Source organism: Pan paniscus, chromosome 6 (genome assembly GCF_029289425.2).
Source record: "Pan paniscus chromosome 6, NHGRI_mPanPan1-v2.0_pri, whole genome shotgun sequence".
NCBI classification, from domain to species: Eukaryota; Metazoa; Chordata; class Mammalia; order Primates; family Hominidae; genus Pan; species Pan paniscus.
The window spans coordinates 70,311,092-70,887,807 of NC_073255.2; positions in this window are offsets into that span (position 1 = coordinate 70,311,092).

Sequence of the window (576,716 nt, forward strand, 5' to 3'; positions counted from 1 at the left end):
GGAATGGCAGGTTATGGAATCAACCCGAGTGGTATGGAATGGAATGGAATGGAATCAACCCGAATGGTATGGAATGGAATGGAAAGGAATGGAATCAATCGGAATGGTATGGAATGGAATGGAATGGAATGGAATCAACCCGAATGAAATGGAATGGAATGGATTGGAATGGAATGGAATGGAATCAACACGAATGGAATGGAATGGAATGGAATGGAATGGAATGGAATGGAATGGAATGGCATCAAGGCGAATGCAATGGAATGGAATGGAATGGAATGGAATGGAATGGCATAGAATGGAATCAACCCGAATGGTATGGAATGGAATGGAATGGAATGGAATGGAATGGAATGGAATGGAATCAATCGGAATGGAATGGAATGGAATGGAATGGAATGGAATGGAATCAACCCGAATGAACTGGAATGGAATGGAATGGAATGGAATGGAATGGAATGGAATGGAATCAACTCAAATGGAATGGAATGGAATGGAATGGAATGGAATGGAATGGAATGGAATGGAATGGAATGGAATAAACCCGAATGGAATGGAATGGAACGGAATGGAAAGGAATGGAATGCAATGGAATGGAATGGAATGGAATCAACCTGAATGGAATGGGATGGAATGGAATGGAATGCAATCAACACGAATGGAATGGAATGGAATGGAATCAAACGGAATGGAATGCAATGGAATGAAATGAAATGGAATGGAATCAACTGGAATGGAATGGAATGGAATCAACCCAAATGGAATGGAATGGAATGGAATGGAATCGAATGGATTGGAATGGAATGGAATGGAATGCAATCAACCCGAATGGAATGGAATGGAATGGAATGGAATGGAATGGAATGGAATGGAATGAAATCAACTCGAAAGGAATGGAATGGAATGAAATGGAATGGAATGGAATGGAATGGAATGGAATGGAATGGAATGGAATGGAATGGCAGGTTATGGAATCAACCCGAGTGGTATGTAATCGAATGAAATGGAATGGAATGGAATGGAATAAACCCGAATGGAATGGAATGGAATGAAATGGAATGGAATGGAATGGAATGGAATGGAATGGAATGGAATGGAATGGAATGGAAAGGAATAAACCGGAATGGAATGGAATGGAATGGAATGGAATGGAATGGAATGGAATGGAATGGAATGGAATGGAATCAACCCGAATGGAATGGAATAGAATGGAATGGAATGGAATCAACCGGAATGGAATGGAGTGGAATGGAATGGAATGGAATGCAATCAACCCAAATGGAATGGAATGGAATGGAATGGAATGGAATCAACCGGAATGGAATGGAGTGGAATGGAATGGAATGGAATGCAATCAACCCGAATGGAAGGGAATGGAATGGAATGGAATGGAATGGAATGAAATCAACCCGAAAGGAATGGAATGGAATGAAGTGGAATGGAATGTAATGGAATGGAATGGAATGGAATGGCAGGTTATGTAATCAACCAGAGTGGTATGGAATGGAGTGGAATGGAATGGAATGGAATGCAATGGAATCAAGTCGAATGGAATGGAACGGAATGAAGTGGAATGCAATGGAATGGAATGGAATGGAATGGAATGGAATGGAATGAAATGGAATCAACCCGAATGGAATGGAATGGAATGGAATGGAATGGAATGGAATGGAATCAACCCGAATGGAATGGAATGGAATGAAATGGAATGGAAGCGAATGGAATGGAATGGAAGGGAATCAACCCGAATGGAATGGAATGGAATGGAATGGAATGGAATGGAATGGCATAGAATGGAATCAACCCGAATGGTATGGAATGGAATGGAATGGAATGGAATCAATCAGAATGGAATGGAATGGAATGGAATGGAATGGAATGGAATGGAATCAACCCGAATGAAATGGAATGGAATGGATTGGAATGGAATGGAATGGAATGGAATGGAATAGAATCAACCCGAATGGAATGGAAACGAATGAAATGGAATGGAATGGAATCAAGGCGAATGCAATGGAATGGAATGGAATGGAATAGATTGGAATGGAATGGAATGGAAAGGAACGGAATGGAATCAACCCGAATGGAATGGAATGGAATGGAATGGAATGGAATGGAATCCACTGGAATGGAATGGAATGAAATGGAATTGATTGGAATGGAATGGAATGTAATGGAATGAACCGGAATGGAATGGAATGGAATCAACTGGAATGGAATGGAATGGAATGGAAAGGACTGCAATGGAATCAACCCGAATGGAATGGAATGGAATGAAATGGAACGGAATGGAATCAACCGGAATGGAGTTAAATGGAATGGAATGCAATGGAATGGAATAGAATCAAACAGAACAGAATGGAATGGAGTGGAATAGAGTGGAATCAGCCAGAATGCAATGGAATGTAATGGAATGGAATGGAACGGAATGGATTGGAATGGAACGGAATCAACCCGAATGGAATGGAATTGAATGGATTGGAATGGAATGGAATGGTATGGAATAGAATCAACCCGAATGGAATGGAATGGAATGGAATGGAATGGAATGGAATCAACCCGAATGCAATGGAATGGAATGGAATGGAATGGAATGCAACGCAAGGGAATGGAATGGAATGGAAAGCAATCAACACGAATGGAATGGAATGGAATGGAATCAAACCGAATGGAATGCAATGGAATGAAATGGAATGGAATGGAATCAACTGGAATGGAATGGAATGGAATCGAATGGATTGGAATGGAATGGAATGGAATGCAATGCAATCAACCCGAATGGAATGGAATGGAATGGAATGGAATGGAATGAAATCAACCCGAATGGAATGGAATGGAATGAAATGGAATGGAATGGAATGGAATGGAATGGAATGGAATGGCAGGTTATGGAATCAACCCGAGTGGTATGGAATGGAATGGAATGGAATGGAATGGAATGGAATCAACCCGAATGGAATGGAATGGAATGAAATGGAATGGAATGGAATGGAATGGAATGGAATGGAAAGGAATCAACCCGAAGGGAATGGAATGCAATGGAATGGAATGGAATGGAATGGCATAGAATGGAATCAACCCGAATGGTATGGAATATAATGGAATGGAATGGAATGGAATGGAATGGAATGGAATGGAATCAAACGGAATGGAATGGAATGGAATGGAATGGAATGGAATCAACCCGAATGAACTGGAATGGAATGGAATGGAATGGAATGGAATGGAATGGAATGGAATCAACTCAAATGGAATGGAATGGAATGGAATGGAATGGAATGGAATGGAATGGAATGGAATGGAATGGAATGGAATAAACCCGAATGGAATGGAATGGAACGGAATGGAAAGGAATGCAATGCAATGGAATGGAATGGAATGGAATCAACCCGAAAGGAAAAGAATGGAATGGAATGGAATGGAATGGAATGGAATGGAATCAAACCGAATGTAATGTAATGGAATGGAATTGAATGGAATCAACTGGAATGTAATGGAATGGAATGGAATGGAATGGAATGCAATCAAAACGAATGGAATGGAATGGAATGGAATCAAACGGAATGGAATGCAATGGAATGAAATAAAATGGAATGGAATCAACTGGAATGGAATGGAATGGAATGGAATGGAATGGAATGGAATGAAATCAACTCGAAAGGAATGGAATGGAATGAAATGGAATGTAATGTAATGGAATGGAATGGAATGGCAGGTTATGGAATCAACCCGAGTGGTATGGAATCGAATGAAATGGAATGGAATGGAATGGAATAAACCCGAATGGAATGAAATGGAATGAAATGGAATGGAATGGAATGGAAAGGAATAAACCCGAATGGAATGGAATGGAATGGAATGGAATGGCATAGAATGGAATCAACCCGAATCGTATGGAATGGAATGGAATGGAATGGAATGGAATGGAATGGAATGAAATGGAATGGAATCAATCAGAATGGAATGGAATGGAATGGAATGGAATGGAATGGAATGGAATGGAATCAACCCGAATGGAACGGAATGGAAAGGAATGCAATGCAATGGAATGGAATGGAATGGAATCAACCCGAAAGGAAAAGAATGGAATGGAATGGAATGGAATGGAATGGAATCAAACCGAATGTAATGTAATGGAATGGAATGGAATGGAATCAACTGGAATGTAATGGAATGGAATGGAATGGAATGGAACGGAATCAAACTGAATGGAATGGAATGGAATGGAATGGAAAGCAATCAACACGAATGGAATGGAATGGAATGGAATCAAACGGAATGGAATGCAATGGAATGAAATGAAATGAAATGGAATCAAATGGAATGGAATGGAATGGAATGGAATGGAATGGAATGAAATCAACTCGAAAGGAATGGAATGGAATGAAATGGAATGGAATGGAATGGAATGGAATGGAATGGAATGGCAGGTTATGGAATCAACCCGAGTGGTATGGAATCGAATGAAAAGGAATGGAATGGAATGGAATAAACCCGAATGGAATGGAATGGAATGAAATGGAATGGAATGGAATGGAATGGAAAGGAATAAACCCGAATGGAATGGAATGGAATGGAATGGAATGGAATGGAATGGCATAGAATGGAATCAACCCGAATCGTATGGAATGGAATGGAATGGAATGGAATGGAATGGAGTGGAATGGAATGGAATCAATCAGAATGGAATGGAATGGAATGGAATGGAATGGAATGGAATGGAATGAAATCAACCCGAATGGAATGGAATGGATTGCAATGGAATCAACACGAATGGAATGGAATGGAATGGAATGGAATGGAATGGAATGGAATCAAACCAAATGGAATGGAATGCAATGGAATGGAATTGAATGGAATGGAATGGAATGGAATGGAATGGAATGGAATAAACCCGAATGGAATGGAATGGAACGGAATGGCAGGAATGGAATGGAATGGAATGGAATGGAATGGAATGGAATGGAATCAACCCGAAAGGAAAAGAATGGAATGGAATGGAATCGAACGGAATGGAATGTAATGGAATGAAATGAAATGGAATGGAATTAACTTGAATGGAATGGAATGGAATGGAATGGAATGGAATGGAATGAAATCAACTCGAAAGGAATGGAATGGAATGAAATGGAATGGAATGGAATGGAATGGAATGGAATGAAATGGAATGGAATGGAATGGAATGGAATGGAATGGCAGGTTATGGAATCAACCCGAGTGGTATGGAATCGAATGAAATGGAATGGAATGGAATGGAATAAAGCCGAATGGAATGGAATGGAATGAAATGGAATGGAATGGAATGGAAAGGAATAAACCCGAATGGAATGGAATGGAATGGCATAGAATGGAATCAACCCGAATCGTATGGAATGGAATGGAATGGAATGGAATGGAATGGAATCAATCAGAATGGAATGGAATGGAATGGAATGGAACGGAATCAACCGGAATGGAATGGAATTGAATGGATTGGAAAGGAATGGAATGGTATCGAATAGAATCAACCCGAATGGAATGGAATGGAATGGAATGGAATGGAATCAACCCGAATGCAATGGAATGGAATGGAATGGAATGGAATGCAACGCAATGGAATGGAATGGAATGGAATCAACCAGAATATAATGGAATGGAATGGAATGGAATGGAATGGAATCAACTGGAATGTAATGTAATGGAATGGAATGGAATGGAATGGAATGGAATGGAATGCAATCAACACGAATGGAATGGAATGGAATGGAATCAAACCGAATGGAATGCAATGGAATGAAATGGAATGGAATCGAATAAACTGGAATGGAATGGAATGGAATCGAATGCATCGGAATGGAATGGAATGGAACGGAATGCAATCAACCCGAATGGAATGGAATGGAATGGAATGGAATGGAATAAAATCAACCCGAAAGGAAAGGAATGGAATGAAATGGAATGGAATGGAATGGAATGGAAAGGAATGGAAAGGAATGGAATGGAATGGAATGGAATGGAATGGAATGGAATGGAATCAACCTGAAAGAAAAAGAAAAAGAATGGAATGGAATGGAATGGAATGGAATGGAATGGAATGGAATCACACCGAATGGAATGGAATGGAATGGAATCAACTGGAATGTAATGGAATGGAATGGAATGGAATGGAATGGAATGGAATGGAACAGAATCAACCCGAATGGAATGGAATGGAATGGAATGCAATGCAATCAACACGAATGGAATGGAATGGAATGGAATAAAACCGAATGGAATGCAATGGAAAGAAATGGAATGGAAAGGAATCAACTGGAATGGAATGGAATGGAATCGAATGGATTGGAATGGAATGGAATGCAATCAACCCGAATGGAATGGAATGGAATGGAATGCAATGGAATGGAATGAAATCAACACGAAAGGAATGGAATGGAATGGAATGGAATGGAATGGAATGGCAGGTTATGGAATCAACCCGAGTGGTATGGAATGGAATGGAATGGAATGGAATGGAATGGAATGGAATGCAATGGAATCAACTCGAATGGAATGGAATGAAATGAAATGGAATGGAATGGAATGGAATGGAATGGAATGGAATGGAATCAACACAAATGGAATGGAATGCAATCAACACGAATGGAATGGAATGGAATGGAATGGAATGGAATGGAATGGAATGGAATTAACACGAATGGACTGGAATGGAATGGAATGGACTGCAATGGAATCATCCCGAAAGGAATGGAATGGAATGAAATGGAACGCAATGGAATCAACCGGAATGGAGTGAAATGGAATGACACGGAATGGAATGGAATAGAATCAAACAGAATGGAATGGAATGGAATGGAATAGAATGGAATCAACCCGAACACAATGGAAAGGAATGGAATGGAATTGAATTGAATCAACCTGAACGCAATGGAAAAAATGGAATGGAATGGAATGGAATGGAATGCAATGCAATGGAATGGAATCAACCCGAATGCAATGGAATGGAACGGAATGGAATGGAAAGGAATCAACCGAAATGGAATGGAATGGAATGGAATGGAATGGAATGGAATGGAATGGAATAAACCCGAATGGAATGGAATGGAATAGAATGGAGTGGATTGGAATGGAATCAATCAGAATGGAATGTAATGGAATGAAATGGAAAGGAATGGAATTAACCGTAATGGAATGGAATGGAATGGAATGCAATGGAATGGAATGGAATCAATCCGAATGGAATGGAATGGAATGGAGTGGAGTTGAATGGAATGGAATAAACCAGAATGGAATGGAATGGAATGAAATGGAATGGAATGGAATCAACCAGAAAGGAATGGAATGGTATGGAACTGAATCAAACCAAATGGAATGGAATGGAATTGAATGGAATGGAATGGAATGGAATGGAATAGAATCAACCCGAATGGAATGGAAACGATTGGAATGGAATGGAATGGAATCAAGGCGAATGCAATGGAATGTAATGGAATGGAATAGATTGGAATGGAATGGAATGGAAAGGAACGGAATGGAATCAACCCGAATGGAATGGAATGGAATGGAATGGAATGGAATGGAATGGAATCCACTGGAATGGAATGGAATGAAATGGAATTGATTGGAATGGAATGGAATGTAATGGAATCAACCGGAATGGAATGGAATGCAATCAACTGGAATGGAATGGAATGGAATGGACTGCAATGGAATCAACCCGAATGGAATGGAATGGAATGAAATGGAACGGAATGGAATCAACCGGAATGGAGTTAAATGGAATGGAATGCAATGGAATGGAATTGAATCAAACAGAACAGAATGGAATGGAGTGGAATAGAATGGAATCAACCAGAATGCAATGGAATGTAATGGAATGGAATGGAACGGAATGGATTGGAATGGAACGGAATCAACCCGAATGGAATGGAATTGAATGGATTGGAATGGAATGGAATGGTATGGAATAGAATCAACCCGAATGGAATGGAATGGAATGGAATGGAATGGAATCAACCCGAATGCAATGGAATGGAATGGAATGGAATGCAATGGAATGGAATGGAATGGAATGGAATGGAATCAACTGGAATGAAATGTAATGTAATGTAATGGAATGGAATGGAATGGAATGGAATGCAATCAACACGAATGGAATGGAATGGAATGGAATCAAACCGAATGGAATGCAATGGAATGAAATGGAATGGAATCGAATCAACTGAAATGGAATGGAATGGAATCGAATGCATCGGAATGGAATGGAATGGAACGGAATGCAATCAACCCGAATGGAATGGAATGGAATGGAATGGAATGGAATGAAATCAACCCGAAAGGAAAGGAATGGAATGAAATGGAATGAAATAGAATGGAATGGAATGGAATTGCAGGTTACGGTATCAACCCGAGTGGTATGGAATGGAATGGAATGGAATGGAATGGAATGGAATGGAATGCAATCAACCCGAATGGAATGGAATGGAATGAAATGGAATGGAATGGAATGGAATGGAATGGAATGGAAAGGAATCAACCCGAATGGAATGGAATGGAATGCAATGGAATGGAATGGAATGGTATGGAATGGAATGGAATGGAATGGAATGGAATGGCAGGTTATGTAATCAACCCGAGTGGTATGGAATGGAATGGAATGGAATGGAATGCAATGGAATCAAGTCGAATGGAATGGAATGGAATGAAATGGAATGGAATGGAATGGAATGGAATGAAATCAACACGAATGCAATGAAATGGAATGGAATGGAATAGAATGGAAGGGAATGGAATGGAATGGAATGGAATCAACCCGAATGGAATGGAATGGAATGGAATGGAATGGAATGGAATGTAATGGAATGGAATGGAATGGAATGGAACGGAATCAACCGGAATGGAATGGAATGGAATGTAATGGAATTCAATCAACACGAATGGAATGGAATGGAATGGAATCAACACGAATGGAATGCAATGGAATGAAATGGAATTGAATGGAATCAACTGAAATGGAATGGAATGGAATCGAATGGACTTGAATGGAATGGAATGGAATGCAATCAACCCGAATGGAATGGAATGGAATGGAATGGAATGGAATCAACCCCAATGGAATGGAATGGAATGAAATGGAATGGAATGGAATGAAATGGAATGGAATGGAATGAAATGGAATGGAATGGAATGGAATGGAATGGAATGGCATGTTATGGAATCAACCCGAGTGGTATGGAATGGAATGGAATGGAATGGAATGGAATGCAATCAACCCCAATGGAATGGAATGGAATGAAATGGAATGGAATGGAATGAAATGGAATGGAATGGAATGGAATGGAATGGAATGGAATGGAATGGCAGGTTATGGAATCAACCCGAGTGGTATGGAATGGAATGGAATGGAATGGAATGGAATGCAATCAACCCGAATGGAATGGAATGGAATGAAATGGAATGGAATGGAATGGAATGGAATGGAAAGGAATCAAATCGAATGGAATGGAATGGAATGGAATGGAATGGAATGGCATAGTATGGAATCAACCCGAATGGTATGGAATGGAATGGAATGGAATGGAATGGAATGGCAGGTTATGGAATCAACCCGAGTGGTATGGAATGGAATGGAATGGAATGGAATGGAATGCAATCAACCCGAATGGAATGGAATGGAATGAAATGGAATGGAATGGAATGGAATGGAATGGAATGGAATGGAATGGAATCAATCGGAATGGAATGGAATGGAATGGAATGGAATGGAATCAACCCGAATGGAATGGAATGGAATGGAATGGAATCAACACGAATGGAATGGAATGGAATGGAATGGAATGGAATGGAATGGAATGGAATTGAATGGAATCAACCCGAATGGAATGGAATGGAATGGAATGGAATGGAATGGAATGGAATGGAATGGAATGGAATGTAATGGAATGGAATGGAATGGAATGGAATGGAAACAACACAAAAGGACTGGAATGGAATGGAATGGAGTAGAATCAACCCGAATGGAATAGAATGGAATGGAATGGAATGGCATGGAATCAACCCGTATGAAATGGAATGGAATGGATTGGAATGGAATGGAATGGAAAGGAATGATATGGAATCAACCCGAATGGAATGGAAAGGAATGGAATGCAATGGAATGGATTGGAATGGAATGGAATGGAATGGAGTCAACCCCAATGGAATGGAATGGAATGGAATGGAATGGAATCAACCAGAAAGGAATGGAATGGTATGGAACTGAATCAAACCAAATGGAATGGAATGGAATTGAATGGAATGGAATGGAATGGAATGGAATAGAATCAACCCGAATGGAATGGAAACGAATGGAATCGAATGGAATGGAATCAAGGCGAATGCAATGGAATGGAATGGAATGGAATAGATTGGAATGGAATGGAATGGAAAGGAACGGAATGGAATCAACCCGAATGGAATGGAATGGAATGGAATGGAATGGAATGGAATCCACTGGAATGGAATGGAATGAAATGGAATTGATTGGAATGGAATGGAATGTAATGGAATCAACCGGAATGGAATGGAATGCAATCAACTGGAATGGAATGGAATGGAATGGACTGCAATGGAATCAACCCGAATGGAATGGAATGGAATGAAATGGAACGGAATGGAATCAACCGGAATGGAGTTAAATGGAATGGAATGCAATGGAATGGAATTGAATCAAACAGAACAGAATGGAATGGAGTGGAATAGAATGGAATCAACCAGAATGCAATGGAATGTAATGGAATGGAATGGAACGGAATGGATTGGAATGGAACGGAATCAACCGGAATGGAATGGAATTGAATGGATTGGAATGGAATGGAATGGTATGGAATAGAATCAACCCGAATGGAATGGAATGGAATGGAATGGAATGGAATCAACCCGAATGCAATGGAATGGAATGGAATGGAATGGAATGCAACGCAATGGAATGGAATGGAATGGAATCAACCAGAATGGAATGGAATGGAATGGAATGGAATGGAATGGAATGGAATCAACTGGAATGTAATGTAATGTAATGGAATGGAATGGAATGGAATGGAATGGAATGCAATCAACACGAATGGAATGGAATGGAATGGAATCAAACCGAATGGAATGCAATGGAATGAAATGGAATGGAATCGAATCAACTGGAATGGAATGGAATGGAATCGAATGCATCGGAATGGAATGGAATGGAACGGAATGCAATCAACCCGAATGGAATGGAATGGAATGGAATGGAATGGAATGAAATCAACCCGAAAGGAAAGGAATGGAATGAAATGGAATGAAATAGAATGGAATGGAATGGAATTGCAGGTTACGGTATCAACCCGAGTTGTATGGAATGGAATGGAATGGAATGGAATGGAATGGAATGCAATCAACCCGAATGGAATGGAATGGAATGAAATGGAATGGAATGGAATGGAATGGAATGGAAAGGAATCAACCCGAATGGAATGGAATGGAATGCAATGGAATGGAATGGAATGGCATAGAATGGAATCAACCCGTATGGTATGGAATGGAATGGAATGGAATGGAATGGAATCAATCGGAATGGAAAGGAATGGAAAGGAATCAACCCGAATGGAATGGAATGGAATGGAATCAACACGAATGGAATGGAATGGAATGGAATGGAATGGAATGGAATGGAATCAACCCAAGTGGAATGGAATGGAATGGAATGGAATGGAATGGAATGGAATGGAATAAACCCGAATGGAATGGAATGGAAAGGAATGGAAAGGAATGGAATGGAATGGAATGGAATGGAATGGAATGGAATGGAATCAACCTGAAAGAAAAAGAATGGAATGGAATGGAATGGAAAGGAATGGAATCAAACCGAATGTAATGTAATGGAATGGAATGGAATGGAATCAACTGAAATGTAATGGAATGGAATGGAATGGAATGGAATGGAATGGAACAGAATCAACCCGAATGGAATGGAATGGAATGGAATGCAATGCAATCAACACGAATGGAATGGAATGGAATGGAATAAAACAGAATGGAATGCAATGGAATGAAATGGAATGGAATGGAATCAACTGGAATGGAATGGAATGGAATCGAATGGATTGGAATGGAATGGAATGCAATGGAATGCAATCAACCCGAATGGAATGGAATGGAATGGAATGCAATGGAATGGAATGAAATCAACACGAAAGTAATGGAATGGAATGGAATGGAATGGAATGGAATGGAATGGAATGGAATGCAAGTGCAGGTTATGGAATCAACCCGAGTGGTATGGAATGGAATGGAATGGAATGGAATGCAATGGAATCAAGTCGAATGGAATGGAATGGAATGAAATGGAATGGAATGGAATGGAATGGAATGGAATGGAATCAACCTGAAAGGAAAAGAATGGAATGGAATGGAATGGAATGGAATGGAATGGAATCACCCCGAATGGAATGGAATGGAATGGAATGGAATGGAATGGAAAGCAATCAACCCGAATGGAATGGAATGGAATGGAATGGAATGGAATGGAATGGAATGGAATGAAATCAACCCGAAAGGAATGGAATGGAATGAAATGGAATGGAATGGAATGGAATGGAATGGAATGGAATGGAATGGAATGGAATGGCAGGTTATGTAATCAACCCGAGTGGTATGGAATGGAATGGAATGGAATGGAATGCAATGGAATCAAGTCGAATGGAATGGAATGGAATGAAATGGAATGGAATGGAATGAAATGGAATGGAATGCAATCAACCCGAATGGAATGGAATGGAATGGAATGGAATGGAATGAAATCAACCCGAAAGTAATGTAATGGAATGAAGTGGAATGGAATGGAATGGAATGGAATGGAATGGCAGGTTATGTAATCAACCCAAGTGGTATGGAATGGAATGGAATGGAATGGAATGGAATGCAATGGAATCAAGTCGAATGGAATGGAATGGAATGAAATGGAATGGAATGGAATGGAATGGAATGGAATGGAATGGAATCAACCCGAAAGGAAAAGAATGGAATGGAATGGAATGGAATGGAATGGAATGGAATGGAATCAACCCGAATGGAATGGAATGGAATGGAATGGAATGGAATGGAAAGCAATCAACCCGAATGGAATGGAATGGAATGGAATGGAATGGAATGGAATGAAATCAACCCGAAAGGAATGGAATGGAATGAAATGGAATGGAATGGAATGGAATGGAATGGAATGGAATGGAATGGAATGGCAGGTTATGTAATCAACCCGAGTGGTATGGAATGGAATGGAATGGAATGGAATGCAATGGAATCAAGTCGAATGGAATGGAATGGAATGGAATGAAATGGAATGGAATGGAATGAAATGGAATGGAATGGAATGGAATGGAATGAGATCAACACGAATGCAATGGAATGGAATGGAATGGAATGGAATGGAACGGAATGGAATGGAAAGGAATGGAATCAACCCGAATGGAACGGAATGGAATGGAATGGAATGGAATGGAATGGAATCAACTGGAATGTAATGTAATGGAATGGAATGGAATGCAATGGAACGGAATCAACCGGAATGGAATGGAATGGAATGTAATGGAATTCAATCAACACGAATGGAATGGAATGGAATGGAATCAACACGAATGGAATGCAATGGAATGAAATGGAATGGAATGGAATCAACTGAAATGGTATGGAATGGAATCGAATGGACTTGAATGGAATGGAATGGAATGCAATCAACCCGAATGCAATGGAATGGAATGGAATGGAATGGAATGGAATCAACCCCAATGGAATGGAATGGAATGAAATGGAATGGAATGGAATGAAATGGAATGGAATGGAATGGAATGGAATGGAATGGCAGGTTATGGAATCAACCCGAGTGGTATGGAATGGAATGGAATGGAATGGAATGGAATGCAATCAACCCCAATGGAATGGAATGGAATGAAATGGAATGGAATGGAATGAAATGGAATGGAATGGAATGGAATGGAATGGAATGGCAGGTTATGGAATCAACCCGAGTGGTATGAAATGGAATGGAATGGAATGGAATGGAATGCAATCAACCCGAATGGAATGGAATGGAATGAAATGGAATGGAATGGAATGGAATGGAATGGAAAGGAATCAAATCGAATGGAATGGAATGGAATGGAATGGAATGGAATGGAATGGCATAGTATGAAATCAACCTGAATGGTATGGAATGGAATGGAATGGAATGGAATGGAATGGAATGGAATGGAATCAATCGGAATGGAATGGAATGGAATGGAATGGAATGGAATCAACCCGAATGGAATGGAATGGAATGGAATGGAATCAACACGAATGGAATGGAATGGAATGGAATGGAATGGAATGGAATGGAATGGCAGGTTATTGAATCAACCCGAGTGGTATGGAATGGAATGGAATGGAATGGAATGGAATGGAATCAACCCGAATGGAATGGAATGGAATGGAATGGAATGGAATGGAATGGAATGGAAAGGAATCAACCCGAATGGAATGGAATGCAATGGAATGGAATGGAATGGAATGGAATGGCATAGAATGGAATCAACCCGAATGATATGGAATGGAATGGAATGGAATGGAATGGAATGGAATGGAATGGAATGGAATGGAATCAATCGGAATGGAATGGAAAGGAATGGAATGGAATCAAACCGAATGAAATGGAATGGAATGTAATGGAATCAACACGAATGGAATGGAATGGAATGGAATGGAATCAACCCAAATGGAATGGAATGGAATGGAATGGAATGGAATGGAATGGAATGGAATGGAATGGAATAAACCCGAATGGAATGGAATGGAACGGAATGGAAAGGAATGGAATGCAATGGAATGGTATCAACCCGAATGTAATGTAATGTAATGGAATGGAATGGAATCAACTGGAATGTAATGGAATGGAATGGAATGGAATGGAACGGAATCAACCTGAATGGAATGGAATGGAATGGAATGGAATGCAATCAACACGAATGGAATGGAATGGAATGGAATCAAACTGAATGGAATGCAATGGAATGAAATGAAATGGAATGGAATCAACTGGAATGGAATGGAATGGAATGGAATGGAATCAACCCAAATGGAATGGAATGGAATGGAATGGAATCGAATGGATTGGAATGGAATGGAATGGAATGCAATCAATCCGAATGGAATGGAATGGAATGGAATGGAATGGAATGGAATGGAATGAAATCAACTCGAAAGGATTGGAATGGAATGAAATGTAATGTAATGTAATGTAATGTAAAGTAATGTAATGGAATGGAATGGAATGGAATGGAATAGAATGGAATGGAATGGCAGGTTATGGAATCAAGCCGAGTGGTATGTAATCGAATGAAATGGAATGGAATGGAATGGAATAAACCCGAATGGAATGGAATGGAATGAAATGGAATGGAATGGAATGGAATGGAATGGAATGGAATGGAAAGGACTAAACCCGAATGGAATGGAATGGAATGGAATGGAATGGAATGGCATAGAATGGAGTCAACCCGAATGGTATGGAATGGAATGGAATGGAATTGAATGGAATGCAATGGAATCAACTCGAATGGAATGGAATGGAATGAAATGGAATGGAATGGAATGGAATGGAATGGAATGAACCCGAAAGGAAAAGAATGGAATGGAATGGAATGGAATGGAATGGAATGGAATCAACCCGAATGGAATGGAATGGAATGGAATGGAATGGAATCAACCGGAATGGAATGGAGTGGAATGGAATGGAATGGAATGCAATCAACCCGAATGGAAGGGAATGGAATGGAATGGAATGGAATGGAATGAAATCAACCCGAAAGGAATGGAATGGAATGAAGTGGAATGGAATGGAATGGAGTGGAATGGAATGGCAGGTTATGTAATCAACCAGAGTGGTATGGAATGGAGTGGAATGGAATGGAATGGAATGCAATGGAATCAAGTCGAATGGAATGGAATGGAATGAAGTGGAATGCAATGGAATGGAATGGAATGGAATGGAATGGAATGGAATGCAATGGAATGGAATGGAATGGAATGGAATGGAATCAACCCGAAAGGAAAAGAATGGAATGGAATGGAATGGAATGGAATGAAATGGAATCAACCCGAATGGAATGGAATGGAATGGAATGGAATGGACTGGAATGGAAAGCTATCAACCCGAATGGAATGGAATGGAATGAAATGGAATGGAAGCGAATGGAATGGAATGGAAGGGAACAACCCGAATGGAATGGAATGGAATGGAATGGAATGGAATGGCATAGAATGGAATCAACCCGAATGGTATGGAATGGAATGGAATGGAATGGAATCAATCAGAATGGAATGGAATGGAATGGAATGGAATCAATCAGAATGGAATGGAATGGAATGGAATGGAATGGAATGGAATCAACTGGAATGGAATGGAATGGAATCGAATGGATTGGAATGGAATGGAATGCAATGGAATGCAATCAACCCGAATGGAATGGAATGGAATGGAATGCAATGGAATGGAATGAAATCAACACGAAAGTAATGGCATGGAATGGAATGGAATGGAATGGAATGGAATGCAATGGCAGGTTATGGAATCATCCCGAGTGGTATGGAATGGAATGGAATGGAATGGAATGCAATTGAATCAAGTCGAATGGAATGGAATGGAATGAAATGGAATGGAATGGAATGGAATGGAATGGAATGGAATGGAATCAACCCGAAAGGAAAAGAATGGAATGGAATGGAATGGAATGGAATGGAATGGAATGGAATCACCCCGAATGGAATGGAATGGAATGGAATGGAATGGAATGGAAAGCAATCAACCCGAATGGAATGGAATGGAATGGAATGGAATGGAAAGGAATGGAATGAAATCAACCCGAAAGGAATGGAATGGAATGAAATGGAATGGAATGGAATGGAATGGAATGGAATGGAATGGAATGGAATGGAATGGAATGGCAGGTTATGTAATCAACCCGAGTGGTATGGAATGGAATGGAATGGAATGGAATGCAATGGAATCAAGTCGAATGGAATGGAATGGAATGAAATGGAATGGAATGGAATGAAATGGAATGGAATGCAATCAACCCGAATGGAATGGAATGGAATGGAATGGAATGGAATGGAATGGAATGAAATCAACCCGAAAGTAATGGAATGGAATGAAGTGGAATGGAATGGAATGGAATGGAATGGAATGGCAGGTTATGTAATCAACCCAAGTGGTATGGAATGGAATGGAATGGAATGCAATGGAATCAAGTCGAATGGAATGGAAGGGAATGAAATGGAATGGAATGGAATGGAATGGAATGGAATGGAATGGAATCAACCCGAAAGGAAAAGAATGGAATGGAATGGAATGGAATGGAATGGAATGGAATGGAATCAACCCGAATGGAATGGAATGGAATGGAATGGAATGGAAAGCAATCAACCCGAATGGAATGGAATGGAATGGAATGGAATGGAATGGAATGAAATCAACCCGAAAGGAATGGAATGGAATGAAATGGAATGGAATGGAATGGAATGGAATGGAATGGAATGGAATGGCAGGTTATGTAATCAACCCGAGTGGTATGGAATGGAATGGAATGGAATGGAATGCAATGGAATCAAGTCGAATGGAATGGAATGGAATGAAATGGAATGGAATGGAATGAAATGGAATGGAATGGAATGGAATGGAATGAGATCAACACGAATGCAATGGAATGGAATGGAATGGAATGGAATGGAACGGAATGGAATGGAAAGGAATGGAATCAACCCGAATGGAATGGAATGGAATGGAATGGAATGGAATGGAATGGAATGGAATCAACTGGAATGTAATGTAATGGAATGGAATGGAATGCAATGGAACGGAATCAACCGGAATGGAATGGAATGGAATGTAATGGAATTCAATCAACACGAATGGAATGGAATGGAATGGAATCAACACGAATGGAATGCAATGGAATGAAATGGAATGGAATGGAATCAACTGAAATGGAGTGGAATGGAATCGAATGGACTTGAATGGAATGGAATGGAATGCAATCAACCCGAATGGAATGGAATGGAATGGAATGGAATGGAATCAACCCCAATGGAATGGAATGGAATGAAATGGAATGGAATGGAATGAAATGGAATGGAATGGAATGGAATGGAATGGAATGGAATGGCAGGTTATGGAATCAACCCGAGTGGTATGGAATGGAATGGAATGGAATGGAATGGAATGCAATCAACCCCAATGGAATGGAATGGAATGAAATGGAATGGAATGGAATGAAATGGAATGGAATGGAATGGAATGGCAGGTTATGGAATCAACCCGAGTGGTATGAAATGGAATGGAATGGAATGGAATGGAATGCAATCAACCCGAATGGAATGGAATGGAATGAAATGGAATGGAATGGAATGGAAAGGAATCAAATCGAATGGAATGGAATGGAATGGAATGGAATGGAATGGAATGGAATGGAATGGAATGGCATAGTATGAAATCAACCTGAATGGTATGGAATGGAATGGAATGGAATGGAATGGAATGGAATGGAATCAATCGGAATGGAATGGAATGGAATGGAATGGAATGGAATCAACCCGAATGGAATGGAATGGAATGGAATGGAATCAACACGAATGGAATGGAATGGAATGGAATGGAACGGAATGGAATGGAATGGCAGGTTATTGAATCAACCCGAGTGGTATGGAATGGAATGGAATGGAATGGAATGGAATGGAATGGAATCAACCCGAATGGAATGGAATGGAATGGAATGGAATGGAATGGAATGGAAAGGAATCAACCCGAATGGAATGGAATGCAATGGAATGGAATGGAATGGAATGGCATAGAATGGAATCAACCCGAATGATATGGAATGGAATGGAATGGAATGGAATGGAATGGAATGGAATGGAATCAATCGGAATGGAATGGAAAGGAATGGAATGGAATCAAACCGAATGAAATGGAATGGAATGTAATGGAATCAACACGAATGGAATGGAATGGAATGGAATGGAATGGAATGGAATGGAATCAACCCAAATGGAATGGAATGGAATGGAATGGAATGGAATGGAATGGAATAAACCCGAATGGAATGGAATGGAACGGAATGGAAAGGAATGGAATGCAATGGAATGCAATGGAATGGTATCAACCCGAATGTAATGTAATGTAATGGAATGGAATGGAATCAACTGGAATGTAATGGAATGGAATGGAATGGAATGGAATGGAACGGAATCAACCTGAATGGAATGGAATGGAATGGAATGGAATGCAATCAACACGAATGGAATGGAATGGAATGGAATCAAACTGAATGGAATGCAATGGAATGAAATGAAATGGAATGGAATCAACTGGAATGGAATGGAATGGAATGGAATGGAATCAACCCAAATGGAATGGAATGGAATGGCATAGAATGGAGTCAACCCGAATGGTATGGAATGGAATGGAATGGAATTGAATGGAATGCAATGGAATCAACTCGAATGGAATGGAATGGAATGAAATGGAATGGAATGGAATGGAATGGAATGGAATGAACCCGAAAGGAAAAGAATGGAATGGAATGGAATGGAATGGAATGGAATGGAATGGAATGGAATCAACCCGAATGGAATGGAATGGAATGGAATGGAATCAACCGGAATGGAATGGAGTGGAATGGAATGGAATGGAATGCAATCAACCCGAATGGAAGGGAATGGAATGGAATGGAATGGAATGGAATGAAATCAACCCGAAAGGAATGGAATGGAATGAAGTGGAATGGAATGGAATGGAGTGGAATGGAATGGCAGGTTATGTAATCAACCAGAGTGGTATGGAATGGAGTGGAATGGAATGGAATGGAATGCAATGGAATCAAGTCGAATGGAATGGAATGGAATGAAGTGGAATGCAATGGAATGGAATGGAATGGAATGGAATGCAATGCAATGGAATGGAATGGAATGGAATGGAATGGAATGGAATGGAATGGAATGGAATCAACCCGAAAGGAAAAGAATGGAATGGAATGGAATGGAATGGAATGAAATGGAATCAACCCGAATGGAATGGAATGGAATGGAATGGAAAGCAATCAACCCGAATGGAATGGAATGGAATGAAATGGAATGGAAGCGAATGGAATGGAATGGAAGGGAAACAACCCGAATGGAATGGAATGGAATGGAATGGAATGGAATGGCATAGAATGGAATCAACCCGAATGGTATGGAATGGAATGGAATGGAATGGAATCAATCAGAATGGAATGGAATGGAATGGAATGGAATCAATCAGAATGGAATGGAATGGAATGGAATGGAATCAACTGGAATGGAATGGAATGGAATGGAATGCAATGGAATGGAATGAAATCAACACGAAAGTAATGGAATGGAATGGAATGGAATGGAATGGAATGGAATGGAATGGAATGCAATGGCAGGTTATGGAATCAACCCGAGTGGTATGGAATGGAATGGAATGGAATGGAATGCAATGGAATCAAGTCGAATGGAATGGAATGGAATGAAATGGAATGGAATGGAATGGAATGGAATCAACCCGAAAGGAAAAGAATGGAATGGAATGGAATGGAATGGAATGGAATGGAATGGAATCACCCCGAATGGAATGGAATGGAATGGAATGGAATGGAATGGAAAGCAATCAACCCGAATGGAATGGAATGGAATGGAATGGAATGGAATGGAATGGAATGAAATCAACCCGAAAGGAATGGAATGGAATGAAATGGAATGGAATGGAATGGAATGGAATGGAATGGAATGGAATGGAATGGAATGGAATGGCAGGTTATGTAATCAACCCGAGTGGTATGGAATGGAATGCAATGGTATGGAATAGAATCAACCCGAATGGAATGGAATGGAATGGAATGGAATGGAATCAACCCGAATGCAATGGAATGGAATGGAATGGAATGGAATGGAATGCAACCCAATGGAATGGAATGGAATGGAATCAACCAGAATGGAATGGAATGGAATGGAATGGAATGGAATGGAATCAACTGGAATGTAATGTAATGTAATGGAATGGAATGGAATGGAATGCAATCAACACGAATGGAATGGAATGGAATGGAATCAAACCGAATGGAATGCAATGGAATGAAATGGAATGGAATCGAATCAACTGAAATGGAATGGAATGGAATCGAATGCATCGGAATGGAATGGAATGGAACGGAATGCAATCATCCCGAATGGAATGGAATGGAATGGATTGGAATGGAATGAAATCAACCCGAAAGGAAAGGAATGGAAAGAAATGGAATGGAATGGAATGGAATGGAATGGAATGGAATGGCAGGTTATGGAATCAACCCGAGTGGTATGGAATGGAATGGAATGGAATGGAATGGAATGGAATGCAATCAACCCGAATGGAATGGAATGGAATGAAATGGAATGGAATGGAATGGAATGGAATGGAATGGAAAGGAATCAACCCGAATGGAATGGAATGGAATGGAACGGAATGGAATGGAATAGAATGGAATCAACCCGAATGGTGTGGAATGGAATGGAATGGAATGGAATGGAATGGAATGCAATGGAATCAATCGGAATGGAATGGAATGGAATGGAATGGAATGGAATCAACCCGAATGGAATGGAATGGAATGGAATGGAATCAACCCGAATGGAATGGAATGGAATGGAATGGAATGGAATGGAATGGAATGGAATGGAATCAACCGGAATGGAATGGAGTGGAATGGAATGGAATGGAATGCAATCAACCCGAATGGAATGGAATGGAATGGAATGGAATGGAATGAAATCAACCCGAAAGGAATGGAATGGAATGAAGTGGAATGGAATGGAATGGAATGGAAAGGAATGGCAGGTTATGAAATCAACCCGAGTGGTATTGAATGGAATGGAATGGAATGGAATGGAATGGAATGGAATCAAGTCGAATGGAATGGAATGGAATGAAATGGAATGGAATGGAATGGAATGGAATGGAATGAAATGGAATGGAATGGAATGGAATGGAATGAAATGGAATGGAATGGAATGGAATGGCAGGTTATGGAATCAACCCGAGTGGTATGGAATGGAATGGAATGGAATCAACCCGAATGGAATGGAATGGAATGGAATGGCATAGAATGGAATCAACCCGAATGGTATGGAATGGAATGGAAAGGAATGGAATCAATCGGAATGGTATGGAATGGAATGGAATGGAATGGAATCAACCCGAATGAAATGGAATGGAATGGATTGGAATGGAATGGAATGGAATCAACACGAATGGAATGGAATGGAATGGAATGGAATGGAATGGAATGGAATGGAATGGAATGGAATGGAATGGCATCAAGGCGAATGCAATGGAATGGAATGGAATGGAATGGAATGGAATGGCATAGAATGGAATCAACCCGAATGGTATGGAATGGAATGGAATGGAATGGAATGGAATGGAATGGAATGGAATCAATCGGAATGGAATGGAATGGAATGGAATGGAATGGAATCAACCCGAATGAACTGGAATGGAATGGAATGGAATGGAATGGAATGGAATGGAATCAACTCAAATGGAATGGAATGGAATGGAATGGAATGGAATGGAATGGAATGGAATGGAATGGAATGGAATAAACCCGAATGGAATGGAATGGAACGGAATGGAAAGGAATGGAATGCAATGGAATGGAATGGAATGGAATCAACCTGAATGGAATGGGATGGAATGGAATGGAATGCAATCAACACGAATGGAATGGAATGGAATGGAATCAAACGGAATGGAATGCAATGGAATGAAATGAAATGGAATGGAATCAACTGGAATGGAATGGAATGGAATCAACCCAAATGGAATGGAATGGAATGGAATGGAATCGAATGGATTGGAATGGAATGGAATGGAATGCAATCAACCCGAATGGAATGGAATGGAATGGAATGGAATGGAATGGAATGGAATGGAATGAAATCAACTCGAAAGGAATGGAATGGAATGAAATGGAATGGAATGGAATGGAATGGAATGGAATGGAATGGAATGGAATGGAATGGCAGGTTATGGAATCAACCCGAGTGGTATGTAATCGAATGAAATGGAATGGAATGGAATGGAATAAACCCGAATGGAATGGAATGGAATGAAATGGAATGGAATGGAATGGAATGGAATGGAATGGAATGGAATGGAAAGGAATAAACCGGAATGGAATGGAATGGAATGGAATGGAATGGAATGGAATGGAATGGAATGGAATGGAATGGAATGGAATCAACCCGAATGGAATGGAATAGAATGGAATGGAATGGAATCAACCGGAATGGAATGGAGTGGAATGGAATGGAATGGAATGCAATCAACCCAAATGGAATGGAATGGAATGGAATGGAATGGAATCAACCGGAATGGAATGGAGTGGAATGGAATGGAATGGAATGCAATCAACCCGAATGGAAGGGAATGGAATGGAATGGAATGGAATGGAATGAAATCAACCCGAAAGGAATGGAATGGAATGAAGTGGAATGGAATGTAATGGAATGGAATGGAATGGAATGGCAGGTTATGTAATCAACCAGAGTGGTATGGAATGGAGTGGAATGGAATGGAATGGAATGCAATGGAATCAAGTCGAATGGAATGGAACGGAATGAAGTGGAATGCAATGGAATGGAATGGAATGGAATGGAATGGAATGGAATGGAATGAAATGGAATCAACCCGAATGGAATGGAATGGAATGGAATGGAATGGAATTGAATGGAATCAACCCGAATTTAATGGAATGGAATGAAATGGAATGGAAGCGAATGGAATGGAATGGAAGGGAATCAACCCGAATGGAATGGAATGGAATGGAATGGAATGGAATGGCATAGAATGGAATCAACCCGAATGGTATGGAATGGAATGGAATGGAATGGAATCAATCAGAATGGAATGGAATGGAATGGAATGGAATGGAATGGAATGGAATCAACCCGAATGAAATGGAATGGAATGGATTGGAATGGAATGGAATGGAATGGAATGGAATAGAATCAACCCGAATGGAATGGAAACGAATGAAATGGAATGGAATGGAATCAAGGCGAATGCAATGGAATGGAATGGAATGGAATAGATTGGAATGGAATGGAATGGAAAGGAACGGAATGGAATCAACCCGAATGGAATGGAATGGAATGGAATGGAATGGAATGGAATCCACTGGAATGGAATGGAATGAAATGGAATTGATTGGAATGGAATGGAATGTAATGGAATGAACCGGAATGGAATGGAATGGAATCAACTGGAATGGAATGGAATGGAATGGAATGGACTGCAATGGAATCAACCCGAATGGAATGGAATGGAATGAAATGGAACGGAATGGAATCAACCGGAATGGAGTTAAATGGAATGGAATGCAATGGAATGGAATAGAATCAAACAGAACAGAATGGAATGGAGTGGAATAGAGTGGAATCAGCCAGAATGCAATGGAATGTAATGGAATGGAATGGAACGGAATGGATTGGAATGGAACGGAATCAACCCGAATGGAATGGAATTGAATGGATTGGAATGGAATGGAATGGTATGGAATAGAATCAACCCGAATGGAATGGAATGGAATGGAATGGAATGGAATGGAATCAACCCGAATGCAATGGAATGGAATGGAATGGAATGGAATGCAACGCAAGGGAATGGAATGGAATGGAAAGCAATCAACACGAATGGAATGGAATGGAATGGAATCAAACCGAATGGAATGCAATGGAATGAAATGGAATGGAATGGAATCAACTGGAATGGAATGGAATGGAATCGAATGGATTGGAATGGAATGGAATGGAATGCAATGCAATCAACCCGAATGGAATGGAATGGAATGGAATGGAATGGAATGAAATCAACCAGAATGGAATGGAATGGAATGAAATGGAATGGAATGGAATGGAATGGAATGGAATGGAATGGCAGGTTATGGAATCAACCCGAGTGGTATGGAATGGAATGGAATGGAATGGAATGGAATGGAATCAACCCGAATGGAATGGAATGGAATGAAATGGAATGGAATGGAATGGAATGGAATGGAATGGAAAGGAATCAACCCGAAGGGAATGGAATGCAATGGAATGGAATGGAATGGAATGGCATAGAATGGAATCAACCCGAATGGTATGGAATATAATGGAATGGAATGGAATGGAATGGAATGGAATGGAATGGAATGGAATGGAATGGAATGGAATAAAACGGAATGGAATGGAATGGAATGGAATGGAATGGAATCAACCCGAATGAACTGGAATGGAATGGAATGGAATGGAATGGAATGGAATGGAATGGAATCAACTCAAATGGAATGGAATGGAATGGAATGGAATGGAATGGAATGGAATGGAATGGAATGGAATAAACCCGAATGGAATGGAATGGAACGGAATGGAAAGGAATGCAATGCAATGGAATGGAATGGAATGGAATCAACCCGAAAGGAAAAGAATGGAATGGAATGGAATGGAATGGAATGGAATGGAATCAAACCGAATGTAATGTAATGGAATGGAATGGAATGGAATCAACTGGAATGTAATGGAATGGAATGCAATGGAATGGAATGCAATCAAAACGAATGGAATGGAATGGAATGGAATCAAACGGAATGGAATGCAATGGAATGAAATAAAATGGAATGGAATCAACTGGAATGGAATGGAATGGAATGGAATGGAATGGAATGAAATCAACTCGAAAGGAATGGAATGGAATGAAATGGAATGTAATGTAATGGAATGGAATGGAATGGCAGGTTATGGAATCAACCCGAGTGGTATGGAATCGAATGAAATGGAATGGAATGGAATGGAATAAACCCGAATGGAATGGAATGGAATGAAATGGAATGGAATGGAATGGAAAGGAATAACCCCGAATGGAATGGAATGGAATGGAATGGCATGGAATGGAATCAACCCGAATGTAATGTAATGGAATGGAATGGACTGGAATCAACTGAAAAGTAATGGAAAGGAATGGAATGAAATGGAATGGAAAGGAATCAACCCGAATGGAATGGAATGGAATGGAATGGAATGGAAAGCAATCAACAAGAATGGAATGGAATGGCATGGAATCAAACCGAATGGAATGCAATGGAATGAAATGGAATGGAATGGAATCAACTGGAATGGAATGGAATGGAATCGAATGGATTGGAATGGAATGGAATGGAATGGAATGCAATCAACCCGAATGGAATGGAATGGAATGGAATGGAATGGAATGGAATGGAATGCAATCAACCCGAATGGAATGGAATGGAATGGAATGGAATGGAATGGAATGGAAAGGAATCAACCCGAATGGAATGGAATGCAATGGAATGGAATGGAATAGAATGGCATAGAATGGAATCAACCCGAATGGTATGGAATATAATGGAATGGAATGGAATGGAATGGAATGGAATGGAATCAAACGGAATGGAATGGAATGGAATGGAATGGAATCAACCCGAATGAAATGGAATGGAATGGAATGGAATGGAATGGAATGGAATGGAATGGAATCAACCCAAAAGGAATGGAATGGAATGGAATGGAATGGAATGGAATGGAATGGAATGGAATGGAATAAACCCGAATGGAATGGAATGGAACGGAATGGAAAGGAATGCAATGCAATGGAATGGAATGGAATGGAATCAACCCGAAAGGAAAAGAATGGAATGGAATGGAATGGAATGGAATGGAATGGAATCAAACCGAATGTAATGTAATGGAATGGAATTGAATGGAATCAACTGGAATGTAATGGAATGGAATGGAATGGAATGGAATGCAATCAAAACGAATGGAATGGAATGGAATGGAATCAAACGGAATGGAATGCAATGGAATGAAATAAAATGGAATGGAATCAACTGGAATGGAATGGAATGGAATGGAATGGAATGGAATGGAATGAAATCAACTCGAAAGGAATGGAATGGAATGAAATGGAATGTAATGTAATGGAATGGAATGGAATGGCAGGTTATGGAATCAACCCGAGTGGTATGGAATCGAATGAAATGGAATGGAATGGAATGGAATAAACCCGAATGGAATGAAATGGAATGAAATGGAATGGAATGGAATGGAAAGGAATAAACCCGAATGGAATGGAATGGAATGGAATGGAATGGTATAGAATGGAATCAACCCGAATCGTATGGAATGGAATGGAATGGAATGGAATGGAATGGAATGGAATGAAATGGAATGGAATCAATCAGAATGGAATGGAATGGAATGGAATGGAATGGAATGGAATGGAATGGAATCAACCCGAATGGAACGGAATGGAAAGGAATGCAATGCAATGGAATGGAATGGAATGGAATCAACCCGAAAGGAAAAGAATGGAATGGAATGGAATGGAATGGAATGGAATCAAACCGAATGTAATGTAATGGAATGGAATGGAATGGAATCAACTGGAATGTAATGGAATGGAATGGAATGGAATGGAACGGAATCAAACTGAATGGAATGGAATGGAATGGAATGGAAAGCAATCAACACGAATGGAATGGAATGGAATGGAATCAAACGGAATGGAATGCAATGGAATGAAATGAAATGAAATGGAATCAAATGGAATGGAATGGAATGGAATGGAATGGAATGGAATGAAATCAACTCGAAAGGAATGGAATGGAATGAAATGGAATGGAATGGAATGGAATGGAATGGAATGGAATGGAATGGAATGGAATGGCATAGAATGGAATCAACCCGAATCGTATGGAATGGAATGGAATGGAATGGAATGGAATGGAGTGGAATGGAATGGAATCAATCAGAATGGAATGGAATGGAATGGAATGGAATGGAATGGAATGGAATGAAATCAACCCGAATGGAATGGAATGGATTGCTATGGAATCAACACGAATGGAATGGAATGGAATGGAATGGAATGGAATGGAATGGAATCAAACCAAATGGAATGGAATGCAATGGAATGGAATTGAATGGAATGGAATGGAATGGAATGGAATGGAATGGAATAAACCCGAATGGAATGGAATGGAACGGAATGGAAGGAATGGAATGGAATGGAATGGAATGGAATGGAATGGAATGGAATCAACCCGAAAGGAAAAGAATGGAATGGAATGGAATCGAACGGAATGGAATGTAATGGAATGAAATGAAATGGAATGGAATTAACTTGAATGGAATGGAATGGAATGGAATGGAATGGAATGGAATGAAATCAACTCGAAAGGAATGGAATGGAATGAAATGGAATGGAATGGAATGGAATGGAATGGAATGAAATGGAATGGAATGGAATGGAATGGAATGGAATGGCAGGTTATGGAATCAACCCGAGTGGTATGGAATCGAATGAAATGGAATGGAATGGAATGGAATAAAGCCGAATGGAATGGAATGGAATGAAATGGAATGGAATGGAATGGAAAGGAATAAACCCGAATGGAATGGAATGGAATGGCATAGAATGGAATCAACCCGAATCGTATGGAATGGAATGGAATGGAATGGAATGGAATGGAATGGAATCAATCAGAATGGAATGGAATGGAATGGAATGGAATGGAATCAACCCGAATGGAATGGAATGGATTGCAATGGAATCAACACGAATGGAATGGAATGGAATGGAATGGAATGGAATGGAATGGAATGGAATGGAATCAAACCAAATGGAATGGAATGCAATGGAATGGAATGGAATGGAATGGAATGGAATGGAATGGAATGGAATAAACCCGAATGGAATGGAATGGAACGGAATAGAATGGAATGGAATGGAATGGAATGGAATGGAATGGAATGGAATGGAATGGAATGGAATCAACCCGAAAGGAAAATAATGGAATGGAATGGAATGGAATGGAATGGAATGGAATGGAATGGAATGGAATCAACCCGAATGGAATGGAATGGAATGGAATGGAATCAACCGGAATGAAAGGGAATGGAATGGAATGGAATAGAATGGAATGGAATCAACCCGAATGGAATGGAATGTAATGGAATGGAATGGAATAGAATCAACTGGAATGGAATGGAATGAAATGGAATGGATTGGAATGGAATGGAATGGAATGGAATCAACCAGAATGGAATGGAATGGAATGGAATGGAACGGAATCAACCGGAATGGAATGGAATTGAATGGATTGGAAAGGAATGGAATGGTATCGAATAGAATCAACCCGAATGGAATGGAATGGAATGGAATGGAATGGAATCAACCCGAATGCAATGGAATGGAATGGAATGGAATGGAATGCAACGCAATGGAATGGAATGGAATGGAATCAACCAGAATATAATGGAATGGAATGGAATGGAATGGAATGGAATCAACTGGAATGTAATGTAATGGAATGGAATGGAATGGAATGGAATGGAATGGAATGCAATCAACACGAATGGAATGGAATGGAATGGAATCAAACCGAATGGAATGCAATGGAATGAAATGGAATGGAATCGAATAAACTGGAATGGAATGGAATGGAATCGAATGCATAGGAATGGAATGGAATGGAACGGAATGCAATCAACCCGAATGGAATAGAATGGAATGGAATGGAATGGAATAAAATCAACCCGAAAGGAAAGGAATGGAATGAAATGGAATGGAATGGAATGGAATGGAAAGGAATGGAAAGGAATGGAATGGAATGGAATGGAATGGAATGGAATGGAATGGAATCAACCTGAAAGAAAAAGAAAAAGAATGGAATGGAATGGAATGGAATGGAATGGAATGGAATGGAATCACACCGAATGGAATGGAATGGAATGGAATCAACTGGAATGTAATGGAATGGAATGGAATGGAATGGAATGGAATGGAATGGAACAGAATCAACCCGAATGGAATGGAATGGAATGGAATGCAATGCAATCAACACGAATGGAATGGAATGGAATGGAATAAAACCGAATGGAATGCAATGGAAAGAAATGGAATGGAATGGAATCAACTGGAATGGAATGGAATGGAATCGAATGGATTGGAATGGAATGGAATGCAATCAACCCGAATGGAATGGAATGGAATGGAATGCAATGGAATGGAATGAAATCAACACGAAAGGAATGGAATGGAATGGAATGGAATGGAATGGAATGGCAGGTTGTGGAATCAACCCGAGTGGTATGGAATGGAATGGAATGGAATGGAATGGAATGGAATGGAATGCAATGGAATCAACTCGAATGGAATGGAATGAAATGAAATGGAATGGAATGGAATGGAATGGAATGGAATGGAATCAACACAAATGGAATGGAATGCAATCAACACGAATGGAATGGAATGGAATGGAATGGAATGGAATGGAATGGAATGGAATTAACACGAATGGACTGGAATGGAATGGAATGGACTGCAATGGAATCATCCCGAAAGGAATGGAATGGAATGAAATGGAACGCAATGGAATCAACCGGAATGGAGTGGAATGGAATGACACGGAATGGAATGGAATAGAATCAAACAGAATGGAATGGAATGGAATGGAATAGAATGGAATCAACCCGAACACAATGGAAAGGAATGGAATGGAATTGAATTGAATCAACCTGAACGCAATGGAAAAAATGGAATGGAATGGAATGGAATGGAATGCAATGCAATGGAATGGAATCAACCCGAATGCAATGGAATGGAACGGAATGGAATGGAAAGGAATCAACCGAAATGGAATGGAATGGAATGGAATGGAATGGAATGGAATGGAATGGAATAAACTCGAATGGAATGGAATGGAATAGAATGGAGTGGATTGGAATGGAATCAATCAGAATGGAATGTAATGGAATGAAATGGAAAGGAATGGAATTAACCGTAATGGAATGGAATGGAATGGAATGCAATGGAATGGAATGGAATCAATCCGAATGGAATGGAATGGAATGGAGTGGAGTTGAATGGAATGGAATAAACCAGAATGGAATGGAATGGAATGAAATGGAATGGAATGGAATCAACCAGAAAGGAATGGAATGGTATGGAACTGAATCAAACCAAATGGAATGGAATGGAATTGAATGGAATGGAATGGAATGGAATGGAATAGAATCAACCCGAATGGAATGGAAACGATTGGAATGGAATGGAATGGAATCAAGGCGAATGCAATGGAATGTAATGGAATGGAATAGATTGGAATGGAATGAAATGGAAAGGAACGGAATGGAATCAACCCGAATGGAATGGAATGGAATGGAATGGAATGGAATGGAATGGAATCCACTGGAATGGAATGGAATGAAATGGAATTGATTGGAATGGAATGGAATGTAATGGAATCAACCGGAATGGAATGGAATGCAATCAACTGGAATGGAATGGAATGGAATGGACTGCAATGGAATCAACCCGAATGGAATGGAATGGAATGAAATGGAACGGAATGGAATCAACCGGAATGGAGTTAAATGGAATGGAATGCAATGGAATGGAATTGAATCAAACAGAACAGAATGGAATGGAGTGGAATAGAATGGAATCAACCAGAATGCAATGGAATGTAATGGAATGGAATGGAACGGAATGGATTGGAATGGAACGGAATCAACCCGAATGGAATGGAATTGAATGGATTGGAATGGAATGGAATGGTATGGAATAGAATCAACCCGAATGGAATGGAATGGAATGGAATGGAATGGAATCAACCTGAATGCAATGGAATGGAATGGAATGGAATGCAATGGAATGGAATGGAATGGAATGGAATGGAATCAACTGGAATGAAATGTAATGTAATGGAATGGAATGGAATGGAATGGAATGGAATGCAATCAACACGAATGGAATGGAATGGAATGGAATCAAACCGAATGGAATGCAATGGAATGAAATGGAATGGAATCGAATCAACTGAAATGGAATGGAATGGAATCGAATGCATCGGAATGGAATGGAATGGAACGGAATGCAATTAACCCGAATGGAATGGAAAGGAATGGAATGGAATGGAATGAAATCAACCCGAAAGGAAAGGAATGGAATGAAATGGAATGAAATAGAATGGAATGGAATGGAATTGCAGGTTACGGTATCAACCCGAGTGGTATGGAATGGAATGGAATGGAATGGAATGGAATGGAATGGAATGCAATCAACCCGAATGGAATGGAATGGAATGAAATGGAATGGAATGGAATGGAATGGAATGGAATGGAAAGGAATCAACCCGAATGGAATGGAATGGAATGCAATGGAATGGAATGGAATGGAATGGAATCAACCCGAATGGAATGGAATGGAATGGAATGGAATGGAATGGAATGTAATGGAATGGAATGGAATGGAATGGAACGGAATCAACCGGAATGGAATGGAATGGAATGTAATGGAATTCAATCAACACGAATGGAATGGAATGGAATGGAATCAACACGAATGGAATGCAATGGAATGAAATGGAATTGAATGGAATCAACTGAAATGGAATGGAATGGAATCGAATGGACTTGAATGGAATGGAATGGAATGCAATCAACCCGAATGGAATGGAATGGAATGGAATGGAATGGAATCAACCCCAATGGAATGGAATGGAATGAAATGGAATGGAATGGAATGAAATGGAATGGAATGGAATGAAATGGAATGGAATGGAATGGAATGGAATGGAATGGCATGTTATGGAATCAACCCGAGTGGTATGGAATGGAATGGAATGGAATGGAATGGAATGCAATCAACCCCAATGGAATGGAATGGAATGAAATGGAATGGAATGGAATGAAATGGAATGGAATGGAATGGAATGGAATGGAATGGAATGGCAGGTTATGGAATCAACCCGAGTGGTATGGAATGGAATGGAATGGAATGGAATGGAATGCAATCAACCCGAATGGAATGGAATGGAATGAAATGGAATGGAATGGAATGGAATGGAATGGAAAGGAATCAAATCGAATGGAATGGAATGGAATGGAATGGAATGGAATGGCATAGTATGGAATCAACCCGAATGGTATGGAATGGAATGGAATGGAATGGAATGGAATGGCAGGTTATGGAATCAACCCGAGTGGTATGGAATGGAATGGAATGGAATGGAATGGAATGCAATCAACCCGAATGGAATGGAATGGAATGAAATGGAATGGAATGGAATGGAATGGAATGGAATGGAATGAAATGGAATGGAATGGAATGGAATGGAATGGAATGGCATGTTATGGAATCAACCCGAGTGGTATGGAATGGAATGGAATGGAATGGAATGGAATGCAATCAACCCCAATGGAATGGAATGGAATGAAATGGAATGGAATGGAATGAAATGGAATGGAATGGAATGGAATGGAATGGAATGGAATGGCAGGTTATGGAATCAACCCGAGTGGTATGGAATGGAATGGAATGGAATGCAATGGAATGGAATGGAATGGAATGCAATGGAATCAACTCGAATGGAATGGAATGGAATGAAATGGAATGGAATGGAATGGAATGGAATGAAATGGAATGGAATGGAATGGAATCAACCCGAAAGGAAAAGAATGGAATGGAATGGAATGGAATGGAATGGAATGGAATCAACCCGAATGGAATGGAATGGAATGGAATGGAATGGAATGGAATGGAATGGAATGAAATCAACCCGAAAGGAATGGAATGGAATGAAATGGAATGGAATGGAATGGAATGGAATGGAATGGAATGGAATGGAATGGAATGGCAGGTTATTGAATCAACCCGATTGGAATGGAATGGAATGGAATGGAATGGAATGGAATGGAATCAACCCGAATGGAATGGAATGGAATGGAATGGAATGGAATGGAATGGAATGGAAGGGAATGGAATGGAATGGAAAGGAATCAACCCGAATGGAATGGAATGCAATGGAATGGAATGATATGGAATGGCATAGAATGGAATCAACCCGAATGGTATGAAATGGAATGGAATGGAATGGAATGGAATCAATCGGAATGGAATGGAAAGGAATGGAATGGAATCAACCCGAATGAAATGGAATGGAATGTAATGGAATCAACACGAATGGAATGGAATGGAATGGAATGGAATGGAATGGAATGGAATCAACCCAAATGGAATGGAATGGAACGGAATGGAATGGAATGGAATGGAATGGAATGGAATGGAATGGAATAAACCCGAATGGAATTGAATGGAACGGAATGGAAAGGAATGGAATGCAATGGAATGGAATGGAATGGAATCAACCCGAAAGGAAAATAATGGAATCGAATGGAATGGAATGGAATGGAATCAACCCGAATGTAATGGAATGAAATGGAATGGAATGGAATCAACTGGAATGTAATGTAATGGAATGGAATGGAATGGAATGGAATGGAACGGAATCAACCTGAATGGAATGGAATGGAATGGAATGGAATGCAATCAACACGAATGGAATGGAATGGAATGGAATCAAACGGAATGGAATGCAATGGAATGAAATGAAATGGAATGGAATCAACTGGAATGGAATGGAATGGAATGGAATGGAATCAACCCAAATGGAATGGAATGGAATGGAGTGGAATCGAATGGATTGGAATGGAATGGAATGGAATGCAATCAACCCGAATGGAATGGAATGGAATGGAATGGAATGGAATGGAATGGAATGGAATGGAATGAAATCAACTCGAAAGGATTGGAATGGAATGAAATGTAATGTAATGTAATGTAATGGAATGGAATGGAATGGAATGGAATTGAATGGAATGGAATGGCAGGTTATGGAATCAACCCGAGTGGTATGTAATCGAATGAAATGGAATGGAATGGAATGGAATAAACCCGAATGGAATGGAATGGAATGAAATGAATGGAATGGAATGGAATGGAATGGAATGGAATGGAATGGAAAGGACTAAACCCGAATGGAATGGAATGGAATGGAATGGAATGGAATGGAATGGAATGGCATAGAATGGAGTCAACCCGAATGGTATGGAATGGAATGGAATGGAATTGAATGGAATGCAATGGAATCAACTCGAATGGAATGGAATGGAATGAAATGGAATGGAATGGAATGGAATGGAATGGAATAAACCCGAAAGGAAAAGAATGGAATGGAATGGAATGGAATGGAATGGAATGGAATGGAATCAACCCGAATGGAATGGAATGGAATGGAATGGAATCAACCGGAATGGAATGGAGTGGAATGGAATGGAATGGAATGCAATCAACCCGAATGGAAGGGAATGGAATGGAATGGAATGGAATGGAATGAAATCAACCCGAAAGGAATGGAATGGAATGAAGTGGAATGGAATGGAATGGAATGGAATGGCAGGTTATGTAATCAACCAGAGTGGTATGGAATGGAGTGGAATGGAATGGAATGGAATGCAATGGAATCAAGTCGAATGGAATGGAATGGAATGAAGTGGAATGGAATGGAATGGAATGGAATGGAATGGAATGGAATGGAATCAACCCGAAAGGAAAAGAATGGAATGGAATGGAATGGAATGGAATGAAATGGAATCAACCCGAATGGAATGGAATGGAATGGAATGGAATGGAATGGAATGGAATGGAATGGAATCAACCCGAATGGAATGGAATGGAATGAAATGGAATGGAAGCGAATGGAATGGAATGGAAGGGAATCAACCCGAATGGAATGGAATGGAATGGAATGGAATGGAATGGAATGGCATAGAATGGAATCAACCCGAATGGTATGGAATGGAATGGAATGGAATGGAATCAATCAGAATGGAATGGAATGGAATGGAATGGAATCAATCAGAATGGAATGGAATGGAATGGAATGGAATGGAATCAACTCGAAAGAAATGGAATGGAATGGATTGGAATGGAATGGAATGGAATGGAATGGAATAGAATCAACCCGAATGGAATGGAAACGAATGGAATGGAATGGAATGGAATCAAGGCGAATGCAATGAAATGGAATGGAATGGAATAGATTGGAATGGAATGGAATGGAAAGGAACGGAATGGAATCAAACCGAATGGAATGGAATGGAATGGAATGGAATGGAATGGAATGGAATGGAATGGAATGGAATCCACTGGAATGGAATGGAATGAAATGGAATTGATTGGAATGGAATGGAATGTAATGGAATCAACCGGAATGGAATGGAATGGAATCAACTGGAATGGAATGGAATGGAATGGAATGGACTGCAATGGAATCAACCCGAATGGAGTGGAATGGAATGAAATGGAACGGAATGGAATCAACCGGAATGGAGTTAAATGGAATGGAATGCAATGGAATGGAATAGAATCAAACAGAACAGAATGGAATAGAGTGGAATAGAGTGGAATCAACCAGAATGCAATGGAATGTAATGGAATGGAATGGAACGGAATGGATTGGAATGGAACGGAATCAACCCGAATGGAATGGAATTGAATGGATTGGAATGGAATGCAATGGTATGGAATAGAATCAACCCGAATGGAAGGGAATGGAATGGAATGGAATGGAATCAACCCGAATGCAATGGAATGGAATGGAATGCAACCCAATGGAATGGAATGGAATGGAATCAACCAGAATGAAATGGAATGGAATGGAATGGAATGGAATGGAATCAACTGGAATGTAATGTAATGTAATGGAATGGAATGGAATGGAATGCAATCAACACGAATGGAATGGAATGGAATGGAATCAAACCGAATGGAATGCAATGGAATGAAATGGAATGGAATCGAATCAACTGAAATGGAATGGAATGGAATCGAATGCATCGGAATGGAATGGAATGGAACGGAATGCAATCAACCCGAATGGAATGGAATGGAATGGATTGGAATGGAATGAAATCAACCCGAAAGGAAAGGAATGGAAAGAAATGGAATGGAATGGAATGGAATGGAATGGAATGGAATGGCAGGTTATGGAATCAACCCGAGTGGTATGGAATGGAATGGAATGGAATGGAATGGAATGCAATCAACCCGAATGGAATGGAATGGAATGAAATGGAATGGAATGGAATGGAATGGAATGGAATGGAAAGGAATGAACCCGAATGGAATGGAATGGAATGGAACGGAATGGAATGGAATAGAATGGAATCAACCCGAATGGTATGGAATGGAATGGAATGGAATGCAATGGAATCAATCGGAATGGAATGGAATGGAATGGAATGTAATGGAATCAACCCGAATGGAATTGAATGGAATGGAATGGAATCAACCCGAATGGAATGGAATGGAATGGAATGGAATGGAATGGAATGGAATGGAATGGAATGGAATCAACCGGAATGGAATGGAGTGGAATGGAATGGAATGGAATGCAATCAACCCGAATGGAATGGAATGGAATGGAATGGAATGGAATGGAATGGAATGAAATCAACCCGAAAGGAATGGAATGGAATGAAGTGGAATGGAATGGAATGGAAAGGAATGGCAGGTTATGAAATCAACCCGAGTGGTATGGAATGGAATGGAATGGAATGGAATGGAATGGAATGGAATCAAGTCGAATGGAATGGAATGGAATGAAATGGAATGGAATGGAATGGAATGGAATGGAATGAAATGGAATGGAATGGAATGGAATGGAATGGAATGAAATGGAATGGAATGGAATGGAATGAAATGGAATGGAATGGAATGGAATGGCAGGTTATGGAATCAACCCGAGTGGTATGGAATGGAATGGAATGGAATCAACCCGAATGGAATGGAATGGAACGGAATGGCATAGAATGGAATCAACCCGAATGGTATGGAATTGAATGGAAAGGAATGGAATCAATCGGAATGGTATGGAATGGAATGGAATGGAATGGAATCAACCCGAATGAAATGGAATGGAATGGATTGGAATGGAATGGAATGGAATCAACACGAATGGAATGGAATGGAATGGAATGGAATGGAATGGAATGGAATGGCATCAAGGCGAATGCAATGGAATGGAATGGAATGGATTGGAATTGAATGGAATGGAAAGGAATGGAATGCAATCAACCCGAGTGGAATGGAATGGAATGGAATGGAATGGAATGGAATGGAATGGAATGTAATCAAACCGAATGGAATGGAATGGAATGGAATGGAATGGAATGGAATGGAATCCACTGGAATGGAATGGAATGAAATGAAATGGAATTGATTGGAATGCAATGGAATGTAATGGAATCAACTGGATAGGAATGGAATGGAATGGAATGGAATCAACTGGAATGGAATGAAACGGAACGGAATGGAATCAACCGGAATGGAGTTAAATGGAATGTAATGCAATGGAATGGAATAGAATCAAACAGAACAGAATGGAATGGAGTGGAATAGAATGGAATCAACCAGAATGCAATGGAATGTAATGGAATGTAATGGAATGGAATGGATTGGAATGGAACGGAATCAACCCGAATGGAATGGAATTGAATGGATTGGAATGGAATGGAATGGTATGGAATAGAATCAACCCGAATGCAATGGAATGGAATGGAATGGAATGGAATGGAATTGAATGGAACGGAATGGAATGGAATGGAATGGAATCAACCCGAATGTAATGGAATGGAATGGAATGGAATGGAATGGAATCAACTGAAATGTAATGGAATGGAATGGAATGGAAGGGAATGGAACGGAATCAACCCGAATGCAATGCAATGGAATGGAATGGAATGCAATCAACACGAATGGAATGGAATGGAATGGAATCAAACCGAAAGGAATGCAATGGAATGAAATGGAATGGAATGCAATCAACCCGAATGGAATGGAATGGAATGGAATGGAATGGAATGAAAACAAACCGAAAGGAATGGAATGGAATGAAATGGAATGGAATGGAATGGAATGGAATGGCAGGTTATTGAATCAACCCGAGTGGTATGGAATGGAATGGAATGGAATGGAATGGAATGGAATCAACCCGAATGGAATGGAATGGAATGAAATGGAATGGAATGGAATGGAATGGAATGGAATGGAATGGAATGGAAAGGAATCAACCCGAATGCAATGGAATGCAATGGAATGGAATGGAATGGAATGGCATAGAATGGAATCAACCCGAAAGGTATGGAATGGAATGGAATGGAATGGAATGGAATGGAATGGAATGGAATCAATCGGAATGGAATGGAATGGAATCGAATGGAATCAACCCGAATGAAATGGAATGGAATGTAATGGAATCAACACGAATGGAATGGAATGGAATGGAATGGAATGGAATGGAATGGAATCGAATCAACCCAAATGGAATGGAATGGAATGGAATGGAATGGAATGGAATGGAATGGAATAAACCCGAATGGAATGGAATGGAACGGAATGGAAAGGAATGGAATGCAATGGAATGGAATGGAATGGAATCAACCCGAAAGGAAAAGAATGGAATGGAATGGAATGGAATCAACCCGAATGTAATGTAATGTAATGTAATGGAATGGAATGAACTGGAATGTAATGGAATGGAATGGAATGGAATGGAATGGAACGGAATCAACCTGAATGGAATGGGATGGAATGGAATGGAATGCAATCAACACGAATGGAATGGAATGGAATGGAATCAAACGGAATGGAATGCAATGGAATGAAATGAAATGGAATGGAATCAACTGGAATGGAATGGAATGGAATGGAATGGAATCAACCTAAATGGAATGGAATGGAATGGAATGGAATCGAATGGATTGGAATGAAATGGAATGGAATGCAATCAACCCGAATGGAATGGAATGGAATGGAATGGAATGGAATCAACCGGAATGGAATGGAGTGGAATGGAATGGAATGGAATGCAATCAACCCGAATGGAAGGGAATGGAATGGAATGTAATGGAATGGAATGGAATGAAATCAACCCGAAAGGAATGGAATGGAATGAAGTGGAATGGAATGGAATGGAATGGAATGGAACGGAATGGAATGGCAGGTTATGTAATCAACCAGAGTGGTATGGAATGGAGTGGAATGGAATGGAATGGAATGCAATGGAATCAAGTCGAATTGAATGGAACGGAATGAAGTGGAATGCAATGGAATGGAATGGAATGGAATGGAATGGAATGGAATGAAATGGAATCAACCCGAATGGAATGGAATGGAATGGAATGGAATGGAATTGAATGCAATCAACCCGAATGGAATGGAATGGAATGAAATGGAATGGAAGCGAATGGAATGGAATGGAAGGGAATCAACCCGAATGGAATGGAATGGAATGGAATGGAATGGCATAGAATGGAATCAACCCGAATGGTATGGAATGGAATGGAATGGAATGGAATCAATCAGAATGGAATGGAATGGAATGGAATGGAATGGAATGGAATGGAATGGAATGGAATGGAATCAACCCGAATGAAATGGAATGGAATGGATTGGAATGGAATGGAATGGAATGGAATAGAATCAACCCGAATGGAATGGAAACGAATGGAATGGAATGGAATCAAGGTGAATGCAATGGAATGGAATGGAATGGAATAGATTGGAATGGAATGGAATGGAAAGGAACGGAATGGAATCAACCCGAATGGAATGGAATGGAATGGAATGGAATGGAATGGAATGGAATCCACTGGAATGGAATGGAATGAAATGGAATTGATTGGAATGGAATGGAATGTAATGGAATGAACCGGAATGGAATGGAATGGAATCAACTGGAATGGAATGGAATGGAATGGAATGGACTGCAATGGAATCAACCCGAATGGAATGGAATGGAATGAAATGGAACGGAATGGAATCAACCGGAATGGAGTTAAATGGAATGGAATGCAATGGAATGGAATAGAATCAAACAGAACAGAATGGAATGGAGTGGAATAGAGTGGAATCAGCCAGAATGCAATGGAATGTAATGGAATGGAATGGAACGGAATGGATTGGAATGGAACGGAATCAACCCGAATGGAATGGAATTGAATGGATTGGAATGGAATGGAATGGTATGGAATAGAATCAACCCGAATGGAATGGAATGGAAAGGAATGGAATGGAATCAACCCGAATGCAATGGAATGGAATGGAATGGAATGGAATGCAACGCAAGGGAATGGAATGGAATGGAAAGCAATCAACACGAATGGAATGGAATGGAATGGAATCAAACCGAATGGAATGCAATGGAATGAAATGGAATGGAATGGAATCAACTGGAATGGAATGGAATGGAATCGAATGGATTGGAATGGAATGGAATGGAATGCAATGCAATCAACCCGAATGGAATGGAATGGAATGGAATGGAATGGAATGGAATGGAATGAAATCAACCCGAATGGAATGGAATGGAATGAAATGGAATGGAATGGAATGGAATGGAATGGAATGGAATGGAATGGAATGGCAGGTTATGGAATCAACCCGAGTGGTATGGAATGGAATGGAATGGAATGGAATGGAATGGAATGGAATCAACCCGAATGGAATGGAATGGAATGAAATGGAATGGAATGGAATGGAATGGAATGGAACGGAAAGGAATCAACCCGAAGGGAATGGAATGCAATGGAATGGAATGGAATGGAATGGCATAGAATGGAATCAACCCGAATGGTATGGAATATAATGGAATGGAATGGAATGGAATGGAATGGAATGGAATGGAATGGAATCAAACGGAATGGAATGGAATGGAATGGAATGGAATCAACCCGAATGAAATGGAATGGAATGGAATGGAATGGAATGGAATGGAATGGAATGGAATGGAATCAACCCAAATGGAATGGAATGGAATGGAATGGAATGGAATGGAATGGAATGGAATGGAATGGAATAAACCCGAATGGAATGGAATGGAACGGAATGGAAAGGAATGCAATGCAATGGAATGGAATGGAATGGAATCAACCCGAAAGGAAAAGAATGGAATGGAATGGAATGGAATGGAATGGAATCAAACCGAATGTAATGTAATGGAATGGAATGGAATGGAATCAACTGGAATGTAATGGAATGGAATGCAATGGAATGGAATGCAATCAAAACGAATGGAATGGAATGGAATGGAATCAAACGGAATGGAATGCAATGGAATGAAATAAAATGGAATGGAATCAACTGGAATGGAATGGAATGGAATGGAATGGAATGGAATGAAATCAACTCGAAAGGAATGGAATGGAATGAAATGGAATGTAATGTAATGGAATGGAATGGAATGGCAGGTTATGGAATCAACCCGAGTGGTATGGAATCGAATGAAATGGAATGGAATGGAATGGAATAAACCCGAATGGAATGGAATGGAATGAAATGGAATGGAATGGAATGGAAAGGAATAAACCCGAATGGAATGGAATGGAATGGAATGGCATGGAATGGAATCAACCCGAATGTAATGTAATGGAATGGAATGGAATGGAATCAACTGAAAAGTAATGGAAAGGAATGGAATGAAATGGAATGGAAAGGAATCAACCCGAATGGAATGGAATAGAATGGAATGGAATGGAAAGCAATCAACACGAATGGAATGGAATGGCATGGAATCAAACCGAATGGAATGCAATGGAATGAAATGGAATGGAATGGAATCAACTGGAATGGAATGGAATGGAATCGAATGGATTGGAATGGAATGGAATGGAATGGAATGAAATCAACCGAATGGAATGGAATGGAATGGAATGGAATGGAATGGAATGGAATGGATTGCAATCAACCCGAATGGAATGGAATGGAATGGAATGGAATGGAATGGAAAGGAATCAACCCGAATGGAATGGAATGCAATGGAATGGAATGGAATAGAATGGCATAGAATGGAATCAACCCGAATGGTATGGAATATAATGGAATGGAATGGAATGGAAAGGAATGGAATGGAATCAAACGGAATGGAATGGAATGGAATGGAATGGAATCAACCCGAATGAAATGGAATGGAATGGAATGGAATGGAATGGAATGGAATGGAATCAACCCAAAAGGAATGGAATGGAATGGAATGGAATGGAATGGAATGGAATGGAATAAACCCGAATGGAATGGAATGGAACGGAATGGAAAGGAATGCAATGCAATGGAATGGAATGGAATGGAATCAACCCGAAAGGAAAAGAATGGAATGGAATGGAATGGAATGGAATGGAATGGAATGGAATCAAACCGAATGTAATGTAATGGAATGGAATTGAATGGAATCAACTGGAATGTAATGGAATGGAATGGAATGGAATGGAATGCAATCAAAACGAATGGAATGGAATGGAATGGAATCAAACGGAATGGAATGCAATGGAATGAAATAAAATGGAATGGAATCAACTGGAATGGAATGGAATGGAATGGAATGGAATGGAATGAAATCAACTCGAAAGGAATGGAATGGAATGAAATGTAATGTAATGTAATGGAATGGAATGGAATGGCAGGTTATGGAATCAACCCGAGTGGTATGGAATCGAATGAAATGGAATGGAATGGAATGGAATAAACCCGAATGGAATGAAATGGAATGAAATGGAATGGAATGGAATGGAATGGAATGGAATCAACCCGAATGGAACGGAATGGAAAGGAATGCAATGGAATGGAATGGAATGGAATGGAATCAACCCGAAAGGAAAAGAATGGAATGGAATGGAATGGAATGGAATGGAATGGAATCAAACCGAATGTAATGTAATGGAATGGAATGGAATGGAATCAACTGGAATGTAATGGAATGGAATGGAATGGAATGGAACGGAATCAAACTGAATGGAATGGAATGGAATGGAATGGAATGCAATCAACACGAATGGAATGGAATGGAATGGAATCAAACGGAATGGAATGCAATGGAATGAAATGAAATGAAATGGAATCAACTGGAATGGAATGGAATGGAATGGAATGGAATGGAATGAAATCAACTCGAAAGGAATGGAATGGAATGAAATGGAATGGAATGGAATGGAATGGAATGGAATGGAATGGAATGGAATGGCAGGTTATGGAATCAACCCGAGTGGTATGGAATCGAATGAAAAGGAATGGAATGGAATGGAATAAACCCGAATGGAATGGAATGGAATGGAATGGAATGGAATGGAATGGAATGGAAAGGAATAAACCCGAATGGAATGGAATGGAATGGAATGGAATGGAATGGAATGGCATAGAATGGAATCAACCCGAATCGTATGGAATGGAATGGAATGGAATGGAATGGAATGGAGTGGAATGGAATGGAATCAATCAGAATGGAATGGAATGGAATGGAATGGAATGGAATGGAATGGAATGAAATCAACCCGAATGGAATGGAATGGATTGCAATGGAATCAACACGAATGGAATGGAATGGAATGGAATGGAATGGAATGGAATGGAATCAAACCAAATGGAATGGAATGCAATGGAATGGAATTGAATGGAATGGAATGGAATGGAATGGAATGGAATGGAATAATCCCGAATGGAATGGAATGGAACGGAATGGAAGGAATGGAATGGAATGGAATGGAATGGAATGGAATGGAATGGAATGGAATGGAATCAACCCGAAAGGAAAAGAATGGAATGGAATGGAATCGAACGGAATGGAATGTAATGGAATGAAATGAAATGGAATGGAATTAACTTGAATGGAATGGAATGGAATGGAATGGAATGGAATGAAATCAACTCGAAAGGAATGGAATGGAATGAAATGGAATGGAATGGAATGGAATGGAATGGAATGAAATGGAATGGAATGGAATGGAATGGAATGGAATGGCAGGTTATGGAATCAACCCGAGTGGTATGGAATCGAATGAAATGGAATGGAATGGAATGGAATAAACCCGAATGGAATGGAATGGAATGAAATGGAATGGAATGGAATGGAAAGGAATAAACCCGAATGGAATGGAATGGAATGGCATAGAATGGAATCAACCCGAATCGTATGGAATGGAATGGAATGGAATGGAATGGAATGGAATGGAATCAATCAGAATGGAATGGAATGGAATGGAATGGAATGGAATCAACCCGAATGGAATGGAATGGATTGCAATGGAATCAACACGAATGGAATGGAATGGAATGGAATGGAATGGAATGGAATGGAATGGAATCAAACCAAATGGAATGGAATGCAATGGAATGGAATGGAATGGAATGGAATGGAATGGAATGGAATGGAATAAACCCGAATGGAATGGAATGGAACGGAATGGAATGGAATGGAATGGAATGGAATGGAATGGAATCAACCCGAAAGGAAAATAATGGAATGAAATGGAATGGAATGGAATGGAATGGAATGGAATCAACCCGAATGGAATGGAATGGAATGGAATGGAATCAACCGGAATGAAAGGGAATGGAATGGAATGGAATAGAATGGAATGGAATCAACCCGAATGGAATGGAATGGAATGGAATGGAATGGAATGGAATCAACTGGAATGGAATGGAATGAAATGGAATGGATTGGAATGGAATGGAATGGAATGGAATCAACCAGAATGGAATGGAATGGAATGGAATGGAACTGAATCAACCGGAATGGAATGGAATTGAATGGATTGGAAAGGAATGGAATGGTATCGAATAGAATCAACCCGAATGGAATGGAATGGAATGGAATGGAATGGAATCAACCCGAATGCAATGGAATGGAATGGAATGGAATGGAATGCAACGCAATGGAATGGAATGGAATGGAATCAACCAGAATATAATGGAATGGAATGGAATGGAATGGAATGGAATCAACTGGAATGTAATGTAATGGAATGGAATGGAATGGAATGGAATGGAATGGAATGCAATCAACACGAATGGAATGGAATGGAATGGAATCTAACCGAATGGAATGCAATGGAATGAAATGGAATGGAATCGAATCAACTGGAATGGAATGGAATGGAATCGAATGCATCGGAATGGAATGGAATGGAACGGAATGCAATCAACCCGAATGGAATGGAATGGAATGGAATGGAATGGAATAAAATCAACCCGAAAGGAAAGGAATGGAATGAAATGGAATGGAATGGAATGGAATGGAAAGGAATGGAAAGGAATGGAATGGAATGGAATGGAATGGAATGGAATGGAATCAACCTGAAAGAAAAAGAAAAAGAATGGAATGGAATGGAATGGAATGGAATGGAATCACACCGAATGGAATGGAATGGAATGGAATGGAATGGAATCAACTGGAATGTAATGGAATGGAATGTAATGGAATGGAATGGAATGGAATGGAACAGAATCAACCCGAATGGAATGGAATGGAATGGAATGAAATGCAATCAACACGAATGGAATGGAATGGAATGGAATAAAACCGAATGGAATGCAATGGAAAGAAATGGAATGGAATGGAATCAACTGGAATGGAATGGAATGGAATCGAATGGATTGGAATGGAATGGAATGCAATCAACCCGAATGGAATGGAATGGAATGGAATGCAATGGAATGGAATGAAATCAACACGAAAGGAATGGAATGGAATGGAATGGAATGGAATGGAATGGCAGGTTATGGAATCAACCCGAGTGGTATGGAATGGAATGGAATGGAATGGAATGGAATGGAATGGAATGGAATGCAATGGAATCAACTCGAATGGAATGGAATGAAATGAAATGGAATGGAATGGAATGGAATGGAATGGAATGGAATCAACACAAATGGAATGGAATGCAATCAACACGAATGGAATGGAATGGAATGGAATGGAATGGAATGGAATGGAATGGAATTAACACGAATGGACTGGAATGGAATGGAATGGACTGCAATGGAATCATCCCGAAAGGAATGGAATGGAATGAAATGGAACGCAATGGAATCAACCGGAATGGAGTGGAATGGAATGACACGGAATGGAATGGAATAGAATCAAACAGAATGGAATGGAATGGAATGGAATAGAATGGAATCAACCCGAACACAATGGAAAGGAATGGAATGGAATTGAATTGAATCAACCTGAACGCAATGGAAAAAATGGAATGGAATGGAATGGAATGGAATGGAATGCAATGCAATGGAATGGAATCAACCCGAATGCAATGGAATGGAACGGAATGGAATGGAAAGGAATCAACCGAAATGGAATGGAATGGAATGGAATGGAATGGAATGGAATGGAATGGAATGGAATGGAATGGAATAAACCCGAATGGAATGGAATGGAATAGAATGGAGTGGATTGGAATGGAATCAATCAGAATGGAATGTAATGGAATGAAATGGAAAGGAATGGAATTAACCGTAATGGAATGGAATGGAATGGAATGCAATGGAATGGAATGGAATCAATCCGAATGGAATGGAATGGAATGGAGTGGAGTTGAATGGAATGGAATAAACCAGAATGGAATGGAATGGAATGAAATGGAATGGAATGGAATCAACCAGAAAGGAATGGAATGGTATGGAACTGAATCAAACCAAATGGAATGGAATGGAATGGAATGGAATGGAATGGAATGGAATGGAATAGAATCAACCCGAATGGAATGGAAACGATTGGAATGGAATGGAATGGAATCAAGGCGAATGCAATGGAATGTAATGGAATGGAATAGATTGGAATGGAATGGAATGGAAAGGAACGGAATGGAATCAACCCGAATGGAATGGAATGGAATGGAATGGAATGGAATGGAATGGAATCCACTGGAATGGAATGGAATGAAATGGAATTGATTGGAATGGAATGGAATGTAATGGAATCAACCGGAATGGAATGGAATGCAATCAACTGGAATGGAATGGAATGGAATGGACTGCAATGGAATCAACCCGAATGGAATGGAATGGAATGAAATGGAACGGAATGGAATCAACCGGAATGGAGTTAAATGGAATGGAATGCAATGGAATGGAATTGAATCAAACAGAACAGAATGGAATGGAGTGGAATAGAATGGAATCAACCAGAATGCAATGGAATGTAATGGAATGGAATGGAACGGAATGGATTGGAATGGAACGGAATCAACCGGAATGGAATGGAATTGAATGGATTGGAATGGAATGGAATGGTATGGAATAGAATCAACCCGAATGGAATGGAATGGAATGGAATGGAATGGAATCAACCCGAATGCAATGGAATGGAATGTAATGTAATGGAATGGAATGGAATGGAATGGAATGGAATGGAATCAACTGGAATGAAATGTAATGTAATGGAATGGAATGGAATGGAATGGAATGGAATGCAATCAACACGAATGGAATGGAATGGAATGGAATCAAACCGAATGGAATGCAATGGAATGAAATGGAATGGAATCGAATCAACTGGAATGGAATGGAATGGAATCGAATGCATCGGAATGGAATGGAATGGAACGGAATGCAATCAACCCGAATGGAATGGAATGGAATGGAATGGAATGGAATGAAATCAACCCGAAAGGAAAGGAATGGAATGAAATGGAATGAAATAGAATGGAATGGAATGGAATTGCAGGTTACGGTATCAACCCGAGTGGTATGGAATGGAATGGAATGGAATGGAATGGAATGGAATGCAATCAACCCGAATGGAATGGAATGGAATGAAATGGAATGGAATGGAATGGAATGGAATGGAATGGAAAGGAATCAACCCGAATGGAATGGAATGGAATGCAATGGAATGGAATGGAATGGCATAGAATGGAATCAACCCGAATGGTATGGAATGGAATGGAATGGAATGGAATGGAATCAATCGGAATGGAATGGAATGGAATGGAATCAACCCGAATGGAATGGAATGGAATGGAATCAACACGAATGGAATGGAATGGAATGGAATGGAATGGAATGGAATGGAATCAACCCAAATGGAATGGAATAGAATGGAATGGAATGGAATGGAATGGAATGGAATGGAATGGAATGGAATAAACCCGAATGGAATGGAATGGAAAGGAATGGAAAGGAATGGAATGGAATGGAATGGAATGGAATGGAATGGAATGGAATCAACCTGAAAGAAAAAGAATGGAATGGAATGGAATGGAATGGAATGGAAAGGAATCAAACCGAATGTAATGTAATGGAATGGAATGGAATGGAATCAACTGGAATGTAATGGAATGGAATGGAATGGAATGGAATGGAATGGAACAGAATCAACCCGAATGGAATGGAATGGAATGGAATGCAATGCAATCAACACGAATGGAATGGAATGGAAAGGAATAAAACCGAATGGAATGCAATGGAATGAAATGGAATGGAATGGAATCAACTGGAATGGAATGGAATGGAATCGAATGGATTGGAATGGAATGGAATGGAATGGAATGCAATGGAATGGAATGAAATCAACACAAAAGGAATGGAATGGAATGGAATGGAATGGAATGGAATGGAATGGAATGGAATGGAATGGAATGCAATGGCAGGTTATTGAATCAACCCGAGTGGTATGGAATGGAATGGAATGGAATGGAATGGAATGGAATGGAATGCAATGGAATCAACTCGAATGGAATGGAATGGAATGAAATGGAATGGAAAGGAATGGAATGGAAAGGAATGGAATCAACCCGAAAGGAAAAGAATTAAATGGAATGGAATGGAATGGAATGGAATGGAATCAACCCGAATGGAATGGAATGGAATGGAATGGAATCAACCGGAATGAAAGGGAATGGAATGGAATGGAATAGAATGGAATGGAATCAACCCGAATGGAATGGAATGTAATGGAATGGAATGGAATGGAATCAACTGGAATGGAATGGAATGAAATGGAATGGATTGGAATGGAATGGAATGGAATGGAATCAACCAGAATGGAATGGAATGGAATGGAATGGAACTGAATCAACCGGAATGGAATGGAATTGAATGGATTGGAAAGGAATGGAATGGTATCGAATAGAATCAACCCGAATGGAATGGAATGGAATGGAATGGAATGGAATCAACCCGAATGCAATGGAATGGAATGGAATGGAATGGAATGCAACGCAATGGAATGGAATGGAATGGAATCAACCAGAATATAATGGAATGGAATGGAATGGAATGGAATGGAATGGAATCAACTGGAATGTAATGTAATGGAATGGAATGGAATGGAATGGAATGGAATGGAATGCAATCAACACGAATGGAATGGAATGGAATGGAATCAAACCGAATGGAATGCAATGGAATGAAATGGAATGGAATCGAATCAACTGGAATGGAATGGAATGGAATCGAATGCATCGGAATGGAATGGAATGGAACGGAATGCAATCAACCCGAATGGAATGGAATGGAATGGAATGGAATGGAATAAAATCAACCCGAAAGGAAAGGAATGGAATGAAATGGAATGGAATGGAATGGAATGGAAAGGAATGGAAAGGAATGGAATGGAATGGAATGGAATGGAATGGAATGGAATCAACCTGAAAGAAAAAGAAAAAGAATGGAATGGAATGGAATGGAATGGAATGGAATGGAATGGAATCACACCGAATGGAATGGAATGGAATGGAATGGAATGGAATCAACTGGAATGTAATGGAATGGAATGGAATGGAATGGAATGGAATGGAATGGAACAGAATCAACCCGAATGGAATGGAATGGAATGGAATGCAATGCAATCAACACGAATGGAATGGAATGGAATGGAATAAAACCGAATGGAATGCAATGGAAAGAAATGGAATGGAATGGAATCAACTGGAATGGAATGGAATGGAATCGAATGGATTGGAATGGAATGGAATGCAATCAACCCGAATGGAATGGAATGGAATGGAATGCAATGGAATGGAATGAAATCAACACGAAAGGAATGGAATGGAATGGAATGGAATGGAATGGAATGGCAGGTTATGGAATCAACCCGAGTGGTATGGAATGGAATGGAATGGAATGGAATGGAATGGAATGGAATGGAATGCAATGGAATCAACTCGAATGGAATGGAATGAAATGAAATGGAATGGAATGGAATGGAATGGAATGGAATGGAATCAACACAAATGGAATGGAATGCAATCAACACGAATGGAATGGAATGGAATGGAATGGAATGGAATGGAATGGAATGGAATTAACACGAATGGACTGGAATGGAATGGAATGGACTGCAATGGAATCATCCCGAAAGGAATGGAATGGAATGAAATGGAACGCAATGGAATCAACCGGAATGGAGTGGAATGGAATGACACGGAATGGAATGGAATAGAATCAAACAGAATGGAATGGAATGGAATGGAATAGAATGGAATCAACCCGAACACAATGGAAAGGAATGGAATGGAATTGAATTGAATCAACCTGAACGCAATGGAAAAAATGGAATGGAATGGAATGGAATGGAATGGAATGCAATGCAATGGAATGGAATCAACCCGAATGCAATGGAATGGAACGGAATGGAATGGAAAGGAATCAACCGAAATGGAATGGAATGGAATGGAATGGAATGGAATGGAATGGAATGGAATGGAATGGAATGGAATAAACCCGAATGGAATGGAATGGAATAGAATGGAGTGGATTGGAATGGAATCAATCAGAATGGAATGTAATGGAATGAAATGGAAAGGAATGGAATTAACCGTAATGGAATGGAATGGAATGGAATGCAATGGAATGGAATGGAATCAATCCGAATGGAATGGAATGGAATGGAGTGGAGTTGAATGGAATGGAATAAACCAGAATGGAATGGAATGGAATGAAATGGAATGGAATGGAATCAACCAGAAAGGAATGGAATGGTATGGAACTGAATCAAACCAAATGGAATGGAATGGAATGGAATGGAATGGAATGGAATGGAATGGAATAGAATCAACCCGAATGGAATGGAAACGATTGGAATGGAATGGAATGGAATCAAGGCGAATGCAATGGAATGTAATGGAATGGAATAGATTGGAATGGAATGGAATGGAAAGGAACGGAATGGAATCAACCCGAATGGAATGGAATGGAATGGAATGGAATGGAATGGAATGGAATCCACTGGAATGGAATGGAATGAAATGGAATTGATTGGAATGGAATGGAATGTAATGGAATCAACCGGAATGGAATGGAATGCAATCAACTGGAATGGAATGGAATGGAATGGACTGCAATGGAATCAACCCGAATGGAATGGAATGGAATGAAATGGAACGGAATGGAATCAACCGGAATGGAGTTAAATGGAATGGAATGCAATGGAATGGAATTGAATCAAACAGAACAGAATGGAATGGAGTGGAATAGAATGGAATCAACCAGAATGCAATGGAATGTAATGGAATGGAATGGAACGGAATGGATTGGAATGGAACGGAATCAACCAGAATGGAATGGAATTGAATGGATTGGAATGGAATGGAATGGTATGGAATAGAATCAACCCGAATGGAATGGAATGGAATGGAATGGAATGGAATCAACCCGAATGCAATGGAATGGAATGTAATGTAATGGAATGGAATGGAATGGAATGGAATGGAATGGAATCAACTGGAATGAAATGTAATGTAATGGAATGGAATGGAATGGAATGGAATGGAATGCAATCAACACGAATGGAATGGAATGGAATGGAATCAAACCGAATGGAATGCAATGGAATGAAATGGAATGGAATCGAATCAACTGGAATGGAATGGAATGGAATCGAATGCATCGGAATGGAATGGAATGGAACGGAATGCAATCAACCCGAATGGAATGGAATGGAATGGAATGGAATGGAATGAAATCAACCCGAAAGGAAAGGAATGGAATGAAATGGAATGAAATAGAATGGAATGGAATGGAATTGCAGGTTACGGTATCAACCCGAGTGGTATGGAATGGAATGGAATGGAATGGAATGGAATGGAATGCAATCAACCCGAATGGAATGGAATGGAATGAAATGGAATGGAATGGAATGGAATGGAATGGAATGGAAAGGAATCAACCCGAATGGAATGGAATGGAATGCAATGGAATGGAATGGAATGGCATAGAATGGAATCAACCCGAATGGTATGGAATGGAATGGAATGGAATGGAATGGAATCAATCGGAATGGAATGGAATGGAATGGAATCAACCCGAATGGAATGGAATGGAATGGAATCAACACGAATGGAATGGAATGGAATGGAATGGAATGGAATGGAATGGAATCAACCCAAATGGAATGGAATAGAATGGAATGGAATGGAATGGAATGGAATGGAATGGAATGGAATGGAATAAACCCGAATGGAATGGAATGGAAAGGAATGGAAAGGAATGGAATGGAATGGAATGGAATGGAACGGAATGGAATGGAATCAACCTGAAAGAAAAAGAATGGAATGGAATGGAATGGAATGGAATGGAAAGGAATCAAACCGAATGTAATGTAATGGAATGGAATGGAATGGAATCAACTGGAATGTAATGGAATGGAATGGAATGGAATGGAATGGAATGGAACAGAATCAACCCGAATGGAATGGAATGGAATGGAATGCAATGCAATCAACACGAATGGAATGGAATGGAAAGGAATAAAACCGAATGGAATGCAATGGAATGAAATGGAATGGAATGGAATCAACTGGAATGGAATGGAATGGAATCGAATGGATTGGAATGGAATGGAATGGAATGGAATGCAATGGAATGGAATGAAATCAACACAAAAGGAATGGAATGGAATGGAATGGAATGGAATGGAATGGAATGGAATGGAATGCAATGGCAGGTATTGAATCAACCCGAGTGGTATGGAATGGAATGGAATGGAATGGAATGGAATGGAATGGAATGCAATGGAATCAACTCGAATGGAATGGAATGGAATGAAATGGAATGGAAAGGAATGGAATGGAAAGGAATGGAATCAACCCGAAAGGAAAAGAATTAAATGGAATGGAATGGAATGGAATGGAATGGAATCAACCCGAATGGAATGGAATGGAATGGAATGGAATGGAATGGAATGGAATCAACCGGAATGGAATTGAGTGGAATGGAATGGAATGGAATGCAATCAACCCGAATGGAATGGAATGGAATGGAATGGAATGGAATGAAATCAACCCGAAAGTAATGGAATGGAATGAAGTGGAATGGAATGGAATGGAATGGAATGGAATGGCAGGTTATGTAATCAACCCAAGTGGTATGGAATGGAATGGAATGGAATGGAATGCAATGGAATCAAGTCGAATGGAATGGAATGGAATGAAATGGAATGGAATGGAATGGAATGGAATGGAATGGAATGGAATCAACCCGAAAGGAAAAGAATGGAATGGAATGGAATGGAATGGAATGGAATCAACCCGAATGGAATGGAATGGAATGGAATGGAATGGAATGGAATGGAATGGAAAGCAATCAACCCGAATGGAATGGAATGGAATGGAATGGAATGAAATCAACCCGAAAGGAATGGAATGGAATGAAATGGAATGGAATGGAATGGAATGGAATGGAATGGAATGGAATGGAATGGAATGGAATGGCAGGTTATGTAATCAACCCGAGTGGTATGGAATGGAATGGAATGGAATGGAATGCAATGGAATCAAGTCGAATGGAATGGAATGGAATGAAATGGAATGGAATGGAATGGAATGGAATGAAATCAACACGAATGCAATGGAATGGAATGGAATGGAATGGAATGGAACGGAATGGAATGGAATGGAATGGAATCAACCCGAATGGAATGGAATGGAATGGAATGGAATGGAATGGAATGGAATCAACTGGAATGTAATGTAATGGAATGGAATGGAATGGAATGGAACGGAATCAACCGGAATGGAATGGAATGGAATGGAATGGAACGGAATCAACACGAATGGAATGGAATGGAATGGAATCAACACGAATGGAATGCAATGGAATGAAATGGAATTGAATGGAATCAACTGAAATGGAATGGAATGGAATCGAATGGACTTGAACGGAATGGAATGGAATGCAATCAACCCGAATGGAATGGAATGGAATGAAATGGAATGGAATGGAATGGAATGGAATGGAATGGAATGGAATGGAAAGGAATCAACCCGAATGGAATGGAATGGAATGCAATGGAATGGAATGGAATGGAATGGAATGGAATGGAATGGAATGGAATGGAATCAACTGGAATGAAATGTAATGTAATGGAATGGAATGGAATGGAATGGAATGGAATGCAATCAACACGAATGGAATGGAATGGAATGGAATCAAACCGAATGGAATGCAATGGAATGAAATGGATTGGAATCGAATCAACTGGAATGGAATGGAATGGAATCGAATGCATCGGAATGGAATGGAATGGAACGGAATGCAATCAACCCGAATGGAATGGAATGGAATGGAATGAAATGGAATGGAATGAAATCAACCCGAAAGGAAAGGAATGGAATGAAATGGAATGAAATAGAATGGAATGGAATGGAATTGCAGGTTACAGTATCAACCCGAGTGGTATGGAATGGAATGGAATGGAATGGAATGGAATGGAATGCAATCAACCCGAATGGAATGGAATGGAATGAAATGGAATGGAATGGAATGGAATGGAATGGAAAGGAATCAACCCGAATGGAATGGAATGGAATGCAATGGAATGGAATGGAATGGCATAGAATGGAATCAACCCGAATGGTATGGAATGCAATGGAATGGAATGGAATGGAATCAATCGGAATGGAATGGAATGGAATGGAATCAACCCGAATGGAATGGAATGGAATGGAATCAACACGAATGGAATGGAATGGAATGGAATGGAATGGAATGGAATGGAATGGAATCAACACAAATGGAATGGAATGGAATGGAATGGAATGGAATGGAATGGAATGGAATGGAATAAACCCGAATGGAATGGAATGGAATGGAATGGAATGGAATGGAATGGAATCAACACAAATGGAATGGAATGCAATCAACACAAATGGAATGGAATGGAATGGAATGGAATGGAATGGAATTAACACGAATGGACTGGAATGGAATGGAAAGGACTGCAATGGAATCAACCCGAAAGGAATGGAATGGAATGAAATGGAACGCAATGGAATCAACCGGAATGGAGTGGAATGGAATGACACGGAATGGAACGGAATAGAATCAAACAGAATGGAATGGAATGGAATGGAATGGAATGGAATGGAATATAATGGAATCAACCCGAACACAATGGAAAGGAATGGAATGGAATTGAATGGAATCAACCTGAACGCAATGGAAAAAATGGAATGGAATGAAATGGAATGGAATGCAATGCAATGGAATGGAATCAACCCGAATGCAATGGAATGGAACGGAATGGAATGGAAAGGAATCAACAGAAATGGAATGGAATGGAATGGAATGGAATGGAATGGAATGGAATAAACCCGAATGGAATGGAATGGAATAGAATGGAGTGGATTGGAATGGAATCAATCAGAATGGAATGTAATGGAATGAAATGGAACGGAATGGAATTAACCGTAATGGAATGGAATGGAATGGAATGCAATGGAATGGAATGGAATCAATCCGAATGGAATGGAATGGAATGGAATGGAATGGAATGGAATAAACCCGAATGGAATGGAATGGAAAGGAATGGAAAGGAATGGAATGGAATGGAATGGAATGGAATGGAATGGAATGGAATGGAATAAACCCGAATGTAATGTAATGGAATGGAATGGAATGGAATGGAATGGAATCAAACCGAATGTAATGTAATGGAATGGAATGGAATGGAATCAACTGGAATGTAATGTAATGTAATGGAATGGAATGGAATGGAATGGAATCAACCCGAATGGAATGGAATGGAATGGAATGGAGTGGAATGGAATGGAATCAACCGGAATGGAATTGAGTGGAATGGAATGGAATGGAATGCAATCAACCCGAATGGAATGGAATGGAATGGAATGGAATGGAATGCAATGGAATCAAGTCGAATGGAATGGAATGGAATGAAATGGAATGGAATGGAATGAAATGGAATGGAATGGAATGGAATGGAATGAAATCAACACGAATGCAATGGAATGGAATGGAATGGAATGGAATGGAACGGAATGGAATGGAAAGGAATGGAATGGAATGGCAGGTTATGGAATCAACCCGAGTGGTATGGAATGGAATGGAATGGAATGGAATGGAATGCAATCAACCCCAATGGAATGGAATGGAATGAAATGGAATGGAATGGAATGAAATGGAATGGAATGGAATGGAATGGAATGGAATGGCAGGTTATGGAATCAACCCGAGTGGTATGGAATGGAATGGAATGGAATGGAATGGAATGCATTCAACCCGAATGGAATGGAATGGAATGAAATGGAATGGAATGGAATGGAATGGAATGGAATGGAATGGAATGGAATGGCATAGTATGGAGTCAACCCGAATGGTATGGAATGGAATCAATGGAATGGAATGGAATGGAATGGAATCAATCGGAATGGAATGGAATGGAATGGAAACAACCCGAATGGAATGGAATGGAATGGAATGGAATCAACACGAATGGAATGGAATGGAATGGAATGGAATGGAATGGAATGGAATCAACCCGAATGGAATGGAATGGAATGGAATGGAATGGAATGGAATGGAATGGAAACAACACAAAAGGACTGGAATGGAATGGAATGGAATGGAGTAGAATCAACCCGAATGGAATAGAATGGAATGGAATGGAATGGCATGGAATCAACCCGTATGAAATGGAATGGAATGGATTGGAATGGAATGGAATGGAAAGGAATGACATGGAATCAACCCGAATGGAATGGAAAGGAATGGAATGCAATGGAATGGATTGGAATGGAATGGAATGGAATGGAATCAACCACAATGGAATGGAATGGAATGGAATGGAATGGAATCAAACCAAAAGGAATGGAATGAAATGGAATGGAATGGAATGAAATGGAATCAACCAGAATGGAATGGAATGGAATGGAATGGATTGGAAGGGAATCAACATGAATGGAATGGAATGGAATGGAATGGAATGGAGTGGAATTGAATCAACCCGAATGGAATGGAATGGAATGGAATCAACCCAAATGTCATGGAATGGAATGAAATGGAACGGAATGGAATCAACCGGAATGGAATGTAATGGAATGGAATGGAATCAACCCGAATGGAAAGGAATGGAATGGAATGGAATGGCATGGAATGGAATCAACACGAATGGCATGGAATGGAATGGAATGGAATGGAATGGAATGGAATGGAATGGAATGGAATCAACACAAATGGAATGGAATGCAATCAACACGAATGGAATGCAATGGAATGGAATGGAATGGAATGGAATGGAATGGAATGGAATTAACACGAATGGACTGGAATGGAATGGAATGGACTGCAATGGAATCAACCCGAAAGGAATGGAATGGAATGAAATGGAACGCAATGGAATCAACCGGAATGGAGTGGAATGGAATGACACGGAATGGAATGGAATAGAATCAAACAGAATGGAATGGAATGGAATGGAATAGAATGGAATCAACCCGAACACAATAGAAAGGAATGGAATGGAATTGAATGGAATCAACCTGAACGCAATGGAAAAAATGGAATGGAATGAAATGGAATGGAATGCAATGCAATGGAATGGAATCAACCCGAATGCAATGGAATGGAACGGAATGGAATGGAAAGGAATCAACCGAAATGGAATGGAATGGAATGGAATGGAATGGAATGGAATGGAATGGAATGGAATGGAATAAACCCGAATGGAATGGAATGGAATAGAATGGAGTGGATTGGAATGGAATCAATCAGAATGGAATGTAATGGAATGAATTGGAACGGAATGGAATTAACCGTAATGGAATGGAATGGAATGGAAGGCAATGGAATGGAATGGAATGGAATGCAATGGAATGGAATGGAATCAATCCGAATGGAATGGAATGGAATGGAGTTGAGTTGAATGGAATGGAATCAACCAGAATGGAATGGAATGGAATGAAATGGAATGGAATGGAATCAACCAGAAAGGAATGGAATGGTATGGAACTGAATCAAACCAAATGGAATGGAATGGAATTGAATGGAATGGAATGGAATGGAATGAAATAGAATCAACCCGAATGGAATGGAAACGAATGGAATGGAATGGAATGGAATCAAGGCGAATGCAATGGAATGGAATGGAATGGAATAGAATGGAATGGAATGGAATGGAAAGGAACGGAATGGAATCAACCCGAATGAAATGGAATGGAATGGAATGGAATGGAATTGAATGGAATCCACTGGAATGGAATGGAATGAAATGGAATTGATTGGAATGGAATGGAATGTAATGGAATCAACCGGAATGGAATGGAATGCAATCAACTGGAATGGAATGGAATGGAATGGACTGCAATGGAATCAACCCGAATGGAATGGAATGGAATGAAATGGAACGGAATGGAATCAACCGGAATGGAGTTAAATGGAATGGAATGCAATGGAATGGAATTGAATCAAAAAGAACAGAATGGAATGGAGTGGAATAGAATGGAATCAACCAGAATGCAATGGAATGTAATGGAATGGAATGGAACGGAATGGATTGGAATGGAACGGAATCAACCCGAATGGAATGGAATTGAATGGATTGGAATGGAATGGAATGGTATGGAATAGAATCAACCCGAATGGAATGGAATGGAATGGAATGGAATGGAATCAACCCGAATGCAATGGAATGGAATGGAATGGAATGGAATGCAACGCAATGGAATGGAATGGAATGGAATCAAGCAGAATGTAATGGAATGGAATGGAATGGAATGGAATGGAATGGAATGGAATCAACTGGAATGTAATGTAATGGAATGGAATGGAATGGAATGGAATGGAATGGAATGGAATGGAATCAACACGAATGGAATGGAATGGAATGGAATCAAACCGAATGGAATGCAATGGAATGAAATGGAATGGAATCGAATCAACTGGAATGGAATGGAATGGAATCGAATGCATCGGAATGGAATGGAATGGAACGGAATGCAATCAACCCGAATGGAATGGAATGGAATGGAATGGAATGGAATGAAATCAACCCTAAAGGAAATGAATGGAATGAAATGGAATGAAATATAATGGAATGGAATGGAATGGCAGGTTACGGTATCAACCCGAGTGGTGTGGAATGGAATGGAATGGAATGGAATGGAATGGAATGCAATCAACCCGAATGGAATGGAATGGAATGAAATGGAATGGAATGGAATGGAATGGAATGGAATGGAATGGAAAGGAATCAACCCGAATGGAATGGAATGGAATGCAATGGAATGGAATGGAATGGCATAGAATGGAATCAACCCGAATGGTATGGAATGGAATGGAATGGAATGGAATGGAATCAATCGGAATGGAATGGAATGGAATGGAATCAACCCGAATGGAATGGAATGGAATGGAATCAACACGAATGGAATGGAATGGAATGGAATGGAATGGAATGGAATGGAATGGAATCAACGCAAATGGAATGGAATGGAATGGAATGGAATGGAATGGAATGGAATGGAATGGAATGGAATGGAATAAACCCGAATGGAATGGAATGGAAAGGAATGGAAAGGAATGGAATGGAATGGAATGGAATGGAATGGAATGGAATGGAATGGAATAAACCCGAATGTAATGTAATGGAATGGAATGGAATGGAATGGAATGGAATCAAACCGAATGTAATGTAATGGAATGGAATGGAATGGAATCAACTGGAATGTAATGTAATGGAATGGAATGGAATGGAATGGAATGGAATGGAATCAACCCGAATGGAATGGAATGGAATGGAATGGAATGGAATGGAATGGAATCAACCGGAATGGAATTGAGTGGAATGGAATGGAATGGAATGCAATCAACCCGAATGGAATGGAATGGAATGGAATGGAATGGAATGAAATCAACCCGAAAGTAATGGAATGGAATGAAGAGGAATGGAATGGAATGGAATGGAATGGAATGGAATGGAATGGAATGGCAGGTTATGTAATCAACCCGAGTGGTATGGAATGGAATGGAATGGAATGGAATGGAATGCAATGGAATCAACTCGAATGGAATGGAATGGAATGAAATGGAATGGAATGGAATGGAATGGAATGGAATGGAATGGAATCAACCCGAAAGGAAAAGAATGGAATGGAATGGAATGGAATGGAATCAACCCGAATGGAATGGAATGGAATGGAATGGAATGGAATGGAATGGAATGGAAAGCAATCAACCGAATGGAATGGAATGGAATGGAATGGAATGGAATGGAATGAAATCAACCCGAAAGGAATGGAATGGAATGAAATGGAATGGAATGGAATGGAATGGAATGGCAGGTTATGTAATCAACCCGAGTGGTATGGAATGGAATGGAATGGAATGCAATGGAATGGAATGCAATGGAATCAAGTCGAGTGGAATGTAATGGAATGAAATGGAATGGAATGGAATGGAATGGAATGAAATCAACAAGAATGCAATGGAATGGAATGGAAAGGAATGGAATGGAACGGAATGGAATGGAATGGAATCAACCCGAATGGAATGGAATGGAATGGAATGGAATGGAATGGAATGGAATCAACTGGAATGTAATGTAATATAATGGAATGGAATGGAATGGAACGGAATCAACCGGAATGGAATGGAATGGAATGGAATGGAATTCAATCAACACGAATGGAATGGAATGGAATAGAATCAACACGAATGGAATGCAATGGAATGAAATGGAATGGAATGGAATCAACTGAAATGGAATGGAATGCAATCGAATGGACTTGAATGGAATGGAATGGAATGCAATCAACCCGAATGGAATGGAATGGAATGGAATGGAATGGAATGGAATGGAATCAACCCCAATGGAATGGAATGGAATGAAATGGAATGGAATGGCATGGAATGAAATGGAATGGAATGGAATGGAATGGCAGGTTATGGAATCAACCCGAGTGGTATGGAATGGAACGGAATGGAATGGAATGGAATGGAATGGAATGGAATGGAATCAACCCGAATGGAATGGAATGGAATGAAATGGAATGGAAGCGAATGGAATGGAATGGAAGGGAATCAACCCAAATGGAATGGAAGCGAATGGAATGGAATGGAAGGGAATCAACCCGAATGGAATGGAATGGAATGGAATGGAATGGAATGGAATGGAATGGAATGGCATAGAATGGAATCAACCCGAATGGTATGGAATGGAATGGAATGGAATGGAATCAATCAGAATGGAATGGAATGGAATGGAATGGAATGGAATCAAGGCGAATGCAATGGAATGGAATGGAATGGAATGGAATGGAATGGAATGGAATGGAATCAAGTCGAATGGAATGGAATGGAATGAAATGGAATGGAATGGAATGGAATGGAATGGAATGGAATGAAATGGAATGGAATGGAATGGAATGGCAGGTTATGGAATCAACCCGAGTGGTATGGAATGGAATGGATTGGAATGGAATGGAATGGAATGGAATGGAATGGAATGGAATGGAATGGCATAGAATGGAATCAACCCGAATGGTATGGAATGGAATGGAATGGAATGGAATCAATCGGAATGGAATGGAAAGGAATGGAATGCAATCAACCCGAGTGAAATGGAATGGAATGGAATGAAATGGAATGGAATGGAATCAAACCGAATGGAATGGAATGGAATGGAATGGAATGGAATGGAATGGAATGGAATCCACTGGAATGGAATGGAATGAAATGAAATGGAATTGATTGGAATGCAATGGAATGTAATGGAATCAACTGGATAGGAATGGAATGGAATGGAATGGAATCAACTGGAATGGAATGAAACGGAACGGAATGGAATCAACCGGAATGGAGTTAAATGGAATGGAATGCAATGGAATGGAATAGAACCAAACAGAACAGAATGGAATGGAGTGGAATAGAATGGAATCAACCAGAATGCAATGGAATGTAATGGAATGGAATGGAACGGAATGGATTGGAATGGAACGGAATCAACCCGAATGAAATCGAATTGAATGGATTGGAATGGAATGGAATGGTATGGAATAGAATCAACCCGAATGCAATGGAATGGAATGGAATGGAATGGAATGGAATGGAATGGAATGGAATGGAATTGAATGGAACGGAATGGAATGGAATGGAATGGAATCAACCCGAATGTAATGGAATGGAATGGAATGGAATGGAATGGAATCACCTGAAATGTAATGGAATGGAAGGGAATGGAACGGAATCAACCCGAATGCAATGCAATGGAATGGAATGGAATGCAATCAACACGAATGGAATGTAATGGAATGGAATCAAACCGAAAGGAATGCAATGGAATGAAATGGAATGGAATGGAATCAACTGGAATGGAATGGAATGGAATCAAATGCATTGGAATGGAATGGAATGGAATGGAATGGAATGGAATGGAATGGAATGAAATCAACCCGAAAGGAATGGAATGGAATGAAATGGAATGGAATGGAATGGAATGGAATGGAATGGCAGGTTATTGAATCAACCCGAGTGGTATGGAATGGAATGGAATGGAATGGAATCAACCCGAATGGAATGGAATGGAATGAAATGGAATGGAATGGAATGGAATGGAATGGAATGGAAAGGAATCAACCCGAATGGAATGGAATGGAATGGAATGGCAGGTTATGGAATCAACACGAGTGGTATGGAATGGAATGGAATGGAATGGAATGGAATGGAATGCAATGGAATAAACTCGAATGGAATGGAATGGAATTAAATGGAATGGAATGGAATGGAATGGAATGGAATGGAATGGAATGGAATCAACCCGAAAGGAAAAGAATGGAATGGAATGGAATGGAATGGAATGGAATCAACCCGAATGGAATGGAATGGAATGGAATGGAATGGAATGGAATGGAATGGAATGGAATAAACCGGAATGGAATGGAGTGGAATGGAATGGAATGGAATGCAATCAACCCGAATGGAATGGAATGGAATGGAATGGAATGGAATGGAATGAAATCAACCCGAAAGGAATGGAATGTAATGAAGTGGAATGGAATGGAATGGAATGGAAAGGAATGGCAGGTTATGTAATCAACCCGAGTGGTATGGAATGGAATGGAATGGAATGGAATGGTATGGAATGGAATCAAGTCGAATGGAATGGAATGGAATGAAATGGAATGGAATGGAATGGAATGGAATGGAATGAAATGGAATGGAATGGAATGGAATGGAATGAAATGGAATGGAATGGAATGGAATGGCAGGTTATGGAATCAACCCGAGTGGTATGGAATGGAATGGATTGGAATGGAATGGAATGGAATGGAATGGAATGGAATGGAATGGCATAGAATGGAATCAACTGGAATGGTATGGAATGGAATGGAATGGAATGGAATCAATCGGAATGGAATGGAAAGGAATGGAATGCAATCAACCCGAGTGGAATGGAATGGAATGGAATGAGATGGAATGGAATGGAATCAAACCGAATGGAATGGAATGGAATGGAATGGAATGGAATGGAATGGAATTGAATGGAATGGAATGGAATCCACTGGAATGGAATGGAATGAAATGAAATGGAATTGATTGGAATGCAATGGAATGTAATGGAATCAACTGGATAGGAATGGAATGGAATGGAATGGAATCAACTGGAATGGAATGAAACGGAACGGAATGGAATCAACCGGAATGGAGTTAAATGGAATGGAATGCAATGGAATGGAATAGAATCAAACAGAACAGAATGGAATGGAGTGGAATAGAATGGAATCAACCAGAATGCAATGGAATGTAATGGAATGGAATGGAACGGAATGGATTGGAATGGAACGGAATCAACCCGAATGGAATGGAATTAATTGGATTGGAATTGAATGGAATGGTATGGAATAGAATCAACCCGAATGCAATGGAATGGAATGGAATGGAATGGAATGGAATGGAATGGAACGGAATGGAATGGAATGGAATGGAATCAACCCGAATGTAATGGAATGGAATGGAATGGAATGGCATGGAATCAACTGAAATGTAATGGAATGGAAGGGAATGGAACGGAATCAACCCGAATGCAATGCAATGGAATGGAATGGAATGCAATCAACACGAATGGAATGGAATGGAATGGAATCAAACCGAAAGGAATGCAATGGAATGAAATGGAATGGAATGGAATCAACTGGAATGGAATGGAATGGAATCGAATGGATTGGAATGGAATGGAATGCAATCAACCCGAATGGAATGGAATTGAATGGAATGGAATGGAATGAAATCAACCCGAAAGGAATGGAATGGAATGAAATGGAATGGAATGGAATGGAATGGAATGGAATGGCAGGTTATTGAATCAACCCGAGTGGTAAGGAATGGAATGGAATGGAATGGAATGGAATGGATTGGAATCAACCCGAATGGAATGGAATGGAATGAAATGGAATGGAATGGAATGGAATGGAATGGAATGGAATGGAATGGAATGGAATGGAATGGAATGGAATGGAATGGAAAGGAATCAACCCGAATGGAATGGAATGGAATGGAATAGAATGGAATGGAATGGCATAGAATGGAATCAAGCCGAATGGTATGGAATGGAATGGAATGGAATGGAATCAATCGGAATGGAGTGGAATGGAATGGAATGGAATGGAATCAACCCGAATGAAATGGAATGGAATGGATTGGAGTGGAATGGAATGGAATCAACACGAATGGAATGGAATGGAATGGAATGGAATGGAATGGAATGGAATGGCATCAAGGCGAATGCAATGGAATGGAATGGAATGGAATGGATTGAAATTGAATGGAATGGAAAGGAATGGAATGCAATCAACCCGAGTGGAATGGAATGGAATGGAATGGAATGGAATGGAATGGAATCAAACCGAATGGAATGGAATGGAATGGAATGGAATGGAATGGAATGGAATGGAATCCACTGGAATGGAATGGAATGAAATGAAATGGAATTGATTGGAATGCAATGGAATGTAATGGAATCAACTGGATAGGAATGGAATGGAATGGAATGGAATGGAATGGAATCAACTGGAATGGAATGAAACGGAACGGAATGGAATCAACCGGAATGGAGTTAAATGGAATGGAATGCAATGGAATGGAATAGAATCAAACAGAACAGAATGGAATGGAGTGGAAAAGAATGGAATCAACCAGAATGCAATGGAATGTAATGGAATGGAATGGAACGGAATGGATTGGAATGGAACGGAATCAACCCGAATGGAATGGAATTGAATGGATTGGAATGGAATGGAATGGTATGGAATAGAATCAACCCGAATGCAATGGAATGGAATGGAATGGAATGGAATCAACCCGAATGGAATGGAATGGAATGGAATGGAATGGAATGGAATGGAATGGAATGGAAGCAATCAACCCGAATGGAATGGAATGGAATGGAATGGAATGAAATCAACCCGAAAGGAATGGAATGGAATGAAATGGAATGGAATGGAATGGAATGGAATGGAATGGAATGGAATGGAATGGAATGGCAGGTTATGTAATCAACCCGAGTGGTATGGAATGGAATGGAATGGAATGGAATGCAATGGAATCAAGTCGAATGGAATGGAATGGAATGAAATGGAATGGAATGGAATGGAATGGAATGAAATCAACACGAATGCAATGGAATGGAATGGAATGGAATGGAATGGAACGGAATGGAATGGAATGGAATAGAATCAACCCGAATGGAATGGAATGGAATGGAATGGAATGGAATGGAATGGAATCAACTGGAATGTAATGTAATGGAATGGAATGGAATGGAATGGAACGGAATCAACTGGAATGGAATGGAATGGAATGTAATGGAATTCAATCAACACGAATGGAATGGAATGGAATGGAATCAACACGAATGGAATGCAATGGAATGAAATGGAATTGAATGGAATCAACTGAAATGGAATGGAATGGAATCGAATGGACTTGAATGGAATGGAATGGAATGCAATCAACCCGAATGGAATGGAATGGAATGGAATGGAATGGAATCAACCCCAATGGAATGGAATGGAATGAAATGGAATGGAATGGAATGAAATGGAATGGAATGGAATGAAATGGAATGGAATGGAATGGAATGGAATGGAATGGCATGTTATGGAATCAACCCGAGTGGTATGGAATGGAATGGAATGGAATGGAATGGAATGGAATGCAATCAACCCCAATGGAATGGAATGGAATGAAATGGAATGGAATGGAATGAAATGGAATGGAATGGAATGGAATGGAATGGAATGGAATGGCAGGTTATGGAATCAACCCGAGTGGTATGGAATGGAATGGAATGGAATGCAATCAACCCGAATGGAATGGAATGGAATGAAATGGAATGGAATGGAATGGAATGGAATGGAAAGGAATCAAATCGAATGGAATGGAATGGAATTGAATGGAATGGAATGGAATGGCATAGTATGGAATCAAACCGAATGGTATGGAATGGAATGGAATGGAATGGAATGGAATGGCAGGTTATGGAATCAACCCGAGTGGTATGGAATGGAATGGAATGGAATGGAATGGAATGCAATCAACCCGAATGGAATGGAATGGAATGAAATGCACTGGAATGGAATGGAATGGAATTGTATGGAATGGAATGGAATCAATCGGAATGGAATGGAATGGAATGGAATGGAATGGAATCAACCCGAATGGAATGGAATGGAATGGAATGGAATCAACACGAATGGAATGGAATGGAATGCAATCAACACGAATGGAATGTAATGGAATGGAATCAAACCGAAAGGAATGCAATGGAATGAAATGGAATGGAATGGAATCAACTGGAATGGAATGGAATGGAATCGAATGCATTGGAATGGAATGGAATGGAATGGAATGGAATGGAATGGAACGGAATGGAATGGAATGGAATGGAATCAACCCGAATGTAATGGAATGGAATGGAATGGAATGGCATGGAATCAACTGAAATGTAATGGAATGGAAGGGAATGGAACGGAATCAACCCGAATGCAATGCAATGGAATGGAATGGAATGCAATCAACACGAATGGAATGGAATGGAATGGAATCAAACCGAAAGGAATGCAATGGAATGAAATGGAATGGAATGGAATCAACTGGAATGGAATGGAATGGAATCGAATGGATTGGAATGGAATGGAATGCAATCAACCCGAATGGAATGGAATTGAATGGAATGGAATGGAATGAAATCAACCCGAAAGGAATGGAATGGAATGAAATGGAATGGAATGGAATGGAATGGAATGGAATGGCAGGTTATTGAATCAACCCGAGTGGTAAGGAATGGAATGGAATGGAATGGAATGGAATGGATTGGAATCAACCCGAATGGAATGGAATGGAATGAAATGGAATGGAATGGAATGGAATGGAATGGAATGGAATGGAATGGAATGGAAAGGAATCAACCCGAATGGAATGGAATGGAATGGAATAGAATGGAATGGAATGGCATAGAATGGAATCAAGCCGAATGGTATGGAATGGAATGGAATGGAATGGAATCAATCGGAATGGAGTGGAATGGAATGGAATGGAATGGAATCAACCCGAATGAAATGGAATGGAATGGATTGGAGTGGAATGGAATGGAATCAACACGAATGGAATGGAATGGAATGGAATGGAATGGAATGGAATGGAATGGCATCAAGGCGAATGCAATGGAATGGAATGGAATGGAATGGATTGAAATTGAATGGAATGGAAAGGAATGGAATGCAATCAACCCGAGTGGAATGGAATGGAATGGAATGGAATGGAATGGAATGGAATCAAACCGAATGGAATGGAATGGAATGGAATGGAATGGAATGGAATGGAATGGAATCCACTGGAATGGAATGGAATGAAATGAAATGGAATTGATTGGAATGCAATGGAATGTAATGGAATCAACTGGATAGGAATGGAATGGAATGGAATGGAATGGAATGGAATCAACTGGAATGGAATGAAACGGAACGGAATGGAATCAACCGGAATGGAGTTAAATGGAATGGAATGCAATGGAATGGAATAGAATCAAACAGAACAGAATGGAATGGAGTGGAAAAGAATGGAATCAACCAGAATGCAATGGAATGTAATGGAATGGAATGGAACGGAATGGATTGGAATGGAACGGAATCAACCCGAATGGAATGGAATTGAATGGATTGGAATGGAATGGAATGGTATGGAATAGAATCAACCCGAATGCAATGGAATGGAATGGAATGGAATGGAATCAACCCGAATGGAATGGAATGGAATGGAATGGAATGGAATGGAATGGAATGGAATGGAAGCAATCAACCCGAATGGAATGGAATGGAATGGAATGGAATGAAATCAACCCGAAAGGAATGGAATGGAATGAAATGGAATGGAATGGAATGGAATGGAATGGAATGGAATGGAATGGAATGGAATGGCAGGTTATGTAATCAACCCGAGTGGTATGGAATGGAATGGAATGGAATGGAATGCAATGGAATCAAGTCGAATGGAATGGAATGGAATGAAATGGAATGGAATGGAATGGAATGGAATGAAATCAACACGAATGCAATGGAATGGAATGGAATGGAATGGAATGGAACGGAATGGAATGGAATGGAATAGAATCAACCCGAATGGAATGGAATGGAATGGAATGGAATGGAATGGAATGGAATCAACTGGAATGTAATGTAATGGAATGGAATGGAATGGAATGGAACGGAATCAACTGGAATGGAATGGAATGGAATGTAATGGAATTCAATCAACACGAATGGAATGGAATGGAATGGAATCAACACGAATGGAATGCAATGGAATGAAATGGAATTGAATGGAATCAACTGAAATGGAATGGAATGGAATCGAATGGACTTGAATGGAATGGAATGGAATGCAATCAACCCGAATGGAATGGAATGGAATGGAATGGAATGGAATCAACCCCAATGGAATGGAATGGAATGAAATGGAATGGAATGGAATGAAATGGAATGGAATGGAATGAAATGGAATGGAATGGAATGGAATGGAATGGAATGGAATGGCATGTTATGGAATCAACCCGAGTGGTATGGAATGGAATGGAATGGAATGGAATGGAATGGAATGCAATCAACCCCAATGGAATGGAATGGAATGAAATGGAATGGAATGGAATGAAATGGAATGGAATGGAATGGAATGGAATGGAATGGAATGGCAGGTTATGGAATCAACCCGAGTGGTATGGAATGGAATGGAATGGAATGCAATCAACCCGAATGGAATGGAATGGAATGAAATGGAATGGAATGGAATGGAATGGAATGGAAAGGAATCAAATCGAATGGAATGGAATGGAATGGAATGGAATGGAATGGAATGGCATAGTATGGAATCAAACCGAATGGTATGGAATGGAATGGAATGGAATGGAATGGAATGGCAGGTTATGGAATCAACCCGAGTGGTATGGAATGGAATGGAATGGAATGGAATGGAATGCAATCAACCCGAATGGAATGGAATGGAATGAAATGCACTGGAATGGAATGGAATGGAATTGTATGGAATGGAATGGAATCAATCGGAATGGAATGGAATGGAATGGAATGGAATGGAATCAACCCGAATGGAATGGAATGGAATGGAATGGAATCAACACGAATGGAATGGAATGGAATGCAATCAACACGAATGGAATGTAATGGAATGGAATCAAACCGAAAGGAATGCAATGGAATGAAATGGAATGGAATGGAATCAACTGGAATGGAATGGAATGGAATCGAATGCATTGGAATGGAATGGAATGGAATGGAATGGAATGGAATGGAATGGAATGAAATGAAATCAACCCTAAAGGAATGGAATGGAATGAAATGGAATGGAATGGAATGGAATGGAATGGAATGGCAGGTTATTGAATCAACCCGAGTGCTATGGAATGGAATGGAATGGAATGGAATGGAATGGAATCAACCCGAATGGAATGGAATGGAATGAAATGGAATGGAATGGAATGGAATGGAATGGAATGGAAAGGAATCAACCCGAATGGAATGGAATGGAATGGAATGGCAGGTTATGGAATCAACCCGAGTGGTATGGAATGGAATGGAATGGAATGGAATGGAATGCAATGGAATAAACTCGAATGGAATGGAATGGAATTAAATGGAATGGAATGGAATGGAATGGAATGGAATGGAATGGAATGGAATGGAATCAACCCGAAAGGAAAAGAATGGAATGGAATGGAATGGAATGGAATGGAATCAACCCGAATGGAATGGAATGGAATGGAATGGAATGGAATGGAATGGAATGGAATGGAATGGAATCAACCGGAATGGAATGGAGTGGAATGGAATGGAATGGAATGCAATCAACCCGAATGGAATGGAATGGAATGGAATGGAATGGAATGGAATGGAATGGAAAGCAATCAACCCGAATGGAATGGAATGGAATGGAATGGAATGGAATGGAATGAAATCAACCCGAAAGGAATGGAATGGAATGAAATGGAATGGAATGGAATGGAATGGAATGGAATGGAATGGAATGGCAGGTTATGTAATCAACCCGAGTGGTATGGAATGGAATGGAATGGAATGCAATGCAATGGAATCAAGTCGAATGGAATGGAATGGAATGAAATGGAATGGAATGGAATGGAATGGAATGGAATGAAATCAACACGAATGCAATGGAATGGAATGGAATGGAATGGAATGGAACGGAATGGAATGGAATGGAATGGAATCAACCCGAATGGAATGGAATGGAATGGAATGGAATGGAATGGAATGGAATCAACTGGAATGTAATGTAATGGAATGGAATGGAATGGAATGGAACGGAATCAACCGGAATGGAATGGAATGGAATGTAATGGAATTCAATCAACACGAATGGAATGGAATGGAATGGAATCAACACGAATGGAATGCAATGGAATGAAATGGAATTGAATGGAATCAACTGAAATGGAATGGAATGGAATCGAATGGACTTGAATGGAATGGAATGGAATGCAATCAACCCGAATGGAATGGAATGGAATGGAATGGAATGGAATCAACCCCAATGGAATGGAATGGAATGAAATGGAATGGAATGGAATGAAATGGAATGGAATGGAATGAAGTGGAATGGAATGGAATGGAATGGAATGGAATGGCATGTTATGGAATCAACCCGAGTGGTATGGAATGGAATGGAATGGAATGGAATGGAATGGAATGCAATCAACCCCAATGGAATGGAATGGAATGAAATGGAATGGAATGGAATGAAATGGAATGGAATGGAATGGAATGGAATGGAATGGAATGGCAGGTTATGGAATCAACCCGAGTGGTATGGAATGGAATGGAATGGAATGGAATGGAATGCAATCAACCCGAATGGAATGGAATGGAATGAAATGGAATGGAATGGAATGGAATGGAATGGAATGGAAAGGAATCAAATCGAATGGAATGGAATGGAATGGAATGGAATGGAATGGCATAGTATGGAATCAACCCCAATGGTATGGAATGGAATGGAATGGAATGGAATGGAATGGCAGGTTATGGAATCAACCCGAGTGGTATGGAATGGAATGGAATGGAATGGAATGGAATGGAATGCAATCAACCCGAATGGAATGGAATGGAATGAAATGGAATGGAATGGAATGGAATGGAATGGTATGGAATGGAATGGAATCAATCGGAATGGAATGGAATGGAATGGAATGGAATGGAATCAACCCGAATGGAATGGAATGGAATGGAATGGAATCAACACGAATGGAATGGAATGGAATGCAATCAACACGAATGGAATGTAATGGAATGGAATCAAACCGAAAGGAATGCAATGGAATGAAATGGAATGGAATGGAATCAACTGGAATGGAATGGAATGGAATCGAATGCATTGGAATGGAATGGAATGGAATGGAATGGAATGGAATGGAATGAAATCAACCCGAAAGGAATGGAATGGAATGAAATGGAATGGAATGGAATGGAATGGAATGGAATGGAATGGCAGGTTATTGAATCAACCCGAGTGGTATGGAATGGAATGGAATGGAATGGAATGGAATGGAATGGAATCAACCCGAATGGAATGGAATGGAATGAAATGGAATGGAATGGAATGGAATGGAATGGAATGGAATGGAAAGGAATCAACCCGAATGGAATGGAATGGAATGGAATGGCAGGTTATGGAATCAACCCGAGTGGTATGGAATGGAATGGAATGGAATGGAATGGAATGGAATGCAATGGAATAAACTCGAATGGAATGGAATGGAATTAAATGGAATGGAATGGAATGGAATGGAATGGAATGGAATGGAATGGAATGGAATCAACCCGAAAGGAAAAGAATGGAATGGAATGGAATGGAATGGAATGGAATCAACCCGAATGGAATGGAATGGAATGGAATGGAATGGAATGGAATGGAATGGAATGGAATCAACCGGAATGGAATGGAGTGGAATGGAATGGAATGGAATGCAATCAACCCGAATGGAATGGAATGGAATGGAATGGAATGGAATGGAATGAAATCAACCCGAAAGGAATGGAATGTAATGAAGTGGAATGGAATGGAATGGAATGGAAAGGAATGGCAGGTTATGTAATCAACCCGAGTGGTATGGAATGGAATGGAATGGAATGGAATGGTATGGAATGGAATCAAGTCGAATGGAATGGAATGGAATGGAATGGAATGGAATGGAATGAAATGGAATGGAATGGAATAGAATGGAATGAAATGGAATGGAATGGAATGGAATGGCAGGTTATGGAATCAACCCGAGTGGTATGGAATGGAATGGATTGGAATGGAATGGAATGGAATGGAATGGAATGGAATGGAATGGAATGGCATAGAATGGAATCAACTGGAATGGTATGGAATGGAATGGAATGGAATGGAATCAATCGGAATGGAATGGAAAGGAATGGAATGCAATCAACCCGAGTGGAATGGAATGGAATGGAATGAGATGGAATGGAATGGAATCAAACCGAATGGAATGGAATGGAATGGAATGGAATGGAATGGAATGGAATGGAATTGAATGGAATGGAATGGAATCCACTGGAATGGAATGGAATGAAATGAAATGGAATTGATTGGAATGCAATGGAATGTAATGGAATCAACTGGATAGGAATGGAATGGAATGGAATGGAATCAACTGGAATGGAATGAAACGGAACGGAATGGAATCAACCGGAATGGAGTTAAATGGAATGGAATGCAATGGAATGGAATAGAATCAAACAGAACAGAATGGAATGGAGTGGAATAGAATGGAATCAACCAGAATGCAATGGAATGTAATGGAATGGAATGGAACGGAATGGATTGGAATGGAACGGAATCAACCCGAATGGAATGGAATTAATTGGATTGGAATGGAATGGAATGGTATGGAATAGAATCAACCCGAATGCAATGGAATGGAATGGAATGGAATGGAATGGAATGGAATGGAACGGAATGGAATGGAATGGAATGGAATCAACCCGAATGTAATGGAATGGAATGGAATGGAATGGCATGGAATCAACTGAAATGTAATGGAATGGAAGGGAATGGAACGGAATCAACCCGAATGCAATGCAATGGAATGGAATGGAATGCAATCAACACGAATGGAATGGAATGGAATGGAATCAAACCGAAAGGAATGCAATGGAATGAAATGGAATGGAATGGAATCAACTGGAATGGAATGGAATGGAATCGAATGGATTGGAATGGAATGGAATGCAATCAACCCGAATGGAATGGAATGGAATTGAATGGAATGGAAAGGAATGAAATCAACCCGAAAGGAATGGAATGGAATGAAATGGAATGGAATGGAATGGAATGGAATGGAATGGCAGGTTATTGAATCAACCCGAGTGGTAAGGAATGGAATGGAATGGAATGGAATGGAATGGATTGGAATCAACCCGAATGGAATGGAATGGAATGAAATGGAATGGAATGGAATGGAATGGAATGGAATGGAATGGAAAGGAATCAACCCGAATGGAATGGAATGGAATGGAATGGAATGGAATGGAATGGCATAGAATGGAATCAAGCCGAATGGTATGGAATGGAATGGAATGGAATGGAATCAATCGGAATGGAGTGGAATGGAATGGAATGGAATGGAATCAACCCGAATGAAATGGAATGGAATGGATTGGAGTGGAATGGAATGGAATCAACACGAATGGAATGGAATGGAATGGCATCAAGGCGAATGCAATGGAATGGAATGGAATGGAATGGATTGAAATTGAATGGAATGGAAAGGAATGGAATGCAATCAACCCGAGTGGAATGGAATGGAATGGAATGGAATGGAATGGAATGGAATCAAACCGAATGGAATGGAATGGAATGGAATGGAATGGAATGGAATGGAATCCACTGGAATGGAATGGAATGAAATGAAATGGAATTGATTGGAATGCAATGGAATGTAATGGAATCAACTGGATAGGAATGGAATGGAATGGAATGGAATGGAATGGAATCAACTGGAATGGAATGAAACGGAACGGAATGGAATCAACCGGAATGGAGTTAAATGGAATGGAATGCAATGGAATGGAATAGAATCAAACAGAACAGAATGGAATGGAGTGGAATAGAATGGAATCAACCAGAATGCAATGGAATGTAATGGAATGGAATGGAACGGAATGGATTGGAATGGAACGGAATCAACCCGAATGGAATGGAATTGAATGGATTGGAATGGAATGGAATGGTATGGAATAGAATCAACCCGAATGCAATGGAATGGAATGGAATGGAATGGAATGGAATGGAATCAACCCGAAAGGAAAAGAATGGAATGGAATGGAATGGAATGGAATGGAATGGAATCAACCCGAATGGAATGGAATGGAATGGAATGGAATGGAATGGAATGGAAAGCAATCAACCCGAATGGAATGGAATGGAATGGAATGGAATGGAATGGAATGAAATCAACCCGAAAGGAATGGAATGGAATGAAATGGAATGGAATGGAATGGAATGGAATGGAATGGAATGGAATGGAATGGCAGGTTATGTAATCAACCCGAGTGGTATGGAATGGAATGGAATGGAATGGAATGCAATGGAATCAAGTCGAATGGAATGGAATGGAATGGAATGGAATGGAATGGAATGGAATGGAATGAAATCAACACGAATGCAATGGAATGGAATGGAATGGAATGGAATGGAACGGAATGGAATGGAATGGAATGGAATCAACCCGAATGGAATGGAATGGAATGGAATGGAATGGAATGGAATGGAATCAACTGGAATGTAATGTAATGGAATGGAATGGAATGGAATGGAACGGAATCAACCGGAATGGAATGGAATGGAATGTAATGGAATTCAATCAACACGAATGGAATGGAATGGAATGGAATCAACACGAATGGAATGCAATGGAATGAAATGGAATTGAATGGAATCAACTGAAATGGAATGGAATGGAATCGAATGGACTTGAATGGAATGGAATGGAATGCAATCAACCCGAATGGAATGGAATGGAATGGAATGGAATGGAATCAACCCCAATGGAATGGAATGGAATGAAATGGAATGGAATGGAATTAACACGAATGGACTGGAATGGAATGGAAAGGACTGCAATGGAATCAACAAGAAAGGAATGGAATGGAATGAAATGGAACGCAATGGAATCAACCGGAATGGAGTGGAATGGAATGACACGGAATGGAATGGAATAGAATCAAACAGAATGGAATGGAATGGAATGGAATGGAATGGAATATAATGGAATCAACCCGAACACAATGGAAAGGAATGGAATGGAATTGAATGGAATCAACCTGAACGCAATGGAAAAAATGGAATGGAATGAAATGGAATGGAATGCAATGCAATGGAATGGAATCAACCCGAATGCAATGGAATGGAACGGAATGGAATGGAAAGGAATCAACCGAAATGGAATGGAATGGAATGGAATGGAATGGAATGGAATGGAATAAACCCGAATGGAATGGAATGGAATAGAATGGAGTGGATTGGAATGGAATCAATCAGAATGGAATGTAATGGAATGAAATGGAACGGAATGGAATTAACCGTAATGGAATGGAATGGAATGGAATGCAATGGAATGGAATGGAATCAATCCGAATGGAATGGAATGGAATGGAATGGAATGGAATGGAATAAACCCGAATGGAATGGAATGGAAAGGAATGGAAAGGAATGGAATGGAATGGAATGGAATGGAATGGAATGGAATGGAATGGAATAAACCCGAATGTAATGGAATGGAATGGAATGGAATGGAATGGAATAAACCCGAATGGAATGGAATGGAAAGGAATGGAAAGGAATGGAATGGAATGGAATGGAATGGAATGGAATGGAATGGAATGGAATGGAATGGAATAAACCCGAATGTAATGTAATGGAATGGAATGGAATGGAATGGAATGGAATCAAACCGAATGTAATGGAATGGAATGGAATGGAATGGAATCAACTGGAATGTAATGTAATGGAATGGAATGGAATGGAATGGAATGGAATCAACCCGAATGGAATGGAATGGAATGGAATGGAGTGGAATGGAATGGAATCAACCGGAATGGAATTGAGTGGAATGGAATGGAATGGAATGCAATCAACCCGAATGGAATGGAATGGAATGGAATGGAATGGAATGCAATGGAATCAAGTCGAATGGAATGGAATGGAATGAAATGGAATGGAATGGAATGAAATGGAATGGAATGGAATGGAATGGAATGAAATCAACACGAATGCAATGGAATGGAATGGAATGGAATGGAATGGAACGGAATGGAATGGAAAGGAATGGAATGGAATGGCAGGTTATGGAATCAACCCGAGTGGTATGGAATGGAATGGAATGGAATGGAATGGAATGCAATCAACCCCAATGGAATGGAATGGAATGAAATGGAATGGAATGGAATGAAATGGAATGGAATGGAATGGAATGGAATGGAATGGCAGGTTATGGAATCAACCCGATTGGTATGGAATGGAATGGAATGGAATGGAATGGAATGCATTCAACCCGAATGGAATGGAATGGAATGAAATGGAATGGAATGGAATGGAATGGAATGGAATGGAATGGAATGGAATGGAATGGCATAGTATGGAGTCAACCCGAATGGTATGGAATGGAATGGAATGGAATGGAATGGAATGGAATCAATCGGAATGGAATGGAATGGAATGGAATCAACCCGAATGGAATGGAATGGAATGGAATGGAATCAACACGAATGGAATGGAATGGAATGGAATGGAATGGAATGGAATGGAATGGAATGGAATGGAATGGAATCAACCCGAATGGAATGGAATGGAATGGAATGGAATGGAATGGAATGGAATCAACCCGAATGGAATGGAATGGAATGGAATGGAATGGAATGGAATGGAATGGAATGGAATGGAATGGAATGGAATCAACCCGAATGGAATGGAATGGAATGGAATGGAATGGAATGGAATGGAAACAACACAAAAGGACTGGAATGGAATGGAATGGAATGGAGTAGAATCAACCCGAATGGAATAGAATGGAATGGAATGGAATGGCGTGGAATCAACCCGTATGAAATGGAATGGAATGGATTGGAATGGAATGGAATGGAAAGGAATGACATGGAATCAACCCGAATGGAATGGAAAGGAATGGAATGCAATGGAATGGATTGGAATGGAATGGAATGGAATGGAATCAACCCCAATGGAATGGAATGGAATGGAATGGAATGGAATCAACCCAAAAGGAATGGAATGAAATGGAATGGAATGGAATGGAATGGAATGGAATCAACCAGAATGGAATGGAATGGAATGGAATGGATTGGAAGGGAATCAACATGAATGGAATGGAATGGAATGGAATGGAATGGAGTGGAATTGAATCAACCCGAATGGAATGGAATGGAATGGAATCAACCCAAATGTCATGGAATGGAATGAAAGGGAACGGAATGGAATCAACAGGAATGGAATGTAATGGAATGGAATGGAATCAACCCGAATGGAAAGGAATGGAATGGAATGGAATGGCATGGAATGGAATCAACACGAATGGCATGGAATGGAATGGAATGGAATGGAATGGAATGGAATGGAATGGAATCAACACAAATGGAATGGAATGCAATCAACACGAATGGAATGCAATGGAATGGAATGGAATGGAATGGAATGGAATGGAATGGAATTAACACGAATGGACTGGAATGGAATGGAATGGACTGCAATGGAATCAACCCGAAAGGAATGGAATGGAATGAAATGGAACGCAATGGAATCAACCGGAATGGAGTGGAATGGAATGACACGGAATGGAATGGAATAGAATCAAACAGAATGGAATGGAATGGAATGGAATAGAATGGAATCAACCCGAACACAATGGAAAGGAATGGAATGGAATTGAATGGAATCAACCTGAACGCAATGGAAAAAATGGAATGGAATGAAATGGAATGGAATGCAATGCAATGGAATGGAATCAACCCGAATGCAATGGAATGGAACGGAATGGAATGGAAAGGAATCAACCGAAATGGAATGGAATGGAATGGAATGGAATGGAATGGAATGGAATGGAATGGAATAAACCCGAATGGAATGGAATGGAATAGAATGGAGTGGATTGGAATGGAATCAATCAGAATGGAATGTAATGGAATGAAATGGAACGGAATGGAATTAACCGTAATGGAATGGAATGGAATGGAAGGCAATGGAATGGAATGGAATGGAATGCAATGGAATGGAATGGAATCAATCCGAATGGAATGGAATGGAATGGAGTTGAGTTGAATGGAATGGAATCAACCAGAATGGAATGGAATGGAATCAAATGGAATGGAATGGAATCAACCAGAAAGGAATGGAATGGTATGGAACTGAATCAAACCAAATGGAATGGAATGGAATTGAATGGAATGGAATGGAATGGAATGAAATAGAATCAACCCGAATGGAATGGAAACGAATGGAATGGAATGGAATGGAATCAAGGCGAATGCAATGGAATGGAATGGAATGGAATAGAATGGAATGGAATGGAATGGAAAGGAACGGAATGGAATCAACCCGAATGGAATGGAATGGAATGGAATGGAATGGAATTGAATGGAATCCACTGGAATGGAATGGAATGAAATGGAATTGATTGGAATGGAATGGAATGTAATGGAATCAACCGGAATGGAATGGAATGCAATCAACTGGAATGGAATGGAATGGAATGGACTGCAATGGAATCAACCCGAATGGAATGGAATGGAATGAAATGGAACGGAATGGAATCAACCGGAATGGAGTTAAATGGAATGGAATGCAATGGAATGGAATTGAATCAAACAGAACAGAATGGAATGGAGTGGAATAGAATGGAATCAACCAGAATGCAATGGAATGTAATGGAATGGAATGGAACGGAATGGATTGGAATGGAACGGAATCAACCCGAATGGAATGGAATTGAATGGATTGGAATGGAATGGAATGGTATGGAATAGAATCAACCCGAATGGAATGGAATGGAATGGAATGGAATGGAATCAACCCGAATGCAATGGAATGGAATGGAATGGAATGGAATGCAACGCAATGGAATGGAATGGAATGGAATCAAGCAGAATGTAATGGAATGGAATGGAATGGAATGGAATGGAATGGAATGGAATCAACTGGAATGTAATGGAATGGAATGGAATGGAATGGAATGGAATGGAATGGAATGGAATGCAATCAACACGAATGGAATGGAATGGAATGGAATCAAACCGAATGGAATGCAATGGAATGAAATGGAATGGAATCGAATCAACTGGAATGGAATGGAATGGAATCGAATGCATCGGAATGGAATGGAATGGAACGGAATGCAATCAACCCGAATGGAATGAAATGGAATGGAATGGAATGGAATGAAATCAACCCTAAAGGAAATGAATGGAATGAAATGGAATGAAATATAATGGAATGGAATGGAATGGCAGGTTACGGTATCAACCCGAGTGGTGTGGAATGGAATGGAATGGAATGGAATGGAATGGAATGCAATCAACCCGAATGGAATGGAATGGAATGAAATGGAATGGAATGGAATGGAATGGAATGGAATGGAATGGAAAGGAATCAACCCGAATGGAATGGAATGGAATGCAATGGAATGGAATGGAATGGCATAGAATGGAATCAACCCGAATGATATGGAATGGAATGGAATGGAATGGAATGGAATCAATCGGAATGGAATGGAATGGAATGGAATCAACCCGAATGGAATGGAATGGAATGGAATCAACACGAATGGAATGGAATGGAATGGAATGGAATGGAATGGAATGGAATGGAATCAACGCAAATGGAATGGAATGGAATGGAATGGAATGGAATGGAATGGAATGGAATGGAATGGAATAAACCCGAATGGAATGGAATGGAAAGGAATGGAAAGGAATGGAATGGAATGGAATGGAATGGAATGGAATGGAATGGAATGGAATAAACCCGAATGTAATGTAATGGAATGGAATGGAATGGAATGGAATGGAATCAAACCGAATGTAATGTAATGGAATGGAATGGAATGGAATCAACTGGAATGTAATGTAATGGAATGGAATGGAATGGAATGGAATGGAATCAACCCGAATGGAATGGAATGGAATGGAATGGAATGGAATGGAATGGAATGGAATGGAATGGAATGGAATCAACCGGAATGGAATTGAGTGGAATGGAATGGAATGGAATGCAATCAACCCGAATGGAATGGAATGGAATGGAATGGAATGGAATGAAATCAACCCGAAAGTAATGGAATGGAATGAAGAGGAATGGAATGGAATGGAATGGAATGGAATGGAATGGCAGGTTATGTAATCAACCCGAGTGGTATGGAATGGAATGGAATGGAATGGAATGGAATGCAATGGAATCAAGTCGAATGGAATGGAATGGAATGAAATGGAATGGAATGGAATGGAATGGAATGGAATGGAATGGAATGGAATCAACCCGAAAGGAAAAGAATGGAATGGAATGGAATGGAATGGAATCAACCCGAATGGAATGGAATGGAATGGAATGGAATGGAATGGAAAGCAATCAACCCGAATGGAATGGAATGGAATGGAATGGAATGGAATGGAATGAAATCAACCCGAAAGGAATGGAATGGAATGAAATGGAATGGAATGGAATGGAATGGAATGGCAGGTTATGTAATCAACCCGAGTGGTATGGAATGGAATGGAATGGAATGGAATGGAATGGAATGCAATGGAATCAAGTCGAGTGGAATGTAATGGAATGAAATGGAATGGAATGGAATGGAATGGAATGAAATCAACAAGAATGCAATGGAATGGAATGGAAAGGAATGGAATGGAACGGAATGGAATGGAATGGAATCAACCCGAATGGAATGGAATGGAATGGAATGGAATGGAATGGAATGGAATGGAATGGAATCAACTGGAATGTAATGTAATGGAATGGAATGGAATGGAATGGAACGGAATCAACCGGAATGGAATGGAATGGAATGGAATGGAATTCAATCAACACGAATGGAATGGAATGGAATAGAATCAACACGAATGGAATGCAATGGAATGAAATGGAATGGAATGGAATCAACTGAAATGGAATGGAATGCAATCGAATGGACTTGAATGGAATGGAATGGAATGCAATCAACCCGAATGGAATGGAATGGAATGGAATGGAATGGAATGGAATGGAATCAACCCCAATGGAATGGAATGGAATGAAATGGAATGGAATGGAATGGAATGAAATGGAATGGAATGGAATGGAATGGCAGGTTATGGAATCAACCCGAGTGGTATGGAATGGAACGGAATGGAATGGAATGGAATGGAATGGAATGGAATGGAATCAACCCGAATGGAATGGAATGGAATGAAATGGAATGGAAGCGAATGGAATGGAATGGAAGGGAATCAACCCGAATGGAATGGAATGGAATGGAATCAATCAGAATGGAATGGAATGGAATGGAATGGAATGGAATCAAGGCGAATGCAATGGAATGGAATGGAATGGAATGGAATGGAATGGAATGGAATCAAGTCGAATGGAATGGAATGGAATGAAATGGAATGGAATGGAATGGAATGGAATGGAATGGAATGAAATGGAATGGAATGGAATGGAATGGCAGGTTATGGAATCAACCCGAGTGGTATGGAATGGAATGGATTGGAATGGAATGGAATGGAATGGAATGGAATGGAATGGAATGGCATAGAATGGAATCAACCCGAGTGGTATGGAATGGAATGGAATGGAATGGAATCAATCGGAATGGAATGGAAAGGAATGGAATGCAATCAACCCGAGTGGAATGGAATGGAATGGAATGAAATGGAATGGAATGGAATCAAACCGAATGGAATGGAATGGAATGGAATGGAATGGAATGGAATGGAATGGAATCCACTGGAATGGAATGGAATGAAATGAAATGGAATTGATTGGAATGCAATGGAATGTTTTGGAATCAACTGGATAGGAATGGAATGGAATGGAATGGAATCAACTGGAATGGAATGAAACGGAACGGAATGGAATCAACCGGAATGGAGTTAAATGGAATGGAATGCAATGGAATGGAATAGAACCAAACAGAACAGAATGGAATGGAGTGGAATAGAATGGAATCAACCAGAATGCAATGGAATGTAATGGAATGGAATGGAACGGAATGGATTGGAATGGAACGGAATCAACCCGAATGGAATCGAATTGAATGGATTGGAATGGAATGGAATGGTATGGAATAGAATCAACCCGAATGCAATGGAATGGAATGGAATGGAATGGAATGGAATGGAATGGAATGGAATGGAATTGAATGGAACGGAATGGAATGGAATGGAATGGAATCAACCCGAATGTAATGGAATGGAATGGAATGTAATGGAATGGAATCACCTGAAATGTAATGGAATGGAAGGGAAAGAACGGAATCAACCCGAATGCAATGCAATGGAATGGAATGGAATGCAATCAACACGAATGGAATGTAATGGAATGGAATCAAACCGAAAGGAATGCAATGGAATGAAATGGAATGGAATGGAATCAACTGGAATGGAATGGAATGGAATCGAATGCATTGGAATGGAATGGATTGGAATGGAATGGAATGGAATGGAATGGAATGAAATCAACCCGAAAGGAATGGAATGGAATGAAATGGAATGGAATGGAATGGAATGGAATGGAATGGCAGGTTATTGAATCAACCCGAGTGGTATGGAATGGAATGGAATGGAATGGAATGGAATGGAATCAACCCGAATGGAATGGAATGGAATGAAATGGAATGGAATGGAATGGAATGGAATGGAATGGAAAGGAATCAACCCGAATGGAATGGAATGGAATGGAATGGCAGGTTATGGAATCAACCCGAGTGGTATGGAATGGAATGGAATGGAATGGAATGGAATGCAATGGAATAAACTCGAATGGAATGGAATGGAATTAAATGGAATGGAATGGAATGGAATGGAATGGAATGGAATGGAATGGAATCAACCCGAAAGGAAAAGAATGGAATGGAATGGAATGGAATGGAATGGAATCAACCCGAATGGAATGGAATGGAATGGAATGGAATGGAATGGAATGGAATGGAATGGAATGGAATGGAATCAACCGGAATGGAATGGAGTGGAATGGAATGGAATGGAATGCAATCAACCCGAATGGAATGGAATGGAATGGAATGGAATGGAATGGAATGAAATCAACCCGAAAGGAATGGAATGTAATGAAGTGGAATGGAATGGAATGGAATGGAAAGGAATGGCAGGTTATGTAATCAACCCGAGTGGTATGGAATGGAATGGAATGGAATTAAATCAACCAGAAAGGAATGGAATGTAATGAAGTGGAATGGAATGGAATGGAATGGAAAGGAATGGCAGGTTATGTAATCAACCCGAGTGGTATGGAATGGAATGGAATGGAATGGAATGGTATGGAATGGAATCAAGTCGAATGGAATGGAATGGAATGAAATGGAATGGAATGGAATGGAATGGAATGGAATGAAATGGAATGGAATGGAATGGAATGGAATGAAATGGAATGGAATGGAATGGAATGGCAGGTTATGGAATCAACCCGAGTGGTATGGAATGGAATGGATTGGAATGGAATGGAATGGAATGGAATGGAATGGAATGGAATGGCATAGAATGGAATCAACTGGAATGGTATGGAATGGAATGGAATGGAATGGAATCAATCGGAATGGAATGGAAAGGAATGGAATGCAATCAACCCGAGTGGAATGGAATGGAATGGAATGAGATGGAATGGAATGGAATCAAACCGAATGGAATGGAATGGAATGGAATGGAATGGAATGGAATGGAATGGAATTGAATGGAATGGAATGGAATCCACTGGAATGGAATGGAATGAAATGAAATGGAATTGATTGGAATGCAATGGAATGTAATGGAATCAACTGGATAGGAATGGAATGGAATGGAATGGAATCAACTGGAATGGAATGAAACGGAACGGAATGGAATCAACCGGAATGGAGTTAAATGGAATGGAATGCAATGGAATGGAATAGAATCAAACAGAACAGAATGGAATGGAGTGGAATAGAATGGAATCAACCAGAATGCAATGGAATGTAATGGAATGGAATGGAACGGAATGGATTGGAATGGAACGGAATCAACCCGAATGGAATGGAATTAATTGGATTGGAATGGAATGGAATGGTATGGAATAGAATCAACCCGAATGCAATGGAATGGAATGGAATGGAATGGAATGGAATGGAATGGAATGGAACGGAATGGAATGGAATGGAATGGAATCAACCCGAATGTAATGGAATGGAATGGAATGTAATGGCATGGAATCAACTGAAATGTAATGGAATGGAAGGGAATGGAACGGAATCAACCCGAATGCAATGCAATGGAATGGAATGGAATGCAATCAACACGAATGGAATGGAATGGAATGGAATCAAACCGAAAGGAATGCAATGGAATGAAATGGAATGGAATGGAATCAACTGGAATGGAATGGAATGGAATCGAATGGATTGGAATGGAATGGAATGCAATCAACCCGAATGGAATGGAATGGAATTGAATGGAATGGAATGGAATAAAATCAACCCGAAAGGAATGGAATGGAATGAAATGGAATGGAATGGAATGGAATGGAATGGAATGGCAGGTTATTGAATCAACCCGAGTGGTAAGGAATGGAATGGAATGGAATGGAATGGAATGGATTGGAATCAACCCGAATGGAATGGAATGGAATGAAATGGAATGGAATGGAATGGAATGGAATGGAATGGAATGGAATGGAATGGAATGGAATGGAATGGAAAGGAATCAACCCGAATGGAATGGAATGGAATGGAATAGAATGGAATGGAATGGCATAGAATGGAATCAAGCCGAATGGTATGGAATGGAATGGAATGGAATGGAATCAATCGGAATGGAGTGGAATGGAATGGAATGGAATGGAATCAACCCGAATGAAATGGAATGGAATGGATTGGAGTGGAATTGAATGGAATCAACACGAATGGAATGGAATGGAATGGAATGGAATGGAATGGAATGGCATCAAGGCGAATGCAATGGAATGGAATGGAATGGAATGGATTGAAATTGAATGGAATGGAAAGGAATGGAATGCAATCAACCCGAGTGGAATGGAATGGAATGGAATGCAATGGAATGGAATGGAATCAATCCGAATGGAATGGAATGGAATGGAATGGAATGGAATGGAATAAACCCGAATGGAATGGAATGGAAAGGAATGGAAAGGAATGGAATGGAATGGAATGGAATGGAATGGAATGGAATGGAATGGAATGGAATAAACCCGAATGTAATGGAATGGAATGGAATGGAATGGAATGGAATAAACCCGAATGGAATGGAATGGAAAGGAATGGAAAGGAATGGAATGGAATGGAATGGAATGGAATGGAATGGAATGGAATGGAATGGAATAAACCCGAATGTAATGGAATGGAATGGAATGGAATGGAATGGAATCAAACCGAATGTAATGGAATGGAATGGAATGGAATGGAATCAACTGGAATGTAATGTAATGGAATGGAATGGAATGGAATGGAATGGAATCAACCCGAATGGAATGGAATGGAATGGAATGGAGTGGAATGGAATGGAATCAACCGGAATGGAATTGAGTGGAATGGAATGGAATGGAATGCAATCAACCCGAATGGAATGGAATGGAATGGAATGGAATGGAATGCAATGGAATCAAGTCGAATGGAATGGAATGGAATGAAATGGAATGGAATGGAATGAAATGGAATGGAATGGAATGGAATGGAATGAAATCAACACGAATGCAATGGAATGGAATGGAATGGAATGGAATGGAACGGAATGGAATGGAAAGGAATGGAATGGAATGGCAGGTTATGGAATCAACCCGAGTGGTATGGAATGGAATGGAATGGAATGGAATGGAATGCAATCAACCCCAATGGAATGGAATGGAATGAAATGGAATGGAATGGAATGAAATGGAATGGAATGGAATGGAATGGAATGGAATGGCAGGTTATGGAATCAACCCGATTGGTATGGAATGGAATGGAATGGAATGGAATGGAATGCATTCAACCCGAATGGAATGGAATGGAATGAAATGGAATGGAATGGAATGGAATGGAATGGAATGGAATGGAATGGAATGGAATGGCATAGTATGGAGTCAACCCGAATGGTATGGAATGGAATGGAATGGAATGGAATGGAATGGAATCAATCGGAATGGAATGGAATGGAATGGAATCAACCCGAATGGAATGGAATGGAATGGAATGGAATCAACACGAATGGAATGGAATGGAATGGAATGGAATGGAATGGAATGGAATGGAATGGAATGGAATGGAATCAACCCGAATGGAATGGAATGGAATGGAATGGAATGGAATGGAATGGAATCAACCCGAATGGAATGGAATGGAATGGAATGGAATGGAATGGAATGGAATGGAATGGAATGGAATGGAATGGAATGGAATCAACCCGAATGGAATGGAATGGAATGGAATGGAATGGAATGGAATGGAAACAACACAAAAGGACTGGAATGGAATGGAATGGAATGGAGTAGAATCAACCCGAATGGAATAGAATGGAATGGAATGGAATGGCGTGGAATCAACCCGTATGAAATGGAATGGAATGGATTGGAATGGAATGGAATGGAAAGGAATGACATGGAATCAACCCGAATGGAATGGAAAGGAATGGAATGCAATGGAATGGATTGGAATGGAATGGAATGGAATGGAATCAACCCCAATGGAATGGAATGGAATGGAATGGAATGGAATCAACCCAAAAGGAATGGAATGAAATGGAATGGAATGGAATGGAATGGAATGGAATCAACCAGAATGGAATGGAATGGAATGGAATGGATTGGAAGGGAATCAACATGAATGGAATGGAATGGAATGGAATGGAATGGAGTGGAATTGAATCAACCCGAATGGAATGGAATGGAATGGAATCAACCCAAATGTCATGGAATGGAATGAAAGGGAACGGAATGGAATCAACAGGAATGGAATGTAATGGAATGGAATGGAATCAACCCGAATGGAAAGGAATGGAATGGAATGGAATGGCATGGAATGGAATCAACACGAATGGCATGGAATGGAATGGAATGGAATGGAATGGAATGGAATGGAATGGAATCAACACAAATGGAATGGAATGCAATCAACACGAATGGAATGCAATGGAATGGAATGGAATGGAATGGAATGGAATGGAATGGAATTAACACGAATGGACTGGAATGGAATGGAATGGACTGCAATGGAATCAACCCGAAAGGAATGGAATGGAATGAAATGGAACGCAATGGAATCAACCGGAATGGAGTGGAATGGAATGACACGGAATGGAATGGAATAGAATCAAACAGAATGGAATGGAATGGAATGGAATAGAATGGAATCAACCCGAACACAATGGAAAGGAATGGAATGGAATTGAATGGAATCAACCTGAACGCAATGGAAAAAATGGAATGGAATGAAATGGAATGGAATGCAATGCAATGGAATGGAATCAACCCGAATGCAATGGAATGGAACGGAATGGAATGGAAAGGAATCAACCGAAATGGAATGGAATGGAATGGAATGGAATGGAATGGAATGGAATGGAATGGAATAAACCCGAATGGAATGGAATGGAATAGAATGGAGTGGATTGGAATGGAATCAATCAGAATGGAATGTAATGGAATGAAATGGAACGGAATGGAATTAACCGTAATGGAATGGAATGGAATGGAAGGCAATGGAATGGAATGGAATGGAATGCAATGGAATGGAATGGAATCAATCCGAATGGAATGGAATGGAATGGAGTTGAGTTGAATGGAATGGAATCAACCAGAATGGAATGGAATGGAATCAAATGGAATGGAATGGAATCAACCAGAAAGGAATGGAATGGTATGGAACTGAATCAAACCAAATGGAATGGAATGGAATTGAATGGAATGGAATGGAATGGAATGAAATAGAATCAACCCGAATGGAATGGAAACGAATGGAATGGAATGGAATGGAATCAAGGCGAATGCAATGGAATGGAATGGAATGGAATAGAATGGAATGGAATGGAATGGAAAGGAACGGAATGGAATCAACCCGAATGGAATGGAATGGAATGGAATGGAATGGAATTGAATGGAATCCACTGGAATGGAATGGAATGAAATGGAATTGATTGGAATGGAATGGAATGTAATGGAATCAACCGGAATGGAATGGAATGCAATCAACTGGAATGGAATGGAATGGAATGGACTGCAATGGAATCAACCCGAATGGAATGGAATGGAATGAAATGGAACGGAATGGAATCAACCGGAATGGAGTTAAATGGAATGGAATGCAATGGAATGGAATTGAATCAAACAGAACAGAATGGAATGGAGTGGAATAGAATGGAATCAACCAGAATGCAATGGAATGTAATGGAATGGAATGGAACGGAATGGATTGGAATGGAACGGAATCAACCCGAATGGAATGGAATTGAATGGATTGGAATGGAATGGAATGGTATGGAATAGAATCAACCCGAATGGAATGGAATGGAATGGAATGGAATGGAATCAACCCGAATGCAATGGAATGGAATGGAATGGAATGGAATGCAACGCAATGGAATGGAATGGAATGGAATCAAGCAGAATGTAATGGAATGGAATGGAATGGAATGGAATGGAATGGAATGGAATCAACTGGAATGTAATGGAATGGAATGGAATGGAATGGAATGGAATGGAATGGAATGGAATGCAATCAACACGAATGGAATGGAATGGAATGGAATCAAACCGAATGGAATGCAATGGAATGAAATGGAATGGAATCGAATCAACTGGAATGGAATGGAATGGAATCGAATGCATCGGAATGGAATGGAATGGAACGGAATGCAATCAACCCGAATGGAATGAAATGGAATGGAATGGAATGGAATGAAATCAACCCTAAAGGAAATGAATGGAATGAAATGGAATGAAATATAATGGAATGGAATGGAATGGCAGGTTACGGTATCAACCCGAGTGGTGTGGAATGGAATGGAATGGAATGGAATGGAATGGAATGCAATCAACCCGAATGGAATGGAATGGAATGAAATGGAATGGAATGGAATGGAATGGAATGGAATGGAATGGAAAGGAATCAACCCGAATGGAATGGAATGGAATGCAATGGAATGGAATGGAATGGCATAGAATGGAATCAACCCGAATGATATGGAATGGAATGGAATGGAATGGAATGGAATCAATCGGAATGGAATGGAATGGAATGGAATCAACCCGAATGGAATGGAATGGAATGGAATCAACACGAATGGAATGGAATGGAATGGAATGGAATGGAATGGAATGGAATGGAATCAACGCAAATGGAATGGAATGGAATGGAATGGAATGGAATGGAATGGAATGGAATGGAATGGAATAAACCCGAATGGAATGGAATGGAAAGGAATGGAATGGAATGGAATGGAATGGAATGGAATGGAATGGAATGGAATAAACCCGAATGTAATGTAATGGAATGGAATGGAATGGAATGGAATGGAATCAAACCGAATGTAATGTAATGGAATGGAATGGAATGGAATCAACTGGAATGTAATGTAATGGAATGGAATGGAATGGAATGGAATGGAATCAACCCGAATGGAATGGAATGGAATGGAATGGAATGGAATGGAATGGAATGGAATGGAATGGAATGGAATCAACCGGAATGGAATTGAGTGGAATGGAATGGAATGGAATGCAATCAACCCGAATGGAATGGAATGGAATGGAATGGAATGGAATGAAATCAACCCGAAAGTAATGGAATGGAATGAAGAGGAATGGAATGGAATGGAATGGAATGGAATGGAATGGAAAGCAATCAACCCGAATGGAATGGAATGGAATGGAATGGAATGGAATGGAATGAAATCAACCCGAAAGGAATGGAATGGAATGAAATGGAATGGAATGGAATGGAATGGAATGGAATGGCAGGTTATGTAATCAACCCGAGTGGTATGGAATGGAATGGAATGGAATGGAATGGAATGGAATGCAATGGAATCAAGTCGAGTGGAATGTAATGGAATGAAATGGAATGGAATGGAATGGAATGGAATGAAATCAACAAGAATGCAATGGAATGGAATGGAAAGGAATGGAATGGAACGGAATGGAATGGAATGGAATCAACCCGAATGGAATGGAATGGAATGGAATGGAATGGAATGGAATGGAATGGAATGGAATGGAATCAACTGGAATGTAATGTAATGTAATGGAATGGAATGGAATGGAACGGAATCAACCGGAATGGAATGGAATGGAATGGAATGGAATTCAATCAACACGAATGGAATGGAATGGAATAGAATCAACACGAATGGAATGCAATGGAATGAAATGGAATGGAATGGAATCAACTGAAATGGAATGGAATGCAATCGAATGGACTTGAATGGAATGGAATGGAATGCAATCAACCCGAATGGAATGGAATGGAATGGAATGGAATGGAATGGAATGGAATCAACCCCAATGGAATGGAATGGAATGAAATGGAATGGAATGGAATGGAATGAAATGGAATGGAATGGAATGGAATGGCAGGTTATGGAATCAACCCGAGTGGTATGGAATGGAACGGAATGGAATGGAATGGAATGGAATGGAATGGAATGGAATCAACCCGAATGGAATGGAATGGAATGAAATGGAATGGAAGCGAATGGAATGGAATGGAAGGGAATCAACCCGAATGGAATGGAATGGAATGGAATCAATCAGAATGGAATGGAATGGAATGGAATGGAATGGAATCAAGGCGAATGCAATGGAATGGAATGGAATGGAATGGAATGGAATGGAATGGAATCAAGTCGAATGGAATGGAATGGAATGAAATGGAATGGAATGGAATGGAATGGAATGGAATGGAATGAAATGGAATGGAATGGAATGGAATGGCAGGTTATGGAATCAACCCGAGTGGTATGGAATGGAATGGATTGGAATGGAATGGAATGGAATGGAATGGAATGGAATGGAATGGCATAGAATGGAATCAACCCGAGTGGTATGGAATGGAATGGAATGGAATGGAATCAATCGGAATGGAATGGAAAGGAATGGAATGCAATCAACCCGAGTGGAATGGAATGGAATGGAATGAAATGGAATGGAATGGAATCAAACCGAATGGAATGGAATGGAATGGAATGGAATGGAATGGAATGGAATGGAATCCACTGGAATGGAATGGAATGAAATGAAATGGAATTGATTGGAATGCAATGGAATGTAATGGAATCAACTGGATAGGAATGGAATGGAATGGAATGGAATCAACTGGAATGGAATGAAACGGAACGGAATGGAATCAACCGGAATGGAGTTAAATGGAATGGAATGCAATGGAATGGAATAGAACCAAACAGAACAGAATGGAATGGAGTGGAATAGAATGGAATCAACCAGAATGCAATGGAATGTAATGGAATGGAATGGAACGGAATGGATTGGAATGGAACGGAATCAACCCGAATGGAATCGAATTGAATGGATTGGAATGGAATGGAATGGTATGGAATAGAATCAACCCGAATGCAATGGAATGGAATGGAATGGAATGGAATGGAATGGAATGGAATGGAATGGAATTGAATGGAACGGAATGGAATGGAATGGAATGGAATCAACCCGAATGTAATGGAATGGAATGGAATGTAATGGAATGGAATCACCTGAAATGTAATGGAATGGAAGGGAAAGAACGGAATCAACCCGAATGCAATGCAATGGAATGGAATGGAATGCAATCAACACGAATGGAATGTAATGGAATGGAATCAAACCGAAAGGAATGCAATGGAATGAAATGGAATGGAATGGAATCAACTGGAATGGAATGGAATGGAATCGAATGCATTGGAATGGAATGGATTGGAATGGAATGGAATGGAATGGAATGGAATGAAATCAACCCGAAAGGAATGGAATGGAATGAAATGGAATGGAATGGAATGGAATGGAATGGAATGGCAGGTTATTGAATCAACCCGAGTGGTATGGAATGGAATGGAATGGAATGGAATGGAATGGAATCAACCCGAATGGAATGGAATGGAATGAAATGGAATGGAATGGAATGGAATGGAATGGAATGGAAAGGAATCAACCCGAATGGAATGGAATGGAATGGAATGGCAGGTTATGGAATCAACCCGAGTGGTATGGAATGGAATGGAATGGAATGGAATGGAATGCAATGGAATAAACTCGAATGGAATGGAATGGAATTAAATGGAATGGAATGGAATGGAATGGAATGGAATGGAATGGAATGGAATCAACCCGAAAGGAAAAGAATGGAATGGAATGGAATGGAATGGAATGGAATCAACCCGAATGGAATGGAATGGAATGGAATGGAATGGAATGGAATGGAATGGAATGGAATGGAATGGAATCAACCGGAATGGAATGGAGTGGAATGGAATGGAATGGAATGCAATCAACCCGAATGGAATGGAATGGAATGGAATGGAATGGAATGGAATGAAATCAACCCGAAAGGAATGGAATGTAATGAAGTGGAATGGAATGGAATGGAATGGAAAGGAATGGCAGGTTATGTAATCAACCCGAGTGGTATGGAATGGAATGGAATGGAATGGAATGGTATGGAATGGAATCAAGTCGAATGGAATGGAATGGAATGAAATGGAATGGAATGGAATGGAATGGAATGGAATGAAATGGAATGGAATGGAATGGAATGGAATGAAATGGAATGGAATGGAATGGAATGGCAGGTTATGGAATCAACCCGAGTGGTATGGAATGGAATGGATTGGAATGGAATGGAATGGAATGGAATGGAATGGAATGGAATGGCATAGAATGGAATCAACTGGAATGGTATGGAATGGAATGGAATGGAATGGAATCAATCGGAATGGAATGGAAAGGAATGGAATGCAATCAACCCGAGTGGAATGGAATGGAATGGAATGAGATGGAATGGAATGGAATCAAACCGAATGGAATGGAATGGAATGGAATGGAATGGAATGGAATGGAATGGAATTGAATGGAATGGAATGGAATCCACTGGAATGGAATGGAATGAAATGAAATGGAATTGATTGGAATGCAATGGAATGTAATGGAATCAACTGGATAGGAATGGAATGGAATGGAATGGAATCAACTGGAATGGAATGAAACGGAACGGAATGGAATCAACCGGAATGGAGTTAAATGGAATGGAATGCAATGGAATGGAATAGAATCAAACAGAACAGAATGGAATGGAGTGGAATAGAATGGAATCAACCAGAATGCAATGGAATGTAATGGAATGGAATGGAACGGAATGGATTGGAATGGAACGGAATCAACCCGAATGGAATGGAATTAATTGGATTGGAATGGAATGGAATGGTATGGAATAGAATCAACCCGAATGCAATGGAATGGAATGGAATGGAATGGAATGGAATGGAATGGAACGGAATGGAATGGAATGGAATGGAATCAACCCGAATGTAATGGAATGGAATGGAATGTAATGGCATGGAATCAACTGAAATGTAATGGAATGGAAGGGAATGGAACGGAATCAACCCGAATGCAATGCAATGGAATGGAATGGAATGCAATCAACACGAATGGAATGGAATGGAATGGAATCAAACCGAAAGGAATGCAATGGAATGAAATGGAATGGAATGGAATCAACTGGAATGGAATGGAATGGAATCGAATGGATTGGAATGGAATGGAATGCAATCAACCCGAATGGAATGGAATGGAATTGAATGGAATGGAATGGAATAAAATCAACCCGAAAGGAATGGAATGGAATGAAATGGAATGGAATGGAATGGAATGGAATGGAATGGCAGGTTATTGAATCAACCCGAGTGGTAAGGAATGGAATGGAATGGAATGGAATGGAATGGATTGGAATCAACCCGAATGGAATGGAATGGAATGAAATGGAATGGAATGGAATGGAATGGAATGGAATGGAATGGAATGGAAAGGAATCAACCCGAATGGAATGGAATGGAATGGAATAGAATGGAATGGAATGGCATAGAATGGAATCAAGCCGAATGGTATGGAATGGAATGGAATGGAATGGAATCAATCGGAATGGAGTGGAATGGAATGGAATGGAATGGAATCAACCCGAATGAAATGGAATGGAATGGATTGGAGTGGAATGGAATGGAATCAACACGAATGGAATGGAATGGAATGGAATGGAATGGAATGGAATGGAATGGCATCAAGGCGAATGCAATGGAATGGAATGGAATGGAATGGATTGAAATTGAATGGAATGGAAAGGAATGGAATGCAATCAACCCGAGTGGAATGGAATGGAATGGAATGGAATGGAATGGAATGGAATCAAACCGAATGGAATGGAATGGAATGGAATGGAATGGAATGGAATGGAATGGAATCCACTGGAATGGAATGGAATGAAATGAAATGGAATTGATTGGAATGCAATGGAATGTAATGGAATCAACTGGATAGGAATGGAATGGAATGGAATGGAATGGAATGGAATCAACTGGAATGGAATGAAACGGAACGGAATGGAATCAACCGGAATGGAGTTAAATGGAATGGAATGCAATGGAATGGAATAGAATCAAACAGAACAGAATGGAATGGAGTGGAAAAGAATGGAATCAACCAGAATGCAATGGAATGTAATGGAATGGAATGGAACGGAATGGATTGGAATGGAACGGAATCAACCCGAATGGAATGGAATTGAATGGATTGGAATGGAATGGAATGGTATGGAATAGAATCAACCCGAATGCAATGGAATGGAATGGAATGGAATGGAATGGAATGGAATGGAATCAACCCGAAAGGAAAAGAATGGAATGGAATGGAATGGAATGGAATGGAATGGAATCAACCCGAATGGAATGGAATGGAATGGAATGGAATGGAATTGAATGGAATGGAATGGAATGGAAAGCAATCAACCCGAATGGAATGGAATGGAATGGAATGGAATGGAATGGAATGAAATCAACCCGAAAGGAATGGAATGGAATGAAATGGAATGGAATGGAATGGAATGGAATGGAATGGAATGGAATGGAATGGCAGGTTATGTAATCAACCCGAGTGGTATGGAATGGAATGGAATGGAATGGAATGGCAGGTTATGTAATCAACCCGAGTGGTATGGAATGGAATGGAATGGAATGGAATGGAATGCAATGGAATCAAGTCGAATGGAATGGAATGGAATGAAATGGAATGGAATGGAATGGAATGGAATGGAATGGAATGGAATGGAATCAACCCGAAAGGAAAAGAATGGAATGGAATGGAATGGAATGGAATCAACCCGAATGGAATGGAATGGAATGGAATGGAATGGAATGGAAAGCAATCAACCCGAATGGAATGGAATGGAATGGAATGGAATGGAATGGAATGAAATCAACCCGAAAGGAATGGAATGGAATGAAATGGAATGGAATGGAATGGAATGGAATGGCAGGTTATGTAATCAACCCGAGTGGTATGGAATGGAATGGAATGGAATGGAATGGAATGGAATGCAATGGAATCAAGTCGAGTGGAATGTAATGGAATGAAATGGAATGGAATGGAATGGAATGGAATGAAATCAACAAGAATGCAATGGAATGGAATGGAAAGGAATGGAATGGAACGGAATGGAATGGAATGGAATCAACCCGAATGGAATGGAATGGAATGGAATGGAATGGAATGGAATGGAATGGAATGGAATCAACTGGAATGTAATGTAATGTAATGGAATGGAATGGAATGGAACGGAATCAACCGGAATGGAATGGAATGGAATGGAATGGAATTCAATCAACACGAATGGAATGGAATGGAATAGAATCAACACGAATGGAATGCAATGGAATGAAATGGAATGGAATGGAATCAACTGAAATGGAATGGAATGCAATCGAATGGACTTGAATGGAATGGAATGGAATGCAATCAACCCGAATGGAATGGAATGGAATGGAATGGAATGGAATGGAATGGAATCAACCCCAATGGAATGGAATGGAATGAAATGGAATGGAATGGAATGGAATGAAATGGAATGGAATGGAATGGAATGGCAGGTTATGGAATCAACCCGAGTGGTATGGAATGGAACGGAATGGAATGGAATGGAATGGAATGGAATGGAATGGAATCAACCCGAATGGAATGGAATGGAATGAAATGGAATGGAAGCGAATGGAATGGAATGGAAGGGAATCAACCCGAATGGAATGGAATGGAATGGAATCAATCAGAATGGAATGGAATGGAATGGAATGGAATGGAATCAAGGCGAATGCAATGGAATGGAATGGAATGGAATGGAATGGAATGGAATGGAATCAAGTCGAATGGAATGGAATGGAATGAAATGGAATGGAATGGAATGGAATGGAATGGAATGGAATGAAATGGAATGGAATGGAATGGAATGGCAGGTTATGGAATCAACCCGAGTGGTATGGAATGGAATGGATTGGAATGGAATGGAATGGAATGGAATGGAATGGAATGGAATGGCATAGAATGGAATCAACCCGAGTGGTATGGAATGGAATGGAATGGAATGGAATCAATCGGAATGGAATGGAAAGGAATGGAATGCAATCAACCCGAGTGGAATGGAATGGAATGGAATGAAATGGAATGGAATGGAATCAAACCGAATGGAATGGAATGGAATGGAATGGAATGGAATGGAATGGAATGGAATCCACTGGAATGGAATGGAATGAAATGAAATGGAATTGATTGGAATGCAATGGAATGTAATGGAATCAACTGGATAGGAATGGAATGGAATGGAATGGAATCAACTGGAATGGAATGAAACGGAACGGAATGGAATCAACCGGAATGGAGTTAAATGGAATGGAATGCAATGGAATGGAATAGAACCAAACAGAACAGAATGGAATGGAGTGGAATAGAATGGAATCAACCAGAATGCAATGGAATGTAATGGAATGGAATGGAACGGAATGGATTGGAATGGAACGGAATCAACCCGAATGGAATCGAATTGAATGGATTGGAATGGAATGGAATGGTATGGAATAGAATCAACCCGAATGCAATGGAATGGAATGGAATGGAATGGAATGGAATGGAATGGAATGGAATGGAATTGAATGGAACGGAATGGAATGGAATGGAATGGAATCAACCCGAATGTAATGGAATGGAATGGAATGTAATGGAATGGAATCACCTGAAATGTAATGGAATGGAAGGGAAAGAACGGAATCAACCCGAATGCAATGCAATGGAATGGAATGGAATGCAATCAACACGAATGGAATGTAATGGAATGGAATCAAACCGAAAGGAATGCAATGGAATGAAATGGAATGGAATGGAATCAACTGGAATGGAATGGAATGGAATCGAATGCATTGGAATGGAATGGATTGGAATGGAATGGAATGGAATGGAATGGAATGAAATCAACCCGAAAGGAATGGAATGGAATGAAATGGAATGGAATGGAATGGAATGGAATGGAATGGCAGGTTATTGAATCAACCCGAGTGGTATGGAATGGAATGGAATGGAATGGAATGGAATGGAATCAACCCGAATGGAATGGAATGGAATGAAATGGAATGGAATGGAATGGAATGGAATGGAATGGAAAGGAATCAACCCGAATGGAATGGAATGGAATGGAATGGCAGGTTATGGAATCAACCCGAGTGGTATGGAATGGAATGGAATGGAATGGAATGGAATGCAATGGAATAAACTCGAATGGAATGGAATGGAATTAAATGGAATGGAATGGAATGGAATGGAATGGAATGGAATGGAATGGAATCAACCCGAAAGGAAAAGAATGGAATGGAATGGAATGGAATGGAATGGAATCAACCCGAATGGAATGGAATGGAATGGAATGGAATGGAATGGAATGGAATGGAATGGAATGGAATGGAATGGAATCAACCGGAATGGAATGGAGTGGAATGGAATGGAATGGAATGCAATCAACCCGAATGGAATGGAATGGAATGGAATGGAATGGAATGGAATGAAATCAACCCGAAAGGAATGGAATGTAATGAAGTGGAATGGAATGGAATGGAATGGAAAGGAATGGCAGGTTATGTAATCAACCCGAGTGGTATGGAATGGAATGGAATGGAATGGAATGGTATGGAATGGAATCAAGTCGAATGGAATGGAATGGAATGAAATGGAATGGAATGGAATGGAATGGAATGGAATGAAATGGAATGGAATGGAATGGAATGGAATGAAATGGAATGGAATGGAATGGAATGGCAGGTTATGGAATCAACCCGAGTGGTATGGAATGGAATGGATTGGAATGGAATGGAATGGAATGGAATGGAATGGAATGGAATGGCATAGAATGGAATCAACTGGAATGGTATGGAATGGAATGGAATGGAATGGAATCAATCGGAATGGAATGGAAAGGAATGGAATGCAATCAACCCGAGTGGAATGGAATGGAATGGAATGAGATGGAATGGAATGGAATCAAACCGAATGGAATGGAATGGAATGGAATGGAATGGAATGGAATGGAATGGAATTGAATGGAATGGAATGGAATCCACTGGAATGGAATGGAATGAAATGAAATGGAATTGATTGGAATGCAATGGAATGTAATGGAATCAACTGGATAGGAATGGAATGGAATGGAATGGAATCAACTGGAATGGAATGAAACGGAACGGAATGGAATCAACCGGAATGGAGTTAAATGGAATGGAATGCAATGGAATGGAATAGAATCAAACAGAACAGAATGGAATGGAGTGGAATAGAATGGAATCAACCAGAATGCAATGGAATGTAATGGAATGGAATGGAACGGAATGGATTGGAATGGAACGGAATCAACCCGAATGGAATGGAATTAATTGGATTGGAATGGAATGGAATGGTATGGAATAGAATCAACCCGAATGCAATGGAATGGAATGGAATGGAATGGAATGGAATGGAATGGAACGGAATGGAATGGAATGGAATGGAATCAACCCGAATGTAATGGAATGGAATGGAATGTAATGGCATGGAATCAACTGAAATGTAATGGAATGGAAGGGAATGGAACGGAATCAACCCGAATGCAATGCAATGGAATGGAATGGAATGCAATCAACACGAATGGAATGGAATGGAATGGAATCAAACCGAAAGGAATGCAATGGAATGAAATGGAATGGAATGGAATCAACTGGAATGGAATGGAATGGAATCGAATGGATTGGAATGGAATGGAATGCAATCAACCCGAATGGAATGGAATGGAATTGAATGGAATGGAATGGAATAAAATCAACCCGAAAGGAATGGAATGGAATGAAATGGAATGGAATGGAATGGAATGGAATGGAATGGCAGGTTATTGAATCAACCCGAGTGGTAAGGAATGGAATGGAATGGAATGGAATGGAATGGATTGGAATCAACCCGAATGGAATGGAATGGAATGAAATGGAATGGAATGGAATGGAATGGAATGGAATGGAATGGAATGGAAAGGAATCAACCCGAATGGAATGGAATGGAATGGAATAGAATGGAATGGAATGGCATAGAATGGAATCAAGCCGAATGGTATGGAATGGAATGGAATGGAATGGAATCAATCGGAATGGAGTGGAATGGAATGGAATGGAATGGAATCAACCCGAATGAAATGGAATGGAATGGATTGGAGTGGAATTGAATGGAATCAACACGAATGGAATGGAATGGAATGGAATGGAATGGAATGGAATGGCATCAAGGCGAATGCAATGGAATGGAATGGAATGGAATGGATTGAAATTGAATGGAATGGAAAGGAATGGAATGCAATCAACCCGAGTGGAATGGAATGGAATGGAATGGAATGGAATGGAATGGAATCAAACCGAATGGAATGGAATGGAATGGAATGGAATGGAATGGAATGGAATGGAATCCACTGGAATGGAATGGAATGAAATGAAATGGAATTGATTGGAATGCAATGGAATGTAATGGAATCAACTGGATAGGAATGGAATGGAATGGAATGGAATGGAATGGAATCAACTGGAATGGAATGAAACGGAACGGAATGGAATCAACCGGAATGGAGTTAAATGGAATGGAATGCAATGGAATGGAATAGAATCAAACAGAACAGAATGGAATGGAGTGGAAAAGAATGGAATCAACCAGAATGCAATGGAATGTAATGGAATGGAATGGAACGGAATGGATTGGAATGGAACGGAATCAACCCGAATGGAATGGAATTGAATGGATTGGAATGGAATGGAATGGTATGGAATAGAATCAACCCGAATGCAATGGAATGGAATGGAATGGAATGGAATGGAATGGAATGGAATCAACCCGAAAGGAAAAGAATGGAATGGAATGGAATGGAATGGAATGGAATGGAATCAACCCGAATGGAATGGAATGGAATGGAATGGAATGGAATTGAATGGAATGGAATGGAATGGAAAGCAATCAACCCGAATGGAATGGAATGGAATGGAATGGAATGGAATGGAATGAAATCAACCCGAAAGGAATGGAATGGAATGAAATGGAATGGAATGGAATGGAATGGAATGGAATGGAATGGAATGGAATGGCAGGTTATGTAATCAACCCGAGTGGTATGGAATGGAATGGAATGGAATGGAATGCAATGGAATCAAGTCGAATGGAATGGAATGGAATGAAATGGAATGGAATGGAATGGAATGGAATGAAATCAACACGAATGCAATGGAATGGAATGGAATGGAATGGAATGGAACGGAATGGAATGGAATGGAATGGAATCAACCCGAATGGAATGGAATGGAATGGAATGGAATGGAATGGAATGGAATCAACTGGAATGTAATGTAATGGAATGGAATGGAATGGAATGGAACGGAATCAACCGGAATGGAATGGAATGGAATGTAATGGAATTCAATCAACACGAATGGAATGGAATGGAATGGAATCAACACGAATGGAATGCAATGGAATGAAATGGAATTGAATGGAATCAACTGAAATGGAATGGAATGGAATCGAATGGACTTGAATGGAATGGAATGGAATGCAATCAACCCGAATGGAATGGAATGGAATGGAATGGAATGGAATCAACCCCAATGGAATGGAATGGAATGAAATGGAATGGAATGGAATGAAATGGAATGGAATGGAATGAAATGGAATGGAATGGAATGGAATGGAATGGAATGGCAGGTTATGGAATCAACCCGAGTGGTATGGAATGGAATGGAATGGAATGGAATGGAATGCAATCAACCCGAATGGAATGGAATGGAATGAAATGGAATGGAATGGAATGGAATGGAATGGAAAGGAATCAAATCGAATGGAATGGAATGGAATGGAATGGAATGGAATGGCATAGTATGGAATCAAACCGAATGGTATGGAATGGAATGGAATGGAATGGAATGGAATGGAATGGAATGGCAGGTTATGGAATCAACCCGAGTGGTATGGAATGGAATGGAATGGAATGGAATGGAATGCAATCAACCCGAATGGAATGGAATGGAATGAAATGGAATGGAATGGAATGGAATGGAATGGTATGGAATGGAATGGAATCAATCGGAATGGAATGGAATGGAATGGAATGGAATGGAATCAACCCGAATGGAATGGAATGGAATGGAATGGAATCAACACGAATGGAATGGAATGGAATGCAATCAACACGAATGGAATGTAATGGAATGGAATCAAACCGAAAGGAATGCAATGGAATGAAATGGAATGGAATGGAATCAACTGGAATGGAATGGAATGGAATCGAATGCATTGGAATGGAATGGAATGGAATGGAATGGAATGGAATGGAATGAAATCAACCCGAAAGGAATGGAATGGAATGAAATGGAATGGAATGGAATGGAATGGAATGGAATGGCAGGTTATTGAATCAACCCGAGTGCTATGGAATGGAATGGAATGGAATGGAATGGAATGGAATCAACCCGAATGGAATGGAATGGAATGAAATGGAATGGAATGGAATGGAATGGAATGGAATGGAAAGGAATCAACCCGAATGGAATGGAATGGAATGGAATGGCAGGTTATGGAATCAACCCGAGTGGTATGGAATGGAATGGAATGGAATGGAATGGAATGCAATGGAATAAACTCGAATGGAATGGAATGGAATTAAATGGAATGGAATGGAATGGAATGGAATGGAATGGAATGGAATGGAATCAACCCGAAAGGAAAAGAATGGAATGGAATGGAATGGAATGGAATGGAATCAACCCGAATGGAATGGAATGGAATGGAATGGAATGGAATGGAATGGAATGGAATGGAATCAACCGGAATGGAATGGAGTGGAATGGAATGGAATGGAATGCAATCAACCCGAATGGAATGGAATGGAATGGAATGGAATGGAATGGAATGGAATGGAATGGAAAGCAATCAACCCGAATGGAATGGAATGGAATGGAATGGAATGGAATGGAATGAAATCAACCCGAAAGGAATGGAATGGAATGAAATGGAATGGAATGGAATGGAATGGAATGGAATGGAATGGAATGGAATGGCAGGTTATGTAATCAACCCGAGTGGTATGGAATGGAATGGAATGGAATGGAATGCAATGGAATCAAGTCGAATGGAATGGAATGGAATGAAATGGAATGGAATGGAATGGAATGGAATGAAATCAACACGAATGCAATGGAATGGAATGGAATGGAATGGAATGGAACGGAATGGAATGGAATGGAATGGAATCAACCCGAATGGAATGGAATGGAATGGAATGGAATGGAATGGAATGGAATCAACTGGAATGTAATGTAATGGAATGGAATGGAATGGAATGGAACGGAATCAACCGGAATGGAATGGAATGGAATGTAATGGAATTCAATCAACACGAATGGAATGGAATGGAATGGAATCAACACGAATGGAATGCAATGGAATGAAATGGAATTGAATGGAATCAACTGAAATGGAATGGAATGGAATCGAATGGACTTGAATGGAATAAAATGGAATGCAATCAACCCGAATGGAATGGAATGGAATGGAATGGAATGGAATCAACCCCAATGGAATGGAATGGAATGAAATGGAATGGAATGGAATGAAATGGAATGGAATGGAATGAAATGGAATGGAATGGAATGGAATGGAATGGAATGGCATGTTATGGAATCAACCCGAGTGGTATGGAATGGAATGGAATGGAATGGAATGGAATGGAATGCAATCAACCCCAATGGAATGGAATGGAATGAAATGGAATGGAATGGAATGAAATGGAATGGAATGGAATGGAATGGAATGGAATGGAATGGCAGGTTATGGAATCAACCCGAGTGGTATGGAATGGAATGGAATGGAATGGAATGGAATGCAATCAACCCGAATGGAATGGAATGGAATGAAATGGAATGGAATGGAATGGAATGGAATGGAAAGGAATCAAATCGAATGGAATGGAATGGAATGGAATGGAATGGAATGGCATAGTATGGAATCAAACCGAATGGTATGGAATGGAATGGAATGGAATGGAATGGAATGGCAGGTTATGGAATCAACCCGAGTGGTATGGAATGGAATGGAATGGAATGGAATGGAATGCAATCAACCCGAATGGAATGGAATGGAATGAAATGGAATGGAATGGAATGGAATGGAATGGTATGGAATGGAATGGAATCAATCGGAATGGAATGGAATGGAATGGAATGGAATGGAATCAACCCGAATGGAATGGAATGGAATGGAATGGAATCAACACGAATGGAATGGAATGGAATGCAATCAACACGAATGGAATGTAATGGAATGGAATCAAACCGAAAGGAATGCAATGGAATGAAATGGAATGGAATGGAATCAACTGGAATGGAATGGAATGGAATCGAATGCATTGGAATGGAATGGAATGGAATGGAATGGAATGGAATGGAATGGAATGAAATCAACCCGAAAGGAATGGAATGGAATGAAATGGAATGGAATGGAATGGAATGGAATGGAATGGCAGGTTATTGAATCAACCCGAGTGGTATGGAATGGAATGGAATGGAATGGAATGGAATGGAATGGAATCAACCCGAATGGAATGGAATGGAATGAAATGGAATGGAATGGAATGGAATGGAATGGAATGGAAAGGAATCAACCCGAATGGAATGGAATGGAATGGAATGGCAGGTTATGGAATCAACCCGAGTGGTATGGAATGGAATGGAATGGAATGGAATGGAATGCAATGGAATAAACTCGAATGGAATGGAATGGAATTAAATGGAATGGAATGGAATGGAATGGAATGGAATGGAATGGAATGGAATCAACCCGAAAGGAAAAGAATGGAATGGAATGGAATGGAATGGAATGGAATCAACCCGAATGGAATGGAATGGAATGGAATGGAATGGAATGGAATGGAATGGAATGGAATGGAATCAACCGGAATGGAATGGAGTGGAATGGAATGAAATGGAATGCAATCAACCCGAATGGAATGGAATGGAATGGAATGGAATGGAATGGAATTAAATCAACCCGAAAGAATGGAATGTAATGAAGTGGAATGGAATGGAATGGAATGGAAAGGAATGGCAGGTTATGTAATCAACCCGAGTGGTATGGAATGGAATGGAATGGAATGGAATGGTATGGAATGGAATCAAGTCGAATGGAATGGAATGGAATGAAATGGAATGGCAGGTTATGGAATCAACCCGAGTGGTATGGAATGGAATGGATTGGAATGGAATGGAATGGAATGGAATGGAATGGAATGGAATGGAATGGCATAGAATGGAATCAACTGGAATGGTATGGAATGGAATGGAATGGAATGGAATCAATCGGAATGGAATGGAAAGGAATGGAATGCAATCAACCCGAGTGGAATAGAATGGAATGGAATGAGATGGAATGGAATGGAATCAAACGGAATGGAATGGAATGGAATGGAATGGAATGGAATGGAATCCCCTGGAATGGAATGGAATGAAATGAAATGGAATTGATTGGAATGCAATGGAATGTAATGGAATCAACTGGATAGGAATGGAATGGAATGGAATGGAATCAACTGGAATGGAATGAAACGGAACGGAATGGAATCAACCGGAATGGAGTTAAATGGAATGGAATGCAATGGAATGGAATAGAATCAAACAGAACAGAATGGAATGGAGTGGAATAGAATGGAATCAACCAGAATGCAATGGAATGTAATGGAATGGAATGGAACGGAATGGATTGGAATGGAACGGAATCAACCCGAATGGAATGGAATTAATTGGATTGGAATGGAATGGAATGGTATGGAATAGAATCAACCCGAATGCAATGGAATGGAATGGAATGGAATGGAATGGAATGGAATGGAACGGAATGGAATGGAATGGAATGGAATCAACCCGAATGTAATGGAATGGAATGGAATGTAATGGCATGGAATCAACTGAAATGTAATGGAATGGAAGGGAATGGAACGGAATCAACCCGAATGCAATGCAATGCAATGGAATGGAATGCAATCAACACGAATGGAATGGAATGGAATGGAATCAAACCGAAAGGAATGCAATGGAATGAAATGGAATGGAATGGAATCAACTGGAATGGAATGGAATGGAATCGAATGGATTGGAATGGAATGGAATGCAATCAACCCGAATGGAATGGAATGGAATTGAATGGAATGGAATGGAATGAAATCAACCCGAAAGGAATGGAATGGAATGAAATGGAATGGAATGGAATGGAATGGAATGGAATGGAATGGCAGGTTATTGAATCAACCCGAGTGGTAAGGAATGGAATGGAATGGAATGGAATGGATTGGAATCAACCCGAATGGAATGGAATGGAATGAAATGGAATGGAATGGAATGGAATGGAATGGAATGGAATGGAAAGGAATCAACCCGAATGGAATGGAATGGAATGGAATGGAATGGCATAGAATGGAATCAAGCCGAATGGTATGGAATGGAATGGAATGGAATGGAATCAATCGGAATGGAGTGGAATGGAATGGAATGGAATGGAATCAACACGAATGAAATGGAATGGAATGGATTGGAGTGGAATGGAATGGAATCAACACGAATGGAATGGAATGGAATGGAATGGAATGGAATGGAATGGAATGGCATCAAGGCGAATGCAATGGAATGGAATGGAATGGAATGGAATGGAATGGAATCAACCCGAAAGGAAAAGAATGGAATGGAATGGAATGGAATCAACCCGAATGGAATGGAATGGAATGGAATGGAATGGAATGGAATGGAATGGAATGGAAAGCAATCAACCCGAATGGAATGGAATGGAATGGAATGGAATGGAATGGAATGAAATCAACCCGAAAGGAATGGAATGGAATGAAATGGAAGGGAATGGAATGGAATGGAATGGAATGGAATGGAATGGAATGGAATGGCAGGTTATGTAATCAACCCGAGTGGTATGGAATGGAATGGAATGGAATGGAATGCAATGGAATCAAGTCGAATGGAATGGAATGGAATGAAATGGAATGGAATGGAATGGAATGGAATGGAATGAAATCAACACGAATGCAATGGAATGGAATGGAATGGAATGGAATGGAACGGAATGGAATGGAATGGAATGGAATCAACCCGAATGGAATGGAATGGAATGGAATGGAATGGAATGGAATGGAATCAACTGGAATGTAATGTAATGGAATGGAATGGAATGGAATGGAACGGAATCAACCGGAATGGAATGGAATGGAATGGAATGGAATTCAATCAACACGAATGGAATGGAATGGAATGGAATCAACACGAATGGAATGCAATGGAATGAAATGGAATTGAATGGAATCAACTGAAATGGAATGGAATGGAATCGAATGGACTTGAATGGAATGGAATGGAATGCAATCAACCCGAATGGAATGGAATGGAATGGAATGGAATGGAATCAACCCCAATGGAATGGAATGGAATGAAATGGAATGGAATGGAATGAAATGGAATGGAATGAAATGAAATGGAATGGAATGGAATGGAATGGAATGGAATGGCATGTTATGGAATCAACCCGAGTGGTATGGAATGGAATGGAATGGAATGCAATCAACCCCAATGGAATGGAATGGAATGAAATGGAATGGAATGGAATGAAATGGAATGGAATGGAATGGAATGGAATGGAATGGAATGGAATGGAATGGCAGGTTATGGAATCAACCCGAGTGGTATGGAATGGAATGGAATGGAATGGAATGGAATGCAATCAACCCGAATGGAATGGAATGGAATGAAATGGAATGGAATGGAATGGAATGGAATGGAAAGGAATCAAATCGAATGGAATGGAATGGAAAGGAATGGAATGGAATGGCATAGTATGGAATCAACCCGAATGGTATGGAATGGAATGGAATGGAATGGAATGGAATGGCAGGTTATGGAATCAACCCGAGTGGTATGGAATGGAATGAAATGGAATGGAATGGAATGGAATGCAATCAACCCGAATGGAATGGAATGGAATGAAATGGAATGGAATGGAATGGAATGGAATGGTATGGAATGGAATGGAATCAATCGGAATGGAATGGAATGGAATGGAATGGAATGGAATGGATTCAACCCGAATGGAATGGAATGGAATGGAATGGAATCAACACGAATGGAATGGAATGGAATGCAATCAACACGAATGGAATGTAATGGAATGGAATCAAACCGAAAGGAATGCAATGGAATGAAATGGAATGGAATGGAATCAACTGGAATGGAATGGAATGGAATCGAATGCATTGGAATGGAATGGAATGGAATGGAATGGAATGGAATGGAATGGAATGAAATCAACCCGAAAGGAATGGAATGGAATGAAATGGAATGGAATGGAATGGAATGGAATGGAATGGCAGGTTATTGAATCAACCCGAGTGGTATGGAATGGAATGGAATGGAATGGAATGGAATGGAATCAACCCGAATGGAATGGAATGGAATGAAATGGAATGGAATGGAATGGAATGGAATGGAATGGAAAGGAATCAACCCGAATGGAATGGAATGGAATGGAATGGCAGGTTATGGAATCAACCCTAGTGGTATGGAATGGAATGGAATGGAATGGAATGGAATGCAATGGAATAAACTCGAATGGAATGGAATGGAATTAAATGGAATGGAATGGAATGGAATGGAATGGAATGGAATGGAATGGAATGGAATCAACCCGAAAGGAAAAGAATGGAATGGAATGGAATGGAATGGAATGGAATCAACCCGAATGGAATGGAATGGAATGGAATGGAATGGAATGGAATGGAATGGAATGGAATCAACCGGAATGGAATGGAGTGGAATGGAATGGAATGGAATGCAATCAACCCGAATGGAATGGAATGGAATGGAATGGAATGGAATGGAATGAAATCAACCCGAAAGGAATGGAATGTAATGAAGTGGAATGGAATGGAATGGAATGGAAAGGAATGGCAGGTTATGTAATCAACCCGAGTGGTATGGAATGGAATGGAATGGAATGGAATGGTATGGAATGGAATCAAGTCGAATGGAATGGAATGGAATGAAATGGAATGGAATGGAATGGAATGGAATGGAATGAAATGGAATGGAATGGAATAGAATGGAATGAAATGGAATGGAATGGAATGGAATGGCAGGTTATGGAATCAACCCGAGTGGTATGGAATGGAATGGATTGGAATGGAATGGAATGGAATGGAATGGAATGGAATGGAATGGAATGGAATGGCATAGAATGGAATCAACTGGAATGGTATGGAATGGAATGGAATGGAATGGAATCAATCGGAATGGAATGGAAAGGAATGGAATGCAATCAACCCGAGTGGAATAGAATGGAATGGAATGAGATGGAATGGAATGGAATCAAACCGAATGGAATGGAATGGAATGGAATGGAATGGAATGGAATGGAATGGAATTGAATGGAATGGAATGGAATCCACTGGAATGGAATGGAATGAAATGAAATGGAATTGATTGGAATGCAATGGAATGTAATGGAATCAACTGGATAGGAATGGAATGGAATGGAATGGAATCAACTGGAATGGAATGAAACGGAACGGAATGGAATCAACCGGAATGGAGTTAAATGGAATGGAATGCAATGGAATGGAATAGAATCAAACAGAACAGAATGGAATGGAGTGGAATAGAATGGAATCAACCAGAATGCAATGGAATGTAATGGAATGGAATGGAACGGAATGGATTGGAATGGAACGGAATCAACCGGAATGGAATGGAATTGAATGGATTGGAATGGAATGGAATGGTATGGAATAGAATCAACCCGAATGGAATGGAATGGAATGGAATGGAATGGAATCAACCCGAATGCAATGGAATGGAATGGAATGGAATGGAATGCAACGCAATGGAATGGAATGGAATGGAATCAACCAGAATGGAATGGAATGGAATGGAATGGAATGGAATGGAATGGAATCAACTGGAATGTAATGTAATGTAATGGAAAGGAATGGAATGGAATGGAATGGAATGCAATCAACACGAATGGAATGGAATGGAATGGAATCAAACCGAATGGAATGCAATGGAATGAAATGGAATGGAATCGAATCAACTGGAATGGAATGGAATGGAATCGAATGCATCGGAATGGAATGGAATGGAACGGAATGCAATCAACCCGAATGGAATGGAATGGAATGAAATGGAATGAAATAGAATGGAATGGAATGGAATGGCAGGTTACGGTATCAACCCGAGTGGTATGGAATGGAATGGAATGGAATGGAATGGAATGGAATGCAATCAAACCGAATGGAATGGAATGGAATGAAATGGAATGGAATGGAATGGAATGGAATGGAATGGAATGGAAAGGAATCAACCCGAATGGAATTGAATGGAATGCAATGGAATGGAATGGAATGGAATGGAATGGAATGGAATGGAATGGAATCAACTGGAATGAAATGTAATGTAATGGAATGGAATGGAATGGAATGGAATGGAATGGAATCAACACGAATGGAATGGAATGGAATGGAATCAAACCGAATGGAATGCAATGGAATGAAATGGAATGGAATCGAATCAACTGGAATGGAATGGGAATCGAATGCATCGGAATGGAATGGAATGGAACGGAATGCAATCAACACGAATGGAATGGAATGGAATGGAATGGAATGGAATGGAATGAAATCAACCCGAAAGGAAAGGAATGGAATGAAATGGAATGAAATAGAATGGAATGGAATGGAATTGCAGGTTACAGTATCAACCCGAGTGGTATGGAATGGAATGGAATGGAATGGAATGGAATGGAATGCAATCAACCCGAATGGAATGGAATGGAATGAAATGGAATGGAATGGAATGGAATGGAATGGAAAGGAATCAACCCGAATGGAATGGAATGGAATGCAATGGAATGGAATGGAATGGCATAGAATGGAATCAACCCGAATGGTATGGAATGCAATGGAATGGAATGGAATGGAATCAATCGGAATGGAATGGAATGGAATGGAATCAACCCGAATGGAATGGAATGGAATGGAATCAACACGAATGGAATGGAATGGAATGGAATGGAATGGAATGGAATGGAATGGAATCAACACAAATGGAATGGAATGGAATGGAATGGAATGGAATGGAATGGAATGGAATGGAATAAACCCGAATGGAATGGAATGGAAAGGAATGGAAAGGAATGGAATGGAATGGAATTGAATGGAATGGAATGGAATGGAATCAACCTGAAAGAAAAAGAATGGAATGGAATGGAATGGAATGGAATGGAATCAAACCGAATGTAATGTAATGGAATGGAATGGAATGGAATCACCTGGAATGTAATGGAATGGAATGGAATGGAATGGAATGGAATAGAACAGAATCAACCCGAATGGAATGGAATGGAATGGAATGCAATGCAATCAACACGAATGGAATGGAATGGAATGGAATAAAACCGAATGGAATGCAATGGAATGAAATGGAATGGAATGGAATCAACTGGAATGGAATGGAATGGAATCGAATGGATTGGAATGGAATGGAATGGAATGGAATGCAATCAACCCGAATGGAATGGAATGGAATGGAATGCAATGGAATGGAATGAAATCAACACGAAAGTATTGGAATGGAATGGAATGGAATGGAATGGAATGGAATGGAATGGAATGCAATGGCAGGTTATGGAATCAACCCGAGTGGTATGGAATGGAATGGAATGGAATGGAATGGAATGCAATGGAATCAAGTCGAATGGAATGGAATGGAATGAAATGGAATGGAATGGAATGGAATGGAATGGAATGGAATGGAATCAACCCGAAAGGAAAAGAATGGAATGGAATGGAATGGAATGGAATGGAATGGAATCAACCCGAATGGAATGGAATGGAATGGAATGGAATGGAAAGCAATCAACCCGAATGGAATGGAATGGAATGGAATGGAATGGAATGGAATGGAATGAAATCAACCCGAAAGGAATGGAATGGAATGAAATGGAATGGAATGGAATGGAATGGAATGGAATGGAATGGAATGGAATGGAATGGAATGGAATGGAATGGCAGGTTATGTAATCAACCCGAGTGGTATGGAATGGAATGGAATGGAGTGGAATGCAATGGAATCAAGTCGAATGGAATGGAATGGAATGAAATGGAATGGAATGGAATGAAATGGAATGGAATGCAATCAACCCGAATGGAATGGAATGGAATGGAATGGAATGGAATGAAATCAACCCGAAATTAATGGAATGGAATGAAGTGGAATGGAATGGAATGGAATGGAATGGAATGGCAGGTTAGGTAATCAACCCAAGTGGTATGGAATGGAATGGAATGGAATGGAATGGAATGGAATGCAATGGAATCAAGTCGAATGGAATGGAATGGAATGAAATGGAATGGAATGGAATGGAATGGAATGGAATGGAATGGAATGGAATGGAATGGAATCAACCCGAAAGGAAAAGAATGGAATGGAATGGAATGGAATGGAATGGAATGGAATGGAATCAACCCGAATGGAATGGAATGGAATGGAATGGAATGGAATGGAAAGCAGTCAACCCGAATGGAATGGAATGGAATGGAATGGAATGGAATGGAATGGAATGAAATCAACCCAAAAGGAATGGAATGGAATGAAATGGAATGGAATGGAATGGAATGGAATGGAATAGAATGGAATGGAATGGCAGATTATGTAATCAACCCGAGTGGTATGGAATAGAATGGAATGGAATGGAATGCAATGGAATCAAGTCGAATGGAATGGAATGGAATGAAATGGAATGGAATGGAATGAAATGGAATGGAATGGAATGGAATGGAATGAAATCAACACGAATGCAATGGAATGGAATGGAATGGAATGGAATGGAACTGAATGGAATGGAAAGGAATGGAATCAACCCGAATGGAATGGAATGGAATGGAATGGAATGGAATGGAATGGAATCAACTGGAATGTAATGTAATGTAATGTAATGTAATGGAATGGAATGGAATCAACCGGAATGGAATGGAATGGAATGTAATGGAATTCAATCAACACGAATGGAATGGAATGGAATGGAATCAACACGAATGGAATGCAGTGAAATGAAATGGAATGGAATGGAATCAACTGAAATGGAATGGAATGGAATCGAATGGACTTGAATGGAATGGAATGGAATGCAATCAACCCGAATGGAATGGAATGGAATGGAATGGAATGGAATGGAATCAACCCCAATGGAATGGAATGGAATGAAATGGAATGGAATGGAATGAAATGGAATGAAATGGAATGGAATGGAATGGAATGGAATGGCAGGTTATGGAATCAACCCGAGTGGTATGGAATGGAATGGAATAGAATGGAATGCAATCAACCTGAATGGAATGGAATGGAATGAAATGGAATGGAATGGAATGGAATGGAATGGAAAGGAGTCAAATCGAATGGAATGGAATGGAATGGAATGGAATGGAATGGAATGGCATAGTATGGAATCAACCCGAATGGTATGGAATGGAATGGAATGGAATGGAATGGAATGGAATGGAATCAATCGGAATGGAATGGAATGGAATGGAATGGAATGGAATCAACCCGAATGGCATGGAATGGAATGGAATGGAATCAACACGAATGGAATGGAATGGAATGGAATGGAATGGAATGGAATGGAATGGAATCAACCCGAATGGAATGGAATGGAATGGAATGGAATGGAATGGAATGGAAACAACACAAAAGGACTGGAATGGAATGGAATGGAGTAGAATCAACCCGAATGGAATAGAATGGAATGGAATGGAATGGCATGGAATCAACCCGTATGAAATGGAATGGAATGGATTGGAATGGAATGGAATGGAAAGGAATGATATGGAATCAACCCGAATGGAATGGAAAGGAATGGAATGCAATGGAATGGATTGGAATGGAATGGAATGGAATGGAATCAACCCCAATGGAATGGAATGGAATGGAATGGAATGGAATCAACCCAAAAGGAATGGAATGAAATGGAATGGAATGGAATGGAATGGAATGGAATCAACCAGAATGGAATGGAATGGAATGGAATGGATTGGAAGGGAATCAACATGAATGGAATGGAATGGAATGGAATGGAGTGGAATTGAATAAACCCGAATGGAATGGAATGGAATGGAATGGAATCAACCCAAATGGCATGGAATGGAATGAAATGGAATGGAATGGAATCAACCGGAATGGAATGGAATGGAATGGAATCAACCCGAATGGAAAGGAATGGAATGGAATGGAATGGCATGGAATGGAATCAACACGAATGGCATGGAATGGAATGGAATGGAATGGAATGGAATGGAATGGAATGGAATCAACACAAATGGAATGGAATGCAATCAACACGAATGGAATGGAATGGAATGGAATGGAATGGAATGGAATGGAATTAACACGAATGGACTGGAATTGAATGGAATGGACTGCAATGGAATCAACCCGAAAGGAATGGAATGGAATGAAATGGAACGCAATGGAATCAACCGGAATGGAGTGGAATGGAATGACACGGAATGGAATGGAATAGAATCAAACAGAATGGAATGGAATGGAATGGAATAGAATGGAATCAACCCGAACACAATGGAAAGGAATGGAATGGAATTGAATGGAATCAACCTGAACGCAATGGAAAAAATGGAATGGAATGAAATGGAATGGAATGCAATGCAATGGAATGGAATCAACCCGAATGCAATGAAATGGAACGGAATGGAATGGAAAGGAATCAACCGAAATGGAATGGAATGGAATGGAATGGAATGGAATGGAATGGAATGGAATAAACCCGAATGGAATGGAATGGAATAGAATGGAGTGGATTGGAATGGAATCAATCAGAATGGAATGTAATGGAATGAAATGGAACGGAATGGAATTAACCGTAATGGAATGGAATGGAATGGAATGCAATGGAATGGAATGGAATCAATCCGAATGGAATGGAATGGAATGGAGTGGAGTTGAATGGAATGGAATCAACCAGAATGGAATGGAATGGAATGAAATGGAATGGAATGGAATCAACCAGAAAGGAATGGAATGGTATGGAACTGAATCAAACCAAATGGAATGGAATGGAATTGAATGGAATGGAATGGAATGGAATGGAATAGAATCAACCCGAATGGAATGGAAACGAATGGAATGGAATGGAATGGAATCAAGGCGAATGCAATGGAATGGAATGGAATGGAATAGATTGGAATGGAATGGAATGGAAAGGAACGGAATGGAATCAACCCGAATGGAATGGAATGGAATGGAATGGAATGGAATGGAATGGAATCCACTGGAATGGAATGGAATGAAATGGAATTGATTGGAATGGAATGGAATGTAATGGAATCAACCGGAAAGGAATGGAATGCAATCAACTGGAATGGAATGGAATGGAATGGACTGCAATGGAATCAACCCGAATGGAATGGAATGGAATGAAATGGAACGGAATGGAATCAACCGGAATGGAGTTAAATGGAATGGAATGCAATGGAATGGAATTGAATCATGCAGAACAGAATGGAATGGAGTGGAATAGAATGGAATCAACCAGAATGCAATGGAATGTAATGGAATGGAATGGAACGGAATGGATTGGAATGGAACGGAATCAACCGGAATGGAATGGAATTGAATGGATTGGAATGGAATGGAATGGTATGGAATAGAATCAACCCGAATGGAATGGAATGGAATGGAATGGAATGGAATCAACCCGAATGCAATGGAATGGAATGGAATGGAATGGAATGCAACGCAATGGAATGGAATGGAATCAACCAGAATGGAATGGAATGGAATGGAATGGAATGGAATGGAATGGAATGGAATCAACTGGAATGTAATGTAATGTAATGGAATGGAATGGAATGGAATGGAATGGAATGGAATGGAATGCAATCAACACGAATGGAATGGAATGGAATGGAATCAACACGAATGGAATGCAATGGAATGAAATGGAATGGAATGGAATCAACTGAAATGGAGTGGAATGGAATCGAATGGACTTGAATGGAATGGAATGGAATGCAATCAACCCGAATGGAATGGAATGGAATGGAATGGAATGGAATCAACCCCAATGGAATGGAATGGAATGAAATGGAATGGAATGGAATGAAATGGAATGGAATGGAATGGAATGGAATGGAATGGAATGGCAGGTTATGGAATCAACCCGAGTGGTATGGAATGGAATGGAATGGAATGGAATGGAATGCAATCAACCCCAATGGAATGGAATGGAATGAAATGGAATGGAATGGAATGAAATGGAATGGAATGGAATGGAATGGAATGGAATGGAATGGCAGGTTATGGAATCAACCCGAGTGGTATGAAATGGAATGGAATGGAATGGAATGGAATGCAATCAACCCGAATGGAATGGAATGGAATGAAATGGAATGGAATGGAATGGAATGGAATGGAAAGGAATCAAATCGAATGGAATGGAATGGAATGGAATGGAATGGAATGGAATGGAATGGAATGGCATAGTATGAAATCAACCTGAATGGTATGGAATGGAATGGAATGGAATGGAATGGAATGGAATGGAATCAATCGGAATGGAATGGAATGGAATGGAATGGAATCAACCCGAATGGAATGGAATGGAATGGAATGGAATCAACACGAATGGAATGGAATGGAATGGAATGGAATGGAATGGAATGGAATGGCAGGTTATTGAATCAACCCGAGTGGTATGGAATGGAATGGAATGGAATGGAATGGAATGGAATCAACCCGAATGAAATGGAATGGAATGGAATGGAATGGAAAGGAATCAACCCGAATGGAATGGAATGCAATGGAATGGAATGGAATGGAATGGCATAGAATGGAATCAACCCGAATGATATGGAATGGAATGGAATGGAATGGAATGGAATGGAATGGAATGGAATGGAATGGAATCAATCGGAATGGAATGGAAAGGAATGGAATGGAATCAAACCGAATGAAATGGAATGGAATGTAATGGAATCAACACGAATGGAATGGAATGGAATGGAATGGAATGGAATGGAATGGAATCAACCCAAATGGAATGGAATGGAATGGAATGGAATGGAATGGAATGGAATGGAATGGAATGGAATAAACCCGAATGGAATGGAATGGAACGGAATGGAAAGGAATGGAATGCAATGGAATGCAATGGAATGGTATCAACCCGAATGTAATGTAATGTAATGGAATGGAATGGAATCAACTGGAATGTAATGGAATGGAATGGAATGGAATGGAATGGAACGGAATCAACCTGAATGGAATGGAATGGAATGGAATGGAATGCAATCAACACGAATGGAATGGAATGGAATGGAATCAAACTGAATGGAATGCAATGGAATGAAATGAAATGGAATGGAAACAACTGGAATGGAATGGAATGGAATGGAATGGAATCAACCCAAATGGAATGGAATGGAATGGAATGGAATCGAATGGATTGGAATGGAATGGAATGGAATGCAATCAACCCGAATGGAATGGAATGGAATGGAATGGAATGGAATGGAATGGAATGGAATGAAATCAACTCGAAAGGATTGGAATGGAATGAAATGTAATGTAATGTAATGTAATGTAATGGAATGGAATGGAATGGAATGGAATTGAATGGAATGGAATGGCAGGTTATGGAATCAAGCCGAGTGGAATGTAATCGAATGAAATGGAAAGGAATGGAATGGAATAAACCCGAATGGAATGGAATGGAATGGAATGAAATGGAATGGAATGGAATGGAATGGAATGGAATGGAATGGAATGGAATGGAATGGAATGGAATGGAATGGAAAGGACTAAACCCGAATGGAATGGAATGGAATGGAATGGAATGGAATGGAATGGCATAGAATGGAGTCAACCCGAATGGTATGGAATGGAATGGAATGGAATTGAATGGAATGCAATGGAATCAACTCGAATGGAATGGAATGGAATGAAATGGAATGGAATGGAATGGAATGGAATGGAATGAACCCGAAAGGAAAAGAATGGAATGGAATGGAATGGAATGGAATGGAATGGAATTGAATGGAATGGAATGGAATGGAATCAACCCGAATGGAATGGAATGGAATGGAATGGAATCAACCGGAATGGAATGGAGTGGAATGGAATGGAATGGAATGCAATCAACCCGAATGGAAGGGAATGGAATGGAATGGAATGGAATGGAATGAAATCAACCCGAAAGGAATGGAATGGAATGAAGTGGAATGGAATGGAATGGAGTGGAATGGAATGGCATGTTATGTAATCAACCAGAGTGGTATGGAATGGAGTGGAATGGAATGGAATGGAATGCAATGGAATCAAGTCGAATGGAATGGAATGGAATGAAGTGGAATGCAATGGAATGGAATGGAATGGAATGGAATGGAATGCAATGGAATGCAATGGAATGGAATGGAATGGAATGGAATCAACCCGAAAGGAAAAGAATGGAATGGAATGGAATGGAATGGAATGAAATGGAATCAACCCGAATGGAATGGAATGGAATGGAATGGAATGGAATGGAATGGAATGGAAAGCAATCAACCCGAATGGAATGGAATGGAATGAAATGGAATGGAAGCGAATGGAATGGAATGGAAGGGAAACAACCTGAATGGAATGGAATGGAATGGAATGGAATGGAATGGCATAGAATGGAATCAACCCGAATGGTATGGAATGGAATGGAATGGAATGGAATCAATCAGAATGGAATGGAATGGAATGGAATGGAATCAATCAGAATGGAATGGAATGGAATGGAATGGAATGGAATCAACTCGAGTGAAATGGAATGGAATGGATTGGAATGGAATGGAATGGAATGGAATGGAATAGAATCAACCCGAATGGAATGGAAACGAATGGAATGGAATGGAATGGAATCAAGGCGAATGCAATGGAATGGAATGGAATGGAATAGATTGGAATGGAATGGAATGGAAAGGAACGGAATGGAATCAACCCGAATGGAATGGAATGGAATGGAATGGAATGGAATGGAATGGAATGGAATCCACTGGAATGGAATGGAATGAAATGGAATTGATTGGAATGGAATGGAATGTAATGGAATCAACCGGAATGGAATGGAATGGAATCAACTGGAATGGAATGGAATGGACTGCAATGGAATCAACCCGAATGGAATGGAATGGAATGAAATGGAACGGAATGGAATCAACCGGAATGGAGTTAAATGTAATGGAATGCAATGGAATGGAATAGAATCAAACAGAACAGAATGGAATAGAGTGGAATAGAGTGGAATCAACCAGAATGCAATGGAATGTAATGGAATGGAATGGAACGGAATGGATTGGAATGGAACGGAATCAAACCGAATGGAATGGAATTGAATGGATTGGAATGGAATGGAATGGTATGGAATAGAATCAACCCGAATGGAATGGAATGGAATGGAATGGAATGGAAAGGAATGGCAGGTTATGTAATCAACCCGAGTGGTATGGAATGGAATGGAATGGAATGGAATGGAATGCAATGGAATGGAATCAAGTCGAATGGAATGGAATGGAATGAAATGGAATGGAATGGAATGGAATGGAATGGAATGAAATGGAATGGAATGGAATGGAATGGAATGGAATGGAATGGAATGAAATGGAATGGAATGGAATGGAATGGAATGGAATGGAATGGAATGAAATGGAATGGAATGGAATGGAATGGAATGAAATGGAATGGAATGGAATGGAATGGAATGGAATGAAATGGAATGGAATGGAATGGAATGGCAGGTTATGGAATCAACCCGAGTGGTATGGAATGGAATGGATTGGAATGGAATGGAATGGAATGGAATGGAATGGCATAGAATGGAATCAACCCGAATGGTATGGAATGGAATGGAATGGAATGGAATCAATCGGAATGGAATGGAATGGAATGGAATGGAATGGAATGGAATCAACCCGAATGAAATGGAATGGAATGGATTGGAATGGAATGGAATGGAATCAACACGAATGGAATGGAATGGAATGGAATGGAATGGAATGGCATCAAGGCGAATGCAATGGAATGGAATGGAATGGAATGGATTGGAATTGATTGGAATGGAAAGGAATGGAATGCAATCAACCCGAGTGGAATGGAATGGAATGGAATGGAATGGAATGGAATCAAACCGAATGGAATGGAATGGAATGGAATGGAATGGAATGGAATGGAATGGAATCCACTGGAATGGAATGGAATGAAATGAAATGGAATTGATTGGAATGCAATGGAATGTAATGGAATCAACTGGATAGGAATGGAATGGAATGGAATGGAATGGAATCAACTGGAATGGAATGAAACGGAACGGAATGGAATCAACCGGAATGGAGTTAAATGGAATGGAATGCAATGGAATGGAATAGAATCAAACAGAACAGAATGGAATGGAGTGGAATAGAATGGAATCAACCAGAATGCAATGGAATGTAATGGAATGGAATGGAACGGAATGGATTGGAATGGAACGGAATCAACCCGAATGGAATGGAATTGAATGGATTGGAAAGGAATGGAATGGTATGGAATAGAATCAACCCGAATGCAATGGAATGGAATGGAATGGAATGGAATGGAATGGAATGGAATTGAATGGAACGGAATGGAATGGAATGGAATGGAATCAACCCGAATGGAATGGAATGGAATGGAATGGAATGGAATGGAATGGAATCAACTGAAATGTAATGGAATGGAATGGAATGGAAGGGAATGGAACGGAATCAACCCGAATGCAATGCAATGGAATGGAATGGAATGGAATCAACACGAATGGAATGGAATGGAATGGAATCAAACAGAAAGGAATGCAATGGAATGAAATGGAATGGAATGGAATCAACTGGAATGGAATGGAATGGAATCGAATGGATTGGAATGGAATGGAATGCAATCAACCCGAATGGAATGGAATGGAATGGAATGGAATGAAATCAACCCGAATGGAATGGAATGGAATGGAATGGAATGGAATGGAATGGAATGGAATGGAATGGAAAGGAATCAACCCGAATGGCATGGAAGGCAGTGGAATGGAATGGAATGGAATGGCATAGAATGGAATCAACCCGAATGGTATGGAATGGAATGGAATGGAATGGAATGGAATGGAATGGAATGGAATCAATCGGAATGGAATGGAAAGGAATGGAATGGAATCAACCCGAATGAAATGGAATGGAATGTAATGGAATCAACACGAATGGAATGGAATGGAATGGAATGGAATGGAATGGAATGGAATCAACCCAAATGGAATGGAATGGAATGGAATGGTATGGAATGGAATGGAATGGAATGGAATAAACCCGAATGGCATGGAATGGAACGGAATGGAAAGGAATGGAATGCAATGGAATGGAATGGAATGGAATCAACCCGAAAGGAAAAGAATGGAATCGAATGGAATGGAATGGAATGGAATCAACCCGAATGTAATGTAATGGAATGTAATGGAATGGAATGGAATCAACTGGAATGGAATGGAATGGAATGGAATGGAATGGAATCAACCCAAATGGAATGGAATGGAATGGAATGGAATCGAATGGATTGGAATGGAATGGAATGGAATGCAATCAACCCGAATGGAATGGAATGGAATGGAATGGAATGACATCAACTCGAAAGGATTGGAATGGAATGAAATGTAATGGAATGTAATGGAATGTAATGGAATGGAATGGAATGGAATGGAATGGAATGGAATTGAATGGAATGGAATGGCAGGTTATGGAATCAACCCGAGTGGTATGTAATCGAATGAAATGGAATGGAATGGAATGGAATAAACCCGAATGGAATGGAATGGAATGAAATGGAATGGAATGGAATGGAATGGAATGGAATGGAAAGGACTAAACCCGAATGGAATGGAATGGAATGGAATGGAATGGAATGGAATGGAATGGCATAGAATGGAGTCAACCCGAATGGTATGGAATGGAATGGAATGGAATTGAATGGAATGCAATGGAATCAACTCGAATGGAATGGAATGGAATGAAATGGAATTGAATGGAATGGAATGGAATGGAATGGAATAAACCCGAAAGGAAATAATGGAATGGAATGGAATGGAATGGAATGGAATGGAATCAACCCGAATGGAATGGAATGGAATGGAATGGAATCAACCGGAATGGAATGGAGTGGAATGGAATGGAATGGAATGCAATCAACCCGAATGGAATGGAATGGAATGGAATGGAATGGAATGGAATGGAATGGAATGGAAAGGAATCAACCCGAATGGCATGGAATGCAGTGGAATGGAATGGAATGGAATGGCATAGAATGGAATCAACCCGAATGGTATGGAATGGAATGGAATGGAATGGAATGGAATGGAATGGAATGGAATGGAATCAATCGGAATGGAATGGAAAGGAATGGAATGGAATCAACCCGAATGAAATGGAATGGAATGTAATGGAATCAACACGAATGGAATGGAATGGAATGGAATGGAATGGAATGGAATGGAATGGAATCAACCCAAATGGAATGGAATGGAATGGAATGGTATGGAATGGAATGGAATGGAATGGAATAAACCCGAATGGAATGGAATGGAACGGAATGGAAAGGAATGGAATGCAATGGAATGGAATGGAATGGAATCAACCCGAAAGGAAAAGAATGGAATCGAATGGAATGGAATGGAATGGAATCAACCCGAATGTAATGTAATGGAATGTAATGGAATGGAATGGAATCAACTGGAATGGAATGGAATGGAATGGAATGGAATCAACCCAAATGGAATGGAATGGAATGGAATGGAATCGAATGGATAGGAATGGAATGGAATGGAATGCAATCAACCCGAATGGAATGGAATGGAATGGAATGGAATGACATCAACTCGAAAGGATTGGAATGGAATGAAATGTAATGGAATGTAATGGAATGGAATGGAATGGAATGGAATGGAATGGAATGGAATGGAATGGAATTGAATGGAATGGAATGGCAGGTTATGGAATCAACCCGAGTGGTATGTAATCGAATGAAATGGAATGGAATGGAATGGAATAAACCCGAATGGAATGGAATGGAATGAAATGGAATGGAATGGAATGGAATGGAATGGAATGGAAAGGACTAAACCCGAATGGAATGGAATGGAATGGAATGGAATGGAATGGAATGGAATGGAATGGCATAGAATGGAGTCAACCCGAATGGTATGGAATGGAATGGAATGGAATTGAATGGAATGCAATGGAATCAACTCGAATGGAATGGAATGGAATGAAATGGAATGGAATGGAATGGAATGGAATGGAATGGAATAAACCCGAAAGGAAATAATGGAATGGAATGGAATGGAATGGAATGGAATGGAATCAACCCGAATGGAATGGAATGGAATGGAATGGAATCAACCGGAATGGAATGGAGTGGAATGGAATGGAATGGAATGCAATCAACCCGAATGGAAGGGAATGGAATGGAATGGAATGGAATGGAATGGAATGAAATCAACCCGAAAGGAATGGAATGGAATGAAGTGGAATGGAATGGAATGGAATGGAATGGAATGGCAGGTTATGTAATCAATCAGAGTGGTATGGAATGGAGTGGAATGGAATGGAATGGAATGCAATGGAATCAAGTCGAATGGAATGGAATGGAATGAAGTGGAATGCAATGGAATGGAATGGAATGGAATGGAATGGAATGGAATCAACCCGAAAGGAAAAGAATGGAATGGAATGGAATGGAATGGAATGAAATGGAATCAACCCGAATGGAATGGAATGGAATGGAATGGAATGGAATGGAATGGAATCAACCCGAATGGAATGGAATGGAATGAAATGGAATGGAAGCGAATGGAATGGAATGGAAGGGAATCAACCCGAATGGAATGGAATGGAATGGAATGGAATGGAATGGCATAGAATGGAATCAACCCGAATGGTATGGAATGGAATGGAATGGAATGGAATCAATCAGAATGGAATGGAATGGAATGGAATGGAATCAATCAGAATGGAATGGAATGGAATGGAATGGAATGGAATGGAATCAACTCGAAAGAAATGGAATGGAATGGATTGGAATGGAATGGAATGGAATGGAATGGAATGGAATAGAATCAACCCGAATGGAACGGAAACGAATGGAATGGAATGGAATGGAATCAAGGCGAATGCAATGGAATGGAATGGAATGGAATAGATTGGAATGGAATGGAATGGAAAGGAACGGAATGGAATCAACCCGAATGGAATGGAATGGAATGGAATGGAATGGAATGGAATGGAATGGAATCCACTGGAATGGAATGGAATGAAATGGAATTGATTGGAATGGAATGGAATGTAATGGAATCAACCGGAATGGAATGGAATGGAATCAACTGGAATGGAATGGAATGGAATGGAATGGACTGCAATGGAATCAACCCGAATGGAATGGAATGGAATGAAATGGAACGGAATGGAATCAACCGGAATGGAGTTAAATGGAATGGAATGCAATGGAATGGAAAAGAATCAAACAGAACAGAATGGAATAGAGTGGAATAGAGTGGAATCAACCAGAATGAAATGGAATGTAATGGAATGGAATGGAACGGAATGGATTGGAATGGAACGGAATCAACCCGAATGGAATGGAATTGAATGGATTGGAATGGAATGGAATGGTATGGAATAGAATCAACACGAATGGAATGGAATGGAATGGAATGGAATGGAATCAACCCGAATGCAATGGAATGGAATGGAATGGAATGGAATGCAACGCAATGGAATGGAATGGAATGGAATCAACCAGAATGTAATGTAATGGAATGGAATGGAATGGAATGGAATGGAATCAACTGGAATGTAATGTAATGTAATGGAATGGAATGGAATGGAATGGAATGGAATGGAATGGAATGGAATGGAATGCAATCAACACGAATGGAATGGAATGGAATGGAATCAAACCGAATGGAATGCAATGGAATGAAATGGAATGGAATCGAATCAACTGAAATGGAATGGAATCGAATCGAATGCATCGGAATGGAATGGAATGGAACGGAATGCAATCAACCCGAATGGAATGGATTGGAATGGAATGAAATCAACCCGAAAGGAAAGGAATGGAATGAAATGGAATGTAATGGAATGGAATGGAATGGAATGGAATGGCAGGTTATGGAATCAACCCGAGTGGTATGGAATGGAATGGAATGGAATGGAATGGAATGGAATGCAATCAACCCGAATGGAATGGAATGGAATGAAATGGAATGGAATGGAATGGAATGGAATGGAATGGAATGGAAAGGAATCAACCCGAATGGAATGGAATGGAATGGAACGGAATGGAATGGAATAGAATGGAATCAACCCGAATGGTATGGAATGGAATGGAATGGAATGGAATGGAATGCAATGGAATCAATCGGAATGGAATGGAATGGAATGGAATGGAATCAACCCGAATGGAAAGAATGGAATGGAATCAACACGAATGGAATGGAATGGAATGGAATGGAATGGAATGGAATGGAATGGAATGGAATCAACCCAAATGGAATGGAATGGAATGGAATGGAATGGAATGGAAAGGAATAAACCCGAATGGAATGGAATGGAAAGGAATGGAAAGGAATGGAATGGAAAGGAATGGAATGGAATGGAATGGAATCAACCTGAAAGAAAAAGAATGGAATGGAATGGAATGGAATGGAATGGAATGGAATCAAACTGAGTGTAATGGAATGGAATGGAATGTAATGGAATCAACTGGAATGTAATGGAATGGAATGGAATGGAATGGAATGGAATGGAACAGAATCAACCCGAATGGAATGGAATGGAATGGAATGCAATGCAATCAACACGAATGGAATGGAATGGAATGGAATAAAACCGAATGGAATGCAATGGAATGAAATGGAATGGAATGGAATCAACTGGAATGGAATGGAATGGAATCGAATGGATTTGAATGGAATGGAATGCAATCAACCCGAATGGAATGGAATGGAATGGAATGCAATGGAATGGAATGAAGTCAACACGAAAGGAATGGAATGGAATGGAATGGAATGGAATGGAATGGAATGGCAGGTTATGGAATCAACCCGAGTGGTATGGAATGGAATGGAATGGAATGCAATGGAATGGAATGGAATGGAATGCAATGGAATCAACTCGAATGGAATGGAATGGAATGAAATGGAATGGAATGGAATGGAATGGAATGGAATGGAATGGAATGGAATCAACCCGAAAGGAAAAGAATGGAATGGAATGGAATGGAATGGAATGGAATGGAATCAACCGGAATGGAATGTAATGGAATGGAATGGAATGGAATGGAATGGAATGGAATGAAATCAACCCGAAAGGAATGGAATGGAATGAAATGGAATGGAATGGAATGGAATGGAATGGAATGGAATGGAATGGAATGGCAGGTTATTGAATCAACCCGAGTGGAATGGAATGGAATGGAATGGAATGGAATGGAATGGAATCAACCCGAATGGAATGGAATGGAATGGAATGGAATGGAATGGAATGGAATGGAAGGGAATGGAATGGAATGGAAAGGAATCAACCCGAATGGAATGGAATGCAATGGAATGGAATGATATGGAATGGCATAGAATGGAATCAACCCGAATGGTATGAAATGGAATGGAATGGAATGGAATGGAATCAATCGGAATGGAATGGAAAGGAATGGAATGGAATCAACCCGAATGAAATGGAATGGAATGTAATGGAATCAACACGAATGGAATGGAATGGAATGGAATGGAATGGAATGGAATGGAATCAACCCAAATGGAATGGAATGGAACGGAATGGAATGGAATGGAATGGAATGGAATGGAATAAACCCGAATGGAATTGAATGGAACGGAATGGAAAGGAATGGAATGCAATGGAATGGAATGGAATGGAATCAACCCGAAAGGAAAATAATGGAATCGAATGGAATGGAATGGAATGGAATCAACCCGAATGTAATGGAATGAAATGGAATGGAATGGAATCAACTGGAATGTAATGTAATGGAATGGAATGGAATGGAATGGAATGGAACGGAATCAACCTGAATGGAATGGAATGGAATGGAATGGAATGCAATCAACACGAATGGAATGGAATGGAATGGAATCAAACGGAATGGAATGCAATGGAATGAAATGAAATGGAATGGAATCAACTGGAATGGAATGGAATGGAATGGAATGGAATCAACCCAAATGGAATGGAATGGAATGGAGTGGAATCGAATGGATTGGAATGGAATGGAATGGAATGCAATCAACCCGAATGGAATGGAATGGAATGGAATGGAATGGAATGGAATGGAATGGAATGGAATGGAATGAAATCAACTCGAAAGGATTGGAATGGAATGAAATGTAATGTAATGTAATGTAATGTAATGGAATGGAATGGAATGGAATTGAATGGAATGGAATGGCAGGTTATGGAATCAACCCGAGTGGTATGTAATCGAATGAAATGGAATGGAATGGAATGGAATAAACCCGAATGGAATGGAATGGAATGAAATGAATGGAATGGAATGGAATGGAATGGAATGGAATGGAATGGAAAGGACTAAACCCGAATGGAATGGAATGGAATGGAATGGAATGGAATGGAATGGAATGGCATAGAATGGAGTCAACCCGAATGGTATGGAATGGAATGGAATGGAATTGAATGGAATGCAATGGAATCAACTCGAATGGAATGGAATGGAATGAAATGGAATGGAATGGAATGGAATGGAATGGAATAAACCCGAAAGGAAAAGAATGGAATGGAATGGAATGGAATGGAATGGAATGGAATGGAATCAACCCGAATGGAATGGAATGGAATGGAATGGAATCAACCGGAATGGAATGGAGTGGAATGGAATGGAATGGAATGCAATCAACCCGAATGGAAGGGAATGGAATGGAATGGAATGGAATGGAATGAAATCAACCCGAAAGGAATGGAATGGAATGAAGTGGAATGGAATGGAATGGAATGGAATGGCAGGTTATGTAATCAACCAGAGTGGTATGGAATGGAGTGGAATGGAATGGAATGGAATGCAATGGAATCAAGTCGAATGGAATGGAATGGAATGAAGTGGAATGGAATGGAATGGAATGGAATGGAATGGAATGGAATGGAATCAACCCGAAAGGAAAAGAATGGAATGGAATGGAATGGAATGGAATGAAATGGAATCAACCCGAATGGAATGGAATGGAATGGAATGGAATGGAATGGAATGGAATGGAATCAACCCGAATGGAATGGAATGGAATGAAATGGAATGGAAGCGAATGGAATGGAATGGAAGGGAATCAACCCGAATGGAATGGAATGGAATGGAATGGAATGGAATGGAATGGCATAGAATGGAATCAACCCGAATGGTATGGAATGGAATGGAATGGAATGGAATCAATCAGAATGGAATGGAATGGAATGGAATGGAATCAATCAGAATGGAATGGAATGGAATGGAATGGAATGGAATGGAATCAACTCGAAAGAAATGGAATGGAATGGATTGGAATGGAATGGAATGGAATGGAATGGAATAGAATCAACCCGAATGGAATGGAAACGAATGGAATGGAATGGAATGGAATCAAGGCGAATGCAATGGAATGGAATGGAATGGAATAGATTGGAATGGAATGGAATGGAAAGGAACGGAATGGAATCAAACCGAATGGAATGGAATGGAATGGAATGGAATGGAATGGAATGGAATGGAATGGAATGGAATCCACTGGAATGGAATGGAATGAAATGGAATTGATTGGAATGGAATGGAATGTAATGGAATCAACCGGAATGGAATGGAATGGAATCAACTGGAATGGAATGGAATGGAATGGAATGGACTGCAATGGAATCAACCCGAATGGAGTGGAATGGAATGAAATGGAACGGAATGGAATCAACCGGAATGGAGTTAAATGGAATGGAATGCAATGGAATGGAATAGAATCAAACAGAACAGAATGGAATAGAGTGGAATAGAGTGGAATCAACCAGAATGCAATGGAATGTAATGGAATGGAATGGAACGGAATGGATTGGAATGGAACGGAATCAACCCGAATGGAATGGAATTGAATGGATTGGAATGGAATGCAATGGTATGGAATAGAATCAACCCGAATGGAAGGGAATGGAATGGAATGGAATGGAATCAACCCGAATGCAATGGAATGGAATGGAATGCAACCCAATGGAATGGAATGGAATGGAATCAACCAGAATGAAATGGAATGGAATGGAATGGAATGGAATGGAATGGAATCAACTGGAATGTAATGTAATGTAATGGAATGGAATGGAATGGAATGCAATCAACACGAATGGAATGGAATGGAATGGAATCAAACCGAATGGAATGCAATGGAATGAAATGGAATGGAATCGAATCAACTGAAATGGAATGGAATGGAATCGAATGCATCGGAATGGAATGGAATGGAACGGAATGCAATCAACCCGAATGGAATGGAATGGAATGGATTGGAATGGAATGAAATCAACCCGAAAGGAAAGGAATGGAAAGAAATGGAATGGAATGGAATGGAATGGAATGGAATGGAATGGCAGGTTATGGAATCAACCCGAGTGGTATGGAATGGAATGGAATGGAATGGAATGGAATGGAATGCAATCAACCCGAATGGAATGGAATGGAATGAAATGGAATGGAATGGAATGGAATGGAATGGAATGGAAAGGAATGAACCCGAATGGAATGGAATGGAATGGAACGGAATGGAATGGAATAGAATGGAATCAACCCGAATGGTATGGAATGGAATGGAATGGAATGCAATGGAATCAATCGGAATGGAATGGAATGGAATGGAATGTAATGGAATCAACCCGAATGGAATTGAATGGAATGGAATGGAATCAACCCGAATGGAATGGAATGGAATGGAATGGAATGGAATGGAATGGAATGGAATGGAATGGAATCAACCGGAATGGAATGGAGTGGAATGGAATGGAATGGAATGCAATCAACCCGAATGGAATGGAATGGAATGGAATGGAATGGAATGGAATGGAATGAAATCAACCCGAAAGGAATGGAATGGAATGAAGTGGAATGGAATGGAATGGAATGGAAAGGAATGGCAGGTTATGAAATCAACCCGAGTGGTATGGAATGGAATGGAATGGAATGGAATGGAATGGAATGGAATCAAGTCGAATGGAATGGAATGGAATGAAATGGAATGGAATGGAATGGAATGGAATGGAATGAAATGGAATGGAATGGAATGGAATGGAATGGAATGAAATGGAATGGAATGGAATGGAATGGAATGGAATGAAATGGAATGGAATGGAATGGAATGGCAGGTTATGGAATCAACCCGAGTGGTATGGAATGGAATGGAATGGAATCAACCCGAATGGAATGGAATGGAACGGAATGGCATAGAATGGAATCAACCCGAATGGTATGGAATTGAATGGAAAGGAATGGAATCAATCGGAATGGTATGGAATGGAATGGAATGGAATGGAATCAACCCGAATGAAATGGAATGGAATGGATTGGAATGGAATGGAATGGAATCAACACGAATGGAATGGAATGGAATGGAATGGAATGGAATGGAATGGCATCAAGGCGAATGCAATGGAATGGAATGGAATGGATTGGAATTGAATGGAATGGAAAGGAATGGAATGCAATCAACCCGAGTGGAATGGAATGGAATGGAATGGAATGGAATGGAATGGAATGGAATGTAATCAAACCGAATGGAATGGAATGGAATGGAATGGAATGGAATGGAATGGAATCCACTGGAATGGAATGGAATGAAATGAAATGGAATTGATTGGAATGCAATGGAATGTAATGGAATCAACTGGATAGGAATGGAATGGAATGGAATGGAATCAACTGGAATGGAATGAAACGGAACGGAATGGAATCAACCGGAATGGAGTTAAATGGAATGTAATGCAATGGAATGGAATAGAATCAAACAGAACAGAATGGAATGGAGTGGAATAGAATGGAATCAACCAGAATGCAATGGAATGTAATGGAATGGAATGGAATGGAATGGATTGGAATGGAACGGAATCAACCCGAATGGAATGGAATTGAATGGATTGGAATGGAATGGAATGGTATGGAATAGAATCAACCCGAATGCAATGGAATGGAATGGAATGGAATGGAATGGAATTGAATGGAACGGAATGGAATGGAATGGAATGGAATCAACCCGAATGTAATGGAATGGAATGGAATGGAATGGAATGGAATCAACTGAAATGTAATGGAATGGAATGGAATGGAAGGGAATGGAACGGAATCAACCCGAATGCAATGCAATGGAATGGAATGGAATGCAATCAACACGAATGGAATGGAATGGAATGGAATCAAACCGAAAGGAATGCAATGGAATGAAATGGAATGGAATGCAATCAACCCGAATGGAATGGAATGGAATGGAATGGAATGGAATGAAAACAAACCGAAAGGAATGGAATGGAATGAAATGGAATGGAATGGAATGGAATGGAATGGCAGGTTATTGAATCAACCCGAGTGGTATGGAATGGAATGGAATGGAATGGAATGGAATGGAATCAACCCGAATGGAATGGAATGGAATGAAATGGAATGGAATGGAATGGAATGGAATGGAATGGAATGGAATGGAAAGGAATCAACCCGAATGCAATGGAATGCAATGGAATGGAATGGAATGGAATGGCATAGAATGGAATCAACCCGAAAGGTATGGAATGGAATGGAATGGAATGGAATGGAATGGAATGGAATGGAATCAATCGGAATGGAATGGAATGGAATCGAATGGAATCAACCCGAATGAAATGGAATGGAATGTAATGGAATCAACACGAATGGAATGGAATGGAATGGAATGGAATGGAATGGAATGGAATCGAATCAACCCAAATGGAATGGAATGGAATGGAATGGAATGGAATGGAATGGAATGGAATAAACCCGAATGGAATGGAATGGAACGGAATGGAAAGGAATGGAATGCAATGGAATGGAATGGAATGGAATCAACCCGAAAGGAAAAGAATGGAATGGAATGGAATGGAATCAACCCGAATGTAATGTAATGTAATGTAATGGAATGGAATGAACTGGAATGTAATGGAATGGAATGGAATGGAATGGAATGGAACGGAATCAACCTGAATGGAATGGGATGGAATGGAATGGAATGCAATCAACACGAATGGAATGGAATGGAATGGAATCAAACGGAATGGAATGCAATGGAATGAAATGAAATGGAATGGAATCAACTGGAATGGAATGGAATGGAATGGAATGGAATCAACCTAAATGGAATGGAATGGAATGGAATGGAATCGAATGGATTGGAATGAAATGGAATGGAATGCAATCAACCCGAATGGAATGGAATGGAATGGAATGGAATGGAATCAACCGGAATGGAATGGAGTGGAATGGAATGGAATGGAATGCAATCAACCCGAATGGAAGGGAATGGAATGGAATGTAATGGAATGGAATGGAATGAAATCAACCCGAAAGGAATGGAATGGAATGAAGTGGAATGGAATGGAATGGAATGGAATGGAACGGAATGGAATGGCAGGTTATGTAATCAACCAGAGTGGTATGGAATGGAGTGGAATGGAATGGAATGGAATGCAATGGAATCAAGTCGAATTGAATGGAACGGAATGAAGTGGAATGCAATGGAATGGAATGGAATGGAATGGAATGGAATGGAATGAAATGGAATCAACCCGAATGGAATGGAATGGAATGGAATGGAATGGAATTGAATGGAATCAACCCGAATGGAATGGAATGGAATGAAATGGAATGGAAGCGAATGGAATGGAATGGAAGGGAATCAACCCGAATGGAATGGAATGGAATGGAATGGAATGGCATAGAATGGAATCAACCCGAATGGTATGGAATGGAATGGAATGGAATGGAATCAATCAGAATGGAATGGAATGGAATGGAATGGAATGGAATGGAATGGAATGGAATGGAATGGAATCAACCCGAATGAAATGGAATGGAATGGATTGGAATGGAATGGAATGGAATGGAATAGAATCAACCCGAATGGAATGGAAACGAATGGAATGGAATGGAATCAAGGTGAATGCAATGGAATGGAATGGAATGGAATAGATTGGAATGGAATGGAATGGAAAGGAACGGAATGGAATCAACCCGAATGGAATGGAATGGAATGGAATGGAATGGAATGGAATGGAATCCACTGGAATGGAATGGAATGAAATGGAATTGATTGGAATGGAATGGAATGTAATGGAATGAACCGGAATGGAATGGAATGGAATCAACTGGAATGGAATGGAATGGAATGGAATGGACTGCAATGGAATCAACCCGAATGGAATGGAATGGAATGAAATGGAACGGAATGGAATCAACCGGAATGGAGTTAAATGGAATGGAATGCAATGGAATGGAATAGAATCAAACAGAACAGAATGGAATGGAGTGGAATAGAGTGGAATCAGCCAGAATGCAATGGAATGTAATGGAATGGAATGGAACGGAATGGATTGGAATGGAACGGAATCAACCCGAATGGAATGGAATTGAATGGATTGGAATGGAATGGAATGGTATGGAATAGAATCAACCCGAATGGAATGGAATGGAAAGGAATGGAATGGAATCAACCCGAATGCAATGGAATGGAATGGAATGGAATGGAATGCAACGCAAGGGAATGGAATGGAATGGAAAGCAATCAACACGAATGGAATGGAATGGAATGGAATCAAACCGAATGGAATGCAATGGAATGAAATGGAATGGAATGGAATCAACTGCAATGGAATGGAATGGAATCGAATGGATTGGAATGGAATGGAATGGAATGCAATGCAATCAACCCGAATGGAATGGAATGGAATGGAATGGAATGGAATGGAATGGAATGAAATCAACCCGAATGGAATGGAATGGAATGAAATGGAATGGAATGGAATGGAATGGAATGGCAGGTTATGGAATCAACCCGAGTGGTATGGAATGGAATGGAATGGAATGGAATGGAATGGAATGGAATGGAATCAACCCGAATGGAATGGAATGGAATGAAATGGAATGGAATGGAATGGAATGGAATGGAACGGAAAGGAATCAACCCGAAGGGAATGGAATGCAATGGAATGGAATGGAATGGAATGGCATAGAATGGAATCAACCCGAATGGTATGGAATATAATGGAATGGAATGGAATGGAATGGAATGGAATGGAATGGAATGGAATCAAACGGAATGGAATGGAATGGAATGGAATGGAATCAACCCGAATGAAATGGAATGGAATGGAATGGAATGGAATGGAATGGAATGGAATGGAATGGAATCAACCCAAATGGAATGGAATGGAATGGAATGGAATGGAATGGAATGGAATGGAATGGAATAAACCCGAATGGAATGGAATGGAACGGAATGGAAAGGAATGCAATGCAATGGAATGGAATGGAATGGAATCAACCCGAAAGGAAAAGAATGGAATGGAATGGAATGGAATGGAATCAAACCGAATGTAATGTAATGGAATGGAATGGAATGGAATCAACTGGAATGTAATGGAATGGAATGCAATGGAATGGAATGCAATCAAAACGAATGGAATGGAATGGAATGGAATCAAACGGAATGGAATGCAATGGAATGAAATAAAATGGAATGGAATCAACTGGAATGGAATGGAATGGAATGGAATGGAATGGAATGAAATCAACTCGAAAGGAATGGAATGGAATGAAATGGAATGTAATGTAATGGAATGGAATGGAATGGCAGGTTATGGAATCAACCCGAGTGGTATGAAATCGAATGAAATGGAATGGAATGGAATGGAATAAACCCGAATGGAATGGAATGGAATGAAATGGAATGGAATGGAATGGAAAGGAATAAACCCGAATGGAATGGAATGGAATGGAATGGCATGGAATGGAATCAACCCGAATGTAATGTAATGGAATGGAATGGAATGGAATCAACTGAAAAGTAATGGAAAGGAATGGAATGAAATGGAATGGAAAGGAATCAACCCGAATGGAATGGAATAGAATGGAATGGAATGGAAAGCAATCAACACGAATGGAATGGAATGGCATGGAATCAAACCGAATGGAATGCAATGGAATGAAATGGAATGGAATGGAATCAACTGGAATGGAATGGAATGGAATCGAATGGATTGGAATGGAATGGAATGGAATGGAATGAAATCAACCGAATGGAATGGAATGGAATGGAATGGAATGGAATGGAATGGATTGCAATCAACCCGAATGGAATGGAATGGAATGGAATGGAATGGAATGGAAAGGAATCAACCCGAATGGAATGGAATGCAATGGAATGGAATGGAATAGAATGGCATAGAATGGAATCAACCCGAATGGTATGGAATATAATGGAATGGAATGGAATGGAAAGGAATGGAATGGAATCAAACGGAATGGAATGGAATGGAATGGAATGGAATCAACCCGAATGAAATGGAATGGAATGGAATGGAATGGAATGGAATGGAATGGAATCAACCCAAAAGGAATGGAATGGAATGGAATGGAATGGAATGGAATGGAATGGAATGGAATGGAATAAACCCGAATGGAATGGAATGGAACGGAATGGAAAGGAATGCAATGCAATGGAATGGAATGGAATGGAATCAACCCGAAAGGAAAAGAATGGAATGGAATGGAATGGAATGGAATGGAATGGAATGGAATCAAACCGAATGTAATGTAATGGAATGGAATTGAATGGAATCAACTGGAATGTAATGGAATGGAATGGAATGGAATGGAATGCAATCAAAACGAATGGAATGGAATGGAATGGAATCAAACGGAATGGAATGCAATGGAATGAAATAAAATGGAATGGAATCAACTGGAATGGAATGGAATGGAATGGAATGGAATGGAATGGAATGAAATCAACTCGAAAGGAATGGAATGGAATGTAATGTAATGTAATGTAATGGAATGGAATGGAATGGCAGGTTATGGAATCAACCCGAGTGGTATGGAATCGAATGAAATGGAATGGAATGGAATGGAATAAACCCGAATGGAATGAAATGGAATGAAATGGAATGGAATGGAATGGAATGGAAAGGAATAAACCCGAATGGAATGGAATGGAATGGAATGGAATGGAATGGAATGGCATAGAATGGAATCAACCCGAATCGTATGGAATGGAATGGAATGGAATGGAATGGAATGGAATGAAATGGAATGGAATCAATCAGAATGGAATGGAATGGAATGGAATGGAATGGAATGGAATGGAATGGAATCAACCCGAATGGAACGGAATGGAAAGGAATGCAATGCAATGGAATGGAATGGAATGGAATCAACCCGAAAGGAAAAGAATGGAATGGAATGGAATGGAATGGAATGGAATGGAATCAAACCGAATGTAATGTAATGGAATGGAATGGAATGGAATCAACTGGAATGTAATGGAATGGAATGGAATGGAATGGAACGGAATCAAACTGAATGGAATGGAATGGAATGGAATGGAATGCAATCAACACGAATGGAATGGAATGGAATGGAATCAAACGGAATGGAATGCAATGGAATGAAATGAAATGAAATGGAATCAACTGGAATGGAATGGAATGGAATGGAATGGAATGGAATGAAATCAACTCGAAAGGAATGGAATGGAATGAAATGGAATGGAATGGAATGGAATGGAATGGAATGGAATGGAATGGAATGGCAGGTTATGGAATCAACCCGAGTGGTATGGAATCGAATGAAAAGGAATGGAATGGAATGGAATAAACCCGAATGGAATGGAATGGAATGAAATGGAATGGAATGGAATGGAATGGAAAGGAATAAACCCGAATGGAATGGAATGGAATGGAATGGAATGGAATGGAATGGCATAGAATGGAATCAACCCGAATCGTATGGAATGGAATGGAATGGAATGGAATGGAATGGAGTGGAATGGAATGGAATCAATCAGAATGGAATGGAATGGAATGGAATGGAATGGAATGGAATGGAATGAAATCAACCCGAATGGAATGGAATGGATTGCAATGGAATCAACACGAATGGAATGGAATGGAATGGAATGGAATGGAATGGAATGGAATCAAACCAAATGGAATGGAATGCAATGGAATGGAATTGAATGGAATGGAATGGAATGGAATGGAATGGAATGGAATAAACCCGAATGGAATGGAATGGAACGGAATGGAAGGAATGGAATGGAATGGAATGGAATGGAATGGAATGGAATGGAATGGAATGGAATCAACCCGAAAGGAAAAGAATGGAATGGAATGGAATCGAACGGAATGGAATGTAATGGAATGAAATGAAATGGAATGGAATTAACTTGAATGGAATGGAATGGAATGGAATGGAATGGAATGAAATCAACTCGAAAGGAATGGAATGGAATGAAATGGAATGGAATGGAATGGAATGGAATGGAATGAAATGGAATGGAATGGAATGGAATGGAATGGAATGGCAGGTTATGGAATCAACCCGAGTGGTATGGAATCGAATGAAATGGAATGGAATGGAATGGAATAAACCCGAATGGAATGGAATGGAATGAAATGGAATGGAATGGAATGGAAAGGAATAAACCCGAATGGAATGGAATGGAATGGCATAGAATGGAATCAACCCGAATCGTATGGAATGGAATGGAATGGAATGGAATGGAATGGAATGGAATCAATCAGAATGGAATGGAATGGAATGGAATGGAATGGAATCAACCCGAATGGAATGGAATGGATTGCAATGGAATCAACACGAATGGAATGGAATGGAATGGAATGGAATGGAATGGAATGGAATGGAATGGAATCAAACCAAATGGAATGGAATGCAATGGAATGGAATGGAATGGAATGGAATGGAATGGAATGGAATGGAATAAACCCGAATGGAATGGAATGGAACGGAATGGAATGGAATGGAATGGAATGGAATGGAATGGAATGGAATGGAATGGAATCAACCCGAAAGGAAAATAATGGAATGAAATGGAATGGAATGGAATGGAATGGAATGGAATCAACCCGAATGGAATGGAATGGAATGGAATGGAATCAACCGGAATGAAAGGGAATGGAATGGAATGGAATAGAATGGAATGGAATCAACCCGAATGGAATGGAATGTAATGGAATGGAATGGAATGGAATCAACTGGAATGGAATGGAATGAAATGGAATGGATTGGAATGGAATGGAATGGAATGGAATCAACCAGAATGGAATGGAATGGAATGGAATGGAACTGAATCAACCGGAATGGAATGGAATTGAATGGATTGGAAAGGAATGGAATGGTATCGAATAGAATCAACCCGAATGGAATGGAATGGAATGGAATGGAATGGAATCAACCCGAATGCAATGGAATGGAATGGAATGGAATGGAATGCAACGCAATGGAATGGAATGGAATGGAATCAACCAGAATATAATGGAATGGAATGGAATGGAATGGAATGGAATCAACTGGAATGTAATGTAATGGAATGGAATGGAATGGAATGGAATGGAATGGAATGCAATCAACACGAATGGAATGGAATGGAATGGAATCTAACCGAATGGAATGCAATGGAATGAAATGGAATGGAATCGAATCAACTGGAATGGAATGGAATGGAATCGAATGCATCGGAATGGAATGGAATGGAACGGAATGCAATCAACCCGAATGGAATGGAATGGAATGGAATGGAATGGAATAAAATCAACCCGAAAGGAAAGGAATGGAATGAAATGGAATGGAATGGAATGGAATGGAAAGGAATGGAAAGGAATGGAATGGAATGGAATGGAATGGAATGGAATGGAATCAACCTGAAAGAAAAAGAAAAAGAATGGAATGGAATGGAATGGAATGGAATGGAATGGAATGGAATCACACCGAATGGAATGGAATGGAATGGAATGGAATGGAATCAACTGGAATGTAATGGAATGGAATGGAATGGAATGGAATGGAATGGAATGGAACAGAATCAACCCGAATGGAATGGAATGGAATGGAATGCAATGCAATCAACACGAATGGAATGGAATGGAATGGAATAAAACCGAATGGAATGCAATGGAAAGAAATGGAATGGAATGGAATCAACTGGAATGGAATGGAATGGAATCGAATGGATTGGAATGGAATGGAATGCAATCAACCCGAATGGAATGGAATGGAATGGAATGCAATGGAATGGAATGAAATCAACACGAAAGGAATGGAATGGAATGGAATGGAATGGAATGGAATGGCAGGTTATGGAATCAACCCGAGTGGTATGGAATGGAATGGAATGGAATGGAATGGAATGGAATGGAATGCAATGGAATCAACTCGAATGGAATGGAATGAAATGAAATGGAATGGAATGGAATGGAATGGAATGGAATGGAATCAACACAAATGGAATGGAATGCAATCAACACGAATGGAATGGAATGGAATGGAATGGAATGGAATGGAATGGAATGGAATTAACACGAATGGACTGGAATGGAATGGAATGGACTGCAATGGAATCATCCCGAAAGGAATGGAATGGAATGAAATGGAACGCAATGGAATCAACCGGAATGGAGTGGAATGGAATGACACGGAATGGAATGGAATAGAATCAAACAGAATGGAATGGAATGGAATGGAATAGAATGGAATCAACCCGAACACAATGGAAAGGAATGGAATGGAATTGAATTGAATCAACCTGAACGCAATGGAAAAAATGGAATGGAATGGAATGGAATGGAATGGAATGCAATGCAATGGAATGGAATCAACCCGAATGCAATGGAATGGAACGGAATGGAATGGAAAGGAATCAACCGAAATGGAATGGAATGGAATGGAATGGAATGGAATGGAATGGAATGGAATGGAATGGAATGGAATGGAATAAACCCGAATGGAATGGAATGGAATAGAATGGAGTGGATTGGAATGGAATCAATCAGAATGGAATGTAATGGAATGAAATGGAAAGGAATGGAATTAACCGTAATGGAATGGAATGGAATGGAATGCAATGGAATGGAATGGAATCAATCCGAATGGAATGGAATGGAATGGAGTGGAGTTGAATGGAATGGAATAAACCAGAATGGAATGGAATGGAATGAAATGGAATGGAATGGAATCAACCAGAAAGGAATGGAATGGTATGGAACTGAATCAAACCAAATGGAATGGAATGGAATGGAATGGAATGGAATGGAATGGAATGGAATAGAATCAACCCGAATGGAATGGAAACGATTGGAATGGAATGGAATGGAATCAAGGCGAATGCAATGGAATGTAATGGAATGGAATAGATTGGAATGGAATGGAATGGAAAGGAACGGAATGGAATCAACCCGAATGGAATGGAATGGAATGGAATGGAATGGAATGGAATGGAATCCACTGGAATGGAATGGAATGAAATGGAATTGATTGGAATGGAATGGAATGTAATGGAATCAACCGGAATGGAATGGAATGCAATCAACTGGAATGGAATGGAATGGAATGGACTGCAATGGAATCAACCCGAATGGAATGGAATGGAATGAAATGGAACGGAATGGAATCAACCGGAATGGAGTTAAATGGAATGGAATGCAATGGAATGGAATTGAATCAAACAGAACAGAATGGAATGGAGTGGAATAGAATGGAATCAACCAGAATGCAATGGAATGTAATGGAATGGAATGGAACGGAATGGATTGGAATGGAACGGAATCAACCGGAATGGAATGGAATTGAATGGATTGGAATGGAATGGAATGGTATGGAATAGAATCAACCCGAATGGAATGGAATGGAATGGAATGGAATGGAATCAACCCGAATGCAATGGAATGGAATGTAATGTAATGGAATGGAATGGAATGGAATGGAATGGAATGGAATCAACTGGAATGAAATGTAATGTAATGGAATGGAATGGAATGGAATGGAATGGAATGCAATCAACACGAATGGAATGGAATGGAATGGAATCAAACCGAATGGAATGCAATGGAATGAAATGGAATGGAATCGAATCAACTGGAATGGAATGGAATGGAATCGAATGCATCGGAATGGAATGGAATGGAACGGAATGCAATCAACCCGAATGGAATGGAATGGAATGGAATGGAATGGAATGAAATCAACCCGAAAGGAAAGGAATGGAATGAAATGGAATGAAATAGAATGGAATGGAATGGAATTGCAGGTTACGGTATCAACCCGAGTGGTATGGAATGGAATGGAATGGAATGGAATGGAATGGAATGCAATCAACCCGAATGGAATGGAATGGAATGAAATGGAATGGAATGGAATGGAATGGAATGGAATGGAAAGGAATCAACCCGAATGGAATGGAATGGAATGCAATGGAATGGAATGGAATGGCATAGAATGGAATCAACCCGAATGGTATGGAATGGAATGGAATGGAATGGAATGGAATCAATCGGAATGGAATGGAATGGAATGGAATCAACCCGAATGGAATGGAATGGAATGGAATCAACACGAATGGAATGGAATGGAATGGAATGGAATGGAATGGAATGGAATCAACCCAAATGGAATGGAATAGAATGGAATGGAATGGAATGGAATGGAATGGAATGGAATGGAATGGAATAAACCCGCATGGAATGGAATGGAAAGGAATGGAAAGGAATGGAATGGAATGGAATGGAATGGAATGGAATGGAATGGAATGGAATCAACCTGAAAGAAAAAGAATGGAATGGAATGGAATGGAATGGAATGGAAAGGAATCAAACCGAATGTAATGTAATGGAATGGAATGGAATGGAATCAACTGGAATGTAATGGAATGGAATGGAATGGAATGGAATGGAATGGAACAGAATCAACCCGAATGGAATGGAATGGAATGGAATGCAATGCAATCAACACGAATGGAATGGAATGGAAAGGAATAAAACCGAATGGAATGCAATGGAATGAAATGGAATGGAATGGAATCAACTGGAATGGAATGGAATGGAATCGAATGGATTGGAATGGAATGGAATGGAATGGAATGCAATGGAATGGAATGAAATCAACACAAAAGGAATGGAATGGAATGGAATGGAATGGAATGGAATGGAATGGAATGGAATGCAATGGCAGGTTATTGAATCAACCCGAGTGGTATGGAATGGAATGGAATGGAATGGAATGGAATGGAATGGAATGCAATGGAATCAACTCGAATGGAATGGAATGGAATGAAATGGAATGGAAAGGAATGGAATGGAAAGGAATGGAATCAACCCGAAAGGAAAAGAATTAAATGGAATGGAATGGAATGGAATGGAATGGAATCAACCCGAATGGAATGGAATGGAATGGAATGGAATCAACCGGAATGAAAGGGAATGGAATGGAATGGAATAGAATGGAATGGAATCAACCCGAATGGAATGGAATGTAATGGAATGGAATGGAATGGAATCAACTGGAATGGAATGGAATGAAATGGAATGGATTGGAATGGAATGGAATGGAATGGAATCAACCAGAATGGAATGGAATGGAATGGAATGGAACTGAATCAACCGGAATGGAATGGAATTGAATGGATTGGAAAGGAATGGAATGGTATCGAATAGAATCAACCCGAATGGAATGGAATGGAATGGAATGGAATGGAATCAACCCGAATGCAATGGAATGGAATGGAATGGAATGGAATGCAACGCAATGGAATGGAATGGAATGGAATCAACCAGAATATAATGGAATGGAATGGAATGGAATGGAATGGAATCAACTGGAATGTAATGTAATGGAATGGAATGGAATGGAATGGAATGGAATGGAATGCAATCAACACGAATGGAATGGAATGGAATGGAATCAAACCGAATGGAATGCAATGGAATGAAATGGAATGGAATCGAATCAACTGGAATGGAATGGAATGGAATCGAATGCATCGGAATGGAATGGAATGGAACGGAATGCAATCAACCCGAATGGAATGGAATGGAATGGAATGGAATGGAATAAAATCAACCCGAAAGGAAAGGAATGGAATGAAATGGAATGGAATGGAATGGAATGGAAAGGAATGGAAAGGAATGGAATGGAATGGAATGGAATGGAATGGAATGGAATCAACCTGAAAGAAAAAGAAAAAGAATGGAATGGAATGGAATGGAATGGAATGGAATGGAATGGAATCACACCGAATGGAATGGAATGGAATGGAATGGAATGGAATCAACTGGAATGTAATGGAATGGAATGGAATGGAATGGAATGGAATGGAATGGAACAGAATCAACCCGAATGGAATGGAATGGAATGGAATGCAATGCAATCAACACGAATGGAATGGAATGGAATGGAATAAAACCGAATGGAATGCAATGGAAAGAAATGGAATGGAATGGAATCAACTGGAATGGAATGGAATGGAATCGAATGGATTGGAATGGAATGGAATGCAATCAACCCGAATGGAATGGAATGGAATGGAATGCAATGGAATGGAATGAAATCAACACGAAAGGAATGGAATGGAATGGAATGGAATGGAATGGAATGGCAGGTTATGGAATCAACCCGAGTGGTATGGAATGGAATGGAATGGAATGGAATGGAATGGAATGGAATGGAATGCAATGGAATCAACTCGAATGGAATGGAATGAAATGAAATGGAATGGAATGGAATGGAATGGAATGGAATGGAATGGAATCAACACAAATGGAATGGAATGCAATCAACACGAATGGAATGGAATGGAATGGAATGGAATGGAATGGAATGGAATGGAATTAACACGAATGGACTGGAATGGAATGGAATGGACTGCAATGGAATCATCCCGAAAGGAATGGAATGGAATGAAATGGAACGCAATGGAATCAACCGGAATGGAGTGGAATGGAATGACACGGAATGGAATGGAATAGAATCAAACAGAATGGAATGGAATGGAATGGAATAGAATGGAATCAACCCGAACACAATGGAAAGGAATGGAATGGAATTGAATTGAATCAACCTGAACGCAATGGAAAAAATGGAATGGAATGGAATGGAATGGAATGGAATGCAATGCAATGGAATGGAATCAACCCGAATGCAATGGAATGGAACGGAATGGAATGGAAAGGAATCAACCGAAATGGAATGGAATGGAATGGAATGGAATGGAATGGAATGGAATGGAATGGAATGGAATGGAATGGAATGGAATGGAATAAACCCGAATGGAATGGAATGGAATAGAATGGAGTGGATTGGAATGGAATCAATCAGAATGGAATGTAATGGAATGAAATGGAAAGGAATGGAATTAACCGTAATGGAATGGAATGGAATGGAATGCAATGGAATGGAATGGAATCAATCCGAATGGAATGGAATGGAATGGAGTGGAGTTGAATGGAATGGAATAAACCAGAATGGAATGGAATGGAATGAAATGGAATGGAATGGAATCAACCAGAAAGGAATGGAATGGTATGGAACTGAATCAAACCAAATGGAATGGAATGGAATGGAATGGAATGGAATGGAATGGAATGGAATAGAATCAACCCGAATGGAATGGAAACGATTGGAATGGAATGGAATGGAATCAAGGCGAATGCAATGGAATGTAATGGAATGGAATAGATTGGAATGGAATGGAATGGAAAGGAACGGAATGGAATCAACCCGAATGGAATGGAATGGAATGGAATGGAATGGAATGGAATGGAATCCACTGGAATGGAATGGAATGAAATGGAATTGATTGGAATGGAATGGAATGTAATGGAATCAACCGGAATGGAATGGAATGCAATCAACTGGAATGGAATGGAATGGAATGGACTGCAATGGAATCAACCCGAATGGAATGGAATGGAATGAAATGGAACGGAATGGAATCAACCGGAATGGAGTTAAATGGAATGGAATGCAATGGAATGGAATTGAATCAAACAGAACAGAATGGAATGGAGTGGAATAGAATGGAATCAACCAGAATGCAATGGAATGTAATGGAATGGAATGGAACGGAATGGATTGGAATGGAACGGAATCAACCGGAATGGAATGGAATTGAATGGATTGGAATGGAATGGAATGGTATGGAATAGAATCAACCCGAATGGAATGGAATGGAATGGAATGGAATGGAATCAACCCGAATGCAATGGAATGGAATGTAATGTAATGGAATGGAATGGAATGGAATGGAATGGAATGGAATCAACTGGAATGAAATGTAATGTAATGGAATGGAATGGAATGGAATGGAATGGAATGCAATCAACACGAATGGAATGGAATGGAATGGAATCAAACCGAATGGAATGCAATGGAATGAAATGGAATGGAATCGAATCAACTGGAATGGAATGGAATGGAATCGAATGCATCGGAATGGAATGGAATGGAACGGAATGCAATCAACCCGAATGGAATGGAATGGAATGGAATGGAATGGAATGAAATCAACCCGAAAGGAAAGGAATGGAATGAAATGGAATGAAATAGAATGGAATGGAATGGAATTGCAGGTTACGGTATCAACCCGAGTGGTATGGAATGGAATGGAATGGAATGGAATGGAATGGAATGCAATCAACCCGAATGGAATGGAATGGAATGAAATGGAATGGAATGGAATGGAATGGAATGGAATGGAAAGGAATCAACCCGAATGGAATGGAATGGAATGCAATGGAATGGAATGGAATGGCATAGAATGGAATCAACCCGAATGGTATGGAATGGAATGGAATGGAATGGAATGGAATCAATCGGAATGGAATGGAATGGAATGGAATCAACCCGAATGGAATGGAATGGAATGGAATCAACACGAATGGAATGGAATGGAATGGAATGGAATGGAATGGAATGGAATCAACCCAAATGGAATGGAATACAATGGAATGGAATGGAATGGAATGGAATGGAATGGAATGGAATGGAATAAACCCGAATGGAATGGAATGGAAAGGAATGGAAAGGAATGGAATGGAATGGAATGGAATGGAATGGAATGGAATGGAATGGAATGGAATCAACCTGAAAGAAAAAGAATGGAATGGAATGGAATGGAATGGAATGGAAAGGAATCAAACCGAATGTAATGTAATGGAATGGAATGGAATGGAATCAACTGGAATGTAATGGAATGGAATGGAATGGAATGGAATGGAATGGAACAGAATCAACCCGAATGGAATGGAATGGAATGGAATGCAATGCAATCAACACGAATGGAATGGAATGGAAAGGAATAAAACCGAATGGAATGCAATGGAATGAAATGGAATGGAATGGAATCAACTGGAATGGAATGGAATGGAATCGAATGGATTGGAATGGAATGGAATGGAATGGAATGCAATGGAATGGAATGAAATCAACACAAAAGGAATGGAATGGAATGGAATGGAATGGAATGGAATGGAATGGAATGGAATGCAATGGCAGGTTATTGAATCAACCCGAGTGGTATGGAATGGAATGGAATGGAATGGAATGGAATGGAATGGAATGCAATGGAATCAACTCGAATGGAATGGAATGGAATGAAATGGAATGGAAAGGAATGGAATGGAAAGGAATGGAATCAACCCGAAAGGAAAAGAATTAAATGGAATGGAATGGAATGGAATGGAATGGAATCAACCCGAATGGAATGGAATGGAATGGAATGGAATGGAATCAACCGGAATGGAATTGAGTGGAATGGAATGGAATGGAATGCAATCAACCCGAATGGAATGGAATGGAATGGAATGGAATGGAATGAAATCAACCCGAAAGTAATGGAATGGAATGAAGTGGAATGGAATGGAATGGAATGGAATGGAATGGCAGGTTATGTAATCAACCCAAGTGGTATGGAATGGAATGGAATGGAATGGAATGCAATGGAATCAAGTCGAATGGAATGGAATGGAATGAAATGGAATGGAATGGAATGGAATGGAATGGAATGGAATGGAATCAACCCGAAAGGAAAAGAATGGAATGGAATGGAATGGAATGGAATGGAATGGAATCAACCCGAATGGAATGGAATGGAATGGAATGGAATGGAATGGAATGGAATGGAAAGCAATCAACCCGAATGGAATGGAATGGAATGGAATGGAATGAAATCAACCCGAAAGGAATGGAATGGAATGAAATGGAATGGAATGGAATGGAATGGAATGGAATGGAATGGAATGGAATGGCAGGTTATGTAATCAACCCGAGTGGTATGGAATGGAATGGAATGGAATGGAATGCAATGGAATCAAGTCGAATGGAATGGAATGGAATGAAATGGAATGGAATGGAATGGAATGGAATGAAATCAACACGAATGCAATGGAATGGAATGGAATGGAATGGAATGGAACGGAATGGAATGGAATGGAATGGAATCAACCCGAATGGAATGGAATGGAATGGAATGGAATGGAATGGAATGGAATCAACTGGAATGTAATGTAATGGAATGGAATGGAATGGAATGGAACGGAATCAACCGGAATGTAATGGAATGGAATGTAATGGAATTCAATCAACACGAATGCAATGGAATGGAATGGAATCAACACGAATGGAATGCAATGGAATGAAATGGAATTGAATGGAATCAACTGAAATGGAATGGAATGGAATCGAATGGACTTGAACGGAATGGAATGGAATGCAATCAACCCGAATGGAATGGAATGGAATGAAATGGAATGGAATGGAATGGAATGGAATGGAATGGAATGGAATGGAAAGGAATCAACCCGAATGGAATGGAATGGAATGCAATGGAATGGAATGGAATGGAATGGAATGGAATGGAATGGAATGGAATCAACTGGAATGAAATGTAATGTAATGGAATGGAATGGAATGGAATGGAATGGAATGCAATCAACACGAATGGAATGGAATGGAATGGAATCAAACCGAATGGAATGCAATGGAATGAAATGGAATGGAATCGAATCAACTGGAATGGAATGGAATGGAATCGAATGCATCGGAATGGAATGGAATGGAACGGAATGCAATCAACCCGAATGGAATGGAATGGAATGGAATGAAATGGAATGGAATGAAATCAACCCGAAAGGAAAGGAATGGAATGAAATGGAATGAAATAGAATGGAATGGAATGGAATTGCAGGTTACAGTATCAACCCGAGTGGTATGGAATGGAATGGAATGGAATGGAATGGAATGGAATGCAATCAACCCGAATGGAATGGAATGGAATGAAATGGAATGGAATGGAATGGAATGGAATGGAAAGGAATCAACCCGAATGGAATGGAATGGAATGCAATGGAATGGAATGGAATGGCATAGAATGGAATCAACCCGAATGGTATGGAATGCAATGGAATGGAATGGAATGGAATCAATCGGAATGGAATGGAATGGAATGGAATCAACCCGAATGGAATGGAATGGAATGGAATCAACACGAATGGAATGGAATGGAATGGAATGGAATGGAATGGAATGGAATGGAATCAACACAAATGGAATGGAATGGAATGGAATGGAATGGAATGGAATGGAATGGAATGGAATAAACCCGAATGGAATGGAATGGAATGGAATGGAATGGAATGGAATGGAATCAACACAAATGGAATGGAATGCAATCAACACAAATGGAATGGAATGGAATGGAATGGAATGGAATTAACACGAATGGACTGGAATGGAATGGAAAGGACTGCAATGGAATCAACCCGAAAGGAATGGAATGGAATGAAATGGAACGCAATGGAATCAACCGGAATGGAGTGGAATGGAATGACACGGAATGGAACGGAATAGAATCAAACAGAATGGAATGGAATGGAATGGAATGGAATGGAATGGAATATAATGGAATCAACCCGAACACAATGGAAAGGAATGGAATGGAATTGAATGGAATCAACCTGAACGCAATGGAAAAAATGGAATGGAATGAAATGGAATGGAATGCAATGCAATGGAATGGAATCAACCCGAATGCAATGGAATGGAACGGAATGGAATGGAAAGGAATCAACAGAAATGGAATGGAATGGAATGGAATGGAATGGAATGGAATGGAATGGAATAAACCCGAATGGAATGGAATGGAATAGAATGGAGTGGATTGGAATGGAATCAATCAGAATGGAATGTAATGGAATGAAATGGAACGGAATGGAATTAACCGTAATGGAATGGAATGGAATGGAATGCAATGGAATGGAATGGAATCAATCCGAATGGAATGGAATGGAATGGAATGGAATGGAATGGAATAAACCCGAATGGAATGGAATGGAAAGGAATGGAAAGGAATGGAATGGAATGGAATGGAATGGAATGGAATGGAATGGAATAAACCCGAATGTAATGTAATGGAATGGAATGGAATGGAATGGAATGGAATCAAACCGAATGTAATGTAATGGAATGGAATGGAATGGAATCAACTGGAATGTAATGTAATGTAATGGAATGGAATGGAATGGAATGGAATCAACCCGAATGGAATGGAATGGAATGGAATGGAGTGGAATGGAATGGAATCAACCGGAATGGAATTGAGTGGAATGGAATGGAATGGAATGCAATCAACCCGAATGGAATGGAATGGAATGGAATGGAATGGAATGCAATGGAATCAAGTCGAATGGAATGGAATGGAATGAAATGGAATGGAATGGAATGAAATGGAATGGAATGGAATGGAATGGAATGAAATCAACACGAATGCAATGGAATGGAATGGAATGGAATGGAATGGAACGGAATGGAATGGAAAGGAATGGAATGGAATGGCAGGTTATGGAATCAACCCGAGTGGTATGGAATGGAATGGAATGGAATGGAATGGAATGCAATCAACCCCAATGGAATGGAATGGAATGAAATGGAATGGAATGGAATGAAATGGAATGGAATGGAATGGAATGGAATGGAATGGCAGGTTATGGAATCAACCCGAGTGGTATGGAATGGAATGGAATGGAATGGAATGGAATGCATTCAACCCGAATGGAATGGAATGGAATGAAATGGAATGGAATGGAATGGAATGGAATGGAATGGAATGGAATGGAATGGCATAGTATGGAGTCAACCCGAATGGTATGGAATGGAATGGAATGGAATGGAATGGAATGGAATGGAATCAATCGGAATGGAATGGAATGGAATGGAATCAACCCGAATGGAATGGAATGGAATGGAATGGAATCAACACGAATGGAATGGAATGGAATGGAATGGAATGGAATGGAATGGAATCAACCCGAATGGAATGGAATGGCATGGAATGGAATGGAATGGAATGGAATGGAAACAACACAAAAGGACTGGAATGGAATGGAATGGAATGGAGTAGAATCAACCCGAATGGAATAGAATGGAATGGAATGGAATGGCATGGAATCAACCCGTATGAAATGGAATGGAATGGATTGGAATGGAATGGAATGGAAAGGAATGACATGGAATCAACCCGAATGGAATGGAAAGGAATGGAATGCAATGGAATGGATTGGAATGGAATGGAATGGAATGGAATCAACCACAATGGAATGGAATGGAATGGAATGGAATGGAATCAAACCAAAAGGAATGGAATGAAATGGAATGGAATGGAATGGAATGGAATCAACCAGAATGGAATGGAATGGAATGGAATGGATTGGAAGGGAATCAACATGAATGGAATGGAATGGAATGGAATGGAATGGAGTGGAATTGAATCAACCCGAATGGAATGGAATGGAATGGAATCAACCCAAATGTCATGGAATGGAATGAAATGGAACGGAATGGAATCAACCGGAATGGAATGTAATGGAATGGAATGGAATCAACCCGAATGGAAAGGAATGGAATGGAATGGAATGGCATGGAATGGAATCAACACGAATGGCATGGAATGGAATGGAATGGAATGGAATGGAATGGAATGGAATGGAATGGAATGGAATCAACACAAATGGAATGGAATGCAATCAACACGAATGGAATGCAATGGAATGGAATGGAATGGAATGGAATGGAATGGAATGGAATTAACACGAATGGACTGGAATGGAATGGAATGGACTGCAATGGAATCAACCCGAAAGGAATGGAATGGAATGAAATGGAACGCAATGGAATCAACCGGAATGGAGTGGAATGGAATGACACGGAATGGAATGGAATAGAATCAAACAGAATGGAATGGAATGGAATGGAATAGAATGGAATCAACCCGAACACAATAGAAAGGAATGGAATGGAATTGAATGGAATCAACCTGAACGCAATGGAAAAAATGGAATGGAATGAAATGGAATGGAATGCAATGCAATGGAATGGAATCAACCCGAATGCAATGGAATGGAACGGAATGGAATGGAAAGGAATCAACCGAAATGGAATGGAATGGAATGGAATGGAATGGAATGGAATGGAATGGAATGGAATGGAATAAACCCGAATGGAATGGAATGGAATAGAATGGAGTGGATTGGAATGGAATCAATCAGAATGGAATGTAATGGAATGAATTGGAACGGAATGGAATTAACCGTAATGGAATGGAATGGAATGGAAGGCAATGGAATGGAATGGAATGGAATGCAATGGAATGGAATGGAATCAATCCGAATGGAATGGAATGGAATGGAGTTGAGTTGAATGGAATGGAATCAACCAGAATGGAATGGAATGGAATGAAATGGAATGGAATGGAATCAACCAGAAAGGAATGGAATGGTATGGAACTGAATCAAACCAAATGGAATGGAATGGAATTGAATGGAATGGAATGGAATGGAATGAAATAGAATCAACCCGAATGGAATGGAAACGAATGGAATGGAATGGAATGGAATCAAGGCGAATGCAATGGAATGGAATGTAATGGAATAGAATGGAATGGAATGGAATGGAAAGGAACGGAATGGAATCAACCCGAATGGAATGGAATGGAATGGAATGGAATGGAATTGAATGGAATCCACTGGAATGGAATGGAATGAAATGGAATTGATTGGAATGGAATGGAATGTAATGGAATCAACCGGAATGGAATGGAATGCAATCAACTGGAATGGAATGGAATGGAATGGACTGCAATGGAATCAACCCGAATGGAATGGAATGGAATGAAATGGAACGGAATGGAATCAACCGGAATGGAGTTAAATGGAATGGAATGCAATGGAATGGAATTGAATCAAAAAGAACAGAATGGAATGGAGTGGAATAGAATGGAATCAACCAGAATGCAATGGAATGTAATGGAATGGAATGGAACGGAATGGATTGGAATGGAACGGAATCAACCCGAATGGAATGGAATTGAATGGATTGGAATGGAATGGAATGGTATGGAATAGAATCAACCCGAATGGAATGGAATGGAATGGAATGGAATGGAATCAACCCGAATGCAATAGAATGGAATGGAATGGAATGGAATGCAACGCAATGGAATGGAATGGAATGGAATCAAGCAGAATGTAATGGAATGGAATGGAATGGAATGGAATGGAATGGAATGGAATCAACTGGAATGTAATGTAATGTAATGGAATGGAATGGAATGGAATGGAATGGAATGGAATGCAATCAACACGAATGGAATGGAATGGAATGGAATCAAACCGAATGGAATGCAATGGAATGAAATGGAATGGAATCGAATCAACTGGAATGGAATGGAATGGAATCGAATGCATCGGAATGGAATGGAATGGAACGGAATGCAATCAACCCGAATGGAATGGAATGGAATGGAATGGAATGGAATGAAATCAACCCTAAAGGAAATGAATGGAATGAAATGGAATGAAATATAATGGAATGGAATGGAATGGCAGGTTACGGTATCAACCCGAGTGGTGTGGAATGGAATGGAATGGAATGGAATGGAATGGAATGCAATCAACCCGAATGGAATGGAATGGAATGAAATGGAATGGAATGGAATGGAATGGAATGGAATGGAAAGGAATCAACCCGAATGGAATGGAATGGAATGCAATGGAATGGAATGGAATGGCATAGAATGGAATCAACCCGAATGGTATGGAATGGAATGGAATGGAATGGAATGGAATCAATCGGAATGGAATGGAATGGAATGGAATCAACCCGAATGGAATGGAATGGAATGGAATCAACACGAATGGAATGGAATGGAATGGAATGGAATGGAATGGAATGGAATGGAATGGAATCAACGCAAATGGAATGGAATGGAATGGAATGGAATGGAATGGAATGGAATGGAATGGAATAAACCCGAATGGAATGGAATGGAAAGGAATGGAAAGGAATGGAATGGAATGGAATGGAATGGAATGGAATGGAATGGAATGGAATAAACCCGAATGTAATGTAATGGAATGGAATGGAATGGAATGGAATGGAATCAAACCGAATGTAATGTAATGGAATGGAATGGAATGGAATCAACTGGAATGTAATGTAATGGAATGGAATGGAATGGAATGGAATGGAATGGAATCAACCCGAATGGAATGGAATGGAATGGAATGGAATGGAATGGAATCAACCGGAATGGAATTGAGTGGAATGGAATGGAATGGAATGCAATCAACCCGAATGGAATGGAATGGAATGGAATGGAATGGAATGAAATCAACCCGAAAGTAATGGAATGGAATGAAAAGGAATGGAATGGAATGGAATGGAATGGAATGGAATGGAATGGAATGGCAGGTTATGTAATCAACCCGAGTGGTATGGAATGGAATGGAATGGAATGGAATGGAATGCAATGGAATCAACTCGAATGGAATGGAATGGAATGAAATGGAATGGAATGGAATGGAATGGAATGGAATGGAATGGAATGGAATCAACCCGAAAGGAAAAGAATGGAATGGAATGGAATGGAATGGAATCAACCCGAATGGAATGGAATGGAATGGAATGGAATGGAATGGAATGGAATGGAAAGCAATCAACCCGAATGGAATGGAATGGAATGGAATGGAATGGAATGGAATGAAATCAACCCGAAAGGAATGGAATGGAATGAAATGGAATGGAATGGAATGGAATGGAATGGCAGGTTATGTAATCAACCCGAGTGGTATGGAATGGAATGGAATGGAATGCAATGGAATGGAATGCAATGGAATCAAGTCGAGTGGAATGTAATGGAATGAAATGGAATGGAATGGAATGGAATGGAATGAAATCAACAAGAATGCAATGGAATGGAATGGAAAGGAATGGAATGGAACGGAATGGAATGGAATGGAATCAACCCGAATGGAATGGAATGGAATGGAATGGAATGGAATGGAATGGAATCAACTGGAATGTAATGTAATATAATGGAATGGAATGGAATGGAACGGAATCAACCGGAATGGAATGGAATGGAATGGAATGGAATTCAATCAACACGAATGGAATGGAATGGAATAGAATCAACACGAATGGAATGCAATGGAATGAAATGGAATGGAATGGAATCAACTGAAATGGAATGGAATGCAATCGAATGGACTTGAATGGAATGGAATGGAATGCAATCAACCCGAATGGAATGGAATGGAATGGAATGGAATGGAATGGAATGGAATCAACCCCAATGGAATGGAATGGAATGAAATGGAATGGAATGGAATGGAATGAAATGGAATGGAATGGAATGGAATGGCAGGTTATGGAATCAACCCGAGTGGTATGGAATGGAACGGAATGGAATGGAATGGAATGGAATGGAATGGAATGGAATCAACCCGAATGGAATGGAATGGAATGAAATGGAATGGAAGCGAATGGAATGGAATGGAAGGGAATCAACCCAAATGGAATGGAAGCGAATGGAATGGAATGGAAGGGAATCAACCCGAATGGAATGGAATGGAATGGAATGGAATGGAATGGAATGGAATGGAATGGCATAGAATGGAATCAACCCGAATGGTATGGAATGGAATGGAATGGAATGGAATCAATCAGAATGGAATGGAATGGAATGGAATGGAATCAAGGCGAATGCAATGGAATGGAATGGAATGGAATGGAATGGAATGGAATGGAATGGAATGGAATCAAGTCGAATGGAATGGAATGGAATGAAATGGAATGGAATGGAATGGAATGGAATGGAATGGAATGAAATGGAATGGAATGGAATGGAATGGCAGGTTATGGAATCAACCCGAGTGGTATGGAATGGAATGGATTGGAATGGAATGGAATGGAATGGAATGGAATGGAATGGAATGGAATGGAATGGAATGGCATAGAATGGAATCAACCCGAATGGTATGGAATGGAATGGAATGGAATGGAATCAATCGGAATGGAATGGAAAGGAATGGAATGCAATCAACCCGAGTGAAATGGAATGGAATGGAATGAAATGGAATGGAATGGAATCAAACCGAATGGAATGGAATGGAATGGAATGGAATGGAATGGAATGGAATGGAATCCACTGGAATGGAATGGAATGAAATGAAATGGAATTGATTGGAATGCAATGGAATGTAATGGAATCAACTGGATAGGAATGGAATGGAATGGAATGGAATCAACTGGAATGGAATGAAACGGAACGGAATGGAATCAACCGGAATGGAGTTAAATGGAATGGAATGCAATGGAATGGAATAGAACCAAACAGAACAGAATGGAATGGAGTGGAATAGAATGGAATCAACCAGAATGCAATGGAATGTAATGGAATGGAATGGAACGGAATGGATTGGAATGGAAAGGAATCAACCCGAATGGAATCGAATTGAATGGATTGGAATGGAATGGAATGGTATGGAATAGAATCAACCCGAATGCAATGGAATGGAATGGAATGGAATGGAATGGAATGGAATGGAATGGAATGGAATTGAATGGAACGGAATGGAATGGAATGGAATGGAATCAACCCGAATGTAATGGAATGGAATGGAATGGAATGGAATGGAATCACCTGAAATGTAATGGAATGGAAGGGAATGGAACGGAATCAACCCGAATGCAATGCAATGGAATGGAATGGAATGCAATCAACACGAATGGAATGTAATGGAATGGAATCAAACCGAAAGGAATGCAATGGAATGAAATGGAATGGAATGGAATCAACTGGAATGGAATGGAATGGAATCAAATGCATTGGAATGGAATGGAATGGAATGGAATGGAATGGAATGGAATGGAATGAAATCAACCCGAAAGGAATGGAATGGAATGAAATGGAATGGAATGGAATGGAATGGAATGGAATGGCAGGTTATTGAATCAACCCGAGTGGTATGGAATGGAATGGAATGGAATGGAATCAACCCGAATGGAATGGAATGGAATGAAATGGAATGGAATGGAATGGAATGGAATGGAATGGAAAGGAATCAACCCGAATGGAATGGAATGGAATGGAATGGCAGGTTATGGAATCAACACGAGTGGTATGGAATGGAATGGAATGGAATGGAATGGAATGCAATGGAATAAACTCGAATGGAATGGAATGGAATTAAATGGAATGGAATGGAATGGAATGGAATGGAATGGAATGGAATGGAATCAACCCGAAAGGAAAAGAATGGAATGGAATGGAATGGAATGGAATGGAATCAACCCGAATGGAATGGAATGGAATGGAATGGAATGGAATGGAATGGAATGGAATGGAATGGAATAAACCGGAATGGAATGGAGTGGAATGGAATGGAATGGAATGCAATCAACCCGAATGGAATGGAATGGAATGGAATGGAATGGAATGGAATGAAATCAACCCGAAAGGAATGGAATGTAATGAAGTGGAATGGAATGGAATGGAATGGAAAGGAATGGCAGGTTATGTAATCAACCCGAGTGGTATGGAATGGAATGGAATGGAATGGAATGGTATGGAATGGAATCAAGTCGAATGGAATGGAATGGAATGAAATGGAATGGAATGGAATGGAATGGAATGGAATGAAATGGAATGGAATGGAATGGAATGGAATGAAATGGAATGGAATGGAATGGAATGGCAGGTTATGGAATCAACCCGAGTGGTATGGAATGGAATGGATTGGAATGGAATGGAATGGAATGGAATGGAATGGAATGGAATGGCATAGAATGGAATCAACTGGAATGGTATGGAATGGAATGGAATGGAATGGAATCAATCGGAATGGAATGGAAAGGAATGGAATGCAATCAACCCGAGTGGAATGGAATGGAATGGAATGAGATGGAATGGAATGGAATCAAACCGAATGGAATGGAATGGAATGGAATGGAATGGAATGGAATGGAATTGAATGGAATGGAATGGAATCCACTGGAATGGAATGGAATGAAATGAAATGGAATTGATTGGAATGCAATGGAATGTAATGGAATCAACTGGATAGGAATGGAATGGAATGGAATGGAATCAACTGGAATGGAATGAAACGGAACGGAATGGAATCAACCGGAATGGAGTTAAATGGAATGGAATGCAATGGAATGGAATAGAATCAAACAGAACAGAATGGAATGGAGTGGAATAGAATGGAATCAACCAGAATGCAATGGAATGTAATGGAATGGAATGGAACGGAATGGATTGGAATGGAACGGAATCAACCCGAATGGAATGGAATTAATTGGATTGGAATTGAATGGAATGGTATGGAATAGAATCAACCCGAATGCAATGGAATGGAATGGAATGGAATGGAATGGAATGGAATGGAACGGAATGGAATGGAATGGAATGGAATCAACCCGAATGTAATGGAATGGAATGGAATGTAATGGCATGGAATCAACTGAAATGTAATGGAATGGAAGGGAATGGAACGGAATCAACCCGAATGCAATGCAATGGAATGGAATGGAATGCAATCAACACGAATGGAATGGAATGGAATGGAATCAAACCGAAAGGAATGCAATGGAATGAAATGGAATGGAATGGAATCAACTGGAATGGAATGGAATGGAATCGAATGGATTGGAATGGAATGGAATGCAATCAACCCGAATGGAATGGAATTGAATGGAATGGAATGGAATGAAATCAACCCGAAAGGAATGGAATGGAATGAAATGGAATGGAATGGAATGGAATGGAATGGAATGGCAGGTTATTGAATCAACCCGAGTGGTAAGGAATGGAATGGAATGGAATGGAATGGAATGGATTGGAATCAACCCGAATGGAATGGAATGGAATGAAATGGAATGGAATGGAATGGAATGGAATGGAATGGAATGGAAAGGAATCAACCCGAATGGAATGGAATGGAATGGAATAGAATGGAATGGAATGGCATAGAATGGAATCAAGCCGAATGGTATGGAATGGAATGGAATGGAATGGAATCAATCGGAATGGAGTGGAATGGAATGGAATGGAATGGAATCAACCCGAATGAAATGGAATGGAATGGATTGGAGTGGAATGGAATGGAATCAACACGAATGGAATGGAATGGAATGGAATGGAATGGAATGGAATGGAATGGCATCAAGGCGAATGCAATGGTATGGAATGGAATGGAATGGATTGAAATTGAATGGAATGGAAAGGAATGGAATGCAATCAACCCGAGTGGAATGGAATGGAATGGAATGGAATGGAATGGAATGGAATCAAACCGAATGGAATGGAATGGAATGGAATGGAATGGAATGGAATGGAATGGAATCCACTGGAATGGAATGGAATGAAATGAAATGGAATTGATTGGAATGCAATGGAATGTAATGGAATCAACTGGATAGGAATGGAATGGAATGGAATGGAATGGAATGGAATCAACTGGAATGGAATGAAACGGAACGGAATGGAATCAACCGGAATGGAGTTAAATGGAATGGAATGCAATGGAATGGAATAGAATCAAACAGAACAGAATGGAATGGAGTGGAAAAGAATGGAATCAACCAGAATGCAATGGAATGTAATGGAATGGAATGGAACGGAATGGATTGGAATGGAACGGAATCAACCCGAATGGAATGGAATTGAATGGATTGGAATGGAATGGAATGGTATGGAATAGAATCAACCCGAATGCAATGGAATGGAATGGAATGGAATGGAATCAACCCGAATGGAATGGAATGGAATGGAATGGAATGGAATGGAATGGAATGGAATGGAATGGAATGGAAGCAATCAACCCGAATGGAATGGAATGGAATGGAATGGAATGAAATCAACCCGAAAGGAATGGAATGGAATGAAATGGAATGGAATGGAATGGAATGGAATGGAATGGAATGGAATGGAATGGCAGGTTATGTAATCAACCCGAGTGGTATGGAATGGAATGGAATGGAATGGAATGCAATGGAATCAAGTCGAATGGAATGGAATGGAATGAAATGGAATGGAATGGAATGGAATGGAATGAAATCAACACGAATGCAATGGAATGGAATGGAATGGAATGGAATGGAACGGAATGGAATGGAATGGAATAGAATCAACCCGAATGGAATGGAATGGAATGGAATGGAATGGAATGGAATGGAATCAACTGGAATGTAATGGAATGGAATGGAATGGAATGGAATGGAACGGAATCAACCGGAATGGAATGGAATGGAATGTAATGGAATTCAATCAACACGAATGGAATGGAATGGAATGGAATCAACACGAATGGAATGCAATGGAATGAAATGGAATTGAATGGAATCAACTGAAATGGAATGGAATGGAATCGAATGGACTTGAATGGAATGGAATGGAATGCAATCAACCCGAATGGAATGGAATGGAATGGAATGGAATGGAATCAACCCCAATGGAATGGAATGGAATGAAATGGAATGGAATGGAATGAAATGGAATGGAATGGAATGAAATGGAATGGAATGGAATGGAATGGAATGGAATGGAATGGCATGTTATGGAATCAACCCGAGTGGTATGGAATGGAATGGAATGGAATGGAATGGAATGGAATGCAATCAACCCCAATGGAATGGAATGGAATGAAATGGAATGGAATGGAATGAAATGGAATGGAATGGAATGGAATGGAATGGAATGGAATGGCAGGTTATGGAATCAACCCGAGTGGTATGGAATGGAATGGAATGGAATGCAATCAACCCGAATGGAATGGAATGGAATGAAATGGAATGGAATGGAATGGAATGGAATGGAAAGGAATCAAATCGAATGGAATGGAATGGAATGGAATGGAATGGAATGGCATAGTATGGAATCAAACCGAATGGTATGGAATGGAATGGAATGGAATGGAATGGAATGGCAGGTTATGGAATCAACCCGAGTGGTATGGAATGGAATGGAATGGAATGGAATGGAATGCAATCAACCCGAATGGAATGGAATGGAATGAAATGCACTGGAATGGAATGGAATGGAATTGTATGGAATGGAATGGAATCAATCGGAATGGAATGGAATGGAATGGAATGGAATGGAATCAACCCGAATGGAATGGAATGGAATGGAATGGAATCAACACGAATGGAATGGAATGGAATGCAATCAACACGAATGGAATGTAATGGAATGGAATCAAACCGAAAGGAATGCAATGGAATGAAATGGAATGGAATGGAATCAACTGGAATGGAATGGAATGGAATCGAATGCATTGGAATGGAATGGAATGGAATGGAATGGAATGGAATGGAATGAAATGAAATCAACCCTAAAGGAATGGAATGGAATGAAATGGAATGGAATGGAATGGAATGGAATGGAATGGCAGGTTATTGAATCAACCCGAGTGCTATGGAATGGAATGGAATGGAATGGAATGGAATGGAATCAACCCGAATGGAATGGAATGGAATGAAATGGAATGGAATGGAATGGAATGGAATGGAATGGAAAGGAATCAACCCGAATGGAATGGAATGGAATGGAATGGCAGGTTATGGAATCAACCCGAGTGGTATGGAATGGAATGGAATGGAATGGAATGGAATGGAATGCAATGGAATAAACTCGAATGGAATGGAATGGAATTAAATGGAATGGAATGGAATGGAATGGAATGGAATGGAATGGAATGGAATGGAATCAACCCGAAAGGAAAAGAATGGAATGGAATGGAATGGAATGGAATGGAATCAACCCGAATGGAATGGAATGGAATGGAATGGAATGGAATGGAATGGAATGGAATGGAATCAACCGGAATGGAATGGAGTGGAATGGAATGGAATGGAATGCAATCAACCCGAATGGAATGGAATGGAATGGAATGGAATGGAATGGAATGGAATGGAAAGCAATCAACCCGAATGGAATGGAATGGAATGGAATGGAATGGAATGGAATGAAATCAACCCGAAAGGAATGGAATGGAATGAAATGGAAAGGAATGGAATGGAATGGAATGGAATGGAATGGAATGGCAGGTTATGTAATCAACCCGAGTGGTATGGAATGGAATGGAATGGAATGCAATGCAATGGAATCAAGTCGAATGGAATGGAATGGAATGAAATGGAATGGAATGGAATGGAATGGAATGGAATGAAATCAACACGAATGCAATGGAATGGAATGGAATGGAATGGAATGGAACGGAATGGAATGGAATGGAATGGAATCAACCCGAATGGAATGGAATGGAATGGAATGGAATGGAATGGAATGGAATCAACTGGAATGTAATGTAATGGAATGGAATGGAATGGAATGGAACGGAATCAACCGGAATGGAATGGAATGGAATGTAATGGAATTCAATCAACACGAATGGAATGGAATGGAATGGAATCAACACGAATGGAATGCAATGGAATGAAATGGAATTGAATGGAATCAACTGAAATGGAATGGAATGGAATCGAATGGACTTGAATGGAATGGAATGGAATGCAATCAACCCGAATGGAATGGAATGGAATGGAATGGAATGGAATCAACCCCAATGGAATGGAATGGAATGAAATGGAATGGAATGGAATGAAATGGAATGGAATGGAATGAAGTGGAATGGAATGGAATGGAATGGAATGGAATGGCATGTTATGGAATCAACCCGAGTGGAATGGAATGGAATGGAATGGAATGGAATGGAATGGAATGCAATCAACCCCAATGGAATGGAATGGAATGAAATGGAATGGAATGGAATGAAATGGAATGGAATGGAATGGAATGGAATGGAATGGAATGGCAGGTTATGGAATCAACCCGAGTGGTATGGAATGGAATGGAATGGAATGGAATGGAATGCAATCAACCCGAATGGAATGGAATGGAATGAAATGGAATGGAATGGAATGGAATGGAATGGAATGGAAAGGAATCAAATCGAATGGAATGGAATGGAATGGAATGGAATGGAATGGCATAGTATGGAATCAACCCGAATGGTATGGAATGGAATGGAATGGAATGGAATGGAATGGCAGGTTATGGAATCAACCCGAATGGTATGGAATGGAATGGAATGGAATGGAATGGAATGGAATGCAATCAACCCGAATGGAATGGAATGGAATGAAATGGAATGGAATGGAATGGAATGGAATGGTATGGAATGGAATGGAATCAATCGGAATGGAATGGAATGGAATGGAATGGAATGGAATCAACCCGAATGGAATGGAATGGAATGGAATGGAATCAACACGAATGGAATGGAATGGAATGCAATCAACACGAATGGAATGTAATGGAATGGAATCAAACCGAAAGGAATGCAATGGAATGAAATGGAATGGAATGGAATCAACTGGAATGGAATGGAATGGAATCGAATGCATTGGAATGGAATGGAATGGAATGGAATGGAATGGAATGGAATGGAATGAAATCAACCCGAAAGGAATGGAATGGAATGAAATGGAATGGAATGGAATGGAATGGAATGGAATGGCAGGTTATTGAATCAACCCGAGTGGTATGGAATGGAATGGAATGGAATGGAATGGAATGGAATGGAATCAACCCGAATGGAATGGAATGGAATGAAATGGAATGGAATGGAATGGAATGGAATGGAATGGAAAGGAATCAACCCGAATGGAATGGAATGGAATGGAATGGCAGGTTATGGAATCAACCCGAGTGGTATGGAATGGAATGGAATGGAATGGAATGGAATGCAATGGAATAAACTCGAATGGAATGGAATGGAATTAAATGGAATGGAATGGAATGGAATGGAATGGAATGGAATGGAATGGAATGGAATCAACCCGAAAGGAAAAGAATGGAATGGAATGGAATGGAATGGAATGGAATCAACCCGAATGGAATGGAATGGAATGGAATGGAATGGAATGGAATGGAATGGAATGGAATCAACCGGAATGGAATGGAGTGGAATGGAATGGAATGGAATGCAATCAACCCGAATGGAATGGAATGGAATGGAATGGAATGGAATGGAATGAAATCAACCCGAAAGGAATGGAATGTAATGAAGTGGAATGGAATGGAATGGAATGGAAAGGAATGGCAGGTTATGTAATCAACCCGAGTGGTATGGAATGGAATGGAATGGAATGGAATGGTATGGAATGGAATCAAGTCGAATGGAATGGAATGGAATGGAATGGAATGGAATGGAATGAAATGGAATGGAATGGAATAGAATGGAATGAAATGGAATGGAATGGAATGGAATGGCAGGTTATGGAATCAACCCGAGTGGTATGGAATGGAATGGATTGGAATGGAATGGAATGGAATGGAATGGAATGGAATGGAATGGAATGGCATAGAATGGAATCAACTGGAATGGTATGGAATGGAATGGAATGGAATGGAATCAATCGGAATGGAATGGAAAGGAATGGAATGCAATCAACCCGAGTGGAATGGAATGGAATGGAATGAGATGGAATGGAATGGAATCAAACCGAATGGAATGGAATGGAATGGAATGGAATGGAATGGAATGGAATTGAATGGAATGGAATGGAATCCACTGGAATGGAATGGAATGAAATGAAATGGAATTGATTGGAATGCAATGGAATGTAATGGAATCAACTGGATAGGAATGGAATGGAATGGAATGGAATCAACTGGAATGGAATGAAACGGAACGGAATGGAATCAACCGGAATGGAGTTAAATGGAATGGAATGCAATGGAATGGAATAGAATCAAACAGAACAGAATGGAATGGAGTGGAATAGAATGGAATCAACCAGAATGCAATGGAATGTAATGGAATGGAATGGAACGGAATGGATTGGAATGGAACGGAATCAACCCGAATGGAATGGAATTAATTGGATTGGAATGGAATGGAATGGTATGGAATAGAATCAACCCGAATGCAATGGAATGGAATGGAATGGAATGGAATGGAATGGAATGGAACGGAATGGAATGGAATGGAATGGAATCAACCCGAATGTAATGGAATGGAATGGAATGGAATGGCATGGAATCAACTGAAATGTAATGGAATGGAAGGGAATGGAACGGAATCAACCCGAATGCAATGCAATGGAATGGAATGGAATGCAATCAACACGAATGGAATGGAATGGAATGGAATCAAACCGAAAGGAATGCAATGGAATGAAATGGAATGGAATGGAATCAACTGGAATGGAATGGAATGGAATCGAATGGATTGGAATGGAATGGAATGCAATCAACCCGAATGGAATGGAATGGAATTGAATGGAATGGAATGGAATGAAATCAACCCGAAAGGAATGGAATGGAATGAAATGGAATGGAATGGAATGGAATGGAATGGAATGGCAGGTTATTGAATCAACCCGAGTGGTAAGGAATGGAATGGAATGGAATGGAATGGAATGGATTGGAATCAACCCGAATGGAATGGAATGGAATGAAATGGAATGGAATGGAATGGAATGGAATGGAATGGAATGGAAAGGAATCAACCCGAATGGAATGGAATGGAATGGAATGGAATGGAATGGAATGGCATAGAATGGAATCAAGCCGAATGGTATGGAATGGAATGGAATGGAATGGAATCAATCGGAATGGAGTGGAATGGAATGGAATGGAATGGAATCAACCCGAATGAAATGGAATGGAATGGATTGGAGTGGAATGGAATGGAATCAACACGAATGGAATGGAATGGAATGGCATCAAGGCGAATGCAATGGAATGGAATGGAATGGAATGGATTGAAATTGAATGGAATGGAAAGGAATGGAATGCAATCAACCCGAGTGGAATGGAATGGAATGGAATGGAATGGAATGGAATGGAATCAAACCGAATGGAATGGAATGGAATGGAATGGAATGGAATGGAATGGAATCCACTGGAATGGAATGGAATGAAATGAAATGGAATTGATTGGAATGCAATGGAATGTAATGGAATCAACTGGATAGGAATGGAATGGAATGGAATGGAATGGAATGGAATCAACTGGAATGGAATGAAACGGAACGGAATGGAATCAACCGGAATGGAGTTAAATGGAATGGAATGCAATGGAATGGAATAGAATCAAACAGAACAGAATGGAATGGAGTGGAATAGAATGGAATCAACCAGAATGCAATGGAATGTAATGGAATGGAATGGAACGGAATGGATTGGAATGGAACGGAATCAACCCGAATGGAATGGAATTGAATGGATTGGAATGGAATGGAATGGTATGGAATAGAATCAACCCGAATGCAATGGAATGGAATGGAATGGAATGGAATGGAATGGAATCAACCCGAAAGGAAAAGAGTGGAATGGAATGGAATGGAAAGGAATGGAATGGAATCAACCCGAATGGAATGGAATGGAATGGAATGGAATGGAATGGAATGGAATGGAAAGCAATCAACCCGAATGGAATGGAATGGAATGGAATGGAATGGAATGGAATGAAATCAACCCGAAAGGAATGGAATGGAATGAAATGGAATGGAATGGAATGGAATGGAATGGAATGGAATGGAATGGAATGGCAGGTTATGTAATCAACCCGAGTGGTATGGAATGGAATGGAATGGAATGGAATGCAATGGAATCAAGTCGAATGGAATGGAATGGAATGAAATGGAATGGAATGGAATGGAATGGAATGAAATCAACACGAATGCAATGGAATGGAATGGAATGGAATGGAATGGAACGGAATGGAATGGAATGGAATGGAATCAACCCGAATGGAATGGAATGGAATGGAATGGAATGGAATGGAATCAACTGGAATGTAATGTAATGGAATGGAATGGAATGGAATGGAACGGAATCAACCGGAATGGAATGGAATGGAATGTAATGGAATTCAATCAACACGAATGGAATGGAATGGAATGGAATCAACACGAATGGAATGCAATGGAATGAAATGGAATTGAATGGAATCAACTGAAATGGAATGGAATGGAATCGAATGGACTTGAATGGAATGGAATGGAATGCAATCAACCCGAATGGAATGGAATGGAATGGAATGGAATGGAATCAACCCCAATGGAATGGAATGGAATGAAATGGAATGGAATGGAATTAACACGAATGGACTGGAATGGAATGGAAAGGACTGCAATGGAATCAACAAGAAAGGAATGGAATGGAATGAAATGGAACGCAATGGAATCAACCGGAATGGAGTGGAATGGAATGACACGGAATGGAATGGAATAGAATCAAACAGAATGGAATGGAATGGAATGGAATGGAATGGAATATAATGGAATCAACCCGAACACAATGGAAAGGAATGGAATGGAATTGAATGGAATCAACCTGAACGCAATGGAAAAAATGGAATGGAATGAAATGGAATGGAATGCAATGCAATGGAATGGAATCAACCCGAATGCAATGGAATGGAACGGAATGGAATGGAAAGGAATCAACCGAAATGGAATGGAATGGAATGGAATGGAATGGAATGGAATGGAATAAACCCGAATGGAATGGAATGGAATAGAATGGAGTGGATTGGAATGGAATCAATCAGAATGGAATGTAATGGAATGAAATGGAACGGAATGGAATTAACCGTAATGGAATGGAATGGAATGGAATGCAATGGAATGGAATGGAATCAATCCGAATGGAATGGAATGGAATGGAATGGAATGGAATGGAATAAACCCGAATGGAATGGAATGGAATGGAATGGAATGGAATGGAATAAACCCGAATGTAATGGAATGGAATGGAATGGAATGGAATGGAATAAACCCGAATGGAATGGAATGGAAAGGAATGGAAAGGAATGGAATGGAATGGAATGGAATGGAATGGAATGGAATGGAATGGAATGGAATAAACCCGAATGTAATGTAATGGAATGGAATGGAATGGAATGGAATGGAATCAAACCGAATGTAATGGAATGGAATGGAATGGAATGGAATCAACTGGAATGTAATGTAATGGAATGGAATGGAATGGAATGGAATGGAATCAACCCGAATGGAATGGAATGGAATGGAATGGAGTGGAATGGAATGGAATCAACCGGAATGGAATTGAGTGGAATGGAATGGAATGGAATGCAATCAACCCGAATGGAATGGAATGGAATGGAATGGAATGGAATTCAATGGAATCAAGTCGAATGGAATGGAATGGAATGAAATGGAATGGAATGGAATGAAATGGAATGGAATGGAATGGAATGGAATGAAATCAACACGAATGCAATGGAATGGAATGGAATGGAATGGAATGGAACGGAATGGAATGGAAAGGAATGGAATGGAATGGCAGGTTATGGAATCAACCTGAGTGGTATGGAATGGAATGGAATGGAATGGAATGGAATGCAATCAACCCCAATGGAATGGAATGGAATGAAATGGAATGGAATGGAATGAAATGGAATGGAATGGAATGGAATGGAATGGAATGGCAGGTTATGGAATCAACCCGATTGGTATGGAATGGAATGGAATGGAATGGAATGGAATGCATTCAACCCGAATGGAATGGAATGGAATGAAATGGAATGGAATGGAATGGAATGGAATGGAATGGAATGGAATGGAATGGCATAGTATGGAGTCAACCCGAATGGTATGGAATGGAATGGAATGGAATGGAATGGAATGGAATGGAATCAATCGGAATGGAATGGAATGGAATGGAATCAACCCGAATGGAATGGAATGGAATGGAATGGAATCAACACGAATGGAATGGAATGGAATGGAATGGAATGGAATGGAATGGAATGGAATGGAATGGAATGGAATGGAATCAACCCGAATGGAATGGAATGGAATGGAATGGAATGGAATGGAATGGAATCAACCCGAATGGAATGGAATGGAATGGAATGGAATGGAATGGAATGGAATGGAATGGAATGGAATGGAATGGAATCAACCCGAATGGAATGGAATGGAATGGAATGGAATGGAATGGAATGGAAACAACACAAAAGGACTGGAATGGAATGGAATGGAATGGAGTAGAATCAACCCGAATGGAATAGAATGGAATGGAATGGAATGGCGTGGAATCAACCCGTATGAAATGGAATGGAATGGATTGGAATGGAATGGAATGGAAAGGAATGACATGGAATCAACCCGAATGGAATGGAAAGGAATGGAATGCAATGGAATGGATTGGAATGGAATGGAATGGAATGGAATCAACCCCAATGGAATGGAATGGAATGGAATGGAATGGAATCAACCCAAAAGGAATGGAATGAAATGGAATGGAATGGAATGGAATGGAATGGAATCAACCAGAATGGAATGGAATGGAATGGAATGGATTGGAAGGGAATCAACATGAATGGAATGGAATGGAATGGAATGGAATGGAGTGGAATTGAATCAACCCGAATGGAATGGAATGGAATGGAATCAACCCAAATGTCATGGAATGGAATGAAAGGGAACGGAATGGAATCAACAGGAATGGAATGTAATGGAATGGAATGGAATCAACCCGAATGGAAAGGAATGGAATGGAATGGAATGGCATGGAATGGAATCAACACGAATGGCATGGAATGGAATGGAATGGAATGGAATGGAATGGAATGGAATGGAATCAACACAAATGGAATGGAATGCAATCAACACGAATGGAATGCAATGGAATGGAATGGAATGGAATGGAATGGAATGGAATGGAATTAACACGAATGGACTGGAATGGAATGGAATGGACTGCAATGGAATCAACCCGAAAGGAATGGAATGGAATGAAATGGAACGCAATGGAATCAACCGGAATGGAGTGGAATGGAATGACACGGAATGGAATGGAATAGAATCAAACAGAATGGAATGGAATGGAATGGAATAGAATGGAATCAACCCGAACACAATGGAAAGGAATGGAATGGAATTGAATGGAATCAACCTGAACGCAATGGAAAAAATGGAATGGAATGAAATGGAATGGAATGCAATGCAATGGAATGGAATCAACCCGAATGCAATGGAATGGAACGGAATGGAATGGAAAGGAATCAACCGAAATGGAATGGAATGGAATGGAATGGAATGGAATGGAATGGAATGGAATGGAATAAACCCGAATGGAATGGAATGGAATAGAATGGAGTGGATTGGAATGGAATCAATCAGAATGGAATGTAATGGAATGAAATGGAACGGAATGGAATTAACCGTAATGGAATGGAATGGAATGGAAGGCAATGGAATGGAATGGAATGGAATGCAATGGAATGGAATGGAATCAATCCGAATGGAATGGAATGGAATGGAGTTGAGTTGAATGGAATGGAATCAACCAGAATGGAATGGAATGGAATCAAATGGAATGGAATGGAATCAACCAGAAAGGAATGGAATGGTATGGAACTGAATCAAACCAAATGGAATGGAATGGAATTGAATGGAATGGAATGGAATGGAATGAAATAGAATCAACCCGAATGGAATGGAAACGAATGGAATGGAATGGAATGGAATCAAGGCGAATGCAATGGAATGGAATGGAATGGAATAGAATGGAATGGAATGGAATGGAAAGGAACGGAATGGAATCAACCCGAATGGAATGGAATGGAATGGAATGGAATGGAATTGAATGGAATCCACTGGAATGGAATGGAATGAAATGGAATTGATTGGAATGGAATGGAATGTAATGGAATCAACCGGAATGGAATGGAATGCAATCAACTGGAATGGAATGGAATGGAATGGACTGCAATGGAATCAACCCGAATGGAATGGAATGGAATGAAATGGAACGGAATGGAATCAACCGGAATGGAGTTAAATGGAATGGAATGCAATGGAATGGAATTGAATCAAACAGAACAGAATGGAATGGAGTGGAATAGAATGGAATCAACCAGAATGCAATGGAATGTAATGGAATGGAATGGAACGGAATGGATTGGAATGGAACGGAATCAACCCGAATGGAATGGAATTGAATGGATTGGAATGGAATGGAATGGTATGGAATAGAATCAACCCGAATGGAATGGAATGGAATGGAATGGAATGGAATCAACCCGAATGCAATGGAATGGAATGGAATGGAATGGAATGCAACGCAATGGAATGGAATGGAATGGAATCAAGCAGAATGTAATGGAATGGAATGGAATGGAATGGAATGGAATGGAATGGAATCAACTGGAATGTAATGGAATGGAATGGAATGGAATGGAATGGAATGGAATGGAATGCAATCAACACGAATGGAATGGAATGGAATGGAATCAAACCGAATGGAATGCAATGGAATGAAATGGAATGGAATCGAATCAACTGGAATGGAATGGAATGGAATCGAATGCATCGGAATGGAATGGAATGGAACGGAATGCAATCAACCCGAATGGAATGAAATGGAATGGAATGGAATGGAATGAAATCAACCCTAAAGGAAATGAATGGAATGAAATGGAATGAAATATAATGGAATGGAATGGAATGGCAGGTTACGGTATCAACCCGAGTGGTGTGGAATGGAATGGAATGGAATGGAATGGAATGGAATGCAATCAACCCGAATGGAATGGAATGGAATGAAATGGAATGGAATGGAATGGAATGGAATGGAATGGAATGGCAGGTTATGGAATCAACCCGATTGGTATGGAAGGGAATGGAATGGAATGGAATGGAATGCATTCAACCCGAATGGAATGGAATGGAATGAAATGGAATGGAATGGAATGGAATGGAATGGAATGGAATGGAATGGAATGGCATAGTATGGAGTCAACCCGAATGGTATGGAATGGAATGGAATGGAATGGAATGGAGTGGAATGGAATCAATCGGAATGGAATGGAATGGAATGGAATCAACCCGAATGGAATGGAATGGAATGGAATGGAATCAACACGAATGGAATGGAATGGAATGGAATGGAATGGAATGGAATGGAATGGAATGGAATGGAATGGAATCAACCCGAATGGAATGGAATGGAATGGAATGGAATGGAATGGAATGGAAACAACACAAAAGGACTGGAATGGAATGGAATGGAATGGAGTAGAATCAACCCGAATGGAATAGAATGGAATGGAATGGAATGGCGTGGAATCAACCCGTATGAAATGGAATGGAATGGATTGGAATGGAATGGAATGGAAAGGAATGACATGGAATCAACCCGAATGGAATGGAAAGGAATGGAATGCAATGGAATGGATTGGAATGGAATGGAATGGAATGGAAACAACCCCAATGGAATGGAATGGAATGGAATGGAATGGAATCAACCCAAAAGGAATGGAATGAAATGGAATGGAATGGAATGGAATGGAATGGAATCAACCAGAATGGAATGGAATGGAATGGAATGGATTGGAAGGGAATCAACATGAATGGAATGGAATGGAATGGAATGGAATGGAGTGGAATTGAATCAACCCGAATGGAATGGAATGGAATGGAATCAACCCAAATGTCATGGAATGGAATGAAATGGAACGGAATGGAATCAACCGGAATGGAATGTAATGGAATGGAATGGAATCAACCCGAATGGAAAGGAATGGAATGGAATGGAATGGCATGGAATGGAATCAACACGAATGGCATGGAATGGAATGGAATGGAATGGAATGGAATGGAATGGAATGGAATCAACACAAATGGAATGGAATGCAATCAACACGAATGGAATGCAATGGAATGGAATGGAATGGAATGGAATGGAATGGAATGGAATTAACACGAATGGACTGGAATGGAATGGAATGGACTGCAATGGAATCAACCCGAAAGGAATGGAATGGAATGAAATGGAACGCAATGGAATCAACCGGAATGGAGTGGAATGGAATGACACGGAATGGAATGGAATAGAATCAAACAGAATGGAATGGAATGGAATGGAATAGAATGGAATCAACCCGAACACAATGGAAAGGAATGGAATGGAATTGAATGGAATCAACCTGAACGCAATGGAAAAAATGGAATGGAATGAAATGGAATGGAATGCAATGCAATGGAATGGAATCAACCCGAATGCAATGGAATGGAACGGAATGGAATGGAAAGGAATCAACCGAAATGGAATGGAATGGAATGGAATGGAATGGAATGGAATGGAATGGAATGGAATAAACCCGAATGGAATGGAATGGAATAGAATGGAGTGGATTGGAATGGAATCAATCAGAATGGAATGTAATGGAATGAAATGGAACAGAATGGAATTAACCGTAATGGAATGGAATGGAATGGAAGGCAATGGAATGGAATGGAATGGAATGCAATGGAATGGAATGGAATCAATCCGAATGGAATGGAATGGAATGGAGTTGAGTTGAATGGAATGGAATCAACCAGAATGGAATGGAATGGAATCAAATGGAATGGAATGGAATCAACCAGAAAGGAATGGAATGGTATGGAACTGAATCAAACCAAATGGAATGGAATGGAATTGAATGGAATGGAATGGAATGTAATGAAATAGAATCAACCCGAATGGAATGGAAACGAATGGAATGGAATGGAATGGAATCAAGGCGAATGCAATGGAATGGAATGGAATGGAATAGAATGCAATGGAATGGAATGGAAAGGAACGGAATGGAATCAACCCGAATGGAATGGAATGGAATGGAATGGAATGGAATTGAATGGAAACCACTGGAATGGAATGGAATGAAATGGAATTGATTGGAATGGAATGGAATGTAATGGAATCAACCGGAATGGAATGGAATGCAATCAACTGGAATGGAATGGAATGGAATGGACTGCAATGGAATCAACCCGAATGGAATGGAATGGAATGAAATGGAACGGAATGGAATCAACCGGAATGGAGTTAAATGGAATGGAATGCAATGGAATGGAATTGAATCAAACAGAACAGAATGGAATGGAGTGGAATAGAATGGAATCAACCAGAATGCAATGGAATGTAATGGAATGGAATGGAACGGAATGGATTGGAATGGAACGGAATCAACCCGAATGGAATGGAATTGAATGGATTGGAATGGAATGGAATGGTATGGAATAGAATCAACCCGAATGGAATGGAATGGAATGGAATGGAATGGAATCAACCCGAATGCAATGGAATGGAATGGAATGGAATGGAATGCAACGCAATGGAATGGAATGGAATGGAATCAAGCAGAATGTAATGGAATGGAATGGAATGGAATGGAATGGAATGGAATGGAATCAACTGGAATGTAATGGAATGGAATGGAATGGAATGGAATGGAATGGAATGGAATGCAATCAACACGAATGGAATGGAATGGAATGGAATCAAACCGAATGGAATGCAATGGAATGAAATGGAATGGAATCGAATCAACTGGAATGGAATGGAATGGAATCGAATGCATCGGAATGGAATGGAATGGAACGGAATGCAATCAACCCGAATGGAATGGAATGGAATGGAATGGAATGGAATGAAATCAACCCTAAAGGAAATGAATGGAATGAAATGGAATGAAATATAATGGAATGGAATGGAATGGCAGGTTACGGTATCAACCCGAGTGGTGTGGAATGGAATGGAATGGAATGGAATGGAATGGAATGCAATCAACCCGAATGGAATGGAATGGAATGAAATGGAATGGAATGGAATGGAATGGAATGGAATGGAATGGAAAGGAATCAACCCGAATGGAATGGAATGGAATGCAATGGAATGGAATGGAATGGCATAGAATGGAATCAACCCGAATGATATGGAATGGAATGGAATGGAATGGAATGGAATCAATCGGAATGGAATGGAATGGAATGGAATCAACCCGAATGGAATGGAATGGAATGGAATCAACACGAATGGAATGGAATGGAATGGAATGGAATGGAATGGAATGGAATGGAATCAACGCAAATGGAATGGAATGGAATGGAATGGAATGGAATGGAATGGAATGGAATGGAATGGAATAAACCCGAATGGAATGGAATGGAAAGGAATGGAAAGGAATGGAATGGAATGGAATGGAATGGAATGGAATGGAATGGAATGGAATAAACCCGAATGTAATGTAATGGAATGGAATGGAATGGAATGGAATGGAATCAAACCGAATGTAATGTAATGGAATGGAATGGAATGGAATCAACTGGAATGTAATGTAATGGAATGGAATGGAATGGAATGGAATGGAATCAACCCGAATGGAATGGAATGGAATGGAATGGAATGGAATGGAATGGAATGGAATGGAATGGAATGGAATCAACCGGAATGGAATTGAGTGGAATGGAATGGAATGGAATGCAATCAACCCGAATGGAATGGAATGGAATGGAATGGAATGGAATGAAATCAACCCGAAAGTAATGGAATGGAATGAAGAGGAATGGAATGGAATGGAATGGAATGGAATGGAATGGCAGGTTATGTAATCAACCCGAGTGGTATGGAATGGAATGGAATGGAATGGAATGGAATGCAATGGAATCAAGTCGAATGGAATGGAATGGAATGAAATGGAATGGAATGGAATGGAATGGAATGGAATGGAATGGAATCAACCCGAAAGGAAAAGAATGGAATGGAATGGAATGGAATGGAATCAACCCGAATGGAATGGAATGGAATGGAATGGAATGGAATGGAAAGCAATCAACCCGAATGGAATGGAATGGAATGGAATGGAATGGAATGGAATGAAATCAACCCGAAAGGAATGGAATGGAATGAAATGGAATGGAATGGAATGGAATGGAATTTCAGGTTATGTAATCAACCCGAGTGGTATGGAATGGAATGGAATGGAATGGAATGGAATGGAATGCAATGGAATCAAGTCGAGTGGAATGTAATGGAATGAAATGGAATGGAATGGAATGGAATGGAATGAAATCAACAAGAATGCAATGGAATGGAATGGAAAGGAATGGAATGGAACGGAATGGAATGGAATGGAATCAACCCGAATGGAATGGAATGGAATGGAATGGAATGGAATGGAATGGAATGGAATGGAATCAACTGGAATGTAATGTAATGTAATGGAATGGAATGGAATGGAACGGAATCAACCGGAATGGAATGGAATGGAATGGAATGGAATTCAATCAACACGAATGGAATGGAATGGAATAGAATCAACACGAATGGAATGCAATGGAATGAAATGGAATGGAATGGAATCAACTGAAATGGAATGGAATGCAATCGAATGGACTTGAATGGAATGGAATGGAATGCAATCAACCCGAATGGAATGGAATGGAATGGAATGGAATGGAATGGAATGGAATCAACCCCAATGGAATGGAATGGAATGAAATGGAATGGAATGGAATGGAATGAAATGGAATGGAATGGAATGGAATGGCAGGTTATGGAATCAACCCGAGTGGTATGGAATGGAACGGAATGGAATGGAATGGAATGGAATGGAATGGAATGGAATCAACCCGAATGGAATGGAATGGAATGAAATGGAATGGAAGCGAATGGAATGGAATGGAAGGGAATCAACCCGAATGGAATGGAATGGAATGGAATCAATCAGAATGGAATGGAATGGAATGGAATGGAATGGAATCAAGGCGAATGCAATGGAATGGAATGGAATGGAATGGAATGGAATGGAATGGAATGGAATCAAGTCGAATGGAATGGAATGGAATGAAATGGAATGGAATGGAATGGAATGGAATGGAATGGAATGAAATGGAATGGAATGGAATGGAATGGCAGGTTATGGAATCAACCCGAGTGGTATGGAATGGAATGGATTGGAATGGAATGGAATGGAATGGAATGGAATGGAATGGAATGGCATAGAATGGAATCAACCCGAGTGGTATGGAATGGAATGGAATGGAATGGAATCAATCGGAATGGAATGGAAAGGAATGGAATGCAATCAACCCGAGTGGAATGGAATGGAATGGAATGAAATGGAATGGAATGGAATCAAACCGAATGGAATGGAATGGAATGGAATGGAATGGAATGGAATGGAATGGAATGGAATCCACTGGAATGGAATGGAATGAAATGAAATGGAATTGATTGGAATGCAATGGAATGTAATGGAATCAACTGGATAGGAATGGAATGGAATGGAATGGAATCAACTGGAATGGAATGAAACGGAACGGAATGGAATCAACCGGAATGGAGTTAAATGGAATGGAATGCAATGGAATGGAATAGAACCAAACAGAACAGAATGGAATGGAGTGGAATAGAATGGAATCAACCAGAATGCAATGGAATGTAATGGAATGGAATGGAACGGAATGGATTGGAATGGAACGGTATCAACCCGAATGGAATCGAATTGAATGGATTGGAATGGAATGGAATGGTATGGAATAGAATCAACCCGAATGCAATGGAATGGAATGGAATGGAATGGAATGGAATGGAATGGAATGGAATGGAATTGAATGGAACGGAATGGAATGGAATGGAATGGAATCAACCCGAATGTAATGGAATGGAATGGAATGTAATGGAATGGAATCACCTGAAATGTAATGGAATGGAAGGGAAAGAACGGAATCAACCCGAATGCAATGCAATGGAATGGAATGGAATGCAATCAACACGAATGGAATGTAATGGAATGGAATCAAACCGAAAGGAATGCAATGGAATGAAATGGAATGGAATGGAATCAACTGGAATGGAATGGAATGGAATCGAATGCATTGGAATGGAATGGAATGGAATGGAATGGAATGGAATGGAATGGAATGAAATCAACCCGAAAGGAATGGAATGGAATGAAATGGAATGGAATGGAATGGAATGGAATGGAATGGCAGGTTATTGAATCAACCCGAGTGGTATGGAATGGAATGGAATGGAATGGAATGGAATGGAATCAACCCGAATGGAATGGAATGGAATGAAATGGAATGGAATGGAATGGAATGGAATGGAATGGAAAGGAATCAACCCGAATGGAATGGAATGGAATGGAATGGCAGGTTATGGAATCAACCCGAGTGGTATGGAATGGAATGGAATGGAATGGAATGGAATGCAATGGAATAAACTCGAATGGAATGGAATGGAATTAAATGGAATGGAATGGAATGGAATGGAATGGAATGGAATGGAATGGAATCAACCCGAAAGGAAAAGAATGGAATGGAATGGAATGGAATGGAATGGAATCAACCCGAATGGAATGGAATGGAATGGAATGGAATGGAATGGAATGGAATGGAATGGAATGGAATGGAATCAACCGGAATGGAATGGAGTGGAATGGAATGGAATGGAATGCAATCAACCCGAATGGAATGGAATGGAATGGAATGGAATGGAATGGAATGAAATCAACCCGAAAGGAATGGAATGTAATGAAGTGGAATGGAATGGAATGGAATGGAAAGGAATGGCAGGTTATGTAATCAACCCGAGTGGTATGGAATGGAATGGAATGGAATGGAATGGTATGGAATGGAATCAAGTCGAATGGAATGGAATGGAATGAAATGGAATGGAATGGAATGGAATGGAATGGAATGAAATGGAATGGAATGGAATGGAATGGAATGAAATGGAATGGAATGGAATGGAATGGCAGGTTATGGAATCAACCCGAGTGGTATGGAATGGAATGGATTGGAATGGAATGGAATGGAATGGAATGGAATGGAATGGAATGGCATAGAATGGAATCAACTGGAATGGTATGGAATGGAATGGAATGGAATGGAATCAATCGGAATGGAATGGAAAGGAATGGAATGCAATCAACCCGAGTGGAATGGAATGGAATGGAATGAGATGGAATGGAATGGAATCAAACCGAATGGAATGGAATGGAATGGAATGGAATGGAATGGAATGGAATGGAATGGAATGGAATGGAATTGAATGGAATGGAATGGAATCCACTGGAATGGAATGGAATGAAATGAAATGGAATTGATTGGAATGCAATGGAATGTAATGGAATCAACTGGATAGGAATGGAATGGAATGGAATGGAATCAACTGGAATGGAATGAAACGGAACGGAATGGAATCAACCGGAATGGAGTTAAATGGAATGGAATGCAATGGAATGGAATAGAATCAAACAGAACAGAATGGAATGGAGTGGAATAGAATGGAATCAACCAGAATGCAATGGAATGTAATGGAATGGAATGGAACGGAATGGATTGGAATGGAACGGAATCAACCCGAATGGAATGGAATTAATTGGATTGGAATGGAATGGAATGGTATGGAATAGAATCAACCCGAATGCAATGGAATGGAATGGAATGGAATGGAATGGAATGGAATGGAACGGAATGGAATGGAATGGAATGGAATCAACCCGAATGTAATGGAATGGAATGGAATGTAATGGCATGGAATCAACTGAAATGTAATGGAATGGAAGGGAATGGAACGGAATCAACCCGAATGCAATGCAATGGAATGGAATGGAATGCAATCAACACGAATGGAATGGAATGGAATGGAATCAAACCGAAAGGAATGCAATGGAATGAAATGGAATGGAATGGAATCAACTGGAATGGAATGGAATGGAATCGAATGGATTGGAATGGAATGGAATGCAATCAACCCGAATGGAATGGAATGGAATTGAATGGAATGGAATGGAATAAAATCAACCCGAAAGGAATGGAATGGAATGAAATGGAATGGAATGGAATGGAATGGAATGGAATGGCAGGTTATTGAATCAACCCGAGTGGTAAGGAATGGAATGGAATGGAATGGAATGGAATGGATTGGAATCAACCCGAATGGAATGGAATGGAATGAAATGGAATGGAATGGAATGGAATGGAATGGAATGGAATGGAATGGAAAGGAATCAACCCGAATGGAATGGAATGGAATGGAATAGAATGGAATGGAATGGCATAGAATGGAATCAAGCCGAATGGTATGGAATGGAATGGAATGGAATGGAATCAATCGGAATGGAGTGGAATGGAATGGAATGGAATGGAATCAACCCGAATGAAATGGAATGGAATGGATTGGAGTGGAATTGAATGGAATCAACACGAATGGAATGGAATGGAATGGAATGGAATGGAATGGAATGGCATCAAGGCGAATGCAATGGAATGGAATGGAATGGAATGGATTGAAATTGAATGGAATGGAAAGGAATGGAATGCAATCAACCCGAGTGGAATGGAATGGAATGGAATGGAATGGAATGGAATGGAATCAAACCGAATGGAATGGAATGGAATGGAATGGAATGGAATGGAATGGAATGGAATCCACTGGAATGGAATGGAATGAAATGAAATGGAATTGATTGGAATGCAATGGAATGTAATGGAATCAACTGGATAGGAATGGAATGGAATGGAATGGAATGGAATGGAATCAACTGGAATGGAATGAAACGGAACGGAATGGAATCAACCGGAATGGAGTTAAATGGAATGGAATGCAATGGAATGGAATAGAATCAAACAGAACAGAATGGAATGGAGTGGAAAAGAATGGAATCAACCAGAATGCAATGGAATGTAATGGAATGGAATGGAACGGAATGGATTGGAATGGAACGGAATCAACCCGAATGGAATGGAATTGAATGGATTGGAATGGAATGGAATGGTATGGAATAGAATCAACCCGAATGCAATGGAATGGAATGGAATGGAATGGAATGGAATGGAATGGAATCAACCCGAAAGGAAAAGAATGGAATGGAATGGAATGGAATGGAATGGAATGGAATCAACCCGAATGGAATGGAATGGAATGGAATGGAATGGAATTGAATGGAATGGAATGGAATGGAAAGCAATCAACCCGAATGGAATGGAATGGAATGGAATGGAATGGAATGGAATGAAATCAACCCGAAAGGAATGGAATGGAATGAAATGGAATGGAATGGAATGGAATGGAATGGAATGGAATGGAATGGAATGGCAGGTTATGTAATCAACCCGAGTGGTATGGAATGGAATGGAATGGAATGGAATGCAATGGAATCAAGTCGAATGGAATGGAATGGAATGAAATGGAATGGAATGGAATGGAATGGAATGAAATCAACACGAATGCAATGGAATGGAATGGAATGGAATGGAATGGAACGGAATGGAATGGAATGGAATGGAATCAACCCGAATGGAATGGAATGGAATGGAATGGAATGGAATGGAATGGAATCAACTGGAATGTAATGTAATGGAATGGAATGGAATGGAATGGAACGGAATCAACCGGAATGGAATGGAATGGAATGTAATGGAATTCAATCAACACGAATGGAATGGAATGGAATGGAATCAACACGAATGGAATGCAATGGAATGAAATGGAATTGAATGGAATCAACTGAAATGGAATGGAATGGAATCGAATGGACTTGAATGGAATGGAATGGAATGCAATCAACCCGAATGGAATGGAATGGAATGGAATGGAATGGAATCAACCCCAATGGAATGGAATGGAATGAAATGGAATGGAATGGAATGAAATGGAATGGAATGGAATGAAATGGAATGGAATGGAATGGAATGGAATGGAATGGCATGTTATGGAATCAACCCGAGTGGTATGGAATGGAATGGAATGGAATGGAATGGAATGGAATGCAATCAACCCCAATGGAATGGAATGGAATGAAATGGAATGGAATGGAATGAAATGGAATGGAATGGAATGGAATGGAATGGAATGGAATGGCAGGTTATGGAATCAACCCGAGTGGTATGGAATGGAATGGAATGGAATGGAATGGAATGCAATCAACCCGAATGGAATGGAATGGAATGAAATGGAATGGAATGGAATGGAATGGAATGGAAAGGAATCAAATCGAATGGAATGGAATGGAATGGAATGGAATGGAATGGCATAGTATGGAATCAAACCGAATGGTATGGAATGGAATGGAATGGAATGGAATGGAATGGAATGGCAGGTTATGGAATCAACCCGAGTGGTATGGAATGGAATGGAATGGAATGGAATGGAATGCAATCAACCCGAATGGAATGGAATGGAATGAAATGGAATGGAATGGAATGGAATGGAATGGTATGGAATGGAATGGAATCAATCGGAATGGAATGGAATGGAATGGAATGGAATGGAATCAACCCGAATGGAATGGAATGGAATGGAATGGAATCAACACGAATGGAATGGAATGGAATGCAATCAACACGAATGGAATGTAATGGAATGGAATCAAACCGAAAGGAATGCAATGGAATGAAATGGAATGGAATGGAATCAACTGGAATGGAATGGAATGGAATCGAATGCATTGGAATGGAATGGAATGGAATGGAATGGAATGGAATGGAATGGAATGAAATCAACCCGAAAGGAATGGAATGGAATGAAATGGAATGGAATGGAATGGAATGGAATGGAATGGCAGGTTATTGAATCAACCCGAGTGCTATGGAATGGAATGGAATGGAATGGAATGGAATGGAATCAACCCGAATGGAATGGAATGGAATGAAATGGAATGGAATGGAATGGAATGGAATGGAATGGAAAGGAATCAACCCGAATGGAATGGAATGGAATGGAATGGCAGGTTATGGAATCAACCCGAGTGGTATGGAATGGAATGGAATGGAATGGAATGGAATGCAATGGAATAAACTCGAATGGAATGGAATGGAATTAAATGGAATGGAATGGAATGGAATGGAATGGAATGGAATGGAATGGAATCAACCCGAAAGGAAAAGAATGGAATGGAATGGAATGGAATGGAATGGAATCAACCCGAATGGAATGGAATGGAATGGAATGGAATGGAATGGAATGGAATGGAATGGAATCAACCGGAATGGAATGGAGTGGAATGGAATGGAATGGAATGCAATCAACCCGAATGGAATGGAATGGAATGGAATGGAATGGAATGGAATGGAATGGAATGGAAAGCAATCAACCCGAATGGAATGGAATGGAATGGAATGGAATGGAATGGAATGAAATCAACCCGAAAGGAATGGAATGGAATGAAATGGAATGGAATGGAATGGAATGGAATGGAATGGAATGGAATGGAATGGCAGGTTATGTAATCAACCCGAGTGGTATGGAATGGAATGGAATGGAATGGAATGCAATGGAATCAAGTCGAATGGAATGGAATGGAATGAAATGGAATGGAATGGAATGGAATGGAATGAAATCAACACGAATGCAATGGAATGGAATGGAATGGAATGGAATGGAACGGAATGGAATGGAATGGAATGGAATCAACCCGAATGGAATGGAATGGAATGGAATGGAATGGAATGGAATGGAATCAACTGGAATGTAATGTAATGGAATGGAATGGAATGGAATGGAACGGAATCAACCGGAATGGAATGGAATGGAATGTAATGGAATTCAATCAACACGAATGGAATGGAATGGAATGGAATCAACACGAATGGAATGCAATGGAATGAAATGGAATTGAATGGAATCAACTGAAATGGAATGGAATGGAATCGAATGGACTTGAATGGAATGGAATGGAATGCAATCAACCCGAATGGAATGGAATGGAATGGAATGGAATGGAATCAACCCCAATGGAATGGAATGGAATGAAATGGAATGGAATGGAATGAAATGGAATGGAATGGAATGAAATGGAATGGAATGGAATGGAATGGAATGGAATGGCATGTTATGGAATCAACCCGAGTGGTATGGAATGGAATGGAATGGAATGGAATGGAATGGAATGCAATCAACCCCAATGGAATGGAATGGAATGAAATGGAATGGAATGGAATGAAATGGAATGGAATGGAATGGAATGGAATGGAATGGAATGGCAGGTTATGGAATCAACCCGAGTGGTATGGAATGGAATGGAATGGAATGGAATGGAATGCAATCAACCCGAATGGAATGGAATGGAATGAAATGGAATGGAATGGAATGGAATGGAATGGAAAGGAATCAAATCGAATGGAATGGAATGGAATGGAATGGAATGGAATGGCATAGTATGGAATCAAACCGAATGGTATGGAATGGAATGGAATGGAATGGAATGGAATGGCAGGTTATGGAATCAACCCGAGTGGTATGGAATGGAATGGAATGGAATGGAATGGAATGCAATCAACCCGAATGGAATGGAATGGAATGAAATGGAATGGAATGGAATGGAATGGAATGGTATGGAATGGAATGGAATCAATCGGAATGGAATGGAATGGAATGGAATGGAATGGAATCAACCCGAATGGAATGGAATGGAATGGAATGGAATCAACACGAATGGAATGGAATGGAATGCAATCAACACGAATGGAATGTAATGGAATGGAATCAAACCGAAAGGAATGCAATGGAATGAAATGGAATGGAATGGAATCAACTGGAATGGAATGGAATGGAATCGAATGCATTGGAATGGAATGGAATGGAATGGAATGGAATGGAATGGAATGGAATGAAATCAACCCGAAAGGAATGGAATGGAATGAAATGGAATGGAATGGAATGGAATGGCAGGTTATTGAATCAACCCGAGTGGTATGGAATGGAATGGAATGGAATGGAATGGAATGGAATGGAATGGAATCAACCCGAATGGAATGGAATGGAATGAAATGGAATGGAATGGAATGGAATGGAATGGAATGGAAAGGAGTCAACCCGAATGGAATGGAATGGAATGGAATGGCAGGTTATGGAATCAACCCGAGTGGTATGGAATGGAATGGAATGGAATGGAATGGAATGCAATGGAATAAACTCGAATGGAATGGAATGGAATTAAATGGAATGGAATGGAATGGAATGGAATGGAATGGAATGGAATGGAATCAACCCGAAAGGAAAAGAATGGAATGGAATGGAATGGAATGGAATGGAATCAACCCGAATGGAATGGAATGGAATGGAATGGAATGGAATGGAATGGAATGGAATGGAATGGAATGGAATCAACCGGAATGGAATGGAGTGGAATGGAATGAAATGGAATGCAATCAACCCGAATGGAATGGAATGGAATGGAATGGAATGGAATGGAATTAAATCAACCCGAAAGAATGGAATGTAATGAAGTGGAATGGAATGGAATGGAATGGAAAGGAATGGCAGGTTATGTAATCAACCCGAGTGGTATGGAATGGAATGGAATGGAATGGAATGGTATGGAATGGAATCAAGTCGAATGGAATGGAATGGAATGAAATGGAATGGCAGGTTATGGAATCAACCCGAGTGGTATGGAATGGAATGGATTGGAATGGAATGGAATGGAATGGAATGGAATGGAATGGAATGGAATGGAATGGCATAGAATGGAATCAACTGGAATGGTATGGAATGGAATGGAATGGAATGGAATCAATCGGAATGGAATGGAAAGGAATGGAATGCAATCAACCCGAGTGGAATAGAATGGAATGGAATGAGATGGAATGGAATGGAATCAAACCGAATGGAATGGAATGGAATGGAATGGAATGGAATGGAATCCCCTGGAATGGAATGGAATGAAATGAAATGGAATTGATTGGAATGCAATGGAATGTAATGGAATCAACTGGATAGGAATGGAATGGAATGGAATGGAATCAACTGGAATGGAATGAAACGGAACGGAATGGAATCAACCGGAATGGAGTTAAATGGAATGGAATGCAATGGAATGGAATAGAATCAAACAGAACAGAATGGAATGGAGTGGAATAGAATGGAATCAACCAGAATGCAATGGAATGTAATGGAATGGAATGGAACGGAATGGATTGGAATGGAACGGAATCAACCCGAATGGAATGGAATTAATTGGATTGGAATGGAATGGAATGGTATGGAATAGAATCAACCCGAATGCAATGGAATGGAATGGAATGGAATGGAATGGAATGGAATGGAACGGAATGGAATGGAATGGAATGGAATGGAATCAACCCGAATGTAATGGAATGGAATGGAATGTAATGGCATGGAATCAACTGAAATGTAATGGAATGGAAGGGAATGGAACGGAATCAACCCGAATGCAATGCAATGCAATGGAATGGAATGCAATCAACACGAATGGAATGGAATGGAATGGAATCAAACCGAAAGGAATGCAATGGAATGAAATGGAATGGAATGGAATCAACTGGAATGGAATGGAATGGAATCGAATGGATTGGAATGGAATGGAATGCAATCAACCCGAATGGAATGGAATGGAATTGAATGGAATGGAATGGAATGAAATCAACCCGAAAGGAATGGAATGGAATGAAATGGAATGGAATGGAATGGAATGGAATGGAATGGAATGGCAGGTTATTGAATCAACCCGAGTGGTAAGGAATGGAATGGAATGGAATGGAATGGATTGGAATCAACCCGAATGGAATGGAATGGAATGAAATGGAATGGAATGGAATGGAATGGAATGGAATGGAATGGAAAGGAATCAACCCGAATGGAATGGAATGGAATGGAATGGAATGGCATAGAATGGAATCAAGCCGAATGGTATGGAATGGAATGGAATGGAATGGAATCAATCGGAATGGAGTGGAATGGAATGGAATGGAATGGAATCAACCCGAATGAAATGGAATGGAATGGATTGGAGTGGAATGGAATGGAATCAACACGAATGGAATGGAATGGAATGGAATGGAATGGAATGGAATGGAATGGCATCAAGGCGAATGCAATGGAATGGAATGGAATGGAATGGAATGGAATGGAATGGAATCAACCCGAAAGGAAAAGAATGGAATGGAATGGAATGGAATCAACCCGAATGGAATGGAATGGAATGGAATGGAATGGAATGGAATGGAATGGAATGGAATGGAAAGCAATCAACCCGAATGGAATGGAATGGAATGGAATGGAATGGAATGGAATGAAATCAACCCGAAAGGAATGGAATGGAATGAAATGGAAGGGAATGGAATGGAATGGAATGGAATGGAATGGAATGGAATGGAATGGCAGGTTATGTAATCAACCCGAGTGGTATGGAATGGAATGGAATGGAATGGAATGCAATGGAATCAAGTCGAATGGAATGGAATGGAATGAAATGGAATGGAATGGAATGGAATGGAATGGAATGAAATCAACACGAATGCAATGGAATGGAATGGAATGGAATGGAATGGAACGGAATGGAATGGAATGGAATGGAATCAACCCGAATGGAATGGAATGGAATGGAATGGAATGGAATGGAATGGAATCAACTGGAATGTAATGTAATGGAATGGAATGGAATGGAATGGAACGGAATCAACCGGAATGGAATGGAATGGAATGGAATGGAATTCAATCAACACGAATGGAATGGAATGGAATGGAATCAACACGAATGGAATGCAATGGAATGAAATGGAATTGAATGGAATCAACTGAAATGGAATGGAATGGAATCGAATGGACTTGAATGGAATGGAATGGAATGCAATCAACCCGAATGGAATGGAATGGAATGGAATGGAATGGAATCAACCCCAATGGAATGGAATGGAATGAAATGGAATGGAATGGAATGAAATGGAATGGAATGAAATGAAATGGAATGGAATGGAATGGAATGGAATGGAATGGCATGTTATGGAATCAACCCGAGTGGTATGGAATGGAATGGAATGGAATGGAATGGAATGCAATCAACCCCAATGGAATGGAATGGAATGAAATGGAATGGAATGGAATGAAATGGAATGGAATGGAATGGAATGGAATGGAATGGAATGGAATGGCAGGTTATGGAATCAACCCGAGTGGTATGGAATGGAATGGAATGGAATGGAATGGAATGCAATCAACCCGAATGGAATGGAATGGAATGAAATGGAATGGAATGGAATGGAATGGAATGGAAAGGAATCAAATCGAATGGAATGGAATGGAATGGAATGGAATGGAATGGCATAGTATGGAATCAACCCGAATGGTATGGAATGGAATGGAATGGAATGGAATGGAATGGCAGGTTATGGAATCAACCCGAGTGGTATGGAATGGAATGAAATGGAATGGAATGGAATGGAATGCAATCAACCCGAATGGAATGGAATGGAATGAAATGGAATGGAATGGAATGGAATGGAATGGTATGGAATGGAATGGAATCAATCGGAATGGAATGGAATGGAATGGAATGGAATGGAATGGATTCAACCCGAATGGAATGGAATGGAATGGAATGGAATCAACACGAATGGAATGGAATGGAATGCAATCAACACGAATGGAATGTAATGGAATGGAATCAAACCGAAAGGAATGCAATGGAATGAAATGGAATGGAATGGAATCAACTGGAATGGAATGGAATGGAATCGAATGCATTGGAATGGAATGGAATGGAATGGAATGGAATGGAATGGAAAGGAATGAAATCAACCCGAAAGGAATGGAATGGAATGAAATGGAATGGAATGGAATGGAATGGAATGGAATGGCAGGTTATTGAATCAACCCGAGTGGTATGGAATGGAATGGAATGGAATGGAATGGAATGGAATCAACACGAATGGAATGGAATGGAATGGAATGGAATGGAATGGAATGGAATGGAATGGAATCAACCCGAATGGAATGGAATGGAATGGAATGGAATGGAAACAACACAAAAGGACTGGAATGGAATGGAATGGAGTAGAATCAACCCGAATGGAATAGAATGGAATGGAATGGAATGGCATGGAATCAACCCGTATGAAATGGAATGGAATGGATTGGAATGGAATGGAATGGAAAGGAATGATATGGAATCAACCCGAATGGAATGGAAAGGAATGGAATGCAATGGAATTGATTGGAATGGAATGGAATGGAATGGAATCAACCCCAATGGAATGGAATGGAATGGAATGGAATGGAATCAACCCAAAATGAATGGAATGAAATGGAATGGAATGGAATGGAATGGAATGGAATCAACCAGAATGGAATGGAATGGAATGGAATGGATTGGAAGGGAATCAACATGAATGGAATGGAATGGAATGGAATGGAGTGGAATTGAATCAACCCGAATGGAATGGAATCGAATGGAATGGAATCAACCCAAATGGCATGGAATGGAATGAAATGGAACGGAATGGAATCAACCGGAATGGAATGGAATGGAATGGAATGGAATGGAATCAACCCGAATGGAAAGGAATGGAATGGAATGGAATGGCATGGAATGGAATCAACACGAATGGCATGGAATGGAATGGAATGGAATGGAATGGAATCAACACAAATGGAATGGAATGCAATCAACACGAATGGAATGGAATGGAATGGAATTGAATGGAATGGAATGGAATTAACACGAATGGACTGGAATGGAATGGAATGGACTGCAATGGAATCAACCCGAAAGGAATGGAATGGAATGAAATGGAACGCAATGGAATCAACCGGAATGGAGTGGAATGGAATGACACGGAATGGAATGGAATAGAATCAAACAGAATGGAATGGAATGGAATGGAATAGAATGGAATCAACCCGAACACAATGGAAAGGAATGGAATGGAATTGAATGGAATCAACCTGAACGCAATGGAAAAAATGGAATGGAATGAAATGGAATGGAATGCAATGCAATGGAATGGAATCAACCCGAATGCAATGGAATGGAACGGAATGGAATGGAAAGGAATCAACCGAAATGGAATGGAATGGAATGGAATGGAATGGAATGGAATGGAATGGAATAAACCCGAATGGAATGGAATGGAATAGAATGGAGTGGATTGGAATGGAATCAATCAGAATGGAATGGAATGGAATGAAATGGAATGGAATGGAATCAACCAGAAAGGAATGGAATGGTATGGAACTGAATCAAACCAAATGGAATGGAATGGAATGGAATGGAATGGAATGGAATGGAATGGAATAGAATCAACCCGAATGGAATGGAAACGAATGGAATGGAATGGAATGGAATAGAATCAACCCGAATGGAATGGAAACGAATGGAATGGAATGGAATGGAATCAAGGCGAATGCAATGGAATGGAATGGAATGGAATAGATTGGAATGGAATGGAATGGAAAGGAACGGAATGCAATCAACCCGAATGGAATGGAATGGAATGGAATGGAATGGAATCCACTGGAATGGAATGGAATGAAATGGAATTGATTGGAATGGAATGGAATGTAATGGAATCAACCGGAATGGAATGGAATGCAATCAACTGGAATGGAATGGAATGGAATGGACTGCAATGGAATCAACCCGAATGGAATGGAATGGAATGAAATGGAACGGAATGGAATCAACCGGAATGGAGTTAAATGGAATGGAATGCAATGGAATGGAATTGAATCAAACAGAACAGAATGGAATGGAGTGGAATAGAATGGAATCAACCAGAATGCAATGGAATGTAATGGAATGGAATGGAACGGAATGGATTGGAATGGAACGGAATCAACCGGAATGGAATGGAATTGAATGGATTGGAATGGAATGGAATGGTATGGAATAGAATCAACCCGAATGGAATGGAATGGAATGGAATGGAATGGAATCAACCCGAATGCAATGGAATGGAATGGAATGGAATGGAATGCAACGCAATGGAATGGAATGGAATGGAATCAACCAGAATGGAATGGAATGGAATGGAATGGAATGGAATGGAATGGAATCAACTGGAATGTAATGTAATGTAATGGAAAGGAATGGAATGGAATGGAATGGAATGCAATCAACACGAATGGAATGGAATGGAATGGAATCAAACCGAATGGAATGCAATGGAATGAAATGGAATGGAATCGAATCAACTGGAATGGAATGGAATGGAATCGAATGCATCGGAATGGAATGGAATGGAACGGAATGCAATCAACCCGAATGGAATGGAATGGAATGAAATGGAATGAAATAGAATGGAATGGAATGGAATGGCAGGTTACGGTATCAACCCGAGTGGTATGGAATGGAATGGAATGGAATGGAATGGAATGGAATGCAATCAAACCGAATGGAATGGAATGGAATGGAATGAAATGGAATGGAATGGAATGGAATGGAATGGAATGGAATGGAAAGGAATCAACCCGAATGGAATTGAATGGAATGCAATGGAATGGAATGGAATGGAATGGAATGGAATGGAATGGAATGGAATCAACTGGAATGAAATGTAATGTAATGGAATGGAATGGAATGGAATGGAATGGAATGGAATCAACACGAATGGAATGGAATGGAATGGAATCAAACCGAATGGAATGCAATGGAATGAAATGGAATGGAATCGAATCAACTGGAATGGAATGGGAATCGAATGCATCGGAATGGAATGGAATGGAACGGAATGCAATCAACACGAATGGAATGGAATGGAATGGAATGGAATGGAATGGAATGAAATCAACCCGAAAGGAAAGGAATGGAATGAAATGGAATGAAATAGAATGGAATGGAATGGAATTGCAGGTTACAGTATCAACCCGAGTGGTATGGAATGGAATGGAATGGAATGGAATGGAATGGAATGCAATCAGCCCGAATGGAATGGAATGGAATGAAATGGAATGGAATGGAATGGAATGGAATGGAAAGGAATCAACCCGAATGGAATGGAATGGAATGCAATGGAATGGAATGGAATGGCATAGAATGGAATCAACCCGAATGGTATGGAATGCAATGGAATGGAATGGAATGGAATCAATCGGAATGGAATGGAATGGAATGGAATCAACCCGAATGGAATGGAATGGAATGGAATCAACACGAATGGAATGGAATGGAATGGAATGGAATGGAATGGAATGGAATGGAATCAACACAAATGGAATGGAATGGAATGGAATGGAATGGAATGGAATGGAATGGAATGGAATGGAATAAACCCGAATGGAATGGAATGGAAAGGAATGGAAAGGAATGGAATGGAATGGAATGGAATGGAATGGAATGGAATGGAATGGAATGGAATCAACCTGAAAGAAAAAGAATGGAATGGAATGGAATGGAATGGAATGGAATCAAACCGAATGTAATGTAATGGAATGGAATGGAATGGAATCACCTGGAATGTAATGGAATGGAATGGAATGGAATGGAATGGAATAGAACAGAATCAACCCGAATGGAATGGAATGGAATGGAATGCAATGCAATCAACACGAATGGAATGGAATGGAATGGAATAAAACCGAATGGAATGCAATGGAATGAAATGGAATGGAATGGAATCAACTGGAATGGAATGGAATGGAATCGAATGGATTGGAATGGAATGGAATGGAATGGAATGCAATCAACCCGAATGGAATGGAATGGAATGGAATGCAATGGAATGGAATGAAATCAACACGAAAGTATTGGAATGGAATGGAATGGAATGGAATGGAATGGAATGGAATGGAATGCAATGGCAGGTTATGGAATCAACCCGAGTGGTATGGAATGGAATGGAATGGAATGGAATGGAATGCAATGGAATCAAGTCGAATGGAATGGAATGGAATGAAATGGAATGGAATGGAATGGAATGGAATGGAATGGAATCAACCCGAAAGGAAAAGAATGGAATGGAATGGAATGGAATGGAATGGAATGGAATCAACCCGAATGGAATGGAATGGAATGGAATGGAATGGAATGGAAAGCAATCAACCCGAATGGAATGGAATGGAATGGAATGGAATGGAATGGAATGGAATGAAATCAACCCGAAAGGAATGGAATGGAATGAAATGGAATGGAATGGAATGGAATGGAATGGAATGGAATGGAATGGAATGGAATGGAATGGCAGGTTATGTAATCAACCCGAGTGGTATGGAATGGAATGGAATGGAGTGGAATGCAATGGAATCAAGTCGAATGGAATGGAATGGAATGAAATGGAATGGAATGGAATGAAATGGAATGGAATGCAATCAACCCGAATGGAATGGAATGGAATGGAATGGAATGGAATGAAATCAACCCGAAATTAATGGAATGGAATGAAGTGGAATGGAATGGAATGGAATGGAATGGAATGGCAGGTTATGTAATCAACCCAAGTGGTATGGAATGGAATGGAATGGAATGGAATGGAATGGAATGCAATGGAATCAAGTCGAATGGAATGGAATGGAATGAAATGGAATGGAATGGAATGGAATGGAATGGAATGGAATGGAATGGAATGGAATGGAATCAACCCGAAAGGAAAAGAATGGAATGGAATGGAATGGAATGGAATGGAATGGAATGGAATCAACCCGAATGGAATGGAATGGAATGGAATGGAATGGAATGGAAAGCAGTCAACCCGAATGGAATGGAATGGAATGGAATGGAATGGAATGGAATGAAATCAACCCAAAAGGAATGGAATGGAATGAAATGGAATGGAATGGAATGGAATGGAATGGAATAGAATGGAATGGAATGGCAGATTATGTAATCAACCCGAGTGGTATGGAATAGAATGGAATGGAATGGAATGCAATGGAATCAAGTCGAATGGAATGGAATGGAATGAAATGGAATGGAATGGAATGAAATGGAATGGAATGGAATGGAATGGAATGAAATCAACACGAATGCAATGGAATGGAATGGAATGGAATGGAATGGAACTGAATGGAATGGAAAGGAATGGAATCAACCCGAATGGAATGGAATGGAATGGAATGGAATGGAATGGAATGGAATCAACTGGAATGTAATGTAATGTAATGTAATGGAATGGAATGGAATGGAATCAACCGGAATGGAATGGAATGGAATGTAATGGAATTCAATCAACACGAATGGAATGGAATGGAATGGAATCAACACGAATGGAATGCAGTGAAATGAAATGGAATGGAATGGAATCAACTGAAATGGAATGGAATGGAATCGAATGGACTTGAATGGAATGGAATGGAATGCAATCAACCCGAATGGAATGGAATGGAATGGAATGGAATGGAATGGAATCAACCCCAATGGAATGGAATGGAATGAAATGGAATGGAATGGAATGAAATGGAATGAAATGGAATGGAATGGAATGGAATGGAATGGCAGGTTATGGAATCAACCCGAGTGGTATGGAATGGAATGGAATGGAATGGAATGCAATCAACCTGAATGGAATGGAATGGAATGAAATGGAATGGAATGGAATGGAATGGAATGGAAAGGAGTCAAATCGAATGGAATGGAATGGAATTGAATGGAATGGAATGGAATGGCATAGTATGGAATCAACCCGAATGGTATGGAATGGAATGGAATGGAATGGAATGGAATGGAATGGAATCAATCGGAATGGAATGGAATGGAATGGAATGGAATGGAATCAACCCGAATGGCATGGAATGGAATGGAATGGAATCAACACGAATGGAATGGAATGGAATGGAATGGAATGGAATGGAATGGAATGGAATCAACCCGAATGGAATGGAATGGAATGGAATGGAATGGAATGGAATGGAAACAACACAAAAGGACTGGAATGGAATGGAATGGAGTAGAATCAACCCGAATGGAATAGAATGGAATGGAATGGAATGGCATGGAATCAACCCGTATGAAATGGAATGGAATGGATTGGAATGGAATGGAATGGAAAGGAATGATATGGAATCAACCCGAATGGAATGGAAAGGAATGGAATGCAATGGAATGGATTGGAATGGAATGGAATGGAATGGAATCAACCCCAATGGAATGGAATGGAATGGAATGGAATGGAATCAACCCAAAAGGAATGGAATGAAATGGAATGGAATGGAATGGAATGGAATGGAATCAACCAGAATGGAATGGAATGGAATGGAATGGATTGGAAGGGAATCAACATGAATGGAATGGAATGGAATGGAATGGAGTGGAATTGAATAAACCCGAATGGAATGGAATGGAATGGAATGGAATCAACCCAAATGGCATGGAATGGAATGAAATGGAACGGAATGGAATCAACCGGAATGGAATGGAATGGAATGGAATCAACCCGAATGGAAAGGAATGGAATGGAATGGAATGGCATGGAATGGAATCAACACGAATGGCATGGAATGGAATGGAATGGAATGGAATGGAATGGAATGGAATGGAATCAACACAAATGGAATGGAATGCAATCAACACGAATGGAATGGAATGGAATGGAATGGAATGGAATGGAATGGAATTAACACGAATGGACTGGAATTGAATGGAATGGACTGCAATGGAATCAACCCGAAAGGAATGGAATGGAATGAAATGGAACGCAATGGAATCAACCGGAATGGAGTGGAATGGAATGACACGGAATGGAATGGAATAGAATCAAACAGAATGGAATGGAATGGAATGGAATAGAATGGAATCAACCCGAACACAATGGAAAGGAATGGAATGGAATTGAATGGAATCAACCTGAACGCAATGGAAAAAATGGAATGGAATGAAATGGAATGGAATGCAATGCAATGGAATGGAATCAACCCGAATGCAATGAAATGGAACGGAATGGAATGGAAAGGAATCAACCGAAATGGAATGGAATGGAATGGAATGGAATGGAATGGAATGGAATGGAATGGAATAAACCCGAATGGAATGGAATGGAATAGAATGGAGTGGATTGGAATGGAATCAATCAGAATGGAATGTAATGGAATGAAATGGAACGGAATGGAATTAACCGTAATGGAATGGAATGGAATGGAATGCAATGGAATGGAATGGAATCAATCCGAATGGAATGGAATGGAATGGAGTGGAGTTGAATGGAATGGAATCAACCAGAATGGAATGGAATGGAATGAAATGGAATGGAATGGAATCAACCAGAAAGGAATGGAATGGTATGGAACTGAATCAAACCAAATGGAATGGAATGGAATTGAATGGAATGGAATGGAATGGAATGGAATAGAATCAACCCGAATGGAATGGAAACGAATGGAATGGAATGGAATGGAATCAAGGCGAATGCAATGGAATGGAATGGAATGGAATAGATTGGAATGGAATGGAATGGAAAGGAACGGAATGGAATCAACCCGAATGGAATGGAATGGAATGGAATGGAATGGAATGGAATGGAATCCACTGGAATGGAATGGAATGAAATGGAATTGATTGGAATGGAATGGAATGTAATGGAATCAACCGGAAAGGAATGGAATGCAATCAACTGGAATGGAATGGAATGGAATGGACTGCAATGGAATCAACCCGAATGGAATGGAATGGAATGAAATGGAACGGAATGGAATCAACCGGAATGGAGTTAAATGGAATGGAATGCAATGGAATGGAATTGAATCATGCAGAACAGAATGGAATGGAGTGGAATAGAATGGAATCAACCAGAATGCAATGGAATGTAATGGAATGGAATGGAACGGAATGGATTGGAATGGAACGGAATCAACCGGAATGGAATGGAATTGAATGGATTGGAATGGAATGGAATGGTATGGAATAGAATCAACCCGAATGGAATGGAATGGAATGGAATGGAATGGAATCAACCCGAATGCAATGGAATGGAATGGAATGGAATGGAATGCAACGCAATGGAATGGAATGGAATCAACCAGAATGGAATGGAATGGAATGGAATGGAATGGAATGGAATGGAATGGAATCAACTGGAATGTAATGTAATGGAATGGAATGGAATGGAATGGAATGGAATGGAATGGAATGCAATCAACACGAATGGAATGGAATGGAATGGAATCAAACCGAATGGAATGCAATGGAATGAAATGGAATGGAATCGAATCAACTGGAATGGAATGGAATGGAATCGAATGCATCGGAATGGAATGGAATGGAACGGAATGCAATCAACCCGAATGGAATGGAATGGAATGGAATGGAATGGAATGAAATCAACCCGAAAGGAAAGGAATGGAATGAAATGGAATGAAATAGAATGGAATGGAATGGAATGGCAGGTTACGGTATCAACCCGAGTGGTATGGAATGGAATGGAATGGAATGGAATGCAATCAACCCGAATGGAATGGAATGGAATGAAATGGAATGGAATGGAATGGAATGGAATGGAATGGAATGGAAAGGAATCAACCCGAATGGAATGGAATGGAATGCAATGGAATGGAATGTAATGGAATGGAATGGAATGGAATGGAATGGAATGGAATCAACTGGAATGAAATGTAATGTAATGTAATGTAATGGAATGGAATGGAATGGAATGGAATGCAATCAACACGAATGGAATGGAATGGAATGGAATCAAACCGAATGGAATGCAATGGAATGAAATGGAATGGAATCGAATCAACTGGAATGGAATGGAATGGAATCGAATGCATCGGAATGGAATGGAATGGAACGGAATGCAATCAACCCGAATGGAATGGAATGGAATGGAATGGAATGGAATGGAATGAAATCAACCCGAAAGGAAAGGAATGGAATGAAATGGAATGAAATAGAATGGAATGGAATGGAATTGCAGGTTACGGTATCAACCCGAGTGGTATGGAATGGAATGGAATGGGATGGAATGCAATCAACCCGAATGGAATGGAATGGAATGAAATGGAATGGAATGGAATGGAATGGAATGGAAAGGAATCAACCCGAATGGAATGGAATGGAATGCAATGGAATGGAATGGAATGGCATAGAATGGAATCAACCCGAATGGTATGGAATGGAATGGAATGGAATGGAATGGAATCAATCGGAATGGAATGGAATGGAATGGAATCAACCCGAATGGAATGGAATGGAATGGAATCAACACGAATGGAATGGAATGGAATGGAATGGAATGGAATGGAATGGAATCAACCCAAATGGAATGGAATGGAATGGAATGGAATGGAATGGAATGGAATGGAATGGAATAAACCCGAATGGAATGGAATGGAAAGGAATGGAAAGGAATGGAATGGAATGGAATGGAATGGAATGGAATGGAATCAACCTGAAAGAAAAAGAATGGAATGGAATGGAATGGAATGGAATGGAATCAAACCGAATGTAATGTAATGGAATGGAATGGAATGGAATCAACTGGAATGTAATGTAATGGAATGGAATGGAATGGAATGGAATGGAACAGAATCAACCCGAATGGAATGGAATGGAATGGAATGCAATGCAATCAACACGAATGGAATGGAATGGAATGGAATAAAACAGAATGGAATGCAATGGAATGAAATGGAATGGAATGGAATCAACTGGAATGGAATGGAATGGAATCGAATGGATTGGAATGGAATGGAATGCAATGGAATGCAATCAACCCGAATGGAATGGAATGGAATGGAATGCAATGGAATGGAATGAAATCAACACGAAAGTAATGGAATGGAATGGAATGGAATGGAAGGGAATGGAATGGAATGGAATGCAATGGCAGGTTATGGAATCAACCCGAGTGGTATGGAATGGAATGGAATGGAATGGAATGCAATGGAATCAAGTCGAATGGAATGGAATGGAATGAAATGGAATGGAATGGAATGGAATGGAATGGAATGGAATCAACCCGAAAGGAAAAGAATGGAATGGAATGGAATGGAATGGAATGGAATGGAATCACCCCGAATGGAATGGAATGGAATGGAATGGATTGGAATGGAAAGCAATCAACCCGAATGGAATGGAATGGAATGGAATGGAATGGAATGGAATGGAATGGAATGAAATCAACCCGAAAGGAATGGAATGGAATGAAATGGAATGGAATGGAATGGAATGGAATGGAATGGAATGGAATGGAATGGAATGGCAGGTTATGTAATCAACCCGAGTGGTATGGAATGGAATGGAATGGAATGGAATGCAATGGAATCAAGTCGAATGGAATGGAATGGAATGAAATGGAATGGAATGGAATGAAATGGAATGGAATGCAATCAACCCGAATGGAATGGAATGGAATGGAATGGAATGGAATGAAATCAACCCGAAAGTAATGGAATGGAATGAAGTGGAATGGAATGGAATGGAATGGAATGGAATGGCAGGTTATGTAATCAACCCAAGTGGTATGGAATGGAATGGAATGGAATGGAATGGAATGCAATGGAATCAAGTCGAATGGAATGGAATGGAATGAAATGGAATGGAATGGAATGAAATGGAATGGAATGGAATGGAATGGAATGGAATGGAATCAACCCGAAAGGAAAAGAATGGAATGGAATGGAATGGAATGGAATGGAATCAACCCGAATGGAATGGAATGGAATGGAATGGAATGGAATGGAAACCAATCAACCCGAATGGAATGGAATGGAATGGAATGGAATGGAATGGAATGAAATCAACCCGAAAGGAATGGAATGGAATGAAATGGAATGGAATGGAATGGAATGGAATGGAATGGAATGGCAGGTTATGTAATCAACCCGAGTGGTATGGAATGGAATGGAATGGAATGGAATGCAATGGAATCAAGTCGAATGGAATGGAATGGAATGAAATGAAATGGAATGGAATGAAATGGAATGGAATGGAATGGAATGGAATGAGATCAACACGAATGCAATGGAATGGAATGGAATGGAATGGAATGGAACGGAATGGAATGGAAAGGAATGGAATCAACCCGAATGGAATGGAATGGAATGGAATGGAATGGAATGGAATGGAATGGAATCAACTGGAATGTAATGTAATGGAATGGAATGGAATGCAATGGAACGGAATCAACCGGAATGGAATGGAATGGAATGGAATGGAATGGAATGGAATGGAATGGAATGGCAGGTTATGTAATCAACCCGAGTGGTATGGAATGGAATGGAATGGAGTGGAATGCAATGGAATCAAGTCGAATGGAATGGAATGGAATGAAATGGAATGGAATGGAATGAAATGGAATGGAATGCAATCAACCCGAATGGAATGGAATGGAATGGAATGGAATGGAATGAAATCAACCCGAAAGTAATGGAATGGAATGAAGTGGAATGGAATGGAATGGAATGGAATGGAATGGCAGGTTATGTAATCAACCCAAGTGGTATGGAATGGAATGGAATGGAATGGAATGGAATGGAATGCAATGGAATCAAGTCGAATGGAATGGAATGGAATGAAATGGAATGGAATGGAATGGAATGGAATGGAATGGAATGGAATGGAATGGAATCAACCCGAAAGGAAAAGAATGGAATGGAATGGAATGGAATGGAATGGAATGGAATCAACCCGAATGGAATGGAATGGAATGGAATGGAATGGAATGGAAAGCAGTCAACCCGAATGGAATGGAATGGAATGGAATGGAATGGAATGGAATGAAATCAACCCAAAAGGAATGGAATGGAATGAAATGGAATGGAATGGAATGGAATGGAATGGAATAGAATGGAATGGAATGGCAGATTATGTAATCAACCCGAGTGGTATGGAATAGAATGGAATGGAATGGAATGCAATGGAATCAAGTCGAATGGAATGGAATGGAATGAAATGGAATGGAATGGAATGAAATGGAATGGAATGGAATGGAATGGAATGAAATAAACACGAATGCAATGGAATGGAATGGAATGGAATGGAATGGAACGGAATGGAATGGAAAGGAATGGAATCAACCCGAATGGAATGGAATGGAATGGAATGGAATCAACTGGAATGTAATGTAATGTAATGGAATGGAATGGAATGGAATGGAATCAACCGGAATGGAATGGAATGGAATGGAATGTAATGGAATTCAATCAACACGAATGGAATGGAATGGAATGGAATCAACACGAATGGAATGCAGTGGAATGAAATGGAATGGAATGGAATCAACTGAAATGGAATGGAATGGAATCGAATGGACTTGAATGGAATGGAATGGAATGCAATCAACCCGAATGGAATGGAATGGAATGAAATGGAATGGAATGGAATCAACCCCAATGGAATGGAATGGAATGAAATGGAATGGAATGGAATGAAATGGAATGAAATGGAATGGAATGGAATGGAATGGAATGGCAGGTTATGGAATCAACCCGAGTGGTATGGAATGGAATGGAATGGAATGGAATGCAATCAACCTGAATGGAATGGAATGGAATGAAATGGAATGGAATGGAATGGAATGGAATGGAAAGGAGTCAAATCGAATGGAATGGAATGGAATGGAATGGAATGGAATGGAATGGCATAGTATGGAATCAACCCGAATGGTATGGAATGGAATGGAATGGAATGGAATGGAATGGAATGGAATCAATCGGAATGGAATGGAATGGAATGGAATGGAATGGAATCAACCCGAATGGAATGGAATGGAATGAAATGGAATGGAATGGAATCAACACGAATGGAATGGAATGGAATGGAATGGAATGGAATGGAATGGAATGGAATGGAATGGAATGGAATCAACCCGAATGGAATGGAATGGAATGGAATGGAATGGAATGGAATGGAAACAACACAAAAGGACTGGAATGGAATGGAATGGAGTAGAATCAACCCGAATGGAATAGAATGGAATGGAATGGAATGGCATGGAATCAACCCGTATGAAATGGAATGGAATGGATTGGAATGGAATGGAATGGAAAGGAATGATATGGAATCAACCCGAATGGAATGGAAAGGAATGGAATGCAATGGAATGGATTGGAATGGAATGGAATGGAATGGAATCAACCCCAATGGAATGGAATGGAATGGAATGGAATGGAATCAACCCAAAAGGAATGGAATGAAATGGAATGGAATGGAATGGAATGGAATGGAATCAACCAGAATGGAATGGAATGGAACGGAATGGATTGGAAGGGAATCAACATGAATGGAATGGAATGGAATGGAATGGAATGGAGTGGAATTGAATAAACCCGAATGGAATGGAATGGAATGGAATGGAATCAACCCAAATGGCATGGAATGGAATGAAATGGAACGGAATGGAATCAACCGGAATGGAATGGAATGGAATGGAATCAACCCGAATGGAAAGGAATGGAATGGAATGGAATGGCATGGAATGGAATCAACACGAATGGCATGGAATGGAATGGAATGGAATGGAATGGAATGGAATGGAATCAACACAAATGGAATGGAATGCAATCAACACGAATGGAATGGAATGGAATGGAATGGAATGGAATGGAATGGAATTAACACGAATGGACTGGAATTGAATGGAATGGACTGCAATGGAATCAACCCGAAAGGAATGGAATGGAATGAAATGGAACGCAATGGAATCAACCGGAATGGAGTGGAATGGAATGACACGGAATGGAATGGAATAGAATCAAACAGAATGGAATGGAATGGAATGGAATAGAATGGAATCAACCCGAACACAATGGAAAGGAATGGAATGGAATTGAATGGAATCAACCTGAACGCAATGGAAAAAATGGAATGGAATGAAATGGAATGGAATGCAATGCAATGGAATGGAATCAACCCGAATGCAATGGAATGGAACGGAATGGAATGGAAAGGAATCAACCGAAATGGAATGGAATGGAATGGAATGGAATGGAATGGAATGGAATGGAATAAACCCGAATGGAATGGTATGGAATAGAATGGAGTGGATTGGAATGGAATCAATCAGAATGGAATGTAATGGAATGAAATGGAACGGAATGGAATTAACCGTAATGGAATGGAATGGAATGGAATGCAATGGAATGGAATGGAATCAATCCGAATGGAATGGAATGGAATGGAGTGGAGTTGAATGGAATGGAATCAACCAGAATGGAATGGAATGGAATGAAATGGAATGGAATGGAATCAACCAGAAAGGAATGGAATGGTATGGAACTGAATCAAACCAAATGGAATGGAATGGAATTGAATGGAATGGAATGGAATGGAATGGAATAGAATCAACCCGAATGGAATGGAAACGAATGGAATGGAATGGAATGGAATCAAGGCGAATGCAATGGAATGGAATGGAATGGAATAGATTGGAATGGAATGGAATGGAAAGGAACGGAATGGAATCAACCCGAATGGAATGGAATGGAATGGAATGGAATGGAATGGAATGGAATGGAATGGAATCCACTGGAATGGAATGGAATGAAATGGAATTGATTGGAATGGAATGGAATGTAATGGAATCAACCGGAAAGGAATGGAATGCAATCAACTGGAATGGAATGGAATGGAATGGACTGCAATGGAATCAACCCGAATGGAATGGAATGGAATGAAATGGAACGGAATGGAATCAACCGGAATGGAGTTAAATGGAATGGAATGCAATGGAATGGAATTGAATCATGCAGAACAGAATGGAATGGAGTGGAATAGAATGGAATCAACCAGAATGCAATGGAATGTAATGGAATGGAATGGAACGGAATGGATTGGAATGGAACGGAATCAACCGGAATGGAATGGAATTGAATGGATTGGAATGGAATGGAATGGTATGGAATAGAATCAACCCGAAAGGAATGGAATGGAATGGAATGGAATGGAATCAACCCGAATGCAATGGAATGGAATGGAATGGAATGGAATGCAACGCAATGGAATGGAATGGAATCAACCAGAATGGAATGGAATGGAATGGAATGGAATGGAATGGAATGGAATGGAATCAACTGGAATGTAATGTAATGTAATGGAATGGAATGGAATGGAATGGAATGGAATGGAATGCAATCAACACGAATGGAATGGAATGGAATGGAATCAAACCGAATGGAATGCAATGGAATGAAATGGAATGGAATCGAATCAACTGGAATGGAATGGAATGGAATCGAATGCATCGGAATGGAATGGAATGGAACGGAATGCAATCAACCCGAATGGAATGGAATGGAATGGAATGGAATGGAATGAAATCAACACGAAAGGAAAGGAATGGAATGAAATGGATTGAAATAGAATGGAATGGAATGGAATGGCAGGTTACGGTATCAACCCGAGTGGTATGGAATGGAATGGAATGGAATGGAATGCAATCAACCCGAATGGAATGGAATGGAATGAAATGGAATGGAATGGAATGGAATGGAATGGAATGGAAAGGAATCAACCCGAATGGAATGGAATGGAATGCAATGGAATGGAATGTAATGTAATGGAATGGAATGGAATGGAATGGAATGGAATCAACTGGAATGAAATGTAATGTAATGTAATGGAATTGAATGGAATGGAATGGAATGCAATCAACACGAATGGAATGGAATGGAATGGAATCAAACCGAATGGAATGCAATGGAATGAAATGGAATGGAATCGAATCAACTGGAATGGAATGGAATGGAATCGAATGCATCGGAATGGAATGGAATGGAACGGAATGCAATCAACCCGAATGGAATGGAATGGAATGGAATGGAATGGAATGAAATCAACACGAAAGGAAAGGAATGGAATGAAATGGAATGAAATAGAATGGAATGGAATGGAATTGCAGATTACGGTATCAACCCGAGTGGTATGGAATGGAATGGAATGGAATGGAATGCAATCAACCCGAATGGAATGGAATGGAATGAAATGGAATGGAATGGAATGGAATGGAATGGAAAGGAATCAACCCGAATGGAATGGAATGGAATGCAATGGAATGGAATGGAATGGCATAGAATGGAATCAACCCGAATGGTATGGAATGGAATGGAATGGAATGGAATGGAATCAATCGGAATGGAATGGAATGGAATGGAATCAACCCGAATGGAATGGAATGGAATGGAATCAACACGAATGGAATGGAATGGAATGGAATGGAATGGAATGGAATGGAATCAACCCAAATGGAATGGAATGGAATGGAATGGAATGGAATGGAATGGAATGGAATGGAATGGAATAAACCCGAATGGAATGGAATGGAAAGGAATGGAAAGGAATGGAATGGAATGGAATGGAATGGAATGGAATGGAATCAACCTGAAAGAAAAAGAATGGAATGGAATGGAATGGAATGGAATGGAATCAAACCGAATGTAATGTAATGGAATGGAATGGAATGGAATCAACTGGAATGTAATGTAATGGAATGGAATGGAATGGAATGGAATGGAACAGAATCAACCCGAATGGAATGGAATGGAATGGAATGCAATGCAATCAACACGAATGGAATGGAATGGAATGGAATAAAACAGAATGGAATGCAATGGAATGAAATGGAATGGAATGGAATCAACTGGAATGGAATGGAATGGAATCGAATGGATTGGAATGGAATGGAATGCAATGGAATGCAATCAACCCGAATGGAATGGAATGGAATGGAATGCAATGGAATGGAATGAAATCAACACGAAAGTAATGGAATGGAATGGAATGGAATGGAATGGAATGGAATGGAATGGAATGGAATGGAATGCAATGGAATCAAGTCGAATGGAATGGAATGGAATGAAATGGAATGGAATGGAATGGAATGGAATGGAATGGAATCAACCCGAAAGGAAAAGAATGGAATGGAATGGAATGGAATGGAATGGAATGGAATCACCCCAAATGGAATGGAATGGAATGGAATGGAATGGAATGGAAAGCAATCAACCCGAATGGAATGGAATGGAATGGAATGGAATGGAATGGAATGGAATGGAATGAAATCAACCCGAAAGGAATGGAATGGAATGAAATGGAATGGAATGGAATGGAATGGAATGGAATGGAATGGAATGGAATGGAATGGAATGGCAGGTTATGTAATCAACCCGAGTGGTATGGAATGGAATGGAATGGAATGGAATGCAATGGAATCAAGTCGAATGGAATGGAATGGAATGAAATGGAATGGAATGGAATGAAATGGAATGGAATGCAATCAACCCGAATGGAATGGAATGGAATGGAATGGAATGGAATGAAATCAACCCGAAAGTAATGGAATGGAATGAAGTGGAATGGAATGGAATGGAATGGAATGGAATGGCAGGTTATGTAATCAACCCAAGTGGTATGGAATGGAATGGAATGGAATGGAATGGAATGGAATGGAATGCAATGGAATCAAGTCGAATGGAATGGAATGGAATGAAATGGAATGGAATGGAATGGAATGGAATGGAATGGAATCAACCCGAAAGGAAAAGAATGGAATGGAATGGAATGGAATGGAATGGAATCAACCCGAATGGAATGGAATGGAATGGAATGGAATGGAATGGAAACCAATCAACCCGAATGGAATGGAATGGAATGGAATGGAATGGAATGGAATGAAATCAACCCGAAAGGAATGGAATGGAATGAAATGGAATGGAATGGAATGGAATGGAATGGAATGGAATGGAATGGAATGGCAGGTTATGTAATCAACCCGAGTGGTATGGAATGGAATGGAATGGAATGGAATGCAATGGAATCAAGTCGAATGGAATGGAATGGAATGAAATGGAATGGAATGGAATGAAATGGAATGGAATGGAATGGAATGGAATGAGATCAACACGAATGCAATGGAATGGAATGGAATGGAATGGAATGGAACGGAATGGAATGGAAAGGAATGGAATCAACCCGAATGGAATGGAATGGAATGGAATGGAACGGAATGGAATGGAATCAACTGGAATGTAATGTAATGGAATGGAATGGAATGCAATGGAACGGAATCAACCGGAATGGAATGGAATGGAATGGAATGGAATTCAATCAACACGAATGGAATGGAATGGAATGGAATGGAATCAACACGAATGGAATGCAATGGAATGAAATGGAATGGAATGGAATCAACTGAAATGGAATGGAATGGAATCGAATGGACTTGAATGGAATGGAATGGAATGCAATCAACCCGAATGGAATGGAATGGAATGGAATGGAATGGAATCAACCCCAATGGAATGGAATGGAATGAAATGGAATGGAATGGAATGAAATGGAATGGAATGGAATGGAATGGAATGGAATGGAATGGCAGGTTATGGAATCAACCCGAGTGGTATGGAATGGAATGGAATGGAATGGAATGGAATGCAATCAACCCGAATGGAATGGAATGGAATGAAATGGAATGGAATGGAATGGAATGGAATGGAAAGGAATGGAATCGAATGGAATGGAATGGAATGGAATGGAATGGAATGGAATGGAATGGCATAGTATGAAATCAACCTGAATGGTATGGAATGGAATGGAATGGAATGGAATGGAATGGAATGGAATGGAATGGAATCAATCGGAATGGAATGGAATGGAATGGAATGGAATGGAATGGAATCAACACGAATGGAATGGAATGGAATGGAATGGAATAGAATGGAATGGAATGGCAGATTATGTAATCAACCCGAGTGGTATGGAATAGAATGGAATGGAATGGAATGCAATGGAATCAAGTCGAATGGAATGGAATGGAATGAAATGGAATGGAATGTAATGAAATGGAATGGAATGGAATGGAATGGAATGAAATCAACACGAATGCAATGGAATGGAATGGAATGGAATGGAATGGAACGGAATGGAATGGAAAGGAATGGAATCAACCCGAATGGAATGGAATGGAATGGAATGGAATCAACTGGAATGTAATGTAATGTAATGGAATGGAATGGAATGGAATGGAATCAACCGGAATGGAATGGAATGGAATGTAATGGAATTCAATCAACACGAATGGAATGGAATGGAATGGAATCAACACGAATGGAATGCAGTGGAATGAAATGGAATGGAATGGAATCAACTGAAATGGAATGGAATGGAATCGAATGGACTTGAATGGAATGGAATGGAATGCAATCAACCCGAATGGAATGGAATGGAATGAAATGGAATGGAATGGAATCAACCCCAATGGAATGGAATGGAATGAAATGGAATGGAATGGAATGAAATGGAATGAAATGGAATGGAATGGAATGGAATGGAATGGCAGGTTATGGAATCAACCCGAGTGGTATGGAATGGAATGGAATGGAATGGAATGCAATCAACCTGAATGGAATGGAATGGAATGAAATGGAATGGAATGGAATGGAATGGAATGGAAAGGAGTCAAATCGAATGGAATGGAATGGAATGGAATGGAATGGAATGGAATGGCATAGTATGGAATCAACCCGAATGGTATGGAATGGAATGGAATGGAATGGAATGGAATGGAATGGAATCAATCGGAATGGAATGGAATGGAATGGAATGGAATGGAATCAACCCGAATGGAATGGAATGGAATGAAATGGAATGGAATGGAATCAACACGAATGGAATGGAATGGAATGGAATGGAATGGAATGGAATGGAATGGAATGGAATGGAATCAACCCGAATGGAATGGAATGGAATGGAATGGAATGGAATGGAATGGAATGGAAACAACACAAAAGGACTGGAATGGAATGGAATGGAGTAGAATCAACCCGAATGGAATAGAATGGAATGGAATGGAATGGCATGGAATCAACCCGTATGAAATGGAATGGAATGGATTGGAATGGAATGGAATGGAAATTAATGATATGGAATCAACCCGAATGGAATGGAAAGGAATGGAATGCAATGGAATGGATTGGAATGGAATGGAATGGAATGGAATCAACCCCAATGGAATGGAATGGAATGGAATGGAATCAACCCAAAAGGAATGGAATGAAATGGAATGGAATGGAATGGAATGGAATGGAATGGAATCAACCAGAATGGAATGGAATGGAATGGAATGGATTGGAAGGGAATCAACATGAATGGAATGGAATGGAATGGAATGGAGTGGAATTGAATAAACCCGAATGGAATGGAATGGAATGGAATGGAATCAACCCAAATGGCATGGAATGGAATGAAATGGAACGGAATGGAATCAACCGGAATGGAATGGAATGGAATGGAATCAACCCGAATGGAAAGGAATGGAATGGAATGGAATGGCATGGAATGGAATCAACACGAATGGCATGGAATGGAATGGAATGGAATGGAATGGAATGGAATGGAATCAACACAAATGGAATGGAATGCAATCAACACGAATGGAATGGAATGGAATGGAATGGAATGGAATGGAATGGAATTAACACGAATGGACTGGAATTGAATGGAATGGACTGCAATGGAATCAACCCGAAAGGAATGGAATGGAATGAAATGGAACGCAATGGAATCAACCGGAATGGAGTGGAATGGAATGACACGGAATGGAATGGAATAGAATCAAACAGAATGGAATGGAATGGAATGGAATAGAATGGAATCAACCCGAACACAATGGAAAGGAATGGAATGGAATTGAATGGAATCAACCTGAACGCAATGGAAAAAATGGAATGGAATGAAATGGAATGGAATGCAATGCAATGGAATGGAATCAACCCGAATGCAATGGAATGGAACGGAATGGAATGGAAAGGAATCAACCGAAATGGAATGGAATGGAATGGAATGGAATGGAATGGAATGGAATGGAATAAACCCGAATGGAATGGTATGGAATAGAATGGAGTGGATTGGAATGGAATCAATCAGAATGGAATGTAATGGAATGAAATGGAACGGAATGGAATTAACCGTAATGGAATGGAATGGAATGGAATGCAATGGAATGGAATGGAATCAATCCGAATGGAATGGAATGGAATGGAGTGGAGTTGAATGGAATGGAATCAACCAGAATGGAATGGAATGGAATGAAATGGAATGGAATGGAATCAACCAGAAAGGAATGGAATGGTATGGAACTGAATCAAACCAAATGGAATGGAATGGAATTGAATGGAATGGAATGGAATGGAATGGAATAGAATCAACCCGAATGGAATGGAAACGAATGGAATGGAATGGAATGGAATCAAGGCGAATGCAATGGAATGGAATGGAATGGAATAGATTGGAATGGAATGGAATGGAAAGGAACGGAATGGAATCAACCCGAATGGAATGGAATGGAATGGAATGGAATGGAATGGAATGGAATCCACTGGAATGGAATGGAATGAAATGGAATTGATTGGAATGGAATGGAATGTAATGGAATCAACCGGAAAGGAATGGAATGCAATCAACTGGAATGGAATGGAATGGAATGGACTGCAATGGAATCAACCCGAATGGAATGGAATGGAATGAAATGGAACGGAATGGAATCAACCGGAATGGAGTTAAATGGAATGGAATGCAATGGAATGGAATTGAATCATGCAGAACAGAATGGAATGGAGTGGAATAGAATGGAATCAACCAGAATGCAATGGAATGTAATGGAATGGAATGGAACGGAATGGATTGGAATGGAACGGAATCAACCGGAATGGAATGGAATTGAATGGATTGGAATGGAATGGAATGGTATGGAATAGAATCAACCCGAAAGGAATGGAATGGAATGGAATGGAATTGAATCAACCCGAATGCAATGGAATGGAATGGAATGGAATGGAATGCAACGCAATGGAATGGAATGGAATCAACCAGAATGGAATGGAATGGAATGGAATGGAATGGAATGGAATGGAATCAACTGGAATGTAATGTAATGTAATGTAATGGAATGGAATGGAATGGAATGGAATGGAATGCAATCAACACGAATGGAATGGAATGGAATGGAATCAAACCGAATGGAATGCAATGGAATGAAATGGAATGGAATCGAATCAACTGGAATGGAATGGAATGGAATCGAATGCATCGGAATGGAATGGAATGGAACGGAATGCAATCAACCCGAATGGAATGGAATGGAATGGAATGGAATGGAATGAAATCAACACGAAAGGAAAGGAATGGAATGAAATGGAATGAAATAGAATGGAATGGAATGGAATGGCAGGTTACGGTATCAACCCGAGTGGTATGGAATGGAATGGAATGGAATGGAATGCAATCAACCCGAATGGAATGGAATGGAATGAAATGGAATGGAATGGAATGGAATGGAATGGAATGGAATGGAAAGGAATCAACCCGAATGGAATGGAATGGAATGCAATGGAATGGAATGTAATGGAATGGAATGGAATGGAATGGAATGGAATGGAATCAACTGGAATGAAATGTAATGTAATGTAATGGAATTGAATGGAATGGAATGGAATGCAATCAACACGAATGGAATGGAATGGAATGGAATCAAACCGAATGGAATGCAATGGAATGAAATGGAATGGAATCGAATCAACTGGAATGGAATGGAATGGAATCGAATGCATCGGAATGGAATGGAATGGAACGGAATGCAATCAACCCGAATGGAATGGAATGGAATGGAATGGAATGGAATGAAATCAACACGAAAGGAAAGGAATGGAATGAAATGGAATGAAATAGAATGGAATGGAATGGAATTGCAGATTACGGTATCAACCCGAGTGGTATGGAATGGAATGGAATGGAATGGAATGCAATCAACCCGAATGGAATGGAATGGAATGAAATGGAATGGAATGGAATGGAATGGAATGGAAAGGAATCAACCCGAATGGAATGGAATGGAATGCAATGGAATGGAATGGAATGGCATAGAATGGAATCAACCCGAATGGTATGGAATGGAATGGAATGGAATGGAATGGAATCAATCGGAATGGAATGGAATGGAATGGAATCAACCCGAATGGAATGGAATGGAATGGAATCAACACGAATGGAATGGAATGGAATGGAATGGAATGGAATGGAATCAACCCAAATGGAATGGAATGGAATGGAATGGAATGGAATGGAATGGAATGGAATGGAATGGAATAAACCCGAATGGAATGGAATGGAAAGGAATGGAAAGGAATGGAATGGAATGGAATGGAATGGAATGGAATGGAATCAACCTGAAAGAAAAAGAATGGAATGGAATGGAATGGAATGGAATGGAATCAAACCGAATGTAATGTAATGGAATGGAATGGAATGGAATCAACTGGAATGTAATGTAATGGAATGGAATGGAATGGAATGGAATGGAACAGAATCAACCCGAATGGAATGGAATGGAATGGAATGCAATGCAATCAACACGAATGGAATGGAATGGAATGGAATAAAACAGAATGGAATGCAATGGAATGAAATGGAATGGAATGGAATCAACTGGAATGGAATGGAATGGAATCGAATGGATTGGAATGGAATGGAATGCAATGGAATGCAATCAACCCGAATGGAATGGAATGGAATGGAATGCAATGGAATGGAATGAAATCAACACGAAAGTAATGGAATGGAATGGAATGGAATGGAATGGAATGGAATGGAATGGAATGGAATGGAATGCAATGGAATCAAGTCGAATGGAATGGAATGGAATGAAATGGAATGGAATGGAATGGAATGGAATGGAATGGAATCAACCCGAAAGGAAAAGAATGGAATGGAATGGAATGGAATGGAATGGAATGGAATCACCCCGAATGGAATGGAATGGAATGGAATGGAATGGAATGGAAAGCAATCACCCGAATGGAATGGAATGGAATGGAATGGAATGGAATGGAATGGAATGGAATGAAATCAACCCGAAAGGAATGGAATGGAATGAAATGGAATGGAATGGAATGGAATGGAATGGAATGGAATGGAATGGAATGGAATGGAATGGCAGGTTATGTAATCAACCCGAGTGGTATGGAATGGAATGGAATGGAATGGAATGCAATGGAATCAAGTCGAATGGAATGGAATGGAATGAAATGGAATGGAATGGAATGAAATGGAATGGAATGCAATCAACCCGAATGGAATGGAATGGAATGGAATGGAATGGAATGAAATCAACCCGAAAGTAATGGAATGGAATGAAGTGGAATGGAATGGAATGGAATGGAATGGAATGGCAGGTTATGTAATCAACCCAAGTGGTATGGAATGGAATGGAATGGAATGGAATGGAATGGAATGGAATGCAATGGAATCAAGTCGAATGGAATGGAATGGAATGAAATGGAATGGAATGGAATGGAATGGAATGGAATGGAATCAACCCGAAAGGAAAAGAATGGAATGGAATGGAATGGAATGGAATGGAATCAACCCGAATGGAATGGAATGGAATGGAATGGAATGGAATGGAAACCAATCAACCCGAATGGAATGGAATGGAATGGAATGGAATGGAATGGAATGGAATGAAATCAACCCGAAAGGAATGGAATGGAATGAAATGGAATGGAATGGAATGGAATGGAATGGAATGGAATGGAATGGAATGGAATGGCAGGTTATGTAATCAACCCGAGTGGTATGGAATGGAATGGAATGGAATGGAATGCAATGGAATCAAGTCGAATGGAATGGAATGGAATGAAATGGAATGGAATGGAATGAAATGGAATGGAATGGAATGGAATGGAATGAGATCAACACGAATGCAATGGAATGGAATGGAATGGAATGGAATGGAACGGAATGGAATGGAAAGGAATGGAATCAACCCGAATGGAATGGAATGGAATGGAATGGAATGGAATGGAATGGAATCAACTGGAATGTAATGTAATGGAATGGAATGGAATGAAATGGAACGGAATGGAATGGAATGGAATGGAATGGAATCAACTGGAATGTAATGTAATGGAATGGAATGGAATGAAATGGAACGGAATCAACCGGAATGGAATGGAATGGAATGGAATGGAATTCAATCAACACGAATGGAATGGAATGGAATGGAATGGAATCAACACGAATGGAATGCAATGGAATGAAATGGAATGGAATGGAATCAACTGAAATGGAATGGAATGGAATCGAATGGACTTGAATGGAATGGAATGGAATGCAATCAACCCGAATGGAATGGAATGGAATGGAATGGAATGGAATCAACCCCAATGGAATGGAATGGAATGAAATGGAATGGAATGGAATGAAATGGAATGGAATGGAATGGAATGGAATGGAATGGCAGGTTATGGAATCAACCCGAGTGGTATGGAATGGAATGGAATGGAATGGAATGGAATGCAATCAACCCGAATGGAATGGAATGGAATGGAATGAAATGGAATGGAATGGAATGGAATGGAATGGAAAGGAATGGAATCGAATGGAATGGAATGGAATGGAATGGAATGGAATGGAATGGAATGGCATAGTATGAAATCAACCTGAATGGTATGGAATGGAATGGAATGGAATGGAATGGAATGGAATGGAATGGAATGGAATGGAATCAATCGGAATGGAATGGAATGGAATGGAATGGAATGGAATGGAATCAACACGAATGGAATGGAATGGAATGGAATGGAATGGAATGGAATGGAATGGAATGGAATCAACCCGAATGGAATGGAATGGAATGGAATGGAATGGAATGGAATGGAGTGGAAACAACACAAAAGGACTGGAATGGAATGGAATGGAGTAGAATCAACCCGAATGGAATAGAATGGAATGGAATGGAATGGCATGGAATCAACCCGTATGAAATGGAATGGAATGGATTGGAATGGAATGGAATGGAAAGGAATGATATGGAATCAACCCGAATGGAATGGAAAGGAATGGAATGCAATGGAATGGATTGGAATGGAATGGAATGGAATGGAATCAACCCCAATGGAATGGAATGGAATGGAATGGAATGGAATCAACCCAAAAGGAGTGGAATGAAATGGAATGGTATGGAATGGAATGGAATGGAATCAACCAGAATGGAATGGAATGGAATGGAATGGATTGGAAGGGAATCAACATGAATGGAATGGAATGGAATGGAGTGGAATGGAATAAACCCGAATGGAATGGAATGGAATAGAATGGAGTGGATTGGAATGGAATCAATCAGAATGGAATGTAATGGAATGAAATGGAACGGAATGGAATTAACCGTAATGGAATGGAATGGAATGGAATGCAATGGAATGGAATGGAATCAATCCGAATGGAATGGAATGGAATGGAGTGGAGTTGAATGGAATGGAATCAACCAGAATGGAATGGAATGGAATAAAATGGAATGGAATGGAATCAACCAGAAAGGAATGGAATGGTATGGAACTGAATCAAACCAAATGGAATGGAATGGAATTGAATGGAATTGAATGGAATGGAATGGAATAGAATCAACCCGAATGGAATGGAAACGAATGGAATGGAAAGGAATGGAATCAAGGCGAATGCAATGGAATGGAATGGAATAGATTGGAATGGAATGGAATGGAAAGGAACGGAATGGAATCAACCCGAATGGAATGGAATGGAATGGAATGGAATGGAATGGAATGGAATCCACTGGAATGGAATGGAATGAAATGGAATTGATTGGAATGGAATGGAATGTAATGGAATCAACCGGAATGGAATGGAATGCAATCAACTGGAATGGAATGGAATGGAATGGACTGCAATGGAATCAACCCGAATGGAATGGAATGGAATGAAATGGAACGGAATGGAATCAACCGGAATGGAGTTAAATGGAATGGAATGCAATGGAATGGAATTGAATCAAACAGAACAGAATGGAATGGAGTGGAATAGAATGGAATCAACCAGAATGCAATGGAATGTAATGGAATGGAATGGAAGGGAATGGATTGGAATGGAACGGAATCAACCCGAATGGAATGGAATTGAATGGATTGGAATGGAATGGAATGGTATGGAATAGAATCAACCCGAATGGAATGGAATGGAATGGAATGGAATGGAATCAACCCGAATGCAATGGAATGGAATGGAATGGAATGGAATGCAACGCAATGGAATGGAATGGAATGGAATCAACCAGAATGTAATGGAATGGAATGGAATGGAATGGAATGGAATGGAATCAACTGGAATGTAATGTAATGTAATGGAATGGAATGGAATGGAATGCAATCAACACGAATGGAATGGAATGGAATGGAATCAAACCGAATGGAATGCAATGGAATGAAATGGAATGGAATCGAATCAACTGGAATGGAATGGAATGGAATCGAATGCATCGGAATGGAATGGAATGGAACGGAATGCAATCAACCCGAATGGAATGGAATGGAATGGAATGGAATGAAATCAACACGAAAGGAAAGGAATGGAATGAAATGGAATGAAATAGAATGTAATGGAATGGAATGGCAGGTTACGGTATCAACCCGAGTGGTGTGGAATGGAATGGAATGGAATGGAATGGAATGGAATGGAATGCAATCAACCCGAATGGAATGCAATGGAATGAAATGGAATGGAATGGAATGGAATGGAATGGAATGGAATGGAATGGAAAGGAATCAACCCGAATGGAATGGAATGGAATGCAATGGAATGGAATGGAATGGCATAGAATGGAATCAACCCGAATGGTATGGAATGGAATGGAATGGAATGGAATGGAATCAATCGGAATGGAATGGAATGGAATGGAATGGAATCAACCCGAATGGAATGGAATGGAATGGAATCAACACGAATGGAATGGAATGGAATGGAATGGAATGGAATGGAATGGAATCAACGCAAATGGAATGGAATGGAATGGAATGGAATGGAATAAACCCGAATGGAATGGAATGGAAAGGAATGGAAAGGAATGGAATGGAATGGAATGGAATGGAATGGAATGGAATGGAATAAACCCGAATGTAATGTAATGGAATGGAATGGAATGGAATGGAATGGAATCAAACCGAATGTAATGTAATGGAATGGAATGGAATGGAATCAACTGGAATGTAATGTAATGTAATGGAATGGAATGGAATGGAATGGAATCAACCCGAATGGAATGGAATGGAATGGAATGGAATGGAATGGAATGGAATGGAATGGAATGGAATCAACCGAAATGGAATTGAGTGGAATGGAATGGAATAGAATGCAATCAACCCGAATGGAATGGAATGGAATGGAATGGAATGGAATGAAATCAACCCGAAAGTAATGGAATGGAACGAAGAGGAATGGAATGGAATGGAATGGAATGGAATGGAATGGCAGGTTATGTAATCAACCCGAGTGGTATGGAATGGAATGGAATGGAATGGAATGGAATGCAATGGAATCAAGTCGAATGGCATGGAATGGAATGAAATGGAATGGAATGGAATGGAATGGAATGGAATGGAATGGAATCAACCCGAACGGAAAAGAATGGAATGGAATGGAATGGAATGGAATCAACCCGAATGGAATGGAATGGAATGGAATGGAATGGAATGGAATGGAATGGAAAGCAATCAACCCGAATGGAATGGAATGGAATGGAATGGAATGGAATGGAATGAAATCAACCCGAAAGGAATGGAATGGAATGAAATGGAATGGAATGGAATGGCAGGTTATGTAATCAACCCGAGTGGTATGGAATGGAATGGAATGGAATGGAATGGAATGGAATGGAATGGAATGCAATGGAATCAAGTCGAGTAGAATGTAATGGAATGAAATGGAATGGAATGGAATGGAATGGAATGAAATCAACAGGAATGCAATGGAATGGAATGGAATGGAATGGAATGGAACGGAATGGAATGGAATGGAATGGAATCAACCCGAATGGAATGGAATGGAATGGAATGCAATGGAATGGAATGAAATCAACACGAAAGTAATGGAATGGAATGGAATGGAATGGAATGGAATGGAATGGAATGCAATGGCAGGTTATGGAATCAACCCGAGTGGTATGGAATGGAATGGAATGGAATGGAATGGAATGCAATGGAATCAAGTCGAATGGAATGGAATGGAATGAAATGGAATGGAATGGAATGGAATGGAATGGAATGGAATGGAATCAACCCGAAAGGAAAAGAATGGAATGGAATGGAATGGAATGGAATGGAATGGAATGGAATGGAATCAACCCGAATGGAATGGAATGGAATGGAATGGAATGGAATGGAATGGAATGGAAAGCAATCAACCCGAATGGAATGGAATGGAATGGAATGGAATGAAATCAACCCGAAAGGAATGGAATGGAATGAAATGGAATGGAATGGAATGGAATGGAATGGAATGGAATGGCAGGTTATGTAATCAACCCGAGTGGTATGGAATGGAATGGAATGGAATGGAATGCAATGGAATCAAGTCGAATGGAATGGAATGGAATGAAATGGAATGGAATGGAATGAAATGGAATGGAATGGAATGGAATGGAATGAAATAAACACGAATGCAATGGAATGGAATGGAATGGAATGGAATGGAACGGAATGGAAAGGAATGGAATCAACCCGAATGGAATGGAATGGAATGGAATGGAATGGAATGCAATGGAATGGAATCAACTGGAATGTAATGTAATGGAATGGAATGGAATGGAATGGAACGGAATCAACCGGAATGGAATGGAATGTAATGTAATGGAATTCAATCAACACGAATGGAATGGAATGGAATGGAATCAACACGAATGGAATGCAATGGAATGAAATGGAATGGAATGGAATCAACTGAAATGGAATGGAATGGAATCGAATGGACTTGAATGGAATGGAATGGAATGCAATCAACCCGAATGGAATGGAATGGAATGGAATGGAATGGAATCAACCCCAATGGAATGGAATGGAATGAAATGGAATGGAATGAAATGAAATGGAATGGAATGGAATGGAATGGAATGGAATGGAATGGCAGGTTATGGAATCAACCCGAGTGGTATGGAATGGAATGGAATGGAATGGAATGGAATGCAATCAACCCCAATGGAATGGAATGGAATGAAATGGAATGGAATGGAATGAAATGGAATGGAATGGAATGGAATGGAATGGAATGGCAGGTTATGGAATCAACCCGAGTGGTATGGAATGGAATGGAATGGAATGGAATGGAATGGAATGCAATCATCCCGAATGGAATGGAATGGAATGAAATGGAATGGAATGGAATGGAATGGAATGGAAAGGAATCAAATCGAATGGAATGGAATGGAATGGAATGGAATGGAATGGAATGGCATAGTATGGAATCAACCCGAATGGTATGGAATGGAATGGAATGGAATGGAATGGAATGGAATGGAATGGAATCAATCGGAATGGAATGGAATGGAATGGAATGGAATGGAATCAACCCGAATGGAATGGAATGGAATGGAATGGAATCAACACGAATGGAATGGAATGGAATGGAATGGAATGGAATGGAATGGAATGGAATCAACCCGAAGGGAATGGAATGGAATGGAATGGAATGGAATGGAATGGAATGGAATGGAAACAACACAAAAGGACTGGAATGGAATGGAATGGAGTAGAATCAACCCGAATGGAATAGAATGGAATGGAAAGGAATGGCATGGAATCAACCCATATGAAATGGAATGGAATGGATTGGAATGGAATGGAATGGAAAGGAATGACATGGAATCAACCCGAATGGAATGGAAAGGAATGGAATGCAATGGAATGGATTGTAATGGAATGGAATGGAATGGAATCAACCCCAATGGAATGGAATGGAATGGAATGGAATGGAATCAACCCAAAAGGAATGGAATGAAATGGAATGGAATGGAATGGAATGGAATGGAATCAACCAGAATGGAATGGAATGGAATGGAATGGATTGGAAGGGAATCAACATGAATGGAATGGAATGGAATGGAATGAAGTGGAATTGAATCAACCCGAATGGAATGGAATGGAATGGAATGGAATCAACCCAAATGGCATGGAATGGAATGAAATGGAACGGAATGGAATCAACCGGAATGGAATGGAATGGAATGGAATGGAATGGAATCAACCCGAATGGAAAGGAATGGAATGAAATGGAATGACATGGAATGGAATCAACACGAATGGCATGGAATGGAATGGAATGGAATGGAATGGAATGGAATGGAATGGAATCAACACAAATGGAATGGAATGCAATCAACACGAATGGAATGGAATGGAATGGAATGGAATGGAATGGAATGGAATTAACACGAATGGACTGGAATGGAATGGAATGGACTGCAATGGAATCAACCCGAAAGGAATGGAATGGAATGAAATGGAACGCAATGGAATCAACCGGAATGGAGTGGAATGGAATGACACGGAATGGAATGGAATAGAATCAAACAGAATGGAATGGAATGGAATGGAATATAATGGAATCAACCCGAACACAATGGAAAGGAATGGAATGGAATTGAATGGAATCAACCTGAACGCAATGGAAAAAATGGAATGGAATGAAATGGAATGGAATGCAATGCAATGGAATGGAATCAACCCGAATGCAATGGAATGGAACGGAATGGAATGGAAAGGAATCAACCGAAATGGAATGGAATGGAATGGAATGGAATGGAATGGAATGGAATAAACCCGAATGGAATGGAATGGAATAGAATGGAGTGGATTGGAATGGAATCAATCAGAATGGAATGTAATGGAATGAAATGGAACGGAATGGAATTAACCGTAATGGAATGGAATGGAATGGAATGCAATGGAATGGAATGGAATCAATCCGAATGGAATGGAATGGAATGGAATGGAATGGAATGGAATAAACCCGAATGGAATGGAATGGAAAGGAATGGAAAGGAATGGAATGGAATGGAATGGAATGGAATTTAATGGAATGGAATGGAATGGAATGGAATGGAATAAACCCGAATGTAATGGAATGGAATGGAATGGAATGGAATGGAATGGAATGGAATCAAACCGAATGTAATGTAATGGAATGGAATGGAATGGAATCAACTGGAATGTAATGTAATGGAATGGAATGGAATGGAATGGAATGGAATCAACCCGAATGGAATGGAATGGAATGGAATGGAGTGGAATGGAATGGAATCAACCGGAATGGAATTGAGTGGAATGGAATGGAATGGAATGCAATCAACCCGAATGGAATGGAATGGAATGGAATGGAATGGAATGCAATGGAATCAAGTCGAATGGAATGGAATGCAATGAAATGGAATGGAATGGAATGAAATGGAATGGAATGGAATGGAATGGAATGAAATCAACACGAATGCAATGGAATGGAATGGAATGGAATGGAATGGAACGGAATGGAATGGAAAGGAATGGAATCAACCCTAATGGAATGGAATGGAATGGAATGGAATGGAATGGAATCAACTGGAATGGAATGGAATGGAATGGAATGGAATGGAATGGAACGGAATCAACCGAAATGGAATGGAATGGAATGGAATGGAATTCAATCAACAGGAATGGAATGGAATGGAATGGAATCAACACGAATGGAATGCAATGGAATGAAATGGAATGGAATGGAATCAACTGAAATGGAATGGAATGGAATCGAATGGACTTGAATGGAATGGAATGGAATGCAATCAACCCGAATGGAATGGAATGGAATGGAATGGAATGGAATGGAATGGAATGGAATCAACCCCAATGGAATGGAATGGAATGAAATGGAATGGAATGGAATGAAATGGAATGGAATGGAATGGAATGGAATGGAATGGAATGGCAGGTTATGGAATCAACCCGAGTGGTATGGAATGGAATGGAATGGAATGGAGTGGAATGCAATCAACCCCAATGGAATGGAATGGAATGAAATGGAATGGAATGGAATGAAATGGAATGGAATGGAATGGAATGGAATGGAATGGAATGGCAGGTTATGGAATCAACCCGAGTGGTATGGAATGGAATGGAATGGAATGGAATGGAATGCAATCAACCCGAATGGAATGGAATGGAATGAAATGGAATGGAATGGAATGGAATGGAATGGAATGGAATGGAATGGAATGGAATGGAATGGAATGGAATGGAATGGAATGGAATGGCATAGTATGGAGTCAACCCGAATGGTATGGAATGGAATGGAATGGAATGGAATGGAATCAATCGGAATGGAATGGAATGGAATGGAATCAACCCGAATGGAATGGAATGGAATGGAATGGAATCAACACGAATGGAATGGAATGGAATGGAATGGAATGGAATGGAATGGAATCAACCCGAATGGAATGGAATGGAATGGAATGGAATGGAATGGAAACAACACAAAAGGACTGGAATGGAATGGAATGGAGTAGAATCAACCCGAATGGAATAGAATGGAATGGAATGGAATGGCATGGAATCAACCCGTATGAAATGGAATGGAATGGATTGGAATGGAATGGAATGGAAAGGAATGACATGGAATCAACCCGAATGGAATGGAAAGGAATGGAATGCAATGGAATGGATTGGAATGGAATGGAATGGAATGGAATCAACCCCAATGGAATGGAATGGAATGGAATGGAATGGAATCAACCCAAAAGGAATGGAATGAAATGGAATGGAATGGAATGGAATGGATTGGAATCAACCAGAATGGAATGGAATGGAATGGAATGGATTGGAAGGGAATCAACATGAATGGAATGGAATGGAATGGAATGGAATGGAGTGGAATTGAATCAACCCGAATGGAATGGAATGGAATGGAATCAACCCAAATGTCATGGAATGGAATGAAATGGAACGGAATGGAATCAACCGGAATGGAATGGAATGGAATGGAATGGAATGGAATCAACCCGAATGGAAAGGAATGGAATGGAATGGAATGGCATGGAATGGAATCAACACGAATGGCATGGAATGGAATGGAATGGAATGGAATGGAATGGAATGGAATGGAATCAACACAAATGGAATGGAATGCAATCAACACGAATGGAATGCAATGGAATGGAATGGAATGGAATGGAATGGAATGGAATGGAATTAACACGAATGGACTGGAATGGAATGGAATGGACTGCAATGGAATCAACCCGAAAGGAATGGAATGGAATGAAATGGAACGCAATGGAATCAACCGGAATGGAGTGGAATGGAATGACACGGAATGGAATGGAATAGAATCAAACAGAATGGAATGGAATGGAATGGAATAGAATGGAATCAACCCGAACACAATGGAAAGGAATGGAATGGAATTGAATGGAATCAACCTGAACGCAATGGAAAAAATGGAATGGAATGAAATGGAATGGAATGCAATGCAATGGAATGGAATCAACCCGAATGCAATGGAATGGAACGGAATGGAATGGAAAGGAATCAACCGAAATGGAATGGAATGGAATGGAATGGAATGGAATGGAATGGAATGGAATGGAATGGAATAAACCCGAATGGAATGGAATGGAATAGAATGGAGTGGATTGGAATGGAATCAATCAGAATGGAATGTAATGGAATGAAATGGAACGGAATGGAATTAACCGTAATGGAATGGAATGGAATGGAAGGCAATGGAATGGAATGGAATGGAATGCAATGGAATGGAATGGAATCAATCCGAATGGAATGGAATGGAATGGAGTTGAGTTGAATGGAATGGAATCAACCAGAATGGAATGGAATGGAATGAAATGGAATGGAATGGAATCAACCAGAAAGGAATGGAATGGTATGGAACTGAATCAAACCAAATGGAATGGAATGGAATTGAATGGAATGGAATGGAATGGAATGGAATAGAATCAACCCGAATGGAATGGAAACGAATGGAATGGAATGGAATGGAATCAAGGCGAATGCAATGGAATGGAATGGAATGGAATAGAATGGAATGGAATGGAATGGAAAGGAACGGAATGGAATCAACCCGAATGGAATGGAATGGAATGGAATGGAATGGAATGGAATGGAATTGAATGGAATCCACTGGAATGGAATGGAATGAAATGGAATTGATTGGAATGGAATGGAATGTAATGGAATCAACCGGAATGGAATGGAATGCAATCAACTGGAATGGAATGGAATGGAATGGACTGCAATGGAATCAACCCGAATGGAATGGAATGGAATGAAATGGAACGGAATGGAATCAACCGGAATGGAGTTAAATGGAATGGAATGCAATGGAATGGAATTGAATCAAACAGAACAGAATGGAATGGAGTGGAATAGAATGGAATCAACCAGAATGCAATGGAATGTAATGGAATGGAATGGAACGGAATGGATTGGAATGGAACGGAATCAATCCGAATGGAATGGAATTGAATGGATTGGAATGGAATGGAATGGTATGGAATAGAATCAACCCGAATGGAATGGAATGGAATGGAATGGAATGGAATCAACCCGAATGCAATGGAATGGAATGGAATGGAATGGAATGCAACGCAATGGAATGGAATGGAATGGAATCAAGCAGAATGGAATGGAATGGAATGGAATGGAATGGAATGGAATGGAATGGAATGGAATGGAATGGAATGGAATGGAATGGAATCAACTGGAATGTAATGTAATGGAATGGAATGGAATGGAACGCAATCAACACGAATGGAATGGAATGGAATGGAATCAAACCGAATGGAATGCAATGGAATGAAATGGAATGGAATCGAATCAACTGGAATGGAATGGAATGGAATCGAATGCATCGGAATGGAATGGAATGGAACGGAATGCAATCAACCCGAATGGAATGGAATGGAATGGAATGAAATCAACCCTAAAGGAAAGGAATGGAATGAAATGGAATGAAATATAATGGAATGGAATGGAATGGCAGGTTACGGTATCAACCCGAGTGGTGTGGAATGGAATGGAATGGAATGGAATGGAATGCAATCAACCCGAATGGAATGGAATGGAATGGAATGGAATGGAATGGAAAGGAATCAACCCAAATGGAATGGAATGGAATGCAATGGAATGGAATGGAATGGCATAGAATGGAATCAACCCGAATGGTATGGAATGGAATGGAATGGAATGGAATGGAATCAATCGGAATGGAATGGAATGGAATGGAATCAACCCGAATGGAATGGAATGGAATGGAATCAACACGAATGGAATGGAATGGAATGGAATGGAATGGAATGGAATGGAATCAACGCAAATGGAATGGAATGGAATGGAATGGAATGGAATGGAATGGAATGGAATGGAATAAACCCGAATGGAATGGAATGGAAAGGAATGGAAAGGAATGGAATGGAATGGAATGGAATGGAATGGAATAAACCCGAATGTAATGTAATGGAATGGAATGGAATGGAATGGAATGGAATCAAACCGAATGTAATGTAATGGAATGGAATGGAATGGAATCAACTGGAATGTAATGGAATGGAATGGAATGGAATGGAATGGAATGGAATCAACACGAATGGAATGGAATGGAATGGAATGGAATGGAATGGAATGGAATCAACCGGAATGGAATTGAGTGGAATGGAATGGAATGGAATGCAATCAACCCGAATAGAATGGAATGGAATGGAATGGAATGGAATGAAATCAACCCGAAAGTAATGGAATGGAATGAAGAGGAATGGAATGGAATGGAATGGAATGGAATGGAATGGAATCAACTGGAATGTAATGTAATGGAATGGAATGGAATGGAATGGAACGGAATCAACCGAAATGGAATGGAACGGAATGGAATGGAATTCAATCAACAGGAATGGAATGGAATGGAATGGAATCAACACGAATGGAATGCAATGGAATGAAATGGAATGGAATGGAATCAACTGAAATGGAATGGAATGGAATCGAATGGACTTGAATGGAATGGAATGGAATGGAATGCAATCAACCCGAATGGAATGGAATGGAATGGAATGGAATGGAATGGAATCAACCCCAATGGAATGGAATGGAATGAAATGGAATGGAATGGAATGAAATGGAATGGAATGGAATGGAATGGAATGGAATGGCAGGTTATGGAATCAACCCGAGTGGTATGGAATGGAATGGAATGGAATGGAATGGAATGCAATCAACCCCAATGGAATGGAATGGAATGAAATGGAATGGAATGGAATGAAATGGAATGGAATGGAATGGAATGGAATGGAATGGCAGGTTATGGAATCAACCCGAGTGGTATGGAATGGAATGGAATGGAATGGAATGGAATGCAATCAACCCGAATGGAATGGAATGGAATGAAATGGAATGGAATGGAATGGAATGGAATGGAATGGAATGGAATGGAAAGGCATAGTATGGAGTCAACCCGAATGGTATGGAATGGAATGGAATGGAATGGAATGGAATGGAATGGAATGGAATCAATCGGAATGGAATGGAATGGAATGGAATCAACCCGAATGGAATGGAATGGAATGGAATGGAATCAACACGAATGGAATGGAATGGAATGGAATGGAATGGAATGGAATGGAATGGAATCAACCCGAATGGAATGGAATGCAATGGAATGGAATGGAATGGAATGGAAACAACACAAAAGGACTGGAATGGAATGGAATGGAGTAGAATCAACCCGAATGGAATAGAATGGAATGGAATGGAATGGCATGGAATCAACCCGTATGAAATGGAATGGAATGGATTGGAATGGAATGGAATGGAAAGGAATGACATGGAATCAACCCGAATGGAATGGAAAGGAATGGAATGCAATGGAATGGATTGGAATGGAATGGAATGGAATGGAATCAACCCCAATGGAATGGAATGGAATGGAATGGAATGGAATCAACCCAAAAGGAATGGAATGAAATGGAATGGAATGGAATGGAATGGAATGGAATCAACCAGAATGGAATGGAATGGAATGGAATGGATTGGAAGGGAATCAACATGAATGGAATGGAATGGAATGGAATGGAATGGAGTGGAATTGAATCAACCCGAATGGAATGGAATGGAATGGAATGGAATCAACACAAATGTCATGGAATGGAATGAAATGGAACGGAATGGAATCAACCGGAATGGAATGGAATGGAATGGAATGGAATGGAATCAACCCGAATGGAAAGGAATGGAATGGAATGGAATGGCATGGAATGGAATCAACACGAATGGCATGGAATGGAATGGAATGGAATGGAATGGAATGGAATGGAATCAACACAAATGGAATGGAATGCAATCAACACGAATGGAATGCAATGGAATGGAATGGAATGGAATGGAATGGAATGGAATGGAATTAACACGAATGGACTGGAATGGAATGGAATGGACTGCAATGGAATCAACCCGAAAGGAATGGAATGGAATGAAATGGAACGCAATGGAATCAACCGGAATGGAGTGGAATGGAATGACACGGAATGGAATGGAATAGAATCAAACAGAATGGAATGGAATGGAATGGAATAGAATGGAATCAACCCGAACACAATGGAAAGGAATGGAATGGAATTGAATGGAATCAACCTGAACGCAATGGAAAAAATGGAATGGAATGAAATGGAATGGAATGCAATGCAATGGAATGGAATCAACCCGAATGCAATGGAATGGAACGGAATGGAATGGAAAGGAATCAACCGAAATGGAATGGAATGGAATGGAATGGAATGGAATGGAATGGAATGGAATGGAATGGAATAAACCCGAATGGAATGGAATGGAATAGAATGGAGTGGATTGGAATGGAATCAATCAGAATGGAATGTAATGGAATGAAATGGAACGGAATGGAATTAACCGTAATGGAATGGAATGGAATGGAAGGCAATGGAATGGAATGGAATGGAATGCAATGGAATGGAATGGAATCAATCCGAATGGAATGGAATGGAATGGAGTTGAGTTGAATGGAATGGAATCAACCAGAATGGAATGGAATGGAATGAAATGGAATGGAATGGAATCAACCAGAAAGGAATGGAATGGTATGGAACTGAATCAAACCAAATGGAATGGAATGGAATTGAATGGAATGGAATGGAATGGAATGGAATAGAATCAACCCGAATGGAATGGAAACGAATGGAATGGAATGGAATGGAATCAAGGCGAATGCAATGGAATGGAATGGAATGGAATAGAATGGAATGGAATGGAATGGAAAGGAACGGAATGGAATCAACCCGAATGGAATGGAATGGAATGGAATGGAATGGAATGGAATGGAATTGAATGGAATCCACTGGAATGGAATGGAATGAAATGGAATTGATTGGAATGGAATGGAATGTAATGGAATCAACCGGAATGGAATGGAATGCAATCAACTGGAATGGAATGGAATGGAATGGACTGCAATGGAATCAACCCGAATGGAATGGAATGGAATGAAATGGAACGGAATGGAATCAACCGGAATGGAGTTAAATGGAATGGAATGCAATGGAATGGAATTGAATCAAACAGAACAGAATGGAATGGAGTGGAATAGAATGGAATCAACCAGAATGCAATGGAATGTAATGGAATGGAATGGAACGGAATGGATTGGAATGGAACGGAATCAACCCGAATGGAATGGAATTGAATGGATTGGAATGGAATGGAATGGTATGGAATAGAATCAACCCGAATGGAATGGAATGGAATGGAATGGAATGGAATCAACCCGAATGCAATGGAATGGAATGGAATGGAATGGAATGCAACGCAATGGAATGGAATGGAATGGAATCAAGCAGAATGTAATGGAATGGAATGGAATGGAATGGAATGGAATGGAATGGAATGGAATCAACTGGAATGTAATGTAATGGAATGGAATGGAATGGAATGGAATGGAATGGAATGGAATGCAATCAACACGAATGGAATGGAATGGAATGGAATCAAACCGAATGGAATGCAATGGAATGAAATGGAATGGAATCGAATCAACTGGAATGGAATGGAATGGAATCGAATGCATCGGAATGGAATGGAATGGAACGGAATGCAATCAACCCGAATGGAATGGAATGGAATGGAATGGAATGGAATGAAATCAACCCTAAAGGAAAGGAATGGAATGAAATGCAATGAAATATAATGGAATGGAATGGAATGGCAGGTTACGGTATCAACCCGAGTGGTGTGGAATGGAATGGAATGGAATGGAATGGAATGCAATCAACCCGAATGGAATGGAATGGAATGAAATGGAATGGAATGGAATGGAATGGAATGGAATGGAATGGAAAGGAATCAACCCGAATGGAATGGAATGGAATGCAATGGAATGGAATGGAATGGCATAGAATGGAATCAACCCGAATGGTATGGAATGGAATGGAATGGAATGGAATGGAATGGAATCAATCGGAATGGAATGGAATGGAATGGAATCAACCCGAATGGAATGGAATGGAATGGAATCAACACGAATGGAATGGAATGGAATGGAATGGAATGGAATGGAATGGAATGGAATCAACGCAAATGGAATGGAATGGAATGGAATGGAATGGAATGGAATGGAATGGAATGGAATAAACCCGAATGGAATGGAATGGAAAGGAATGGAAAGGAATGGAATGGAATGGAATCGAATGGAATGGAATGGAATGGAATGGAATAAACCCGAATGTAATGGAATGGAATGGAATGGAATGGAATGGAATGGAATCAAACCGAATGTAATGTAATGGAATGGAATGGAATGGAATCAACTGGAATGTAATGTAATGGAATGGAATGGAATGGAATGGAATGGAATCAACCCGAATGGAATGGAATGGAATGGAATGGAATGGAATGGAATGGAATGGAATGGAATGGAATCAACCGGAATGGAATTGAGTGGAATGGAATGGAATGGAATGCAATCAACCCGAATGGAATGGAATGGAATGGAATGGAATGGAATGGAATGAAATCAACCCGAAAGTAATGGAATGGAATGAAGAGGAATGGAATGGAATGGAATGGAATGGAATGGAATGGAATGGCAGGTTATGTAATCAACCCGAGTGGTATGGAATGGAATGGAATGGAATGGAATGGAATGCAATGGAATCAAGTCGAATGGAATGGAATGGAATGAAATGGAATGGAATGGAATGGAATGGAATGGAATGGAATCAACCCGAAAGGAAAAGAATGGAATGGAATGGAATGGAATGGAATCAACCCGAATGGAATGGAATGGAATGGAATGGAATGGAATGGAATGGAATGGAAAGCAATCAACCCGAATGGAATGGAATGGAATGGAATGGAATGGAATGGAATGGAATGAAATCAACCCGAAAGGAATGGAATGGAATGAAATGGAATGGAATGGAATGGAATGGAATGGCAGGTTATGTAATCAACCCGAGTGGTATGGAATGGAATGGAATGGAATGGAATGGAATGCAATGGAATCAAGTCGAGTGGAATGTAATGGAATGAAATGGAATGGAATGGAATGGAATGGAATGAAATCAACAAGAATGCAATGGAATGGAATGGAATGGAATGGAATGGAACGGAATGGAATGGAATGGAATCAACCCGAATGGAATGGAATGGAATGGAATGGAATGGAATCACCTGGAATGTAATGTAATGTAATGGAATGGAATGGAATGGAACGGAATCAACCGGAATGGAATGGAATGGAATGGAATGGAATTCAATCAACACGAATGGAATGGAATGGAATAGAATCAACACGAATGGAATGCAATGGAATGAAATGGAATGGAATGGAATCAACTGAAATGGAATGGAATGCAATCGAATGGACTTGAATGGAATGGAATGGAATGCAATCAACCCGAATGGAATGGAATGGAATGGAATGGAATGGAATGGAATGGAATCAACCCCAATGGAATGGAATGGAATGAAATGGAATGGAATGGAATGGAATGGAATGGAATGAAATGGAATGGAATGGAATGGAATGGCAGGTTATGGAATCAACCGGAGTGGTATGGAATGGAATGGAATGGAATGGAATGGAATGGAATGGAATCAACCCGAATGGAATGGAATGGATTGAAATGGAATGGAAGCGAATGGAATGGAATGGAAGGGAATCAACCCGAATGGAATGGAATGGAATGGAATGGAATGGAATGGAATGGAATGGAATGGAATGGAATGGCATAGAATGGAATCAACCCGAATGGTATGGAATGGAATGGAATGGAATGGAATCAATCAGAATGGAATGGAATGGAATGCAATGGAATGGAATGGAATCAAGGCGAATGCAATGGAATGGAATGGAATGGAATGGAATGGAATGGAATGGAATGGAATGGAATCAAGTCGAATGGAATGGAATGGAATGAAATGGAATGGAATGGAATGGAATGGAATGGAATGGAATGAAATGGAATGGAATGGAATGGAATGGCAGGTTATGGAATCAACCCGAGTGGTATGGAATGGAATGGATTGGAATGGAATGGAATGGAATGGAATGGAATGGAATGGAATGGCATAGAATGGAATCAACCGGAATGGTATGGAATGGAATGGAATGGAATGGAATCAATCGGAATGGAATGGAAAGGAATGGAATGCAATCAACCCGAGTGGAATGGAATGGAATGGAATGAGATGGAATGGAATGGAATCAAACCGAATGGAATGGAATGGAATAGAATGGAATGGAATGGAATGGAATGGAATTGAATGGAATGAAATGGAATCCACTGGAATGGAATGGAATGAAATGAAATGGAATTGATTGGAATGCAATGGAATGTAATGGAATCAACTGGATAGGAATGGAATGGAATGGAATGGAATCAACTGGAATGGAATGAAACGGAACGGAATGGAATCAACCGGAATGGAGTTAAATGGAATGGAATGCAATGGAATGGAATAGAATCAAACAGAACAGAATGGAATGGAGTGGAATAGAATGGAATCAACCAGAACGCAATGGAATGTAATGGAATGGAATGGAACGGAATGGATTGGAATGGAACGGAATCAACCCGAATGGAATGGAATTAATTGGATTGGAATGGAATGGAATGGTATGGAATAGAATCAACCCGAATGCAATGGAATGGAATGGAATGGAATGGAATGGAATGGAATTGAATGGAACGGAATGGAATGGAATGGAATGGAATCAACCCGAATGTAATGGAATGGAATGGAATGGAATGGAATGGAATCAACTGAAATGTAATGGAATGGAAGGGAATGGAACGGAATCAACCCGAATGCAATGCAATGGAATGGAATGGAATGCAATCAACACGAATGGAATGGAATGGAATGGAATCAAACCGAAAGGAATGCAATGGAATGAAATGGAATGGAATGGAATCAATTGGAATGGAATGGAATGGAATCGAATGGATTGGAATGGAATGGAATGCAATCAACCCGAATGGAATGGAATGGAATGGAATGGAATGGAATGGAATGAAATCAACCCGAAAGGAATGGAATGGAATGAAATGGAATGGAATGGAATGGAATGGAATGGCAGGTTATTGAATCAACCCGAGTGGTATGGAATGGAATGGAATGGAATGGAATGGAATGGAATGGAATCAACCCGAATGGAATGGAATGGAATGAAATGGAATGGAATGGAATGGAATGGAATGGAATGAAATGGAAAGGAATCAACCCGAATGGAATGGAATGGAATGGAATGGAATGGAATGGAATGGCATAGAATGGAATCAAGCCGAATGGTATGGAATGGAATGGAATGGAATGGAATCAATCGGAATGGAGTGGAATGGAATGGAATGGAATGGAATCAACCCGAATGAAATGGAATGGAATGGATTGGAATGGAATGGAATGGAATCAACACGAATGGAATGGAATGGAATGGAATGGAATGGAATGGAATGGAATGGAATGGCATGGCATCAAGGCGAATGCAATGGAATGGAATGGAATGGAATGGATTGAAATTGAATGGAATGGAAAGGAATGGAATGCAATCAACCCGCGTGGAATGGAATGGAATGGCATGGAATGGAATGGAATGGAATCAAACCGAATGGAATGGAATTGAATGGAATGGAATGGAATGGAATGGAATGGAATGGAATCCACTGGAATGGAATGGAATGAAATGAAATGGAATTGATTGGAATGCAATGGAATGTAATGGAATCAACTGGATAGGAATGGAATGGAATGGAATGGAATGGAATGGAATCAACTGGAATGGAATGAAACGGAACGGAATGGAATCAAACGGAATGGAGTTAAATGGAATGGAATGCAATGGAATGGAATAGAATCAAACAGAACAGAATGGAATGGAGTGGAATAGAATGGAATCAACCAGAATGCAATGGAATGTAATGGAATGGAATGGAACGGAATGGATTGGAATGGAACGGAATCAACCCGAATGGAATGGAATTGAATGGATTGGAATGGAATGGAATGGTATGGAATAGAATCAACCCGAATGCAATGGAATGGAATGGAATGGAATGGAAAGGAATGGAATGGAATGGAATTGAATGGAACGGAATGGAATGGAATGGAATGGAATCAACCCGAATGTAATGGAATGGAATGGAATGGAATGGAATGGAATCAACTGAAATGTAATGGAATGGAATGGAATGGAAGGTAATGGAACGGAATCAACCCGAATGCATTGCAGTGGAATGGAATGGAATGCAATCTACACGAATGGAAAGGAATGGAATGGAATCAAACCGAAAGGAATGCAATGGAATGAAATGGAATGGAATGGAATCAACTGGAATGGAATGGAATGGAACCGAATGGATTGGAATGGAATGGAATGCAATCAACCCGAATGGAATGGAATGGAATGGAATGGAATGGAATGGAATGGAATCAACCCGAAAGGAATGGAATGGAATGAAATGGAATGGAATGGAATGGAATGGAATGGAATGGAATGGAATGGCAGGTTATTGAATCAACCCGAGCGGTATGGAATGGAATGGAATGGAATGGAATGGAATGGAATGGAATCAACCCGAATGGAATGGAATGGAATGAAATGGAATGGAATGGAATGGAATGGAATGGAATGGAATGGAATGGAAAGGAATCAACCCGAATGGAATGGAATGCAATGGAATGGAATGGAATGGAATGGCATAGAATGGAATCAACACGAATGGTATGGAATGGAATGGAATGGAATGGAATGGAATGGAATGGAATCAATCGGAATGGAATGGAAAGGAATGGAATGGAATCAACCTGAATGAAATGGAATGGAATGTAATGGAATCAACACGAATGGAATGGAATGGAATGGAATGGAATGGAATGGAATGGAATCAACCCAAATGGAATGGAATGGAATGGAATGGAATGGAATGGAATGGAATGGAATGGAATAAACCCGAATGGAATGGAATGGAACGGAATGGAAAGGAATGGAATGCAATGGAATGGAACGGAATGGAATCAACCCGAAAGGAAAAGAATGGAATGGAATGGAATGGAATGGAATGGAATCAACCCGAATGTTATGTAATGGAATGGAATGGAATGGAATCAACTGGAATGTAATGGAATGGAATGGAATGGAATGGAATGGAACGGAATCAACCTGAATGGAATGGAATGGAATGGAATGGAATGCAATCAACACGAATGGAATGGAATGGAATGGAATCAAACGGAATGGAATGCAATGGAATGAAATGAAATGGAATGGAATCAAGTGGAATGGAATGGAATTGAATGGAATGGAATCAACCCAAATGGAATGGAATGGAATGGAATGGAATCGAATGGATTGGAATGGAATGGAATGGAATGCAATCAACCCGAATGGAATGGAATGGAATGCAATGGAATGGAATGGAATGGAATGAAATCAACTCGAAAGGAATGGAATGGAATGAAATGTAATGTAATGTAATGGAATGTAATGGAATGGAATGGAATGGAATTGAATGGAATGGAATGGCAGGTTATGGAATCAACCCGAGTGGTATGTAATCGAATGAAATGGAATGGAATGGAATGGAATAAACCCGAATGGAATGGAATGAAATGGAATGGAATGGAATGGAATGGAATGGAATGGAATGGAATGGAATGGAAAGGAATAAACCCGAATGGAATGGAATGGAATGGAATGGAATGGAATGGAATGGAATGGAATGGAATTGCATAGAATGGAGTCAACCCGAATGGTATGGAATGGAATGGAATGGAATGGAATGGAATGCAATGGAATCAACTCGAATGGAATGGAATGGAATGAAATGGAATGGAATGGAATGGAATGGAATGGAATGGAATGAAATGGAATGGAATGGAATGGAATGGAATGGAATCAACCCGAATGGAATGGAATGGAATCAACCGGAATGGAATGGAGTGGAATGGAATGGAATGGAATGCAATCAACCCGAATGGAAGGGAATGGAATGGAATGGAATGGAATGGAATGAAATCAACCCGAAAGGAATGGAATGGAATGAAGTGGAATGGAATGGAATGGAATGGAATGGAATGGCAGGTTATGTAATCAACCAGAGTGGTATGGAATGGAGTGGAATGTAATGGAATGGAATGCAATGGAATCAAGTCGAATGGAATGGAATGGAATAAAGTGGAATGCAATGGAATGGAATGGAATGGAATGGAATGGAATGGAATGGAATCAACCCGAAAGGAAAAGAATGGAATGGAATGGAATGGAATGGAATGAAATGGAATCAACCCGAATGGAATGGAATGGAATGGAATGGAATGGAATGGAATGGAATCAACCCGAATGGAATGGAATGGAATGAAATGGAATGGAAGCGAATGGAATGGAATGGAAGGGAATCAACCCGAATGGAATGGAATGGAATGGAATGGCATAGAATGGAATCAACCCGAATGGTATGGAATGGAATGGAATGGAATGGAATCAATCAGAATGGAATGGAATGGAATGGAATGGAATCAATCAGAATGGAATGGAATGGAATGGAATGGAATGGAATGGAAACAACTCGAATGAAATGCAATGGAATGGATTGGAATGGAATGGAATGGAATGGAATGCAATAGAATCAACCCGAAAGGAATGGAAACGAATGGAATGGAATGGAATGGAATCAAGGCGAATGCAATGGAATGGAGTGGAATGGAATAGATTGGAATGGAATGGAATGGAAAGGAACGGAATGGAATCAACCCGAATGGAATGGAATGGAATGGAATGGAATGGAATGGAATGGAATGGAATGGAATGGAATGGAATCCACTGGAATGGAATGAAATGGAATTGAATCGAATGTAATGGAATGTAATGGAATCAACCGGAATGGAATGGAATGGAATCAAATGGAATGGAATGGAATGGAATGGAATGGACTGCAATGGAATCAACCCGAATGGAATGGAATGGAATGAAATGGAAGGGAATGGAATCAACCGGAATGGAGTTAAATGGAATGGAATGCAATGGAATGGAAGAGAATCAAACAGAACAGAATGGAATAGAGTGGAATAGAGTGGAATCAACCAGAATGCAATGGAATGTAATGGAATGGAATGGAACGGAATGGATTGGAATGGAACGGAATCAACCCGAATGGAATGGAATTGAATGGATTGGAATGGAATGGAATGGTATGGAATAGAATCAACCCGAATGGAATGGAATGGAATGGAATGGAATGGAATCAACCCGAATGCAATGGAATGGAATGGAATGGAATGGAATGCAACGCAATGGAAAGGAATGGAATGGAATCAACCAGAATGTAATGGAATGGAATGGAATGGAATGGAATGGAATCAACTGGAATGTAATGTAATGGAATGGAATGTAATGGAATGGAATGGAATGGAATGCAATCAACACGAATGGAATGGAATGGAATAGAATCAAACCGAATGGAATGCAATGGAATGAAATGGAATGGAATCGAATCAACTGAAATGGAATGGAATGGAATCGAATGCATCAGAATGGAATGGAATGGAACGGAATGCAATCAACCCGAATGGAATGGAATGGAATGGATTGGAATGGAATGAATTCAACCCGAAAGGAAAGGAATGGAATGAAATGGAATGGAATGGAATGGAATGGAATGGCAGGTTATGGAATCAACCCGAGTGGTATGGAATGGAATGGAATGGAATGGAATGGAATGGAATGCAATCAACCCGAATGGAATGGAATGGAATGAAATGGAATGGAATGGAATGGAATGGAATGGAATGGAAAGGAATCAACCCGAATGGAATGGAATTTAATGGAACGGAATGGAATGGAATAGAATGGAATCAACCCGAATGGTATGGAATGGAATGGAATGGAATGGAATGGAATGGAATGCAATGGAATCAATCGGAATGGAATGGAATGGAATGGAATGGAATGGAATGGAATGGAATGGAATGGAATCCACTGGAATGGAATGGAATGAAATGAAATGGAATTGACTGGAATGCAATGGAATGTAATGGAATCAACTGGATAGGAATGGAATGGAATGGAATGGAATGGAATCAACTGGAATGGAATGAAACGGAACGGAATGGAATCAACCGGAATGGAGTTAAATGGAATGGAATGCAATGGAAGGGAATAGAATCAAACAGAACAGAATGGAATGGAGTGGAATATAATGGAATCAACCAGAATGCAATGGAATGTAATGGAATGGAATGGAACGGAATGGATTGGAATGGAACGGAATCAACCCGAATGGAATGGAATTGAATGGATTGGAATGGAATGGAATGGTATGGAATAGAATCAACCCGAATGCAATGGAATGGAATGGAATGGAATGGAATTGAATGGAACGGAATGGAATGGAATGGAATGGAATCAACCCGAATGTAATGGAATGGAATGGAATGGAATGGAATGGAATCAACTGAAATGTAATGGAATGGAATGGAATGGAAGGGAATGGAACGGAATCAACCCGAATGCAATGCAATGGAATGGAATGGAATGCAATCTACACGAATGGAAAGGAATGGAATGGAATCAAACTGAAAGGAATGCAATGGAATGAAATGGAATGGAATGGAATCAACTGGAATGGAATGGAATGGAACCGAATGGATTGGAATGGAATGGAATGCAATCAACCCGAATGGAATGGAATGGAATGGAATGGAATGGAATGGAATGAAATCAACCCGAAAGGAATGGAATGGAATGAAATGGAATGGAATGGAATGGAATGGAATGGAATGGAATGGCAGGTTATTGAATCAACCCGAGTGGTATGGAATGGAATGGAATGGAATGGAATGGAATGGAATGGAATGGAATGGAATCAACCCGAATGGAATGGAATGGAATGAAATGGAATGGAATGGATTGGAATGGAATGGAATGGAATGGAATGGAATGGAAAGGAATCAACCCGAATGGAATGGAATGCAATGGAATGGAATGGAATGGAATGGCATAGAATGGAATCAACACGAATGGTATGGAATGGAATGGAATGGAATGGAATGGAATGGAATCAATCGGAATGGAATGGAAAGGAATGGAATGGAATCAACCCGAATGAAATGGAATGGAATGTAATGGAATCAACACAAATGGAATAGAATGGAATGGAATGGAATGGAATGGAATCAACCCAAATGGAATGGAATGGAATGGAATGGAATGGAATGGAATGGAATGGAATGGAATGGAATAAACCCGAATGGAATGGAATGGAACGGAATGGAAAGGAATGGAATGCAATGGAATGGAATGGAATGGAATCAACCCGAAAGGAAAAGAATGGAATGGAATGGAATGGAATGGAATCAACCCGAATGTTATGTAATGGAATGGAATGGAATGGAATCAACTGGAATGTAATGGAATGGAATGGAATGGAATGGAATGGAACGGAATCAACCTGAATGGAATGGAATGGAATGGAATGGAATGCAATCAACACGAATGGAATGGAATGGAATGGAATCAAACGGAATGGAATGCAATGGAATGAAATGAAATGGAATGGAATCAACTGGAATGGAATGGAATTGAATGCAATGGAATCAACCCAAATGGAATGGAATGGAATGGAATGGAATCGAATGGATTGGAATGGAATGGAATGGAATGCAATCAACCCGAATGGAATGGAATGGAATGGAATGGAATGGAATGGAATGAAATCAACTAGAAAGGAATGGAATGGAATGAAATGTAATGTAATGTAATGTAATGGAATGGAATGGAATGGAATGGAATTGAATGGAATGGAATGGCAGGTTATGGAATCAACCCGAGTGGTATGTAATCGAATGAAATGGAATGGAATGGAATGGAATAAACCCGAATGGAATGGAATGAAATGGAATGGAATGGAATGGAATGGAATGGAATGGAATGGAATGGAATGGAATGGAATGGAATGGAAAGGAATAAACCCGAATGGAATGGAATGGAATGGAATGGAATGGAATGGAATGGAATGGAATGGAATGGCATAGAATGGAGTCAACCCGAATGGTATGGAATGGAATGGAATGGAATGGAATGGAATGCAATGGAATCAACTCGAATGGAATGAAATGGAATGAAATGGAATGGAGTGGAATGGAATGGAATGGAATAAACCCGAAAGGAAAAGAATGGAATGGAATGGAATGGAATCAACCCGAATGGAATGGAATGGAATGGAATGGAATCAACCGGAATGGAATGGAGTGGAATGGAATGGAATGGAATGCAATCAACCCGAATGGAAGGGAATGGAATGGAATGGAATGGAATGGAATGAAATCAACCCGAAAGGAATGGAATGGAATGAAGTGGAATGGAAGGGAATGGAATGGAATGGAATGGCAGGTTATGTAATCAACCAGAGTGGTATGGAATGGAGTGGAATGTAATGGAATGGAATGCAATGGAATCAAGTCGAATGGAATGGAATGGAATGAAGTGGAATGCAATGGAATGGAATGGAATGGAATGGAATGGAATGGAATCAACCCGAAAGGAAAAGAATGGAATGGAATGGAATGGAAGCGAATGGAATGGAATGGAAGGGAATCAACCCGAATGGAATGGAATGGAATGGAATGGAATGGAATGGCATAGAATGGAATCAACCCGAATGGTATGGAATGGAATGGAATGGAATGGAATCAATCAGAATGGAATGGAATGGAATCAATCAGAATGGAATGGAATGGAATGGAATGGAATGGAATGGAATCAACTCGAATGAAATGGAATGGAATGGATTGGAATGGAATGGAATGGAATGGAATGGAATAGAATCATCCCGAATGGAATGGAAACGAATGGAATGGAATGGAATGGAATCAAGGCGAATGCAATGGAATGGAATGGAATGGAATAGATTGGAATGGAATGGAAAGGAATGGAATGGAATCAACCCGAATGGAATGGAATGGAATGGAATGGAATGGAATGGAATGGAATGGAATGGAATCCACTGGAATGGAATGGAATGAAATGGAATTGATTGGAATGCAATGGAATGTAATGGAATCAACCGGAATGTAATGGAATGGAATCAACTGGAATGGAATGGAATGGAATGGAATGGACTGCAATGGAATCAACCCGAATGGAATGGAATGGAATGAAATGGAACGGAATGGAATCAACCGGAATGGAGTTAAATGGAATGGAATGCAATGGAATGGAATAGAATCAAACAGAACAGAATGGAATAGAGTGGAATAGAGTGGAATCAACCAGAATGCAATGGAATGTAATGGAATGGAATGGAACGGAATGGATTGGAATGGAACGGAATCAACCCGAATGGAATGGAATTGAAAGGATTGGAATGGAATGGAATGGTATGGAATAGAATCAACCCGAATGGAATGGAATGGAATGGAATGGAATGGAATCAACCCGAATGCAATGGAATGGAATGGAATGGAATGGAATGCAACGCAATGGAATGGAATGGAATGGAATCAACCAGAATGTAATGGAATGGAATGGAATGGAATGGAATGGAATCAACTGGAATGTAATGGAATGGAATGGAATGGAATGGAATGGAATGGAATGCAATCAACACGAATGGAATGGAATGGAATAGAATCAAACCGAATGGAATGCAATGGAATGAAATGGAATGGAATCGAATCAACTGAAATGGAATGGAATGGAATCGAATGCATCGGAATGGAATGGAATGGAACGGAATGGAATCAACCCGAATGCAATGGAATGTAATGGAATGGAATGGAACGGAATGGATTGGAATGGAACGGAATCAACCCGAATGGAATGGAATTGAATGGATTGGAATGGAATGGAATGGTATGGAATAGAATCAACCCGAATGGAATGGAATGGAATGGAATGGAATGGAATCAACCCGAATGCAATGGAATGGAATGGAATGGAATGGAATGCAACGCAATGGAAAGGAATGGAATGGAATCAACCAGAATGTAATGGAATGGAATGGAATGGAATGGAATGGAATCAACTGGAATGTAATGTAATGGAATGGAATGTAATGGAATGGAATGGAATGGAATGCAATCAACACGAATGGAATGGAATGGAATAGAATCAAACCGAATGGAATGCAATGGAATGAAATGGAATGGAATCGAATCAACTGAAATGGAATGGAATGGAATCGAATGCATCAGAATGGAATGGAATGGAACGGAATGCAATCAACCCGAATGGAATGGAATGGAATGGATTGGAATGGAATGAATTCAACCCGAAAGGAAAGGAATGGAATGAAATGGAATGGAATGGAATGGAATGGAATGGCAGGTTATGGAATCAACCCGAGTGGTATGGAATGGAATGGAATGGAATGGAATGGAATGGAATGCAATCAACCCGAATGGAATGGAATGGAATGAAATGGAATGGAATGGAATGGAATGGAATGGAATGGAAAGGAATCAACCCGAATGGAATGGAATTTAATGGAACGGAATGGAATGGAATAGAATGGAATCAACCCGAATGGTATGGAATGGAATGGAATGGAATGGAATGGAATGGAATGCAATGGAATCAATCGGAATGGAATGGAATGGAATGGAATGGAATGGAATGGAATGGAATGGAATGGAATGGAATCAACTCGAATGGAATGAAATGGAATGAAATGGAATGGAGTGGAATGGAATGGAATGGAATAAACCCGAAAGGAAAAGAATGGAATGGAATGGAATGGAATCAACCCGAATGGAATGGAATGGAATGGAATGGAATCAACCGGAATGGAATGGAGTGGAATGGAATGGAATGGAATGCAATCAACCCGAATGGAAGGGAATGGAATGGAATGGAATGGAATGGAATGAAATCAACCCGAAAGGAATGGAATGGAATGAAGTGGAATGGAATGGAATGGAATGGAATGGAATGGCAGGTTATGTAATCAACCAGAGTGGTATGGAATGGAGTGGAATGTAATGGAATGGAATGCAATGGAATCAAGTCGAATGGAATGGAATGGAATGAAGTGGAATGCAATGGAATGGAATGGAATGGAATGGAATGGAATGGAATCAACCCGAAAGGAAAAGAATGGAATGGAATGGAATGGAAGCGAATGGAATGGAATGGAAGGGAATCAACCCGAATGGAATGGAATGGAATGGAATGGAATGGAATGGCATAGAATGGAATCAACCCGAATGGTATGGAATGGAATGGAATGGAATGGAATCAATCAGAATGGAATGGAATGGAATCAATCAGAATGGAATGGAATGGAATGGAATGGAATGGAATGGAATCAACTCGAATGAAATGGAATGGAATGGATTGGAATGGAATGGAATGGAATGGAATGGAATAGAATCATCCCGAATGGAATGGAAACGAATGGAATGGAATGGAATGGAATCAAGGCGAATGCAATGGAATGGAATGGAATGGAATAGATTGGAATGGAATGGAAAGGAATGGAATGGAATCAACCCGAATGGAATGGAATGGAATGGAATGGAATGGAATGGAATGGAATGGAATGGAATCCACTGGAATGGAATGGAATGAAATGGAATTGATTGGAATGCAATGGAATGTAATGGAATCAACCGGAATGTAATGGAATGGAATCAACTGGAATGGAATGGAATGGAATGGAATGGACTGCAATGGAATCAACCCGAATGGAATGGAATGGAATGAAATGGAACGGAATGGAATCAACCGGAATGGAGTTAAATGGAATGGAATGCAATGGAATGGAATAGAATCAAACAGAACAGAATGGAATAGAGTGGAATAGAGTGGAATCAACCAGAATGCAATGGAATGTAATGGAATGGAATGGAACGGAATGGATTGGAATGGAACGGAATCAACCCGAATGGAATGGAATTGAAAGGATTGGAATGGAATGGAATGGTATGGAATAGAATCAACCCGAATGGAATGGAATGGAATGGAATGGAATGGAATCAACCCGAATGCAATGGAATGGAATGGAATGGAATGGAATGCAACGCAATGGAATGGAATGGAATGGAATCAACCAGAATGTAATGGAATGGAATGGAATGGAATGGAATGGAATCAACTGGAATGTAATGGAATGGAATGGAATGGAATGGAATGGAATGGAATGCAATCAACACGAATGGAATGGAATGGAATAGAATCAAACCGAATGGAATGCAATGGAATGAAATGGAATGGAATCGAATCAACTGAAATGGAATGGAATGGAATCGAATGCATCGGAATGGAATGGAATGGAACGGAATGGAATCAACCCGAATGCAATGGAATGTAATGGAATGGAATGGAACGGAATGGATTGGAATGGAACGGAATCAACCCGAATGGAATGGAATTGAATGGATTGGAATGGAATGGAATGGTATGGAATAGAATCAACCCGAATGGAATGGAATGGAATGGAATGGAATGGAATCAACCCGAATGCAATGGAATGGAATGGAATGGAATGGAATGCAACGCAATGGAAAGGAATGGAATGGAATCAACCAGAATGTAATGGAATGGAATGGAATGGAATGGAATGGAATCAACTGGAATGTAATGTAATGGAATGGAATGTAATGGAATGGAATGGAATGGAATGCAATCAACACGAATGGAATGGAATGGAATAGAATCAAACCGAATGGAATGCAATGGAATGAAATGGAATGGAATCGAATCAACTGAAATGGAATGGAATGGAATCGAATGCATCAGAATGGAATGGAATGGAACGGAATGCAATCAACCCGAATGGAATGGAATGGAATGGATTGGAATGGAATGAATTCAACCCGAAAGGAAAGGAATGGAATGAAATGGAATGGAATGGAATGGAATGGAATGGCAGGTTATGGAATCAACCCGAGTGGTATGGAATGGAATGGAATGGAATGGAATGGAATGGAATGCAATCAACCCGAATGGAATGGAATGGAATGAAATGGAATGGAATGGAATGGAATGGAATGGAATGGAAAGGAATCAACCCGAATGGAATGGAATTTAATGGAACGGAATGGAATGGAATAGAATGGAATCAACCCGAATGGTATGGAATGGAATGGAATGGAATGGAATGGAATGGAATGCAATGGAATCAATCGGAATGGAATGGAATGGAATGGAATGGAATGGAATGGAATGGAATGGAATGGAATGGAATCCACTGGAATGGAATGGAATGAAATGAAATGGAATTGACTGGAATGCAATGGAATGTAATGGAATCAACTGGATAGGAATGGAATGGAATGGAATGGAATGGAATCAACTGGAATGGAATGAAACGGAACGGAATGGAATCAACCGGAATGGAGTTAAATGGAATGGAATGCAATGGAAGGGAATAGAATCAAACAGAACAGAATGGAATGGAGTGGAATATAATGGAATCAACCAGAATGCAATGGAATGTAATGGAATGGAATGGAACGGAATGGATTGGAATGGAACGGAATCAACCCGAATGGAATGGAATTGAATGGATTGGAATGGAATGGAATGGTATGGAATAGAATCAACCCGAATGCAATGGAATGGAATGGAATGGAATGGAATTGAATGGAACGGAATGGAATGGAATGGAATGGAATCAACCCGAATGTAATGGAATGGAATGGAATGGAATGGAATGGAATCAACTGAAATGTAATGTAATGGAATGGAATGGAAGGGAATGGAACGGAATCAACCCGAATGCAATGCAATGGAATGGAATGGAATGCAATCTACACGAATGGAAAGGAATGGAATGGAATCAAACTGAAAGGAATGCAATGGAATGAAATGGAATGGAATGGAATCAACTGGAATGGAATGGAATGGAACCGAATGGATTGGAATGGAATGGAATGCAATCAACCCGAATGGAATGGAATGGAATGGAATGGAATGGAATGGAATGAAATCAACCCGAAAGGAATGGAATGGAATGAAATGGAATGGAATGGAATGGAATGGAATGGAATGGAATGGCAGGTTATTGAATCAACCCGAGTGGTATGGAATGGAATGGAATGGAATGGAATGGAATGGAATGGAATGGAATGGAATCAACCCGAATGGAATGGAATGGAATGAAATGGAATGGAATGGATTGGAATGGAATGGAATGGAATGGAATGGAATGGAAAGGAATCAACCCGAATGGAATGGAATGCAATGGAATGGAATGGAATGGAATGGCATAGAATGGAATCAACACGAATGGTATGGAATGGAATGGAATGGAATGGAATGGAATGGAATCAATCGGAATGGAATGGAAAGGAATGGAATGGAATCAACCCGAATGAAATGGAATGGAATGTAATGGAATCAACACAAATGGAATAGAATGGAATGGAATGGAATGGAATGGAATCAACCCAAATGGAATGGAATGGAATGGAATGGAATGGAATGGAATGGAATGGAATGGAATGGAATAAACCCGAATGGAATGGAATGGAACGGAATGGAAAGGAATGGAATGCAATGGAATGGAATGGAATGGAATCAACCCGAAAGGAAAAGAATGGAATGGAATGGAATGGAATGGAATGGAATGGAATGGAATCAACCCGAATGTTATGTAATGGAATGGAATGGAATGGAATCAACTGGAATGTAATGGAATGGAATGGAATGGAATGGAATGGAACGGAATCAACCTGAATGGAATGGAATGGAATGGAATGGAATGCAATCAACACGAATGGAATGGAATGGAATGGAATCAAACGGAATGGAATGCAATGGAATGAAATGAAATGGAATGGAATCAACTGGAATGGAATGGAATTGAATGCAATGGAATCAACCCAAATGGAATGGAATGGAATGGAATGGAATCGAATGGATTGGAATGGAATGGAATGGAATGCAATCAACCCGAATGGAATGGAATGGAATGGAATGGAATGGAATGGAATGAAATCAACTAGAAAGGAATGGAATGGAATGAAATGTAATGTAATGTAATGTAATGGAATGGAATGGAATGGAATGGAATTGAATGGAATGGAATGGCAGGTTATGGAATCAACCCGAGTGGTATGTAATCGAATGAAATGGAATGGAATGGAATGGAATAAACCCGAATGGAATGGAATGAAATGGAATGGAATGGAATGGAATGGAATGGAATGGAATGGAATGGAATGGAATGGAATGGAATGGAAAGGAATAAACCCGAATGGAATGGAATGGAATGGAATGGAATGGAATGGAATGGAATGGAATGGAATGGCATAGAATGGAGTCAACCCGAATGGTATGGAATGGAATGGAATGGAATGGAATGGAATGCAATGGAATCAACTCGAATGGAATGAAATGGAATGAAATGGAATGGAGTGGAATGGAATGGAATGGAATAAACCCGAAAGGAAAAGAATGGAATGGAATGGAATGGAATCAACCCGAATGGAATGGAATGGAATGGAATGGAATCAACCGGAATGGAATGGAGTGGAATGGAATGGAATGGAATGCAATCAACCCGAATGGAAGGGAATGGAATGGAATGGAATGGAATGGAATGAAATCAACCCGAAAGGAATGGAATGGAATGAAGTGGAATGGAATGGAATGGAATGGAATGGAATGGCAGGTTATGTAATCAACCAGAGTGGTATGGAATGGAGTGGAATGTAATGGAATGGAATGCAATGGAATCAAGTCGAATGGAATGGAATGGAATGAAGTGGAATGCAATGGAATGGAATGGAATGGAATGGAATGGAATGGAATCAACCCGAAAGGAAAAGAATGGAATGGAATGGAATGGAAGCGAATGGAATGGAATGGAAGGGAATCAACCCGAATGGAATGGAATGGAATGGAATGGAATGGAATGGCATAGAATGGAATCAACCCGAATGGTATGGAATGGAATGGAATGGAATGGAATCAATCAGAATGGAATGGAATGGAATCAATCAGAATGGAATGGAATGGAATGGAATGGAATGGAATGGAATCAACTCGAATGAAATGGAATGGAATGGATTGGAATGGAATGGAATGGAATGGAATGGAATAGAATCATCCCGAATGGAATGGAAACGAATGGAATGGAATGGAATGGAATCAAGGCGAATGCAATGGAATGGAATGGAATGGAATAGATTGGAATGGAATGGAAAGGAATGGAATGGAATCAACCCGAATGGAATGGAATGGAATGGAATGGAATGGAATGGAATGGAATGGAATGGAATCCACTGGAATGGAATGGAATGAAATGGAATTGATTGGAATGCAATGGAATGTAATGGAATCAACCGGAATGTAATGGAATGGAATCAACTGGAATGGAATGGAATGGAATGGAATGGACTGCAATGGAATCAACCCGAATGGAATGGAATGGAATGAAATGGAACGGAATGGAATCAACCGGAATGGAGTTAAATGGAATGGAATGCAATGGAATGGAATAGAATCAAACAGAACAGAATGGAATAGAGTGGAATAGAGTGGAATCAACCAGAATGCAATGGAATGTAATGGAATGGAATGGAACGGAATGGATTGGAATGGAACGGAATCAACCCGAATGGAATGGAATTGAAAGGATTGGAATGGAATGGAATGGTATGGAATAGAATCAACCCGAATGGAATGGAATGGAATGGAATGGAATGGAATCAACCCGAATGCAATGGAATGGAATGGAATGGAATGGAATGCAACGCAATGGAATGGAATGGAATGGAATCAACCAGAATGTAATGGAATGGAATGGAATGGAATGGAATGGAATCAACTGGAATGTAATGGAATGGAATGGAATGGAATGGAATGGAATGGAATGCAATCAACACGAATGGAATGGAATGGAATAGAATCAAACCGAATGGAATGCAATGGAATGAAATGGAATGGAATCGAATCAACTGAAATGGAATGGAATGGAATCGAATGCATCGGAATGGAATGGAATGGAACGGAATGCAATCAACCCGAATGGAATGGAATGGAATGGATTGGAATGGAATGAATTCAACCCGAAAGGAAAGGAAGGGAATGAAATGGAATGGAATGGAATGGAATGGAATGGCAGGTTATGGAATCAACCCGAGTGGTATGGAATGGAATGGAATGGAATGGAATGGAATGCAATCAACCCGAATGGAATGGAATGGAATGAAATGGAATGGAATGGAATGGAATGGAATGGAATGGAAAGGAATCCACCCGAATGGAATGGAATTTAATGGAACGGAATGGAATGGAATAGAATGGAATCAACCCGAATGGTATGGAATGGAATGGAATGGAATGGAATGGAAAGGAATGCAATGGAATCAATCGGAATGGAATGGAATGGAATGGAATGGAATGGAATGGAATCAACCCGAATGGAATGGAATGGAATGGAATCAACACGAATGGAATGGAATGGAATGGAATGGAATGGAATGGAATGGAATCAACCCAAATGGAATGGAATGAAATGGAATGGAATGGAATGGAATGGAATGGAATGGAATGGAATGGAATGGAATGGAATAAACCCGAAAGGAATGGAATGGAAAGGAATGGAAAGGAATGGAATGGAATGGAATGGAATGGAATGGAATGGAATGGAATCAACCTGAAAGAAAAAGAATGGAATGGAATGGAATGGAATGGAATGGAATGGAATCAAACCGAATGTAATGGAATGGAAAGGAATGGAATGGAATCAACTGGAATGTAATGTAATGGAATGGAATGGAATGGAATGGAACAGAATCAACAAGAATGGAATGGAATGGAATGGAATGCAATGCAATCAACACGAATGGAATGGAATGGAATGGAATAAAACCGAATGGAATGCAATGGAATGAAATGGAATGGAATGGAATCAACTGGAATGGAATGGAATGGAATCGAATGGATTGGAATGGAATGGAATGCAATCAACCAGAATGGAATGGAATGGAATGGAATGCAATGGAATGGAATGAAATCAACACGAAAGGAATGGAATGGAATGGAATGGAATGGAATGGAATGGAATGGAATGGAATGGCAGGTTATGGAATCAACCCGAGTGGTATGGAATGGAATGGAATGGAATGGAATGGAATGGAATGGAATGCAATGGAATCAACTAGAATGGAATGGAATGGAATGAAATGGAATGGAATGGAATGGAATGGAATGGAATGGAATGGAATCAACCCGAAAGGAAAAGAATGGAATGGAATGGAATGGAATGGAATGGAATCAACCCGAATTGAATGGAATGGAATGGAATGGAATGGAATGGAATGGAAAGGAATCAACCGGAATGGAATGGAGTGGAATGGAATGGAATGGAATGCAATCAACCCGAATGGAATGGAATGGAATGGAATGGAATGGAATGGAATGAAATCAACCCGAAAGGAGTGGAATGGAATGAAGTGGAATGGAATGGAATGGAATGGAAAGGAATGGCAGGTTATGAAATCAACCCGAGTGGTATGGAATGGAATGGTATGGAATGGAATGGAATGGAATGGAATGGAATCAAGTCGAATGGAATGGAATGGAATGAAATGGAATGGAATGGAATGGAATGGAATGGAATGAAATGGAATAGAATGGAATGGAATGGAATGAAATGGAATGGAATGGAATGGAATGACAGGTTATGGAATCAACCAGAGTGGTGTGGAATGGAATGGATTGGAATGGAATGGAATGGAATGGAATCAACCCGAATGGAATGGAATGGAATGGAATGGCATAGAATGGAATCAACCCGAATGGTATGGAATGGAATTGAAAGGAATGGAATCAATCGGAATGGCATGGAATGGAATGGAATGGAATGGAAAGCAATCAACCCGAATGAAATGGAATGGAATGGAATGGAATGGAATGGAATGGAATGAAATCAACTAGAAAGGAATGGAATGGAATGAAATGTAATGTAATGTAATGGAATGGAATGGAATGGAATGGAATGGAATTGAATGGAATGGAATGGCAGGTTATGGAATCAACCCGAGTGGTATGTAATCGAATGAAATGGAATGGAATGGAATGGAATAAACCCGAATGGAATGGAATGAAATGGAATGGAATGGAATGGAATGGAATGGAATGGAATGGAATGGAATGGAATGGAAAGGAATAAACCCGAATGGAATGGAATGGAATGGAATGGAATGGAATGGAATGGAATGGAATGGCATAGAATGGAGTCAACCAGAATGGTATGGAATGGAATGGAATGGAATGGAATGGAATGCAATGGAATCAACTCGAATGGAATGAAATGGAATGAAATGGAATGGAGTGGAATGGAATGGAATGGAATAAACCCGAAAGGAAAAGAATGGAATGGAATGGAATGGAATCAACCCGAATGGAATGGAATGGAATGGAATGGAATCAACCGGAATGGAATGGAGTGGAATGGAATGGAATGGAATGCAATCAACCCGAATGGAAGGGAATGGAATGGAATGGAATGGAATGGAATGAAATCAACCCGAAAGGAATGGAATGGAATGAAGTAGAATGGAATGGAATGGAATGGAATGGAATGGCAGGTTATGTAATCAACCAGAGTGGTATGGAATGGAGTGGAATGTAATGGAATGGAATGCAATGGAATCAAGTCGAATGGAATGGAATGGAATGAAGTGGAATGCAATGGAATGGAATGGAATGGAATGGAATGGAATGGAATCAACCCGAAAGGAAAAGAATGGAATGGAATGGAATGGAATGGAAGCGAATGGAATGGAATGGAAGGGAATCAACCCGAATGGAATGGAATGGAATGGAATGGAATGGAATGGCATAGAATGGAATCAACCCGAATGGTATGGAATGGAATGGAATGGAATGGAATCAATCAGAATGGAATGGAATGGAATCAATCAGAATGGAATGGAATGGAATGGAATGGAATGGAATGGAATCAACTCGAATGAAATGGAATGGAATGGATTGGAATGGAATGGAATGGAATGGAATGGAATAGAATCATCCCGAATGGAATGGAAACGAATGGAATGGAATGGAATGGAATCAAGGCGAATGCAATGGAATGGAATGGAATGGAATAGATTGGAATGGAATGGAAAGGAACGGAATGGAATCAACCCGAATGGAATGGAATGGAATGGAATGGAATGGAATGGAATGGAATGGAATCCACTGGAATGGAATGGAATGAAATGGAATTGATTGGAATGCAATGGAATGTAATGGAATCAACCGGAATGTAATGGAATGGAATCAACTGGAATGGAATGGAATGGAATGGAATGGACTGCAATGGAATCAACCCGAATGGAATGGAATGGAATGAAATGGAACGGAATGGAATCAACCGGAATGGAGTTAAATGGAATGGAATGCAATGGAATGGAATAGAATCAAACAGAACAGAATGGAATAGAGTGGAATAGAGTGGAATCAACCAGAATGCAATGGAATGTAATGGAATGGAATGGAACGGAATGGATTGGAATGGAACGGAATCAACCCGAATGGAATGGAATTGAATGGATTGGAATGGAATGGAATGGTATGGAATAGAATCAACCCGAATGGAATGGAATGGAATGGAATGGAATGGAATCAACCCGAATGCAATGGAATGGAATGGAATGGAATGGAATGCAACGCAATGGAATGGAATGGAATGGAATCAACCAGAATGTAATGGAATGGAATGGAATGGAATGGAATGGAATCAACTGGAATGTAATGTAATGTAATGGAATGGAATGGAATGGAATGGAATGCAATCAACACGAATGGAATGGAATGGAATAGAATCAAACCGAATGGAATGCAATGGAATGAAATGGAATGGAATCGAATCAACTGAAATGGAATGGAATGGAATCGAATGCATTGGAATGGAATGGAATGGAACGGAATGCAATCAACCCGAATGGAATGGAATGGAATGGATTGGAATGGAATGAATTCAACCCGAAAGGAAAGGAAGGGAATGAAATGGAATGGAATGGAATGGAATGGAATGGCAGGTTATGGAATCAACCCGAGTGGTATGGAATGGAATGGAATGGAATGGAATGGAATGCAATCAACCCGAATGGAATGGAATGGAATGAAATGGAATGGAATGGAATGGAATGGAATGGAAAGGAATCCACCCGAATGGAATGGAATTTAATGGAACGGAATGGAATGGAATAGAATGGAATCAACCCGAATGGTATGGAATGGAATGGAATGGAATGGAATGGAAAGGAATGCAATGGAATCAATCGGAATGGAATGGAATGGAATGGAATGGAATGGAATGGAATGGAATGGAATCAACCCGAATGGAATGGAATGGAATGGAATCAACACGAATGGAATGGAATGGAATGGAATGGAATGGAATGGAATGGAATCAACCCAAATGGAATGGAATGAAATGGAATGGAATGGAATGGAATGGAATGGAATGGAATGGAATGGAATAAACCCGAAAGGAATGGAATGGAAAGGAATGGAAAGGAATGGAATGGAATGGAATGGAATGGAATGGAATCAACCTGAAAGAAAAAGAATGGAATGGAATGGAATGGAATGGAATGGAATGGAATCAAACCGAATGTAATGGAATGGAAAGGAATGGAATGGAATCAACTGGAATGTAATGTAATGGAATGGAATGGAATGGAATGGAACAGAATCAACAAGAATGGAATGGAATGGAATGGAATGCAATGCAATCAACACGAATGGAATGGAATGGAATGGAATAAAACCGAATGGAATGCAATGGAATGAAATGGAATGGAATGGAATCAACTGGAATGGAATGGAATGGAATCGAATGGATTGGAATGGAATGGAATGCAATCAACCAGAATGGAATGGAATGGAATGGAATGCAATGGAATGGAATGAAATCAACACGAAAGGAATGGAATGGAATGGAATGGAATGGAATGGAATGGAATGGAATGGCAGGTTATGGAATCAACCCGAGTGGTATGGAATGGAATGGAATGGAATGGAATGGAATGGAATGGAATGGAATGGAATGCAATGGAATCAACTAGAATGGAATGGAATGGAATGAAATGGAATGGAATGGAATGGAATGGAATGGAATGGAATGGAATCAACCCGAAAGGAAAAGAATGGAATGGAATGGAATGGAATGGAATGGAATCAACCCGAATTGAATGGAATGGAATGGAATGGAATGGAATGGAATGGAATGGAAAGGAATCAACCGGAATGGAATGGAGTGGAATGGAATGGAATGGAATGCAATCAACCCGAATGGAATGGAATGGAATGGAATGGAATGGAATGGAATGAAATCAACCCGAAAGGAGTGGAATGGAATGAAGTGGAATGGAATGGAATGGAATGGAAAGGAATGGCAGGTTATGAAATCAACCCGAGTGGTATGGAATGGAATGGAATGGAATGGAATGGAATGGAATGGAATGGAATCAAGTCGAATGGAATGGAATGGAATGAAATGGAATGGAATGGAATGGAATGGAATGGAATGAAATGGAATAGAATGGAATGGAATGGAATGAAATGGAATGGAATGGAATGGAATGACAGGTTATGGAATCAACCAGAGTGGTGTGGAATGGAATGGATTGGAATGGAATGGAATGGAATGGAATCAACCCGAATGGAATGGAATGGAATGGAATGGAATGGAATGGCATAGAATGGAATCAACCCGAATGGTATGGAATGGAATTGAAAGGAATGGAATCAATCGGAATGGCATGGAATGGAATGGAATGGAATGGAATGCAATCAACCCGAATGAAATGGAATGGAATGGATTGGAATGGAATGGAATGGAATCAACACGAATGGAATGGAATGGAATGGAATGGAATGGAATGGCATCAAGGCGAATGCAATGGAATGGAATGGAATGGAATGGATTGGAATTGAATGGAATGGAAAGGAATGGAATGCAATCAACCCGAGTGGAATGGAATGGAATGGAATGGAATGGAATGGAATGGAATGGAATGGAATCAAACCGAATGGAATGGAATGGAATGGAATGGAATGGAATGGAATGGAATGGAATCCACTGGAATGGAATGGAATGAAATGAAATGGAATTGATTGGACTGCAATGGAATGTAATGGAATCAACTGGATAGGAATGGAATGGAATGGAATGGAATGGAATTAACTGGAATGGAATGAAACGGAACGGAATGGAATCAACCGGAATGGAGTTAAATGGAATGTAATGCAATGGAATGGAATAGAATCAAACAGAACAGAATGGAATGGAGTGGAATAGAATGGAATCAACCAGAATGCAATGGAATGTAATGGAATGGAATGGAACGGAATGGACTGGAATGGAACGGAATCAACCCGAATGGAATGGAATTGAATGGATTGGAATGGAATGGAATGGTATGGAATAGAATCAACCCGAATGCAATGGAATGGAATGGAATGGAATGGAATGGAATGGAATGGAATGGAATGGAATGGAATTGAATGGAACGGAATGGAATGGAATGGAATGGATTCAAACCGAATGTAATGGAATGGAATGGAATGGAATGGAATCAACTGAAATGTAATGGAATGGAATGGAATGGAAGGGAATGGAACGGAATCAACCCGAATGCAATGCAATGGAATGGAATGGAATGCAATCAACACGAATGGAATGGAATGGAATGGAATCAAACCGAAAGGAATGCAATGGAATGAAATGGAATGGAATGGAATCAACTGGAATGGAATGGAATGGAATTGAATGGATTGGAATGGAATGGAATGCAATCAACCCGAATGGAATGGAATGGAATGGAATGGAATGGAATGAAATCAACCCGAAAGGAATGGAATGGAATGAAATGGAATGGAATGGAATGGAATGGAATGGAATGGCAGGTTATTGAATCAACCCGAGTGGTATGGAATGGAATGGAATGGAATGGAATGGAATGGAATGGAAAGGAATCAACCCCAATGCAATGGAATGCAATGGAATGGAATGGAATGGAATGGCATAGAATGGAATCAACCCGAATGGTATGGAATGGAATGGAATGGAATGGAATGGAATGGAATCAATCGGAATGGAATGGAATGGAATGGAATGGAATGGAATCAACCCGAATGAAATGGAATGGAATGTAATGGAATCAACACGAATGGAATGGAATGGAATGGAATGGAATGGAATCGAATCAACCCAAATGGAATGGAATGGAATGGAATGGAATGGAATGGAATGGAATGGAATGGAATAAACCCGAATGGAATGGAATGGAACGGAATGGAAAGGAATGGAATGCAATGGAATGGAATGGAATGGAATCAACCCGAAAGGAAAAGAATGGAATGGAATGGAATGGAATGGAATGGAATCAACCCGAATGTAATGTAATGTAATGGAATGGAATGGAATCAACAGGAATGTAATGGAATGGAATGGAATGAAATGGAATGGAACGGAATCAACCTGAATGGAATGGAATGGAATGGAATGGAATGCAATCAACACGAATGGAATGGAATGGAATGGAATCAAACGGAATGGAATGCAATGGAATGAAATGAAATGGAATGGAATCAACTGGAATGGAATGGAATGGAATGGAATGGAATGGAATCAACCCAAATGGAATGGAATGGAATGGAATGGAATCGAATGGATTGGAATGGAATGGAATGGAATGCAATCAACCCGAATGGAATGGAATGAAATGGAATGCAATGGAATGGAATGGAATGGAATGGAATGAAATCAACTCGAAAGGAATGGAATGGAATGGAATGGAATGGAATGGAATGGAATGGAATGGAATGGAATGGAATGGCAGGTTATGGAATCAACCCGAGTGGTATGTAATCGAATGAAGTGGAATGGAATGGAATGGAATAAACCCGAATGGAATGGAATGGAATGAAATGGAATGGAATGGAATGGAATGGAATGGAATGGAATGGAATGGAATGGAAAGGAATAAACCGGAATGGAATGGAATGTAATGGAATGGAATGGAATGGAATGGCATAGAATGGAGTCAACCCGAATGGTATGGAATGGAATGGAATGGAATGCAATGGAATCAACTCGAATGGAATGGAATGGAATGAAATGGAATGGAATGGAATGGAATAAACCCGAAAGGAAAAGAATGGAATGGAATGGAATGGAATGGAATGGAATGGAATGGAATCAACCCGAATGGAATGGAATGGAATGGAATGGAATCAACCGGAATGGAATGGAGTGGAATGGAATGGAATGGAATGCAATCAACCCGAGTGGAAGGGAATGGAATGGAATGGAATGGAATGGAATGAAATCAACCCGAAAGGAATGGAATGGAATGAAGTGGAATGGAATGGAATTGAATGGAATGGAATGGCAGGTTATGTAATCAACCAGAGTGGTATGGAATGGAGTGGAATGGAATGGAATGGAATGCAATGGAATCAAGTCGAATGGAATGGAATGGAATGAAGTGGAATGCAATGGAATGGAATGGAATGGAATGGAATGGAATGAAATGGAATCAACCCGAATGGAATGGAATGGAATGGAATGGAATGGAATGGAATGGAATGGAATCAACCCGAATGGAATGGAATGGAATGAAATGGAATGGAAGCGAATGGAATGGAATGGAAGGGAATCAACCCGAATGAAATGGAATGGAATGGATTGGAATGGAATGGAATGGAATGGAATGGAATAGAATCAACCCGAATGGAATGGAAACGAATGGAATGGAATGGAATGGAATCAAGGCGAATGCAATGGAGTGGAATGGAATGGAATAGATTGGAATGGAATGGAATGGAAAGGAACGGAATGGAATCAACCCGAATGGAATGGAATGGAATGGAATGGAATGGAATGGAATGGAATGGAATCCACTGGAATGGAATGGAATGAAATGGAATTGATTGGAATGGAATGGAATGTAATGGAATGAACCGGAATGGAATGGAATGGAATCAACTGGAATGGAATGGAATGGAATGGAATGGACTGCAATGGAATCAACCCGAATGGAATGGAATGGAATGAAATGGAATGGAATGGAATCAACCGGAATGGAGTTAAATGGAATGGAATGCAATGGAATGGAATAGAATAAAACAGAACAGAATGGAATGGAGTGGAATAGAGTGGAATCAATCAGAATGCAATAGAATGTAATGGAATGGAATGGAACGGAATGGATTGGAATGGAACGGAATCAACCCGAATGGAATGGAATTGAATGGATTGGAATGGAATGGAATGGTATGGAATAGAATCAACCGGAATGGTATGGAATGGAATGGAATGGAATGGAATCAACCCGAATGCAATGGAATGGAATGGAATGGAATGGAATGCAACGCAATGGAATGGAATGGAGTGGAATCAACCAGAATGTAATGGAATGGAATGGAATGGAATGGAATGGAATCAACTGGAATGTAATGGAATGGAATGGAATGGAATGGAATGGAATGCAATCAACACGAATGGAATGGAATGGAATGGAATCAAACCGAATGGAATGCAATGGAATGAAATGGAATGGAATCGAATCAACTGAAATGGAATGGAATGGAATCGAATGCATCGGAATGGAATGGAATGGAACGGAATGCAATCAACCCGAATGGAATGGAATGGAATGGAATGGAATGGAATGGAATGCAATCAACCCGAAAGCAAAGGAATGGAATGAAATGGAATGGAATGGAATGGAATGGAATGGAATGGAATGGCAGGATATGGAATCAACCCGAGTGGTATGGAATGGAATGGAATGGAATGGAATGGAATGCAATCAACCCGAATGGAATGGAATGGAATGAAATGGAATGGAATGGAATGGAATGGAATGGAATGGAATGGAATGGAAAGGAATCAACCAGAATGGAATGGAATGGAATGGAACGGAATGGAATGGCATAGAATGGAATCAACCCGAATGGTATGGAATGGAATGGAATGGAATGGAATGGAATGGAATGCAATGGAATCAATCGGAATGGAATGGAATGGAATGGAATGGAATGGAATGGAATCAACCCGAATGGAATGGAATGGAATGGAATCAACACGAATGGAATGGAATGGAATGGAATGGAATCAACCCAAATGGAATGGAATGGAATGGAATGGAATGGAATGGAATGGAATAAACCCGAATGGAATGGAATGGAAAGGAATGGAAAGGAATGGAATGGAATGGAATGGAATGCAATGGAATGGAATGGAATCAACCTGAAAGAAAAAGAATGGAATGGAATGGAATGGAATGGAATGGAATGGAATGGAATCAAACCGAATGTAATGTAATGGAATGGAGTGGAATGGAATCAACTGGAATGTAATGTAATGTAATGGAATGGAATGGAATGGAATGGAACAGAATCAACCCGAATGGAATGGAATGGAATGGAATAAAACCGAATGGAATGCAATGGAATGAAATGGAATGGAATGGAATCAACTGGAATGGAATGGAATGGAATCGAATGGATTGGAAAGGAATGGAATGCAATCAACCCGAATGGAATGGAGTGGAATGGAATGCAATGGAATGGAATGAAATCAACACGAAAGGAATGGAATGGAATGGAATGGAATGGAATGGAATGGAAAGGAATGGCAGGTTATGGAATCAACCCGAGTGGTATGGAATGGAATGGAATGGAATGGAATGAAATGGAATGGAATGGAATGCAATGGAATCAACTCGAATGGAATGGAATGGAATGAAATGGAATGGAATGGAATGGAATGGAATGGAATGGAATGGAATGGAATGGAATGGAATGGAATGAACCCGAAAGGAAAAGAATGGAATGGAATGGAATGGAATGGAATGGAATGAACCCGAATGGAATGGAATGGAATGGAATGAAATGGAATGTAATGGAATCAACCGGAATGGAATGGAGTGGAATGGAATGGAATGGAATGCAATCAACCCGAATGGAATGGAATGGAATGGAATGGAATGGAATGGAATGGAATGAAATCAACCCGAAAGGAATGGAATGGAATGAAGTGGAATGGAATGGAATGGAATGGAATGGAATGGCAGGTTATGTAATCAACCAGAGTGGTATGGAATGGAGTGGAAAGGAATGGAATGGAATGCAATGGAATCAAGTCGAATGGAATGGAATGGAATGAAGTGGAATGCAATGGAATGGAATGGAATGGAATGGAATGGAATGAAATGGAATCAACCCGAATGGAATGGAATTGAATGGAATGGAATGGAATGGAATCAACCCGAATGGAATGGAATGGAATGAAATGGAATGGAATGGCATAGAATGGAATCAACCCGAATGGTATGGAATGGAATGGAATGGAATGGAATCAATCAGAATGGAATGGAATGGAATGGAATGGAATGGAATCAACCCGAATGAAATGGAATGGAATGGATTGGAATGGAATGGAATGGAATGGAATGGAATAGAATCAACCCGAATGGAATGGAAACGAATGGAATGGAATGGAATGGAATCAAGGCGAATGCAATGGAATGGAATGGAATGGAATAGATTGGAATGGAATGGAATGGAAAGGAACGGAATGGAATCAACCCGAATGGAATGGAATGGAATGGAATGGAATGGAATGGAATCCACTGGAATGGAATGGAATGAAAGGGAATTGATTGGAATGGAATGGAATGTAATGGAATGAACCGGAATGGAATGGAATGGAATCAACTGGAATGGAATGGAGTCGAATCGAATGGATTGGAAAGGAATGGAATGCAATCAACCCGAATGGAATGGAATGGAATGGAATGCAATGGAATGGAATGAAATCAACACGAAAGGAATGGAATGGAATGGAATGGAATGGAATGGAATGGAATGGAATGGAAAGGAATGGCAGGTTATGGAATCAACCCGAGTGGTATGGAATGTAATGGAATGGAATGGAATGAAATGGAATGGAATGGAATGCAATGGAATCAACTCGAATGGAATGGAATGGAATGAAATGGAATGGAATGGAATGGAATGGAAAGGAATGGAATGGAATGGAATGGAATCAACCCGAAAGGAAAAGAATGGAATGGAATGGAATGGAATGGAATGGAATGAACCCGAATGGAATGGAATGGAATGGAATGAAATGGAATGGAATGGAATCAACCGGAATGGAATGGAGTGGAATGGAATGGAATGGAATGCAATCAACCCGAATGGAATGGAATGGAATGGAATGGAATGGAATGGAATGGAATGGAATGAAACCAACCCGAAAGGAATGGAATGGAATGAAGTGGAATGGAATGGAATGGAATGGAATGGAATGGCAGGTTATGTAATCAACCAGAGTGGTATGGAATGGAGTGGAATGGAATGGAATGGAATGCAATGGAATCAAGTCGAATGGAATGGAATGGAATGAAGTGGAATGCAATGGAATGGAATGGAATGGAATGGAATGGAATGGAATGAAATGGAATCAACCCGAATGGAATGGAATGGAATGGAATGGAATGGAATGGAATGGAATGGAATCAACCCGAATGGAATGGAATGGAATGAAATGGAATGGAAGCGAATGGAATCGAATGGAAGGGAATCAACCCGAATGGAATGGAATGGAATGGAATGGAATGGAATGGCATAGAATGGAATCAACCCGAATGGTATGGAATGGAATGGAATGGAATGGAATCAATCAGAATGGAATGGAATGGAATGGAATAGAATGGAATCAACCCGAATGAAATGGAATGGAATGGATTGGAATGGAATGGAATGGAATGGAATGGAATAGAATCAACCCGAATGGAATGGAAACGAATGGAATGGAATGGAATGGAATCAAGGCGAATGCAATGGAATGGAATGGAATGGAATAGATTGGAATGGAATGGAATGGAAAGGAACGGAATGGAATCAACCCGAATGGAATGGAATGGAATGGAATGGAATGGAATGGAATGGAATCCACTGGAATGGAATGGAATGAAATGGAATTGATTGGAATGGAATGTAATGTAATGGAATGAACCGGAATGGAATGGAATGGAATCAACTGGAATGGAATGGATTGGAATGGAATGGACTGCAATGGAATCAACCCGAATGGAATGGAATGGAATGAAATGGAACGGAATGGAATGAACCGGAATGGAGTTAAATGGAATGGAATGCAATGGAATGGAATAGAATCAAACAGAACAGAATGGAATGGAGTGGAATAGAGTGGAATCAACCAGAATGCAATGGAATGTAATGGAATTGAATGGAACGGAATGGATTGGAATGGAACGGAATCAACCCGAATGGAATGGAATTGAATGGATTGGAATGGAATGGAATGGTACGGAATAGAATCAACCCGAATGGAATGGAAGGGAATGGAATGGAATGGAATCAACCCGAATGCAATGGAATGGAATGGAATGGAATGGAATGCAACGCAATGGAATGGAATGGAATGGAATCAACCAGAATGTAATGGAATGGAATGGAATGGAATGGAAGGGAATCAACTGGAATGTAATGGAATGGAATGGAATGGAAAGGAATGAAATGGAATGGAATGGAATGGAATGCAATCAACACGAATGGAATGGAATGGAATGGAATCAAACCGAATGGAATGCAATGGAATGAAATGGAATGGAATCGAATCAACTGAAATGGAATGGAATGGAATCGAATGCATCGGAATGGAATGGAATGGAACGGAATGCAATCAACCCGAATGGAATGGAATGGAATGGAATGGAATGGAATGGAATGAAATCAACCCGAAAGCAAAGGAATGGAATGAAATGGAATGGAATGGAATGGAATGGAATGGAATGGAATGGAATGGCAGGATATGGAATCAACCCGAGTGGTATGGAATGGAATGGAATGGAATGGAATGGAATGCAATCAACCCGAATGGAATGGAATGGAATGAAATGGAATGGAATGGAATGGAATGGAATGAAATGGAATGGAATGGAATGGAATGGAATGGAAAGAATCAACCCGAATGGAATGGAATGGAATGGAACGGAATGGAATGGCATAGAATGGAATCAACCCGAATGGTATGGAATGGAATGGAATGGAATGGAATGGAATGCAATGGAATCAATCGGAATGGAATGGAATGGAATGGAATGGAATGGAATCAACCCGAATGGAATGGAATGGAATGGAATCAACACGAATGGAATGGAATGGAATGGAATGGAATCAACCCAAATGAATGGAATGGAATGGAATGGAATGGAATGGAATGGAATGGAATGGAATAAACCCGAATGGAATGGAATGGAAAGGAATGGAAAGGAATGGAATGGAATGGAATGGAATGGAATGGAATGGAATCAACCTGAAAGAAAAAGAATGGAATGGAATGGAATGGAATGGAATGGAATGGAATCAAACCGAATGTAATGTAATGGAGTGGAGTGGAATGGAATCAACTGGAATGTAATGTAATGTAAAGGAATGGAATGGAATGGAATGGAACAGAATCAACCCGAATGGAATGGAATGGAATGGAATGCAATGCAATCAACACGAATGGAATGGAATGGAATGGAATAAAACCGAATGGAATGCAATGGAATGAAATGGAATGGAATGGAATCAACTGGAATGGAATGGAATGGAATCGAATGGATTGGAAAGGAATGGAATGCAATCAACCCGAATGGAATGGAATGGAATGGAATGCAATGGAATGGAATGAAATCAACACGAAAGGAATGGAATGGAATGGAATGGAATGGAATGGAATGGAATGGAATGGAATGGAAAGGAATGGCAGGTTATGGAATCAACCCGAGTGGTATGGAATGGAATGGAATGGAATGGAATGGAATGGAATGGAATGCAATGGAATCAACTCGAATGGAATGGAATGGAATGAAATGGAATGGAATGGAATGGAATGGAATGGAATGGAATGGAATGGAATGGAATGGAATGGAATCAACCCGAAAGGAAAAGAATGGAATGGAATGGAATGGAATGGAATGGAATGAAATGGAATGGAATGGAATGGAATCAACCGGAATGGAATGGAGTGGAATGGAATGGAATGGAATGCAATCAACCCGAATGGAATGGAATGGAATGGAATGGAATGGAATGGAATGGAATGGAATGGAATGGAATGGAATGGAATGAAATCAACCCGAAAGGAATGGAATGGAATGAAGTGGAATGGAATGGAATGGAATGGAAAGGAATGGCAGGTTATGTAATCAACCCGAGTGGTATGGAATGGAATGGAATGGAATGGAATGGAATGGAATCAAGTCGAATGGAATGGAATGGAATGAAGTGGAATGGAATGGAATGGAATGGAATGAAATGGAGTGGAATGGAATGGAATGGAATGAAATGGAATGGAATGGAATGGAATGGCAGGTTATGGAATCAACCCGAGTGGTATGGAATGGAATGGATTGGAATGGAATGGAATGGAATAGAATCAACCCGAATGGAATGGAATGGAATGAAATGCAATGGAAGCGAATGGAATGGAATGGAAAGGAATCAACCCGAATGGAATGGAATGGAATGGAATGGCATAGAATGGAATCAACCCGAATGGTATGGAATGGAATGGAATGGAATGGAATCAATCGGAATGGAATGGAATGGAATGGAATGGAATCAACCCGAATGAAATGGAAAGGAATGGATTGGAATGGAATGGAAGGGAATCAACATGAATGGAATGGAATGGAATGGAATGGAATGGAATGGAATGGCATCAAGGCGAATGCAATGGAATGGAATGGAATGGAATGGAATGGATTGGAATTGAATGGAATGGAAAGGAATGGAATGCAATCAACCCGAGTGGAATGGAATGGAATGGAATGGAATGGAATGGAATGGAACGGAATCAAACCGAATGGAATGGAATGGAATGGAATGGAATGGAATGAAATGAAATGGAATTGATTGGAATTCAATGGAATGTAATTGAATCAACTGGATAGGAATGGAATGGAATGGAATGGAATGGAATCAACTGGAATGGAATGAAACGGAACGGAATGGAATCAACCGGAATGGAGTTAAATGGAATGGAATGCAATGGAATGGAATAGAATCAAACAGAACAGAATGGAATGGAGTGGAATAGAATGGAATCAACCAGAATGCAATGGAATGTAAAGGAATGGAATGGAACGGAATGGATTGGAATGGAACGGAATCAACCCGAATGGAATGGAATTGAATGGAGTGGAATGGAATGGAATGGTATGGAATAGAATCAACCCGAATGCAATGGAATGCAATGGAATGGAATGGAATGGAATGGAATGGAATGGATTTGAATGGAACGGAATGGAATGGAATGGAATGGAATCAACCCGAATGTAATGGAATGGAATGGAATGGAATGGAATCAACTGAAATGTAATGGAATGGAATGGAATGGAAGGGAATGGAACGGAATCAACCCGAATGCAATGCAATGGAATGGAATGGAATGCAATCAACACGAATGGAATGGAATGGAATGGAATCAAAGCGAAAGGAATGCAATGGAATGAAATGGAATGGAATGGAATCAACTGGAATGGAATGGAATCGAATCGAATGGATTGGAATGGAATGGAATGCAATCAACCCGAATGGAATGGAATGGAATGGAATGGAATGGAATGGAATGAAATCAACCCGAAAGGAATGGAATGGAATGAAATGGAATGGAATGGAATGGAATGGAATGGAATGGCAGGTTATTGAATCAACCCGAGTGGTATGGAATGGAATGGAATGGAGTGGAATGGAATCAACCCGAATGGAATGGAATGGAATGGAATGAAATGGATTGGAATGGAATGGAATGGAATGGAATGGAATGGAATGGAAAGGAATCAACCCGAATGGAATGGAATGCAATGGAATGGAATGGAATGGAATGGCAAAGAATGGAATCAACCCGAATCGTATGGAATGGAATTGAATGGAATGGAATGGAATGGAATGGAATGGAATGGAATGGAATCAATCAGAATGGAATGGAATGGAATGGAATGGAATGGAATGGAATCAACCCAAATGGAATGGAATGGAACGGAATGGAAAGGAATGCAATGCAATGGAATGGAATGGAATGGAATGGAATGGAATGGAATCAATCGGAATGGAATGGAATGGAATCAACCCGAATGAAATGGAATGGAATGGAATGGAATCAACACGAATGGAATGGAATGGAATGGAATCAACCCAAATGGAATGGAATGGAATGGAATGGAATGGAATGGAATCAACCCAAATGGAATGGAATGGAATGGAATGGAATGGAATGGAATGGAATGGAATGGAATGGAATCAACCCGAATGAAATGGAATGGAATGTAATGGAATCAACACGAATGGAATGGAATGGAATGGAATGGAATGGAATCAACCCAAATGGAATGGAATGGAATGGAATGGAATGGAATGGAATGGAATGGAATAAACCCGAATGGAATGGAATGGAACGGAATGGATAGGAATGGAATGCAATGGAATGGAATGGAATGGAATCAACCCGAAAGGAAAAGAATGGAATGGAATGGAATGGAATGGAATGGAATCAACCCGAATGTAATGTAATGTAATGGAATGGAATCAACAGGAATGTAATGGAATGGAATGGAATGGAATGGCAGGTTATTGAATCAACCCGAGTGGTATGGAATGGAATGGAATGGAATGGAATCAACCCGAATGGAATGTAATGGAATGAAATGGAATGGAATGGAATAGAATGGAATGGAATGGAAAGGAATGGAATGGAAAGGAATCAACCCGAATGCAATGGAATGCAATGGAATGGAATGGAATGGAATGGCATAGAATGGAATCAACCCGAATGGTATGGAATGGAATGGAATGGAATGGAATGGAACGGAATGGAATGGAATGGAATGGAATCAATCGTAATGGAATGGAATGGAATGGAATGGAATCAATACGAATGAAATGGAATGGAATGTAATGGAATCAACACGAATGGAATGGAATGGAATAGAATTGAATGGAATGGAATCAACCCAAATGGAATGGAATGGTATGGAATGGAATGGAATGGAATGGAATGGAATGGAATGAAATGGAATGGAATAAACCCGAATGGAATGGAATGGAACGGAATGGAAAGGAATGGAATGCAATGGAATGGAATGGAATGCAATCAACCCGAAAGGAAAAGAATGGAATGGAATGGAATGGAATGGAATGGAATGGAATCAACCCGAATGTAATGTAATGTAATGTAATGTAATGTAATGGAATCAACTGGAATGTAATGGGATGGAATGGAATGGAATGGAATGGAACGGAATCAACCTGAATGGAATGGAATGGAATGGAATGGAATGCAATCAACACGAATGGAATGGAATGGAATGGAATCAAACGGAATGGAATGCAATGGAATGAAATGAAATGGAATGGAATCAACTGGAATGGAATGGAATGGAATGGAATGGAATCAACCCAAATGGAATGGAATGGAATGGAATCGAATGGATTGGAATGGAATGGAATGGAATGCAATCAACCCGAATGGAATGGAATGGAATGGAATGGAATGGAATGGAATGGAATGGAATGAAATCAACTCGAAAGGAATGGAATGGAATGAAATGGAATGGTATGTAATGGAAAGGAATGGAATGGAATGGAATGAAATGGCAGGTTATGGAATCAACCCGAGTGGTATGAAATCGAATGAAATGGAATGGAATGGAATGGAATAAACCCGAATGGAATGGAATGGAATGAAATGGAATGGAATGGAATGGAATGGAATGGAAAGGAATAAACCCGAATGGAATGGAATGGAATGCAATGGAATGGAATGGAATCGCATAGAATGGAGTCAACCCGAATGGTAAGGAATGGAATGGAATGGAATGGAATGGAATGCAATGGAATCAACTCGAATGGAATGGAATGGAATGAAATGGAATGGAATGGAATGGAATGGAATGGAATAAACCCGAAAGAAAAAGAATGGAATGGAATGGAATGGAATGGAATGGAATGGAATCAACCCGAATGGAATGGAATGGAATGGAATGGAATCAACCGGAATGGAATGGAGTGGAATGGAATGGAATGGAATGCAATCAACCCGAATGGAAAGGAATGGATTGGAATGGAATGGAATGAAATCAACCCGAAAGGAATGGAATGGAATGAAGTGGAATGGAATGGAATGGAATGGAATGGAATGGCAGGTTATGTAATCAACCAGAGTGGTATGGAATTGAGTGGAATGGAATGGAATGGAATGCAATGGAATCAAGTAGAATGGAATGGAATGGAATGAAGTGGAATGCAATGGAATGGAATGGAATGGAATGGAATGGAATGGAATGGAATGGAATCAACCCGAAAGGAAAAGAATGGAATGGAATGGAATGGAATGGAATGAAATGGAATCAACCTGAATGGAATGGAATGGAATGGAATGGAATGGAATGGAATGGAATGGAATGGAATCAACCCGAATGGAATGGAATGGAATGAAATGGAATGGAAGCGAATGGAATGGAATGGAAGGGAATCAACCCGAATGAAATGGAATGGAATGGATTGGAATGGAATGGAATGGAATGGAATGGAATAGAATCAACCCGAATGGAATGGAAACGAATGGAATGGAATGGAATGGAATCAAGGCGAATGAAATGGAATGGAATGGAATGGAATACATTGGAATGGAATGGAATGGAAAGGAACGGAATGGAATCAACCCGAATGGAATGGAATGGAATGGAATGGAATGGAATGGAATGGAATCCACTGGAATGGAATGGAATGAAATGGAATTGATTGGAATGGAATGGAATGTAATGGAATCAACCGGAATGGAATGGAATGGAATGGAATCAACTGGAATGGAATGGAATGGAATGGAATGGACTGCAATGGAATCAACCCGAATGGAATGGAATGGAATGAAATGGAACGGAATGGAATCAACCGGAATGGAGTTAAATGGAATGGAATGCAGTGGAATGGAATAGAATCAAACAGAACAGAATGGAATGGAGTGGAATAGAGTGGAATCAACCAGAATGCAATGGAATGTAATGGAATGGAATGGAACGGAATGGATTGGAATGGAACGGAATCAACCCGAATGGAATGGAATTGAATGGATTGGAATGGAATGGAATGGTATGGAATAGAATCAACCCGAATGGAATGGAATGGAATGGAATGGAATGGAATGGAATCAACCCGAATGCAATGGAATGGAATGGAATGGAATGGAATGCAACGCAATGGAATGGAATGGAATGGAATGGAATCAACCAGAATGTAATGTAATGGAATGGAATGGAATGGAATGGAATCAACTGGAATGTCATGTAATGGAATGGAATGGAATGGAATGGAATGGAATGGAATGGAATGGAATGGAATGCAATCAACACGAATGGAATGGAATGGAATCAAACCGAATGGAATGTAATGGAATGAAATGGAATGGAATCGAATCAACTGAAATGGAATGGAATGGAATCGAATGCATCGGAATGGAATGGAATGGAACGGAATGCAATCAACCCGAATGGAATGGAATGGAATGGAATGGAATGGAATGGAATGGAATGGAATGAAATCAACCCGAAAGGAAAGGAATGGAATGAAATGGAATGGAATGGAATGGAATGGAATGGAATGGCAGGTTATGGAATCAACCTGAGTGGTATGGAATGGAATGGAATGGAATGGAATGGAATGCAATCAACCCGAGTGGAATGGAATGGAATGAAATGGAATGGAATGGAATGGAATGGAATGGAAAGGAATGGAATGGAAAGGAATCAACCCGAATGGAATGGAATGGAATGGAACGGAATGGAATGGCATAGAATGGAATCAACCCGAATGGTATGGAATGGAATGGAATGGAATGGAGTGGAATGCAATGGAATCAATCGGAATGGAATGGAATGGAATGGAATGGAATGGAATGGAATGGAATCAACCCGAATGGAATGGAATGGAATGGAATCAACACGAATGGAATGGAATGGAATGGAATGGAATGGAATGGAATCAACCCAAATGGAATGGAATGGAATGGAATGGAATGGAATGGAATGGAATGGAATGGAATAAACCCGAATGGAATGGAATGGAAAGGAATGGAAAGGAATGGAATGGAATGGAATGGAAAGGAATGGAATGGAATCAACCTGAAAGAAAAAGAATGGAATGGAATGGAATAGAATGGAATGGAATGGAATCAAACCGAATGTAATGTAATGGAATGGAATGGAATGGAATCAACTGGAATGTAATTTAATGGAATGGAATGGAATGGAATTTAATGGAACAGAATCAACCCGAATGGAATGGAATGGAATGGAATGCAATGCAATCAACACGAATGGAATGGAATGGAATGGAATAAAACCGATGGAATGCAATGGAATGAAATGGAATGGAATGGAATCAACTGGAATGGAATGGAATGGAATCGAATGGATTGGAATGGAATGGAATGCAATCAACCCGAATGGAATGGAATGGAATGGAATGCAATGGAATGGAATGAAATCAACACGAAAGGAATGGAATGGAATGGAATGGAATGGAATGGAATGGAATGGAATGGCAGGTTATGGAATCAACCCGAGTGGTATGGAATGGAATGGAATGGAATGGAATGGAATGGAATGGAATGGAATGGAATGCAATGGAATCAACTCGAATGGAATGGAATGGAATGAAATGGAATGGAATGGAATGGAATGGAATGGAATGGAATGGAATGGAATGGAAATGAATCAACCCAAAAGGAAAAGAAGGGAATGGAATGAAATGGAATGGAATGGAATGAACCCGAATGGAATGGAATGGAATGGAATGGAATGGAATGGAATGGAATGGAATCAACCGGTATGGAATGGAGTGGAATGGAATGGAATGGAATGCAATCAACCCGAATGAAATGGAATGGAATGGAATGGAATGGAATGAAATCAACCCGAAAGGAATGGAATGGAATGAAGTGGAATGGAATGGAATGGAATGGAAAGGAATGGCAGGTTATGTAATAAACCCGAGTGGTATGGAATGGAATGGAATGGAATGGAATGGAATGGAATGGAATCAAGTCGAATGGAATGGAATGGAATGAAATGGAATGGAATGGAATGGAATGGAATGAAATGGAATGGAATGGAATGGAATGGAATGAAATGGAATGGAATGGAATGGGATGGCATTTTATGGAATCAACCCGAGTTGTATGGAATGGAATGGATTGGAATGGAATGGAATGGAATGGAATCAACCCGAATGGAATGGAATGGAATGGAATGAAATGGAATGAAAGCGAATGGAATGGAACGGAAAGGAATCAACCCGAATGGAATGGAATGGAATTTAATGGAATGGAATGGCATAGACTGGAATCAACCCGAATGGTATGGAATGGAATGGAATGGAATGGAACCAATCGCAATGGTATGGAATGGAATGGAATGGAATGGAATCAACCCGAATGAAATGGAATGGAATGGATTGGAATGGAATGGAATGGAATCAACACGAATGGAATGGAATGGAATGGAATGGAATGGAATGGAATGGCATCAAGGCGAATGCAATGGAATGGAATGGAATGGAATGGATTGGAATTGAATGGAATTGAAAGGAATGGAATGCAATCAACCCGAGTGGAATGGAATGGAAGGGAATGGAATGGAATGGAATGGAATCAAACCGAATGGAATGGAATGGAATGGAATGGAATGGAATTGATTGGAATGCAATGGAATGTAATGGAATCAACTGGATAGGAATGGAATGGAATGGAATGGAATGGAATCAACTGGAATGGAAGGAAACGGAACGGAATGGAATCAGCCGGAATGGAGTTAAATGGAATGGAATGCAATGGAATGGAATAGAATCAAACAGAACAGAATGGAATGGAGTGGAATAGAATGGAATCAAGCAGAATGCAGTGTAATGTAATGGAATGGAGTGGAACGGAATGGATTGGAATGGAACGGAATCAACCCGAATGGAATGGAATTGAATGGAGTGGAATGGAATGGAATGGTATGGAATAGAATCAACCCGAATGCAATGGAATGGAATGGAATGGAATGGAATGGAATGGAATGGAATGGAATTGAATGGAACGGAATGGAATGGAATGGAATGGAATCAACCCGAATGTAATGGAATGGAATGGAATGGAATGGAATCAACTGAAATGTAATGGAATGGAATGGAATGGAAGGGAATGGAACGGAATCAACCCGAATGCAATGCAATGGAATGGAATGGAATGCAATCAACACGAATGGAATGGAATGGAATGGAATCAAACCGAAAGGAATGCAATGGAATGAAATGGAATGGAATGGAATCAACTGGAATGGAATGAAATGGAATCGAATGGATTGGAATGGAATGGAATGCAATCAACCCGATTGGAATGGAATGGAATGGAATGGAATGGAATGAAATCAACCCGAAAGGAATGGAATGGAATGAATTGGAATGGAATGGAATCGAATGGAATGGAATGGCAGGTTATTGAATCAACCCGAGTGGTATGGAATGGAATGGAATGGAATGGAATGGAATCAACCCGAATGGAATGGAATGGAATGAAATGGAATGGAATGGAATGGAATGGAATGGAAAGGAATCAACCCGAATGGAATGGAATGCAATGGAATGGAATGGAATGGAATGGCAAAGAATGGAATCAAACCGAATGGTATGGAATGGAATGGAATGAAATGGAATGGAATGGAATGGAATCAATCGGAATGGAATGGAATGGAATGGAATGGAATCAACCCGAATGAAATGGAATGGAATGTAATGGAATCAACACGAATGGAATGGAACGGAATGGAATGGAATGGAATGGAATCAACCCAAATGGAATGGAATGGAATGGAATGGAATGGAATGGAATAAACCCGAATGGAATGGAATGGAACGGAATGGAAAGGAATGGAATGTAATGGAATGGAAAGGAATGGAATGAACCCGAAAGGAAAAGAATGGAATGGAATGGAATGGAAAGGAATGGAATGGAATGGAATCAACCCAAATGTAATGTAATGTAATGGAATGGAATGGAATCAACTGGAATGTAATGTAATGGAATGGAATGGAATGGAATGGAACGGAATCAACCTGAATGGAATGGAATGGAATGGAATGGAATGGAATGGAATGGAATGGAAAGGAATCAACCCGAATGGAATGGAATGCAATGGAATGGAATGGAATGGAATGGCAAAGAATGGAATCAAACCGAATGGTATAGAATGGAATGGAATGAAATGGAATGGAATGGAATGGAATCAATCGGAATGGAATGGAATGGAATGGAATGGAATCAACCCGAATGAAATGGAATGGAATGTAGTGGAATCAACACGAATGGAATGGAATGGAATGGAATGGAATCAACCCAAATGGAATGGAATGGAATGGAATGGAATGGAATGGAATGGAATGGAATGGAAAGGAATAAAACCGAATGGAATGGAATGGAACGGAATGGAAAGGAATGGAATGCAATGGAATGGAATGGAATGGAATCAACCCGAAAGGAAAAGAATGGAATGGAATGGAATGGAAAGGAATGGAATGGAATGGAATCAACCCAAATGTAATGTAATGTAATGGAATGGAATGGAATCAACTGGAATGTAATGTAATGGAATGGAATGGAATGGAATGGAATGGAACGGAATCAACCTGAATAGAATGGAATGGAATGGAATGGAATGCAATCAACACGAATGGAATGGAATGGAATGGAATCAAACGGAATGGAATGCAATGGAATGAAATGAAATGGAATGGAATCAACCCGAATGGAATGGAATGGAATGGAATGGAATGGAATGGAATCGAATGGATTGGAATGGAATGGAATGGAATGCAATCAACCCGAATGGAATGGAATGGAATGGAATGGAATGGAATGGAATGGAAGGCAATGAAATCAACTCGAAAAGAATGGAATGGAATGAAATGGAATGGAATGGAATGGAATGTAATGTAATGGAATGGAATGGAATGGAATGGAATTGCAGGTTATGGAATCAACCCGAGTGGTATGTAATCGAATGAAATGGAATGGAATGGAATGGAATAAACCCGAATGGAATGGAATGGAATGGAATGGAATGGAATGGAATGGAATGGAATGGAATAAACCCGAATGGAATGGAATGGAATGGAATGGAATGGAATGGAATGGAATGGCATAGAATGGAGTCAACCCGAATGGTATGGAATGGAATGGAATGGAATGGAATGGAATGGAATGGAATGCAATGGAATCAACTCGAATGGAATGGAATGGAATGAAATGGAATGGAATGGAATGGAATGGAATGGAATAAACCCGAAAGGAAAAGAATGGAATGGAATGGAATGGAATGGAATCAACCCGAATGGAATGGAATGGAATGGAATGGAATCAACCGGAATGGAATGGAGTGGAACGGAATGGAATGGAATGCAATCAACCCGAATGGAAGGGAATGGAATGGAATGGAATGGAATGGAATGAAATCAACCCGAAAGGAATGGAATGGAATGAAGTGGAATGGAATGGAATGGAATGGCATGTTATGTAATCAACCAGAGTGGTATGGAATGGAGTGGAATGGAATGGAATGGAATGCAATGGAATCAAGTCGAATGGAATGGAATGGAATGAAATGGAATGGAATGGAATGGAATGGAATGGAATGGAGTGGAATGGAATGGAATCAATCCGAAAGGAAAAGAATGGAATGGAATGGAATGGAATGGAATGAAATGGAATCAACCCGAATGGAATGGAATGGAATGGAATGGAATGGAATCAACCGGAATGGAATGGAATGGAATGGAATGGAATGGAAAGCAATCAACCCGAATGGAATGGAATGGAATGGAATGGAATGGAATGGAATGGAATGGAATGGAATGGAATGGAATGGAATGAAATCAACCCGAAAGGAATGGAATGGAATGAAATGGAATGGAATGGAATGGAATGGAATGGCAGGTTATGTAATCAACCAGAGTGGTATGGAATGAAATGCAATGGAATGGAATGGAATGCAATGGAATCAAGTCGAATGGAATGGAATGGAATGAAAGGGAATGGAATGGAATGGAATGGAATGAAATCAACACGAATGCAATGGAATGGAATGGAATGGAATGGAACGGAATGGAATGGAATGGAATGGAATGGAATGGAATGGAATGGAATGGAATGCAATGGAATCAACTCGAATGGAATGGAATGGAATGAAATGGAATGGAATGGAATGGAATGGAATGGAATGGAATGGAATGGAATGGAAATGAATCAACCCAAAAGGAAAAGAAGGGAATGGAATGAAATGGAATGGAATGGAATGAACCCGAATGGAATGGAATGGAACGGAATGGAATGGAATGGAATGGAATGGAATCAACCGGTATGGAATGGAGTGGAATGGAATGGAATGGAATGCAATCAACCCGAATGAAATGGAATGGAATGGAATGGAATGGAATGGAATGGAATGAAATCAACCCGAACGGAATGGAATGGAATGAAGTGGAATGGAATGGAATGGAATGGAAAGGAATGGCAGGTTATGTAATAAACCCGAGTGGTATGGAATGGAATGGAATGGAATGGAATGGAATGGAATGGAATCAAGTCGAATGGAATGGAATGGAATGAAATGGAATGGAATGGAATGGAATGGAATGGAATGAAATGGAATGGAATGGAATGGAATGGAATGAAATGGAATGGAATGGAATGGGATGGCATTTTATGGAATCAACCCGAGTTGTATGGAATGGAATGGATTGGAATGGAATGGAATGGAATGGAATCAACCCGAATGGAATGGAATGGAATGGAATGAAATGGAATGGAAGCGAATGGAATGGAATGGAAAGGAATCAACCCGAATGGAATGGAATGGAATTTAATGGAATGGAATGGCATAGACTGGAATCAACCCGAATGGTATGGAATGGAATGGAATGGAATGGAACCAATCGCAATGGTATGGAATGGAATGGAATGGAATGGAATCAACCCGAATGAAATGGAATGGAATGGATTGGAATGGAATGGAATGGAATCAACACGAATGGAATGGAATGGAATGGAATGGAATGGAATGGAATGGAATGGCATCAAGGCGAATGCAATGGAATGGAATGGAATGGAATGGATTGGAATTGAATGGAATTGAAAGGTATGGAATGCAATCAACCCGAGTGGAATGGAATGGAAGGGAATGGAATGGAATGGAATGGAATCAAACCGAATGGAATGGAATGGAATGGAATGGAATGGAATTGATTGGAATGCAATGGAATGTAATGGAATCAACTGGATAGGAATGGAATGGAATGGAATGGAATGGAATCAACTGGAATGGAAGGAAACGGAACGGAATGGAATCAGCCGGAATGGAGTTAAATGGAATGGAATGCAATGGAATGGAATAGAATCAAACAGAACAGAATGGAATGGAGTGGAATAGAATGGAATCAAGCAGAATGCAGTGTAATGTAATGGAATGGAGTGGAACGGAATGGATTGGAATGGAACGGAATCAACCCGAATGGAATGGAATTGAATGGATTGGAATGGAATGGAATGGTATGGAATAGAATCAACCCGAATGCAATGGAATGGAATGGAATGGAATGGAATGGAATGGAATGGAATTGAATGGAACGGAATGGAATGGAATGGAATGGAATCAACCCGAATGTAATGGAATGGAATGGAATGGAATGGAATCAACTGAAATGTAATGGAATGGAATGGAATGGAAGGGAATGGAACGGAATCAACCCGAATGCAATGCAATGGAATGGAATGGAATGCAATCAACACGAATGGAATGGAATGGAATGGAATCAAACCGAAAGGAATGCAATGGAATGAAATGGAATGGAATGGAATCAACTGGAATGGAATGAAATGGAATCGAATGGATTGGAATGGAATGAAATGCAATCAACCCGATTGGAATGGAATGGAATGGAATGGAATGGAATGAAATCAACCCGAAAGGAATGGAATGGAATGAATTGGAATGGAATGGAATCGAATGGAATGGAATGGCAGGTTATTGAATCAACCCGAGTGGTATGGAATGGAATGGAATGGAATGGAATGGAATCAACCCGAATGGAATGGAATGGAATGAAATGGAATGGAATGGAATGGAATGGAATGGAAAGGAATCAACCCGAATGGAATGGAATGCAATGGAATGGAATGGAATGGAATGGCAAAGAATGGAATCAAACCGAATGGTATGGAATGGAATGGAATGAAATGGAATGGAATGGAATGGAATCAATCGGAATGGAATGGAATGGAATGGAATGGAATCAACCCGAATGAAATGGAATGGAATGTAATGGAATCAACACGAATGGAATGGAACGGAATGGAATGGAATGGAATGGAATCAACCCAAATGGAATGGAATGGAATGGAATGGAATAAACCCGAATGGAATGGAATGGAACGGAATGGAAAGGAATGGAATGTAATGGAATGGAAAGGAATGGAATGAACCCGAAAGGAAAAGAATGGAATGGAATGGAATGGAAAGGAATGGAATGGAATGGAATCAACCCAAATGTAATGTAATGTAATGGAATGGAATGGAATCAACTGGAATGTAATGTAATGTAATGGAATGGAATGGAATGGAACGGAATCAACCGGAATGGAATGGAATGGAATGGAATGGAATGGAATGGAATGGAATGGAATGGAAAGGAATCAACCCGAATGGAATGGAATGCAATGGAATGGAATGGAATGGAATGGCAAAGAATGGAATCAAACCGAATGGTATAGAATGGAATGGAATGAAATGGAATGGAATGGAATGGAATCAATCGGAATGGAATGGAATGGAATGGAATGGAATCAACCCGAATGAAATGGAATGGAATGTAGTGGAATCAACACGAATGGAATGGAATGGAATGGAATGGAATCAACCCAAATGGAATGGAATGGAATGGAATGGAATGGAATGGAATGGAATGGAATGGAAAGGAATAAAACCGAATGGAATGGAATGGAACGGAATGGAAAGGAATGGAATGCAATGGAATGGAATGGAATGGAATCAACCCGAAAGGAAAAGAATGGAATGGAATGGAATGGAAAGGAATGGAATGGAATGGAATCAACCCAAATGTAATGTAATGTAATGGAATGGAATGGAATCAACTGGAATGTAATGGAATGGAATGGAATGGAATGGAACGGAATCAACCTGAATGGAATGGAATGGAATGGAATGGAATGCAATCAACACGAATGGAATGGAATGGAATGGAATCAAACGGAATGGAATGCAATGGAATGAAATGAAATGGAATGGAATCAACCCGAATGGAATGGAATGGAATGGAATGGAATGGAATGGAATCGAATGGATTGGAATGGAATGGAATGGAATGCAATCAACCCGAATGGAATGGAATGGAATGGAATGGAATGGAATGGAATGGAAGGCAATGAAATCAACTCGAAAGGAATGGAATGGAATGAAATGGAATGGAATGGAATGGAATGTAATGTAATGGAATGGAATGGAATGGAATGGAATTGCAGGTTATGGAATCAACCCGAGTGGTATGTAATCGAATGAAATGGAATGGAATGGAATGGAATAAACCCGAATGGAATGGAATGGAATGGAATGGAATGGAATGGAATGGAATGGAATGGAATGGAATGGAATGGAATAAACCCGAATGGAATGGAATGGAATGGAATGGAATGGAATGGAATGGAATGGCATAGAATGGAGTCAACCCGAATGGTATGGAATGGAATGGAATGGAATGGAATGGAATGGAATGGAATGCAATGGAATCAACTCGAATGGAATGGAATGGAATGAAATGGAATGGAATGGAATGGAATGGAATGGAATAAACCCGAAAGGAAAAGAATGGAATGGAATGGAATGGAATGGAATCAACCCGAATGGAATGGAATGGAATGGAATGGAATGAACCGGAATGGAATGGAGTGGAACGGAATGGAATGGAATGCAATCAACCCGAATGGAAGGGAATGGAATGGAATGGAATGGAATGGAATGAAATCAACCCGAAAGGAATGGAATGGAATGAAGTGGAATGGAATGGAATGGAATGGCATGTTATGTAATCAACCAGAGTGGTATGGAATGGAGTGGAATGGAATGGAATGGAATGCAATGGAATCAAGTCGAATGGAATGGAATGGAATGAAATGGAATGGAATGGAATGGAATGGAATGGAATGGAGTGGAATGGAATGGAATCAATCCGAAAGGAAAAGAATGGAATGGAATGGAATGGAATGGAATGAAATGGAATCAACCCGAATGGAATGGAATGGAATGGAATGGAATGGAATGGAATGGAATCAACCGGAATGGAATGGAATGGAATGGAATGGAATGGAAAGCAATCAACCCGAATGGAATGGAATGGAATGGAATGGAATGGAATGGAATGGAATGGAATGGAATGGAATGGAATGAAATCAACCCGAAAGGAATGGAATGGAATGAAATGGAATGGAATGGAATGGAATGGAATGGCAGGTTATGTAATCAACCAGAGTGGTATGGAATGAAATGCAATGGAATGGAATGGAATGCAATGGAATCAAGTCGAATGGAATGGAATGGAATGAAAGGGAATGGAATGGAATGGAATGGAATGAAATCAACACGAATGCAATGGAATGGAATGGAATGGAATGGAACGGAATGGAATGGAATGGAATGGAATGGCAGGTTATTGAATCAACCCGAGTGGTATGGAATGGAATTTAATGGAATGGAATGGAATGGAATGGAATGCAATGGAATCAACTCGAATGGAATGGAATGGAATGAAATGGAATGGAATGGAATGGAATGGAATTTAATGGAATGGAATGGAATCAACCCGAAAGGAAAAGAATGGAATGGAATGGAATGGAATGGAATGGAATCAACCGGAATGGAATGGAGTGGAATGGAATGGAATGGAATGCAATCAACCTGAATGGAATGGAATGGAATGGAATGGAATGGAATGGAATGGCAGGTTATGTAATCAACCCGAGTGGTATGGAATGGAATGGAATGGAATGGAATGGAATGCAATGGAATCAAGTCGAATGGAATGGAATGGAATGAAATGGAATGGAATGGAATGGAATGGAATGGAATGGAATCGAATGGAATCAACCCGAAAGGAAAAGAATGGAATGGAATGGAATGGAATGGAATGGAATGGAATGGAATCAACCCGAATGGAATGGAATGGAATGGAATGGAGTGGAAAGCAATCAACCCGAATGGAATGGAATGGAATGGAATGGAATGGAATGGAATGGAATGGAATGGAATGGAATGAAATCAACCCGAAAGGAATGGAATGGAATGAAATGGAATGGAATGGAATGGAACGGAATGGAATGGCAGGTTATGTAATCAACCCGAGTGGTATGGAATGGAATGGAATGGAATGGAATGGAATGCAATGGAATCAAGTCGAATGGAATGGAATGGAATTTAATGGAATGGAATGGAATGGAATGGAATGAAATCAACACGAATGCAATGGAATGTAATGGAATGGAATGGAATGGATCGGAATGAAATGGAATGGAGTGGAATCAACCCGAATGGAATGGAATGGAATGGAATGGAATGGAATCAAACCGAATGTAATGGAATGGAATGGAATGGAATGGAATGGAACGGAATCAACCGGAATGGAATGGAATGGAATGGAATGGAATCAACACGAATGGAATGCAATGGAATGAAATGGAATGGTATGGAATCAACTGAAATGGCATGGAATGGAATCGAATGGACTTGAATGGAATGGAATGGAATGCAATCAACCCGAAAGGAATGGAATGGAATGGAATGGAATGGAATGGAATGGAATGGAATGGAATGGAATGAAATGGAATGGAATGAAATGGAACGGCAGGTTATGGAATCAACCCGAGTGGTATGGAGTGGCCTGGAATGGAATGGAATGGAATGGAATGGAATCAACCCGAATGGAATGGAATGGAATGAAATGGAATGGAAGCGAATGGAATGGAATGGAAAGGAATCAACCCGAATGGAATGCAATGGAATGGAATGGAATGGAATGGCATAGAATGGAATCAACCCGAATGGTATGGAATGGAATGGAATGGAATGGAATCAATCGGAATGGAATGCAATGGAATGGAATGGAAAGGAATGGAATCAACCCGAATGAAATGGAATGGAATGGATTGGAATGGAATGGAATGGAATAGAATCAACCAGAATGGAATGGAAACGAATGGAATGGAATGGAATGGAATCAAGGCGAATGCAATGGAATGGAATGGAATGGAATAGATTGGAATGGAATGCAATGGAAAGGAACGGAATGGAATCAACCCGAATGGAAAGGAATGGAATGGAATGGAATGGAATGGAATGGAATGGAATAGATTGGAATGGAATGGAATGGAAAGGTACGGAATGGAATCAACCCGAATGGAATGCAATGGAATGGAATGGAATGGAATGGCAAAGAATGGAATCAACCCGAATCGTATGGAATGGAATTGAATGGAATGGAATGGAATGGAATGGAATGGAATGGAATGGAATCAATCAGAATGGAATGGAATGGAATGGAATGGAATGGAATGGAATCAACCCAAATGGAATGGAATGGAACGGAATGGAAAGGAATGCAATGCAATGGAATGGAATGGAATGGAATGGAATGGAATGGAATCAATCGGAATGGAATGGAATGGAATCAACCCGAATGAAATGGAATGGAATGGAATGGAATCAACACGAATGGAATGGAATGGAATGGAATCAACCCAAATGGAATGGAATGGAATGGAATGGAATGGAATGGAATCAACCCAAATGGAATGGAATGGAATGGAATGGAATGGAATGGAATGGAATGGAATGGAATGGAATCAACCCGAATGAAATGGAATGGAATGTAATGGAATCAACACGAATGGAATGGAATGGAATGGAATGGAATGGAATCAACCCAAATGGAATGGAATGGAATGGAATGGAATGGAATGGAATGGAATGGAATAAACCCGAATGGAATGGAATGGAACGGAATGGATAGGAATGGAATGCAATGGAATGGAATGGAATGGAATCAACCCGAAAGGAAAAGAATGGAATGGAATGGAATGGAATGGAATGGAATCAACCCGAATGTAATGTAATGTAATGGAATGGAATCAACAGGAATGTAATGGAATGGAATGGAATGGAATGGCAGGTTATTGAATCAACCCGAGTGGTATGGAATGGAATGGAATGGAATGGAATCAACCCGAATGGAATGTAATGGAATGAAATGGAATGGAATGGAATAGAATGGAATGGAATGGAAAGGAATGGAATGGAAAGGAATCAACCCGAATGCAATGGAATGCAATGGAATGGAATGGAATGGAATGGCATAGAATGGAATCAACCCGAATGGTATGGAATGGAATGGAATGGAATGGAATGGAACGGAATGGAATGGAATGGAATGGAATCAATCATAATGGAATGGAATGGAATGGAATGGAATCAATACGAATGAAATGGAATGGAATGTAATGGAATCAACACGAATGGAATGGAATGGAATGGAATTGAATGGAATGGAATCAACCCAAATGGAATGGAATGGTATGGAATGGAATGGAATGGAATGGAATGGAATGGAATGAAATGGAATGGAATAAACCCGAATGGAATGGAATGGAACGGAATGGAAAGGAATGGAATGCAATGGAATGGAATGGAATGCAATCAACCCGAAAGGAAAAGAATGGAATGGAATGGAATGGAATGGAATGGAATCAACCCGAATGTAATGTAATGTAATGTAATGTAATGTAATGTAATGGAATCAACTGGAATGTAATGGGATGGAATGGAATGGAATGGAATGGAACGGAATCAACCTGAATGGAATGGAATGGAATGGAATGGAATGCAATCAACACGAATGGAATGGAATGGAATGGAATCAAACGGAATGGAATGCAATGGAATGAAATGAAATGGAATGGAATCAACTGGAATGGAATGGAATGGAATGGAATGGAATCAACCCAAATGGAATGGAATGGAATGGAATCGAATGGATTGGAATGGAATGGAATGGAATGCAATCAACCCGAATGGAATGGAATGGAATGGAATGGAATGGAATGGAATGGAATGGAATGAAATCAACTCGAAAGGAATGGAATGGAATGAAATGGAATGGTATGTAATGGAAAGGAATGGAATGGAATGGAATGAAATGGCAGGTTATGGAATCAACCCGAGTGGTATGAAATCGAATGAAATGGAATGGAATGGAATGGAATAAACCCGAATGGAATGGAATGGAATGAAATGGAATGGAATGGAATGGAATGGAATGGAAAGGAATAAACCCGAATGGAATGGAATGGAATGCAATGGAATGGAATGGAATCGCATAGAATGGAGTCAACCCGAATGGTAAGGAATGGAATGGAATGGAATGGAATGGAATGCAATGGAATCAACTCGAATGGAATGGAATGGAATGAAATGGAATGGAATGGAATGGAATGGAATGGAATAAACCCGAAAGAAAAAGAATGGAATGGAATGGAATGGAATGGAATGGAATGGAATCAACCCGAATGGAATGGAATGGAATGGAATGGAATCAACGGGAATGGAATGGAGTGGAATGGAATGGAATGGAATGCAATCAACCCGAATGGAAAGGAATGGATTGGAATGGAATGGAATGAAATCAACCCGAAAGGAATGGAATGGAATGAAGTGGAATGGAATGGAATGGAATGGAATGGAATGGCAGGTTATGTAATCAACCAGAGTGGTATGGAATTGAGTGGAATGGAATGGAATGGAATGCAATGGAATCAAGTAGAATGGAATGGAATGGAATGAAGTGGAATGCAATGGAATGGAATGGAATGGAATGGAATGGAATGGAATGGAATGGAATCAACCCGAAAGGAAAAGAATGGAATGGAATGGAATGGAATGGAATGAAATGGAATCAACCTGAATGGAATGGAATGGAATGGAATGGAATGGAATGGAATGGAATGGAATGGAATGGAATCAACCCGAATGGAATGGAATGGAATGAAATGGAATGGAAGCGAATGGAATGGAATGGAAGGGAATCAACCCGAATGAAATGGAATGGAATGGATTGGAATGGAATGGAATGGAATGGAATGGAATAGAATCAACCCGAATGGAATGGAAACGAATGGAATGGAATGGAATGGAATCAAGGCGAATGAAATGGAATGGAATGGAATGGAATACATTGGAATGGAATGGAATGGAAAGGAACGGAATGGAATCAACCCGAATGGAATGGAATGGAATGGAATGGAATGGAATGGAATGGAATCCACTGGAATGGAATGGAATGAAATGGAATTGATTGGAATGGAATGGAATGTAATGGAATCAACCGGAATGGAATGGAATGGAATGGAATCAACTGGAATGGAATGGAATGGAATGGAATGGACTGCAATGGAATCAACCCGAATGGAATGGAATGGAATGAAATGGAACGGAATGGAATCAACCGGAATGGAGTTAAATGGAATGGAATGCAGTGGAATGGAATAGAATCAAACAGAACAGAATGGAATGGAGTGGAATAGAGTGGAATCAACCAGAATGCAATGGAATGTAATGGAATGGAATGGAACGGAATGGATTGGAATGGAACGGAATCAACCCGAATGGAATGGAATTGAATGGATTGGAATGGAATGGAATGGTATGGAATAGAATCAACCCGAATGGAATGGAATGGAATGGAATGGAATGGAATGGAATCAACCCGAATGCAATGGAATGGAATGGAATGGAATGGAATGCAACGCAATGGAATGGAATGGAATGGAATGGAATCAACCAGAATGTAATGTAATGGAATGGAATGGAATGGAATGGAATCAACTGGAATGTCATGTAATGGAATGGAATGGAATGGAATGGAATGGAATGGAATGGAATGGAATGGAATGCAATCAACACGAATGGAATGGAATGGAATCAAACCGAATGGAATGTAATGGAATGAAATGGAATGGAATCGAATCAACTGAAATGGAATGGAATGGAATCGAATGCATCGGAATGGAATGGAATGGAACGGAATGCAATCAACCCGAATGGAATGGAATGGAATGGAATGGAATGGAATGGAATGGAATGAAATCAACCCGAAAGGAAAGGAATGGAATGAAATGGAATGGAATGGAATGGAATGGAATGGAATGGCAGGTTATGGAATCAACCTGAGTGGTATGGAATGGAATGGAATGGAATGGAATGGAATGCAATCAACCCGAGTGGAATGGAATGGAATGAAATGGAATGGAATGGAATGGAATGGAATGGAAAGGAATGGAATGGAAAGGAATCAACCCGAATGGAATGGAATGGAATGGAACGGAATGGAATGGCATAGAATGGAATCAACCCGAATGGTATGGAATGGAATGGAATGGAATGGAGTGGAATGCAATGGAATCAATCGGAATGGAATGGAATGGAATGGAATGGAATGGAATGGAATGGAATCAACCCGAATGGAATGGAATGGAATGGAATCAACACGAATGGAATGGAATGGAATGGAATGGAATGGAATGGAATGGAATCAACCCAAATGGAATGGAATGGAATGGAATGGAATGGAATGGAATGGAATGGAATGGAATAAACCCGAATGGAATGGAATGGAAAGGAATGGAAAGGAATGGAATGGAATGGAATGGAAAGGAATGGAATGGAATCAACCTGAAAGAAAAAGAATGGAATGGAATGGAATAGAATGGAATGGAATGGAATCAAACCGAATGTAATGTAATGGAATGGAATGGAATGGAATCAACTGGAATGTAATTTAATGGAATGGAATGGAATGGAATTTAATGGAACAGAATCAACCCGAATGGAATGGAATGGAATGGAATGCAATGCAATCAACACGAATGGAATGGAATGGAATGGAATAAAACCGATGGAATGCAATGGAATGAAATGGAATGGAATGGAATCAACTGGAATGGAATGGAATGGAATCGAATGGATTGGAATGGAATGGAATGCAATCAACCCGAATGGAATGGAATGGAATGGAATGCAATGGAATGGAATGAAATCAACACGAAAGGAATGGAATGGAATGGAATGGAATGGAATGGAATGGAATGGAATGGAATGGCAGGTTATGGAATCAACCCGAGTGGTATGGAATGGAATGGAATGGAATGGAATGGAATGGAATGGAATGGAATGGAATGCAATGGAATCAACTCGAATGGAATGGAATGGAATGAAATGGAATGGAATGGAATGGAATGGAATGGAATGGAATGGAATGGAATGGAAATGAATCAACCCAAAAGGAAAAGAAGGGAATGGAATGAAATGGAATGGAATGGAATGAACCCGAATGGAATGGAATGGAATGGAATGGAATGGAATGGAATGGAATGGAATCAACCGGTATGGAATGGAGTGGAATGGAATGGAATGGAATGCAATCAACCCGAATGAAATGGAATGGAATGGAATGGAATGGAATGGAATGGAATGAAATCAACCCGAAAGGAATGGAATGGAATGAAGTGGAATGGAATGGAATGGAATGGAAAGGAATGGCAGGTTATGTAATAAACCCGAGTGGTATGGAATGGAATGGAATGGAATGGAATGGAATGGAATGGAATCAAGTCGAATGGAATGGAATGGAATGAAATGGAATGGAATGGAATGGAATGGAATGAAATGGAATGGAATGGAATGGAATGGAATGAAATGGAATGGAATGGAATGGGATGGCATTTTATGGAATCAACCCGAGTTGTATGGAATGGAATGGATTGGAATGGAATGGAATGGAATGGAATCAACCCGAATGGAATGGAATGGAATGGAATGAAATGGAATGAAAGCGAATGGAATGGAACGGAAAGGAATCAACCCGAATGGAATGGAATGGAATTTAATGGAATGGAATGGCATAGACTGGAATCAACCCGAATGGTATGGAATGGAATGGAATGGAATGGAACCAATCGCAATGGTATGGAATGGAATGGAATGGAATGGAATCAACCCGAATGAAATGGAATGGAATGGATTGGAATGGAATGGAATGGAATCAACACGAATGGAATGGAATGGAATGGAATGGAATGGAATGGAATGGCATCAAGGCGAATGCAATGGAATGGAATGGAATGGAATGGATTGGAATTGAATGGAATTGAAAGGAATGGAATGCAATCAACCCGAGTGGAATGGAATGGAAGGGAATGGAATGGAATGGAATGGAATCAAACCGAATGGAATGGAATGGAATGGAATTGATTGGAATGCAATGGAATGTAATGGAATCAACTGGATAGGAATGGAATGGAATGGAATGGAATGGAATCAACTGGAATGGAAGGAAACGGAACGGAATGGAATCAGCCGGAATGGAGTTAAATGGAATGGAATGCAATGGAATGGAATAGAATCAAACAGAACAGAATGGAATGGAGTGGAATAGAATGGAATCAAGCAGAATGCAGTGTAATGTAATGGAATGGAGTGGAACGGAATGGATTGGAATGGAACGGAATCAACCCGAATGGAATGGAATTGAATGGAGTGGAATGGAATGGAATGGTATGGAATAGAATCAACCCGAATGCAATGGAATGGAATGGAATGGAATGGAATGGAATGGAATGGAATGGAATTGAATGGAACGGAATGGAATGGAATGGAATGGAATCAACCCGAATGTAATGGAATGGAATGGAATGGAATGGAATCAACTGAAATGTAATGGAATGGAATGGAATGGAAGGGAATGGAACGGAATCAACCCGAATGCAATGCAATGGAATGGAATGGAATGCAATCAACACGAATGGAATGGAATGGAATGGAATCAAACCGAAAGGAATGCAATGGAATGAAATGGAATGGAATGGAATCAACTGGAATGGAATGAAATGGAATCGAATGGATTGGAATGGAATGGAATGCAATCAACCCGATTGGAATGGAATGGAATGGAATGGAATGGAATGAAATCAACCCGAAAGGAATGGAATGGAATGAATTGGAATGGAATGGAATCGAATGGAATGGAATGGCAGGTTATTGAATCAACCCGAGTGGTATGGAATGGAATGGAATGGAATGGAATGGAATCAACCCGAATGGAATGGAATGGAATGAAATGGAATGGAATGGAATGGAATGGAATGGAAAGGAATCAACCCGAATGGAATGGAATGCAATGGAATGGAATGGAATGGAATGGCAAAGAATGGAATCAAACCGAATGGTATGGAATGGAATGGAATGAAATGGAATGGAATGGAATGGAATCAATCGGAATGGAATGGAATGGAATGGAATGGAATCAACCCGAATGAAATGGAATGGAATGTAATGGAATCAACACGAATGGAATGGAACGGAATGGAATGGAATGGAATGGAATCAACCCAAATGGAATGGAATGGAATGGAATGGAATGGAATGGAATAAACCCGAATGGAATGGAATGGAACGGAATGGAAAGGAATGGAATGTAATGGAATGGAAAGGAATGGAATGAACCCGAAAGGAAAAGAATGGAATGGAATGGAATGGAAAGGAATGGAATGGAATGGAATCAACCCAAATGTAATGTAATGTAATGGAATGGAATGGAATCAACTGGAATGTAATGTAATGGAATGGAATGGAATGGAATGGAACGGAATCAACCTGAATGGAATGGAATGGAATGGAATGGAATGGAATGGAATGGAATGGAAAGGAATCAACCCGAATGGAATGGAATGCAATGGAATGGAATGGAATGGAATGGCAAAGAATGGAATCAAACCGAATGGTATAGAATGGAATGGAATGAAATGGAATGGAATGGAATGGAATCAATCGGAATGGAATGGAATGGAATGGAATGGAATCAACCCGAATGAAATGGAATGGAATGTAGTGGAATCAACACGAATGGAATGGAATGGAATGGAATGGAATCAACCCAAATGGAATGGAATGGAATGGAATGGAATGGAATGGAATGGAATGGAATGGAAAGGAATAAAACCGAATGGAATGGAATGGAACGGAATGGAAAGGAATGGAATGCAATGGAATGGAATGGAATGGAATCAACCCGAAAGGAAAAGAATGGAATGGAATGGAATGGAAAGGAATGGAATGGAATGGAATCAACCCAAATGTAATGTAATGTAATGGAATGGAATGGAATCAACTGGAATGTAATGTAATGGAATGGAATGGAATGGAATGGAATGGAACGGAATCAACCAGAATAGAATGGAATGGAATGGAATGGAATGCAATCAACACGAATGGAATGGAATGGAATGGAATCAAACGGAATGGAATGCAATGGAATGAAATGAAATGGAATGGAATCAACCCGAATGGAATGGAATGGAATGGAATGGAATGGAATGGAATCGAATGGATTGGAATGGAATGGAATGGAATGCAATCAACCCGAATGGAATGGAATGGAATGGAATGGAATGGAATGGAATGGAAGGCAATGAAATCAACTCGAAAAGAATGGAATGGAATGAAATGGAATGGAATGGAATGGAATGTAATGTAATGGAATGGAATGGAATGGAATGGAATTGCAGGTTATGGAATCAACCCGAGTGGTATGTAATCGAATGAAATGGAATGGAATGGAATGGAATAAACCCGAATGGAATGGAATGGAATGGAATGGAATGGAATGGAATGGAATGGAATGGAATAAACCCGAATGGAATGGAATGGAATGGAATGGAATGGAATGGAATGGAATGGCATAGAATGGAGTCAACCCGAATGGTATGGAATGGAATGGAATGGAATGGAATGGAATGGAATGGAATGCAATGGAATCAACTCGAATGGAATGGAATGGAATGAAATGGAATGGAATGGAATGGAATGGAATGGAATAAACCCGAAAGGAAAAGAATGGAATGGAATGGAATGGAATGGAATCAACCCGAATGGAATGGAATGGAATGGAATGGAATCAACCGGAATGGAATGGAGTGGAACGGAATGGAATGGAATGCAATCAACCCGAATGGAAGGGAATGGAATGGAATGGAATGGAATGGAATGAAATCAACCCGAAAGGAATGGAATGGAATGAAGTGGAATGGAATGGAATGGAATGGCATGTTATGTAATCAACCAGAGTGGTATGGAATGGAGTGGAATGGAATGGAATGGAATGCAATGGAATCAAGTCGAATGGAATGGAATGGAATGAAATGGAATGGAATGGAATGGAATGGAATGGAATGGAGTGGAATGGAATGGAATCAATCCGAAAGGAAAAGAATGGAATGGAATGGAATGGAATGGAATGAAATGGAATCAACCCGAATGGAATGGAATGGAATGGAATGGAATGGAATCAACCGGAATGGAATGGAATGGAATGGAATGGAATGGAAAGCAATCAACCCGAATGGAATGGAATGGAATGGAATGGAATGGAATGGAATGGAATGGAATGGAATGGAATGGAATGAAATCAACCCGAAAGGAATGGAATGGAATGAAATGGAATGGAATGGAATGGAATGGAATGGCAGGTTATGTAATCAACCAGAGTGGTATGGAATGAAATGCAATGGAATGGAATGGAATGCAATGGAATCAAGTCGAATGGAATGGAATGGAATGAAAGGGAATGGAATGGAATGGAATGGAATGAAATCAACACGAATGCAATGGAATGGAATGGAATGGAATGGAACGGAATGGAATGGAATGGAATGGAATGGAATGGAATGGAATGGAATGGAATGCAATGGAATCAACTCGAATGGAATGGAATGGAATGAAATGGAATGGAATGGAATGGAATGGAATGGAATGGAATGGAATGGAATGGAAATGAATCAACCCAAAAGGAAAAGAAGGGAATGGAATGAAATGGAATGGAATGGAATGAACCCGAATGGAATGGAATGGAACGGAATGGAATGGAATGGAATGGAATGGAATCAACCGGTATGGAATGGAGTGGAATGGAATGGAATGGAATGCAATCAACCCGAATGAAATGGAATGGAATGGAATGGAATGGAATGGAATGGAATGAAATCAACCCGAACGGAATGGAATGGAATGAAGTGGAATGGAATGGAATGGAATGGAAAGGAATGGCAGGTTATGTAATAAACCCGAGTGGTATGGAATGGAATGGAATGGAATGGAATGGAATGGAATGGAATCAAGTCGAATGGAATGGAATGGAATGAAATGGAATGGAATGGAATGGAATGGAATGGAATGAAATGGAATGGAATGGAATGGAATGGAATGAAATGGAATGGAATGGAATGGGATGGCATTTTATGGAATCAACCCGAGTTGTATGGAATGGAATGGATTGGAATGGAATGGAATGGAATGGAATCAACCCGAATGGAATGGAATGGAATGGAATGAAATGGAATGGAAGCGAATGGAATGGAATGGAAAGGAATCAACCCGAATGGAATGGAATGGAATTTAATGGAATGGAATGGCATAGACTGGAATCAACCCGAATGGTATGGAATGGAATGGAATGGAATGGAACCAATCGCAATGGTATGGAATGGAATGGAATGGAATGGAATCAACCCGAATGAAATGGAATGGAATGGATTGGAATGGAATGGAATGGAATCAACACGAATGGAATGGAATGGAATGGAATGGAATGGAATGGAATGGCATCAAGGCGAATGCAATGGAATGGAATGGAATGGAATGGATTGGAATTGAATGGAATTGAAAGGTATGGAATGCAATCAACCCGAGTGGAATGGAATGGAAGGGAATGGAATGGAATGGAATGGAATCAAACCGAATGGAATGGAATGGAATGGAATGGAATGGAATTGATTGGAATGCAATGGAATGTAATGGAATCAACTGGATAGGAATGGAATGGAATGGAATGGAATGGAATCAACTGGAATGGAAGGAAACGGAACGGAATGGAATCAGCCGGAATGGAGTTAAATGGAATGGAATGCAATGGAATGGAATAGAATCAAACAGAACAGAATGGAATGGAGTGGAATAGAATGGAATCAAGCAGAATGCAGTGTAATGTAATGGAATGGAGTGGAACGGAATGGATTGGAATGGAACGGAATCAACCCGAATGGAATGGAATTGAATGGATTGGAATGGAATGGAATGGTATGGAATAGAATCAACCCGAATGCAATGGAATGGAATGGAATGGAATGGAATGGAATGGAATGGAATTGAATGGAACGGAATGGAATGGAATGGAATGGAATCAACCCGAATGTAATGGAATGGAATGGAATGGAATGGAATCAACTGAAATGTAATGGAATGGAATGGAATGGAAGGGAATGGAACGGAATCAACCCGAATGCAATGCAATGGAATGGAATGGAATGCAATCAACACGAATGGAATGGAATGGAATGGAATCAAACCGAAAGGAATGCAATGGAATGAAATGGAATGGAATGGAATCAACTGGAATGGAATGAAATGGAATCGAATGGATTGGAATGGAATGAAATGCAATCAACCCGATTGGAATGGAATGGAATGGAATGGAATGGAATGAAATCAACCCGAAAGGAATGGAATGGAATGAATTGGAATGGAATGGAATCGAATGGAATGGAATGGCAGGTTATTGAATCAACCCGAGTGGTATGGAATGGAATGGAATGGAATGGAATGGAATCAACCCGAATGGAATGGAATGGAATGAAATGGAATGGAATGGAATGGAATGGAATGGAAAGGAATCAACCCGAATGGAATGGAATGCAATGGAATGGAATGGAATGGAATGGCAAAGAATGGAATCAAACCGAATGGTATGGAATGGAATGGAATGAAATGGAATGGAATGGAATGGAATCAATCGGAATGGAATGGAATGGAATGGAATGGAATCAACCCGAATGAAATGGAATGGAATGTAATGGAATCAACACGAATGGAATGGAACGGAATGGAATGGAATGGAATGGAATCAACCCAAATGGAATGGAATGGAATGGAATGGAATGGAATGGAATAAACCCGAATGGAATGGAATGGAACGGAATGGAAAGGAATGGAATGTAATGGAATGGAAAGGAATGGAATGAACCCGAAAGGAAAAGAATGGAATGGAATGGAATGGAAAGGAATGGAATGGAATGGAATCAACCCAAATGTAATGTAATGTAATGGAATGGAATGGAATCAACTGGAATGTAATGTAATGTAATGGAATGGAATGGAATGGAACGGAATCAACCGGAATGGAATGGAATGGAATGGAATGGAATGGAATGGAATGGAATGGAATGGAATGGAATGGAAAGGAATCAACCCGAATGGAATGGAATGCAATGGAATGGAATGGAATGGAATGGCAAAGAATGGAATCAAACCGAATGGTATAGAATGGAATGGAATGAAATGGAATGGAATGGAATGGAATCAATCGGAATGGAATGGAATGGAATGGAATGGAATCAACCCGAATGAAATGGAATGGAATGTAGTGGAATCAACACGAATGGAATGGAATGTAATGGAATGGAATCAACCCAAATGGAATGGAATGAAATGGAATGGAATGGAATGGAATGGAATGGAATGGAATGGAATGGAAAGGAATAAAACCGAATGGAATGGAATGGAACGGAATGGAAAGGAATGGAATGCAATGGAATGGAATGGAATGGAATCAACCCGAAAGGAAAAGAATGGAATGGAATGGAATGGAAAGGAATGGAATGGAATGGAATCAACCCAAATGTAATGTAATGTAATGGAATGGAATGGAATCAACTGGAATGTAATGGAATGGAATGGAATGGAATGGAATGGAATGCAATCAACACGAATGGAATGGAATGGAATGGAATCAAACGGAATGGAATGCAATGGAATGAAATGAAATGGAATGGAATCAACCCGAATGGAATGGAATGGAATGGAATGGAATGGAATGGAATCGAATGGATTGGAATGGAATGGAATGGAAAGCAATCAACCCGAATGGAATGGAATGGAATGGAATGGAATGGAATGGAATGGAAGGCAATGAAATCAACTCGAAAGGAATGGAATGGAATGAAATGGAATGGAATGGAATGGAATGTAATGTAATGGAATGGAATGGAATGGAATGGAATTGCAGGTTATGGAATCAACCCGAGTGGTATGTAATCGAATGAAATGGAATGGAATGGAATGGAATAAACCCGAATGGAATGGAATGGAATGGAATGGAATGGAATGGAATGGAATGGAATGGAATGGAATGGAATAAACCCGAATGGAATGGAATGGAATGGAATGGAATGGAATGGAATGGAATGGAATGGAATGGAATGGCATAGAATGGAGTCAACCCGAATGGTATGGAATGGAATGGAATGGAATGGAATGGAATGGAATGGAATGGAATGGAATCAACCCGAATGGAATGGAATGGAATGGAATGGAATGAACCGGAATGGAATGGAGTGGAACGGAATGGAATGGAATGCAATCAACCCGAATGGAAGGGAATGGAATGGAATGGAATGGAATGGAATGAAATCAACCCGAAAGGAATGGAATGGAATGAAGTGGAATGGAATGGAATGGAATGGCATGTTATGTAATCAACCAGAGTGGTATGGAATGGAGTGGAATGGAATGGAATGGAATGCAATGGAATCAAGTCGAATGGAATGGAATGGAATGAAATGGAATGGAATGGAATGGAATGGAATGGAATGGAGTGGAATGGAGTGGAATCAATCCGAAAGGAAAAGAATGGAATGGAATGGAATGGAATGGAATGAAATGGAATCAACCCGAATGGAATGGAATGGAATGGAATGGAATGGAATGGAATGGAATCAACCGGAATGGAATGGAATGGAATGGAATGGAATGGAAAGCAATCAACCCGAATGGAATGGAATGGAATGGAATGGAATGGAATGGAATGGAATGGAATGGAATGGAATGAAATCAACCCGAAAGGAATGGAATGGAATGAAATGGAATGGAATGGAATGGAATGGAATGGCAGGTTATGTAATCAACCAGAGTGGTATGGAATGAAATGCAATGGAATGGAATGGAATGCAATGGAATCAAGTCGAATGGAATGGAATGGAATGAAAGGGAATGGAATGGAATGGAATGGAATGAAATCAACACGAATGCAATGGAATGGAATGGAATGGAATGGAACGGAATGGAATGGAATGGAATGGAATGGCAGGTTATTGAATCAACCCGAGTGGTATGGAATGGAATTTAATGGAATGGAATGGAATGGAATGGAATGCAATGGAATCAACTCGAATGGAATGGAATGGAATGAAATGGAATGGAATGGAATGGAATGGAATTTAATGGAATGGAATGGAATCAACCCGAAAGGAAAAGAATGGAATGGAATGGAATGGAATGGAATGGAATCAACCGGAATGGAATGGAGTGGAATGGAATGGAATGGAATGCAATCAACCTGAATGGAATGGAATGGAATGGAATGGAATGGAATGGAATGGCAGGTTATGTAATCAACCCGAGTGGTATGGAATGGAATGGAATGGAATGGAATGGAATGCAATGGAATCAAGTCGAATGGAATGGAATGGAATGAAATGGAATGGAATGGAATGGAATGGAATGGAATGGAATCGAATGGAATCAACCCGAAAGGAAAAGAATGGAATGGAATGGAATGGAATGGAATGGAATGGAATGGAATCAACCCGAATGGAATGGAATGGAATGGAATGGAGTGGAAAGCAATCAACCCGAATGGAATGGAATGGAATGGAATGGAATGGAATGGAATGGAATGGAATGGAATGGAATGAAATCAACCCGAAAGGAATGGAATGGAATGAAATGGAATGGAATGGAATGGAACGGAATGGAATGGCAGGTTATGTAATCAACCCGAGTGGTATGGAATGGAATGGAATGGAATGGAATGGAATGCAATGGAATCAAGTCGAATGGAATGGAATGGAATTTAATGGAATGGAATGGAATGGAATGGAATGAAATCAACACGAATGCAATGGAATGTAATGGAATGGAATGGAATGGATCGGAATGAAATGGAATGGAGTGGAATCAACCCGAATGGAATGGAATGGAATGGAATGGAATGGAATCAAACCGAATGTAATGGAATGGAATGGAATGGAATGGAATGGAACGGAATCAACCGGAATGGAATGGAATGGAATGGAATGGAATCAACACGAATGGAATGCAATGGAATGAAATGGAATGGTATGGAATCAACTGAAATGGCATGGAATGGAATCGAATGGACTTGAATGGAATGGAATGGAATGCAATCAACCCGAAAGGAATGGAATGGAATGGAATGGAATGGAATGGAATGGAATGGAATGGAATGGAATGAAATGGAATGGAATGAAATGGAACGGCAGGTTATGGAATCAACCCGAGTGGTATGGAGTGGCCTGGAATGGAATGGAATGGAATGGAATGGAATCAACCCGAATGGAATGGAATGGAATGAAATGGAATGGAAGCGAATGGAATGGAATGGAAAGGAATCAACCCGAATGGAATGCAATGGAATGGAATGGAATGGAATGGCATAGAATGGAATCAACCCGAATGGTATGGAATGGAATGGAATGGAATGGAATCAATCGGAATGGAATGCAATGGAATGGAATGGAAAGGAATGGTATCAACCCGAATGAAATGGAATGGAATGGATTGGAATGGAATGGAATGGAATAGAATCAACCAGAATGGAATGGAAACGAATGGAATGGAATGGAATGGAATCAAGGCGAATGCAATGGAATGGAATGGAATGGAATAGATTGGAATGGAATGCAATGGAAAGGAACGGAATGGAATCAACCCGAATGGAAAGGAATGGAATGGAATGGAATGGAATGGAATGGAATAGATTGGAATGGAATGGAATGGAAAGGTACGGAATGGAATCAACCCGAATGGAATGGAATGGAATGGAATGGAATGGAATGGAATCCACTGGAATGGAATGGAATGAAATGGAATCGATTGGATAGGAATGGAATGTAATGGAATCAACCGGAATGGAATGGAATGGAATCAACTGGAATGGAATGGAATGGAATGGAATGGACTGCAATGGAATCAAACGGAATGGAATGGAATGGAATGAAATGGAACGGAATGGAATCAACCGGAATGGAGTTAAATGGAATGGAATGCAATGGAATGGAATAGAATCCAACAGAACAGAATGGAATGGAGAGGAACAGAATGGAATCAACCTGAATGCAATGGAATGTAATTTAATGGAATGGAACGGAATGGATTGGAATGGAACGGAATCAACCCGAATGGAATGGAATTGAATGGATTGGAATGGAATGGAATGGTATGGAATAGAATCAACCGGAATGGAATGGAATGGAATGGAATGGAATGGAATGGCATAGAATGGAATCAACCCGAACGGTATGGAATGGAATGGAATGGAATGGAATGGAATCAATCGGAATGGAATGGAATGGAATGGAATGGAATGGAATCAACCCGAATGGAATGGAATGGAATGGAATCAACACGAATGGAATGGAATGGAATGGAATGGAATCAACCCAAATGGAATGGAATGGAATGGAATGGAATGGAATGGAATGGAATGGAATGGAATGGAATAAACCCGAATGGAATGGAATGGAAAGGGATGGAAAGGAATGGAATGGAATGGAATGGAATGGAATGGAATGGAATGGAATCAACCTGAAAGAAAAAGAATGGAATGGAATGGAATGGAATGGAATGGAATGGAATGGAATCAAACCGAATGTAATGGAATGGAATGGAATGGAATGGAATCAACTGGAATGTAATGTAATGGAATGGAATGGAATGGAATGGAATGGAACAGAATCAGCCCGAATGGAATGGAATGGAATGGAATGCAATGCAATCAACACGAATGGAATGGAATGGAATGGAATAAAACCGAATGGAATGCAATGGAATGAAATGGAATGGAATGCAATCAACTGGAATGGAATGGAATGGAATCGAATGGATTGGAATGGAATGGAATGGAATGGAATGCAATCAACCCGAATGGAATGGAATGGAATGGAATGCAATGGAATGGAATGAAATCAACACGAAAGGAATGGAATGGAATGGAATGGAATGGAATGGAATGGAATGGAATGGCAGGTTATGGAATCAACCCGAGTGGTATGGAATGGAATGGAATGGAATGGAATGGAATGGAATGCAATGGAATCAACTCGAATGGAATGGAATGGAATGAAATGGAATGGAATGGAATGGAATGGAATGGAAAGAATGGAATCAACCCAAAAGGAAAAGAATGGAATGGAATGGAATGGAATGGAATCAACCCGAATGGAATGGAATGGAATGGAATGGAATGGAATGGAATGGAATGGAATGGAATCAACCCGAATGGAATGGAATGGAATGGAATGGAATGGAATGGAATGGAATGGAATGGAATCAACCGGAATGGAATGGAATGGAATGGAATGGAATGGAATCAACCGGAATGGAATGGAATGGAATGGAATGGAATGGAATGGAAAGCAATCAACCCGAATGGAATGGAATGGAATCGAATGGATGGAATGGAATGAAATCAACCCGAAGGAATGGAATGGAATGAAATGGAATGGAATGGAATGGAATGGAATGGCAGGATATGTAATCAACCCGAGTGGTATGGAATGGAATGGAATGGAATGCAATGGAATCAAGTCGAATGGAATGGAATGGAATGAAATGGAATGGAATGGAATGGAATGGAATGAAATTGAATGGAATGGAATGGAATGGAATGCCAGGTTATGTAATCAACCCGAGTGGTATGGAATGGAATGGAATGGAATGCAATGGAATCAAGTCGAATGGAGTGGAATGGAATGAAATGGAATGGAATGGAATGGCAGTTTATGTAATCTACCCGAGTGGTATGGAATGGAATGGAATGGAATGCAATGGAATCAAGTCGAATGGAATGGAATGGAATGAAATGGAATGGAATGGAATGGAATGGAATGAAATCAACACGAATGCAATGGAATGGAATGGAATGGAATGGAATGGAATGGAACGGAATGGAATGGAATGGAATGGAATCAACCCGAATGGAATTCAATGGAATGGAATGGAATGGAATGGAATGAAATGGAATGGAATCAACTGGAATGTAATGTAATGGAATGGAATGGAATGGAATGGAACGGAATCAACCGGAATGGAATGGAATGGAATGGAATGGAATGGAAAGCAATCAACCCGAATGGAATGGAATGGAATGGAATGGAATGGAATGGAATGGAATGAAATCAACCCGAAAGGAATGGAATGGAATGAAATGGAATGGAATGGAATGGAATGGAATGGCAGGTTATGTAATCAACCCGAGTGCTATGGAATGGAATGGAATGGAATGAAATGGAATGGAATGCAATGGAATCAAGTCGAATGGAATGGAATGGAATGAAATGGAATGGAATGGAATGGAATGGAATGAAATCAACACGAATGCAATGGAATGTAATGGAATGGAATGGAATGGAACGGAATGGAATGGAATGGAATGGAATCAACCCGAATGGAATGCAATGGAATGGAATGGAATGGAATGGAATGGAATGGAATCAACTGGAATGTAATGTAATGGAATGCAATGGAATGGAACGGAATCAAGCGGAATGGAATGGAATGGAATGGAATGGAATTCAATCAACAGGAATGGAATGGAATGGAATGGAATCAACACGAATGGAATGCAATGGAATGAAATGGAATGGAATGGAATCAACTGAAATGGAATGAAATGGAATCGAATGGACTTGAATGGAATGGAATGGAATGCAATCAACCCGAAAGGAATGGAATGGAATGGAATGGAATGGAATGGAATCAACCCCAATGGAATGGAATGGAATGAAATGGAATGGAATGGAATGGAATGAAATGGAATGGAATGGAATGGAATGGCAGGTTATGGAATCAACCCGAGTGGTATGGAATGGACAGGAATGGAATGGAATGGAATGGAATCAACCCGAATGGAATGGAATGGAATGAAATGGAATGGAAGCGAATGGTATGGAATGGAAAGGAATCAACCCGAATGGAATGGAATGGAATGGAATGGAATGGAATGGAATGGAATGGAATGGAATGGAATCAACCCGAATGGAATGGAATGGAATGAAATGGAATGGAATGGAATGGAATGGAATGGAAAGGAATCAACCCGAATGGAATGGAATGCAATGGAATGGAATGGAATGGAATGGCAAAGAATGGAATCAAACCGAATGGTATGGAATGGAATGGAATGAAATGGAATGGAATGGAATGGAATCAATCGGAATGGAATGGAATGGAATGGAATGGAATCAACCCGAATGAAATGGAATGGAATGTAATGGAATCAACACGAATGGAATGGAACGGAATGGAATGGAATGGAATGGAATCAACCCAAATGGAATGGAATGGAATGGAATGGAATGGAATGGAATAAACCCGAATGGAATGGAATGGAACGGAATGGAAAGGAATGGAATGTAATGGAATGGAAAGGAATGGAATGAACCCGAAAGGAAAAGAATGGAATGGAATGGAATGGAAAGGAATGGAATGGAATGGAATCAACCCAAATGTAATGTAATGTAATGGAATGGAATGGAATCAACTGGAATGTAATGTAATGGAATGGAATGGAATGGAATGGAACGGAATCAACCTGAATGGAATGGAATGGAATGGAATGGAATGGAATGGAATGGAATGGAATGGAAAGGAATCAACCCGAATGGAATGGAATGCAATGGAATGGAATGGAATGGAATGGCAAAGAATGGAATCAAACCGAATGGTATAGAATGGAATGGAATGAAATGGAATGGAATGGAATGGAATCAATCGGAATGGAATGGAATGGAATGGAATGGAATCAACCCGAATGAAATGGAATGGAATGTAGTGGAATCAACACGAATGGAATGGAATGGAATGGAATGGAATCAACCCAAATGGAATGGAATGGAATGGAATGGAATGGAATGGAATGGAATGGAATGGAATGGAAAGGAATAAAACCGAATGGAATGGAATGGAACGGAATGGAAAGGAATGGAATGCAATGGAATGGAATGGAATGGAATCAACCCGAAAGGAAAAGAATGGAATGGAATGGAATGGAAAGGAATGGAATGGAATGGAATCAACCCAAATGTAATGTAATGTAATGGAATGGAATGGAATCAACTGGAATGTAATGGAATGGAATGGAATGGAATGGAATGGAATGGAACGGAATCAACCTGAATAGAATGGAATGGAATGGAATGGAATGCAATCAACACGAATGGAATGGAATGGAATGGAATCAAACGGAATGGAATGCAATGGAATGAAATGAAATGGAATGGAATCAACCCGAATGGAATGGAATGGAATGGAATGGAATGGAATGGAATCGAATGGATTGGAATGGAATGGAATGGAATGCAATCAACCCGAATGGAATGGAATGGAATGGAATGGAATGGAATGGAATGGAAGGCAATGAAATCAACTCGAAAAGAATGGAATGGAATGAAATGGAATGGAATGGAATGGAATGTAATGTAATGGAATGGAATGGAATGGAATGGAATTGCAGGTTATGGAATCAACCCGAGTGGTATGTAATCGAATGAAATGGAATGGAATGGAATGGAATAAACCCGAATGGAATGGAATGGAATGGAATGGAATGGAATGGAATGGAATGGAATAAACCCGAATGGAATGGAATGGAATGGAATGGAATGGAATGGAATGGAATTGCATAGAATGGAGTCAACCCGAATGGTATGGAATGGAATGGAATGGAATGGAATGGAATGGAATGGAATGCAATGGAATCAACTCGAATGGAATGGAATGGAATGAAATGGAATGGAATGGAATGGAATGGAATGGAATAAACCCGAAAGGAAAAGAATGGAATGGAATGGAATGGAATGGAATCAACCCGAATGGAATGGAATGGAATGGAATGGAATCAACCGGAATGGAATGGAGTGGAACGGAATGGAATGGAATGCAATCAACCCGAATGGAAGGGAATGGAATGGAATGGAATGGAATGGAATGAAATCAACCCGAAAGGAATGGAATGGAATGAAGTGGAATGGAATGGAATGGAATGGCATGTTATGTAATCAACCAGAGTGGTATGGAATGGAGTGGAATGGAATGGAATGGAATGCAATGGAATCAAGTCGAATGGAATGGAATGGAATGAAATGGAATGGAATGGAATGGAATGGAATGGAATGGAATGGAGTGGAATGGAATGGAATCAATCCGAAAGGAAAAGAATGGAATGGAATGGAATGGAATGGAATGAAATGGAATCAACCCGAATGGAATGGAATGGAATGGAATGGAATGGAATCAACCGGAATGGAATGGAATGGAATGGAATGGAATGGAAAGCAATCAACCCGAATGGAATGGAATGGAATGGAATGGAATGGAATGGAATGGAATGGAATGGAATGAAATCAACCCGAAAGGAATGGAATGGAATGAAATGGAATGGAATGGAATGGAATGGAATGGCAGGTTATGTAATCAACCAGAGTGGTATGGAATGAAATGCAATGGAATGGAATGGAATGCAATGGAATCAAGTCGAATGGAATGGAATGGAATGAAAGGGAATGGAATGGAATGGAATGGAATGAAATCAACACGAATGCAATGGAATGGAATGGAATGGAATGGAACGGAATGGAATGGAATGGAATGGAATGGAATGGAATGGAATGGAATGGAATGCAATGGAATCAACTCGAATGGAATGGAATGGAATGAAATGGAATGGAATGGAATGGAATGGAATGGAATGGAATGGAATGGAATGGAATGGAATGGAATGGAAATGAATCAACCCAAAAGGAAAAGAAGGGAATGGAATGAAATGGAATGGAATGGAATGAACCCGAATGGAATGGAATGGAACGGAATGGAATGGAATGGAATGGAATGGAATCAACCGGTATGGAATGGAGTGGAATGGAATGGAATGGAATGCAATCAACCCGAATGAAATGGAATGGAATGGAATGGAATGGAATGGAATGGAATGAAATCAACCCGAACGGAATGGAATGGAATGAAGTGGAATGGAATGGAATGGAATGGAAAGGAATGGCAGGTTATGTAATAAACCCGAGTGGTATGGAATGGAATGGAATGGAATGGAATGGAATGGAATGGAATCAAGTCGAATGGAATGGAATGGAATGAAATGGAATGGAATGGAATGGAATGGAATGGAATGAAATGGAATGGAATGGAATGGAATGGAATGGAATGGAATGGAATGGAATGAAATGGAATGGAATGGAATGGAATGGAATGAAATGGAATGGAATGGAATGGGATGGCATTTTATGGAATCAACCCGAGTTGTATGGAATGGAATGGATTGGAATGGAATGGAATGGAATGGAATCAACCCGAATGGAATGGAATGGAATGGAATGAAATGGAATGGAAGCGAATGGAATGGAATGGAAAGGAATCAACCCGAATGGAATGGAATGGAATTTAATGGAATGGAATGGCATAGACTGGAATCAACCCGAATGGTATGGAATGGAATGGAATGGAATGGAACCAATCGCAATGGTATGGAATGGAATGGAATGGAATGGAATCAACCCGAATGAAATGGAATGGAATGGATTGGAATGGAATGGAATGGAATCAACACGAATGGAATGGAATGGAATGGAATGGAATGGAATGGAATGGCATCAAGGCGAATGCAATGGAATGGAATGGAATGGAATGGATTGGAATTGAATGGAATTGAAAGGTATGGAATGCAATCAACCCGAGTGGAATGGAATGGAAGGGAATGGAATGGAATGGAATGGAATCAAACCGAATGGAATGGAATGGAATGGAATGGAATGGAATGGAATTGATTGGAATGCAATTGAATGTAATGGAATCAACTGGATAGGAATGGAATGGAATGGAATGGAATGGAATCAACTGGAATGGAAGGAAACGGAACGGAATGGAATCAGCCGGAATGGAGTTAAATGGAATGGAATGCAATGGAATGGAATAGAATCAAACAGAACAGAATGGAATGGAGTGGAATAGAATGGAATCAAGCAGAATGCAGTGTAATGTAATGGAATGGAGTGGAACGGAATGGATTGGAATGGAACGGAATCAACCCGAATGGAATGGAATTGAATGGATTGGAATGGAATGGAATGGTATGGTATAGAATCAACCCGAATGCAATGGAATGGAATGGAATGGAATGGAATGGAATGGAATGGAATTGAATGGAACGGAATGGAATGGAATGGAATGGAATCAACCCGAATGTAATGTAATGGAATGGAATGGAATGGAATCAACTGAAATGTAATGGAATGGAATGGAATGGAAGGGAATGGAACGGAATCAACCCGAATGCAATGCAATGGAATGGAATGGAATGCAATCAACACGAATGGAATGGAATGGAATGGAATCAAACCGAAAGGAATGCAATGGAATGAAATGGAATGGAATGGAATCAACTGGAATGGAATGAAATGGAATCGAATGGATTGGAATGGAATGAAATGCAATCAACCCGATTGGAATGGAATGGAATGGAATGGAATGGAATGAAATCAACCCGAAAGGAATGGAATGGAATGAATTGGAATGGAATGGAATCGAATGGAATGGAATGGCAGGTTATTGAATCAACCCGAGTGGTATGGAATGGAATGGAATGGAATGGAATGGAATCAACCCGAATGGAATGGAATGGAATGAAATGGAATGGAATGGAATGGAATGGAATGGAAAGGAATCAACCCGAATGGAATGGAATGCAATGGAATGGAATGGAATGGAATGGCAAAGAATGGAATCAAACCGAATGGTATGGAATGGAATGGAATGAAATGGAATGGAATGGAATGGAATCAATCGGAATGGAATGGAATGGAATGGAATGGAATCAACCCGAATGAAATGGAATGGAATGTAATGGAATCAACACGAATGGAATGGAACGGAATGGAATGGAATGGAATGGAATCAACCCAAATGGAATGGAATGGAATGGAATGGAATGGAATGGAATAAACCCGAATGGAATGGAATGGAACGGAATGGAAAGGAATGGAATGTAATGGAATGGAAAGGAATGGAATGAACCCGAAAGGAAAAGAATGGAATGGAATGGAATGGAAAGGAATGGAATGGAATGGAATCAACCCAAATGTAATGTAATGTAATGGAATGGAATGGAATCAACTGGAATGTAATGTAATGTAATGGAATGGAATGGAATGGAACGGAATCAACCGGAATGGAATGGAATGGAATGGAATGGAATGGAATGGAATGGAATGGAATGGAAAGGAATCAACCCGAATGGAATGGAATGCAATGGAATGGAATGGAATGGAATGGCAAAGAATGGAATCAAACCGAATGGTATAGAATGGAATGGAATGAAATGGAATGGAATGGAATGGAATCAATCGGAATGGAATGGAATGGAATGGAATGGAATCAACCCGAATGAAATGGAATGGAATGTAGTGGAATCAACACGAATGGAATGGAATGGAATGGAATGGAATCAACCCAAATGGAATGGAATGGAATGGAATGGAATGGAATGGAATGGAATGGAATGGAATGGAATGGAAAGGAATAAAACCGAATGGAATGGAATGGAACGGAATGGAAAGGAATGGAATGCAATGGAATGGAATGGAATGGAATCAACCCGAAAGGAAAAGAATGGAATGGAATGGAATGGAAAGGAATGGAATGGAATGGAATCAACCCAAATGTAATGTAATGTAATGGAATGGAATGGAATCAACTGGAATGTAATGGAATGGAATGGAATGGAATGGAATGGAATGGAACGGAATCAACCTGAATGGAATGGAATGGAATGGAATGGAATGCAATCAACACGAATGGAATGGAATGGAATGGAATCAAACGGAATGGAATGCAATGGAATGAAATGAAATGGAATGGAATCAACCCGAATGGAATGGAATGGAATGGAATGGAATGGAATGGAATCGAATGGATTGGAATGGAATGGAATGGAATGCAATCAACCCGAATGGAATGGAATGGAATGGAATGGAATGGAATGGAATGGAAGGCAATGAAATCAACTCGAAAGGAATGGAATGGAATGAAATGGAATGGAATGGAATGTAATGTAATGTAATGGAATGGAATGGAATGGAATGGAATTGCAGGTTATGGAATCAACCCGAGTGGTATGTAATCGAATGAAATGGAATGGAATGGAATGGAATAAACCCGAATGGAATGGAATGGAATGGAATGGAATGGAATGGAATGGAATGGAATGGAATAAACCCGAATGGAATGGAATGGAATGGAATGGAATGGAATGGAATGGAATGGCATAGAATGGAGTCAACCCGAATGGTATGGAATGGAATGGAATGGAATGGAATGGAATGGAATGGAATGCAATGGAATCAACTCGAATGGAATGGAATGGAATGAAATGGAATGGAATGGAATGGAATGGAATGGAATAAACCCGAAAGGAAAAGAATGGAATGGAATGGAATGGAATGGAATCAACCCGAATGGAATGGAATGGAATGGAATGGAATGAACCGGAATGGAATGGAGTGGAACGGAATGGAATGGAATGCAATCAACCCGAATGGAAGGGAATGGAATGGAATGGAATGGAATGGAATGAAATCAACCCGAAAGGAATGGAATGGAATGAAGTGGAATGGAATGGAATGGAATGGCATGTTATGTAATCAACCAGAGTGGTATGGAATGGAGTGGAATGGAATGGAATGGAATGCAATGGAATCAAGTCGAATGGAATGGAATGGAATGAAATGGAATGGAATGGAATGGAATGGAATGGAATGGAGTGGAATGGAATGGAATCAATCCGAAAGGAAAAGAATGGAATGGAATGGAATGGAATGGAATGAAATGGAATCAACCCGAATGGAATGGAATGGAATGGAATGGAATGGAATGGAATGGAATGGAATCAACCGGAATGGAATGGAATGGAATGGAATGGAATGGAAAGCAATCAACCCGAATGGAATGGAATGGAATGGAATGGAATGGAATGGAATGGAATGAAATCAACCCGAAAGGAATGGAATGGAATGAAATGGAATGGAATGGAATGGAATGGAATGGCAGGTTATGTAATCAACCAGAGTGGTATGGAATGAAATGCAATGGAATGGAATGGAATGCAATGGAATCAAGTCGAATGGAATGGAATGGAATGAAAGGGAATGGAATGGAATGGAATGGAATGAAATCAACACGAATGCAATGGAATGGAATGGAATGGAACGGAATGGAATGGAATGGAATGGAATGGCAGGTTATTGAATCAACCCGAGTGGTATGGAATGGAATTTAATGGAATGGAATGGAATGGAATGGAATGCAATGGAATCAACTCGAATGGAATGGAATGGAATGAAATGGAATGGAATGGAATGGAATGGAATTTAATGGAATGGAATGGAATCAACCCGAAAGGAAAAGAATGGAATGGAATGGAATGGAATGGAATGGAATCAACCGGAATGGAATGGAGTGGAATGGAATGGAATGGAATGCAATCAACCTGAATGGAATGGAATGGAATGGAATGGAATGGAATGGAATGGCAGGTTATGTAATCAACCCGAGTGGTATGGAATGGAATGGAATGGAATGGAATGGAATGCAATGGAATCAAGTCGAATGGAATGGAATGGAATGAAATGGAATGGAATGGAATGGAATGGAATGGAATGGAATCGAATGGAATCAACCCGAAAGGAAAAGAATGGAATGGAATGGAATGGAATGGAATGGAATGGAATGGAATCAACCCGAATGGAATGGAATGGAATGGAAAGCAATCAACCCGAATGGAATGGAATGGAATGGAATGGAATGGAATGGAATGGAATGGAATGGAATGGAATGAAATCAACCCGAAAGGAATGGAATGGAATGAAATGGAATGGAATGGAATGGAACGGAATGGAATGGCAGGTTATGGAATCAACCCGAGTGGTATGGAATGGAATGGAATGGAATGGAATGGAATGCAATGGAATCAAGTCGAATGGAATGGAATGGAATTTAATGGAATGGAATGGAATGGAATGGAATGAAATCAACACGAATGCAATGGAATGTAATGGAATGGAATGGAATGGATCGGAATGAAATGGAATGGAGTGGAATCAACCCGAATGGAATGGAATGGAATGGAATGGAATGGAATCAAACCGAATGTAATGGAATGGAATGGAATGGAATGGAATGGAACGGAATCAACCGGAATGGAATGGAATGGAATGGAATGGAATCAACACGAATGGAATGCAATGGAATGAAATGGAATGGTATGGAATCAACTGAAATGGCATGGAATGGAATCGAATGGACTTGAATGGAATGGAATGGAATGCAATCAACCCGAAAGGAATGGAATGGAATGGAATGGAATGGAATGGAATGGAATGGAATGGAATGAAATGGAATGGAATGAAATGGAACGGCAGGTTATGGAATCAACCCGAGTGGTATGGAGTGGCCTGGAATGGAATGGAATGGAATGGAATGGAATCAACCCGAATGGAATGGAATGGAATGAAATGGAATGGAAGCGAATGGAATGGAATGGAAAGGAATCAACCCGAATGGAATGCAATGGAATGGAATGGAATGGAATGGCATAGAATGGAATCAACCCGAATGGTATGGAATGGAATGGAATGGAATGGAATCAATCGGAATGGAATGCAATGGAATGGAATGGAAAGGAATGGAATCAACCCGAATGAAATGGAATGGAATGGATTGGAATGGAATGGAATGGAATAGAATCAACCAGAATGGAATGGAAACGAATGGAATGGAATGGAATGGAATCAAGGCGAATGCAATGGAATGGAATGGAATGGAATAGATTGGAATGGAATGCAATGGAAAGGAACGGAATGGAATCAACCCGAATGGAAAGGAATGGAATGGAATGGAATGGAATGGAATGGAATAGATTGGAATGGAATGGAATGGAAAGGTACGGAATGGAATCAACCCGAATGGAATGGAATGGAATGGAATGGAATGGAATGGAATGGAATCCACTGGAATGGAATGGAATGAAATGGAATCGATTGGATAGGAATGGAATGTAATGGAATCAACCGGAATGGAATGGAATGGAATCAACTGGAATGGAATGGAATGGAATGGAATGGACTGCAATGGAATCAAACGGAATGGAATGGAATGGAATGAAATGGAACGGAATGGAATCAACCGGAATGGAGTTAAATGGAATGGAATGCAATGGAATGGAATAGAATCCAACAGAACAGAATGGAATGGAGAGGAACAGAATGGAATCAACCTGAATGCAATGGAATGTAATTTAATGGAATGGAACGGAATGGATTGGAATGGAACGGAATCAACCCGAATGGAATGGAATTGAATGGATTGGAATGGAATGGAATGGTATGGAATAGAATCAACCGGAATGGAATGGAATGGAATGGAATGGCATAGAATGGAATCAACCCGAACGGTATGGAATGGAATGGAATGGAATGGAATGGAATCAATCGGAATGGAATGGAATGGAATGGAATGGAATGGAATCAACCCGAATGGAATGGAATGGAATGGAATCAACACGAATGGAATGGAATGGAATGGAATGGAATCAACCCAAATGGAATGGAATGGAATGGAATGGAATGGAATGGAATGGAATGGAATGGAATGGAATGGAATAAACCCGAATGGAATGGAATGGAAAGGGATGGAAAGGAATGGAATGGAATGGAATGGAATGGAATGGAATGGAATCAACCTGAAAGAAAAAGAATGGAATGGAATGGAATGGAATGGAATGGAATGGAATGGAATCAAACCGAATGTAATGGAATGGAATGGAATGGAATGGAATCAACTGGAATGTAATGTAATGGAATGGAATGGAATGGAATGGAATGGAACAGAATCAGCCCGAATGGAATGGAATGGAATGGAATGCAATGCAATCAACACGAATGGAATGGAATGGAATGGAATAAAACCGAATGGAATGCAATGGAATGAAATGGAATGGAATGCAATCAACTGGAATGGAATGGAATGGAATCGAATGGATTGGAATGGAATGGAATGGAATGGAATGCAATCAACCCGAATGGAATGGAATGGAATGGAATGCAATGGAATGGAATGAAATCAACACGAAAGGAATGGAATGGAATGGAATGGAATGGAATGGAATGGAATGGAATGGAATGGCAGGTTATGGAATCAACCCGAGTGGTATGGAATGGAATGGAATGGAATGGAATGGAATGGAATGCAATGGAATCAACTCGAATGGAATGGAATGGAATGAAATGGAATGGAATGGAATGGAATGGAATGGAAAGAATGGAATCAACCCAAAAAGAAAAGAATGGAATGGAATGGAATGGAATGGAATCAACCCGAATGGAATGGAATGGAATGGAATGGAATGGAATGGAATGGAATGGAATGGAATGGAATGGAATCAACCCGAATGGAATGGAATGGAATGGAATGGAATGGAATGGAATCAACCGGAATGGAATGGAATGGAATGGAATGGAATGGAATCAACCGGAATGGAATGGAATGGAATGGAATGGAATGGAATGGAATGGAAAGCAATCAACCCGAATGGAATGGAATGGAATCGAATGGATGGAATGGAATGAAATCAACCCGAAGGAATGGAATGGAATGAAATGGAATGGAATGGAATGGAATGGAATGGCAGGATATGTAATCAACCCGAGTGGTATGGAATGGAATGGAATGGAATGCAATGGAATCAAGTCGAATGGAATGGAATGGAATGAAATGGAATGGAATGGAATGGAATGGAATGAAATTGAATGGAATGGAATGGAATGGAATGCCAGGTTATGTAATCAACCCGAGTGGTATGGAATGGAATGGAATGGAATGCAATGGAATCAAGTCGAATGGAGTGGAATGGAATGAAATGGAATGGAATGGAATGGCAGTTTATGTAATCTACCCGAGTGGTATGGAATGGAATGGAATGGAATGCAATGGAATCAAGTCGAATGGAATGGAATGGAATGAAATGGAATGGAATGGAATGGAATGGAATGAAATCAACACGAATGCAATGGAATGGAATGGAATGGAATGGAATGGAATGGAACGGAATGGAATGGAATGGAATGGAATCAACCCGAATGGAATTCAATGGAATGGAATGGAATGGAATGGAATGAAATGGAATGGAATCAACTGGAATGTAATGTAATGTAATGGAATGGAATGGAATGGAACGGAATCAACCGGAATGGAATGGAATGGAATGGAATGGAATGGAAAGCAATCAACCCGAATGGAATGGAATGGAATGGAATGGAATGGAATGGAATGGAATGGAATGGAATGGAATGAAATCAACCCGAAAGGAATGGAATGGAATGAAATGGAATGGAATGGAATGGAATGGAATGGCAGGTTATGTAATCAACCCGAGTGCTATGGAATGGAATGGAATGGAATGAAATGGCATGGAATGCAATGGAATCAAGTCGAATGGAATGGAATGGAATGAAATGGAATGGAATGGAATGGAATGGAATGAAATCAACACGAATGCAATGGAATGTAATGGAATGGAATGGAATGGAACGGAATGGAATGGAATGGAATGGAATCAACCCGAATGGAATGCAATGGAATGGAATGGAATGGAATGGAATGGAATGGAATCAACTGGAATGTAATGTAATGGAATGCAATGGAATGGAACGGAATCAAGCGGAATGGAATGGAATGGAATGGAATGGAATGGAATTCAATCAACAGGAATGGAATGGAATGGAATGGAATCAACACGAATGGAATGCAATGGAATGAAATGGAATGGAATGGAATCAACTGAAATGGAATGAAATGGAATCGAATGGACTTGAATGGAATGGAATGGAATGCAATCAACCCGAAAGGAATGGAATGGAATGGAATGGAATGGAATGGAATCAACCCCAATGGAATGGAATGGAATGAAATGGAATGGAATGGAATGGAATGGAATGAAATGGAATGGAATGGAATGGAATGGCAGGTTATGGAATCAACCCGAGTGGTATGGAATGGACAGGAATGGAATGGAATGGAATGGAATCAACCCGAATGGAATGGAATGGAATGAAATGGAATGGAAGCGAATGGAATGGAATGGAAAGGAATCAACCCGAATGGAATGGAATGGAATGGAATGGAATGGCATAGAACGGAATCAACCCGAATGGTATGGAATGGAATGGAATGGAATGGAATCAATCGGAATGGAATGCAATGGAATGGAATGGAATGGAATGGAATCAACCCGAATGAAATGGAATGGAATGTATTGGAATGGAATGGAATGGAATGGAATGGAATAGAATCAACCCGAATGGAATGGAAACGAATGGAATGGAATGGAATGAAATCAAGGCGAATGCAATGGAATGGAATGGAATGCAATAGATTGGAATGGAATGGAATGGAAAGGAACGGAATGGAATCAACCCGAATGGAATGGAATGGAATGGAATGGAATGGAATGGAATGGAATGGAATCCACTGGAATGGAATGGAATGAAATGGAATCGATTGGATTGGAATGGAATGTAATGGAATCAACCGGAACGGAATGGAATGGAATGGAATCAACTGGAATGGAATGGAATGGAATGGAATGGACTGCAATGGAATCAACCCGAATGGAATGGAATGGAATGAAATGGAACGGAATGGAATCAACCGGAATGGAGTTAAATGGAATGGAATGCAATGGAATGGAATAGAATCAAACAGAACAGAACGGAATGGAGTGGAATAGAATGGAATCAACCAGAATGCAATGGAATGTAATGGAATGGAATGGAACGGAATGGATTGGAATGGAACGGAATCAACCCGAATGGAATGGAATTGAATGGATTGGAATGGAATGGAATGTTATGGAATAGAATCAACCGGAATGGAATGGAATGGAATGGAATGGAATGGAATGGAATCAACCCGAATGGAATGGAATGGAATGGAATGGAATGGAATGGAATGCAACGCAATGGAATGGAATCAACCAGAATGTAATGGAATGGAATGGAATGGAATGGAATGGAATGGAATCAACTGGAATGTAATGTAATGGAATGGAATGGAATGGAATGGAATGCAATGGAATCAAGTCGAATGGAATGGAATGGAATGAAATGGAATGGAATGGAATGGAATGGAATGGAATGGAATGGAATGGAATCGAAAGGAATCAACCCGAAAGGAAAAGAATGGAATGGAATGGAATGGAATGGAATGGAATGGAATGGAATGGAATCAACCCGAATGGAATGGAATGGAATGGAATGGAATGGAATGGAAAGCAATCAACCCGAATGGAATGGAATGGAATGGAATGGAATGGAATGGAATGGAATGGAATGAAATCAACCCGAAAGGAAGGGAATGGAATGAAATGGAATGGAATGGAATGGAATGGAATGGAATGGCAGGTTATGTAATCAACCCGAGTGCTATGGAATGGAATGGAATGGAATGGAATGGAATGGAATGCAATGGAATAAAGTCGAATGGAATGGAATGGAATGAAATGGAATGGAATGGAATGGAATGGAATGAAATCAACACGAATGCAATGGAATGTAATGGAATGGAATGGAATGGAACGGAATGGAATGGAATGGAATGGAATCAACCCGAATGGAATGGAATGGAATGGAATGGAATGGAATGGAATGGAATGGAATCAACTGGAATGTAATGCAATGGAATGGAATGGAATGGAATGGAATGGAACGGAATCAACCGGAATGGAATGGAATGGAATGGAATGGAATGGAATGGAATTCAATCAACAGGAATGGAATGGACTGGAATGGAATCAACACGAATGGAATGCAATGGATTGAAATGGAATGGAATGGAATCAACTGAAATGGAATGGAATGGAATCGAAAGGACTTGAATGGAATGGAATGGAATGCAATCAACCCGAAAGGAATGGAATGGAATGGAATGGAATGGAATGGAATCAACCCCAATGGAATGGAATGGAATGAAATGGAATGGAATGGAATGGAATGGAATGGAATGGAATGGAATGAAATGGAATGGAATGGAATGGAATGAAATGGAATGGAATGGAATGGAATGGCAGGTTATGGAATCAACCCGAGTGCTATGGAATGGACTGGAATGGAATGGAATGGAATGGAATCAACCCGAATGGAATGGAATGGAATGAAATGTAATGGAAGCGAATGGAATGGAATGGAAAGGAATCAACCCGAATGGAATGGAATGGAATGTAATGGAATGGAATGGCATAGAATGGAATCAACCCGAATGGTATGGAATGGAATGGAATGGAATGGAATCAATCGGAATGGAATGCAATGGAATGGAATGGAATGGAATGGAATCAACCCGAATGAAATGGAATGGAATGGATTGGAATGGAATGGAATGGAATGGAATGGAATAGAATCAACCCGAATGGAATGGAAACGAATGGAATGGAATGGAATGGAATCAAGGCGAATGCAATGGAATGGAATGGAATGGAATAGATTGGAATGGAATGCAATGGAAAGGAACGGAATGGAATCAACCCGAATGGAATGGAATGGAATGGAATGGAATGGAATGGAATACACTGGAATGGAATGGAATGGAATTCACTGGAATGGAATGGAATGGAATGAAATGGAATCGATTGGACTGGAATGGAATGTAATGGAATCAACCGGAATGGAATGGAATGGAATGGAATCAACTGGAATGGAATGGAATGGAATGGAATGGACTGCAATGGAATCAACCCGAATGGAATGGAATGGAATGAAATGGAACGGAATGGAATCAACCGGAATGGAGTTAAATGGAATGGAATGCAATGGAATGGAATAGAATCAAACAGAACAGAATGGAATGGAGTGGAATAGAATGGAATCAACCAGAATGCAATGGAATGTAATGGAATGGAATGGAACGGAATGGATTGGAATGGAACGGAATCAACCCGAATGGAATGGAATTGAATGGATTGGAATGGAATGGAATGGTATGGAATAGAATCAACCGGAATGGAATGGAATGGAATGGAATGGAATGGAATGGAATCAACCCGAATGCAATGGAATGGAATGGAATGGAATGGAATGCAACGCAATGGAATGGAATCAACCAGAATGTAATGGAATGGAAAGGAATGGAATGGAATGGAATGGAATGGAATGGAATCAACTGGAATGGAATGGAATGGAATGGAATGGAATGGAATGGAATGGAATGAAATCAACACGAATGGAATGGAATGGAATGGAATCAAACCGAATGGAATGCAATGGAATGAAATGGAATGGAATCGAACAAACTGGAATGGAATGGAATGGAATCGAATGCATCGGAATGGAATGGAATGGAACGGAATGCAATCAACCCGAATGGAATGGAATGGAATGGAATGGAATGAAATCAACCCGAAAGGAAAGGAATGGAATGGAATGGAATGGAATGGAATGGAATGGAATGGAATGGAATGGAATGGAATGGAATGGCAGGTTATGGAATCAACACGAGTGGTATGGAATGGAATGGAATGGAATGGAATGGAATGCAATCAACCCGAATGGAATGGAATGGAATGAAATCGAATGGAATGGAATGGAATGGAACGGAATGGAAAGGAATCAACCCGAGTGGAATGGAATGGAATGGAATGGAATGGAATGGAATGGAATGGCATAGAATGGAATCAACCCGAATGGTATGGAATGGAATGGAGTGGAATGGAATGGAATCAATCGGAATGGAATGGAATGGAATGGAATGGAATGGAATGGAATCAAACCGAATGGAATGGAATGGAATGGAATCAACACGAATGGAATGGAATGGAATGGAATGGAATGGATTGGAATCAACACAAATGGAACGGAATGGAATGGAATGGAATGGATTGGAATCAGCCCAAATGGAATGGAATGGAATGGAATAGAATGGAATGGAATGGAATAAACCCGAATGGAATGGAATGGAAAGGAATGGAAAGGAATGGCATGGAATGGAATGGAATGGAATGGAATCAAACTGAATGTAATGGAATGGAATGGAATGGAATGGAATCAACTGGAATGTAATGTAATGGGATGGAATGGAATGGAATGGAATGGAACAGAATCAACCCGAATGGAATGGAATGGAATGGAATGCAATGCAATCAACACGAATGGAATGGAATGGAATGGAATAAAACCGAATGGAATGCAATGGAATGAAATGGAATGGAATGGAATCAACTGGAATGGAATGGAATGGAATCGAATGGATTGGAATGGAATGGAATGGAATGGAATGCAATCAACCCGAATGGAATGGAATGGAATGGAATGCAATGGAATGGAATGAAATCAACACGAAAGGAATGGAATGGAATGGAATGGAATGGAATGGAATGGAATGGAATGGCAGGTTATGGAATCAACCCGAGTGGTATGGAATGGAATGGAATGGAATGGAATGGAATGGAATGGAATGGAATAAACCCGAATGGAATGGAATGGAAAGGAATGGAAAGGAATGGCATGGAATAGAATGGAATGGAATGGAATGGAATGGAATCAAACCGAATGTAATGGAATGGAATGGAACGGAATGGAATCAACTGGAATGTAATGGAATGGAATGGAATGGAATGGAATGGAATGAAATCAACAAGAAAGGAAAGGAATGGAATGAAATGGAATGGAATGGAATGGAATGGAATGGAATGGAATGGAATGGAATGCAATCAACCCGAATGGAATGGAATGGAATGAAATCGAATGGAATGGAATGGAATGGAACGGAATGGAAAGGAATCAACCCGAATGGAATGGAATGGAATGGAATGGAATGGAATGGAATGGAATGGAATGGAATGGCATAGAATGGAATCAACCCGAATGGTATGGAATGGAATGGAGTGGAATGGAATGGAATCAATCGGAATGGAATGGAATGGAATGGAATGGAATGGAATCAACCCGAATGGAATGGAATGGAATGGAATCAACACGAATGGAATGGAATGGAATGGAATGGAATCAACCCAAATGGAATGGAATGGAATGGAATGGAATGGAATGGAATAGAATGGAATGGAATGGAATAAACCCGAATGGAATGGAATGGAAAGGAATGGAAAGGAATGGCATGGAATGGAATGGAATGGAATGGAATCAAACCGAATGTAATGGAATGGAATGGAATGGAATGGAATCAACTGGAATGTAATGTAATGGAATGGAATGGAATGGAATGGAATGGAACAGAATCAACCCGAATGGAATGGAATGGAATGGAATGCAATGCAATCAACACGAATGGAATGGAATTGGAATGGAATAAAACCGAATGGAATGCAATGGAATGAAATGGAATGGAATGGAATCAACTGGAATGGAATGGAATGGAATCGAATGGATTGGAATGGAATGGAATGGAATGGAATGCAATCAACCCGAATGGAATGGAATGGAATGGAATGCAAGGGAATGGAAGGAAATCAACACGAAAGGAATGGAATGGAATGGAATGGAATGGAATGGAATGGCAGGTTATGGAATCAACCCAAGTGGTATGGAATGGAATGGAATGGAATGGAATGGAATGGAATGGAATGGAATGCAATGGAATCAACTCGAATGGAATGGAATGGAATGAAATGGAATGGAATGGAATGGAATGGAATGGAATGGAATGGAATGGAATCAACCCAAAAGGAAAAGAATGGAATGTAATGGAATGGAATGGAATGGAATCAACCCGAATGGAATGGAATGGAATGGAATGGAATGGAATGGAATGGAATGGAATGGAATCAACCGGAATGGAATGGAGTGGAATGGAATGGAATGGAATGCAATCAACGCGAATGGAATGGAATGGAATGGAATGGAATGGAATCAACTGGAATGTAATGTAATGTAATGGAATGGAATGGAATGGAATGCAATCAACACGAATGGAATGGAATGGAATGGAATCAAACCGAATGGAATGCTATGGAATGAAATGGAATGGAATCGAATCAACTGGAATGGAATGGAATCTATCAGAATGGAATGGAATGGAATGGAATGGAATGGAATCAACCCGAATGGAATGGAATGGAATGGAATGGAATCAACACGAATGGAATGGAATGGAATGGAATGGAATGGAATGCAATCAACCCAAATGGAATGGAATGGAATGGAATGGAATGGAATGGAATGGAATAAAACCGAATGGAATGGAATGGAAAGGTATTGAAAGGAATGGAATGGAATGGAATGGAATGGAGTGGAATGGAATGGAATCAACTTGAAAGAAAAAAATGGAATGGAATCGAATGGAATGGAATGGAATGGAATGGAATCAAACCGAATGTAATGGAAAGGAATGGAATGGAATGGAATCAACTGGAATGTAATGGAATGGAATGGAATGGAATGGAATGGAATGGAACAGAATCAACCCGAATGGAATGGAATGGAATTGAATGCAATGGAATGGTATGAAATCAACACGAAAGGAATGGAATGGAATGGAATGGAATGGAATGGAATGGAATGGAATGAAATAGCAGGTTATAGAATCAACCCGAGTGGTATGGAATGGAATGGAATGGAATGGAATGGAATGGAATGGAATGCAATGGCATCAACTCGAATGGAATGGAATGGAATGAAATGGAATGGAATGGAATGGAATGGAATGGAATGGAATCAACCCGAAGGGAAAAGAATGGAATGGAATGGAATGGAATGGAATGGAATGGAATGGAATCAACCGGAATGGAATGGAATGGAATGGAATGGAATGGAATGGAATGAAATCAACACGAAAGGAATGGAATGGAATGAAGTGGAATGGAATGGAATGGAATGGAATGGAATGGAATGGCAGGTTATGTAATCAACCCGAGTGGTATGGAATGGAATGGAATGGAATGGAATGGAATGCAATGGAATCAAGTCGAATGCAATGGAATGGAATGAAATGGAATGGAATGGAATGGAATCAACCGGAATGGAATGGAGTGGAATGGAATGGAATGGAATGCAATCAACCCGAATGGAATGGAATGGAATGGAATGGAATGGAATGGAATGGAATGGAATGGAATGAAATCAACCCGAAAGGAATGGAATGGAATGAAGAGGAATGGAATGGAATGGAATGGAATGGAATGGCAGGTTATGTAATCAACCCGAGTGGTATGGAATGGAATGGAATGGAATGGAATGGAATGCAATGGAATCAAGTCGAATGCAATGGAATCGAATGAAATGGAATGGAATGGAATGGAATGGAATGAAATCAACACGAATGCAATGGAATGGAATGGAATGGAATGTAATGGAACGGAAAGGAATGGAATGGAATGGCAGGTTATTGAATCAACCCGAGTGGTATGGAATGGAATGGAATGGAATGGAATGGAATGGAATGCAATGGAATCAACTCGAATGGAATGGAATGGAATCAAATGGAATGGAACGGAATGGAATGGAATGGAATCAACCCGAAAGGAAAAGAATGGAATGGAATGGAATGGAATGGAATGGAATCAACCCTAATGGAATGGAATGGAATGGAATGGAATGGAATCCACCTTAATGGAATGGAGTGGAATGGAATGGAATGGAATGCAATCAACCCGAATGGAATGGAATGGAATGGAATGGAATGGAATGAAATCAACCCGAAAGGAATGGAATGGAATGAAGTGGAATGGAATGGAATGGAATGGCAGGTTATGTAATCAACCCGAGTGGTATGGAATGGAATGGAATGGAATGGAATGGAATGCAATGGAATCAAGTCGAATGGAATGGAATGGAATGAAATGGAATGGAAAGGAATGGAATGGAATGGAATGGAATGCAATCAACCCGAAAGGAAAAGAATGGAATGGAATGGAATGGAATGGAATGGAATCAACCCGAATGGAATGGAATGGAATGGAATGGAATGGAAAGCAATCAACCCGAATGGAATGGAATGGAATGGAATGGAATGGAATGAAATCAACCCGAAAGGAATGGAATGGAATGAAATGGAATGGAATGGAATGGAATGGCAGGTTATGTAATCAACCCGAGTGCTATCGAATGGAATGGAATGGAATGCAATGGAATGGAATGCAATGGAATCAAGTCGAATGGAATGGAATGGAATGAAATGGAATGGAATGGAATGGAATGGAATGAAATCAACACGAATGCAATGGAATGTAATGGAATGGAATGGAATGGAACGGAATGGAATGGAATGGAATGGAATGGAATCAACCCGAATGGAATGCAATGGAATGGAATGGAATGGAATGGAATGGAATGGAATGGAATCAACTGGAATGGAATGGAATGGAATGGAATGGAATGGAACGGAATCAACCTGAATGGAATGGAATGGAATGGAATGGAATTCAATCAACAGGAATGGAATGGAATGAAATGGAATCAACACGAATGGAATGCAATGGAATGAAATGGAATGGAATGGAATCAACTGAAATGGAATGGAATGGAATCGAATGGACTTGAATGGAATGGAATGGAATGCAATCAACCCGAAAGGAATGGAATGGAATGGAATGGAATGGAATGGAATCAACCCCAATGGAATGGAATGGAATGAAATGGAATGGAATGGAATGGAATGGAATGAAATGGAATGGAATGGAATGGAATGGCAGGTTATGGAATCAACCCGAGTGGTATGGAATGGACTGGAATGGAATGCAATGGAATGGAATCAACCCGAATGGAATGGAATGGAATGAAATGGAATGGAAGCGAATGGAATGGAATGGAAAGGAATCAACCCGAATGGAATGGAATGGAATGGAATGGAATGGCATAGAATGGAATCAACCCGAATGGTATGGAATGGAATGGAATGGAATGGAATCAATCGGAATGGAATGCAATGGAATGGAATGGAATGGAATGGAATCAACCCGAATGAAATGGAATGGAATGGATTGGAATGGAATGGAATGGAATGGAATGGAATGGAATGGAATGGAATCAACCCGAATGGAATGGAAACGAATGGAATGGAATGGAATGGAATCTAGGCGAATGCAATGGAATGGAATGGAATGGAGTAGATTGGAATGGAATGGAATGGAAAGGAACGGAATGGAATCAACCCGAATGGAATGGAATGGAATGGAATCCACTGGAATGGAATGGAATGAAATGGAATCGATTGGATTGGAATGGAATGTAATGGAATCAACCGGAATGGAATGGAATGGAATGGAATCAACTGGAATGGAATGGAATGGAATGGAATGGAGTGCAATGGAATCAACCCGAATGGAATGGAATGGAATGAAATGGAACGGAATGGAATCAACCGGAATGGAGTTAAATGGAATGGAATGCAATGGAATGGAATAGAATCAAACAGAACAGAATGGAATGGAGTGGAATAGAATGGAATCAACCAGAATGCAATGGAATGTAATGGAATGGAATGGAACGGAATGGATTGGAATGGAACGGAATCAACCCGAATGGAATGGAATTGAATGGATTGGAATGGAATGGAATGGTATGGAATAGAATCAACCGGAATGGAATGGAATGGGATGGAATGGAATGGAATCAACCCGAATGCAATGGAATGGAATGGAATGGAATGGAATGCAATGCAATGGAATGGAATCAACCAGAATGTAATGTAATGGAATGGAATGGAATGGAATGGAATGGAATCAACTGGAATGTAATGTAATGGAATGGAATGGAATGGAATGCAATGGAATCAAGTCGAATGGAATGGAATGGAATGAAATGGAATGGAATGGAATGGAATGGAATGGAATGGAATCGAATGGAATCAACCCGAAAGATAAAGAATGGAATGGAATGGAATGGAATGGAATGGAATGGAATCAACCCGAATGGAATGGAATAGAATGGAATGGAATGGAAAGCAATCAACCCGAATGGAATGGAATGGAATGGAATGGAATGGAATGGAATGGAATGGAATGGAATGGAATGGAATGGCAGGTTATGTAATCAACCCGAGTGCTATGGAATGGAATGGAATGGAATGGAATGGAATGGAATGCAATGGAATCAAGTCGAATGGAATGGAATGGAATGAAATGGAATGGAATGGAATGGAATGGAATGGAATGAAATCAACACGAATGCAATGGAATGTAATGGAATGGATTGGAATGGAACGGAATGGAATGGAATGGAATGGAATCAACTGGAATGTAATGTAATGGAATGGAATGGAATGGAATGGAATGGAACGGAATCAACAGGAATGGAATGGAATGGAATGGAATGGAATTCAATCAACAGGAATGGAATGGAATGGAATGGAATCAACACGAATGGAATGCAATGGAATGAAATGGAATGGAATGGAATCAACTGAAATGGAATGGAATGGAATCGAATGGACTTGAATGGAATGGAATGGAACGCAATCAACCCGAAAGGAATGGAATGGAATGGAATGGAATGTAATGGAATCAACCCCAATGGAATGGAATGGAATGAAATGGAATGGAATGGAATGGAATGGAATGGAATGGAATCAACCCGAAAGGAAAAGAATGGAATGGAATGGAATGGAATGGAATGGAATGGAATGGAATCAACCCGAATGGAATGGAATGGAATGGAATGAAATGGAAAGCAATCAACCCGAATGGAATGGAATGGAATGGAATGGAATGAAATCAACCCGAAAGGAATGGAATGGAATGAAATGGAATGGAATGGAATGGAATGGAATGGCAGGTTATGTAATCAACCCGAGTGCTATGGAATGGAAAGGAATGGAATGAAATGGAATGGAATGCAATGTAATCAAGTCGAATGGAATGGAATGGAATGAAATGGAATGGAATGGAATGGAATGGAATGAAATCAACACGAATGCAATGGAATGTAATGGAATGGAATGGAATGGAACGGAATGGAATGGAATGGAATGGAATCAACCCGAATGGAATGCAATGGAATGGAATGGAATGGAATGGAATGGAATGGAATCAACCCGAATGGAATGGAATGGAATGGAATCAACACGAATGGAATGGAATGGAATGGAATGGAATCAACCCAAATGGAATGGAATGGAATGGAATGGAATGGAATGGAATAGAATGGAATGGAATGGAATAAACCCGAATGGAATGGAATGGAAAGGAATGGAAAGGAATGGCATGGAATGGAATGGAATGGAATGGAATCAAACCGAATGTAATGGAATGGAATGGAATGGAATGGAATCAACTGGAATGTAATGTAATGGAATGGAATGGAATGGAATGGAATGGAACAGAATCAACCCGAATGGAATGGAATGGAATGGAATGCAATGCAATCAACACGAATGGAATGGAATTGGAATGGAATAAAACCGAATGGAATGCAATGGAATGAAATGGAATGGAATGGAATCAACTGGAATGGAATGGAATGGAATCGAATGGATTGGAATGGAATGGAATGGAATGGAATGCAATCAACCCGAATGGAATGGAATGGAATGGAATGCAATGGAATGGAAGGAAATCAACACGAAAGGAATGGAATGGAATGGAATGGAATGGAATGGAATGGAATGGCAGGTTATGGAATCAACCCAAGTGGTATGGAATGGAATGGAATGGAATGGAATGGAATGGAATGGAATGGAATGCAATGGAATCAACTCGAATGGAATGGAATGGAATGAAATGGAATGGAATGGAATGGAATGGAATGGAATGGAATGGAATGGAATCAACCCAAAAGGAAAAGAATGGAATGGAATGGAATGGAATGGAATGGAATCAACCCGAATGGAATGGAATGGAATGGAATGGAATGGAATGGAATGGAATGGAATGGAATCAACCGGAATGGAATGGAGTGGAATGGAATGGAATGGAATGCAATCAACGCGAATGGAATGGAATGGAATGGAATGGAATGGAATCAACTGGAATGTAATGTAATGTAATGGAATGGAATGGAATGGAATGCAATCAACACGAATGGAATGGAATGGAATGGAATCAAACCGAATGGAATGCAATGGAATGAAATGGAATGGAATCGAATCAACTGGAATGGAATGGAATCTATCAGAATGGAATGGAATGGAATGGAATGGAATGGAATCAACCCGAATGGAATGGAATGGAATGGAATGGAATCAACACGAATGGAATGGAATGGAATGGAATGGAATGGAATGCAATCAACCCAAATGGAATGGAATGGAATGGAATGGAATGGAATGGAATGGAATAAAACCGAATGGAATGGAATGGAAAGGTATTGAAAGGAATGGAATGGAATGGAATGGAATGGAATGGAATGGAATGGAATGGAATGGAATCAACCTGAAAGAAAAAAATGGAATGGAATCGAATGGAATGGAATGGAATGGAATGGAATCAAACCGAATGTAATGGAAAGGAATGGAATGGAATGGAATCAACTGGAATGTAATGGAATGGAATGGAATGGAATGGAATGGAACAGAATCAACCCGAATGGAATGGAATGGAATGGAATGCAATGGAATGGTATGAAATCAACACGAAAGGAATGGAATGGAATGGAATGGAATGGAATGGAATGGAATGGAATGAAATAGCAGGTTATAGAATCAACCCGAGTGGTATGGAATGGAATGGAATGGAATGGAATGGAATGGAATGCAATGGCATCAACTCGAATGGAATGGAATGGAATGAAATGGAATGGAATGGAATGGAATGGAATGGAATGGAATCAACCCGAAGGGAAAAGAATGGAATGGAATGGAATGGAATGGAATGGAATGGAATGGAATCAACCGGAATGGAATGGAATGGAATGGAATGGAATGGAATGGAATGAAATCAACACGAAAGGAATGGAATGGAATGAAGTGGAATGGAATGGAATGGAATGGAATGGAATGGAATGGCAGGTTATGTAATCAACCCTAGTGGTATGGAATGGAATGGAATGGAATGGAATGGAATGCAATGGAATCAAGTCGAATGCAATGGAATGGAATGAAATGGAATGGAATGGAATGGAATCAACCGGAATGGAATGGAGTGGAATGGAATGGAATGGAATGCAATCAACCCGAATGGAATGGAATGGAATGGAATGGAATGGAATGGAATGGAATGGAATGAAATCAACCCGAAAGGAATGGAATGGAATGAAGAGGAATGGAATGGAATGGAATGGAATGGAATGGAATGGCAGGTTATGTAATCAACCCGAGTGGTATGGAATGGAATGGAATGGAATGGAATGGAATGCAATGGAATCAAGTCGAATGCAATGGAATCGAATGAAATGGAATGGAATGGAATGGAATGGAATGAAATCAACACGAATGCAATGGAATGGAATGGAATGGAATGGCAGGTTATTGAATCAACCCGAGTGGTATGGAATGGAATGGAATGGAATGGAATGGAATGGAATGCAATGGAATCAACTCGAATGGAATGGAATGGAATCAAATGGAATGGAACGGAAAGGAATGGAATGGAATGGCAGGTTATTGAATCAACCCGAGTGGTATGGAATGGAATGGAATGGAATGGAATGGAATGGAATGCAATGGAATCAACTCGAATGGAATGGAATGGAATCAAATGGAATGGAACGGAATGGAATGGAATGGAATCAACCCGAAAGGAAAAGAATGGAATGGAATGGAATGGAATGGAATGGAATCAACCCTAATGGAATGGAATGGAATGGAATGGAATGGAATCCACCGGAATGGAATGGAGTGGAATGGAATGGAATGGAATGCAATCAACCCGAATGGAATGGAATGGAATGAAATGGAATGGAATGAAATCAACCCGAAAGGAATGGAATGGAATGAAGTGGAATGGAATGGAATGGAATGGCAGGTTATGTAATCAACCCGAGTGGTATGGAATGGAATGGAATGGAATGGAATGGAATGCAATGGAATCAAGTCGAATGGAATGGAATGGAATGAAATGGAATGGAAAGGAATGGAATGGAATGGAATGGAATGCAATCAACCCGAAAGGAAAAGAATGGAATGGAATGGAATGGAATGGAATGGAATCAACCCGAATGGAATGGAATGGAATGGAATGGAATGGAAAGCAATCAACCCGAATGGAATGGAATGGAATGGAATGGAATGGAATGAAATCAACCCGAAAGGAATGGAATGGAATGAAATGGAATGGAATGGAATGGAATGGCAGGTTATGTAATCAACCCGAGTGCTATCGAATGGAATGGAATGGAATGCAATGGAATGGAATGCAATGGAATCAAGTCGAATGGAATGGAATGGAATGAAATGGAATGGAATGGAATGGAATGGAATGAAATCAACACGAATGCAATGGAATGTAATGGAATGGAATGGAATGGAACGGAATGGAATGGAATGGAATGGAATGGAATCAACCCGAATGGAATGCAATGGAATGGAATGGAATGGAATGGAATGGAATGGAATGGAATCAACTGGAATGGAATGGAATGGAATGGAATGGAATGGAACGGAATCAACCGGAATGGAATGGAATGGAATGGAATGGAATTCAATCAACAGGAATGGAATGGAATGAAATGGAATCAACACGAATGGAATGCAATGGAATGAAATGGAATGGAATGGAATCAACTGAAATGGAATGGAATGGAATCGAATGGACTTGAATGGAATGGAATGGAATGCAATCAACCCGAAAGGAATGGAATGGAATGGAATGGAATGGAATGGAATCAACCACAATGGAATGGAATGGAATGAAATGGAATGGAATGGAATGGAATGGAATGAAATGGAATGGAATGGAATGGAATGGCAGGTTATGGAATCAACCCGAGTGGTATGGAATGGACTGGAATGGAATGGAATGGAATGGAATCAACCCGAATGGAATGGAATGAAATGAAATGGAATGGAAGCGAATGGAATGGAATGGAAAGGAATCAACCCGAATGGAATGGAATGGAATGGAATGGAATGGAATGGAATGGAATGGCATAGAATGGAATCAACCCGAATGGTATGGAATGGAATGGAATGGAATGGAATCAATCGGAATGGAATGCAATGGAATGGAATGGAATGGAATGGAATCAACCCGAATGAAATGGAATGGAATGGATTGGAATGGAATGGAATGGAATGGAATGGAATGGAATGGAATGGAATCAACCCGAATAGAATGGAAACGAATGGAATGGAATGGAATGGAATCTAGGCGAATGCAATGGAATGGAATGGAATGGAGTAGATTGGAATGGAATGGAATGGAAAGGAACGGAATGGAATCAACCCGAATGGAATGGAATGGAATGGAATCCACTGGAATGGAATGGAATGAAATGGAATCGATTGGATTGGAATGGAATGTAATGGAATCAACCGGAATGGAATGGAATGGAATGGAATCAACTGGAATGGAATGGAATGGAATGGAATGGAGTGCAATGGAATCAACCCGAATGGAATGGAATGGAATGAAATGGAACGGAATGGAATCAACCGGAATGGAGTTAAATGGAATGGAATGCAATGGAATGGAATAGAATCAAACAGAACAGAATGGAATGGAGTGGAATAGAATGGAATCAACCAGAATGCAATGGAATGTAATGGAATGGAATGGAACGGAATGGATTGGAATGGAACGGAATCAACCCGAATGGAATGGAATTGAATGGATTGGAATGGAATGGAATGGTATGGAATAGAATCAACCGGAATGGAATGGAATGGGATGGAATGGAATGGAATCAACCCGAATGCAATGGAATGGAATGGAATGGAATGGAATGCAATGCAATGGAATGGAATCAACCAGAATGTAATGTAATGGAATGGAATGGAATGGAATGGAATGGAATCAACTGGAATGTAATGTAATGGAATGGAATGGAATGGAATGCAATGGAATCAAGTCGAATGGAATGGAATGGAATGAAATGGAATGGAATGGAATGGAATGGAATGGAATGGAATCGAATGGAATCAACCCGAAAGATAAAGAATGGAATGGAACGGAATGGAATGGAATGGAATGGAATCAACCCGAATGGAATGGAATAGAATGGAATGGAATGGAAAGCAATCAACCCGAATGGAATGGAATGGAATGGAATGGAATGGAATGGAATGGAATGGAATGGAATGGCAGGTTATGTAATCAACCCGAGTGCTATGGAATGGAATGGAATGGAATGGAATGGAATGGAATGGAATGGAATGGAATGCAATGGAATCAAGTCGAATGGAATGGAATGGAATGAAATGGAATGGAATGGAATGGAATGGAATGGAATGAAATCAACACGAATGCAATGGAATGTAATGGAATGGATTGGAATGGAACGGAATGGAATGGAATGGAATGGAATCAACTGGAATGTAATGGAATGGAATGGAATGGAATGGAATGGAATGGAACGGAATCAACAGGAATGGAATGGAATGGAATGGAATGGAATTCAATCAACAGGAATGGAATGGAATGGAATGGAATCAACACGAATGGAATGCAATGGAATGAAATGGAATGGAATGGAATCAACTGAAATGGAATGGAATGGAATCGAATGGACTTGAATGGAATGGAATGGAACGCAATCAACCCGAAAGGAATGGAATGGAATGGAATGGAATGTAATGGAATCAACCCCAATGGAATGGAATGGAATGAAATGGAATGGAATGGAATGGAATGGAATGGAATGGAATCAACCCGAAAGGAAAAGAATGGAATGGAATGGAATGGAATGGAATGGAATGGAATGGAATGGAATGGAATCAACCCGAATGGAATGGAATGGAATGGAATGAAATGGAAAGCAATCAACCCGAATGGAATGGAATGGAATGGAATGGAATGGAATGGAATGGAATGAAATCAACCCGAAAGGAATGGAATGGAATGAAATGGAATGGAATGGAATGGAATGGAATGGCAGGTTATGTAATCAACCCGAGTGCTATGGAATGGAAAGGAATGGAATGAAATGGAATGGAATGCAATGGAATCAAGTCGAATGGAATGGAATGGAATGAAATGGAATGGAATGGAATGGAATGAAATCAACACGAATGCAATGGAATGTAATGGAATGGAATGGAATGGAACGGAATGGAATGGAATGGAATGGAATCAACCCGAATGGAATGCAATGGAATGGAATGGAATGGAATGGAATGGAATGGAATGGAATGGAACGGAATCAACCGGAATGGAATGGAATGGAATGGGATGGAATTCAATCAACAGGAATGGAATGGAATGGAATGGAATCAACAAGAATGGAATGCAATGGAATGAAATGGAATGGAATGGAATCAACTGAAATTTAATGGAATGGAATCGAATGGACTTGAATGGAATGCAATCAACCCGAAAGGAATGGAATGGAATGGAATGGAATGGAATGGAATCAACCCCAATGGAATGGAATGGAATGAAATGGCATGGAATGGAATGGAATGGAATGAAATGGAATGGATTGGAATGGAATGGCAGGTTATGGAATCAACCCGAGTGGTATGGAATGGACTGGAATGGAATGGAATGGATTGGAATCAACCCGAATGGAATGGAATGGAATGAAATGGAATGGAAGCGAATGGAATGGAATGGAAAGGAATCAACCCGAATGGAATGGAATGGAATGGAATGGAATGGAATGGCATAGAATGGAATCAATCCGAATGGTATGGAATGGAATGGAATGGAATGGAATCAATCGGAATGGAATGTAATGGAATGGAATGGAATGGAATGGAATGGAATCAACCCGAATGAAATGAATGGAATGGAATGGAATGGAATGGAATGGAATGGAATAGAATCAACCCGAATGTAATGGAAACGAATGGAATGGAATGGAATGGAATCAAGGCGAATGCAATGGAATGGAATGGAATGGAATAGATTGGATTGGAATGGAATGTAATGGAATCAACCGGAATGGAATGGAATGTAATGGAATCAACTGGAATGGAATGGAATGGAATGGAATGGACTGCAATGGAATCAACCCGAATGGAATGGAATGGAATGAAATGTAACGGAATGGAATCAACCGGAATGGAGTTAAATGGAATGGAATGCAATGGAATGGAATAGAATCAAACAGAACAAAATGGAATGGAGTGGAATAGAATGGAATCAACCAGAATGCAATGGAATGTAATGGAATGGAATGGAAGGGAATGGATTGGAATGGAACGGAATCAACCCGAATGGAATGGAATTGAATGGATTGGAATGGAATGGAATGGTATGGAATAGAATCAACCGGAATGGAATGGAATGGGATGGAATGGAATGGAATGGAATGGAATCAACCCGAATGCAATGGAATGGAATGGAATGGAATGGAATGCAACGCAATGGAATGGAATCAACCAGAATGTAATGGAATGGAATGGAATGGAATGGAATCAACTGGAATGTAATGTAATGGAATGGAATGGAATGTAATGCAATGGAATCAAGTCGAATGGAATGGAATGGAATGAAATGGAATGGAATGGAATGGAATGGAATGGAATGGAATGGAATCGAATGGAATCAACCCGAATGGAATGGAATGGAATGGAATGGAAAGCAATCAACCAGAATGGAATGGAATGGAATGGAATGGAATGGAATGGAATGGAATGGAATGGAATGAAATCAACCCGAAAGGAATGGAATGGAATGAAATGGAATGGAATGGAATGGAATGGAATGGAATGGAATGGCAGGTTATGTAATCAACCCGAGTGCTATGGAATGGAATGGAATGGAATGGAATGAAATGGAATGCAATGGAATCAAGTCGAATGGAATGGAATGGAATGGAATGGAATGGAATGAAATCAACACGAATGCAATGGAATGTAATGGAATGGAATGGAATGGAACGGTATGGAATGGAATGGAATGGAATCAACCCGAATGGAATGGAATGGAATGGAATGGAATGGAATGGAATGGAATCAACTGGAATGTAATGTAATGGAATGGAATGGAATGGAATGGAACGGAATCAACCGGAATGGAATGGAATGGAATGGAATGGAATGGAATTCAATCAACAGGAATGGAATGGAATGGAATGGAATCAGCACGAATGGAATGCAATGGAATGAAATGGAATGGAATGGAATCAACTGAAATGGAATGGAATGGAATCGAATGGACTTGAATGGAATGGAATGGAATGCAATCAACCCGAAAGGAATGGAATGGAATGAAATGTAATGGAAGCGAATGGAATGGAATGGAAAGGAATCAACCCGAATGGAATGGAATGGAATGTAATGGAATGGAATGGCATAGAATGGAATCAACCCGAATGGTATGAAATGCAATGGAATGAAATGGAATGGAATGGAATCAACTGAAATGGAATGGAATGGAATCGAATGGACTTGAATGGAATGGAATGGAATGGAATCAACCCGAATGGAATGGAATGGAATGAAATGGAATGGAAGCGAATGGAATGGAATGGAAAGGAATCAACCCGAATGGAATGGAATGGAATGGAATGGCATAGAATGGAATCAACCCGAATGGTATGGAATGGAATGGAATGGAATGGAATCAATCGGAATGGAATGCAATGGAATGGAATGGAATGGAATGGAATCAACCCGAATGAAATGGAATGGAATGGATTGGAATGGAATGGAATGGAATGGAATGGAATAGAATCAACCCGAATGGAATGGAAACGAATGGAATGGAATGGAATGGAATCAAGGCGAGTGCAATGGAATGGAATGGAATGGAATAGATTGGAATGGAATGGAATGGAAAGGAACGGAATGGAATCAACCCGAATGGAATGGAAGGGAATGGAATGGAATGGAATCCACTGGAATGGAATGGAATGGAATCCACTGGAATGGAATGGAATGGAATGAAATGGAATCGATTGGACTGGAATGGAATGTAATGGAATCAACCGGAATGGAATGGAATGGAATGGAATCAACTGGAATGGAATGGAATGGAATGGAATGGACTGCAATGGAATCAACCCGAATGGAATGGAATGGAATGAAATGGAACGGAATGGAATCAACCGGAATGGAGTTAAATGGAATGGAATGCAATGGAATGGAATAGAATCAAACAGAACAGAATGGAATGGAGTGGAATAGAATGGAATCAACCAGAATGCAATGGAATGTAATGGAATGGAATGGAACGGAATGGATTGGAATGGAACGGAATCAACCCGAAAGGAATGGAATTGAATGGATTGGAATGGAATGGAATGGTATGGAATAGAATCAACCGGAATGGAATGGAATGGAATGGAATGGAATGGAATCAACCCGAATGCAATGGAATGGAATGGAATGGAATGGAATGCAACGCAATGGAATGGAATCAACCAGAATGTAATGGAATGGAATGGAATGGAATGGAATGGAATGGAATGGAATCAACTGGAATGTAATGTAATGGAATGGAATGGAATGGAATGAAATCAACACGAATGGAATGGAATGGAATGGAATCAAACCGAATGGAATGCAATGGAATGAAATGGAATGGAATCGAACAAACTGGAATGGAATGGAATGGAATCGAATGCATCGGAATGGAATGGAATGGAACGGAATGCAATCAACCCGAATGGAATGGAATGGAATGGAATGGAATGGAATGGAATGAAATCAACCCGAAAGGAAAGGAATGGAATGAAATGGAATGGAATGGAATGGAATGGAATGGAATGGAATGGAATGGCAGGTTATGGAATCAACCCGGGTGGTATGGAATGGAATGGAATGGAATGGAATGGAATGGAATGCAATCAACCCGAATGGAATGGAATGGAATGAAATCGAATGGAATGGAATGGAATGGAACGGAATGGAAAGGAATCAACCCGAATGGAATGGAATGGAATGGAATGGAATGGAATGGAATGGAATGGAATGGAATGGCATAGAATGGAATCAACCCGAATGGTATGGAATGGAATGGAGTGGAATGGAATGGAATCAATCGGAATGGAATGGAATGGAATGGAATGGAATGGAATGGAATCAACCCGAATGGAATGGAATGGAATGGAATCAACACGAATGGAATGGAATGGAATGGAATGGAATGGAATGGAATCAACCCAAATGGAATGGAATGGAATGGAATGGAATGGAATGGAATAGAATGGAATGGAATGGAATAAACCCGAATGGAATGGAATGGAAAGGAATGGAAAGGAATGGCATGGAATGGAATGGAATGGAATGGAATGGAATGGAATGGAATGGAATCAAACCGAATGTAATGGAATGGAATGGAATGGAATGGAATCAACTGGAATGTAATGTAATGGAATGGAATGGAATGGAATGGAATGGAACAGAATCAACCCGAATGGAATGGAATGGAATGGAAAGCAATGCAATCAACACGAATGGAATGGAATGGAATGGAATAAAACCGAATGGAATGCAATGGAATGAAATGGAATGGAATGGAATCAACTGGAATGGAATGGAATGGAATCGAATGGATTGGAATGGAATGGAATGGAATGGAATGCAATCAACCCGAATGGAATGGAATGGAATGGAATGCAATGGAATGGAATGAAATCAACACGAAAGGAATGGAATGGAATGGAATGGAATGGAATGGAATGGAATGGAATGGCAGGTTATGGAATCAACCCGAGTGGTATGGAATGGAATGGAATGGAATGGAATGGAATGGAATGGAATAAACCCGAATGGAATGGAATGGAAAGGAATGGAAAGGAATGGCATGGAATGGAATGGAATGGAATGGAATGGAATGGAATGGAATCAAACAGAATGTAATGGAATGGAATGGAATGGAATGGAATCAACAGGAATGTAATGGAATGGAATGGAATGGAATGGAATGGAATGGAATGGAACGGAATCAACCCGAAGGGAATGGAATGGAATGGAATGCAATGCAATCAACACGAATGGAATGGAATGGAATGGAATAAAACCGAATGGAATGCAATGGAATGAAATGGAATGGAATGGAATCAACTGGAATGGAATGGTATGGAATCGAATGGATTGGAATGGAATGGAATGGAATGGAAAGCAATCAACCCGAATGGAATGGAATGGAATGGAATGCAATGGAATGGAAGGAAATCAACACGAAAGGAATGGAATGGAATGTAATGGAATGGAATGGAATGGAATGGCAGGTTATGGAATCAACCCGAGTAGTATGGAATGTAATGGAATGGAATGGAATGGAATGGAATGGAACGCAATGGATTCAACTCGAATGGAATGGAATGGAATGGAATGGAATGGAATGGAATGGAATCAACCCAAAAGGAAAAGAATGGAATGGAATGGAATGGAATGGAATGGAATCAACCCGAATGGAATGGAATGGAATGGAATGGAATGGAATGGAATGGAATGGAATGGAATGGAATCAACCGGAATGCAATGGAGAGGAATGGAATGGAATGGAATGCAATCAACGCGAATGGAATGGAATGGAATGGAATGGAATGGAATCAACTGGAATGTAATGGAATGGAATGGAATGGAATGGAATGGAATGCAATCAACACGAATGGAATGGAATGGAATGGAATGGAATCAAACCGAATGGAATGCAATGGAATGAAATGGAATGGAATCGAATCAACTGGAATGGAATGGAATCTATCAGAATGGAATGGAATGGAATGGAATGGAATGGAATGGAATCAACCCGAATGGAATGGAATGGAATGGAATCAACAAGAATGGAATGGAATGGAATGGAATGCAATCAACCCAAATGGAATGGAATGGAATGGAATGGAATGGAATGGAATGGAATGGAATAAACCCGAATGGAATGGAATGGAAAGGTATGGAAAGGAATGGAATGGAATGGAATGGAATGGAATGGAATCAACCTGAAAGAAAAAGAATGGAATGGAATGGAATGGAATGGAATGGAATGGAATGGAATCAAACCGAATGTAATGTAATGGAATGGAATGGAATGGAATGGAACGGAATCAACCGGAATGGAATGGAATGGAATGGAATGGAATCAACACGAATGGAATGCAATGGAATGAAATGGAATGGTATGGAATCAACTGAAATGGCATGGAATGGAATCGAATGGACTTGAATGGAATGGAATGGAATGCAATCAACCCGAAAGGAATGGAATGGAATGGAATGGAATGGAATGGAATGGAATGGAATGAAATGGAATGGAATGAAATGGAACGGCAGGTTATGGAATCAACCCGAGTGGTATGGAGTGGCCTGGAATGGAATGGAATGGAATGGAATGGAATCAACCCGAATGGAATGGAATGGAATGAAATGGAATGGAAGCGAATGGAATGGAATGGAAAGGAATCAACCCGAATGGAATGCAATGGAATGGAATGGAATGGAATGGCATAGAATGGAATCAACCCGAATGGTATGGAATGGAATGGAATGGAATGGAATCAATCGGAATGGAATGCAATGGAATGGAATGGAAAGGAATGGAATCAACCCGAATGAAATGGAATGGAATGGATTGGAATGGAATGGAATGGAATAGAATCAACCAGAATGGAATGGAAACGAATGGAATGGAATGGAATGGAATCAAGGCGAATGCAATGGAATGGAATGGAATGGAATAGATTGGAATGGAATGCAATGGAAAGGAACGGAATGGAATCAACCCGAATGGAAAGGAATGGAATGGAATGGAATGGAATGGAATGGAATGGTATGGAATAGAATCAACCGGAATGGAATGGAATGGAATGGAATGGAATGGAATGGCATAGAATGGAATCAACCCGAACGGTATGGAATGGAATGGAATGGAATGGAATGGAATCAATCGGAATGGAATGGAATGGAATGGAATGGAATGGAATCAACCCGAATGGAATGGAATGGAATGGAATCAACACGAATGGAATGGAATGGAATGGAATGGAATCAACCCAAATGGAATGGAATGGAATGGAATGGAATGGAATGGAATGGAATGGAATGGAATGGAATGGAATGGAATAAACCCGAACGGAATGGAATGGAAAGGGATGGAAAGGAATGGAATGGAATGGAATGGAATGGAATGGAATGGAATCAACCTGAAAGAAAAAGAATGGAATGGAATGGAATGGAATGGAATGGAATGGAATGGAATGGAATCAAACCGAATGTAATGGAATGGAATGGAATGGAATGGAATCAACTGGAATGTAATGTAATGTAATGGAATGGAATGGAATGGAACAGAATCAGCCCGAATGGAATGGAATGGAATGGAATGCAATGCAATCAACACGAATGGAATGGAATGGAATGGAATAAAACCGAATGGAATGCAATGGAATGAAATGGAATGGAATGCAATCAACTGGAATGGAATGGAATGGAATCGAATGGATTGGAATGGAATGGAATGGAATGGAATGCAGTCAACCCGAATGGAATGGAATGGAATGGAATGCAATGGAATGGAATGAAATCAACACGAAAGGAATGGAATGGAATGGAATGGAATGGAATGGAATGGAATGGCAGGTTATGTAATCAACCCGAGTGGTATGGAATGGAATGGAATGGAATGCAATGGAATCAAGTCGAATGGAATGGAATGGAATGAAATGGAATGGAATGGAATGGAATGGAATGAAATTGAATGGAATGGAATGAAATGGAATGCCAGGTTATGTAATCAACCCGAGTGGTATGGAATGGAATGGAATGGAATGCAATGGAATCAAGTCGAATGGAGTGGAATGGAATGAAATGGAATGGAATGGAATGGCAGTTTATGTAATCTACCCGAGTGGTATGGAATGGAATGGAATGGAATGCAATGGAATCAAGTCGAATGGAATGGAATGGAATGAAATGGAATGGAATGGAATGGAATGGAATGAAATCAACACGAATGCAATGGAATGGAATGGAATGGAATGGAATGGAATGGAACGGAATGGAATGGAATGGAATGGAATCAACCCGAATGGAATGGAATGGAATGGATTGGAATGGAATGGAATGGAATGGAGTGGAATAGAATCAACCCGAATGGAATGGAAACGAATGCAATGGAAAGTAGTGGAATCAAGGCGAATGCAATGGAATGGAATGGAATGGAATAGATTGGAATGGAATGGAATGGAAAGGAACGGAATGGAATAAACCCGAATGGAATGGAATGGAATGGAATGGAATGGAATCCACTGGAATGGAATGGAATGAAATGGAATTGATTGGAATGGAATGGAATGTAATGGAATCAACCGGAATGGAATGGAATGGAATCAACTGGAATGGAATGGAATGGCATGGAATGGACTGCAATGGAATCAACCCGAATGGAATGGAATGGAATGAAATGGAACGGAATGGAATCAACCGGAATGGAGTTAAATGGAATGGAATGCAATGGAATGGAATAGAATCAAACAGAACAGAATGGAATGGAGTGGAATAGAATGGAATCAACCAGAATGCCATGGAATGTAATGGAATGGAATGGAACGGAATGGATTGGAATGGAACGGAATCAACCCGAATGGAATGGAATTGAATGGATTGGAATGGAATGGAATGGTATGGAATAGAATCAACCGGAATGGAATGGAATGGAATGGAATGGAATGGAATGGAATCAACCCGAATGCCATGGAATGGAATGGAATGGAATGGAATGCAACGCAATGGAATGGAATGGAATGGAATCAACCAGAATGTAATGGAATGGAATGGAATGGAATGGAATGGAATCAACTGGAATGTAATGTAAAGGAATGGAATGGAATGGAATGGAATGGAATGGAATGGAATACAATCAACACGAATGGAATGGAATGGAATGGAATCAAACCGAATGGAATGCAATGGAATGAAATGGAATGGAATCGAATCAACTGGAATGGAATGGAATGGAATCGAATGCATCGGAATGGAATGGAATGGAACGGAATGCAATCAACCCGAATGGAATGGAATGGAATGGAATGGAATGGAATGCAATGGAATGGAACAGAATCAACCCGAATGGAATCGAATGGAATGGAATGCAATGCCATCAACACGAATGGAAAGGAATGGAATGGAATAAAACCGAATGGAATGCAATGGAATGAAATGGAATGGAATGGAATCAACTGGAATGGAATGGAATGGAATCGAATGGATTGGAATGGAATGGAATGGAATGGAATGGAATGGAATGGAATGGAATGCAATCAACCCGAATGGAATGGAATGGAATGGAATGCAATGGAATGGAATGAAATCAACACGAAAGGAATGGAATGGAATGGAATGGAATGGAATGGAATGGAATGGAATGGAATGAAATAGCAGGTTATGGAATCAACCCGAGTGGTATGGAATGGAATGGAATGGAATGGAATGGAATGGAATGCAATGGCATCAACTCGAATGGAATGGAATGAAATGGAATGGAATGGAATGGAAAGGAATGGAATGGAATGGAATGGAATCAACCCGAAAGGAAAAGAATGGAATGGAATGGAATGGAATGGAATGGAATGGAATGGAATGGAATGGAATCAACCGGAATGGAATGGAATGGAATGGAATGGAATCAACCGGAATGGAATGGAGTGGAATGGAATGGAATGGAATGCAATCAACCCGAATGGAATGGAATGGAATGGAATGGAATGGAATGGAATGGCAGGTTATGTAATCAACCCGAGTGGTATGGAATGGAATGGAATGGAATGGAATGGAATGGAATGCAATGGAATCAAGTCGAATGCAATGGAATGGAATGAAATGGAATGGAATGGAATGGAATGGAATGAAATCAACAAGAATGCAATGGAATGGAATGGAATGGAATGGAATGGAATGGAATGGAATGGAATGGCAGGTTATTGAATCAACCCGAGTGGTATGGAATGGAATGGAATGGAATGGAATGGAATGGAATGGAATGGAATGGAATGCAATGGAATCAACTCGAATGGAATGGAATGGAATGAAATGGAATGGAATGGAATGGAATGGAATGGAATGGAATCAACCCGAAAGGAAAAGAATGGAATGTAATGGAATGGAATGGAATGGAATCAACCCGAAAGGAATGGAATGGAATGGAATGGAATGGAATGGAATGGAATGGAATGGAATGAACCGGAATGGAATGGAGTGGAATGGAATGGAATGGAATGCAATCAACCCGAATGGAATGGAATGGAATGGAATGGAATGGAATGAAATCAACCCGAAAGGAATGGAATGGAATGAAGTGGAATGGAATGGAATGGAATGGAATGGAATGGCAGGTTATGTAATCAACCCGAGTGGTATGGAATGGAATGGAATGGAATGGAATGGAATGCAATGGAATCAAGTCGAATGGAATGGAATGGAATAAAATGGAATGGAATGAAATGGAATGGAATGGAATGGAATGGAATGGAATGGAATGGAATGGAATGGAATCAACCCGAAAGGAAAAGAATGGAATGGAATGGAATGGAATGGAATGGAATCAACCCGAATGGAATGGAATTGAATGGAATGGAATGGAATGGAAAGCAATCAACCCGAATGGAATGGAATGGAATGGAATGGAATGGAATGGAATGGAATGGAATGGAATGAAATCAACCCGAAAGGAATGGAATGGAATGAAATGGAATGGAATGGAATGGAATGGAATGGCAGGTTATGTAATCAACCCGAGTGCTATGGAATGGAATGGAATGGAATGAAATGGAATGGAATGCAATGGAATCAAGTCGAATGGAATGGAATGGAATGAAATGGAATGGAATGGAATGGAATGGAATGAAATCAACACGAATGCAATGGAATGTAATGGAATGGAATGGAATGGAACGGAATGGAATGGAATGGAATGGAATCAGCCCGAATGGAATGCAATGGAATGGAATGGAATGGAATGGAATGGAATGGAATCAACTGGAATGTAATGTAATGGAATGCAATGGAATGGAACGGAATCAAGCGGAATGGAATGGAATGGAATGGAATGGAATTCAATCAACAGGAATGGAATGGAATGGAATGGAATCAACACGAATGGAATGCAATGGAATGAAATGGAATGGAATGGAATCAACTGAAATGGAATGGAATGGAATCGAATGGACTTGAATGGAATGGAATGGAATGCAATCAACCCGAAAGGAATGGAATGGAATGGAATGGAATGGAATGGAATCAACCCCAATGGAATGGAATGGAATGAAATGGAATGGAATGGAATGGAATGGAATGAAATGGAATGGAATGGAATGGAATGGCAGGTTATGGAATCAACCCGAGTGGTATGGAATGGACAGGAATGGAATGGAATGGAATGGAATCAACCCGAATGGAATGGAATGGAATGAAATGGAATGGAAGCGAATGGAATGGAATGGAAAGGAATCAACCCGAATGGAATGGAATGGAATGGAATGGAATGGCATAGAACGGAATCAACCCGAATGGTATGGAATGGAATGGAATGGAATGGAATCAATCGGAATGGAATGCAATGGAATGGAATGGAATGGAATGGAATCAACCCGAATGAAATGGAATGGAATGGATTGGAATGGAATGGAATGGAATGGAATGGAATAGAATCAACCCGAATGGAATGGAAACGAATGGAATGGAATGGAATGAAATCAAGGCGAATGCAATGGAATGGAATGGAATGGAATAGATTGGAATGGAATGGAATGGAAAGGAACGGAATGGAATCAACCCGAATGGAATGGAATGGAATGGAATGGAATGGAATGGAATGGAATGGAATCCACTGGAATGGAATGGAATGAAATGGAATTGATTGGATTGGAATGGAATGTAATGGAATCAACCGGAATGGAATGGAATGGAATGGAATCAACTGGAATGGAATGGAATGGAATGGAATGGACTGCAATGGAATCAACCCGAATGGAATGGAATGGAATGAAATGGAACGGAATGGAATCAACCGGAATGGAGTTAAATGGAATGGAATGCAATGGAATGGAATAGAATCAAACAGAACAGAACGGAATGGAGTGGAATAGAATGGAATCAACCAGAATGCAATGGAATGTAATGGAATGGAATGGAACGGAATGGATTGGAATGGAACGGAATCAACCCGAATGGAATGGAATTGAATGGATTGGAATGGAATGGAATGTTATGGAATAGAATCAACCGGAATGGAATGGAATGGAATGGAATGGAATGGAATCAACCCGAATGGAATGGAATGGAATGGAATGGAATGGAATGCAACGCAATGGAATGGAATCAACCAGAATGTAATGTAATGGAATGGAATGGAATGGAATGGAATGGAATCAACTGGAATGTAATGTAATGGAATGGAATGGAATGGAATGCAATGGAATCAAGTCGAATGGAATGGAATGGAATGAAATGGAATGGAATGGAATGGAATGGAATGGAATGGAATGGAATGGAATCGAAAGGAATCAACCCGAAAGGAAAAGAATGGAATGGAATGGAATGGAATGGAATGGAATGGAATGGAATCAACCCTAATGGAATGGAATGGAATGGAATGGAATGGAATGGAATGGAATGGAATGGAATGAAATCAACCCGAAAGGAAGGGAATGGAATGAAATGGAATGGAATGGAATGGAATGGAATGGAATGGAATGGCAGGTTATGTAATCAACCCGAGTGCTATGGAATGGAATGGAATGGAATGGAATGGAATGGAATGGAATGGAATGGAATGAAATCAACACGAATGGAATGGAATGGAATGGAATCAAACCGAATGGAATGCAATGGAATGAAATGGAATGGAATCGAACAAACTGGAATGGAATGGAATGGAATCGAATGCATCGGAATGGAATGGAATGGAACGGAATGCAATCAACCCGAATGGAATGGAATGGAATGGAATGGAATGAAATCAACCCGAAAGGAAAGGAATGGAATGGAATGGAATGGAATGGAATGGAATGGAATGGAATGGAATGGAATGGCAGGTTATGGAATCAACCCGAGTGGTATGGAATGGAATGGAATGGAATGGAATGGAATGCAATCAACCCGAATGGAATGGAATGGAATGAAATCGAATGGAATGGAATGGAATGGAACGGAATGGAAAGGAATCAACCCGAGTGGAATGGAATGGAATGGAATGGAATGGAATGGAATGGAATGGCATAGAATGGAATCAACCCGAATGGTATGGAATGGAATGGAGTGGAATGGAATGGAATCAATCGGAATGGAATGGAATGGAATGGAATGGAATGGAATGGAATCAACCCGAATGGAATGGAATGGAATGGAATCAACACGAATGGAATGGAATGGAATGGAATGGAATGGATTGGAATCAACACGAATGGAACGGAATGGAATGGAATGGAATGGATTGGAATCAACCCAAATGGAATGGAATGGAATGGAATAGAATGGAATGGAATGGAATAAACCCGAATGGAATGGAATGGAAAGGAATGGAAAGGAATGGCATGGAATGGAATGGAATGGAATGGAATCAAACCGAATGTAATGGAATGGAATGGAATGGAATGGAATCAACTGGAATGTAATGTAATGGGATGGAATGGAATGGAATGGAATGGAACAGAATCAACCCGAATGGAATGGAATGGAATGGAATGCAATGCAATCAACACGAATGGAATGGAATGGAATGGAATAAAACCGAATGGAATGCAATGGAATGAAATGGAATGGAATGGAATCAACTGGAATGGAATGGAATGGAATCGAATGGATTGGAATGGAATGGAATGGAATGGAATGCAATCAACCCGAATGGAATGGAATGGAATGGAATGCAATGGAATGGAATGAAATCAACACGAAAGGAATGGAATGGAATGGAATGGAATGGAATGGAATGGAATGGAATGGCAGGTTATGGAATCAACCCGAGTGGTATGGAATGGAATGGAATGGAATGGAATGGAATGGAATGGAATGGAATGGAATAAACCCGAATGGAATGGAATGGAAAGGAATGGAAAGGAATGGCATGGAATGGAATGGAATGGAATGGAATGGAATGGAATCAAACCGAATGTAATGGAATGGAATGGAACGGAATGGAATCAACTGGAATGTAATGTAATGGAATGGAATGGAATGGAATGGAATGAAATCAACCCGAAAGGAAAGGAATGGAATGAAATGGAATGGAATGGAATGGAATGGAATGGAATGGAATGGAATGGCAGTTTATGGAATCAACCCGAGTGGTATGGAATGGAATGGAATGGAATGGAATGGAATGCAATCAACCCGAATGGAATGGAATGGAATGAAATCGAATGGAATGGAATGGAATGGAACGGAATGGAAAGGAATCAACCCGAATGGAATGGAATGGAATGGAATGGAATGGAATGGAATGGAATGGCATAGAATGGAATCAACCCGAATGGTATGGAATGGAATGGAGTGGAATGGAATGGAATCAATCGGAATGGAATGGAATGGAATGGAATGGAATGGAATCAACCCGAATGGAATGGAATGGAATGGAATCAACACGAATGGAATGGAATGGAATGGAATGGAATCAACCCAAATGGAATGGAATGGAATGGAATGGAATGGAATGGAATAGAATGGAATGGAATGGAATAAACCCGAATGGAATGGAATGGAAAGGAATGGAAAGGAATGGCATGGAATGGAATGGAATGGAATGGAATCAAACCGAATGTAATGGAATGGAATGGAATGGAATGGAATCAACTGGAATGTAATGTAATGGAATGGAATGGAATGGAATGGAATGGAACAGAATCAACCCGAATGGAATGGAATGGAATGGAATGCAATGCAATCAACACGAATGGAATGGAATTGGAATGGAATAAAACCGAATGGAATGCAATGGAATGAAATGGAATGGAATGGAATCAACTGGAATGGAATGGAATGGAATCGAATGGATTGGAATGGAATGGAATGGAATGGAATGGAATGCAATCAACCCGAATGGAATGGAATGGAATGGAATGCAATGGAATGGAAGGAAATCAACACGAAAGGAATGGAATGGAATGGAATGGAATGGAATGGAATGGAATGGCAGGTTATGGAATCAACCCAAGTGGTATGGAATGGAATGGAATGGAATGGAATGGAATGGAATGGAATGCAATGGAATCAACTGGAATGGAATGGAATGGAATGAAATGGAATGGAATGGAATGGAATGGAATGGAATGGAATGGAATGGAATCAACCCAAAAGGAAAAGAATGGAATGGAATGGAATAGAATGGAATGGAATCAACCCGAATGGAATGGAATGGAATGGAATGGAATGGAATGGAATGGAATCAACCGGAATGGAATGGAGTGGAATGGAATGGAATGGAATGCAATCAACGCGAATGGAATGGAATGGAATGGAATGGAATGGAATCAACTGGAATGTAATGTAATGTAATGGAATGGAATGGAATGGAATGCAATCAACACGAATGGAATGGAATGGAATGGAATCAAACCGAATGGAATGCAATGGAATGAAATGGAATGGAATCGAATCAACTGGAATGGAATGGAATCTATCAGAATGGAATGGAATGGAATGGAATGGAATGGAATGGAATGGAATCAACCCGAATGGAATGGAATGGAATGGAATGGAATCAACACGAATGGAATGGAATGGAATGGAATGGAATGGAATGCAATCAACCCAAATGGAATGGAATGGAATGGAATGGAATGGAATGGAATGGAATGGAATGGAATGGAATGGAATAAATCCGAATGGAATGGAATGGAAAGGTATGGAAAGGAATGGAATGGAATGGAATGGAATGGAATGGAATGGAATGGAATCAACCTGAAAGAAAAAAATGGAATGGAATGGAATGGAATGGAATGGAATGGAATGGAATCAAACCGAATGTAATGGAAAGGAATGGAATGGAATGGAATCAACTGGAATGTAATGGAATGGAATGGAATGGAATGGAATGGAACAGAATCAACCCGAATGGAATGGAATGGAATGGAATGCAATGGAATGGTATGAAATCAACACGAAAGGAATGGAATGGAATGGAATGGAATGGAATGGAATGGAATGGAATGAAATAGCAGGTTATAGAATCAACCCGAGTGGTATGGAATGGAATGGAATGGAATGGAATGGAATGGAATGGAATGCAATGGCATCAACTCGAATGGAATGGAATGGAATGAAATGGAATGGAATGGAATGGAATGGAATGGAATGGAATCAACCCGAAGGGAAAAGAATGGAATGGAATGGAATGGAATGGAATGGAATGGAATGGAATCAACCGGAATGGAGTGGAATGGAATGGAATGGAATGGAATGGAATGGAATGAAATCAACACGAAAGGAATGGAATGGAATGAAGTGGAATGGAATGGAATGGAATGGAATGGAATGGAATGGCAGGTTATGTAATCAACCCGAGTGGTATGGAATGGAATGGAATGGAATGGAATGGAATGCAATGGAATCAAGTCGAATGCAATGGAATGGAATGAAATGGAATGGAATGGAATGGAATCAACCGGAATGTAATGGAGTGGAATGGAATGGAATGGAATGCAATCAACCCGAATGGAATGGAATGGAATGTAATGGAATGGAATGGAATGGAATGGAATGGAACGGAATGAAATCAACCCGAAAGGAATGGAATGGAATGAAGAGGAATGGAATGGAATGGAATGGAATGGAATGGAATGGCAGGTTATGTAATCAACCCGAGTGGTATGGAATGGAATGGAATGGAATGGAATGGAATGCAATGGAATCAAGTCGAATGCAATGGAATCGAATGAAATGGAATGGAATGGAATGGAATGGAATGAAATCAACACGAATGCAATGGAATGGAATGGAATGGAATGGAATGGAAAGGAAAGGAATGGAATGGAATGGCAGGTTATTGAATCAACCCGAGTGGTATGGAATGGAATGGAATGGAATGCAATGGAATCAACTCGAATGGAATGGAATGGAATCAAATGGAATGGAACGGAATGGAATGGAATGGAATCAACCCGAAAGGAAAAGAATGGAATGGAATGGAATGGAATGGAATGGAATCAACCCTAATGGAATGGAATGGAATGGAATGGAATGGAATCCACCGGAATGGAATGGAGTGGAATGGAATGGAATGGAATGCAATCAACCCGAATGGAATGGAATGGAATGGAATGGAATGGAATGAAATCAACCCGAAAGGAATGGAATGGAATGAAGTGGAATGGAATGGAATGGAATGGCAGGTTATGTAATCAACCCGAGTGGTATGGAATGGAATGGAATGGAATGGAATGGAATGCAATGGAATCAAGTCGAATGGAATGGAATGGAATGAAATGGAATGGAAAGGAATGGAATGGAATGGAATGGAATGCAATCAACCCGAAAGGAAAAGAATGGAATGGAATGGAATGGAATGGAATGGAATCAACCCGAATGGAATGGAATGGAATGGAATGGAATGGAAAGCAATCAACCCGAATGGAATGGAATGGAATGGAATGGAATGGAATGGAATGAAATCAACCCGAAAGGAATGGAATGGAATGAAATGGAATGGAATGGAATGGAATGGCAGGTTATGTAATCAACCCGAGTGCTATCGAATGGAATGGAATGGAATGCAATGGAATGGAATGCAATGGAATCAAGTCGAATGGAATGGAATGGAATGAAATGGAATGGAATGGAATGGAATGGAATGAAATGGAATGGAATGGAATGGAATAGAATGAAATCAACACGAATGCAATGGAATGTAATGGAATGGAATGGAATGGAACGGAATGGAATGGAATGGAATGGAATGGAATCAACCCGAATGGAATGCAATGGAATGGAATGGAATGGAATGGAATGGAATCAACTGGAATGGAATGGAATGGAATGGAATGGAATGGAACGGAATCAACCGGAATGGAATGGAATGGAATGGAATGGAATTCAATCAACAGGAATGGAATGGAATGAAATGGAATCAACACGAATGGAATGCAATGGAATGAAATGGAATGGAATGGAATCAACTGAAATGGAATGGAATGGAATCGAATGGACTTGAATGGAATGGAATGGAATGCAATCAACCCGAAAGGAATGGAATGGAATGGAATGGAATGGACTGGAATCAACCCCAATGGAATGGAATGGAATGAAATGGAATGGAATGGAATGGAATGGAATGAAATGGAATGGAATGGAATGGAATGGCAGGTTATGGAATCAACCCGAGTGGTATGGAATGGACTGGAATGGAATGGAATGGAATGGAATCAACCCGAATGGAATGGAATGGAATGAAATGGAATGGAAGCGAATGGAATGGAATGGAAAGGAATCAACCCGAATGGAATGGAATGGAATGGAATGGAATGGAATGGCATAGAATGGAATCAACCCGAATGGTATGGAATGGAATGGAATGGAATGGAATCAATCGGAATGGAATGCAATGGAATGGAATGGAATGGAATGGAATCAACCCGAATGGAATGGAATGGATTGGAATGGAATGGAATGGAATGGAATGGAATGGAATGGAATCAACCCGAATGGAATGGAAACGAATGGAATGGAATGGAATGGAATCTAGGCGAATGCAATGGAATGGAATGGAATGGAATAGATTGGAATGGAATGGAATGGAAAGGAACGGAATGGAATCAACCCGAATGGAATGGAATGGAATGGAATCCACTGGAATGGAATGGAATGAAATGGAATCGATTGGATTGGAATGGAATGTAATGGAATCAACCGGAATGGAATGGAATGGAATGGAATCAACTGGAATGGAATGGAATGGAATGGAATGGATTGCAATGGAATCAACCCGAATGGAATGGAATGGAATGAAATGGAACGGAATGGAATCAAACGGAATGGAGTTAAATGGAATGGAATGCAATGGAATGGAATAGAATCAAACAGAACAGAATGGAATGGAGTGGAATAGAATGGAATCAACCAGAATGCAATGGAATGTAATGGAATGGAATGGAACGGAATGGATTGGAATGGAACGGAATCAACCCGAATGGAATGGAATTGAATGGATTGGAATGGAATGGAATGGTATGGAATAGAATCAACCGGAATGGAATGGAATGGGATGGAATGGAATGGAATCAACCCGAATGCAATGGAATGGAATGGAATGGAATGGAATGCAATGCAATGGAATGGAATCAACCAGAATGTAATGTAATGGAATGGAATGGAATGGAATGGAATGGAATCAACTGGAATGTAATGTAATGGAATGGAATGGAATGGAATGCAATGGAATCAAGTCGAATGGAATGGAATGGAATGAAATGGAATGGAATGGAATGGAATGGAATGGAATGGAATCGAATGGAATCAACCCGAAAGATAAAGAATGGAATGGAATGGAATGGAATGGAATGGAATGGAATGGAATCAACCCGAATGGAATGGAATGGAATGGAATGGAATGGAAAGCAATCAACCCGAATGGAATGGAATGGAATGGAATGGAATGGAATGGAATGGAATGGCAGGTTATGTAACCAACCCGAGTGCTATGGAATGGAATGGAATGGAATGGAATGGAATGGAATGCAATGGAATCAAGTCGAATGGAATGGAATGGAATGAAATGGAATGGAATGGAATGGAATGGAATGGAATGAAATCAACACGAATGCAATGGAATGTAATGGAATGGATTGGAATGGAACGGAATGGAATGGAATGGAATGGAATCAACTGGAATGTAATGTAATGTAATGGAATGGAATGGAATGGAATGGAATGGAACGGAATCAACAGGAATGGAATGGAATGGAATGGAATGGAATTCAATCAACAGGAATGGAATGGAATGGAATGGAATCAACACGAATGGAATGCAATGGAATGAAATGGAATGGAATGGAATCAACTGAAATGGAATGGAATGGAATCGAATGGACTTGAATGGAATGGAATGGAATGCAATCAACCCGAAAGGAATGGAATGGAATGGAATGGAATGTAATGGAATCAACCCCAATGGAATGGAATGGAATGAAATGGAATGGAATGGAATGGAATGGAATGGAATGGAATGGAATGGAATCAACTCGAAAGGAAAAGAATGGAATGGAATGGAATGGAATGGAATGGAATGGAATGGAATGGAATCAACCCGAATGGAATGGAATGGAATGGAATGAAATGGAAAGCAATCAACCCGAATGGAATGGAATGGAATGGAATGGAATGGAATGGAATGGAATGAAATCAACCCAAAAGGAATGGAATGGAATGAAATAGAATGGAATGGAATGGAATGGAATGGCAGGTTATGTAATCAACCCGAGTGCTATGGAATGGAAAGGAATGGAATGAAATGGAATGGAATGCAATGGAATCAAGTCGAATGGAATGGAATGGAATGAAATGGAATGGAATGGAATGGAATGGAATGAAATCAACACGAATGCAATGGAATGTAATGGAATGGAATGGAATGGAACGGAATGGAATGGAATGGAATGGAATCAACCCGAATGGAATGCAATGGAATGGAATGGAATGGAATGGAATGGAATGGAATGGAATGGAATGGAATGGAATGGAATGGAACGGAATCAACCGGAATGGAATGGAATGGAATGGAATGGAATTCAATCAACAGGAATGGAATGGAATGGAATGGAATCAACACGAATGGAAAGCAATGGAATGAAATGGAATGGAATGGAATCAACTGAAATTTAATGGAATGGAATCGAATGGACTTGAATGGAATGCAATCAACCCGAAAGGAATGGAATGGAATGGAATGGAATGGAATGGAATCAACCCCAATGGAATGGAATGGAATGAAATGGCATGGAATGGAATGGAATGAAATGGAATGGATTGGAATGGAACGGAATCAACCCGAATGGAATGGAATTGAATGGATTGGAATGGAATGGAATGGTATGGAATAGAATCAACCGGAATGGAATGGAATGGAATGGAATGGAATGGAATGGAATGGAATGGAATCAACCCGAATGCAATGGAATGGAATGGAATGGAATGGAATGCAACGCAATGGAATGGAATCAACCAGAATGTAATGGAATGGAATGGAATGGAATGGAATGGAATGGAATCAACTGGAATGTAATGTAATGGAATGGAATGGAATGGAATGAAATCAACACGAATGGAATGGAATGGAATGGAATCAAACCGAATGGAATGCAATGGAATGAAATGGAATGGAATCGAACAAACTGGAATGGAATGGAATGGAATCGAATGCATCGGAATGGAATGGAATGGAACGGAATGCAATCAACCCGAATGGAATGGAATGGAATGGAATGGAATGGAATGAAATCAACCCGAAAGGAAAGGAATGGAATGAAATGGAATGGAATGGAATGGAATGGAATGGAATGGAATGGCAGGTTATGGAATCAACCCGGGTGGTATGGAATGGAATGGAATGGAATGGAATGGAATGGAATGCAATCAACCCGAATGGAATGGAATGGAATGAAATCGAATGGAATGGAATGGAATGGAACGGAATGGAAAGGAATCAACCCGAATGGAATGGAATGGAATGGAATGGAATGGAATGGAATGGCATAGAATGGAATCAACCCGAATGGTATGGAATGGAATGGAGTGGAATGGAATGGAATCAATCGGAATGGAATGGAATGGAATGGAATGGAATGGAATGGAATCAACCCGAATGGAATGGAATGGAATGGAATCAACACGAATGGAATGGAATGGAATGGAATGGAATGGAATCAACCCAAATGGAATGGAATGGAATGGAATGGAATGGAATGGAATGGAATAGAATGGAATGGAATGGAATAAACCCGAATGGAATGGAATGGAAAGGAATGGAAAGGAATGGCATGGAATGGAATGGAATGGAATGGAATGGAATGGAATGGAATGGAATCAAACCGAATGTAATGTAATGGAATGGAATGGAATGGAATCAACTGGAATGTAATGTAATGGAATGGAATGGAATGGAATGGAATGGAACAGAATCAACCCGAATGGAATGGAATGGAATGGAAAGCAATGCAATCAACACGAATGGAATGGAATGGAATGGAATAAAACCGAATGGAATGCAATGGAATGAAATGGAATGGAATGGAATCAACTGGAATGGAATGGAATGGAATCGAATGGATTGGAATGGAATGGAATGGAATGGAATGCAATCAACCCGAATGGAATGGAATGGAATGGAATGCAATGGAATGCAATGAAGTCAACACGAAAGGAAGGGAATGGAATGGAATGGAATGGAATGGAATGGCAGGTTATGGAATCAACCCGAGTGGTATGGAATGGAATGGAATGGAATGGAATGGAATGGAATGGAATAAACCCGAATGGAATGGAATGGAAAGGAATGGAAAGGAATGGCATGGAATGGAATGGAATGGAATGGAATGGAATGGAATCAAACAGAATGTAATGGAATGGAATGGAATGGAATGGAATCAACAGGAATGTAATGTAATGGAATGGAATGGAATGGAATGGAATGGAATGGAACGGAATCAACCCGAATGGAATGGAATGGAATGGAATGCAATGCAATCAACACGAATGGAATGGAATGGAATGGAATAAAACCGAATGGAATGCAATGGAATGAAATGGAATGGAATGGAATCAACTGGAATGGAATGGTATGGAATCGAATGGATTGGAATGGAATGGAATGGAATGGAATGCAATCAACCCGAATGGAATGGAATGGAATGGAATGCAATGGAATGGAAGGAAATCAACACGAAAGGAATGGAATGGAATGTAATGGAATGGAATGGAATGGAATGGCAGGTTATGGAATCAACCCGAGTAGTATGGAATGTAATGGAATGGAATGGAATGGAATGGAATGGAACGCAATGGAATCAACTCGAATGGAATGGAATGGAATGGAATGGAATGGAATGGAATGGAATCAACCCAAAAGGAAAAGAATGGAATGGAATGGAATGGAATGGAATGGAATCAACCCGAATGGAATGGAATGGAATGGAATGGAATGGAATGGAATGGAATGGAATGGAATGGAATCAACCGGAATGCAATGGAGAGGAATGGAATGGAATGGAATGCAATCAACGCGAATGGAATGGAATGGAATGGAATGGAATGGAATCAACTGGAATGTAATGGAATGGAATGGAATGGAATGGAATGGAATGCAATCAACACGAATGGAATGGAATGGAATGGAATGGAATCAAACCGAATGGAATGCAATGGAATGAAATGGAATGGAATCGAATCAACTGGAATGGAATGGAATCTATCAGAATGGAATGGAATGGAATGGAATGGAATGGAATGGAATCAACCCGAATGGAATGGAATGGAATGGAATCAACAAGAATGGAATGGAATGGAATGGAATGCAATCAACCCAAATGGAATGGAATGGAATGGAATGGAATGGAATGGAATGGAATGGAATAAACCCGAATGGAATGGAATGGAAAGGTATGGAAAGGAATGGAATGGAATGGAATGGAATGGAATGGAATCAACCTGAAAGAAAAAGAATGGAATGGAATGGAATGGAATGGAATGGAATGGAATGGAATCAAACCGAATGTAATGTAATGGAATGGAATGGAATGGAATGGAACGGAATCAACCGGAATGGAATGGAATGGAATGGAATGGAATCAACACGAATGGAATGCAATGGAATGAAATGGAATGGTATGGAATCAACTGAAATGGCATGGAATGGAATCGAATGGACTTGAATGGAATGGAATGGAATGCAATCAACCCGAAAGGAATGGAATGGAATGGAATGGAATGGAATGGAATGGAATGGAATGAAATGGAATGGAATGAAATGGAACGGCAGGTTATGGAATCAACCCGAGTGGTATGGAGTGGCCTGGAATGGAATGGAATGGAATGGAATGGAATCAACCCGAATGGAATGGAATGGAATGAAATGGAATGGAAGCGAATGGAATGGAATGGAAAGGAATCAACCCGAATGGAATGCAATGGAATGGAATGGAATGGAATGGCATAGAATGGAATCAACCCGAATGGTATGGAATGGAATGGAATGGAATGGAATCAATCGGAATGGAATGCAATGGAATGGAATGGAAAGGAATGGAATCAACCCGAATGAAATGGAATGGAATGGATTGGAATGGAATGGAATGGAATAGAATCAACCAGAATGGAATGGAAACGAATGGAATGGAATGGAATGGAATCAAGGCGAATGCAATGGAATGGAATGGAATGGAATAGATTGGAATGGAATGCAATGGAAAGGAACGGAATGGAATCAACCCGAATGGAAAGGAATGGAATGGAATGGAATGGAATGGAATGGAATGGTATGGAATAGAATCAACCGGAATGGAATGGAATGGAATGGAATGGAATGGAATGGCATAGAATGGAATCAACCCGAACGGTATGGAATGGAATGGAATGGAATGGAATGGAATCAATCGGAATGGAATGGAATGGAATGGAATGGAATGGAATCAACCCGAATGGAATGGAATGGAATGGAATCAACACGAATGGAATGGAATGGAATGGAATGGAATCAACCCAAATGGAATGGAATGGAATGGAATGGAATGGAATGGAATGGAATGGAATGGAATGGAATGGAATAAACCCGAACGGAATGGAATGGAAAGGGATGGAAAGGAATGGAATGGAATGGAATGGAATGGAATGGAATGGAATCAACCTGAAAGAAAAAGAATGGAATGGAATGGAATGGAATGGAATGGAATGGAATGGAATGGAATCAAACCGAATGTAATGGAATGGAATGGAATGGAATGGAATCAACTGGAATGTAATGTAATGTAATGGAATGGAATGGAATGGAACAGAATCAGCCCGAATGGAATGGAATGGAATGGAATGCAATGCAATCAACACGAATGGAATGGAATGGAATGGAATAAAACCGAATGGAATGCAATGGAATGAAATGGAATGGAATGCAATCAACTGGAATGGAATGGAATGGAATCGAATGGATTGGAATGGAATGGAATGGAATGGAATGCAGTCAACCCGAATGGAATGGAATGGAATGGAATGCAATGGAATGGAATGAAATCAACACGAAAGGAATGGAATGGAATGGAATGGAATGGAATGGAATGGAATGGCAGGTTATGTAATCAACCCGAGTGGTATGGAATGGAATGGAATGGAATGCAATGGAATCAAGTCGAATGGAATGGAATGGAATGAAATGGAATGGAATGGAATGGAATGGAATGAAATTGAATGGAATGGAATGAAATGGAATGCCAGGTTATGTAATCAACCCGAGTGGTATGGAATGGAATGGAATGGAATGCAATGGAATCAAGTCGAATGGAGTGGAATGGAATGAAATGGAATGGAATGGAATGGCAGTTTATGTAATCTACCCGAGTGGTATGGAATGGAATGGAATGGAATGCAATGGAATCAAGTCGAATGGAATGGAATGGAATGAAATGGAATGGAATGGAATGGAATGGAATGAAATCAACACGAATGCAATGGAATGGAATGGAATGGAATGGAATGGAATGGAACGGAATGGAATGGAATGGAATGGAATCAACCCGAATGGAATGGAATGGAATGGATTGGAATGGAATGGAATGGAATGGAGTGGAATAGAATCAACCCGAATGGAATGGAAACGAATGCAATGGAAAGTAGTGGAATCAAGGCGAATGCAATGGAATGGAATGGAATGGAATAGATTGGAATGGAATGGAATGGAAAGGAACGGAATGGAATAAACCCGAATGGAATGGAATGGAATGGAATGGAATGGAATCCACTGGAATGGAATGGAATGAAATGGAATTGATTGGAATGGAATGGAATGTAATGGAATCAACCGGAATGGAATGGAATGGAATCAACTGGAATGGAATGGAATGGCATGGAATGGACTGCAATGGAATCAACCCGAATGGAATGGAATGGAATGAAATGGAACGGAATGGAATCAACCGGAATGGAGTTAAATGGAATGGAATGCAATGGAATGGAATAGAATCAAACAGAACAGAATGGAATGGAGTGGAATAGAATGGAATCAACCAGAATGCCATGGAATGTAATGGAATGGAATGGAACGGAATGGATTGGAATGGAACGGAATCAACCCGAATGGAATGGAATTGAATGGATTGGAATGGAATGGAATGGTATGGAATAGAATCAACCGGAATGGAATGGAATGGAATGGAATGGAATGGAATGGAATCAACCCGAATGCCATGGAATGGAATGGAATGGAATGGAATGCAACGCAATGGAATGGAATGGAATGGAATCAACCAGAATGTAATGGAATGGAATGGAATGGAATGGAATGGAATCAACTGGAATGTAATGTAAAGGAATGGAATGGAATGGAATGGAATGGAATGGAATGGAATACAATCAACACGAATGGAATGGAATGGAATGGAATCAAACCGAATGGAATGCAATGGAATGAAATGGAATGGAATCGAATCAACTGGAATGGAATGGAATGGAATCGAATGCATCGGAATGGAATGGAATGGAACGGAATGCAATCAACCCGAATGGAATGGAATGGAATGGAATGGAATGGAATGCAATGGAATGGAACAGAATCAACCCGAATGGAATCGAATGGAATGGAATGCAATGCCATCAACACGAATGGAAAGGAATGGAATGGAATAAAACCGAATGGAATGCAATGGAATGAAATGGAATGGAATGGAATCAACTGGAATGGAATGGAATGGAATCGAATGGATTGGAATGGAATGGAATGGAATGGAATGGAATGGAATGGAATGGAATGGAATGGAATGGAATGAAATCAACACGAAAGGAATGGAATGGAATGGAATGGAATGGAATGGAATGGAATGGAATGGAATGAAATAGCAGGTTATGGAATCAACCCGAGTGGTATGGAATGGAATGGAATGGAATGGAATGGAATGGAATGCAATGGCATCAACTCGAATGGAATGGAATGAAATGGAATGGAATGGAATGGAAAGGAATGGAATGGAATGGAATGGAATCAACCCGAAAGGAAAAGAATGGAATGGAATGGAATGGAATGGAATGGAATGGAATGGAATGGAATGGAATCAACCGGAATGGAATGGAATGGAATGGAATGGAATCAACCGGAATGGAATGGAGTGGAATGGAATGGAATGGAATGCAATCAACCCGAATGGAATGGAATGGAATGGAATGGAATGGAATGGAATGGCAGGTTATGTAATCAACCCGAGTGGTATGGAATGGAATGGAATGGAATGGAATGGAATGGAATGCAATGGAATCAAGTCGAATGCAATGGAATGGAATGAAATGGAATGGAATGGAATGGAATGGAATGAAATCAACAAGAATGCAATGGAATGGAATGGAATGGAATGGAATGGAATGGAATGGAATGGAATGGCAGGTTATTGAATCAACCCGAGTGGTATGGAATGGAATGGAATGGAATGGAATGGAATGGAATGGAATGGAATGGAATGCAATGGAATCAACTCGAATGGAATGGAATGGAATGAAATGGAATGGAATGGAATGGAATGGAATGGAATGGAATCAACCCGAAAGGAAAAGAATGGAATGTAATGGAATGGAATGGAATGGAATCAACCCGAAAGGAATGGAATGGAATGGAATGGAATGGAATGGAATGGAATGGAATGGAATGAACCGGAATGGAATGGAGTGGAATGGAATGGAATGGAATGCAATCAACCCGAATGGAATGGAATGGAATGGAATGGAATGGAATGAAATCAACCCGAAAGGAATGGAATGGAATGAAGTGGAATGGAATGGAATGGAATGGAATGGAATGGCAGGTTATGTAATCAACCCGAGTGGTATGGAATGGAATGGAATGGAATGGAATGGAATGCAATGGAATCAAGTCGAATGGAATGGAATGGAATAAAATGGAATGGAATGAAATGGAATGGAATGGAATGGAATGGAATGGAATGGAATGGAATGGAATCAACCCGAAAGGAAAAGAATGGAATGGAATGGAATGGAATGGAATGGAATCAACCCGAATGGAATGGAATTGAATGGAATGGAATGGAATGGAAAGCAATCAACCCGAATGGAATGGAATGGAATGGAATGGAATGGAATGGAATGGAATGGAATGGAATGAAATCAACCCGAAAGGAATGGAATGGAATGAAATGGAATGGAATGGAATGGAATGGAATGGCAGGTTATGTAATCAACCCGAGTGCTATGGAATGGAATGGAATGGAATGAAATGGAATGGAATGCAATGGAATCAAGTCGAATGGAATGGAATGGAATGAAATGGAATGGAATGGAATGGAATGGAATGAAATCAACACGAATGCAATGGAATGTAATGGAATGGAATGGAATGGAACGGAATGGAATGGAATGGAATGGAATCAGCCCGAATGGAATGCAATGGAATGGAATGGAATGGAATGGAATGGAATGGAATCAACTGGAATGTAATGTAATGGAATGCAATGGAATGGAACGGAATCAAGCGGAATGGAATGGAATGGAATGGAATGGAATTCAATCAACAGGAATGGAATGGAATGGAATGGAATCAACACGAATGGAATGCAATGGAATGAAATGGAATGGAATGGAATCAACTGAAATGGAATGGAATGGAATCGAATGGACTTGAATGGAATGGAATGGAATGCAATCAACCCGAAAGGAATGGAATGGAATGGAATGGAATGGAATGGAATCAACCCCAATGGAATGGAATGGAATGAAATGGAATGGAATGGAATGGAATGGAATGAAATGGAATGGAATGGAATGGAATGGCAGGTTATGGAATCAACCCGAGTGGTATGGAATGGACAGGAATGGAATGGAATGGAATGGAATCAACCCGAATGGAATGGAATGGAATGAAATGGAATGGAAGCGAATGGAATGGAATGGAAAGGAATCAACCCGAATGGAATGGAATGGAATGGAATGGAATGGAATGGAATGGCATAGAACGGAATCAACCCGAATGGTATGGAATGGAATGGAATGGAATGGAATCAATCGGAATGGAATGCAATGGAATGGAATGGAATGGAATGGAATCAACCCGAATGAAATGGAATGGAATGGATTGGAATGGAATGGAATGGAATGGAATGGAATAGAATCAACCCGAATGGAATGGAAACGAATGGAATGGAATGGAATGAAATCAAGGCGAATGCAATGGAATGGAATGGAATGGAATAGATTGGAATGGAATGGAATGGAAAGGAACGGAATGGAATCAACCCGAATGGAATGGAATGGAATGGAATGGAATGGAATGGAATGGAATGGAATCCACTGGAATGGAATGGAATGAAATGGAATCGATTGGATTGGAATGGAATGTAATGGAATCAACCGGAATGGAATGGAATGGAATGGAATCAACTGGAATGGAATGGAATGGAATGGAATGGACTGCAATGGAATCAACCCGAATGGAATGGAATGGAATGAAATGGAACGGAATGGAATCAACCGGAATGGAGTTAAATGGAATGGAATGCAATGGAATGGAATAGAATCAAACAGAACAGAACGGAATGGAGTGGAATAGAATGGAATCAACCAGAATGCAATGGAATGTAATGGAATGGAATGGAACGGAATGGATTGGAATGGAACGGAATCAACCCGAATGGAATGGAATTGAATGGATTGGAATGGAATGGAATGTTATGGAATAGAATCAACCGGAATGGAATGGAATGGAATGGAATGGAATGGAATCAACCCGAATGGAATGGAATGGAATGGAATGGAATGGAATGCAACGCAATGGAATGGAATCAACCAGAATGTAATGGAATGGAATGGAATGGAATGGAATGGAATGGAATCAACTGGAATGTAATGTAATGGAATGGAATGGAATGGAATGCAATGGAATCAAGTCGAATGGAATGGAATGGAATGAAATGGAATGGAATGGAATGGAATGGAATGGAATGGAATGGAATGGAATCGAAAGGAATCAACCCGAAAGGAAAAGAATGGAATGGAATGGAATGGAATGGAATGGAATGGAATGGAATCAACCCTAATGGAATGGAATGGAATGGAATGGAATGGAATGGAATGGAATGGAATGGAATGAAATCAACCCGAAAGGAAGGGAATGGAATGAAATGGAATGGAATGGAATGGAATGGAATGGAATGGAATGGCAGGTTATGTAATCAACCCGAGTGCTATGGAATGGAATGGAATGGAATGGAATGGAATGGAATGGAATGGAATGGAATGAAATCAACACGAATGGAATGGAATGGAATGGAATCAAACCGAATGGAATGCAATGGAATGAAATGGAATGGAATCGAACAAACTGGAATGGAATGGAATGGAATCGAATGCATCGGAATGGAATGGAATGGAACGGAATGCAATCAACCCGAATGGAATGGAATGGAATGGAATGGAATGAAATCAACCCGAAAGGAAAGGAATGGAATGGAATGGAATGGAATGGAATGGAATGGAATGGAATGGAATGGAATGGAATGGAATGGAATGGCAGGTTATGGAATCAACCCGAGTGGTATGGAATGGAATGGAATGGAATGGAATGGAATGCAATCAACCCGAATGGAATGGAATGGAATGAAATCGAATGGAATGGAATGGAATGGAACGGAATGGAAAGGAATCAACCCGAGTGGAATGGAATGGAATGGAATGGAATGGAATGGAATGGAATGGCATAGAATGGAATCAACCCGAATGGTATGGAATGGAATGGAGTGGAATGGAATGGAATCAATCGGAATGGAATGGAATGGAATGGAATGGAATGGAATGGAATCAACCCGAATGGAATGGAATGGAATGGAATCAACACGAATGGAATGGAATGGAATGGAATGGAATGGATTGGAATCAACACGAATGGAACGGAATGGAATGGAATGGAATGGATTGGAATCAACCCAAATGGAATGGAATGGAATGGAATAGAATGGAATGGAATGGAATAAACCCGAATGGAATGGAATGGAAAGGAATGGAAAGGAATGGCATGGAATGGAATGGAATGGAATGGAATCAAACCGAATGTAATGGAATGGAATGGAATGGAATGGAATCAACTGGAATGTAATGTAATGGGATGGAATGGAATGGAATGGAATGGAACAGAATCAACCCGAATGGAATGGAATGGAATGGAATGCAATGCAATCAACACGAATGGAATGGAATGGAATGGAATAAAACCGAATGGAATGCAATGGAATGAAATGGAATGGAATGGAATCAACTGGAATGGAATGGAATGGAATCGAATGGATTGGAATGGAATGGAATGGAATGGAATGCAATCAACCCGAATGGAATGGAATGGAATGGAATGCAATGGAATGGAATGAAATCAACACGAAAGGAATGGAATGGAATGGAATGGAATGGAATGGAATGGAATGGAATGGCAGGTTATGGAATCAACCCGAGTGGTATGGAATGGAATGGAGTGGAATGGAATGGAATGGAATGGAATGGAATGGAATAAACCCGAATGGAATGGAATGGAAAGGAATGGAAAGGAATGGCATGGAATGGAATGGAATGGAATGGAATGGAATGGAATCAAACCGAATGTAATGGAATGGAATGGAACGGAATGGAATCAACTGGAATGTAATGTAATGGAATGGAATGGAATGGAATGGAATGAAATCAACCCGAAAGGAAAGGAATGGAATGAAATGGAATGGAATGGAATGGAATGGAATGGAATGGAATGGAATGGCAGTTTATGGAATCAACCCGAGTGGTATGGAATGGAATGGAATGGAATGGAATGGAATGCAATCAACCCGAATGGAATGGAATGGAATGAAATCGAATGGAATGGAATGGAATGGAACGGAATGGAAAGGAATCAACCCGAATGGAATGGAATGGAATGGAATGGAATGGAATGGAATGGAATGGCATAGAATGGAATCAACCCGAATGGTATGGAATGGAATGGAGTGGAATGGAATGGAATCAATCGGAATGGAATGGAATGGAATGGAATGGAATGGAATCAACCCGAATGGAATGGAATGGAATGGAATCAACACGAATGGAATGGAATGGAATGGAATGGAATCAACCCAAATGGAATGGAATGGAATGGAATGGAATGGAATGGAATAGAATGGAATGGAATGGAATAAACCCGAATGGAATGGAATGGAAAGGAATGGAAAGGAATGGCATGGAATGGAATGGAATGGAATGGAATCAAACCGAATGTAATGGAATGGAATGGAATGGAATGGAATCAACTGGAATGTAATGTAATGGAATGGAATGGAATGGAATGGAATGGAACAGAATCAACCCGAATGGAATGGAATGGAATGGAATGCAATGCAATCAACACGAATGGAATGGAATTGGAATGGAATAAAACCGAATGGAATGCAATGGAATGAAATGGAATGGAATGGAATCAACTGGAATGGAATGGAATGGAATCGAATGGATTGGAATGGAATGGAATGGAATGGAATGGAATGCAATCAACCCGAATGGAATGGAATGGAATGGAATGCAATGGAATGGAAGGAAATCAACACGAAAGGAATGGAATGGAATGGAATGGAATGGAATGGAATGGAATGGCAGGTTATGGAATCAACCCAAGTGGTATGGAATGGAATGGAATGGAATGGAATGGAATGGAATGGAATGCAATGGAATCAACTGGAATGGAATGGAATGGAATGAAATGGAATGGAATGGAATGGAATGGAATGGAATGGAATGGAATGGAATCAACCCAAAAGGAAAAGAATGGAATGGAATGGAATAGAATGGAATGGAATCAACCCGAATGGAATGGAATGGAATGGAATGGAATGGAATGGAATGGAATCAACCGGAATGGAATGGAGTGGAATGGAATGGAATGGAATGCAATCAACGCGAATGGAATGGAATGGAATGGAATGGAATGGAATCAACTGGAATGTAATGTAATGTAATGGAATGGAATGGAATGGAATGCAATCAACACGAATGGAATGGAATGGAATGGAATCAAACCGAATGGAATGCAATGGAATGAAATGGAATGGAATCGAATCAACTGGAATGGAATGGAATCTATCAGAATGGAATGGAATGGAATGGAATGGAATGGAATGGAATGGAATCAACCCGAATGGAATGGAATGGAATGGAATGGAATCAACACGAATGGAATGGAATGGAATGGAATGGAATGGAATGCAATCAACCCAAATGGAATGGAATGGAATGGAATGGAATGGAATGGAATGGAATGGAATGGAATGGAATGGAATAAATCCGAATGGAATGGAATGGAAAGGTATGGAAAGGAATGGAATGGAATGGAATGGAATGGAATGGAATGGAATGGAATCAACCTGAAAGAAAAAAATGGAATGGAATGGAATGGAATGGAATGGAATGGAATGGAATCAAACCGAATGTAATGGAAAGGAATGGAATGGAATGGAATCAACTGGAATGTAATGGAATGGAATGGAATGGAATGGAATGGAACAGAATCAACCCGAATGGAATGGAATGGAATGGAATGCAATGGAATGGTATGAAATCAACACGAAAGGAATGGAATGGAATGGAATGGAATGGAATGGAATGGAATGGAATGAAATAGCAGGTTATAGAATCAACCCGAGTGGTATGGAATGGAATGGAATGGAATGGAATGGAATGGAATGGAATGCAATGGCATCAACTCGAATGGAATGGAATGGAATGAAATGGAATGGAATGGAATGGAATGGAATGGAATGGAATCAACCCGAAGGGAAAAGAATGGAATGGAATGGAATGGAATGGAATGGAATGGAATGGAATCAACCGGAATGGAGTGGAATGGAATGGAATGGAATGGAATGGAATGGAATGAAATCAACACGAAAGGAATGGAATGGAATGAAGTGGAATGGAATGGAATGGAATGGAATGGAATGGAATGGCAGGTTATGTAATCAACCCGAGTGGTATGGAATGGAATGGAATGGAATGGAATGGAATGCAATGGAATCAAGTCGAATGCAATGGAATGGAATGAAATGGAATGGAATGGAATGGAATCAACCGGAATGTAATGGAGTGGAATGGAATGGAATGGAATGCAATCAACCCGAATGGAATGGAATGGAATGTAATGGAATGGAATGGAATGGAATGGAATGGAACGGAATGAAATCAACCCGAAAGGAATGGAATGGAATGAAGAGGAATGGAATGGAATGGAATGGAATGGAATGGAATGGCAGGTTATGTAATCAACCCGAGTGGTATGGAATGGAATGGAATGGAATGGAATGGAATGCAATGGAATCAAGTCGAATGCAATGGAATCGAATGAAATGGAATGGAATGGAATGGAATGGAATGAAATCAACACGAATGCAATGGAATGGAATGGAATGGAATGGAATGGAAAGGAAAGGAATGGAATGGAATGGCAGGTTATTGAATCAACCCGAGTGGTATGGAATGGAATGGAATGGAATGCAATGGAATCAACTCGAATGGAATGGAATGGAATCAAATGGAATGGAACGGAATGGAATGGAATGGAATCAACCCGAAAGGAAAAGAATGGAATGGAATGGAATGGAATGGAATGGAATCAACCCTAATGGAATGGAATGGAATGGAATGGAATGGAATCCACCGGAATGGAATGGAGTGGAATGGAATGGAATGGAATGCAATCAACCCGAATGGAATGGAATGGAATGGAATGGAATGGAATGAAATCAACCCGAAAGGAATGGAATGGAATGAAGTGGAATGGAATGGAATGGAATGGCAGGTTATGTAATCAACCCGAGTGGTATGGAATGGAATGGAATGGAATGGAATGGAATGCAATGGAATCAAGTCGAATGGAATGGAATGGAATGAAATGGAATGGAAAGGAATGGAATGGAATGGAATGGAATGCAATCAACCCGAAAGGAAAAGAATGGAATGGAATGGAATGGAATGGAATGGAATCAACCCGAATGGAATGGAATGGAATGGAATGGAATGGAAAGCAATCAACCCGAATGGAATGGAATGGAATGGAATGGAATGGAATGGAATGAAATCAACCCGAAAGGAATGGAATGGAATGAAATGGAATGGAATGGAATGGAATGGCAGGTTATGTAATCAACCCGAGTGCTATCGAATGGAATGGAATGGAATGCAATGGAATGGAATGCAATGGAATCAAGTCGAATGGAATGGAATGGAATGAAATGGAATGGAATGGAATGGAATGGAATGAAATGGAATGGAATGGAATGGAATAGAATGAAATCAACACGAATGCAATGGAATGTAATGGAATGGAATGGAATGGAACGGAATGGAATGGAATGGAATGGAATGGAATCAACCCGAATGGAATGCAATGGAATGGAATGGAATGGAATGGAATGGAATCAACTGGAATGGAATGGAATGGAATGGAATGGAATGGAACGGAATCAACCGGAATGGAATGGAATGGAATGGAATGGAATTCAATCAACAGGAATGGAATGGAATGAAATGGAATCAACACGAATGGAATGCAATGGAATGAAATGGAATGGAATGGAATCAACTGAAATGGAATGGAATGGAATCGAATGGACTTGAATGGAATGGAATGGAATGCAATCAACCCGAAAGGAATGGAATGGAATGGAATGGAATGGACTGGAATCAACCCCAATGGAATGGAATGGAATGAAATGGAATGGAATGGAATGGAATGGAATGAAATGGAATGGAATGGAATGGAATGGCAGGTTATGGAATCAACCCGAGTGGTATGGAATGGACTGGAATGGAATGGAATGGAATGGAATCAACCCGAATGGAATGGAATGGAATGAAATGGAATGGAAGCGAATGGAATGGAATGGAAAGGAATCAACCCGAATGGAATGGAATGGAATGGAATGGAATGGAATGGCATAGAATGGAATCAACCCGAATGGTATGGAATGGAATGGAATGGAATGGAATCAATCGGAATGGAATGCAATGGAATGGAATGGAATGGAATGGAATCAACCCGAATGGAATGGAATGGATTGGAATGGAATGGAATGGAATGGAATGGAATGGAATGGAATCAACCCGAATGGAATGGAAACGAATGGAATGGAATGGAATGGAATCTAGGCGAATGCAATGGAATGGAATGGAATGGAATAGATTGGAATGGAATGGAATGGAAAGGAACGGAATGGAATCAACCCGAATGGAATGGAATGGAATGGAATCCACTGGAATGGAATGGAATGAAATGGAATCGATTGGATTGGAATGGAATGTAATGGAATCAACCGGAATGGAATGGAATGGAATGGAATCAACTGGAATGGAATGGAATGGAATGGAATGGATTGCAATGGAATCAACCCGAATGGAATGGAATGGAATGAAATGGAACGGAATGGAATCAAACGGAATGGAGTTAAATGGAATGGAATGCAATGGAATGGAATAGAATCAAACAGAACAGAATGGAATGGAGTGGAATAGAATGGAATCAACCAGAATGCAATGGAATGTAATGGAATGGAATGGAACGGAATGGATTGGAATGGAACGGAATCAACCCGAATGGAATGGAATTGAATGGATTGGAATGGAATGGAATGGTATGGAATAGAATCAACCGGAATGGAATGGAATGGGATGGAATGGAATGGAATCAACCCGAATGCAATGGAATGGAATGGAATGGAATGGAATGCAATGCAATGGAATGGAATCAACCAGAATGTAATGTAATGGAATGGAATGGAATGGAATGGAATGGAATCAACTGGAATGTAATGTAATGGAATGGAATGGAATGGAATGCAATGGAATCAAGTCGAATGGAATGGAATGGAATGAAATGGAATGGAATGGAATGGAATGGAATGGAATGGAATCGAATGGAATCAACCCGAAAGATAAAGAATGGAATGGAATGGAATGGAATGGAATGGAATGGAATGGAATCAACCCGAATGGAATGGAATGGAATGGAATGGAATGGAAAGCAATCAACCCGAATGGAATGGAATGGAATGGAATGGAATGGAATGGAATGGAATGGCAGGTTATGTAACCAACCCGAGTGCTATGGAATGGAATGGAATGGAATGGAATGGAATGGAATGCAATGGAATCAAGTCGAATGGAATGGAATGGAATGAAATGGAATGGAATGGAATGGAATGGAATGGAATGAAATCAACACGAATGCAATGGAATGTAATGGAATGGATTGGAATGGAACGGAATGGAATGGAATGGAATGGAATCAACTGGAATGTAATGTAATGGAATGGAATGGAATGGAATGGAATGGAACGGAATCAACAGGAATGGAATGGAATGGAATGGAATGGAATTCAATCAACAGGAATGGAATGGAATGGAATGGAATCAACACGAATGGAATGCAATGGAATGAAATGGAATGGAATGGAATCAACTGAAATGGAATGGAATGGAATCGAATGGACTTGAATGGAATGGAATGGAATGCAATCAACCCGAAAGGAATGGAATGGAATGGAATGGAATGTAATGGAATCAACCCCAATGGAATGGAATGGAATGAAATGGAATGGAATGGAATGGAATGGAATGGAATGGAATGGAATGGAATCAACTCGAAAGGAAAAGAATGGAATGGAATGGAATGGAATGGAATGGAATGGAATGGAATGGAATCAACCCGAATGGAATGGAATGGAATGGAATGAAATGGAAAGCAATCAACCCGAATGGAATGGAATGGAATGGAATGGAATGGAATGGAATGGAATGAAATCAACCCAAAAGGAATGGAATGGAATGAAATAGAATGGAATGGAATGGAATGGAATGGCAGGTTATGTAATCAACCCGAGTGCTATGGAATGGAAAGGAATGGAATGAAATGGAATGGAATGCAATGGAATCAAGTCGAATGGAATGGAATGGAATGAAATGGAATGGAATGGAATGGAATGGAATGAAATCAACACGAATGCAATGGAATGTAATGGAATGGAATGGAATGGAACGGAATGGAATGGAATGGAATGGAATCAACCCGAATGGAATGCAATGGAATGGAATGGAATGGAATGGAATGGAATGGAATGGAATGGAATGGAACGGAATCAACCGGAATGGAATGGAATGGAATGGAATGGAATTCAATCAACAGGAATGGAATGGAATGGAATGGAATCAACACGAATGGAAAGCAATGGAATGAAATGGAATGGAATGGAATCAACTGAAATTTAATGGAATGGAATCGAATGGACTTGAATGGAATGCAATCAACCCGAAAGGAATGGAATGGAATGGAATGGAATGGAATGGAATCAACCCCAATGGAATGGAATGGAATGAAATGGCATGGAATGGAATGGAATGAAATGGAATGGATTGGAATGGAACGGAATCAACCCGAATGGAATGGAATTGAATGGATTGGAATGGAATGGAATGGTATGGAATAGAATCAACCGGAATGGAATGGAATGGAATGGAATGGAATGGAATGGAATCAACCCGAATGCAATGGAATGGAATGGAATGGAATGGAATGCAACGCAATGGAATGGAATCAACCAGAATGTAATGGAATGGAATGGAATGGAATGGAATGGAATGGAATCAACTGGAATGTAATGTAATGGAATGGAATGGAATGGAATGAAATCAACACGAATGGAATGGAATGGAATGGAATCAAACCGAATGGAATGCAATGGAATGAAATGGAATGGAATCGAACAAACTGGAATGGAATGGAATGGAATCGAATGCATCGGAATGGAATGGAATGGAACGGAATGCAATCAACCCGAATGGAATGGAATGGAATGGAATGGAATGGAATGAAATCAACCCGAAAGGAAAGGAATGGAATGAAATGGAATGGAATGGAATGGAATGGAATGGAATGGAATGGCAGGTTATGGAATCAACCCGGGTGGTATGGAATGGAATGGAATGGAATGGAATGGAATGGAATGCAATCAACCCGAATGGAATGGAATGGAATGAAATCGAATGGAATGGAATGGAATGGAACGGAATGGAAAGGAATCAACCCGAATGGAATGGAATGGAATGGAATGGAATGGAATGGAATGGCATAGAATGGAATCAACCCGAATGGTATGGAATGGAATGGAGTGGAATGGAATGGAATCAATCGGAATGGAATGGAATGGAATGGAATGGAATGGAATGGAATCAACCCGAATGGAATGGAATGGAATGGAATCAACACGAATGGAATGGAATGGAATGGAATGGAATGGAATCAACCCAAATGGAATGGAATGGAATGGAATGGAATGGAATGGAATGGAATAGAATGGAATGGAATGGAATAAACCCGAATGGAATGGAATGGAAAGGAATGGAAAGGAATGGCATGGAATGGAATGGAATGGAATGGAATGGAATGGAATGGAATGGAATCAAACCGAATGTAATGTAATGGAATGGAATGGAATGGAATCAACTGGAATGTAATGTAATGGAATGGAATGGAATGGAATGGAATGGAACAGAATCAACCCGAATGGAATGGAATGGAATGGAAAGCAATGCAATCAACACGAATGGAATGGAATGGAATGGAATAAAACCGAATGGAATGCAATGGAATGAAATGGAATGGAATGGAATCAACTGGAATGGAATGGAATGGAATCGAATGGATTGGAATGGAATGGAATGGAATGGAATGCAATCAACCCGAATGGAATGGAATGGAATGGAATGCAATGGAATGCAATGAAGTCAACACGAAAGGAAGGGAATGGAATGGAATGGAATGGAATGGAATGGCAGGTTATGGAATCAACCCGAGTGGTATGGAATGGAATGGAATGGAATGGAATGGAATGGAATGGAATAAACCCGAATGGAATGGAATGGAAAGGAATGGAAAGGAATGGCATGGAATGGAATGGAATGGAATGGAATGGAATGGAATCAAACAGAATGTAATGGAATGGAATGGAATGGAATGGAATCATCAGGAATGTAATGTAATGGAATGGAATGGAATGGAATGGAATGGAATGGAACGGAATCAACCCGAATGGAATGGAATGGAATGGAATGCAATGCAATCAACACGAATGGAATGGAATGGAATGGAATAAAACCGAATGGAATGCAATGGAATGAAATGGAATGGAATGGAATCAACTGGAATGGAATGGTATGGAATCGAATGGATTGGAATGGAATGGAATGGAATGGAATGCAATCAACCCGAATGGAATGGAATGGAATGGAATGCAATGGAATGGAAGGAAATCAACACGAAAGGAATGGAATGGAATGGAATGGAATGGAATGGAATGGAATGGCAGGTTATGGAATCAACCCGAGTAGTATGGAATGGAATGGAATGGAATGGAATGGAATGGAACGCAATGGAATCAACTCGAATGGAATGGAATGGAATGGAATGGAATGGAATGGAATGGAATGGAATGGAATGGAATGGAATCAACCCAAAAGGAAAAGAATGGAATGGAATGGAATGGAATGGAATGGAATCAACCCGAATGGAATGGAATGGAATGGAATGGAATGGAATGGAATGGAATCAACCGGAATGCAATGGAGTGGAATGGAATGGAATGGAATGCAATCAACGCGAATGGAATGGAATGGAATGGAATGGAATGGAATCAACTGGAATGTAATGGAATGGAATGGAATGGAATGGAATGGAATGCAATCAACACGAATGGAATGGAATGGAATGGAATGGAATCAAACCGAATGGAATGCAATGGAATGAAATGGAATGGAATCGAATCAACTGGAATGGAATGGAATCTATCAGAATGGAATGGAATGGAATGGAATGGAATGGAATGGAATCAACCCGAATGGAATGGAATGGAATGGAATCAACAAGAATGGAATGGAATGGAATGGAATGCAATCAACCCAAATGGAATGGAGTGGAATGGAATGGAATGGAATGGAATGGAATGGAATAAACCCGAATGGAATGGATTGGAAAGGTATGGAAAGGAATGGAATGGAATGGCATGGAATGGAATGAAATCAACCTGAAAGAAAAAGAATGGAATGGAATGGAATGGAATGGAATGGAATGGAACAGAATCAACCCGAATGGAATGGAATGGAATGGAATGCAATGCAATCAACACGAATGGAATGGAATGGAATGGAATAAAACCGAATGGAATGCAATGGAATGAAATGGAATGGAATGGAATCAACTGGAATGGAATGGAATGGAATCGAATGGATTGGAATGGAATGGAATGGAATGGAATGCAATCAACCCGAATGGAATGGAATGGAATGGAATGCAATGGAATGGTATTAAATCAACACGAAAGGAATGGAATGGAATGGAATGGAATGGAATGGAATGGAATGGAATGAAATAGCAGGTTATGGAATCAACCCGAGTGGTATGGAATGGAATGGAATGGAATGGAATGGAATGCAATGGCATCAACTCGAATGGAATGGAATGGAATGAAATGGAATGGAATGGAATGGAATGGAATGGAATCAACCCGAAGGGAAAAGAATGGAATGGAATGGAATGGAATGGAATGGAATGGAATGGAATCAACCGGAATGGAATGGAATGGAATGGAATGGAATGGAATGGAATGGAATGGAATGAAATCAACACGAAAGGAATGGAATGGAATGAAGTGGAATGGAATGGAATGGAATGGAATGGACTGGAATGAAGTGGAATGGAATGGAATGGAATGGAATGGCAGGTTATGTAATCAACCCGAGTGGTATGGAATGGAATGGAATGGAATGGAATGGAATGCAATGGAATCAATTCGAATGAAATGGAATGGAATGAAATGGAATGGAATGGAATGGAATCAACCGGAATGGAATGGAGTGGAATGGAATGGAATGGAATGCAATCAACCCGAATGGAATGGAATGGAATGGAATGGAATGGAATGGAATGGAATGGAATGAAATCAACCCGAAAGGAATGGAATGGAATGAAGTGGAATGGAATGGAATGGAATGGAATGGAATGGAATGTAATGGCAGGTTATGTAATCAACCCGAGTGGTATGGAATGGAATGGAATGGAATGGAATGGAATGGAATGCAATGGAATCAAGTCGAATGCAATGGAATCGAATGAAATGGAATGGAATGGAATGGAATGGAATGAAATCAACACGAATGCAATGGAATGGAATGGAATGGAATGGAATGGAATGGAATGGAATGGAATGGAATGGAATGGCAGGTTATTGAATCAACCCGAGTGGTATGGAATGGAATGGAATGGAATGGAATGGAATGGAATTCAATGGAATCAACTCGAATGGAATGGAATGGAATGGAATGGAATGGAATGGAACGGAATGGAATGGAATGGAATCAACCCGAAAGGAAAAGAATGGAATGGAATGGAATGGAATGGAATGGAATCAACCCGAATGGAATGGAATGGAATGGAATCCACCGGAATGGAATGGAGTGGAATGGAATGGAATGGAAAGCAATCAACCCGAATGGAATGGAATGGAATGGAATGGAATGAAATCAACCCGAAAGGAATGGAATGGAATGAAGTGGAATGGAATGGAATGAATGGCAGGTTATGTAATCAACCCGAGTGGTATGGAATGGAATGGAATGGAATGGAATGGAATGCAATGGAATCAAGTCGAATGGAATGGAATGGAATGAAATGGAATGGAAAGGAATGGAATGGAATGGAATGGAATGGAATCAACCCGAAAGGAAAAGAATGGAATGGAATGGAATGGAATGGAATGGAATGGAATCAACCCGAATGGAATGGAATGGAATGGAATGGAATGGAAAGCAATCAACCCGAATGGAATAGAATGGAATGGAATGGAATGGAATGAAATCAACCCGAAAGGAATGGAATGGAATGAAATGGAATGGAATAGAATGGAATGGAATGGAATGGCAGGCTATGTAATCAACCCGAGTGCTATGGAATGGAATGGAATGGAATGAAATGGAATGGAATGCAATGGAATCAAGTCGAATGGAATGGAATGGAATGAAATGGAATGGAATGGAATGGAATGGAATGGAATGAAATCAACACGAATGCAATGGAATGGAATGGAATGGAATGGAATGGAACGGAATGGAATGGAATGGAATGGAATGGAATCAACCCGAATGGAATGCAATGGAATGGAATGGAATGGAATGGAATGGAATGGAATGGAATGGAATCAACTGGAATGTAATGTAATGGAATGGAATGGAATGGAATGGAACGGAATCAACTGGAATGGAATGGAATGGAATTCAATCAACAGGAATGGAATGGAATGGAATGGAATCAACACGAATGGAATGCAATGGAATGAAATGGAATGGAATGGAATCAACTGAAATGGAATGGAATGGAATCGAATGGACTTGAATGGAATGGAATGGAATGCAATCAACCCGAAAGGAATGGAATGGAATGGAATGGAATGGAATGGAATCAACCCCAATGGAATGGAATGGAATGAAATGGAATGGAATGGAATGGAATGGAATGAAATGGAATGGAATGGAATGGAATGGCAGGTTATGGAATCAACCCGAGTGGTATGGAATGGACTGGAATGGAATGGAATGGAATGGAATCAACCCGAATGGAATGGAATGGAATGAAATGGAATGGAAGCAAATGGAATGGAATGGAAAGGAATCAACCCGAATGGAATGGAATGGAATGGAATGGAATGGAATGGCATAGAATGGAATCAACCCGAATGGTATGGAATGGAATGGAATGGAATGCAATCAATCGGAATGGAATGCAATGGAATGGAATGGAATGGAATGGAATCAACCCGAATGAAATGGAATGGAATGGATTGGAATGGAATCGAATGGAATGGAATGGAATGGAATCAACCCGAATGGAATGGAAACGAATGGAATGGAATGGAATGGAATCAAGGCGAATGCAATGGAATGGAATGGAATGGAATAGATTGGAATGGAATGGAATGGAAAGGAACGGAATGGAATCAACCCGAATGGAATGGAATGGAATGGAATCCACTGGAATGGAATGGAATGGAATGGAATAGATTGGATTGGAATGGAATGTAATGGAATCAACCGGAATGGAATGGAATGTAATGGAATCAACTGGAATGGAATGGAATGGACTGCAATGGAATCAACCCGAATGGAATGGAATGGAATGAAATGGAACGGAATGGAATCAACCGGAATGGAGTTAAATGGAATGGAATGCAATGGAATGGAATAGAATCAAACAGAACAGAATGGAATGGAGTGGAATAGAATGGAATCAACCAGAATGCAATGGAATGTAATGGAATGTAATGGAACGGAATGGATTGGAATGGAAAGGAATCAACCCGAATGGAATGGAATTGAATGGATTGGAATGGAATGGAATGGTATGGAATAGAATCAACCGGAATGGAATGGAATGGAATGGAATGGAATGGAATCAACCCGAATGCAATGGAATGGAATGGAATGGAATGGAATGCAACGCAATGGAATGGAATCAACCAGAATGTAATGGAATGGAATGGAATGGAATGGAATGGAATGGAATCAACTGGAATGTAATGTAATGGAATGGAATGGAATGGAATGCAATGGAATCAAGTCGAATGAAATGGAATGGAATGAAATGGAATGGAATGGAATGGAATGGAATGGAATGGAATGGAATCGAATGGAATCAACCCGAAAGGAAATGAATGGAATGGAATGGAATGGAATGGAATGGAATGGAATGGAATGGAATCAACCCGAAAGGAATGGAATGGAATGGAATGGAATGGAATGGAATGGAATGGCAGGTTATGGAATCAACCCGGGTGGTATGGAATGGAATGGAATGGAATGGAATGGAATGGAATGCCATCAACCCGAATGGAATGGAATGGAATGAAATCGAATGGAATGTAATGTAATGGAATGGAATGGAATGGAATGGAATGGAATGGAATGGAATGAAATCAACACGAATGGAATGGAATGGAATGGAATCAAACCGAATGGAATGCAATGGAATGAAATGGAATGGAATCGAACAAACTGGAATGGAATGGAATGGAATCGAATGCATCGGAATGGAATGGAATGGAACGGAATGCAATCAACCCGAATGGAATGGAATGGAATGGAATGGAATGGAATGGAATGAAATCAACCCGAAAGGAAAGGAATGGAATGAAATGGAATGGAATGGAATGGAATGGAATGGAATGGAATGGCAGGTTATGGAATCAACCCGGGTGGTATGGAATGGAATGGAATGGAATGGAATGGAATGGAATGCAATCAACCCGAATGGAATGGAATGGAATGAAATCGAATGGAATGGAATGGAATGGAACGGAATGGAAAGGAATCAACCCGAATGGAATGGAATTGAATGGAATGGAATGGAATGGAATGGCATAGAATGGAATCAACCCGAATGGTATGGAATGGAATGAAGTGGAATGGAATGGAATCAATCGGAATGGAATGGAATGGAATGGAATGGAATGGAATGGAATCAACCCGAATGGAATGGAATGGAATGGAATCAACACGAATGGAATGGAATGGAATGGAATGGAATGGAATCAACCCAAATGGAATGGAATGGAATGGAATGGAATGGAATAGAATGGAATGGAATGGAATAAACCCGAATGGAATGGAATGGAAAGGAATGGAAAGGAATGACATGGAATGGAATGGAATGGAATGGAATGGAATGGAATGGAATCAAACCGAATGGAATGGAATGGAATGGAATGGAATGGAATCAACTGGAATGTAATGTAATGGAATGGAATGGAATGGAATGGAATGGAACAGAATCAACCCGAATGGAATGGAATGGAATGGAAAGCAATGCAATCAACACGAATGGAATGGAATGGAATGGAATAAAACCGAATGGAATGCAATGGAATGAAATGGAATGGAATGGAATCAACTGGAATGGAATGGAATGGAATCGAATGGATTGGAATGGAATGGAATGGAATGGAATGCAATCAACCCGAATGGAATGGAATGGAATGGAATGCAATGGAATGGAATGAAATCAACACGAAAGGAATGGAATGGAATGGAATGGAATGGAATGGAATGGAATGGCAGGTTATGGAATCAACCCGAGTGGTATGGAATGGAATGGAATGGAATGGAATGGAATGGAATGGAATAAACCCGAATGGAATGGAATGGAAAGGAATGGAAAGGAATGGCATGGAATGGAATGGAATGGAATGGAATGGAATGGAATCAAACCGAATGTAATGGAATGGAATGGAATGGAATGGAATCAACAGGAATGTAATGTAATGGAATGGAATGGAATGGAATGGAATGGAATGGAACGGAATCAACCCGAATGGAATGGAATGGAATGGAATAAAACCGAATGGAATGCAATGGAATGAAATGGAATGGAATGGAATCAACTGGAATGTAATGTAATGGAATGGAATGGAATGGAATGGAATGGAATGGAACGGAATCAACCCGAATGGAATGGAATGGAATGGAATAAAACCGAATGGAATGCAATGGAATGAAATGGAATGGAATGGAATCAACTGGAATGGAATGGTATGGAATCGAATGGATTGGAATGGAATGGAATGGAATGGAATGCAATCAACCCGAATGGAATGGAATGGAATGGAATGCAATGGAATGGAAGGAAATCAACACGAAAGGAATGGAATGGAATGGAATGGAATGGAATGGAATGGAATGGAATGGCAGGTTATGGAATCAACCCGAGTAGTATGGAATGGAATGGAATGGAATGGAATGGAATGGAATGCAATGGAATCAACTCGAATGGAATGGAATGGAATGGAATGGAATGGAATGGAATGGAATGGAATGGAATGGAATGGAATCAACCCAAAAGGAAAAGAATGGAATGGAATGGAATGGAATGGAATGGAATCAACCCGAATGGAATGGAATGGAATGGAATGGAATGGAATGGAATGGAATGGAATCAACCGGAATGCAATGGAGTGGAATGGAATGGAATGGAATGCAATCAACGCGAATGGAATGGAATGGAATGGAATGGAATGGAATGGAATCAACTGGAATGTAATGGAATGGAATGGAATGGAATGGAATGGAATGCAATCAACACGAATGGAATGGAATGGAATGGAATCAAACCGAATGGAATGCAATGGAATGAAATGGAATGGAATCGAATCAACTCCAATGGAATGGAATCTATCAGAATGGAATGGAATGGAATGGAATGGAATGGAATGGAATCAACCCGAATGGAATGGAATGGAATGGAATCAACAAGAATGGAATGGAATGGAATGGAATGGAATGGAATGCAATCAACCCAAATGGAATGGAATGGAATGGAATGGAATGGAATGGAATGGAATAAACCCGAATGGAATGGAATGGAAAGGTATGGAAAGGAATGGAATGGAATGGAATGGAATGGAATGGAATCAACCTGAAGGAAAAAGAATGGAATGGAATGGAATGGAATGGAATGGAATGGAATGGAATCAAACCGAATGTAATGGAAAGGAATGGAATGGAATGGAATCAACTGGAATGTAATGGAATGGAATGGAATGGAATGGAATGGAACAGAATCAACCCGAATGGAATGGAATGGAATGGAATGCAATGCAATCAAAACGAATGGAATGGAATGGAATGGAATAAAACCGAATGGAATGCAATGGAATGAAATGGAATGGAATGGAATCAACTGGAATGGAATGGAATGGAATCGAATGGATTGGAATGGAATGGAATGGAATGGAATGCAATCAACCCGAATGGAATGGAATGGAATGGAATGCAATGGAATGGTATTAAATCAGCACGAAAGGAATGGAATGGAATGGAATGGAATGCAATGGAATGGAATGGAATGAAATAGCAGGTTATGGAATCAACCCGAGTGGTATGGAATGGAATGGAATGGAATGGAATGGAATGCAATGGCATCAACTCGAATGGAATGGAATGGAATGAAATGGAATGGAATGGAATGGAATGGAATGGAATGGAATCAACCCGAAGGGAAAAGAATGGAATGGAATGGAATGTAATGGAATGGAATGGAATCAACCGGAATGGAATGGAATGGAATGGAATGGAATGGAATGGAATGGAATGGAATGAAATCAACACGAAAGGAATGGAATGGAATGAAGTGGAATGGAATGGAATGGAATGGAATGGACTGGAATGAAGTGGAATGGAATGGAATGGAATGGAATGGCAGGTTATGTAATCAACCCGAGTGGTATGGAATGGAATGGAATGGAATGGAATGGAATGCAATGGAATCAATTCGAATGAAATGGAATGGAATGAAATGGAATGGAATGGAATGGAATCAACCGGAATGGAATGGAGTGGAATGGAATGGAATGGAATGCAATCAACCCGAATGGAATGGAATGGAATGGTATGGAATGGAATGGAATGGAATGGAATGAAATCAACCCGAAAGGAATGGAATGGAATGAAGTGGAATGGAATGGAATGGAATGGAATGGAATGGAATGTAATGGCAGGTTATGTAATCAACCCGAGTGGTATGGAATGGAATGGAATGGAATGGAATGGAATGGAATGGAATGCAATGGAATCAAGTCGAATGCAATGGAATCGAATGAAATGGAATGGAATGGAATGGAATGGAATGAAATCAACACGAATGCAATGGAATGGAATGGAATGGAATGGAATGGAATGGAATGGCAGGTTATTGAATCAACCCGAGTGGTATGGAATGGAATGGAATGGAATGGAATGGAATGGAATGGAATGGAATTCAATGGAATCAACTCGAATGGAATGGAATGGAATGAAATGGAATGGAACGGAATGGAATGGAATGGAATCAACCCGAAAGGAAAAGAATGGAATGGAATCGAATGGAATGGAATGGAATCAACCCGAATGGAATGGAATGGAATGGAATGGAATGGAATGGAATCCACCGAAATGGAATGGAGTGGAATGGAATGGAATGGAAAGCAATCAACCCGAATGGAATGGAATGGAATGAAGTGGAATGGAATGGAATGGAATGGCAGGTTATGTAATCAACCCGAGTGGTATGGAATGGAATGAAATGGAATGGAATGGAATGCAATGGAATCAAGTCGAATGGAATGGAATGGAATGAAATGGAATGGAAAGGAATGGAATGGAATGGAATGGAATGGAATCAACCCGAAAGGAAAAGAATGGAATGGAATGGAATGGAATGGAATGGAATCAACCCGAATGGAATGGAATGGAATGGAATGGAATGGAAAGCAATCAACCCGAATGGAATGGAATGGAATGGAATGGAATGAAATCAACCCGAAAGGAATGGAATGGAATGAATTGGAATGGAATGGAATGGAATGGAATGGCAGGCTATGTAATCAACCCGAGTGCTATGGAATGGAATGGAATGGAATGAAATGGAATGGAATGCAATGGAATCAAGTCGAATGGAATGGAATGGAATGAAATGGAATGGAATGGAATGGAATGGAATGAAATCAACACGAATGCAATGGAATGGAATGGAATGGAATGGAACGGAATGGAATGGAATGGAATGGAATGGAATCAACCGGAATGGAATGCAATGGAATGGAATGGAATGGAATGGAATGGAATGGAATGGAATCAACTGGAATGTAATGTAATGGAATGGAATGGAATGGAATGGAACGGAATCAACTGGAATGGAATGGAATGGAATGGAATGGAATTCAATCAACAGGAATGGAATGGAATGGAATGGAATCAACACGAATGGACTGCAATGGAATGAAATGGAATGGAATGGAATCAACTGAAATGGAATGGAATGGAATCGAATGGACTTGAATGGAATGGAATGGAATGCAATCAACCCGAAAGGAATGGAATGGAATGGAATGGAATGGAATGGAATCAACCCGAATGGAATGGAATGGAATGAAATGGAATGGAATGGAATGGAATGGAATGAAATCAACCCGAAAGGAATGGAATGGAATGAAATGGAATGGAAGCGAATGGAATGGAATGGAAAGGAATCAACCCGAATGGAATGGAATGGAATGGAATGGAATGGAATGGCATAGAATGGAATCAACCCGAATGGTATGGAATGGAATGGAATGGAATGGAATCAATCGGAATGGAATGCAATGGAATGGAATGGAATGGAATGGAATCAACCCGAATGAAATGAATGGAATGGAATGGAATGGAATGGAATGGAATAGAATCAACCCGAATGGAATGGAAACGAATGGAATGGAATGGAATGGAATCAAGGCGAATGGAATGGAATGGAATGGAATGGAATAGATTGGAATGGAATGGAATGGAAAGGAACGGAATGGAATCAACCCGAATGGAATGGAATGGAATGGAATGGAATGGAATGGAATGGAATGGAATCCACTGGAATGGAATGGAATGAAATGGAATCGATTGGATTGGAATGGAATGTAATGGAATCAACCGGAATGGAATGGAATGTAATGGAATCAACTGGAATGGAATGGAATGGAATGGAATGGACTGCAATGGAATCAACCCGAATGGAATGGAATGGAATGAAATGGAACGGAATGGAATCAACCGGAATGGAGTTAAATGGAATGGAATGCAATGGAATGGAATAGAATCAAACAGAACAGAATGGAATGGAGTGGAATAGAATGGAATCAACCAGAATGCAATGGAATGTAATGGAATGGAATGGAAGGGAATGGATTGGAATGGAACGGAATCAACCCGAATGGAATGGAATTGAATGGATTGGAATGGAATGGAATGGTATGGAATAGAATCAACCGGAATGGAATGGAATGGAATGGAATGGAATGGAATCAACCCGAATGCAATGGAATGGAATGGAATGGAATGGAATGCAACGCAATGGAATGGAATCAACCAGAATGTAATGGAATGGAATGGAATGGAATGGAATGGAATGGAATGGCATCAACTGGAAGGTAATGTAATGTAATGGAATGGAATGGAATGCAATGGAATCAAGTCGAATGGAATGGAATGGAATGAAATGGAATGGAATGGAATGGAATGGAATGGAATGGAATGGAATCGAATGGAATCAACCCGAAAGGAAAAGAATGGAATGGAATGGAATGGAATGGAATCAACCCGAATGGAATGGAATGGAATGGAATGGAATGGAAAGCAATCAACCAGAATGGAATGGAATGGAATGGAATGGAATGGAATGGAATGGAATGGAATGAAATCAACCCGAAAGGAATGGAATGGAATGAAATGGAATGGAATGGAATGGAATGGAATGGAATGGAATGGAATGGAATGGCAGGTTATGTAATCAACCCGAGTGCTATGGAATGGAATGGAATGGAATGGAATGGAATGGAATGCAATGGAATCAAGTCGAATGGAATGGAATGGAATGGAATGGAATGGAATGAAATCAACACGAATGCAATGGAATGTAATGGAATGGAATGGAATGGAACGGTATGGGATGGAATGGAATGGAATCAACCCGAATGGAATGGAATGGAATGGAATGGAATGGAATGGAATGGAATGGAATGGAATGGAATCAACTGGAATGTAATGTAATGGAATGGAATGGAATGGAATGGAACGGAATCAACCGGAATGGAATGGAATGGAATGGAATGGAATTCAATCAACAGGAATGGAATGGAATGGAATGTAATCAACACGAATGGAATGCAATGGAATGAAATGGAATGGAATGGAATCAACTGAAATGGAATGGAATGGAATCGAATGGACTTGAATGGAATGGAATGGAATGCAATCAACCCGAAAGGAATGGAATGGAATGGAATGGAATGGAATGGAATGGAATCAACCCCAATGGAATGGAATGGAATGAAATGGAATGGAATGGAATGGAATGGAATGGAATGGAATGGAATGAAATGGAATGGAATGGAATGGAATGGCAGGTTATGGAATCAACCCGAGTGGTATGGAATGGACTGGAATGGAATGGAATGGAATGGAATCAACCCGAATGGAATGGAATGGAATGAAATGGAATGGAAGCGAATGGAATGGAATGGAAAGGAATCAACCCGAATGGAATGGAATGGAATGGAATGGAATGGAATGGAATGGCATAGAATGGAATCAACCCGAATGGTATGGAATGGAATGGAATGGAAAGGAATCAACCCGAATGGAATGGAATGGAATGGAATGGAATGGAATGGCATAGAATGGAATCAACCCGAATGGTATGGAATGGAATGGAATGGAATGGAATCAATCGGAATGGAATGCAATGGAATGGAATGGAATGGAATGGAATCAACCCGAATGAAATGGAATGGAATGGAAACGAATGGAATGGAATGGAATCAAGGCGAATGCAATGGAATGGAATGGAATGGAATAGATTGGAATGGAATGGAATGGAAAGGAACGGAATGGAATCAACCCGAATGGAATGGAATGGAATGGAATGGAATGGAATGGAATGGAATGGAATCCACTGGAATGGAATGGAATGAAATGGAATCGATTGGATTGGAATGGAATGGAATGGAATCAACTGGAATGGAATGGGATGGAATGGAATCAACTGGAATGGAATGGAATGGAATGGAATGGACTGCAATGGAATCAACCCGAATGGAATGGAATGGAATGAAATGGAACGGAATGGAATCAACCGGAATGGAGTTAAATGGAATGGAATGCAATGGAATGGAATAGAATCAAACAGAACAGAATGGAATGGAGTGGAATAGAATGGAATCAACCAGAATGCAATGGAATGTAATGGAATGGAATGGAAGGGAATGGATTGGAATGGAACGGAATCAACCCGAATGGAATGGAATTGAATGGATTGGAATGGAATGGAATGGTATGGAATAGAATCAACCGGAATGGAATGGAATGGAATGGAATGGAATGGAATGGAATCAACCCGAATGCAATGGAATGGAATGGAATGGAATGGAATGCAACGCAATGGAATGGAATCAACGAGAATGTAATGGAATGGAATGGAATGGAATGGAATGGAATGGAATCAACTGGAATGTAATGTAATGGAATGGAATGGAATGGAATGCAATGGAATCAAGTCGAATGGAATGGAATGGAATGAAATGGAATGGAATGGAATGGAATGGAATGGAATGGAATGGAATCGAATGGAATCAACCCGAAAGGAAAAGAATGGAATGGAATGGAATGGAATGGAATGGAATGGAATCAACCCGAATGGAATGGAATGGAATGGAATGGAATGGAAAGCAATCAATCAGAATGGAATGGAATGGAATGGAATGGAATGGAATGGAATGGAATGGAATGGAATAGAATGGATTGGAATGGAATAAACCCGAATGGAATGGAATGGAATGGAATCAACACGAATGGAATGGAATGGAATGGAATGGAATGGAATGGAATCAACCCAAATGGAATGGAATGGAATGGAATGGAATGGAATGGAATTGAATGGAATGGAATGGAATAAACCCGAATGGAATGGAATGGAAAGGAATGGAAAGGAATGGCATGGAATGGAATGGAATGGAATGGAATGGAATGGAATGAAATCAACCCGAATGGAATGGAATGGAATGAACTGGAATGGAATGGAATGGAATGGAATGGCAGGTTATGTAATCAACCCGAGTGCTATGGAATGGAATGAAATGGAATGGAATGCAATGGAATCAAGTCGAATGGAATGGAATGGAATGAAATGGAATGGAATTGAATGGAATGGAATGAAATCAACACGAATGCAATGGAATGTAATGGAATGGAATGGAATGGAACGGAATGGAATGGAATGAAATGGAATCAACCCGAATGGAATGCAATGGAATGGAATGGAATGGAATGGAATGGAATGGAATGGAACGGAATCAACCGGAATGGAATGGAATGGAATGGAATGCAATCAACCCGAATGGAATGGAATGGAATGAAATCGAATGGAATGGAATGGAATGGAATGGAATGGAATGGAATCAATCGGAATGGAATGCAATGGAATGGAATGGAATGGAATGCAATCAACCAGAATGGAATGGAATGGAATGAAATCGAATGGAATGGAATGGAATGGAATGGCATAGAATGGAATCAACCCGAATGGTATGGAATGGAATGGAATGGAATGGAATGGAATCAATCGGAATGGAATGGAATGGAATGGAATGGAATGGAATCAACCCGAATGGAATGGAATGGAATGGAATCAACACGAATGGAATGGAATGGAATGGAATGGAATGGAATGGAATGGAATCAACCCAAATGGAATGGAATGGAATGGAATGGAATGGAAAGGAATGGAATAGAATGGAATGGAATGGAATAAACCCGAATGGAATGGAATGGAAAGGAATGGAAAGGAATGGCATGGAATGGAATGGAATGGAATGGAATGGAATGGAATGAAATCAACCCGAATGGAATGGAATGAAATGAAATGGAATGGAATGGAATGGAATGGAATGGCAGGTTATGTAATCAACCCGAGTGCTATGGAATGGAATGAAATGGAATGGAATGCAATGGAATCAAGTAGAATGGAATAGAATGGAATGAAATGGAATGGAATGGAATGGAATGGAATGAAATCAACACGAATGCAATGGAATGTAATGGAATGGAATGGAATGGAACGGAATGGAATGGAATGGAATGGAATCAACCCGAATGGAATGCAATGGAATGGAATGGAATGGAATGGAATGTAATGTAATGGAATGGAATGGAATGGAATGGAACGGAATCAACCGGAATGGAATGGAATGGAATGGAATGGAATTCAATCAACAGGAATGGAATGGAATGGAATGGAATCAACACGAATGGAATGCAATGGAATGAAATGGAATGGAATGGAATCAACTGAAATTTAATGGAATGGAATCGAATGGACTTGAATGGAATGCAATCAACCCGAAAGGAATGGAATGGAATGGAATGGAATGGAATCAACCCCAATGGAATGGAATGGAATGAAATGGAATGGAATGGAATGGAATGGAATGGAATGAAATGGAATGGAATGGAATGGAATGGCAGGTTATGGAATCAACCCGAGTGGTATGGAATGGACTGGAATGGAATGGAATGGATTGGAATCAACCCGAATGGAATGGAATGGAATGAAATGGAATGGAAGCGAATGGAATGGAATGGAAAGGAATCAACCCGAATGGAATGGAATGGAATGGAATGGAATGGAATGGCATAGAATGGAATCAACCCGAATGGTATGGAATGGAATGGAATGGAATGGAATCAATCGGAATGGAATGCAATGGAATGGAATGGAATGGAATGGAATCAACCCGAATGAAATGAACGGAATGGAATGGAATGGAATGGAATGGAATGGAATAGAATCAACCCGAATGGAATGGAAACGAATGGAATGGAATGGAATGGAATCAAGGCGAATGCAGTGGAATAGAATGGAATGGAATAGATTGGAATGGAATGGAATGGAAAGGAACGGAATGGAATCAACCCGAATGGAATGGAATGGAATGGAATGGAATGGAATGGAATCCACTGGAATGGAATGGAATGAAATGGAATCGATTGGATTGGAATGGAATGGAATGGAATGGACTGCAATGGAATCAACCCGAATGGAATGGAATGGAATGAAATGGAACGGAATGGAATCAACCGGAATGGAGTTAAATGGAATGGAATGCAATGGAATGGAATAGAATCAAACAGAACAGAATGGAATGGAGTGGAATAGAATGGAATCAACCAGAATGCAATGGAATGTAATGGAATGGAATGGAAGGGAATGGATTGGAATGGAACGGAATCAACCCGAATGGAATGGAATTGAATGGATTGGAATGGAATGGAATGGTATGGAATAGAATCAACCGGAATGGAATGGAATGGAATGGAATGGAATGGAATGGAATCAACCCGAATGCAATGGAATGGAATGGAATGGAATGGAATGCAACGCAATGGAATGGAATCAACGAGAATGTAATGGAATGGAATGGAATGGAATGGAATGGAATGGAATCAACTGGAATGTAATGTAATGGAATGGAATGGAATGGAATGCAATGGAATCAAGTCGAATGGAATGGAATGGAATGAAATGGAATGGAATGGAATGGAATGGAATGGAATGGAATCGAATGGAATCAACCCGAAAGGAAAAGAATGGAATGGAATGGAATGGAATGGAATGGAATGGAATCAACCCGAATGGAATGGAATGGAATGGAATGGAATGGAAAGCAATCAATCAGAATGGAATGGAATGGAATGGAATGGAATGGAATGGAATGGAATGGAATGGAATAGAATGGATTGGAATGGAATAAACCCGAATGGAATGGAATGGAATGGAATCAACACGAATGGAATGGAATGGAATGGAATGGAATGGAATCAACCCAAATGGAATGGAATGGAATGGAATGGAATGGAATGGAATTGAATGGAATGGAATGGAATAAACCCGAATGGAATGGAATGGAAAGGAATGGAAAGGAATGGCATGGAATGGAATGGAATGGAATGGAATGGAATGGAATGAAATCAACCCGAATGGAATGGAATGGAATGAACTGGAATGGAATGGAATGGAATGGAATGGCAGGTTATGTAATCAACTCGAGTGCTATGGAATGGAATGAAATGGAATGGAATGCAATGGAATCAAGTCGAATGGAATGGAATGGAATGAAATGGAATGGAATTGAATGGAATGGAATGAAATCAACACGAATGCAATGGAATGTAATGGAATGGAATGGAATGGAACGGAATGGAATGGAATGAAATGGAATCAACCCGAATGGAATGCAATGGAATGGAATGGAATGGAATGGAATGGAATGGAATGGAATGGAACGGAATCAACCGGAATGGAATGGAATGGAATGGAATGCAATCAACCCGAATGGAATGGAATGGAATGAAATCGAATGGAATGGAATGGAATGGAATGGAATGGAATGGAATGGAATCAATCGGAATGGAATGGAATGGAATGGAATGGAATGGAATGCAATCAACCCGAATGGAATGGAATGGAATGAAATCGAATGGAATGGAATGGAATGGAATGGCATAGAATGGAATCAACCCGAATGGTATGGAATGGAATGGAATGGAATGGAATGGAATCAATCGGAATGGAATGGAATGGAATGGAATGGAATGGAATCAACCCGAATGGAATGGAATGGAATGGAATCAACACGAATGGAATGGAATGGAATGGAATGGAATGGAATGGAATCAACCCAAATGGAATGGAATGGAATGGAATGGAATGGAATGGAAAGGAATGGAATAGAATGGAATGGAATGGAATAAACCCGAATGGAATGGAATGGAAAGGAATGGAAAGGAATGGCATGGAATGGAATGGAATGGAATGGAATGGAATGGAATGAAATCAACCCGAATGGAATGGAATGAAATGAAATGGAATGGAATGGAATGGAATGGAATGGCAGGTTATGTAATCAACCCGAGTGCTATGGAATGGAATGAAATGGAATGGAATGCAATGGAATCAAGTAGAATGGAATAGAATGGAATGAAATGGAATGGAATGGAATGGAATGGAATGAAATCAACACGAATGCAATGGAATGTAATGGAATGGAATGGAATGGAACGGAATGGAATGGAATGGAATGGAATCAACCCGAATGGAATGCAATGGAATGGAATGGAATGGAATGGAATGTAATGTAATGGAATGGAATGGAATGGAATGGAACGGAATCAACCGGAATGGAATGGAATGGAATGGAATGGAATTCAATCAACAGGAATGGAATGGAATGGAATGGAATCAACACGAATGGAATGCAATGGAATGAAATGGAATGGAATGGAATCAACTGAAATTTAATGGAATGGAATCGAATGGACTTGAATGGAATGCAATCAACCCGAAAGGAATGGAATGGAATGGAATGGAATGGAATCAACCCCAATGGAATGGAATGGAATGAAATGGAATGGAATGGAATGGAATGGAATGAAATGGAATGGAATGGAATGGAATGGCAGGTTATGGAATCAACCCGAGTGGTATGGAATGGACTGGAATGGCATGGAATGGATTGGAATCAACCCGAATGGAATGGAATGGAATGAAATGGAATGGAAGCGAATGGAATGGAATGGAAAGGAATCAACCCGAATGGAATGGAATGGAATGGAATGGAATGGAATGGCATAGAATGGAATCAACCCGAATGGTATGGAATGGAATGGAATGGAATGGAATCAATCGGAATGGAATGCAATGGAATGGAATGGAATGGAATGGAATCAACCCGAATGAAATGAACGGAATGGAATGGAATGGAATGGAATGGAATGGAATAGAATCAACCCGAATGGAATGGAAACGAATGGAATGGAATGGAATGGAATCAAGGCGAATGCAGTGGAATAGAATGGAATGGAATAGATTGGAATGGAATGGAATGGAAAGGAACGGAATGGAATCAACCCGAATGGAATGGAATGGAATGGAATGGAATGGAATGGAATGGAATGGAATGGAATCCACTGGAATGGAATGGAATGAAATGGAATCGATTGGATTGGAATGGAATGGAATGGAATGGACTGCAATGGAATCAACCCGAATGGAATGGAATGGAATGAAATGGAACGGAATGGAATCAACCGGAATGGAGTTAAATGGAATGGAATGCAATGGAATGGAATAGAATCAAACAGAACAGAATGGAATGGAGTGGAATAGAATGGAATCAACCAGAATGCAATGGAATGTAATGGAATGGAATGCAAGGGAATGGATTGGAATGGAAAGGAATCAACCCGAATGGAATGGAATTGAATGGATTGGAATGGAATGGAATGGTATGGAATAGAATCAACCGGAATGGAATGGAATGGAATGGAATGGAATGGAATCAACCCGAATGCAATGGAATGGAATGGAATGGAATGGAATGCAACGCAATGGAATGGAATCAACCAGAATGTAATGGAATGGAATGGAATGGAATGGAATGGAATGGAATCAACTGGAATGTAATGTAATGGAATGGAATGGAATGGAATGCAATGGAATCAAGTCGAATGGAATGGAATGGAATGAAATGGAATGGAATGGAATGGAATGGAATGGAATCGAATGGAATCAACCCGAAAGGAAAAGAATGGAATGGAATGGAATGGAATGGAATGGAATGGAATGGAATGGAATCAACCCGAATGGAATGGAATGGAATGGAATGGAATGGAATGCAATCAACCAGAATGGAATGGAATGGAATGGAATGGAATGGAAGGGAATAGAATGGAATGGAATGTAATAAACCCCAATGGAATGGAATGGAATGGAATCAACACGAATGGAATGGAATGGAATGGAATGGAATGGAATCAACCCAAGTGGAATGGAATGGAATGGAATGGAATGGAATGGAATAGAATGGAATGGAATGGAATAAACCCGAATGGAATGGAATGGAAAGGAATGGAAAGGAATGGCATGGAATGGAATGGAATGGAATGGAATGGAATGGAATGAAATCAACCCGAATGGAATGGAATGGAATGAACTGGAATGGAATGGAATGGAATGGAATGGCAGGTTATGTAATCAACCCGAGTGCTATGGAATGGAATGAAATGGAATGGAATGCAATGGAATCAAGTCGAATGGAATGGAATGGAATGAAATGGAATGGAATGGAATGGAATGGAATGAAATCAACACGAATGCAATGGAATGTAATGGAATGGAATGGAATGGAACGGAATGGAATGGAATGGAATGGAATCAACCCGAATGGAATGCAATGGAATGGAATGGAATGGAATGTAATGGAATGGAATGGAATGGAATGGAATGGAATGGAATGGAACGGAATCAACCGGAATGGAATGGAATGGAATGGAATTCAATCAACAGGAATGGAATGGAATGGAATGGAATGGAATCAACACGAATGGAATGCAATGGAATGAAATGGAATGGAATGGAATCAACTGAAATTTAATGGGATGCAATCGAATGGACTTGAATGGAATGCAATCAACCCGAAAGGAATGGAATGGAATGGAATGGAATGGAATCAACCCCAATGGAATGGAATGGAATGAAATGGAATGGAATGGAATGGAATGGAATGAAATGGAATGGAATGGAATGGAATGGAATGAAATGGAATGGAATGGAATGGAATGGCAGGTTATGGAATCAACCCGAGTGGTATGGAATGGACTGGAATGGAATGGAATGGATTGGAATCAACCCGAATGGAATGGAATGGAATGAAATGGAATGGAAGCGAATGGAATGGAATGGAAAGGAATCAACCCGAATGGAATGGAATGGAATGGAATGGAATGGAATGGCATAGAATGGAATCAACCCGAATGGTATGGAATGGAATGGAATGGAATGGAATCAATCGGAATGGAATGCAATGGAATGGAATGGAATGGAATGGAATCAACCCGAATGAAATGAACGGAATGGAATGGAATGGAATGGAATGGAATAGAATCAACCCGAATAGAATGGAAACGAATGGAATGGAATGGAATGGAATCAAGGCGAATGCAATGGAATGGAATGGAATGGAATAGATTGGAATGGAATGGAATGGAAAGGAACGGAATGGAATCAACCCGAATGGAATGGAATGGAATGGAATGGAATGGAATGGAATCCACTGGAATGGAATGGAATGAAATGGAATCGATTGGATTGGAATGGAATGGAATGGAATCAACCGGAATGGAATGGAATGGAATGGAATCAACTGGAATGGAATGGAATGGACTGCAATGGAATCAACCCGAATGGAATGGAATGGAATGAAATGGAACGGAATGGAATCAACCAGAATGGAGTTAAATGGAATGGAATGCAATGGAATGGAATAGAATCAAACAGAACAGAATGGAATGGAGTGGAATAGAATGGAATCAACCAGAATGCAATGGAATGTAATGGAATGGAATGGAACGGAATGGATTGGAATGGAACGGAATCAACCCGAATGGAATGGAATTGAAAGGATTGGAATGGAATGGAATGGTATGGAATAGAATCAACCGGAATGGAATGGAATGGAATGGAATGGAATGGAATGGAATCAACCCGAATGCAATGGAATGGAATGGAATGGAATGGAATGCAACGCAATGGAATGGAATCAACCAGAATGTAATGGAATGGAATGGAATGGAATGGAATGGAATGGAATGGAATGGATTGGAATCAACTGGAATGTAATGAAATGTAATGTAATGGAATGGAATGGAATGCAATCAACACGAATGAAATGGAATGGAATGGAATCAAACCGAATGGAATGCAATGGAATGAAATGGAATGGAATCGAATCAACTGGAATGGAATGGAATGGAATCGAATGCATCGGAATGGAATGGAATGGAACGGAATGCAATCAACCCGAATGGAATGGAATGGAATGGAATGAAATCAACACGAAAGGAAAGGAATGGAATGAAATGGAATGGAATGGAATGGAATGGAATGGAATGGCAGGTTATGGAATCAACCCGAGTGGTATGGAATGGAATGGAATGGAATGGAATGGAATGGAATGGAATGCAATCAACCCGAATGGAATGGAATTGAATGAAATCGAATGGAATGGAATGGAATGGAATGGAATGGAATGGAAAGGCATCAACCCGAATGGAATGGAATGGAATGGAATGGAATGGAATGGAATGGCATAGAATGGAATCAACCCGAATGGTATGGAATGGAATGGAATGGAATAGAATCAATCGGAATGGAATGGAATGGAATGGAATGGAATGGAATCAACCCGAATGGAATGGAATGGAATGGAATCAACACGAATGGAATGGAATGGAATGGAATGGAATGGAATGGAATGGAATGGAATCAACCCAAATGGAATGGAATGGAATGGAATGGAATGGAATAGAATGGAATGGAATGGAATAAACCCGAATGGAATGGAATGGAAAGGAATGGAAAGGAATGGCATGGAATGGAAAGGAATGGAATGGAATGGAATGGAATGGAATGGAATGCAATGGAATGGAACAGAATCAACCCGAATGGAATCGAATGGAATGGAATGCAATGCCATCAACACGAATGGAAAGGAATGGAATGGAATAAAACCGAATGGAATGCAATGGAATGAAATGGAATGGAATGGAATCAACTGGAATGGAATGGAATGGAATCGAATGGATTGGAATGGAATGGAATGGAATGGAATGGAATGGAATGGAATGCAATCAACCCGAATGGAATGGAATGGAATGGAATGCAATGGAATGGAATGAAATCAACACGAAAGGAATGGAATGGAATGGAATGGAATGGAATGGAATGGAATGGAATGGAATGAAATAGCAGGTTATGGAATCAACCCGAGTGGTATGGAATGGAATGGAATGGAATGGAATGGAATGGAATGCAATGGCATCAACTCGAATGGAATGGAATGAAATGGAATGGAATGGAATGGAAAGGAATGGAATGGAATGGAATGGAATCAACCCGAAAGGAAAAGAATGGAATGGAATGGAATGGAATGGAATGGAATGGAATGGAATGGAATGGAATGGAATCAACCGGAATGGAATGGAATGGAATGGAATGGAATCAACCGGAATGGAATGGAGTGGAATGGAATGGAATGGAATGCAATCAACCCGAATGGAATGGAATGGAATGGAATGGAATGGAATGGAATGGCAGGTTATGTAATCAACCCGAGTGGTATGGAATGGAATGGAATGGAATGGAATGGAATGGAATGCAATGGAATCAAGTCGAATGCAATGGAATGGAATGAAATGGAATGGAATGGAATGGAATGGAATGAAATCAACAAGAATGCAATGGAATGGAATGGAATGGAATGGAATGGAATGGAATGGAATGGAATGGCAGGTTATTGAATCAACCCGAGTGGTATGGAATGGAATGGAATGGAATGGAATGGAATGGAATGGAATGGAATGGAATGCAATGGAATCAACTCGAATGGAATGGAATGGAATGAAATGGAATGGAATGGAATGGAATGGAATGGAATGGAATCAACCCGAAAGGAAAAGAATGGAATGTAATGGAATGGAATGGAATGGAATCAACCCGAAAGGAATGGAATGGAATGGAATGGAATGGAATGGAATGGAATGGAATGAACCGGAATGGAATGGAGTGGAATGGAATGGAATGGAATGCAATCAACCCGAATGGAATGGAATGGAATGGAATGGAATGGAATGAAATCAACCCGAAAGGAATGGAATGGAATGAAGTGGAATGGAATGGAATGGAATGGAATGGAATGGCAGGTTATGTAATCAACCCGAGTGGTATGGAATGGAATGGAATGGAATGGAATGGAATGCAATGGAATCAAGTCGAATGGAATGGAATGGAATAAAATGGAATGGAATGAAATGGAATGGAATGGAATGGAATGGAATGGAATGGAATGGAATGGAATCAACCCGAAAGGAAAAGAATGGAATGGAATGGAATGGAATGGAATGGAATCAACCCGAATGGAATGGAATTGAATGGAATGGAATGGAATGGAAAGCAATCAACCCGAATGGAATGGAATGGAATGGAATGGAATGGAATGGAATGGAATGGAATGGAATGAAATCAACCCGAAAGGAATGGAATGGAATGAAATGGAATGGAATGGAATGGAATGGAATGGCAGGTTATGTAATCAACCCGAGTGCTATGGAATGGAATGGAATGGAATGAAATGGAATGGAATGCAATGGAATCAAGTCGAATGGAATGGAATGGAATGAAATGGAATGGAATGGAATGGAATGGAATGAAATCAACACGAATGCAATGGAATGTAATGGAATGGAATGGAATGGAACGGAATGGAATGGAATGGAATGGAATCAGCCCGAATGGAATGCAATGGAATGGAATGGAATGGAATGGAATGGAATGGAATCAACTGGAATGTAATGTAATGGAATGCAATGGAATGGAACGGAATCAAGCGGAATGGAATGGAATGGAATGGAATGGAATTCAATCAACAGGAATGGAATGGAATGGAATGGAATCAACACGAATGGAATGCAATGGAATGAAATGGAATGGAATGGAATCAACTGAAATGGAATGGAATGGAATCGAATGGACTTGAATGGAATGGAATGGAATGCAATCAACCCGAAAGGAATGGAATGGAATGGAATGGAATGGAATGGAATCAACCCCAATGGAATGGAATGAAATGAAATGGAATGGAATGGAATGGAATGGAATGAAATGGAATGGAATGGAATGGAATGGCAGGTTATGGAATCAACCCGAGTGGTATGGAATGGACAGGAATGGAATGGAATGGAATGGAATCAACCCGAATGGAATGGAATGGAATGAAATGGAATGGAAGCGAATGGAATGGAATGGAAAGGAATCAACCCGAATGGAATGGAATGGAATGGAATGGAATGGCATAGAACGGAATCAACCCGAATGGTATGGAATGGAATGGAATGGAATGGAATCAATCGGAATGGAATGCAATGGAATGGAATGGAATGGAATGGAATCAACCCGAATGAAATGGAATGGAATGGATTGGAATGGAATGGAATGGAATGGAATGGAATAGAATCAACCCGAATGGAATGGAAACGAATGGAATGGAATGGAATGAAATCAAGGCGAATGCAATGGAATGGAATGGAATGGAATAGATTGGAATGGAATGGAATGGAAAGGAACGGAATGGAATCAACCCGAATGGAATGGAATGGAATGGAATGGAATGGAATGGAATGGAATGGAATCCACTGGAATGGAATGGAATGAAATGGAATCGATTGGATTGGAATGGAATGTAATGGAATCAACCGGAATGGAATGGAATGGAATGGAATCAACTGGAATGGAATGGAATGGAATGGAATGGACTGCAATGGAATCAACCCGAATGGAATGGAATGGAATGAAATGGAACGGAATGGAATCAACCGGAATGGAGTTAAATGGAATGGAATGCAATGGAATGGAATAGAATCAAACAGAACAGAACGGAATGGAGTGGAATAGAATGGAATCAACCAGAATGCAATGGAATGTAATGGAATGGAATGGAACGGAATGGATTGGAATGGAACGGAATCAACCCGAATGGAATGGAATTGAATGGATTGGAATGGAATGGAATGTTATGGAATAGAATCAACCGGAATGGAATGGAATGGAATGGAATGGAATGGAATCAACCCGAATGGAATGGAATGGAATGGAATGGAATGGAATGCAACGCAATGGAATGGAATCAACCAGAATGTAATGGAATGGAATGGAATGGAATGGAATGGAATGGAATCAACTGGAATGTAATGTAATGGAATGGAATGGAATGGAATGCAATGGAATCAAGTCGAATGGAATGGAATGGAATGAAATGGAATGGAATGGAATGGAATGGAATGGAATGGAATGGAATGGAATCGAAAGGAATCAACCCGAAAGGAAAAGAATGGAATGGAATGGAATGGAATGGAATGGAATGGAATGGAATTAACCCTAATGGAATGGAATGGAATGGAATGGAATGGAATGGAATGGAATGGAATGGAATGAAATCAACCCGAAAGGAAGGGAATGGAATGAAATGGAATGGAATGGAATGGAATGGAATGGAATGGAATGGCAGGTTATGTAATCAACCCGAGTGCTATGGAATGGAATGGAATGGAATGGAATGGAATGGAATGGAATGGAATGAAATCAACACGAATGGAATGGAATGGAATGGAATCAAACCGAATGGAATGCAATGGAATGAAATGGAATGGAATCGAACAAACTGGAATGGAATGGAATGGAATCGAATGCATCGGAATGGAATGGAATGGAACGGAATGCAATCAACCCGAATGGAATGGAATGGAATGGAATGGAATGAAATCAACCCGAAAGGAAAGGAATGGAATGGAATGGAATGGAATGGAATGGAATGGAATGGAATGGAATGGCAGGTTATGGAATCAACCCGAGTGGTATGGAATGGAATGGAATGGAATGGAATGGAATGCAATCAACCCGAATGGAATGGAATGGAATGAAATCGAATGGAATGGAATGGAATGGAACGGAATGGAAAGGAATCAACCCGAGTGGAATGGAATGGAATGGAATGGAATGGAATGGAATGGAATGGCATAGAATGGAATCAACCCGAATGGTATGGAATGGAATGGAGTGGAATGGAATGGAATCAATCGGAATGGAATGGAATGGAATGGAATGGAATGGAATGGAATCAACCCGAATGGAATGGAATGGAATGGAATCAACACGAATGGAATGGAATGGAATGGAATGGAATGGATTGGAATCAACACGAATGGAACGGAATGGAATGGAATGGAATGGATTGGAATCAACCCAAATGGAATGGAATGGAATGGAATAGAATGGAATGGAATGGAATAAACCCGAATGGAATGGAATGGAAAGGAATGGAAAGGAATGGCATGGAATGGAATGGAATGGAATGGAATCAAACCGAATGTAATGGAATGGAATGGAATGGAATGGAATCAACTGGAATGTAATGTAATGGGATGGAATGGAATGGAATGGAATGGAACAGAATCAACCCGAATGGAATGGAATGGAATGGAATGCAATGCAATCAACACGAATGGAATGGAATGGAATGGAATAAAACCGAATGGAATGCAATGGAATGAAATGGAATGGAATGGAATCAACTGGAATGGAATGGAATGGAATCGAATGGATTGGAATGGAATGGAATGGAATGGAATGCAATCAACCCGAATGGAATGGAATGGAATGGAATGCAATGGAATGGAATGAAATCAACACGAAAGGAATGGAATGGAATGGAATGGAATGGAATGGAATGGAATGGAATGGCAGGTTATGGAATCAACCCGAGTGGTATGGAATGGAATGGAATGGAATGGAATGGAATGGAATGGAATGGAATGGAATAAACCCGAATGGAATGGAATGGAAAGGAATGGAAAGGAATGGCATGGAATGGAATGGAATGGAATGGAATGGAATGGAATCAAACCGAATGTAATGGAATGGAATGGAACGGAATGGAATCAACTGGAATGTAATGTAATGGAATGGAATGGAATGGAATGGAATGAAATCAACCCGAAAGGAAAGGAATGGAATGAAATGGAATGGAATGGAATGGAATGGAATGGAATGGAATGGAATGGCAGTTTATGGAATCAACCCGAGTGGTATGGAATGGAATGGAATGGAATGGAATGGAATGCAATCAACCCGAATGGAATGGAATGGAATGAAATCGAATGGAATGGAATGGAATGGAACGGAATGGAAAGGAATCAACCCGAATGGAATGGAATGGAATGGAATGGAATGGAATGGAATGGAATGGCATAGAATGGAATCAACCCGAATGGTATGGAATGGAATGGAGTGGAATGGAATGGAATCAATCGGAATGGAATGGAATGGAATGGAATGGAATGGAATCAACCCGAATGGAATGGAATGGAATGGAATCAACACGAATGGAATGGAATGGAATGGAATGGAATCAACCCAAATGGAATGGAATGGAATGGAATGGAATGGAATGGAATAGAATGGAATGGAATGGAATAAACCCGAATGGAATGGAATGGAAAGGAATGGAAAGGAATGGCATGGAATGGAATGGAATGGAATGGAATCAAACCGAATGTAATGGAATGGAATGGAATGGAATGGAATCAACTGGAATGTAATGTAATGGAATGGAATGGAATGGAATGGAATGGAACAGAATCAACCCGAATGGAATGGAATGGAATGGAATGCAATGCAATCAACACGAATGGAATGGAATTGGAATGGAATAAAACCGAATGGAATGCAATGGAATGAAATGGAATGGAATGGAATCAACTGGAATGGAATGGAATGGAATCGAATGGATTGGAATGGAATGGAATGGAATGGAATGGAATGCAATCAACCCGAATGGAATGGAATGGAATGGAATGCAATGGAATGGAAGGAAATCAACACGAAAGGAATGGAATGGAATGGAATGGAATGGAATGGAATGGAATGGCAGGTTATGGAATCAACCCAAGTGGTATGGAATGGAATGGAATGGAATGGAATGGAATGGAATGGAATGCAATGGAATCAACTGGAATGGAATGGAATGGAATGAAATGGAATGGAATGGAATGGAATGGAATGGAATGGAATCAACCCAAAAGGAAAAGAATGGAATGGAATGGAATAGAATGGAATGGAATCAACCCGAATGGAATGGAATGGAATGGAATGGAATGGAATGGAATGGAATCAACCGGAATGGAATGGAGTGGAATGGAATGGAATGGAATGCAATCAACGCGAATGGAATGGAATGGAATGGAATGGAATGGAATCAACTGGAATGTAATGTAATGTAATGGAATGGAATGGAATGGAATGCAATCAACACGAATGGAATGGAATGGAATGGAATCAAACCGAATGGAATGCAATGGAATGAAATGGAATGGAATCGAATCAACTGGAATGGAATGGAATCTATCAGAATGGAATGGAATGGAATGGAATGGAATGGAATGGAATGGAATCAACCCGAATGGAATGGAATGGAATGGAATGGAATCAACACGAATGGAATGGAATGGAATGGAATGGAATGGAATGCAATCAACCCAAATGGAATGGAATGGAATGGAATGGAATGGAATGGAATGGAATGGAATGGAATGGAATGGAATGGAATAAATCCGAATGGAATGGAATGGAAAGGTATGGAAAGAAATGGAATGGAATGGAATGGAATGGAATGGAATGGAATGGAATCAACCTGAAAGAAAAAAATGGAATGGAATGGAATGGAATGGAATGGAATGGAATGGAATCAAACCGAATGTAATGGAAAGGAATGGAATGGAATGGAATCAACTGGAATGTAATGGAATGGAATGGAATGGAATGGAATGGAACAGAATCAACCCGAATGGAATGGAATGGAATGGAATGCAATGGAATGGTATGAAATCAACACGAAAGGAATGGAATGGAATGGAATGGAATGGAATGGAATGGAATGGAATGAAATAGCAGGTTATAGAATCAACCCGAGTGGTATGGAATGGAATGGAATGGAATGGAATGGAATGGAATGGAATGCAATGGCATCAACTCGAATGGAATGGAATGGAATGAAATGGAATGGAATGGAATGGAATGGAATGGAATGGAATCAACCCGAAGGGAAAAGAATGGAATGGAATGGAATGGAATGGAATGGAATGGAATGGAATCAACCGGAATGGAGTGGAATGGAATGGAATGGAATGGAATGGAATGGAATGAAATCAACACGAAAGGAATGGAATGGAATGAAGTGGAATGGAATGGAATGGAATGGAATGGAATGGAATGGCAGGTTATGTAATCAACCCGAGTGGTATGGAATGGAATGGAATGGAATGGAATGGAATGCAATGGAATCAAGTCGAATGCAATGGAATGGAATGAAATGGAATGGAATGGAATGGAATCAACCGGAATGTAATGGAGTGGAATGGAATGGAATGGAATGCAATCAACCCGAATGGAATGGAATGGAATGTAATGGAATGGAATGGAATGGAATGGAATGGAACGGAATGAAATCAACCCGAAAGGAATGGAATGGAATGAAGAGGAATGGAATGGAATGGAATGGAATGGAATGGAATGGCAGGTTATGTAATCAACCCGAGTGGTATGGAATGGAATGGAATGGAATGGAATGGAATGCAATGGAATCAAGTCGAATGCAATGGAATCGAATGAAATGGAATGGAATGGAATGGAATGGAATGAAATCAACACGAATGCAATGGAATGGAATGGAATGGAATGGAATGGAATGGAACGGAAAGGAATGGAATGGAATGGCAGGTTATTGAATCAACCCGAGTGGTATGGAATGGAATGGAATGGAATGCAATGGAATCAACTCGAATGGAATGGAATGGAATCAAATGGAATGGAACGGAATGGAATGGAATGGAATCAACCCGAAAGGAAAAGAATGGAATGGAATGGAATGGAATGGAATGGAATCAACCCTAATGGAATGGAATGGAATGGAATGGAATGGAATCCACCGGAATGGAATGGAGTGGAATGGAATGGAATGGAATGCAATCAACCCGAATGGAATGGAATGGAATGGAATGGAATGGAATGAAATCAACCCGAAAGGAATGGAATGGAATGAAGTGGAATGGAATGGAATGGAATGGCAGGTTATGTAATCAACCCGAGTGGTATGGAATGGAATGGAATGGAATGGAATGGAATGCAATGGAATCAAGTCGAATGGAATGGAATGGAATGAAATGGAATGGAAAGGAATGGAATGGAATGGAATGGAATGCAATCAACCCGAAAGGAAAAGAATGGAATGGAATGGAATGGAATGGAATCAACCCGAATGGAATGGAATGGAATGGAATGGAATGGAAAGCAATCAACCCGAATGGAATGGAATGGAATGGAATGGAATGGAATGGAATGAAATCAACCCGAAAGGAATGGAATGGAATGAAATGGAATGGAATGGAATGGAATGGCAGGTTATGTAATCAACCCGAGTGCTATCGAATGGAATGGAATGGAATGCAATGGAATGGAATGCAATGGAATCAAGTCGAATGGAATGGAATGGAATGAAATGGAATGGAATGGAATGGAATGGAATGAAATGGAATGGAATGGAATGGAATAGAATGAAATCAACACGAATGCAATGGAATGTAATGGAATGGAATGGAATGGAACGGAATGGAATGGAATGGAATGGAATGGAATCAACCCGAATGGAATGCAATGGAATGGAATGGAATGGAATGGAATGGAATCAACTGGAATGGAATGGAATGGAATGGAATGGAATGGAACGGAATCAACCGGAATGGAATGGAATGGAATGGAATGGAATTCAATCAACAGGAATGGAATGGAATGAAATGGAATCAACACGAATGGAATGCAATGGAATGAAATGGAATGGAATGGAATCAACTGAAATGGAATGGAATGGAATCGAATGGACTTGAATGGAATGGAATGGAATGCAATCAACCCGAAAGGAATGGAATGGAATGGAATGGAATGGACTGGAATCAACCCCAATGGAATGGAATGGAATGAAATGGAATGGAATGGAATGGAATGGAATGAAATGGAATGGAATGGAATGGAATGGCAGGTTATGGAATCAACCCGAGTGGTATGGAATGGACTGGAATGGAATGGAATGGAATGGAATCAACCCGAATGGAATGGAATGGAATGAAATGGAATGGAAGCGAATGGAATGGAATGGAAAGGAATCAACCCGAATGGAATGGAATGGAATGGAATGGAATGGAATGGCATAGAATGGAATCAACCCGAATGGTATGGAATGGAATGGAATGGAATGGAATCAATCGGAATGGAATGCAATGGAATGGAATGGAATGGAATGGAATCAACCCGAATGAAATGGAATGGAATGGATAGGAATGGAATGGAATGGAATGGAATGGAATGGAATGGAATCAACCCGAATGGAATGGAAACGAATGGAATGGAATGGAATGGAATCTAGGCGAATGCAATGGAATGGAATGGAATGGAATAGATTGGAATGGAATGGAATGGAAAGGAACGGAATGGAATCAACCCGAATGGAATGGAATGGAATGGAATCCACTGGAATGGAATGGAATGAAATGGAATCGATTGGATTGGAATGGAATGGAATGGAATCAACCGGAATGGAATGGAATGGAATGGAATCAACTGGAATGGAATGGAATGGAATGGAATGGAGTGCAATGGAATCAACCCGAATGGAATGGAATGGAATGAAATGGAACGGAATGGAATCAAACGGAATGGAGTTAAATGGAATGGAATGCAATGGAATGGAATAGAATCAAACAGAACAGAATGGAATGGAGTGGAATAGAATGGAATCAACCAGAATGCAATGGAATGTAATGGAATGGAATGGAACGGAATGGATTGGAATGGAACGGAATCAACCCGAATGGAATGGAATTGAATGGATTGGAATGGAATGGAATGGTATGGAATAGAATCAACCGGAATGGAATGGAATGGGATGGAATGGAATGGAATCAACCCGAATGCAATGGAATGGAATGGAATGGAATGGAATGCAATGCAATGGAATGGAATCAACCAGAATGTAATGTAATGGAATGGAATGGAATGGAATGGAATGGAATCAACTGGAATGTAATGTAATGGAATGGAATGGAATGGAATGCAATGGAATCAAGTCGAATGGAATGGAATGGAATGAAATGGAATGGAATGGAATGGAATGGAATGGAATGGAATCGAATGGAATCAACCCGAAAGATAAAGAATGGAATGGAATGGAATGGAATGGAATGGAATGGAATGGAATCAACCCGAATGGAATGGAATGGAATGGAATGGAATGGAAAGCAATCAACCCGAATGGAATGGAATGGAATGGAATGGAATGGAATGGAATGGAATGGCAGGTTATGTAACCAACCCGAGTGCTATGGAATGGAATGGAATGGAATGGAATGGAATGGAATGCAATGGAATCAAGTCGAATGGAATGGAATGGAATGAAATGGAATGGAATGGAATGGAATGGAATGGAATGAAATCAACACGAATGCAATGGAATGTAATGGAATGGATTGGAATGGAACGGAATGGAATGGAATGGAATGGAATCAACTGGAATGTAATGTAATGGAATGGAATGGAATGGAATGGAATGGAACGGAATCAACAGGAATGGAATGGAATGGAATGGAATGGAATTCAATCAACAGGAATGGAATGGAATGGAATGGAATCAACACGAATGGAATGCAATGGAATGAAATGGAATGGAATGGAATCAACTGAAATGGAATGGAATGGAATCGAATGGACTTGAATGGAATGGAATGGAATGCAATCAACCCGAAAGGAATGGAATGGAATGGAATGGAATGTAATGGAATCAACCCCAATGGAATGGAATGGAATGAAATGGAATGGAATGGAATGGACTGGAATGGAATGGAATGGAATGGAATCAACTCGAAAGGAAAAGAATGGAATGGAATGGAATGGAATGGAATGGAATGGAATGGAATGGAATGGAATCAACCCGAATGGAATGGAATGGAATGGAATGAAATGGAAAGCAATCAACCCGAATGGAATGGAATGGAATGGAATGGAATGGAATGGAATGGAATGAAATCAACCCAAAAGGAATGGAATGGAATGAAATAGAATGGAATGGAATGGAATGGAATGGCAGGTTATGTAATCAACCCGAGTGCTATGGAATGGAAAGGAATGGAATGAAATGGAATGGAATGCAATGGAATCAAGTCGAATGGAATGGAATGGAATGAAATGGAATGGAATGGAATGGAATGGAATGAAATCAACACGAATGCAATGGAATGTAATGGAATGGAATGGAATGGAACGGAATGGAATGGAATGGAATGGAATCAACCCGAATGGAATGCAATGGAATGGAATGGAATGGAATGGAATGGAATGGAATGGAATGGAATGGAATGGAACGGAATCAACCGGAATGGAATGGAATGGAATGGAATGGAATTCAATCAACAGGAATGGAATGGAATGGAATGGAATCAACACGAATGGAAAGCAATGGAATGAAATGGAATGGAATGGAATCAACTGAAATTTAATGGAATGGAATCGAATGGACTTGAATGGAATGCAATCAACCCGAAAGGAATGGAATGGAATGGAATGGAATGGAATGGAATCAACCCCAATGGAATGGAATGGAATGAAATGGCATGGAATGGAATGGAATGAAATGGAATGGATTGGAATGGAACGGAATCAACCCGAATGGAATGGAATTGAATGGATTGGAATGGAATGGAATGGTATGGAATAGAATCAACCGGAATGGAATGGAATGGAATGGAATGGAATGGAATGGAATGGAATCAACCCGAATGCAATGGAATGGAATGGAATGGAATGGAATGCAACGCAATGGAATGGAATCAACCAGAATGTAATGGAATGGAATGGAATGGAATGGAATGGAATGGAATCAACTGGAATGTAATGTAATGGAATGGAATGGAATGGAATGAAATCAACACGAATGGAATGGAATGGAATGGAATCAAACCGAATGGAATGCAATGGAATGAAATGGAATGGAATCGAACAAACTGGAATGGAATGGAATGGAATCGAATGCATCGGAATGGAATGGAATGGAACGGAATGCAATCAACCCGAATGGAATGGAATGGAATGGAATGGAATGGAATGAAATCAACCCGAAAGGAAAGGAATGGAATGAAATGGAATGGAATGGAATGGAATGGAATGGAATGGAATGGCAGGTTATGGAATCAACCCGGGTGGTATGGAATGGAATGGAATGGAATGGAATGGAATGGAATGCAATCAACCCGAATGGAATGGAATGGAATGAAATCGAATGGAATGGAATGGAATGGAACGGAATGGAAAGGAATCAACCCGAATGGAATGGAATGGAATGGAATGGAATGGAATGGAATGGCATAGAATGGAATCAACCCGAATGGTATGGAATGGAATGGAGTGGAATGGAATGGAATCAATCGGAATGGAATGGAATGGAATGGAATGGAATGGAATGGAATCAACCCGAATGGAATGGAATGGAATGGAATCAACACGAATGGAATGGAATGGAATGGAATGGAATGGAATCAACCCAAATGGAATGGAATGGAATGGAATGGAATGGAATGGAATGGAATAGAATGGAATGGAATGGAATAAACCCGAATGGAATGGAATGGAAAGGAATGGAAAGGAATGGCATGGAATGGAATGGAATGGAATGGAATGGAATGGAATGGAATGGAATCAAACCGAATGTAATGGAATGGAATGGAATGGAATGGAATCAACTGGAATGTAATGTAATGGAATGGAATGGAATGGAATGGAATGGAACAGAATCAACCCGAATGGAATGGAATGGAATGGAAAGCAATGCAATCAACACGAATGGAATGGAATGGAATGGAATAAAACCGAATGGAATGCAATGGAATGAAATGGAATGGAATGGAATCAACTGGAATGGAATGGAATGGAATCGAATGGATTGGAATGGAATGGAATGGAATGGAATGCAATCAACCCGAATGGAATGGAATGGAATGGAATGCAATGGAATGCAATGAAGTCAACACGAAAGGAAGGGAATGGAATGGAATGGAATGGAATGGAATGGCAGGTTATGGAATCAACCCGAGTGGTATGGAATGGAATGGAATGGAATGGAATGGAATGGAATGGAATAAACCCGAATGGAATGGAATGGAAAGGAATGGAAAGGAATGGCATGGAATGGAATGGAATGGAATGGAATGGAATGGAATCAAACAGAATGTAATGGAATGGAATGGAATGGAATGGAATCAACAGGAATGTAATGTAATGGAATGGAATGGAATGGAATGGAATGGAATGGAACGGAATCAACCCGAATGGAATGGAATGGAATGGAATGCAATGCAATCAACACGAATGGAATGGAATGGAATGGAATAAAACCGAATGGAATGCAATGGAATGAAATGGAATGGAATGGAATCAACTGGAATGGAATGGTATGGAATCGAATGGATTGGAATGGAATGGAATGGAATGGAATGCAATCAACCCGAATGGAATGGAATGGAATGGAATGCAATGGAATGGAAGGAAATCAACACGAAAGGAATGGAATGGAATGGAATGGAATGGAATGGAATGGAATGGCAGGTTATGGAATCAACCCGAGTAGTATGGAATGGAATGGAATGGAATGGAATGGAATGGAACGCAATGGAATCAACTCGAATGGAATGGAATGGAATGGAATGGAATGGAATGGAATGGAATGGAATGGAATGGAATGGAATCAACCCAAAAGGAAAAGAATGGAATGGAATGGAATGGAATGGAATGGAATCAACCCGAATGGAATGGAATGGAATGGAATGGAATGGAATGGAATGGAATGGAATCAACCGGAATGCAATGGAGTGGAATGGAATGGAATGGAATGCAATCAACGCGAATGGAATGGAATGGAATGGAATGGAATGGAATCAACTGGAATGTAATGGAATGGAATGGAATGGAATGGAATGGAATGCAATCAACACGAATGGAATGGAATGGAATGGAATGGAATCAAACCGAATGGAATGCAATGGAATGAAATGGAATGGAATCGAATCAACTGGAATGGAATGGAATCTATCAGAATGGAATGGAATGGAATGGAATGGAATGGAATGGAATCAACCCGAATGGAATGGAATGGAATGGAATCAACAAGAATGGAATGGAATGGAATGGAATGGAATGGAATGGAATGCAATCAACCCAAATGGAATGGAGTGGAATGGAATGGAATGGAATGGAATGGAATGGAATAAACCCGAATGGAATGGATTGGAAAGGTATGGAAAGGAATGGAATGGAATGGCATGGAATGGAATGAAATCAACCTGAAAGAAAAAGAATGGAATGGAATGGAATGGAATGGAATGGAATGGAATCAAACCGAATGTAATGGAAAGGAATGGAATGGAATGGAATCAACTGGAATGTAATGGCATGGAATGGAATGGAATGGAATGGAACAGAATCAACCCGAATGGAATGGAATGGAATGGAATGCAATGCAATCAACACGAATGGAATGGAATGGAATGGAATAAAACCGAATGGAATGCAATGGAATGAAATGGAATGGAATGGAATCAACTGGAATGGAATGGAATGGAATCGAATGGATTGGAATGGAATGGAATGGAATGGAATGCAATCAACCCGAATGGAATGGAATGGAATGGAATGCAATGGAATGGTATTAAATCAACACGAAAGGAATGGAATGGAATGGAATGGAATGGAATGGAATGGAATGGAATGAAATAGCAGGTTATGGAATCAACCCGAGTGGTATGGAATGGAATGGAATGGAATGGAATGGAATGCAATGGCATCAACTCGAATGGAATGGAATGGAATGAAATGGAATGGAATGGAATGGAATGGAATGGAATCAACCCGAAGGGAAAAGAATGGAATGGAATGGAATGGAATGGAATGGAATGGAATGGAATCAACCGGAATGGAATGGAATGGAATGGAATGGAATGGAATGGAATGGAATGGAATGAAATCAACACGAAAGGAATGGAATGGAATGAAGTGGAATGGAATGGAATGGAATGGAATGGACTGGAATGAAGTGGAATGGAATGGAATGGAATGGAATGGCAGGTTATGTAATCAACCCGAGTGGTATGGAATGGAATGGAATGGAATGGAATGGAATGCAATGGAATCAATTCGAATGAAATGGAATGGAATGAAATGGAATGGAATGGAATGGAATCAACCGGAATGGAATGGAGTGGAATGGAATGGAATGGAATGCAATCAACCCGAATGGAATGGAATGGAATGGAATGGAATGGAATGGAATGGAATGGAATGAAATCAACCCGAAAGGAATGGAATGGAATGAAGTGGAATGGAATGGAATGGAATGGAATGGAATGGAATGGAATGGAATGGCAGGTTATGTAATCAACCCGAGTGGTATGGAATGGAATGGAATGGAATGGAATGGAATGGAATGGAATGCAATGGAATCAAGTCGAATGCAATGGAATCGAATGAAATGGAATGGAATGGAATGGAATGGAATGAAATCAACACGAATGCAATGGAATGGAATGGAATGGAATGGAATGGAATGGAATGGAATGGAATGGAATGGCAGGTTATTGAATCAACCCGAGTGGTATGGAATGGAATGGAATGGAATGGAATGGAATGGAATTCAATGGAATCAACTCGAATGGAATGGAATGGAATGGAATGGAATGGAACGGAATGGAATGGAATGGAATCAACCCGAAAGGAAAAGAATGGAATGGAATGGAATGGAATGGAATGGAATCAACCCGAATGGAATGGAATGGAATGGAATCCACCGGAATGGAATGGAGTGGAATCGAATGGAATGGAAAGCAATCAACCCGAATGGAATGGAATGGAATGGAATGGAATGAAATCAACCCGAAAGGAATGGAATGGAATGAAGTGGAATGGAATGGAATGAATGGCAGGTTATGTAATCAACCCGAGTGGTATGGAATGGAATGGAATGGAATGGAATGGAATGCAATGGAATCAAGTCGAATGGAATGGAATGGAATGAAATGGAATGGAAAGGAATGGAATGGAATGGAATGGAATGGAATCAACCCGAAAGGAAAAGAATGGAATGGAATGGAATGGAATGGAATGGAATGGAATCAACCCGAATGGAATGGAATGGAATGGAATGGAATGGAAAGCAATCAACCCGAATGGAATAGAATGGAATGGAATGGAATGGAATGAAATCAACCCGAAAGGAATGGAATGGAATGAAATGGAATGGAATAGAATGGAATGGAATGGAATGGCAGGCTATGTAATCAACCCGAGTGCTATGGAATGGAATGGAATGGAATGAAATGGAATGGAATGCAATGGAATCAAGTCGAATGGAATGGAATGGAATGAAATGGAATGGAATGGAATGGAATGGAATGGAATGAAATCAACACGAATGCAATGGAATGGAATGGAATGGAATGGAATGGAACGGAATGGAATGGAATGGAATGGAATGGAATCAACCCGAATGGAATGCAATGGAATGGAATGGAATGGAATGGAATGGAATGGAATGGAATGGAATCAACTGGAATGTAATGTAATGGAATGGAATGGAATGGAATGGAACGGAATCAACTGGAATGGAATGGAATGGAATTCAATCAACAGGAATGGAATGGAATGGAATGGAATCAACACGAATGGAATGCAATGGAATGAAATGGAATGGAATGGAATCAACTGAAATGGAATGGAATGGAATCGAATGGACTTGAATGGAATGGAATGGAATGCAATCAACCCGAAAGGAATGGAATGGAATGGAATGGAATGGAATGGAATCAACCCCAATGGAATGGAATGGAATGAAATGGAATGGAATGGAATGGAATGGAATGAAATGGAATGGAATGGAATGGAATGGCAGGTTATGGAATCAACCCGAGTGGTATGGAATGGACTGGAATGGAATGGAATGGAATGGAATCAACCCGAATGGAATGGAATGGAATGAAATGGAATGGAAGCAAATGGAATGGAATGGAAAGGAATCAACCCGAATGGAATGGAATGGAATGGAATGGAATGGAATGGCATAGAATGGAATCAACCCGAATGGTATGGAATGGAATGGAATGGAATGCAATCAATCGGAATGGAATGCAATGGAATGGAATGGAATGGAATGGAATCAACCCGAATGAAATGGAATGGAATGGATTGGAATGGAATCGAATGGAATGGAATGGAATGGAATCAACCCGAATGGAATGGAAACGAATGGAATGGAATGGAATGGAATCAAGGCGAATGCAATGGAATGGAATGGAATGGAATAGATTGGAATGGAATGGAATGGAAAGGAACGGAATGGAATCAACCCGAATGGAATGGAATGGAATGGAATCCACTGGAATGGAATGGAATGGAATGGAATAGATTGGATTGGAATGGAATGTAATGGAATCAACCGGAATGGAATGGAATGTAATGGAATCAACTGGAATGGAATGGAATGGACTGCAATGGAATCAACCCGAATGGAATGGAATGGAATGAAATGGAACGGAATGGAATCAACCGGAATGGAGTTAAATGGAATGGAATGCAATGGAATGGAATAGAATCAAACAGAACAGAATGGAATGGAGTGGAATAGAATGGAATCAACCAGAATGCAATGGAATGTAATGGAATGTAATGGAACGGAATGGATTGGAATGGAAAGGAATCAACCCGAATGGAATGGAATTGAATGGATTGGAATGGAATGGAATGGTATGGAATAGAATCAACCGGAATGGAATGGAATGGAATGGAATGGAATGGAATCAACCCGAATGCAATGGAATGGAATGGAATGGAATGGAATGCAACGCAATGGAATGGAATCAACCAGAATGTAATGGAATGGAATGGAATGGAATGGAATGGAATGGAATCAACTGGAATGTAATGTAATGGAATGGAATGGAATGGAATGCAATGGAATCAAGTCGAATGAAATGGAATGGAATGAAATGGAATGGAATGGAATGGAATGGAATGGAATGGAATGGAATCGAATGGAATCAACCCGAAAGGAAATGAATGGAATGGAATGGAATGGAATGGAATGGAATGGAATGGAATCAACCCGAAAGGAATGGAATGGAATGGAATGGAATGGAATGGAATGGAATGGCAGGTTATGGAATCAACCCGGGTGGTATGGAATGGAATGGAATGGAATGGAATGGAATGGAATGCCATCAACCCGAATGGAATGGAATGGAATGAAATCGAATGGAATGTAATGTAATGGAATGGAATGGAATGGAATGGAATGGAATGGAATGGAATGAAATCAACACGAATGGAATGGAATGGAATGGAATCAAACCGAATGGAATGCAATGGAATGAAATGGAATGGAATCGAACAAACTGGAATGGAATGGAATGGAATCGAATGCATCGGAATGGAATGGAATGGAACGGAATGCAATCAACCCGAATGGAATGGAATGGAATGGAATGGAATGGAATGGAATGAAATCAACCCGAAAGGAAAGGAATGGAATGAAATGGAATGGAATGGAATGGAATGGAATGGAATGGAATGGCAGGTTATGGAATCAACCCGGGTGGTATGGAATGGAATGGAATGGAATGGAATGGAATGGAATGCAATCAACCCGAATGGAATGGAATGGAATGAAATCGAATGGAATGGAATGGAATGGAACGGAATGGAAAGGAATCAACCCGAATGGAATGGAATTGAATGGAATGGAATGGAATGGAATGGCATAGAATGGAATCAACCCGAATGGTATGGAATGGAATGAAGTGGAATGGAATGGAATCAATCGGAATGGAATGGAATGGAATGGAATGGAATGGAATGGAATCAACCCGAATGGAATGGAATGGAATGGAATCAACACGAATGGAATGGAATGGAATGGAATGGAATGGAATCAACCCAAATGGAATGGAATGGAATGGAATGGAATGGAATAGAATGGAATGGAATGGAATAAACCCGAATGGAATGGAATGGAAAGGAATGGAAAGGAATGACATGGAATGGAATGGAATGGAATGGAATGGAATGGAATGGAATCAAACCGAATGGAATGGAATGGAATGGAATGGAATGGAATCAACTGGAATGTAATGTAATGGAATGGAATGGAATGGAATGGAATGGAACAGAATCAACCCGAATGGAATGGAATGGAATGGAAAGCAATGCAATCAACACGAATGGAATGGAATGGAATGGAATAAAACCGAATGGAATGCAATGGAATGAAATGGAATGGAATGGAATCAACTGGAATGGAATGGAATGGAATCGAATGGATTGGAATGGAATGGAATGGAATGGAATGCAATCAACCCGAATGGAATGGAATGGAATGGAATGCAATGGAATGGAATGAAATCAACACGAAAGGAATGGAATGGAATGGAATGGAATGGAATGGAATGGAATGGCAGGTTATGGAATCAACCCGAGTGGTATGGAATGGAATGGAATGGAATGGAATGGAATGGAATGGAATGGAATAAACCCGAATGGAATGGAATGGAAAGGAATGGAAAGGAATGGCATGGAATGGAATGGAATGGAATGGAATGGAATGGAATCAAACCGAATGTAATGGAATGGAATGGAATGGAATGGAATCAACAGGAATGTAATGTAATGGAATGGAATGGAATGGAATGGAATGGAATGGAACGGAATCAACCCGAATGGAATGGAATGGAATGGAATAAAACCGAATGGAATGCAATGGAATGAAATGGAATGGAATGGAATCAACTGGAATGTAATGTAATGGAATGGAATGGAATGGAATGGAATGGAATGGAACGGAATCAACCCGAATGGAATGGAATGGAATGGAATAAAACCGAATGGAATGCAATGGAATGAAATGGAATGGAATGGAATCAACTGGAATGGAATGGTATGGAATCGAATGGATTGGAATGGAATGGAATGGAATGGAATGCAATCAACCCGAATGGAATGGAATGGAATGGAATGCAATGGAATGGAAGGAAATCAACACGAAAGGAATGGAATGGAATGGAATGGAATGGAATGGAATGGAATGGAATGGCAGGTTATGGAATCAACCCGAGTAGTATGGAATGGAATGGAATGGAATGGAATGGAATGGAATGCAATGGAATCAACTCGAATGGAATGGAATGGAATGGAATGGAATGGAATGGAATGGAATGGAATGGAATGGAATCAACCCAAAAGGAAAAGAATGGAATGGAATGGAATGGAATGGAATGGAATCAACCCGAATGGAATGGAATGGAATGGAATGGAATGGAATGGAATGGAATGGAATCAACCGGAATGCAATGGAGTGGAATGGAATGGAATGGAATGCAATCAACGCGAATGGAATGGAATGGAATGGAATGGAATGGAATGGAATCAACTGGAATGTAATGGAATGGAATGGAATGGAATGGAATGGAATGCAATCAACACGAATGGAATGGAATGGAATGGAATCAAACCGAATGGAATGCAATGGAATGAAATGGAATGGAATCGAATCAACTCCAATGGAATGGAATCTATCAGAATGGAATGGAATGGAATGGAATGGAATGGAATGGAATCAACCCGAATGGAATGGAATGGAATGGAATCAACAAGAATGGAATGGAATGGAATGGAATGGAATGGAATGCAATCAACCCAAATGGAATGGAATGGAATGGAATGGAATGGAATGGAATGGAATAAACCCGAATGGAATGGAATGGAAAGGTATGGAAAGGAATGGAATGGAATGGAATGGAATGGAATGGAATCAACCTGAAGGAAAAAGAATGGAATGGAATGGAATGGAATGGAATGGAATGGAATGGAATCAAACCGAATGTAATGGAAAGGAATGGAATGGAATGGAATCAACTGGAATGTAATGGAATGGAATGGAATGGAATGGAATGGAACAGAATCAACCCGAATGGAATGGAATGGAATGGAATGCAATGCAATCAAAACGAATGGAATGGAATGGAATGGAATAAAACCGAATGGAATGCAATGGAATGAAATGGAATGGAATGGAATCAACTGGAATGGAATGGAATGGAATCGAATGGATTGGAATGGAATGGAATGGAATGGAATGCAATCAACCCGAATGGAATGGAATGGAATGGAATGCAATGGAATGGTATTAAATCAGCACGAAAGGAATGGAATGGAATGGAATGGAATGCAATGGAATGGAATGGAATGAAATAGCAGGTTATGGAATCAACCCGAGTGGTATGGAATGGAATGGAATGGAATGGAATGGAATGCAATGGCATCAACTCGAATGGAATGGAATGGAATGAAATGGAATGGAATGGAATGGAATGGAATGGAATGGAATCAACCCGAAGGGAAAAGAATGGAATGGAATGGAATGTAATGGAATGGAATGGAATCAACCGGAATGGAATGGAATGGAATGGAATGGAATGGAATGGAATGGAATGGAATGAAATCAACACGAAAGGAATGGAATGGAATGAAGTGGAATGGAATGGAATGGAATGGAATGGACTGGAATGAAGTGGAATGGAATGGAATGGAATGGAATGGCAGGTTATGTAATCAACCCGAGTGGTATGGAATGGAATGGAATGGAATGGAATGGAATGCAATGGAATCAATTCGAATGAAATGGAATGGAATGAAATGGAATGGAATGGAATGGAATCAACCGGAATGGAATGGAGTGGAATGGAATGGAATGGAATGCAATCAACCCGAATGGAATGGAATGGAATGGTATGGAATGGAATGGAATGGAATGGAATGAAATCAACCCGAAAGGAATGGAATGGAATGAAGTGGAATGGAATGGAATGGAATGGAATGGAATGGAATGTAATGGCAGGTTATGTAATCAACCCGAGTGGTATGGAATGGAATGGAATGGAATGGAATGGAATGGAATGGAATGCAATGGAATCAAGTCGAATGCAATGGAATCGAATGAAATGGAATGGAATGGAATGGAATGGAATGAAATCAACACGAATGCAATGGAATGGAATGGAATGGAATGGAATGGAATGGAATGGCAGGTTATTGAATCAACCCGAGTGGTATGGAATGGAATGGAATGGAATGGAATGGAATGGAATGGAATGGAATGGAATTCAATGGAAACAACTCGAATGGAATGGAATGGAATGAAATGGAATGGAACGGAATGGAATGGAATGGAATCAACCCGAAAGGAAAAGAATGGAATGGAATCGAATGGAATGGAATGGAATCAACCCGAATGGAATGGAATGGAATGGAATGGAATGGAATGGAATCCACCGAAATGGAATGGAGTGGAATGGAATGGAATGGAAAGCAATCAACCCGAATGGAATGGAATGGAATGGAATGGAATGGAATGGAATGAAATCAACCCGAAAGGAATGGAATGGAATGAAGTGGAATGGAATGGAATGGAATGGCAGGTTATGTAATCAACCCGAGTGGTATGGAATGGAATGAAATGGAATGGAATAGAATGCAATGGAATCAAGTCGAATGGAATGGAATGGAATGAAATGGAATGGAAAGGAATGGAATGGAATGGAATGGAATGGAATCAACCCGAAAGGAAAAGAATGGAATGGAATGGAATGGAATGGAATGGAATCAACCCGAATGGAATGGAATGGAATGGAATGGAATGGAAAGCAATCAACCCGAATGGAATGGAATGGAATGGAATGGAATGAAATCAACCCGAAAGGAATGGAATGGAATGAATTGGAATGGAATGGAATGGAATGGAATGGCAGGCTATGTAATCAACCCGAGTGCTATGGAATGGAATGGAATGGAATGAAATGGAATGGAATGCAATGGAATCAAGTCGAATGGAATGGAATGGAATGAAATGGAATGGAATGGAATGGAATGGAATGAAATCAACACGAATGCAATGGAATGGAATGGAATGGAACGGAATGGAATGGAATGGAATGGAATGGAATCAACCGGAATGGAATGCAATGGAATGGAATGGAATGGAATGGAATGGAATGGAATGGAATCAACTGGAATGTAATGTAATGGAATGGAATGGAATGGAATGGAACGGAATCAAGTGGAATGGAATGGAATGTAATGGAATGGAATTCAATCAACAGGAATGGAATGGAATGGAATGGAATCAACACGAATGGACTGCAATGGAATGAAATGGAATGGAATGGAATCAACTGAAATGGAATGGAATGGAATCGAATGGACTTGAATGGAATGGAATGGAATGCAATCAACCCGAAAGGAATGGAATGGAATGGAATGGAATGGAATGGAATCAACCCGAATGGAATGGAATGGAATGAAATGGAATGGAATGGAATGGAATGGAATGAAATCAACCCGAAAGGAATGGAATGGAATGAAATGGAATGGAAGTGAATGGAATGGAATGGAAAGGAATCAACCCGAATGGAATGGAATGGAATGGAATGGAATGGAATGGCATAGAATGGAATCAACCCGAATGGTATGGAATGGAATGGAATGGAATGGAATCAATCGGAATGGAATGCAATGGAATGGAATGGAATGGAATGGAATCAACCCGAATGAAATGAATGGAATGGAATGGAATGGAATGGAATGGAATAGAATCAACCCGAATGGAATGGAAACGAATGGAATGGATTGGAATGGAATCAAGGCGAATGGAATGGAATGGAATGGAATGGAATAGATTGGAATGGAATGGAATGGAAAGGAACGGAATGGAATCAACCCGAATGGAATGGAATGGAATGGAATGGAATGGAATGGAATGGAATGGAATCCACTGGAATGGAATGGAATGAAATGGAATCGATTGGATTGGAATGGAATGTAATGGAATCAACCGGAATGGAATGGAATGTAATGGAATCAACTGGAATGGAATGGAATGGAATGGAATGGACTGCAATGGAATCAACCCGAATGGAATGGAATGGAATGAAATGGAACGGAATGGAATCAACCGGAATGGAGTTAAATGGAATGGAATGCAATGGAATGGAATAGAATCAAACAGAACAGAATGGAATGGAGTGGAATAGAATGGAATCAACCAGAATGCAATGGAATGTAATGGAATGGAATGGAAGGGAATGGATTGGAATGGAACGGAATCAACCCGAATGGAATGGAATTGAATGGATTGGAATGGAATGGAATGGTATGGAATAGAATCAACCGGAATGGAATGGAATGGAATGGAATGGAATGGAATCAACCCGAATGCAATGGAATGGAATGGAATGGAATGGAATGCAACGCAATGGAATGGAATCAACCAGAATGTAATGGAATGGAATGGAATGGAATGGAATGGAATGGAATGGAATGGCATCAACTGGAAGGTAATGTAATGTAATGGAATGGAATGGAATGCAATGGAATCAAGTCGAATGGAATGGAATGGAATGAAATGGAATGGAATGGAATGGAATGGAATGGAATGGAATGGAATCGAATGGAATCAACCCGAAAGGAAAAGAATGGAATGGAATGGAATGGAATGGAATCAACCCGAATGGAATGGAATGGAATGGAATGGAATGGAAAGCAATCAACCAGAATGGAATGGAATGGAATGGAATGGAATGGAATGGAATGGAATGGAATGAAATCAACCCGAAAGGAATGGAATGGAATGAAATGGAATGGAATGGAATGGAATGGAATGGAATGGAATGGAATGGAATGGAATGGCAGGTTATGTAATCAACCCGAGTGCTATGGAATGGAATGGAATGGAATGGAATGGAATGGAATGCAATGGAATCAAGTCGAATGGAATGGAATGGAATGGAATGGAATGGAATGAAATCAACACGAATGCAATGGAATGTAATGGAATGGAATGGAATGGAACGGTATGGGATGGAATGGAATGGAATCAACCCGAATGGAATGGAATGGAATGGAATGGAATGGAATGGAATGGAATGGAATGGAATCAACTGGAATGTAATGTAATGGAATGGAATGGAATGGAATGGAACGGAATCAACCGGAATGGAATGGAATGGAATGGAATGGAATTCAATCAACAGGAATGGAATGGAATGGAATGTAATCAACACGAATGGAATGCAATGGAATGAAATGGAATGGAATGGAATCAACTGAAATGGAATGGAATGGAATCGAATGGACTTGAATGGAATGGAATGGAATGCAATCAACCCGAAAGGAATGGAATGGAATGGAATGGAATGGAATGGAATGGAATCAACCCCAATGGAATGGAATGGAATGAAATGGAATGGAATGGAATGGAATGGAATGGAATGGAATGGAATGAAATGGAATGGAATGGAATGGAATGGCAGGTTATGGAATCAACCCGAGTGGTATGGAATGGACTGGAATGGAATGGAATGGAATGGAATCAACCCGAATGGAATGGAATGGAATGAAATGGAATGGAAGCGAATGGAATGGAATGGAAAGGAATCAACCCGAATGGAATGGAATGGAATGGAATGGAATGGAATGGAATGGCATAGAATGGAATCAACCCGAATGGTATGGAATGGAATGGAATGGAAAGGAATCAACCCGAATGGAATGGAATGGAATGGAATGGAATGGAATGGCATAGAATGGAATCAACCCGAATGGTATGGAATGGAATGGAATGGAATGGAATCAATCGGAATGGAATGCAATGGAATGGAATGGAATGGAATGGAATCAACCCGAATGAAATGGAATGGAATGGAAACGAATGGAATGGAATGGAATCAAGGCGAATGCAATGGAATGGAATGGAATGGAATAGATTGGAATGGAATGGAATGGAAAGGAACGGAATGGAATCAACCCGAATGGAATGGAATGGAATGGAAAGTAATGGAATGGAATGGAATCCACTGGAATGGAATGGAATGAAATGGAATCGATTGGATTGGAATGGAATGGAATGGAATCAACTGGAATGGAATGGGATGGAATGGAATCAACTGGAATGGAATGGAATGGAATGGAATGGACTGCAATGGAATCAACCCGAATGGAATGGAATGGAATGAAATGGAACGGAATGGAATCAACCGGAATGGAGTTAAATGGAATGGAATGCAATGGAATGGAATAGAATCAAACAGAACAGAATGGAATGGAGTGGAATAGAATGGAATCAACCAGAATGCAATGGAATGTAATGGAATGGAATGGAAGGGAATGGATTGGAATGGAACGGAATCAACCCGAATGGAATGGAATTGAATGGATTGGAATGGAATGGAATGGTATGGAATAGAATCAACCGGAATGGAATGGAATGGAATGGAATGGAATGGAATGGAATCAACCCGAATGCAATGGAATGGAATGGAATGGAATGGAATGCAACGCAATGGAATGGAATCAACGAGAATGTAATGGAATGGAATGGAATGGAATGGAATGGAATGGAATCAACTGGAATGTAATGTAATGGAATGGAATGGAATGGAATGCAATGGAATCAAGTCGAATGGAATGGAATGGAATGAAATGGAATGGAATGGAATGGAATGGAATGGAATGGAATCGAATGGAATCAACCCGAAAGGAAAAGAATGGAATGGAATGGAATGGAATGGAATGGAATGGAATCAACCCGAATGGAATGGAATGGAATGGAATGGAATGGAAAGCAATCAATCAGAATGGAATGGAATGGAATGGAATGGAATGGAATGGAATGGAATGGAATGGAATAGAATGGATTGGAATGGAATAAACCCGAATGGAATGGAATGGAATGGAATCAACACGAATGGAATGGAATGGAATGGAATGGAATGGAATGGAATCAACCCAAATGGAATGGAATGGAATGGAATGGAATGGAATGGAATTGAATGGAATGGAATGGAATAAACCCGAATGGAATGGAATGGAAAGGAATGGAAAGGAATGGCATGGAATGGAATGGAATGGAATGGAATGGAATGGAATGAAATCAACCCGAATGGAATGGAATGGAATGAACTGGAATGGAATGGAATGGAATGGAATGGCAGGTTATGTAATCAACCCGAGTGCTATGGAATGGAATGAAATGGAATGGAATGCAATGGAATCAAGTCGAATGGAATGGAATGGAATGAAATGGAATGGAATTGAATGGAATGGAATGAAATCAACACGAATGCAATGGAATGTAATGGAATGGAATGGAATGGAACGGAATGGAATGGAATGAAATGGAATCAACCCGAATGGAATGCAATGGAATGGAATGGAATGGAATGGAATGGAATGGAATGGAATGGAACGGAATCAACCGGAATGGAATGGAATGGAATGGAATGCAATCAACCCGAATGGAATGGAATGGAATGAAATCGAATGGAATGGAATGGAATGGAATGGAATGGAATGGAATCAATCGGAATGGAATGGAATGGAATGGAATGGAATGGAATGCAATCAACCCGAATGGAATGGAATGGAATGAAATCGAATGGAATGGAATGGAATGGAATGGCATAGAATGGAATCAACCCGAATGGTATGGAATGGAATGGAATGGAATGGAATGGAATCAATCGGAATGGAATGGAATGGAATGGAATGGAATGGAATCAACCCGAATGGAATGGAATGGAATGGAATCAACACGAATGGAATGGAATGGAATGGAATGGAATGGAATGGAATCAACCCAAATGGAATGGAATGGAATGGAATGGAATGGAAAGGAATGGAATAGAATGGAATGGAATGGAATAAACCCGAATGGAATGGAATGGAAAGGAATGGAAAGGAATGGCATGGAATGGAATGGAATGGAATGGAATGGAATGGAATGAAATCAACCCGAATGGAATGGAATGAAATGAAATGGAATGGAATGGAATGGAATGGAATGGCAGGTTATGTAATCAACCCGAGTGCTATGGAATGGAATGAAATGGAATGGAATGCAATGGAATCAAGTAGAATGGAATAGAATGGAATGAAATGGAATGGAATGGAATGGAATGGAATGAAATCAACACGAATGCAATGGAATGTAATGGAATGGAATGGAATGGAACGGAATGGAATGGAATGGAATGGAATCAACCCGAATGGAATGCAATGGAATGGAATGGAATGGAATGGAATGTAATGTAATGGAATGGAATGGAATGGAATGGAACGGAATCAACCGGAATGGAATGGAATGGAATGGAATGGAATTCAATCAACAGGAATGGAATGGAATGGAATGGAATCAACACGAATGGAATGCAATGGAATGAAATGGAATGGAATGGAATCAACTGAAATTTAATGGAATGGAATCGAATGGACTTGAATGGAATGCAATCAACCCGAAAGGAATGGAATGGAATGGAATGGAATGGAATCAACCCCAATGGAATGGAATGGAATGAAATGGAATGGAATGGAATGGAATGGAATGGAATGAAATGGAATGGAATGGAATGGAATGGCAGGTTATGGAATCAACCCGAGTGGTATGGAATGGACTGGAATGGAATGGAATGGATTGGAATCAACCCGAATGGAATGGAATGGAATGAAATGGAATGGAAGCGAATGGAATGGAATGGAAAGGAATCAACCCGAATGGAATGGAATGGAATGGAATGGAATGGAATGGCATAGAATGGAATCAACCCGAATGGTATGGAATGGAATGGAATGGAATGGAATCAATCGGAATGGAATGCAATGGAATGGAATGGAATGGAATGGAATCAACCCGAATGAAATGAACGGAATGGAATGGAATGGAATGGAATGGAATGGAATAGAATCAACCCGAATGGAATGGAAACGAATGGAATGGAATGGAATGGAATCAAGGCGAATGCAGTGGAATAGAATGGAATGGAATAGATTGGAATGGAATGGAATGGAAAGGAACGGAATGGAATCAACCCGAATGGAATGGAATGGAATGGAATGGAATGGAATGGAATGGAATGGAATCCACTGGAATGGAATGGAATGAAATGGAATCGATTGGATTGGAATGGAATGGAATGGAATGGACTGCAATGGAATCAACCCGAATGGAATGGAATGGAATGAAATGGAACGGAATGGAATCAACCGGAATGGAGTTAAATGGAATGGAATGCAATGGAATGGAATAGAATCAAACAGAACAGAATGGAATGGAGTGGAATAGAATGGAATCAACCAGAATGCAATGGAATGTAATGGAATGGAATGCAAGGGAATGGATTGGAATGGAAAGGAATCAACCCGAATGGAATGGAATTGAATGGATTGGAATGGAATGGAATGGTATGGAATAGAATCAACCGGAATGGAATGGAATGGAATGGAATGGAATGGAATCAACCCGAATGCAATGGAATGGAATGGAATGGAATGGAATGCAACGCAATGGAATGGAATCAACCAGAATGTAATGGAATGGAATGGAATGGAATGGAATGGAATGGAATCAACTGGAATGTAATGTAATGGAATGGAATGGAATGGAATGCAATGGAATCAAGTCGAATGGAATGGAATGGAATGAAATGGAATGGAATGGAATGGAATGGAATGGAATCGAATGGAATCAACCCGAAAGGAAAAGAATGGAATGGAATGGAATGGAATGGAATGGAATGGAATGGAATGGAATGGAATGGAATCAACCCGAATGGAATGGAATGGAATGGAATGGAATGGAAAGCAATCAACCAGAATGGAATGGAATGGAATGGAATGGAATGGAAGGGAATAGAATGGAATGGAATGTAATAAACCCCAATGGAATGGAATGGAATGGAATCAACACGAATGGAATGGAATGGAATGGAATGGAATGGAATCAACCCAAGTGGAATGGAATGGAATGGAATGGAATGGAATGGAATAGAATGGAATGGAATGGAATAAACCCGAATGGAATGGAATGGAAAGGAATGGAAAGGAATGGCATGGAATGGAATGGAATGGAATGGAATGGAATGGAATGAAATCAACCCGAATGGAATGGAATGGAATGAACTGGAATGGAATGGAATGGAATGGAATGGCAGGTTATGTAATCAACCCGAGTGCTATGGAATGGAATGAAATGGAATGGAATGCAATGGAATCAAGTCGAATGGAATGGAATGGAATGAAATGGAATGGAATGGAATGGAATGGAATGAAATCAACACGAATGCAATGGAATGTAATGGAATGGAATGGAATGGAACGGAATGGAATGGAATGGAATGGAATCAACCCGAATGGAATGCAATGGAATGGAATGGAATGGAATGGAATGGAATGGAATGGAATGGAATGGAATGGAATGGAATGGAATGGAACGGAATCAACCGGAATGGAATGGAATGGAATGGAATTCAATCAACAGGAATGGAATGGAATGGAATGGAATGGAATCAACACGAATGGAATGCAATGGAATGAAATGGAATGGAATGGAATCAACTGAAATTTAATGGGATGCAATCGAATGGACTTGAATGGAATGCAATCAACCCGAAAGGAATGGAATGGAATGGAATGGAATGGAATCAACCCCAATGGAATGGAATGGAATGAAATGGAATGGAATGGAATGGAATGGAATGAAATGGAATGGAATGGAATGGAATGGAATGAAATGGAATGGAATGGAATGGAATGGCAGGATATGGAATCAACCCGAGTGGTATGGAATGGACTGGAATGGAATGGAATGGATTGGAATCAACCCGAATGGAATGGAATGGAATGAAATGGAATGGAAGCGAATGGAATGGAATGGAAAGGAATCAACCCGAATGGAATGGAATGGAATGGAATGGAATGGAATGGAATGGCATAGAATGGAATCAACCCGAATGGTATGGAATGGAATGGAATGGAATGGAATCAATCGGAATTGAATGCAATGGAATGGAATGGAATGGAATGGAATCAACCCGAATGAAATGAACGGAATGGAATGGAATGGAATGGAATGGAATAGAATCAACCCGAATAGAATGGAAACGAATGGAATGGAATGGAATGGAATCAAGGCGAATGCAATGGAATGGAATGGAATGGAATAGATTGGAATGGAATGGAATGGAAAGGAACGGAATGGAATCAACCCGAATGGAATGGAATGGAATGGAATGGAATGGAATCCACTGGAATGGAATGGAATGAAATGGAATCGATTGGATTGGAATGGAATGGAATGGAATCAACCGGAATGGAATGGAATGGAATGGAATCAACTGGAATGGAATGGAATGGAATGGAATGGACTGCAATGGAATCAACCCGAATGGAATGGAATGGAATGAAATGGAACGGAATGGAATCAACCAGAATGGAGTTAAATGGAATGGAATGCAATGGAATGGAATAGAATCAAACAGAACAGAATGGAATGGAGTGGAATAGAATGGAATCAACCAGAATGCAATGGAATGTAATGGAATGGAATGGAACGGAATGGATTGGAATGGAACGGAATCAACCCGAATGGAATGGAATTGAAAGGATTGGAATGGAATGGAATGGTATGGAATAGAATCAACCGGAATGGAATGGAATGGAATGGAATGGAATGGAATGGAATCAACCCGAATGCAATGGAATGGAATGGAATGGAATGGAATGCAACGCAATGGAATGGAATCAACCAGAATGTAATGGAATGGAATGGAATGGAATTTAATGGAATGGAATGGAATGGATTGGAATCAACTGGAATGTAATGAAATGTAATGTAATGGAATGGAATGGAATGCAATCAACACGAATGGAATGGAATGGAATGGAATCAAACCGAATGGAATGCAATGGAATGAAATGGAATGGAATCGAATCAACTGGAATGGAATGGAATGGAATCGAATGCATCGGAATGGAATGGAATGGAACGGAATGCAATCAACCCGAATGGAATGGAATGGAATGGAATGGAATGGAATGAAATCAACACGAAAGGAAAGGAATGGAATGAAATGGAATGGAATGGAATGGAATGGAATGGAATGGCAGGTTATGGAATCAACCCGAGTGGTATGGAATGGAATGGAATGGAATGGAATGGAATGGAATGGAATGGAATGCAATCAACCCGAATGGAATGGAATGGAATGAAATCGAATGGAATGGAATGGAATGGAATGGAATGGAATGGAAAGGAATCAACCCGAATGGAATGGAATGGAATGGAATGGAATGGAATGGAATGGCATAGAATGGAATCAACCCGAATGGTATGGAATGGAATGGAATGGAATAGAATCAATCGGAATGGAATGGAATGGAATGGAATGGAATGGAATCAACCCGAATGGAATGGAATGGAATGGAATCAACACGAATGGAATGGAATGGAATGGAATGGAATGGAATGGAATGGAATGGAATCAACCCAAATGGAATGGAATGGAATGGAATGGAATGGAATGGAATAGAATGGAATGGAATGGAATAAACCCGAATGGAATGGAATGGAAAGGAATGGAAAGGAATGGCATGGAATGGAAAGGAATGGAATGGAATGGAATGGAATGGAATCAAACCGAATGGAATGGAATGGAATGGAATGGAATGGAATCAACTGGAATGTAATGGAATGGAATGGAATGGAATGGAATGGAATGGAACACAATCAACCCGAATGGAATGGAATGGAATGGAATGCAATGCAATCAACACGAATGGAATGGAATGGAATGGAATAAAACCGAATGGAATGCAATGGAATGAAATGGAATGGAATGGAATCAACTGGAATGGAATGGAATGGAATCGAATGGATTGGAATGGAATGGAATGGAATGGAATGCAATCAACCCGAATGGAATGGAATGGAATGGAATGCAATGGAATGGAATGAAATCAACACGAAAGGAATGGAATGGAATGGAATGGAATGGCAGGTTATGGAATCAACCCGAGTGGTATGGAATGGAATGGAATGGAATGGAATGGAATGGAATGGAATGCAATGGAATCAACTCGAATGGAATGGAATGGAATGAAATGGAATGGAATGGAATGGAATGGAATGGAATGAAATCAACCCGAAAGGAATGGAATGGAATGAAATGGAATGGAATGGAATGGAATGGAATGGCAGGTTATGTAATCAACCCGAGTGCTATCGAATGGAATGGAATGGAATGAAATGGAATGGAATGCAATGGAATCAAGTCGAATGGAATGGAATGGAATGAAATGGAATGGAATGGAATGGAATGGAATGAAACCAACACGAATGCAATGGAATGTAATGGAATGGAATGGAATGCAATCAACACGAATGGAATGGAATGGAATGGAATCAAACCGAATGGAATGCAATGGAATGAAATGGAATGGAATCGAATCAACTGGAATGGAATGGAATCTATCAGAATGGAATGGAATGGAATGGAATGGAATGGAATGGAATTCAATCAACAGGAATGGAATGGAATGGTATGGAATGAACACGAATGGAATGCAATGGAATGAAATGGAATGGAATGGAATCAACTGAAATGGAATGGAATGGAATCGAATGGACTTGAATGGAATGGAATGGAATGCAATCAACCCGAAAGGAATGGAATGGAATGGAATGGAATGGAATGGAATCAACCCCAATGGAATGGAATGGAATGGAATGGAATGGAATGGAATGGAATGGAATGGAATGAAATGGAATGGAATGGAATGGAATGGCAGGTTATGGAATCAACCCGAGTGGTATGGAATGGACTGGAATGGAATGGAATGGAATGGAATCAACCCGAATGGAATGGAATGGAATGAAATGTAATGGAAGCGAATGGAATGGAATGGAAAGGAATCAACCCGAATGGAATGGAATGGAATGGAATGGAATGGCATAGAATGGAATCAACCCGAATGGTATGGAATGGAATGGAATGGAATGGAATCAATCGGAATGGAATGCAATGGAATGGAATGGAATGGAATGGAATCAACCCGAATGAAATGGAATGGAATGGATTGGAATGGAATGGAATGGAATGGAATGGAATAGAATCAACCCGAATGGAATGGAAACGAATGGAATGGAATGGAATGGAATCAAGGCGAATGCAATGGAATGGAATGGAATGGAATAGATTGGAATGGAATGGAATGGAAAGGAACGGAATGGAATCAACCCGAATGGAATGGAATGGAATGGAATGGAATGGAATCCACTGGAATGGAATGGAATGGAATGGAATGGACTGCAATGGAATCAACCCGAATGGAATGGAATGGAATGAAATGGAACGGAATGGAATCAACTGGAATGGAGTTAAATGGAATGGAATGCAATGGAATGGAATAGAATCAAACAGAACAGAATGGAATGGAGTGGAATAGAATGGAATCAACCAGAATGCAATGGAATGTAATGGAATGGAATGGAACGGAATGGATTGGAATGGAACGGAATCAACCCGAATGGAATGGAATTGAATGGATTGGAATGGAATGGAATGGTATGGAATAGAATCAACCGGAATGGAATGGAATGGAATGGAATGGAATGGAATCAACCCGAATGAAATGGAATGGAATGGAATGGAATGGAATGCAACGCAATGGAATGGAATCACCCAGAATGTAATGGAATGGAATGGAATGGAATGGAATGGAATGGAATGGAATCAACTGGAATGTAATGTAATGTAATGTAATGTAATGGAATGGAATGGAATGCAATCAACACGAATGGAATGGAATGGAATCAAACCGAATGGAATGCAATGGAATGAAATGGAATGGAATCGAATCAACTGGAATGGAATGGAATGGAATCGAATGCATCGGAATGGAATGGAATGGAACGGAATGCAATCAACCCGAATGGAATGGAATGGAATGGAATGGAATGGAATGAAATCAACCCGAAAGGAAAGGAATGGAATGAAATGGAATGGAATGGAATGGAATGGAATGGAATGGAATGGCAGGTTATGGAATCAACCCGAGTGGTATGGAATGGAATGGAATGGAATGGAATGGAATGGAATGGAATGCAATCAACCCGAATGGAATGGAATGGAATGAAATCGAATGGAATGGAATGGAATGGAATGGAATGGAATGGAATGGAATGGAAAGGAATCAACCCGAATGGAATGGAATGGAATGGAATGGAATGGAATGGAATGGAATGGAATGGAATGGAATGGAATGGAATGGCATAGAATGGAATCAACCCGAATGGTATGGAATGGATTGGAATGGAATAGAATCAATCGGAATGGAATGGAATGGAATGGAATGGAATGGAATCAACCCGAATGGAATGGAATGGAATGGAATCAAAACGAATGGAATGGAATGGAATGGAATGGAATGGAATGGAATGGAATCAACCCAAATGGAATGGAATGGAATGGAATGGAATGGAATAGAATGGAATGGAATGGAATAAACCCGAATGGAATGGAATGGAAAGGAATGGAAAGGAATGGCATGGAATGGAATGGAATGGAATGGAATGTAATGGAATGGAATCAAACCGAATGTAATGTAATGGAATGGAATGGAATGGAATCAACTGGAATGTAATGGAATGGAATGGAATGGAATGGAATGGAATGGAACAGAATCAACCCGAATGGAATGGAATGGAATGGAATGCAATGCAATCAACACGAATGGAATGGAATGGAATGGAATAAAACCGAATGGAATGCAATGGAATGAAATGGAATGGAATGGAATCAACTGGATTGGAATGGAATGGAATCGAATGGATTGGAATGGAATGGAATGGAATGGAATGCAATCAACCCGAATGGAATGGAATGGAATGGAATGGAATGCAATGGAATGGAATGAAATCAACACGAAAGGAATGGAATGGAATGGAATGGAATGGCAGGTTATGGAATCAACCCGAGTGGTATGGAATGGAATGGAATGGAATGGAATGGAATGGAATGGAATGGAATGCAATGGAATCAACTCGAATGGAATGGAATGGAATGAAATGGAATGGAATGGAATGGAATGGAATGGAATGAAATCAACCCGAAAGGAATGGAATGGAATGAAATGGAATGGAATGGAATGGAATGGAATGGCAGGTTATGTAATCAACCCGAGTGCTATGAAATGGAATGGAATGGAAGGAAATGGCATGGAATGCAATGGAATCAAGTCGAATGGAATGGAATGGAATGAAATGGAATGGAATGGAATGGAATGGAATGGAATGAAATCAACACGAATGCAATGGAATGTAATGGAATGGAATGGAATGGAACGGAATGGAATGGAATGGAATGGAATCAACACGAATGGAATGCAATGGAATGGAATGGAGTGGAATGGAATGGAATCAACTGGAATGTAATGGAATGGAATGGAATGGAATGGAATGGAACGGAATCAAGCGGAATGGAATGGAATGGAATGGAATGGAATTCAATCAACAGGAATGGAATGGAATGGTATGGAATCAACACGAATGGAATGCAATGGAATGAAATGGAATGGAATGGAATCAACTGAAATGGAATGGAATGGAATCGAATGGACTTGAATGGAATGGAATGGAATGCAATCAACCCGAAAGGAATGGAATGGAATGGAATGGAATGGAATGGAATCAACCCCAATGGAATGGAATGGAATGAAATGGAATGGAATGGAATGGAATGGAATGAAATGGAATGGAATGGAATGGAATGGCAGGTTATGGAATCAACCCGAGTGGTATGGAATGGACTGGAATGGAATGGAATGGAATGGAATCAACCCGAATGGAATGGAATGGAATGAAATGGAATGGAAGCGAATGGAATGGAATGGAAAGGAATCAACCCGAATGGAATGGAATGGAATGGAATGGCATACAATGGAATCAACCAGAATGGTATGGAATGGAATGGAATGGAATGGAATCAATCGGAATGGAATGCAATGGAATGGAATGGAATGGAATGGAATCAACCCGAATGAAATGGAATGGAATGGATTGGAATGGAATGGAATGGAATGGAATGGAATAGAATCAACCCGAATGGAATGGAAACGAATGGAATGGAATGGAATGGAATCAAGGCGAATGCAATGGAATGGAATGGAATGGAATAGATTGGAATGGAATGGAATGGAAAGGAACGGAATGGAATCAACCCGAATGGAATGGAATGGAATGGAATGGAATCCACTGGAATGGAATGGAATGAAATGGAATCGATTGGATTGGAATGGAATGTAATGGAATCAACCGGAATGGAATGGAATGGAATGGAATCAACTGGAATGGAATGGAATGGAATGGAATGGACTGCAATGGAATCAACCCGAATGGAATGGAATGGAATGAAATGGAACGGAATGGAATCAACCGGAATGGAGTTAAATGGAATGGAATGCAATGGAATGGAATAGAATCAAACAGAACAGAATGGAATGGAGTGGAATAGAATGGAATCAACCAGAATGAAATGGAATGTAATGGAATGGAATGGAACGGAATGGATTGGAATGGAACGGAATCAATCCGAATGGAATGGAATTGAATGGATTGGAATGGAATGGAATGGTATGGAATAGAACCAACCGGAATGGAATGGAATGGAATGAAATGGAATGGAATCAACCTGAATGCAATGGAATGGAATGGAATGGAATGGAATGGAATGCAACGCAATGGAATGGAATCAACCAGAATGTAATGGAATGGAATGGATTGGAATGGAATGGAATGGAATCAACTGGAATGTAATGTAATGGAATGGAATGGAATGGAATGCAATGGAATCAAGTCGAATGGAATGGAATGGAATGAAATGGAATGGAATGGAATGGAATGGAATGGAATCGAAAGGAATCAACCCGAAAGGAAAATAGTGGAATGGAATGGAATGGAATGGAATGGAATCAACCCGAATGGAATGGAATGGAATGGAATGGAATGGAAAGCAATCAACCCGAATGGAATGGAATGGAATGGAATGGAATGGAATGGAATGGAATGAAATCAACCCGAAAGGAAAGGAATGGAATGAAATGGAATGGAATGGAATGGAATGGAATGGAATGGCAGGTTATGTAATCAACCCGAGTGCTATGGAATGGAATGGAATGGAATGGAATGGAATGGAATGGAATGCAATGGAATCAAGTCGAATGGAATGGAATGGAATGAAATGGAATGGAATGGAATGGAATGGAATGAAATCAACACGAATGCAATGGAATGTAATGGAATGGAATGGAATGGAACGGAATGGAATGGAATGGAATGGAATCAACCCGAATGGAATGGAATGGAATGGAATGGAATGGAATGGAATCAACTGGAATGCAATGTAATGGAATGGAATGGAATGGAATGGAATGGAATCAACCGGAATGGAATGGAATGGAATGGAATGGAATTCAATCAACAGGAATGGAATGGAATGGAATGGAATCAACACGAATGGAATGCAATGGAATGAAATGGAATGGAATGGAATCAACTGAAATGGAATGGAATGGAATCGAATGGACTTAAATGGAATGGAATGGAATGCAATCAACCCGAAAGGAATGGAATGGAATGGAATGGAATGGAATGGAATCAACCCCAATGGAATGGAATGGAATGAAATGGAATGGAATGGAATGGAATGGAATGCAATGAAATGGAATGGAATGGAATGGAATGGCAGGTTATGGAATCAACCCGAGTGGTATGGAATGGACTGGAATGGAATGGAATGGAATGGAATCAACCCGAATGGAATGGAATGGAATGAAATGTAATGGAAGCGAATGGAATGGAATGGAAAGGAATCAACCCGAATGGAATGGAATGGAATTTAATGGAATGGAATGGCATAGAATGGAATCAACCCGAATGGTATGGAATGGAATGGAATGGAATGGAATCAATCGGAATGGAATGCAATGGAATGGAATGGAATGGAATGGAATCAACCCGAATGAAATGGAATGGAATGGATTGGAATGGAATGGAATGGAATGGAATGGAATAGAATCAACCCGAATGGAATGGAAACGAATGGAATGGAATGGAATGGAATCAAGGCGAATGCAATGGAATGGAATGGAATGCAATAGATTGGAATGGAATGGAATGGAAAGGAACGGAATGGAATCAACCCGAATGGAAAGGAATGGAATGGAATCCACTGGAATGGAATGGAATGGAATCCACTGGAATGGAATGGAATGGAATGAAATGGAATCGATTGGACTGGAATGGAATGTAATGGAATCAACCGGAATGGAATGGAATGGAATGGAATCAACTGGAATGGAATGGAATGGAATGGAATGGACTGCAATGGAATCAACCCGAATGGAAAGGAATGGAATGAAATGGAACGGAATGGAATCAACCGGAATGGAGTTAAATGGAATGGAATGCAATGGAATGGAATAGAATCAAACAGAACAGAATGGAATGGAGTGGAATAGAATGGAATCAACCAGAATGCAATGGAATGTAATGGAATGGAATGGAACGGAATGGATTGGAATGGAACGGAATCAACCCGAATTGAATGGAATTGAATGGATTGGAATGGAATGGAATGGTATGGAATAGAATCAACCGGAATGGAATGGAATGGAATGGAATGGAATGGAATCAACCCGAATGCAATGGAATGGAATGGAATGGAATGGAATGCAACGCAATGGAATGGAATCAACCAGAATGTAATGGAATGGAATGGAATGGAATGGAATGGAATGGAATCAACTGGAATGTAATGGAATGGAATGGAATGGAATGGAATGGAATGAAATCAACACGAATGGAAAGGAATGGAATGGAATCAAACCGAATGGAATGCAATGGAATGAAATGGAATGGAATCGAACAAACTGGAATGGAATGGAATGGAATCGAATGCATCGGAATGGAATGGAATGGAACGGAATGCAATCAACCCGAATGGAATGGAATGGAATGGAATGGAATGGAATGAAATCAACCCGAAAGGAAAGGAATGGAATGAAATGGAATGGAATGGAATGGAATGGAATGGAATGGCAGGTTATGGAATCAACCCGAGTGGTATGGAATGGAATGGAATGGAATGGAATGGAATGCAATCAACCCGAATGGAATGGAATGGAATGAAATCGAATGGAATGGAATGGAATGGAACGGAATGGAAAGGAATCAACCCGAATGGAATGGAATGGAATGGAATGGAATGGAATGGCATAGAATGGAATCAACCCGAATGGTATGGAATGGAATGAAATGGAATGGAATGCAATGGAATCAAGTCGAATGGAATGGAATGGAATGAAATGGAATGGAATGGAATGGAATGGAATGGAATGAAATCAACACGAATGCAATGGAATGTAATGGAATGGAATGGAATGGAACGGAATGGAATGGAATGGAATGGAATCAACCCGAATGGAATGCAATGGAATGGAATGGAATGGAATGGAATGGAATGGAATGGAATGGAACGGAATCAACCGGAATGGAATGGAATGGAATGGAATGCAATCAACCCGAATGGAATGGAATGGAATGAAATCGAATGGAATGGAATGGAATGGAATGGAATGGAATGGAATGGAATCAATCGGAATGGAATGGAATGGAATGGAATGGAATGGAATGCAATCAACCCGAATGGAATGGAATGGAATGAAATCGAATGGAATGGAATGGAATGGAATGGCATAGAATGGAATCAACCCGAATGGTATGGAATGGAATGGAATGGAATGGAATGGAATCAATCGGAATGGAATGGAATGGAATGGAATGGAATCAACCCGAATGGAATGGAATTGAATGGAATCAACACGAATGGAATGGAATGGAATGGAATGGAATGGAATGGAATCAACCCAAATGGAATGGAATGGAATGGAATGGAAAGGAATGGAATAGAATGGAATGGAATGGAATAAACCCGAATGGAATGAAATGGAAAGGAATGGAAAGGAATGGCATGGAATGGAATGGAATGGAATGGAATTGAATGGAATGAAATCAACCCGAATGGAATGGAATGGAATGAAATGGAATGGAATGGAATGGAATGGAATGGCAGGTTATGTAATCAACCCGAGTGCTATGGAATGGAATGAAATGGAATGGAATGCAATGGAATCAAGTCGAATGGAATGGAATGGAATGAAATGGAATGGAATGGAATGGAATGGAATGAAATCAACACGAATGCAATGGAATGTAATGGAATGGAATGGAATGGAACGGAATGGAATGGAATGGAATGGAATCAACCCGAATGGAATGCAATGGAATGGAATGGAATGGAATGGAATGGAATGGAATGGAATGTAATGGAATGGAATGGAATGGAATGGAACGGAATCAACCGGAATGGAATGGAATGGAATGGAATGGAATTCAATCAACAGGAATGGAATGGAATGGAATGGAATCAACACGAATGGAATGCAATGGAATGAAATGGAATGGAATGGAATCAACTGAAATTTAATGGAATGGAATCGAATGGACTTGAATGGAATGCAATCAACCCGAAAGGAATGGAATGGAATGGAATGGAATGGAATCAACCCCAATGGAATGGAATGGAATGAAATGGAATGGAATGGAATGGAATGGAATGAAATGGAATGGAATGGAATGGAATGGCAGGTTATGGAATCAACCCGAGTGGTATGGAATGGACTGGAATGGAATGGAATGGATTGGAATCAACCCGAATGGAATGGAATGGAATGAAATGGAATGGAAGCGAATGGAATGGAATGGAAAGGAATCAACCCGAATGGAATGGAATGGAATGGAATGGAATGGAATGGAATGGAATGGAATCCACTGGAATGGAATGGAATGAAATGGAATCGATTGGATTGGAATGGAATGTAATGGAATCAACCGGAATGGAATGGAATGGAATGGAATCAACTGGAATGGAATGGAATGGAATGGAATGGACTGCAATGGAATCAACCCGAATGGAATGGAATGGAATGAAATGGAACGGAATGGAATCAACCGGAATGGAGTTAAATGGAATGGAATGCAATGGAATGGAATAGAATCAAACAGAACAGAATGGAATGGAGTGGAATAGAATGGAATCAACCAGAATGCAATGGAATGTAATGGAATGGAATGGAAGGGAATGGATTGGAATGGAACGGAATCAACCCGAAGGGAATGGAATTGAATGGATTGGAATGGAATGGAATGGTATGGAATAGAATCAACCGGAATGGAATGGAATGGAATGGAATGGAATGGAATCAACCCGAATGCAATGGAATGGAATGGATTGGAATGGAATGGAATGGAATGGAATGGAATGGAATGGAATCAACCCGAATGGAATGGAAACGAATGGAATGGAATGGAATGGAATCTAGGCGAATGCAATGGAATGGAATGGAATGGAATAGATTGGAATGGAATGGAATGGAAAGGAACGGAATGGAATCAACCCGAATGGAATGGAATGGAATGGAATCCACTGGAATGGAATGGAATGAAATGGAATCGATTGGATTGGAATGGAATGTAATGGAATCAACCGGAATGGAATGGAATGGAATGGAATCAACTGGAATGGAATGGAATGGAATGGAATGGAGTGCAATGGAATCAACCCGAATGGAATGGAATGGAATGAAATGGAACGGAATGGAATCAAACGGAATGGAGTTAAATGGAATGGAATGCAATGGAATGGAATAGAATCAAACAGAACAGAATGGAATGGAGTGGAATAGAATGGAATCAACCAGAATGCAATGGAATGTAATGGAATGGAATGGAACGGAATGGATTGGAATGGAACGGAATCAACCCGAATGGAATGGAATTGAATGGATTGGAATGGAATGGAATGGTATGGAATAGAATCAACCGGAATGGAATGGAATGGGATGGAATGGAATGGAATCAACCCGAATGCAATGGAATGGAATGGAATGGAATGGAATGCAATGCAATGGAATGGAATCAACCAGAATGTAATGTAATGGAATGGAATGGAATGGAATGGAATGGAATAAACTGGAATGTAATGTAATGGAATGGAATGGAATGGAATGCAATGGAATCAAGTCGAATGGAATGGAATGGAATGAAATGGAATGGAATGGAATGGAATGGAATGGAATGGAATCGAATGGAATCAACACGAAAGATAAAGAATGGAATGGAATGGAATGGAATGGAATGGAATGGAATGGAATCAACCCGAATGGAATGGAATGGAATGGAATGGAATGGAAAGCAATCAACCCGAATGGAATGGAATGGAATGGAATGGCAGGTTATGTAATCAACCCGAGTGCTATGGAATGGAATGGAATGGAATGGAATGGAATGGAATGCAATGGAATCAAGTCGAATGGAATGGAATGGAATGAAAAGGAATGGAATGGAATGGAATGGAATGGAATGAAATCAACACGAATGCAATGGAATGTAATGGAATGGATTGGAATGGAACGGAATGGAATGGAATGGAATGGAATCAACTGGAATGTAATGTAATGGAATGGAATGGAATGGAATGGAATGGAACGGAATCAACAGGAATGGAATGGAATGGAATGGAATGGAATTCAATCAACAGGAATGGAATGGAATGGAATGGAATCAACACGAATGGAATGCAATGGAATGAAATGGAATGGAATGGAATCAACTGAAATGGAATGGAATGGAATCGAATGGACTTGAATGGAATGGAATGGAATGCAATCAACCCGAAAGGAATGGAATGGAATGGAATGGAATGGAATGGAATCAACCCCAATGGAATGGAATGGAATGAAATGGAATGGAATGGAATGGAATGGAATGGAATGGAATCAACTCGAAAGGAAAAGAATGGAATGGAATGGAATGGAATGGAATGGAATGGAATGGAATGGAATCAACCCGAATGGAATGGAATGGAATGGAATGAAATGGAAAGCAATCAACCCGAATGGAATGGAATGGAATGGAATGGAATGGAATGGAATGGAATGAAATCAACCCAAAAGGAATGGAATGGAATGAAATAGAATGGAATGGAATGGAATGGAATGGCAGGTTATGTAATCAACCCGAGTGCTATGGAATGGAAAGGAATGGAATGAAATGGAATGGAATGCAATGGAATCAAGTCGAATGGAATGGAATGGAATGAAATGGAATGGAATGGAATGGAATGGAATGAAATCAACACGAATGCAATGGAATGTAATGGAATGGAATGGAATGGAACGGAATGGAATGGAATGGAATGGAATCAACCCGAATGGAATGCAATGGAATGGAATGGAATGGAATGGAATGGAATGGAATGGAATGGAATGGAATGGAACGGAATCAACCGGAATGGAATGGAATGGAATGGAATGGAATTCAATCAACAGGAATGGAATGGAATGGAATGGAATCAACACGAACGGAAAGCAATGGAATGAAATGGAATGGAATGGAATCAACTGAAATTTAATGGAATGGAATCGAATGGACTTGAATGGAATGCAATCAACCCGAAAGGAATGGAATGGAATGGAATGGAATGGAATGGAATCAACCCCAATGGAATGGAATGGAATGAAATGGCATGGAATGGAATGGAATGAAATGGAATGGATTGGAATGGAACGGAATCAACCCGAATGGAATGGAATTGAATGGATTGGAATGGAATGGAATGGTATGGAATAGAATCAACCGGAATGGAATGGAATGGAATGGAATGGAATGGAATGGAATGGAATCAACCCGAATGCAATGGAATGGAATGGAATGGAATGGAATGCGACGCAATGGAATGGAATCAACCAGAATGTAATGGAATGGAATGGAATGGAATGGAATGGAATCAACTGGAATGTAATGTAATGGAATGGAATGGAATGGAATGCAATGGAATCAAGTCGAATGGAATGGAATGGAATGAAATGGAATGGAATGGAATGGAATGGAATGGAATGGAATCGAATGGAATCAACCCGAAAGGAAAAGAATGGAATGGAATGGAATGGAATGGAATCAACCCGAATGGAATGGAATGGAATGGAATGGAATGGAAAGCAATCAACCAGAATGGAATGGAATGGAATGGAATGGAATGGAATGGAATGGAATGGAATGAAATCAACCCGAAAGGAATGGAATGGAATGAAATGGAATGGAATGGAATGGAATGGAATGGAATGGAATGGCAGGTTATGTAATCAACCCGAGTGCTATGGAATGGAATGGAATGGAATGGAATGAAATGGAATGCAATGGAATCAAGTCGAATGGAATGGAATGGAATGGAATGGAATGGAATGAAATCAACACGAATGCAATGGAATGTAATGGAATGGAATGGAATGGAACGGTATGGAATGGAATGGAATGGAATCAACCCGAATGGAATGGAATGGAATGGAATGGAATGGAATGGAATGGAATGGAATCAACTGGAATGTAATGTAATGGAATGGAATGGAATGGAATGGAATGGAACGGAATCAACCGGAATGGAATGGAATGGAATGGAATGGAATGGAATGGAATTCAATCAACAGGAATGGAATGGAATGGAATGGAATCAACACGAATGGAATGCAATGGAATGAAATGGAATGGAATGGAATCAACTGAAATGGAATGGAATGGAATCGAATGGACTTGAATGGAATGGAATGGAATGCAATCAAACCGAAAGGAATGGAATGGAATGAAATGTAATGGAAGCGAATGGAATGGAATGGAAAAGAATCAACCCGAATGGAATGGAAGGGAATGTAATGGAATGGAATGGCATAGAATGGAATCAACCCGAATGGTATGGAATGCAATGGAATGAAATGGAATGGAATGGAATCAACTGAAATGGAATGGAATGGAATCGAATGGACTTGAATGGAATGGAATGGAATGGAATCAACCCGAATGGAATGGAATGGAATGTAATGGAATGGAAGCGAATGGAATGGAATGGAAAGGAATCAACCCGAATGGAATGGAATGGAATGGAATGGAATGGAATGGCATAGAATGGAATCAACCCGAATGGTATGGAATGGAATGGAATGGAATGGAATCAATCGGAATGGAATGCAATGGAATGGAATGGAATGGAATGGAATCAACCCGAATGAAATGGAATGGAATGGAATGGAATGGAATGGAATAGAATCAACCCGAATGGAATGGAAACGAATGGAATGGAATGGAATGGAATCAAGGCGAGTGCAATGGAATGGAATGGAATGGAATAGATTGGAATGGAATGGAATGGAATGGAAAGGAACGGAATGGAATCAACCCGAATGGAATGGAAGGGAATGGAATGGAATGGAATCCACTGGAATGGAATGGAATGGAATCCACTGGAATGGAATGGAATGGAATGAAATGGAATCGATTGGACTGGAATGGAATGTAATGGAATCAACCGGAATGGAATGGAATGGAATGGAATCAACTGGAATGGAATGGAATGGAATGGAATGGACTGCAATGGAATCAACCCGAATGGAATGGAATGGAATGAAATGGAACGGAATGGAATCAACCGGAATGGAGTTAAATGGAATGGAATGCAATGGAATGGAATAGAATCAAACAGAACAGAATGGAATGGAGTGGAATAGAATGGAATCAACCAGAATGCAATGGAATGTAATGGAATGGAATGGAACGGAATGGATTGGAATGGAACGGAATCAACCCGAATGGAATGGAATTGAATGGATTGGAATGGAATGGAATGGTATGGAATAGAATCAACCGGAATGGAATGGAATGGAATGGAATGGAATGGAATCAACCCGAATGCAATGGAATGGAATGGAATGGAATGGAATGCAACGCAATGGAATGGAATCAACCAGAATGTAATGGAATGGAATGGAATGGAATGGAATGGAATGGAATCAACTGGAATGTAATGTAATGGAATGGAATGGAATGGAATGAAATCAACACGAATGGAATGGAATGGAATGGAATCAAACCGAATGGAATGCAATGGAATGAAATGGAATGGAATCGAACAAACTGGAATGGAATGGAATGGAATCGAATGCATCGGAATGGAATGGAATGGAACGGAATGCAATCAACCCGAATGGAATGGAATGGAATGGAATGGAATGGAATGAAATCAACCCGAAAGGAAAGGAATGGAATGAAATGGAATGGAATGGAATGGAATGGAATGGAATGGAATGGCAGGTTATGGAATCAACCCGGGTGGTATGGAATGGAATGGAATGGAATGGAATGGAATGGAATGCAATCAACCCGAATGGAATGGAATGGAATGAAATCGAATGGAATGGAATGGAATGGAACGGAATGGAAAGGAATCAACCCGAATGGAATGGAATGGAATGGAATGGAATGGAATGGAATGGCATAGAATGGAATCAACCCGAATGGTATGGAATGGAATGGAGTGGAATGGAATGGAATCAATCGGAATGGAATGGAATGGAATGGAATGGAATGGAATGGAATCAACCCGAATGGAATGGAATGGAATGGAATCAACACGAATGGAATGGAATGGAATGGAATGGAATGGAATCAACCCAAATGGAATGGAATGGAATGGAATGGAATGGAATGGAATGGAATAGAATGGAATGGAATGGAATAAACCCGAATGGAATGGAATGGAAAGGAATGGAAAGGAATGGCATGGAATGGAATGGAATGGAATGGAATGGAATGGAATGGAATGGAATCAAACCGAATGTAATGGAATGGAATGGAATGGAATGGAATCAACTGGAATGTAATGTAATGTAATGGAATGGAATGGAATGGAATGGAATGGAACAGAATCAACCCGAATGGAATGGAATGGAATGGAAAGCAATGCAATCAACACGAATGGAATGGAATGGAATGGAATAAAACCGAATGGAATGCAATGGAATGAAATGGAATGGAATGGAATCAACTGGAATGGAATGGAATGGAATCGAATGGATTGGAATGGAATGGAATGGAATGGAATGCAATCAACCCGAATGGAATGGAATGGAATGGAATGCAATGGAATGCAATGAAGTCAACACGAAAGGAAGGGAATGGAATGGAATGGAATGGAATGGAATGGCAGGTTATGGAATCAACCCGAGTGGTATGGAATGGAATGGAATGGAATGGAATGGAATGGAATGGAATGGAATAAACCCGAATGGAATGGAATGGAAAGGAATGGAAAGGAATGGCATGGAATGGAATGGAATGGAATGGAATGGAATGGAATCAAACAGAATGTAATGGAATGGAATGGAATGGAATGGAATCAACAGGAATGTAATGTAATGGAATGGAATGGAATGGAATGGAATGGAATGGAATGGAATCAACCCGAATGGAATGGAATGGAATGGAATGCAATGCAATCAACACGAATGGAATGGAATGGAATGGAATAAAACCGAATGGAATGCAATGGAATGAAATGGAATGGAATGGAATCAACTGGAATGGAATGGTATGGAATCGAATGGATTGGAATGGAATGGAATGGAATGGAATGCAATCAACCCGAATGGAATGGAATGGAATGGAATGCAATGGAATGGAAGGAAATCAACACGAAAGGAATGGAATGGAATGGAATGGAATGGAATGGAATGGAATGGCAGGTTATGGAATCAACCCGAGTAGTATGGAATGGAATGGAATGGAATGGAATGGAATGGAATGGAACGCAATGGAATCAACTCGAATGGAATGGAATGGAATGGAATGGAATGGAATGGAATGGAATGGAATGGAATGGAATCAACCCAAAAGGAAAAGAATGGAATGGAATGGAATGGAATGGAATGGAATCAACCCGAATGGAATGGAATGGAATGGAATGGAATGGAATGGAATGGAATGGAATCAACCGGAATGCAATGGAGTGGAATGGAATGGAATGGAATGCAATCAACGCGAATGGAATGGAATGGAATGGAATGGAATGGAATCAACTGGAATGTAATGGAATGGAATGGAATGGAATGGAATGGAATGCAATCAACACGAATGGAATGGAATGGAATGGAATGGAATCAAACCGAATGGAATGCAATGGAATGAAATGGAATGGAATCGAATCAACTGGAATGGAATGGAATCTATCAGAATGGAATGGAATGGAATGGAATGGAATGGAATGGAATCAACCCGAATGGAATGGAATGGAATGGAATCAACAAGAATGGAATGGAATGGAATGGAATGGAATGGAATGCAATCAACCCAAATGGAATGGAGTGGAATGGAATGGAATGGAATGGAATGGAATGGAATAAACCCGAATGGAATGGAATGGAAAGGTATGGAAAGGAATGGAATGGAATGGCATGGAATGGAATGAAATCAACCTGAAAGAAAAAGAATGGAATGGAATGGAATGGAATGGAATGGAATGGAATCAAACCGAATGTAATGGAAAGGAATGGAATGGAATGGAATCAACTGGAATGTAATGGCATGGAATGGAATGGAATGGAATGGAACAGAATCAACCCGAATGGAATGGAATGGAATGGAATGCAATGCAATCAACACGAATGGAATGGAATGGAATGGAATAAAACCGAATGGAATGCAATGGAATGAAATGGAATGGAATGGAATCAACTGGAATGGAATGGAATGGAATCGAATGGATTGGAATGGAATGGAATGGAATGGAATGCAATCAACCCGAATGGAATGGAATGGAATGGAATGCAATGGAATGGTATTAAATCAACACGAAAGGAATGGAATGGAATGGAATGGAATGGAGTGGAATGGAATGGAATGAAATAGCAGGTTATGGAATCAACCCGAGTGGTATGGAATGGAATGGAATGGAATGGAATGGAATGCAATGGCATCAACTCGAATGGAATGGAATGGAATGAAATGGAATGGAATGGAATGGAATGGAATGGAATCAACCCGAAGGGAAAAGAATGGAATGGAATGGAATGGAATGGAATGGAATGGAATGGAATCAACCGGAATGGAATGGAATGGAATGGAATGGAATGGAATGGAATGGAATGGAATGAAATCAACACGAAAGGAATGGAATGGAATGAAGTGGAATGGAATGGAATGGAATGGAATGGACTGGAATGAAGTGGAATGGAATGGAATGGAATGGAATGGCAGGTTATGTAATCAACCCGAGTGGTATGGAATGGAATGGAATGGAATGGAATGGAATGCAATGGAATCAATTCGAATGAAATGGAATGGAATGAAATGGAATGGAATGGAATGGAATCAACCGGAATGGAATGGAGTGGAATGGAATGGAATGGAATGCAATCAACCCGAATGGAATGGAATGGAATGGAATGGAATGGAATGGAATGGAATGGAATGAAATCAACCCGAAAGGAATGGAATGGAATGAAGTGGAATGGAATGGAATGGAATGGAATGGAATGGAATGTAATGGCAGGTTATGTAATCAACCCGAGTGGTATGGAATGGAATGGAATGGAATGGAATGGAATGGAATGGAATGCAATGGAATCAAGTCGAATGCAATGGAATCGAATGAAATGGAATGGAATGGAATGGAATGGAATGAAATCAACACGAATGCAATGGAATGGAATGGAATGGAATGGAATGGAATGGAATGGAATGGAATGGAATGGCAGGTTATTGAATCCACCCGAGTGGTATGGAATGGAATGGAATGGAATGGAATGGAATGGAATTCAATGGAATCAACTCGAATGGAATGGAATGGAATGAAATGGAATGGAACGGAATGGAATGGAATGGAATCAACCCGAAAGGAAAAGAATGGAATGGAATGGAATGGAATGGAATGGAATCAACCCGAATGGAATGGAATGGAATGGAATCCACCGGAATGGAATGGAGTGGAATGGAATGGAATGGAAAGCAATCAACCCGAATGGAATGGAATGGAATGAAATCAACCCGAAAGGAATGGAATGGAATGAAGTGGAATGGAATGGAATGAATGGCAGGTTATGTAATCAACCCGAGTGGTATGGAATGGAATGGAATGGAATGGAATGGAATGCAATGGAATCAAGTCGAATGGAATGGAATGGAATGAAATGGAATGGAAAGGAATGGAATGGAATGGAATGGAATGGAATCAACCCGAAAGGAAAAGAATGGAATGGAATGGAATGGAATGGAATGGAATGGAATCAACCCGAATGGAATGGAATGGAATGGAATGGAATGGAAAGCAATCAACCCGAATGGAATAGAATGGAATGGAATGGAATGGAATGAAATCAACCCGAAAGGAATGGAATGGAATGAAATGGAATGGAATGGAATGGAATGGAATGGCAGGCTATGTAATCAACCCGAGTGCTATGGAATGGAATGGAATGGAATGAAATGGAATGGAATGCAATGGAATCAAGTCGAATGGAATGGAATGGAATGAAATGGAATGGAATGGAATGGAATGGAATGGAATGAAATCAACACGAATGCAATGGAATGGAATGGAATGGAATGGAATGGAACGGAATGGAATGGAATGGAATGGAATGGAATCAACCCGAATGGAATGCAATGGAATGGAATGGAATGGAATGGAATGGAATGGAATGGAATGGAATCAACTGGAATGTAATGTAATGGAATGGAATGGAATGGAATGGAACGGAATCAACTGGAATGGAATGGAATGGAATTTAATCAACAGGAATGGAATGGAATGGAATGGAATCAACACGAATGGAATGCAATGGAATGAAATGGAATGGAATGGAATCAACTGAAATGGAATGGAATGGAATCGAATGGACTTGAATGGAATGGAATGGAATGCAATCAACCCGAAAGGAATGGAATGGAATGGAATGGAATGGAATGGAATCAACCCCAATGGAATGGAATGGAATGAAATGGAATGGAATGGAATGGAATGGAATGAAATGGAATGGAATGGAATGGAATGGCAGGTTATGGAATCAACCCGAGTGGTATGGAATGGACTGGAATGGAATGGAATGGAATGGAATCAACCCGAATGGAATGGAATGGAATGAAATGGAATGGAAGCAAATGGAATGGAATGGAAAGGAATCAACCCGAATGGAATGGAATGGAATGGAATGGAATGGAATGGCATAGAATGGAATCAACCCGAATGGTATGGAATGGAATGGAATGGAATGGAATCAATCGGAATGGAATGCAATGGAATGGAATGGAATGGAATGGAATCAACCCGAATGAAATGGAATGGAATGGATTGGAATGGAATCGAATGGAATGGAATGGAATGGAATCAACCCGAATGGAATGGAAACGAATGGAATGGAATGGAATGGAATCAAGGCGAATGCAATGGAATGGAATGGAATGGAATAGATTGGAATGGAATGGAATGGAAAGGAACGGAATGGAATCAACCCGAATGGAATGGAATGGAATGGAATCCACTGGAATGGAATGGAATGGAATGGAATAGATTGGATTGGAATGGAATGTAATGGAATCAACCGGAATGGAATGGAATGTAATGGAATCAACTGGAATGGAATGGAATGGAATGGAATGGACTGCAATGGAATCAACCCGAATGGAATGGAATGGAATGAAATGGAACGGAATGGAATCAACCGGAATGGAGTTAAATGGAATGGAATGCAATGGAATGGAATAGAATCAAACAGAACAGAATGGAATGGAGTGGAATAGAATGGAATCAACCAGAATGCAATGGAATGTAATGGAATGTAATGGAACGGAATGGATTGGAATGGAAAGGAATCAACCCGAATGGAATGGAATTGAATGGATTGGAATGGAATGGAATGGTATGGAATAGAATCAACCGGAATGGAATGGAATGGAATGGAATGGAATGGAATGGAATCAACCCGAATGCAATGGAATGGAATGGAATGGAATGGAATGCAACGCAATGGAATGGAATCAACCAGAATGTAATGGAATGGAATGGAATGGAATGGAATGGAATGGAATCAACTGGAATGTAATGTAATGGAATGGAATGGAATGGAATGCAATGGAATCAAGTCGAATGAAATGGAATGGAATGAAATGGAATGGAATGGAATGGAATGGAATGGAATGGAATGGAATCGAATGGAATCAACCCGAAAGGAAATGAATGGAATGGAATGGAATGGAATGGAATGGAATGGAATGGAATCAACCCGAAAGGAATGGAATGGAATGGAATGGAATGGAATGGAATGGCAGGTTATGGAATCAACCCGGGTGGTATGGAATGGAATGGAATGGAATGGAATGGAATGGAATGCCATCAACCCGAATGGAATGGAATGGAATGAAATCGAATGGAATGGAATGGAATGGAACGGAATGGAAAGGAATCAACCCGAATGGAATGGAATGGAATGGAATGGAATGGAATGGAATGGCATAGAATGGAATCAACCCGAATGGTATGGAATGGAATGAAGTGGAATGGAATGGAATCAATCGGAATGGAATGGAATGGAATGGAATGGAATGGAATGGAATCAACCCGAATGGAATGGAATGGAATGGAATCAACACGAATGGAATGGAATGGAATGGAAAGGAATGGAATCAACCCAAATGGAATGGAATGGAATGGAATGGAATGGAATGGAATGGAATGGAATGGAATAGAATGGAATGGAATGGAATAAACCCGAATGGAATGGAATGGAAAGGAATGGAAAGGAATGACATGGAATGGAATGGAATGGAATGGAATGGAATGGAATGGAATCAAACCGAATGGAATGGAATGGAATGGAATGGAATGGAATCAACTGGAATGTAATGTAATGGAATGGAATGGAATGGAATGGAATGGAACAGAATCAACCCGAATGGAATGGAATGGAATGGAAAGCAATGCAATCAACACGAATGGAATGGAATGGAATGGAATAAAACCGAATGGAATGCAATGGAATGAAATGGAATGGAATGGAATCAACTGGAATGGAATGGAATGGAATCGAATGGATTGGAATGGAATGGAATGGAATGGAATGCAATCAACCCGAATGGAATGGAATGGAATGGAATGCAATGGAATGGAATGAAATCAACACGAAAGGAATGGAATGGAATGGAATGGAATGGAATGGAATGGAATGGCAGGTTATGGAATCAACCCGAGTGGTATGGAATGGAATGGAATGGAATGGAATGGAATGGAATGGAATAAACCCGAATGGAATGGAATGGAAAGGAATGGAAAGGAATGGCATGGAATGGAATGGAATGGAATGGAATGGAATGGAATGGAATCAAACCGAATGTAATGGAATGGAATGGAATGGAATGGAATCAACAGGAATGTAATGTAATGGAATGGAATGGAATGGAATGGAATGGAATGGAACGGAATCAACCCGAATGGAATGGAATGGAATGGAATAAAACCGAATGGAATGCAATGGAATGAAATGGAATGGAATGGAATCAACTGGAATGGAATGGTATGGAATCGAATGGATTGGAATGGAATGGAATGGAATGGAATGCAATCAACCCGAATGGAATGGAATGGAATGGAATGCAATGGAATGGAAGGAAATCAACACGAAAGGAATGGAATGGAATGGAATGGAATGGAATGGAATGGAATGGAATGGAATGGCAGGTTATGGAATCAACCCGAGTAGTATGGAATGGAATGGAATGGAATGGAATGGAATGGAATGCAATGGAATCAACTCGAATGGAATGGAATGGAATGGAATGGAATGGAATGGAATGGAATGGAATGGAATGGAATCAACCCAAAAGGAAAAGAATGGAATGGAATGGAATGGAATGGAATGGAATCAACCCGAATGGAATGGAATGGAATGGAATGGAATGGAATGGAATGGAATGGAATCAACCGGAATGCAATGGAGTGGAATGGAATGGAATGGAATGCAATCAACGCGAATGGAATGGAATGGAATGGAATGGAATGGAATCAACTGGAATGTAATGGAATGGAATGGAATGGAATGGAATGGAATGCAATCAACACGAATGGAATGGAATGGAATGGAATCAAACCGAATGGAATGCAATGGAATGAAATGGAATGGAATCGAATCAACTCCAATGGAATGGAATCTATCAGAATGGAATGGAATGGAATGGAATGGAATGGAATGGAATCAACCCGAATGGAATGGAATGGAATGGAATCAACAAGAATGGAATGGAATGGAATGGAATGGAATGGAATGCAATCAACCCAAATGGAATGGAATGGAATGGAATGGAATGGAATGGAATGGAATGGAATAAACCCGAATGGAATGGAATGGAAAGGTATGGAAAGGAATGGAATGGAATGGAATGGAATGGAATGGAATCAACCTGAAGGAAAAAGAATGGAATGGAATGGAATGGAATGGAATGGAATGGAATGGAATCAAACCGAATGTAATGGAAAGGAATGGAATGGAATGGAATCAACTGGAATGTAATGGAATGGAATGGAATGGAATGGAATGGAACAGAATCAACCCGAATGGAATGGAATGGAATGGAATGCAATGCAATCAAAACGAATGGAATGGAATGGAATGGAATAAAACCGAATGGAATGCAGTGGAATGAAATGGAATGGAATGGAATCAACTGGAATGGAATGGAATGGAATCGAATGGATTGGAATGGAATGGAATGGAATGGAATGCAATCAACCCGAATGGAATGGAATGGAATGGAATGCAATGGAATGGTATTAAATCAGCACGAAAGGAATGGAATGGAATGGAATGGAATGCAATGGAATGGAATGGAATGAAATAGCAGGTTATGGAATCAACCCGAGTGGTATGGAATGGAATGGAATGGAATGGAATGGAATGCAATGGCATCAACTCGAATGGAATGGAATGGAATGAAATGGAATGGAATGGAATGGAATGGAATGGAATGGAATCAACCCGAAGGGAAAAGAATGGAATGGAATGGAATGTAATGGAATGGAATGGAATCAACCGGAATGGAATGGAATGGAATGGAATGGAATGGAATGGAATGGAATGGAATGAAATCAACACGAAAGGAATGGAATGGAATGAAGTGGAATGGAATGGAATGGAATGGAATGGACTGGAATGAAGTGGAATGGAATGGAATGGAATGGAATGGCAGGTTATGTAATCAACCCGAGTGGTATGGAATGGAATGGAATGGAATGGAATGGAATGCAATGGAATCAATTCGAATGAAATGGAATGGAATGAAATGGAATGGAATGGAATGGAATCAACCGGAATGGAATGGAGTGGAATGGAATGGAATGGAATGCAATCAACCCGAATGGAATGGAATGGAATGGTATGGAATGGAATGGAATGGAATGGAATGAAATCAACCCGAAAGGAATGGAATGGAATGAAGTGGAATGGAATGGAATGGAATGGAATGGAATGGAATGTAATGGCAGGTTATGTAATCAACCCGAGTGGTATGGAATGGAATGGAATGGAATGGAATGGAATGGAATGGAATGGAATGCAATGGAATCAAGTCGAATGCAATGGAATCGAATGAAATGGAATGGAATGGAATGGAATGGAATGGAATCAACACGAATGCAATGGAATGGAATGGAATGGAATGGAATGGAATGGAATGGCAGGTTATTGAATCAACCCGAGTGGTATGGAATGGAATGGAATGGAATGGAATGGAATGGAATGGAATGGAATTCAATGGAATCAACTCGAATGGAATGGAATGGAATGAAATGGAATGGAACGGATTGGAATGGAATGGAATCAACCCGAAAGGAAAAGAATGGAATGGAATGGAATGGAATGGAATGGAATCAACCCGAATGGAATGGAATGGAATGGAATGGAATGGAATCCACCGAAATGGAATGGAGTGGAATGGAATGGAATGGAAAGCAATCAACCCGAATGGAATGGAATGGAATGGAATGGAATGGAATGGAATGAAATCAACCCGAAAGGAATGGAATGGAATGAAGTGGAATGGAATGGAATGGAATGGCAGGTTATGTAATCAACCTGAGTGGTATGGAATGGAATGGAATGGAATGGAATGGAATGCAATGGAATCAAGTCGAATGGAATGGAATGGAATGAAATGGAATGGAAAGGAATGGAATGGAATGGAATGGAATGGAATCAACCCGAAAGGAAAAGAATGGAATGGAATGGAATGGAATGGAATGGAATCAACCCGAATGGAATGGAATGGAATGGAATGGAATGGAAAGCAATCAACCCGAATGGAATGGAATGGAATGGAATGGAATGAAATCAACCCGAAAGGAATGGAATGGAATGAATTGGAATGGAATGGAATGGAATGGAATGGCAGGCTATGTAATCAACCCGAGTGCTATGGAATGGAATGGAATGGAATGAAATGGAATGGAATGCAATGGAATCAAGTCGAATGGAATGGAATGGAATGAAATGGAATGGAATGGAATGGAATGGAATGAAATCAACACGAATGCAATGGAATGGAATGGAATGGAATGGAACGGAATGGAATGGAATGGAATGGAATGGAATCAACCGGAATGGAATGCAATGGAATGGAATGGAATGGAATGGAATGGAATGGAATGGAATCAACTGGAATGTAATGTAATGGAATGGAATGGAATGGAATGGAACGGAATCAACTGGAATGGAATGGAATGGAATGGAATGGAATTCAATCAACAGGAATGGAATGGAATGGAATGGAATCAACACGAATGGACTGCAATGGAATGAAATGGAATGGAATGGAATCAACTGAAATGGAATGGAATGGAATCGAATGGACTTGAATGGAATGGAATGGAATGCAATCAACCCGAAAGGAATGGAATGGAATGGAATGGAATGGAATGGAATCAACCCGAATGGAATGGAATGGAATGAAATGGAATGGAATGGAATGGAATGGAATGAAATCAACCCGAAAGGAATGGAATGGAATGAAATGGAGTGGAAGCGAATGGAATGGAATGGAAAGGAATCAACCCGAATGGAATGGAATGGAATGGAATGGAATGGAATGGCATAGAATGGAATCAACCCGAATGGTATGGAATGGAATGGAATGGAATGGAATCAATCGGAATGGAATGCAATGGAATGGAATGGAATGGAATGGAATCAACCCGAATGAAATGAATGGAATGGAATGGAATGGAATGGAATGGAATAGAATCAACCCGAATGGAATGGAAACGAATGGAATGGAATGGAATGGAATCAAGGCGAATGGAATGGAATGGAATGGAATGGAATAGATTGGAATGGAATGGAATGGAAAGGAACGGAATGGAATCAACCCGAATGGAATGGAATGGAATGGAATGGAATGGAATGGAATGGAATGGAATCCACTGGAATGGAATGGAATGAAATGGAATCGATTGGATTGGAATGGAATGTAATGGAATCAACCGGAATGGAATGGAATGTAATGGAATCAACTGGAATGGAATGGAATGGAATGGAATGGACTGCAATGGAATCAACCCGAATGGAATGGAATGGAATGAAATGGAACGGAATGGAATCAACCGGAATGGAGTTAAATGGAATGGAATGCAATGGAATGGAATAGAATCAAACAGAACAGAATGGAATGGAGTGGAATAGAATGGAATCAACCAGAATGCAATGGAATGTAATGGAATGGAATGGAAGGGAATGGATTGGAATGGAACGGAATCAACCCGAATGGAATGGAATTGAATGGATTGGAATGGAATGGAATGGTATGGAATAGAATCAACCGGAATGGAATGGAATGGAATGGAATGGAATGGAATCAACCCGAATGCAATGGAATGGAATGGAATGGAATGGAATGCAACGCAATGGAATGGAATCAACCAGAATGTAATGGAATGGAATGGAATGGAATGGAATGGAATGGAATGGCATCAACTGGAAGGTAATGTAATGTAATGGAATGGAATGGAATGCAATGGAATCAAGTCGAATGGAATGGAATGGAATGAAATGGAATGGAATGGAATGGAATGGAATGGAATGGAATGGAATCGAATGGAATCAACCCGAAAGGAAAAGAATGGAATGGAATGGAATGGAATGGAATCAACCCGAATGGAATGGAATGGAATGGAATGGAATGGAAAGCAATCAACCAGAATGGAATGGAATGGAATGGAATGGAATGGAATGGAATGGAATGGAATGAAATCAACCCGAAAGGAATGGAATGGAATGAAATGGAATGGAATGGAATGGAATGGAATGGAATGGAATGGAATGGAATGGAATGGCAGGTTATGTAATCAACCCGAGTGCTATGGAATGGAATGGAATGGAATGGAATGGAATGGAATGCAATGGAATCAAGTCGAATGGAATGGAATGGAATGGAATGGAATGGAATGAAATCAACACGAATGCAATGGAATGTAATGGAATGGAATGGAATGGAACGGTATGGGATGGAATGGAATGGAATCAACCCGAATGGAATGGAATGGAATGGAATGGAATGGAATGGAATGGAATGGAATGGAATCAACTGGAATGTAATGTAATGGAATGGAATGGAATGGAATGGAACGGAATCAACCGGAATGGAATGGAATGGAATGGAATGGAATTCAATCAACAGGAATGGAATGGAATGGAATGTAATCAACACGAATGGAATGCAATGGAATGAAATGGAATGGAATGGAATCAACTGAAATGGAATGGAATGGAATCGAATGGACTTGAATGGAATGGAATGGAATGCAATCAACCCGAAAGGAATGGAATGGAATGGAATGGAATGGAATGGAATGGAATCAACCCCAATGGAATGGAATGGAATGAAATGGAATGGAATGGAATGGAATGGAATGGAATGGAATGGAATGAAATGGAATGGAATGGAATGGAATGGCAGGTTATGGAATCAACCCGAGTGGTATGGAATGGACTGGAATGGAATGGAATGGAATGGAATCAACCCGAATGGAATGGAATGGAATGAAATGGAATGGAAGCGAATGGAATGGAATGGAAAGGAATCAACCCGAATGGAATGGAATGGAATGGAATGGAATGGAATGGAATGGCATAGAATGGAATCAACCCGAATGGTATGGAATGGAATGGAATGGAAAGGAATCAACCCGAATGGAATGGAATGGAATGGAATGGAATGGAATGGCATAGAATGGAATCAACCCGAATGGTATGGAATGGAATGGAATGGAATGGAATCAATCGGAATGGAATGCAATGGAATGGAATGGAATGGAATGGAATCAACCCGAATGAAATGGAATGGAATGGAAACGAATGGAATGGAATGGAATCAAGGCGAATGCAATGGAATGGAATGGAATGGAATAGATTGGAATGGAATGGAATGGAAAGGAACGGAATGGAATCAACCCGAATGGAATGGAATGGAATGGAAAGTAATGGAATGGAATGGAATCCACTGGAATGGAATGGAATGAAATGGAATCGATTGGATTGGAATGGAATGGAATGGAATCAACTGGAATGGAATGGGATGGAATGGAATCAACTGGAATGGAATGGAATGGAATGGAATGGACTGCAATGGAATCAACCCGAATGGAATGGAATGGAATGAAATGGAACGGAATGGAATCAACCGGAATGGAGTTAAATGGAATGGAATGCAATGGAATGGAATAGAATCAAACAGAACAGAATGGAATGGAGTGGAATAGAATGGAATCAACCAGAATGCAATGGAATGTAATGGAATGGAATGGAAGGGAATGGATTGGAATGGAACGGAATCAACCCGAATGGAATGGAATTGAATGGATTGGAATGGAATGGAATGGTATGGAATAGAATCAACCGGAATGGAATGGAATGGAATGGAATGGAATGGAATGGAATCAACCCGAATGCAATGGAATGGAATGGAATGGAATGGAATGCAACGCAATGGAATGGAATCAACGAGAATGTAATGGAATGGAATGGAATGGAATGGAATGGAATGGAATCAACTGGAATGTAATGTAATGGAATGGAATGGAATGGAATGCAATGGAATCAAGTCGAATGGAATGGAATGGAATGAAATGGAATGGAATGGAATGGAATGGAATGGAATGGAATCGAATGGAATCAACCCGAAAGGAAAAGAATGGAATGGAATGGAATGGAATGGAATGGAATGGAATCAACCCGAATGGAATGGAATGGAATGGAATGGAATGGAAAGCAATCAATCAGAATGGAATGGAATGGAATGGAATGGAATGGAATGGAATGGAATGGAATGGAATCAACACGAATGGAATGGAATGGAATGGAATGGAATGGAATGGAATCAACCCAAATGGAATGGAATGGAATGGAATGGAATGGAATGGAATTGAATGGAATGGAATGGAATAAACCCGAATGGAATGGAATGGAAAGGAATGGAAAGGAATGGCATGGAATGGAATGGAATGGAATGGAATGGAATGGAATGAAATCAACCCGAATGGAATGGAATGGAATGAACTGGAATGGAATGGAATGGAATGGAATGGCAGGTTATGTAATCAACCCGAGTGCTATGGAATGGAATGAAATGGAATGGAATGCAATGGAATCAAGTCGAATGGAATGGAATGGAATGAAATGGAATGGAATTGAATGGAATGGAATGAAATCAACACGAATGCAATGGAATGTAATGGAATGGAATGGAATGGAACGGAATGGAATGGAATGAAATGGAATCAACCCGAATGGAATGCAATGGAATGGAATGGAATGGAATGGAATGGAATGGAATGGAATGGAACGGAATCAACCGGAATGGAATGGAATGGAATGGAATGCAATCAACCCGAATGGAATGGAATGGAATGAAATCGAATGGAATGGAATGGAATGGAATGGAATGGAATGGAATCAATCGGAATGGAATGGAATGGAATGGAATGGAATGGAATGCAATCAACCCGAATGGAATGGAATGGAATGAAATCGAATGGAATGGAATGGAATGGAATGGCATAGAATGGAATCAACCCGAATGGTATGGAATGGAATGGAATGGAATGGAATGGAATCAATCGGAATGGAATGGAATGGAATGGAATGGAATGGAATCAACCCGAATGGAATGGAATGGAATGGAATCAACACGAATGGAATGGAATGGAATGGAATGGAATGGAATGGAATCAACCCAAATGGAATGGAATGGAATGGAATGGAATGGAAAGGAATGGAATAGAATGGAATGGAATGGAATAAACCCGAATGGAATGGAATGGAAAGGAATGGAAAGGAATGGCATGGAATGGAATGGAATGGAATGGAATGGAATGGAATGAAATCAACCCGAATGGAATGGAATGAAATGAAATGGAATGGAATGGAATGGAATGGAATGGCAGGTTATGTAATCAACCCGAGTGCTATGGAATGGAATGAAATGGAATGGAATGCAATGGAATCAAGTAGAATGGAATAGAATGGAATGAAATGGAATGGAATGGAATGGAATGGAATGAAATCAACACGAATGCAATGGAATGTAATGGAATGGAATGGAATGGAACGGAATGGAATGGAATGGAATGGAATCAACCCGAATGGAATGCAATGGAATGGAATGGAATGGAATGGAATGTAATGTAATGGAATGGAATGGAATGGAATGGAACGGAATCAACCGGAATGGAATGGAATGGAATGGAATGGAATTCAATCAACAGGAATGGAATGGAATGGAATGGAATCAACACGAATGGAATGCAATGGAATGAAATGGAATGGAATGGAATCAACTGAAATTTAATGGAATGGAATCGAATGGACTTGAATGGAATGCAATCAACCCGAAAGGAATGGAATGGAATGGAATGGAATGGAATCAACCCCAATGGAATGGAATGGAATGAAATGGAATGGAATGGAATGGAATGGAATGGAATGAAATGGAATGGAATGGAATGGAATGGCAGGTTATGGAATCAACCCGAGTGGTATGGAATGGACTGGAATGGAATGGAATGGATTGGAATCAACCCGAATGGAATGGAATGGAATGAAATGGAATGGAAGCGAATGGAATGGAATGGAAAGGAATCAACCCGAATGGAATGGAATGGAATGGAATGGAATGGAATGGCATAGAATGGAATCAACCCGAATGGTATGGAATGGAATGGAATGGAATGGAATCAATCGGAATGGAATGCAATGGAATGGAATGGAATGGAATGGAATCAACCCGAATGAAATGAACGGAATGGAATGGAATGGAATGGAATGGAATGGAATAGAATCAACCCGAATGGAATGGAAACGAATGGAATGGAATGGAATGGAATCAAGGCGAATGCAGTGGAATAGAATGGAATGGAATAGATTGGAATGGAATGGAATGGAAAGGAACGGAATGGAATCAACCCGAATGGAATGGAATGGAATGGAATGGAATGGAATGGAATGGAATGGAATCCACTGGAATGGAATGGAATGAAATGGAATCGATTGGATTGGAATGGAATGGAATGGAATGGACTGCAATGGAATCAACCCGAATGGAATGGAATGGAATGAAATGGAACGGAATGGAATCAACCGGAATGGAGTTAAATGGAATGGAATGCAATGGAATGGAATAGAATCAAACAGAACAGAATGGAATGGAGTGGAATAGAATGGAATCAACCAGAATGCAATGGAATGTAATGGAATGGAATGCAAGGGAATGGATTGGAATGGAAAGGAATCAACCCGAATGGAATGGAATTGAATGGATTGGAATGGAATGGAATGGTATGGAATAGAATCAACCGGAATGGAATGGAATGGAATGGAATGGAATGGAATCAACCCGAATGCAATGGAATGGAATGGAATGGAATGGAATGCAACGCAATGGAATGGAATCAACCAGAATGTAATGGAATGGAATGGAATGGAATGGAATGGAATGGAATCAACTGGAATGTAATGTAATGGAATGGAATGGAATGGAATGCAATGGAATCAAGTCGAATGGAATGGAATGGAATGAAATGGAATGGAATGGAATGGAATGGAATGGAATCGAATGGAATCAACCCGAAAGGAAAAGAATGGAATGGAATGGAATGGAATGGAATGGAATGGAATGGAATGGAATGGAATGGAATCAACCCGAATGGAATGGAATGGAATGGAATGGAATGGAAAGCAATCAACCAGAATGGAATGGAATGGAATGGAATGGAATGGAAGGGAATAGAATGGAATGGAATGTAATAAACCCCAATGGAATGGAATGGAATGGAATCAACACGAATGGAATGGAATGGAATGGAATGGAATGGAATCAACCCAAGTGGAATGGAATGGAATGGAATGGAATGGAATGGAATAGAATGGAATGGAATGGAATAAACCCGAATGGAATGGAATGGAAAGGAATGGAAAGGAATGGCATGGAATGGAATGGAATGGAATGGAATGGAATGGAATGAAATCAACCCGAATGGAATGGAATGGAATGAACTGGAATGGAATGGAATGGAATGGAATGGCAGGTTATGTAATCAACCCGAGTGCTATGGAATGGAATGAAATGGAATGGAATGCAATGGAATCAAGTCGAATGGAATGGAATGGAATGAAATGGAATGGAATGGAATGGAATGGAATGAAATCAACACGAATGCAATGGAATGTAATGGAATGGAATGGAATGGAACGGAATGGAATGGAATGGAATGGAATCAACCCGAATGGAATGCAATGGAATGGAATGGAATGGAATGGAATGGAATGGAATGGAATGGAATGGAATGGAATGGAATGGAATGGAACGGAATCAACCGGAATGGAATGGAATGGAATGGAATTCAATCAACAGGAATGGAATGGAATGGAATGGAATGGAATCAACACGAATGGAATGCAATGGAATGAAATGGAATGGAATGGAATCAACTGAAATTTAATGGGATGCAATCGAATGGACTTGAATGGAATGCAATCAACCCGAAAGGAATGGAATGGAATGGAATGGAATGGAATCAACCCCAATGGAATGGAATGGAATGAAATGGAATGGAATGGAATGGAATGGAATGAAATGGAATGGAATGGAATGGAATGGAATGAAATGGAATGGAATGGAATGGAATGGCAGGATATGGAATCAACCCGAGTGGTATGGAATGGACTGGAATGGAATGGAATGGATTGGAATCAACCCGAATGGAATGGAATGGAATGAAATGGAATGGAAGCGAATGGAATGGAATGGAAAGGAATCAACCCGAATGGAATGGAATGGAATGGAATGGAATGGAATGGAATGGCATAGAATGGAATCAACCCGAATGGTATGGAATGGAATGGAATGGAATGGAATCAATCGGAATTGAATGCAATGGAATGGAATGGAATGGAATGGAATCAACCCGAATGAAATGAACGGAATGGAATGGAATGGAATGGAATGGAATAGAATCAACCCGAATAGAATGGAAACGAATGGAATGGAATGGAATGGAATCAAGGCGAATGCAATGGAATGGAATGGAATGGAATAGATTGGAATGGAATGGAATGGAAAGGAACGGAATGGAATCAACCCGAATGGAATGGAATGGAATGGAATGGAATGGAATCCACTGGAATGGAATGGAATGAAATGGAATCGATTGGATTGGAATGGAATGGAATGGAATCAACCGGAATGGAATGGAATGGAATGGAATCAACTGGAATGGAATGGAATGGAATGGAATGGACTGCAATGGAATCAACCCGAATGGAATGGAATGGAATGAAATGGAACGGAATGGAATCAACCAGAATGGAGTTAAATGGAATGGAATGCAATGGAATGGAATAGAATCAAACAGAACAGAATGGAATGGAGTGGAATAGAATGGAATCAACCAGAATGCAATGGAATGTAATGGAATGGAATGGAACGGAATGGATTGGAATGGAACGGAATCAACCCGAATGGAATGGAATTGAAAGGATTGGAATGGAATGGAATGGTATGGAATAGAATCAACCGGAATGGAATGGAATGGAATGGAATGGAATGGAATGGAATCAACCCGAATGCAATGGAATGGAATGGAATGGAATGGAATGCAACGCAATGGAATGGAATCAACCAGAATGTAATGGAATGGAATGGAATGGAATTTAATGGAATGGAATGGAATGGATTGGAATCAACTGGAATGTAATGAAATGTAATGTAATGGAATGGAATGGAATGCAATCAACACGAATGGAATGGAATGGAATGGAATCAAACCGAATGGAATGCAATGGAATGAAATGGAATGGAATCGAATCAACTGGAATGGAATGGAATGGAATCGAATGCATCGGAATGGAATGGAATGGAACGGAATGCAATCAACCCGAATGGAATGGAATGGAATGGAATGGAATGGAATGAAATCAACACGAAAGGAAAGGAATGGAATGAAATGGAATGGAATGGAATGGAATGGAATGGAATGGCAGGTTATGGAATCAACCCGAGTGGTATGGAATGGAATGGAATGGAATGGAATGGAATGGAATGGAATGGAATGCAATCAACCCGAATGGAATGGAATGGAATGAAATCGAATGGAATGGAATGGAATGGAATGGAATGGAATGGAAAGGAATCAACCCGAATGGAATGGAATGGAATGGAATGGAATGGAATGGAATGGCATAGAATGGAATCAACCCGAATGGTATGGAATGGAATGGAATGGAATAGAATCAATCGGAATGGAATGGAATGGAATGGAATGGAATGGAATCAACCCGAATGGAATGGAATGGAATGGAATCAACACGAATGGAATGGAATGGAATGGAATGGAATGGAATGGAATGGAATGGAATCAACCCAAATGGAATGGAATGGAATGGAATGGAATGGAATGGAATAGAATGGAATGGAATGGAATAAACCCGAATGGAATGGAATGGAAAGGAATGGAAAGGAATGGCATGGAATGGAAAGGAATGGAATGGAATGGAATGGAATGGAATCAAACCGAATGGAATGGAATGGAATGGAATGGAATGGAATCAACTGGAATGTAATGGAATGGAATGGAATGGAATGGAATGGAATGGAACACAATCAACCCGAATGGAATGGAATGGAATGGAATGCAATGCAATCAACACGAATGGAATGGAATGGAATGGAATAAAACCGAATGGAATGCAATGGAATGAAATGGAATGGAATGGAATCAACTGGAATGGAATGGAATGGAATCGAATGGATTGGAATGGAATGGAATGGAATGGAATGCAATCAACCCGAATGGAATGGAATGGAATGGAATGCAATGGAATGGAATGAAATCAACACGAAAGGAATGGAATGGAATGGAATGGAATGGCAGGTTATGGAATCAACCCGAGTGGTATGGAATGGAATGGAATGGAATGGAATGGAATGGAATGGAATGCAATGGAATCAACTCGAATGGAATGGAATGGAATGAAATGGAATGGAATGGAATGGAATGGAATGGAATGAAATCAACCCGAAAGGAATGGAATGGAATGAAATGGAATGGAATGGAATGGAATGGAATGGCAGGTTATGTAATCAACCCGAGTGCTATCGAATGGAATGGAATGGAATGAAATGGAATGGAATGCAATGGAATCAAGTCGAATGGAATGGAATGGAATGAAATGGAATGGAATGGAATGGAATGGAATGAAACCAACACGAATGCAATGGAATGTAATGGAATGGAATGGAATGCAATCAACACGAATGGAATGGAATGGAATGGAATCAAACCGAATGGAATGCAATGGAATGAAATGGAATGGAATCGAATCAACTGGAATGGAATGGAATCTATCAGAATGGAATGGAATGGAATGGAATGGAATGGAATGGAATTCAATCAACAGGAATGGAATGGAATGGTATGGAATGAACACGAATGGAATGCAATGGAATGAAATGGAATGGAATGGAATCAACTGAAATGGAATGGAATGGAATCGAATGGACTTGAATGGAATGGAATGGAATGCAATCAACCCGAAAGGAATGGAATGGAATGGAATGGAATGGAATGGAATCAACCCCAATGGAATGGAATGGAATGGAATGGAATGGAATGGAATGGAATGGAATGGAATGAAATGGAATGGAATGGAATGGAATGGCAGGTTATGGAATCAACCCGAGTGGTATGGAATGGACTGGAATGGAATGGAATGGAATGGAATCAACCCGAATGGAATGGAATGGAATGAAATGTAATGGAAGCGAATGGAATGGAATGGAAAGGAATCAACCCGAATGGAATGGAATGGAATGGAATGGAATGGCATAGAATGGAATCAACCCGAATGGTATGGAATGGAATGGAATGGAATGGAATCAATCGGAATGGAATGCAATGGAATGGAATGGAATGGAATGGAATCAACCCGAATGAAATGGAATGGAATGGATTGGAATGGAATGGAATGGAATGGAATGGAATAGAATCAACCCGAATGGAATGGAAACGAATGGAATGGAATGGAATGGAATCAAGGCGAATGCAATGGAATGGAATGGAATGGAATAGATTGGAATGGAATGGAATGGAAAGGAACGGAATGGAATCAACCCGAATGGAATGGAATGGAATGGAATGGAATGGAATCCACTGGAATGGAATGGAATGGAATGGAATGGACTGCAATGGAATCAACCCGAATGGAATGGAATGGAATGAAATGGAACGGAATGGAATCAACTGGAATGGAGTTAAATGGAATGGAATGCAATGGAATGGAATAGAATCAAACAGAACAGAATGGAATGGAGTGGAATAGAATGGAATCAACCAGAATGCAATGGAATGTAATGGAATGGAATGGAACGGAATGGATTGGAATGGAACGGAATCAACCCGAATGGAATGGAATTGAATGGATTGGAATGGAATGGAATGGTATGGAATAGAATCAACCGGAATGGAATGGAATGGAATGGAATGGAATGGAATCAACCCGAATGAAATGGAATGGAATGGAATGGAATGGAATGCAACGCAATGGAATGGAATCACCCAGAATGTAATGGAATGGAATGGAATGGAATGGAATGGAATGGAATGGAATCAACTGGAATGTAATGTAATGTAATGTAATGTAATGGAATGGAATGGAATGCAATCAACACGAATGGAATGGAATGGAATCAAACCGAATGGAATGCAATGGAATGAAATGGAATGGAATCGAATCAACTGGAATGGAATGGAATGGAATCGAATGCATCGGAATGGAATGGAATGGAACGGAATGCAATCAACCCGAATGGAATGGAATGGAATGGAATGGAATGGAATGAAATCAACCCGAAAGGAAAGGAATGGAATGAAATGGAATGGAATGGAATGGAATGGAATGGAATGGAATGGCAGGTTATGGAATCAACCCGAGTGGTATGGAATGGAATGGAATGGAATGGAATGGAATGGAATGGAATGCAATCAACCCGAATGGAATGGAATGGAATGAAATCGAATGGAATGGAATGGAATGGAATGGAATGGAATGGAATGGAATGGAAAGGAATCAACCCGAATGGAATGGAATGGAATGGAATGGAATGGAATGGAATGGAATGGAATGGAATGGAATGGAATGGAATGGCATAGAATGGAATCAACCCGAATGGTATGGAATGGATTGGAATGGAATAGAATCAATCGGAATGGAATGGAATGGAATGGAATGGAATGGAATCAACCCGAATGGAATGGAATGGAATGGAATCAAAACGAATGGAATGGAATGGAATGGAATGGAATGGAATGGAATGGAATCAACCCAAATGGAATGGAATGGAATGGAATGGAATGGAATAGAATGGAATGGAATGGAATAAACCCGAATGGAATGGAATGGAAAGGAATGGAAAGGAATGGCATGGAATGGAATGGAATGGAATGGAATGTAATGGAATGGAATCAAACCGAATGTAATGTAATGGAATGGAATGGAATGGAATCAACTGGAATGTAATGGAATGGAATGGAATGGAATGGAATGGAATGGAACAGAATCAACCCGAATGGAATGGAATGGAATGGAATGCAATGCAATCAACACGAATGGAATGGAATGGAATGGAATAAAACCGAATGGAATGCAATGGAATGAAATGGAATGGAATGGAATCAACTGGATTGGAATGGAATGGAATCGAATGGATTGGAATGGAATGGAATGGAATGGAATGCAATCAACCCGAATGGAATGGAATGGAATGGAATGGAATGCAATGGAATGGAATGAAATCAACACGAAAGGAATGGAATGGAATGGAATGGAATGGCAGGTTATGGAATCAACCCGAGTGGTATGGAATGGAATGGAATGGAATGGAATGGAATGGAATGGAATGGAATGCAATGGAATCAACTCGAATGGAATGGAATGGAATGAAATGGAATGGAATGGAATGGAATGGAATGGAATGAAATCAACCCGAAAGGAATGGAATGGAATGAAATGGAATGGAATGGAATGGAATGGAATGGCAGGTTATGTAATCAACCCGAGTGCTATGAAATGGAATGGAATGGAAGGAAATGGCATGGAATGCAATGGAATCAAGTCGAATGGAATGGAATGGAATGAAATGGAATGGAATGGAATGGAATGGAATGGAATGAAATCAACACGAATGCAATGGAATGTAATGGAATGGAATGGAATGGAACGGAATGGAATGGAATGGAATGGAATCAACACGAATGGAATGCAATGGAATGGAATGGAGTGGAATGGAATGGAATCAACTGGAATGTAATGGAATGGAATGGAATGGAATGGAATGGAACGGAATCAAGCGGAATGGAATGGAATGGAATGGAATGGAATTCAATCAACAGGAATGGAATGGAATGGTATGGAATCAACACGAATGGAATGCAATGGAATGAAATGGAATGGAATGGAATCAACTGAAATGGAATGGAATGGAATCGAATGGACTTGAATGGAATGGAATGGAATGCAATCAACCCGAAAGGAATGGAATGGAATGGAATGGAATGGAATGGAATCAACCCCAATGGAATGGAATGGAATGAAATGGAATGGAATGGAATGGAATGGAATGAAATGGAATGGAATGGAATGGAATGGCAGGTTATGGAATCAACCCGAGTGGTATGGAATGGACTGGAATGGAATGGAATGGAATGGAATCAACCCGAATGGAATGGAATGGAATGAAATGGAATGGAAGCGAATGGAATGGAATGGAAAGGAATCAACCCGAATGGAATGGAATGGAATGGAATGGCATACAATGGAATCAACCAGAATGGTATGGAATGGAATGGAATGGAATGGAATCAATCGGAATGGAATGCAATGGAATGGAATGGAATGGAATGGAATCAACCCGAATGAAATGGAATGGAATGGATTGGAATGGAATGGAATGGAATGGAATGGAATAGAATCAACCCGAATGGAATGGAAACGAATGGAATGGAATGGAATGGAATCAAGGCGAATGCAATGGAATGGAATGGAATGGAATAGATTGGAATGGAATGGAATGGAAAGGAACGGAATGGAATCAACCCGAATGGAATGGAATGGAATGGAATGGAATCCACTGGAATGGAATGGAATGAAATGGAATCGATTGGATTGGAATGGAATGTAATGGAATCAACCGGAATGGAATGGAATGGAATGGAATCAACTGGAATGGAATGGAATGGAATGGAATGGACTGCAATGGAATCAACCCGAATGGAATGGAATGGAATGAAATGGAACGGAATGGAATCAACCGGAATGGAGTTAAATGGAATGGAATGCAATGGAATGGAATAGAATCAAACAGAACAGAATGGAATGGAGTGGAATAGAATGGAATCAACCAGAATGAAATGGAATGTAATGGAATGGAATGGAACGGAATGGATTGGAATGGAACGGAATCAATCCGAATGGAATGGAATTGAATGGATTGGAATGGAATGGAATGGTATGGAATAGAACCAACCGGAATGGAATGGAATGGAATGAAATGGAATGGAATCAACCTGAATGCAATGGAATGGAATGGAATGGAATGGAATGGAATGCAACGCAATGGAATGGAATCAACCAGAATGTAATGGAATGGAATGGATTGGAATGGAATGGAATGGAATCAACTGGAATGTAATGTAATGGAATGGAATGGAATGGAATGCAATGGAATCAAGTCGAATGGAATGGAATGGAATGAAATGGAATGGAATGGAATGGAATGGAATGGAATCGAAAGGAATCAACCCGAAAGGAAAATAGTGGAATGGAATGGAATGGAATGGAATGGAATCAACCCGAATGGAATGGAATGGAATGGAATGGAATGGAAAGCAATCAACCCGAATGGAATGGAATGGAATGGAATGGAATGGAATGGAATGGAATGAAATCAACCCGAAAGGAAAGGAATGGAATGAAATGGAATGGAATGGAATGGAATGGAATGGAATGGCAGGTTATGTAATCAACCCGAGTGCTATGGAATGGAATGGAATGGAATGGAATGGAATGGAATGGAATGCAATGGAATCAAGTCGAATGGAATGGAATGGAATGAAATGGAATGGAATGGAATGGAATGGAATGAAATCAACACGAATGCAATGGAATGTAATGGAATGGAATGGAATGGAACGGAATGGAATGGAATGGAATGGAATCAACCCGAATGGAATGGAATGGAATGGAATGGAATGGAATGGAATCAACTGGAATGCAATGTAATGGAATGGAATGGAATGGAATGGAATGGAATCAACCGGAATGGAATGGAATGGAATGGAATGGAATTCAATCAACAGGAATGGAATGGAATGGAATGGAATCAACACGAATGGAATGCAATGGAATGAAATGGAATGGAATGGAATCAACTGAAATGGAATGGAATGGAATCGAATGGACTTAAATGGAATGGAATGGAATGCAATCAACCCGAAAGGAATGGAATGGAATGGAATGGAATGGAATGGAATCAACCCCAATGGAATGGAATGGAATGAAATGGAATGGAATGGAATGGAATGGAATGCAATGAAATGGAATGGAATGGAATGGAATGGCAGGTTATGGAATCAACCCGAGTGGTATGGAATGGACTGGAATGGAATGGAATGGAATGGAATCAACCCGAATGGAATGGAATGGAATGAAATGTAATGGAAGCGAATGGAATGGAATGGAAAGGAATCAACCCGAATGGAATGGAATGGAATTTAATGGAATGGAATGGCATAGAATGGAATCAACCCGAATGGTATGGAATGGAATGGAATGGAATGGAATCAATCGGAATGGAATGCAATGGAATGGAATGGAATGGAATGGAATCAACCCGAATGAAATGGAATGGAATGGATTGGAATGGAATGGAATGGAATGGAATGGAATAGAATCAACCCGAATGGAATGGAAACGAATGGAATGGAATGGAATGGAATCAAGGCGAATGCAATGGAATGGAATGGAATGCAATAGATTGGAATGGAATGGAATGGAAAGGAACGGAATGGAATCAACCCGAATGGAAAGGAATGGAATGGAATCCACTGGAATGGAATGGAATGGAATCCACTGGAATGGAATGGAATGGAATGAAATGGAATCGATTGGACTGGAATGGAATGTAATGGAATCAACCGGAATGGAATGGAATGGAATGGAATCAACTGGAATGGAATGGAATGGAATGGAATGGACTGCAATGGAATCAACCCGAATGGAAAGGAATGGAATGAAATGGAACGGAATGGAATCAACCGGAATGGAGTTAAATGGAATGGAATGCAATGGAATGGAATAGAATCAAACAGAACAGAATGGAATGGAGTGGAATAGAATGGAATCAACCAGAATGCAATGGAATGTAATGGAATGGAATGGAACGGAATGGATTGGAATGGAACGGAATCAACCCGAATTGAATGGAATTGAATGGATTGGAATGGAATGGAATGGTATGGAATAGAATCAACCGGAATGGAATGGAATGGAATGGAATGGAATGGAATCAACCCGAATGCAATGGAATGGAATGGAATGGAATGGAATGCAACGCAATGGAATGGAATCAACCAGAATGTAATGGAATGGAATGGAATGGAATGGAATGGAATGGAATCAACTGGAATGTAATGGAATGGAATGGAATGGAATGGAATGGAATGAAATCAACACGAATGGAAAGGAATGGAATGGAATCAAACCGAATGGAATGCAATGGAATGAAATGGAATGGAATCGAACAAACTGGAATGGAATGGAATGGAATCGAATGCATCGGAATGGAATGGAATGGAACGGAATGCAATCAACCCGAATGGAATGGAATGGAATGGAATGGAATGGAATGAAATCAACCCGAAAGGAAAGGAATGGAATGAAATGGAATGGAATGGAATGGAATGGAATGGAATGGCAGGTTATGGAATCAACCCGAGTGGTATGGAATGGAATGGAATGGAATGGAATGGAATGCAATCAACCCGAATGGAATGGAATGGAATGAAATCGAATGGAATGGAATGGAATGGAACGGAATGGAAAGGAATCAACCCGAATGGAATGGAATGGAATGGAATGGAATGGAATGGCATAGAATGGAATCAACCCGAATGGTATGGAATGGAATGAAATGGAATGGAATGCAATGGAATCAAGTCGAATGGAATGGAATGGAATGAAATGGAATGGAATGGAATGGAATGGAATGGAATGAAATCAACACGAATGCAATGGAATGTAATGGAATGGAATGGAATGGAACGGAATGGAATGGAATGGAATGGAATCAACCCGAATGGAATGCAATGGAATGGAATGGAATGGAATGGAATGGAATGGAATGGAATGGAACGGAATCAACCGGAATGGAATGGAATGGAATGGAATGCAATCAACCCGAATGGAATGGAATGGAATGAAATCGAATGGAATGGAATGGAATGGAATGGAATGGAATGGAATGGAATCAATCGGAATGGAATGGAATGGAATGGAATGGAATGGAATGCAATCAACCCGAATGGAATGGAATGGAATGAAATCGAATGGAATGGAATGGAATGGAATGGCATAGAATGGAATCAACCCGAATGGTATGGAATGGAATGGAATGGAATGGAATGGAATCAATCGGAATGGAATGGAATGGAATGGAATGGAATCAACCCGAATGGAATGGAATTGAATGGAATCAACACGAATGGAATGGAATGGAATGGAATGGAATGGAATGGAATCAACCCAAATGGAATGGAATGGAATGGAATGGAAAGGAATGGAATAGAATGGAATGGAATGGAATAAACCCGAATGGAATGAAATGGAAAGGAATGGAAAGGAATGGCATGGAATGGAATGGAATGGAATGGAATTGAATGGAATGAAATCAACCCGAATGGAATGGAATGGAATGAAATGGAATGGAATGGAATGGAATGGAATGGCAGGTTATGTAATCAACCCGAGTGCTATGGAATGGAATGAAATGGAATGGAATGCAATGGAATCAAGTCGAATGGAATGGAATGGAATGAAATGGAATGGAATGGAATGGAATGGAATGAAATCAACACGAATGCAATGGAATGTAATGGAATGGAATGGAATGGAACGGAATGGAATGGAATGGAATGGAATCAACCCGAATGGAATGCAATGGAATGGAATGGAATGGAATGGAATGGAATGGAATGGAATGTAATGGAATGGAATGGAATGGAATGGAACGGAATCAACCGGAATGGAATGGAATGGAATGGAATGGAATTCAATCAACAGGAATGGAATGGAATGGAATGGAATCAACACGAATGGAATGCAATGGAATGAAATGGAATGGAATGGAATCAACTGAAATTTAATGGAATGGAATCGAATGGACTTGAATGGAATGCAATCAACCCGAAAGGAATGGAATGGAATGGAATGGAATGGAATCAACCCCAATGGAATGGAATGGAATGAAATGGAATGGAATGGAATGGAATGGAATGAAATGGAATGGAATGGAATGGAATGGCAGGTTATGGAATCAACCCGAGTGGTATGGAATGGACTGGAATGGAATGGAATGGATTGGAATCAACCCGAATGGAATGGAATGGAATGAAATGGAATGGAAGCGAATGGAATGGAATGGAAAGGAATCAACCCGAATGGAATGGAATGGAATGGAATGGAATGGAATGGAATGGAATGGAATCCACTGGAATGGAATGGAATGAAATGGAATCGATTGGATTGGAATGGAATGTAATGGAATCAACCGGAATGGAATGGAATGGAATGGAATCAACTGGAATGGAATGGAATGGAATGGAATGGACTGCAATGGAATCAACCCGAATGGAATGGAATGGAATGAAATGGAACGGAATGGAATCAACCGGAATGGAGTTAAATGGAATGGAATGCAATGGAATGGAATAGAATCAAACAGAACAGAATGGAATGGAGTGGAATAGAATGGAATCAACCAGAATGCAATGGAATGTAATGGAATGGAATGGAAGGGAATGGATTGGAATGGAACGGAATCAACCCGAAGGGAATGGAATTGAATGGATTGGAATGGAATGGAATGGTATGGAATAGAATCAACCGGAATGGAATGGAATGGAATGGAATGGAATGGAATCAACCCGAATGCAATGGAATGGAATGGATTGGAATGGAATGGAATGGAATGGAATGGAATGGAATGGAATCAACCCGAATGGAATGGAAACGAATGGAATGGAATGGAATGGAATCTAGGCGAATGCAATGGAATGGAATGGAATGGAATAGATTGGAATGGAATGGAATGGAAAGGAACGGAATGGAATCAACCCGAATGGAATGGAATGGAATGGAATCCACTGGAATGGAATGGAATGAAATGGAATCGATTGGATTGGAATGGAATGTAATGGAATCAACCGGAATGGAATGGAATGGAATGGAATCAACTGGAATGGAATGGAATGGAATGGAATGGAGTGCAATGGAATCAACCCGAATGGAATGGAATGGAATGAAATGGAACGGAATGGAATCAAACGGAATGGAGTTAAATGGAATGGAATGCAATGGAATGGAATAGAATCAAACAGAACAGAATGGAATGGAGTGGAATAGAATGGAATCAACCAGAATGCAATGGAATGTAATGGAATGGAATGGAACGGAATGGATTGGAATGGAACGGAATCAACCCGAATGGAATGGAATTGAATGGATTGGAATGGAATGGAATGGTATGGAATAGAATCAACCGGAATGGAATGGAATGGGATGGAATGGAATGGAATCAACCCGAATGCAATGGAATGGAATGGAATGGAATGGAATGCAATGCAATGGAATGGAATCAACCAGAATGTAATGTAATGGAATGGAATGGAATGGAATGGAATGGAATAAACTGGAATGTAATGTAATGGAATGGAATGGAATGGAATGCAATGGAATCAAGTCGAATGGAATGGAATGGAATGAAATGGAATGGAATGGAATGGAATGGAATGGAATGGAATCGAATGGAATCAACACGAAAGATAAAGAATGGAATGGAATGGAATGGAATGGAATGGAATGGAATGGAATCAACCCGAATGGAATGGAATGGAATGGAATGGAATGGAAAGCAATCAACCCGAATGGAATGGAATGGAATGGAATGGCAGGTTATGTAATCAACCCGAGTGCTATGGAATGGAATGGAATGGAATGGAATGGAATGGAATGCAATGGAATCAAGTCGAATGGAATGGAATGGAATGAAAAGGAATGGAATGGAATGGAATGGAATGGAATGAAATCAACACGAATGCAATGGAATGTAATGGAATGGATTGGAATGGAACGGAATGGAATGGAATGGAATGGAATCAACTGGAATGTAATGTAATGGAATGGAATGGAATGGAATGGAATGGAACGGAATCAACAGGAATGGAATGGAATGGAATGGAATGGAATTCAATCAACAGGAATGGAATGGAATGGAATGGAATCAACACGAATGGAATGCAATGGAATGAAATGGAATGGAATGGAATCAACTGAAATGGAATGGAATGGAATCGAATGGACTTGAATGGAATGGAATGGAATGCAATCAACCCGAAAGGAATGGAATGGAATGGAATGGAATGGAATGGAATCAACCCCAATGGAATGGAATGGAATGAAATGGAATGGAATGGAATGGAATGGAATGGAATGGAATCAACTCGAAAGGAAAAGAATGGAATGGAATGGAATGGAATGGAATGGAATGGAATGGAATGGAATCAACCCGAATGGAATGGAATGGAATGGAATGAAATGGAAAGCAATCAACCCGAATGGAATGGAATGGAATGGAATGGAATGGAATGGAATGGAATGAAATCAACCCAAAAGGAATGGAATGGAATGAAATAGAATGGAATGGAATGGAATGGAATGGCAGGTTATGTAATCAACCCGAGTGCTATGGAATGGAAAGGAATGGAATGAAATGGAATGGAATGCAATGGAATCAAGTCGAATGGAATGGAATGGAATGAAATGGAATGGAATGGAATGGAATGGAATGAAATCAACACGAATGCAATGGAATGTAATGGAATGGAATGGAATGGAACGGAATGGAATGGAATGGAATGGAATCAACCCGAATGGAATGCAATGGAATGGAATGGAATGGAATGGAATGGAATGGAATGGAATGGAATGGAATGGAATGGAATGGAACGGAATCAACCGGAATGGAATGGAATGGAATGGAATGGAATTCAATCAACAGGAATGGAATGGAATGGAATGGAATCAACACGAACGGAAAGCAATGGAATGAAATGGAATGGAATGGAATCAACTGAAATTTAATGGAATGGAATCGAATGGACTTGAATGGAATGCAATCAACCCGAAAGGAATGGAATGGAATGGAATGGAATGGAATGGAATCAACCCCAATGGAATGGAATGGAATGAAATGGCATGGAATGGAATGGAATGAAATGGAATGGATTGGAATGGAACGGAATCAACCCGAATGGAATGGAATTGAATGGATTGGAATGGAATGGAATGGTATGGAATAGAATCAACCGGAATGGAATGGAATGGAATGGAATGGAATGGAATGGAATGGAATCAACCCGAATGCAATGGAATGGAATGGAATGGAATGGAATGCGACGCAATGGAATGGAATCAACCAGAATGTAATGGAATGGAATGGAATGGAATGGAATGGAATCAACTGGAATGTAATGTAATGGAATGGAATGGAATGGAATGCAATGGAATCAAGTCGAATGGAATGGAATGGAATGAAATGGAATGGAATGGAATGGAATGGAATGGAATGGAATCGAATGGAATCAACCCGAAAGGAAAAGAATGGAATGGAATGGAATGGAATGGAATCAACCCGAATGGAATGGAATGGAATGGAATGGAATGGAAAGCAATCAACCAGAATGGAATGGAATGGAATGGAATGGAATGGAATGGAATGGAATGGAATGAAATCAACCCGAAAGGAATGGAATGGAATGAAATGGAATGGAATGGAATGGAATGGAATGGAATGGAATGGCAGGTTATGTAATCAACCCGAGTGCTATGGAATGGAATGGAATGGAATGGAATGAAATGGAATGCAATGGAATCAAGTCGAATGGAATGGAATGGAATGGAATGGAATGGAATGAAATCAACACGAATGCAATGGAATGTAATGGAATGGAATGGAATGGAACGGTATGGAATGGAATGGAATGGAATCAACCCGAATGGAATGGAATGGAATGGAATGGAATGGAATGGAATGGAATGGAATCAACTGGAATGTAATGTAATGGAATGGAATGGAATGGAATGGAATGGAACGGAATCAACCGGAATGGAATGGAATGGAATGGAATGGAATGGAATGGAATTCAATCAACAGGAATGGAATGGAATGGAATGGAATCAACACGAATGGAATGCAATGGAATGAAATGGAATGGAATGGAATCAACTGAAATGGAATGGAATGGAATCGAATGGACTTGAATGGAATGGAATGGAATGCAATCAAACCGAAAGGAATGGAATGGAATGAAATGTAATGGAAGCGAATGGAATGGAATGGAAAAGAATCAACCCGAATGGAATGGAAGGGAATGTAATGGAATGGAATGGCATAGAATGGAATCAACCCGAATGGTATGGAATGCAATGGAATGAAATGGAATGGAATGGAATCAACTGAAATGGAATGGAATGGAATCGAATGGACTTGAATGGAATGGAATGGAATGGAATCAACCCGAATGGAATGGAATGGAATGTAATGGAATGGAAGCGAATGGAATGGAATGGAAAGGAATCAACCCGAATGGAATGGAATGGAATGGAATGGAATGGAATGGCATAGAATGGAATCAACCCGAATGGTATGGAATGGAATGGAATGGAATGGAATCAATCGGAATGGAATGCAATGGAATGGAATGGAATGGAATGGAATCAACCCGAATGAAATGGAATGGAATGGAATGGAATGGAATGGAATAGAATCAACCCGAATGGAATGGAAACGAATGGAATGGAATGGAATGGAATCAAGGCGAGTGCAATGGAATGGAATGGAATGGAATAGATTGGAATGGAATGGAATGGAATGGAAAGGAACGGAATGGAATCAACCCGAATGGAATGGAAGGGAATGGAATGGAATGGAATCCACTGGAATGGAATGGAATGGAATCCACTGGAATGGAATGGAATGGAATGAAATGGAATCGATTGGACTGGAATGGAATGTAATGGAATCAACCGGAATGGAATGGAATGGAATGGAATCAACTGGAATGGAATGGAATGGAATGGAATGGACTGCAATGGAATCAACCCGAATGGAATGGAATGGAATGAAATGGAACGGAATGGAATCAACCGGAATGGAGTTAAATGGAATGGAATGCAATGGAATGGAATAGAATCAAACAGAACAGAATGGAATGGAGTGGAATAGAATGGAATCAACCAGAATGCAATGGAATGTAATGGAATGGAATGGAACGGAATGGATTGGAATGGAACGGAATCAACCCGAATGGAATGGAATTGAATGGATTGGAATGGAATGGAATGGTATGGAATAGAATCAACCGGAATGGAATGGAATGGAATGGAATGGAATGGAATCAACCCGAATGCAATGGAATGGAATGGAATGGAATGGAATGCAACGCAATGGAATGGAATCAACCAGAATGTAATGGAATGGAATGGAATGGAATGGAATGGAATGGAATCAACTGGAATGTAATGTAATGGAATGGAATGGAATGGAATGAAATCAACACGAATGGAATGGAATGGAATGGAATCAAACCGAATGGAATGCAATGGAATGAAATGGAATGGAATCGAACAAACTGGAATGGAATGGAATGGAATCGAATGCATCGGAATGGAATGGAATGGAACGGAATGCAATCAACCCGAATGGAATGGAATGGAATGGAATGGAATGGAATGAAATCAACCCGAAAGGAAAGGAATGGAATGAAATGGAATGGAATGGAATGGAATGGAATGGAATGGAATGGCAGGTTATGGAATCAACCCGGGTGGTATGGAATGGAATGGAATGGAATGGAATGGAATGGAATGCAATCAACCCGAATGGAATGGAATGGAATGAAATCGAATGGAATGGAATGGAATGGAACGGAATGGAAAGGAATCAACCCGAATGGAATGGAATGGAATGGAATGGAATGGAATGGAATGGCATAGAATGGAATCAACCCGAATGGTATGGAATGGAATGGAGTGGAATGGAATGGAATCAATCGGAATGGAATGGAATGGAATGGAATGGAATGGAATGGAATCAACCCGAATGGAATGGAATGGAATGGAATCAACACGAATGGAATGGAATGGAATGGAATGGAATGGAATCAACCCAAATGGAATGGAATGGAATGGAATGGAATGGAATGGAATGGAATAGAATGGAATGGAATGGAATAAACCCGAATGGAATGGAATGGAAAGGAATGGAAAGGAATGGCATGGAATGGAATGGAATGGAATGGAATGGAATGGAATGGAATGGAATCAAACCGAATGTAATGGAATGGAATGGAATGGAATGGAATCAACTGGAATGTAATGTAATGGAATGGAATGGAATGGAATGGAATGGAATGGAACAGAATCAACCCGAATGGAATGGAATGGAATGGAAAGCAATGCAATCAACACGAATGGAATGGAATGGAATGGAATAAAACCGAATGGAATGCAATGGAATGAAATGGAATGGAATGGAATCAACTGGAATGGAATGGAATGGAATCGAATGGATTGGAATGGAATGGAATGGAATGGAATGCAATCAACCCGAATGGAATGGAATGGAATGGAATGCAATGGAATGCAATGAAGTCAACACGAAAGGAAGGGAATGGAATGGAATGGAATGGAATGGAATGGCAGGTTATGGAATCAACCCGAGTGGTATGGAATGGAATGGAATGGAATGGAATGGAATGGAATGGAATGGAATAAACCCGAATGGAATGGAATGGAAAGGAATGGAAAGGAATGGCATGGAATGGAATGGAATGGAATGGAATGGAATGGAATCAAACAGAATGTAATGGAATGGAATGGAATGGAATGGAATCAACAGGAATGTAATGTAATGGAATGGAATGGAATGGAATGGAATGGAATGGAATGGAATCAACCCGAATGGAATGGAATGGAATGGAATGCAATGCAATCAACACGAATGGAATGGAATGGAATGGAATAAAACCGAATGGAATGCAATGGAATGAAATGGAATGGAATGGAATCAACTGGAATGGAATGGTATGGAATCGAATGGATTGGAATGGAATGGAATGGAATGGAATGCAATCAACCCGAATGGAATGGAATGGAATGGAATGCAATGGAATGGAAGGAAATCAACACGAAAGGAATGGAATGGAATGGAATGGAATGGAATGGAATGGAATGGCAGGTTATGGAATCAACCCGAGTAGTATGGAATGGAATGGAATGGAATGGAATGGAATGGAATGGAACGCAATGGAATCAACTCGAATGGAATGGAATGGAATGGAATGGAATGGAATGGAATGGAATGGAATGGAATGGAATCAACCCAAAAGGAAAAGAATGGAATGGAATGGAATGGAATGGAATGGAATCAACCCGAATGGAATGGAATGGAATGGAATGGAATGGAATGGAATGGAATGGAATCAACCGGAATGCAATGGAGTGGAATGGAATGGAATGGAATGCAATCAACGCGAATGGAATGGAATGGAATGGAATGGAATGGAATCAACTGGAATGTAATGGAATGGAATGGAATGGAATGGAATGGAATGCAATCAACACGAATGGAATGGAATGGAATGGAATGGAATCAAACCGAATGGAATGCAATGGAATGAAATGGAATGGAATCGAATCAACTGGAATGGAATGGAATCTATCAGAATGGAATGGAATGGAATGGAATGGAATGGAATGGAATCAACCCGAATGGAATGGAATGGAATGGAATCAACAAGAATGGAATGGAATGGAATGGAATGGAATGGAATGCAATCAACCCAAATGGAATGGAGTGGAATGGAATGGAATGGAATGGAATGGAATGGAATAAACCCGAATGGAATGGAATGGAAAGGTATGGAAAGGAATGGAATGGAATGGCATGGAATGGAATGAAATCAACCTGAAAGAAAAAGAATGGAATGGAATGGAATGGAATGGAATGGAATGGAATCAAACCGAATGTAATGGAAAGGAATGGAATGGAATGGAATCAACTGGAATGTAATGGCATGGAATGGAATGGAATGGAATGGAACAGAATCAACCCGAATGGAATGGAATGGAATGGAATGCAATGCAATCAACACGAATGGAATGGAATGGAATGGAATAAAACCGAATGGAATGCAATGGAATGAAATGGAATGGAATGGAATCAACTGGAATGGAATGGAATGGAATCGAATGGATTGGAATGGAATGGAATGGAATGGAATGCAATCAACCCGAATGGAATGGAATGGAATGGAATGCAATGGAATGGTATTAAATCAACACGAAAGGAATGGAATGGAATGGAATGGAATGGAGTGGAATGGAATGGAATGAAATAGCAGGTTATGGAATCAACCCGAGTGGTATGGAATGGAATGGAATGGAATGGAATGGAATGCAATGGCATCAACTCGAATGGAATGGAATGGAATGAAATGGAATGGAATGGAATGGAATGGAATGGAATCAACCCGAAGGGAAAAGAATGGAATGGAATGGAATGGAATGGAATGGAATGGAATGGAATCAACCGGAATGGAATGGAATGGAATGGAATGGAATGGAATGGAATGGAATGGAATGAAATCAACACGAAAGGAATGGAATGGAATGAAGTGGAATGGAATGGAATGGAATGGAATGGACTGGAATGAAGTGGAATGGAATGGAATGGAATGGAATGGCAGGTTATGTAATCAACCCGAGTGGTATGGAATGGAATGGAATGGAATGGAATGGAATGCAATGGAATCAATTCGAATGAAATGGAATGGAATGAAATGGAATGGAATGGAATGGAATCAACCGGAATGGAATGGAGTGGAATGGAATGGAATGGAATGCAATCAACCCGAATGGAATGGAATGGAATGGAATGGAATGGAATGGAATGGAATGGAATGAAATCAACCCGAAAGGAATGGAATGGAATGAAGTGGAATGGAATGGAATGGAATGGAATGGAATGGAATGTAATGGCAGGTTATGTAATCAACCCGAGTGGTATGGAATGGAATGGAATGGAATGGAATGGAATGGAATGGAATGCAATGGAATCAAGTCGAATGCAATGGAATCGAATGAAATGGAATGGAATGGAATGGAATGGAATGAAATCAACACGAATGCAATGGAATGGAATGGAATGGAATGGAATGGAATGGAATGGAATGGAATGGAATGGCAGGTTATTGAATCCACCCGAGTGGTATGGAATGGAATGGAATGGAATGGAATGGAATGGAATTCAATGGAATCAACTCGAATGGAATGGAATGGAATGAAATGGAATGGAACGGAATGGAATGGAATGGAATCAACCCGAAAGGAAAAGAATGGAATGGAATGGAATGGAATGGAATGGAATCAACCCGAATGGAATGGAATGGAATGGAATCCACCGGAATGGAATGGAGTGGAATGGAATGGAATGGAAAGCAATCAACCCGAATGGAATGGAATGGAATGAAATCAACCCGAAAGGAATGGAATGGAATGAAGTGGAATGGAATGGAATGAATGGCAGGTTATGTAATCAACCCGAGTGGTATGGAATGGAATGGAATGGAATGGAATGGAATGCAATGGAATCAAGTCGAATGGAATGGAATGGAATGAAATGGAATGGAAAGGAATGGAATGGAATGGAATGGAATGGAATCAACCCGAAAGGAAAAGAATGGAATGGAATGGAATGGAATGGAATGGAATGGAATCAACCCGAATGGAATGGAATGGAATGGAATGGAATGGAAAGCAATCAACCCGAATGGAATAGAATGGAATGGAATGGAATGGAATGAAATCAACCCGAAAGGAATGGAATGGAATGAAATGGAATGGAATGGAATGGAATGGAATGGCAGGCTATGTAATCAACCCGAGTGCTATGGAATGGAATGGAATGGAATGAAATGGAATGGAATGCAATGGAATCAAGTCGAATGGAATGGAATGGAATGAAATGGAATGGAATGGAATGGAATGGAATGGAATGAAATCAACACGAATGCAATGGAATGGAATGGAATGGAATGGAATGGAACGGAATGGAATGGAATGGAATGGAATGGAATCAACCCGAATGGAATGCAATGGAATGGAATGGAATGGAATGGAATGGAATGGAATGGAATGGAATCAACTGGAATGTAATGTAATGGAATGGAATGGAATGGAATGGAACGGAATCAACTGGAATGGAATGGAATGGAATTTAATCAACAGGAATGGAATGGAATGGAATGGAATCAACACGAATGGAATGCAATGGAATGAAATGGAATGGAATGGAATCAACTGAAATGGAATGGAATGGAATCGAATGGACTTGAATGGAATGGAATGGAATGCAATCAACCCGAAAGGAATGGAATGGAATGGAATGGAATGGAATGGAATCAACCCCAATGGAATGGAATGGAATGAAATGGAATGGAATGGAATGGAATGGAATGAAATGGAATGGAATGGAATGGAATGGCAGGTTATGGAATCAACCCGAGTGGTATGGAATGGACTGGAATGGAATGGAATGGAATGGAATCAACCCGAATGGAATGGAATGGAATGAAATGGAATGGAAGCAAATGGAATGGAATGGAAAGGAATCAACCCGAATGGAATGGAATGGAATGGAATGGAATGGAATGGCATAGAATGGAATCAACCCGAATGGTATGGAATGGAATGGAATGGAATGGAATCAATCGGAATGGAATGCAATGGAATGGAATGGAATGGAATGGAATCAACCCGAATGAAATGGAATGGAATGGATTGGAATGGAATCGAATGGAATGGAATGGAATGGAATCAACCCGAATGGAATGGAAACGAATGGAATGGAATGGAATGGAATCAAGGCGAATGCAATGGAATGGAATGGAATGGAATAGATTGGAATGGAATGGAATGGAAAGGAACGGAATGGAATCAACCCGAATGGAATGGAATGGAATGGAATCCACTGGAATGGAATGGAATGGAATGGAATAGATTGGATTGGAATGGAATGTAATGGAATCAACCGGAATGGAATGGAATGTAATGGAATCAACTGGAATGGAATGGAATGGAATGGAATGGACTGCAATGGAATCAACCCGAATGGAATGGAATGGAATGAAATGGAACGGAATGGAATCAACCGGAATGGAGTTAAATGGAATGGAATGCAATGGAATGGAATAGAATCAAACAGAACAGAATGGAATGGAGTGGAATAGAATGGAATCAACCAGAATGCAATGGAATGTAATGGAATGTAATGGAACGGAATGGATTGGAATGGAAAGGAATCAACCCGAATGGAATGGAATTGAATGGATTGGAATGGAATGGAATGGTATGGAATAGAATCAACCGGAATGGAATGGAATGGAATGGAATGGAATGGAATGGAATCAACCCGAATGCAATGGAATGGAATGGAATGGAATGGAATGCAACGCAATGGAATGGAATCAACCAGAATGTAATGGAATGGAATGGAATGGAATGGAATGGAATGGAATCAACTGGAATGTAATGTAATGGAATGGAATGGAATGGAATGCAATGGAATCAAGTCGAATGAAATGGAATGGAATGAAATGGAATGGAATGGAATGGAATGGAATGGAATGGAATGGAATCGAATGGAATCAACCCGAAAGGAAATGAATGGAATGGAATGGAATGGAATGGAATGGAATGGAATGGAATCAACCCGAAAGGAATGGAATGGAATGGAATGGAATGGAATGGAATGGCAGGTTATGGAATCAACCCGGGTGGTATGGAATGGAATGGAATGGAATGGAATGGAATGGAATGCCATCAACCCGAATGGAATGGAATGGAATGAAATCGAATGGAATGGAATGGAATGGAACGGAATGGAAAGGAATCAACCCGAATGGAATGGAATGGAATGGAATGGAATGGAATGGAATGGCATAGAATGGAATCAACCCGAATGGTATGGAATGGAATGAAGTGGAATGGAATGGAATCAATCGGAATGGAATGGAATGGAATGGAATGGAATGGAATGGAATCAACCCGAATGGAATGGAATGGAATGGAATCAACACGAATGGAATGGAATGGAATGGAAAGGAATGGAATCAACCCAAATGGAATGGAATGGAATGGAATGGAATGGAATGGAATGGAATGGAATGGAATAGAATGGAATGGAATGGAATAAACCCGAATGGAATGGAATGGAAAGGAATGGAAAGGAATGACATGGAATGGAATGGAATGGAATGGAATGGAATGGAATGGAATCAAACCGAATGGAATGGAATGGAATGGAATGGAATGGAATCAACTGGAATGTAATGTAATGGAATGGAATGGAATGGAATGGAATGGAACAGAATCAACCCGAATGGAATGGAATGGAATGGAAAGCAATGCAATCAACACGAATGGAATGGAATGGAATGGAATAAAACCGAATGGAATGCAATGGAATGAAATGGAATGGAATGGAATCAACTGGAATGGAATGGAATGGAATCGAATGGATTGGAATGGAATGGAATGGAATGGAATGCAATCAACCCGAATGGAATGGAATGGAATGGAATGCAATGGAATGGAATGAAATCAACACGAAAGGAATGGAATGGAATGGAATGGAATGGAATGGAATGGAATGGCAGGTTATGGAATCAACCCGAGTGGTATGGAATGGAATGGAATGGAATGGAATGGAATGGAATGGAATAAACCCGAATGGAATGGAATGGAAAGGAATGGAAAGGAATGGCATGGAATGGAATGGAATGGAATGGAATGGAATGGAATGGAATCAAACCGAATGTAATGGAATGGAATGGAATGGAATGGAATCAACAGGAATGTAATGTAATGGAATGGAATGGAATGGAATGGAATGGAATGGAACGGAATCAACCCGAATGGAATGGAATGGAATGGAATAAAACCGAATGGAATGCAATGGAATGAAATGGAATGGAATGGAATCAACTGGAATGGAATGGTATGGAATCGAATGGATTGGAATGGAATGGAATGGAATGGAATGCAATCAACCCGAATGGAATGGAATGGAATGGAATGCAATGGAATGGAAGGAAATCAACACGAAAGGAATGGAATGGAATGGAATGGAATGGAATGGAATGGAATGGAATGGAATGGCAGGTTATGGAATCAACCCGAGTAGTATGGAATGGAATGGAATGGAATGGAATGGAATGGAATGCAATGGAATCAACTCGAATGGAATGGAATGGAATGGAATGGAATGGAATGGAATGGAATGGAATGGAATGGAATCAACCCAAAAGGAAAAGAATGGAATGGAATGGAATGGAATGGAATGGAATCAACCCGAATGGAATGGAATGGAATGGAATGGAATGGAATGGAATGGAATGGAATCAACCGGAATGCAATGGAGTGGAATGGAATGGAATGGAATGCAATCAACGCGAATGGAATGGAATGGAATGGAATGGAATGGAATCAACTGGAATGTAATGGAATGGAATGGAATGGAATGGAATGGAATGCAATCAACACGAATGGAATGGAATGGAATGGAATCAAACCGAATGGAATGCAATGGAATGAAATGGAATGGAATCGAATCAACTCCAATGGAATGGAATCTATCAGAATGGAATGGAATGGAATGGAATGGAATGGAATGGAATCAACCCGAATGGAATGGAATGGAATGGAATCAACAAGAATGGAATGGAATGGAATGGAATGGAATGGAATGCAATCAACCCAAATGGAATGGAATGGAATGGAATGGAATGGAATGGAATGGAATGGAATAAACCCGAATGGAATGGAATGGAAAGGTATGGAAAGGAATGGAATGGAATGGAATGGAATGGAATGGAATCAACCTGAAGGAAAAAGAATGGAATGGAATGGAATGGAATGGAATGGAATGGAATGGAATCAAACCGAATGTAATGGAAAGGAATGGAATGGAATGGAATCAACTGGAATGTAATGGAATGGAATGGAATGGAATGGAATGGAACAGAATCAACCCGAATGGAATGGAATGGAATGGAATGCAATGCAATCAAAACGAATGGAATGGAATGGAATGGAATAAAACCGAATGGAATGCAGTGGAATGAAATGGAATGGAATGGAATCAACTGGAATGGAATGGAATGGAATCGAATGGATTGGAATGGAATGGAATGGAATGGAATGCAATCAACCCGAATGGAATGGAATGGAATGGAATGCAATGGAATGGTATTAAATCAGCACGAAAGGAATGGAATGGAATGGAATGGAATGCAATGGAATGGAATGGAATGAAATAGCAGGTTATGGAATCAACCCGAGTGGTATGGAATGGAATGGAATGGAATGGAATGGAATGCAATGGCATCAACTCGAATGGAATGGAATGGAATGAAATGGAATGGAATGGAATGGAATGGAATGGAATGGAATCAACCCGAAGGGAAAAGAATGGAATGGAATGGAATGTAATGGAATGGAATGGAATCAACCGGAATGGAATGGAATGGAATGGAATGGAATGGAATGGAATGGAATGGAATGAAATCAACACGAAAGGAATGGAATGGAATGAAGTGGAATGGAATGGAATGGAATGGAATGGACTGGAATGAAGTGGAATGGAATGGAATGGAATGGAATGGCAGGTTATGTAATCAACCCGAGTGGTATGGAATGGAATGGAATGGAATGGAATGGAATGCAATGGAATCAATTCGAATGAAATGGAATGGAATGAAATGGAATGGAATGGAATGGAATCAACCGGAATGGAATGGAGTGGAATGGAATGGAATGGAATGCAATCAACCCGAATGGAATGGAATGGAATGGTATGGAATGGAATGGAATGGAATGGAATGAAATCAACCCGAAAGGAATGGAATGGAATGAAGTGGAATGGAATGGAATGGAATGGAATGGAATGGAATGTAATGGCAGGTTATGTAATCAACCCGAGTGGTATGGAATGGAATGGAATGGAATGGAATGGAATGGAATGGAATGGAATGCAATGGAATCAAGTCGAATGCAATGGAATCGAATGAAATGGAATGGAATGGAATGGAATGGAATGGAATCAACACGAATGCAATGGAATGGAATGGAATGGAATGGAATGGAATGGAATGGCAGGTTATTGAATCAACCCGAGTGGTATGGAATGGAATGGAATGGAATGGAATGGAATGGAATGGAATGGAATTCAATGGAATCAACTCGAATGGAATGGAATGGAATGAAATGGAATGGAACGGATTGGAATGGAATGGAATCAACCCGAAAGGAAAAGAATGGAATGGAATGGAATGGAATGGAATGGAATCAACCCGAATGGAATGGAATGGAATGGAATGGAATGGAATCCACCGAAATGGAATGGAGTGGAATGGAATGGAATGGAAAGCAATCAACCCGAATGGAATGGAATGGAATGGAATGGAATGGAATGGAATGAAATCAACCCGAAAGGAATGGAATGGAATGAAGTGGAATGGAATGGAATGGAATGGCAGGTTATGTAATCAACCTGAGTGGTATGGAATGGAATGGAATGGAATGGAATGGAATGCAATGGAATCAAGTCGAATGGAATGGAATGGAATGAAATGGAATGGAAAGGAATGGAATGGAATGAAATGGAATGGAATCAACCCGAAAGGAAAAGAATGGAATGGAATGGAATGGAATGGAATGGAATCAACCCGAATGGAATGGAATGGAATGGAATGGAATGGAAAGCAATCAACCCGAATGGAATGGAATGGAATGGAATGGAATGAAATCAACCCGAAAGGAATGGAATGGAATGAATTGGAATGGAATGGAATGGAATGGAATGGCAGGCTATGTAATCAACCCGAGTGCTATGGAATGGAATGGAATGGAATGAAATGGAATGGAATGCAATGGAATCAAGTCGAATGGAATGGAATGGAATGAAATGGAATGGAATGGAATGGAATGGAATGAAATCAACACGAATGCAATGGAATGGAATGGAATGGAATGGAACGGAATGGAATGGAATGGAATGGAATGGAATCAACCGGAATGGAATGCAATGGAATGGAATGGAATGGAATGGAATGGAATGGAATGGAATCAACTGGAATGTAATGTAATGGAATGGAATGGAATGGAATGGAACGGAATCAACTGGAATGGAATGGAATGGAATGGAATGGAATTCAATCAACAGGAATGGAATGGAATGGAATGGAATCAACACGAATGGACTGCAATGGAATGAAATGGAATGGAATGGAATCAACTGAAATGGAATGGAATGGAATCGAATGGACTTGAATGGAATGGAATGGAATGCAATCAACCCGAAAGGAATGGAATGGAATGGAATGGAATGGAATGGAATCAACCCGAATGGAATGGAATGGAATGAAATGGAATGGAATGGAATGGAATGGAATGAAATCAACCCGAAAGGAATGGAATGGAATGAAATGGAGTGGAAGCGAATGGAATGGAATGGAAAGGAATCAACCCGAATGGAATGGAATGGAATGGAATGGAATGGAATGGCATAGAATGGAATCAACCCGAATGGTATGGAATGGAATGGAATGGAATGGAATCAATCGGAATGGAATGCAATGGAATGGAATGGAATGGAATGGAATCAACCCGAATGAAATGAATGGAATGGAATGGAATGGAATGGAATGGAATAGAATCAACCCGAATGGAATGGAAACGAATGGAATGGAATGGAATGGAATCAAGGCGAATGGAATGGAATGGAATGGAATGGAATAGATTGGAATGGAATGGAATGGAAAGGAACGGAATGGAATCAACCCGAATGGAATGGAATGGAATGGAATGGAATGGAATGGAATGGAATGGAATCCACTGGAATGGAATGGAATGAAATGGAATCGATTGGATTGGAATGGAATGTAATGGAATCAACCGGAATGGAATGGAATGTAATGGAATCAACTGGAATGGAATGGAATGGAATGGAATGGACTGCAATGGAATCAACCCGAATGGAATGGAATGGAATGAAATGGAACGGAATGGAATCAACCGGAATGGAGTTAAATGGAATGGAATGCAATGGAATGGAATAGAATCAAACAGAACAGAATGGAATGGAGTGGAATAGAATGGAATCAACCAGAATGCAATGGAATGTAATGGAATGGAATGGAAGGGAATGGATTGGAATGGAACGGAATCAACCCGAATGGAATGGAATTGAATGGATTGGAATGGAATGGAATGGTATGGAATAGAATCAACCGGAATGGAATGGAATGGAATGGAATGGAATGGAATCAACCCGAATGCAATGGAATGGAATGGAATGGAATGGAATGCAACGCAATGGAATGGAATCAACCAGAATGTAATGGAATGGAATGGAATGGAATGGAATGGAATGGAATGGCATCAACTGGAAGGTAATGTAATGTAATGGAATGGAATGGAATGCAATGGAATCAAGTCGAATGGAATGGAATGGAATGAAATGGAATGGAATGGAATGGAATGGAATGGAATGGAATCGAATGGAATCAACCCGAAAGGAAAAGAATGGAATGGAATGGAATGGAATGGAATCAACCCGAATGGAATGGAATGGAATGGAATGGAATGGAAAGCAATCAACCAGAATGGAATGGAATGGAATGGAATGGAATGGAATGGAATGGAATGGAATGAAATCAACCCGAAAGGAATGGAATGGAATGAAATGGAATGGAATGGAATGGAATGGAATGGAATGGAATGGAATGGAATGGAATGGCAGGTTATGTAATCAACCCGAGTGCTATGGAATGGAATGGAATGGAATGGAATGGAATGGAATGGAATCAACCCGAAAGGAAAAGAATGGAATGGAATGGAATGGAATGGAATGGAATCAACCCGAATGGAATGGAATGGAATGGAATGGAATGGAAAGCAATCAACCCGAATGGAATGGAATGGAATGGAATGGAATGAAATCAACCCGAAAGGAATGGAATGGAATGAATTGGAATGGAATGGAATGGAATGGAATGGCAGGCTATGTAATCAACCCGAGTGCTATGGAATGGAATGGAATGGAATGAAATGGAATGGAATGCAATGGAATCAAGTCGAATGGAATGGAATGGAATGAAATGGAATGGAATGGAATGGAATGGAATGAAATCAACACGAATGCAATGGAATGGAATGGAATGGAATGGAACGGAATGGAATGGAATGGAATGGAATGGAATCAACCGGAATGGAATGCAATGGAATGGAATGGAATGGAATGGAATGGAATGGAATGGAATCAACTGGAATGTAATGTAATGGAATGGAATGGAATGGAATGGAACGGAATCAACTGGAATGGAATGGAATGGAATGGAATGGAATTCAATCAACAGGAATGGAATGGAATGGAATGGAATCAACACGAATGGACTGCAATGGAATGAAATGGAATGGAATGGAATCAACTGAAATGGAATGGAATGGAATCGAATGGACTTGAATGGAATGGAATGGAATGCAATCAACCCGAAAGGAATGGAATGGAATGGAATGGAATGGAATGGAATCAACCCGAATGGAATGGAATGGAATGAAATGGAATGGAATGGAATGGAATGGAATGAAATCAACCCGAAAGGAATGGAATGGAATGAAATGGAGTGGAAGCGAATGGAATGGAATGGAAAGGAATCAACCCGAATGGAATGGAATGGAATGGAATGGAATGGAATGGCATAGAATGGAATCAACCCGAATGGTATGGAATGGAATGGAATGGAATGGAATCAATCGGAATGGAATGCAATGGAATGGAATGGAATGGAATGGAATCAACCCGAATGAAATGAATGGAATGGAATGGAATGGAATGGAATGGAATAGAATCAACCCGAATGGAATGGAAACGAATGGAATGGAATGGAATGGAATCAAGGCGAATGGAATGGAATGGAATGGAATGGAATAGATTGGAATGGAATGGAATGGAAAGGAACGGAATGGAATCAACCCGAATGGAATGGAATGGAATGGAATGGAATGGAATGGAATGGAATGGAATCCACTGGAATGGAATGGAATGAAATGGAATCGATTGGATTGGAATGGAATGTAATGGAATCAACCGGAATGGAATGGAATGTAATGGAATCAACTGGAATGGAATGGAATGGAATGGAATGGACTGCAATGGAATCAACCCGAATGGAATGGAATGGAATGAAATGGAACGGAATGGAATCAACCGGAATGGAGTTAAATGGAATGGAATGCAATGGAATGGAATAGAATCAAACAGAACAGAATGGAATGGAGTGGAATAGAATGGAATCAACCAGAATGCAATGGAATGTAATGGAATGGAATGGAAGGGAATGGATTGGAATGGAACGGAATCAACCCGAATGGAATGGAATTGAATGGATTGGAATGGAATGGAATGGTATGGAATAGAATCAACCGGAATGGAATGGAATGGAATGGAATGGAATGGAATCAACCCGAATGCAATGGAATGGAATGGAATGGAATGGAATGCAACGCAATGGAATGGAATCAACCAGAATGTAATGGAATGGAATGGAATGGAATGGAATGGAATGGAATGGCATCAACTGGAAGGTAATGTAATGTAATGGAATGGAATGGAATGCAATGGAATCAAGTCGAATGGAATGGAATGGAATGAAATGGAATGGAATGGAATGGAATGGAATGGAATGGAATCGAATGGAATCAACCCGAAAGGAAAAGAATGGAATGGAATGGAATGGAATGGAATCAACCCGAATGGAATGGAATGGAATGGAATGGAATGGAAAGCAATCAACCAGAATGGAATGGAATGGAATGGAATGGAATGGAATGGAATGGAATGGAATGAAATCAACCCGAAAGGAATGGAATGGAATGAAATGGAATGGAATGGAATGGAATGGAATGGAATGGAATGGAATGGAATGGAATGGCAGGTTATGTAATCAACCCGAGTGCTATGGAATGGAATGGAATGGAATGGAATGGAATGGAATGCAATGGAATCAAGTCGAATGGAATGGAATGGAATGGAATGGAATGGAATGAAATCAACACGAATGCAATGGAATGTAATGGAATGGAATGGAATGGAACGGTATGGAATGGAATGGAATGGAATCAACCCGAATGGAATGGAATGGAATGGAATGGAATGGAATGGAATGGAATGGAATGGAATGGAATCAACTGGAATGTAATGTAATGGAATGGAATGGAATGGAATGGAACGGAATCAACCGGAATGGAATGGAATGGAATGGAATGGAATTCAATCAACAGGAATGGAATGGAATGGAATGTAATCAACACGAATGGAATGCAATGGAATGAAATGGAATGGAATGGAATCAACTGAAATGGAATGGAATGGAATCGAATGGACTTGAATGGAATGGAATGGAATGCAATCAACCCGAAAGGAATGGAATGGAATGGAATGGAATGGAATGGAATGGAATCAACCCCAATGGAATGGAATGGAATGAAATGGAATGGAATGGAATGGAATGGAATGGAATGGAATGGAATGAAATGGAATGGAATGGAATGGAATGGCAGGTTATGGAATCAACCCGAGTGGTATGGAATGGACTGGAATGGAATGGAATGGAATGGAATCAACCCGAATGGAATGGAATGGAATGAAATGGAATGGAAGCGAATGGAATGGAATGGAAAGGAATCAACCCGAATGGAATGGAATGGAATGGAATGGAATGGAATGGAATGGCATAGAATGGAATCAACCCGAATGGTATGGAATGGAATGGAATGGAAAGGAATCAACCCGAATGGAATGGAATGGAATGGAATGGAATGGAATGGAATGGCATAGAATGGAATCAACCCGAATGGTATGGAATGGAATGGAATGGAATGGAATCAATCGGAATGGAATGCAATGGAATGGAATGGAATGGAATGGAATCAACCCGAATGAAATGGAATGGAATGGAAACGAATGGAATGGAATGGAATCAAGGCGAATGCAATGGAATGGAATGGAATGGAATAGATTGGAATGGAATGGAATGGAAAGGAACGGAATGGAATCAACCCGAATGGAATGGAATGGAATGGAATGGAATGGAATGGAATGGAATCCACTGGAATGGAATGGAATGAAATGGAATCGATTGGATTGGAATGGAATGGAATGGAATCAACTGGAATGGAATGGGATGGAATGGAATCAACTGGAATGGAATGGAATGGAATGGAATGGACTGCAATGGAATCAACCCGAATGGAATGGAATGGAATGAAATGGAACGGAATGGAATCAACCGGAATGGAGTTAAATGGAATGGAATGCAATGGAATGGAATAGAATCAAACAGAACAGAATGGAATGGAGTGGAATAGAATGGAATCAACCAGAATGCAATGGAATGTAATGGAATGGAATGGAAGGGAATGGATTGGAATGGAACGGAATCAACCCGAATGGAATGGAATTGAATGGATTGGAATGGAATGGAATGGTATGGAATAGAATCAACCGGAATGGAATGGAATGGAATGGAATGGAATGGAATGGAATCAACCCGAATGCAATGGAATGGAATGGAATGGAATGGAATGCAACGCAATGGAATGGAATCAACGAGAATGTAATGGAATGGAATGGAATGGAATGGAATGGAATGGAATCAACTGGAATGTAATGTAATGGAATGGAATGGAATGGAATGCAATGGAATCAAGTCGAATGGAATGGAATGGAATGAAATGGAATGGAATGGAATGGAATGGAATGGAATGGAATCGAATGGAATCAACCCGAAAGGAAAAGAATGGAATGGAATGGAATGGAATGGAATGGAATGGAATCAACCCGAATGGAATGGAATGGAATGGAATGGAATGGAAAGCAATCAATCAGAATGGAATGGAATGGAATGGAATGGAATGGAATGGAATGGAATGGAATGGAATAGAATGGATTGGAATGGAATAAACCCGAATGGAATGGAATGGAATGGAATCAACACGAATGGAATGGAATGGAATGGAATGGAATGGAATCAACCCAAATGGAATGGAATGGAATGGAATGGAATGGAATGGAATTGAATGGAATGGAATGGAATAAACCCGAATGGAATGGAATGGAAAGGAATGGAAAGGAATGGCATGGAATGGAATGGAATGGAATGGAATGGAATGGAATGAAATCAACCCGAATGGAATGGAATGGAATGAACTGGAATGGAATGGAATGGAATGGAATGGCAGGTTATGTAATCAACCCGAGTGCTATGGAATGGAATGAAATGGAATGGAATGCAATGGAATCAAGTCGAATGGAATGGAATGGAATGAAATGGAATGGAATTGAATGGAATGGAATGAAATCAACACGAATGCAATGGAATGTAATGGAATGGAATGGAATGGAACGGAATGGAATGGAATGAAATGGAATCAACCCGAATGGAATGCAATGGAATGGAATGGAATGGAATGGAATGGAATGGAATGGAACGGAATCAACCGGAATGGAATGGAATGGAATGGAATGCAATCAACCCGAATGGAATGGAATGGAATGAAATCGAATGGAATGGAATGGAATGGAATGGAATGGAATGGAATCAATCGGAATGGAATGGAATGGAATGGAATGGAATGGAATGCAATCAACCCGAATGGAATGGAATGGAATGAAATCGAATGGAATGGAATGGAATGGAATGGCATAGAATGGAATCAACCCGAATGGTATGGAATGGAATGGAATGGAATGGAATGGAATGGAATCAATCGGAATGGAATGGAATGGAATGGAATGGAATGGAATCAACCCGAATGGAATGGAATGGAATGGAATCAACACGAATGGAATGGAATGGAATGGAATGGAATGGAATGGAATCAACCCAAATGTAATGGAATGGAATGGAATGGAATGGAATGGAAAGGAATGGAATAGAATGGAATGGAATGGAATAAACCCGAATGGAATGGAATGGAAAGGAATGGAAAGGAATGGCATGGAATGGAATGGAATGGAATGGAATGGAATGGAATGAAATCAACCCGAATGGAATGGAATGAAATGAAATGGAATGGAATGGAATGGAATGGAATGGCAGGTTATGTAATCAACCCGAGTGCTATGGAATGGAATGAAATGGAATGGAATGCAATGGAATCAAGTAGAATGGAATAGAATGGAATGAAATGGAATGGAATGGAATGGAATGGAATGAAATCAACACGAATGCAATGGAATGTAATGGAATGGAATGGAATGGAACGGAATGGAATGGAATGGAATGGAATCAACCCGAATGGAATGCAATGGAATGGAATGGAATGGAATGGAATGTAATGTAATGGAATGGAATGGAATGGAATGGAACGGAATCAACCGGAATGGAATGGAATGGAATGGAATGGAATTCAATCAACAGGAATGGAATGGAATGGAATGGAATCAACACGAATGGAATGCAATGGAATGAAATGGAATGGAATGGAATCAACTGAAATTTAATGGAATGGAATCGAATGGACTTGAATGGAATGCAATCAACCCGAAAGGAATGGAATGGAATGGAATGGAATGGAATCAACCCCAATGGAATGGAATGGAATGAAATGGAATGGAATGGAATGGAATGGAATGAAATGGAATGGAATGGAATGGAATGGCAGGTTATGGAATCAACCCGAGTGGTATGGAATGGACTGGAATGGAATGGAATGGATTGGAATCAACCCGAATGGAATGGAATGGAATGAAATGGAATGGAAGCGAATGGAATGGAATGGAAAGGAATCAACCCGAATGGAATGGAATGGAATGGAATGGAATGGAATGGCATAGAATGGAATCAACCCGAATGGTATGGAATGGAATGGAATGGAATGGAATCAATCGGAATGGAATGCAATGGAATGGAATGGAATGGAATGGAATCAACCCGAATGAAATGAACGGAATGGAATGGAATGGAATGGAATGGAATGGAATAGAATCAACCCGAATGGAATGGAAACGAATGGAATGGAATGGAATGGAATCAAGGCGAATGCAGTGGAATAGAATGGAATGGAATAGATTGGAATGGAATGGAATGGAAAGGAACGGAATGGAATCAACCCGAATGGAATGGAATGGAATGGAATGGAATGGAATGGAATCAACCGGAATGGAGTTAAATGGAATGGAATGCAATGGAATGGAATAGAATCAAACAGAACAGAATGGAATGGAGTGGAATAGAATGGAATCAACCAGAATGCAATGGAATGTAATGGAATGGAATGCAAGGGAATGGATTGGAATGGAAAGGAATCAACCCGAATGGAATGGAATTGAATGGATTGGAATGGAATGGAATGGTATGGAATAGAATCAACCGGAATGGAATGGAATGGAATGGAATGGAATGGAATCAACCCGAATGCAATGGAATGGAATGGAATGGAATGGAATGCAACGCAATGGAATGGAATCAACCAGAATGTAATGGAATGGAATGGAATGGAATGGAATGGAATGGAATCAACTGGAATGTAATGTAATGGAATGGAATGGAATGGAATGCAATGGAATCAAGTCGAATGGAATGGAATGGAATGAAATGGAATGGAATGGAATGGAATGGAATGGAATCGAATGGAATCAACCCGAAAGGAAAAGAATGGAATGGAATGGAATGGAATGGAATGGAATGGAATGGAATGGAATGGAATGGAATCAACCCGAATGGAATGGAATGGAATGGAATGGAATGGAATGGAAAGCAATCAACCAGAATGGAATGGAATGGAATGGAATGGAATGGAAGGGAATAGAATGGAATGGAATGTAATAAACCCCAATGGAATGGAATGGAATGGAATCAACACGAATGGAATGGAATGGAATGGAATGGAATGGAATCAACCCAAGTGGAATGGAATGGAATGGAATGGAATGGAATGGAATAGAATGGAATGGAATGGAATAAACCCGAATGGAATGGAATGGAAAGGAATGGAAAGGAATGGCATGGAATGGAATGGAATGGAATGGAATGGAATGGAATGAAATCAACCCGAATGGAATGGAATGGAATGAACTGGAATGGAATGGAATGGAATGGAATGGCAGGTTATGTAATCAACCCGAGTGCTATGGAATGGAATGAAATGGAATGGAATGCAATGGAATCAAGTCGAATGGAATGGAATGGAATGAAATGGAATGGAATGGAATGGAATGGAATGAAATCAACACGAATGCAATGGAATGTAATGGAATGGAATGGAATGGAACGGAATGGAATGGAATGGAATGGAATCAACCCGAATGGAATGCAATGGAATGGAATGGAATGGAATGTAATGGAATGGAATGGAATGGAATGGAATGGAATGGAATGGAACGGAATCAACCGGAATGGAATGGAATGGAATGGAATTCAATCAACAGGAATGGAATGGAATGGAATGGAATGGAATCAACACGAATGGAATGCAATGGAATGAAATGGAATGGAATGGAATCAACTGAAATTTAATGGGATGCAATCGAATGGACTTGAATGGAATGCAATCAACCCGAAAGGAATGGAATGGAATGGAATGGAATGGAATCAACCCCAATGGAATGGAATGGAATGAAATGGAATGGAATGGAATGGAATGGAATGAAATGGAATGGAATGGAATGGAATGGAATGAAATGGAATGGAATGGAATGGAATGGCAGGTTATGGAATCAACCCGAGTGGTATGGAATGGACTGGAATGGAATGGAATGGATTGGAATCAACCCGAATGGAATGGAATGGAATGAAATGGAATGGAAGCGAATGGAATGGAATGGAAAGGAATCAACCCGAATGGAATGGAATGGAATGGAATGGAATGGAATGGCATAGAATGGAATCAACCCGAATGGTATGGAATGGAATGGAATGGAATGGAATCAATCGGAATGGAATGCAATGGAATGGAATGGAATGGAATGGAATCAACCCGAATGAAATGAACGGAATGGAATGGAATGGAATGGAATGGAATAGAATCAACCCGAATAGAATGGAAACGAATGGAATGGAATGGAATGGAATCAAGGCGAATGCAATGGAATGGAATGGAATGGAATAGATTGGAATGGAATGGAATGGAAAGGAACGGAATGGAATCAACCCGAATGGAATGGAATGGAATGGAATGGAACGGAATGGAATCAACCAGAATGGAGTTAAATGGAATGGAATGCAATGGAATCGATTGGATTGGAATAGAATCAAACAGAACAGAATGGAATGGAGTGGAATAGAATGGAATCAACCAGAATGCAATGGAATGTAATGGAATGGAATGGAACGGAATGGATTGGAATGGAACGGAATCAACCCGAATGGAATGGAATTGAAAGGATTGGAATGGAATGGAATGGTATGGAATAGAATCAACCGGAATGGAATGGAATGGAATGGAATGGAATGGAATGGAATCAACCCGAATGCAATGGAATGGAATGGAATGGAATGGAATGCAAGGCAATGGAATGGAATCAACCAGAATGTAATGGAATGGAATGGAATGGAATGGAATGGAATGGAATGGAATGGATTGGAATCAACTGGAATGTAATGAAATGTAATGTAATGGAATGGAATGGAATGCAATCAACACGAATGAAATGGAATGGAATGGAATCAAACCGAATGGAATGCAATGGAATGAAATGGAATGGAATCGAATCAACTGGAATGGAATGGAATGGAATCGAATGCATCGGAATGGAATGGAATGGAACGGAATGCAATCAACCCGAATGGAATGGAATGGAATGGAATGAAATCAACACGAAAGGAAAGGAATGGAATGAAATGGAATGGAATGGAATGGAATGGAATGGAATGGCAGGTTATGGAATCAACCCGAGTGGTATGGAATGGAATGGAATGGAATGGAATGGAATGGAATGGAATGCAATCAACCCGAATGGAATGGAATTGAATGAAATCGAATGGAATGGAATGGAATGGAATGGAATGGAATGGAATGGAAAGGAATCAACCCGAATGGAATGGAATGGAATGGAATGGAATGGAATGGAATGGCATAGAATGGAATCAACCCGAATGGTATGGAATGGAATGGAATGGAATAGAATCAATCGGAATGGAATGGAATGGAATGGAATGGAATGGAATCAACCCGAATGGAATGGAATGGAATGGAATCAACACGAATGGAATGGAATGGAATGGAATGGAATGGAATGGAATGGAATGGAATCAACCCAAATGGAATGGAATGGAATGGAATGGAATGGAATAGAATGGAATGGAATGGAATAAACCCGAATGGAATGGAATGGAAAGGAATGGAAAGGAATGGCATGGAATGGAAAGGAATGGAATGGAATGGAATGGAATGGAATCAAACCGAATGGAATGGAATGGAATGGAATGGAATGGAATCAACTGGAATGTAATGGAATGGAATGGAATGGAATGGAATGGAATGGAACACAATCAACCCGAATGGAATGGAATGGAATGGAATGCAATGCAATCAACACGAATGGAATGGAATGGAATGGAATAAAACCGAATGGAATGCAATGGAATGAAATGGAATGGAATGGAATCAACTGGAATGGAATGGAATGGAATCGAATGGATTGGAATGGAATGGAATGGAATGGAATGCAATCAACCCGAATGGAATGGAATGGAATGGAATGCAATGGAATGGAATGAAATCAACACGAAAGGAATGGAATGGAATGGAATGGAATGGCAGGTTATGGAATCAACCCGAGTGGTATGGAATGGAATGGAATGGAATGGAATGGAATGGAATGGAATGCAATGGAATCAACTCGAATGGAATGGAATGGAATGAAATGGAATGGAATGGAATGGAATGGAATGGAATGAAATCAACCCGAAAGGAATGGAATGGAATGAAATGGAATGGAATGGAATGGAATGGAATGGCAGGTTATGTAATCAACCCGAGTGCTATCGAATGGAATGGAATGGAATGAAATGGAATGGAATGCAATGGAATCAAGTCGAATGGAATGGAATGGAATGAAATGGAATGGAATGGAATGGAATGGAATGAAACCAACACGAATGCAATGGAATGTAATGGAATGGAATGGAATGCAATCAACACGAATGGAATGGAATGGAATGGAATCAAACCGAATGGAATGCAATGGAATGAAATGGAATGGAATCGAATCAACTGGAATGGAATGGAATCTATCAGAATGGAATGGAATGGAATGGAATGGAATGGAATGGAATTCAATCAACAGGAATGGAATGGAATGGTATGGAATGAACACGAATGGAATGCAATGGAATGAAATGGAATGGAATGGAATCAACTGAAATGGAATGGAATGGAATCGAATGGACTTGAATGGAATGGAATGGAATGCAATCAACCCGAAAGGAATGGAATGGAATGGAATGGAATGGAATGGAATCAACCCCAATGGAATGGAATGGAATGGAATGGAATGGAATGGAATGGAATGGAATGGAATGGAATGAAATGGAATGGAATGGAATGGAATGGCAGGTTATGGAATCAACCCGAGTGGTATGGAATGGACTGGAATGGAATGGAATGGAATGGAATCAACCCGAATGGAATGGAATGGAATGAAATGTAATGGAAGCGAATGGAATGGAATGGAAAGGAATCAACCCGAATGGAATGGAATGGAATGGAATGGAATGGCATAGAATGGAATCAACCCGAATGGTATGGAATGGAATGGAATGGAATGGAATCAATCGGAATGGAATGCAATGGAATGGAATGGAATGGAATGGAATCAACCCGAATGAAATGGAATGGAATGGATTGGAATGGAATGGAATGGAATGGAATGGAATAGAATCAACCCGAATGGAATGGAAACGAATGGAATGGAATGGAATGGAATCAAGGCGAATGCAATGGAATGGAATGGAATGGAATAGATTGGAATGGAATGGAATGGAAAGGAACGGAATGGAATCAACCCGAATGGAATGGAATGGAATGGAATGGAATGGAATCCACTGGAATGGAATGGAATGAAATGGAATCGATTGGATTGGAATGGAATGTAATGGAATCAACCGGAATGGAATGGAATGGAATGGAATCAACTGGAATGGAATGGAATGGAATGGAATGGACTGCAATGGAATCAACCCGAATGGAATGGAATGGAATGAAATGGAACGGAATGGAATCAACTGGAATGGAGTTAAATGGAATGGAATGCAATGGAATGGAATAGAATCAAACAGAACAGAATGGAATGGAGTGGAATAGAATGGAATCAACCAGAATGCAATGGAATGTAATGGAATGGAATGGAACGGAATGGATTGGAATGGAACGGAATCAACCCGAATGGAATGGAATTGAATGGATTGGAATGGAATGGAATGGTATGGAATAGAATCAACCGGAATGGAATGGAATGGAATGGAATGGAATGGAATGGAATCAACCCGAATGAAATGGAATGGAATGGAATGGAATGGAATGCAACGCAATGGAATGGAATCACCCAGAATGTAATGGAATGGAATGGAATGGAATGGAATGGAATGGAATGGAATCAACTGGAATGTAATGTAATGTAATGTAATGTAATGGAATGGAATGGAATGCAATCAACACGAATGGAATGGAATGGAATGGAATCAAACCGAATGGAATGCAATGGAATGAAATGGAATGGAATCGAATCAACTGGAATGGAATGGAATGGAATCGAATGCATCGGAATGGAATGGAATGGAACGGAATGCAATCAACCCGAATGGAATGGAATGGAATGGAATGGAATGGAATGAAATCAACCCGAAAGGAAAGGAATGGAATGAAATGGAATGGAATGGAATGGAATGGAATGGAATGGAATGGCAGGTTATGGAATCAACCCGAGTGGTATGGAATGGAATGGAATGGAATGGAATGGAATGGAATGGAATGCAATCAACCCGAATGGAATGGAATGGAATGAAATCGAATGGAATGGAATGGAATGGAATGGAATGGAATGGAATGGAATGGAATGGAAAGGAATCAACCCGAATGGAATGGAATGGAATGGAATGGAATGGAATGGAATGGAATGGAATGGAATGGAATGGCATAGAATGGAATCAACCCGAATGGTATGGAATGGATTGGAATGGAATAGAATCAATCGGAATGGAATGGAATGGAATGGAATGGAATGGAATCAACCCGAATGGAATGGAATGGAATGGAATCAAAACGAATGGAATGGAATGGAATGGAATGGAATGGAATGGAATGGAATCAACCCAAATGGAATGGAATGGAATGGAATGGAATGGAATAGAATGGAATGGAATGGAATAAACCCGAATGGAATGGAATGGAAAGGAATGGAAAGGAATGGCATGGAATGGAATGGAATGGAATGGAATGGAATGGAATGGAATCAAACCGAATGTAATGTAATGGAATGGAATGGAATGGAATCAACTGGAATGTAATGTAATGGAATGGAATGGAATGGAATGGAATGGAACAGAATCAACCCGAATGGAATGGAATGGAATGGAATGCAATGCAATCAACACGAATGGAATGGAATGGAATGGAATAAAACCGAATGGAATGCAATGGAATGAAATGGAATGGAATGGAATCAACTGGATTGGAATGGAATGGAATCGAATGGATTGGAATGGAATGGAATGGAATGGAATGCAATCAACCCGAATGGAATGGAATGGAATGGAATGGAATGCAATGGAATGGAATGAAATCAACACGAAAGGAATGGAATGGAATGGAATGGAATGGCAGGTTATGGAATCAACCCGAGTGGTATGGAATGGAATGGAATGGAATGGAATGGAATGGAATGGAATGGAATGCAATGGAATCAACTCGAATGGAATGGAATGGAATGAAATGGAATGGAATGGAATGGAATGGAATGGAATGAAATCAACCCGAAAGGAATGGAATGGAATGAAATGGAATGGAATGGAATGGAATGGAATGGCAGGTTATGTAATCAACCCGAGTGCTATGAAATGGAATGGAATGGAAGGAAATGGCATGGAATGCAATGGAATCAAGTCGAATGGAATGGAATGGAATGAAATGGAATGGAATGGAATGGAATGGAATGGAATGAAATCAACACGAATGCAATGGAATGTAATGGAATGGAATGGAATGGAACGGAATGGAATGGAATGGAATGGAATCAACACGAATGGAATGCAATGGAATGGAATGGAGTGGAATGGAATGGAATCAACTGGAATGTAATGGAATGGAATGGAATGGAATGGAATGGAACGGAATCAAGCGGAATGGAATGGAATGGAATGGAATGGAATTCAATCAACAGGAATGGAATGGAATGGTATGGAATCAACACGAATGGAATGCAATGGAATGAAATGGAATGGAATGGAATCAACTGAAATGGAATGGAATGGAATCGAATGGACTTGAATGGAATGGAATGGAATGCAATCAACCCGAAAGGAATGGAATGGAATGGAATGGAATGGAATGGAATCAACCCCAATGGAATGGAATGGAATGAAATGGAATGGAATGGAATGGAATGGAATGAAATGGAATGGAATGGAATGGAATGGCAGGTTATGGAATCAACCCGAGTGGTATGGAATGGACTGGAATGGAATGGAATGGAATGGAATCAACCCGAATGGAATGGAATGGAATGAAATGGAATGGAAGCGAATGGAATGGAATGGAAAGGAATCAACCCGAATGGAATGGAATGGAATGGAATGGCATACAATGGAATCAACCAGAATGGTATGGAATGGAATGGAATGGAATGGAATCAATCGGAATGGAATGCAATGGAATGGAATGGAATGGAATGGAATCAACCCGAATGAAATGGAATGGAATGGATTGGAATGGAATGGAATGGAATGGAATGGAATAGAATCAACCCGAATGGAATGGAAACGAATGGAATGGAATGGAATGGAATCAAGGCGAATGCAATGGAATGGAATGGAATGGAATAGATTGGAATGGAATGGAATGGAAAGGAACGGAATGGAATCAACCCGAATGGAATGGAATGGAATGGAATGGAATGGAATGGAATCCACTGGAATGGAATGGAATGAAATGGAATCGATTGGATTGGAATGGAATGTAATGGAATCAACCGGAATGGAATGGAATGGAATGGAATCAACTGGAATGGAATGGAATGGAATGGAATGGACTGCAATGGAATCAACCCGAATGGAATGGAATGGAATGAAATGGAACGGAATGGAATCAACCGGAATGGAGTTAAATGGAATGGAATGCAATGGAATGGAATAGAATCAAACAGAACAGAATGGAATGGAGTGGAATAGAATGGAATCAACCAGAATGCAATGGAATGTAATGGAATGGAATGGAACGGAATGGATTGGAATGGAACGGAATCAATCCGAATGGAATGGAATTGAATGGATTGGAATGGAATGGAATGGTATGGAATAGAACCAACCGGAATGGAATGGAATGGAATGAAATGGAATGGAATCAACCTGAATGCAATGGAATGGAATGGAATGGAATGGAATGGAATGCAACGCAATGGAATGGAATCAACCAGAATGTAATGGAATGGAATGGAATGGAATGGAATGGAATGGAATCAACTGGAATGTAATGTAATGGAATGGAATGGAATGGAATCCAATGGAATCAAGTCGAATGGAATGGAATGGAATGAAATGGAATGGAATGGAATGGAATGGAATGGAATCGAAAGGAATCAACCCGAAAGGAAAATAGTGGAATGGAATGGAATGGAATGGAATGGAATGGAATCAACCCGAATGGAATGGAATGGAATGGAATGGAATGGAAAGCAATCAACCCGAATGGAATGGAATGGAATGGAATGGAATGGAATGGAATGGAATGAAATCAACCCGAAAGGAATGGAATGGAATGAAATGGAATGGAATGGAATGGAATGGAATGGAATGGCAGGTTATGTAATCAACCCGAGTGCTATGGAATGGAATGGAATGGAATGGAATGGAATGGAATGGAATGCAATGGAATCAAGTCGAATGGAATGGAATGGAATGAAATGGAATGGAATGGAATGGAATGGAATGAAATCAACACGAATGCAATGGAATGTAATGGAATGGAATGGAATGGAACGGAATGGAATGGAATGGAATGGAATCAACCCGAATGGAATGGAATGGAATGGAATGGAATGGAATGGAATCAACTGGAATGCAATGTAATGGAATGGAATGGAATGGAATGGAACGGAATCAACCGGAATGGAATGGAATGGAATGGAATGGAATTCAATCAACAGGAATGGAATGGAATGGAATGGAATCAACACGAATGGAATGCAATGGAATGAAATGGAATGGAATGGAATCAACTGAAATGGAATGGAATGGAATCGAATGGACTTAAATGGAATGGAATGGAATGCAATCAACCCGAAAGGAATGGAATGGAATGGAATGGAATGGAATGGAATGGAATCAACCCCAATGGAATGGAATGGAATGAAATGGAATGGAATGGAATGGAATGGAATGGAATGAAATGGAATGGATTGGAATGGAATGGCAGGTTATGGAATCAACCCGAGTGGTATGGAATGGACTGGAATGGAATGGAATGGAATGGAATCAACCCGAATGGAATGGAATGGAATGAAATGTAATGGAAGCGAATGGAATGGAATGGAAAGGAATCAACCCGAATGGAATGGAATGGAATTTAATGGAATGGAATGGCATAGAATGGAATCAACCCGAATGGTATGGAATGGAATGGAATGGAATGGAATCAATCGGAATGGAATGCAATGGAATGGAATGGAATGGAATGGAATCAACCCGAATGAAATGGAATGGAATGGATTGGAATGGAATGGAATGGAATGGAATGGAATAGAATCAACCCGAATGGAATGGAAACGAATGGAATGGAATGGAATGGAATCAAGGCGAATGCAATGGAATGGAATGGAATGCAATAGATTGGAATGGAATGGAATGGAAAGGAACGGAATGGAATCAACCCGAATGGAATGGAATGGAATGGAATCCACTGGAATGGAATGGAATGGAATCCACTGGAATGGAATGGAATGGAATGAAATGGAATCGATTGGACTGGAATGGAATGTAATGGAATCAACCGGAATGCAATGGAATGGAATGGAATCAACTGGAATGGAATGGAATGGAATGGAATGGACTGCAATGGAATCAACCCGAATGGAAAGGAATGGAATGAAATGGAACGGAATGGAATCAACCGGAATGGAGTTAAATGGAATGGAATGCAATGGAATGGAATAGAATCAAACAGAACAGAATGGAATGGAGTGGAATAGAATGGAATCAACCAGAATGCAATGGAATGTAATGGAATGGAATGGAACGGAATGGATTGGAATGGAACGGAATCAACCCGAATGGAATGGAATTGAATGGATTGGAATGGAATGGAATGGTATGGAATAGAATCAACCGGAATGGAATGGAATGGAATGGAATGGAATCAACCCGAATGCAATGGAATGGAATGGAATGGAATGGAATGCAACGCAATGGAATGGAATCAACCAGAATGTAATGGAATGGAATGGAATGGAATGGAATGGAATGGAATCAACTGGAATGTAATGGAATGGAATGGAATGGAATGAAATCAACACGAATGGAAAGGAATGGAATGGAATCAAACCGAATGGAATGCAATGGAATGAAATGGAATGGAATCGAACAAACTGGAATGGAATGGAATGGAATCGAATGCATCGGAATGGAATGGAATGGAACGGAATGCAATCAACCCGAATGGAATGGAATGGAATGGAATGGAATGGAATGAAATCAACCCGAAAGGAAAGGAATGGAATGAAATGGAATGGAATGGAATGGAATGGAATGGAATGGCAGGTTATGGAATCAACCCGAGTGGTATGGAATGGAATGGAATGGAATGGAATGGAATGCAATCAACCCGAATGGAATGGAATGGAATGAAATCGAATGGAATGGAATGGAATGGAACGGAATGGAAAGGAATCAACCCGAATGGAATGGAATGGAATGGAATGGAATGGAATGGCATAGAATGGAATCAACCCGAATGGTATGGAATGGAATGAAATGGAATGGAATGCAATGGAATCAAGTCGAATGGAATGGAATGGAATGAAATGGAATGGAATGGAATGGAATGGAATGAAATCAACACGAATGCAATGGAATGTAATGGAATGGAATGGAATGGAACGGAATGGAATGGAATGGAATGGAATCAACCCGAATGGAATGCAATGGAATGGAATGGAATGGAATGGAATGGAATGGAATGGAATGGAACGGAATCAACCGGAATGGAATGGAATGGAATGGAATGCAATCAACCCGAATGGAATGGAATGGAATGAAATCGAATGGAATGGAATGGAATGGAATGGAATGGAATGGAATCAATCGGAATGGAATGGAATGGAATGGAATGGAATGGAATGCAATCAACCCGAATGGAATGGAATGGAATGAAATCGAATGGAATGGAATGGAATGGAATGGCATAGAATGGAATCAACCCGAATGGTATGGAATGGAATGGAATGGAATGGAATGGAATCAATCGGAATGGAATGGAATGGAATGGAATGGAATCAACCCGAATGGAATGGAATTGAATGGAATCAACACGAATGGAATGGAATGGAATGGAATGGAATGGAATGGAATGGAATGGAATCAACCCAAATGGAATGGAATGGAATGGAATGGAAAGGAATGGAATAGAATGGAATGGAATGGAATAAACCCGAATGGAATGAAATGGAAAGGAATGGAAAGGAATGGCATGGAATGGAATGGAATGGAATGGAATTGAATGGAATGAAATCAACCCGAATGGAATGGAATGGAATGAAATGGAATGGAATGGAATGGAATGGAATGGCAGGTTATGTAATCAACCCGAGTGCTATGGAATGGAATGAAATGGAATGGAATGCAATGGAATCAAGTCGAATGGAATGGAATGGAATGAAATGGAATGGAATGGAATGGAATGGAATGAAATCAACACGAATGCAATGGAATGTAATGGAATGGAATGGAATGGAACGGAATGGAATGGAATGGAATGGAATCAACCCGAATGGAATGCAATGGAATGGAATGGAATGGAATGGAATGGAATGGAATGGAATGTAATGGAATGGAATGGAATGGAATGGAACGGAATCAACCGGAATGGAATGGAATGGAATGGAATGGAATTCAATCAACAGGAATGGAATGGAATGGAATGGAATCAACACGAATGGAATGCAATGGAATGAAATGGAATGGAATGGAATCAACTGAAATTTAATGGAATGGAATCGAATGGACTTGAATGGAATGCAATCAACCCGAAAGGAATGGAATGGAATGGAATGGAATGGAATCAACCCCAATGGAATGGAATGGAATGAAATGGAATGGAATGGAATGGAATGGAATGAAATGGAATGGAATGGAATGGAATGGCAGGTTATGGAATCAACCCGAGTGGTATGGAATGGACTGGAATGGAATGGAATGGATTGGAATCAACCCGAATGGAATGGAATGGAATGAAATGGAATGGAAGCGAATGGAATGGAATGGAAAGGAATCAACCCGAATGGAATGGAATGGAATGGAATGGAATGGAATGGAATGGAATCCACTGGAATGGAATGGAATGAAATGGAATCGATTGGATTGGAATGGAATGTAATGGAATCAACCGGAATGGAATGGAATGGAATGGAATCAACTGGAATGGAATGGAATGGAATGGAATGGACTGCAATGGAATCAACCCGAATGGAATGGAATGGAATGAAATGGAACGGAATGGAATCAACCGGAATGGAGTTAAATGGAATGGAATGCAATGGAATGGAATAGAATCAAACAGAACAGAATGGAATGGAGTGGAATAGAATGGAATCAACCAGAATGCAATGGAATGTAATGGAATGGAATGGAAGGGAATGGATTGGAATGGAACGGAATCAACCCGAAGGGAATGGAATTGAATGGATTGGAATGGAATGGAATGGTATGGAATAGAATCAACCGGAATGGAATGGAATGGAATGGAATGGAATGGAATGGAATCAACCCGAATGCAATGGAATGGAATGGAATGGAATGGAATGCAACGCAATGGAATGGAATCAACCAGAATGTAATGGAATGGAATGGAATGGAATGGAATGGAATGGAATCAACTGGAATGTAATGTAATGGAATGGAATGGAATGGAATGCAATGGAATCAAGTCGAATGGAATGGAATGGAATGAAATGGGATGGAATGGAATGGAATGGAATGGAATCGAATGGAATCAACCCGAAAGGAAAAGAATGGAATGGAATGGAATGGAATGGAATGGAATGGAATGGAATGGAATGGAATCAACCCGAATGGAATGGAATGGAAAGCAATCAACCAGAATGGAATGGAATGGAATGGAATGGAATAGAATGGAATGGAATGGAATAAACCCGAATGGAATGGAATGGAATGGAATCAACACGAATGGAATGGAATGGAATGGAATGGAATGGATTCAACCCAAATGGAATGGAATGGAATAGAATGGAATGGAATGGAATAAACCGGAATGGAATGGAATGGAAAGGAATGGAAAGGAATGGCATGGAATGGAATGGAATGGAATGGAATGGAATGGAATGAAATCAACCCGAATGGAATGGAATGGAATGAACTGGAATGGAATGGAATGGAATGGAATGGCAGGTTATGTAATCAACCCGAGTGCTATGGAATGGAATGAAATGGAATGGAATGCAATGGAATCAAGTCGAATGGAATGGAATGGAATGAAATGGAATGGAATGGAATGGAATGGAATGAAATCAACACGAATGCAATGGAATGTAATGGAATGGAATGGAATGGAACGGAATGGAATGGAATGGAATGGAATCAACCCGAATGGAATGCAATGGAATGGAATGGAATGGAATGGAATGGAATGGAATGGAATGGAACGGAATCAACCGGAATGGAATGGAATGGATTGGAATTCAATCAACAGGAATGGAATGGAATGGAATGGAATCAACACGAATGGAATGCAATGGAATGAAATGGAATGGAATGGAATCAACTGAAATTTAATGGAATGGAATCGAATGGACTTGAATGGAATGCAATCAACCCGAAAGGAATGGAATGGAATGGAATGGAATGGAATCAACCCCAATGGAATGGAATGGAATGAAATGGAATGGAATGGAATGGAATGGAATGAAATGGAATGGAATGGAATGGAATGGCAGGTTATGGAATCAACCCGAGTGGTATGGAATGGACTGGAATGGAATGGAATGGATTGGAATCAACCCGAATGGAATGGAATGGAATGAAATGGAATGGAAGCGAATGGAATGGAATGGAAAGGAATCACCCCGAATGGAATGGAATGGAATGGAATGGCATAGAATGGAATCAACCCGAATGGTATGGAATGGAATGGAATGGAATGGAATCAATCGGAATGGAATGCAATGGAATGGAATGGAATGGAATGGAATCAACCCGAATGAAATGAACGGAATGGAATGGAATGGAATGGAATGGAATAGAATCAACCCGAATGGAATGGAAACGAATGGAATGGAATGGAATGGAATCAAGGCGAATGCAATGGAATGGAATGGAATGGAATAGATTGGAATGGAATGGAATGGAAAGGAACGGAATGGAATCAACCCGAATGGAATGGAATGGAATGGAATGGAATGGAATGGAATGGAATGGAATGGAATCCACTGGAATGGAATGGAATGAAATGGAATCGATTGGATTGGAATGGAATGTAATGGAATCAACCGGAATGGAATGGAATGGAATGGAATCAACTGGAATGGAATGGAATGGAATGGAATGGACTGCAATGGAATCAACCCGAATGGAATGGAATGGAATGAAATGGAACGGAATGGAATCAACCGGAATGGAGTTAAATGGAATGGAATGCAATGGAATGGAATAGAATCAAACAGAACAGAATGGAATGGAGTGGAATAGAATGGAATCAACCAGAATGCAATGGAATGTAATGGAATGGAATGGAACGGAATGGATTGGAATGGAACGGAATCAACCCGAATGGAATGGAATTGAATGGATTGGAATGGAATGGAATGGTATGGAATAGAATCAACCGGAATGGAATGGAATGGAATGGAATGGAATGGAATCAACCCGAATGAAATGGAATGGAATGGAATGGAATGGAATGCAACGCAATGGAATGGAATCAACCAGAATGTAATGGAATGGAATGGAATGGAATGGAATGGAATGGAATCAACTGGAATGTAATGTAATGGAATGGAATGGAATGGAATGCAATGGAATCAAGTCGAATGGAATGGAATGGAATGAAATGGAATGGAATGGAATGGAATGGAATGGAATGGAATGGAATGGAATCGAAAGGAATCAACCCGAAAGGAAAATAATGGAATGGAATGGAATGGAATGGAATGGAATGGAATGGAATGGAATCAACCCGAATGGAATGGAATGGAATGGAATGGAATGGAAAGCAATCAACCCGAATGGAATGGAATGGAATGGAATGGAATGGAATGGAATGGAATGGAATGGAATGAAATCAACCCGAAAGGAATGGAATGGAATGAAATGGAATGGAATGGAATGGAATGGAATGGAATGGCAGGTTATGTAATCAACCCGAGTGCTATGGAATGGAATGGAACGGAATGGAATGGAATGGAATGGAATCAACCCGAATGGAATGGAATGGAATGGAATGGAATGGAATGGAATCAACTGGAATGTAATGTAATGGAATGGAATGGAATGGAATGGAACGGAATCAACCGGAATGGAATGGAATGGAATGGAATTCAATCAACAGGAATGGAATGGAATGGAAAGAAATCAACACGAATGGAATGCAATGGAATGAAATGGAATGGAATGGAATCAACTGAAATGGAATGGAATGGAATCGAATGGACTTGAATGGAATGGAATGGAATGCAATCAACCCGAAAGTAATGGAATGGAATGGAATGGAATGGAATGGAATCAACCCCAATGGAATGGAATGGAATGAAATGGAATGGAATGGAATGGAATGGAATGGAATGGAATGGAATGAAATGGAATGGAATGGAATGGAATGGCAGGTTATGGAATCAACCCGAGTGGTATGGAGTGGACTGGAATGGAATGGAATGGAATGGAATCAACCCGAATGGAATGGAATGGAATGAAATGTAATGGAAGCGAATGGAATGGAATGGAAAGGAATCAACCCGAATGGAATGGAATGGAATTTAATGGAATGGAATGGCATAGAATGGAATCAACCTGAATGGTATGGAATGGAATGGAATGGAATGGGATCAATCGGAATGGAATGCAATGGAATGGAATGGAATGGAATGGAATCAACCCGAATGAAATGGAATGGAATGGATTGGAATGGAATGGAATGGAATGGAATGGAATAGAATCAACACGAATGGAATGGAAACGAATGGAATGGAATGGAATGGAATCAAGGCGAATGCAATGGAATGGAATGGAATGCAATAGATTGGAATGGAATGGAATGGAAAGGAACGGAATGGAATCAACCCGAATGGAATGGAATGGAATGGAATCCACTGGAATGGAATGGAATGGAATCCACTGGAATGGAATGGAATGGAATGAAATGGAATCGATTGGACTGGAATGGAATGTAATGGAATCAACCGGAATGGAATGGAATGGAATGGAATCAACTGGAATGGAATGGAATGGAATGGATTGGAATGGACTGCAATGGAATCAACCCGAATGGAATGGAATGGAATGAAATGGAACGGAATGGAATCAACCGGAATGGAGTTAAATGGAATGGAATGCAATGGAATGGAATAGAATCAAACAGAACAGAATGGAATGGAGTGGAATAGAATGGAATCAACCAGAATGCAATGGAATGTAATGGAATGGAATGGAACGGAATGGATTGGAATGGAAAGGAATCAACCCGAATGGAATGGAATTGAATGGATTGGAATGGAATGGAATGGTATGGAATAGAATCAACCGGAATGGAATGGAATGGAATGGAATGGAATCAACCCGAATGCAATGGAATGGAATGGAATGGAATGGAATGCAACGCAATGGAATGGAATCAACCAGAATGTAATGGAATGGAATGGAATGGAATGGAATGGAATGGAATGGAATGGAATCAACTGGAATGTAATGGAATGGAATGGAATGGAATGGAATGGAATGAAATCAACACGAATGGAAAGGAATGGAATGGAATCAAACCGAATGGAATGCAATGGAATGAAATGGAATGGAATCGAACAAACTGGAATGGAATGGAATGGAATCGAATGCATCGGAATGGAATGGAATGGAACGGAATGCAATCAACCCGAATGGAATGGAATGGAATGGAATGGAATGGAATGAAATCAACCCGAAAGGAAAGGAATGGAATGAAATGGAATGGAATGGAATGGAATGGAATGGAATGGCAGGTTATGGAATCAACCCGAGTGGTATGGAATGGAATGGAATGGAATGGAATGGAATGCAATCAACCCGAATGGAATGGAATGGAATGAAATCGAATGGAATGGAATGGAATGGAACGGAATGGAAAGGAATCAACCCGAATGGAATGGAATGGAATGGAATGGAATGGAATGGCATAGAATGGAATCAACCCGAATGGTATGGAATGGAATGGAGTGGAATGGAATGGAATCAATCGGAATGGAATGGAATGGAATGGAATGGAATGGAATCAACCCGAATGGAATGGAATGGAATGGAATAAACCCGAATGGAATGGAATGGAAAGGAATGGAAAGGAATGGCATGGAATGGAATGGAATGGAATGGAATGGAATGGAATCAAACCGAACGTAATGGAATGGAATGGAATGGAATGGAATCAACTGGAATGTAATGTAATGGAATGGAATGGAATGGAATGGAATGGAACAGAATCAACCCGAATGGAATGGAATGGAATGGAATGCAATGCAATCAACACGAATGGAATGGAATGGAATGGAATAAAACCGAATGGAATGCAATGGAATGAAATGGAATGGAATGGAATCAACTGGAATGGAATGGAATGGAATCAAATGGATTGGAATGGAATGGAATGGAATGGAATGAAATGGAATGGAATGGAATGGAATGGAATGGAATGGAAAGGAAAGGAAAGGAATGGCATGGAATGGAATGGAATGAAATGGAATGGAATGGAATGGAATGGAATGGAATGGAATCAACCCAAAAGGAAAAGAATGGAATGGAATGGAATGGAATGGAATGGAATCAACCCGAATGGAATGGAATGGAATGGAATGGAATGGAATGGAATGGAATCAACCGGAATGGAATGGAGTGGAATGGAATGGAATGGAATGCAATCAACGCGAATGGAATGGAATGGAATGGAATGGAATGGAATCAACTGGAATGTAATGTAATGGAATGGAATGGAATGGAATGGAATGCAATCAACACGAATGGAATGGAATGGAATGGAATCAAACCGAATGGTATGCAATGGAATGAAATGGAATGGAATCGAATCAACTGGAATGGAATGGAATCTATCAGAATGGAATGGAATGGAATGGAATGGAATGGAATGGAATCAACCCGAATGGAATGGAATGGAATGGAATCAACACGAATGGAATGGAATGGAATGGAATGGAATGGAATGCAATCAACCCAAATGGAATGGAATGGAATGGAATGGAATGGAATGGAATGGAATGGAATGGAATGGAGTGGAATAAACCCGAATGGAATGGAATGGAAATGTATGGAAAGGAATGGAATGGAATGGAAAGGAATGGAATGGAATGGAATCAACCTGAAAGAAAAAGAATGGAATGGAATGGAATGGAATGTAATGGAATGGAATCAAACCGAATGTAATGGAAAGGAATGGAATGGAATGGAATCAACTGGAATGTAATGGAATGGAATGGAATGGAATGGAATGGAACAGAATCAACCCGAATGGAATGGAATGGAATGGAATGCAATGCAATCAACACGAATGGAATGGAATGGAATGGAATGGAATCGAATGGATTGGAATGGAATGGAATGGAATGGAATGCAATCAACCCGAATGGAATGGAATGGAATGGAATGCAATGGAAAGGTATGAAATCAACACGAAAGGAATGGAATGGAATGGAATGGAATGGAATGGAATGGAATGGAATGGAATGAAATAGCAGGTTATGGAATCAACCTGAGTGGTATGGAATGGAATGGAAAGGAATGGAATGGAATGCAATGGCATCAACTCGAATGGAATGGAATGGAATGAAATGGAATGGAATGGAATGGAATGGAATGGAATGGAATGGAATGGAATGGAATCAACCCGAAGGGAAAAGAATGGAATGGAATGGAATGGAATGGAATGGAATGGAATGGAATCAACCGGAATGGAATGGAATGGAATGGAATGGAATGGAATGGAATGAAATCAACACGAAAGGAATGGAATGGAATGAAGTGGAATGGAATGGAATGGAATGGAATGGAATGGAATGGCAGGTTATGTAATCAACCCGAGTGGTATGGAATGGAATGGAATGGAATGGAATGGAATGCAATGGAATCAAGTCGAATGCAATGGAATGGAATGAAATGGAATGGAATGGAATGGAATCAACCGGAATGGAATGGAGTGGAATGGAATGGAATGGAATGCAATCAACCCGAATGGAATGGAATGGAATGGAATGGAATGGAATGGAATGGAATGAAATCAACCCGAAAGGAATGGAATAGAATGAAGTGGAATGGAATGGAATGGAATGGAATGGAATGGAATGGAATGGCAGGTTATGTAATCAACCCGAGTGGTATGGAATGGAATGGAATGGAATGGAATGGAATGGAATGCAATGGAATCAAGTCGAATGCAATGGAATCGAATGAAATGGAATGGAATGGAATGGAATGAAATCAACACGAATGCAATGGAATGGAATGGAATGGAATGGAATGGAACGGAATGGAATGGAATGGAATGGCAGGTTATTGAATCAACCCGAGTGGTATGGAATGGAATGGAATGGAATGGAATGGAATGGAATGGAATGGAATGGAATGGAATGGAATGCAATGGAATCAACTCGAATGGAATGGAATGGAATGAAATGGAATGCAACGGAATGGAATGGAATGGAATCAACCCGAAAGGAAAAGAATGGAATGGAATGGAATGGAATGGAATGGAATCAACCCGAATGGAATGGAATGGAATGGAATGGAATGGAATGGAATCCACCGGAATGGAATGGAGTGGAATGGAATGGAATGGAATGCAATCAACCCGAATGGAATGGAATGGAATGGAATGGAATGAAACCAACCCGAAAGGAATGGAATGGAATGAAGTGGAATGGAATGGAACGGAATGGCAGGTTATGTAATCAACCCGAGTGGTATGGAATGGAATGGAATGGAATGGAATGGAATGCAATGGAATCAAGTCGAATGGAATGGAATGGAATGAAATGGAATGGAAAGGAATGGAATGGAATGGAATGGAATGGAATCAACCCGAAAGGAAAAGAATGGAATGGAATGGAATGGAATGGAATGGAATCAACCCGAATGGAATGGAATGGAATGGAATGGAAAGCAATCAACCCGAATGGAATGGAATGGATTGGAATGGAATGGAATGAAATCAACCCGAAAGGAATGGAATGGAATGAAATGGAATGGAATGGAATGGAATGGAATGGCAGGTTATGTAATCAACCCGAGTGCTATGGAATGGAATGGAATGGAATGAAATGGAATGGAATGCAATGGAATCAAGTCGAATGGAATGGAATGGAATGAAATGGAATGGAATGGAATGGAATGGAATGAAATCAACACGAATGCAATGGAATGTAATGGAATGGAATGGAATGGAACGGAATGGAATGGAATGGAATAGAATGGAATCAACCCGAATGGAATGCAATGGAATGGAATGGAATGGAATGGAATGGAATGGAATCAACTGGAATGTAATGTAATGGAATGGAATGGAATGGAATGGAACGGAATCAACCGGAATGGAATGGAATGGAATGGAATGGAATTCAATCAACAGGAATGGAATGGAATGGAATGGAATCAACACGAATGGAATGCAATGGAATGAAATGGAATGGAATGGAATCAACTGAAATGGAATGGAATGGAATCGAATGGACTTGAATGGAATGGAATGGAATGCAATCAACCCGAAAGGAATGGAATGGAATGGAATGGAATGGAATGGAATCAACCCCAATGGAATGGAATGGAATGAAATGGAATGGAATGGAATGGAATGGAATGAAATGGAATGGAATGGCAGGTTATGGAATCAACCCGAGTGGTATGGAATGGACTGGAATGGAATGGAATGGAATGGAATCAACCCGAATGGAATGGAATGGAATGAAATGGAATGGAAGCGAATGGAATGGAATGGAAAGGAATCAACCCGAATGGAATGGAATGGAATGGAATGGAATGGAATGGCATAGAATGGAATCAACCCGAATGGTATGGAATGGAATGGAATGGAATGGAATCAATCGGAATGGAATGCAATGGAATGGAATGGAATGGAATGGAATCAACCCGAATGAAATGGAATGGAATGGATTGGAATGGAATGGAATGGAATGGAATGGAATGGAATCAACCCGAATGGAATGGAAACGAATGGAATGGAATGGAATGGAATCAAGGCGAATGCAATGGAATGGAATGGAATGGAATAGATTGGAATGGAATGGAATGGAAAGGAACGGATTGGAATCAACCCGAATGGAATGGAATGGAATGGAATCCACTGGAATGGAATGGAATGAAATGGAATTGATTGGATTGGAATGGAATGTAATGGAATCAACCGGAATGGAATGGAATGGAATGGAATCAACTGGAATGGAATGGAATGGAATGGAATGGAATGGACTGCAATGGAATCAACCCGAATGGAATGGAATGGAATGAAATGGAACGGAATGGAATCAACCGGAATGGAGTTAAATGGAATGGAATGCAATGGAATGGAATAGAATCAAACAGAACAGAATGGAATGGAGTGGAATAGAATGGAATCAACCAGAATGCAATGGAATGTAATGGAATGGAATGGAACGGAATGGATTGGAATGGAATGGAATGGTATGGAATAGAATCAACCGGAATGGAATGGAATGGAATGGTATGGAATGGAATGGAATGGAATCAACCCGAATGCAATGGAATGGAATGGAATGGAATGGAATGCAACGCAATGGAATGGAATCAACCAGAATGTAATGTAATATAATGGAATGGAATGGAATGGAATGGAATCAACTGGAATGTAATGTAATGGAATGGAATGTAATGGAATGCAAGGGAATCAAGTCGAATGGAATGGAATGGAATGAAATGGAATGGAATGGAATGGAATGGAATGGAATGGAATCGAATGGAATCAACCCGAAAGGAAAAGAATGGAATGGAATGGAATGGAATGGAATGGAATGGAATGGAATCAACCCGAATGGAATGGAATGGAATGGAATGGAATGGAAAGCAATCAACCCGAATGGAATGGAATGGAATGGAATGGAATCAACTGGAATGGAATGGAATGGAATGGAATGGACTGCAATGGAATCAATCCGAATGGAATGGAATGGAATGAAATGGAACGGAATGGAATCAACCGGAATGGAGTTAAATGGAATGGAATGCAATGGAATGGAAAAGAATCAAACAGAACAGAATGGAATGGAGTGGAATAGAATGGAATCAACCAGAATGCAATGGAATGTAATGGAATGGAATGGAATTGAATGGATTGGAATGGAATGGAATGGTATGGAATAGAATCAACCGGAATGGAATGGAATGGAATGGAATGGAATGGAATGGAATCAACCCGAATGCAATGGAATGGAATGGAATGGAATGGAATGCAACGCAATGGAATGGAATCAACCAGAATGTAATGTAATGGAATGGAATGGAATGGAATGGAATCAACTGGAATGTAATCTAATGGAATGGAATGTAATGGAATGCAATGGAATCAAGTCGAATGGAATGGAATGGAATGAAATGGAATGGAATGGAATGGAATGGAATGGAATGGAATCGAATGGAATCAACCCGAAAGGAAAAGAATGGAATGGAATGGAATGGAATGGAATGGAATGGAATCAACCCGAATGGAATGGAATGGAATGGAATGGAATGGAAAGCAATCAACCCGAATGGAATGGAATGGAATGGAATGGAATGGAATGGAATGGAATGGCAGGTTATGTAATCAACCCGAGTGCTATGGAATGGAATGGAATGGAATGGAATGGAATGGAATGCAATGGAAACAACTCGAATGGAATGGAATGGAATGAAATGGAATGGAATGGAATGGAATGGAATGAAATCAACACGAATGCAATGGAATGTAATGGAATGGAATGGAATGGAACGGAATGGAATGGAATGGAATGGAATCAACCCGAATGGAATGGAATGGAATGGAATGGAATGGAATGGAATGGAATGGAATCAACTGGAATGTAATGTAATGGAATGGAATGGAATGGAATGGAATGGAACGGAATCAACCGGAATGGAATGGAATGGAATGGTATGTAATTCAATCAACAGGAATGGAATGGAATGGAATGGAATCAACACGAATGGAATGCAATGGAATGAAATGGAATGGAATGGAATCAACTGAAATGGAATGGAATGGAATCGAATGGACTTGAATGGAATGGAATGGAATGGAATCAACTGGAATGGAATGGAATGGAATCGAATGGATTGGAATGGAATGGAATGGAATGGAATGCAATCAACCCGAATGGAATGGAATGGAATGGAATGCAATGGAATGGAATGAAATCAACACGAAAGGAATGGAATGGAATGGAATGGAATGGAATGGAATGGCAGGTTATGGATTCAACCCGAGTGGTATGGAACGGAATGGAATGGAATGGAATGGAATGGAATAAACCCGAATGGAATCGAATGGAAAGGAATGGAAAGGAATGGCATGGAATGGAATGGAATGGAATGGAATGGAATGGAATGGAATCAAACCGAATGTAATGGAATGGAATGGAATGGAATGGAATCAACTGGAATGTAATGTAATGGAATGGAATGGAATGGAATGGAACGGAATCAACCCGAATGGAATGGAATGGAATGGAATGCAATGAAATCAACACGAATGGAATGGAATGGAATGGAATAAAACCGAATGGAATGCAATGGAATGAAATGGAATGGAATGGAATCAACTGGAATGGAATGGAATGGAATCGAATGGATTGGAATGGAATGGAATGGAATGGAATGCAATCAACCCGAATGGAATGGAATGGAATGGAATGCAATGGAATGGAATGAAATCAACACGAAAGGAATGGAATGGAATGGAATGGAATGGAATGGAATGGAATGGCAGGTTATGGAATCAACCCGAGTGGTATGGAATGGAATGGAATGGAATGGAATGGAATGGAATGCAATGGAATCAACTCGAATGGAATGGAATGGAATGAAATGGAATGGAATGGAATGGAATGGAATGGAATGGAATCAACCCAAAAGGAAAAGAATGGAATGGAATGGAATGGAATGGAATGGAATGGAATCAACCCGAATGGAATGGAATGGAATGGAATCAACCGGAATGGAATGGAGTGGAATGGAATGGAATGGAATGCAATCAACGCGAATGGAATGGAATGGAATGGAATGGAATGGAATCAACTGGAATGTAATGTAATGGAATGGAATGGAATGGAATGGAATGCAATCAACACGAATGGATTGGAATGGAATGGAATCAAACCGAATGGAATGCAATGGAATGAAATGGAATGGAATCGAATCAACTGGAATGGAATGGAATCTATCAGAATGGAATGGAATGGAATGGAATGGAATGGAATGGAATGGAATGGAATGGAATCAACCCGAATGGAATGGAATGGAATGGAATCAACACGAATGGAATGGAATGGAATGGAATCGAATGGAATGGAATGCAATCAACCCAAATGGAATGGAATGGAATGGAATGGAATGGAATGGAATGGAATAGAATCAAACAGAACAGAATGGAATGGAGTGGAATAGAATGGAATCAACCAGAATGCAATGGAATGTAATGGAATGGAATGGAACGGAATGGATTGGAATGGAACGGAATCAACCCGAATGGAATGGAATTGAATGGATTGGAATGGAATGGAATCGTATGGAATAGAATCAACCGGAATGGAATGGAATGGAATGGAATGGAATCAACCCGAATGCAATGGAATGGAATGGAATGGAATGGAATGCAACGCAATGGAATGGAATCAACCAGAATGTAATGGAATGGAATGGAATGGAATGGAATGGAATGGAATGGAATCAACTGGAATGTAATGGAATGGAATGGAATGGAATGGAATGGAATGAAATCAACACGAATGGAAAGGAATGGAATGGAATCAAACCGAATGGATTGCAATGGAATGAAATGGAATGGAATCGAACAAACTGGAATGGAATGGAATGGAATCGAATGCATCGGAATGGAATGGAATGGAACGGAATGCAATCAACCCGAATGGAATGGAATGGAATGGAATGGAATGGAATGAAATCAACCCGAAAGGAAAGGAATGGAATGAAATGGAATGGAATGGAATGGAATGGAATGGCAGGTTATGGAATCAACCCGAGTGGTATGGAATGGAATGGAATGGAATGGAATGGAATGGAATGGAATGCAATCAACCCGAATGGAATGGAATGGAATGAAATCGAATGGAATGGAATGGAATGGAACGGAATGGAAAGGAATCAACCCGAATGGAATGGAATGGAATGGAATGGAATGGCATAGAATGGAATCAACCCGAATGGTATGGAATGGAATGAAATGGAATGGAATGCAATGGAATCAAGTCGAATGGAATGGAATGGAATGAAATGGAATGGAATGGAATGGAATGGAATGAAATCAACACGAATGCAATGGAATGTAATGGAATGGAATGGAATGGAACGGAATGGAATGGAATGGAATGGAATCAACCCGAATGGAATGCAATGGAATGGAATGGAATGGAATGGAATGGAATGGAATGGAATGGAATGGAACGGAATCAACCGGAATGGAATGGAATGGAATGGAATGCAATCAACCCGAATGGAATGGAATGGAATGAAATCGAATGGAATGGAATGGAATGGAATGGAATGGAATGGAATGGAATCAATCGGAATGGAATGGAATGGAATGGAATGGAATGGAATGCAATCAACCCGAATGGAATGGAATGGAATGAAATCGAATGGAATGGAATGGAATGGAATGGCATAGAATGGAATCAACACGAATGGTATGGAATGGAATGGAATGGAATGGAATGGAATGGAATCAATCGGAATGGAATGGAATGGAATGGAATGGAATGGAATCAACCCGAATGGAATGGAATGGAATGGAATCAACACGAATGGAATGGAATGGAATGGAATGGAATGGAATGGAATGGAATGGAATAAACCCAAATGGAATGGAATGGAATGGAATGGAATGGAATGGAATGGAATAGAATGGAATGGAATGGAATAAACCCGAATGGAATGGAATGGAAAGGAATGGAAAGGAATGGCATGGAATGGAATGGAATGGAATGGAATGGAATGGAATGGAATGAAATCAACCCGAATGGAATGGAATGGAATGAAATGGAATGGAATGGAATGGAATGGAATGGCAGGTTATGTAATCAACCCGAGTGCTATGGAATGGAATGAAATGGAATGGAATGCAATGGAATCAAGTCGAATGGAATGGAATGGAATGAAATGGAATGGAATGGAATGGAATGGAATGAAATCAACACGAATGCAATGGAATGTAATGGAATGGAATGGAATGGAGCGGAATGGAATGGAATGGAATGGAATCAACCCGAATGGAATGCAATGGAATGGAATGGAATGGAATGGAATGGAATGGAATGTAATGGAATGGAATGGAATGGAATGGAACGGAATCAACCGGAATTGAATGGAATGGAATGGAATGGAATTCAATCAACAGGAATGGAATGGAATGGAATGGAATCAACACGAATGGAATGCAATGGAATGAAATGGAATGGAATGGAATCAACTGAAATTTAATGGAATGGAATCGAATGGACTTGAATGGAATGCAATCAACCCGAAAGGAATGGAATGGAATGGAATGGAATCAACCCCAATGGAATGGAATGGAATGAAATGGAATGGAATGGAATGGAATGGAATGAAATGGAATGGAATGGAATGGAATGGCAGGTTATGGAATCAACCCGAGTGGTATGGAATGGACTTGAATGGAATGGAATGGATTGGAATCAACCCGAATGGAATGGAATGGAATGAAATGGAATGGAAGCGAATGGAATGGAATGGAAAGGAATCAACCCGAATGGAATGGAATGGAATGGAATGGAATGGAATGGAATGGAATGGAATGGAATCCACTGGAATGGAATGGAATGAAATGGAATCGATTGGATTGGAATGGAATGTAATGGAATCAACCGGAATGGAATGGAATGGAATGGAATCAACTGGAATGGAATGGAATGGAATGGAATGGACTGCAATGGAATCAACCCGAATGGAATGGAATGGAATGAAATGGAACGGAATGGAATCAACCGGAATGGAGTTAAATGGAATGGAATGCAATGGAATGGAATAGAATCAAACAGAACAGAATGGAATGGAGTGGAATAGAATGGAATCAACCAGAATGCAATGGAATGTAATGGAATGGAATGGAAGGGAATGGATTGGAATGGAACGGAATCAACCCGAAGGGAATGGAATTGAATGGATTGGAATGGAATGGAATGGTATGGAATAGAATCAACCGGAATGGAATGGAATGGAATGGAATGGAATGGAATCAACCCGAATGCAATGGAATGGAATGGAATGGAATGGAATGCAACGCAATGGAATGGAATCAACCAGAATGTAATGGAATGGAATGGAATGGAATGGAATGGAATGGAATCAACTGGAATGTAATGTAATGGAATGTAATGGAATGGAATGCAATGGAATCAAGTCGAATGGAATGGAATGGAATGAAATGGAATGGAATGGAATGGAATGGAATGGAATCGAATGGAATCAACCCGAAAGGAAAAGAATGGAATGGAATGGAATGGAATGGAATGGAATGGAATGGAATGGAATGGAATCAACCCGAATGGAATGGAATGGAATGGAATGGAATGGAAAGCAATCAACCAGAATGGAATGGAATGGAATGGAATGGAATGGAATGGAATAGAATGGAATGGAATGGAATAAACCCGAATGGAATGGAATGGAATGGAATCAACACGAATGGAATGGAATGGAATGGAATGGAATGGAATCAACACGAATGGAATGGAATGGAATGGAATGGAATGGAATCAACCCAAATGGAATGGAATGGAATGGAATGGAATGGAATGGAATAGAATGGAATGGAATGGAATAAACCCGAATGGAATGGAATGGAAAGGAATGGAAAGGAATGGCATGGAATGGAATGGAATGGAATGGAATGGAATGGAATGAAATCATCCCGAATGGAATGGAATGGAATGAACTGGAATGGAATGGAATGGAATGGAATGGAATGGCAGGTTATGTAATCAACCCGAGGGCTATGGAATGGAATGAAATGGAATGGAATGCAATGGAATCAAGTCGAATGGAATGGAATGGAATGAAATGGAATGGAATGGAATGGAATGGAATGAAATCAACACGAATGCAATGGAATGTAATGGAATGGAACGGAATGGAACGGAATGGAATGGAATGGAATGGAATCAACCCGAATGGAATGCAATGGAATGGAATGGAATGGAATGGAATGGAATGGAATGGAACGGAATCAACCGGAATGGAATGGAATGGATTGGAATTCAATCAACAGGAATGGAATGGAATGGAATGGAATCAACACGAGTGGAATGCAATGGAATGAAATGGAATGGAATGGAATCAACTGAAATTTAATGGAATGGAATCGAATGGACTTGAATGGAATGCAATCAAAACGAAAGGAATGGAATGGAATGGAATGGAATGGAATCAACCCCAATGGAATGGAATGGAATGAAATGGAATGGAATGGAATGGAATGGAATGAAATGGAATGGAATGGAATGGAATGGCAGGTTATGGAATCAACCCGAGTGGTATGGAATGGACTGGAATGGAATGGAATGGATTGGAATCAACCCGAATGGAATGGAATGGAATGAAATGGAATGGAAGCGAATGGAATGGAATGGAAAGGAATCAACCCGAATGGAATGGAATGGAATGGAATGGAATGGAATGGCATAGAATGGAATCAACCCGAATGGTATGGAATGGAATGGAATGGAATGGAATCAATCGGAATGGAATGCAATGGAATGGAATGGAATGGAATGGAATCAACCCGAATGAAATGAACGGAATGGAATGGAATGGAATGGAATGGAATAGAATCAACCCGAATGGAATGGAAACGAATGGAATGGAATGGAATGGAATCAAGGCGAATGCAATGGAATGGAATGGAATGGAATAGATTGGAATGGAATGGAATGGAAAGGAACGGAATGGAATCAACCCGAATGGAATGGAATGGAATGGAATGGAATGGAATGGAATGGAATGGAATGGAATCCAGTGGAATGGAATGGAATGAAATGGAATCGATTGGATTGGAATGGAATGTAATGGAATCAACCGGAATGGAATGGAATGGAATGGAATCAACTGGAATGGAATGGAATGGAGTGGAATGGACTGCAATGGAATCAACCCGAATGGAATGGAATGGAATGAAATGGAACGGAATGGAATCAACCGGAATGGAGTTAAATGGAATGGAATGCAATGGAATGGAATAGAATCAAACAGAACAGAATGGAATGGAGTGGAATAGAATGGAATCAACCAGAATGCAATGGAATGTAATGGAATGGAATGGAACGGAATGGATTGGAATGGAACGGAATCAACCCGAATGGAATGGAATTGAATGGATTGGAATGGAATGGAATGGTATGGAATAGAATCAACCGGAATGGAATGGAATGGAATGGAATTGAATGGAATGGAATCAACCCGAATGAAATGGAATGGAATGGAATGGAATGGAATGCAACGCAATGGAATGGTATCAACCAGAATGTAATGGAATGGAATGGAATGGAATGGAATGGAATGGAATCAACTGGAATGTAATGTAATATAATGTAATGGAATGGAATGGAATGCAATCAACACGAATGGAATGGAATGGAATGGAATCAAACCGAATGGAATGCAATGGAATGAAATGGAATGGAATCGAATCAACTGGAATGGAATGGAATGGAATCGAATGCATCGGAATGGAATGGAATGGAATGGAACGGAATGCAATCAACCCGAATGGAATGGAATGGAATGGAATGGAATGAAATCAACCCGAAAGGAAAGGAATGGAATGAAATGGAATGGAATGGAATGGAATGGAATGGAATGGAATGGCAGGTTATGGAATCAACCCGAGTGGTATGGAATGGAATGGAATGGAATGGAATGGAATGGAATGGAATGGAATGCAATCAACCCGAATGGAATGCAATCCACCCGAATGGAATGGAATGGAATGAAATCGAATGGAATGGAATGGAATGGAATGGCATAGAATGGAATCAACCCGAATGGTATGGAATGGAATGGAATGGAATGGAATCAATCGGAATGGAATGGAATGGAATGGAATGGAATGGAATCAACCCGAATGGAATGGAATGGAATGGAATCAACACGAATGGAATGGAATGGAATGGAATGGAATGGAATGGAATGGAATGGAATGGAATCAACCCGAATGGAATGGAATGGAATGGAATCAACACGAATGGAATGGAATGGAATGGAATGGAATGGAATGGAATGGAATGGAATCAACCCAAATGGAATGGAATGGAATAGAATGGAATGGAATGGAATAAACCCGAATGGAATGGAATGGAAAGGAATGGAAAGGAATGGCATGGAATGGAATGGAATGGAATGGAATGGAATGGAATGGAATGGAATGGAATCAAACCGAATGTAATGGAATGGAATGGAATGGAATGGAATCAACTGGAATGTAATGGAATGGAATGGAATGGAATGGAATGGAATGGAACAGAATCAACCCGAATGGAATGGAATGGAATGGAATGCAATGCAATCAACACGAATGGAATGGAATGGAATGGAATAAAACCGAATGGAATGCAATGGAATGAAATGGAATGGAATGGAATCAACTGGAAAGGAATGGAATGGAATCGAATGGATTGGAATGGAATGGAATGGAATGGAATGCAATCAACCCGAATGGAATGGAATGGAATGGAATGCAATGGAATGGAATGAAATCAACACGAAAGGAATGGAATGGAATGGAATGGAATGGCAGGTTATGGAATCAACCCGAGTGGTATGGAATGGAATGGAATGGAATGGAATGGAATGGAATGGAATGGAATGCAATGGAATCAACTCGAATGGAATGGAATGGAATGAAATGGAATGGAATGGAATGGAATGGAATGAAATCAACCCGAAAGGAATGGAATGGAATGAAATGGAATGGAATGGAATGGAATGGAATGGCAGGTTATGTAATCAACCCGAGTGCTATGGAATGGAATGGAATGGAATGAAATGGAATGGAATGCAATGGAATCAAGTCGAATGGAATGGAATGGAATGAAATGGAATGGAATGGAATGGAATGGAATGAAATCAACACGAATGCAATGGAATGTAATGGAATGGAATGGAATGGAACGGAATGGAATGGAATGGAATGGAATCAACACGAATGGAATGCAATGGAATGGAATGGAATGGAATGGAATGGAATGGAATCAACTGGAATGTAATGTAATGTAATGGAATGGAATGGAATGGAACGGAATCAAGCGGAATGGAATGGAATGGAATGGAATGGAATTCAATCAACAGGAATGGAATGGAATGGTATGGAATCAACACGAATGGAATGCAATGGAATGAAATGGAATGGAATGGAATCAACTGAAATGGAATGGAATGCAATCGAATGGACTGGAATGGAATGGAATGGAATGCAATCAACCCGAAAGGAATGGAATGGAATGGAATGGAATGGAATGGAATCAACCCCAATGGAATGGAATGGAATGAAATGGAATGGAATGGAATGGAATGGAATGAAATGGAATGGAATGGAATGGAATGGCAGGTTATGGAATCAACCCGAGTGGTATGGAATGGACTGGAATGGAATGGAATGGAATGGAATCAACCCGAATGCAAAGGAATGGAATGAAATGGAATGGAAGCGAATGGAATGGAATGGAAAGGAATCAACCCGAATGGAATGGAATGGAATGGAATGGAATGGCATAGAATGGAATCAACCCGAATGGTATGGAATGGAATGGAATGGAATGGAATCAATCGGAATGGAATGCAATGGAATGGAATGGAATGGAATGGAATCAACCCGAATGAAATGGAATGGAATGGATTTGAATGGAATGGAATGGAATGGAATGGAATAGAATCAACCCGAATGGAATGGAAACGAATGGAATGGAATGGAATGGAATCAAGGCGAATGCAATGGAATGGAATGGAATGGAATAGATTGGAATGGAATGGAATGGAAAGGAACGGAATGGAATCAACTCGAATGGAATGGAATGGAATGGAATGGAATGGATTGGAATGGAATGGAATCCACTGGAATGGAATGGAATGAAATGGAATCGATTGGATTGGAATGGAATGTAATGGAATCAACCGGAATGGAATGGAATGGAATGGAATCAACTGGAATGGAATGGAATGGACTGCAATGGAATCAACCCGAATGGAATGGAATGGAATGAAATGGAACGGAATGGAATCAACCGGAATGGAGTTAAATGGAATGGAATGCAATGGAATGGAATAGAATCAAACAGAACAGAATGGAATGGAGTGGAATAGAATGGAATCAACCAGAATGCAATGGAATGTAATGGAATGGAATGGAACGGAATGGATTGGAATGGAACGGAATCAACCCGAATGGAATGGAATTGAATGGATTGGAATGGAATGGAATGGTATGGAATAGAATCAACCGGAATGGAATGGAATGGAATGGAATGGAATGGAATCAACCTGAATACAACGGAATGAAATGGAATGGAATGGAATGCAACGCAATGGAATGGAATCAACCAGAATGTAATGGAATGGAATGGAATGGAATGGAATGGAATGGAATCAACTGGAATGTAATGTAATGGAATGGAATGGAATGGAATGCAATGGAATCAAATCGAATGGAATGGAATGGAATGAAATGGAATGGAATGGAATGGAATGGAATGGAATGGAATCAAAAGGAATCAACCCGAAAGGAAAAGAATGGAATGGAATGGAATGGAATGGAATCAACCCGAATGGAATGGAATGGAATGGAATGGAATGGAATGGAAAGCAATCAACCCGAATGGAATGGAATGGAATGGAATGGAATGGAATGGAATGGAATGGAATGAAATCAACCCGAAAGGAATGGAATGGAATGAAATGGAATGGAATGGAATGGAATGGAATGGAATGGAATGGCAGGTTATGTAATCAACCCGAGTGCTATGGAATGGAATGGAATGGAATGGAATGGAATGGAATGCAATGGAATCAAGTCGAATGGAATGGAATGAAATGGAATGGAATGGAATGGAATGGAATGAAATCAACACGAATGCAATGGAATGTAATGGAATGGAATGGAATGGAACGGAATGGAATGGAATGGAATGGAATCAACCCGAATGGAATGGAATGGAATGGAATGGAATGGAATGGAATGGAATGGAATCAACTGGAATGTAATGTAATGTAATGTAATGGAATGGAATGGAATGGAATGGAATTCAAACAACAGGAATGGAATGGAATGGAATGGAATGGAATCAACACGAATGGAATGCAATGGAATGAAATGGAATGGAATGGAATCAACTGAAATGGAATGGAATGGAATCGAATGGACTTGAATGGAATGGAATGGAATGCAATCAACCCGAAAGGAATGGAATGGAATGGAATGGAATGGAATGGAATGGAATCAACCCCAATGGAATGGAATGGAATGAAATGGAATGGAATGGAATGGAATGGAATGGAATGAAATGGAATGGAATGGAATGGAATGGCAGGTTATGGAATCAACCCGAGTGGTATGGAATGGACTGGAATGGAATGGAATGGAATCAACCCGAATGGAATGGAATGGAATGAAATGTAATGGAAGCGAATGGAATGGAATGGAAAGGAATCAACCCGAATGGAATGGAATGGAATGGAATGGAATGGAATGGAATGGAATGGCATAGAATGGAATCAACCCGAATGGTATGGAATGGAATGGAATGGAATGGAATCAATCGGAATGGAATGCAATGGAATGGAATGGAATGGAATGCAATCAACCCGAATGAAATGGAATGGAATGGATTGGAATGGAATGGAATGGAATGGAATGGAATAGAATCAACCCGAATGGAATGGAAACGAATGGAATGGAATGGAATGGAATCAAGGCGAATGCAATGGAATGGAATGGAATGGAATAGATTGGAATGGAATGGAATGGAAAGGAACGGAATGGAATCAACCCGAATGGAATGGAATGGAATGGAATGGAATCCACTGGAATGGAATGGAATGGAATCCACTGGAATGGAATGGAATGGAATGAAATGGAATCGATTGGACTGGAATGGAATGTAATGGTATCAACCGGAATGGAATGGAATGGAATGGAATCAACTGGAATGGAATGGAATGGAATGGAATGGACTGCAATGGAATCAACCCGAATGGAATGGAATGGAATGAAATGGAACGGAATGGAATCAACCGGAATGGAGTTAAATGGAATGGAATGCAATGGAATGGAATAGAATCAAACAGAACAGAATGGAATGGAGTGGAATAGAATGGAATCAACCAGAATGCAATGGAATGTAATGGAATGGAATGGAACGGAATGGATTGGAATGGAACGGAATCAACCCGAATGGAATGGAACTGAATGGATTGGAATGGAATGGAATGGTATGGAATAGAATCAACCCGAATGGAATGGAATGGAATGGAATGGAATGGAAAGGAATGGCAGGTTATGTAATCAACCCGAGTGGTATGGAATGGAATGGAATGGAATGGAATGGAATGCAATGGAATGGAATCAAGTCGAATGGAATGGAATGGAATGAAATGGAATGGAATGGAATGGAATGGAATGGAATGAAATGGAATGGAATGGAATGGAATGGAATGAAATGGAATGGAATGGAATGGAATGGCAGGTTATGGAATCAACCCGAGTGGTATGGAATGGAATGGATTGGAATGGAATGGAATGGAATGGAATGGAATGGAATGGAATGGCATAGAATGGAATCAACCCGAATGGTATGGAATGGAATGGAATGGAATGCAATCAATCGGAATGGAATGGAATGGAATGGAATGGACTGGAATGGAATGGAATCAACCCGAATGAAATGGAATGGAATGGATTGGAATGGAATGGAATGGAATCAACACGAATGGAATGGAATGGAATGGAATGGAATGGAATGGCATCAAGGCGAATGCAATGGAATGGAATGGAATGGAATGGATTGGAATTGATTGGAATGGAAAGGAATGGAATGCAATCAACCCGAGTGGAATGGAATGGAATGGAATGGAATGGAATGGAATCAAACCGAATGGAATGGAATGGAATGGAATGGAATGGAATGGAATGGAATCCACTGGAATGGAATGGAATGAAATGAAATGGAATTGATTGGAATGCAATGGAATGTAATGGAATCAACTGGATAGGAATGGAATGGAATGGAATGGAATGGAATCAACTGGAATGGAATGAAACGGAACGGAATGGAATCAACCGGAATGGAGTTAAATGGAATGGAATGCAATGGAATGGAATAGAATCAAACAGAACAGAATGGAATGGAGTGGAATAGAATGGAATCAACCAGAATGCAATGGAATGTAATGGAATGGAATGGAACGGAATGGATTGGAATGGAACGGAATCAACCCGAATGGAAAGGAATTGAATGGATTGGAAAGGAATGGAATGGTATGGAATAGAATCAACCCGAATGCAATGGAATGGAATGGAATGGAATGGAATGGAATGGAATGGAATGGAATTGAATGGAACGGAATGGAATGGAATGGAATGGAATCTACCCGAATGGAATGGAATGGAATGGAATGGAATGGAATGGAATGGAATCAACTGAAATGTAATGGAATGGAATGGAATGGAAGGGAATGGAACGGAATCAACCCGAATGCAATGCAATGGAATGGAATGGAATGCAATCAACACGAATGGAATGGAATGGAATGGAATCAAACCGAAAGGAATGCAATGGAATGAAATGGAATGGAATGGAATCAACTGGAATGGAATGGAATGGAATCGAATGGATTGGAATGGAATGGAATGCAATCAACCCGAATGGAATGGAATGGAATGGAATGGAATGGAATGGAATGAAATCAACCCGAAAGGAATGGAATGGAATGAAATGGAATGGAATGGAATGGAATGGAATGGAATGGAATGGCAGGTTATTGAATCAACCCGAGTGGTATGGAATGGAATGGAATGGAATGGAATGGAATGGAATGGAATCAACCCGAATGGAATGGAATGGAATGGAATGGAATGGAATGGAATGGAATGGAATGGAATGGAATGGAATGGAAAGGAATCAACCCGAATGGCATGGAATGCAGTGGAATGGAATGGAATGGAATGGCATAGAATGGAATCAACCCGAATAGTATGGAATGGAATGGAATGGAATGGAATGGAATGGAATTGAATGGAATGGAATGGCAGGTTATGGAATCAACCCGAGTGGTATGTAATCGAATGAAATGGAATGGAATGGAATGGAATAAACCCGAATGGAATGGAATGGAATGAAATGGAATGGAATGGAATGGAATGGAATGGAATGGAAAGGACTAAACCCGAATGGAATGGAATGGAATGGAATGGAATGGAATGGAATGGCATAGAATGGAGTCAACCCGAATGGTATGGAATGGAATGGAATGGAATTGAATGGAATGCAATGGATTCAACTCGAATGGAATGGAATGGAATGAAATGGAATGGAATGGAATGAAATGGAATGGAATGGAATGGAATGGAATGGAATAAACCCGAAAGGAAATAATGGAATGGAATGGAATGGAATGGAATGGAATGGAATCAACCCGAATGGAATGGAATGGAATGGAATGGAATCAACCGGAATGGAATGGAGTGGAATGGAATGGAATGGAATGCAATCAACCCGAATGGAAGGGAATGGAATGGAATGGAATGGAATGGAATGGAATGAAATCAACCCGAAAGGAATGGAATGGAATGAAGTGGAATGGAATGGAATGGAATGGCAGGTTATGTAATCAACCAGAGTGGTATGGAATGGAGTGGAATGGAATGGAATGGAATGCAATGGAATCAAGTCGAATGGAATGGAATGGAATGAAGTGGAATGCAATGGAATGGAATGGAATGGAATGGAATGGAATGGAATCAACCCGAAAGGAAAAGAATGGAATGGAATGGAATGGAATGGAATGAAATGGAATCAACCCGAATGGAATGGAATGGAATGGAATGGAATGGAATGGAATGGAATCAACCCGAATGGAATGGAATGGAATGAAATGGAATGGAAGCGAATGGAATGGAATGGAAGGGAATCAACCCGAATGGAATGGAATGGAATGGAATGGAATGGAATGGCATAGAATGGAATCAACCCGAATGGTATGGAATGGAATGGAATGGAATGGAATCAATCAGAATGGAATGGAATGGAATGGAATGGAATCAATCAGAATGGAATGGAATGGAATGGAATGGAATGGAATGGAATCAACTCGAAAGAAATGGAATGGAATGGATTGGAATGGAATGGAATGGAATGGAATGGAATGGAATAGAATCAACCCGAATGGAACGGAAACGAATGGAATGGAATGGAATGGAATCAAGGCGAATGCAATGGAATGGAATGTAATGGAATAGATTGGAATGGAATGGAATGGAAAGGAACGGAATGGAATCAACCCGAATGGAATGGAATGGAATGGAATGGAATGGAATGGAATGGAATGGAATCCACTGGAATGGAATGGAATGAAACGGAATTGATTGGAATGGAATGGAATGTAATGGAATCAAGCGGAATGGAATGGAATGGAATCAACTGGAATGGAATGGAATGGAATGGAATGGACTGCAATGGAATCAACCCGAATGGAATGGAATGGAATGAAATGGAACGGAATGGAATCAACCGGAATGGAGTTAAATGGAATGGAATGAAATGGAATGGAATAGAATCAAACAGAACAGAATGGAATAGAGTGGAATAGAGTGGAATCAACCAGAATGCAATCGAATGTAATGGAATGGAATGGAACGGAATGGATTGGAATGGAACGGAATCAACCCGAATGGAATGGAATTGAATGGATTGGAATGGAATGGAATGGTATGGAATAGAATCAACCCGAATGGAATGGAATGGAATGGAATCAACCCGAATGCAATGGAATGGAATGGAATGGAATGGAATGCAACGCAATGGAATGGAATGGAATGGAATCAACCAGAATGGAATGGAATGGAATGGAATGGAATGGAATGGAATGGAATGGAATCAACTGGAATGTAATGTAATGTAATGTAATGGAATGGAATGGAATGGAATGGAATGGAATGGAATGGAATGCAATCAACACGAATGGAATGGAATGGAATGGAATCAAACCGAACGGAATGCAATGGAATGAAATGGAATGGAATCGAATCAACTGAAATGGAATGGAATGGAATCGAATGCATCGGAATGGAATGGAATGAAACGGAATGCAATCAACCCGAATGGAATGGATTGGAATGGAATGAAATCAACCCGAAAGGAAAGGAATGGAATGAAATGGAATGGAATGGAATGGAATGGAATGGAATGGAATGGCAGGTTATGGAATCAACCCGAGTGGTATGGAATGGAATGGAATGGAATGGATTGGAATGCAATCAACCCGAATGGAATGGAATGGAATGAAATGGAATGGAATGGAATGGAATGGAATGGAATGGAATGGAAAGGAATCAACCCGAATGGAATGGAATGGAATGGAACGGAATGGAATGGAATAGAATGGAATCAACCCGAATGGTATGGAATGGAATGGAATGGAATGGAATGGAATGCAATGGAATCAATAGGAATGGAATGGAATGGAATGGAATGGAATCAACCCGAATGGAATGGAATGGAATGGAATCAACACGAATGGAATGGAATGGAATGGAATGGAATGGAATGGAATGGAATGGAATGGAATCAACCCAAATGGAATGGAATGGAATGGAATGGAATGGAATGGAAAGGAATAAACCCGAATGGAATGGAATGGAAAGGAATGGAAAGGAATGGAATGGAATGGAATGGAATGGAATGGAATGGAATGGAATCAACCTGAAAGAAAAAGAATGGAATGGAATGGAATGGAATGGAATGGAATGGAATCAAACTGAGTGTAATGGAATGGAATGGAATGTAATGGAATCAACTGGAATGTAATGTAATGGAATGGAATGGAATGGAATGGAATGGAACAGAATCAACCCGAATGGAATGGAATGGAATGGAATGCAATGCAATCAACACGAATGGAATGGAATGGAATGGAATAAAACCGAATGGAATGCAATGGAATGAAATGGAATGGAATGGAATCAACTGGAATGGAATGGAATGGAATCGAATGGATTTGAATGGAATGGAATGCAATCAACCCGAATGGAATGGAATGGAATGGAATGCAATGGAATGGAATGAAATCAACACGAAAGGAATGGAATGGAATGGAATGGAATGGAATGAAATGGAATGGCAGGTTATGGAATCAACCCGAGTGGTATGGAATGGAATGGAATGAAATGCAATGGAATGGAATGGAATGGAATGCAATGGAATCAACTCGAATGGAATGGAATGGAATGAAATGGAATGGAATGGAATGGAATGGAATGGAATGGAATGGAATCAACCCGAAAGGAAAAGAATGGAATGGAATGGAATGGAATGGAATGGAATGGAATCAACCCGAATGGAATGGAATGGAATGGAATGGAATGGAATGGAATGAAATCAACCCGAAAGGAATGGAATGGAATGAAATGGAATGGAATGGAATGGAATGGAATGGAATGGCAGGTTATTGAATCAACCCGAGTGGAATGGAATGGAATGGAATGGAATGGAATGGAATGGAATCAACCCGAATGGAATGGAATGGAATGGAATGGAAGGGAATGGAATGGAATGGAAAGGAATCAACCCGAATGGAATGGAATGCAATGGAATGGAATGATATGGAATGGCATAGAATGGAATCAACCCGAATTGTATGGAATGGAATGGAATGGAATGGAATGGAATCAATCGGAATGGAATGGAAAGGAATGGAATGGAATCAACCCGAATGAAATGGAATGGAATGTAATGGAATCAACACGAATGGAATGGAATGGAATGGAATGGAATGGAATGGAATGGAATCAACCCAAATGGAATGGAATGGAACGGAATGGAATGGAATGGAATGGAATGGAATGGAATGGAATGGAATGGAATGGAATGGAATGGAATAAACCCGAATGGAATGGAATGGAACGGAATGGAAAGGAATGGAATGCAATGGAATGGAATGGAATGGAATCAACCCGAAAGGAAAATAATGGAATCGAATGGAATGGAATGGAATGGAATCAACCCGAATGTAATGGAATGAAATGGAATGGAATGGAATCAACTGGAATGTAATGGAATGGAATGGAATGGAATGGAATGGAATGGAACGGAATCAACCTGAATGGAATGGAATGGAATGGAATGGAATGCAATCAACACGAATGGAATGGAATGGAATGGAATCAAACGGAATGGAATGCAATGGAATGAAATGAAATGGAATGGAATCAACTGGAATGGAATGGAATGGAATGGAATGGAATCAACCCAAATGGAATGGAATGGAATGGAATGGAATCGAATGGATTGGAATGGAATAGAATGGAATGCAATCAACCCGAATGGAATGGAATGGAATGGAATGGAATGGAATGGAATGGAATGAAATCAACTCGAAAGGATTGGAATGGAATGAAATGTAATGTAATGTAATGTAATGTAATGGAATGGAATGGAATGGAATTGAATGGAATGGAATGGCAGGTTATGGAATCAACCCGAGTGGTATGTAATCGAATGAAATGGAATGGAATGGAATGGAATAAACCCGAATGGAATGGAATGGAATGAAATGAATGGAATGGAATGGAATGGAATGGAATGGAATGGAATGGAATGGAATAAACCCGAATGGAATGGAATGGAACGGAATGGAAAGGAATGGAATGCAATGGAATGGAATGGAATGGAATCAACCCGAAAGGAAAAGAATGGAATGGAATGGAATGGAATCAACCCGAATGTAATGTAATGTAATGTAATGGAATGGAATGAACTGGAATGGAATGGAATGGAATGGAATGGAACGGAATCAACCTGAATGGAATGGGATGGAATGGAATGGAATGCAATCAACACGAATGGAATGGAATGGAATGGAATCAAACGGAATGGAATGCAATGGAATGAAATGAAATGGAATGGAATCAACTGGAATGGAATGGAATGGAATGGAATGGAATCAACCCAAATGGAATGGAATGGAATGGAATGGAATCGAATGGATTGGAATGAAATGGAATGGAATGCAATCAACCCGAATGGAATGGAATGGAATGGAATGGAATGGAATGGAATCAACCGGAATGGAATGGAGTGGAATGGAATGGAATGGAATGCAATCAACCCGAATGGAAGGGAATGGAATGGAATGGAATGGAATGGAATGAAATCAACCCGAAAGGAATGGAATGGAATGAAGTGGAATGGAATGGAATGGAATGGAATGGAATGGAATGGAATGGAATGGCAGGTTATGTAATCAACCAGAGTGGTATGGAATGGAGTGGAATGGAATGGAATGGAATGCAATGGAATCAAGTCGAATGGAATGGAACGGAATGAAGTGGAATGCAATGGAATGGAATGGAATGGAATGGAATGGAATGGAATGAAATGGAATCAACCCGAATGGAATGGAATGGAATGGAATGGAATGGAATTGAATGGAATCAACCCGAATGGAATGGAATGGAATGAAATGGAATGGAAGCGAATGGAATGGAATGGAAGGGAATCAACCCGAATGGAATGGAATGGAATGGAATGGAATGGAATGGCATAGAATGGAATCAACCCGAATGGTATGGAATGGAATGGAATGGAATGGAATCAATCAGAATGGAATGGAATGGAATGGAATGGAATGGAATGGAATCAACCCGAATGAAATGGAATGGAATGGAATGGAATGGAATGGAATGGAATGGAATCCACTGGAATGGAATGGAATGAAATGGAATTGATTGGAATGGAATGGAATGTAATGGAATGAACCGGAATGGAATGGAATGGAATCAACTGGAATGGAATGGAATGGAATGGAATGGACTGCAATGGAATCAACCCGAATGGAATGGAATGGAATGAAATGGAACGGAATGGAATCAACCGGAATGGAGTTAAATGGAATGGAATGCAATGGAATGGAATAGAATCAAACAGAACAGAATGGAATGGAGTGGAATAGAGTGGAATCAGCCAGAATGCAATGGAATGTAATGGAATGGAATGGAACGGAATGGATTGGAATGGAACGGAATCAACCCGAATGGAATGGAATTGAATGGATTGGAATGGAATGGAATGGTATGGAATAGAATCAACCCGAATGGAATGGAATGGAATGGAATGGAATGTAATCAACCCGAATGCAATGGAATGGAATGGAATGGAATGGAATGCAACGCAAGGGAATGGAATGGAATGGAAAGCAATCAACACGAATGGAATGGAATGGAATGGAATCAAACCGAATGGAATGCAATGGAATGAAATGGAATGGAATGGAATCAACTGGAATGGAATGTAATGGAATCGAATGGATTGGAATGGAATGGAATGGAATGCAATGCAATCAACCCGAATGGAATGGAATGGAATGGAATGGAATGGAATGGAATGGAATGGAATGAAATCAACCCGAATGGAATGGAATGGAATGAAATGGAATGGAATGGAATGGAATGGAATGGAATGGAATGGCAGGTTATGGAATCAACCCGAGTGGTATGGAATGGAATGGAATGGAATGGAATGGAATGGAATCAACCCGAATGGAATGGAATGGAATGAAATGGAATGGAATGGAATGGAATGGAATGGAATGGAATGGAATGGAAAGGAATCAACCCGAAGGGAATGGAATGCAATGGAATGGAATAGAATGGAATGGCATAGAATGGAATCAACCCGAATGGTATGGAATATAATGGAATGGAATGGAATGGAATGGAATGGAATGGAATGGAATCAAACGGAATGGAATGGAATGGAATGGAATGGAATCAACCCGAATGAAATGGAATGGAATGGAATGGAATGGAATGGAATGGAATGGAATGGAATCAACCCAAATGGAATGGAATGGAATGGAATGGAATGGAATGGAATGGAATAAACCCGAATGGAATGGAATGGAATGGAATGGAAAGGAATGCAATGCAATGGAATGGAATGGAATGGAATCAACCCGAAAGGAAAAGAATGGAATGGAATGGAATGGAATGGAATGGAAAGGAATCAAACCGAATGTAATGTAATGGAATGGAATGGAATGGAATCAACTGGAATGTAATGGAATGGAATGGAATGGAATGGAATGGAATGGAACAGAATCAACCCGAATGGAATGGAATGGAATGGAATGCAATGCAATCAACACGAATGGAATGGAATGGAATGGAATAAAACCGAATGGAATGCAATGGAATGAAATGGAATGGAATGGAATCAACTGGAATGGAATGGAATGGAATCGAATGGATTGGAATGGAATGGAATGGAATGGAATGCAATGGAATGGAATGAAATCAACACGAAAGGAATGGAATGGAATGGAATGGAATGGAATGGAATGGAATGGAATGCAATGGCAGGTTATTGAATCAACCCGAGTGGTATGGAATGGAATGGAATGGAATGGAATGGAATGGAATGGAATGCAATGGAATCAACTCGAATGGAATGGAATGGAATGAAATGGAATGGAAAGGAATGGAATGGAAAGGAATGGAATCAACCCGAAAGGAAAAGAATTAAATGGAATGGAATGGAATGGAATGGAATGGAATCAACCCGAATGGAATGGAATGGAATGGAATGGAATGGAATGGAATGGAATCAACCGGAATGGAATTGAGTGGAATGGAATGGAATGGAATGCAATCAACCCGAATGGAATGGAATGGAATGGAATGGAATGGAATGAAATCAAGCCGAAAGTAATGGAATGGAATGAAGTGGAATGGAATGGAATGGAATGGAATGGAATGGAATGGAATGGAATGGAATCAACCCGAAAGGAAAATAATGGAATGGAATGGAATGGAATGGAATGGAATGGAATCAACCCGAAAGGAAAAGAATGGAATGGAATGGAATTGAATGGAATGGAATGGAATGGAATCAACCCGAATGGAATGGAATGGAATGGAATGGAATGGAATGGAATGGAATGGAATGGAAAGCAATCAACCCGAATGGAATGGAATGGAATGGAATGGAATGGAATGGAATGAAATCAACCCGAAAGGAATGGAATGGAATGAAATGGAATGGAATGGAATGGAATGGAATGGAATGGAATGGAATGGAATGGAATGGAATGGCAGGTTATGTAATCAACCCGAGTGGTATGGAATGGAATGGAATGGAATGGAATGCAATGGAATCAAGTCGAATGGAATGGAATGGAATGAAATGGAATGGAATGGAATGGAATGGAATGGAATGAAATCAACACGAATGCAATGGAATGGAATGGAATGGAATGGAATGGAACGGAATGGAATGGAATGGAATGGAATCAACCCGAATGGAATGGAATGGAATGGAATGGAATGGAATGGAATGGAATCAACTGGAATGTAATGTAATGGAATGGAATGGAATGGAATGGAACGGAATCAACCGGAATGGAATGGAATGGAATGTAATGGAATTCAATCAACACGAATGGAATGGAATGGAATGGAATCAACACGAATGGAATGCAATGGAATGAAATGGAATTGAATGGAATCAACTGAAATGGAATGGAATGGAATCGAATGGACTTGAATGGAATGGAATGGAATGCAATCAACCCGAATGGAATGGAATGGAATGGAATGGAATGGAATCAACCCCAAAGGAATGGAATGGAATGAAATGGAATGGAATGGAATGAAATGGAATGGAATGGAATGGAATGGAATGGAATGGAATGGAATGGAATGGAATGGAATGGCATGTTATGGAATCAACCCGAGTGGTATGGAATGGAATGGAATGGAATGGAATGGAATGCAATCAACCCCAATGGAATGGAATGGAATGAAATGGAATGGAATGGAATGAAATGGAATGGAATGGAATGGAATGGAATGGAAAGGAATCAAATCGAATGGAATGGAATGGAATGGAATGGAATGGCATAGTATGGAATCAACCCGAATGGTATGGAATGGAATGGAATGGAATGGAATGGAATGGCAGGTTATGGAACCAACCCGAGTGGTATGGAATGGAATGGAATGGAATGGAATGGAATGCAATCAACCCGAATGGAATGGAATGGAATGAAATGGAATGGAATGGAATGGAATGGAATGGAATGGAATGGAATCAATCGGAATGGAATGGAATGGAAGGGAATGGAATGGAATCAACCCGAATGGAATGGAATGGAATGGAATGGAATCAACACGAATGGAATGGAATGGAATGGAATGGAATGGAATGGAATGGAATGGAATGGAATCAACCCGAATGGAATGGAATGGAATGAAATGGAATGGAATGGAATGGAATGGAAACAACACAAAAGGACTGGAATGGAATGGAATGGAGTAGAATCAACCCGAATGGAATAGAATGGAATGGAATGGAATGGCATGGAATCAACCCGTATGAAATGGAATGGAATGGATTGGAATGGAATGGAATGGAAAGGAATGATATGGAATCAACCCAAATGGAATGGAAAGGAAAGGAATGCAATGGAATGGATTGGAATGGAATGGAATGGAATGGAATCAACCCCAATGGAATGGAATGGAATGGAATGGAATGGAATCAACCCAAAATGAATGGAATGAAATGGAATGGAATGGAATGGAATGGAATGGAATCAACCAGAATGGAATGGAATGGAATGGAATGGATTGGAAGGGAATCAACATGAATGGAATGGAATGGAATGGAATGGAGTGGAATTGAATCAACCCGAATGGAATGGAATGGAATGGAATGGAATCAACCCAAATGGCATGGAATGGAATGAAATGGAACGGAATGGAATCAACCGGAATGGAATGGAATGGAATGGAATGGAATGGAATGGAATCAACCCGAATGGAAAGGAATGGAATGGAATGGAATGGCATGGAATGGAATCAACACGAATGGCATGGAATGGAATGGAATGGAATGGAATGGAATCAACACAAATGGAATGGAATGCAATCAACACGAATGGAATGGAATGGAATGGAATTGAATGGAATGGAATGGAATTAACACGAATGGACTGGAATGGAATGGAATGGACTGCAATGGAATCAACCCGAAAGGAATGGAATGGAATGAAATGGAACGCAATGGAATCAACCGGAATGGAGTGGAATGGAATGACACGGAATGGAATGGAATAGAATCAAACAGAATGGAATGGAATGGAATGGAATAGAATGGAATCAACCCGAACACAATGGAAATGAATGGAATGGAATTGAATGGAATCAACCTGAACGCAATGGAAAAAATGGAATGGAATGAAATGGAATGGAATGCAATGCAATGGAATGGAATCAACCCGAATGCAATGGAATGGAACGGAATGGAATGGAAAGGAATCAACCGAAATGGAATTGAATGGAATGGAATGGAATGGAATGGAATGGAATGGAATAAACCCGAATGGAATGGAATGGAATAGAATGGAGTGGATTGGAATGGAATCAATCAGAATGGAATGGAATGGAATGAAATGGAATGGAATGGAATCAACCAGAAAGGAATGGAATGGTATGGAACTGAATCAAACCAAATGGAATGGAATGGAATGGAATGGAATGGAATGGAATGGAATGGAATAGAATCAACCCGAATGGAATGGAAACGAATGGAATGGAATGGAATGGAATAGAATCAACCCGAATGGAATGGAAACGAATGGAATGGAATGGAATGGAATCAAGGCGAATGCAATGGAATGGAATGGAATGGAATAGATTGGAATGGAATGGAATGGAAAGGAACGGAATGCAATCAACCCGAATGGAATGGAATGGAATGGAATGGAATGGAATGGAATGGAATCCACTGGAATGGAATGGAATGAAATGGAATGGAATGGAATGAAATGGAATGGAATGGAATGAAATGGAATGGAATGGAATGGAATGGAATGGAATGGCATGTTATGGAATCAACCCGAGTGGTATGGAATGGAATGGAATGGAATGGAATGGAATGCAATCAACCCCAATGGAATGTAATGGAATGAAATGGAATGGAATGGAATGAAATGGAATGGAATGGAATGGAATGGAATGGAATGGCAGGTTATGGAATCAACCCGAGTGGTATGGAATGGAATGGAATGGAATGGAATGGAATGCAATCAACCCGAATGGAATGGAATGGAATGAAATGGAATGGAATGGAATGGAAAGGAATCAAATCGAATGGAATGGAATCGAATGGAATGGAATGGAATGGCATAGTATGGAATCAACCCGAATGGTATGGAATGGAATGGAATGGAATGGAATGGAATGGCAGGTTATGGAACCAACCCGAGTGGTATGGAATGGAATGGAATGGAATGGAATGGAATGCAATCAACCCGAATGGAATGGAATGGAATGAAATGGAATGGAATGGAATGGAATGGAATGGAATGGAATGGAATCAATCGGAATGGAATGGAATGGAATGGAATGGAATGGAATCAACCCGAATGGAATGGAATGGAATGGAATGGAATCAACACGAATGGAATGGAATGGAATGGAATGGAATGGAATGGAATGGAATGGAATGGAATGGAATCAACCCGAATGGAATGGAATGGAATGAAATGGAATGGAATGGAATGGAATGGAAACAACACAAAAGGACTGGAATGGAATGGAATGGAGTAGAATCAACCCGAATGGAATAGAATGGAATGGAATGGAATGGCATGGAATCAACCCGTATGAAATGGAATGGAATGGATTGGAATGGAATGGAATGGAAAGGAATGATATGGAATCAACCCGAATGGAATGGAAAGGAATGGAATGCAATGGAATGGATTGGAATGGAATGGAATGGAATGGAATCAACCCCAATGGAATGGAATGGAATGGAATGGAATGGAATCAACCCAAAATGAATGGAATGAAATGGAATGGAATGGAATGGAATGGAATGGAATCAACCAGAATGGAATGGAATGGAATGGAATGGATTGGAAGGGAATCAACATGAATGGAATGGAATGGAATGGAATGGAGTGGAATTGAGTCAACCCGAATGGAATGGCATGGAATGGAATGGAATCAACCCAAATGGCATGGAATGGAATGAAATGGAACGGAATGGAATCAACCGGAATGGAATGGAATGGAATGGAATGGAATGGAATCAACCCGAATGGAAAGGAATGGAATGGAATGGAATGGCATGGAATGGAATCAACACGAATGGCATGGAATGGAATGGAATGGAATGGAATGGAATCAACACAAATGGAATGGAATGCAATCAACACGAATGGAATGGAATGGAATGGAATTGAATGGAATGGAATGGAATTAACACGAATGGACTGGAATGGAATGGAATGGACTGCAATGGAATCAACCCGAAAGGAATGGAATGGAATGAAATGGAACACAATGGAATCAACCGGAATGGAGTGGAATGGAATGACACGGAATGGAATGGAATAGAATCAAACAGAATGGAATGGAATGGAATGGAATAGAATGGAATCAACCCGAACACAATGGAAAGGAATGGAATGGAATTGAATGGAATCAACCTGAACGCAATGGAAAAAATGGAATGGAATGAAATGGAATGGAATGCAATGCAATGGAATGGAATCAACCCGAATGCAATGGAATGGAACGGAATGGAATGGAAAGGAATCAACCGAAATGGAATTGAATGGAATGGAATGGAATGGAATGGAATGGAATGGAATGGAATAAACCCGAATGGAATGTAATGGAATAGAATGGAGTGGATTGGAATGGAATCAATCAGAATGGAATGGAATGGAATGAAATGGAATGGAATGGAATCAACCAGAAAGAAATGGAATGGTATGGAACTGAATCAAACCAAATGGAATGGAATGGAATGGAATGGAATGGAATGGAATGGAATGGAATAGAATCAACCCGAATGGAATGGAAACGAATGGAATGGAATGGAATGGAATAGAATCAACCCGAATGGAATGGAAACGAATGGAATGGAATGGAATGGAATCAAGGCGAATGCAATGGAATGGAATGGAATGGAATAGATTGGAATGGAATGGAATGGAAAGGAACGGAATGCAATCAACCCGAATGGAATGGAATGGAATGGAATGGAATGGAATGGAATGGAATCCACTGGAATGGAATGGAATGAAATGGAATTGATTGGAATGGAATGGAATGTAATGGAATCAACCGGAATGGAATGGAATGCAATCAACTGGAATGGAATGGAATGGAATGGACTGCAATGGAATCAACCCGAATGGAATGGAATGGAATGAAATGGAACGGAATGGAATCAACCGGAATGGAGTTAAATGGAATGGAATGCAATGGAATGGAATTGAATCAAACAGAACAGAATGGAATGGAGTGGAATAGAATGGAATCAACCAGAATGCAATGGAATGTAATGGAATGGAATGGAACGGAATGGATTGGAATGGAACGGAATCAACCGGAATGGAATGGAATTGAATGGATTGGAATGGAATGGAATGGTATGGAATAGAATCAACCCGAATGGAATGGAATGGAATGGAATGGAATGGAATCAACCCGAATGCAATGGAATGGAATGGAATGGAATGGAATGCAACGCAATGGAATGGAATGGAATGGAATCAACCAGAACGGAATGGAATGGAATGGAATGGAATGGAATGGAATGGAATCAACTGGAATGTAATGTAATGTAATGGAAAGGAATGGAATGGAATGGAATGGAATGCAATCAACACGAATGGAATGGAATGGAATGGAATCAAACCGAATGGAATGCAATGGAATGAAATGGAATGGAATCGAATCAACTGGAATGGAATGGAATGGAATCGAATGCATCGGAATGGAATGGAATGGAACGGAATGCAATCAACCCGAATGGAATGGAATGGAATGAAATGGAATGAAATAGAATGGAATGGAATGGAATGGCAGGTTACGGTATCAACCCGAGTGGTATGGAATGGAATGGAATGGAATGGAATGGAATGGAAAGCAATCAACCCGAATGGAATGGAATGGAATGAAATGGAATGGAATGGAATGGAATGGAATGGAATGGAATGGAAAGGAATCAACCCGAATGGAATGGAATGGAATGCAATGGAATGGAATGTAAGGGAATGGAATGGAATGGAATGGAATGGAATGGAATCAACTGGAATGAAATGTAATGTAATGTAATGTAATGGAATGGAATGGAATGGAATGAAATCAACCCGAAAGGAAAGGAATGGAATGAAATGGAATGAAATAGAATGGAATGGAATGGAATTGCAGGTTACAGTATCAACCCGAGTGGTATGGAATGGAATGGAATGGAATGGAATGGAATGGAATGCAATCAACCCGAATGGAATGGAATGGAATGAAATGGAATGGAATGGAATGGAATGGAATGGAAAGGAATCAACCCGAATGGAATGGAATGGAATGCAATGGAATGGAATGGAATGGCATAGAATGGAATCAACCCGAATGGTATGGAATGCAATGGAATGGAATGGAATGGAATCAATCGGAATGGAATGGAATGGAATGGAATCAACCCGAATGGAATGGAATGGAATGGAATCAACACGAATGGAATGGAATGGAATGGAATGGAATGGAATGGAATGGAATCAACACAAATGGAATGGAATGGAATGGAATGGAATGGAATGGAATGGAATGGAATGGAATAAACCCGAATGGAATGGAATGGAAAGGAATGGAAAGGAATGGAATGGAATGGAATGGAATGGAATGGAATGGAATGGAATGGAATCAACCTGAAAGAAAAAGAATGGAATGGAATGGAATGGAATGGAATGGAATCAAACCGAATGTAATGTAATGGAATGGAATGGAATGGAATCACCTGGAATGTAATGTAATGGAATGGAATGGAATGGAACAGAATCAACCCGAATGGAATGGAATGGAATGGAATGCAATGCAATCAACACGAATGGAATGGAAAGGAATGGAATAAAACCGAATGGAATGCAATGGAATGAAATGGAATGGAATGGAATCAACTGGAATGGAATGGAATGGAATCGAATGGATTTGAATGGAATGGAATGCAATCAACCCGAATGGAATGGAATGGAATGGAATGCAATGGAATGGAATGAAATCAACACGAAAGGAATGGAATGGAATGGAATGGAATGGAATGAAATGGAATGGCAGGTTATGGAATCAACCCGAGTGGTATGGAATGGAATGGAATGAAATGCAATGGAATGGAATGGAATGGAATGCAATGGAATCAACTCGAATGGAATGGAATGGAATGAAATGGAATGGAATGGAATGGAATGGAATGGAATGGAATGGAATCAACCCGAAAGGAAAAGAATGGAATGGAATGGAATGGAATGGAATGGAATGGAATCAACCCGAATGGAATGGAATGGAATGGAATGGAATGGAATGGAATGAAATCAACCCGAAAGGAATGGAATGGAATGAAATGGAATGGAATGGAATGGAATGGAATGGAATGGCAGGTTATTGAATCAACCCGAGTGGAATGGAATGGAATGGAATGGAATGGAATGGAATGGAATCAACCCGAATGGAATGGAATGGAATGGAATGGAAGGGAATGGAATGGAATGGAAAGGAATCAACCCGAATGGAATGGAATGCAATGGAATGGAATGATATGGAATGGCATAGAATGGAATCAACCCGAATTGTATGGAATGGAATGGAATGGAATGGAATGGAATCAATCGGAATGGAATGGAAAGGAATGGAATGGAATCAACCCGAATGAAATGGAATGGAATGTAATGGAATCAACACGAATGGAATGGAATGGAATGGAATGGAATGGAATGGAATGGAATCAACCCAAATGGAATGGAATGGAACGGAATGGAATGGAATGGAATGGAATGGAATGGAATGGAATGGAATGGAATGGAATGGAATGGAATAAACCCGAATGGAATGGAATGGAACGGAATGGAAAGGAATGGAATGCAATGGAATGGAATGGAATGGAATCAACCCGAAAGGAAAATAATGGAATCGAATGGAATGGAATGGAATGGAATCAACCCGAATGTAATGGAATGAAATGGAATGGAATGGAATCAACTGGAATGTAATGGAATGGAATGGAATGGAATGGAATGGAATGGAACGGAATCAACCTGAATGGAATGGAATGGAATGGAATGGAATGCAATCAACACGAATGGAATGGAATGGAATGGAATCAAACGGAATGGAATGCAATGGAATGAAATGAAATGGAATGGAATCAACTGGAATGGAATGGAATGGAATGGAATGGAATCAACCCAAATGGAATGGAATGGAATGGAATGGAATCGAATGGATTGGAATGGAATAGAATGGAATGCAATCAACCCGAATGGAATGGAATGGAATGGAATGGAATGGAATGGAATGGAATGAAATCAACTCGAAAGGATTGGAATGGAATGAAATGTAATGTAATGTAATGTAATGTAATGGAATGGAATGGAATGGAATTGAATGGAATGGAATGGCAGGTTATGGAATCAACCCGAGTGGTATGTAATCGAATGAAATGGAATGGAATGGAATGGAATAAACCCGAATGGAATGGAATGGAATGAAATGAATGGAATGGAATGGAATGGAATGGAATGGAATGGAATGGAATGGAATAAACCCGAATGGAATGGAATGGAACGGAATGGAAAGGAATGGAATGCAATGGAATGGAATGGAATGGAATCAACCCGAAAGGAAAAGAATGGAATGGAATGGAATGGAATCAACCCGAATGTAATGTAATGTAATGTAATGGAATGGAATGAACTGGAATGGAATGGAATGGAATGGAATGGAACGGAATCAACCTGAATGGAATGGGATGGAATGGAATGGAATGCAATCAACACGAATGGAATGGAATGGAATGGAATCAAACGGAATGGAATGCAATGGAATGAAATGAAATGGAATGGAATCAACTGGAATGGAATGGAATGGAATGGAATGGAATCAACCCAAATGGAATGGAATGGAATGGAATGGAATCGAATGGATTGGAATGAAATGGAATGGAATGCAATCAACCCGAATGGAATGGAATGGAATGGAATGGAATGGAATGGAATCAACCGGAATGGAATGGAGTGGAATGGAATGGAATGGAATGCAATCAACCCGAATGGAAGGGAATGGAATGGAATGGAATGGAATGGAATGAAATCAACCCGAAAGGAATGGAATGGAATGAAGTGGAATGGAATGGAATGGAATGGAATGGAATGGAATGGAATGGAATGGCAGGTTATGTAATCAACCAGAGTGGTATGGAATGGAGTGGAATGGAATGGAATGGAATGCAATGGAATCAAGTCGAATGGAATGGAACGGAATGAAGTGGAATGCAATGGAATGGAATGGAATGGAATGGAATGGAATGGAATGAAATGGAATCAACCCGAATGGAATGGAATGGAATGGAATGGAATGGAATTGAATGGAATCAACCCGAATGGAATGGAATGGAATGAAATGGAATGGAAGCGAATGGAATGGAATGGAAGGGAATCAACCCGAATGGAATGGAATGGAATGGAATGGAATGGAATGGCATAGAATGGAATCAACCCGAATGGTATGGAATGGAATGGAATGGAATGGAATCAATCAGAATGGAATGGAATGGAATGGAATGGAATGGAATGGAATCAACCCGAATGAAATGGAATGGAATGGAATGGAATGGAATGGAATGGAATGGAATCCACTGGAATGGAATGGAATGAAATGGAATTGATTGGAATGGAATGGAATGTAATGGAATGAACCGGAATGGAATGGAATGGAATCAACTGGAATGGAATGGAATGGAATGGAATGGACTGCAATGGAATCAACCCGAATGGAATGGAATGGAATGAAATGGAACGGAATGGAATCAACCGGAATGGAGTTAAATGGAATGGAATGCAATGGAATGGAATAGAATCAAACAGAACAGAATGGAATGGAGTGGAATAGAGTGGAATCAGCCAGAATGCAATGGAATGTAATGGAATGGAATGGAACGGAATGGATTGGAATGGAACGGAATCAACCCGAATGGAATGGAATTGAATGGATTGGAATGGAATGGAATGGTATGGAATAGAATCAACCCGAATGGAATGGAATGGAATGGAATGGAATGTAATCAACCCGAATGCAATGGAATGGAATGGAATGGAATGGAATGCAACGCAAGGGAATGGAATGGAATGGAAAGCAATCAACACGAATGGAATGGAATGGAATGGAATCAAACCGAATGGAATGCAATGGAATGAAATGGAATGGAATGGAATCAACTGGAATGGAATGTAATGGAATCGAATGGATTGGAATGGAATGGAATGGAATGCAATGCAATCAACCCGAATGGAATGGAATGGAATGGAATGGAATGGAATGGAATGGAATGGAATGAAATCAACCCGAATGGAATGGAATGGAATGAAATGGAATGGAATGGAATGGAATGGAATGGAATGGAATGGCAGGTTATGGAATCAACCCGAGTGGTATGGAATGGAATGGAATGGAATGGAATGGAATGGAATCAACCCGAATGGAATGGAATGGAATGAAATGGAATGGAATGGAATGGAATGGAATGGAATGGAATGGAATGGAAAGGAATCAACCCGAAGGGAATGGAATGCAATGGAATGGAATAGAATGGAATGGCATAGAATGGAATCAACCCGAATGGTATGGAATATAATGGAATGGAATGGAATGGAATGGAATGGAATGGAATGGAATCAAACGGAATGGAATGGAATGGAATGGAATGGAATCAACCCGAATGAAATGGAATGGAATGGAATGGAATGGAATGGAATGGAATGGAATGGAATCAACCCAAATGGAATGGAATGGAATGGAATGGAATGGAATGGAATGGAATAAACCCGAATGGAATGGAATGGAATGGAATGGAAAGGAATGCAATGCAATGGAATGGAATGGAATGGAATCAACCCGAAAGGAAAAGAATGGAATGGAATGGAATGGAATGGAATGGAAAGGAATCAAACCGAATGTAATGTAATGGAATGGAATGGAATGGAATCAACTGGAATGTAATGGAATGGAATGGAATGGAATGGAATGGAATGGAACAGAATCAACCCGAATGGAATGGAATGGAATGGAATGCAATGCAATCAACACGAATGGAATGGAATGGAATGGAATAAAACCGAATGGAATGCAATGGAATGAAATGGAATGGAATGGAATCAACTGGAATGGAATGGAATGGAATCGAATGGATTGGAATGGAATGGAATGGAATGGAATGCAATGGAATGGAATGAAATCAACACGAAAGGAATGGAATGGAATGGAATGGAATGGAATGGAATGGAATGGAATGCAATGGCAGGTTATTGAATCAACCCGAGTGGTATGGAATGGAATGGAATGGAATGGAATGGAATGGAATGGAATGCAATGGAATCAACTCGAATGGAATGGAATGGAATGAAATGGAATGGAAAGGAATGGAATGGAAAGGAATGGAATCAACCCGAAAGGAAAAGAATTAAATGGAATGGAATGGAATGGAATGGAATGGAATCAACCCGAATGGAATGGAATGGAATGGAATGGAATGGAATGGAATGGAATCAACCGGAATGGAATTGAGTGGAATGGAATGGAATGGAATGCAATCAACCCGAATGGAATGGAATGGAATGGAATGGAATGGAATGAAATCAAGCCGAAAGTAATGGAATGGAATGAAGTGGAATGGAATGGAATGGAATGGAATGGAATGGAATGGAATGGAATGGAATCAACCCGAAAGGAAAATAATGGAATGGAATGGAATGGAATGGAATGGAATGGAATCAACCCGAAAGGAAAAGAATGGAATGGAATGGAATTGAATGGAATGGAATGGAATGGAATCAACCCGAATGGAATGGAATGGAATGGAATGGAATGGAATGGAATGGAATGGAATGGAAAGCAATCAACCCGAATGGAATGGAATGGAATGGAATGGAATGGAATGGAATGAAATCAACCCGAAAGGAATGGAATGGAATGAAATGGAATGGAATGGAATGGAATGGAATGGAATGGAATGGAATGGAATGGAATGGAATGGCAGGTTATGTAATCAACCCGAGTGGTATGGAATGGAATGGAATGGAATGGAATGCAATGGAATCAAGTCGAATGGAATGGAATGGAATGAAATGGAATGGAATGGAATGGAATGGAATGGAATGAAATCAACACGAATGCAATGGAATGGAATGGAATGGAATGGAATGGAACGGAATGGAATGGAATGGAATGGAATCAACCCGAATGGAATGGAATGGAATGGAATGGAATGGAATGGAATGGAATCAACTGGAATGTAATGTAATGGAATGGAATGGAATGGAATGGAACGGAATCAACCGGAATGGAATGGAATGGAATGTAATGGAATTCAATCAACACGAATGGAATGGAATGGAATGGAATCAACACGAATGGAATGCAATGGAATGAAATGGAATTGAATGGAATCAACTGAAATGGAATGGAATGGAATCGAATGGACTTGAATGGAATGGAATGGAATGCAATCAACCCGAATGGAATGGAATGGAATGGAATGGAATGGAATCAACCCCAAAGGAATGGAATGGAATGAAATGGAATGGAATGGAATGAAATGGAATGGAATGGAATGGAATGGAATGGAATGGAATGGAATGGAATGGAATGGAATGGCATGTTATGGAATCAACCCGAGTGGTATGGAATGGAATGGAATGGAATGGAATGGAATGCAATCAACCCCAATGGAATGGAATGGAATGAAATGGAATGGAATGGAATGAAATGGAATGGAATGGAATGGAATGGAATGGAAAGGAATCAAATCGAATGGAATGGAATGGAATGGAATGGAATGGCATAGTATGGAATCAACCCGAATGGTATGGAATGGAATGGAATGGAATGGAATGGAATGGCAGGTTATGGAACCAACCCGAGTGGTATGGAATGGAATGGAATGGAATGGAATGGAATGCAATCAACCCGAATGGAATGGAATGGAATGAAATGGAATGGAATGGAATGGAATGGAATGGAATGGAATGGAATCAATCGGAATGGAATGGAATGGAAGGGAATGGAATGGAATCAACCCGAATGGAATGGAATGGAATGGAATGGAATCAACACGAATGGAATGGAATGGAATGGAATGGAATGGAATGGAATGGAATGGAATGGAATCAACCCGAATGGAATGGAATGGAATGAAATGGAATGGAATGGAATGGAATGGAAACAACACAAAAGGACTGGAATGGAATGGAATGGAGTAGAATCAACCCGAATGGAATAGAATGGAATGGAATGGAATGGCATGGAATCAACCCGTATGAAATGGAATGGAATGGATTGGAATGGAATGGAATGGAAAGGAATGATATGGAATCAACCCAAATGGAATGGAAAGGAAAGGAATGCAATGGAATGGATTGGAATGGAATGGAATGGAATGGAATCAACCCCAATGGAATGGAATGGAATGGAATGGAATGGAATCAACCCAAAATGAATGGAATGAAATGGAATGGAATGGAATGGAATGGAATGGAATCAACCAGAATGGAATGGAATGGAATGGAATGGATTGGAAGGGAATCAACATGAATGGAATGGAATGGAATGGAATGGAGTGGAATTGAATCAACCCGAATGGAATGGAATGGAATGGAATGGAATCAACCCAAATGGCATGGAATGGAATGAAATGGAACGGAATGGAATCAACCGGAATGGAATGGAATGGAATGGAATGGAATGGAATGGAATCAACCCGAATGGAAAGGAATGGAATGGAATGGAATGGCATGGAATGGAATCAACACGAATGGCATGGAATGGAATGGAATGGAATGGAATGGAATCAACACAAATGGAATGGAATGCAATCAACACGAATGGAATGGAATGGAATGGAATTGAATGGAATGGAATGGAATTAACACGAATGGACTGGAATGGAATGGAATGGACTGCAATGGAATCAACCCGAAAGGAATGGAATGGAATGAAATGGAACGCAATGGAATCAACCGGAATGGAGTGGAATGGAATGACACGGAATGGAATGGAATAGAATCAAACAGAATGGAATGGAATGGAATGGAATAGAATGGAATCAACCCGAACACAATGGAAATGAATGGAATGGAATTGAATGGAATCAACCTGAACGCAATGGAAAAAATGGAATGGAATGAAATGGAATGGAATGCAATGCAATGGAATGGAATCAACCCGAATGCAATGGAATGGAACGGAATGGAATGGAAAGGAATCAACCGAAATGGAATTGAATGGAATGGAATGGAATGGAATGGAATGGAATGGAATAAACCCGAATGGAATGGAATGGAATAGAATGGAGTGGATTGGAATGGAATCAATCAGAATGGAATGGAATGGAATGAAATGGAATGGAATGGAATCAACCAGAAAGGAATGGAATGGTATGGAACTGAATCAAACCAAATGGAATGGAATGGAATGGAATGGAATGGAATGGAATGGAATGGAATAGAATCAACCCGAATGGAATGGAAACGAATGGAATGGAATGGAATGGAATAGAATCAACCCGAATGGAATGGAAACGAATGGAATGGAATGGAATGGAATCAAGGCGAATGCAATGGAATGGAATGGAATGGAATAGATTGGAATGGAATGGAATGGAAAGGAACGGAATGCAATCAACCCGAATGGAATGGAATGGAATGGAATGGAATGGAATGGAATGGAATCCACTGGAATGGAATGGAATGAAATGGAATGGAATGGAATGAAATGGAATGGAATGGAATGAAATGGAATGGAATGGAATGGAATGGAATGGAATGGCATGTTATGGAATCAACCCGAGTGGTATGGAATGGAATGGAATGGAATGGAATGGAATGCAATCAACCCCAATGGAATGTAATGGAATGAAATGGAATGGAATGGAATGAAATGGAATGGAATGGAATGGAATGGAATGGAATGGCAGGTTATGGAATCAACCCGAGTGGTATGGAATGGAATGGAATGGAATGGAATGGAATGCAATCAACCCGAATGGAATGGAATGGAATGAAATGGAATGGAATGGAATGGAAAGGAATCAAATCGAATGGAATGGAATCGAATGGAATGGAATGGAATGGCATAGTATGGAATCAACCCGAATGGTATGGAATGGAATGGAATGGAATGGAATGGAATGGCAGGTTATGGAACCAACCCGAGTGGTATGGAATGGAATGGAATGGAATGGAATGGAATGCAATCAACCCGAATGGAATGGAATGGAATGAAATGGAATGGAATGGAATGGAATGGAATGGAATGGAATGGAATCAATCGGAATGGAATGGAATGGAATGGAATGGAATGGAATCAACCCGAATGGAATGGAATGGAATGGAATGGAATCAACACGAATGGAATGGAATGGAATGGAATGGAATGGAATGGAATGGAATGGAATGGAATGGAATCAACCCGAATGGAATGGAATGGAATGAAATGGAATGGAATGGAATGGAATGGAAACAACACAAAAGGACTGGAATGGAATGGAATGGAGTAGAATCAACCCGAATGGAATAGAATGGAATGGAATGGAATGGCATGGAATCAACCCGTATGAAATGGAATGGAATGGATTGGAATGGAATGGAATGGAAAGGAATGATATGGAATCAACCCGAATGGAATGGAAAGGAATGGAATGCAATGGAATGGATTGGAATGGAATGGAATGGAATGGAATCAACCCCAATGGAATGGAATGGAATGGAATGGAATGGAATCAACCCAAAATGAATGGAATGAAATGGAATGGAATGGAATGGAATGGAATGGAATCAACCAGAATGGAATGGAATGGAATGGAATGGATTGGAAGGGAATCAACATGAATGGAATGGAATGGAATGGAATGGAGTGGAATTGAGTCAACCCGAATGGAATGGCATGGAATGGAATGGAATCAACCCAAATGGCATGGAATGGAATGAAATGGAACGGAATGGAATCAACCGGAATGGAATGGAATGGAATGGAATGGAATGGAATCAACCCGAATGGAAAGGAATGGAATGGAATGGAATGGCATGGAATGGAATCAACACGAATGGCATGGAATGGAATGGAATGGAATGGAATGGAATCAACACAAATGGAATGGAATGCAATCAACACGAATGGAATGGAATGGAATGGAATTGAATGGAATGGAATGGAATTAACACGAATGGACTGGAATGGAATGGAATGGACTGCAATGGAATCAACCCGAAAGGAATGGAATGGAATGAAATGGAACACAATGGAATCAACCGGAATGGAGTGGAATGGAATGACACGGAATGGAATGGAATAGAATCAAACAGAATGGAATGGAATGGAATGGAATAGAATGGAATCAACCCGAACACAATGGAAAGGAATGGAATGGAATTGAATGGAATCAACCTGAACGCAATGGAAAAAATGGAATGGAATGAAATGGAATGGAATGCAATGCAATGGAATGGAATCAACCCGAATGCAATGGAATGGAACGGAATGGAATGGAAAGGAATCAACCGAAATGGAATTGAATGGAATGGAATGGAATGGAATGGAATGGAATGGAATGGAATAAACCCGAATGGAATGTAATGGAATAGAATGGAGTGGATTGGAATGGAATCAATCAGAATGGAATGGAATGGAATGAAATGGAATGGAATGGAATCAACCAGAAAGAAATGGAATGGTATGGAACTGAATCAAACCAAATGGAATGGAATGGAATGGAATGGAATGGAATGGAATGGAATGGAATAGAATCAACCCGAATGGAATGGAAACGAATGGAATGGAATGGAATGGAATAGAATCAACCCGAATGGAATGGAAACGAATGGAATGGAATGGAATGGAATCAAGGCGAATGCAATGGAATGGAATGGAATGGAATAGATTGGAATGGAATGGAATGGAAAGGAACGGAATGCAATCAACCCGAATGGAATGGAATGGAATGGAATGGAATGGAATGGAATGGAATCCACTGGAATGGAATGGAATGAAATGGAATTGATTGGAATGGAATGGAATGTAATGGAATCAACCGGAATGGAATGGAATGCAATCAACTGGAATGGAATGGAATGGAATGGACTGCAATGGAATCAACCCGAATGGAATGGAATGGAATGAAATGGAACGGAATGGAATCAACCGGAATGGAGTTAAATGGAATGGAATGCAATGGAATGGAATTGAATCAAACAGAACAGAATGGAATGGAGTGGAATAGAATGGAATCAACCAGAATGCAATGGAATGTAATGGAATGGAATGGAACGGAATGGATTGGAATGGAACGGAATCAACCGGAATGGAATGGAATTGAATGGATTGGAATGGAATGGAATGGTATGGAATAGAATCAACCCGAATGGAATGGAATGGAATGGAATGGAATGGAATCAACCCGAATGCAATGGAATGGAATGGAATGGAATGGAATGCAACGCAATGGAATGGAATGGAATGGAATCAACCAGAACGGAATGGAATGGAATGGAATGGAATGGAATGGAATGGAATCAACTGGAATGTAATGTAATGTAATGGAAAGGAATGGAATGGAATGGAATGGAATGCAATCAACACGAATGGAATGGAATGGAATGGAATCAAACCGAATGGAATGCAATGGAATGAAATGGAATGGAATCGAATCAACTGGAATGGAATGGAATGGAATCGAATGCATCGGAATGGAATGGAATGGAACGGAATGCAATCAACCCGAATGGAATGGAATGGAATGAAATGGAATGAAATAGAATGGAATGGAATGGAATGGCAGGTTACGGTATCAACCCGAGTGGTATGGAATGGAATGGAATGGAATGGAATGGAATGGAAAGCAATCAACCCGAATGGAATGGAATGGAATGAAATGGAATGGAATGGAATGGAATGGAATGGAATGGAATGGAAAGGAATCAACCCGAATGGAATGGAATGGAATGCAATGGAATGGAATGTAAGGGAATGGAATGGAATGGAATGGAATGGAATGGAATCAACTGGAATGAAATGTAATGTAATGTAATGTAATGGAATGGAATGGAATGGAATGAAATCAACCCGAAAGGAAAGGAATGGAATGAAATGGAATGAAATAGAATGGAATGGAATGGAATTGCAGGTTACAGTATCAACCCGAGTGGTATGGAATGGAATGGAATGGATTGGAATGGAATGGAATGGAATGGAATGGAATGGAATGGAATGAAATCAACCCGAAAGGAAAGGAATGGAATGAAATGGAATGAAATAGAATGGAATGGAATGGAATTGCAGGTTACAGTATCAACCCGAGTGGTATGGAATGGAATGGAATGGAATGGAATGGAATGGAATGCAATCAACCCGAATGGAATGGAATGGAATGAAATGGAATGGAATGGAATGGAATGGAATGGAAAGGAATCAACCCGAATGGAATGGAATGGAATGCAATGGAATGGAATGGAATGGCATAGAATGGAATCAACCCGAATGGTATGGAATGCAATGGAATGGAATGGAATGGAATCAATCGGAATGGAATGGAATGGAATGGAATCAACCCGAATGGAATGGAATGGAATGGAATCAACACGAATGGAATGGAATGGAATGGAATGGAATGGAATGGAATGGAATCAACACAAATGGAATGGAATGGAATGGAATGGAATGGAATGGAATGGAATGGAATGGAATAAACCCGAATGGAATGGAATGGAAAGGAATGGAAAGGAATGGAATGGAATGGAATGGAATGGAATGGAATGGAATGGAATGGAATCAACCTGAAAGAAAAAGAATGGAATGGAATGGAATGGAATGGAATGGAATCAAACCGAATGTAATGTAATGGAATGGAATGGAATGGAATCACCTGGAATGTAATGTAATGGAATGGAATGGAATGGAACAGAATCAACCCGAATGGAATGGAATGGAATGGAATGCAATGCAATCAACACGAATGGAATGGAAAGGAATGGAATAAAACCGAATGGAATGCAATGGAATGAAATGGAATGGAATGGAATCAACTGGAATGGAATGGAATGGAATCGAATGGATTGGAATGGAATGGAATGGAATGGAATGCAATCAACCCGAATGGAATGGAATGGAATGGAATGCAATGGAATGGAATGAAATCAACACGAAAGTATTGGAATGGAATGGCATGGAATGGAATGGAATGGAATGCAATGGCAGGTTATGGAATCAACCCGAGTGGTATGGAATGGAATGGAATGGAATGGAATGGAATGCAATGGAATCAAGTCGAATGGAATGGAATGGAATGAAATGGAATGGAATGGAATGGAATGGAATCAACCCGAATGGAATGGAATGGAATGGAATGGAATGGAATGGAAAGCAATCAACCCGAATGGAATGGAATGGAATGGAATGGAATGGAATGAAATCAACCCGAAAGGAATGGAATGGAATGAAATGGAATGGAATGGAATGGAATGGAATGGAATGGAATGGAATGGAATGGAATGGAATGGAATGGCAGGTTATGTAATCAACCCGAGTGGTATGGAATGGAATGGAATGGAGTGGAATGCAATGGAATCAAGTCGAATGGAATGGAATGGAATGAAATGGAATGGAATGGAATGAAATGGAATGGAATGCAATCAACCCGAATGGAAAGGAATGGAATGGAATGGAATGGAATGAAATCAACCCGAAAGTAATGGAATGGAATGAAGTCGAATGGAATGGAATGGAAAGGAATGGAATGGCAGGTTATGTAATCAACCCAAGTGGTATGGAATGGAATGGAATGGAATGGAATGGAATGCAATGGAATCAAGTCGAATGGAATGGAATGGAATGAAATGGAATGGAATGGAATGGAATGGAATGGAACGGAATCAACCCGAAAGGAAAAGAATGGAATTTAATGGAATGGAATGGAATGGAATGGAATCAACCCGAATGGAATGGAATGGAATGGAATGGAATGGAATGGAAAGCAGTCAACCCGAATGGAATGGAATGGAATGGAATGGAATGGAATGGAATGAAATCAACCCAAAAGGAATGGAATGGAATGAAATGGAATGGAATGGAATGGAATGGAATGGAATGGAATGGAATGGAATGGCAGGTTATGTAATCAACCCGAGTGGTATGGAATAGAATGGAATGGAATGGAATGCAATGGAATCAAGTCGAATGGAATGGAATGGAATGAAATGGAATGGAATGGAATGAAATGGAATGGAATGGAATGGAATGAAATCAACACGAATGCAATGGAATGGAATGGAATGGAATGGAATGGAACGGAATGGAATGGAAAGGAATGGAATCAACCCGAATGGAATGGAATGGAATGGAATGGAATGGAATGGAATGGAATCAACTGGAATGTAATGTAATGGAATGGAATGGAATGGAATGGAATGGAATCAACCGGAATGGAATGGAATGGAATGTAATGGAATTCAATCAACACGAATGGAATGGAATGGAATGGAATCAACACGAATGGAATGCAGTGGAATGAAATGGAATGGAATGGAATCAACTGAAATGGAATGGAATGGAATCGAATGGACTTGAATGGAATGGAATGGAATGCAATCAACCCGAATGGAATGGAATGGAATGGAATGGAATGGAATCAACCCCAATGGAATGGAATGGAATGAAATGGAATGGAATGGAATGAAATGGAATGAAATGGAATGGAATGGAATGAAATGGAATGGCAGGTTATGGAATCAACCCGAGTGGTATGGAATGGAATGGAATGGAATGGAATGGAATGCAATCAACCCCAATGGAATGGAATGGAATGAAATGGAATGGAATGGAATGAAATGGAATGGAATGGAATGGAATGGAATGGAATGGCAGGTTATGGAATCAACCCGATTGGTATGGAATGGAATGGAATGGAATGGAATGGAATGCAATCAACCTGAATGGAATGGAATGGAATGAAATGGAATGGAATGGAATGGAATGGAATGGAAAGGAGTCAAATCGAATGGAATGGAATGGAATGGAATGGAATGGAATGGAATGGCATAGTATGGAATCAACCCGAATGGTATGGAATGGAATGGAATGGAATGGAATGGAATGGAATGGAATCAATCGGAATGGAATGGAATGGAATGGAATGGAATGGAATCAACCCGAATGGAATGGAATGGAATGGAATAGAATGGAATGGAATCAACACGAATGGAATGGAATGGAATGGAATGGAATGGAATGGAATGGAATGGAATGGAATCAACCCGAATGGAATGGAATGGAATGGAATGGAATGGAATGGAATGGAATGGAAACAACACAAAAGGACTGGAATGGAATGGAATGGAGTAGAATCAACCCGAATGGAATGGAATGGAATGGAATGGAATGGCATGGAATCAACCCGTATGAAATGGAATGGAATGGATTGGAATGGAACGGAATGGAAAGGAATGATATGGAATCAACCCGAATGGAATGGAAAGGAATGGAATGCAATGGAATGGATTGGAATGGAATGGAATGGAATGGAATCAACCCCAATGGAATGGAATGGAATGGAATGGAATGGAATCAACCCAAAAGGAATGGAATGAAATGGAATGGAATGGAATGGAATGGAATGGAATCAACCAGAATGGAATGGAATGGAATGGAATGGATTGGAAGGGAATCAACATGAATGGAATGGAATGGAATGGAATGGAGTGGAATTGAAACAACCCGAATGGAATGGAATGGAATGGAATGGAATCAACCCAAATGGCATGGAATGGAATGAAATGGAACGGAATGGAATCAACCGGAATGGAATGGAATGGAATGGAATCAACCCGAATGGAAAGGAATGGAATGGAATGGAATGGTATGGAATGGAATCAACACGAATGTCATGGAATGGAATGGAATGGAATGGAATGGAATGGAATGGAATCAACACAAATGGAATGGAATGCAATCAACACGAATGGAATGGAATGGAATGGAATGGAATGAAATGGAATGGAATTAACACGAATGGACTGGAATGGAATGGAATGGACTGCAATGGAATCAACCCGAAAGGAATGGAATGGAATGAAATGGAACGCAATGGAATCAACCGGAATGGAGTGGAATGGAATGACACGGAATGGAGTGGAATAGAATCAAACAGAATGGAATGGAATGGAATGGAATAGAATGGAATCAACCCGAACACAATGGAAAGGAATGGAATGGAATTGAATGGAATCAACCTGAACGCAATGGAAAAAATGGAATGGAATGAAATGGAATGGAATGCAATGCAATGGAATGGAATCAACCCGAATGCAATGGAATGGAACGGAATGGAATGGAAAGGAATCAACCGAAATGGAATGGAATGGAATGGAATGGAATGGAATGGAATGGAATGGAATGGAATAAACCCGAATGGAATGGAATGGAATAGAATGGAGTGGATTGGAATGGAATCAATCAGAATGGAATGTAATGGAATGAAATGGAACGGAATGGAATTAACCGTAATGGAATGGAATGTAATGGAATGCAATGGAATGGAATGGAATCAATCCGAATGGAATGGAATGGAATGGAGTGGAGTTGAATGGAATGGAATCAACCAGAATGGAATGGAATGGAATGAAATGGAATGGAATGGAATCAACCAGAAAGGAATGGAATGGTATGGAACTGAATCAAACCAAATGGAATGGAATGGAATTGAATGGAATGGAATGGAATGGAATGGAATAGAATCAACCCGAATGGAATGGAAACGAATGGAATGGAATGGAATGGAATCAAGGCGAATGCAATGGAATGGAATGGAATGGAATAGATTGGAATGGAATGGAATGGAAAGGAACGTAATGGAATCAACCCGAATGGAATGGAATGGAATGGAATGGAATGGAATGGAATCCACTGGAATGGAATGGAATGAAATGGAATTGATTGGAATGGAATGGAATGTAATGGAATCAACCGGAATGGAATGGAATGCAATCAACTGGAATGGAATGGAATGGAATGGACTGCAATGGAATCAACCCGAATGGAAATGAATGGAATGAAATGGAACGGAATGGAATCAACCGGAATGGAGTTAAATGGAATGGAATGCAATGGAATGGAATTGAATCAAGCAGAACAGAATGGAATGGAGTGGAATAGAATGGAATCAACCAGAATGCAATGGAATGTAATGGAATGGAATGGAACGGAATGGATTGGAATGGAACGGAATCAACCGGAATGGAATGGAATTGAATGGATTGGAATGGAATGGAATGGTATGGAATAGAATCAACCCGAATGGAATGGAATGGAATGGAATGGAATGGAATCAACCCGAATGCAATGGAATGGAATGGAATGGAATGGAATGCAACGCAATGGAATGGAATGGAATGGAATCAACCAGAATGGAATGGAATGGAATGGAATGGTATGGAATGGAATGGAATGGAATCAACTGGAATGTAATGGAATGGAATGGAATGGAATGGAATGGAATGGAATGGAATGCAATCAACACGAATGGAATGGAATGGAATGGAATCAAACCGAATGGAATGCAATGGAATGAAATGGAATGGAATCGAATCAACTGGAATGGAATGGAATGGAATCGAATGCATCGGAATGGAATGGAATGGAACGGAATGCAATCAACCCGAATGGAATGGAATGGAATGGAATGGAATGGAATGAAATCAACCCGAAAGGAAAGGAATGGAATGAAATGGAATGAAATAGAATGGAATGGAATGGAATGGCAGGTTACGGTATCACCCGAGTGGTATGGAATGGAATGGAATGGAATGGAATGGAATGGAATGGAATGCAATCAACCCGAATGGAATGGAATGGAATGAAATGGAATGGAATGGAATGGAATGGAATGGAATGGAATGGAATGGAAAGGAATCAACCCGAATGGAATGGAATGGAATGCAATGGAATGGAATGTAATGGAATGGAATGGAATGGAATGGAATGGAATGGAATCAACTGGAATGAAATGTAATGTAATGTAATGGAATGGAATCGAATGGAATGGAATGCAATCAACACGAATGGAATGGAATGGAATGGAATCAAACCGAATGGAATGCAATGGAATGAAATGGAATGGAATCGAATCAACTGGAATGGAATGGAATGGAATCGAATGCATCGGAATGGAATGGAATGGAACGGAATGCAATCAACCCGAATGGAATGGAATGGAATGGAATGGAATGGAATGAAATCAACCCGAAAGGAAAGGAATGGAATGAAATGGAATGAAATAGAATGGAATGGAATGGAGTTGCAGGTTACAGTATCAACCCGAGTGGTATGGAATGGAATGGAATGGAATGGAATGGAATGGAATGCAATCAACCCGAATAGAATGGAATGGAATGAAATGGAATGGAATGGAATGGAATGGAATGGAAAGGAATCAACCCGAATGGAATGGAATGGAATGCAATGGAATGGAATGGAATGGCATAGAATGGAATCAACCCGAATGGTATGGAATGCAATGGAATGGAATGGAATGGAATCAATCGGAATGGAATGGAATGGAATGGAATCAACCCGAATGGAATGGAATGGAATGCAATCAACCTGAATGGAATGGAATGGAATGAAATGGAATGGAATGGAATGGAATGGAATGGAAAGGAGTCAAATCGAATGGAATGGAATGGAATGGAATGGAATGGAATGGAATGACATAGTATGGAATCAACCCGAATGGTATGGAATGGAATGGAATGGAATGGAATGGAATGGAATGGAATCAATCGGAATGGAATGGAATGGAATGGAATGGAATGGAATCAACCCGAATGGAATGGAATGGAATGGAATAGAATGGAATGGAATCAACACGAATGGAATGGAATGGAATGGAATGGAATGGAATGGAATGGAATGGAATGGAATCAACCCGAATGGAATGGAATGGAATGGAATGGAATGGAATGGAATGGAATGGAAACAACACAAAAGGACTGGAATGGAATGGAATGGAGTAGAATCAACCCGAATGGAATAGAATGGAATGGAATGGAATGGCATGGAATCAACCCGTATGAAATGGAATGGAATGGATTGGAATGGAACGGAATGGAAAGGAATGATATGGAATCAACCCGAATGGAATGGAAAGGAATGGAATGCAATGGAATGGATTGGAATGGAATGGAATTGAATGGAATCAACCCCAATGGAATGGAATGGAATGGAATGGAATGGAATCAACCCAAAAGGAATGGAATGAAATGGAATGGAATGGAATGGAATGGAATGGAATCAACCAGAATGGAATGGAATGGAATGGAATGGATTGGAAGGGAATCAACATGAATGGAATGGAATGGAATGGAATGGAGTGGAATTGAAACAACCCGAATGGAATGGAATGGAATGGAATGGAATCAACCCAAATGGCATGGAATGGAATGAAATGGAACGGAATGGAATCAACCGGAATGGAATGGAATGGAATGGAATCAACCCGAATGGAAAGGAATGGAATGGAATGGAATGGCATGGAATGGAATCAACACGAATGGCATGGAATGGAATGGAATGGAATGGAATGGAATGGAATGGAATCAACACAAATGGAATGGAATGCAATCAACACGAATGGAATGGAATGGAATGGAATGGAATGAAATGGAATGGAATTAACACGAATGGACTGGAATGGAATGGAATGGACTGCAATGGAATCAACCCGAAAGGAATGGAATGGAATGAAATGGAACGCAATGGAATCAACCGGAATGGAGTGGAATGGAATGACACGGAATGGAGTGGAATAGAATCAAACAGAATGGAATGGAATGGAATGGAATAGAATGGAATCAACCCGAACACAATGGAAAGGAATGGAATGGAATTGAATGGAATCAACCTGAACGCAATGGAAAAAATGGAATGGAATGAAATGGAATGGAATGCAATGCAATGGAATGGAATCAACCCGAATGCAATGGAATGGAACGGAATGGAATGGAAAGGAATCAACCGAAATGGAATGGAATGGAATGGAATGGAATGGAATGGAATGGAATGGAATGGAATAAACCCGAATGGAATGGAATGGAATAGAATGGAGTGGATTGGAATGGAATCAATCAGAATGGAATGTAATGGAATGAAATGGAACGGAATGGAATTAACCGTAATGGAATGGAATGTAATGGAATGCAATGGAATGGAATGGAATCAATCCGAATGGAATGGAATGGAATGGAGTGGAGTTGAATGGAATGGAATCAACCAGAATGGAATGGAATGGAATGAAATGGAATGGAATGGAATCAACCAGAAAGGAATGGAATGGTATGGAACTGAATCAAACCAAATGGAATGGAATGGAATTGAATGGAATGGAATGGAATAGAATCAACCCGAATGGAATGGAAACGAATGGAATGGAATGGAATGGAATCAAGGCGAATGCAATGGAATGGAATGGAATGGAATAGATTGGAATGGAATGGAATGGAAAGGAACGGAATGGAATCAACCCGAATGGAATGGAATGGAATGGAATGGAATGGAATGGAATCCACTGGAATGGAATGGAATGAAATGGAATTGATTGGAATGGAATGGAATGTAATGGAATCAACCGGAATGGAATGGAATGCAATCAACTGGAATGGAATGGAATGGAATGGACTGCAATGGAATCAACCCGAATGGAAATGAATGGAATGAAATGGAACGGAATGGAATCAACCGGAATGGAGTTAAATGGAATGGAATGCAATGGAATGGAATTGAATCAAGCAGAACAGAATGGAATGGAGTGGAATAGAATGGAATCAACCAGAATGCAATGGAATGTAATGGAATGGAATGGAACGGAATGGATTGGAATGGAACGGAATCAACCGGAATGGAATGGAATTGAATGGATTGGAATGGAATGGAATGGTATGGAATAGAATCAACCCGAATGGAATGGAATGGAATGGAATGGAATGGAATCAACCCGAATGCAATGGAATGGAATGGAATGGAATGGAATGCAACGCAATGGAATGGAATGGAATGGAATCAACCAGAATGGAATGGAATGGAATGGAATGGTATGGAATGGAATGGAATGGAATCAACTGGAATGTAATGGAATGGAATGGAATGGAATGGAATGGAATGCAATCAACACGAATGGAATGGAATGGAATGGAATCAAACCGAATGGAATGCAATGGAATGAAATGGAATGGAATCGAATCAACTGGAATGGAATGGAATGGAATCGAATGCATCGGAATGGAATGGAATGGAACGGAATGCAATCAACCCGAATGGAATGGAATGGAATGGAATGGAATGGAATGAAATCAACCCGAAAGGAAAGGAATGGAATGAAATGGAATGAAATAGAATGGAATGGAATGGAATGGCAGGTTACGGTATCAACCCGAGTGGTATGGAATGGAATGGAATGGAATGGAATGGAATGGAATGCAATCAACCCGAATGGAATGGAATGGAATGAAATGGAATGGAATGGAATGGAATGGAATGGAATGGAATGGAATGGAAAGGAATCAACCCGAATGGAATGGAATGGAATGCAATGGAATGGAATGTAATGGAATGGAATGGAATGGAATGGAATGGAATGGAATCAACTGGAATGAAATGTAATGTAATGTAATGGAATGGAATCGAATGGAATGGAATGCAATCAACACGAATGGAATGGAATGGAATGGAATCAAACCGAATGGAATGCAATGGAATGAAATGGAATGGAATCGAATCAACTGGAATGGAATGGAATGGAATCGAATGCATCGGAATGGAATGGAATGGAACGGAATGCAATCAACCCGAATGGAATGGAATGGAATGGAATGGAATGGAATGAAATCAACCCGAAAGGAAAGGAATGGAATGAAATGGAATGAAATAGAATGGAATGGAATGGAATTGCAGGTTACAGTATCAACCCGAGTGGTATGGAATGGAATGGAATGGAATGGAATGGAATGGAATGCAATCAACCCGAATAGAATGGAATGGAATGAAATGGAATGGAATGGAATGGAATGGAATGGAAAGGAATCAACCCGAATGGAATGGAATGGAATGCAATGGAATGGAATGGAATGGCATAGAATGGAATCAACCCGAATGGTATGGAATGCAATGGAATGGAATGGAATGGAATCAATCGGAATGGAATGGAATGGAATGGAATCAACCCGAATGGAATGGAATGGAATGGAATCAACACGAATGGAATGGAATGGAATGGAATGGAATGGAATGGAATGGAATGGAATCAACACAAATGGAATGGAATGGAATGGAATGGAATGGAATGGAATGGAATGGAATGGAATGGAATGGAATGGAATAAACCCGAATGGAATGGAATGGAAAGGAATGGAAAGGAATGGAAATGAATGGAATGGAATGGAATGGAATGGAATGGAATGGAATGGAATGGAATCAACCTGAAAGAAAAAGAATGGAATGGAATGGAATGGAATGGAATGGAATCAAACCGAATGTAATGTAATGGAATGGAATGGAATGGAATCACCTGGAATGTAATGTAATGGAATGGAATGGAATGGAACAGAATCAACCCGAATGGAATGGAATGGAATGGAATGCAATGCAATCAACACGAATGGAATGGAATGGAATGGAATAAAACCGAATGGAATGCAATGGAATGAAATGGAATGGAATGGAATCAACTGGAATGGAATGGAATGGAATCGAATGGATTGGAATGGAATGGAATGGAATGGAATGCAATCAACCCGAATGGAATGGAATGGAATGGAATGCAATGGAATGGAATGAAATCAACACGAAAGTATTGGAATGGAATGGAATGGAATGGAATGGAATGGAATGGAATGGAATGCAATGGCAGGTTATGGAATCAACCCGAGTGGTATGGAATGGAATGGAATGGAATGGAATGGAATGCAATGGAATCAAGTCGAATGGAATGGAATGGAATGAAATGGAATGGAATGGAATGGAATGGAATGGAATGTAATCAACCCGAAAGGAAAATAATGGAATGGAATGGAATGGAATGGAATGGAATGGAATCAACCCGAATGGAATGGAATGGAATGGAATGGAATGGAATGGAAAGCAATCAACCCGAATGGAATGGAATGGAATGGAATGGAATGGAATGGAATGAAATCAACCCGAAAGGAATGGAATGGAATGAAATGGAATGGAATGGAATGGAATGGAATGGAATGGAATGGAATGGAATGGAATGGCAGGTTATGTAATCAACCCGAGTGGTATGGAATGGAATGGAATGGAGTGGAATGCAATGGAATCAAGTCGAATGGAATGGAATGGAATGAAATGGAATGGAATGGAATGAAATGGAATGGAATGCAATCAACCCGAATGGAATGGAATGGAATGGAATGGAATGGAATGGAATGAAATCAACCCGAAAGTAATGGAATGGAATGAAGTGGAATGGAATGGAATGGAATGGAATGGAATGGCAGGTTATGTAATCAACCCAAGTGGTATGGAATGGAATGGAATGGAATGGAATGGAATGCAATGGAATCAAGTCGAATGGAATGGAATGGAATGAAATGGAATGGAATGGAATGGAATGGAATGGAATGGAATGGAATGGAATCAACCCGAAAGGAAAAGAATGGAATTTAATGGAATGGAATGGAATGGAATGGAATCAACCCGAACGGAATGGAATGGAATGGAATGGAATGGAATGGAAAGCAGTCAACCCGAATGGAATGGAATGGAATGGAATGGAATGGAATGGAATGAAATCAACCCAAAAGGAATGGAATGGAATGAAATGGAATGGAATGGAATGGAATGGAATGGAATGGAATGGCAGGTTATGTAATCAACCCGAGTGGTATGGAATAGAATGGAATGGAATGGAATGCAATGGAATCAAGTCGAATGGAATGGAATGGAATGAAATGGAATGGAATGGAATGAAATGGAATGGAATGGAATGGAATGGAATGAAATCAACACGAATGCAATGGAATGGAATGGAATGGAATGGAATGGAACGGAATGGAATGGAAAGGAATGGAATCAACCCGAATGGAATGGAATGGAATGGAATGGAATGGAATGGAATGGAATCAACTGGAATGTAATGTAATGGAATGGAATGGAATGGAATGGAATGGAATGGAATCAACCGGAATGGAATGGAATGGAATGTAATGGAATTCAATCAACACGAATGGAATGGAATGGAATGGAATCAACACGAATGGAATGCAGTGGAATGAAATGGAATGGAATGGAATCAACTGAAATGGAATGGAATGGAATCGAATGGACTTGAATGGAATGGAATGGAATGCAATCAACCCGAATGGAATGGAATGGAATGGAATGGAATGGAATCAACCCCAATGGAATGGAATGGAATGAAATGGAATGGAATGGAATGAAATGGAATGAAATGGAATGGAATGGAATGAAATGGAATGGCAGGTTATGGAATCAACCCGAGTGGTATGGAATGGAATGGAATGGAATGGAATGGAATGCAATCAACCCCAATGGAATGGAATGGAATGAAATGGAATGGAATGGAATGAAATGGAATGGAATGGAATGAAATGGAATGGAATGGAATGGAATGGAATGGAATGGCAGGTTATGGAATCAACCCGAGTGGTATGGAATGGAATGGAATGGAATGGAATGGAATGCAATCAACCTGAATGGAATGGAATGGAATGAAATGGAATGGAATGGAATGGAATGGAATGGAAAGGAGTCAAATCGAATGGAATGGAATGGAATGGAATGGAATGGAATGGAATGGAATGGCATAGTATGGAATCAACCCGAATGGTATGGAATGGAATGGAATGGAATGGAATGGAATGGAATGGAATGGAATCAATCGGAATGGAATGGAATGGAATGGAATGGAATCAACCCGAATGGAATGGAATGGAATGGAATAGAATGGAATGGAATCAACAAGAATGGAATGGAATGGAATGGAATGGAATGGAATGGAATGGAATGGAATGGAATCAACCCGAATGGAATGGAATGGAATGGAATGGAATGGAATGGAATGGAATGGAATGGAATGGAAACAACACAAAAGGACTGGAATGGAATGGAATGGAGTAGAATCAACCCGAATGGAATAGAATGGAATGGAATGGAATGGCATGGAGTCAACCCGTATGAAATGGAATGGAATGGATTGGAATGGAATGGAATGGAAAGGAATGATATGGAATCAACCCGAATGGAATGGAAAGGAATGGAATGCAATGGAATGGATTGGAATGGAATGGAATGGAATGGAATCAACCTCAATGGAATGGAATGGAATGGAATGGAATGGAATCAACCCAAAAGGAATGGAATGAAATGGAATGGAATGAAATGGAATGGAATGGAATCAACCAGAATGGAATGGAATGGAATGGAATGGATTGGAAAGGAATCAACATGAATGGAATGGAATGGAATGGAATGGAGTGGAATTGAATCAACCCGAATGGAATGGAATGGAATGGAATGGAATCAACCCAAATGGCATGGAATGGAATGAAATGGAACGGAATGGAATCAACCGGAATGGAATGGAATGGAATGGAATCAACCCGAATGGAAAGGAATGGAATGGAATGGAATGGCATGGAATGGAATCAACACGAATGGCATGGAATGGAATGGAATGGAATGGAATCAACACAAATGGAATGGAATGCAATCAACACGAATGGAATGGAATGGAATGGAATGGAATGGAATGGAATGGAACGGAATTAACACGAATGGACTGGAATGGAATGGAATGGACTGCAATGGAATCAACCCGAAAGGAATGGAATGGAATGAAATGGAACGCAATGGAATCAACCGGAATGGAGTGGAATGGAATGACACGGAATGGAGTGGAATAGAATCAAACAGAATGGAATGGAATGGAATGGAATAGAATGGAATCAACCCGAACACAATGGAAAGGAATGGAATGGAATTGAATGGAATCAACCTGAACGCAATGGAAAAAATGGAATGGAATGAAATGGAATGGAATGCAAAGCAATGGAATGGAATCAACCCGAATGCAATGGAATTGAACGGAATGGAATGGAAAGGAATCAACCGAAATGGAATGGAATGGAATGGAATGGAATGGAATGGAATGGAATGGAATGGAATGGAATGGAATAAACCCGAATGGAATGGAATGGAATAGAATGGAGTGGATTGGAATGGAATCAATCAGAATGGAATGTAATGGAATGAAATGGAACGGAATGGAATTAACCGTAATGGAATGGAATGTAATGGAATGCAATGGAATGGAATGGAATCAATCCGAATGGAATGGAATGGAATGGAGTGGAGTTGAATGGAATGGAATCAACCAGAATGGAATGGAATGGAATAAAATGGAATGGAATGGAATCAACCAGAAAGGAATGGAATGGTATGGAACTGAATCAAACCAAATGGAATGGAATGGAATTGAATGGAATGGAATGGAATGGAATGGAATAGAATCAACCCGAATGGAATGGAAACGAATGGAATGGAATGGAATGGAATCAAGGCGAATGCAATGGAATGGAATGGAATGGAATAGATTGGAATGGAATGGAATGGAAAGGAACGGAATGGAATCAACCCGAATGGAATGGAATGGAATGGAATGGAATGGAATGGAATGGAATCCACTGGAATGGAATGGAATGAAATGGAATTGATTGGAATGGAATGGAATGTAATGGAATCAACCGGAATGGAATGGAATGCAATCAACTGGAATGGAATGGAATGGAATGGACTGCAATGGAATCAACCCGAATGGAATGGAATGGAATGAAATGGAACGGAATGGAATCAACCGGAATGGAGTTAAATGGAATGGAATGCAATGGAATGGAATTGAATCAAGCAGAACAGAATGGAATGGAGTGGAATAGAATGGAATCAACCAGAATGCAATGGAATGTAATGGAATGGAATGGAACGGAATGGATTGGAATGGAACGGAATCAACCGGAATGGAATGGAATTGAATGGATTGGAATGGAATGGAATGGTATGGAATAGAATCAACCCGAATGGAATGGAATGGAATGGAATGGAATGGAATGGAATCAACCCGAATGCAATGGAATGGAATGGAATGGAATGGAATGCAACGCAATGGAATGGAATGGAATGGAATCAACCGGAATGGAATGGAATGGAATGGAATGGAATGGAATGGAATGGAATCAACTGGAATGTAATGTAATGTAATGGAATGGAATGGAATGGAATGGAATGGAATGGAATGCAATCAACACGAATGGAATGGAATGGAATGGAATCAAACCGAATGGAATGCAATGGAATGAAATGGAATGGAATCGAATCAACTGGAATGGAATGGAATGGAATCGAATGCATCGGAATGGAATGGAATGGAACGGAATGCAATCAACCCGAATGGAATGGAATGGAATGGAATGGAATGGAATGAAATCAACCCGAAAGGAAAGGAATGGAATGAAATGGAATGAAATAGAATGGAATGGAATGGAATGGCAGGTTACGGTATCAACCCGAGTGGTATGGAATGGAATGGAATGGAATGGAATGGAATGGAATGCAATCAACCCGAATGGAATGGAATGGAATGAAATGGAATGGAATGGAATGGAATGGAATGGAATGGAATGGAAAGGAATCAACCCGAATGGAATGGAATGGAATGCAATGGAATGGAATGTAATGGAATGGAATGGAATGGAATGGAATGGAATGGAATCAACTGGAATGAAATGTAATGTAATGTAATGGAATGGAATGGAATGGAATGGAATGCAATCAACACGAATGGAATGGAATGGAATGGATTCAAACCGAATGGAATGCAATGGAATGAAATGGAATGGAATCGAATCAACTGGAATGGAATGGAATGGAATCGAATGCATCGGAATGGAATGGAATGGAACGGAATGCAATCAACCCGAATGGAATGGAATGGAATGGAATGGAATGGAATGAAATCAACCCGAAAGGAAAGGAATGGAATGAAATGGAATGAAATAGAATGGAATGGAATGGAATTGCAGGTTACGGTATCAACCCGAGTGGTATGGAATGGAACGGAATGGAATGGAATGGAATGGAATGCAATCAACCCGAATGGAATGGAATGGAATGAAATGGAATGGAATGGAATGGAATGGAAAGGAATCAACCCGAATGGAATGGAATGGAATGCAATGGAATGGAATGGAATGGCATAGAATGGAATCAACCCGAATGGTATGGAATGGAATATAATGGAATGGAATGGAATCAATCGGAATGGAATGGAATGGAATGGAATCAACCCGAATGGAATGGAATGGAATGGAATCAACACGAATGGAATGGAATGGAATGGAATGGAATGGAATGGAATGGAATCAACCCAAATGGAATGGAATGGAATGGAATGGAATGGAATGGAATGGAATGGAATGGAATGGAATGGAATGGAATGGAATAAACCCGAATGGAATGGAATGGAAAGGAATGGAAAGGAATGGAATGGAATGGAATGGAATGGAATGGAATGGAATGGAATCAACCTGAAAGAAAAAGAATGGAATGGAATGGAATGGAATGGAATGGAATCAAACCGAATGTAATGGAATGGAATGGAATGGAATGGAATCAACTGGAATGTAATGTAATGGAATGGAATGGAATGGAATGGAATGGAACAGAATCAACCCGAATGGAATGGAATGGAATGGAATGCAATGCAATCAACACGAATGGAATGGAATGGAATGGAATGGAATGGAATGGAATGGAATGGAATGAAATCAACCCGAAAGGAATGGAATGGAATGAAATGGAATGGAATGGAATGGAATGGAATGGAATGGAATGGAATGGAATGGCAGGTTATGTAATCAACCCGAGTGGTATGGAATGGAATGGAATGGAATGGAATGCAATGGAATCAAGTCGAATGGAATGGAATGGAATGAAATGGAATGGAATGGAATGAAATGGAATGGAATGGAATGGAATGGAATGAAATGGAATGGAATGGAATGAAATGGAATGGAATGGAATGGAATGGAATGGAATGAGATCAACACAAATGCAATGGAATGGAATGGAATGGAATGGAATGGAATGGAACGGAATGGAATGGAAAGGAATGGAATCAACCCGAATGGAATGGAATGGAATGGAATGGAATGGAATGGAATGGAATCAACTGTAATGTAATGGAATGGAATGGAATGCAATGGAACGGAATCAACCGGATTGGAATGGAATGGAATGTAATGGAATTCAATCAACACGAATGGAATGGAATGGAATGGAATGGAATCAACACGAATGGAATGCAATGGAATGAAATGGAATGGAATGGAATCAACTGAAATGGAATGGAATGGAATCGAATGGACTTGAATGGAATGGAATGGAATGCAATCAACCCGAATGGAATGGAATGGAATGGAATGGAATCAACCCCAATGGAATGGAATGGAATGAAATGGAATGGAATGGAATGAAATGGAATGGAATGGAATGGAATGGAATGGCAGGTTATGGAATCAACCCGAGTGGTATGGAATGGAATGGAATGGAATGGAATGGAATGCAATCAACCCCAATGGAATGGAATGGAATGAAATGGAATGGAATGGAATGAAATGGAATGGAATGGAATGGAATGGAATGGAATGGCAGGTTATGGAATCAACCCGAGTGGTATGAAATGGAATGGAATGGAATGGAATGGAATGCAATCAACCCGAATGGAATGGAATGGAATGAAATGGAATGGAATGGAATGGAAAGGAATCAAATCGAATGGAATGGAATGGAATGGAATGGAATGGAATGGAATGGCATAGTATGAAATCAACCTGAATGGTATGGAATGGAATGGAATGGAATGGAATGGAATGGAATGGAATGGAATGGAATGGAATGGAATCAATCGGAATGGAATGGAATGGAATGGAATGGAATGGAATCAACACGAATGGAATGGAATGGAATGGAATGGAATGGAATGGAATGGAATGGAATGGAATGGAATGGAGTGGAGTGGAAACAACACAAAAGGACTGGAATGGAATGGAATGGAGTAGAATCAACCCGAATGGAATAGAATGGAATGGAATGGAATGGCATGGAATCAACCCGTATGAAATGGAATGGAATGGATTGGAATGGAATGGAATGGAAAGGAATGATATGGAATCAACCCGAATGGAATGGAAAGGAATGGAATGCAATGGAATGGATTGGAATGGAATGGAATGGAATGGAATCAACCCCAATGGAATGGAATGGAATGGAATGGAATGGAATCAACCCAAAAGGAATGGAATGAAATGGAATGGTATGGAATGGAATGGAATGGAATCAACCAGAATGGAATGGAATGGATTGGAAGGGAATCAACATGAATGGAATGGAATGGAATGGAGTGGAATGGAATAAACACGAATGGAATGGAATGGAATGGAATAGAATGGAGTGGATTGGAATGGAATCAATCAGAATGGAATGTAATGGAATGAAATGGAACGGAATGGAATTAACCGTAATGGAATGGAATGGAATGGAATGGAATGGAATGGAATGGAATCAATCCGAATGGAATGGAATGGAATGGAGTGGAGTTGAATGGAATGGAATCAACCAGAATGGAATGGAATGGAATAAAATGGAATGGAATGGAATCAACCAGAAAGGAATGGAATGGTATGGAACTGAATCAAACCAAATGGAATGGAATGGAATTGAATGGAATTGAATGGAATGGAATGGAATAGAATCAACCCGAATGGAATGGAAACGAATGGAATGGAATGGAATGGAATCAAGGCGAATGCAATGGAATGGAATGGAATGGAATAGATTGGAATGGAATGGAATGGAAAGGAACGGAATGGAATCAACCCGAATGGAATGGAATGGAATGGAATGGAATGGAATGGAATGGAATCCACTGGAATGGAATGGAATGAAATGGAATTGATTGGAATGGAATGGAATGTAATGGAATCAACCGGAATGGAATGGAATGCAATCAACTGGAATGGAATGGAATGGAATGGACTGCAATGGAATCAACCCGAATGGAATGGAATGGAATGAAATGGAACGGAATGGAATCAACCGGAATGGAGTTAAATGGAATGGAATGCAATGGAATGGAATTGAATCAGACAGAACAGAATGGAATGGAGTGGAATAGAATGGAATCAACCAGAATGCAATGGAATGTAATGGAATGGAATGGAAGGGAATGGATTGGAATGGAACGGAATCAACCCGAATGGAATGGAATTGAATGGATTGGAATGGAATGGAATGGTATGGAATAGAATCAACCCGAATGGAATGGAATGGAATGGAATGGAATGGAATCAACCCGAATGCAATGGAATGGAATGGAATGGAATGGAATGCAACGCAATGCAATGGAATGGAATGGAATCAACCAGAATGTAATGGAATGGAATGGAATGGAATGGAATGGAATGGAATGGAATGGAATCAACTGGAATGTAATGTAATGGAATGGAATGGAATGGAATGGAATGCAATCAACACGAATGGAATGGAATGGAATGGAATCAAACCGAATGGAATGCAATGGAATGAAATGGAATGGAATCGAATCAACTGGAATGGAATGGAATGCAATCGAATGCATCGGAATGGAATGGAATGGAACGGAATGCAATCAACCCGAATGGAATGGAATGGAATGGAATGGAATGAAATCAACACGAAAGGAAAGGAATGGAATGAAATGGAATGAAATAGAATGGAATGGAATGGAATGGCAGGTTACGGTATCAACCCGAGTGGTGTGGAATGGAATGGAATGGAATGGAATGCAATCAACCCGAATGGAATGCAATGGAATGAAATGGAATGGAATGGAATGGAATGGAATGGAATGGAATGGAATGGAATGGAAAGGAATCAACCCGAATGGAATGGAATGGAATGCAATGGAATGGAATGGAATGGAATCAACTGGAATGTAATGTAATGGAATGGAATGGAATGGAATGGAATGGAATGGAATGCAATCAACACGAATGGAATGGAATGGAATGGAATCAAACCGAATGGAATGCAATGGAATGAAATGGAATGGAATCGAATCAACTGGAATGGAATGGAATGGAATCGAATGCATCGGAATGGAATGGAATAGAACGGAATGCAATCAACCCGAATGGAATGGAATGGAATGGAATGGAATGGAATGAAATCAACCCGAAAGGAAAGGAATGGAATGAAATGGAATGAAATAGAATGGAATGGAATGGAATGGCAGGTTACGGTATCAACCCGAGTGGTATGGAATGGAATGGAATGGAATGGAATGGAATGGAATGCAATCAACCCGAATGGAATGGAATGGAATGAAATGGAATGGAATGGAATGGAATGGAATGGAATGGAATGGAAAGGAATCAACCCGAATGGAATGGAATGGAATGCAATGGAATGGAATGTAATGGAATGGAATGGAATGGAATGGAATGGAATGGAATGGAATCAACTGGAATGAAATGTAATGTAATGTAATGGAATGGAATGGAATGGAATGGAATGCAATCAACACGAATGGAATGGAATGGAATGGATTCAAACCGAATGGAATGCAATGGAATGAAATGGAATGGAATCGAATCAACTGAAATGGAATGGAATGGAATCAAATGCATCGGAATGGAATGGAATGGAAGGGAATGCAATCAACCCGAATGGAATGGAATGGAATGGAATGGAATGGAATGAAATCAACCCGAAAGGAAAGGAATGGAATGAAATGGAATGAAATAGAATGGAATGGAATGGAATTGCAGGTTACGGTATCAACCCGAGTGGTATGGAATGGAATGGAATGGAATGGAATGGAATGGAATGCAATCAACCCGAATGGAATGGAATGGAATGAAATGGAATGGAATGGAATGGAATGGAATGGAATGGAAAGGAATCAACCCGAATTGAATGGAATGGAATGCAATGGAATGGAATGGAATGGCATAGAATGGAATCAACCCGAATGGTATGGAATGGAATGGAATGGAATGGAATGGAATCAATCGGAATGGAATGGAATGGAATGGAATCAACCCGAATGGAATGGAATGGAATGGAATCAACACGAATGGAATGGAATGGAATGGAATGGAATGGAATGGAATGGAATGGAATCAACCCAAATGGAATGGAATGGAATGGAATGGAATGGAATGGAATGGAATGGAATGGAATGGAATGGAATGGAATAAACCCGAATGGAATGGAATGGAAAGGAATGGAAAGGAATGGAATGGAATGGAATGGAATGGAATGGAATGGAATGGAATCAACCTGAAAGAAAAAGAATGGAATGCAATGGAATGGAATGGAATGGAATCAAACCGAATGTAATGGAATGGAATGGAATGTAATGGAATCAACTGGAATGTAATGTAATGGAATGGAATGGAATGGAATGGAATGGAACAGAATCAACACGAATGGAATGGAATGGAATGGAATGGAATGAAATCAACCCGAAAGGAATGGAATGGAATGGAATGGAATGGAATGGAATGGAATGGAATGGAATGGCAGGTTATGTAATCAACCCGAGTGGTATGGAATGGAATGGAATGGAATGGAATGCAATGGAATCAAGTCGAATGGAATGGAATGGAATGAAATGGAATAGAATGGAATGAAATGGAATGGAATGGAATGGAATGGAATGGAATGAGATCAACACGAATGCAATGGAATGGAATGGAATGGAATGGAATGGAACGGAATGGAATGGAAAGGAATGGAATCAACCCGAATGGAATGGAATGGAATGGAATGGAATGGAATGGAATGGAATCAACTGGAATGTAATGTAATGGAATGGAATGGAATGCAATGGAA